The 576716-nt window shown below is 39.2% G+C and overlaps 5 protein-coding genes across 8 annotated transcripts; 2 read left to right on the forward strand and 3 right to left on the reverse strand.

Annotated features, from left to right (window-relative positions):
* Positions 1-4153: 4153 nt before the first annotated feature.
* On the reverse strand, positions 4154-139476 carry NECAB3 (N-terminal EF-hand calcium binding protein 3). 2 transcript variants are annotated; one of them, XM_058178362.1, is made up of 15 exons: positions 139440-139476; positions 138140-138227; positions 127004-127088; positions 68436-68460; positions 63673-63781; positions 42874-42899; positions 40039-40136; positions 13663-13799; positions 12543-12664; positions 10741-10820; positions 9823-9876; positions 8890-9002; positions 6602-6679; positions 6266-6357; positions 4154-5901 (listed from the first exon to the last, which is right to left on the reverse strand). In XM_058178362.1, exons 3-15 carry the CDS (start codon positions 127073-127075, stop codon positions 5873-5875), a joined length of 1035 nt encoding a protein of 344 aa, XP_058034345.1. In that variant the 5' UTR covers positions 127076-127088; positions 138140-138227; positions 139440-139476; the 3' UTR covers positions 4154-5872. The 2 variants fall into 2 exon arrangements, with proteins under 2 accessions (XP_058034345.1, XP_058034344.1); XM_058178361.1 differs by lacking the exons at positions 127004-127088; positions 138140-138227; positions 139440-139476 and adding an exon at positions 109760-109876.
* A 12764-nt stretch (positions 139477-152240) lies between these two features.
* E2F1 (E2F transcription factor 1) lies at positions 152241-179920 on the reverse strand. Of its 2 annotated transcripts, none has more exons than XM_058177069.1 (7): positions 178974-179920; positions 166715-166805; positions 165664-165883; positions 162885-163037; positions 161645-161759; positions 160245-160449; positions 152241-157633 (listed from the first exon to the last, which is right to left on the reverse strand). In XM_058177069.1, exons 1-7 carry the CDS (start codon positions 179199-179201, stop codon positions 157383-157385), a joined length of 1263 nt encoding a protein of 420 aa, XP_058033052.1. In that variant the 5' UTR covers positions 179202-179920; the 3' UTR covers positions 152241-157382. The 2 variants fall into 2 exon arrangements, with proteins under 2 accessions (XP_058033052.1, XP_058033053.1); XM_058177070.1 differs by lacking the exon at positions 178974-179920 and adding an exon at positions 167255-167468.
* A 17800-nt stretch (positions 179921-197720) lies between these two features.
* PXMP4 (peroxisomal membrane protein 4) lies at positions 197721-215734 on the reverse strand. The gene is made up of 5 exons (XM_058176827.1): positions 215595-215734; positions 206781-206950; positions 205228-205290; positions 203778-203976; positions 197721-202792 (listed from the first exon to the last, which is right to left on the reverse strand). Exons 2-5 carry the CDS (start codon positions 206891-206893, stop codon positions 202529-202531), a joined length of 639 nt encoding a protein of 212 aa, XP_058032810.1. The 5' UTR covers positions 206894-206950; positions 215595-215734; the 3' UTR covers positions 197721-202528.
* ZNF341 (zinc finger protein 341) lies at positions 215623-253463 on the forward strand. 2 transcript variants are annotated; one of them, XM_058176824.1, is made up of 15 exons: positions 215623-215723; positions 230920-231030; positions 234660-234847; positions 235384-235533; positions 237811-238035; positions 239854-240043; positions 241585-241669; positions 242504-242694; positions 244012-244205; positions 245235-245443; positions 245977-246073; positions 247215-247347; positions 247727-247838; positions 249762-249832; positions 250316-253459. In XM_058176824.1, exons 1-15 carry the CDS (start codon positions 215693-215695, stop codon positions 250825-250827), a joined length of 2499 nt encoding a protein of 832 aa, XP_058032807.1. In that variant the 5' UTR covers positions 215623-215692; the 3' UTR covers positions 250828-253459. The 2 variants fall into 2 exon arrangements, with proteins under 2 accessions (XP_058032807.1, XP_058032808.1); XM_058176825.1 differs by lacking the exons at positions 215623-215723; positions 230920-231030; positions 234660-234847 and having other exon boundaries at positions 235395-235533; positions 237816-238035; positions 250316-253463.
* Positions 253464-256487: 3024 nt separating this feature from the next.
* Positions 256488-267263, forward strand: CHMP4B (charged multivesicular body protein 4B). The gene is made up of 5 exons (XM_058177753.1): positions 256488-256964; positions 260831-261008; positions 261649-261763; positions 263412-263538; positions 264976-267263. The coding sequence occupies exons 1-5, from the start codon at positions 256769-256771 to the stop codon at positions 265041-265043; spliced, it is 684 nt and encodes a 227-aa protein (XP_058033736.1). The 5' UTR covers positions 256488-256768; the 3' UTR covers positions 265044-267263.
* Positions 267264-576716: the final 309453 nt, after the last annotated feature.

Here is a 576716-nt window from a genome sequence, read left to right on the forward strand (position 1 = left end):
AAGGACACCATTTTTGCTTTGCTATGGTATAGTGATTAAGATGCTATATGAAGCTCACTGGGTGACTTTGGACCAGTCATTCTATTTCAGTCCCACCTATCTCATAGGGATTTTGCTGAGGGAGAAAAACAGAAGAAGAGAGCACTACACAGGCCACATGAGCTCCTATACAAAGGACATGGTATTTACCAGTAATGGTATAGTAATCAATCACATCCTGTCCTTTCTGCCTCTGAAGGGCATCAGCTCAGCTGTACAAAAAATAGCTATCTATAAAGGAAAACTGCATTTATTTACAATGGTCCTCATCAAATTCCACTGAAACAACCTAGGTTTGGTTGTTACGTTTAATGTGTATGACTGCCCACTCACCAAGTGCATAATAACATTAAAAATATTCAAATAAAAATAAAAACCATTTAAAAAAATAGTGTAAGAAAACACATAAACAGGCTGCGATCAACATTCATCTCATGTATATTAATTATATAATGATGGCTAATGCAACATCTAAGCCCAATGCCTAAGGGAAGAGCCAAGTGTCCTGGATCTTCCTAAAGGTCAGCAGAGTCAAAGCCACTTGAGGAAATGCTGTTCCACAGGGAAGGACAGAAAAAACACATTTGCTGGGTCCTTCAAATGGACCTGGCATTTGAAGTACCTGGATCATGTCAATTCTCTCTGATCTTTTAGGGTGGGCAGAGACAGTCTCTTAAATATCCTAGCCCCATGCTACAAAAGGCTTTGTAAATGATCACCAGTGCCTTAATTTCTACCTGGAAGCTCATCAACAACTAATTCACCCATAACTACACATTCTACTGCATTCTGAGCCAGCAGGAACTTCTGAATAGTTTTCAAGGGCAGCCCAAAATACAGTTCACTACAGTAAATCAAATGAGATATCATCAAAGTATGATTCAAGTTTGTTCTTAACCCTAATACAAGCTCAATGTATGAAAGAGTAGTTTCCACTCTTTCCTGATACCTAGTCACAAGTGTTTTCTGCACATTAAGGTCAGATGCACTTGGATTGTCTTTGCCACTGCTGTACCATCAATGTCATCACCATCACAATGAGCCTGGTAAGCTCACTTCCATCTCTACCAAACAGCTGATCTTTACTGCTGCCATTGCCACACAATTGATCTGTGTAGCAGGTTGGCAAGCTCTGCAGGCTCTTCCATTCTGTGCGGGGAACTCCCACAATGGTCTAAAGCAGCAGTTCTCAACCTGTGGGTCGGGACCCTGTTGGGGGTCGAATGACGATTTGCCAGGGGTCGCCTAAGACCATCGGAAATATGGGAAGTATACTTGCAAGTCAAAGCATCGCGCTCCAATGGTTGACTCCACAAGCCAGCTGCAGGCTCTTCAAATCGCTAGCCGAATTTGGCTTCAGGCGCAATGAATTAAAAAAGAGAGAAATCTTTGCTCTGATGACTCCCTCTCAAGCCAGCTGCAATCACTCCCAATCGCTAACCTAATCTGGCTTCAGGTGTGATAAACTTAATAGGGGAAGAGTCTCCGCTTTAATGCCTCCGTCCTCAAGGCAATCGCAAGCAGTTCAGATCGCTAGCTAATATGGCTTCAGGTGCGATAAATTTAAAACGATAATAATTTTATGGTTGGGGTCGCCACATCGTGGGGAATTGTATTAAAGGGGTCGCCACATCGTGGGGAATTGTATTAAAGGGGTCGCAGCACTATAAAGGTTGAGAACCACTGGTCTAAAGCCAAAGTCTGTGAATTCACATATGACTGCTTAAAGAATTGCTATTCGAGATAGGTAACATGTTCTTCACCACAATAGCTTCTCACCTTCAGATATTTTGGGATTGTAATTCTTAGTTACTCCAACTTTATGTGCTAGTAATAGAAGTGCAATTTCAACAGACCTGGAGATAGTTAAACCGGGACGTCTACTTTATAAACACTTATTATTGCTAGTCTGGCACTGAGTACTACACTGGAGTTATTGAACTCCAAAGTTTCTTCCACCTGGAATTTAAAATCTAAGCCTTCATGTGTGCTGCTAAACTACTGTCAGTTTATCAACACAAATCCATTTTCTTGCAGCAATTTTGCAATTCAGTGTGGGTTGATTTTTCTTGAAATAGAAAAAAAAACTCCCTTTCTACAGTTGGCATGTGAATTCTGGAAAGATATAGGGTTGTGTTGATAACTGGACAACCTGCTTCTGACTTTGTGTATAGCACTTGAGAGCTTAAGGATGAAGCATTGTTTGACTGCCTTATCTCATGAAGAATGACTGCACAGCTGCATCCTAGTCTAACCAGGAAGATCCCAGAGGACAGATGATGGATGTTAATTTAATAGCCATTGATTTTTCTACCTGTCTTAGAACCAGGACACAGAACAGACAAGACATCTCCTAAAAAGATAAAGCTCAGGTGATATTTAATTGCAAACATTAGTGCTACTAAATTGTAGAACAACAGATTCACTATGGTTGAAAAGAAAAATCGTTTGTCAATGAGAGAATGTTTCAGGGTCAAATAGAAGGGGATATTCTTTTCTATGTTCCATAGTAAATTTTGCATAATGCATTAATGGCATATTGTAATCTGCTTTGTAAAACAATCTTTTGTAGTCTTCAATTCTCCTACCTAATCCCAGGATATTGGAGAACATTTTTTGACTTACTTGTGGTATAGAGATTTGTAATTTATTATTATTGGAGCTGTTGGAGAGTGTTGCTATTGTTCCCTAATGGGAGAAAATGTGTCACAATAATTTTTCTTGGATTTAATTAGTGTATGGGAAATACGATAGGTGAACCCAGTTTGAAGGATGTTTGCCCACAGAAACATCTATTAACACAATAGACAACACCTATTCAATTCATCAAGCTATCTTAAATATTGAAGATTGGTCGGAATGAAAATGTTTAGTGCATCAACTTGAAATATTTCAGTTACAATATACAGTATAAGAAACTCAGGTAAAATTTGAGAATTCAGTTCTGACTTTGAACAATATTTGCATCAAGGCATGTTAAAATAGTTTTAAATGTTTTGGGCAGAATGTTAAAAATTCTAACATAAAAACATAAAGATTGTATAAAAACATCCCTTAATTCTAGTTGATTTTTTTAAACTTTTCATAGTCCAGTGTTTTTTAATGCAATAAAACTATCCTTTCTGATATCTTCATTTTTATAAAAAATTGGCATTGTTAAATTGATGCATACCAACTAATTCATACTATTAAAGCAGAACCCTAGAAATGACATTATTTATACTAGGAGTAGTCAACCTTTTTATACCTACCACCCACTTTTGTATCTCTGTTAGTAGTAAAATTTTCTAACCGCCCACCGGTTCCACAGTAATGTGCCATGTATCATCGTCTGCGCATGCCTCTCGTGCATCGTGGATTGGGTTGGGGGGGGCGCCGGCTACCAGCTCTGCTTGTCTGTTACGGCGGGATGTTGTGGGGGGGGAGATGTGTGAGCTATTCTGAGATGAGGTTCTTTTGTTTGCGGTCGCATTATAGCACCATTTAGTTTCAATGTAACGTGAACTAAATTTATGCACGGACGATACAAATAGTATATTTTCAGAAATTTAAATTGACAATTTAATTAATTTAAATTTTATGAAAACCTAATGAAAATGTTTTTAAATAATGCTATGATTTTTTTTAAAAAAAGTCAATTAAATTTTTAAAAAAGGAAAGTGCTTCAATATCGGACAAAACCCCTACCGCCCACCATGAAAGCTGGAACGCCCACTAGTGGGTGGTAGGGACCAGGTTGACTACCACTGATTTATACATTTATATAATATATTAAAGAAACAAATATTGATTTTAAATAAAACTCTTTAAAAGGTTAAAAAAGAAAAAGAAAATGTTTAGTGCAGATCTTAAGTAATCAAATGTCTGCCCAGCTCTTTTTTTGACCCCTATAGAAAAAAGCAATATGTCTTCAAGAGAAATAGTTTACAAAAAATAAAATTAAAAAAACCCAACAACCCTCAAGCACATCAGCCTTTATTACAGAATATGGGACAGCATTTTTGAGGGAAGAAATTTCATTAGACTTTCTCTAGCTGCTATTTTCACATGAAGGAATTTAGGAAAATTAATCAGAAGGAACAGACTAAAATTTAGCCAGTCTATAGCAGGAGTATAGAATTGTTTATTAAGAGACAAGGAAAGTGGAGGATACAACTGTATTTTGATTACCGATTACATATGCACAAAAATAAGGTTAAATAATCAGGACTTTATTGTTTTTACAAAGCTGTTTTATGTCCTTGAATCGCAACTTATTTTGTTTGAAAATGAACAATTTCCCCATTCTTGCAGGAGAAACACTAATAAAATATAAAACGATTTACAAATGGCACAGCATCCAAGTACCATTTCTGAGAAGGCAATTTCTTCTTTTTTTTTAGATAGCATGCAAATTTCTTATTTTTAGCTCCATTTTATTTATAATAAATATATATAATAAACTATTTATAATAGTACAGGCGGTGCTTGATTGCACATTACAAAGATCAGGCAGTCTGAGATCATGAGCATATTCCACAAAATTAATCTCTTTCCCAATTTTACCTACAATTTAAAATTTAAAGAAGGTGCTGGATATTTTGTTGGAGACTCATAACTTCCATCTCAAAAAGCTAAAGTTCTTAGAAAAGGGAATAAATCGAAATAGTTTTAATCTGTGCAAGGCTGCTTGCTTGTCAAATTCTTACCATATGTTTATTTCTTCAAATCTATATTCCATGTTATATATATTTTTTTAAATTTCCAATTTCATATATCTCAGCTATTTGGTATACTTTTGCTGGCAAAAATATGTAACATAATATTATTCTGCTTAAAATGCTCAGTCATGACTGTAAAATGAAAGCATTCCTACACTCTGCCTACATTTTTGTTCATTATAATTGCTTTTGTTTTTATTTTATTTATTAAATTTAATCACCACAGATTTCCCCAATGAGACTCTGGGAGGCTTAGAGATCATAAAAAGATAAATAGAAAAGTATTTTAAGATTTTAATATTATGCCAATTAAAACTTTTTAAACTATGAAAAAAAACCCAGGAACCAAGAGGAGTTGCTTTTAAAGGTAAAATGGAAAATGGAAAAGATTTCAACTAATAGGCTAGAATTCACATCTGGATTGCAAAACTTCCAGACTAACACTGTACCAAGGGATCTATCTTCAAGCATCATTACTGAAACTAATTGTCTGCTTTGCTTCTGAATTCATACACATTTCTAAATTCAAATTCAAATTCTGAAACTGCGTAAACCCAACTGTAGCATCTAGAATTCAAATCTGGTAAGAGATCTGGAAAAAATTCAAATTCCAGACAGGATCATTTAGGCACTATATTAACTGATGGGTCCATTTCTAATGAAGTTCAACGATGTGGGAAGTAGATCCTGCTATATTTTCTTGTGATTCCAAAAATACATAATGATGTGTGCCCAGTAGATTTCCTCCTTCAGCCTTTAAAATTACCATGCCCAAATATTCTAAGTGTGTTCCCTTTGTGCATCCGCACTTGTGGCCAAAATTGTTGCATCACTATCATGCTTTAGGAATAGTCTCTTATTATAGCCAAAAGGGCAAGTAGGGCTATAATACAGGTTTGAATAATCTGTACATGAATGAAAGTCAAAGGTGTAAGTCATGTTCAAGAAAGATAACAAGGTCATCTTGTTTGCACATCTGCAGAAGAAAGGAAGCATTCCACACTTATACAGAAAAAGGAAACAACATTGCAGAGGGTAGGACGAGAATGGGCACCTCTGAAAGGAAGGCTGTATTGGAAAGATGGTTCTTGATCCATCACATGCTGGTTGTGTTGAGATAATATGGGGAGCTGTCAGTTATTATTCATAATCCACCAGGAAGCTAAAGGAAGAAATGAAAACATTTACAAACTTTAAAGAGGCACAATATGCTAAGCTTAACATGGCTTAATAATTATGTTTTACAATCTGGCTCTATTTTTATTTAGTTATTAAATTTATTATTCCGCCCATCTCACCAAAGGTGTAAAATTGCACAATTGTGACCATAGCCTGAAAACTGCTAATTCTTAAAATATGGGTATCAAACTGAGAAGTGTCACAGTGTCAAAGCTTGTGTTCGGCTCACCAGAAGAAACAGAAAATCAGCTGCCTATTAAGCATTCCTGGAGAAAATCTATCTATGTGGTTGCTAAGAATTGACATGGACTTGATGGCACATAATCAATCACTAAGCATTATCTTACCTGGGAACAGCATAGTAGTCAAGAGCTCTGGAGCATCCAAAAGATCAGTAATGGCATGCTGGAACTTCTTACTATTATCTGACTGTAGATGGCTAGAAACAAACAAACAAAAAAGATTTAAAAAAAAGAAAAATTAGAACAGAGTGACTTGGGCACTTTCTTCATCTAAGGGCAAAAAGTATCAGGGTTTGTATATTTGAATGTCTGAACTTTGCTAAACCTAACAGGAATCTTTCACATGCACAGCCCCTGTTTTCCTCATAAAAAATGCAAATCACTTCTGTGGAATTGTACTTTTAACCTTGATATAAGTTGTTGATAATTTTTAGGAATCACCTTCTCCAAGATACTACATCTTGCCATAATTCATAGAGGATGAAGGAGGTATCACTCGCCAGTTTATGGGCAGACACACTGCAAGCAAAAAAAGGGAAGATATTAGGAAAAAATATTATTACTATATATCATAAACCATGCTGTGTATATACATAGGATGCCAGCTGGCTCTTCCATCGTAACACCTCCTCCTAAATGATTCATGAATGAATTTCTTCTACCGCCCTCAAAGAAAAGATCATTATTTTCATTTTTTATTAATCATTGTTTTCAATTATATTTCATTATGAATTATTTCTTTTTAAAGGAACACGTAATGGTTGTGAAAGTTAATTACCCAGTCTATATACAATGGATCTCCCATTCTCACCACCATCATTTCATAACCTTCAGAATCCAACCCATGGCAGCCCATAATTTGTCCTCACTGCAGTTGCCTTTGGAACATTGAACTCCAAGTCTTCTGCTTGAAAACTCACACTGGAGCAGTTTCTCTTTTGCCATAACTCAACCAGAAAGAAATTGGCATGGGATGGGATGGCATGGAATCATGGGGGCATGGAACTGATACAGAGGTGTGTCTATGGAGATTCTCAGTCATCCAGGTCATGATACAAAGGTGTGATAAGCAACAGAATCTGAAGTTTTTAATCTGAAAGGATGCCTTTCACTTGACCTCTAAGAAAATGAATAGATATAATAATATTCTTCATTAAGAGTAATCGATTATTCTGAAACTTAACTTAGTATGACCCATTAAGCAAATGGATCACAGAATCGTTATGTTTGCCCCAAGACTATTGCTAAACATGCTAGCCATCACATTGTCCCCATCGCCCCTTTTATCTCCTGATAATGTTCATCCATTTTTTCTTATAGTGTCCTAGAGACTGGCAGAGAGTGATTTGGAGAAATGCATACTTTGATGCCCCCCAGGAGACTGGCAAATGTACCTAACATGGGAAAAGATTGAGGGAACAGAATATGATACTGAGCTGCTGTTTTGTGCAGTAGTTTAATGTGGAGCACAGATGTAACTCTACTGTAGAAGTTATACATTTTATTTATTTATTCGGTTTGAGTGCAGCTTCATTCCAGATGTCTCTGGGTGTCTCACAGCATACACATAATGAACCAAAAACAAGCACAGAAAGCGCTCAAAATAATCATAAAATAGCAGTCCAACAACAAAGCAAACGTCATGCATAATAAAATTTATTTTTATTCACCATTTCCATACTGAGTGAAATTTAGCATTTAATTCAGAATGCGTAGAGACTCTGAATGCCAGAATTTATTTTGTCCTACAGTTGCTAACTGTAGTCTGAACATTCGAATAAACTATAAAGATAGGGTAATATTCCTGTTTGAAATCAGATTAATTTTCTTCATTTCAGTGTGTGTGTGTGTGTGTGTGTGTTGTGTGTGTGGTTAAAGGTAAAGGTAAAGATTCCCCTTGTACATGTGTGCTAGTCGTTCCCAACTCTAGGGGGCAATGCTCATCTCTGTTTCAAAGCCAAAGAGCCAGCGCTGTCCAAAGACATCTCCGTGGTCATGTGGCCGGCATGACTCAATGCCAAAGGCACACAGGACGCTGTTACCTTCCCACGAAAGGTGGTCCTTATTTTTCTACTTGCATTTTTATGTGCTTTCAAATTGCTAGGTTGGCAGAAGCTGGGACAAGTAATGAGAGTTCACCCCTAGGGATTCGAACCACTGACCTGTTGACCTTTTGATCGACAAGCTCAGCATCTTAGCCACTGAGCCACCACATCCCTTGTGTGTGTGTTTAAATGGTACTAAATGAAGCATTAATTAAGGTTGATTCTTTCTTGCTTTTTTTTTTTTTTGGTAAGGTCACAGTCTATTTGCAGCTCCATTTCAGGCAGTTAGTAGCATGTTTCAATTGCTAAGAATACTCCTGAGCGGCTCTTATAATGATAACACTAGGAAGAACAGGATGGGACTGAACTCAAAGCCACCCTTATGAACTATATATTTGTTTTCCGTGTTTTTATTACATAAAAGAAGCAAGAGTCCATTTTTGTAAAGAGTCTGCCTCTTGTATTTCAGTATCCAGCTACTTTATGGATCTGTTTGCTGAAAAGTGAACTTCAGGATATCGGGGTTAGCGTATAAAACAACACTCCATAAACATAAACAATTTCCTTCAATTACTGAGAGAAAAGTAAGGTTCATAATGCTGAAAGAAGGGAGCTTTGTTATCTTTTTCTAAATACACATCTCATCCAAACAACCTATAAAAAAACAGTGTCTTGGAGACTTACTGTAGGCAACTGCTGTGTCCAGCTGTGGTTTCTGTGTAGGTTTGGAGAATTTGGCAAAATGCCACTAATCCACTTTCTGCCACTGAGATCTGTCTCTGTGCCACCAAGATGTGCTGCCAAAATGGGAAATGGGAATGAGCCAAAGGAGGGAAATTTTGCAATTTCTATTAATGTAGACTTAGAAATGCTATGCAAGTCAGAGATAACTTTAAAGGCACCCACCCACTAAAAACGTGTATTCTTGACCCACGTCCAGTCTCACAATCATATTTTACTAGTATCATCTCTGGCTGCCAATTGGCCAGCTATTCCATTCTCTCCTGAGAATTCCAATGGAAGACTCAGAAAAGTGGAATCACACTTAGAATTCTCCCCCTTTGCCCAATCTACTGGACTACCTCAAAGGGGTGAGGGAATAGAATATATCCACACAGGATACATCAGAACTATTAATAGAATTAATCAGGAAAGTTGTGGGGGAGGGGGAGAACTAAGAGCTGAGATAGGGAAGAAATGGCAGGAGCAGTACATAGGACGAGGTGGAAACCCTAGCCAATTGGCAACCATTTGTTCTGCACTTCCAAAGAAAATGCAGTGAAAAAGGAATTAGGGTCAGGAGTCAGGATACGTGGATAAAATGATTATTTTTGAAAGTTAAGATAGAATGCAAACATGTTTCCCTATTTTTGTCAAACTGGTATAAAAATGCTGCGCTATGGTGAACTAATCTATAGTAGCCTTTCTTTTCTTTTATTCTCAAATGTTGCTGAATTTTTCCTTTATAGCCACCAATATATGAATTACTTTAATTCTCTCTCTCTCTCCCTCTTATTATTTCTACTAATAGAGTTCTAATATATGAATTGGCTTGTTTCTAGCACCACCACCACAATACACAATCAAATAAACACAAAGCACAGTCCAGAAACTCACAGAATCTGTTCCTTTGCAGACCATATTATGTTTCAGAGGTTCCAGCCTTGGATTCTAAGTGTACAGAAATGCAGAATTATTATGAAAGGAAATATGTTACAGAGTGGTTGAGATATATACTTGATTTCACATAACTATCCTCTTCACTAGGAATTCACAATCATTTCATTATTCCTTATTTCACACTGAATACACTGCACTGTTTATACATGACTACTGACAAAGAGCTGCATAAATAATTCTGTACTCTGCAAGCAACATTTCTTCATCCATGGACAATTCTCGCAATTGAAGAAAAAGCCATTTTGATACAACCTGATTTTAAAATTTCACTCCCCGTTCTCCTTAAAACATACAGTACTCCACCTGACAGATGGGCATTCTTTATGTACAGTATATCTCTTGCATATCTCAGAAATTATGTCTGAACATACTAGCCATACACAGATGTTTGAAACTTCCCTGGTTAATTTTGGTTGCTTTTGAGCCTCTTTGAAAACTTGAGTTCATGAACATTTCTTCATAATCTAGCCTTTTGCAGGATTGAATGTAATTCTTAAAAGTTGATCGAAATAGGACTTTAAATTCTAGTTAAGAATAGAAGCTCAGTACAAGAATTAATAAAACTGTCAAGCATCTCTGAGGAGTTTTTAGGTTTCACAGTAGTGAGAAAATTTATAACAAATCTAGGCAAGTGTCACTAGAGACAATCTTACTACATTTGATGCTCAAAGGCCCCTTTGGTATATCAAGAGAAAACCAGGACTAAGAAAAATGAGACACGTACATGTTAACTATGTTGTGAGTTATTGAGCTTGTTTGGATCCAATTCCAAAACACTTTAAACAATAATAAGTGTCATGGGAAAATGCTTCAAGATAAAGTTTCCATTTTAACAGTTTTTATTTGCTGGCCCACCTTACATTCCAGTTTGCCGATGAGTTGTTGAAGCTGAGTAATTTCAGATGGCCATTGGCTATCAGTTTCCACACAAACACCTGAATGTAATGCCAAGAGAAAGAAGACTCAGCCAAAATCATAGAGAAGTAGCTTTCCCAGCAAATGACATATCAAAAAAACCATTCTAGTAGGATTGAGTCAGTTTTTGTACAGGATAGCAGTTAAGGCATCAGGCTAGGAACTAGGAGACTTTGAATTCTAATTCTGACTTAGGAACGAAACCATATAGCTTATCTCAGCTGAGTACTTTCTCTCAATCCTAGGAAGGAGGAAATGGCAAACTACTTCTGAAAAATCTTGCCAAGAAAGTTGCAGGGACTCCAGTTAGTCTCCAAGACTAGTCTCCATCAGCATGATTGAATTAAAAGAAAAAGAACTGAAAGCTAAGTATCAGACATGAGAAACTGTCATTCTTTTTGTCACAGATATATCTATATTTTACTCCTCTTCAACTCCCTGCCCACTCTATTCCACAAAGGAAAATGATAGTACATTTTCTTTGATACTTTCCGTAAAACAACAAATATTAAATAATTTCCTGCTTTACATAACAGAAACCAAAACCTAGACTGGAAACTGCTAAACCATTATAGGAATTATATTATCATTAGTGAGCATCTTTTCCCATGCCACTCTTGTGATGAAAACAGTAACATGGGAAAGCCTTGGCGTGTTGCTTATTCACAAATCAGAAATGCTGCTCTTTCAAGCTGTTCTCAAGAACCTAGTTAAACCTAACTGTCCAGTTAGATGTGATGGGGAACGAATGGTTAACCAGGTCTCCCTCAGTGTGTTTCTTGATGAAGGACATCTCATTTGTTTACTTAAAAAAATCATCCCAAACATTTTTGGGAGTAAAAGTCTAAGGGGCCTTATGTAACTACAGCTTTGCAGAAATTTAAGAAAACATTTCCTTCAATAAAGCCTTAGTAAAAGGGATCCCTCAAAGTGTTGAAGTGTGACGGTCCTTTATTAAGTAGAGTAAAGTTGAATCAATTTTACAGTTTCAGTATCAGTGATTCAATGGAATGGGAAAACTTTCTGAAAGTGAATCACTTCCAATTTACATACCACAAAATGTAATGTAAAAGTCCTATATAACAAGATAATAATCAAATCAAGTCACAGAGTCAACAGCTAAAAGCATTGTAGCTCGAACATTGGGCAGCTGAAAACCAGGAGTTAAGACTGATTTGAATGCATGCATAAATAAAAGTATATGGGAGAAGAAGAAAACCAATAAGCACCTCAAAATTATCTAGGGGAACATTCCAGAGTTCAGGTCAACTACAGAAAAGGCCTGGCCACTATTAACAAGATGGCACTTAGGCAATCTTCAGACATGCAGCAGGACCTTCCCTGATGAACCTGATCAAGTGGTGAAGATAATCTGTCATGTAATCTGGTCCTAAATTGCTTAGAGTCTTCTATGTCATAAGCAAAACCCTTCAGCTGGAGGCAGCCAATGCAACTGCTTCTACAATGGTGCTACACTCTACTAGTTCCAGTTCTCAGATGAAGCACAAGGGCAGCTCCACACTGAGCACAGTAGACCATTAAAAGTGTCCTTTAGCCTTCAAATGAAGCTTATCTGTAAACTAGCTATGATGTTAATTGAATATTTTGTGTAAGTTATTAGGTTACTGTTTTCTCTATTCAAGCATTGTTGAGCCTTTTTTTTTCTTCAGTTAATGCTCTGCAGCAAAGCATGCTCATACTAATGCAAATCTGGGAATCAGAATAACGAAAGCTGCCAATACCTGTGGTTAGCATCCCAGAATATGGATCTGTAGGGGAATAGCAGATGTTCTTCTGAATTCTTCGACCACATCTTTTTGTAGAGTGTTGACCAATTAAAGCTTCTGATTTGTTCATATTATTCCTAGAAAGTATAACAATACGTATGCTAAGAATAATCACTAGCTTGTCATCTCTGATTCTGCTTGCACAATTCCTCATTTTTCATGATAACAATACAAATTGAGAAATAAAAGGCATGATCTAAATATACATGTGAGCTAAAATATATGGGGCTTTCATTCACCTTCCTTTGTTTTTAACTGTTTAATTCACCAGTAATGCAAAACATTACTGCAGAAATATTGCCAGCTGAGGTTTTATTTCAGGGAGATTGATCAGGGATACTAATGTCCAATTCTAATGATATTCTACTTACCTGTTTTTCCCCACTTACAATTAACAAATTGTACAATTAACAAGGCAGATTCCTACTGGTGGTTTACATCATCTTCTAATGCATTCCAACATTATTGAGTCAATACAACTATAATGACAACAAGCTTTACTCAGGGGTGAAATCCAGCAGGTTCTGACAGATTCTGGAGAACTGGTAGCGGAAATTTTGACCAGTTCGGAGAACTTGTAGCGAAAATTTTGAATAGTTCAAAGAACCGGCAAATACCACCTCTGGCTGGTCCCAGAGTGGGGTGGGAATGGAGATTTTACAATACCCTTCCCCCAGGAGTGGGGAGGGAATGGGGATTTTGCAGTGTTCTTCCCCTGCAGTGGGGTGGGTATGGATATTTTGCAGTATCCTTCCCCTGCCATGCCCATCAAGCCACACCCACCAAACCACACCCACAGAACCGGTAGAAAAAAAAATTGGATTTCACTACTGGCTTTACATCTTCAACAGTGCACTCATCTGGAGAATGCTTATTTTGTGAATAGTAAAGAAGCCCATACAAAAAAGCAGACAGGGAGAAAAAAAACCCCACCCTAAAATTGTAGATATGGTAGAACTAACCTTTGTAGATTAGATGAGGAGTCTTAGAAAATGATAGAAACTGAGTTCAACCCCACTCTTAATTCTTTAGCTTCTCTTTTGCATCTGCTATATTGCCCAGATAGTTGTTTTACCTTTCTCGGCCACTCTGTTCTTCAATAGTATCTGCAGCACACTCTAGGGAGACTTGCAGAGACTGTATCTGGTTCATCGTCTCCCTCAGAAGGAAACGGGTTACAAACTGCTCCATCTTGGAGGAACTCTCATATGCCTGTAGGAGTTAAAGAGGCAGCTGAGTACTAATAGTTAATTTCTCCCAGGGCTGCTAGAGTAGGGAAAGAGAATATTTTAGGTCATTTTATTCCACTCAACAAAGGACCAACAGTTACTCTAAAAGTACTACACTTTTTGTTAGTGTTGCTGCAAAAGACTCTACCTTTGACATTTTCTGGAAAGAAATTTACATGCAGATTTCGTGTCCTATAAACTGCGCTCATATTATAAAGTACCCAAATATCATTTGGAAATTTGTTATATTGACTTCTTCTGAAATTTTCTACTGCAATGAGATAGTGCATATAAAGCAGGAATGAAATGCTCCCGGTTCGGACCGGATCGGCCAATCCAGTAGCAATGGTGGCGGGTGGTTCAGAGAACCAGTAGCAAAAATCTCTGCCACCCCAGCCCCCACCCATGCCTACCCAATCGCCTAGTTGCCTGCTTGCTGCTTCTTTCAGAAAATGCTTTTAAAAGGTAAAAAAAGGCTCTGATGATCACAGCTGAGCTGCACAATTGTCAGAGCCTCCCTTTTTTTACTTTTAAAAACATTTTTTTACAACCTATTCGGCCAAATAGGTTGAAAAAAAATGCTTTTAAAAATAAAAAAAAATTGCGCGCTACAGCTGATCACCCTCCCACATGCTGTTCTACTTACCCCATCTCCTTTTGGTGTACACTGTGCACGCACACCTCACATCTGGTCCATGGTGCGCAGTGTGCATGCGTCCGCACAATATGCATGCTGTTCTGTCCCCCTCACCTCTGTCTGAGTGATGACTTAATTAGCTGGCAACTATCAGCTCTGGCAGCAAACTAGCGAGCATCTGCCAAGTGTCTCTGTTATCTCTCTTGATGCTGATGAGTCAACCAGGAACAAACAGTACTTCAACTCTAATTAAGCAGTTGATTTGCTTGCCACGAAGTGGTATAGCAGCCCTTGCTGCTTTTATATCCTGTGGGGTGTGGCTTCATGACTCAGGACTTCCTAGGCCTGCCCCACCCCTGCTTCTGTTGTTCCCGCCTCTCCTGCCTACGAAACCTAGGGTCCAGCCAGGCCTGATTGCCATCAGCCGGGTCTGGAGGCGTGACCTGGGGGGGGGAAAGAGTCAGGGGATGGAGGCCTCGTTATCTCCTCCACCTGGCCTGCCTCTGGCTCCTGGAGCTGAGCCAGGGAAGCCGGTGCTCCCGAGGTAAGTCCTGATGGTCCTTCCCCCTCACTTTCCGAGTCACTTTCTGGCAGGGGCCCCGGCTCAGGGGGTGCAGACACAACACATGCCCAGTCAGCAAACTGGTAGTAAACCGGTTCAGATTTCATCACTGATATAAAGGTATTTAACACTGAGTTATGCTATAAACAAAGAGCCATTACTTTCATGAAGATTGAAACAAAAGATCTTTGTTCAATGAAGCCAGAACCCAGGCAACAATATATAGGAACTGTGAGAAGCTTTTCTGCTGCCCTGCTTTTCTCCACTATGAATCAGCAACAGGGATGATCTATATAAAACAGTTACTTCAATTTTCATCCATCCAGATAAATTACTACTGTATCATGAGCCTAGACTTAATAGACCTGGCCTCTTTGTATAACTATGAATTAACTTATCTAGCATTACTATTTGTGTCCTGAAATCATCTGTACAATCTAGTTATATGTTTAATAAAATATAACAATATAACCCTTTTGTTAATAGAATCTTTTAGAAGATGCAAATTAACATATTGCTAAGGTCTGCTTCCGAACAACCCATAATGTTAATCAAAGTTTAAAATATGCTTATATATCCACACCTGGCTGAAAATCTGGGGATGAGTAGAGTACAAAGTACAAAGTCTCAGTTTTGATCAAATGAGAAATTGGTTTATTAAAGATTGATGTAATTGTAGTGAAAAGGCTCAGATCTTCACATACAGGTAAAAACTCATTTGAAGTTTGGTAGTAGTAGTAGTAGTAGAAGTAATATTATCACTGCTACTACTTTATAGCATCTTATAAAAACATCCACATTGGCCTGCTTTCAATTTGCTTTCCCGCTGTCCCCCCATTTGCAAAACAAGTAAAAGAAAATACACACAATTTAATACTAGTTGCCAATTACTAAAAACTAAATTATTTTTTGCAGCTTCTGAAGGACATGCAAGTTTGTTCAAAGTTCAATAAACCAAAGGTACCTCTCATTCTTAGAAGAAAAAAAAATATCTAGAACATTTAGAATAGTGTTTCCTATCCCAGGAATCTTCAGATCTATTGAAGTCTTATTTGTCTATTTATCTGAGTGACTATACTCAGGTTAAAACTTTTCAAAATAGCAAAAATAAAATATATCAATCTCATTCAAAGCCAGTCAAAATCTTATTCACAACTTCCATAATTCCTAATTATGGAAACAAACTAAAACACCCAAAATAAACAGATGTCCTTTTAATATATTCTTGGAATTGGTTTTTAATTACAATGAATAACATTAGTTGATTAATCTAGAGATTGTTTACACTTCTAATTTGGGAATCTAATTCATCAATAAATCTTTTGATGTTTTATCTTTCCTAATTCATGAACATTATAATAGTAATAAATAGACAACAATGTACCCAATTATATTTTTCTTACATGATTAAACTTTTATTTGCCATTTTCTATTCATGAAGATATAACTTGAATCCTAATGTCTAATTAAATAGGAATAACAATTGTTTTCAGTTATTAAATGGAATACATATTAATGTAATAGAAATTTGCCATATGCTCTGAATTTTAAAGAGTTATATTATGTAAGTCACAGAACATGGGAGAAACCGTAAATCACAGGATGGGCTCTTAACAAATAAATTCATCTAAACAAGATCACAATACATTCATCTCCTAAACTGATATTAATAACTGTGTTCTGGAAAAAGATACTGAGATAATAATGAGATGTTACAAGTCAGTTCAGAAAGAATGAGACTGTCATCAGACTTAGTTTTCAATTTTATCTCTGCCAAAGTATATATTTTTCTTTGGATTAATCATGAACTATAAGGCACATTCTGCATTTGTAATTTGGTCAGGATCCATAAAGCTACTTAGTTTCTATAAACAAAATTGCAAAATGGCTGTTGCTTGCACTTACGGTAAGTCAACCTGTACAATAATAACAGTAAGGATTGATAGTAATGAATACAAAAAATAATAGAAAAAAGGAATAGTCCATTATTGCATCTTTACAGAGGATATTACTATTACTGTTGCTAATTTTCATCATAAAAGGAGGAGGGAAAAGTCCAATCAATGAACATAGCATATTAAGGAAATTAATATTCATGAATCATGTTTTCCACACAAGAAGTGATATTGACAGGCTCTGCTTTGCAGAATAAAAGGGAAGGGGATTACTTTGAGTAAACCAAAATATAGAAGAAGAGAAATATAGATTGAATTATTATATCAGACACAGTAAGGAATCACTGCTGGTGCATGTTTGCAAAGAAAAAGTAATAAAGAATCAAGAGTTTACAAAACAGAAGCAACTAAAAACTGAATTAATACCAGAAACTCAGACCAAAATGTACATATGGAAGAGTACCTAGAACCCTGCTAGATAGCTTGATATCCAATGGTTGATATTTATCTAGGTGAAAAATAGTATAATACAACTTGGACAGAAAGGGAAGGCAACAGTGTGAAGTGAGTAATACTGTGATTGTGACGTGCAAACTGAGATGTGATGGGAAAGTGGGACTAAAGTTGCTGAATCTTGGGAGAAAATGTTCTTCCAAAGGATAGAAGCAGCAACAGAGGAAGCATATTTCTTGTGTTTTCATCAAGACTTTTAACCACTAAATATATTGATCATGCCATCAGCCTATGCAAATGTCTAGAGTACAAGTAGCTGGCTATGTAAACTGGCTGCCCTCTAATTTCATGGCTGCCACTCATGATTAATGATCAGGATTAGAAAATACCACAGCTGAGGATGATAATGATAAAATGGAAATAACAGTTGGACATAATAGAAACTAAGAAGATTCCAAATGCTTCCACATAACTGTGAGTGAGGAAGAAAAAAACTCCATGATTTTATTTATGCAACATAGCAATTCTACCACTGATGTATTCCTTTTTGCCACAATAGCCATTCTTAATTTTTTAAGATGCTATAAACCAAAAGCATTACTGTATATTAGGTTTAAGAATAAATAAGTGGCAAGAGAGCAACAATGAGTGTAATATAGGTAGTGTGCTGTAATTAGAATTAAACATTGCCTAAAAATCAGTCACCTAGTCAAAGTTTTAGAATACTTGTTTGCAAATATTTGTTAATTATAAGCAAGCCCAAGACCTGAAACCAAATCTAAATCAAGTGTATCTATCTATCTATCTATCTATCTATCTATCTATCTATCTATCTATCTATCTATCTATCTATCTACCTACCTACCTACCTACCTACCTACCTACCCATCTATCTATCATCTGTTTGTATTCCATCTCTATTACTTTTACAAATAATTCAAGGGATGAATAGATTCAACACACCTTCCTCCTTTCTATTACATTGTACTGACAGAGAGTGGCTGACCCAAGATAACCCAGCTGGGTTTCATGGGTAATGAGGGACTTGAACTCATGGTCTCTTTTTTTTATTCTGTGTACTGAAAACAAATGTTGATTGCAGGAATAATCGGGAAGTCCAAACATAGGAAATAGCATACATGCATGAAAGGGGTATGTATGTGTATAAATATGAATATGAATAAAGAAGATAAGGACCTGATGAATTATGGGATACCAAAAAGTATTCTGAGTTAAGGAATGGAGAAGATGTCAAAGCGCTCACAATGAATTTCAAGAAGAAAAAAGGGAAGCATTTCCACAAAGAAATTTTGCTCCATGTAATTTCTTTGAAGATCTTCATCAATCATTAGCATTTGCCAGTTAATTGTTCTGAACTCTTTTATATTCAGTGGAAAAGGAGAGCTAGAGGAGGAAGATGTCTCTTGATTTATTTAAAGGCAATGCACTGCCAAGCAGCAAACGGTTAGCTCCAGCATACTTCAACTGTGACCACAGGAGCTTTCCGTCCTGCTATTTTTAGCCTTATAAATATGCTAATTGATCCTTTCTTCTTCCACCTTGTCTCTGCTTTCAGAATTCTATTTGTTGGAAATAGGATAAACATATATTCCAGTAATGGATACATAACAACCCTAAAGCTTCTGATTTGAAATTGCTTCTTATTTTTCTCATTGCTGGTGGTAAAGAAATGGAGAAGGCTAGGGAAGTTAATGAAAAATCAAAAAACACAGAAAATATTATGTGAATACATATGACAGAATATGTCTGGAAATGTGGAATTTTACTTGGATATTTATTGTGTTGTGGGTGGGTGCTGTGGGCAGACACCATGGAATACAGGCAGGCATGACACATGACACACAGAATCATCTACTGCAATATCCTTCCTGTAAAAGACTACTTCAGCTTCAATCGCAATAATTCAAGAGCAAACAATAGATTCAAACTTAATGTCAACCGCTTCAAACTTGATTGCAGAAAATATGACTTCTGTAACAGAGTTGTTAATGCTTGGAACTCATTACCAGACTCTATAGTCTCTACTCAAAATCCCAAAATCTTCAACCAAAAACTGTCCACTATTGACCTCACCCCATTCTTAAGAGGACAATAAGGGGCATGCATAAGAGCACAAATGTGCCTACCGTTCCTGTCCTATTGTTTCCTTTCATTATAACAAATTAACATGGTTGTTGCATACTTTTGCTTATATATATATATTTTTCTTTTATAATGTGTTGATTTTCTTATGTTGATGTTTGTGTATACTGATGTGACAAAATGAATTAAAAAAAAACAGTGGAAGCAGGAGCAATTTCCAACTTCCTTGTGATTTTCCAATTAGCTTTGCTTTATTGGAAATCACAGTCACGTGACCTCATCTCACTGTGATGATGTAATTGCGAACCAGGCACCAAGTGCCAAGATCATAATCATGTGATGGCTGGAATTCCAAGCCGGATCATAAATCCCTCCCCTTGTTCCACACTGTTGTAACTTTGAATGGTTCTGAACAACTGGTCATAACCCAAGGACAATCTGCACTATATATTTTGGTAGGTGGTTTTATAATATCCTAAATCAACATTTTAAATTTTAACACACAGTTTTGTATGGTGAGTACCACTGGAAAATGAAAATTAAAGATAAATGTCTAAAAATCTCACTTTTAAATACTTGACAGGCCAGCAGCCCCATTTGGAGATGTCAAGGTACCACATTACAAAACTATTTATATTGCTAACATGCAAGATATAAACACTTTGTATGTGCACATCTGTGTATGTGTATGTATGTGCGTATTAGTCCCTAACACTCCTTAATAATGGCTAGATTGTCTGGAATGGCTAAGAATGGAAATGTCGCAATATCTTTAGGTTTATAGCTTATATATATATTACATACATACATACATACATACATACATGTGTGTGTGTGTATTGCTAATTGTATACTAAAAAGAACTCCAGTTTTCTGTCATTAGTTATAATTAGACTACTAGATCAATTGCTTTATTTGTGAATGTATCCATTAAGGCATTATATTTATTAACCACTACACAACCTATGACCATTGGGTCATGCTTTCAGAGATATTTCCTTGCTAGATTCTTTGATGCCTTCAAACAATGATAGAACTTCTAATTTACTGCATTTACTGGAAAAGTTAGGATACATTCAGAGATGTATTTGCCTTGAATATAGCCTGTGTTGCACTGTATAGCACAGTCAAACATCAACACAGGAAATGTTTTATGACATTTTGTATTATGTCATAAACTGGTTTATGATGACTTTTATGTCACAAAGTTTTTTAATGTAAAAATTGCCAAAATTTCAATTCCAGGAGCTATGGGCCCCAGATTTTAGACTCATTCTGTAAATTAGCCCATTTACGTACCTTGGTTCAATTTTGCTCTAAACTGTCCAGTTTTTTGCTGCTGTTCAACAAAAAGGAACTTTCCCCAGCCTCCAGATACGTTGGGACTCTAATCAAGACCATCATGTTGAGAAGGCCATTTAGTATAGTATAGCTATAGTTTAGCTATGAACCACAGTGGCGCAGTGGTTAGAGTGCAGTACTACAGGCTACTTCTGCTGACTGCTGGCTGCCTACAAATTGGCAGTTCAAATCTCACCAGGCTCAAGGTTGACTGGGCCTTCCATCCTTCCGAGGTGGGTAAAATGAGGACCCAAATTGTTGGGGGCAATATGCTGACTCTGTAAACTGCTTAGAGAGGGCTGTAAAGCACTGTAAGCAGTATATGTGCTATTGCTATGTGCTATTGCTATGATTACAGCCATAAAGGGCTTGGTAATATATATATACCTCAACCATTGTAAGATCATCTAGTGAAGTTGCATGACATCATAATTGTTTCTGGTGTTAGAGCATCTGGTTCAGATAGAGCTGGTAGCAACATTGCTACAACTGCTTCCCAAGGAGGAAAGACCACTAATTTGGTGGTATGATGGGAAATAACACCTCCCACAGGAATGTTAAAAGAACTAAGCCTGAAAAGAACACAGACCAAGAAAAAAACAAAGAAAAAAGAGGGCTTCTTGTTCTCCTTAAAAAAGACCAGGCCACCGTAAGTACTAGTTGACCTATTTATTTAGAGTTTTTTGACTTATTATTTTTGGTTTTCCATCGCTTCCTCACAAGTCAGCCTTTACCTGTATGGCCTACATTTTAGACACATGGATGTCAATTCCCAGAATTCACCAACCAAGATGTCTGTACTGAGAATTCTGAAAGGAGAAATCTTTATTTCTAGTCGTGCACGTTCAGAAAGCATTGTAACATTGGCCTAATCAGAGCAGAGAATTATCACTGCTGTTGGAGGTGAGGTGAGGTGGGTACGGTGGCTGAGAACATCTTAGTGATGTCCAAAAAATCTCGATCGTACATATACTTAGTTGCATAGGAAAGTACATTTTTTCAAACTATTTAGACTACGCCTACAAGATTTGGGCCTATGACCAATTGATGCAACAGAAATACAGAAAACTCTATGCTGCCATCTAGCCATTGTCCAGAATGTTGCAGCCCATGTTTTGTGGCTCTAGTCTGACTTTTTAATCTTTCTAATTGTTTGCATTTGGCTTGTAAGTTTTGTTGCCTTTTGCATTTCATGACTCTTATCTATATTTAATTTTTTGAGTCTGACCTTTCTCTTGGAAGTTTCAGTGGAATAGGATATGCAAAATAAATAATTAAGACATGTATTTGTTCTGTTCAGAAAATGAGATAAGCCAAGATTATTTTTTATTTAACAAAGCATCTATATTGTAACCTCTGCAAAACAACTTATCTTTGTCTTGATCAAGGCACTTGTGATGTGGAAGCCATACAATTCACCCTTCCTAAGGCAAAGAGGCACAAGATTGAACAAAGAAGCAATATTGTTGCTTATGTTGCCTTTACACCATGCCTGGCATTTCCAATAATTGGAAGCAACAGAGGATTCTTCTCTGCTTTTATAAGCACATATGGAAAAGTCTCTTTGGGCTACTGGAACTGCTAGAGAAAGCCCCCAAGCGAAGCAGGGTGGCCACTTTGCTGTTAAAGAAGCACATTGCTTTTGAAACATCTTCGAAATGGAGGAGCAATGCAGCATATTTTGCAATGCAAGCCTTCCTCTTGTGCAGCAAGCTTATTCCTTTAATGAAGGCCCCAAAAGAAATACTGTAATAGCACAAATATATATATTTGTTTTCTGAGGTTTTCACGGGTGTTTGTATATAGGTCTTTGGTTGTTCGGGTTTTCTCCCGTGTAAAATTGGAAGTGTCTTGGCGACGTTTCGACGAAGTTTCATTCGTCATCTTCAGGCTTCAGCTTCGTGCTTCTGGGAGCAATGTGTGATCGCAGCTGTTTCTTCCTTTTAACTGCTAGTGGGGGTTTGAACTGATTGGGTGGGAGCTTGGCTGTGCTCTGATTGGATGGGGGTTTTTCTGTGCTCTGATTGGCTGGGGGTGTGTCCTGTGTTGGTGGGGGCTTGGTTGTGCTCAGTCTAGTCTGTGCTGCAGGGGGATTTGAGCTGGTGAGCTGCATAGCTGTTGTTTGGCTTTGTGATCGTGCTACATCTTCATAGTGGGTGTCAGTCTGCTGCATGAATGGATTGGAGGGGTTTGAAATGGCTAATGTTGCAGCTGCGGTCTGGCTTCTGGTCCTTGGTCATGCTTCATGATCAGTGTGGGTTTGGGTCTGCTTTCTGGGTGGATGTGCGGTGGTGACATCCTGTGTGGACCTTGTGAGTGTGGGTCTGGTGTCATTCCTCATGTTAGGGACTCGTTTGTCAATAAGGGCGGGTTTCCAAATGGCTGGTAGGCGGGAGGTGTCATCTCGTTTGTTCATGCTGTGTGGGCGTTTTTCTATCTCAATGGCTTCTCTGATTATTCTGTTGTTAAAGTGTTCAGTTTTGGCGATAGTTCTGGTCTTTTTAAAGTCAATATCATGTCCTGTGACTTTAAAGTGTTGGACCAGGGAAGAAGTTGGTTCCTCTTTTTTGAATGAGTTCTTGTGTTCTTCAATGCGTGCACTTATTCTTCTGTTGGTTTGTCCAATGTATGTGGTGGGGCAGGCGGTGCATGGGATTTCATATACTCCTTGATTTTCTAACTCAATTTTGTCTTTGGGATTTCTTAGGATGGTGGATATTTTTCTGTTTGTGCAGAATGCTGTCTTGATGTTGTGTTTGTGGAGGATCTTGCTGATTCTGTCTGTGGTGCCTTTTATATATGGGAGGAGGGCTGTGCCGTTTTCTTGTTCTCTGTCTTGGATTTTAGTGGGGGGTTCTTTTTGGATTAGCTTGGTAATCTTATTTGTTTGGAATCCATTGGAAGTTAGTACGTTAGTGAGAGTGTCTAGTTCGGATTTTAGGTGTTGTTCATCAGCTAAGCCATTGAGATAGAAAAACGCCCACACAGCATGAACAAACGAGATGACACCTCCCGCCTACCAGCCATTTGGAAACCCGCCCTTATTGACAAACGAGTCCCTAACATGAGGAATGATACCAGACCCACACTCACAAGGTCCACACAGGATGTCACCACCGCACATCCACCCAGAAAGCAGACCCAAACCCACACTGATCATGAAGCACGACCAAGGACCAGAAGCCAGACCGCAGCTGCAACATTAGCCATTTCAAACCCCTCCAATCCATTCATGCAGCAGACTGACACCCACTATGAAGATGTAGCACGACCACAAAGCCAAACAACAGCTATGCAGCTCACCAGCTCAAATCCCCCTGCAGCACAGACTAGACTGAGCACAACCAAGCCCCCACCAACACAGGACACACCCCAGCCAATCAGAGCACAGAAAACCCCATCCAATCAGAGCACAGCCAAGCTCCCACCCAATCAGTTCAAACCCCACTAGCAGTTAAAAGGAAGAAACAGCTGCGATCACACATTGCTCCCAGAAGCACGAAGCTGAAGCCTGAAGATGACGAATGAGACTTCAAACGCCGCCAAGACACTTCCAATTTTACACGGAGAAAACCCGAACAACCAAAGACATATATATATATATATATATATATATATATATATATATATATATATATATATATATATATATAATTGAAAAAGTTTTACAAAGCTTTCCTCCCCCTCCCCTCCCTTCACAAACCCCTCTCCCCCTCCCCCTCCCCCCGACTTCCTGGAACAAACACAAGGTATAGTTAAAGATAAAACAAACATATGCTAAAAAATTTTCCCTTCTAACTCAATTATACTCCTACAGTTCTCATCAGTTCCTAACCTCCCCCAAAACAATCAGAAATAATATATCCTAATCATTCAAAGGCAGTCTGATAGTCTGATATCTGTTTTGGATATAGTCAATCCATTTTTTCCATTCATTTAAGTATCTTTCTTGCGTATTGTCTTTCAAAAAGGCTGAGATTTTTGCCATCTCAGCCAAATTAGCAACTTTCAATATCCATTCTTCTATTGTTGGTACTTCTTTTTTCTTCCAATACTGTCCTATCAGTAATCTTGCCGCTGTTATTAAATTTAAAATCAGTTTAGTCTCAATTACTGTACAGTCCGTGATAATTCCCAGCAGAAAAAATTGCGGCAGGAACTTTATCTTCTTTTTCAGACTTGTCTTATATTTTTTTGAACCCTGAAATCAGCGCTTGGCCTTATTGCCATGCACTCAAAAGACTGATTGGGCTTATTATCAGGGGATGTCTTATTTTTGGGGGGAAAGGGTAGCAGTTGTTAATAATATATTTCAATGTTCAATATCACTTTAGTTGTAAGCGTTACCTAATATTTCAGACTCTGCCACAAAACATAAAAGAAAACTTTTATAAATCAGAAGTAAAAAGAACAAACTTTGAAACAGCATCACTAGTACATCATGCAGCAAAGGAATAGCTAACAATTTGAATATTTAAAAATTATGAAACACAATCTAGACAAGATTAAGTAAGAATGAAAATACTGAAGATGAAAAATATTATTGGAAGGCAAGACAGAATGAAACAGTTGTGTTTATTTAGAAGATGTATAGAAAAATAGTATTTAGGAACTAATTTAAAAGGTGACTTGACCTAAAAAAGTAGGCAATGGTGTTTCTGGCTTGCCAAGACTAGTATTACAGAAAATACAACACTTAACCTACTTAAAACATTACAATTAACACGGCAGGGCTTTTACGTGTCTTGTTCAGTGGCACACAGTCTGTTTTCATGAATAGTGAATGGATCAAATGATCTTACAAAAATAGCTGCAAAGTTTCTGGCAGGATCAAAGTAAAGTGTGTGAAAGTCTACAATATTCTAAAATCAATGGTGGCTCAGCAAACCATATACAACACAAACTATGTCTGTAACATGATACAGTTAAGGTGTATATTTCATATGTATCGACAAAACTGAAGATGCATGAAAGGCCACATGGAATGGTAATCAAATAGGGGTGAAACACTATTCAGTTGTTTGTTTTTTCTGCACAAAATTTAAATCATTTCTTAACTTGTCTGATTTTAGTTGTTATTTCTGTTTCTGTTAAGAAGCTGCCTTTTTCTGTTCACCAATAAGATGGAGAAAGTTGAGGTCAAATGCTCCACTCTTACATCAATCTTTCATACTTTGCCTGCTTTTGTCAATTTCATACACAAATGAATAATCTTAATAGAAACCTCACTAGCTTCAGTCAATATGCAGATTTCTGTAGAAGTTTCCCAAATGATAGAATTGCGTGGAATAGTATTTGCTCAGAACACCCCAAAATCACAAACACGCTCCCTACAAGAAAGGAGACAAGTAGAGGTTGAATAGAAAATACTGTCTGGAGAGTAGGCTAAAGCATGAGTTATACTCCATAGGTGCAACTCTTTAATGTAATGTCCATCTATAGGAACTTTATCTATAGTTAAATGACATCTTAATAGTTCATACTCATGCTATGAGACCTAAAAGAATAGGTTAGAAATAGATTATATATCTATCCATCCCTCCATCTACCATCCATTGGTTAGGTCAAGTGATTAAGGCATCTGGCTAGAAAACAAGAGATTATGAGTTCAAGTTCTTCCTGAATAGAATAGAATAGAATAGAATAGAATAGAATAGAATTTTATTGGCCAAGTGTGATTGGACACACAAGGAATTTGTCTTGGTGCATGAAAGCCTATTGGGTGGCTTTGGTCCAGTCATTCTCTCTCAGCCCAACCCACCTCACAGGGTTGTTGTTGGGAAAATATGAGGAAGGTATTTTGATTATGTCTGCTGCCTTGAGCTATTTGTAAAAATAAAAAAGATGATATATAAGTGAAATAAAACAAAAAATAAAGTAAATAAAATAAAAATTTGCTAGGAATTAAAAACTTCATGGCATATAATCAATCAAACATGCTATCAAATCACATTTTACCAATTGCTTAAACCTGTTTTCTTGTATTGCATTCCTGTTTTCCTGCAATATAGGGTGGCTCTTTACCTAGACTCTCCATTACAACAAAAACTTTGTCCAGATTTGCATTACAGATTTTGTCATCCTATACCTGCACTGCTTTATTCTTCCTATACATTATTTCACTCTTCCTTTATAAAGCTATTCTAAACATTTTCCATAAATTCCTGACCTCAACATTCCCTAAATTTCTCTGAATCACAGCAGGTGGTAGCATTTAGCTTACCTTAGTTAATTCCCAAAAAGTTAAATAGGGGTGGGTCTGGATTACAAAGATTACATGGAAATCCCATGGCTACAAACTAATTGGGAAGTAAAAAATATCCAAGAAAAAGCAATGATAAATCATTTCCATAAATTTAACAAGAAAATCGTCTGGATGAAACACCAAGTCACCAAGATTAAAGCTCAATTTAAGGAATCCTTATCTTTTTATTGTATGTGTGACCAGTAACTAGAACTAAATTACTGGTCTAAAAAAATGCCAGATGAGATATAAAAATGCCTGCCAATTTCTAAGATCAGATTATAGTGCAAACTAGTGATGGAAGAAGGAATTAAATATTATATGGAATTTCATACAGCAGAAATAATTTCTTACTTCACCAAGTCATCTTCTGGAGATGAGCCATGTATATGTACAAATCCATATCTGTGATCCTGCCGATTACAGATTAATCTCATGCATGTGTAAATAAAGGTCTGTTGGTAAAACAACCAGAATTCAGACTGTAGATTATAATCTACCTTCTGCCTACCTCTTTCCTAAATCTTCTAGTTATTTCCTGCAGATGCCAATCAGAGCAATCAGATGTTAATCAGAACATTCCCCCCTCCCAAAAAAAAATGTGAAAGTAGCATGTTAGAAAAAAAAACCAGGTTGGATCGGGGAGGGGGGTCAAACTCAATTTCATTGAAGGCTGCATCAGGGTTGTGTTTGACCTCAGGCAGCCGGATGGCCATGGCCAGGGTGGCCCTACCCAGCTCAACGTCACTTGTGTCATGGGCATCTGTGGTACCCTGAGTGCTCTGTCAGTGAAAATGGACTCCCAAGCTCTGTTTTCAGTTGTGATGGCTTCCTGCAATCCTCTGCCCATGAAAACGGAGTTGGAGGGCTGCTTGCAGCCCTCCCAAACTCTGTTTTCACTGGCAGAGGCATTGCGGGCCAGTTTCTCACTGTCTCCAGGGCGGCCCCACAGGCTAGATCTAAGCACCCTGCGGGTTGTATCCGGCCCATGGGCCTTGAGTTTGATACCTCTATCTAGTGCAAAAAAAGTGCCCGGTCTAAGCTATAGTACAGGATCAGAGAGAGGCTCAATACATCTGGGAAAAGAAGGCCACCATTTATTAGGAAGATTCTGTTTTGCTTACAGGTCAAGGTAGTGCTGCTGCCTCCTCTTGGAAAACTGTCTCATGGTTCAAAAGTCCTCCCCCTGCTCTCCTTTCCCCTGGGGAACAGGGTAAATATTTACAGCCGACCAGAGCTGAGGGGCTGCCGTGGAGACAAAACCAGCCCCTCATTGCCATTTCCCTCAGCAGCACGACGAGGAGGAGGAGACTGTGAAATGCGGAAGATGCAGAGACTACTCACTTTGTTTTTCTTGCTTGAAGCGGAGAAATCAACCGCAGATGGAGATTCAGCGATTGCCAAGAATAAAATCAAACATTGGTACACCATACATCCAATAGGCATGAGGGGACAACCTGGCCTGTGAACGAACATCTGATGTTGCCAAATCAATGGCTGGAAATGAAAACCTCCAAAACATGGGAAGGCAATAAACCATCTTGAGCAGCTCAAAAGTCTTGTTGCGTTTTGTATGGTCATAAAGGGGAGCATAGGTAAAAAAATATATACATGGTTTTTTTCCCCCACACATGCATAAATTCCTATATTTTGTTGACAGTTAATAGTAAGGTGACATAACATTCATTGTGGTCACTGATGCACTGCAATATAATAAACAAAAACTGAAAGGGGAGAAAACTGAATCTCTTATTGCAATTATGTAGTCATATATTAGAGATATTAAAGATACTAAAGGTTAAATTGATAGAGTACTGATTGAGGTTATGGTTCAAGGGCTTCAGTTCAGTTAACACTCTTAGAGATAAATAGGCGACAAAAGCTGGAAAATTCTTGAGAATTTTATTTCCTTTAGGTCCCTTCATATTGGATTTTATATTGTGTGGTCCTTGCTGCTCTCTGAACTTGGTTGTTTTTTTGCAGATATTTTATTATCAAACTAGGTAGCATCATCAGTGCTAGAAGGGAGAGGGATATGCTCTCATATATTAGTGGCTTGTCCTGTCACTGTTGGTGGGTGTGGTCTTAATGGTTCTTCGTTAGTCTATTGTTTACTATTAGCTTGTTTGTCTGCATTGGTAGCTTTTTGGTTGAGGTATTTACTTCTTGATTGTTGCTCTAATGTTAATCTTGGTGTTTGGTCTTCTTATTCCTTTTTTTGGCTTTTTAATTGCCTCTTTTGAAATCACTAAACTCAGAGAGCACTGAGGACCCTACAATTCAATCCTGAGCTACAAATATTCTCTTCTACCAGATTTTATATCATCTCATGGGACAATCAACTATTAGTGATTTCAAAGGCAGGATGAGGAGGATCAACAAATTGCGGTTCAGTCTGGAGTCTTTGGAGATGTGGCTGTATAAACTGTTGAATATTTCAGAATATGTAGGCGTTTTTTATGAAGTCTCTTTTTTGATTTGTTAAGATAGCTATGATTTTTTCCATGCTCATGTGTTTGGGAAAAATTCAGAAAGAAATGACTGAATATACACAAACAAGCCTAAAGATAGCTGCAAGACTGCCTACTCCAACTAGTACTGTTCTGACCACTTACATCAAATTAGAGAAAGTATTACTGATTTGGGGGGATTTGGGATAGAGGGATTGAAGCAAGGAAACTCTGCTTTTCCATGGCAACACTGGACATTGGAACAGCTTCCCATCTGAAATCAGAGTACTTTCCTACTTGTTGACATTTTAGAAACTTTTAAAGATGAGTTGTTCCAGAGAGTTCCTTCTGATTTTATTACACCATCTATTTTTGTTCGCAATTTTTTGCTTGGATGACAATGTTTTATTGTTTACACAGTTGTATTATATAGGTTTTATTTACTGCAGTTTTATTCCTTAAGTACTGAAAGCCTCTGGATTGAAGCAGGATAGAAATAATTAGGAACTTCTGAGTCAATTACATGAGCCTACCAAAAGATGCAGATGCTTTAATAATACATGAGGCCCTTCATGTGTACCACAGTATGTTTTGAAACACTTCATTTGAAGGTACAGGCCTATTGTTGAGACACTATATGACTTCCTGCAGATTCCATATAAGAATCCTATATGGAGTACCATAGCAGTAGTACCATCCTTGTGGCCCATTATCTTTCACCGAATTCCAGTGATCATAGCTTCCTAGTTCTAGCATAGACTTAGATTATCTTTTTTATATCCCTGAAATCATTGTCTAGACTATTACATTAATTGAAACATAATCCACCTGATTAGAAATTAAATACAAATAATACAAGTAGTTCTCCACTTATAACAGTTCATTTAGTGACTGTTCAAAGTTACAATAGCACTTATCACCATTGCAGCATCCCCATGGTCACATGATTTATATTTGGATGCTTGAAAATTGACTCATATTAATGACGGTTGCAATGTCCTGGAGTCATGTGATCACCTTTTGCAACCTTCTGACAAGCAAAGTCAATGGAGAATCCAGATTCACTTAACAATCATGTTACTAATTTAACAACTGCAGTGATTCACTTAACAAATATGACAAAAGTTGTAAAATGGGGCAAACAAATTTCTCACTTAACAACATGAGCTCAATTGTGGTCGTAAGTCAGGACTACCTGTACAAGATCTAATATTTCAATAAATTATCTAAACTACCTAACACACAAATTCACATTTCAACCCATTTTGTTACTGGAGGATTCTTACATTTTATTTCAGTTTTTGTAAGTACAAAAGGCAATTTGAAATTGATTTGTAAATTTATATATTCTGGATGTATAATTTGTAGTTGTTAGGAACAAAGAACAGGTGATAATTAAGAGATTGTGCCTTACTTGACATTTTGGAATCCAAAGCATTTTATACTCACCTGTATTAATCCATTTCAGGTATATTAAGTCTCAAGCACAATTCTTTTACAACAGTTCTTACATAAAGCTCTTAATTTTATACAGTAGGAGCTGAATCTGAAGATGCCAGTGTGGGTTTTTTGATCTAGATCCTGAGCAAAGAATTGGACTTGAAGACCTGCTAGGTCCCTTCTGACTTTATTATATTGTTACTACCACTGAGAGATTTTTTTTTAAATAAGCCCGTGGCCTAAACAATAGCCAATAGATTCCACCAACTGACAGGGGTCTTTTCTTTGGTTAAGGCTCAGCCAAGACATTTTGCTACCTGAGGCACAGTAGAAAATGTTATCTTATTCTCCCCCAAGTTAAGATGCTCATAATCCTAAATTAGGCACACATGGGGATCCTACCTCAAAATATAACTTTCTATTTCTATCAGCAAAAACCTAGCGCCAAAAAAATATTGTAGATAACAATTTGTTGTCCTTCCATGACATTCAATATCTGCCTTTCTAGGCAACTGCCTCACTCACTTACCGGTAATTGTAACACCAGGCCTGATCAATTCATGGGCTTATCTATTCGTTTTTAACTATTTTTAAATCTAATGCCAATTTTACAAGCACCACACTCTTTTTCTAGAAATCTTCACACATCTGCAGAGAAAGGACAGACCAGAATTAATGATTGTGAGGAAACCATTCTGCAGAAATGATGTGGCAAAGAGAAGATGGGGGTTTATACACATGCATGTACTTATTTATGTGCATTTTTGTGAAAAAGAGGGAAAGATAGGCATGTATATGCTGAGGGAAAAAGACATCAGTATCTCTTCCAGAAGGAAAGAATATATATTTCAAAACTGCAATATAAATATTTATATAAAGAACAATAGTATATTTGCCTGACTCAATGTACTGCTGAACATATTTGTGCCTTCCTTTTCCACCCATACATTTTATTAGCCAACCACAAACAAGGCTCCTCTGTCAAAAAAATATGCCTACCTATCAGAGGTGATATTCAGCAGGTTCTGACCAGTTCTGGAGAAGCGGTAGCGGAAATTTTGAGTAGTTCGGAGAACAGGTAAATACCACCTCTGACTGGCCCCGGCCCCATCTATTCTTTGCCTCCAGAGTCCCAGCTGATCAGGAGGAAATGGGGATTTTGCAGTATCTTTCCCCTGGAGTGGGGAGGGAATGGAGATTTTACAGTATCCTTCCCCTGTCTCCACCATGCCATGCCATGCCACACCTACCAAGCCATGCCCACAGAACCGGTAGTAAAAATTTTTTGAATCCCACCACTGTAGTACCTATGTCATAAAATTCTCAAGACTCATGGCTACAGCTGCAATGTACTTTGATCTCACCTGGGACTTGGCAAGAACTGGTACATGGAGGCTGGGCCACTAAAAATTTTCACAACGCCTTTGATAATATTTTTGTGTGGATAAGAGTACTGTGGTCCAGAGTACTTGCAAGTGTTTGAATAATTGTGCTTGTTAAAGATGCTCATCTTAGAACGAAGTATCAACTGAAGTCCTGCAGGGCTCCATCGTCAGCCTGTGCTAGTCAACAAGTTTATAAGTTACAAAGATAGAATGGGATGGGAATGAATGAAATGGATACTTATTATATTTGCAGTTGATATTAAAGCAAGGTGATCAGCTAGCAATTTAGAGGGCAAAATCTTGATTTCAAATGATTCTGGCAGGCTTAAATGCTGGACCAAATCCAGCAGGATGATGTTCAATGGTGACAATATAGAATAGAATAGAATAATTTTTTATTGGCCAAGTATGATTGGACACACAAGGAATTTGTCTTGGTGCATATGCTCCAAGTGTACATAAAAGAAAAGATAGTTCAATGTCTTGATCTATAAGATTCCCTTCCAACTCATACATCTCCCTCTCTCCCTCTCTCCTGACATGCCTCCCTCTCTCTCTAACATGATTTTCAAGCATTTTCTTCTGACTGAAGTTCACTACATTATGGGCTGCTCCTATACAATTTATACGTAGATGGAAATAAATAAAGTAATGGGGACCAGTTTGTGGAATGCCAACTATGACACAGGGAAGCCTTTTTTCTTTATTTGCTGAGACATTTCATATTACAGATAATATTGCCACTGTTTCTATTTACAATATGATTGACTATATTATACCTGGCTTTTTAAAAATAAAAAAAATCTGAATATTCATTATGAAATATTAAGACTGGAACTAAAAATTGGATTTATTTTATATTCAAGATTTCCATTAAGAGGTCAAGTTTGCATCAGACTCCTGCATTTTTCCCACAACAAGAAGTCTGTGGAATAAGTTTGACTGAGATAGAGAAACTGGCCAAGGATTCACTCAGTGAATCCTTGACCGAGGATGAATTTGAATCTATACCTGTCCTAATCTAGCTACTACATCACTTGGGTCTTGCTCTTGCTAGTTTTTGAATAGGAGTCTACCTGGAAATCCCAAGAAAAATGTTCTTTGTGGAGAAAAGATGGAGAACAAACTAGTTGGATAAAAATAACAAACACTTTTGAGTCAGATATCAAACAGAACTAATACTTTTGAAATATGTATGAAGAGAGGGGATAGAAGGCATTATAGAATCTGATGACATCATAAAAGTGGATTCTTCTTGGGGGGAAAAATTCAGTGGAATCTAAGAATTCTTAGCGAGCTTGAATATCTTCATCTATCAACTACTGATTCTCCATTTGGCCAACATCTCCCCCAAGGTTTTTTTTACGTAGAGGCTTCCAGAAGTGTTGTTAAAGATTAGTGAACAGATTTCATGGGTCAGAACAAATGGGTAGAACAAGAAGCAATGGGTGGAAACTGATCAAAGAAAGAAGCAACTTAGAACTAAGGATAAATTTCTTGACAGTTAGAACAATTAATAAGTGGAACGACTTGCCTGCAGAAGTTGTGAATGCTCCAACACTGGAAATTTTTAAGAAAATGTTGGATAACCATCTGTCTGGGATGATGTAGGGTTTCCTGCCTGGGCAGAGGGTTGGACTAGAAGGCCTCCAAGGTCCCTTCCAACTCTATTGTTATATTATATTATATTAAATTCCATCCCTTATCAATCACTATATTATAAATGCTGTGAAAATAGTTGGGGACTTGAATATTAAAAGATAATAATATTAACAATATTAAGAGAGGATGAGAGTAAAGAGGTTGGCTGAGAGGATGAATATATAAATCTGTTCAAACGAGGATGCTCTAGAAAGATGCAATAAAACTCTATTCATGTATCAAAGGTTTACAACAGGTGTAAACAGGTTTTATGGACTCTCTGTAAGAAATTAAGGCTGAGAGTTCTGGAGGTCAGGTAGGATGAAAAATTGTTTCCAAAAATCCTAGTTGCCTGTTATATCTACTTGTATTTTCCAATGGTTAACTCTCTCCTAAACTTAGACGCTACTCATCAGTCCTTCCCTGCCTTGAAGACGGTATCAGTTCCAAACAATCTGGTCTCATAATCTAGATTTCCTGAACTGTTCAGCTTGCCCCTCCTCTACATGGTGCCAGTAACCTCTATGTGGATTTAACAACTGAGGCAAGATTGTTTAAGCCCCACGCTAAAACCAGGACCTAAGAAAAAGAGGCCTCATAAACTCCACTTTCTCAGATTCTGATTGTGACAGAACTGTACAAATAAGATGGCATGCTGTTACACTGCCATAGGGCACTTTACTTTTCCACAAATAACACAAGAGTTGTTTATCTCACAAAAATATCTGGATGGAAATTCAGGATGCAAGACATATAGGCGAGATGCAATCTGCATTTTTTGCAAATCTCCTGGGCATCTGAGAAGTAGTATGCAGGATTCTTGTCATGGGTTTCCTTACATATTCTCTGCAAACCATGATACTTTCTAAGAGTATTAAGGACTATGTCATGGAGTACAGTGATATAATATCATGAATATAAAATGAGAGCACATTTCTCTGGATTCCTTGCAGTGTTAGAAAGGTTTCTGTACCATGTCCCTCACTCATATAGCATTAGGTTTTGTTTCAGTAATTTATATAAAAAATATATTAAAGCTGTAATTTACTCTGAAGGTAAATTCACTTGAGAACTTGAAATACGAACTATATTTTCAACCAGTTATTTGAATAAACATCCCATTTTGTCAAAAAACCTAACATAAAGGAACAAAAACCCTCATACTTTTGCTAAGAATTAGTCTCTAAACTGTGATGGGAATATTATGAATAATGCTGACAAATTTTATGTCAGTTAATGTTTTTAAATGGAATGTAATAATTAGGAATATGTTTATATGTATTGAAATATATGATACTCAAACATCTCGCCATTCACACAAAGATATGTATAAATTTTAAATAATAATAATAAAAACTTAATTAAAAATGTTTCTTTAGTCTATAAAGAAGAATATCACTTTGCATTTAAAAAAAAACTTTCTATGCTATTATATTTGGTCCTGAAACGGCATGCTTTACTGTTCTTATATACATATACATATACATATACATATACATATACATATACATATACATATACATATACATATACATATACATATACATATATATATATGTAGGCCTTTGGTTATTCGGGTTTTCTCCCACGTAAAATTGGAAGTGTCTTGGTGACGTTTCGACAAAATCTCATTCGTCATCTTCAGGCTGGTGTTTTCAGCTTCGTGCTTCTGGGAGCAATGTGTGATCACAGCTGTTTCTTCCTTTTAAGTAAGAAGAAGCACAAAGCTGAAAACACCAGCCTGAAGATGACGAATGAGACTTCGTTGAAACGTCGCCAAGAAACTTCCAATTTTATGCGGGAGAAAACCCGAATACAAAGACCTACATATATATATATATATATATATATATATATATATATATATATATATATATATATATATATACACACACACACACACACACACACACACAAACACACCTTACTTATTTCCAAAGCAGGTTCTGCTTCGTTTATCTAACCATACATAAAAACAATCCCAATGGGGGGGAAGGGGAGCCTAGAAACAAGTTCCCCCTTTTTTGTCAATGTTGAATGTTGAGTATTTCTTCTGTAGGATTGATCAGATATACTTAATCTCTTTCTCAAATAGTGACTAAAAGCAGTTGTCAGACAATAAATGCATATTTGAGACAATAAATCCATTTTAAAAAGTTTGGCTTTTCCCCCTTCTTTTATTTCCCAGTTATTTTCTCATCTAGGAAATCAAAGACGCATAGTGCAAGATTATGGAGAAAATTGCACTTGTAGTAGACAATGGAAGCAGTTTCTGTCGATCAGGCTTTGCAGGCGAAGAAAAGCCAAGAATTGTCTTGAAAACGGCATCTCTTCCTCCTATCTATCATCCTATCTGTTCTCTCAGTGGTGAAAAATTGCAAACTCAGCCACTAAAGCATGGTATTATAATAGATTGGCAAGCTATGGAGAATTTATGGAGCCATCTTTTTTATTGTGGGTTGCAAGTTTCCACTGAGGACCATCCCATATTGACAAGTGATTCCCCTTCCTGTCCAACTACAAACAGAGAGAAGATGGCAGAGGTATTTTTTGAAGGGTTTAGTGTCCCAGCTTTCTATGTGGCCAATACAGGGTTCCTCTCACTCTGTTACTGTGGTAGAATTACTGGACTGGCTGTAGAAGCTGGGGCAGGGATTTCCCATGTTACTCCGATATACTCTGGACAAACATGTATGGAAGGTATCTATCGATTGGATGTGGCTGGAAATGGTCTCTGCAAATACATGCATAACTTGCTGCTCAATAGCTCTAACAATGTACATCTTCTTAGCACCTTGAACAAAAAGATGGTTACACAACTTAAGAAAAACTACTGCTATGTGTCCATGGACTACAAAAGGGATCTGCAAGAAAAAACTTGCCATAAACCTGTGAGCATTGAGACCCCTGATGGGCACTTGTTAACTATAGACAAAGAACGCTTTTTCTGCCCAGAGCCATTGTTCAAACCCCATCTGCTCAGCCAGAGCTCTCCAGGGCTACATCATTTGGTTTTCCAAAGTCTGCAGAAGGTTCCAGATGAGTTCAAAGGAGAAATCATTAACAATGTTGTGTTGTCAGGAGGTTCCTCATTGTTTCCTGGTTTTCCAGAGAGGATGTGCTTGGAATTGAATGCTTTATTCCATGGGAGAGAATATTTTATTAAAATTCTGGCTTCCCCCAAAAGAAGTACAGCAGTTTGGCTTGGGGGTTCCTTGGCAGCTTCACTCAGCTCTTTCCAAAGCTTGTGGATGAGAAAACAAGACTATCAAGAGAATGGAGCAGCATATGTGCACAAGAAATTTAAATAGGTTAAGATATGTTCAGTGATATTCAGACTATCATCCCATTCATTAAAATGGAACTACAGCAAGACATTAATATGGGGAAGAGAAAAAGACCAGAGTTTGTTTTCTACCTGTGATTGTTTTTTCTATTCAACCAACATTCTCTTGATTGTAATTCTAAATATGGAGTTGAGAAGAGAAAAATCTGGGGACAAAAGTAACTTCTATGCTATTAATATTCAGAGAAGTACGATTTAATACAATATTACTGTGTTAATATATTCTAAAGTCAAGGTTGAGCCATACATTATATTTTCATAACTGTTTTCTGAAAGTTGAAAAAGAAATATCCTACAGGAAATAAAGCTATTAACCCAAAAGCTACCTGAATACACTTATCTTTCGTAAAAACAAGGACGATCTATATTCCTTGCAAAAGAAAACTCTTAGCTAGCTCCATATTTGAATGGAGGTTCCTCAGATACAAAAAGTGTAAATATTAAATGTATAAATTTAAAGCACATTCTCATTATTTCAAAAAGAAAAAAATACAATTTTGTGAAATCATACATTGATATAGAACTAATGTAACTAATATAGGATATAGATTTAGCGTAGTTTAAATATTTCTTATTATATGGTAGTTTAAGTTCCAGAGCAGCAATACTGGCTACTGCAATCCAGATATGTTGGATTACAATTCTCACAATATCTAGCTATTCTTTAGCTAAATAGCAGGGTTTGGGAAACACTGTTTTATCCTTTAGTCTTTCTGATTCATTCTGTTTGCAGTCTACTCAAAAGTTTGTTTTCAGAACAACAGGATATTTTCATACATGTAGAGTCCTTACTCAGGTCAAATAAATGATTATCCTACTCAAATAGGAAAGATTTTATTCAGACGTGACTTTTGTGTCGTGCCTATTTTATAGAGGAATTTCATCAGAAGAAACGTTAGGAATCTGTTATTCTTTCCTCTCCAATATATTTTGAGCCTATCTGAAACAATATTATTGGAATTGTTTCATCTTCCTTTTGAGTTGATCCAGAGAAGAGGAGGAATGTTAAACAATTGGATAATCAGATCAGATAATCTTCCACCAAAGTTTGAATTTATATCACTGTCATATTTGGAGCAGAATACAATTGTTATTTAATTGGTCCTTTAAAGCAGGTCCACCATAGCCCTTTTCAATTCTCAGAAGCTTCTCTAAGAAGACAGCTTCTGAACTCTTAAGATGCCTGGGAAAATAGAAACCTAGAAAATTCAGTTTTTGGCCCCTTCTTCTTTGGAAACACAAACTTCAGCTTGCTGTGTAAAACCTAGTGTAATCCATTACCAACAAATGCAATGTATGTAAATTATGAACATTTTTCCTACTCCATGTACCAAATAAAACTGCTGTTGGCAATGGATAAAAAGAGAGGTATTTCATATTCTACAGTTTTCTTTTTCTCTCTCTCATCATGATTGATTTCTGTTTTTGTGGTCAAGACTGCATTTGGACTTTGAATCTTGTCAGTATCTGCAGCAAAAATATGGCAAGGTCCAGGAAAAAAAGTTGTGTAGGACCAAAACCTAAAACTGACTTAATTTAAATAAAATCAGTACAACTGAAAGCTGCCAATTGCTATTCATTTATGTAAGAATTTCATTTTTCCATTACATTATAAATTATGACTAGGTAGCAACATTTAGAGGAATTATGGAATTTGTATCAACAGGTTTAGAAACCAGATAGAGTTCTGAACTCATAGGTGGTACATTCCTTCTTCCAGATCCATCTGAAAGATCAAATTTGTGGCAAGCTAACATTCTACAATAACTCTTCATTTGGATTCCATAACTACACAGTATGTGTTATTGCTGTCTTATTGAGCCAGGTTATTTTTTTCATTGAATAGAAACTACCCTGTTTCCCCAAAATAAGACATCCCCTGATAATAAGCACAATCAGGATTTTGAGCAATAAGGCCAAGCGCTTATTTCAGGGTTCAAAAAAATATAAGACAGGGTCTTATTTTCAGGGAAACACGGTATCTGGAACTCATACACCTATCTTTTTCTATCATTAGTAACCCTCTACAAGCATTCTGAAAGCCATTCTCTCTTCTGCCTTCCAATTCATGTTTCTGAAATAATACCTTAGTAGTTGTGTTTAGGATTACAAAAAGAAACCTGGGCCTAATATGTATGAGAGCAATTTAAAATAGAAAAATGATCCATTTTATATTCTTATGGAACTTTGAATATTGTAAATGACCCAAAGGCACATAGCTAACTGCCTCTGTGAAGCCCTGTCTCAGGCTGAAACTTATTAAACTAATTTTTTCCTTAACTGATCTCTGGAATACACATTCCCATGAACGCAACAAAGGCTTGGAATATACCTTATTTTGATGTCCATTACACTGTTCCTTAGAAGGTCAGATCCTGAAGAGGAAACTGAAATACTTTGGCCATTTAATGAGAAGGAAGGACTCACTGGAGAAAAGCCTAATGCTGGGAAAGATTGAGAGCAAAAGAAGAAGGGGACGACAGAGAACGAGGTGGCTGGATGGAGCCACTGAAGCAGTAGGCGTGAGCTTAAATGGACTCCAGAGGATGGTAGAGGACAGGAAGTCCTGGAGGACCGTTGTCCATGGGGCTGCAATGGATCAGACATAACTTCGCAACTAATAACAACAACAACATTGCACAAGTATATTCAAAAGAAGGTAAATTCTAATTAAGCTAATTAAAGCCATCCGTAAGAATAGTATTGGAAATGAATTCACACTTACCAGTTTGGTTTTATCCATAGCTGATAAGACAGCGATGTTGAGTTGCTCCAGCGCAGACAAAACATGTCTGTATTCTCCAAGATGTTCTGTGAAATAATCTGCAGCAGAAAGGAGGAACATGCTTTTGTTACTGTATTCTGCTATGCAACCCCCACATTCCATTTGCAAGGTCTTCTCAAAATATTTTAAAAACAACCTACAATTTTCTTACTCCACCCTCCCAGTTCAGGAAAATTTGGAGCTTTCAGGAAGCAGCTTCAGGCAAGCAATCAGTGCAATGCTGAATTTCGCCAATAGCTGAGCACTGAGAAATGACAGCCAAGGCTTCCTTGTGAGATTTTCCCAGAGTCCTGTTCATTAACAAACTATCCATCTCTCATCATGAAAAAAGAAGCACGAAGTTTTCTTTTCAGCATAGCACAAATTTAGCACACTCTATGATAGGGGTGTCAAACTCAAGGCCCAGGGGCCGGATCCGGCCTGCAGGATACTTAAATCTGATCTATGGGGCCATCCTGGAAACAGCAAAGGACTGGCCCACGGTGCTTCTGCCAATGAAAATGGATTCCCGAGCTCCATTTTTGGCTGCCACAGCCACCTGCAACCCTCTGCCAGTGAAAACGGAGCTCGGGAGGGCCGCACCTTGGCAGCCTAGAGCCTGTTTTCTCTGGCATAGCACTCAGGCCACCACAGGCGCCCCTGACAGAAGTGACGTTAAGCTGGCCATGCCTACCCCAAGGTCAAACACAACTCTGATACAGCCATCAATGAAATCAAGTCTCACACCCCTGCTCTATGAAGTATGTTTGCCCAACAAATCCTGATAGTACTACAGAGGCATTTAAAGGCTTCTGTTTTTTAAGCTGCGCTGAGTGAAACACAGCTAGGAGGCAAACTATCTGTAGTCCATCCTATGAGAAAGCAGAATCTGAATAATGCAGGGTGAACCTAGTTAGAATGAAAGTTTCATCAGGAATTAAAGTACTGTGGGAAAAAAATCTCTGGTTTTCACAGTATGGTAAGGAGGCGAGTGTTTCAGATTTTGCAGTGCATTATGGCTGGTTGGCTGTCAACAGTTTACAACTGGCAGAGCCTGTTTAATAAAATGATCATGTAGAAAGGCTTATTAATTCAAAACAGCATGCCATTTTATCCTCATGATTTTAAAGCAATTTTAAATAGTAAGGTAGCATCTATAGGTAGTCCTTGACTTATGCCCACAATCAAGCCCAGCATTTCTATGTTAAATAAGATATTTGTTAAGTCAGTTTTGTCCTATTTTACGACCTTTCTTGCCACAGTTGTTAAGTGAATTACTGCAGTTGTTACCGTGTTTCCCCAAAAATAAGACCCTGTCTTATATTTTTTGAACCCTGAAATAAGTGCTTGGCTTTATTGCCATGCGCTCAAAAACCCAATTGGGCTTATTATCAGGGAATATCTTATTTGGGGGGAAACAGGGTACTTAGTAAAAGGTTTGTTAAGTGAATCTAGATTCCCCATTGACTTTGCTTCTAAGAAGATCTCAAAAGGGAATCACATGATAGGGTTGCACACCGCAACCTTCATAAATGTGAACTAGTTGCCAAGCATCTGAATTTTGGTCACGTGAACCATGAGGATGCTGGAACAGTAATAGGTGTGAAAAATGGTCATAACTCATTTTTTTCAGTATCATTGTAACTTCAAACAGTCACTAAATGAACTGTTGTAAGTCCAGAACTACCTATATTGCATTCTTGGGTATTTTATGGCCTACAGGCCACATTCTTCAGCTGTCCCACAGTGTTGCCTGTCCCACAGTGTTGGCATTATTATTGGCAGGGAGTAGGGTGTTGGGGACAGGGCTATGGTAGCAGCCTTCCATAACAGTCCCAGTTTCTCATGTGGCCTCTTGGGAAAATCAATTGCCCACTCCTGCTGTATTATTCTATAATCTGTGTTTCGTGACCACAAACAATTTCTGTGACATTACAGAATAGTACAGGGCAGGATCATAAATATGGCACTCTTTGAATGTCTAGAACAGGGATGTCAAACTCGTGTCATCACAGTGGCTCATTTTTTTTATTATTATTATTACATTTCTATACCACACCATCTCCCGGAGGACTCAGGGCGGTTTACAGCCAATTATTAAAATACCCACACCAATACAATATAAATATAATAAATAACAATATTTAAAAAACAATTAAGAACAAATATTTACTGGCCGAATCACTAAAACTGTCAAAGACCGATTAAAACCCCTTAAAAATTTCGCTAAAATATGTCTTACGCTAGTCCCGCTCGGTGAAATAGTAAAGTCTTCAGTTCACGTTTGAAGGCCCGGAGGTCGGGGAGTTGGCGTAATCCCAGAGGTAGCTCGTTCCATAGGGCTGGTGCCACCACAGAGAAGGCCCTCCCCCTGGAGGCCGCCAACCTACATTGTTTGGTCGACGGCACCCTGAAGAGGCCCGCTCTGTGGGAGCGCACAGGTCGTTGGGAGGGAATCGGTGGCAGAAGGCGGCAGAAGGCTCATGTGACATATCACAACTTTTCCCCCCTTCACTAAACCAGGCATGGGCGTGGCTAGCGCGTGACGCATCGAGCCTCTGGGCCGCAAGTTTGACACCCTTGGTCTAAAATAACTTTGGGTATTTTGGCAGAAATGGTTCAAGCACATCTCTAGAGCACCATACTGGAGGAAAGAACAAGTTTTTGTCCAATGTGGTATTCTGGGAAGAAAAATAGATCACATCTAAGAAGGGGGCAAAAAACCCCACCCCCAAATATATCAAGAAAAGTTAGGACGTATATATTCCACAGTAAGAGTAGTTATTGAGTACTTACCACACAACTTCTCCGTCTCTAAATTGCTGTAGAACCACACATAAAAAAGGAAAAATATTTGTATGAGATAATTAATAAGAGCTTGAAGGGGACAGTTGCAGAAAGAAACAAAATGGAAACTGTCAATTAAAGTTGCTGACTTATCTTTGTTTCAAGATTATAGAAACCAGCAATATTTGAGGCCTTTCAAAATACGTCATATGGTAGACAGCTATTATTCTGTTTAAATCTATAAAAATCTGCAATATATAATTTAAACATTGGTTATATGGAGGTGCTATTCAGACAATGCATCTTGCAATTACAATAATGTACTACAAAATATGATAAGTCTGAATGGGCCATGGGGAAGCCGTGTTGTTATGTTATCTGATTCAACATTGTCTCTGCCAATCAGTGTTGCGGTCCAGAGTTCTGAGAGGAGAAGTGACAGGGGAACACATGGGCAGACCCCCTGCTTCCAGAAGGGAGCAGGGCAGTTAAAACAAAATGAGATGAGAAAGAGAGGGGGGCGGGAGGGGGGGAGGGAGGAGGAGAGAGATGCTAGATAGTAGAAGGGGAGCATCTGCAGGTATTGCTTGACACACAGTCTTTAGGCCATCTTACTCTAATGTTAATGATTTTCCATCATCAGTGACCAGATCCTAGTATTTCTGTGTAAATAAGATGGGATCGGTAGATAGAGAGGAGATAGGAAGGAAGCCGAACAAATGAGGCTGATTGTCATGTTGAAATTCCCTTTTCTAAACTCATAGGGCAGGTTTTTCTCAGCCTCCTCATGATACGGAAACTCTGCCTGTAAAACACATGTGCTCTGTTGGGGAACTATTTACTCAAAAGAAAGTTCACTGAATTCTCTGAGGTTGTTTTTTTTGAGGGGGGGAGGGGGTTAGGTAAGTAAATAGAGGATTCCATACAATACTCTTTTTTTTCTTATTTTGCATACTGTTTCAGATTTCTCCAACTTTTCAGTGGCCACATTGTAAGTTTCCCACAATGTCACATTTGGCTTTCTGTCCCAGTAATAACCCTGTGCCATCTGTTTCACTGAAAATAGATGCTTCTCATGTTTTTAAAAAAGGATAATGGTGAAAAAGAATATGAGAGAGGAAATATATTTCAGTGCCTTTGGCAAAAACAACAAGAAATAATGGACAAACCAAGATGGCAACTACTTCTGGCTCAACCCGACATCCCAAAATACATACAAGGACAAGAAAAGAACCCAGATCACCCCCCTACAACATTACTGGAACCTAACTTGAAATCTAATAAGGGACAAAAACAGATGAGAGTCGACTCTTACTTCCCCACCGTAGAAGCAACTAAAATGTGAGCGAAGAATCCACAGTCCCAGGAACCCTTTCACCTCCAAAGACCATAATAACAAAGCACCCAGCACCCATATATTCAAATACATTTCACTTCCTCAACTCTGCCCAAATCATTCCCTGGAACAGGGAGATAACCTCCTGGAGCAAGCTCCTGGTGTCCTCCCATAATAATTATATATCACTAAACCTTCCCAGGAGGATTGCCTTCAGCCTGCAGAAATGTTAATTTTTATATTATAATAATTAAATGAAAATGCAGCCAAGGTAGACAGCCTCCAGCAAGCCTTGGATCTACAAATCCCCCACAGCAATCTGATATGACACAGGGATGTCATGATGAAGTCAGCCACTTCAGCACTTGACAAGCCATATCTCCAGATATCTGGAAACAGTTAAATTAATTAACTACCATTGTGTGCTCCAACCACAATTGTACCCTAATATAGTCTTTATATGATATACAGTGAAAATAGGTTAAATGCAGGCCATGGCTACAATCTCATGCACAGTCATCTAAGAGTAAGTTACTTTGAATACTGTAGTTATTGCAAAGAAGGATCAATTCATTTGTGCTGTTGTACTTATTTGATTGCATCAGAACATGGAAAGTCACTATGATTAAAGAAATTAGCTGCTTTAAAGCAGGGAGTGGTAGACAGAGACTGAAGTGGATCTAGTAATTAATCTGTTTCTGGATGGTTTTTCATTTGGTTTTTGAATACACTATTATTTTTTTAACTTTAGATGCTAAGCTTTCAAGATTTATGACATCATTTTAATAAAAGCAATTAAGGTATTTGATGGCTTCTTTATAGCTAAAGATCTGCATGTGTGTGAATGACCACACTGCATAAAAACATATTGCTTCCTGTTTCTGCAAGGAAGCCAGCTGCATTTTTGTACTTACTGAGCCCTTTTTATCTTCTGAATTTGTAACAAACATTAACCAATTAATAATTAAAATGCTGAATAATTTATTGCTAAGAAAACCTCAAGAAAACCCAAGCTGCTAAGATGCTGTAAAACAGAATGCTGACTGCGTAGATTGCAGAACAGAAATATTATGCTTTAATTATTCTTTGAGTAATGAATTATAGTAGTATATTGCTTGTACAAAGTGCTTTATGGTATATTAATTTTCCTCAGCCAAATTTTCTGTGGACAACTTTAGGAGCAAATACAAAAAGAATGTAATGGCATTTTCAAGTTGTTTTGCCAACATCAAATTGTGCTTCTTTTAACCTCTTGAAAACATTGCAGTATACAGTGGGATAATGGTACTAATCATCATTGTGATGCTTACGATAATTTAGCATTCATACAAAATAGTGCTGAAAATTCTTCAAGAAAATGTTATTCTTTGCTTTTTATTCTTGCATTTCCAATGAAAGGCTGTAAGACTGAATGACATTGACTGGATAAGATCACTATGAACTGGGATAAGATGTGAATCACGGACCTTCTGATTTGTAGAAATAGCAGCAATATATTTACCCAATTGCCATCTGCCCAGTGGTGGGTTTCAATTTTTTTTACTACCGGTTCTGTGGGTGGTGGCTTGGTGGGTGTGGCTTGATGGGCATGGCAGAGGAAGGATACTATAAAATCTCCATTCCCACCCCAGGGGAAGGATACTGCAAAATTCCCATTTCCTCCTGATCAGCTGGGACTTGGAAGGTAAAGAATAGATGGGGGGGGGCAGTCAGAATTTTTACTACCGGTTCTCCGAACTACTCAAAATTTCCGCTACCGGTTCTCCAGAACTGGTCAGAAACTGCTGAAACCCACCTCTGCATCTGCCCCTACACCATCAGGGGCCTGGAAGGATTCCAGAACTGAGATAAGAGCAAAAGTAACACCCACATCAGTCCACAACAAAGGGTCTCTTCCTGGCCCTTGTGATGTATAGGTTGTTTTGCCCCTGCTTTGGTTTTTATAGGAAAACTGGCAGGCCAGGCACAAGGGAATGGGCACAACTTCCCATGAAGTTAAGTGGTCTTTTGAGCTGAGGTTGGCAGAAATACTTTTTAGCATTTAAAGGTAATCTGGAACATTTTCCAAAGAAAATTAACAATCCTTTCACTACGTGTTCCAACAGATGTATTTATTTTTGTATGCTACAGAGAGATAATTAGAAAAAGAGCAGGATTAAGAAATTCAATTAGTTTATTTTGCGCATTTGTGCACTGAATTAGTAACACATGAATCTTCGTTGTGTTGATTTCATTTATCTCTCAGGCTCTCATCTCTATGGAACTCTATGCACCAGCATGCCTACTGTCCCTGTCCTAATATTCCTTTTTATTTTTACTCTTCTCTTTTCATGTATTCAAATTATGTTTATACTTTTACCTGTCATCTTATATATGCTTGACAAATAAAATAAATAAAATAAATAAATAAATAAATAATGCATAATTGTTTCTTCCTTCAGTTTACCTTCTCACTCAGCATAGGATAATGAGATCGTATACTGTAAATTATCTCAGAAAATAGTTACCAGTATAGAACCATCTTATTCATGAATTACCATGGTGTCTGTGGATAGCTACAAAACATATATTTACCAACAAATTGCCTGAAAGACAGAGATCTAATTACTGGTCAACTGGACACATTTCTAAAAGAAAATATTGTTTAAACGAATGCTTATAAAACACAAGTGAGCTTTTGAGATTCTTATAAATAAAAGCTGATAATTTGCTCTGCAAGATGCCATCTTCTCATATATTTATTTTTAATTAAAATCACTTAAAAATTAAGAGGTGAGAAAATGTGGTGCATATTAATGATGACTCAGTGGGATTTCAGTGAGAGCTTGGGATATGTGAGGATCTAATGGGCAGTTCAGCTGAGGGGTTAGTCATTGCCTGGAATGGGTAGATGGATGGGGCCTTTGTTCATATTGCCCTTGTATGTGCGTGGATTGGGGGCATCATTTTATGATGCTTATCTATTCTATTCTATCTATTTATTCTTATTCTTATTCTATTCTATTGGATGAAGTTATCTGCTGGTTTGATGATACTCAGTTATATATTTCTACAGTGGGCTGGCCAAGACCAGTGCCTGGAGCCTGTGTGGCTTTGGATGGGAAGGAATCATCCCCAGCTCAATCCTAACAAAACTGAATGGCTGAAAACTGAACAAAAATGAATAACTTCATCTGGTACATCAGTTGCTTTCTCTCCTAGATGGAGGGGCCTTTCACACAGAATGTTCATGTAACACCTCTGCTTTGCAAGCTGCACTAGTTGCCAGTTTCTGAGTCTGATTCAAGGTTTAGATAACACTTATAAAGCCCTACATGGCATATGGGTGGGTTATTTGAGGGATATCCTATTTCCTGTAGCATCTGAGTAATCTGATCCTGCAAGCTTGGCACATTCTGTTATGTGTTAGAACCCTGGAAGCATACCATTCCTGTAGCAGCACCTCCCCTCTCAGATAATGTTTCACCTGATGATTGGATGGTCCCCATCCTGCTGTTTAGAATGGCCTTTGAAATCCTGGCCCTTCACCCAGTTTTTTTTGCAAGGAGAGTGAAATCCCTTTTCTTTCTTCTTGTCAGGTGTGTTATTCTTATCATATATTATTATTTAAATCTGGTTATTATCGTATTTTCATTGTTTCAGTTATGGGGGCAGCTAAAAACCATTGGAATTTCATCAGCGCAAAAATTAGATTTAATAACAACAACAACAACAACAACAACAACAATAATAATAATAATAATAATAATAATAATAATAATAATAATAATAATAATGGATAGTGGATGTGGCAGTGCCTGGAGACAGCAGAAGAGAAGAGATAGAACTAGAGAAGCTAACAAAATACAAAGACCTACAAATAGAAATAGAATGACTATGGCAAAGGCAAGCAAGGGTAGTACCAATAGTAATAGGCACCTTGGGTGCAATCCCAAAACAACTGGAGCACCACTTGAAAGCCATAGGCATTGATAAATCTGCCATCAGACAATTGCAGAAGGCAGCTTTACTTGGAACAGCTTCCATCCTGTGACGATATCTGTAACACTGTCAAACATCCAGATTTGCCTATCCCAGGTCCTTGGTACGGACTCGATACAACAAAAAATGCCAAACCAGTCTGAACATCTGGCTGACTGTGCAATGATTAACAACAACAACAACAACAACAACAACAACAACAGAAAACTATTGGTGGCTTTTGTATCATGTTTCATTATTGAGTAGAACTAATGAGTATATCTCTTCGGCTCTAATCTGATACAATAACTGCTAAAGAATTCCGATTTTTAAGGTGCTCAAGGGCATGCTTTCTAGGACACGCTTTAATGACAAATAGAATCAGAAATATATTCTGGGAGCAGATTCAGAATATAAATTGGCATATTTTTCTACTTGATAAAATCTATTTACTTAGAATATTCAGTCAGCAATCATCACTGTGGGATTATAGCAAAAATGGAAGGTGTGTGTCTCTGCGGGGGCGTGAATAGAAGGAAATATTATGAATAGGCAGTCTAAAATATTTATCTTCCCAGATGTCAGCCTTTTCCCCAAAGGACTGGAGACACACTGGAAAGTATGAGACTCAGCCTTTCCATAATAATCTCAATGTTGCAATTTACTCTTTGCGTCCCATTATTTAGCCAACGTTCTTGTTATGTCTCAAAACAAGTCAGCAGTTGGCATTTCTTGAAAGCCAATCTCCTAGTGAAAATGAAACCAGCATGCTATTTTTCTTATTTTTCATTCATATTACAAACATCATACTAAATTAAAATGTATTCTATTTGGAGACTCTGCTCTTATTTATTTATGTATTTGTCAAATTTATATGGTCACCTATTTTACTGGATGTGACTCTGGCTGGTGTACGAAAATCAAATAAAACAACAGTATAACAATCATTATAAAAACAATAAAATATGGGTAATAATTATTATAAATTAAAATATTATTTAAAAAATTGGAATACTGTAGGAAAACTACAGATTGAGAGAGTAAACATATCAACCATTATAACGGAGCTACCTTAAAATATCATCGGTTCCCTGGGATTCCCAGGCCTGGTGACATAACCAGATCTTGAGGAACTTCTTGAACGTTAACAGAGATGGAACTAACTTTTGGAGGGAGAGGGTGACAAGTGCCATAAAAATCAGGAGATCTAGACAGTTCAAATAGGTGTAAAGATTTATTTATTATTGAGCTCTTGACAAGAGTTTGAACTCCTAGCAGTCAAGGAAAATCAGCAGGAAATAAGAGTAGAAGGAATTCAAGGTGGGCTGGACCTAGATCTTTGTGGGTGGAAAGGAATTCATGATTGATGATGTGTTTGGCCCCTCCCTCAGACTCAGCCTGGCCATTTCCTACAGAAGGTCACAGACTGTCTCCTCAGGTAGGCATCATGGCGGAGAAGAGCCACCTCTTGACTCATCATTCACAGATGTTACGTAGCATAGCATGCTTTCTGTGCCAGATCTTTCTGAGTTAAAATCATTTTCTTAATATGAGAAATGAGGCATAAGTTATATAGATACTCTATCCTTTTTCAGGGTAAGCTATGTGATGTAGAATACAGAAAAGAAACAAGAAACAAATAAGCAAAGAAACGGAAGCCATTTAATGAGACGATCATTTCTACGGTTTTTCAGGATTTCATCAATTCCATTCAGTCATGACTTTCTCAGTCTTACACTTCCTCTCAGCCTATTCATTCTCCCTTCCTTATAAGTAGTCCTTGACTTATGACCACAACTGAGACCAGAATCTCCATTTCTAAGCAAGGTGGTTGTTGGTGAGTTGTATCCAATTCTACGACCTTTATTTTTCCATGGTTGTTAAGCACATCACTGCAGTTGTTAAAGGAACAATATCATTATTAAGCAAATCTGCCTTCCCCCATTGACTTTGCTTGTCAGAAGCTGGATGGGAAAGTCACCAATGGTGATCACATGATCCAGGAGTCTGCAACTGTAAATACAGGCTGGTTGCCATATGCCCAGATTTTGATCACATGATTATGTCAGTTGTTAAGTGTGAGGATCCACTTATAGTAAGTCACTTTTTTCAGTGCCATCGTTACTTTGAATGGCCACTAAACAAAAGGTTTTAGTCAAGAACGACCTGTATTTCCTTTGAATTTGATTGCAATCCATTCTCTCTATTTGCCCAAGCTATTTCAATGAACTTCTTTCATACTGGACACATTTTTTTACTTCAGTCCGCATTCATTCAGGAGCCATTCATTATTGATTCTGTCTCTTCTTGATTTATCAAGCACACATTTTAAGTAACCATTTCCCATTGTGTTTAGCTTTTATATTTTTCTGATGTATCTAAGTTCATCTCCATTTTACAAAGTGGCCAGAAGCACATTCGTATGCATGCATAGCCATTTTTGCATATTTTGACATTCATTCCTCAACAACTTTTGTATTACGATTTGAACTTAAAATAACTTAAAATGCTAGTTTTTTCCATACCTAGTATTTTGTCAAGGTACAGAAGTCATCAACTTTTTTTTGTTTTTTTGACATTTATGACATTTATTTGTCATTAGCAAACACAACTATCTGGCTCTTTGATAAATTAATGTTCAGTTCCATATTGCTTGTGCATCATAGAATCTAACAGTCATAGGAATTATAGTATTAAGCTTCTTAATCAACAATGCAGAATCATTTGTACACACACTCACACACTCACACACATTTTTCCATGATCCCAAAAATGTTACTACAAATATTTTTATAAATTTATCCACAAATACTTTAATCAATCAAGTAGACATTTTATATCCACAGCTTATAGTACACTTGGTGTTGAATACTTAGCTATGCTTTTCACTTATTCTGATGCATGCTTTACATCATCATGAGCCAAGGTGGCACAGTGGTTAGAGTGCAGCACTGCAGGCTACTTCAGCTGACTGCTAGCTGCAGTTTGGCAGTTCAAATCTCATCAGCTCAAGGTTGACTCAGCCTTCCATCTTTCCGAGGTCAATAAAATGAGGACCCAGATTGTTGGGGGAAATATGCTGATTCTGTAAACCACTTAGAGCGGGCTGTAAAAGCACTATGAAGCGGTATATAAGTCTAAGTGCTATTGCTGTTGCTATCATAAAGAGCTATCACATTTAGCAATTAACCTTCAAGACTATATTTATACAAAATATTCCATAATGCAAGCCTATTTGTTTCATAATATGCGTTATCTGTATCAAGTATTATACAGTAAATGTGTACATGTTCAGTGTTTAGCAAAAGAGCAACAATTTGGTCCATATACCTTTGCCCAGCATAAAGCTGGCATGCACTTCCCAAACTCTATTTCCACCTCTTATATCTTTTCAGTTAGAATTCAGTTCCTAATCATTGGGTAAAGCTGTCTTGAGTCTTTCAATCACTTGGAGAATTAAGAGGCTCTTGAACATAGATATATCAGCAGAAGCATAGATTTGAATGCTGAGGAATTGTATGTATATGCTCATATATTCATACACACAATATCCGATATTAATATCCAAGGTGAGACAGTAGCTCCCAATTTTAGACATGAAAGGTGTCAGGAAAGTGACACCTTTCATTCTGCTTCGTTCAGGTCTCCATAGGCAACAATAGTAAAAAGTTAGTCACAGTAGCTTGTTTTTCTAAGGACATCAGCAGCCTGTCAGCGCCAATCATTCATTGGGAACAACCTTATTATGCTAATATAACTGAATGCTCTTAAACTCTCGGACTGGCTACAACAACTCTAACCTGGAGTCAGCATATACCTTTATTTGTTTTTCAGATGACCACTACTTGTTGCTAGAGATTGAGGTTAATTTAATCACTTTTGTAGAAATTCCTTCAAGCCAAGATTAAGGAATCATTAAGGGGAAGCTATGCTACTGCTCTGTGGGATGTGGTGTTTCAGAAGATATTGGAGTTGACATCATTGACAGAGAAATCCAGCTCTCAGGTATGCATGGAATATATACTGTTTTAAAAAGCCTACATCCCTATGAGCTATTAAAAAGATGCTGAATTTTTAGACATGTCTATTTCCTTTTTCTATTCACCTGAAAAAGTACATTGCTCCTAGGTGCTGCTATGCCACCTAAATTTAGATTTGTATTATGACAGGAAGGTATATTTTTGCCCCATTATTCAGATTCTCTTAAGTTCCTGTCATTCCTTTTTGTCATTTTTTTACTTCAGTCCGCATTCATTCAGGAGCCATTCATTATTGATTCTGTCTCTTCTTGATTTATCAAGCACACATTTTAAGTAACCATTTCCCATTGTGTTTAGCTTTTATATTTTTCTGATGTATCTAAGTTCATCTCCATTTTACAAAGTGGCCAGAAGCACATTCGTATGCATGCATAGCCATTTTTGCATATTTTGACATTCATTCCTCAACAACTTTTGTATTATGATTTGAACTTAAAATAACTTAAAATACTAGGTTTTTCCATACCTAGTATTTTGTCAAGGTACAGAAGTCATCAACTTTTTTTTGTTTTTTTGACATTTATGACATTTATTTGTCATTAGCAAACACAACTATCTGGTTCTTTGATAAATTAATGTTCAGTTCCATATTGCTTGTGCATCATAGAATCTAATAGTCATAGGAATTATAGTATTAAGCTTCTTAATCAACAATGCAGAATCATTTGTACACACACACACACACACACACACACACACACACACACATGTTTTTCCATGATCCCAACAATGTTACTACAAATATTTTTATAAATTTATCCACAAATACTTTAATCAATCAAGTAGACATTTTATATCCACAGCGTATAATACACTTGGTGTTGAACACTTAGCTATGCTTTTCACTTATTCTGATGCATGCTTTACATCATAATGAGCCAAGGTGGCACAGTGGTTAGAGTGCAGCACTGCAGGCTACTTCAGCTGACTGCTAGCTGCAGTTTGGCAGTTCAAATCTCATCAGCTCAAGGTTGACTCAGCCTTCCATCTTTCCAAGGTCAATAAAATGAGGACCCAGATTGTTGGGGGAAATATGCTGATTCTGTAAACCACTTAGAGCGGGCTGTAAAAGCACTATGAAGCGGTATATAAGTCTAAGTGCTATTGCTGTTGCTATCATAAAGAGCTATCACATTTAGCAATTAACCTTCAAGACTATATTTATACAAAATATTCCATAATGCAAGCCTATTTGTTTCATAATATGCGTTATCTGTATCAAGTATTATACAGTAAATGTGTACATGTTCAGTGTTTAGCAAAAGAGCAACAATTTGGTCCATATACCTTTATTTGTTTTTCAGATGACCACTACTTGTTGCTAGAGATTGAGGTTAATTTAATCACTTTTGTAGAAATTCCTTCAAGCCAAGATTAAGGAATCATTAAGGGAAGCTATGCTACTGCTCTGTGGGATGTGGTGTTTCAGAAGATATTGGAGTTGACATCATTGACAGAGAAATCCAGCTCTCAGGTATGCATGGAATATATACTGTTTTAAAAGCCTACATCCCTATGAGCTATTAAAAGATGCTGAATTTTTAGACATGAAAGGTGTCAGGAAAGTGACACCTTTCATTCTGCTTCGTTCAGGTCTCCATAGGCAACAATAGTAAAAAGTTAGTCACAGTAGCTTGTTTTTCTAAGGACATCAGCAGCCTGTCAGCGCCAATCATTCATTGGGAACAACCTTATTATGCTAATATAACTGAATGCTCTTAAACTCTCGGACTGGCTACAACAACTCTAACCTGGAGTCAGCATATACCTTTATTTGTTTTTCAGATGACCACTACTTGTTGCTAGAGATTGAGGTTAATTTAATCACTTTTGTAGAAATTCCTTCAAGCCAAGATTAAGGAATCATTAAGGGGAAGCTATGCTACTGCTCTGTGGGATGTGGTGTTTCAGAAGATATTGGAGTTGACATCATTGACAGAGAAATCCAGCTCTCAGGTATGCATGGAATATATACTGTTTTAAAAAGCCTACATCCCTATGAGCTATTAAAAAGATGCTGAATTTTTAGACATGTCTATTTCCTTTTTCTATTCACCTGAAAAAGTACATTGCTCCTAGGTGCTGCTATGCCACCTAAATTTAGATTTGTATTATGACAGGAAGGTATATTTTTGCCCCATTATTCAGATTCTCTTAAGTTCCTGTCATTCCTTTTTGTCATTTTTTTTTACTTTTCTGAAGTCAGGATATCCTAGGGTGCTTCCAGATGTTTGTTTTTTAAGGGAGGGGGGCACAGATGTGTTATTTTTGACCTATAATAATAATAATGGGTTTTTTAAAAATCTTTCTTCTTATCAGATATACATTCAAAAGCCATCAGAAAGAGAAAAATGCAATAGCTGCAAAATTATTTCTGAGTGTAACCTTATAAATTGTCTTAGAAATGATGTCTTTGCACAAGGCTGTATGTGTTGTGGGAGGAGGGTGCAGTGGGTGGCAGATGACACAAGCTAAGGTTCAGATGTATTTTTTTAAAGTCCTGAACTGTGTTAAATTAAGCTTATTTTGGAATTTGTTATAGAATTTATAGCTTTCCCAATTCAAAGTGCTAGGAAACTATGTTATCAAATTTCGGAAATCATTTCATGGTCCAACTGGTGGTGGTTCTGGGGTCACAAAAAAGGAATGGGGAGCTGCATTTAACCAGAGGTTACAAGCTGCTTCTCCCTGGCTTGAAGATATTGGAGTTGACATCATTGACAGAGAAATCCAGCTCTCAGGTATGCATGGAATATATACTGTTTTAAAAAGCCTACATCCCTATGAGCTATTAAAAAGATGCTGAATTTTTAGAGATGTCTATTTCCTTTTTCTATTCACCTGAAAAAGTACATTGCTCCTAGGTGCTGCTATGCCACCTAAATTTAGATTTGTATTATGACAGGAAGGTATATTTTTGCCCCATTATTCAGATTCTCTTAAGTTCCTGTCATTCCTTTTTGTCATTTTTTACTTTTCTGAAGTCAGGATATCCTAGGGTGCTTCCAGATGTTTTTTTTTAAGGGAGGGGCACAGATGTATTTTTTAAAGTCCTGAACTGTGTTAAATTGCTTATTTTGAATTTTCGGCGGAAGGTTCCATCAGGTTTTGGAACAGCCCTGGTGCCACACTAACCCCAAATTGCAATCGGGTGCACTTGAATGCCCCCCTGTGCGTCACAATCGTTTGGGCTTCGGCTGTGCGGGCGTCTACTGGCAGTTGTTGGTAGGCTTGGGCCAAGTCTAACTTTGCAAAGACTTGCCCTTGCCCCAAGGAGTGCAACAAATGTTGCACCACGGAACCGGTAGCGCTTTTCTGTAAGGCTTTGTTAAGCGTCGCCTTGTAGTCAGCGCAAATTCTAATTGACCCGTCCGGTTTGATGGGGGTGACGATTGGCGTCTCCCACTTTGCGTGATCGACTGGCACCAAAATCCCCTGATTTATGAGCTTGTCCAGCTCCTTATCAATTTTTGGTTTTAGGGCAAAAGGGACTCTCCTCGCCTTAAGCCTAATGGGGCTACCTGGGGGTCTAAGTTGAAGGAAATAGGGGTCCCCTTGTACTTGCCCAGGCAGTCCTTGAAGACATCTTCGAACTCGTTAAAGAGAATGTCTTTCAAATTGCAGTCACTTCTGTAGATGCCAGTCACTCCCATGCCCAGGGCACGAAACCAGTCTAGTCCCAACAGACTGGGCAGAGTTCCTTCGGCGATCGTGATGGGCAGGGTCTTTTGTGAGGGCCGTGCTCGACTCGGACGGAGGTGGTCCCTCGAACAGGGATGCGATTCCCTGGTAGTCGTGGACTCGTAGCCGCTGTGCTTGCAGATGGCGCGCTTGACGGACGGCAGCGACTTCGCCAAAGTGTCCCAGGACATGATGGTGATCGCTGATCCGTGTCTACTTCAAGCCTGCACCGTACTCCCTCGATCTTGGGCTTTGTGAAAATCTTCTTTTCCACTTTGGTTGAGGCGCGCCTATAATGACAGTCGTTTGGTTAGACTTGGCGCCTTTCTTGTTTGAACCAATCGCGGGCCGCCTTTCCGGTTCCGCGTTTGATTGGCCGATTTGAATTTTCGGCGGAAGGTTGGGCGCTCTGCAAACCTGAGCTAAGTGTCCTTTCTTCCCACACCGGCATGTTGCGTCTTTAAACCTGCAGCGTTGGCGCTGATGCTGCCCTCCGCAGCTTCCGCACTCGTCACGGTCCTCAGTGTCGCGTTTCTCGGTCCGCAGACCCTTCCTCATCCTCGCCTCACCTTGATTCGGACTGAATCTCCTCCTGGTGTACTGGCGTTGGCTTTGCGCCGCCTTTGGATTGAAGAGGCTTTTGCAGAGTCTCTGCTGCTTTAGTAGACATTTCGTGTGCTCTGGCCTCGCCCAGAGCGGTGGCTAGTGTCAGGTTGCTCCTGGCTAGCAGTCGTCGCCGTGGCGGATGTCCTTGACCCCTCGGATGAGTTGCTCGAGTAGCACCTCGTCTAAGTCTCGGTATCCGCAGTCCTTGGGCGCTCTTCTTAGCGCCATGTAGTCACCGATGGACTCGCCTCCATCTGTCTCGTTCTCAATTCAAACCGCTGCACGTATTTGGACGGGCGTGCGAAATGGTTCTTCAGCAAAGTCTGCAGAGTCGGCCACGATACCGATTGTATCGGCGTTGGCTCTGCCAGGGCTTCCGCAATCTCGACACTCGGCCCGCAATGGCTTAGGAAGTAAGCCCGCTTGCGGTTATCAGGATCCCCTGTAGTTCGTTGGCTTCTAGAAAGCTTTAAACGGGTCATCATATGTTCCCCATTTCTCCTGCCCGGGTTGTATGCGCGGTGGCGTGTTTGCCATTTCCGCGTTTCTGCCCTGAGTTTGCTGGGTTCGGAACTAGCGTGCTTCAGCTCGGTTCTGGTTCTCCTTAGCCTCGAGATCCCACCTTCGTCGCCAATGTTAAGTTCGGGAAGTAACGAGGCTGGAGACCAGGGTAGTGACAACAGCTCTTTAATATATGGTGAACCCAGCAACAGGCTGGGGGAAAAACCTCTCCTTTTATACAGTTCTGCTGGAGGCTTCGTCCAATCAGCAACGTGCTGATTTCCCGCTCAAATATTTAAAGGCACAACTGTTAATACATAACAATAGATGGTTTGAAATCCCTTGAAAGCAACCTCCCTCGTATTGCTGGCTGGGGATGATAGGACTTCTACAGCACAAGAGTGCTTGAATCCTTAATTCAGACTGAATTCAGACATGACATGCATTGTTCATTTCTGAAATAACAGAACAAGATTTTTCAAAGAGCAAACTTAGAAAGTTTTCAAACTTAGAGATCTTTCATGTTACCAACATTCTAAAAGACTAAAACAGTGTCTGTAATTCACTAATTCAGCAGATTTTAAAGCATTGCAATACCTTTTGGTTATTTATTTTCCACGTTTCACACACTTTAGTATCTAAATGTTGCTCCCCTAAACATGAATGGTCTATAAAACCACATATGATATAACCTCCTCCTAATGTTTCATTTTCTTTAAAAATAACAAGGGAAGCAAACAATAATGCATCAAACATCACTATAAGTTGTTTTTAGGTCACCTGTTTAAATATACTGCAGATGGCCAATACCATCTTAAAAGAGGCATTCCTTTAAGTGAGAAACCAAGAATGCATCTTTTCTCATATTCATAGGCAAACATCAACAAATATATTTATGTTTTTTGTTTTGGAAAACAAAACTGTTCCTTCACATATACAAACATCTGCCTGCAGTTGATACATGGATCAACCAATCATTGAAATTCCACTACGTTAGAACTATACAATTAGCCGATGAACATATATTTAATTGAAGAGTGCTGCTGTTTTCTAGAATTGACTCCAGAACGGAACTGCTTTAATTCTTGTGATCACTGTGATATTCTAGATTTTTACAACCCGGATCTACTAGCCCTACCACTTAATAAAGAGAAATGTTACTGGAACTTAGAGACAGAATTCCAACCTTAATGTTACAATTTGAAATTAAGTTCCTAAACACAGAAGTGTTGCTGCCAGCCAGAATAGACAAGACTGTATTGGACTTTCAATGGCTAATAGCCATAATGGCTTAATATGTCTTCTGGAATGAGAGTCATGTTGCTGGGAATATGAATATATGAAGGGGAATTCTAATTTCTTGGTTTCCTACAGATGAGCATCTGGCTGGCCATGCAGTTACAGGACTATTCAATATGGTTTTCCTTATAGAATAGAATAGAATAGAATTTTATTGGCCAAGTGTGATTGGACACACAAGGAATTTGTCTTGGTGCATATGCTCTCAGTGTACATAAAAGAAAAGATACGTTCATCAAGGTACAACATTTACAACACAATTGATGATCAATATATCAATATAAATCATAAGGATTGCCAGCAACAAGTTATAGTCATACAGTCATAAGTGGAAAGAGATTGGTGATGGGAACTATGAAACGATTAATAGTAGTGCAGATTCAGTAAATAGTCTGACAGTGTTGAGGGAATTATTTGTTTAGCAGAGTGATGGCCTTCGGGAAAAAACTGTTCTTGTGTCTAGTTGTTCTGGTGTGCAGTGCTCTATAGCGTCGTTTTGAGGGTAGGAGTTGAAACAGTTTATGTCCAGGATGCGAGGGATCTGCAAATATTTTCACGGCCCTCTTCTTGATTCGTGCAGTATACAAGTCCTCAATGGAAGGCAGGTTGGTAGCAATTATTTTTTCTGCAGTTCTAATTATCCTCTGAAGTCTGTGTTTTTCTTGTTGGGTTGCAGAACCGAACCAGACAGTTATAGAGGTGCAAATGACAGACTCAATAATTCCTCTGTAGAATTGGATTATTTGATTTTGACTTGGGATGGGCAGTGTTTACTGATTCTTACTTCCCAGCTGAGTTTTAGTACGATTCAGTGATAAAGGATAAATAAATTTTCTGGTGTGAATCAGGGGTGGGTTCTATTTACCTTTACTACCAGTTCGCAATGGGGCCGCACGGGCTTCTGCACATGCACAGAAGCTTCCTGATGACATCAGGGTCGGTGGCTGGAGCCCCCCACTGGTTTTACTACTGGTTCTTGCAAACCGGGGGTTGGGGGGGGCAATCCACCACTGGTGTGAATTGAATAAAGGCAACTCCCCCCCCATCCCCGCAAAAAAAGCTTCTGTTCCCTGAGTCAAAAGCAGAATTTCCATTCCAGGCTTAAATTGCAAGCCTTTATGTTTATAGGCATTAGTTAAGGTCATATATGATTGTTCAGCAAAACAGTTGCTCTCTTCAGAACTACTACCAGTAGCAATTTTTGCTCCCAAGGCAGTAACAACTAACCGACTGATTCCAAATAATGTTTGCAATGTATAGACATCAAAGGTAAACGAGTCAGTTCTGTGGATGGGCTTTCCACACCAACAGATACCCAAGAGACAAAACTGCTTGTTAGTACAGTATAGCAGCCAGTAAGGTTGATATCAAGGAGATGGCTGAATTCACACTGCATCTGAGAATTTACCAGTACCTGAAACCTATATGGAGATATATATGGAGACAGCAGCATGCCCTACTCTAAAGGCCAGCTTTATATTAACTCTGCAGGATATAATAATTGAAGTTTCACCCAACAATATTTTGGAGAAGCTGTTTGATAAGTGATAAAATTAAAAAAAAAAATCTTTTGAGTTGTGCAGCTTAAAAACCCAATGAATAAATAAAATGTGAGAGGGGAAGGGGAAAACTTTTTTAGATATTCAAAACAGTCTTTTGTATTCTAGTCAGGCTGTAATTTTTCAGATCTTTGAATTTGAGACGTCTCTGATTTTGATAATTATACACATCTTTTTTTTTCTTTGCAGACACAAGGCTTTGAAAGCTTTTAAAAAATCTACAACCGATCCGATCAGAGACAACAAAAGTGTGCAGTTGCAGCCTGAGAGTTTTTGTAAAAATAACAGAATAAAATGGAACAGAATATTTAAGGTTATTCTAAACCAGTTTCTTTCAGCCTTCTCTCAACTCACAGAATTCTGCAATGGGTATGGCTAGAGAAAAAAGGAAAAGAGAGAAGCATACAAGACAAGCAATGCCCTTGTTGAGAACTTGACTGTTTCTTTATTAATTATGTAAATATACATTTCGTATTGAAAGTGTGTTTTTCCTTCAAAATGTGTCTACAGTTTTGCTATCTTGGGCATCCTACTTTCCTTTTCTTTCTTTATTGATGATGCTTTTTCAGGAGGCAACTGGACTTTCTTGTTTTTTTCTTTTGAAGACCTTTTGCTTCTCATCCAAGAAGCTTCTTCAGCTCTGACAGGATAGTGAGGAATTGAAAGATTTATATTCTTTGCAAACAGCTGGTCATTTTAGAGGTTTTTGAAGCACTTGGAGGTTTATCTGTGTCCTCAGAGTCACCTGAGTAGTGCTCTGGTTCTTGAAGTCCGCAATTTTTCCTCTGGAAATCCATTCCTACTGAGAATTCTAATACCAAGTTAAAGCTAAATTATAATCTATCTATAGCAGTGTTGGTGAACCTTTTCGGCACTAAGTGCCAAAATAGGAGTGCACGTGCTCATGCAGGGGAACACCAGAAACCAGAAGAGCAGCTCCCTGGTGTGCATGTGTGCACTGGGAAACTGAGCTTCCAGTTTCCAGTGTGCACATGCACGCCTGTCACCTGGTCTTCCAGTTTCTGGCACACATGTGTGTGCAAAGACCAGCTGGCTGTGTGCACCAGAACCTGGAAAAGCAACAGGTGATAGCTGGCATGCCTGGAGAGATGGCTCTGCATGCCACTTCCAGCATGCGTGCCATAGGTTTGCCATCACGGATCTATAGAGTTTGGGGGGAAGAGGAGACTCTGTTTCTTTTCCCCCTCCTGTACATTAAAGCATACTCAGTCATTTACAGAGGATTATTTGCATACAGGTTACCCAGGTAAGTAACCAAAATACTTTCAGCATGTCAATTGTCCCACTGGAGACAAGAATACTTTAGACCATTGCTACACAACACTAAAAGATGCTTATCAGTCTTTACCACGAGCAGCTGTAGGACACTGATCATTGCATGATTCACCTTGTACCTGCTTACAAAGGCAAAGACTTAAAACCACAAAACCAACAATTAAATCAATGAAGACTTGGACTGAGGAGTCAAAGCTACAGGCCTGCCTTGACTGCACTGATTGGAATATTTTTGAAGATACCTCTGCAGACCTGAATGAACTCACAGATACTGTAACATCATATGTCAGCTTCTGTGAAGACCTATGTGTACCAACCAGGAACTTGTGAATATATAGTAACAACAAACCTTGGTTCACAGCTAAACTTAAGCAGCTATGTCATTCCAAAGAGGAAGCCTACAGAAAAGGTGATAAAATGCTGTACAATCAGGCCAGAAATGTATTAACAAGGGAGATCAGAGCAGCAAAAAGAAGCTGCTCTGAAAAACTGAAGAATCAGTTCAAATGAACCAGCAAACATGTGGAAAACTCTTAAAAATATCACTGGCTACAGCAAACCTCCTTTCCAGGCTGAAGGAAATCAACAACTGGCAGATGACCTGAATGTGTTTTACTGCAGGTTTGAAAGAAAACTACAGCCATCTACTCCATACCCCCCATCTCAGACACACCAACAACAGCTAAGCCTCCTACAACTGACCCCATCCCATTGTGTTCACAACCCCTAGAGATCACAGAAAAGGAAGTGCAAGACCTATTTCACAGGCGAAAGCCAGGAAAAGCTCCAGGCCCAGACAAGATAATTTCTTGCTTAAAAGTCTGTGCTGACCAATTGGCCCTCATCTTCACCTGAATTTTCAATAAATTGCTAGAGATTTGCTATATTTCCTTTTTGCTTCAAATGCTCTACTATCATCCCAGTGCCGAAGAAGCCCACCATCAAGGAACTGAATGACTACAGACTAGTTGCTCTAACATCTGTAGTCATGAAAACCTTTGAAAGACTAGTGCTGTCTCACTTGAAAACCAGCACGGATCCATTGTTAGACCCCTTGCAATTTGCATACTGATCAAATAGATCAACAGATGATGCTGTTAATATGGCTCTGCACTACATCCTACAACATATTGAATCTCCAAAGACCTATGCAAGGGTCCTCTTTGTAAACTTTAGTTCAGCATTCAATACCATCATCTTCTAACTAAGCTAAACTAGCTAGGGGTACCTGGACACACTTGTAAATGGATCATAAGCTTCCTAATAGACAGGAAGCAGCAGGTGAAACTAAGCAGAATCACATCAGATACCTGTACGATTAAAAGATAAAAATAGGAATACATTGCCAAAATCAAATTGAAATAAAAAAACAGAAAAATTGTCCAGAAAAAAATAAAGAGACTAGATGGTATGCATAGATGGAGAAACAAGGCATAAGAAAACAATCACCACTTAGAAGCATCCAAACTATTTTAAAAAAACAACTGTAAGAATGGGTTAATTTGCCTTCAATCTCTTGATCTGCCAGAGAAATGTGTTTAAATTTCTTAATTATTGTCTACAATAAAAGTAAATATATATTGCTGGAAAGACTAGTGGCTAGGCAACTGTGAATTGTTCTAATTCAGGTCTTACTTCTGCTGTGAATTCAGTAGATGCTACAGGCAGTCCATTTTATCTTAAAATCCTCATATGTGATATGGGACTTACTGAGATTGATTAAATCATTTGTTATGCTATAGCTGTAATAAGCAGAATTATTGCTTGCATATCCCATAGATAATTTACATATTATTTTAATGTGCCCTTGGACAAAAATAGCAAATCTGATTTTGATTCATGGAATTCAGGCATACTGCTGTGAAGTTAACGTGCTATTTTACTTACGATCAGACTGGACTATTCTTAAAACAACATGAATTTTCAGGTCAAATTTCTTCCTCAAAATCAGTAGTGCTTCTGTTTTCATATAAAACAGCCATATAAATTCTTTAGACAAAATGTATTGCAGGTTTACTGAATTATTAAATCGTACCATTATAAATCTGATGGAAAGAGAAGGTCATTGAGCATAAAACTTGAGACTAAACCAAAAGCAGTTTCTTCAGCATATTTTGGTGAATATATTCTGTATTTTGGAATTTTAAAAAGGCAAGATGAACTTAAATACAATGAAAACATTGCGTGAAGCATGAGATGCAAAATCATCCAACTCATCATAAAATGCTTGTATTTCTGCTAACTGCATACCATTGTTTGCTTAAGGATTTTTCTAGCAACTGAAAGCAAACCAGGGAAAAATTCTATCCACAAAATTTACATCCTCTTTCCTTTTCGTAAATGGCAGCTGCTTTTTAGAATTTCAAATAGGTATCTTTGCAATCCTTCTGAGAATGCAAATGATTAAGCCAAGAACTTTTTGCAGGAAAAATCTGTGATCTGCTATAAAGCTATGGTTGTTTCCAAGAAGGGCTTTGGTTAAGTACACGTCATTTCTTTAAACTCCTAGATTATCCATCCCATTACTTACCCTGAATGATGCCTGTCAATATCATTGAACAGTTTCCACAATTCCTCAGAGTTGAGGATGCCATCAGCACAACACTTCTTAAACTCTTCAAATGACAGCTTCCCGTCATCTACATTTAAATAAAGACATGGAATAATTATATTTTTCTGAAAAGAGAACAGGATGACCTCTCTACCTAGTATGCTATATATGATTTAATACAACATATTCTATGGCAGGAAAACATGATGAAACCCCAGGTCAGGTAAGAATTAATAAGCCTCTGTTTAGCAACAATGATTGGGGCAAAGTATCCTCCCTTCAGGGTGACTGAGGGATCCCAAGTCAAACTGCAGATCACATCTTGACTGGCTATAAACTGAGGTTATATATCACTCCAGTATCTGATTTCTTTTAATAGGGATAGTCCTCAACTTATGACCACAATTGAACCCAAAATTCATGTTGCTAAGTGAGACATTTGTTAAGTGAGTTTTGCCCCATTCTACAATTATTCATGTCACAGTTGTTAAGTGAATCACTTCAGTTATTAATTTAGTAACCCAATTGTTAAGTGAATCTGGTTTCCCCATTGACTTTGCTTGTCAAAAAGTCACAAAAGGAGATCAAATGACCCCGAGTCACTGTGATGGTCATAAATATGAGCCAATTGTTCAGCATCCAAATTTTGATCACATGACCGTGGGAATATTGCAACAGTCGTAAGTGTGAAAAAAGATCATGAGTTACTTCAGTGATGTTGTAACTCTGAAGGGTCTCTAAATGAACTGTTCTAAATCAAGGACTACATACATAAGCAATGCTGTGCTTCAGTGATTAGATGGCATACCAAGACGTTGGTATTTGAACATAGATCTTCTTAACATTTATATTTTTTTAGCTTCTACTGATCTAGTTGAAATGTTAATATATATTGCTAGTCCATGTATGATATGCCATACACTAAATAAATAATAAATAGCAACAAAGATCCATTTGGAAATGTCAGTGATTCGGGGCTATCCATAAGTCATAGTGTCTACATCATAATATATGAGTGTGGAAATCATTCATACCAGGGCTGTCAAACTCGTGGCCTGGATGCATCACATGCTGACCACACCCATGCCCGGTTTAGAGGAGGGGGAAAAAGTCATGATGTGTCATGTGACACCACTGTGACGTCGCGAGTTTTACACCCCTGATTCATACCAACAATGGCAGTAGCACATGTAGGTGATTCAGGACCAAAAGGAAGAGCAAAAGGTTTTATCAATTAGATTACTATTCTGAAGCATTACTTTGGCAAGAGCCTTGAATTGGGAGAAAAATTCATTTGGTTTATGCTTTGGAACGACTCCATGAACTTGAGCATAGTTGTGGTTCTCTTTCAATCTTTACATTTCTGAAAATGTTGATGCACTGCTTACAACAAATGCAGATAAAATGTAAGCGTATGCTACGATCTGCTGTAATCTACTATTATACAAAGATAAAGGTTTCCCTGTCTAGTTATGTCTGACTCCAGGATGTGGTGCTCATCTCCATTTCTTGGCAGAGGGAGCCAGCATTATCTGAAGACATTTTCTGTGGTCATGGCTTTGATGTATAGCCACACGGCTATACATCAAAGGCACAAGGAATGCTGTTACTTTCCCACTGAAGTGGTATCTATTAATCTACTTAAGCCAGTGGTTCTCAACCTTTATAGTGCTGCGACCCCTTTAATGCAATTCCCCATGATGTGGCAACCCCTTTAATACAATTCCCCACGATGTGGCGACCCCCAACTGTAAAATTATTTTCGTTTTGAATTTAGCGCGCCTGAAGCCATATTGGCTAGCGATCTGAACTGCTTGCTATTGTCTTGAGGACGGAGGCATTAAAGCAGAGACTCCTCCCCTATTAAGTTTATCGCGCCTGAAGCCAGATTAGGCTAGCGATTGGGAGTGATTGCAGCTGGCTTGAGAGGGAGACATCAGAGCAAAGATTTCTCTCTTTTTTAATTGATCGCGCCTGAAGCTGAATTCGGCTAGCGATTTGAAGAGCCTGCAGCTGGCTTGTGGAGTCAACCATTGGAGCGCGATTCTTCAACTCGCAAGTATACTTCCCATATTTCCGATGGTCTTAGGCGACCCCTGGCAAATCGTCATTCAACCTCCAACAGGGTCCTGACCCACAGGTTGAGAACCGCTGACTTAAGCCATGGTGGTGCAGTGGTTAGAGTGCAGTACTGCAGGCTACTTCTGCTGACTGATGGCTGCCTGCAATCTTAGAGTTCAGATCTCACCAGGCTCAAGGTTGACTGAGCCTTCCATCCTTCCAAGGTGGGTAAAATGAGGACCCAAATTGTTGAGAGCAATATGCTGACTCTGTAAATTGCTTAAAGTGGGCTGTAAAGCACTGTAAAGTGGTATATAAGTCTAAGTACTATTGCTATTGCTACTCACATTTTCATGCTTTCAAACTGCCAGGTGGGCAGATGCAAAAATAAAAAAATAATATAAAATCAGTGTAAACACTACTTTTTAAAAATACATCTTGGTAACACAGCAGATTACAGTACAGCTAGAGGTGTCTATAGAGCTGGGCAAATGCTGATATGTACATCATGATATCATCACACCAGTCATGTGACTTATGTATTTGCATCAGACATCATGTCACATGTACTAAGTGGTATTATTTGCATTATGATGTCATGATGTGTTGTCATTTTGAGGTCCTTGTAGCTTGTTACTGATTTTCTTGAGTTTGGTCTGCTTTCTTCTTAAGATGGAACTTCCTGTTAATAAACAAATAGGTGCAAACATAGGATCATGAAGCTTAGGTTAAAATTCACCCCTGAACATGTTAAATAAGATTGGTCTCAGTTTTCCAGTTAAAAATTGGGGATATCATGACAAGTGTGGTGTGGAACAAAATAGAAAAGCAAAATATATTTAAAATGAAGCAAACATGAATTGTGAAATGGATTTCATCAAAGCCAACTTTGCATAAAACAACATATAAGTCATAAAGTTCTGAGCAATTTCTTGGGAGTGAGAGGGATGGAAATATAGGGAACCTAAAGGCTAGAGAAGAAACCTAATGCCAGCAGAAGATAAACATAATGAATGGACTGACTGAAGTAGAAAGAATGATTGACAGGCAAGACATCATGTTCTTATGAATAAGGGATATGATATGAGCAAATGTCATTGTGATAAGCAGTGGAGAAATGCATGAAAAAACATCTAGGAATTAAAAGTCCACCACGGGTTACAAAGTAGGCTGCTAAGGCTTTAGGTATGCTATAGCATCCTATAGGCTGATGTTTGTTTATTATTAACAAATTTAGGCACCGGTGAAACTTAGTTTTCATATATGATGAAGTTTCTAGCCTTTAACACTGGAGAGAAAACTTTGGAAGCTATAAGGGTTAGTATAGGATATAATTCTGGGATCTGAAAAAAAAGGAATATTCAGATCCCCATAAAACTACAGATAACCCTATCATCATTTGTTTAATGACTGTTCAGAGTCCTGTTTTCAGACAGGACTGAAAAAATGGGACTTATGACTGCTTCTTGCACTGACCCATATGGTCACATGATCAAAATTCAGGTGCTTGGTATTTACAAGAGATGTAGCATCCCAAAGTCATGTGATCTTCATTTGTGACCTTCCCAGGGGCCTTCTCACAAGTCAATGGGGAAAGCCTGATCTACTTAATGACCACATGATTCACTTAACCACGGCAAAAAGTTCACAAAATTGGCCGTGACTCACTTAATGACTGCATTGCTTAGCGATCAAAGTTGCATTCCCAATTGTGATCGTAAATCAAGGACTACCTATATTACATTTTCTGGATCATTTTCAGCTAGTTACTGTCTCTCAGCTTAATCTTGTGATGAGAAAAAATTGGGGTGTGAGGGAGAATTGTATCTGTCAGCTTGAGTTTCTTAGAAGAGAGCTGAAATAGAAATGTTTCCCCCCCCCATTCTGCTTTTAAAAGGATATTTTAGAGAACCCAGGGTTCTATTAGATGACTTGATTGCCCATCTCTAGTCTTTGAAATAGGAAAGGCTGTATCGTGGAGTCCCTGGGGCCCTCTGAGCTTAGTTGTTTGCTTGCTGACATTTCATTACTTATCCTCACCAACACCTCCATCCCTACCAATACTGGCAGTGCAAGTTTCTTAATAGTAACCTATAGTGCAAGTTACCTGTATGGAGAATTAGTGCAGGGAAAGTGCCTCAGAGGGAGACCACAGCTGCAATATAAGGATATCTGCAAGAGGGACCTAAAGGCCCTGGGAATGGACATTAACAACTGGGAAACTTTGACTTCTGATCATTCAGCTTGGAGGCTTAAGAGGCAGCATGGCCTTCTCCAATTCGAAGAGACATTTGTTCGGCAGACTGAGGCAAAGAGGCAGTCCCGGAACCGGCGAAATCTGGGGGCTGGGCAGGGGACAGAATGTATCTGCCCTCAGTGTGGAAGGGATTGCCACTCTCGAATTGGCCTTTTTAGTCACACTAGATGCTGTTTTAGGATCTCTTTCCAGAGCACGATACCATAGTCTTTTGAGACTGAAGGATGCCAATGAAGTTACTTATATAAATAGGGGGCAAACTCAGCACTCATAGCACTTGTTGGGTAATAAAACTTTTGCAAGGAAATAACCAAGCTCAGAGAGCACAGATACTTTACCTGAGCTATGCATATTGTCTTCTATTCAAAAGGCGGTATCAACAAGTGGCATTGCTTAAAAAACAGTCACACACGCATCCACTTACCGTTCTTGTCAGCTCTTCGAAAAATCTGAAAAGAAAAACATGTTTTCAAAACAAGCTTTATGAGTATTCCTTCTTTTGTATATGCATGTCTATGAATCAAAACCCATCCATATTCAAGATAAAATAGCATCTGCAGAGTAAACCAATTCCATCAATGTGAATAGTAGTTATAAAGCCAGGAGACTGTGTGTCCTTTTTAAAAAAGACATCCCCTATTTAAACCTGCTCTGTAGATTAAGGACTGTCTAATCCAGTCTAGTTTAGAGTTAAGATCTTGAAGTTGCCCATTAGTGCTTAGCCAGCAGAACTGAAAAGACCCATATCATCTCATCACAATCTTTCCTATTCCTTTGATCAGTTGCTTAATACAATGTAAGCCGCCCTGAGTCTTCGGAGGAGGGCGGGATATAAATTTAAAAAAAAAAAGTTTGGCACCTAAATATCTCCAGCTTAAATTTCTCTAACAAGACCATTTAGAAGACTTAATTTCAAGGAGTGGATAATTCTGAATTGGATATCTTCATGAAAAGAAATGGAGCACTATTTGTTGGCTCACAACCCCAGATGTACATCAAAGGTCTCATATTTTTATTACATTTCATTTAATACTTTCCATGAGTGCAACTCTGCACACAATCTGGTGCAAGCAGTTTTCCTAACCTTTTTCCATACATCCACTTTCCACTCATTCTGTTGAGCAATTAATCTATTTTTTTGCTATTCCATATAAAACTCCTATTTTCTATTTCTTTGGTGGTTATATTTTAATTTCTTACAGTTTTTTAAAAAAAATTTCTACATCATTGCTGCCCAAATCCACCCTTTCTACTACCTAAACATGATTTGTACTCAAAATCTCAAAGTCATTAAAATGAAAATGTACATGAAGAAATGCTGAACGTACAAAAAGTGCTTTTGTCATCTCTTAGAATCCACTGCAATTCATTTTACACAGGTCAGCCCTTGATACCATTTGTAATTTACAGTTGGTCCAGATTGCAACAACCTGATTACTACCAGATTCAGTTTGGCTTGCCCCTGTGACACTACTACTTTATAAATTTTTGTGTCTTAGGACCTGGGTATTTTCAAGACCAACTTCTCCAAGTAGAACCTGCCTGTCTAGTTAGAGCTAGCAAGAAAAGCTTGTCATGGGAAACCTGCTACCAAGTAAACCAGGGATGAACCCAAGGGCAGACCCCTCCTTCAGAATAGCATATACACAGAGTTCAAGGCAGCCCATTCTGGCTTGGGTCCCACACAGTAGTTAAGATCTTGTACTTCTGGAGGGCTTTTCAAGATGATGGGAATTTTTGAATCACTGCTGAAAAAGTAGCACTAGATTATTGAATTTATGATAAGGAATATCATCTGTCTTGGTCATGTTTTGGGTCATTATTGTATTTTAATCTGATTACAGGACTGTAATGTAGAGTATAAGGCACTCAGAATCCGTTTCAATTGGAATGGCATGTAAATCCAAGTAAATAAACGAATAAGTCATTGGAAGGAATACTCATATTGTGAGCCTAGCTGATCTCAATGGATATATCATTCTATGAAGTAGAAGCTACAATAGAGAATTCCAAATTATGCTGTAGAACAGTTGTATATTCACTACATGAACCTGTGATCCATATGCTACATTAGATCAGGATTTCCTATACTGCACTGTTTGTTACACAATGATCTTCCTCATACCAAATTCAATGTGCTATTCACAAGTCCTGGAGCTGGCAAAACTCCAGAAATATTTTACAAGAAGAGTTCTCCACTCCTCTGATTACAACAAAATACCTTATGCCACCAGACTTGAAATCCTGGGTTTAGAAAATTTAGAACTCCGCCGCCTTCGAAATGACCTGAGTTTAACTCATAGAATCATCTGTTACAATGTCCTTCCTGTTGAAGACTACTTCAGCTTCAATCACAACAATACACGAGCACACAATAGATTTAAGCTTAATGTGAACCGCTCCAATCTTGATTGCAGAAAATATGACTTCAGTAACAGAGTTGTTAATGCCTGGAATGCACTACCAGACTCTATGGTCTCTTCCCAAAATCCCCAAAGCTTTAACCAAAAACTGTCTACTATTGACCTCACCCCATTCCTAAGAAGTCTGTTAAGGGGCGTGCATAAGAGCACCAACGTGTCTACTGTTCCTGTCCTAATGTTCCTTTAATTGTATCCAATTTCATATAGTTATTACATACTTATGCTTATATATATGCTTATATACCGTATAGTTATTTCATGCTTATGCTTATATATACTGTTGTGACAAATAAATAAAATAAAATAAAATAAAACAAAACCTATTTTTATATAAAATTTGCTACTCCTTTCTGGTAATCCCTATTGTGCTAAGATATTATAACAATAAATGGTGCTATCTCTATTTATCCACATTAAGGTGGATTTCCCTGGCTTTGTTTCCCTTCTATCAGACTAAATATCAGCAGCTGGTAGAAAATATCACAAATCACTTTCCTTGACATGGATTGGTTGGGGACTGGGGTGGAAGAGATTTTGTCATATAGCTACACTATATAGCCACCTATGCAAACTCAGTCTGATTTTACCTAAACATTTTACTGAGTTCAAATTCTAAATAACATTAAACAAAGAAGATTTGGTTTCAAATATACCATAATAAAAGTTGACCTGCACTAACAGCTATATTTTTCTACCAACTGGAAAAAACATCCTTGAATCTGACAGTAGAAATGCAATTTCACTTCTACATAAATTCCTTGACCACAAACAAATCAGAAAAACCTTCTTACCCCATTTTAAAGATCAACAATTCTATGGTGGCATAGTTTTGCAGAGAGATCTGCAGATGTGTGTCAAAAAACCCACCAAGATGACACCTCCAATTGTACAGTTATGGCCACCCTTGTGACTTTTTATGACAGTTTTCTTCCCAGATGAAAAAAAGAGGCAAGCTTCTAACACCCAAATTTTCACAATAGAAAGTCAATGCCAAACACTGAATTTTCTCTGCGATTACCTGTTCTCTGTTACCAAGAACCAAATTCTTCTGAGTAAAGATACTACATATTTGAAATATATACAGTAGTGGCAGTGCAATTGTTACAGAGTTAATCTCACCATTATGCAAAAGGATTAGGGTTATAATCTGTGGTACCATAGCATTCATGAATGTGTGTTTCATTGCATGGAAGCTAGCAAGACCTAGAATAGAATAGAATATAGAATAGAATAGAATTTTTAATTGGCCAAGTGTGATTGGACACGCAAGGAATTTGTCTTGGTGTATAAGCTCTCAGTGTACATAAAGGAAAAGATATGGTTCATCAAGAATTCTAAGGTACAACACTTAATGATAGTCATAGGGTACAAATAAGCAATCAGGAACCAATCAATATCAATATAAACCATAAGGATACAAGCAACGAAGTTACAGTCATAATAGAAGGAGATGGGTGATGGGAATGATGAGAAGATTAATAATAGTGCAGATTTAGTAACAATTTGACAGTGTTGAGAGAATTATTTGTTTAGCAGAGTGATGGTGTTCGGGAAGAAACTGTTCTTGTGTCTAGTTGTTCTGATGTGCAGTGCTCTATAGCGTCATTTTGAGGGTAGGAGTTGGAACAGTTTATGTCCAGGATGCGAGGGGTCTATAAATACTTTCACAGCCTTCTTTTTGACTTGTGTAGTATATACAGGTCCTCAATGGAAGGCAGGTTGGTAGCAATTGTTTTTTTCTGCAGTTCTAATTATCCTCTGAAGTCTGTGTCTGTCTTGTTGGGTTGCAGAACCAAACCAGGCAGTTATAGAGGTGCAGATGACAGATTCAGTAATTCCTCTGAGAACTGGATCAGCAGCTCCTTGGGCAGTTTGAGCTTTCTGAGTTGGTGCAGAAAGAACATTCCTTGTTGTGCTTTTTTGATAACGTTTTTGATGTTAGCTATCCATTTTAGATCTTGCAATATGGTAGAATTTGAAGGTCTCTACTGTTGATACTGTGTTGTCTAGTATTTTAAGAGGTGGAAGTATAGAAGGTATAAAGGAAGCTGAATGCTGATAACAGTTAAGCATGATGTAAATACTTAAATTACATATATTCATAGCCATCATGCATACTCTTTTCTGCACAAACAGTGGCATGTACAATGAAGGCAGGGAATAAGAAATAGCATAACAAGGACATGAAATACATGATATAAGATAAGGCAAGAAAATATTGGTAAGACTACTTCCTACCAATTCCATTCACAATGCCTTTCCATGCTTTTCTATCCCTGCAAATCATCCTTGCAGATATCCATATATACCACTTCTCACCTCTTTTGGAGAATAGTTTAGGTCTCTTGTATAACCTACTTCATCCATTTCAAAAATGCTTTATTACTTTTTTTCATATTTGCATTTCCTTTGTCTCTTTTAGAAGTTCCTTGCTATCTTTGGTTACATTCCTTGCAGCAATCTTTTTATCTGTATAAGCATTACACAATACCTTTTTTCTCTTTTTCACTTCTGGAACAGTCGCTTTCTTACATGCATTATCCAGAGCCTTTTTCATTTCAGTGTTCTTCAAAAATCAGATTTCATACTTCCCATGAGTACAACTCTGCACACTTTTGTGCATAATTCTCTCAATCTGGTGCAAGCAGTTTTCCTAACTTCTTTCCATACATCCACTCTCCACTCATTCTGTTGAGCAATTAATCTATTTTTATGCTGTTCCATATAAAACTCCTATTTTCTATTTCTGTGGTGGTTATATTTTAATTTCTTTCAGTTTTTTCAGTTTTTCTACATCATTGCTGCCCAAATCCACCTTTTCTACTACCCAAACATGATTTGCCCCATGTTCAAAGTTCTTACATTCTCAAGTTTTGCTTCCTTTAATATTTGTACTTATGAACACTCCAATTATATATTTGAAACAAAGAATCCTTTTTCTAAGCAAATCCCCATCGAACAATTACTTTATTATTCTTATTCACTCTTCAGCCTCCAAATGACCAAATATTTTTTCATTCTTCTCTCAACTTGACCCATACATACCATATAACAGAATATTCTTTCTTCCTCTCTGGACCTTATATATTCAGTAAATTGCATATTTTTTTCTTCAAAACTCATATCTGGTTCTTCTATTATCACTATTCATCAGAATATATCACACAGGTATCAATAACCTATGAATCCTACTTTCATATACACTCACAATAAATTAGAGGATGTCAACCGAGGAGTGGTATATGCAGCATATAGACAAGCATTCCACAGGAATACAATATTTACCATACATCTGGCATAATCATTTTTAAAATGGAAATAATAGCGGGTCGTTGGTGTTCTCTGAGCTTGGTTGTTTTCTTGCAGACATTTCATTACCCATGGTAACATTATCAGTGTCTTGGAAGAGAAGCAAAATGTTTTCTTCTTCTTCCACAAAACAAAAGCAAAAGCAAAAAACAAAAACCAGTTCAGTTCTCTTTTGAAGAAAAAAGCACCTTTAAGACAACTACAACCTGGATGATTGAGAATCTCCACTGATCTTATCAGTGTTAGTAAGAAGTGGAGTGTATTCTCAGTTTATATTCTAGTGGCTTGCCCTGTCAGTGCTGGTGGGGGTAGTCCTAGAGATACTTTATTTGGACTGTTTACTGTTTACTGTTGGCTTGTTTGGCCATTCCTTGATTGGGATATTGTTTACTTCTTGACTGTTGATCTCATATTAATCTTGGAGTTAATCTATGCTCATCTAATTGCTGATGGCTGGTGGGGAGGTGCTTTGGTCTTTTTGCAACCCCTTTTTAACCCTGAGTTACAAATAGTCTCTTTTGCTAGAAGTAATGGCTACTACTGAATAATATATGAATATGGTAATCTTAACAGGTAGGGGGAAACAAATAATCCTTTTTTCTTCTGCTTATCGCTATACAACCCAGGAGGGGAGAAAAAGTTAATTTTTCCATCCCTGTCTATCAAATAAGATTGTGTGTGTTTCATTCAATATGCATACTATCTTACTCCAACCAACCCTAGAGGGCTCATAAAAGTTTATAATATAAACACAGCATTAACCAAAACAGTGCACAAAACCCTACAATATAATCATATAATGGCAACCCAATAACAAAGCAAACATAAAATGTAATAAATGGGGTGGTGGTGGTGGTGTCCCATCTACTCTACCCCAAGGAGTTGGGCCAAGAGCTAAGTCTTTAAGGAATTATCACCAGAATGGGAGCCATATGAATCTTGGGACAGCTCATTCCAAAAGGCAAGCACCTGCTTTGAATAGGCCAATTGAATAGGACTTATCTTCCTATGAGGGAAAGTGGCACCAGCACGCCAGAAGGCAATCAGAGAATGAATGGCAATGGACTTATGTTAACATTTTCCAATATTAGATCATGTCATGAGTGCCCCAAGATTAAAACCAGATGTAGCCACATGCAGCTACTGGTATATAATAACCAATGAATGACTTGAGACAGGTTGCCATGGAAGCCATGAATTCAAGAATTACCCTGGTTGGGATGGGAGGTCAAAGTGTTCCCAAACTTTTACCTCCCTTCATCCAATTCTATAACATAATGACTGTTTCTGATACAGAGGAACAATAGATACACATGAAACTGCCTTGGCCTCCCTAAGGTTGATTTGTTCATTTATTTGTTTCAGATATATTGTCACAATGAATGCACTTGAAAAATGCTCATCGTTGAATATCTTCTGTTTTGGCATCTCTGACTTATAGAGTTCATGGGCAATTACAAAATTTCCAACTGAAACAGAACACCTCTGTGTAATTGCTAGAGTTGCTGCAAGAAATTAATCTAGTTGTTTTACTAATACAAGGTTATGGGTACCTGTGGGAGCAGACTGTAAATCACACAACCATGTTTTATCATACTATTAAAATGTAATTGTGCATTTTTGAAATGTCAATTAGAAAGAGTTCAGAAAGTTCTACATTTAACTAAAGAATCATCAATTGAAATGTTTTTTTTAGGTTAAGTCAAAATCTCTCTCACCATAGAAAGAATTTCCTAATATTCTTCCCCTAACACTGTTTTTCCCCCCAGAATACTTCCTTCTTGAGAAATATTGTGGTATGCAATATTTCCTTGTTAGCTGACCTTATAACATCACTGTCAGATTGAGCTCTCTCAGTCAACAGTGAGTTAGCCTTCAATACTGCATTCTAACCATTGCACCATCACAGCTCCTATACAATGAGTATAATGTATAAAGATAGATGGATGAGAGAGAGATAGGTAGAAAGGAAGCATCTGCAGGTATTGCAGATATTGCTTGGCACACAGTCTTTAGGCCATCATTAATGACTTTCCATCATCAGATCCTAATATTTCTGTGTAAATAATATGGGATCAGTAGAGAGATATGCCTATGTTGCTATTGGCAAAAATCTGGAGATGGAATAAGTTCCTTGAAACATAGCAAAGGGATTTTAAAAAGGCAACAGCTGTGGAACTTATTTTACTCTGTCCTTTCTTTTTTCCCTCTTGCCTTCTTTCCATCCATTCATATGGCTGCCCATCTCTCAACAGCAACTCTGAGTGGCTTACAGTATTTAGAAACAATACAAAACCTAATAAACACAGCAACATAAAGCAGCAGCTGTATTAGGAGAAGGAGCCAAGGGATTTACAGTTTAAGAAAATTGGTTCACTCCATCCAATAGAACATCAATAGTGAGCCTAAACTTCTGAGTAAATTAAAAGAGCATAAAAACATTAGAAGAACATAATAGGGCTGTTAGATTAGATAACCATCTGATCTAGCCATTCCAGGTTGCAAAATTTAGGAAGCTCACAAACAGTATTTGAGGGCAATAAACACAGTCCATTGCTGCTTCCTAGCAAATGGCATTTGAGATACGTTGCTTGTGATAGAATATAGCCATCAAGACTAGATATATCATTTTCAATGAAAACGTTTACTCCTTTTTGAAACCCAATTAAATCAGAGTCCACAAGCAGCACATAAATTGGTGCTCTTGATACTCTGTGATTATATAGTGCTTAAATTTTATTCTTTGAAATGTTTCATGGTTCTATTTCTATTTATGATGGAGTATTTCAGTAGTAGATTTCCTTTCCATTACAAAAAAATGAGTATGTTTTTTCATGCCCATTCAGAATGGTTATGCCTTAGTTCCTCAGGTTTATAGTTATGTTGTTACACAGCATGACTCTTGAGGGGATTAAATCTTTTTTTCATTGTTAATTAATCTTGATAAACACTATGTCCAACAACAGCTCTATACACGTGCTAGTAAAAAACGGATGATGCAAGGAATCATCTTCTCTTCTTTTTCTCATTCCTGGCAATCAACCCAACTTAATCGTTTCATAGTTCCCATCACCAATCTCTTTCCACTTATGACTGTATGACTATAACTTGTTGCTGGCAATCCTTATGATTTATATTGATATATTGATCATCAATTGTGTTGTAAATGTTGTACCTTGATGAACGTATCTTTTCTTTTATGTACACTGAGAGCATATGCACCAAGACAAATTCCTTGTGTGTCCAATCACACTTGGCCAATAAAATTCTATTCTATTCTATTCTATTCTATTCTATTCTATTCTATCTCCAGCCTTGTGCTTCTTCTCCAGGTTCATTTCCATTCTGCACACCAGCACCCAACCATGCATTTAACAGCCATTTTTATACTAGCTTTAAACAATTCAGTACTGAAAGAATGATAGAATTGCTCATAGGTACCCTGTTTATTTCTGTGAACAAAAGAATTATAGTGGATTTTTGTCTTCTCTACTGTTGAGCTTGAGATAAATGGAAACAGCTCTAGCATTAAAAAAAAACGAGGCTGTGCAAAGCAGGGGTAAGAGAATAACATGGATACAGCACAGGTTCTTGTCATTGAGTTTGATCTTTTCAAAACATTCCTTTTTGTGAAAAGCTATGTAAAGACTCAGCTGTGCTTTGCTGTTTCCCATGTGCCTGGTGTGTGTGGGTGAGTGGGTAGATAATAAATGTGTCTACTAACTCATTCCATACCTTTTAAGGGTTATTGTTTGCCTGGGAATTTCTAAGCAATAGTTTTCTCCCTACCAACTGAAAATGTTAATGTCAACTAACATCTTCCCTAGCGTTCACGTTCATTACAATTTTATATGCTCTTACATACACACATTCATTTAAATATACTTTATATTCGTCTAAAATTGCCTGTTGGGTAGCATCTTTTCTGGTCTATTAACTATTTCCCGCTTAGCTCATTTTGATCTAAACGCAATTTATATAGCCAAATGTTTCTGTGTGTTCATGTATATAACTAATTCCATGAGAAGTACGATGGCTTCTACATTAGTCAATTGTAACAAATATAGAAAAACTAGCTGGTAAATGGTTAGATAAATTATGGGCAATTTCACAGTACCTGTCTGTAAATAGCTGTTGATGTTTTGCATTTTGCTTCCTAAGAGAAATATTGGATTGATTATAAATATATAGAATTATTAAAACATCTCTGCAATGCAGAATATTTATTCAGAATAAGTCCCTGAAAACAGAAAAGATTCTCATGGCATCTTTAAAAAAAATTATATTCCCATTAGCCTGTATGGATCCCTCCTGTTTAAGTAATCCACAAACCCTCATATGAAAATAAGTATGCTAGTCTCTAAAGTTCTACGAGAATCTTCTCTGTGTTTTTTTTTTGCAAAGGACTAATATGAAAACATGCCTTGATATCCTTTGAGAGTCTTTTTTACCATCTTAGCAAATTAGGTTAATTTCAGACTCTGACATTAGTGGCCTTACAATAAGCTCTTCTTTCAATTCTAGTATTATTTCATTGCTTTCAAGTGGAACCTACTTATATACATTATGCTAAATGGGTATTCTGGAGTTCCATCCTAATGCTTGCAGCGAATGTGCCAGTTTTTATGATTATTGGAAGCCAACTAAAACCACTGATACATGGTTATTGTAGAGACAGACCATGCAGTATGGCTGCTTACTAGGAGATATACCTCTACAGGCTACAGTGGGCCTTAATCCCACTAAAACTGCAGTCTTAGAAGTCACCCAACACCCTTTTAATAAGCTCTTATATTATTGAGTACTCACTGATCATGTTTTCCCTTTGCTGACATATTTCTACAAGGTAGGAAGTTGCAGTGACCCAAAGTTGAAGGTACTGTAATTGAAGGGCTCTTTAGAAAGACATCTCCAAACCCAGAAATTCAGTGACTCAATACAATGAGACTTCCATGCTGCCAGCAAAAAAATATAATAGAATCCCACATGATAGAAAACAGGAGATGAGGAGAGAGCAATAATTATTCCTGACAAAAATGTCTCAGGCGCTTGCATTTTTGTTTTCTTGCGATGCACAATTACTGCTCATCTTTTTCCCCCCCTGTCCCCTGCAAGAACAGCTGTTGGTAGGTCTATAATAGCATCTCACAGTGTGCTGGCATTTTGAGTCCCCACTGTGGGACAGGTAGGGTGGCAAGCTGCAGGGGGGATGTATTTGTCTCTCCTTTTCTAACAAAAACTTCAGTATTGTATATTGTCTTGTCTAGCTGCAATGATTTAGAGCTGGACTGCTACACAAAAAGGATGCATTTCAATTGTCTGCGCCAGAAAGATTGTTTTCCTAACAAATGTTCATCTGTCCTGTACAGACGCATTATTTTATCATATTTTATTATATATGAATTGGTTTGACAGTTGTTCTTTCTTCTGATCCACAGTCTTCAAAATAGTGAGGCTATAAATTGTGTTCTGTAATCGTCATCTGAATATCTCACGTCAAGTGACTTTCTCTTCTACTTCTGAAAAATCACGGCCTATCTAACTATAGGGATTCTAATTCTTCCACCAAGAGACTATACAGAGAATGATTCTGGTATTCATTCATGGGTTGCAAAGAGCAAAGGAGAAGGAAATGAGTAAGTGACTAAAAACTAGTCTTATCCAGGAACCCAGGAAAACTGGATTCAAACATTTCACTAAGCATAATGTCATTTCTTCGCTTTCAGCCTAGCGTGATATGTTAACCCATTTTGTGGTTGGCAATCCATGATTTATGGCTTTACATGTGTAAATCAAACCAATTTGATTTGTTCAGACTAAGTTTAAAAGAAGGATGTGTACCTACATTGTGTTTGTTTCAGTTATATTTAACCTTAAGTAATCTAAGTAGTCTTAAATCATCTATTCTACATGTTGTTGTTTTTATCACATTAACTTGTTTGGTAAAAACCTATGGAGAACTTTGATGATCATAGCTAAGTCTAATGGGGATGGGAGGATGGGATAAAAGTATGCACTCGGGGGCCAGGGGAAAAAAAAAACACCTTTGGCCTGGCACATAAACGGGCAGCCTTTTTGCTGCCAAGATTTCTTTCTGAATCAGAGATTTAGTTCTCCTGGAGAAAGAAGGGCAACTCTAGAATCAGAGGCATTTCAGGGAAACAGTGACAGCTAGGGCTAGGTGAAATATCCTGACTCTTTCATTGAATGAGGCAGAGGTGACATTTACTTACCTTTGCTACCAGTTTGCAAATGTGAGTGTGCGCACACCTCCTCCACAGATGCACAGAGCCTTCTGCACATGCGCAGAGGGTCAAAAATGGGACGTTATGATGTCTGGGTGGGTGGATGGAGCGTCCCACCACCAGCGCTACTGCTTCGCCTGAGCTAGATAGAACTGACTGAATTTCACCACTGGAAGGAGGGTAGTGTGGCATTCAAACATGTTGCAATAAGTGGCCCAACTGGGCCTAAACAAAAGGAAGATGGAGTTGTTGTTATATTTTTGGAACTGTGCTCAAGAGCCAAAAACTTGGGGGGGCGGGATTAGCATGTCAATGCTGCCATTTTATTGCTACTGTGTAAGAGCTGGGGCTGAGTTCAGCAGAAGCAGAATATAAACCTTCTAGACCACCCCCCCAAGAATCATCTCTAGAATCACAAATATTTAGTGGATGCCCATTACTGCCTACTGAGCTTCATTAGTCCACAAACAATGAGATGTGCAGGACTCTTTCTTTGTTACTTTCCTTCTGACTGATTTTCAGTAGATAACAGACTGAATGTCACAAGGAAATAGGAAAATCAACAAGGAAGCTGTCACTGCATTTCTTAATATAGGCATAAATTCTGACTAGAAAATTATAACTTGCCATTCCACTACCTCCCTTAGAACAAAGTCTACTTAATAATAGTTATCTCAACTAGAATTGATGTGTAAGAATGGATCACTAAGTGGGTCATTAAGTGACAGCTGAAATCCTCCCTTTAGCAATCAGTATTAGCCCCCCAGCTAAACAATTGAGCATTTGCAGAGACTGGCAATATCTGCTAAGAATCAAGTTTTTACAGAACATTTTAAAAATTATTCTCATTGCATAAAGCTGCAAGTCTTTCTCATAAAAATTAAGTTACATTTTGGGGACTTTTTAATTTTCTATTTTAAATTTAAATATGAATGACATGGAGAAAAAGCAAAAATTAATTACTGATGTTCACAATTATGTGAAAGTCTGCATAGTCATCTCCAAGATCAGCCTTTCCATGTCTAAAGAATTTGAAGAAAGAGGAAATTGGCATGGAAAGTTTTTGTTACACACTAAAGCAGTATAAATAAAATCTGTAAATGAAATGCAGCCAGAATACTATCTGATTTCTTTGCTATACGTATCCTCCATCTTCTAGGATTTTGTGAGATTAAACATACCTGATTGAGATAGGGATGAGAATGGAGGTGGAGAGAGGGAGGGGAGAGGAAGAAAGAGAGGGAGAGAAAGAAAAAAAGAGAGTGCGAGAGAGAAAGAGAAACCTCACTTATACATGCTACTAGTCAGCAAGCACCAGCCATAACGCTTCTGGTAAGAATGGAAATTCTTTTCCATTTTCCCCAACCGTGCACAAGAGCTTTGCAATTTAATTCGTTCAGTGCAGCTAAAGTGCATTTATCTTTGGCCAAAGAACTTTTTGAGTTTCTTTTTTTTTTTTTTATTCAAAAAGTTTTACAAAAAAATTTTTTTCCCCTTTCCCCCCAACCCCTCTCCCTTCACAAACCCCCTCCCCCCTCCCCCCCTGGCTTCCCGGAACAAACACAAGGTATAGTTAAAAATAAAACAAACATATGCTAAAAAAAATTTTTCCCAAAACTATTATACCAATTCTCCTCTCTAGCTCTGACTTCCTCCTTACATAACCAAATCCTTCAAAAATTAACAATAAACAGTAATAAAATATATAAATCAGTAGAACAAATTAATCCTAAAATATTTAAAACCAGCTAAAGCATAAAAATCCAATCCAGTTCAGAGAATATCTCCTTATAGCTTCTATAACCATATAACCATATAATTTCCCCCCCAAGTCTTTCTTACATAAGATCTTTCGAGAATATTCTATTTAAAATTCAATACAACAGATTATAAAATTTATAAAATTTCAATAGAGAAAATTACAATATTATTTAATTAATTACAATATCTATTCAACTTTAGTCCTTCCTCATCAAAATCCAGTATATCCAAATATCTAGTCTCTTATAATCACAAATTGTCTTTCGGGACACTAATATTTTGTCTATTAATATTTTAAAAACCTTGTTTCAAGAATAATACTTTTGTCTCTTGCCATTTTTTTTGGTGCATTAATCTCTGTCTTTCCTTCGTTGCTCCTTTTAAAAAGTCAATCACAATATTTCCTAGTAATTCCTTATGTCCAGAAATCCAGAAATTACTGCCGTATATTCCATCAGTCCAAAAAGAGAACTCTTGGGAAACATTAAGCTTGTGAGTCTTTTCCATTTGAGGGACAATCTCCTGTAGCACAAATTCAGGCAGCTCATCCAAACTATTTAAAGAAAACTTCTTTAGATCACCTTGTTTCTTCACGATCAAATCTTCATATTTATCCACTTTTATTTGTATGTCCTCCATTCCATTTTCCGAATAATTGCACTGGTTAATTTGCTCCAAACTCTCATCCAAAACGTCCCCATTTTTTATCAATTCGTATTTTTGAATAATTAAATACATACTTTCTGTGTAGTCCTGTATAAAGTCACAAATCCATTCTTCTGAAAGAACCTCCATAACAAAATTCCTGCTGAGAATCCCCTTGTAAAATACTTAAACAGCGTAATATAATCCAACAGTCCACAGTCAAACACAATAAAATAAAATCTCCATTCAGTTTCGATTCAACAGCAAAGCTCCCTTTGATGTATCGCTCTGCTTTCAGTTTCTCTAAAACAAAACTGAAGGGGGGGCGGAAATTCCTCTTTTTAAAAAAAAAAAAAAAGGGTAGAAGTCAGAAAATCAAAAATACTTGCAAACCAATAATTGTTCCTCACACTCATTCCGCCTGCTTTTTGTATCCACAAAAAGAAATCAATTGCTAGCAGAAGTGGACACCTTCCTCTTTTCTTGCTTTTTCAGGAGCGCAGAGAATACTGGAGGTTGGGGGAGGGGTAAATAAGGGGATTCGACCGTTCAGGACTTTGTATTACAAAAACAAAGCCCCTAGGGGAATCTACCCAATTCCTCCCCCTTGCTCTGTCTCTCTCTTTCAACCAGAGAGAGAAATGAAGCCGGGATCAGTTGTTAAATCCGGCTTTTACCATATTCAATGCGGAGTGCCATAAATTAGCACCCAGCGAGAAAGGTGGCGCCACCCAGAAGCTCCTTTTTGAGTTTCTTTAGTGGCAGGGTCACTACAGTAGGGTAAAAAATAAGTGTGGGAAGTCTCAAGCATCCCATCCCACAAGTCTAGGTCTTCCTGTTTCTTGCAATGTTCTAATCTTTAATTAGAGGATCAGAAACAATATCACGTTAGTGCCTTTTCTGACCCCAGTCTCCATTTTCCGACTTGGATTTTAAAAGGTTTAAAAAAAAAAGATCTCCATAAGGGGAAAGGCAGGAGTATCTTTGGCTACATCATTAATCCATACTTAATCAAGAAGATTCAGCTTGAGAAAAAAAGTGTATTCATTTCATGTCTAGGAAATAGCTACCAATCTTATTTTTGCTGGAGGGGGGAGGGCATCGCAACAGCTTTATTAACAATGGAGCCCCACAGGTTGGGAAAAGAGGGTACATAGAGATGCTGCACTGGTTGGGAAGGGTGCATTGGGGTGCATGAGAGGTGCTTCACAGGTAATGGAGAGCATCAGAAGTGGGTTTCAGCAGGTTCTGACCAGTTCTGGAGAACCGATAGTGGAAGTTTTGAGTAGTTCAGAGAACCGGTAGTAAAAATTCTGACTGGCCCTGCCCTCATCTATTCTCTGCCTCCCAAGTCCCAGCTGAGAGGGAGGAAATGGGGATTTTGCAGTAACTTTCCCCTGCCATGCTCACCAAGCCACGCCCACCAAGCCACGCCCATAGAACTAGTAGTAAAAAAATTTGAAACCCACCACTGAAGAGCATGCCTTGATGCAGCATGAATCAAGAATAGGGTGCACCTTGAGGCATGAGAGGTGCTGTACAGTTAGGGAAGAAGGTGTGCAAAAGGTGCTGGACTGGTCAAGTAAGTCAGGTACAAGTGCAGCACAGATCAGGAAGAGTGCGTGAGTGGCTATGCAGCATGGGAGCAGAGGGGCTGGGAAGTGTTGCACAAATAGGAAAGAATTACCCAGTGGTGGGATTCAAATAATTTAAAAACCGGTTCTCTGCCCTAATGACCAGCTGGGTAGGAATGGCTCGGTGGTCATGTGACCCTATAGGCGTGGCCAATTCAACATCATTCACATCGATGGGTGCTTCACCTTAGCTGTTACAATGTATTAAGGGTTAACCAGAGAGGCAGTTTCTGTAAGCAGGGCAATAAAGATTAGGCTAGAAACACCACCAGAATGTTTCCTTCCTGCCTTCCTTACAGGATTAGCCCTGTAAAGTGGAAAAAAACAAAATAAGATTTCTTCCAACAACCGGTTCTCAGAACTGCTTTGAAAGTTAACAACCAGTTCTCCCGAATAGGTGCGAACTGGCTGAATCTCACCATTGGAATTACCTGAGCAATTTGTAACCTTCTCTCCCAGCTTTCCCATTGCCAATGCTTTCTGCCGGCTTCCCACAAACCAAGGCTTGGCTTGTGGGGAGCTGGCAGACAGCATCACCAATCACAAATACATTTACATTTCTTGCCAGCTTCCCATTGACTTATTTCTGCTTATTGAGTTATTAAGCTCTCAGGGACAATTGGAAATGACAATCACATGACCATAGCTAGTCACAGCCATGTGGTGGTGCTGATACAGCTACAAGTTCTTCAAATTTCATTCTTGCTGTAGGTTAGCCCATTTGAGGTACCTTGGTTCAAAATGTGTTACTCCCATAACACAGCGTTTTGCCTGACTAAAGGTTATAAACAAGCGAACATATTGTTTTAGTAATATATGGCTACAGATTCCTCTTCTCACTGCAATACTGAAAACATCTCTTCCTTTATTAGCACATAACTGTAAATATGATGAGCTGAAGACATTATATATAAAAGTAAATGGACACTTACATGCTGAAGGCTAAAATTTATGTATGGGATAAAATGGGGGAATGACACCCCCCCACACACATAGAATTCATTTGCCTACCAAAGATGCCACTTTAAAACTCCAGAGAGAATTGGAAGGGGTTTTTTTGCCTGAAACATTGGAAATTTCATATCAAAATGTATAGATGTTGCTGGGCTAAACTCAGGGGTAGCCCATCTTTTGGTGACTTCTTTTGGGGGAACAAAGGTAATGTGGAAGAAGCAGTAATACAAAATGACAGAGCTTTTATCAAGAACATGAGCAGGGCCAGGTTTTTATACTTTTTTTCCGGAATTGGGGAAAACAGAAAGTAGATTTCTTTCTTTGTAAATGGTAAGCCTACCAATTTTCCATACCCAAATGTTAAGAAACTGTTCTGTCAATTTTCAGTGATTGTGCCATTGAATTTTAGCAGCAGAAGGGGGAGGGTCTAAAAGATACAAGTTCATGAGTCGGGGATCTTATATATTGACCACTCATGGGTTAGATGGACCACTGTCCATGATTCTAAAAGCAGGGCAATACAGATTGTAGGAATCCAGTAATGATGACTCCAGCAAATTAAATTCAGTGTTTGTCAAATGGACTCAGTAGTGCTGGTACCGTTTTAATTTTCCCATAATGAGTTACATAAGAGGTTGAGATACTTCCTAATTCTTCCTAGAATTACTTTTGTTTATTAGTAGTAAGAGCCCATCAGTCTTAATAAAGAAGAAAAGAATTAGCTTAACCAGATGATAGGGTTTTGCCTCATCACATCAAAATAATCTTTTCTCCTAAAATAATTCAAGATAAAATATTTATTCTTGCTTTGTTACATTACATAACATAATAACAGAGTTGGAAGGGAGCTTAGAGGTCTTCTAGTCCAACACTCTGCCCAGGCAGGAAACTCTACACCATTTCAAACAAATAGCTATCCAACATTTTCTTAAAAATTTCCAGTGTTGTAGCATTCACAACTTCTGCAGGCAAGTTGTTCTAACTGTCAGGAAATTTCTCCTTTGTTCTAAGTTGCTTCTCTCCTTGATCAGTTTCCACACATTGCTTCTTGTTCTACCCTCAGATGCTTTGGAGAATAGCTTGACTCCCTCTTCTTTGTGGCAACCCCTGAGATATTGGAACACTGCTATCATGTCTCCCCTAGTCCTTCTTTTCATTAAACTAGACATACCCAGTTCGTGCAACCGTTCTTCATATGTTTTAGCCTCCAGTTCCCTAATCATCTTTGTTGCTCTTCTCTGCACTCTTTCTATAGTCCCAACATCTTTTTTCTCCTGGCGACCAAAACTGAATGCAATATTCCAAGTGTGGCCTTACCAAGGCACTAACACTTCACGTGATCTTGATTCTATCCCTCTGTTTACACAGCCCAGAACTGTGTTGGCTTTTTTGGCAGCTGCTGCACACTGTTGGCTCATATCTAAATGGTTGTCCACTAGGACTCCAAGATCCCTCTCACAGTTAATACGATTGAGCAAGGTACCACATATACGGTACCTGTGCATTTTGGTTTTTTTGGCCTAAATGTAGAACCTTACTTTTTCACTGTTGAATTTCATTTTGTTAGATAGCACCCGACGTTCAAGTCTGTCAAGATCCTTCTGTATCTTGAGCCTATCTTCTGGAGTGTTGGCTATTCCTGCCAGCTTAGTGTCATTATGAGGAGGAAAGCAATTATTTTCTTCAGCAGGCCCTCATTGGTGGAAGCCTCTGCAAAATGGATGTTCTCAAAGTCAAAGAAACAGAATAAATATAAGAAGTTGCTTTACAGTAAAATAGCTGGTCCAAACGATTTTGCTTGAGACTGCAGTAGCAACAGTTTTTCAAGTGTTCAGACAGGGTTTCTTCTCAGCCATATTGAAGCAGGGATTAAATTTGCAATCTTCTGCATGCTGAAGGCTCCACCACTGGGTCCCTGCTTTCTTTTTTAAAAACAGCATATTTGAGCAGAGAAGTGGCAAGGAGAAGGAGTACTGAACTGTTTTCCCTGGTGGATATTTTTCTACTCCAACATTTTCTTCAATATGTTTTGACCCATCAGGATTTTACATTGTGAGTCTGCTTCAAAACATACATCTAGAACTGCAGGAAGAAGGAAGCAATTGATAGGAACAATTTGAAGGAACAGCAGAAAAGCAGAAGCAGGACTTACGCATTTCTTTTGCTGCTGCTTCTGCATTTAAAAGTGCTTTTGTTGTTGCCACTGCCTGAGCATGAATAGATGTTTTAGCAGATGATATTATTTTAATTCGTTGCTATATTTTAGAATGCCTGTGTTTTCCCAGGGCTAATCTTTTGCTCACGGGTTAAGGAGGACAGCTTGACATGCCTGCAAAAGTGATTCTCGTTTAGCCTTCTCTTGGCCTCCATCCATTCTCTCCTTCCCCATGGTACCAACACATCTCTGTGATGATGAACAGGATTTTATTCAAGAACTTTTATCACCACTAGAGTGGCTCAAATGGCAGAATTATTGTTTCAGATAATTCTGGGTGAGTCAGCATCAACCTAGCATGACTCTTGGTTCCTAGCCTGAATTTGCCAGCAAGACAAACTCTATATATACTGTGGCCTTATCACCACAGAGATGTGGGGAGGGGAACCTTAGGAGCATGATGTACAAAGTGGCATAAGCTTGAATCATTGAGGAAAAGAACAGTGTTTTCTCAGAGAGAAGTTTCTCAAAAACTTTTGAGTGATTTTGGATCAATCACTCTATCTCATCCCTAAAAAGAGGGTAATGGTAAACTATTTCTAAACTTGTTGCCAAGAAAACTGCAGGGAGTAGTTCAGGAAGCCACCAAGGGACAAGACTGATCCAAAATCATATCTGCCTGCCTGCCTGCCCACCTGCCAATCTATCTATCTATCTATCTATCTATCTAGAATTTTTTATTGGCCAAGTATGATTGGACATACAAGGAATTTGTCTTGGTGCATATGCTCTCAGTGTACATAAAAGAAAAGATACCTTCATCAAGGTACAATACTTACAACACTTAATGATAGTCAAAGGGTACAAATAAGCAATCAGGAAACAATCAATTTCAGTATAAATCGTAAGGATACAAGCAACAATAATAGTAGTGCAGATTTAGTAAATAGTTTGACAGTGTTGAGGGAATTATTTGTTTAGCGGAGTGATGGCGTTCAGGAAAAAACTGTTCTTGTGTCTAGTTGTTCTGATGTGCAGTGCTCTCTAGTGTCCTTTTGAGGGTAGGAGTTGAAACAGTTTATGTCCAGGATGTGAGGGGTCTGTAAATATTTTCACAGTCCTCTTTTTGATTTGTGCAGTATACAGGTCCTCAATGGAAGGTAGGTTGGTAGCAATAGTTTTTTCTGCAGTTCTAATTATCCTCTGAAGTCTGTGTCTTTCTTGTTGGGTTGCAGAACCGAACCAGACAGTTATAGAGGTGCAAATGACAGACTCAATAATTCCTCTGTAGAACTGTATCAGCAGCTCCTTGGGCAGTTTGAGTTTTCTGAGTTGGCACAGAAAGAACATTCTTTGTTGTGCTTTTTTGATAATGTTTTTGATGTTAGCTGTCCATTTTAGATCTTGCGATATGGTAGAACCTAGAAATTTCAAGGTCTCTACTGTTGATACTGTGTTGTCTAGTATTGTAAGAGGTGGTAGTATGGGAGGCTTTCTCCTAAAGTCTACCACCATTTCTACGGTTTTGAGTGTGTTCAGTTCCAGATTGTTCCGGTCGCACCACGAGGCTAGTTGTTCAACCTCCCGTCTGTATGCGGATTCATCATTGTCTCGAATGAGACCGATCACTGTTGTGTCATCTACGAACTTCAGTAATTTAACAGATGGATCGTTAGAGATGCAGTCATTGATATATAGAGAAGTGGAGAGAGCACACAGCCTTGGGAGGCTCCTGTGCTAATTGTACAGGTATCTGATGTGATTCTGCTTAGCCTGCTGCTTCCTGTTTTTAGGAAGCTTATGATCCACTTACAAGTGTGTTCAGGTACCTATAGCTGGTTTAGCTTAGTTAGAAGAGTGTCTGGAATGATGGTATTGAATGCCGAATGATGGTATTGAATGCTGAACTAAAGTCTACAAAGAGGACCCTTGCGTAGGTCTTTGGAGATTCAGGATGTTGTAGGATGTAGTGCACAGCCATATTAACAGCATCAAATGATCTAACAAATAGATCATTTGCTCAGTATGCAAATTGCAAGGGGTCTAACAGCGGATCTGTGATGGTTTTCAATAACGATATTATAGCAGTCTAACACAATAACTAAAATTACGTTTTTATTTTAAGAAAGATTCACTTGTAATGATAACTTATACAAAGGTCAGTGTTACTTTCACAGTATCACCATCAATTTAAAAAAAAAGATTATCTCAACTAAATAGCTAAACCTGTTCATGAGGCACCACTGAGACTGGTCCTGTTGTCAGTTTTATGGATATCCTCCACAGACCTTTTTAATTCCTAACCAAAGTTCTGTAAGTACTAAGTCTCCTAAGAGCAATTCTTATATCTTAAATATTCATTTATATTCACAGAAATCAAGGCAAAGATAAAGAAAAATAAATGAGAAAGGTTGCTTGCAAAAAACAAAGCTATCTAGAAATGTCCAAGATCAGTGTGCGTGAAATAAACTGCCAACCTAATTTATTGGCCTCCAAGCAAGAAACAAATATAAATACCTCTTTTTTCCCTAAGGTTTGGTTATGTTAGATGAAAATTACATGAATATTATCAGACAGCTTCTCAGACACAGGGATTTTTTTCTATACTCATTAATTTTCTTAAATTTGTCCATTTGGGACAGATGATTCTGGATAGGGAATGAAGGCAAACACATTGGTCAAAGGTTTTGAAGTTCTACTTGGTTCACCTTCTCAGCCATCAAGGTCCTGCCTTAACTATAAAACCCATTTTACTTGAATGAAATTTCCAGAAATCCAAATTCTTGTATCAGATTCATAATGCCAATTTTTCTGCTTCCCTAACTCAATCATAGAATAAGCAGAACATGGCTCTATACAATATATTTTCCAATCTTCCAGTCTGACCAAAATTCAACAGTACAGCTCCATTCTCTATTGCTGAAAGGGATTCGTTTCCATTATTATTTTCAGTTATAAATCTCTGCCTGCAGTTCAAAACACTTCAAAAAAACTTAAAAGCCAAGAGAAAGTGGCAGTGTATTCATTCTAATGGAAACACTCATATCTTTTTAGTACAAATTCAAGATGTTCAGAACTTCAAAGCAAAGTCCATGAACATCTAAGACTGACCTTACAGTATAACAATGATTAGAATATCAATTCCATGTGAAATCATGCACACAAACATTGTTCCTCTTAAGTTCCTGCCCCAGATTTAAAGTGAAAGCTTGAGAAATTTCAACATTCTTACACAAAATTGTATTATTCTCAGGAGCAAGATCCCGAGATCTCATAGGATTGCTTAACATTATGTGTGAACCTCAAGAGGGTAAAGCATGAAATCAGAATATGAAATTAGAAATCTTATACTGCTACATGTTCCTCATTTCCTCACCAATTGAATGTTCCATCTGCACCATCAAAAAAAATAGTTTATCCTCTACAATTTTAAAAAAATCTGTTTAGCACTTGGATAGGAAAGCTCCAGGGAAAGCAAGAGTTCTAGATTAAACTGAGAAACCTCAACAACATCCCAGAAGGCAACCATGCAGCACTTCTGAGTTGTTACTAGGATATTGAACTTAATTTGAAGCAGGCTTTGCTTTATGTATTTCGTTAATGACCCAGCTAATACCCAAACTGAATAATGTTGGTAAGGCAAATATCATGGGAAAATAAGACATACAACCAGCTTGGAAACTAACGATAAATTGCCCTGTCTTGACAATCTATCAAATTCAAACAACAGGCCAATTCATTATGAAGTTAGATTGCTAAAATCTGAAATTAATTCATTTCATTCTTGGCTCAAACAGCACTTGATCTCTGGTGTGAATACTGACTTCTCATGTAATGTTGCAATTCTTATTTTAGACTTTTAATATCTTTAATTGAAACTACACCTTATATTACAGGATCCATAGAGACCATCTTAAGTGTCACAGATGTTTTAAGATTCATTGGCACTATGATAATGATCCCCACCCTATAACTTGGATTTCTATAACTGTCTCCATATTCTGGTTTCCAAAAAAAAAAAATAGGCTTCCTCTCTCTTCTCCCATCCCTAGTAGGTTTCCATTTCCTATGATGTCTATTTATACTGTCTTTCAAATTTTTGTGCCCTTTAACAGCAAAGCCTCTGAACTCTGCATAATTCAATTGCTAAATAGGAGGTGTTGATTGTATAATGATGTACAGGTTTTTACCAAAACATCAGCTCAAACTACCAGATTAAATCAACTGTGTCTCATTGTTATGAAGAACAGGAAGTTCTGACTTCTGATTTTTCCCCTCCTGATAGTACATTTTAAGAGCAGAAGATGAAACTGTAAAAACAAGTAACTCCTCTATAGAACAGTCTCTTGTAACATCTGATTTACCTTTACCTAACCTGCCCCCATACATTACATAAAGAACAGGATGCATTTTATATTCTGGTAATAATAGGAATAGAAACATCAGATAGAACAGGTCTGCCAATTCCTTTATCCCCTGGCAACCCTACTACCTCCTCTAAAACTTCCTGCTGCTTAGCAATAACACCTGCTGCCTGCTATAAGCCTGTTTTCTTTTGCAATGTTCATAGTTCTTTGCAAAGAGACAAAATACATCTAGAGATAACAAATACGTCCTTCTGGGCACAGTAAGCATCAAGTTCACAGTTACGGGAAAGAGTAGAATAATAATAATAATAATATTTTAATTTGTATACCGCCCTTCTCCCGAAGGACTCAGGGCGGTGAACAGCCAAAATAAAATACAAAACAAACAATACATACAATACTAAAAAACAACCTTTAAAAAACTTATTCAAATGGCCAAATTTAAAATGTAATAACGCCCTATAAAATTGACAGAAATTTCAAACCCATAAAATCAAATTAAAAATTTTTTAAAAAAAAAATCAAGCCAGTCCAGCAAGGCGGAATAAATAGGTTTTAAGTTCGCGGCGAAAGGTCCTAAGGTCAGATAGTTGTCGAAATCCAAGTCCAGGGGGAAGTTCGTTCCAGAAGATGTTGCCATAGAAGTAGCCAGGTCACATAAGTTCAAGGACATGCAAAGGAAAAAAAAAAGCAACACTGGCACATTTCACCACTTTATAGATGAAGAGGTCTGTCTGTGTGCAAGTGTGTATGTGAGTTTCTTCTATACAAATCTTCTCTGCAGATCTTAAAAATAAACACTGAGCCAGCTCTATTGCTGGTCTGCCAAGTTATGAATGAAAAGAATTAATTTTTAGTTATTAACTTATCAATGAAAAGAAGGACTAGGGGAGACATGATAGCAGTGTTCCAATACGTAAGGGGTTGCAACAAAGAAGAGGGAGTTGGGCTGTTCTCCAAAGCACCTGAGGGCAGGACAAGAAGCAATGGGTGGAAACTAATCAAGGAGAGAGGCAACCTAGAACTAAGGAGAAATTTCCTGACAGTTAGAACAATTAATCAGTGGAATGACTTTCCTCCAAAAGTTGTGTGTGCTCCAACACTGGAGATTTTTAAGAAGAGATTGGACAACCAATTGTCTGAAATGGTACAGGGTTTCCTGCTCGAGTAGAGGGTTGAACTAGGAGATCTCCAAAGTTTCTTCCAATTCTGTTATTCTGTTAAATCTGTTATGTAGTTCACTGGTAGAGTATATGTTTTCAGTGTCAAATATTCTACATTTAATCTATGGCATCTCTAGATGCAGCTGGAAAAATGCAGCTGAAATCTTTGATAGTCACCAACAGTCACTTGATAAGACCAGGATAGAGGGATCTGTCAGTTTTGGAAGGCAATTTTCTTTTTGCTTCTTAACTGCCACATATTTTAGCTGGGGAAGTTGGGAGGGGGTTGTTGTTGGAACTGTAGAAAGTTAGTCATAACAACATTCCGTATTCAAGGACTTTTGCCTGCGTCTGATGTAAACTGTCTGAAGATTGTATCCAATTTAGTGTGAAGAGTTGATTGGACAATGTGATGAACTTGTGGGTGTGGGGCAGGGCTGTGAACTGTCAACTGGGTGTGGAAAACCTGGAAGCTTTCAGTTTTGTGTTTTTCCAGCTGTGCCAACATGATATCTCTAATAAATTGGAACTCTGAGGAACCTCAAGCCTCAGAGCTTTATTTCGTTGGGTGTGTTCCTTGGAACCCTGACATTGACTTGATATATGGAAGCTGTTCTAAAAAAATATCTGAAAGGTATTAAAGTCTAGCATTTGTTTGAATTTGTATCTGTTAAGCAGTATTTGTGAGTGAGGCAGAGAAGAAAAGAGGGCCATGGCTGTATTGATAAAACTACAGTTTAATTTAGATGATATTTTAGGCAAGAAAGGCCAATCTGGAGCTAACAGCATGTGTTTCCAATATTTTTGAGCTGGTGGGCACCAGTTAAAATTTTAAGAATATGTTATAGGTCCATGATGGCGAACCTATGGCACACGTGCCAGAGATGTGTGTGCCAGAGATGGCACACAGAGCCCTCTCTGCTAGCATGTGCGCCGTCGCCCCAGGTCAGATCTCTGTGGTGTTTCTTTCATGAACTTCTTTTTCCCTGCAAACGATGAAACAGAAGCTCATGAAAGAAAAAAATCTTACCTCTTGCCACGCTGCTGGTGTTGGGATGCGCTGCCTCCTGCCGGCCAGCTGGTTTTCGGGTCTCAGTTGCCCATGCGTGCATATCCACACATGCACATGTCCACACGGGCACATATTCACACATGCACCTTTCAGTTTGAGCATGCACACGCATGCAGTTTAGACATTCAATGTCTAAAATGTTCGTCATCACTGTTATAGGTTATGTTCAATTCCCCTACCATTCTTTTGGCTAGCGAGTCTATCAATGCAGATTATCTTTATTTTTTCTTTCTTTTGTTTGTTTGCTTTGGGGGAGAAGGGCAGGTGGGCCCATTTTTAAATTATCAATCATTTTAAAACCATTATCTAAAAATGAAAATGATACATTAAGCTGATTTATTTTTCTATCCAAAGTATTATTTTTAAGGTAAGTACCATGCATCTAAATAATACTATTTGACTCAATAACGGTCACAATAATACTGACGTTGTTTTTCTCCTCTACCCAAACTAACTTTGCAGGCTTCTGAAGCAATACAAAAAGTCAACTTTACTTATCACTTATAAGAATTAATATGAGCATTACAAATAGCTACATTTCTTTCAAATCACACTCAGCTATATAACTATTATTTGTATTCTTCCATTTTGATATAACATAAATGTGGTATCTCATTAGCATACATAAAATAGATGCAAATTTGGTATCTATCATTACTATAGATAGAATCAAACGTAAATACCATAACAACAAAAATTGGGAAATTCTATTTTCATATTAGTCTCTTGACTGTTCTACTAGTCTTCTGAAGGACTGATTTACTGCCCCATATTAAGAATTTCATGAATATAATAGTAGGCAAAGGGCTTTCATTCATTCCAGAACCTTAGTGGAGCTCTCTGGCTTTGATATTGGGCAGAGGTATTCTTGCAATTGAAATTTATTTTAACAATTACATAATTTTTTATTTATTTATTTATTTATTTATTTATTTATTTATTTGATTTTTATACCGCCCTTCTCCCGAAGGACTCAGGGCGGTGTACAAGCACTTTTCTTATAAAGCACTTCACATAGCAAAATCATACCATTAAGTATGAGATGTGTGTGTGTGGTGTGTGTGTGTATGTATACACATGTACATAAACATGTACACATGCATGTATATTGTATGTTTGCATTGGTGCAAAAGGTTGGGTATGACCTTCCCCCATTTTCATTTAAACTAAAAAGCAGAGTTTACTTCTCTAGAATCTATCTGCTTAAGAAACAAACATAATTTGCATTATAGTGGGGATGTTAGCCAAAATTCAAGATGTTCAGCACTAATTAGCAAGATAATCATGTAGACTGATTAATTGCAACAAAGTAATGTGCTTCCTTTATACAAGCTTCATTAACTAGGCTTGAGTCAAGCTGATGCACACTTTTGCAATTGGAAAGCACTCACATTCATCTTCCTGTCAACTCTTCTACCTTTCTCTCTCCTGCTTCACCTAGACTTGCCGTGCCAATGTCCTGTTGTATCAGTGTTGTGCAATATGGGCAAACAGGTAATTCCTTAACATTGGCACTTACTGAATGATCACCTGCCCCTTTTCTTTTACCTCTCCCCCACATCAAGATTATTCTTAACAGATAAGAGTTAAGTTGAGCGCTGATAGCAAAGGCCATGGTAGAATCATGCTGGCCTGTCTTGGAAGAAAGTGCACAGACCCGTTATGTTTATAGCTCCTTTTTCCTATAAACCCCATAGGATTGTTCCTCTGCCAGCTGCTTACAATTTGGCAATTCAAATCTCACCAGGCTCAAGGTTGACTCAGTCTTCCATCCTTCCAAGGTGGGTAAAATGAGGACCCAAATTGTTGGGGGCAATATTCTGACTCTGTAAACTGCTTAGAGAGGACTGTAAAGCGGTATATAAGTCTAAGTGCTGTTGCTATCGAGCTAGATATTACCTGTAACCTGAGAGCCATGCTCCTTATGAAAAAAGAGCATTTAAAGGGAAGATGATATGGGCTACAACCTCACAATAATTTCTTTCCAAAATCTGCTCTCATAAGCTACTGTTGGCTTCCAATAAACATTTGAGTGTCTTTCTGTAGGAGACAAGTTCCCAGATTACATTATACTCTTGGTCAACTTTGTAGCTGCCCTTTTATATAAAACATTAAGAATGTGACTTGGAACACATTTTAAAAGAAAAAGAGATGCATGCATTAAAGCATGAATACGACCATATGACCAATATATTTATGTTAAACAAAATGCGGTTCCAAACTTACTGTCACAGAGCACTCAATTGATGAAGGTTACATTCTATGTGCATGTAAAACCATTGGACCTAAGTTTAAAAATAAGTCTGCCCTGCCCTCATTCTGAGTCTGTAAAAGGAAAGTAAACATATGTACAGGTGACTATCTGTATTCTAAAAGACAAGAGTTGTGTATTGTGCAAGGAGTATTATCCTCTAATCTTGATTTTGGATGAGATTTTAAAATATTCTTTCAGCAATGGTTTATTTGGGTTGAATATGTGTACATGACAGGGTCCTGAGCCTACCAGATCATCTTCCTCAGTATAAGTGAGCATGCATTAATTTGATCAAAAGTGGAATATTTAGTTAATGGTTCGGTGAAGTACCTCTAGCTAATACTGTTTTCCCCAACACTGACATGATTATTCTAGTGCATTATTTTGGTGGACTGAAGCCAGTCAATCTGTGCTGCAATTTGCTGTGAGTTCTAAAACTGCAGTCACTCAAGTCCAGCAATTTGGACAATCATGCACTGATTCTCTTTGGGCAAATCAATCTTCTTAGACAAGCAGAAATGGATGCCCCAGAGATCAAAGCTCTGTTTTCTATTTTCTTCCAGCTTCCCAGAGAAAGATGCCACAAAAAGGCCCTTCTATGGAAGCCTTAATAGTTTCACAGACTGCACAGAGCCAGATAGTGCTCCAAGAAGCTGATTGAACAGGATCCTTAGGAAAACTAATCTTTTGAACCTTCTCTTCTATCTCTAGAAAAATTTGTGCCTCTGAAGCTTCCCGATGCATTCAGACCAATTTCCTTGTCAAATAGGAGTGCATGCATTTTATCTCTTTTTGTCTGTTGTTGACTCTTTTGATCCAATTGTTGTATACAGGAAATAAATCTCCATGGTCTTCAAGAATCCTTTTAGAGCTCTTTCTTCACTTTAATTTAAAAACCTTTTGTGTTCCCATATCCACCTTGCACAGATCCAGTCTTTATCTAGCAAATTCCTCTCTCAGCTCATGATAGCAATGCAAAACAAATTTTTAAAAAACTCACTAAAAACACAAGAACCCTAGCCAAGGCTTAAATGTTTTCTTCTGTTTGTCTTTTGTACTTCTAACGATGGCGTGTTTAATTTTACTTGTTATTCTAAAATGTCTTATTGGTCTTTCCAATTAAAAAGGAAATAGAAATCGTTTCCTAAATAAATTACTTGAATATATTTGCTCAATATACTAAAAATCATAATTTTATTATTTTGAATATATCCAACACATCTTCCTCCCCATATTTTTCCCCACAACAACAATCCTGTGAGGTCGGTAAGGCTCAGAGAGAGTGACTAACCCAAGGTCACGCAGCTAAGGTGGTTTCATGGCCAGGGCAAAACTCAAACTCACGCTCTCCTGCTTTCTAGCCTGGTGCCTTAACCAGTAGACCAAACTGGTTCTGTTTTATATCATAATATTTTTAAATATTAATAAATAGCTAAAATAGATTAATAAAGCTATATTAGGAGAGGCTGTCATATAATAATAATAATAATAATAATAATAATAATAATAATAACAACAACAACAACAACAACAACAACAACAAAAACCACCAAAAAAAACAACCCAGAGTTGGAAGGGACCTTGGAGGTCTTCTAGTCCAACCCCCTGCCCAGGCAGGAAACCCTAGACCATTTCAGACAAATGGTTATCCAACATTTTCTTAAAAATTTCCAGTGTTGGAGCATTCACAACTTCTGCAGGGAGATTGTTCCACTGATTAATTGTTCTAACTGTCAGGAAATTTCTCCTTTGTTCTAAGTTGCTTCTCTCCTTGATCGGTTTCCACCCATTGCTTCTTGTTCTACCCTCAGATGCTTTGGAGAATAGTTTGACTCCCTCTTCTTTGTGGCAACCCCTGAGATATTGGAACACTGCTATCATGTCTTCCCTAGTCCTTCTTTTCATTAAACTAGGCATACCGAGTTCCTGCAATCATTCTTCATATATTTTAGCCTCCAGTCCCCTAATCATCTCTGTTGCTCTTCTCTGCATTCTTTCTAGAGTCTCAACATCTTTTTTACATCGTGGTGACCAAAACTGAATGCAATATTCCAAGTGTGGCCTTACCAAGGCATTATAAAGTGGTATTAACACTTCATGTGATCTTGATTCTATCCCTCTGTTTACGCAGCCCAGAACTGTGTTGGCTTTTTTGGCAGCTGCTGCACACTGCTGGCTCATATCTAAATGGTTGTCCACTAGGACTCCAAGTTCCTTCTCACAGTTACTACGATTGAGCAAGGTACCACATATACGGTACCTGTGCATTTTATTTTTTTTGCCTAAATGTAGAACCTTACTTTTTTCACTGTTGAATTTCATTTAGTTAGATAGCACCCAATGTTCTAGTCTGTCAAGATCTTTCTGTATCTTGAGATACACTCTTCTGGAGTGTTGGCTATTCCTGCCAGCTTGGTGTCATCTGCAAATTTGATGAGTTCCCCATCTATCCCCTTGTCCAAGTCATTGATGAAGATGTTGAAGAGTACTGGGCCTAAAACAGAGCCTTGGGGTACTCCACTTCCATACTTCCCTGTAGTTCCGTTGAGGACTACAGTTGAGTGCGGTTGGTCAGCCAGTTACGAATCCATCTGGTGGTGGTGCTGTCTAACCCACATTTTTCTACTTTATCTAGTAGTAGGTTATGGTCTACTTTATCAAATGCTTTACTGAAGTCCAAGTAAATTATATCAACAGCATTCCTCTGGTCCACTAATTTTGTCACTTTGTCAAAGAATGCAATAAGATTAGTCTGGCATGATCTGCTTTTGACAAACCCATGTTGGCTTTTGGTTATTACTTTGTTTGCTTCTAGGTGTTCGGTGATTCGTTGCTTGATTATCTTTTTTATTTATTTATTTACATTTATATCCCGCCCTTCTCCGAAGACTCAGGGCGGCTTACAGTGTGTAAGGCAATAGTCTCATTCTATTTGTATATTTAAAAAGTCAACTTATTGCCCCCCCAACAATCTGGGTCCTCATTTTACCTACCTTATAAAGGATGGAAGGCTGAGTCAACCTTGGACCTGGTGGGACTAGAACCTGCAGAAATTGCAGGCAGCTGTGTTTTAATAACAGGCTTCTTACAGCCTGAGCCACACCCTTTCCAGAATCTTCCCTGGTATTGAGGTCAGGCTGATAGATCTGTAGTTTCCTGGATCTGTTTTTTTTCCTTTTTTGAAGATGGAAATTACATCAGTTCTTTTCCAGTCCTCTGCAGTTCCCCTGTGCTCCAGGATCTTTGAAAGATATAGTTCAGTGATTCTGAGATTTCGTCTGCCAGTTCCTTCAAAACCCTGGGGTGTAATCTTTGAAGAATATTCCCATCTACTTTGTAGAATCCAACTGATCTCAGTAAATGCCCCCCAAATTAAGTGTGCTCGGACTTGTTTTGAACTTAGATAATTACTGTAAGAAATTTCAGAGCTATAGATTAGAATTAAGAAGACATCCTGGAAGGAAGTACACTGTACCTGTCTTACTGACAAGAAAACATCATGGATATGGACATGAATTCAGCAACATTTGAGTTTTCCTTGAGATAATATCAACAGTAACTGCTGAAATAGTTTTTGGACCTTTCCGAAAACAAATTGTCCACAAAAAAAAGTTTTATTTATTTATTTATTTATTTATTATTTAAATTTTTATACCGCCCTTCTCCCGAAGGACTCAGGGCGGTTCACAGCCAGGTAAAAATACACAATGATACAGTATAAATACAATTAAAATACAATTAAAAAACTTATTAAATTGGCCAAGATTAAAAAATTTAGGATAAAAACCCATTAAAAACCCATAAATTTAAAACTAACCCAGTCCAGCGCAGATGAATAAGTGAGTTTTAAGCTCGCGACGAAAGGTTCGGAGGTCCGGAAGTTGACGGAGTCCTGGGGGGAGTTTTCCCATTCCAAGGAAAATTTACATATACAGCTAGGGAATTTCCCTTCTCCATAACTTCCATGTAGGAGAATGCAAACATTCGGGAACACCTCTTATCAGTTTATGATCATCATAAACTCTCTGCTAGTCTATTAATTAATATACTTATATTTATATCTTATACTTTTGCCTCAACAAAGGGGCTATGTATAATCCCATTATCATTAATTATCTTATCTTACAAACATCTCCATGGAGAGAATGAATTAATTAGTCCTAATCCAAGAGACAATAACCCTCTGATAGCCATTACTATCTCTTCAGTTTTAGATAATAAAATAGCCTAACTCTCTGTTGCAGAGGTGGGTTTCAGCAGGTTCTGACCAGTTCTGGAGAACTGGTAGTAGAAATTTTGAATAGTTTGGAGAACCGGTAGTAAAAATTCTGACTGGCCCAGCCCTCATCTATTCTCTGCCTCCCAAGTCCCAGGTGATTGGGAGGAAATGGAGATTTTGCACTATCCTTCCCCTGTCAGGCCCACTAAACCACGCCCACCAAGCCATGCCATGCCCACTAAGCCACGCCCGCAGAACCAGTGGTAAAAAAATTTGAAACCCACCACTGCTCTGTTGATATACTGTATTGGACTGAAACCCCCAAAAGAGCCAACCCAAAATAAATCTCATTATGGCTTAGTACAATGCATTCTCACAGTCACTTTGACAAGAAAAGTTAAAAGGCTGGTTAACCTATTTTCTTGCCCATCTCTAGGCACCCTAATTTAAATCCTTCATTAGTCTAGCTACTCTGTTTCTGATTAAGTGAACTGCAGCTCATTAAAAAGAAGAAAGAGAAAGAGAAAAAGCAAAAAGAAAAGAAAAGAAAAAACTTTTTAATAACATTTGTTGGCCTGAAATGATACAACCAGACTCCTTCAGTTTTTTTAGCCACCATAGATTTACAAGGCTCCCCTTCCATTATGTAAATGAAGATAATTCTTTCTCATAGATAATTTAAAGAGCTTTCTATAGAAATTGTCTTCCATTTAAAAAAAATACTCAGTTATTTCCATTTGACTCAATAGCATGCCTTTATTCATCATTGATGTTTCAGTGTTTTGTTAATTTTATTTATTAATGGTTTGTTATTATTTTACTTTGTATATGAATGTTTTGTTAGTTTATTTATATTATGTTTTTGCAAGATCTTTCTATACCATAGAAAATATAACTTTGAGATATTGAAATTTTGTATTTGAGATAATACTTAAATTACTTTAATTTTTAAATGCCATATATCTTTAAATTCCTTTAAATCTTATTAAATACCTTCTGTTCCTAAATGCTATAGCAACTACTATATCAACTACTACTAATAACCATTACTTTACTTCTGCTTCTAAGTAAGATAAGTAAGATAATTTAATGTATTTTACAGGAATATGTCTATGTATTCGGATAACTTACTTCTGTTTAAGTTTGTATAGAATTATAAGCTCATTTTCCAATCATGACATTTCTAGAATATGAAACTGCTCAATAGGGACCATCTGCTATACATCTAAAAATGTTTTACTTAAATTTTGTTGCAATGGGATACTGCTTGGTGAAATAATAATTTATTAAGTAGCTTATTGTACTGTTGCTTGTTTTGTCTGTGGCTGCATATAGTTCCTAATAGTTTGTTATTATGCTTCCTTAAAATTATTTTCTTTTTAAAATTGAGCTATTTCTTAAGTTCTTTCCAATAGATATTGTCCAGTATTTATGGTCATAGGCAACTTTTAAATCACTTATATGAAAGAAGAAACTATTCTATGCATTTTCTCAAAGAGAAATCTGTGTTTAATTTTCTTCAAATACCAAAATCTGATAAATTTGCTTCAATGGGTAGCAACATTTTTACAACCGATACCTCTTGATTATAAAGTTAAACCAGTTTTTAAAAGAGAGAGATTCTGAAATAAAACTGGCAATTCTTCACAGCATTGATGCAACTAGAGTAAAATGTCTGACTTCTCAAAATTTTATGAGCTTTGCATTTGTGTAGTTAGACACAAGGCTCTAAGCTATTACCTGTACCATGGAATCAAACACAAAAAACTTATTCCCCCTTGTACTCACAAGTACTAACAAAAGTTTGGAACTGTCAGAATCACTACATTCTTGTAATTCTTAAAAGTATAACGCTAGATCTTTTCCCTTGGAAAGCAATTCCAGTTGTATACAGGAAGAGTAACTCCAAGGTAAATATGCACCAAATTTCAATCCTACATTTATTTATATTTATATATCCAACACTGGAAATTTATTTATATATCCAACACTGGAATTTTTTAAGAAAATGTTGGATAGCCATTTGTCTGAAATGGTGTAGGGTTTTCTGCCTGGGCAGGGGGTTGGACTAGAAGACCTCCAAGGTCCCTTCCAACTCTGATATTATTATTATTATTATTATTATTATTATTATTATTATTATTATTATTATTTAGAAAAATTCATGTCTTGTGTTTGAAGCATAATGATTTAACAATGCAGTGATAAATTGAACAACTTAGCTGCAAATGTGTTTGTCAAATATTCACCATTTTTTTTTAAATATGAATGCAGAAAAATTTTAAAGCTTACATCTTTTATCTTATTTTATTAGGAGCTTAAAATTAAACACCTAGCAAAAAGTATTTTTTTTTCACCCTAAGCAAAGCTCACAGGAGTCCAACTAGTAATTATCATTAACTGATGAAAGAATGAGCTCTTATTTTAACATGTTAACTCCCATCTAAGTTACATTATGGCATATTAAAGGAAGAGAAAATGGAGGGTGCCACCACGTTCTTCTCATTTAATTTGTGATACTTTCCCATTAAAGTTCTCTGGTGAAATTTTTACCATCTTTGGCTAAACATCCACACAATTACAGAATTCTGATTCTGGATGGAATTATAAATGAATTCATGCAAATGTTGTTTAGAAGTTGGTCTTTTCAGAAATGTCTATTCAATCATGAATGTCAAGGATAAAACAGGCTAGGAGAAAAGTTTGGAACTGTCAGAATCACTACATTCTTGTAATTCTTAAAAGTATAACGCTAGATCTTTTCCCTTGGAAAGCAATTCCAGTTGTATACAGGAAGAGTAACTCCAAGGTAAATATGCACCAAAATTCAATCCTACATTTAATTATATTTATATCTTATACTTTTGCCTCAACAAAGGGGCTATGTATAATCCCATTATCATTAATTATCTTATCTTACAAACATCTCCATGGAGAGAATGAATTAATTAGTCCTAATCCAAGAGACAATAACCCTCTGATAGCCATTACTATCTCTTCAGTTTTAGATAATAAAATAGCCTAACTCTCTGTTGCAGAGGTGGGTTTCAGCAGGTTCTGAACAGTTCTGGAGAACCTGTAGCGGAAATTTTGAGTAGTTCGGAGAACTGGTAAATACCATGTCTGACTTCTCAAAATTTTATGAGCTTTGCATTTGTGTAGTTAGACACAAGGCTCTAAGCTATTACCTGTACCATGGAATCAAACACAAAAACTTATTCCCCTTGTACTCACAAGTACTAACAAAGTTTGGAACTGTCAGAATCACTACATTCTTGTAATTCTTAAAAGTATAACGCTAGATCTTTTCCTTGGAAAGCAATTCCAGTTGTATACAGGAAGACTCTTCTATATCTGGGCTAGGAAAAAAAGTCATCCTTTCACTTATATGGAGCAAATGTATCAACTGCATAAAAGTCTTTTACATCATTATTCATTTTATCATACATGACAACTACAGGTAGTCCTCAATTTACAACCACAATTGAGCCCAAGATGGTTGTTAAGTGAGTTTCACCCCATTTTATGGCTTTTCTAGCCACAGTTAAGTGAATTACTGCAGTTATTAAGTTAAATATATGCCAGTTGCCATGTATCCAAATTTTGAGCACATGACCGTGGCAATGCTGCAATGATCGTAAGTATGAAAAATGGTCGTAAGTAGAGGTGGTATTCAGCAGGTTCTGAACAGTTCTGGAGAACCTGTAGCGGAAATTTTGAGTAGTTCGGAGAACTGGTAAATACCATGTCTGACTTCTCAAAATTTTATGAGCTTTGCATTTGTGTAGTTAGACACAAGGCTCTAAGCTATTACCTGTACCATGGAATCAAACACAAAAACTTATTCCCCTTGTACTCACAAGTACTAACAAAGTTTGGAACTGTCAGAATCACTACATTCTTGTAATTCTTAAAAGTATAACGCTAGATCTTTTCCTTGGAAAGCAATTCCAGTTGTATACAGGAAGACTCTTCTATATCTGGGCTAGGAAAAAAGTCATCCTTTCACTTATATGAAAGAAGAAACTATTCTATGCATTTTCTCAAAGAGAAATCTGTGTTTAATTTTCTTCAAATACCAAAATCTGATAAATTTGCTTCAATGGGTAGCAACATTTTTACAACCGATACCTCTTGATTATAAAGTTAAACCAGTTTCTAAAAGAGAGAGATTCTGAAATAAAACTGGCAATTCTTCACAGCATTGATGCAACTAGAGTAAAATGTCTGACTTCTCAAAATTTTATGAGCTTTGCATTTGTGTAGTTAGACACAAGGCTCTAAGCTATTACCTGTACCATGGAATCAAACACAAAAAACTTATTCCCCTTGTACTCACAAGTACTAACAAAGTTTGGAACTGTCAGAATCACTACATTCTTGTAATTCTTAAAAGTATAACGCTAGATCTTTTCCCTTGGAAAGCAATTCCAGTTGTATACAGGAAGAGTAACTCCAAGGTAAATATGCACCAAATTTCAATCCTACATTTATTTATATATCCAACACTGGAATTTTTAAGAAAATGTTGGATAGCCATTTGTCTGAAATGGTGTAGGGTTTTCTGCCTGGGCAAGTACAAGGGGACCCCTATTTCCTTCAACTGGCGAGTCCATCGGTGACTACATGGCGCGTTGAGAAGAGCGCCCAAGGACTGTGGATACCGAGACTTAGACGGCGCTACTCGAGCAACTCATCCGAGGTCAAGGACATCCGCCACGGCGACGACTGCTAGCCAGGAGCAACCTGACACTAGCCACCGCTCTGGACGAGGCCAGAGCACACGAAATGTCTACTAAAGCAGCAGAGACTCTGCAAAGCCTCTTCAATCCAAGGCGGCGCAAAGCCAACGCCAGTACACCAGGAGGAGATTCAGTCCGAATCCGAAGGTGAGGCGAGGATGAGGAAGAGGTCTGCCGGACCGAGCGCGACACTGAGGACCGTGACGAGTGCGGAAGCTGCGGAGGGCAGCATCAGCGCCAACGCTGCAGGTTTAAAGACGCAACATGCCGGTGTGGGAAGAAAGGACACTTAGCTCAGGTTTGCAGAGCGGCCCAACCTTCCGCCGAAAATTCAAATCGGCCAATCAAAGCGGAACCGGAAAGGCGGCGATTGATTCAAACAAGAAAGGCGAAGTCTAACCAAACGACTGTCATTATAGGCCGCTACCAACCAAAGTGGAAAAGAAGATTTTACAAAGCCCAAGATCGAGGGAGTACGGTGCAGGCTTGAAGTAGACACGGGATCAGCGATCACCATCATGTCCTGGGACACCCTGGCGAAGTCACTGCCGTCCGTCAAGCGCCACCTGCAAGCACAGCGGCTACGAGTGCACGACTACCAGGGAATCGCATCCCTGTTCGAGGGACCACCTCCGTCCGAGTCGTACGGCCCTCACAAAAGACCCTGCCCATCACGATCGTCGAAGGAACTCTGCCCAGTCTGTTGGGACTAGACTGGTTTCGTGCCCTGGGCATGGGAGTGACTGGCATCTACAGAAGTGACTGCAATTTGAAAGACATTCTCTTTAACGAGTTCAAGATGTCTTCAAGGACTGCCTGGGCAAGTACAAGGGGACCCCTATTTCCTTCAACTTAGACCCCCAGGTAGCCCCCATTAGGCTTAAGGCGAGGAGAGTCCCTTTTGCCCTAAAACCAAAAATTGATAAGGAGCTGGACAAGCTCATAAATCAGGGGGTTTTGGTGCCAGTCGATCACGCAAAGTGGGAGACGCCAATCGTCACCCCAATCAAGTCGGACGGGTCAATTAGAATTTGCGCTGACTACAAGGCGACGCTTAACAAAGCCTTACAGAAAAGCGCTTACCGGTTCCGTGGTGCAACATTTATTGCACCCGTGGGGACAAGGGCAAGTCTTTGCAAAGTTAGACTTGGCCCAAGCCTACCAACAACTGCCAGTAGACGCCCGTACAGCCGAAGCCCAAACGATTGTGACGCACAGGGGGGCATTCAAGTGCACCCGATTGCAATTTGGGGTTAGTGTGGCACCAGGGCTGTTCCAAAACCTGATGGAACGACTACTGCAAGGGCTCCCAGGGGTAGTTCCCTACTTCGATGATGTCCTAATTTCAGGGGAAAACATAGAGGAATTGGGGGAGCGGTTAAGAAAGGTCTTGAGCATTTTCCGGACAGCCGGATTAAAAGTCAAGACAAATAAATGTCAGATAGGGGTCGAATCGGTCGATTTCTTGGGCTACCGGATAGACAAGAAAGGAATTCACCCTACTGAGAGCAAGGTTAAGGCAATTAGGAAGGCTCCAGCGCCCAAAAACAAAGCAGAGCTGCAGGCATTCCTGGGATTGGTTAATTTTACGCGGTCTTTTAAAGAACAAAGCAACTGCTATGGAACCGCTGCATAGGCTCTTAGGAAAAATACTGTTTGGTCTTGGGGAAAGTCAGAAAATAGGGCTTTTGAAGCAGTAAAGAACCTGCTCTCAAGTGATAGCCTGCTCATCCAATATCACGACTCACTACCCCTAGTGCTGGTTTGCGATGCCTCCCTTATGGGGTGGGGCTGTACTCAGCCATAGACTTCCAAACGGCACAGAAGCCCCTATAGCGTTCTACTCTAGAACGATGTCCTCCCAGAGAGGAACTACAGCCAATTAGACAAAGAAGCATTAGCCATTGTATCAGGGGTCAAAAATTCCATGAGTATGTCTTTGGGCGGAATTTTGAAATCGTGACTGACCACAGACCGTTATTGGGATTACTGGCTGGCGATCGCCAACGCCTGTGGCACTTTCGCCACGCTTGACCCGATGGACTATATTTTAGCCGCTATCTCATACAAGCTGCAGCATCGACCGGAAAAGAAGTGGGGCATGCAGACGCTTTGAGCCGATGCCCACTGCCGGGGCGATCAAGACCCCACTCCGGGACACCCATCCTCCTTATTGACTCGTTGACTCTGGCCCAGTCACATCAAAGGAAGTGGCTCGGCATCATACCGACATTGTGTTAAGGACTGTACCGGGTTGGGTACAGAGAGGTGTCGCTGCGCCGGCTAACGGTTCAAAGAATTTGTTAAGAAACGTGATGAGCTCTCGGCTCAAGGGGGTGCCTGTTATGGGGTGATCGTGTAATAATTCCTGTTAAGTTAAGGGCAAGGTATTGGACCTCCTCCACGAGGGTCACCCAGGCATCGTGAAGGATGAAGGGGTTAGCTAGAAGCTATGTATGGTGGCCACTCATGGACGCAGAGATTGCTGAGAGGGTAGGGAAATGCCAAGCTTGCCAAGAGTCCAGACCGCTACCCCAACAGCCCCAGTCAGAGAATGGGAAAAGCCCCAAGGGCCTTGGTCAAGAATCCACATTGACTTTTGCTGGCCCTTTCACGGCCAAACATTCCTAGTGGTGGTGGACGCATTTTCCAAATGGTTAGAGATCATACTTATGAAGTCCACCACAGCCGAAGCAGTAATCGCAACCCCGCGCCACCTATTCGCAATCACGGGTTGCCGGACACCTGGTGTCCGACAATGGGCCCCACCACGGCAGCCCAGTTTGAAGAATACCTGGCAGAGGAAGGCATCCGACATGCCCTCTGCACCTTTCCACCTGCGCCGAATGGTTTTGCAGAGCGTCCGTCCGAGCGCTAAGGAGGCATTGTCCAGGCTCAAGCCAGGTGACTGGCAAACAAAATAGACTTTTTCCTAGCCGCCCAGCACAGAACCCCAAGCACAGCCACTGGGAAAAGCCCAGCCGAATTGCTAATGGGACGAAACTCGTGCCCACTTGACGCTTGAACCCCATTACACACCCGAGGGTTACAAGGGGAGCTAGAAAAACAAGGGAAATGAGCATAGGCGCATCGGTGTGGCCCGAACTATGGGGACGGCCCTAGTTGGCTCGCAGGACAAGTAACAAAAGTAACAGGGCCAAAATCGTACGTGGTAGAGCTACAGACAACCGAATGGAGGCGCCACATAGATCAGTTAAGGAAACGAATAACTGACCAAACCAACCAACAGAGACAGGTAATGACCAATACCACTTTGAATCCACAGCTGACAATGACCCGGGAGGCGCAAGACTTAGCTGAGGTCCCAGAGTTCCAGCGACGCCATCAGGTCCCCGAGGGAAACAGCAAGGAAAATCTCTCCCTTAAATGATCTAAAATTTGATATGTCAGCCCTTAGAAAGGCCATTCTTTCACTGACAATGAAATGTGTTTTATTCTTAAATGAAAAGAGGAAACTTCGTGGAGTGGCACTTTGCACCTTTGCCGTAAGCTCCCTGCCTTACTCACGTCTGATACAGTCTGAATCCTACTAGTCTCTTTCTTCATCCTTCATTCATATAACATATGAGTTAGTCCTTGGGTACATTCAGTGACTCCCCAATACACAAACACAATTTGCTACTGATAATTGTATAACTTTATAGTAATTAGCGCTTCCTCTTTTTGTTTATCTCCTGAAAAAAAAAAAGTTCTCATTTAGCTCATTAAAAACTACTAAGTTAAAAAAAAATACATCTCAATCTATTGCAGTTTATATCAGGTGTGTAACAAGTGCATGTTTTTATTATGTCCAGGCAAATGTAACATTCTTCAAAACGTTGTAGGCTATGCCTACAACATTCTTGTAGGCATGGTCATGTTGCTGCAACATGGCTTTGCCTACAGGAAGGGGTCATGCCATGATTTCTTTGAATCTACATCAGCTGTAATGCTGATACCTGGTGGAAACCTGATATCCTTGATAGATTTTGGATTTGAGCTCATCACCTCCAGCCAACCTGGCCATCGCAAGCAGATGTTGGGAGTTCTCCAAAACATTTAGATTTTCTAGCTTTTATATAAGCAGATATGATGCTTTATTAATTTACCTATTTTGGTTGTTGTAATTGCAATCCCACTTGTCAAAAATGAAACCTGAATACTTCGTGACTTTCTATCAACATCCATCCATTTTCTCTTATCAATCACATTTATTAATACTGGGTTACAGCATAAAAGAAAATGCATAAATTTGATTCTATTTAGCATTTCTATTTTAAAACTAGGGTCAGAAAGAAATATAAATTAGTTTCAGGACAATGAGGGGCAGAAATGAATGGAGTTGAAATATTTCAGGAGGACAGACCCAAAAGGCACAGTGCACTCACGTCCCATTTTAGGAAGGAAAGCCCTTCTATCAACCACTAGTTACTCAAAATCATAAACTATATTTATAGAGAAGATGGGAACTAAGTTCTTTTACCTCCCTTTTCTAATATTCAATTTCTGACTTTCCTGGCTTGTAATCTCTGCGCTGTATATGCAGATACACATTTCGCTGCAAAAGTATACAATGGAGAGTTTCAAGCAGAAATGTAATAGTTTTGTTTGCTTTCTTTCTTGATGTTTAATAAGTTCTTTTTTAAAAAAAATATCAGAGTTCTATGCTACAACATTTCAGAAAGCTCAAATGGGAACTACTGGGGAGAAGAACGTCAGGTCAGATATACATATATTATTGACAGTCCAAACAAAAATCACTCTATGAACAAAATATAGAAAGCATACACTATGCAACTACTTACATCGTGAAAAATTGCTAATCCCTTCTCATAGTGCTGTGGGATCTCCGTGGCTTTCATGTGGTAAGCATGTTTGGCCGAGAGCAAACACATTGTCAGCATCTCCGTACATGCCATCATCTTCGTGCTACAGATTTGTCAACTCTTTCACACCGACACTGATCTTTCTGTTCTCTCTCCTCCTCCAGAAAGTTGCCTGGCCCCACGGGTTGCCCTGGATTCTGTGATGGTTAGCTGCTGAAGCTGCTGTGCAAGAGCTGGAAACAGCAACTAACTGAACACTGAAGAGAAGCTCTTGCCAGCCTCCAGGCAACTTTCAGTGTATGCTTAAAACCCCGCCCCTAGATTGCTGATTGGTCAGGATTTCTGACGGGCATGTTTCCTCTTAGAATCTCATCATCACTCTGGAGCAGCAGACTCAGCCAGAGATCCCTCCTTAGAGAGAGGAGGATTTAGTGTAAGGATTTACAGGCTGAGCCTCTGTTTGCTGCAATGGACCTATGCCCCTATACACCAATCAGCTGGAAAAGTATTGAAGAAGAAAAGATTAGGAGAAGAACAGTTTATGCAGCAGATATAAATACACCAGATAAAAGAGGAAAGACTGAATAAACTGAGCATGAAAGAAAATTGCTGCACCAAGAGATTCATAAGGATGACAAAGGCAAGAAGTGGGAAGGGGGAAATAACAGATGTGCAGCCAACTGGTGTTGATGATGCTAATTACTATGTCCTGAACAGATACTTCTGAATATGTCTGAATAAGGCTAGTTGTGCAAAGATCAATATATGCAGCTGGATAATGTGTCCTATTGGCCAAAGTGTGCCAAACTTGAGCCACATGGGGTATATCTAGGACTAATGCAGGCACTTTGGCCAAAGTATGCCAAACTTGATATACCACATGGGGTATATCTAGGACTAATACAGGTAACCTAAATATATCTTTTCTATCCAACAAAGCATTATGTGAACTCTTCGACTGACCAAACCCGTGATGAACAATGGGGTGTGCATGTGTTCAATATTGATATCCATCTGATGTTTTTCTTTTTCTTTTCTTCAATCTTGTAAGTTAATTTTTATTAGTTTATTATTTATTTATTTTTGTCAAGCATGTATTTTATGACAGATACAAGTGTAAACATAATTATAAACACAGGTAAAGGATATGAATAAAAGGAAACATTAGGACAGGGATGGTAGGCACACTGGTCCACTTATGCACGCCCTTTTTTCCCCCTTTCCCCCCCCTTTTTTCCCTCCCCCCTTTTTTCCCCTGTTGTTGTTTTTACCCTGAATAAAAAGAACCATGTTATGAATTTTAATGTGTATATACACATAACCACATCCTAATTTAATCATAAAAATAGTAAGAAAGAGTTTTCCTACTCAGGGGATAACCCACAAATGGTTAAACTATCTTGGAACATTCCCAAGATCAGTACTATAGATAAAATAAAAACAGTCTTTCAAGTCTGCTTAGAAGTATGAAATCCTTTTATTTTACATTATACAGTACAGCCTTTCTGGGATAACGGTACCCAACGTGGAAAGAAAGGAAGGCAAAATGCTTTACTAGGTGGACAATTTTTTTTTACTGTATAGCAGAAAATCTGCATCAACATTTTACATTTTTCAGTTCTTCCAGTAATTTTGTCACCACAGCAAGTTTATGGACTGGGTTTCCCTAGTGCTGTGATGGCGAACCTATGGCATGCGTTTCTGAAGTGGCATGCAGAGCCCCCTCTGTGGGCATGCGTGCTGTCACCAGCTACTCTTCTGGTTTTCGGCGTGCATGCATGCCAGCCTGCTGATCTTTACACGTGCCGGAGCCCCGGTCTTCAGGTTTCCAGGGCTCCAGCACGTGCAAAGATCAGCTGGCTGGCATACATGCGTGTCAGAAACCAGAAGATCAGGTAGCAGAGCGTGTATGCGCACTGGCCAGCTGGTCTTCAAGTTTCCCAGGCTCTGGCATGCGTGTGTTCCAGTTTGGGCACTCTGTGCCGAAAAGGTTAACCATCACTGCCCTAATGTGTACCTGCTTTATCTCACCCAGAGTAAAGGCCTTGTTTTTATTATGACAATAGTCCCAACTCTACCCAGTCACTTACTCAGTCCTGTCAATCTTTGAAGGGTTAGTAAATATCCTTTGAGGACATACTAGGCTGGAAGCTTCCATGCTGTCACTTTCTCATGTGTGGAAAAGAAGGAGAGGGGGATTTAGTAGAGGGGTTGTCTTTAGACAGAATAGAATAGAATAGAATAGAATAGAATAGAATAGAATAGAATAGAATAGAATAGAATAGAATAGAATAGAATAGAATTTTATTGACCAAGTGTGATTTGTCCACCAAGGAATTTGTCTTGGTGCATATGCTCTCAGTGTACATAAAAGAAAAGATACCTTCATCAATGTACAACACTTACAACACTTAATGATAGTCATAGGGTACAAATTTAACACTTAATGATACAACACTTACTGATAGTCATAGAGTACAAATATCAATATAAATCATAAGGATACAAGCAACAAAGTTACAGTCATACAGTCATAAATGGAAGGAGATGGGTGATGGGAATGATGAGAAGATTAATAGTGCAGATTTAGTAAATAGTTTGACAGTGCTGAGGGAATTATTTGTTCAGCAGAGTGATGGCATTCGGTAAAAAACTGTTCTTGTGTCTAGTTGTTCTGGAGTGCAGTGCACTATAGCATCGTTTTGAGGATAGGAGTTGAAACGGTTTATGTCCAGGATGTGAGGGATCTGTAAATATTTTCACGGCCCTCTTCTTGATTCGTGCAGTATACAGGTCCTCAATGTAAGGCAGGTTGGTAGCAATTGTTTTTTCTGCAGTTCTAATTATTAATAACATTCTTCCTGTCGGTCAAGGTCAGGCTGATCCTGCATCTGGAAAAGGAATGGTCGGAGTGCTGTCTCGAGATAGGACAGTTGGCGATTGGAGCATGTGATTGACTGTGGAGTCAGGGGATGGTCTTGGGGGTTTTGATTTACTGAGGGGAAACCTGGACCTCTAAGATTCGGGTTTTCCCAGATGTGCCAGTTTACCTATCCTAGTAAATGGAACTTTGAAAGATGCTTGCTTTGGAGTTTTTACTTAGAGTGGGTTTTTTTCTGGAATGCTGACATATCACTTAACACAGAATTTGTCTTTCTGTTGCAGAGATAAGGCCTTTTAATTTATAATAACAGAAGAAAAAAAGCCTAAAAAATTATAGCCTGTGAAGATGCAAAAACCTTAGGGACTATGAGCCTTTGTGTTTGCCAGGAAGTTGCCCTTATAAGCAAACATTCGTTTTTTGGTGAGCTTTGAAGTTCATTCTTGGAGACAATTCCTTCTGAAATACAATCCAAGTTCTTTTGGTACAAGAGTATGTGCTGTTTTTAGATTCTTTCATTGTTGAGACTGCCAATAATATATCAAACCAACGTAGCATGTTTGGGTGAGCAGGAGTTTTGTTCTTTCTCCAGATTCATAGCTGAAAATAAATATTGTTATTATATAAAATTGGGATATCAGTTAGTAGTGATCAAGAATGCAGATGTGATTCTAGTGAACTGTAAATGGAATTCCAGAGTTGGTGTGAGATGGTGTGCTGCCCAATGAAAAGTGTAGGCTTAATAACCTTGCATAAGGACTACTTTATTTTGATTCATTTATGGAAACATGGGTTGGAGTCAGTTATATCAGGGGTCTCCAACCTTGGCCACTTTAAGCCTGGTGGACTTCAACTCCCAGAATTCCCCAGCCAGCTTTGCTTTGGTTAGAGACCCCTGAGCTACATGACCTCTTTCAACTGCATGATTCTGTGATGCTACAGTTACTTTTAAGAAATTCCTATCTTAAGTCAAGGTGGCAGACATATATAATACTCCTTTCTCATCTTCTTTTTCCCCACAACAGTCCTGTGAGGTGGCTTGGGATGAGAGAGACTGATTAGCCCAAAGTCACCCAGTCAGCTTTCATGCCTAAGGTGGGACTAGAACTCACAGTCACCTGGTTCTAACAAACTTGGACTCAAATTACATTAATTTCTCTCCTAGCCTTTTTACAATGCATCAATTCGTCAAATTCTGGCAGGTTCCTTATGATGTAAACCAGAGTAATGAAGGTGATTTAAACAACTTTAAATACATTTCTGACTGAACACCTAATGCAGGGGTGTCCAAACTTGGCCCTTTGGAGAGTGGTGGACTTCAACTCCCAGAATTCTCCAACTAGCAACTTGCTTAAATTTATAGCTCATGCTGGCTGGGGAATTCTGGGAGTTGAAGTCCATCACTCTCCAAAGGGCCAAGTTTGGACACCCCTGATAATGCCTTGACATCAGAAAGCATGATTATTTAATCAGTAAAGTAGAAAAAACAAAAATATTTCACCACCAGGGGGCCTGCTGTTACTTACAAATTCCAATAAAACTGGAATATTCAATATTTTGTATTTCTGGAAGCATCTAACCAGATTTATGTGAGATCTGTACAGTACTACCTAATCAATTCTTTGTGTATGCTTTGATATTCAAACATTTAAAAAACTAAACTAGTTAAAAATTGAAAAACTAAAATAGCTAAATTAACCTGGCGTTACTGATTTTTAGTTGTAAGCACGCGCTATGTTGCTTTATCCTTTTAAAATATTTTAAATGCAAAGATTTACATGTTATATAAATAGCAACTCTGACATTTCTCACTAAAATTTGCATTTATGCTGCATTATGTCCTTCGTGTTGGAATATTTCATAAAGTTTTGTGAAGTTCTATGTTCTGTAAACTTAAGGGATATGAGCTTACTATCTACTAGTTCTACAGCTGTGCTGAACCAAGAGGTCTTTGCAGAAGGCTGCAGAAACTCTCCAAAAAAGCTAGATCTTAATCCCACTCTTTTAGTAGTATCCATGTTTAAGTTCAATCAAATCCTTTCTCAAACTGGATATTCTGGAAATTGTCTTGTTGGAAGAAATGTCCATCTGGGTTCAGTTCCAAGTGGGGAGAAAGACATTGGAAACATGGAGACTGCTTGAAAAGATGGTTTAATGGTGGAGTGGACAGGACCATATGGTTTTGAGATCCTGGGCAAAAAAGCACATGGGTATGTGTGTGTGAGAAAGAGATTTATACCCTCTGTTGGGCTTTGAATTTGAGCTTGTATTCTGATTGGTTGTCAGACTCCCATGGGGCCATGCAGGGGTAACTTTGTAGGTTGTCTTTTGAATCCCAAGCTTGGTTTAATCTTGCTGAGTGATATACTCTCCCCATGTGTCATATGGTGAGTTCTGTTGCTAGATGGGTAGAGGGCTTATCCTGCCTTTGTTGGATCTTGGATGAGGGTATTTGCTTATGAATAGACCTAGCTATCTCTTTATCTCTTAAGTGCTGACATCTGCTGTGGACTCTTGAGAAGAGTGGGGGCTATTAAGAGTGAGTCTGCTTCCTGCTTAAAAAACATGTTTCTCCATTTCTCATCCAGGGAGGTATAATAATATAATATAATATAATATAATATAATATAATATAATATAATATAATATAATATAATATAATATAATATAATATAATATAATATAATATAATATAATATATAATATAATATAATATAATATAATATAATATAATATAATATAATATAATATAATATAATATAATATAATATAATATAATATAATATAATATAATATAATAACAACAGAGTTGGAAGGGACCTTGGAGGCCTTCTAGTCCAATTCCCTGCCCAGGCAGGAAACCCTACACCATCTCAGTCAGATGGTTATCCAACATTTTCTTAAAAATTTCCAGTGTTGGAGCATTCACAACTTCTGCAGGCAAGTCGTTCCACTTATTAATTGTTCTAACTGTCAGGAAATTTCTCCTTAGTTCTAAGTTGCTTCTTTCTTTGATCAGTTTCCACCCATTGCTTCTTGTTCTACCCTCAGGTGCTTTGGAGAACAGCCCGACTCCCTCTTCTTTGTGGCAATCCCTGAGATATTGGAACACAGCTATCATGTCTCCCCTAGTCCTTCTTTTTATTAAACTAGACATACCCAGTTCCTGCAACCGTTCTTCATATGTTTTAGCCTCCAGTCCCCTAATCATCTTTGTTGCTCTTCTCTGCACTCTTTCTAGAGTCTCAACATCTTTTTTACATCGTGGCGACCAAAACTGAATGCAATATTCCAAGTGTGGCCTTACCAAGGCATTATAAAGTGGTATTAACACTTCATGTGATCTTGATTCTATCCCTCTGTTTACGCAGCCCAGAACTGTGTTGGCTTTTTTGGCAGCTGCTGCACACTGCTGGCTCATATCTAAATGGTTATCCACTAGGACTCCAAGATCCCTCTCACAGGTACTACTATTGAGCAAGGTGCCACATATACGGTACCTGTGCATTTTGTTTTTCTGGCCTAAATGTAGAACCTTACTTTTTTCACTGTTGAATTTCATTTTGTTAGATAGCGCCCAATGTTCAAGTCTGTCAAGATCTTTCTGTAACTTGAGCCTATCTTCTGGAGTGTTGGCTATTCCTGCCAGCTTGGTGTCATCTGCAAATTTGATGAGTTCCCCATCTATCCCCTCGTCCAAGTCATTGATGAAGATGTTGAAGAGTATTGGGCCTAAAACAGAGCCTTGGGGTACTCCACTGCATACTTCCCTCCATGTGGATGTAGTTCCGTTGAGGACTACACGTTGAGTGCGGTTGGTCAGCCAGTTACGAATCCATCTGGTGGTGGTGCTGTCTAACCCACATTTTTCTACTTTATCTAGTAGTAGGTTATGGTCTACTTTATCAAATGCTTTACTGAAGTCCAAGTAAATTATATTGACAGCATTCCTCTGGTCTACTAATTTTGTCATTTTGTCAAAGAATGCAATAAGATTAGTCTGGCATGATCTGTTTTTGACAAACCCATGTTGGCTTTTGGTTATTACTTTGTTTGCTTCTAGGTGTTCGGTGATTCGTTGCTTGATTATCTTTTCCAGAATCTTCCCCGGTATTGAGGTCAGGCTGATAGGTCTGTAGTTTCCTTGATCTGTTTTTTTTCCTTTTTTGAAGATGGGAACTACATCAGCTCTTTTCCAGTCCTCTGGCAGCTCCCCTGTGCTCCAGGATCTTTGAAAGATATAGTTCAGTGGTTCTGAAATCACGTTTGCCAGTTCCTTCAGAACCTTGGGGTGTAATCCATCCGGTCCTGGTGATTTGAACTCGTCTAGGGTAGACAGGTGTTCACTTACCATTTTCTTCCCTATTTTAACTTGTGTTTCTAATCTGTTTTTTGTAGTGCTGTTTTTGATAGGTTGGATTGTTTTTTCCTTTTGTGTAAAGACAGATGCAAAATATGATTTAAGTAGATCTGCTTTCTCCCTGTTGCTTGTCATCTTCTTGCCACTTTCTCCCAGCAATGGGACAATTGTTTCCTTGACTTTTTTCTTGTTTTTTTACTTTTGTCGCTAGCCTTTGTTCATTGTGAGCCTTAGCTTTCCTCACTTCATCTTTACAGGCTCGGGCTATTTGCTGATATTCTGCCTTAGTTATTTGCCCCTCTTTCCACTTTTTATATTTGTCCTTTTTGTCTTTCAATTTGTCAGATAGTTCTTTATGCATCCATGCTGGTTTCTTTTGAGATCTATTATTTTTCTTCTTCATTGGTATTGTGTTAGACTGCGCTTTTATAATCTCACTTTTCAAAATTTTCCAAGCTTCTTGAGTTGTTTTCCCCCTGAGGATTCTCATCCATTGAATCCTTCTCAAGCTCTCTCTAAGTTTATTGAAATTAGCTCTCTTAAAGTCCAAGACTCTAGTTTGACTTTGTTCTACTACTTGTATTTGTTTAATGTCGAATTCCAATATTGCGTGGTCACTTGCCCCCAAGGTTCCTGTAGCTTCAACACTTTCTATCATTTCATCTCTGTTAGTGAGAATTAAGTCCAATATGGATGATCCCCTTGTCGCCTTTTCTATTTTTGGGGAAACAAAGTTGTCTGCTAGGTTTGTTAGGAACCTGTTGGATCTTCCACTTGGTGCAGTTTGTTTCCCAGTTGATGTCAGGGTAGTTAAAATCCCCCATTACTACTGTGATGTGCTTCCTACATACCTTAGTTAGCTGACTAGCAAAAAGTTCATCTACCTCCTCTTTTTGGTTGGGTGGCCTATAGTATAGACCTATGGCAATATCGTTTTTCACCCCTTTTATATTGACCCAAATACATTCAAGATGATTTTCATCATTGTTGTGCTCTATTTCTGTAGAGATGTAGTTATTTCTTATATATAGTGCAACTCCATCTCCTCTTTTATTTGGTCTATTTCTTTTAAATAATTTATATCCCTCTAGCTGTATGTTCCATTTGTTAGTTTCATCCCACCAAGTTTCCGTAATGGCAACAATATCATATCTGCCCTCATTTGCTTGAATTTCTAATTCACCCTGTTTATTCCTCATACCCCTCCTGCGTAATCTGCACTGGCTCCCAGTGGTCTTCCGGGTTCACTTTAAGGTACTTGTCATCACCTTTAAAACGCTCCATGGCCTAGGGCCGGGATATTTACGGGACCGCCTACTGCCACCATTAGCCTCTCACCGACCAGTGCGCTCTCACAGAGAGGGCCTCCTCCGGATACCGTCAGCTAAACAATGTCGGCTGGCGACCTCTAGGGGGAGGGCCTTCTCTGTGGGGGCCCCTACCCTCTGGAACGAGCTCCCTCTGGGGCTTCGTCAACTCCCGATCTCAAGTCCTTCCGAGCTGAAGACGCTGCTGTTTCGAAGAGCAGGACTAGCCTGAATGTAGTTTTAAATTGGGATTTTTAAAAAAGGGGTTTAAATGAGGTTTTAAATTTGTATTTAAAAGTTAGAGCATCAATTGAATTTAACTATCTATTCTTTAGCTGTTTTTTATCTATTATATGTTTTCTGTTGTTTTTTGTCTGTGAACCGCCCTGAGTCCTTCGGGAGATGGGCGGTATACAAATATAATAATAAATAATAATAATAATAATAATAATAATAATAATAATAATAATAATAATAATAATAATAATACCCTGTGCATTGGTGTATAGACATTTGATTGACCTTGTGTTTACTGTCTTCATAACCTGTGTTGACTGCCCCTACTTTCTTGCCACCTGTTGGTTTAGTGCACATGGTATGGCACTCACTGTTAAAGGCTTGGTTTTGCTTGATAGTAGGGCTGATAGTCTTACCCATAAAGACATCTATGTTACATGCACTGATAACCCTTTTAGTTTTTGATTGCTGGGGACAGAAATTTTCTGTATCAGTTAATTCTCTGTCCCCACTGTTCAGTTTAAATGTGTATCCAGAAAATCTGTGAATGTATTGCTAAGTAACTCAGTCCCTTTCTTTGATGGATGCAATCCATCTCTTTTGTACAATTTTTCATTGGACCAGTTGCAGACATCATGACTAATAAAACCAAAGCCTTCCCTTTTACACCACTCCTTTAGCCACACATTAAACTCCACTACACGCTGGCCTTTACCTTTTTGTTCCTTACGTACTGGTAAAACCTCTGAAAAGTTAAGCCTACAACCTATGCTATTAAGTTCATACCCCAAGCTCTGGAAATCATTCTGCACAGAAAGCACATCCTTTTGGGACAGATCATTTTTGCCAAGATATATAATAGCATCAACATCAGAATCTTTACTGGCATTCTTGACTATCTTAAGAATACGCCTCTTGTCTCTGCTGGCAGTAGCACCAGGTAGACATCTGACCTCTTTCAAAACCTCCATATCCTTTCCTAAATTTACATCCCTTACAATTGAATCACCAATCAGAAGGTGGCTTCTCTTTTTGGATACCGTGCTCTTCTTGTGTGACTGATCTGTAATACTTGATACACACTTTTCCAAAGTAGGTTCACACTTTTCCAAAGTAAGTTCTTCATCTCGGACCATAATCCCTTGATTGTTTGAGTTATCAATATCACAACTACCTTGATTTGTCACTTTAGTGTTCCTATTTAGGTCAGCAAGGGCACTGTATCTGTTATACTGGGACACTGTAAAAGCTTTGTGTTTATGGTTCACAGCTCTCACCCTGCCAGATCCCACGGTTGTCCATACTGCCCTTTTCCTGCAGGATCTTTGTGGTAGAGGGAGCTGATGGCACAGCAGCTGGAATGGCTGAATTGGGTACCTAATTTCTGCTTGGAGAGCATAGATTAGAGATTCTAGATATGTAATCTGTCCATGTAGACTGCTAATTTGTTTACAAAGAGGACAGTACCCAAATTTGAAAAGAGTACTGCGAAAGACAGCTGCAAAACAAGTATTGCACTGAACTAAGCCAGTCATTTTGAATAGAATAAAATCACAATCTCAAGTGGACCAACCCTGAATATATTATTGCTATTTTTGATTTATAGTGATTAGATTAGATAATATTCTGCTTTTTTAATATTTCCTAGAATATTTCATTTTTCTAGGAGGGGGTGGATGCTAACTTCCTACAGCCTGAAAGGAACAAGTGATGTCTAGGATTTCCTCTTCCATAGTTTATTTATTTACCTTATCAAGAAAACTTTAGATAAAATCTCTTTCCTCCAAATTCCGCAGTCTCCATACATCTCTTAACTCGAAATCTTCTATCATATCAAAAAAGGATTTAGGCAGCTTTGCATGTGCAGGTATCTTCTTGGAAGAAATTCTCTTGTCCTTTCGTGTATCTATTACTCCATTCCAATCTCCCAATATAATGCACGATTTATAATCCCATAGAATCAACTTATATAACATTCTATAAAATTTTTCTTGTTGCTGATTGGGTGCATATATACCAAACAAGAGAGTCCTTTTTGTTTCTATTGTAAGTTCAATAGCAATATATCTTCCGTGAATATCTGCCTCTATTAACTTGGCTGGTATATCTTTTCTCAAATAAACCACTATGCCATGTTTTTTCTCCAAAGCTGAAGCAACAAAATGTTTACCTAACTTTGAGTTTATTAAGTACTTTTGATCTGATAGTTTAATATGCGTTTCTTGTAAGCAAATAACATCATTTTTAAATTGTTTCAAATAATGAAATATTTTTCTTCTCTTCTGAGCTGAATTCAAACCATTGACATTCCAAGTCAAGATTTTATTTGCCATTACTGGGCTGCTGAAGCTTTTGAGCAATCAACTGAAGATCGTCCTCCCGTATCTTCGGCCGTGCTCCTCCCACCGCTTCTGTAGCAGAATCCTGAACTTTACTTTGAGTTTGTTGCTCCTTTTCTTTACGCTTAAGGGCTCCATTCGTCAGTCTTTGTTCTTGTGGTTGTTCCTCAGATGGTAACATCACTGGAATCACCTCAGCTTCCACACCCATTTGAGTCTCTTGAATTCTTTTTTCTATTATTTCTATTTCAAGTTTCAGCACTGTAGAAAGAAAATCTTTGGCCTTAAGCACTGTGTCAATACGATATCTCCTTCCTTGATAATACACTGTCAAACCAACTGGAACCTCCCATCTAAATTGAATCTGGTATTTCTTAAGTTCTTGTGTAAAAAATGTAAAGTCCTTTCTATCCCTTAACATCTTGGGAGGAATCTCTTTCAAAACCTTCAACTCCTGTTCTCCTATTTTCAAGTTTTTCTGAAAAGCAACTTGCAAAATTTGATTCCTCACTGTTCTTTTCAAAAAATAAACCACAATGTCTCTAGGAAGTTTCTTTTGCCTAGCAATCCAAGAATTAACTCTATAAATTTTGTCAATTTGATAAGCAACCTCTTGTGGATCAAGTTCAATAAATTCAGCCAGAGCTTCTGATAAAAAATTTTTTAAATCTTCCCCTTTCTCCTCATTCAAGCCCCTAATTCTCAGAGCTCCTTCCATCATTCTATACTGCATCACCACCACTTGATCTTCATTTTTGTCCAATTTGATTTGCATTCCCCTCATTCTATTTTCTATTTGTTGATTTGACTGAACAATTTCTTGCACCTCCTCCTCCACCACCTCCAGTCTTTTTGCCAAACCTTGAAAAGCCATCAAGATATCTTCTCTTATTTTTTCTCTGATAGGCACCAATCCTTCTCACGTATTGATTTTATTTTAATTTCTAATGATTTGCTTTTTAGGGTGAAGAAAACTAAGATATTTCCAAGATGTTTGTCTGATCATAGTCCTGTTTGGATGGAATTGCAATATGGAAAAGAGGGTAGAAGAACTTGGAGATTAAATGAAAATTTGTTTAGATATCAGGATAATGTAAATCAATGTAAAAAGCAGATGAAAGAATTTTTTGATTATAATTTGAATAATGAAACATCGATAGAAATGGTTTGGGACGCCAGTAAAGCTTTTATGAGAGGTGTATTAATATATCTTAATAATAGACAGAGAAATAAGCAACAAAGACAGCGTAGGTATCTAGAAGAGGAAATTTATAAGAAACAACAATTATTAATACATAATCCACATGATCAAAAACTTAAAGATGCAATAAAGTTACTACAGAATCAATTTAATATGATAATGGCTGATCAGGTGGCAACAAATATACAATATGCCAAACATAATACTTTTTGTAACGCAAATAGACCTGGTAGGTGGTTAGCATACACCTTAAGGAAAAGACAAAAACAACGTACTATAGAAAAAATAGAATACATAGGGAAAGAGAGATATCAACAGGATAAAATTAAAAAAACTTTTTTAGAATATTATACAAATTTATATCTTAAAGATAATATATTGAATAGGGATATTGATAATTATTTGAAGGAATATAAGGTTAAAAATTTAACTTTAGAACAAACCGATGAACTGAATCGGCCTATAACCTCTGAAGAAATTATTTTGGTAATTAAACAATTAAAAATGGGGAAATCTCCTGGTACGGATGGGCTCACAGTTAGTTATTATAGAATTTACAGGATGAGATGTTAGGTCCACTTAAGGAATTATTTAATCAGATACAACTAGGAGGGGGAATTCCCCCCTCATGGAGAACCTCTTTTATTTCATTGATACCAAAAGAGGAACAGGATTGTTCTAAACCTGGGAACTATAGGCCAATCTCACTTTTAAATAATGATTATAAGATTTTTGTTAAAATAATAGCTAATAGATTAATGTTGATTCTGCAGCGAAGAATTCATAATGATCAATCTGGATTTATAAAAGGGAGACAGATGAGGAATAATGTTAGGCAGATTGTTAATTTACTGGAGTACTTAGAAAAGAAAATTTTTATTCCAGCAGCATTTATTTTTCTCGATGCAGAGAAAGCTTTTGATTGATTGCATTGGGATTTTTTATTTAAATTAATAGAAAAGATGCAATTTGGAGATGGTTTTTTAAGAATAATTAGGCAATTTATGGAGAGCAAACAGCACAGATTATAATCAATGGTAGCTTAACAGAACCTTTTAAGATTGCGAAAGGAACAAGACAGGGATGTCCTTTATCACCATTATTGTTTATTTTAACTCTAGAACCATTATTGGATAAAATACGAGAAGTAAAGGAGATAGAGGGAATTAGAGTTAGACAATATGAATATAAGCTAAGAGCTTTTGCAGATGATTTGGTGATTACTTTACCAAACCCTATAAATTCTAGTAAATCTTTGTTGGAAATAATTGATCAATATGGGAATGTTTCAGGGTTTAAGGTAAATCAGAAAAAGACAAAAGTGATAATAAAAATATGGCCAGACAACAGAAAGAAAAACTAGAGGAAATAACAGGATTTGAAATTGTAAAGAAGGTTAAGTACTTAGGGTTTATATTACATCATCAAATGTGAAATTGTATAAGAATAACTATGAGGTTTTATGGCAAAAGTTCAGAAGGAGTTGATTGTTTGGAAAAAATTGCAATTATCTTTGCTGGGGAGAATTGCTGCTATTAAAATGAATGTTTTACCTAGATTTTTATTCCTCTTTCAGATGATACCAATAATTAAGAAAGATAAGAATCTTGAGGAATGGCAGAAGGGAATTAACAAATTCATATGGGAAGGTAAAAAAGCTAGGGTTAAAATGAAAATAATTCAAGATTCTCGGGAAAGGGGAGGTTTAAAAATGCCTAATTTTAAATTATATTATGAAGCAGCTGCTCTCTGCAATAAGTGATTGGTTTAACTTAACAGAGGACAGAATTTTGAATATAGAAGGTTATGATTTGCTATATGGATGGCATGCATATTTAATTTATGACAAAAAAGTGGATAAGGCCTTTAAAAATCATGTGCTAAGAAATGCCCTTCATGTGTTTGGAAAAATACTCTTATAAACTAAATTATAAGGTTCCTATATGGGCAAGTCCTAGACATACAATAGAAAATATAAACATAGAACAGAATCAGGAAATGATTACATATAAAGATCTTTTGTATACTGAAAGAGGTAATTTGCAGTTAAAATCTCTGCAAATATTAAGAGAGGAAGGGAAAAATTATACTTGGTTTCAATATGAGCAACTACGTGCTAGATGGAAGGGAGATCAGAAAATTGGTATAGAGCAGAACGAGGGAAATTTGGTAAAGCAAATTAGAAATCAGTCTCAGGAGCATATAAAGAGATTGTATAATGTGTTACTTGAAATAGATTCTGAAAGGGACTTGGTAAAGGACTGTATGATAAAGTGGGCACAAAATTTTCAGGAGCCAATATTATTGGAAACTTGGGAAAAATTTGGGTTAGAAATGTTAAATTCACAGGCACAGAATCTGAGGAAAATTTTTATAAAATGTTTTATAGATGGCATCTAGATCCTAAAAAATTATCGTGTATGTATCCAGATATGCAAGCAAAATGTTGGAGATGTAATTGTGATGACGCTACATATTTTCACATTTGGTGGACTTGTAAGGACATAAAGGCCTTTTGGATAAAAATTTGGTGGATTTTACAAAATGTTTTGAAAAGAAGATAAAGTTCCTGCCGCAATTTTTCTTGTAGGGAATTATTACGGATTGTACAGTAATTGAGACTAAATTGATTTTAAACCTAATAACAGCAGCAAGATTATTAATAGGACAATATTGGAAGAAAAAAGAAGTACCTACAATAGAAGAATGGATATTGAAAGTTGCCAATTTGGCTGAGATGGCGAAGATATCAGCCTTTTTGAAAGACAATACGCAAGAAAGATACTTAAAGGAATGGAAAAATGGATTGACTATATTCAACGTAGATATCAGACTAAGAGTTATCAGACTGTTTTGAATGATTATGATGTATTATTCTTGATTGTTTTGGGGAAGTTAGGAATTGATGATTGTAGGGGTATAATTAAGTTGGGATGAAAATTTTTAGCATATGTTTGTTTTATTTTAACTATACCTTGTGCCCGTTCCGGGAAGTCGGGGGGGGGAGGGGGGTTGTGAAGGGAGGGGAGAGGAGGGGGGGAAAGGGGGAAAAAATTTTGTAAAACTTTTTGAATAAAAAAAAAAAAGAAAAAAAAGAAAACTTTAGATAAAATCCATACATACATTTTTTTGTAGTGATGGTATATTATTGCTAGATTCTTTGCAGTTACCTGAAGCAAAAGTTTTCCGTGCATCATTATCACAGAGTTTTCTTTAGAAACATTCTTTGAGGTCGATAGAATGAGTCTACAAGAATTCTATCAGCTCCATTATTTTCAGTTAGAAACCAGTTTGGTCTATAGTGGTTAAGACGCCAGACTAGAAACCCAGAGATCATGAGTTCCAGTCAGTGGTGAAATCCCAATTTTTTTACTACCAGTTCTGTGGGCATGGCTTGGTGGGTGTGATGTGGCTTGGTGGGTGTGGCAGGAGAAGGATACTGTAAAATCTCCATTCCCATTCTCCAACTCTGGGGCCAGCCAAAGGTGGTATTTGCTGGTTCTCCAAACTGCTCAAAATTTCCGCTACCGGTTCTCCAGAACCTGTTAGAATCTGCTGGATTTCACTCCTGGTTCTAATCCTGCCTTAGGCACAAAACCAGCTGCGCAATTTAGACCTGGTCACCTCTCAGCCCTGGAAGAAAGCAAGAGCTAACCATTTCCAAAAATGTATCTTGCATGCCCACAGGAATCCTGAGTAGAAATGTTCTGATTGTCATTCTCATGGTCTTGTATGAGCTGTTGAAAAGGCAGCCTCTTCACTGATAGCCAAGGAGTGTGTATAATGCTCTCTTTTCTCTATGGGTTCGGGAACCAACATTTAGAATATTCATCTTGGAATCAATGGCTTTAATGTCTCTTTCAAATCTTGTGACTTTGAAGAAGAATATCTATTTTAAAACATCATAATTCTATACTCCTCTCCCTCCAACCTGTATCAACGTGGTCCCATCCTTTCTTTTTGTACACTATCTCTCCAAAATGTCTTGGTTAATTGTCTGCCACTTTTCGTGTGGTGTGCTAGCAAAGGAGGACCATAATATGTATCCTGTTTTCCCCAAACTAAGACAACCCTGATAATAAGACCGCTTTTGAGCGCATGGCAATAAGGCCAAGTGCTTATTTCAGGGTTCAAAAAAAAAGTATAACACAGGATCTTATTTTCGGGGAAACACAGTAGGGATAGCCGGATTCAAGTCCATCTTCAGTCACAGAAGCTCTCTAGGTGACTTTGGGTCTGTCACTTTCAGTCCAACATACTAAATATTTCTTGTGTGGGAAAAAAGGTGGAAGGAATACTAGGAATGCTGCCTGCAATTCCTAGCAGAAAGGCAGAATACACCCAAGTAAATATTTTTGTCATTAGGGTTTCATAGGACGCCAAAGCGACTTGGCAGCCTCGATGCTCTCCATGATGTTTGCCTTATCTCATCTCTAGTCCATGATTGAAACACTGTGATCTTTCTCTTTTCTGCATTGCAAAGCTCAAAAGAGGGTGCAGAAAATCAGAATAATTCATCACTATGCTGGCAGCTCCTATTGCAAAAGAAAGAGCAAGTTCTGCTAAGGATCAACAGTAAAAAAAAATAATCCGGCACCTAGGTAGACATTATGTGTTAAGTTGCTACAGAGATTCTGAGAACAGCTGAAATAGATTTTGACTAGGTGGCAGCTTACTTTAGGACAGTAAAGTATTTTCTTTAACAGCTTACTTTAGGACAGTAAAGTTGTTTCTTTAACAATAAGGGACAGATTATGGATTGCAGTTGATTTAAAAAAATGGCTGCTAGGAATGAAATGCAGGGCAAAAGCAGTTACTATGGTACTTTACCATCTTTAATAGCAGACTTGTGTTCTTTATGAAACTTGGTTGTGCAAAACACATTCTCATTTTCTTACCTTTACAAAACGGGGAGAGGGCTTTGTGCAGTTGTGGCTGTCACCTTGAGGTTTCTGAGTTCTTGCAAACATGGTTTGGCTTTACCTTTTTTAAAAAACATTTTATATTAAGTTATTAAGTATTATAAAATACAAAAGTAAATAAAAGAGCAGTGGGGAGGAGGGAAAAGAGAAGTGAGGAAAGATAGGGAAAAGAAAAGAAAAAGAAAGAAAAGAAAAGAAAAAGAAGCATTGACTTCCGACTTTCTCTGTTGCAGTAGAATAAAGCATTAGCATCAAATTATAGCTTTTTGTTTTTCCATAATAATATGAACAAGTCATTTCTATAAAGCTCGATCAGTCCAATCCGTAAAACCCAAAGTCAAAGTTGCATTCTTTTCAACATCAAGCACGAAATTCAGAAGCGGTTTCCATGTTTTATCTTTAGCTTCAGTGATATGTGAGTGGCTCCTGAATGTACAACTGACCAATCTCAACCCAACTCCTCTGATTTACTCTGAATGTCTTGGAAATAGTTCACTAGAAAAGCCGTGCTTCCTTATGTAAAACAGTGCTAAAAATATTTGGAGTACAAGAAATGGCAGCATCCTCTTCATCAGTTGCAGTCTTGCCAGGAGAGCTGAGCTGAGCTGACCCATTTTTCCCCACAGTCACTTATCCAGGAAAACAACTGGCCCTGAGGAGCTGTGCTGACTGCCATAACTTTTTAATAAAACACCAACTGGTAACCATTAGTGATTACTTCCAGAAGAATCAAAGTGTATTCCTGACAAGAACTCTCTTTGGGAGAATGATCAGAGTCCACCACATCCAGTTTATTTAGGTGAAGTCTGCTGGGCAGCTCCAGCAGCAGATTGCTCAATGCTCGCTGAGAATATCTAATTGACTTTCCATTTTGCTGCAGTGCATTATTTTGGCACAACTTTTTAGAAAGATATCTTTGAATTACTAGAAACTTCTTTGATTGGTTCTCTTTGTATCATTCCCAGGGAATTCCCAGAGCCGTGGTGGCGCAGTGGTTAGAATGCAGTACTGCAGGCTACTTCTGCTGATTGCCGGCTGCCAGCAGTTTGAGTTTCTCTGGCTCAAGATTGACTCAGCCTTCCATCATTCAAAGGTCAATAAAATGAGAAGCCAGATTCTTGGGGGCAACAGGCTGAGACTGTAAACCACTTAGAGAGGGCTGTAAAGCACTGTGAAGCAGTATATAAGTCTAAGTGCTATTGCTATCGCTACAGCAGACCATCATGCAAACAGTGTAATAACAAGAGCAGTTGCCTCTTTTGGTTCACCTTCACTGCCCCATCTGAGAATTGCACACACAGAAAACAATCTTCCAGACAAACTGCCTGATCATGTTAGTACCTATATCCACCCAGCTAAAGGCTATCTACTCAGATAACTAGAGAAATCAGATGCTCTGCACTGAGCTACTTTTTAATTAACCCATCTGAACTTTATCCTAAGAAGGGTCAAATAATAGGAAATACCTACTGTACACAATATTTTCAGCAATGTACCAGGTTCTTATCACTTTTTGCAAGCCTCTACTTATCTAAGTTCTTTACTGATGTGAGGAATATAGAATAACAACCTGGAATGCACAGAAATGTGAAAGATTTTCTGTGAAGACTATATGAGCTCAAATGCACACATACTGTATCCCTCGGCCAGAGTCCTGGGGGGTTGAGCTACTAACTTTACAAAAATATTTCTTTACAGCATTATTTTCATAAAGTACGTATTGCCCATGAATTGTTATATTCCACGGGTCTGTGTACCAAACAATAACAAAATGTGATAATCTAAAACAATCATCCCCCACAGTTAAAAACTTGCTTCATTCAAATGAGAAGTTTGTAGGCGCTATTACATGCACAAACCAGAGTGAGAAAATGTATAAATAAATGGCTAATGGTTAATAAATAGTTAAAAATAAATGGTTAATATTCATAATCATCCTGACAACATCCATCAGTATAAATAGTACTTTGCAAGATAATTTTTAAAACTGTCATCCCAAAGAGGTTAGGATCATACCAAAGTTACCAGAAGCAAGTTCTAGTCATCCTAGTTCCTCAATTGCTGCAGCCGGAATAAGTCAATAAGGGGAAACTTATTATGTAAATGAGACTTTGTGGAGATAGGTGATGGTGCATAAATGAAACCCTTTCACTAAGGTCTGTTCAGAATCTCAAAAAGTGATTGACCTTAGATGCCAGTTTTGTGTTTTTTTACCACAGAACAATTTTGCAGTTACAAAAAATATTAATATATTTGATTTGTGATCCAGAAGAATCTGCAAGGAAGATCCAATATACAGAGAAGAGGAAAAATGTTTCATTGCTTTTTGACCCTTATATCTCTTAAGGGATTAAGATCTCCTGCTGTTGAAAAATAGCTGTGACACAGAGAGGTATTGAAAAGGATCACAAGGTTGGAAAAAGAGGATTCATTCTCTTATTTACTAATTTTCTTCGGTGACCTCCACCCAAGTTCTATATTCCGCATGGGTGATGACAAGTTGAATAGTTTCGATGGGTCCAGCAAAAAGGCCTCTTGGACCCTTGCTCACATGTGTAGTGAAGTGTTGCAGTTTGGTTGTTGTGAAGCAAAGTTCTGAGGACAAGAACTCTGCGTTCTGAAGATTTTATGCGAACAGAAGGAAAAGCGAAATGGCAGCTAAAAGTGGCAGAATAAAAAAAAAAACAAGTGATGAAAGAACAAGCGAACTGAAACTCTATTTTAAGGGAGGTGGTGCATGTACTTTAACCCATCATAGAGTATTGTGCTGTGTGACATTGCTCTATTATTCAGTGAAATCCAATCACCACTTTGATTGCTATGACTAACAGCATTTGCTGTGGCATTAAGCGAAGCGTGTCTCAATGGAAGGTATCTCAGGTCTTTCGAATCTGATGCATTGGCAGTGCAAACTCATATGCGAGAGTTATTAAGGCCGCACGTTCTGAAACTGCATAAATTCTAATTTTCCTGGAAAAAATTCCCAGAATCGATCCTGAAAGAAAAAAAAATGAAAAACGCTTCTTGTCTAGAAAAAGGACATTCTCTTAGATTTATTTCATTTTCTTTTTTTTTATTAAAAAAAGTTTTACAACAAACAAGTTTTTTTTAAAAATTTCCCCCTTCACCCTCCTCCCTCCCCCTCCCCCTTCACCCCTCCCCCCCAGAGACTTCCCAGAGCAAAATACAGGGTATAACATCTAACAAACATAGGCTGAAATATTACAAAAACCAAAGCCCATAATCCCTTCTCCCCCATTGATCCCTTAACTTCCCATTCCCCTTTTAAACTAATACCCAAATACAATACAATCCCTACCATCACTCATATGCTATTTGATACTTTTTGGTCTGATACTTATTTTGAGTATAATCAATCCATTTTCTCCATTCCACTATGTATCGTTCTTGTGAATAGTCTTTCAAATACACAGAAATTTTTGCCATTTCTGCTAAGTTTGAAACTTTAAGTGTCCATTCTTCAATTGTAGACAGTTCTTCTTTCTTCCAATGTTGCGCCACCAAAAGTCTCGCTGCTGTTATTAAGTTCAATATCAATTTAGTCTCTATTACTGTAAAATCCGTGATTATACCTAGTAAAAACAGTTGTGGCGTAAACTTTATCTTCTTTTTCAAAATGTTCTGCATAATCCGCCATATTTTAATCCAAAACGATTTATTTTTTTTACAAGTCCACCTTATATGATAATAAGTAGCATCTTCACAATCACATCTCCAACATTTGGGTTGCACATTCGGATACATACATGCCAACTTCTTAGGATCTAAATGCCTTTTATAAAACATTTTATAAAAATTTTCTCTTAAATTTTGTGCTTGGGTAAATTTAACATTCCTAACCCAGATTTTCTCCCATGTTTCCAACATTATAGGTTGTTGAATATTTTGTGCCCATTTTATCATACAATCTTTAACTAATTCCGTTTCTGAATCTATTTCTATCAAAGCATTGTATAACCTTTTAATATGCATTTGACTTTGATCTCTAATTTGTTTTACCAAATTTTCCTCAATTAGCTCAATACCACTTTTCTGGTCCACACTCCATACAGATTGGATTTATTTCATTTTCAGTTACCATTATAACATGCAGCTGTTCACAAAAATGTAATCAGCCTGGCATATTTACTGTTTTTGTAAAGACCTAACTGCTGCCTTAACACCACAATAAAATCTATTTCTAACCACAGAACTGACAGGTGGATTTGGGGAAGAGCAAAATCACAAAAATGGAAGGAGGATTAAAAGAGAAATTCTCACAATATAGTTTTTCAGCAGCTGGGAGAGAAACTGGGGATTCATCCTGCCCAGATCACATGCTGTGACTCCCCTCCCACTTCCACAACCAAAACACCCAATCATATTTGTAGGATAAGATCTTTATAAAAAGCTTCCGTTATGTCAATAAAAGCTTTTTAACAACTTTCAAAATAATTATGAGGTATTGTGGCAGAAGGTATGGAAAGATATGGAGAGTTGGAAGAAAAGACTATACACAAGAAAAATATATTTTAGAATGGAAAATGTGGATTGATTATATTCAAAATAAGTATCAGATAAAAAAATATCAAATAGCATATGAGTAAATTTAGGAAATAATTTGTATTAGATATATTTTTGAAGGAGAGGGGAATTGAGAGTGTGAATAAGCGTGGAGAGACTAGAGATTATAATTTAGGAATTATTTTAGATTATGATTGTTAGTTTTGATACCCTGCATTTTGTTCTGGGAAGTCGGGGTGGGGTGGGGGTAAAGGGAAGGGAATTGGGGTTGAGGTTAGTGATGGAGTGATGGTTAATGTACAGGGATTATTGAAGATGTATAAAATATAATTAATGTAGGGTCGGTCTGACCAGTTGCCATTTTAGAACGGTGGGGAGGGAAAAAGAGAGTAGGAGGTAGGAAAGAGGAGAAGAGGAAGGAAGAGGGGTAGAAGAGGGAGAAGAGTGTAGGGTGGAGGGAGGAGAGGAGGTAGATAAGAGAAGGAGAGGAAGGTTTGGAAAGTAAAAGAAGGTAGAAGAGGGAAGAAGGTTAAAAAGGGGGGTGGTGACTGGGCAGGCCCGACTAATTGTATATAACTGTACATTGGATGAATTATTTGATATGATTGTAAAAATAAAACTTTTTTATTAAAAAAAAAAAGCTTTTTAACAACTTTTGTTATTGCATAGGGGGGAAGGGTTTAGTTGACATGGGAAAGTATTCAGAGAAAAGAAAGAACGAAAGAGATTAAAGGCAGAAGGAGAAACAAAAGAAGCAATGGAGAAAGCCTAACTGAACTATGGTTTTATGAGATAGGAACATGGGGACAATTTTCTTTTGCTCTTATCCTGGGCATGGAAACCCTAAATACCTTTGTATACTGTACAGAAAGTGGTTTGTCCAGCAAAGAGGGGTCTAAGTGCTCTATATAAAATATATTACATAAAATAAATAATACAAATGCTAAATATTTCTCTCTCCTAATGAAAACAAGAATCTGTAGCACGTTTGCTGGGATTTCCCAGTATAGGGAAATGAGGAATTGCATGTGTGAAATAGTACTTCTAAAGAGACATGTCTAAAAAGAACTGTATTTTACATGCGATTTAGATGCTAACAACTCAAATTCATGAGCCTGAGTGGCTAAGAGTTAGTATCATATATGAACAAAATTGTGAAATGTAGCTGTATCAGGGAGAAGAAAGGAGGAATTATCTGAGTGGCATTTCACAAAGTTTTAAACATGTATGAGAAAGGAAGGGGAGAATTTTTATAGTCATGTCCCCCTTAAATGAGATAATGTTTTTTTCTGAGAAAGTTAATGCAGAAAAAAGCAGTGAAACACTCCATCCCTAATCTATGCCTAACTTTGAAGATTCAGGAGCTGGGTCAACTGAGATTGTCTTCATTCCTTATGTCCAGATATTGTAGTTTCTGAGGGGCTTAGAAAGCAGAGCTGATTAATAGTTGTTGGTTTTTTTTAATTTGAATTTATATCCCGCCCTTCTCCGAAGACTCAGGGCGGCTTACACTATGTTAAGCAATAGTCTTCATCCATTTGTATATTATATACAAAGTCAACTTTTATTGTCCCCAACCATCTGGGTCCTCATTTTACCTACCTACCTTCTAAAGGATGGAAGGCTGAGTCAACTTGGGCCTGGTGGGACTTGAACTGCCAGTAATTGCAAGCAGCTGTGTTAATAACAGACAGACTTAGTCTGCTGAGCCACCAGGCACACCATTTACAATATTTCTTGAGGAGCTGCAGCCACAGGGAAAAGATCAGTGGTGGGTTTCAAATTTTTTTACTACTGGTTCTGTGGGTGTGGCTTGGTGGGCATGGCATGGCTGAGTGGGCGTGGCTTGGTGGGCGTGGCAGGGGAAGGTTACTGCAAAATCCCCATTTCCTCCTGATCAGCTGGGACTCAGGAGGCAGAAAATAGATGGGGGCAGGGCCAGTCAGAGATGGTATTTACCGTTTCTCCAAAATACTCAAAATTTCCGCTACCGGTACTCCAGAAATGGTCAGAACCTGCTGAATCCCACCTCTGCTCATGAGTGAAAATCCCTCTCTCCACCTCGCCAACAGCCCTGCAAGAGACACAATGCCATCATGACTTGCCTCTGTTTACCACATCACACCAAAGGGTAGCTTTGCCACTCCCCTTAGACAATGGCTCGGCAGATATTATTTATTTTGCCATAGAAGGAAACGATGACTCAGGGGAAAAAATGTCTGGCTGCCAGGTTTTCAAGCATCCATTAGGCAGCTGGAAGAACAATACTTGGCAAGATAGGATGGGGGGAGATTTCTCAATGAAGGCTGTTGGTTCCAACACTGTGAAGCTGCTGCAAAGATAAGAAAGGTACTGGGGCTTATGTGGAAGTAGCCAAAGAAAGACTGAGTGGTTTGCGTATCTTTCTAACCCATGGCTTGCTTAAGCACAATTGTTGGGTTGGTTTTGCCTAATTTGCTAAACTGCAAAGCACATCAAGGAAAAAAAAAAAAAGATGCTTCTTTTTGTTTATTATCCTAACAAGCCAGTGTAACACAGTGGTTAAATTTCTGGATGGAATCAGAAAGACTTTTTTGCCCCTTGTCCCAAATGACATTTGAAACACTGACTACCATTGCTCCAAACTCCTTTAGCGTGAGGATAAAATAAGAAGCTACTGCTCCAAGAGTTCCATCTTGAATTTCTAAAAGAAAGGCAGATTGTAACAGGATATAACAGCCAGTTTAATGTAATGTGAAGATGTTGGCTTAGAAACCAGGAGATTGTAAATTCTAGTCCACATGAAAGATGGTTGGGTGACTGGGCCAATCACTCTCTCTCAGCCCAACCTGCTTAGTTGTTGTTGTGGGGAAAACAGGAGTAGGAGGGAGCATTAGGGATGTTCACTGCCTTGAGTTACCTATAAAGTAATAAAGGGAGGTTTAAAGCAGGGGTGCTATTCAGCAGGTTCTGGAGAACCGGTAGCGGAAATTTTGAGTAGTTCAGAGAACCAGTAAATACCACCTTTGGCTGGGGTGGGAATGGAGATTTTGCAATATCCTTCCCCCATGAGTGAGAGGGAAAGGAGATTTTGCAATATCCTTCCCCTGGAATGGGGTGGGAATTGAGATTTTGCAGTATCCTTTCCCTGCCACACCCACCAAACTATGCCCACCAAGCTACACCACGTCCACCAAGCCATGCCCACAGAACCGGTAGTAAAAAAAAATGAATTCCACCATTGGTTTAAAGTCTAATAAATAAAGTAAAAATACTAAATACAAATAAAGCACTGAATCCTCAGGTCATATATTTTCATGCTGTAACACGAGAATTGATTCCAGATTTTATACTGTTGCAGCAGTGTTGTTGCCCAATTGTATCCAAGAAGTTCTGCCCAGGATGAAAGTCAACAGGTTAAAGAGATTAAAAGGACAGGATGTAACCTATTTAAATGCTGAGCATCAAATGGCGATTAGGCAACAGAACTGCTGCTATCTATGATTTGCATTCAGGCATTTTCGCACAGTTCATGATAAATAATTTCCCCTCCAAACTGAAGGAGATGAATGCCATTGCATTAATTTAAATATCCTTGGTTGTTTTGAAAATATCAGCAGGGAATGGAAGTAAGGAGATTTCAATCATTTTCTTAGCCTCTGACAATACTGGGTCCATTCATTCGTTTCTTTGATCCCATTTTTCATCTATCCGAGAGCTATAAGAAAAAGCCCAAATATCAAATTATTTTAAAATCACATTTTAAAGCTATAAGAAAAAGCCCAAATATCAAATTATTTTAAAATCACTTTTTAGCTGCCCCAAATAGATTATTTTATATATATATTGTGATGCTGAGCGCTACATTGCAAAAATTATAAAGCAGAGAATCTGAAGAGTGAAAATCATTTTGGTTTGCTGTACCAGATGGCTGATTTACATTCTAAAAGCATCCCTAGCAGGAAAACCTCTAGAAGTTAAAACTACACTTTTCTTGCCCTGACCTCTTCAGTGACTTGATGACCTGAGGTCTCAGAACCACCTGGGCATTTAGAGACAGAAGAACCACATCCTTCCATCTTTTTGACACTGGCACTCCCCTCCTCTCATTCCCCTTTCTAAAAATATTCCACCAACCCTCAGCCCATGAGAACAGTGTTGCTGGAACGGTGCAGAGATGCAAGACCTTGACTGCATTCCTTGGGAAAAGAAGTTGTTGAGACAGATTTTATTCTAAGCAGACCTTCCTGAAAAGTTTGAAAATATGGATGAAGCTTAGATAGAATCAGCAGCAGCCTTTTCATAAAAAACTTGAGATCAAAGGATTTCAGATCGTAGAAACAACACAGCTAGTTCAGGAATACACAATTTGGAGGAAGAAAGAATGAAGAAATCCCAAGGCTCGTATTCATTTAAGCCAGTGATGGCGAAGCTTTTAGACACCAAGTGCCCAAACTGTGTGCACGCATGCCCAAACTGAAAGGTGTGTGAGCAGCAGAGACCTGAAGACCAGCTGTCCAGTGGGAGTGGGGGCATCCCAACACTGGCAGAGCGGCAAGAGGTAAGATCTCTCTATGCTGCATTACCTGTAAAGTTATAGAATCCATCATCAATCAATACATTACCCTCCACCTAGAAACAAACAATCTACTCTCTAATAAACAATTTGGTTTCAGAAAAAAATTATCATGTAACTTACAACTTCTTCACTGCAAAAATATATGGACTACTAATCTTGATCAAGGCGAAACAATAGATGCAATTTACATAGACTTCTGTAAAGCTTTTGACTCAGTGGTACACAACAAACTTCTCCTCAAACTAAAATCCTACGGCATCTCTGGACCCCTCCACAATTGGATGACAGCGTTCCTGTCAAACAGACAACAAGTGGTCAAAATAGGCAGTGCCCTGTCAAATCCTGTTCATGTCAATAGTGGCGTTCCCCAAGACAGTGTTCTTGGACCAACACTCTTCATATTATACATTAATGATCTCTGGGACCATATTAAAAGTAATTGTGTTCTCTTTGATGACGATGTCAAACTGTTTAACACTACCAACAATACAGCTACTCTTCAAAAAGACCTTGACTTTGTGTCAGAATGGTCTAAAACCTGGCAACTCCAAATCTCAACCAGCAAATGTTCTGTCTTACACATTGGAAAAAAGAATCTAAACACTAAATACAAACTCGACAGACATTATCTTACAGATGACCCCCACCCTGTCAAAGACCTTGGAGTCTTCCTATCCAATGACCTAAGTGCCAAAGCCCACTGCAACTACATCACCAAAAAGGCATTAAGAGTTGTAAACTTAATCTTGCGTAGCTTCTTCTCCAGAAACACTACACTACTAACCAGAGCTTACAAAACATTGCTAGACCAATTCTTGAATATAGCTCACCTGTCTGGAACCTATACCACATTTCAGACATCAATACAATTTAACGTGTCCAGAAATATTTTACAAGAAGAGTTCTCCACTCCTCTGAATAGAACAAAATATCTTATGCCACCAGACTTGAAATCCTGGGTTTTGGAAACTTAGAACTCCGCCGCCTTCGACAGGACCTGTGTTTAACTCATAGAATCATCTATTGCAATGTCCTTCCTGTTGAAGACTACTTCAGCTTCAATCACAACAATACATGAGCACACAATAGATTTAAGTTTAATGTTAACCGCTCCAATCTTGATTGCAGAAAATATGACTTCAGTAACAGAGTTGTTAGTGCTTGGAACACACTACCTGACTCTGTGGTCTCTTCTCAAAGTCCCCAAAGCTTTAACCAAAAACTGTCTACTATTGACCTCACCCCTTTCCTAAGAGGTCTATAAGGGGCGTGCATAAGAGCACAAGAGTGCCTACCGTTCCTGTCCTACTGTTTCCTTCATTATATACAATTTATATAGTTATTACATGCTTATACTCATATATATACTTATATGTTGTATAGATACTTCATGCTTATGCTTGTGTATACTATTATGACAAATAAATAAATAAATAAAAAGATCTTTTTCTTTCGTGAGCTTCTGTTTCGTCGTTTGCAGGGAAACAGAAGCTCAAGAAAGAAACGCCACGGAGATCTGACCCGGGGCGACGGCGCACGTGCCAGCAGACAGGGCTCTGCGTGCCACCTCTGGCATGCATGCCATAGGCTCGCCATCACGGATATAAACTGCCTGGCTATGAGCAAGCCAGACACAAAGGGAAACTCCACTTATTAAAAGATTTAAAGAGTGGTCCACAGAATTTGATCTTCATCTATTGCTGAAGGATACAATTCCAATTATTTCAGCACAAGCTGGGAGATTTTCCTCTGAAGCTATACAAAAGCATAAGGCTTTATGGATAAGAAAAAAATCATCAGGCTCACCAAGACTTTCTACGTTTAATTCCCCTTAATATTGCATGCCATAAAATTATTTACTTCCTGCACTTAATTTTAACTTGTTCTTATGTGCACCCAATTAAGGATCGTAAAGTAGCAAATAAAATAGATAAATGTTAGAGAGAATTGTTTTATATTTAATGGTATCAGCTCAACAGATTTACAGATTTTATGCCTATAATTTTTTATATTGTTTTAAATTTACCTACTTTTCATTTATGTGTTGCTTTGCTGCATTTTCTCTCTTTCTCTCTTTTGTTTGCCCAGATGACCAACTGTAATGAAATTTGTTCTGATCTGAAATTCCAAGGAGACACTAGGATGTGCATTTTGTAGAAAATTCATCAGCATTAAATATTTAGCAATTTTCAAATGAAGAACTTTTGGACAGAGAAGATGGATACGTAATGGATGGATTAATGAAGGGAAGGAGGCAAATACACCAATTTGAGTGGGTTGTTCAAGGCCAAGCATGTTACAGGGTGACTCACATTAAAGAGAGGCAGGTCTTTTATTATAACAGAATTACATCTGGAAGGGACCTTAGAGGTCTTCTAGTCTAACCCCCTGCTTCAGTAGGAAATGCTATACCATTTCAAACAAATGCTTTTCCAGTTTCTTCTTTAAAACCTGCAGTATTGGAGCACCCATAACTTCTGGAGGCAAGTTGTTCCACTGATTAATTGTTCTCACTGTCAGGAAATTCCTCCTTAGTTCTAGGTTGTATTTTGTCCTGAATTAGTTTTCTATCCATTTCTTCTTGTTCTGCTTTCATCTGCTTTGGAGGATAGGTTGAGTGCCTCTTCTTTGTAGCAGCCTCTTAAATATTCTACAACTTTTATAACTAAGAAGAAATGTTCTGACAATTAGAACAATTAACCAATGGAATTGCTTGCCTCGAGAAGTTCTGGGTGCTTCATCACTTCAGGTTTTTAAGAAGAGATTGGACAGCCATTTGCCTCCTATAGGAATATACAGTAGGTATACAGTAGTGGCCAAAATTGTGGAAACCTTTTGGGAAAAGTGTATTTTCTAAAACTAGCTAATAACAACATTTTTGGAGGGAGTAGTACAGGGGTGAAATGCTCCCAGTTCGCACTGGCTCCCCCGATTAGGTAGCGATGGCGGCTGCTGGTTCAGAGGACCGGTAGCAAAAATCCCTGGCCCCGCCCCCCCGCCTCTGCTGAGCCGCACCATCAGCAGAGGTTTTTTTTTTTACTTTTAAAAGATTTTCTTCAGCGAAAACATGCCTTTAAAAGTAAAAAAAACACAACCCTCTGATGATCGCGGGGCTGAGCAGAGATCAAAACCCTTTAAAAAAATTTTTAAAAAAACCCTCTTCAGCCGAAGGGGAGGAAAAAAAAGAAAAAAATCCCAGGATTTAAAAGCCTCCTCTGGCGATCCCAAAGGAGTTTCCTGATCCTCACAGGCTTTTAAACTCACTTTTTAACAACCCCCACTTACAAGAGCCCCCACCCATGCCCAGCCAATTCTCCCCTCCTCACTTACCTATAATTACTGCTCCTTTCCGGCTGCAACTGCATGCTTTCTTCAGCTACTGCTGAAAAAAAAAAGCTTGCTTTGACTTCCTGCTTTGCTAGCTGAGGAATTCTGGGATTTGAAGTCCACAATAAAATAAAATAAAATAAAATAATAAAATAAAATATTTGTGCAGCTTTATGAGATTTGGTGTCTTTCTGTAGTGTTTCACTCTAACTACACAAACACACAAAATCTCAGAAAGCTGTATGTGGCATGTTGTGTGTGTGTGTGTGTGTGAGTTGTGTGTATGTAAAGTGTGAAAGTTGGTTTTTGAGCTTTTTGTGGCTGTGTGAAGTGTGAAGTGCAGCTGCTTTTACATTGTGTGTGAGTCAGTTGTGTTGTGTTGTGTTATGTGTGTGTAAAGTGTGAAAGTTGGTTTTTGATACCTCTTATTGTTTTTTATACTTTGTTTATTATTTTTATTATTTATTGTTATTGGCCATGCCTACCCAGTCATCTGACCACCAAGCCATGCCCACCAATTAAGCCACGCCCACAGAACCGGTAGGGAAAATTTTTAGATTTCACCCCTGGAGTAGTACCATAAAATTGTATCTCAATGGAAAGATAATTTAATCAAGAATGTAATGCAATAACTTTTATGAAGGATTTGCTATTAGAATAGCAGTTACAGTATAAAGAAGAAAAGTGAAACGTAGAAAAAACGAGATATACAAAAATTATCACCATAGAAAAAACGAGATATACAAAAATTATCACGTCAGTTAATACTTAGTTGGGTAACCTTTAGCATGAATTACGGCCTTACAATGTCTTCCCATGGAGTGAACCAAGTCTTTTAGTTCTGCAGCTGTTATAATGTGAAACCAAGATTGAATGATTACTTCTATTAACTGGGTTTTATTGCTGGGTCGCTTCTGATTAACAAGCTTCTTTAGTCGGCTCCATAGATTTTCAATTGGGTTAAGGTCTGGGCTATTCCCAAGCCATTCCAGCAGTAGAATATCATTATCTTGAAACTCAAAAAAAAAAAAAAAGTGGTGTTATTAGTCATAAAACCTCAAAAATACACTTTTCCCGAAAGGTTTCCACAATTTTGGCCACTACTGTAGGGTCTTCTGCTTGAGCAGGAGGTTGGACTAGAACACCTCCAAGGTCCCTTCCAACTCTGTTATTTTGTTAAACGGATATTTAATGGAGAGGCATGAAAGTTTCAAAGAACTTGGGAATCTCTGAGCTGGTGCTTTTCTTGGCACCCAGACTCTGATCTATCTTGCTCACCTGGACTTCAGATTGTCCTCCGATGCCCTGTATGTTTGCTCCTCTGACTGTGCAGGTGCTATTTTTGATGTTCACTCTGGACCTTAATTATTCTTATTGCTTTTCTTCTGTTCTGAGTTGGCCTTATTTTCTTGATCCATGGAGATCAAATATGAGAATGTTGTTTCAGGCTTAATGTATCAAATGTAGCCTAAATTACAAGAATTAAAAAGATTGTGCAGCATGACACTGCCTTCAGTTTTTAACTGTTCTTCAAGTATATCAGGACAATGTACTGTCCTTGCAACGATCCTGTCGGGTAGATATGGCTAGAAAGGAAGATCAATTTTTTCGGTGGCTGATAATGGATTTCAACTTCGGTACACCTGGTTAATTTTAGCAAACTCTCCATTGTTTGACTCCTGTCTGTTCTTACGCTGGTGCAGAGCCATTTGGTGTAGAGCAGGTGAATCCGAAGGGACTTTGCTACTCTAATGAAATTCATGTGAACTAAACTATGTAGCCTAAGGAAGAGGCATATTCTCTCTTCAAAGCAGAGATTGGACCATACCTGTGGGGGGGATGAGCTAGCTCAGTATTGCACCTAGGTATGACTTGATGGCCTCCAAATATCTCACCGAAGGTCAACATCCTATTTGCATTTAGTCAGGAATAAACCCTGAATATTAGAATAGAAGCTACGATACTTTCTCTCTCAGTAGTCATTCTCATGTTTATGCATATTTGCAGGGGAATTTGAAGAATTAATTGTATACACATTTCACTGACTGTCTTATCTTTGCATTAAACTCTGATCTAAAATAGATTGAGGTTAATTCTCTCATGAAGGCTTGAAGGGAAGCCCCAAATGATTTGTGAAAGAATGAATTATCCTGCTCTGAAAAAAAGGGAGGACTCTTATACCTTTTTTTCAGGGCAGAATAATTTATTCTTTCATAATTCCTTCATAATTCTTTCATAAATAATTTGATGGCTTCTCTCCCAGCCATTGTGAACTCATGAAGGATAGTTTTAAGAACACTGAATGAGTGACAATTAACAGGGGTTGAGCGATGGTCTATAGTATCTTTAGTAAAAAAAAAAGGTATAATATTAAGGCATAGTAATGGCTAAAGTAGCTTGTTGAATAAAGTATGCGTTATAACTTGGTAGAAGAACACAGACTGTCCAAAAGATACACAATACACAATACATTTGGAACTGAAATAAGGCACCTTCTGTCTGAATTCTCCTTTGGTCAAAGTACAGCATGCATATAAGGATGCAACATCCCATTGTATGAAAGCTAATACCTGTGATAAATTAGTCATTGATGGAACATATGCCTTGCCATATGTTCCTAATAGCAGGTCATTTTCACATCATAGATATAGTGGAAGAGAACTGCCAGACAGAGCTTGCAAGATATCCAGATGACCACTGGATGGAAGCAAAATAAATAAATAAATAAGAAAATGACAGCTCTTTGTTGTCATCTGGTGGTTGTCCAGATAGTCTTCTTAAGAATAATGTTTACCACCTATAAAACCAATTAGAGACACATACTGTAACAAATATTAATTCATGTACTTATCAAATAATAGGTATTTTATCTTTCTTCTATTTTGGAATTCTTATCTGGGCATTGACTGGACCCAAGCCTACTTACTTGAGCAAAGGTCTGCAGTGACATCTGGAAACTTCTGGGAGTCTTTTGGAATATAATGCGATTTGGTTTGACACTAGGCCAAAAAAAAAGCCCCAACCCAACTGTAAAGAGCACTTCCTCTATTATTTGATTGTGGATGAGTGGGCCATAAAACCATTTGGACATGGTGGGAAGGTTTTTCCCTTTCTGAAATGAGTTCATTTGGATTTTATGAGTCTTTGGTTCTCTTTAGGGCAGGGGTCTCCAACCTTAGCAACTTTAAGCCTGGAGGACTTCAACTTCTGGGAGTTGAAGTCCTCCAGGCTTAAAGTTGCCAAGGTTGGAGATCCCTGCTTTAGGGTTTCTGACCCAGACTCAACCAGATGACAGACTCTGCTTGTAAAACTGGCTCTGTTTAGGATGACCCAGTCCCTTCTGCAAACGGAAGGGGTCTGGAGCGATTGGGGCGGGGGGGGTGTCTTTTCTTGGACCACTATGAGGAATATTCTTGACATCTGCCAAATAAAAACACCCTCACTCAGAGGTGGACCTGACTGAATGGGTTCTATGGAAATGACGGGGCTCTGTTATGTGGGAAGAGGTTGAACTAGTTACAGATACTGGTAGATCTCAGGTTAAGACAATAACTGGGACTGGAATTTCCATCACTAAGCATATATATCAGGAAAGGAAGAATACGGGTTACTTTATTAAGTGGAGATTCTTGATTTTTAACTGTTCATGTGCAGTGTGAATTACTATATATTGGTATGTTTAAAAACATACTCAAGTTTGATAACCTTGAGTTTATGATCTAGAAGTACATATGAATTGGATCACTATAGCATATTTAATAAACCATGCTTACTGCAGTATATGAACCCAACTGCTTTGTGAGTGTGCCAGGACAAATCATAAATGTCTTTCATTCTAAATTATGCATTTAGTAAAATAAGTCCATTCCTATGCGAAGTTAAATATTTCCAGAACCTTTGGAACTATCCACATGCTTATAATAGAGAACTCTTTCCTTCTCCCTCCCAATTCTGCATATCAGACAGAGCAGTGAAGCAAAGAATGTACATCACAAAGTACTCGTGGTTTATTCATCATCTCATCTGTCTCTTAGTATCCATTATTTATGGTTGCATTTCATAGTGCATCTTTTGAACCTACCACAGGATCTGTCTTTAAAAATCATTGCACAAAACATAGGAAACTACTTCCCCACAGGCCTTGGTTTGCTGAGAAAGAGGAAGGGAAACATAAAATTAGAGTTAATCTTAGAGGATATTGCCACTATAAGAATTAATTGATACAGGCAAAAAGGTAAACAACTGTTTTCCTTCTAATTATGTGACAAAAGGTGTGTCTTGGTCCAGAATTTCATGGAACGGTTTATTTCAATAAATCGGAATATAAATATGGCTTTCATCAATTGAACTCCATCTGCAACTTAGTAATTTAGAGTTGTAAGTATCATAAAATAATAATTACAAAATTATATTAATTTTAATACAAGAGAAGGAAGTCTTGAGAAGTATATGAGAAGTACATAACTTATGTAATTTGAATGAATTAATGGCAAATTATATTTCATTGTTCTGGTCATATTCTGTTATTTGTACTTGCCAATCAAAGACTAATGTGGCTTTTAGCTCCAAAAAATTATGTATTACAAAATAAGATGTGTTAGTTCCAAAAATTATGAAAACTGCTAAATAAAGCTACCAAGTTATTTCTCACCTTTTTCTCTGAAGATCTCATCATCATCACCCAAGGAAAAATTCCTTGATTTTTTTTTTCTCTTGACCCACACTTCCTTTCTATATTTGTTTCACAATTTTTTATTCAATCTCTACATCACAACTATCACAAACTCTTCTTTCATACTGATTGCTCACTTTCTGATTGCTCATTTTTGTATTCAGTCCACATCCATTCAGCATCTATTCATTCTTAAATTTACCTCTTTTTGTTTTATCAAATATAATTCTAAGTATCCAATCTTACTCTATTCAACTTTCTTTGATGTTTTGTCTGACCTACCCAACTCTCTTTCCATATAACAATATGGACAGAAGTATGCCTTTATGCAGTTATTTTTACTTCTTTCAAAACCACTTTTCCTCACACCGTATCATGTCCTACTTTCTACCTTTCTACCAGCATTTGCATATCTTAAAATTTCTCCATTCCTTCTGACATTTTTAGTAAATGGATGATATATTCATGTTCCACGAATGTATATCAGGAGATAACAAGGAAACTGATTTGCCAAATAATACAATAACAATAATGAGCAATCGCATTGACAGCTACGGAATAAAAGAAAGCTGTATTCATCTCTGCATCTCCATACTAAGCAATATTACACTAATTGGTTTTTCTTTATTTTAACGTTTCCAAGAAAAGGGGAGGAATTATTTGACAAGGCCATAATTTAATAACTGGATATGCTACTAAATGGTTGCATGGCTGCAAAGTGTAGGCAAGGAAGAACTATAACTTGGTGGTAAAATGTATGTTTTGCAGCTGTTTCAATCTATAGTATGTCTAGATCAAAGAACTCAGGGCAACATTACAATCATAAAATTACACAGAGGATCTTGTGAATCTTTTGAGTGGGTTCCAAAGAAGGGTTCCAAACCTGTCGTGTCCCACCCCCCACTCCGACGAACGAGTCAAGGAAGTCCGTGGCAAACTTGGCAACGAAGCCTCTGCAGCTTGCCAAGTCCCTTCGAGGTTTATCAGGGCAGGCAGGAGTCCAAGTTGTGACTTCAGCGATAGGGTCCGGTATCAGCAAACTCGATAAGTCTTTGCTTGACTCAAGGTTGGAATGCCAAAAGCAGGTCCTTTATATAGGCTGTGGGGTGTGGCTCTATGACTCAGCATTTATCCAGGCCTGCCCCACCCCTCCTTCTGCTGGCATCGCCTCTCAGATCTCAGCGAAGGTCCTCCCACTCTGAATTGTCTTCAGCTAGATCTGCTGTCACTAATTCCAGCACCTGACTGGCTTCCTGCTCACAACTGTAGGAGTGAAGTTTATTGGGCTTGTCCGTTCACTCCTGGAATCCTCTCCAGGCATGGGGCCAGGTCCGGGGGCTGGAGGCATGACAGGCCGTTCATCTTCATTATCAGACTCGGAGTCTGATAACAGGCCCGGTTGGAGACGGGAGGGACCCGGCTGAGGAGTGTGGCCTACTACCAGGCTGTGGCCTGTTTGGAAGTGGGCTGCTCAAGCGGTGGATGAGCCAGTGTGCATGCGTGAAACTCCCTTTGCACGAGTGACGGCTGCTTGCATGAGCGCATAGCACTTTCCTCCTACAAGCGGTGGCCACTTGCAAGAGTGTGTGACGCTCCCCTCACACAAGCCGCAGCTGCTTGCCTCGTGTGCAAAGCTCCCTTTGTGCGAGCCGTGGGCACGCAAGTCCACAGGTTACACAAATCAAGCGGTGCGTGCTTGCACGTACCCACCTACCACTCACAGGGAACTATCCAGAGGTGGGTTTCAGCAGGTTATGACCAGTTCTGCAGAACCGGTAGCGGAAATTTTGAGTAGTTCAGAGAACCGGTAGTAAAAATTCTGACTGGCACCCACCCCCATTTATTCTCTGCCTCCTGAGTCCCAGCTGATTGGAAGAAAATGGGGATTTTAGAGTATCTTTCCCCTGGAGTGGGGCGAGAATGGAGATTTTAGAGTATCCTTCTCCTGCCACGCCTACCAAGCCATGTTCGCTAAGCCATGCCACACCCATCAAGCCACGCCCACAGAACCAGTAGTAAAAAATTTTGAAACCCACCACTGGAACTATCCCCTCTTCCTCCCCTGCCAGGCCACCAAGCCAGAAAGGTTGGGGACTGTTGCTCTAGAATACATCATCAGGAATAATTTTCCAAGCAGCAGGAAATGGAAAAAGAAACAATACAAAAATGAATTTGATGTTGTATCTACCTGCTCTCTAATTTAGATTCATTCTAAAGGTGTTCACAAACTGAATGGATTTGTTGCCATTAGATGCAACTGTTGCCAGGTTTCATTTATTGTGGGGCCAATCAAATGATGATTCCCCTTAGCTCTGAAGACATAAAACCTAGCAACCTCCAATCTTTTTCTTACCAGTAGCTAAGCTCACCAGTTTTTGACTTGGCAGAGGCAGAAAGAAGGAAATGTTAAAGACTTACAATCACAATGCTAAAGAACAATTCTGCTGTGCATGCTCTTCTCTTGGCAGAGATTTAACAACAAGAAATTTTATTAATTTGTTGTCTGGCACTATCAAAAAGCTAAAAAACTGACAGAGAGAAAACAGAAAATATTCATAATAAACTATCACTCCAATAGCAATAGCACTTAAGACTTATATACTGCTTCATAGTGCTTTACAGCCCTTTCTAAGCAGTTTACAGAGTCAGCATATTGCCCCCAACAATCTCGATCCTCATTTACCAACCTCGAAAGGATGGAAGGCTGAGCAACCCTGCCAAATTGCAGTCAGCCGGCAGTCAGCAGAAGTAGCCTGCAGCACTGCATTCTAACCAGTGCGCCACCCTGGCTCTTTCAATAGTTAATCCTATTTTGTTCTAGTTAGCCTGTCCTCTTTAAAATGGCATTTGATATAAACATGGAAGGCTTATTTATTTACATTATTTGCTACTTGTTGGTGATAAGCAGGGGGCATGATGGCTCAGTGATTAAAGATGCTGAGCTTGTCAGCTGGGAAGCTGATGCCCATGTTCAAGATCCAAGCACTGTGCAATGGGGTGATCTCCCGTTACTTACCACAACTCCTGCCCACCTAGCATTTCAAAAGCATGAAAATGCAAGTAGATAGATAGGTACCACTTCAGTATAATCATGCTGACTACATTATTTTAGTGATAGGCAGGTTCATTTCCTGCAGAGATTCAGTAGAGCTAAATTATGTTGTGATTTCAAATGTGGTAGGCACTGACCTCTCAAAACCCCAGTCCCTATTAGAATCACAGAAAATTCTCATTTTCTATAGGCAAACTCTCATCCTGAATTGTTGATGCATTTTCTAGTGCACATGAAAAGTACTAGTTCAGTATTTTTCAAACTTGACAACTTTAAAATGTGTGCGCTTCAACTCCCAGAATTCCCCAGTCAGCATAACGTCCACAAATCTTAAAGTTGCCAAGTTTGGAAAAACAACTCACTTGTTTATATTGCTTTTATGTGTGTAGCTCAAAGAATCAGTTGGCTGGAGAGAGGAAAGATGCCAGGACTACTACAGTAAAACAATAAAACAATGTTAAATGGATAACCTGACTTACATTTCAAAATTAACACAGGAAACTTGCATTAGGGGATTTAATTAAAAGAATCGAAACATTAAACTAGAAGCTTTGAATCCACTTTGCAAATATTGGGATCAGGGTTAGGGAATACTTTGTTCTCTTTCTTCAAAAACTTTTCCTTGCTTCCTCCTTCCGCCACCTGCTGGAATTACACCTATCCTGCATTTCTTGTCTTTGAATAAATAAACTGTGTACTTTACTGAGCAGAAAAAAAATCTATTGCTGATCCTTCTTAAAGAAAAACAAACCACAGACACTTAGTCAACATTATGACTATTGGCTTGGTGTGTGTTTTCCCCCTTCTTCTTTTTCTGATACATGCATTATAATATTCAAACATAATAAGATCACACAAGCTAACTTTTAGTTCCATGACAAATGAATTGCTTGTTGCATTTTTCCTCACACGATCCCTCTAGAACAGGGGTGGGGAACGATGGCCCTTGTGAACTTCAACTCCCAGAATTCCAGAGCCAGCCATGTTCACAAGTCATAAAGGGGCCATTGTTCTCCACCTCTGCTCTAGAATAGGGGTCTCCAACCTTGGCAACTTTAAGCCTAGTGGACTTCAACTCCCAGAATCCCCCAGCCAGCAAAGCTGGTTGAAGTCCACCAGGCTTAAAGTTGCCAACGTTGGAGACCCCTGCTCTAGAAGACAGTGCTCTCTGGCTTTTGTTTGATCAATATCATACCACTATTAGGCTCCTAGAGCAGGGAAACTGATTAGGCAATATAGTATATGAAAGCCTCCATTGCTATAATATGGCGTTCAATAACTATTTACCTCAGCTCTGTCGCTATCACCAGAATAAAACTATTGTGCAAGTTACTGAATGTGTCTGCTTTCTTATAATGCAAAACTAGGCAACTTAATGAGGTCTTAATGAGGTCTTTTTTCTGATCCATCCTCCCTGCGGACACCCACACATCCCATAATCCTTAAAGGTTGACCATAATGTCTGGGTTTTAGGGAAATTATGGTGCAACTCAACTCAACTCAAGGATACCAGATCCCCAGATAATGCCTTAATAGGCATTATCACCTTCATTGACTCTTACAGATGAAGGTTAACAGAATGACTTTTTTTTCTTGTAAAAAGAACCTGACCAGTCTTTGGTTATATATTTTAGGAAATGGGGGGGGGGGGGATTCTGTATTCTCTGGCACATTTTAATTACACTCAGAATATACTTATAATAATTTTATCATATCGCATACAATATCTTAGTATTACTTTAATGCTTTTTAATGATTTGTATTTATACGTATCTGGGTTTTTTATACTTTGCATTGTGAGTCTCTCAAAATCATAGCCATGAAGGACTAACTGCCTATAAATGTTCTACACAAAATTAATACCAAAATTCTAGGAAGCTTCAACCTTTTCTTGTTCTTAGTATGGATTAACCAGATTGTACATGTTGTTAATATAAGATTGGTTTAGGAGACAACCGCTAATTCCTTGGCTACTATCAGGGGTCTCCAACCTTGGCAACTTTAAGACTTGTGGACTTCAACTACCAGAGTTGAAGTCCACAAGTCCAAAGCTGGCTGAGGAATTCTGGAAGCTGAAGTCCACAAGTCTTAAAGTTGCCAAGGTTGGAGACCCCTGATCTCGATGATCTTCAGAAGCAAGATCTGTTGAGATTTCAGTTTGCACTATTTGCTCACTGCATAGAGAGACTTTTTTCTCATAAAGAGAGACACAGACCTTCCTCTAATGAGCTTTTCTCTTTAAAGCCAGGTTGCATCCTTAGAGGCAACAGAACTTTGAACTCTCCATCCAGGAAGCAAAGGAACAAGGTATAATTAAAATAACTAATTAATTACATTTCTTTTCGGTTAGCAGGCACTTTAACGGTGACAAAATATTGAGGATGCAATTCCTTCTCTTCTCAACAGAAATGTGATCAGAAAAAATGTCTTGACCTGTTTGGGAAAACTAGTAAGACCACGTCTCCTTAGTCAAGCTCAACTGCTCATCATTCAGAGACATATTCATTTCTTGCTTTCTTCAGAGACGTTTGTTTGACTTTCTGGGTCTAGCCTACTGCTCTGTTATGTTCCTGATGACGTTCAATTCAAATACCGAACAGGTCCAAACTTACTTTGCTTTTCAAAGTCAGCCAGTCAGCTAGTGTTTTCAGAGAGGCTCCAGTTTATAAATCCAGCATAGCCAATGGATACTGACTTTACCATTGGTCTATTGTAAAATGGTATAATTACTATATATTTTACCTGAAAAAGAGTTCCTGCAATAATATCCCATTCATTCCCACTTTCTGCTTACTTCTGCAATATTCCCTGCAAGCAAGTGTCCCACTAACTCCAGCGGGTCTACTTCAAATTATTGTGATTGGTTTAATATGCAGCCAACTTCTGCCGTTTTCTGCTCCGTTGCTAAAACAGACGACTCTCACCTTCCCCATAACAGCTTTTAACTATTTGAGAATCACTTCTATGGCAAGGGGGAACAATGAGTTAAATATAAAGTCTGACAAAATGCAAAAGAGGGGAGAACTGGGGTTACTAAGTTTGAAATTTGATTTTGTGGCTTGTTTGGTCTGTATGAGTGAGCGTTGCTTTTGGAGTTAGAACAACCTGAGGATTTGGAGGGCATAGATATTTGTGGCATGATAAAGTTAAAATTAATGTGGATTTTAAAAATTGTTTTATTAAAAATATTTTATTAAAAATATTTACAGACCCTCCTACCCTCAAAACGACACTATAGAGCACTGCACACCAGAACAACTAGACAAAAGAACAGTTTTTTCCGAAAGGCCATCACTCTGCTAAACAAATAATTCCATCAACACTGTCAAACTGTTTACTGATCTGCACTACTATTAATCGTTTCATAGTTCCCATCACCAATCTCTTTCCACTTATGACTGTATGACTGTAACTTGTTGCTGGCAATCCTTACGATTTATATTGATATATTGACTATCAATTGTGTTGTAAATGTTGTACCTTGATGAACGTATCTTTTCTTTTATGTACACTGAGAGCATATGCACCAAGACAAATTCCTTGTGTGTCCAATCACACTTGGCCAATAAAATTCTATTCTATTCTATTCTATTCGATGTGCCATATTGAGAATATGGATTAGTTATAACTCAGCCTGTGGAACTTTTGATTCAGTCATCTCATATGCCAGTTACCCCTTCCAGCTTTGTGACATTTGTTAAGTTTGATTCAAATTCCCTTTACACCCTTATCCAATTTATTAATATGTTAAAACACTTTGAAAATTCCCTTTAAACTATGATTAATTAGAACTATTAAACATGGTTGCTTAAACAGCTTTGGACCACTAAATTATCATTTTTAGCCCTCAGTGAACTATCTCAGGGGACGACCATAGGCTGCCATTTCAGACAATCACTTGGATTTGAGGTAGATCCTCCTCCCTTCCGTCTACAAGTGGATCTCCATGCAAAGGGTCCACATGGTGAGATTGTGTTGCAGGGATTATTTATAATTCTGCTTAATCTTAATCATTCAGGAAAGTCCTTGGTGGATAGTTTGTTCAGATAATTAGCATCTAAATAATCCAGTCTTCCATTATCTATATCAGGGAGCATACCAATTCAAAAATATTTTGATTAGTACCCCATTCTCCCCTCCCCGCCCCCCAAGATATCTAGAACCTCTATCAGTTGCCTTGGCTTTGCATCTTTGCCAGAAATCTTTGCCCTTTTTCAACAAGACAGTCAAGAGTAGAAAGGGTAGGTATTGAGATTGGGGTGCAGTGCAGTACCACCTATTACAATGTGTTTCTATGAAGCTTTTGTGTTTTCTCCCCAATCCTTGCAGCACGTTTACACTAGAAAATAGTTCTTCTGAGTTGAGGCCACTACTTAATCTCTCCAGGCCTCCTACTGGATTGTATAAATCATTCTGGTGACACTACAAGAGCAAAACCAACATTTATTGAACCAGGCTTTCCTATTTTGGAGGGTTTAATGTTGAAATTAGCAGGATTTTGCATCCTGAAGACATGGTTCAGGGAAGGGGCTAAGACAGTAGACCCATAACGTGCTTATTTTCCTAAGAAAAATTGCCTTGCCCCCAAATCACTAAATTTTGTCAACATGATTTGAGTGCTTTGGAAGTTATGTATAAACTCTAGAATGCCCAATCAGATTTCATTGGTTTTGGCTCTATATCACATGAATATCCTTGTTTTGAAAGGACAATCATGCAAATCGGTGAATAAATTCAATAAATAAATCTTGTAATCTCACCTCTACCAGATTCTAGAGAACTACGCTGTATGTGGGCTTTGTAGAAGCCGATCCAAGAAACATTGATGGCTTATGCAATTTTGATATCTTGCAGCACAACACTAGCTATACCCTTGATCTGCCTTAGGTAACTAATGCTATTATTACTACTTTGATCTGTAAATTCCCCAACTGCTAGGCAACCAATAGTCAAATAGTTATCTACATAGAAGTGAATGCAGAAGCTGTGTCTCAGGACATGCTTAAAATAAGTGCCTACCAGTCCAAACTGCTTACCATTATTTAAATACACAATACTTAAATAATCAAAAGACAGTAAATCAAGAGGAAATTATTAGAAATGTTTATTAAAACTAAAGGCACAAATCATGAACAAGGCTTGTTATTAAAAAGAGGCACAGACAAAAACGTGCACTTCCCTCAATGTTCAGGCACCTGGAAAATGCTGCAGGTTTTGCAACACATTTGGTCACTCAGTTGCCAAAGGATCTTGGGTGTCTGTCCTGGAAACTTACCAAAGAAGTTGCAATCCTTAAGAACTATAACAATTTCTCAGCAACCTTTAGCCACCTCCAACAAGATCCCCCAACTTTTACAGATAATGCTTTGAATCCACATCACTTACACCGGGCACTCTTAGTTCTCTTGCTGGGGTAGATACAGCACCTTCTCCTCTGCTGTGCTTTCAATTTTAATAAAAGAACTTGCCCAACTGGACTTCTCATGCTCCTCACTAAAAGAAGTCTGCTGAAAAGAGAATCATGTGCACTCTAGGCTTATTTCTTTGATCCAATAGATTTTAAGGCTTTGTAGAACTATTTGCATTATGAGCTATACTAAGTGCTTCCCATTCGGATTAAGGTACCAGAGCTCTCTGGCTCCAATCCTCCCTGGTTCTTAGGTCGATAGCAGCAACATTATCTGGGGTGCATATGTCACCATGTTCAGAATCAAGATAACTTGTTAGAAGGAAGGGGGCAGGGTGGATGGGTTTTCTTATAATAGGCTTCTGGTGCAACAGGCATTCTTGTTCAAGCATGTACCTGATTCTCCAAAAATCATTTTAACCACAACAGCAGCAAATGATCTTAGATCTTTATTCTTAAGTGCTTGGAAATTCTTGCTAAACATCTGGAGGTCACCATTCCAATCCGTTACAGAATGTTCAATTTTGCTGTGCAAGGCCAACTTGCATAAATCATGGTCTTCTCATAGGTTGCCTGCAACATACCTCTGCATTCCATCCTTAACTCAAGTTGTGTCTTTTTTTTTTTTTTAAATATCTAGATGCTTTTCTCAGACTGAAGTTTTTGACCATTGGCCATTTTCTCAGCTATCAATGGTGCTCATCAGTTTATTTAGGATCTTCCAATCCACTGCTTTAAATAGAGGGGCTGGAGGTCGTCCTTCTTTCAAACAACACCCTGCTTTCTTAGCCATGAGGGTTACCCACACTGAGGTAAGGTAAGAAGGCATGAGATGTGAAGATCATGACTTGAAAAATTATGGAATAGCTTTCTGTTGCAGGTGATGCTGAAGCTGACAGATGAAAATATTAAACAGCATTTTAATGTAGAAGTGAAAATTGAGATTATCAGGGAAGATAGTGGCCATCTTATCTGTTGAATTGGAAGAAACTTGAGAGGTCCATAGGAAGTTATAATGCAATTATGCATAATTTTGCCCCAGTCCCAAACCGGCAGCAGAACAGGGTTCAAATCCTGACTTATTATAGAAATAATGTTCATCTCATTGAACCATACAGTATACTGCATTTTGCTGAAGCCTCTTCAGGGACTTTTGCAGGACAACATTATAGTAAAAATTATGGGGTGTTTGTCATTTTATCATAGATAATTATGCTGTACTTCTCACATTCTAGGTAACTATCAAAAAGGAAATACACTCAAGAATTATCTAAAATGTAAATAATACAGCATAGTTAATTGCGTTGATATATCCAAAAACGGGGCCCTGGCATCATAGCATTTTCCCCCCCAACCATTAAGAATAGAACATCAATTCAGGAAAGTATTGGAATACTCCAGTAAACAAATATCAACACAATCTTTAGAAAATCTGTTCCCTTATTTTCTAGCAAAACTTTTTTCTTCCGAAGGGGGGAGGGGCTGGTACCCTGCACTAGGTAAGCTAAAGAGAAAAAATATCTGGCACATTACAGTGACTTTTGTATGAGCTGCATCAGAAAGAAGTTGGCCAAAGCAGCACTTGTCTTCCCTTGTAAAAGCAAGATGTGCTCAGAATGGATATATCAAAAGATATAAATCTATCAATGAGCCCTTTGGAACAGATTGTCACTCTGTTTGCTGCAGAGGGAGATATCCACATTACAGAAAGATAAACATGTCAGAACAGTAAGATGACCTATATACAGAAATGCCATCCAGATTTGTAACCCTGTTGCTCTGTAGATAAATTGAATTAAAACTGCCATCAGCCTCAATCAACTTGGCTAACATTTAATATTATATCCAGATAAGAGTCACTTAGAGAGATCAGTAATGAATGTGAATATGATCAAATTACTCTCCTGTTTGTATCTGAATCAAGAAATAAGGTGTACCTTGGTTACAGAGAACATGTTGTGCCAGCTATTATTCTGAAGTAGTGCAGTCTAAGAGAACACGGCCTTAAGTTTCTTGAGGACAATCTAGTTGCAAATGTCCAACTTGGAAAATCCGATGTTTGGAGAGAGTTAGCTGTTTCTCCTTATGCAGAGCCTAGCAACACAGGGATAATTTTTAACTTGATTCAGCTTTAGGAACTGGCAACCTGAGAAAGAGTTGAAAGGTGAGGAGAGAGGATGGGAATCACGGTGTGTATATGTTTGTACAGCCACGTGCTGCCTGATGAATTTTGATTTGAGGAAGCATATTTATTATATATGTTACCTGAAGAAGACCCACTTAAGAGATGCTTTTGTTCAGGCTTTGTTCCCCCTAAAAAAAGCTCCAATGAAATTTAAATTATTTGGGACTAGGTGTCACAATGCTTTAGATTAGTAGTTCTCTCATCTGTTAAGAACACTAATGCACAACTCCCACCCAAAGCCACACACCAAGTCATGGTTACCTTTCCATAAAGCAAAATACGCTCCTAACATGTAGGAGCACACTTTGGTGAGTTCCAGTAAATAATACTTAAAGGACTAAGAAGGCACCTCAGGGACAGCACCAATTACTGCTTTGTGATGCACTAGGAACAACTCCTAGTCAAGTTGATGGCATTCTTATCTGCTGCTAAAGCCCCATTCCTTCAACTAAAGCTACTTCGCAAAATGGATAAACCTGGAATAAAACTATTCCTTCCACAAACTCTTATCCTAGCACAGTGTGTGTTTCCCTCCCCCACCCTCCCTTTCAACATACCAAAATATTTCTCTACAGCACTGTTTCTCAACCTCAGCAACTTTAAGATGCATGGACTTCAATTCCCAGCATTGAATGGCTGAGGAATTCTGGGAGTTGAAGTCCACACACCTTAAAATTACTGAAGTGGAGAAATACTGCTCTACAAGATGAACCTGCTGTTCATCCTCTATGAATAAATAGCATTTCAGTTCATTTGTCTTGACCAGTCATACTCTCTCAACATATTGATGAGACATTGAATCTCTTCGCTATTCAAGGCTCTCTGACTACAGCCTGCTTGTTCCCAGGTTCTCTGCTGCCTCTTGCTAGGTCAGCAATTCTAATCAGATCCCTAAAGGGTCTCTTTCCACATACCTGGACATGTTCGAGTTCATGCACCCATATTCCTCTGACACTATCCTTTATCTTCCAGGAACACTGGATGGAGCCACATAAATAATAAATAAATAATATGAATCCATGATTTCTGGACACACCTTATGCTTAGCATGGGGATTGGGATAATAAGGAGAGCGAGTCAGTATTTTTCCCTTCACTTTACAGGAAAGAGGCAAACAAAGGCATTGGTTGGTTGCTGTCTCACAATACTGTGTAGGATTTAACCTCCCTTACTATCATGGACAATAGTCAGCAACCCTCCCTTTCCTCCTGCTGAAGCAAAATGTTCCAGTAACTTCATTTCCTACAACAAGCAGTGTCCCCTCTGCCTTGTTGGCTGTCTGCTCTAAACCTAAAGACAGCTGAGCAGAATGAGCACCTCACAATTAAAAAAAAAATCACCATAATAAAAACCCATCACATCCCTAGATAGATATAGATGTATTCTACCAGGGAATGGACTTTCCACAAAATAATATCCATAGTGGGAGGTGAGGAACACCCAAAATAAATAAATAATCTGTACAGGACCCTACTTAAAGCTTTATGGTGAGGCTTATGAGGAAAAAGTATTTTGCATCGGTATCCAGAAACAATTCACCCCACCATTCTTGGTGCCTCATATTTGAAAGCCAGTTTCTCCTTTTCAACCAGAACATTTTTTTAAAAAGAGCAAAAAAATAATAAATGCCCACCCATTTTTCTAACGCATCCAATTACCCATTACCTTTCATTAGTTTGAGCAGCATGTTTAACAAAAGGCTCCCATTGTATCTCCCATCCTATTCATCCACTTGGTTTTCTTTCTTCTACTTGACCATTGTTTAACTACGGAGTTGCAAATCTCTGGTTTATCATTTGCCAGCATACAGAATTTCCCAGTCCTAGGGACTGGGAAATGCCAGCCAACCAGGCAGAGATGGACTGCAAGAGGACAGATCAATGACTGTTCTGAGAAGTACCATTCTGGTCACCTTCTCCCACTGCTGCCTGGCAGAAAGGTGTCCCTCACAATAATGTGCTCAGTGCTTCTGCCACACAACCCAAACAGCCTGCTGAGAAAGGAATGGAGGGGCCCCATTTTCTAAGGATAGCTTCTGACCATCATGTTTTTCTAAGCCAAGATTGAGAAATTGCTCACAACATAGAAAATTAAGCACCTGATAAAAAAGGGGCCTGCCCACAGCCAAGTATTATCTAAAGTGAAATTCAGGGAAAGGAGTGGTTCAACAAGAATAACTAAGCTGCTGCAACAGCATCTCTAAAGCTATCCCTATAGATTCCAAACATGGCACCAGAGAATCAAGGTGACCCTACTCACCTATTCCTAAGTATTATTACAACTCTGGGCCTGGGCACAGCAGGCTTGAGGTGATGCCTGCTGTCTCTCGATCAGGTCACAAAAACAAGCTTGCAACATTCACAGCAGCAATTAGCTTCACAGCCATCTCCCTCAATTACAGGGAGATGGCCAGCAAAAGGCAGCCCTTCCAGGAGCTGAGTGCTCTCACTGTCACTGATGCCAGACCACATTCTGCCATTTTCCTTCCCTGGCATCTGATTTACAGCACACTGGCCCTGAAGATGACAGCTAGCCCTGGAATTATATTCAGAGGTCAGCTGCAAAAAGATTCCCCCATGGTGGGATAGAGTTGACCAGGTGGCACTCCCCTTTCCCCAACCCAAGAATATTCAGAAATCCAAGGAGGTGAAATCTCCAAAGTCACAGTCAAAGAGCTCACTGATGCCTTCACCCTCCTCGAGTCCAAAATGGTAGTCCTGAGTCTGGGGTGGTGAAAGTGCAATGAATTCAGAGGGCAGAAAACTTGAGAAGTCATCCTTGCCCTGCAGAAGCAAGGCATCCACGGAAGCCAGTGGTGAGAGGTTTACATCATCCCCGGGACACTTCAGAGGCAGAGTAGTCTCTCCAGATAACAAAGGTTCTGCCAAGAGATAAAGGAGAGACTTAGTAACCAGCAGAATAGATATACCCATGCCTTTAATCCCAAGTGAATATCCCAAATAAAGCCTTATCTGTACACAAAAACAAAGTTGCTTAATCTTCCAATTACGGTATATATAATATACAATGTTTGTTCCAAAATTGTATAAACAATTTTCATGGCTCAGCTGTAACTACAAAAATATCTGACTTGGTCTCTGTCACAAATTAGGTATAAATTACATATAATTTGAAACAAAATGTAAAAAAACTTTTCTTAGAAAAACTCATAAGAGAGAGAAATTCACTTGGTACAGAAATGTACCAAGTGCATTGGAATGCATTGCCTTTCTTTCCCATTTGTAGTTTTTTCCCATCAAGCCTTTCTACGTAGAGTCTTTGTAGAAATATGTTAGTAAAAACAAAGCTTTTGTCACCTTTCTCAGTGCTTCTCTATCCCACTAGATTGGTATTACAGTTATCTTTTGGTCAAAGTAGTATGTCCTGTGCATTAAAAACCAGAATATCAGCCTGAATAATACTTCAAGCGTTTAAGTTTTCCCTCTTATCATTTCCTATCTGGTTTCTCCTATATCATCTCCCCTAATGCCATCTGTTTCTATGCCTCCTCTCTTTATTCCACATCTTTGTCAAAAAGATTCAAAATAATCATCTCCACAGAAGTGCAGAACCAACAATGCAAGACCAACAACTCGCATACATATTGCAAAAGGATGTATTTGCTTTAGAGCTACGGTATTTGAAAATCTGGCTTGCTCTTGGCTCATAATTTAAGATCAGACGTGGGAGTCTTTCTTATCTAGTATATTTTGTATATTGAAAATGCTATGAAATAAAAACACAGAATAGAATATCCTCCCTTATGGCATTTTGATATCGGAATTCCTTTCTCTTAAGATAAAAATGGGTATGATTCTTCAAACTAGGGCCATAATTTACATTTACAACTGCTACCAAGCAAAATTATTTGTTTTGGAAGTTGGACAGATTTGAAGGCTGAATTTGTTTTGCCTAACAGAGGCTTAGCACAGTCATTTCCAGCTCAGTTTTGGCAGTATAATCTCAGCCTGAGAGAATAACACAGATTGAAAGGGATCAGTCTAAATATCAATAACAACAAAAATGAGACTTAGCAGAGTTCACAAACTACTGGACAATATCCCTAATTTCATATCCTAGCAAATAATGCTGAAGCTCATCCAATTGCATATTAGAAGAACAAGACATGAAAAGGCAGATACCAGCTGCTTTTAGGAAAAAAATAGAGCGCAAGAGATATTATTTCGGATGCATGCTGGATAACTGAGACAGCTGAAGAGCACCTAGAAAAAGTCAATATGTGCTTCACTGATTATAGAAAAGCCTTTGATGGTTCTCAAGGCAACCTGTGGAATATCTTTAGGAAAATGGAAATCCCAATACATCTCAGTATCCTTTGAGAAACTTACTGTCAGGACAGAAAGCCCCAGCCTGGATGCAATACAGTAAAACAAAACTGCAGGTAGTCCTTGACTTACAACAGTTCATTTAGTGACTGTTTGAAGTTACAGCAGCACTGGAAAAAGGGACTTATAACCATTTTTAACATTTATGGCCATTGTAACATGCCTGCGGTCATATGATCAATATTCAGACACTTGGCAACTGACTCATATTTATGACAGTTGCAGTGTCCCAGGGTCATGTGGTCACCATTTGTGACCTTCAGACAAGCAAAGTCAATGGGGAAGTCAGATTCACTTAACAACCATGCTACTAATTTAACAACTGCAGTGATTCACTCAACAACTGTGGCAAGAAAGGTCGCAAAATGGGGCAAAACTCACTTAACAAGTGTTTCACTTGGGCTCAATTGGGGTCGTAAGTCGAGGACTACCTGTACTATCTTCTTATTTATTCTACCATTCTGAATATATATACTGAGAGAAGCTGGATTGGAAAAAGATGAGCATGGTTTAAAATTGGAGGAAGAAACATCAATCACCTACACTGTGCTACTCTGACAGCTAAAATGCAAATGATCTGGAAGCTCTAGTAATGAAAATTAAAGAGTTCAGTGGAAAAAACAGGGGTAAGATTAAATATAAAGAAGACAAAACTAACAACAACAGGTACAGCAATCGGCCTTAAATTTGACAATAATGATATTGAAGTGGTGGGTTTTTATTTATTTTTTTGCTTTTTAAGATGGACTATCAACATGGACTCTGGGGGATGGTAGAGGACAGGAAGACCTAGAAGAACATGGGTCAGACACAACTTTGCGACTAACAACAACAAATCAACAAGAAAAGAACCAGAAATTAAAAAAAATTCCCCTTGATAGGGTGGTAATGAAGGCTTCAGAAAAACTATTCAGATATCATGATGCATTATATCTACAAAATGAAAACATTGTAGATAAAATAATTACGAGTATGCTTTTGTGTTCTTCCCAGTTTTATGTACTCTCTCTACTGAAAGGCCGCACTTTAGGAAATGCATAGCTGCAATAGTCAAAACACAAGCTTGACACAGAATTATTTGACTGAAAAGACTTGCTGGCCTCAGTTACTCCTGGATGCCAATTCTTAAGGGAACAATTGACATACCTTGGTCTCCACTCAGCAATGGCAAACTTGTATCCTGAGAAGGGTGTAGAAGCACAGAGGGTGTTGTTTGTGAAGATTCTGAAGAAGGTTCCTCAGGAGCCACTTTCAATGGACTCTTGGTGGGACTACAGACACCAGAGCTCTCTTCTGGGCACAGGAACACATCAACAGGGCCCTGAGTACTTTTCACAGCAATCTGGAAAGCCTAACAGAGATGGAGAAAAAAACATTTGGGGAGACATAGAAAACTGCATAAACTTCTGTTGTGAGGGTGGTAGTGGTAAGCCACTGTAGTTCTTTTCTATGAAGAATATTTTGGGAACATCAGTTTTATAAAATCTTCAGAATTTTATCTCTTTGTGACCAGATGACAATAAAATAAAATAAAATCGAAACATTTAACTCTTGGCTTATTTCACTATCTGGGACAACCATTGCTCATAACAATAGACAGTTCCTAAATTCTGCAAGGAAATTTTTGAGAACCCCTTTTCATCTCAGTATTTCATTGAAAAACATTCTATTTTGTAATAATCTCTGCTCATAGTTTTAATGCTTTGTAGAAAAAATATATTAAATCAAAAATGGTAAAATGAGAAAGGAAAAATTCCACTTGAAGCAATCTATTTTGTTGTATCTCGGTTTAACATTGCTATTCATGAGTTAACAAGGCTCTGCATCTGCCTAGACGTTAGGTAACAAAGGGCTGCAAAGCCTTTATTCTGTGCATCATTCTTGGCTCCAAATACAGTAACTTATTCTATTAGACTAACCCAATTCTATTAGACTAACCTCTATTTCACATGTCACAAACTTTCCTCACTATGTCAACAAATCTCTCCCCTTAAGTCACCAGTTATATTTGGTAGATTAGGAACAAAACATTGTGGCTTATCCTATAAAATGACATCTTCTTACAGGGCAGCACAGTAAGTGGATAGGGTTTCATTATTATCCACCGTTTAACTAATCTAGGATATAACGCTTTGTGCCAGTTGATTATTGTAAAATATTGCACAGTGTATCTAGCCCAATGACATACAGCTAAACTGTATTCAAAGAGACTGAACTCAATATGTCAAAGAGTGGCTTGGTTGAACTAGGCAGCTATAGAAATTGGATGGATGAATGGATGAATAGATCAGCAATCACATATACAAAATGTTGCATTTAAAAACCAAGCTTTCATGGATCTATCATATTGGTGGCAATATTTCTCAGTCATGATACTGTTTCAAGATATACTACACTTAAACGGATTTGCATAAACCTTTCCTACCTAATAAAGAATGGAAAGGATAAACATAGTAAAGAGGATTTGGATTCTGAATGTTAAGTGTGTAAGTATTCTACGAAAGGCCCCAAATGGCCTCTGTAATTCTTGGAAGCAGGAAGGTTACCTCTGCCGGATCAGAGACTTGCATCTGTGTCTCAGGGGGGGCTTTGATGACCATCACCAGCTGCTCTGAGGGGTCTGCAATGTTGCGTAGATCTTGGCAAGTCACATAAGCTGAAGTATGGTCAGTCAAGTTTTGTCAGAAATATCACAAGATATGTTTCAAGATACAAAACTTAGAACAACAATATACAACTGTCAGGCCCAAATCACTACTTATTGGGAAAGAAGCATACAAGAAGTCCTTGATTTATGAACGGTCATTTAACAACCATTTAGGGTTACAATAGCTTTAGACTAGCTACTTCCTTAATTTCAGGATGTAATTAATCTGGCCATAAAGATTTAATCTCATTCAAAATAACCATGTCTGTATGCCTGTTTCTATTTCTTTCTTTTTAATATTTCAATGCCAGTCTATTTTGAATTTTAATTATTTCCCTCTACAATTTCTGTGTAATAAATAATCTGTTCAAGACACACACTTTTAGTTGGAAAACAGTTAACAATTGTTAACTGTTACTCTCAGTGTTTTGACCTGCAATTTCTGAGATCTGTGAAATTCTCCACAAGTTTGCAGTGTGTCAGAAAATTGATTTCAATTATTCAAAATTATGAGCACACTCATTAGTTTAATACCTGTGGCAGTGAGGCATTGAAGAGATTAATCTAATCAATTTCATTCAGTACACTTGAGGCCTTACTACATATATCTTACCTGTGAAATGCAACTTGCAAACTTATTTTATTGGAATATTATTGCAAAGGAAAAAAATATCGGGCGGGGGGAGAGAAGAAAGGATAGCTGAAGTTTTCTCTCACATGCATATGTTAAGACTGTTCATTTACCAGAAAGGGTGGATTGCAGATATCATTATCAGGAACAGGTTCAGCTACAGAACTGCCAGGCAAAAATCAACAAGAAACATCTGACAGATGCACCACCACCCTTCTTTTGCTTCCTTTCTGAGATATATACACACATGTACACCTCCACACCTCACTGACAATTCAGAGCCTTAGCCAACAGCCAGGTAGGGATTTTCCATTAACTCACAGGGTGTGGAAGTACAAATTAAAGTACCAACACCCAATCCAGGAATGTTGGGAGTGCAGCTGCCTCTTTGGAATATGGTACTTTACTGCTACTGGTTACTGCAGAAGATTTGCTCCTATGAACCTGTTTTGTGCTCTATGATTGGATAAAGCCATCCAATCCACATTCATCTTGAAGAGAAGGATATTGCTTGTTTTCAGATTCCTCAGTAAGGATCTTGAATTGAGTAGTACACATCTGGATGAGGCTGTCCAGATGCTGTTCTGCTGCTTGAAGATCCTGTAGTTCCTTCATTAACATTTGACTTTTATTGGTGCTCGCCACAGAAGTCCGGTTCCCCCTAGAAAAAAGAATAAGGCAAGATAGGACCCGGGTACTTACGGGACCGCCTGCTGTTACCGTTTGCCTCCCACCGACCCGTACGCTCTCACAGAGAGGGCCTTCTCAGGGTGCCGTCCGCCAAACAATGTCGGCTGGCGGCCCCCAGGGGCAGGGCCTTCTCTGTGGGAGCTCCCACGCTCTGGAACGAGTTTCCCCCTGGTTTACGTCAAGTGCCTGATCTTCGGACCTTTCGCCGTGAGCTGAAAACGCATTCAAGCGGGACTGGCCTAAAATTTTATTGGGGTTATTTATATTTTAATATTTTAAATCGTTTTAAATTTGGCCACCTTATAATATGTTTGTTTTAATTTCTTTTAATATTTATACTGTGATTTTTTACTTGGCTGTACACTGCCCTGAGTCCTTCGGGAGAAGGGCGGTATAAAAATTGAATAAAATAAATAAATAAATAAATAAATAAATAAATAAATAAATAAATAAATAAATAAATAAGATGAAATACTCTGTGACTAATAACTTGGCAAGTCTTAGCATTAAGGTAGATGAGAAGTAAACTGCATTGTGTGCGCTTTCACATTGTCAGAACAACACAACAAAAGACAAACGAATGCTCAATTAAGTAAATTAGTTAATTTTTAAAGGGAAAGTTCAACAAATTACCTGGAGAAAATATTCTTGCCACATAGTAGTCTAATCCTATGTTGTCCCCTATAATCTTTAATATCTATATAAAGCCATTGGGAGAAATCATTCTGAGATTTAACCAAGGTATCATCAACAGGCATAAGAGGCTATGAAGGATATGTTCCAGGAGAGTAGGTGGCTAGATGGGAACCAATAAACTATGACAGAATCCTAACAAGACTGAAATGTTGAGAGGGAGGTTCCAGCCTATGAATTAAGAAGACAGGTAGTTCTAGATAATTTTGAGCTCCTTCAAAGCAGCAGATGGATTAAAGAATAACTCCAAGCGATGCATTTTGTAACTGAAGACCCATGTGTCACAGTAACTAAAAGTCTTTAATTTTTTTCTGGATCAAGTGATCCTTGTCTTAATAATCCCATGTTTGAACAAAGATAATTCAGTTTTTATGGGGTTGCCTTTGAAACCTATTCAAAGACTTTAGCAAGTGCAGAATTCAACCTCTTGGTTACAGTTAGGGTAATTGACTGTCATACAAAGTCATTAGAGACAGTATAGCTATTCGTTTGCTTCTAAGACTATATCCGTGCTGATTTATGAGAATATTCCTCCAATATATCAGATTGACCTTTGTAGTGGACCTGCTTAGGGACCTTTCTGTGAGAAATGCCTGGAAAGTAGTGACCCAAGCAACAATCTTCTTCTCATTGATCATGTCTAATATATCCTGAGCGATCTTAAGGTATTTGAGCCTAGGCTTTTATATTCTTAGTTTCTTTCTGCAAAATGTTCTGGAACTCGTAAGTGTATAATATCATCAGGAAGCTTCAGGAATTTGCCTAAAGTCATTCCTTTCCCATCTTAATTATTTCATTCTCTTCTCATCCACATTTAGTGATCACCAAGCATGCTCACTTCTCATTTATATATTAGAATTATTTTCTGTCTTTCTTTCAGGATCTCATTTATGGTATGAATTGCACTCCACTCCTTCTACAAACATTTTTTCGTAACAACATAGCTGTAAGATATACTGGGATAAGAGATAATGTCTGACCAAAATAATTCAGTGAGCTTCCATGGCTTATAAGAGTACTCTTTAGTTGTAATCCAATATGTTAATCATTGCATCATATTGTCAGTGACCAGTTTTCTTGTAAATCTGCAAACTTAAAAATTCCCTGAGTCTCTCATCTATAAGCCATAGTACCAATAGTATAAACACGGTTGAAACAATAATGTTGTCATTTTGCAAGAATGTTGGATTACTGCTAGAACAGGGTAATCCACCAACCGATAAAGCTTCAGTTTTCATATTTAACAGTATTTATTTCTATCTGATAATAAGCAGCAAAATACACTAAATTCTCAGAACATAACTTTACAATAAGCAACAATTATATGTTCAGGGAGAAACTGATGGGTTAAAATCATTTACGCAATTGATTAAATTTTCATATACAATTATTGTCTTACTTTTAACTAAATTGAGCACAGATTAATGAACTTTTATTCATGATATTCTCACTAGTCTAATGTTATTAATGTGATTTTCCTTGCAATAAATTTCTTCCCTGAAGTATTGCTTTAAAGTAAATTAAGACAAATGACAAATATTCTTTTGAATATACTTCCACAAATGCACAGAGGTATCTAAGAGGTTATAACAGAGTAATCTTACAGACATATACCATTTGTAATTTTGTTTTAGGATAATTCAGATTATCATGTTCTAGTTCTCTTGATTGAAAGCACATACAGGCTTTCAATTTATATTGAAAGCACATATAGACATACAAAGAATCTATAACTATTTATAAATAGTTAAATAAACATACCAATAAAATAAATGGAAACTGTGGCAACTTAATATGTAACTATTATACAGACAGTGCTCTATTTATGGGTTACAATATAACAGAGCCAAACAAACATCATCAGAACATCAAGTTGGAAAACTGACAGGTGACATTCTACTTACAGCCATTGGATGTGGTTCTTGGATTTCTTGGTGATGAGCTGGATCCCCTCCAGGACATTTGTTATGTCATAAATACGCCTCTTCTGCACTTTTAGTACTTCAGCAGCCCAGTTGAGATCCACAACACCATCAGGAGACTGACTCAATAGCTCTAAGAAGCGCTTGGTGGTCAAGTTGAGAGAAGTTTCATAGCGGGATTTCTCTCCAGGAGACTTTAAACCTGGGGATGAATCAGGGCTTAATTACAACTAGCAAAGTAGCTGCAATTCTTCTTAAATAAATCTCAACCTTAAACTATCAATTTGCTTGGCATGCACTATTCATTTGACAAGAAAGCAAGCAATATTGTTGGAGATAGGCATCCTCTAGCTAAGAGTATCTATCATTCTCTCGGTCTCATCTAGCCTGAAAGCTGCAATGACTACCCTAGAAATAGAAAGAGAGGAAGAAAACACCACCCACCTTTCCCACACGGACCAAGTATGTTGCTAAGATACATTGTGGGGAGATGAAAAATGGATTGTATTACCAAAAGAATTGAATCTGGTTACACATTTTGGATGGATTGTACACTTCAAACTGTCCAAAGTTTCCTTGAAGTGCAGGATGGGCAGCATATAAATTGCATGAATGAATGAATGGCAGTTGTGGATAAGATAGCATCATATGCCAAACCCAACTGTGAACTCAGATGAGACTTTCAACTTCAGCAATGAGTTAAAACAAATGCCTGTGTTTCAAGGAAATTAACCTTTTAAAAAATGAAATCTCTGGGTTTTAGGGTGCTAAATTTTGAAACCCCAAAAGCAACTTTGCACAATATATGTCATTTCAGAAACAAAAGCCATTTCTCTCATGAATTCAAAAGCAAAGAGAGCCTGAAAAAGCATCAACACTCCAGTGTCCTAGTACTAGCAGTCATTTCTGAGATTTTACTAGATCAATTTCAGTGTATCTCAATAGTTGTATTGAGAATGTGGCATTATTTAGCCACAAGGGACAAAGATTCTTGAACTAGCTGCAGCAATTAAAGTACCAGACATATTAGTACCTTTTATAGGATTTTTTGCTTTTCCTCGAGGCACCTGAGCATTCTCTGCAATGTATTGATGGTCAGTCTCCAAATTCAATTTCCGTTTTACCTGGAAAATAAGTGAGATTTGTAAATAACCACACCACGTAAGCTCTAGTGAAACAAGAAGCAATCATGTAAAACTAGGAGCATATCTACACATCTTACTTTTATTGAATAAGGGCTGCCTTTAAATGAAAGGACATTCTGAGTTGCCTGAACCATGAGATGGGTGGCAAATAAATTTGATGAATAATAAATAAAATTAATATGTGATAGATAGGAAGGAAGGAAGGAAGGAAGGAAGGAAGGAAGGAAGGAAGGAAGGAAGGAAGGAGAAAAGAAAGAAAGAAAGAAAGAAAGAAAGAAAGAAAGAAAGAAAGAAAGAAAGAAAGAAAGAAAGAAAAGGATGGCATAGTGAGAGCTACACTGCAAAAATAAGGGGGTGGGGAAATTAATTATTACATTTAATTACTTGAATTAACATATTAACCTTATAGGTCATTTAGTCCAACCCACCGCTCGAGCAGGAGACTCTACACCATTTCTGACAAATGGCAATCCAGTAACTTCTTGAAAGCTTCCAGTGATGAAGCTCCCACTTCCATTGTTCCATTGATTGATTGTTCTCACTGTCATAAAGTTCCTCATTTCTAGGTTGAATCTCTCCTTGGGCAGTTTCCATCCATTATTCCTTGTCTGGCCTTCGGGTGCTTTGGAAAATAGCTTGACCCCCTCCTCTCTGTGGCAGCCCCTCAAATAATGGAACTGCTACATTTTTAACGTATTTAAAATATGGTTTTTTGGTGTATAAGAAGCCCCCCCCCAAAAAAAAAATGGGTGGAAGTGTCTGTGTGTCTTATAAAATGAATGTTGCCAAAGGCCCACCCACACGCCGGCCCCCACCCTTCGGCCTCTGCCTCCCAGCAATTTACCTCCTTGTAGCCTGGTCAGCTTCACCACAGCCTAATTTAGCACAAGCAGCTGATTGGCAGTTGGATCGGCCTACCGGAATACCGTCTATCAGCTGTTCCAGGCTGCAGGGATTGCCACCATCCATTGCTACTGCCACCTATCGCTGCCTCAGGGCGCCCCATTTTTTGCCTCTGCGTGCCCCATATTTGGCCCGTTCCAGGCAATAGGGATAGGTGGCGTTGGCAGCAATCCCCGCTGCCTGGAACAGGCCAAAAACAGGGCACATGAAGGTTGAAAATGGGGCGTGCAGAGGCAGCAATAGGCAGCAGCAGCGATGGGTGGTGATGGCGGCGACGGGCAGTGGTGATCCCCACAACCTGGAATAGCTGATAGGCTGTATTCCAGGAGGCAGATCCAACCGCCAATCAGCTGCTTGTGCTAAATGAGGCTGTGCTGAAGCTGACCAGGCTGTTTGCTGCAAGGAGGTAAATTGCTAGGAGGCAGAGGCAGATTTTTTCCCCCTTGTCTTCCTCCTCAAAAGCTAGATGCGTGTTCGCACCTAGTCCGAAAAATATGGTATGTTCATTTCCTCAATTTTAAAATATACTAAAGGCAAAAATTAGTAGCAGCTTTGGTTTTCCAGTTTCCACCTACAAGCAGTTCATCTTGCTTGCTGTTCTATCAGTTTCAGAGTGAACCTGATGATAAAACTCTGACCAGAATCCCTCCTCTGTTGCACTAGTGGTTGGATTATAAACTTAGATGACTATTGTAAAGGTTGTCTATGAAGTTTAACTGATATTATCCAGTCACTTTAATAGCCTCTACAAGGCCAAGAGAGTAGGGGCCATTCCGAGGGTGTATCTAGCACATTTGACACACAGAGCAACTATTTCCACTCATCAAATAGTACCATGAGGTTCTGGAACTTCTGCTGATTCTATCTCTGTCATTGCAGCCACATCACTGACTGCCAAAGAGCTGACCAGCACAATGGCAGCAGTGACCAACTCTATACCAGCTGCTGACTTTCTGGATAATCTGCTATCTTACATCCACTCATTGTCTCAATCTGGGGCAAACCATTCCCACCATTTGATTTTAGTATGCCCTAGGATCATTCTCATCTTAAGGAAAAGGATGTTCCATAGGAAGCAAGCTGCCACCAAGAACATCAAATCATACACTAGTTGGGGAGTACACATGGTAGACAGTCCCTAACCATCCAGGTCAGATAAGCAGAATTTATAGAGAAAAGACGATGACTTATTGTCTTAGGTAAGCAGGGTGGAAGGCATATGTGCTTTAAAGCAGGGGTCCCCAGTCCTGAGGCCCATTGAGAACTGGCCACAAAAGCAGCAGGCAAGCGGAGAAACTCCATTTGCACAAGTGGGGAGCACATGTGCTCATGCGCAAAATCTTCATTTGCACAAACAGAGCTTTCTCACACTCACACACACCATTTGCACGGAACCATCCCCTCTCCCCTTCACTGCCACTGCCCCCCACTGGTCTAGAAAGGTTGGGGCCCACTGCTTTAAAGGCAGTAATTAATATTTTGAATTTTACTTGGAAACAGACTGGCAATGAGTACTGCAGGACTGGACTGGAAGCAAGAGGGCCATTGCATGCTGGCCAATTGAAGATTTTAGGTGATCTTAAAATACAGCCCTATGTAGATCAAATTAATTGTAGATTAAATCTAATTTGCAAATGATATGGGCATCACTGTCCTTAGAATATTCAGTCTAAGTGAGGAGACCCATTAATATAGAATGGAGAAAAGTTCTTTAACTCTGGAAGAATTCCAGGATATTTTGCAAAAATGTAGAACTTTCTTTTACGATTGTCCATTTCTATAAAAATGGGTTCAAAAGAGGAGACAAAAGAGAAACAATTCAGAATCAGGCTGCTTTGGATATGGATTTAAAATTGACAGCATACAAGAATGACATTGACAAGGATGTTACATAAAGGATTAAAAATGAAAGTGGTGATATTTTAGTACAAAAGGGACACACAAATTGTACATCGGAAGAAAGACTTCGATGTGTGGATTTCAATTCAGAAGAGTGACTTGGATACTTTTTATTTTGAACTTACAAAAGAGATGTGTTATACCTATGAAGGAGTTCCTGAGAAAAGATAAAGAGAGAATGAAAAGAAACCTTTTTCTGGGACACTACTTAAAAGGAATAAACTTTAAAAAATAACAAGATTTAAAAAGTTGGCTCATTCAACTAAGGTTAAAATTATATGATTTTTTTCTAGCAGCTTTTAGTGGGATAAGGACCGAATGAGGATGCTTGAAAGGTGATAAAAATAAGATAAAGATATGGGAAAAGATTTTTTCTTGTATTGTTAGAGAAAGTTATCAGCTATTCAGTATGTTGATGTTTCTAGTAGTTCTTAATGAAACCTTTTCTGATTAACTTTGAATGATGAAGCTTTAAAAATTTTATAGCTCTAAAACATGGAGAGAAGATATTTGTATTTCTAGAAAAAAGAGTAAGTTATTCTACAAAGTAAATGAAAGGAATATGCAAGTTGTGGAACAACTTGCCTCCAGAAGTTGCTCCAACACTGAAATTTTTTAAGAAAATGTTGAATAGCCACTTGTCTGAAATGGTGTAGGGTTTCCTGCCTGAGCAGGGGGTTGGACTAGAAGACCTCCAAGGTCCCTTCCAACTCTGTTATTATGTTATGTTATGTTTTGAAAATTTACTTGTCTAAGGTTAATATATATTAAATTTGTCAATATATACTTTATATATAAATTTATATATACACATTTGCTAAGAGATAAAGGTAAGATATAGGATGAAGAGATTCTAGGTTGAAATGAGAAGGATGTGACTGAAATTGTTTGTACTTACATTGATGAAGTGAAATGTCTTATTTTATTTATTGTAATTTGTTAAACAGAAATGAAAACAGGAATAATATAAAAATACAATGACAGGGACGATAGGCATGTTAGTGCACTCTACAGACCTCTTATGAAGTGAGGTCCACAGAAGTTGATTTGTGACTAAAACTGTGAAAATTTGTAGCTGAGGTAGAGCATTCCAGACTTTGACAACTCTATTACAAAAATTGTATTTTTTACATTCAAGTTTAGAACAATTTACATTGAGTTTAAAGCGGTTGTTCGCGTGTATATTATTGCGATTAAACAGAAAAAGTCATTTATAGGTAAAACATTACTACATACAATTTTGTATGCAATACCTGACTGCAAGCAACGCAGTTCCAACTTATCCAAACCAAGAATTTCGAGCCTAGTAGCATAGGGAATTCTATTATGTACAGAAGAGTGCAAAACTTTTCTCATAAAGTACTTTTGAACCCGCTCAATTGTACTAATGTCAGATATATAGTAGGGATTCCAAACAGTTGAACAGTACTCTAAGATTGGTCTAATTTTATAAGATTTAGTTAGTAATACAATGTTTCCAGAAAAGCAGCTTTGTAGAATTAAGTTTACAACTCTTAGTGCTTTTTTAGTAATGCTGTTACAATTAAGTGAAAAGTCTTTTATGTATTTTTATATATTTTTCTTCCTTCCACCCCTTTTTTCTCTCTGCACATTTTAGTTTGTATTAGTTTTTTATCTTTGTACTTTTAAAATTCAATAGCATTTAGTATTAAAGCTAAGGGTGCAATTGGCATACCAGCTGAAGCTGACAAAGGCTCTCCTGGTTGGAGCTTTTACCTGTTATTTGACCAACAGCCAGGAGGCTCCCAGATTGTGAACCTGTCCTTTCTAGGGAAGCACAAGAGATGAAGTTTCTTTGTAAGACACAGTTCTGGACTTGTTTCAATGCATTACATCAATTAATGGAAGTTTGCTCAGTGAAAATAATAGCTTAGGATATAATCACCTTATTCTTTCCTGTTAACTTTTCAGACATTTAGTTTCCATAATTACAATATTGTTTCAAAATACTTTGTTTTCTTATGACAATTACAAGAAATTATTAGCTAACATAATTAGAAATTGATAACCTTTAGTAGGTATGAACCAAAATTGGGGGAAAAAACTTGATCCTTTCTATATCTGTTACATTTTGTTATACTATGTGTTAATCTTGCTTCTGTAATTTTAAGAAGAAACTTATCTTTTCATTTTTCTCTTGTTTTACTCATAACCACCCATGCTTTTAGAAAAGAACAATCTAATTCCTTTTTGTCCTTTGGCCACTTAAGACACACCGAGATCAGGTCTCTCAGATAGAGCTCAGCTAAGGTTGACCTCTATTTGATCTAAGAATACATTGTTTGAATTTCTTCTTATTCACAGTTCTCAAAGCTTGCCTATGAACTTAACACTGGGAATATGCATTATTCTTTTTTTACTGCTGACTTAGTCTCTTGACCAATGACACCCTTCAAAATGTTCAATCTAGGAACACTGCTATTGTTTCTATACTTTCTTTTCTTTTGTTTGCATTGTCCTGCTCTCTTAAAGACATTATCTGGGCACAAGAAATATATTTAAAGCTTATATCAAGATGAAGTGAGATGGTGAAGATAAAGCAAAGAAAAAGGTGCCTACTCCCAATTTTTAAAGTAGTATCATTGCCTTTTGTCCTGTCTTCGCCATATTGTTAATTTTCAAAATAGTCCCAACCATCTTTCCCCCCCCCCCTATTTTTAAACATCGTATTCTTAAAACAGATGGACAAGAGATCTTTAAAACCAACAAGTTGGAAATTGAGGTAGTTCGAGAATTTATATTCCTTGGATAAAAAATTGTTCAAGATGGCAGTCTTACACCTGAAATCAAATGCAGGATAACCTTGGGCCATATGGCAATGGTTATTAACATGAAACAGAGATCTGGAAAAACAGAAATAATGATATACAGTAAATACAAAAAGCAGAGTAGTTAGAGCAATAGTATTCTCTATCATAATATATGGATGTGAGAGTTAGACACTAAGAATGGTCGATCGAACAATTGATGCCTTTGAACTGTGGTGCTGGCGTAAAGTATTGTGTTTACCATGGACAACCAGAACTACCAACAGAGAAGTGCTGAATCGCATAAAACCAGACATCTAACTAGAAGCCAAAATCACAAGACTACGTCTAATTTACTTTGGCCATGTCATGCATGCAACTTCATTGGAGAACTCAATGATGCTAGGAATGGTTAGTGGATCAAGAAGGGGAAAGCAAAGAACTCGCTGGCTTGATACCAATAAAGCTGATACAAAGATGGACATCCAACAACCGAAAGAAGCTGTGCTTGGCAGGTAGCATGGAGAGCCTACAACAACGATGGCTAACCTTTTTGCCATCATGTGCCAAAAGCAGGGGAGTGCAGAGGGGGGTCGCGTGTGTGCCCACACCCCTAATTCTATGCTCCCCGTCCCCCCCACACGACGGCACGTGGGCCCAGTAGGCCCATTTTTCATTTTCCCCAGGCTCCAGAGCCTTTCTAGGAGGCTGGGGAGGATGAAAACGGCCTTCCCTACCCCCTCGGAGGCCCTCCAGAGGCCGGAAAACGGCCCGTTTGCTGACTTCTGGTGGGACCGGAAGGCCTGTTTTTCACTCTCCCCAGGCTCCAGAGCTTTTCTAGGAGCCTGGGAAGGGCGAAAACGGCCTTTCCCACCCCACCCTGGAAGCTGGAAATGGCCTGTTTGCTGACTTCCATTGGGTCTCCAGGGAGGTGGGGAAGGCCGTTTTCGCCCTCCCCAGCCTTCTAGAAAGGCTCTGGAGCCTGGGGAGAGTGAAAAATGAGCCTTCCCCAACCCCCAGAGGCCCTTCAGAGGCTGGAAACAGCCTTTTTCCTGGCTTCCAGTGGGCCCATAAGGCCCAAAAATCATCATGCGTGCACTGGAGCTGAGCTCATGTGCCCACTGATATGGCTCCATGTGCCACAGGTCCACCATCACAGGCCTACAAATTTGCCAAGAGTCAGACACAACTGAATGGTTAATATTGACCATTTTTAAAATAATTACTAAGAGGGAAAGTTGTAATTTTTTTCCGTGAACTGGCATTGGTATTGGAATTCTCATTGGTATTGCTGGGATTGAACCCAGTTTCTATATTCTAAGATTGCAAAATTGGTTTCATTTTACAATATAGAGTATTACAGAAGTATCTTAATGAAAGAGGTAAGTAATGAAACTAAATCTCATCCTTCCCACCTGTGAGGAGAGCCTTCAGCCCTATCTATACCTACTTGCTTTGTGTATAACACACTTGAAATCCTAACAAGTCAGGCAGCTAAAATATGAGACAATAACTAATAAACTGGGCAAATTGGTTTGGTTTAACATTAATAAAATGTATTCTTATACATTTGACTGGTAGATATTTTTCACAATATATTAGAATTATTTCAGAGGATCTGAAAGCATGATAAAAATACTTCAGGGAGTAATTATACACATGTCTGAATGAAACCTTAGAAAACAAGCAGTTCCCACAGTAAAAGGAATCATGAACCCAGCATAAATTAAAAACACTTCACATCGTCATAAAACCAGAATTTCTAGAGGCCCTGGGTGAAAAGCTGCAGTAATTAAACCAGTTTGGATCTGCAGAATAGATATGGATACTGGAAAAATGATGCCAAGAATGCCTTCTGAATGGGAGTGAGGTTTGAAACTAGTGAATATGGTTAATGAACTATACAATGAATAAGACAATAATTTTTAATTTAGTCATGAGAAGTATTACTGTTTAATATGAACAATCTGTCTATGAGCTTGTCTTTTCCTGTCACATTTATGCCATAAAATGTTGCAACCAGCTTCTCCCTTCCTAGCTTGCAGAAAGCATGGCATTTCTATCAACACAAAACAGTAGTACATCTCTGTGAAAAATACAAGCACTGCATCATCACTGCAAAGAAATGAGAAAAAGACATAAACATCTTAATTTTAAAGGAATTAACAATGGCCAAAAATGCACTGCCTAGGAGAATAATCTCTTATCCTATTGCACTGTGGCCAGTCTTCCTAAACTGGATATTTTTCACCCAATGAACATCATTCAACAAATCAAGAGGCATGTATCCTTAATCCTAGGTGAGCCTTTAGTGAAGAACCATGGCTCTATTTATCCCTCCATAAGGAAAGAGTTGTTGAATGGTGTTCGATTGGGTGCTTCCACTAGGTTCCCTTGCAGATATGTGCTAGTCATTCCCAACTCTAGGGGGCGGTGCTCATCTCCGTTTCAAAGCCGAAGAGCCAGCGCTGTCCGAAGACATCTCCGTGGTTATGTGGCCGGCATGACTAAATACCAAAGGTGCACAGAATGCTGTTACTTTCCCACCACAGGTGGTCCCTATTTTTCTACTTGCATTTTTTACATGCTTTCAAATTGCTAGGTTGGCAGAGGCTGTGACAGATAACGGGAGCTCACCCTGTTACACAGCACTAGGGATTCAAACTGCTGAACTGCCAACCTTTCGATCGACAAGCTCAGCATCTTAGCCACTGAGCCACCACATCCCTCAAAATAAAAAAAATCAGTACAAAAGTGTACTGATGCTATTTTTATACATAAAAACCAGTGTCCGAACCCCCCCAAAATTATGTTAATGAATGATTACACATTACTAAATTGATTGAAAACTTCAATGGCAATGTAAATAATAAATATTCAGGTAGAATCTGAATTTGAGAGGGTTCAGTATATATTTGGCTATGTTGTTACATAGCCTTGAATCTCCAGTTTTTGAGCGATGCTGAGCACATGGGGGAAAAGGTAGCAGAAAACCATGTCAAACAATCAGTAAAGCCATGCTGAACTCTATTGTAGATCCATTATAAAGGAGAAACATCAGGGAGATTTTATATATACCTATTAATGTAAAGAAAGCATTTAATAATGTAAAGAACAGGAACATGCTTTATCTAAAAAGCTAATACTAACATGCCAAAACTTTAAACTGAATACTTTAGAATAAGAAATATTTTTCCAGGTTTAATCCAGAAATACGCTTGTTTTTTTAAGAGAAGTTCCTTCCTTATTCTCCATATGACTTCTTGTCAACCACAGTCATATAAATAATGTTCTAGGACACTGGCATCCTCCATTCCTTATAGGTCAAGCCCTCAAGCCCACTACTCAATGGCTTACATGATGGATAAATCAGATATTTTAAACCCTTCTCTGAATAACAGGCACCCCATGAGACAACAGAGTGAAAGTTCATTACAGATTCTTGACCCAAAAGAAGACCCCCACAGTTAAAACAAAGAAGCAACTGTAAAGCTTGCATGTACTGTAGGCTCCTTGACAGAAAGGGCCTCTGTGGGAGGAGGATGTTAAGCTAGCAAAAAAGCATTGTGGGCATCACCTCCCTTGTCCCGCCTGCTGAGAAAGAGCAACAATGTTTGCTACACTGGTCCATCAAACTCTTCCACAAGGAAACTCCAAGAACTTGAGTTCACCAGCAGTGGACCACTAAGGAAGAGAATTCTAAGCAATACAGCAAATGATATTTTTAACAGAATAACGACTGCAAGTTTGCATCATGCTAAATAAAACAACTTGATTGAGAAAGCAGGGAAAGGAGCTACAGGAGAACTTCCATTTTCTTCTATGGAAAGAATGTCATTTTTACCTTCTACACAATGGGCCAAAGTTCAATAGGAACAGTATTTCTTAATACAGAGACATGGAAACAGAAGCAATATTACTAAAATCGAATGTCTACAATGTGGCATTTCAAAGCTGTAACATTCTTTTATGAAAGACAGAAAAAAAACCATTTACATAGTTAATGGAGGAAAGTTAAATTACACTTTTTGTAGGAAGCGAACTGATCTGCTAAAATTATTTTATTTTGTATAAAATAACTTGAAATCTTTTCAGTCAGTCTCCATTTCTCTACCAATTTATGGAAGAGAGAAAGCATTCTGCCAGTTTTACCCTGAACACCTATTTATAAATTCAAGGTTTACAGCTCATATTTCTAATCAACAGAAGCTCAAAGCAGTTAACAAAACAAAAAATTACAAAATTAAGTTTAGAATTAGTCCTAAAGATAAAATTGAAAGTCTTGTAAAAACATACGGATAGGGACAGTGGAGGGGGGGCTCAAATATAATTCTGAAGGGTTTGCATTCACATGCAGAATACAGTTGTATATGTGAAAGATGCATACATATGTACACTTATTATCACTCTACTACAGTATGTTATCAGAAGCCCTAATCTCATACCTGACATTACATATTTAGTGCCATGTTTGCACATGCACACCGCTGACTCCATTGCAAACATAATAATAAACACGTGGGTGCTAAAGATAGAATTAATGCACACAATCCCTTTCTCCATCACCATAATATGTGGAAGAATATAACTGAAATAGTTTGCTTGATAACATTAGGAATCTTCGGGGGCCAAGCCCATTATTTTTTCACATCATTCCTTCATTTCAATTACAAACAAGAGCTCTCACTCCTCACCAGCATCTTTGGCTAGGCTTACAATATATTTCTCATCATTTCAACAAATGGGTCACAGATACACCACCAGTAGCATAGGTGGTTAAAAGCATGAAGAAACAAAGAAGTTCCCTTATACCAAGTCTGATTACTGTCTCTTTCAGGAATCTTCAGGAGTGGGGTTTTTTTCCCACTTTCCTTTTCTAAACTTGACCCCTTCTGCACACATACAAGGCACTCTACCATTGGGCCACAGCAGAAACATGTTGCAGACATCAAGAGTGTGCTTAGCTTTAAAGAGAGCAAGTACTGGTCCAGTAAAACAGAAATGTTTAGTCTAACTTCTCAGAAGTTGTACCCAAAGGATCCACACATTTAAAATTAGACAGTCTGTGGTACAGAAATCTAAAATCCAGATGGCACTTACTCCTATGTTATGATTAGTATTATAAAACCCTTCTCCCTCCAGCACCCTTGAAAGACCTGGTTATTTCTTTATATACACATTATGTGCACAACAGTATGCACAAATATTTTTAAATCTTATGTTTTTCAAGTTTGTTTTTTTCTTCCAAAGTATTTTAAAGAAAAAAATGTACAACACCATCAGCCATCAATAAAGGTACTGGACAAAAGTTAATGTTGACATTATTTCTATACATATATGCTTTTATAAAGACAGGTATATAGCTTTGTATGTGAATAACACTGGAACATCCTTAGGCTTTTTTTCCAGTTTAAACACTTTAATTCCAGGACAGAATAGCAATGAGACTTGCATTGCTGAAGCCACTTATTTCCTCTGCATGCCATGGCAAGCTCATTGCTTTTGGAATTCCCTTCTCTTTTGTATAATATCAAGCAGTATGCTGCTCCACAGAAAGCAACATATAGTACAACCAAAGCCAAACATTTGCTTTTGTTACTGCAAGAACAAATTGCACAGAACTCAGCCCTTAACATCCTGTAACAGGAAGTGAAGCTGCCTCATTAACAACATTTGCAGGCTATTGCTCTGTAAAGAAAGAAGAGGCCAACTATAACTCAGTTCACTTGCAAACAATTATAAATAAATGTAACTATCAGACTAAAAAACATATTAACTATGTAGGTTAGACAGGAACATTTTGCAGGATTAAGTTCTACAATTTCACATTTTGAGGCCTAGGCCTTTTAGTTAATCATTTCTTTGCATGTTTTCATGAGCACTCTGCCCTTCCTGCAAGTTTGCTGCATATGCCACGTTTAAGCAGCAGTATTTCAGTCACAAGTTTGAAAACTCTCCTATAATTATAGCCATCCAGAAAGTCTTGACAAAGGCATGTGTGTTTTAAAAACAATTATATCAGCTCACAGATACAACTGCTAGCATATCCTGCTATTCTTTAAATTTAAAACTCATAAAACAGGTCTAACCTAATACAATGGCCCTTCTTCCCCCATTGCTCAGATTCACACAGAAGTAACAAGCTGAATTTTATACATGGCAACAGACAGGAGGGCTTACGACCACTGGATTCTCAACATAGGATTTAAAAATAATCATAATCCACGTTTTATCACGATCGAACGTCCATTATATTTAGTCCAAAACAGTTTTTACTGTCTTTGATAGAATAATTTATACATTTCTGCACCCAGCACCACCAAGGCCCTCCTGCAGCTTGCTCGAGAAATGCTCCAGAATCAGGTCCCACCCAGCTCTAAACAAATGGCCTACACATTATTTGGCTAGCACGAAAAGAAACCCCCCTCTATGCCATTCACAGCACACATTCACGAACACGCCAATGCATTCATGCTACACGCGTGACACACACTTTGCACATTGAGCGGCACGTTTCGCTGCTGGCAAAACGCCTGGTTTCCTGGAAGGCAGCGACAGGAAAAAGCGGTGGCATTACCGGTGGCCGTTCCAGAGCAGGCCTCTGCGTTACGGTCTCCAATCTGGCGGGCTGTGGAGTGGCAAAGAGCAGCAGCTCGGTGTCCTTGTCTCCTTCGGACGCGGAGAGCTGGTCTGGAGTGGAAATGATCACGATCTGCTGTTCCATCACATGGATGGCCTCCGCTCCCCTCAGCAAGGCTTCCAGATCTGCCACATTCTGAGTTACTTCCAGCCCCTCCAGAGACATGGCACAAAGCGCTGGGACTCACATGCCCGAGAACTTGGAGGAAGGCAGGGTGGGGGTGGGGGTGGGGTGGGGGGGTGGGAGCCCGGGTTGCCCCCCTCCTCTCCACACACCGCAGGAAATCAGAACTGTTCCCCCCGTCTTGAGTCCCCCCACCCCGGAATCAAAGTCGCCTCAGCGGACTAATTCCATCGTCCCGGCCGCTGCGGTGGAGGGAGACACCGGATGGCAGAGGCTGGTAGGATGGAACACGCCCCATCCTCTTTTAAGAGCAGAGGCCCGGGAAATGGTGTCCGGAGGAGTCGCATCCAGCCAAGGCCCGAAGTTGAAAGGCGAGAGCGAGGAGGGAGAGCACCAGGGCGGCTGTGCAGGAGGACATCGGCGAGTCCTTCCTGGGCGCCGCTCGGGAGGGAAGGGGAAGGGGAAGGAAGGGTGGGGGTGGGGGGTTACAGACAGCAGCACATCGCGGGGCACTCTTCCATCCACGCTCTCGGGGCCAGTGCCGACTTCCCAGCTGCCCAGCCTTGTTCCCACTCGGGTCTCTCCGAGATTCTCCCCGCCCCGGCCAAAATCCAACGGAAGCTTTTTTCCCGCCCGTCTTTTCCAACCAGCGAGCTCAGCCGACCCGCTCGCGCTCAACTCAGGCACTGTTATTGTTCCCAGCTGGTCCCGGCCTCGCACACGTTTGCGCGCCAAATCCTTTTTGCCGCGAAAGCAGCACGAGCAGGCTACCGTCGCTCCCATTGGCTGAGTCAGCCACATCAACATTCGGCTTCAGGGGAGAGTCGCCCCCTTATTGGTCGCCGCTCCGAGATTGATACCTTACGCCGCCCTGTCGTTGGTTACGATCGGGCGGCCGCCGGAGCGCGGTGGGTGACGGCTCAAAACGTTCTGACAGCCTTCCAATGAGAGCGGCCCGGGTTGCGGAAGAGGGGGAAGGAGGCTGACCAATCGGAGGAAAGACTGCGGAGAGCATGCGAGGAAGGAGGCGTTATTGTGGCGTGGGAGATCTTGCAAGGACGCTTTGTTGCGTTTCTTGCACTGCGAAAGTGGAGGGTTACTTATTAGCTTACTTGATCGTTTTACCGCCTGCAACGTAGCTCAAACCTAGGGTGCGTTTAAACAAAAGTAATCCTCCAATCCGGGTTTAGTAAGTAATAGCAATAGTAAAATTTACTATTGAGCAGAAACATTGTAGTTTAAATCCTTGCCATTGCCGTGTGAAATTGAAACGGCGTCCGTGGCATTTTATACGTGTTTTTTTTTAAGGCGGGATCGTGAATGGGTGCATTTGGGCTTATAATATTTCTGCTTTCTGGTTCCGCTCAGCTCAGTTCTGTTCCTCGTCTCCCATTCATTTTGTGTAGCCCAGATAGGTGGCAGCACCTAGCCAACAGTGGAAGCTTACAAAGTAAAGGAATAACAATAACAAGAGTTGGAAGGGATCTTGGAGGTCTCCTAGTCCAGGGGTCTCCAATCTTGGCAACTTTAAGACTTGTGGACTTCAACTTCCAGAATTCCTCAAGTCTTAAAAGTTGCCAAGGTTGGGGACTCCTGTTCTAGTCCAATCCTCTGCTCAAGCAGGAGACCCTTCCAGACAAGTGGCTGTTCAGTCTCTCTAAAAGCCTCCTGTGGTGGAGCACCTACAACTTTTGAAGTTCAGACCAGCATATTATTCAATTATTAATTAATTATTAATATTATTTAATATTAAATAATTAAAAATAATCATTTAATATTATTAAATATTAAATTATTATTAAATTATTGTTATTATTCAAACCAGCTTATTGTACTGTCCACAAAGGATATACCCAAGATCTATAGACTAGAGTGGGAAATAATAAAAATGAAGCTATTCTTTATTGCTATCAGGAAAACTGTACAAACATCCTGAAATATTGATATTGATTGTTTCCTGATTGCTTATTTGTACCCTATGACTATCATTAAGTGTTGTACCTTATGATTCTTGATGAAGGTATTTTTTCTTTTGAGAGCGTATGCACCAAGACAAATTCCTTGTGTGTCCAATCACACTTGGCCAATAAATAATTCTATTCTATGCTATGCTATGCTATGCTATTCTAAAATAAACTTTAATCAACATGCTAAATGTGAGCATGCATACAAGCGTCTTTTACATACAAACATGCTTATTGCCAGAACAGTAAGTTGGTGATTAGTTTTATTTGGAAAGGGGATTTTTATTTCCTGTTAAAGCTAAGTCTGTTGCTACTTCATTGAAATATATACCTTGTACAGTATAAGAAATGCAGGTTGCCTATTACAGATCAGCCTTTCTGCAGTAAGTTTGGATGCCAATATTTTCCAATAGATTTAATTTATACATTCAAAAGATTATTGCAAATTACAGTGTATGTAAAATATCAAGTAATGTATATGAGTAGTACTGTATATAGGCAGCAATCTGTTACTGGCCAGACCAGTCAATCATAATTTACACCTTACACTGACAAGCAACAGGGTTCAGACATTTTCACTAATCTTATATTGAGAGGACAGATTGAGGACCTTTGGACTTTTTACTAATCAAATATAATGATGGCTAAACTTTTTACCATCACCTGCCAAAAGCCGGGGGGGGGAGCATGGGGGGTCGCGCGCTCATGCCCACACCCATAATTCAATGCGCCCCACCCCCACGTGTGTGCAAGTGACCCACCCCCGTGCTCCCCCCGCTTTTGGCACATGATAGCATGGTGGGTCCAGTAGGCCCGTTTTTCATCCTTCCCAGGCTCCAGACCCCTTTCTAGGAGCCTGGGGAGCCTGAAAACGGCCTTCCCCATCCCTCCGGAGGCCCTCCAGAGGCCCGAAACAGCCTGTTTGCCAACTTCCGGTCCCACTGAGCTGAGCTAGGGTAACACTTGCGTGCCTACTGATATAGCTCCGCATGCCACCTGTGGCACGCATACCATAAGTTCGCCATCACGGATATACTCTTATCAGAGAAATACTCTCTCTCAAATTCAGACACATATGACACACGTGTGTTGGAATTACATATTGTTATTGCTTTTTTCTCTCTCACTGCATTGCAGTATTACTCAGTTGTGGTAATTCAGTAATGTTTGCTATTCGTGCATCAGATTACCATTAATGTCCTTTTTACATCTCATTCCTATGATCAAAACTGTACTGAATGCTCAGTAAGATGATGGGGAAAATAGATTCTCATGGTTTTATTTCAAGAAAGTAATCCTGACCATATTTTTTGGGTGTATTTTTGAAGCCAAATGTTTATTTCCTGATAGGAGTGTGTTGTTACTTTTTCTGTCTCTTAAACTTTAGTTTTGTTTTTGTTGTGTGCATTAGGAACTTAGTTTTTAATAACAGCCATTGTATCCAGTGGAGTTTCATCTCAAAATTCTTAAGCTAAAATTTCAGAGACAGAAAAAGAAAAGATAACAGCATATTACTATCAGGAAATAAACATTTGGCTTCAAAAATACACCCAGAAAATATGGTCAAGATTATGAAGTTACTTTATGTGTCTTCTAATGTGTGTTAGGTTGATAACTTATATTATAAAACAATTTTTAAAAATCCAAGATTCTAAATGGTGAAGTGGCATTCTGATAGTGCCTTGAAGCAATTTCCTGTTGAGATAGTTTAGCAGATATATTTTGCTTTTATGCAGGAAATCTATTTGTCATATGTGAAATTGGGAAATACTTCCTCCAGGTTACATTGGCTAATGCCTCTGAAGAGGAAAATAAGGTCATTGCACCTGCACTGTACTACATTTTGTTCCATGTTTTTTTCTTCTAGTAGTATACTAATCTGATTAATAAACTGTAAGTATATCAGGGTTAATACCCTGCTTTGCTAAAGGGAATTTGCATGGTTCACTTGTATTTGTTGCTGTATGAGATGCTTTCAAGACACTGCATGAAATACACTAACAACCATGCCTAAAATGCTGTGCATTTTGAACATAGTGAATGAGAGCAAAAAGATTTATGAATTACTTGTGTATTTAATAATTATGTGATGGACTGAAATATCAACTTTCCTTGGAATGAAGTCAGATCAAATGGCAATGCTTTATCTGTTGGATTTCTTATTTGTTTCAGATACAAACAATTTGCTGAAAAGTTAGAATTCAAGTAACTACTAACAATTCACTTTATTAGTATTACTCAAAAGAATCAACTAAAAAAACAATATTTCAGCCATTTTTTTCTAAGACTAGTCTTTAGAAGATAGATTGCATTATATAATACTTTTAGTTGTTGTCCATCAACTTTGAAAGCATTTGTAAATATTTGTTTTATGTTCATACTTGAAATGTAGATATTTATATATAAAATTATTCCTAACCATGTTTTAATATTGCAGTGGGGTTAGTGTGCTGCTTTTTTATTTTTAAAAAAGTTTCCTATGATTCAATTTTATAAATATTCCCTGACAGTATAATGTGGCAAGGTTCTGTTGTTTGAAAAAGTCAGCCAAACTGACAGCTTTAAAAACAACATAAGCAGGTTTTACTCTGATTGGATTTAACGAACTAGTATTTCTGGTTTACTTGTATGTGTGTCATATAAAAATTGAAAGTCTAAACCTGTATTGATATTTTATACAAAGAAGTCCATTTAGAACTTGTCATTTTCTGCTATAGATAAAAATAAAAATGAATTAAAATTATGTTAGAATTGGAGAGCATTCATCCCTCCAAACTGGAGCTGGGGATCTAAAAATTCAGATGAGTACTAAAAGGCATCTAAGAGAAACAGAAAACTTATACTTTTTGCTAATATCTTGTGATTGCCTAGAATCTTGCTGCTTAGATCTGGTAACCCAGCTGCTTCAGCATATAAAACAAACCAGGATATAGACTCAATGAAGGAAACACTGGCAGCTTTAAAACCATGCGGCTCTTTAATGGGTAATATATTTCCTATTCAGAATGTGCCTTGAATATCTCTCTTGCTTTCTGTAACCTAAAAGAAGCCTCAACAAAAGGACATCACTTCATGGATAACATCAATATTAAATAGACAATATACTTTGCAAAGAAAGATGAAGAAGTTCTGTTCATTCAACAATGAAATTCTGGGGCTGACAGTGGTTTAACTCGTGAACTTTTCTTGCAAAATCACAAACTAATGCAAGCAAAATCAGAGTTATGCCTCAGCAATATTCCATACAATTATACAATGAAGTTGAAGAATAGACTTAATAGTTTAGTTTTGGTTAGAGTGCTTGAGGTACCCTATCATGTAATTTGTGATATCTTCAAGATGAAGCCAATAAAAACATTCCAAAATGCAAAAAGTAAACAAAGAGAAAATGGCTGCCTCTTGATACATTAAAATAGCTGAAGTAAGACTGAAAACAAAAGGCAAGGGAAACAAAAAAACTTTGTCCAATTATTTGCTGAATTCCAGAGAAAAGCAAAAGGACCTAAAAAGAGCATTTAAATAATCAATGGCATCAAACTGAATAGTTAAGAACTTAATTTGAGAAATTTGCAGAAATCAAAGGAAACTTTGTCCTTTAGATGGGCACAATAAATGATAAAACAAGCAAAGATCTACTGGAGAAAGGAGATGGAAAGGGATGATGCATGAAAGATAATGTCTGTTGGTGTAACAAGCAAGAGTGACCAAGAGTCCCACAAACATCGATTTATATATTTCAGTACCAAAAATGGGTAATGCTAAAGAATGCTCAGGCTATTATCCTTATCTAACAGGCAGGTGAAATAATGCTGAAGATTTTGCAATGCAGATTTCAACAGTATATGGGGGTACAAACTGAATTTGGAATAGATGGGTCAATTGACTGTACTATTAACATACAAAAGACAATGAAAAAGGCAAGGCAGTTCAAAAGGATGTCTATTTTTGCTTTATTGATTATACTGAGGTTTTTGCATATGAAAAGGGATGGGTTTTGCAGTGGTGAAATCCAAATTTTTTTAACTACTGGTTCTGTGGGCATGGCTTGGTGGGCGTGGGAGGGGAAGAATACTGCAAAATCCCCATTCCCTCCCCACTCGTGATATTTGCTGGTTCTTCGATTTACCCAAAATTTCCGCTACCGGTTTCCAGAATTCACCCCTAGGTTTTTGTCTTCTCACACCTAAATCCTAAGAGGTGAGTAAGAAAAAGAATAGGGAGAGACACCGGTGAAGGGAAAGAGAAATATAAGGCGAATATTTCAGATGTTTGGGTTTATTACATTGCTTGCTTGCTTGCTTGTTTATATATTTCCTTTATTTTTATAAAAAGCTCAAGGTGGCAAACATACATTGTACCCCTTCCTCCTCCTCCCATTTTTCTAATAACAACAACCCTGTGAAGTGGGTTGGGCTGAGCAAGAGACCAAAGTCACCCCAGCCGGTTTTCACTCAACTAGAACTTATCATCTCCTGGTTTGTAGCCTGGCGCCTTAACTACTAGACCAAACTGGCTCTCAAATGTTACGAGCTTGACATCACCAGCCAGGAATTATAGAAGTTGAAGTCCACATGCATCTGGGTAGGATTAATGACCTCATGGAGTCATCATGCAATCAGCGATGGGGAGGAAAATCATGCGGGGGTTGGACTTGACCTCTTAACTCTTTATTATCTACAAACTGTGGGTGGCCTTCAAAGATATGGGTATATAAAGCCACCTCATCTGCTTATTTCTTTGATGCTAAAAAAGCAACAGTTAAACTAGAAGATGAACTAAGTAGTTCAAAATTGGGAAAGTAATATGCAAAGATTATATACTGTCACCTTACTTATTTAATTTATACCTAGACTATATCAAAAGAAATGTTGGATTAGAAATGGGAAGTAAAATTGCAGGTAGAATTACTGCTGACCCCAGATATGCTGATGAAAGCAAGGAAGACATAAGACAAGGATATCAAATTCAAGGCCCGGGGGCCAGAAACAGGTCGCGGAGTGCTTAGATCTGGCCCACCAGCCTGCCCTAGAAACAGTGAAGGGCTGACCTGCAATGCCTCTGCCAGTGAAAACGGAGCTTGCAAGGGCCGCTGGAGGCCCACCAGAGTTTTGTTTTCGCTGGCAGAGGGCTGCAGGAGGCCGTTGCAGCTGAAAACTGAGCTCGAGAGCCCATTTTCTCTGGCAGAGTACTCAGGCCACCACAGGTGCCCCCTACATGAGTGATTTTGAGCTGGCCATGCCCACCCTGATCACGCCCCTCCCCGAGGTCAAACACAACCTTGATGCAGCCCTCAATGAAATCGAGTTTGACACCCCTGACATAAAGGAATCCCTTCAAGATATAAATTGAAGAATGCAAGAGCTGGTTTGCTGTTTATTGCTTAAGAATAAACAGGCAGTATAATGCAAATAGGTAGAGAAGAATTTGAAGTAATTATCTTCTTTGGCTTAAAAATTAACAGGGATGGTGAATTGGAAGAAAGATAATGATAAACGTAAACAAAATATTAAGATACAGAAACATCACACTTCCAATTGTTATGGCTATATTTTTTCCAGCTGTAACATGATTGTGAAAGCTGGAGCATTAGAAATTCTGAATGCTGGAAAAAATGTTGTGAGGGTATTTATTTATTTATTTTATTTATTTAGTTTGTCAAACATGTATGAGAAAACAGGTATAAGTATAAACATGGACATGAACACAGGAAAAGAGTAAAAATAAATGGGGACAGTAGAACAGGGATGGTAGGCACGCTGGTGCGCTTATGCAAGGCTGCTACAGACCTCTTAGGAATGGGGTGAGGTCCTCGGTTTGAGGATGTAACAACAGAGTCAAGTAGTGCATTCCAGGCATTGGCTACTCTGTTGCTGAAGTCATAATTTCTACAATCGAGTTTGGAACGGTTTACCTTGAGTTTGTATCTATTGTTTGCCCGTGTATTATTACGGTTGAAGCCGAAGTAGTTATTGACGGATAGGACGTTGTAGTAGACAATTTTGTGTACTATGCAATTTTGTGTACAGTCTTGGACTGTAAGAAAAATAAATATCAGATGAACTGGACTGCTGACTATAAGCACTAATAATAAAGCTAAAATTTATTTTCAAAATTATTAGAGAAGATGTTTGAAAGGCAGTTGAAAGATAAATTAGCAGAGAATGAGATGACTAAACATAAGCTGCAACAACTCAGATATTGGCAGAGAATCCTTGCAAAATGATTTCCGCCAGTTCATGGGAACAGTGCAACTGAAAAACAGCCTAAGCCTATTTCTCCTTTTCCTTGGAGCTTCCTCTCATCACTATTGCTGAAAATTTGTGACAATATTTCCCACTCTTTTGGGGAAAGAAAAAATATAAAGTCATACATGCCCTAAAATAAAATTAATTGTAGTTTAAAATAAAATAAAAATCACAAACTTCCTTCAAAAATCAAGGAAAAATGCAAGATCTCAATTCTCCTTTTAAATTGGCATGGTCCTGGTCACTTTGTATCATTATCCCATACAGGTCCTTTGACCCACACTCATAGCCATAGGCAAATTCATTCCTTGGATACCAAACAGTTTCCCACAGCTATCCTAAGTATTCAAGGCCCTTTGTTATAGAAAGAGGCTCAAGCAAAAGTATGATGAGCATTTTCAGACTAGCTGAACAACTATTCTAAGGACATGCCAAATAATAAATAACTTGTTAAATAGCCTTTTGTTCTGCAATAAATAGGCTTTAAAATGTGATCAAGTAGTGGAAGGATAACAATGATCTTTGAAGTAATATTAAGAGAGATACTTTGGTTTGGTGGTTGAGATCAAAATCCTAGTCCTACATTAATACAATCATGGACTTTTATTGAAAGACCTCTGTTAGTTGCTGGTGTTCCAGACTTAGGTGCCAATTAAAACTCTTAATGCCCTAAAAGGCATAACCCACAGTTATTTACTCCTATGTGAGCCAGTTTGGAGTAGTGTTTAGGGCACCAGATTAGAAACTGGGAGACCATGAGTTTTAGTCTCACCTTAGGCACAAAGGCAGTTGGGGAATCTTGGGACAATTACTCTCACTTCAGTTAGGAAACAGGCATTTCAGTTCTAGGAACCAACCACTTCCAAAATCTTGCTAAGAAAATTGCAGGGATTTGTCCAGGCAGTTGCCAAGAATCAAAACTAACTAAAAGGCATAAAAAAAAAATCTACTATCGGAAAAACCTATCTGGTTATTAAGGTCAGCAGGCAACACCCTTTTCATGATGCTCTCGCTGTCTGGGGCCCTTTTGTTGGCTACAAGGCAAGTCTTTTCCAGTGTTACTCTGAAATGTTCTCTCTTTGAAGTTGCTCCAACCTCCACCCAAAAGGATCCTGAAAAATTATTCTTCAGCCAAGACTTTTCTGTTTGATTTGGTTTAAAAATGACTCTAACTCTTTCGTAAGGTTTTTAATTGTTACTTTAAAAAAAGATGGGATATAATTTGTCAAAATAAATGTACGTAATTTAACTCTTTCTGTCTCTCGCCTTGGAAAAGGAACCCATAATTACATTTTATGACAAACGTTTCATGCCCTTCAGCCTCAGTTTATTGTAGCTCTTGACTTCTCATAATTGGATAAAAGGGCTGGTTTTAAAAGGATGTTAAAAATGTAAGTAGAAGAGTGGGATTTTCTAGGACTTTCCTTTGTCTTTATTTATTTTATTTTAATTTATTTATTTTGTCACACAGTATATATAAGCGTAAGCATGAAATAACTCTACAATATATATATATATATATATATATAAGTATGAGTATGTAATAACTAAATTAATTGGATATAACGAAAGGAAACAATAGGACAGGAACGGTAGGCACTCTTGTGCTCTTATGCACACCCCTTACAGACCTCTTAGGAATGGGGTGAGGTCAGTAGTAGACAGTTTTTGGTTGAAGATTTTGGGATTTTGGGAAGAGACCATAGAGTCAGGTAGTGTATTCCAAGCATTGACAACTCTGTTACTGAAGTCATATTTTCTGCAATCAAGATTGGAGCAGTTAACAGTAAGCTTAAATCTATTGTGTGCTCATGTATTGTTGCAATTGAAGCTGAAGTAGTCTTTGACAGGAAGGACATTTTAATAGATGATTCTATGAGTTAAACTCAAGTCATGTCGAAGACGGCGTAGTTCTAAATTTTCTAAACCCAGGATTTCAAGTCTGGTGGCATAAGGTATTTTGTTGTATTCAGAGGAAGTGGAGAACTCTTCTTGTAAAATATTTCTGGACACGTTAAATTGTATTGATGTCAGAAATGTGGTATGGGTTCCAGACAGTCGAGCTGTATTCAAGAATTGGTCTAGCAAATGTTTTATATCCTCTGGTTAGTAGTGTAGTGTTTTTGGAGAAGAAGCTATGCAAGATTAGATTTACAACTCTTAAAGCTTTTTTTGCGATGTAGTTGCAGTAGGCTTTGGCACTTAGATCATTTGATATGAAAACTCCAAGGTCTTTAACAGGATGGAGGTCACCTGTAAGGTAATGTCCATCAAGCTTGTACTTAGTGTTTGGGTTCTTTTTTCCAATATGTAAAACTGAACATTTGCTGGTAGAGATTTGGAGTTGCCAAGTTTTAGACCATTCAGATACAAATGGGATAGCTACTCTATATGTGGACTTTTATTGTTTATGAATAAACAATATCCTCTTTAACAAGAAGCAAATGATGTACAATAGTTAGTTGAAGATAGGAAAGGTACTTGCCTATATATGCTTTACCAGATAGCCCAACAAGCTGTAGCTATCCATCATTACTGCTCAGCCTCAATGTTAGATGAGTCATCTCTGTGATAGCTTTCAAACTGAATTTATTTTCTTCTTTGAAAATACGAAATACTCCAGTTTGGGGGAGAGCTCCCATGGTTAGAATGGGGAATATTTGAGCCTCCCCCTCAATCTATTTGTGTTCCCATTTCAGCTCTGTATAATATGTGGGTGGTAAACATAATGATGGGAACAATAGGGACAACTACCGTGTTTCCCTGAATATAAGACCCCGGAAATAAGCGCTTGGCTTTATTTTTGGGGAGGTCTTATTATTTTAGGGGACGTGGAGCAAGACGGGGCTCCTCTTGCTGTCTTACCTGATTTCCAGCTCTGTCTCCCTAACCAGAGGAAATGGCGGGACCGGCTGTGCATGTGTTTAAATATTTTTGGGGAGGTCTTATTTTCAGGGAAACATGGTACAAACAGTGTGGTTCACGTCTTGAATCTATAGACTCACTTCAAGTAGTTGGAAGAAGGAGCTCACTATAAATTATTCCCTCTGGCTTCTAATGTTGCCTAGAGCAGGGGTCTCCAACCTTGGCAACTTTAAGACTTGTGGACTTCAACTCCCAGAATTCCTTAGCCAGCAAAGCTGGCTGAGGAATTCTAAGTGTTGAAGTCCACAAGTCTTAAAGTTGCCAAGGTTGGAGACCCCTGGCCTACAGCCATGGTTGAGATAGGAAACACTACAGTGCAAATGTAAAAGTCAGACTAGGTACAACCATATTATGGTTCAGTGTAGCCTGAATATAAATCTTAATTTATTACTGAGGGATTATTTTCTGTTTTGACATTTACTTTTTTTTTCCAATCACCCATTTTTCCTTTATATTTAATATGAGAGTTAGTTTGGTTCTTATATTGGCTAAGGCATCAGACTCAAAACCATGAGCCTGAGTTATTCTAATCCTACCTCAGGCATGAAGCCAGCTGGATGATCTTGTGTAGTCATTCTGTCTCAACTGTAGGAAGCAGGCACTGCCCAACCACTTCCAAAATGTTGCCAGGAAAACTGCAAGGATTTGTCCAGGCAGTCATCAGGAGTCAAGCCTGATTCGAAGGCAAACAAACAAACAAATAAATAAATGGCTTTTTTTTCATGCTGAGCTGCATCCTTGTAGCATGATATCATAGCCTCCCTCTGCCTTTTTAAACTTTTTTATGTTTAATTTTGTTTTAATTCTGCTTTAACTCTGTTTTTTGATTCTGTATTTTGACTCTTGTCTTTTTTATATGATTGTATAGTTTTATTTGGAAACTGCCCAGTGTCACAGAAATGAAATGGACAGTACAGAAATTAGATAGATAGATAGATAGATAGATAGATAGATAGATAGATAGATAGATAGATAGATAGATAGATAGATAGATAGATAGATAGATAGATAGATAGGTAGATAGGTAGATAGATAGATACAAAATACTGCCTCCTCGCCCCCCACCTTGATTAAACCATTCACACACAAAGTATAGTTCAATTAAAAATCATGCTATAATTGAGTCTATAATTTTTGATTTTAAAGGAGGAAGTCAGGATATGCGAAAGAGAAGGACTATAATTGTGTTAGACTTTAAAATTTAATGTATGAATGTTAGTTTTTTGAACTATACCTTGTGTTTGCTCCGGGAAGTCTGGGGGGGAGGGAGGTTTTAGAGGGAGGGGGGAGGGAGGGGGAATGGGTGGGGGGAGAAAAATTTATTTGTTTTTGTAAAACTTTTTAAATAAAAAAAAACCCATGCTATTAGGAGGCAGTTGCCTTCATACTAGTTACACTTAAAAACCCCATCGTTTTCATAACTCTGGGCCAAGAGATCATGTGACTACAGAATTCTTTGTTTAAATAACAAAGAAAGCTTGGCTGGTTTTATGTTTATAGCAAAGGATATTTTGAGATCAGCATTCAGTTTCATTTTGGCAGACGGTCACATCAGCAACGTATACAAATGCTGTCTCAGAGGCTAACCATTGCTGGTACAGTTTTGCAAAATGAAGAGCAGTTTGACCAGATGGATGCAGTCTATACCTTGAGGTTTTTTTTCCCCTCCCCATCTGTGAGAAATTACAGCAGAGTTTGGTGATAGTTCTTCATTTCCCCATCTCTGCAAGTCTCTTATTATGCAGTTTTTAGACACAGCTGCTGCACCAGCTGTTCCTCCAACTGTTACAAAAGATGTCATTTTTGTGGGGGGAAAGGCAGCCCCCATGGCAAGTTGCTCAGAAGCCCCCAGTGGAATTAAAAAGTTTTAATTACAAATTCACGGTGTACATTTATTCAGGGTTAATGAGTCTGCTTAACTACATCCAGAATAAGCACACAAGCAGGCCAATGCTATTCCCTCCAGGACAGCAGGGGTTAAATCTTTTCTTCAGCATCATTCTGTCAATTTCAAAGGTGATACTAAAAGATAACTCAGAGCTGTACTTGGAAGTCTTGGAAAGATTCATCCAAAGCAGAATGGGATCTTTTAAATTCCACTAAGTCATTCCAAAGGTTCATAAATGGTATTGAATCAAAAGAAATGCAAATAGTGTGCTCCCAATGAATATATTTCTTTTCAGAAATCAATAAAAGGAAAATGGCAGGAGGGAGAATATGTAGTTTGGGGTTTAAACAAGATAGCTGTCTATCCCATAATATTTTCAATTAGTGTATGGGATGGAAGGCAGGCAGGACATAGAAGTGTATCAACTTGCTTCCAATCTATTTTATGCTCTCCTAAGCAGGAAGATTAAAGAGTTGAGTGGAAAATTTTACATATATTTCTTCTTTGTTTGCCAGTACACAAAGCAATTTCTTTCCTTTACCCTCTATGTTTATTCACCATCTTATGTTACTGTGTGTATTAGATGTTTTCATCTGGATAACTTTCGCTATATGGTAGTGCAATATAGATATTGAAACTTATTTTTACATCACATTCACTCTCCCATTCAAAATTTGACCTAATTGTATAGATGGAATACATTTAAAAATTGGTATTAGTTGTTATGCTCTGTATTTTACTAGTTTCTGCACCATAATATCGAGAATATCGATTTCTGTTTTGAAAGTATTATTTAAGTTTCCTTCATTTATAGAAAACTAAGAATTTTATGATTGTGTAGTAGATTGTATACATAAGCAAGAGTTAGAATCCACAAACAACATACTAATAAAGCCATAAAATGACTTTGATGACACAGGGCCAAAAGCAATAATTTAAAAGCCTGAAGTTGTTTTTCATTTATTGTAGTTCCTAAATCCTGTTTTTCCCCAAGCTCTTTGTCAATTCATTTCTCTTGAAATAACTAAAATAAGAATCAATGCCTTTCATCTCAAACGTACAGAATTTTAATTATAATCTTTATTTTGAAGCTTTGTATATTTAAAGAATATAAAAAGAATGTGTACATTGTGTGCATAATACAAGAATATTTTATAAAGGAGAACAACTTTAATTCACAAATAGCCTTGGGGAGTTACAGTGTTAAGCAAGCAGTGGCAGAACTGTTTAAAGTTTTTCTTCTGGTAGCTATTCTACTTAGCATCACACAAATTACTCCTTTTCTTCCACATGAACAACAGAATATTTCTTGCCATGGGGATAAAGTTAGAGAAATTATTTTAAATAGGCATATGCAATTGTTCGCATTGGTATCACCACACAATAATATCTTCCTCGAATGAACAAACAAAACAAGGAACATATTTCAGAGAACTCTATGTAATTGCTCAATTTGGCCTTTACATTTAAGAAATTCTATAGAGATCAAGAGCTGTTCCTTTAATGGAAAATACATGTACTCCAAACAGCTCTAATATGTAAAGCACACTGTCTATGTTTTGCTTCACATTTTCTACATAGCATTGAAACATGAGAGAGGAGGCCTTCCTGATTTTCCTTAAACATTTTGCAAAATTTAAAATTTTAAAAATATTTTATTTATAAAACCCTTAAAGGGCTTATCTGAAGACAACATAGCTGAAGAATAGCAAGCAGTAGGATATTTGCATTGCCTTTGTGCTTATACAGATAGTCCTCGAGTTATGAATGTCATGGAGCCTGCTCATTCCATTTGTAACCTAAGGATTCATAGGAGTGAATCTCATACCTTGAATGCAATCACTCCCTCCTTTTGCCCACACATTTGCTAATCGAATGCGCGGCTCTTTAATTGCACATGAGGTAACTTGGGGTAAGGAAGACCATGGGGGGGCTAGTGATGGAACATACCACCTGCTTAAGACCACCCAAGGCCTCCCCCGACTCACTGAAATACCTCATGCTCCCCATTGTTGCTTTCCGCCCCAACCTGCTGCGTTGGTTCACTTACAAGCTGCCTCCTCTCCAGCCTCTCAGCTGCATGCACCCCTCTGCAGCTCCACTGGGCTGCAAAGTGCTTTGGGGGCGCCCCTCCACAGCTCCATTTTGGGCTGCAAAGTGCTGGATGAGGCCTGCGCACACCAAAATAGAGTGCAGAGGGGTGCCCCCGCCCCTCTGAAGCTCTGTTTTGGGCTGCAAAGGCTTTTTGCAAAGATGGCAAAAGGATTTGTAAACAGAAAGTTTCGATGTTTCAGATCTTCATTCCATTTGCAAAGCCTTTTGCTGCAGTTCTTGCCCTGGCAAGATGGCTCCTAAGAAAATGTGCCATTGCAATGAGGGTAGGGGGCTTTGAGGATTTTATTTGGAGTAAGAAAGAGATAGCTTAGAAAGGGATTTTTTAAAAAATAATGTGGGGAAGAGTAAGAGTAGTCATAGGAAGATTTAAGCCAGGAGCATTGGAAAACTTCATGAAGAAGGGAGACGGAAACAGAGAAGGTAGAAAAAAACTATTCCATAATTGGAATAGCTGGCCTTGCAACAAATGGAAATGGCAAGGAGCCAGTGAGTGATAAAAGCAGCAAGTGAAGAATGGCTGTTGAAAGTGAGACTCCAGTATTGCTGTACTTGGAAGCAATGGAGATGGCTGTGTGGCTATCATTAGAGAACTGTTCAGAAGAAAATTGGCTAAACAGGGTAGCCTCAACAGAGACACAAACTGATCCAGACAAAGTGGTGAGCTAGTGATTTGGCAGCTTCTGTGAACTATTCGTCTTGTTATCAGGATGCACTTGGAAGCTTCAATAGCTATGAAACAGTTAAAAGGGAAAAAGGGAAATATTTGGAAGAGACAAGGAAAAGTCTTGGTGAGGGATGCTCAAACAGTACAACAAAAAGAGATGAAAGGAATTCAGAAGATAAAATGTAACACAAAAAATAAAAAGAGAGAATTGAGAAGTTAGAGCAAGATAAATGGCTGAGCAAAAATTTTTTAAAAAGAGGGATTCTAAAAATATTGAGAGATGATGGAAAAAGGTGAATAATCTAATCAGAAGGGAGAAATGATAATGGGATAAATATTAGTAAATACATATAACAAGGCAGATTAGTAAATGGGAATGGGAAAGTAGATAATATAATAATAGTAATTTTGATAGTTTTTAAAATTAGAATGGAATTTAAAATGTTATAGTATTTGTAAGAGAAGAATTATAGGGCGCACTGTGATGTTATTTTATTTATTTAATTATTTATCTTGTCAAACACAACAATATATATTAGTATAAGCATGAAATAACCACACAAATTGAATACAACCAAAGGGAACATTAGGACAGGAACGGTAGGCACGTTGGTGCTCTTATGCACGCCCCTTACAGACCTCTTAGGAATGGGGTGAGGTCAACAGTAGACAATCTTTGGTTAAAGTTTTTGGGATTTTGGGATGAGACAACTGAGTCAGGTAGTGCATTCCAGGCATTAACAACTCTGTTACTGAAGTCATATTTTCTACAATCAAAATTGGAGTGGTTCACTTTAAGTTTGAATCTATTGTGTGCGCGTGTATTATTGTGTAGCTGAAGTAGTCTTTGACAGGAAGGACATTGTAGCAGATGATTTTATGAGTTATGCTCAAGTCATGCTGAAGGCGGCATAGTTCTAAATTTTCTAAATCCAGAATTTATTTATGTGAAAGAATTGAACATGAAATGATAACGAAGTATGTAAAGAGAATAATAATGTTGAAACTGGAATAACAAAAGTCATGAAAGCGATTATTTTGTAAAGGTGAATGAATAGAACTTGTTTAAGATAAAACTCAGTAGATGGGAATGTGAAAACAAGTAATTTAATAACATTACTAATTTTGATAACAATGTAAATTAGGATGAAAGTTTAAAATGCTAATGATTGGGAAGGGGGAATTTGAGAGATGCTTTCGGAAATGAAGAAATATGGTAAATAACTGGTGTAATTGCAAAAGAGGGGAAATATAGGGCGTAAAGTGATATTTATGTGTAAAAATTGAAAATGATAAAGAAATATGGAAAGAGAATAATATGGCAGAAGCTGAAATAATAAGATATGGCAAAAATGATTAATTTGCGATAAAGGATTATATAAAAGAGATGAATATTGAAAAAAGGGGAAGATTAGAATATATTAAAATTATGATTATGTATAAGACGTATAAGATGTGACCCAGTCAGCACTCTGTTCATAAAATATGTATGATGAAAGAAAAATTGTAATAAAACTTGTTTTAAAAAAAAATAGCTATGAAGGGCAGATCTCCACATTTTGGATTTTGGGATGATTATTGAACAGGTGTAGTGTTGGGACTGCCACCTAGAGAAGCTACCATTCCCCCAATCTTCTATATTGGAGAAAGCCTGTTGGGTGTTACAAAGTTCAAGATGGAGGTATGTGAGAGCGATATATACTGTAGATGTGATTATAAGGTGCAAGCAGCAGAAGGGAACAATCAGATGGCTGCTTTAAAATATTGAGGTGGAGTGTTGCTTTGGAATTATTCCAAATGGAATAATGTGGAATGGTGTGGGAGCTTCAAAAGAAGAGAAGAGAAGAGAAGAGAGAGAAGAAAATTTTTTATTGGCCAAGTGTGATTGGATACACAAGGAATTTGTCTTGGTGCATATGCTCTCAGTGTACATAAAAGAAAAGATACCTTCATCAAGGTACAACATTTACAACACAAATGATGGTCAATATATCAATATAAATCATAAGGATTGCCAGCCACAAAGTTACAGTCATACAGTCATAAGTGGAAAAGACACATTGTATAATGGTGTACTTTGTGAAGATCAAGGTTGTGAATAAGGTCTTCTATGGCTTAGGCTGTAAACTAGATTCATTATCAAGCAGATAGACTGGCTGGCTTTGAAGGAGAGTTGGTGCCAATCTGCATTAACAAAAGTTACCATGTTTTCTTTGTATTTTTATATTTCATATTTTCATTCTGGATGTTATTGTGGTAGGAGATAAAGCATATAAAATTATATATTAAAGGAAATTTAATTGACAGCTTCAGTCATTTTGAATAGAAGTAAATAACATGGTTAGTGTGTGGGGCTATATGGCAAGCAGAGTTGTAGGCAGGACAGCTGCTTCTAATGTGGACATTCAACTGCTCTTTATACCATTTTAATGAAGGCAGCAGATGCTAAATTACAACTGATATTCATATTGCAAAATTATACAATAAGGATCTTGTTCAAGTGTCTTTAATTTTAATTTTAAAAGTTTAAGGTACTGTGGAACTTTTATATGCCATCCCAAAAACTTCATTTTAAAAAACGAATCTAATTTTTTTGAAATATCCTTTTCCGCTCAACTTTTTTTAGTTTTCCAATTTGTAAATTCCTATATTTAATGTGGGTCAGAGTTACTGTTTTCATGTTTCTTACATTAATCTGTAAATTGCAGGTTATTCATCCTATAAAAGAACAATTAAAAAATAAAAATAAACAGAGTGCAATTTAAAGCAAATAATTTATATTTAATACACACCACTCTGATATCAAACAAAGGTACCATTTAACTTATTGTTCTATTACACTGATTAAACCTACATTAAGTCTTTCTTCTTAAGCAAGCTGAACAAGTCCTTACATATTGCATTAGACCAGTATTTCTTAACCTTAATTCAATTAGCAACCATTTGAAGTTACAACAGCTTATGACCAGTCTTCACTTATGATCGTTGCAGCATCCCCACAGTCGCGTGCTCAAAATTCAGTCGCTTGGCAATTGGCAGTTATTTATAGCAGTTGCATTGTCTGTGGGGTCCCATGATCTTCCCAGTTGGCTTCTGACAAAGTCAATGGGGGAAGTTGAATTTGCTTAACAGCAGTGTGATTCATTTAACAACTGCAGTGATTCACTTAATTGTGGCAAAAAAGATTATAAAATTGGGTGTCACTCATTTAACAACTGGCTTGCTTGCTTGCTTAATTTATTTATTTATTAAACTTCTGTGTTACCCATCTTGCTTAGTGGCAACTTTAAGTGGCTTACAATCAACATGCTTAGTAATGAAAATTCGTTTCCCAATTATGGTCTTAAGTCAAGGACTATCTGTATAGAATTTCTAAGCCAGCCATAAGTTAAAATCTACACATCTTAAAATTGCCAAGCATTAGACCATACCTCATATTTATAAACCACAGTGGTCATATTCACCCATTGCACTAAACCAAAATCAAACAAACCAGATTTTATGTAACTTGATGTATAACATGTTTTTTAAATATGCATTTCAATAAAACTTAAGATTTCTCCTCTCCCCCAAAAAAGTGACTTATGACCATTTTTCGCACTTATGACCATTGCAGCATCCCCATGATCACATGATTCATTCAGATACTTGACAACTGGCTTACATTTATGATGGTTGCAGTGTCCCGAGGTCATGTGATCCCCTTTTGCAACCATCTGACAAACAAAGTCAATGGGGAAACCAGATTCACTTAACAACCATGTTACTAATTTAAAGAACTGCAGTGATTCACTTAACATATGTGGCAAGAAAAGTTGTAAAATGGGGCAAAACTCAACAAATTTCTCAGCAGCTTAACTTCTGGGCTCAATTGTAACCGTAAATTGAGGACTACTTGTACTGTACAGCCATTTAATATTTCTTACATATAAAAATATGATTAGCTTACAACAGCTTAAAAAAGCCTATATTGGAAATTATATTTTAAAAATACCTTTGTATCTACCCATATGAAAACAGGGAACAAAAAACAGAATAGAGACTTTTCCAGTGAATGGGGGAAATCTATTATCATAAAAAACACATGGCTATTTTCCAAAACGTCTAAATTCAGGAATACACATAAAATGGCCATTTGCTGTTGCCAATATGAAGTGTTAAAAAGAATCTAGGGAGAAACTTCCATAACACCCACAGAAAAGTTCCTATATTAACAAAAAAGTACTTATACATTCTTTATACTGTTAAATATGTTCCATTAGTTAATACTATTTGAGACTCTGCACCTACAATATCAATTAAGATTCACAAACCTTCACATCAGGGAGCTTATGTTAAATAGTGTTTATAGATAGTTAAGTGTAAACATTGATGGGGAAAACCTTATTGTGGAGTACTTTTGAATTATCTAGGACATTGTACTTTTCCTATTCAAATTAGGATAATGACTTATTTCAATCTCCTTCATTTTCTATTTTGTTTTTTTAAAAGCTGCTTCAACAGAATTTCTAGATCTATTTCATTCAGTTTAAATAGTATAAATAATTCACTCAATTTATATAATATCAATATAGCAGATACTTTTTTATATTATTTTCTTGGAAATATTTTTCAGGCCTAATAAAATCATGGCATATTAAGTAAGGATAGATTTTTTTCTTAGATCAGGAATCCAGTTCTCCTGTTAAAATGTTCTCAATGTAAAACCTTCGCTGAACTGCTTTTAACACAATTCACATATGCATCTGTTTTGATCTTCAGGGCTGAGATAATTGGTACTTGGTTAATTTTGATGGGACAGGCGGCCTGGGAGCTGGATTTCCAAACAGTCGCCTTATTCTTTTTGTGTTTCTTTCTTATTAGCATGAAAACCAAACAGAATACTTAGCTTGCTAAACAATACAATTTGAAAGAGTGAGGAATGGAACTTATGTATCCAAGAGTCTTTGGACCGACCCATTATTTCTAGTTCACTTCCCTAGTACACACCAGCATTGTTCAGTCACATTAGTGGCAGAAGGGATTCATCCTCATCTATAAGCTATAGGAACAGTAGTGGAGTGATCACATATGATTTGCTTTACAGTCCTGTGCTTTGTGTGAGTTCAGACAGGGTCTTAAACAATATGCTTAAAAAAAAAAAAGCTCAGTTTGATGACTGCAGACCAAAAGAAACACAGAAAAATCTAAAATCTATTTGAAGTACTGGTTAAAAATATACTGATCCTTCAACTTTTAGAAGAATTTAGAAGAAATACTGCCCATTGTTTAGGGAGAAGGCAGCAGAAGGTGTCACTGCATGAAAGCAATGATGTGAAAAGAGAACCAATAAAAGCTTAGGGCAGACGTTGCCCAAAATATCAATAATATTCTGAAGCAGAATGGTATTTATTCCTTTGAACATGAAACAAGATGTGATAGTGATTTTGGCATAGTGGCTTTCAAACATTTGTATGAGATGAATTCAGAAAGAAGGCAATAGATTTCCACAGATTATTTGATGAGAACAGACACTTAATGTTGCAAGATAACAAATATATCAAACAAGCAAGGTAAAGACATGTGATAAAAGAATTAACAAGCCACAGTAATATTGTGGTCCTATAAATTAAATACAAAACTTACAAGCAAGTTTTCAATGATAAATAAAAACTCAATACAACAGCAATTTTAATGTCTTATAATCAGTCTTGTTTTGTATCTTTAACCAAGGTTAAAGCATCCTGTTTCAAATAAGACTCCAGCACATACAAAAGTACATTTGTTTTTCTTCAATTAAAAAAAGCTGCTTCAATTTGTGTAAAGGTGTTTAAAAACAGATTTTTCACTATACTCATTGTATTAAAAGTGATTACTCTAAAATGAGATTAGGATAGCAGACATTTTAATTTATAAACCTAGCTTTTTAGCAGCAGCAGTAGTGTGTGTGTACGTGCAGTTTATGAGGCCACCTAGTGTAGTATTCATGACACAGGTGTGCCAAACTTGTGATGACACGTCATGTGACATAACACAACTTTTTTCCCCTTTGCTAAACCAGGGGTGGGTAAGGCCAATGTGTGACACATCTTGCCTAGGGGCCGTGAGTTTAACAACCCTGACACAAAGAGATGAAATTACGAAAAGAAATTAACATTTTAGGAAGAGCTATGCTTGCTATGCAAATACATTTTGCAAGATCTTCCATTTCATCTCTTTTTTGTTCTTTTAAAATAAGAAATTCACATTGATTTTATGTGCATCTGTACAAGATTGGAAAAGACCCAGAAAGACTAGCTTTAGTCAGTTCACATGATTGGTTTATAAATATTTGGAACATCTTTCCTCCAGAGATAAGATTGGCCTCTACCCTGATGTTTTTCCACAAGGTCTTGAAGACATGGTTTTGTCAGAGGGCTTGGGGACCCCATTCTGAATCAGTAAATGGTTTGTCTGATTTTGTTGCTGCTGCACTAGGGTGGTTTTCTTTAAATAAAAAAATGTAGATTTTTAAAGTTATACACTGCCTGGAATCAGTGTGAGTCAGGTGATCATATAAAATTGTTTAATAATAAATAAATTTCAAAAAATGCAATACACAGTTATCTGTATTCATTAATAAAAGAATGGGATAAAATCTAATACTCCATCTGGCACTTTGGTGGATTGCTAGGCAGAATTCTACCTGTTGACTGTATGATCAGAGTATGCATGATTGCATCATTTTCTATCTGGTAGAGCTTCAATCAAGGAAAAGTTTTTTTAGTATTCACACTCTTGTCCCCCGCCCCCCCTGCACACACATCATAACACAGGATTTCACAACAAGAATAACCTATTTGACACTCTTCCTATGTTCACCATTCTCTCTGCTCTCTTCTTTCATTTTAGAAATCCAAGAAATAAAACCTAATTTTTCTCTATTTGTTAACATTACTAAATCTTAAGCATTTTTTAAGATGGTGTACTTTAAAAAAACCCATTTTTTGTGTCATATTTATGCAATTGAATTTTTAAAAATCCATATTTTTTTTAAAAAAGCATCTTTAAAATTTGTTTGATATGTTATCTGCCCCTACAATCTAGAAAAGAGGTATGGATAAACAAAACATAAGCCATAACACTTCCACGTACCATAACTATAGACCAAGATCATTATCAAATGATATCCATCGTGCAGAAAATTTGTTTGCTGAAGAAATTTGTTTGTTGCTGAAGAAATTGTAGATGACATTGTGCACCTAGTTGCAAAAGTTACTTGCGTCATCTGATCCTTAACTTTTAACATTTAATTCATATTTCTTGATTTTAAAACAGTTAAAAGAGATATTTCCCTCAGCTGATAGCATAGAAGGGGAAGCTGGGTATCTTGAAGAAAAAAGGAAGAAAATATTTTGCTTATAAAATATTCTGTTTCAAGCTCTAACCAATAGAAATCAGCAATCTATACCAAACATTGTGGACAGACTTCAAGTAGACATTCATATCCAATGTTAATATAAATAAATGTTCAGTATCGCGAAGGATGTTCAGATATACATCTTTTTAACTGCCATTGGAATGTGCTATTATCCAAATAGTTGTAAAGATTATTTGGTAGTAGATCTTTTATTATGTACAAGGAAGTCAGAAACATCATGCCAAACATTACTGTCGTCATATAGGTAGGTCATGGATGATTGTAGTGATGGTTGTAGAGTGTGCCGGTGATACTCAAAGAGCCAAAGAACAATCCCCCAAACCACAGCAGCAAAAAGTGGGAAGGGATCTTGTTTGGGCTGTGGGATATAACCCTTCTCTACTGCCAATCGAGATAAGCCAAACAGGATACGAGATAATAGATACATATTTATCTGTTCAGGAAAAAATACTGAATTAAAATTAGGCAATTATCACAAGAGGAAAATGAGATTACTTGAAATAACTTTCAATTTAGGAGATCATCAAATTCTTTCATACAAAAATCAATCTCTAATTTTAACCAGCCGGCTTGCATTTTAATAAAGTTCAGCAACAATTTACCTCTATCCCTAATTCCAATGCTAGAAATACCAGCTGTAAATTAATCCTTTCCCAGTTGTAGGAAAACAATGGTTTGTTTCTAGTTATCATCTGGTTTCAAAAGAAATGCAACTGTGTGCAAAGTACATTTCCTAAAAAGCATCCAAATTATACCTAGATTTTTTACAATGAAAAATCAACACAGATAGGCATTCTTCTGCCACAATTATCTACAAATGTGAAGTATCAATTGTAGTTTTTTTCATCCCAGAAGAAATAATGCTTCTCTAAATGGGTTTACCATTTGAATAACAATACTTATATTTTGTTAAAATGTTCATTGAGTGTGGTTAGCAAATAGATAGCAGATATTCTTTATAGCAGGGCCTGCGCTCTGGAATAAGTTTGTCCCCAAAACCCAAAGGTACCCTAGTCTACTATTATTTATATGAGCTGTGACGACTTGGTTCTTCACCCAAACTTTTGGTACAAGAAAGTGAAACCCCTTGCTTCATTCCACTTGCCACCTTTTATCTTTTATTAATGTTATTGTAATGTGATTGTTGTGATCCATCCAGAGTAGTTGAGAATTGGGCAGCATACAAGCTTAACAAATTATTATGATTACGAATCCCTTTCTTACAATTTGCTAGAGTGAAAGAAAGAGGCAAAAGAATTGTATTCAGATAAATTCACTACTCCATCTGTGGCAAATACGCAAAAATTAATAATGGAAGAATGTGATGGTATAATTTACTAAATTTCTCTAATTTCCCTTTCATTCTTCAGTAGATCAGTAGAACCATAAATCTAACACAAAACAACACAGTTGCTTACCTGGCTGTTAATATTATTATTTTCCCCAAACACTAACCAGCCCCCAATGAAGGCTGCGAGGAAAGACTGAAATGGAACCTTCTTTCCTTGCATTCGTGACTGCATGGCCATTAAACCCTTATAAGTGAATACAAAATAGGCCAGGTTTCTGGAATGAGTATAGGTAGCTTGAAGAATTGCTTTCAATTTTTCCTTTAGGCTGAAGGGAAGAAACAAGGAACAATTATTACACATAACGTTATTTCCCTGAAAATATTATAAATCAGTTATAATATTTACTGGTCACTGCTTCTGATGTACATTAAAAAGTAACAATGATCTTCATTTCACTTTCAAAAAATATTAGAAAACTAAAGCCACATAAGTCAATCTGTTTCTAATAAAAGAGCATGAATATGTTTTCTAGTCAATATAGAGATGTACTCAAATATTCATAATTTTTATGGTTTGTGGCACTTTTAAAAACATTTATAGTTGTATAAACTATAACATTGGAATTAATACTGAATTAACATGCAAAGAGTAGCAGTTAAGTTAAATCTGACATGACTAAAATTGTTAAAATTATTAAAAATTCAAAGAAGGAAATTTTACTGATATCTACTAGCTCAATTCTATTATATTTAGTCAGGAGAACATCTATAAATTAATGAATCTTCAACTACAGAGTCACATTAACAATGGATAAGATTGTAATATTATGTCTACATAAGGGCTGATATGATTGTATCATAAACTGTATTGGACATAGTGAAACTTGCTTGATAATATATATGCAAAATTGTATTGTTAGATTGCCATCATAACCCCTACCCCCTTGATTTCCTAGAAAATGTTGTTTCTATGGATAAATAGCCATAAAACAGTATTAAATATATTTATAGCCTGATTTAAGTAGAAAAAGGATGACAATCTCTTCTTTTCCTGTCCTAATATATTTAATTCAGTGAAAAACATCCAAACAGAAACATTAAGAATGCAGACAAGAAATCACAACGTGTACTAAAAGATTACAGATAGCCCTTGACTTACAACCACAACTGAAACCTGAATTTCTATTGCTAAACAATAGTGTTTGTTGAGTCATGCCCAATTTTATGCCCTTATTTGCCACAATTGTTAAGCAAATCACTGCACTTGTTAAGTAACTCAAAGGGTTGTTAAGTAAGATTTTGCTTGTTGGAAGTTGGCTTCTGCTTCCAGAAGACTACAAATGGCAATCAACCCTGGGGCACTGCAACCATCATAAATTTTGATCATGTGAGTGTGGGGATGATTGTAAGTGTGAGTGAGTACCAGTTGTAAGTCAATTTTTGCAGTAATGTCGCTAAACTAATGGTTGTAAGTGAAGGTCTACCTATATTTAAAAAAAATATGCACACAAACAAGGTAGGCTTCTTCAACTTCTATGACTTTATTCTGTAAGTGACAGATGCTGTGAGAAATGTACCTTCCGCTTTTGAAGAGAAATGTCATTACCAAAGCATGAGGGGCGCGGACTTTGGCTCCATAACTACCAAAAATAAAGAAAATGCATACAATTGTCAGTAAAATAAAGTTTAATGTGTGCTTGAATGCAATTATTGCAAGTAAGCAATACCCCAATCAAGAAACTGCCAAAAGCCATCAGTAAACAGCCCAACCAAAGAATCTCTTAAGATTCCCCCTCCCCCACCCCCCAGGCAGGCAAGATACCAGAATACAAACTGACAGCAGCAGCAGTCCTTACCTGCATTGATGAAGTTACCTAGTTAGGGCAATGAAACGCCTGCAAGAAAAGCAAGCTCAGAGAGCACCAAGGACTCCTAATTATTGCTTTATGTAGCTTGAAAACAGCAGAACACGGGGATAGAGTTCTTGGATGACAAATCAGCATCTTTCACAACTCCTTTGCCATGTATATTGGGATATAAATTGCACAAACAGGTTGTGTTTGTTCTACACTGAAAGACTTAACATGCTTGCCTAATGTGGCACATAAATCTGAATACGCAGATTTAGTGTATCACTAAAATAATGTTCTGAAACCTCTTCCTCACTTTTAACTTCTTAGAATACTCCTTATTATCATGGGGAAATGATAACAAATGCTTTGAAAATATAGAAACAGCCAAGAACAGGAAGATAATCTTGTTCATAAGAGAACACCGAGTTTGTTTGTTTCGAAGAAAATTTACTCTTAACACCAGAGATGATTTTAAAATATCTAGCCACAATGTTGCAGAAGCTGACCTAGGTAACTATTAAACAATGTATAGAATAACAATTGCTTTATTAGAATGATAGTTGAAATTTTGGAGATATCTACAAGAAGAAAACAAAAAAGGATTTATTGGTAAGCATTAAGTATGAATGATTGAAAATGAAATCCAGGTGTACCCAGACCTTAGCAAGCATCACCTAAGCTCACTGCTGTTCTGTAAATTTATATATACAGCAGTGTTTTACCATAATGCAGTATATACTGAACCAATACTGTCCTCTAAAAGGAAATGAAAACTCAATCTAATAGCAGACATATCATTACTTGGTCAGTAATACTTCTTTGAAATCAACCATAAGAATTTTGAAATGAAATGCAGATAAAGCATAAGAAACAAGCGTATTGACAGTCTGATCGGTCACTCAGCTTGTGTCTATATTTTGAAACCTCATTTACAGAAGATTGGGAGAATCTGTCATTAGATTAAACCTGCCCACACAAAACGTCACTTATACCTATAAACAAAACGTATCAGTAAAAAGGGGTCCAGTCTCCAGTTATTTTCTCATCAAGCAGACACTACGAGGCAATCTACTGCAGCATCCCACAAAGCGGGGGACGATGAAGAAGGGCGAAAGCGAAGTTGAAGAGAGCCCAGCCGAAAGCAGTGAAGTGCAAATCTGCTTCCTCCCGCTCAATTCTTAGTGAAATCGGCGTAAATACTCGTCCCTGACCGCCACCTTCGGCGATAGTTTCCGAACAGGAATGCGAAAGAAAGACGGTCCCCAGCTCAAACTTACACCGCTCCGTTGCGGAAGCCCTTCAGCACCGCCAGCGTGGTCTGATATCTCCGCTGCTGCAAGAGAGAATTGATGGTGTAGAGCAAAGTCTTGAGAATCGTCTGATCGCCCATCGCCTCAGCCTTGACACTTGCGATCTAGCAGCCGGTCAATCCGGGGAAACAACTCGACTGAAACACAAAAGGCATAGAAGCAGAGCTTCAGGAAAAAATGTCCAAGCGGAAAACCAACCCCTAAATTTTAGTTCCGCTCTAAACTCGCGAGAAGATTTAAGTTACAGACAAAGAAAAGTGTACCGTCCTGTAATTACAACTTTTCCTTTGCCGGCTATTCGAGCGGCAATTCAACAGTTTCTCTCTCTGTCTGCATTTATTTTATTTATTTATTTATTTATTTATTTAGTCACAACAATATATATAAGTATCATACAAAAAAGATTATATAGTGTATAAACATATATATGAGTAAATATTAGGAGGCATATATATACATAAGAAGGAGAAAAAGAAAAACAATAGGACAGGAACGGTAGGTACGTTTGTGCTCTTATGCACGCCCCTTATGGTCCTCTTAGGAATGGGGTGAGGTCAATATTAGAAAGTTTTTGGTTAAAGCTTTTGGGATTATGGGAAGAGACCACAGAGTCAGGTAAAGTATTCCAAGCACTGATGATTCTGTTACAGAAGTAATATTTTCTGCAATCTAGATTAAAGCGGTTAACATTAAGTTTAAATCTATTGGTTGCTCTTGTATTATTGCAATTAAAGCTGAAGTAGTCTTTAACAGGAAGGACATTACAATAGATGATTCTATGAGTTAAACTTAGGTCATGTCTAAGGCGGCGGAGTTCCAAGTTTTCTAAGCCTAGGATTTCAAGTCTGGTGGGATTAGGTATTTTGTTGTTTTCAGAGGAATGAAGAACTCTTCTTGTAAAATATTTCTGGACACGTTCTGTAATGTATCTTTAAAAGTTTTGGCGGGAATTAGCACGTTGCTGATTGGTTGAGGCCACCGGCCGAATTGTATATAAAGAGAGGTTTGCCCCAGCCCAGGTTGCTGGGTTCACTGTATATTAAAGAGCTGTTGTCACTACCCTGGTCTCCTGCCTCGTTATTGCCCAAACTTAACACTGGCGACGAAGGTGGGATTTCCGAGGCTAAAAGCACCAGGAAAGAGCTGAACGCACTACGAGGACCGAACCCAGCAAAATCAGGGCAGAAACGCAGCGATGGCCAGCTACACACCGCCCGCGCCGTTCGACCCATCCAAGGAGAAATGGGGAACATACATGACCCGTTTCGAGAGTTTCCTCGAGGCGAACGAACTGCAAGGAGTTCCAGACAACCGAAAAAGGGCGTATTTCCTGAGCCACTGCGGTCCCGAGGTCATCGACATCGCAGAAGCCCTGGCAGAGCCAACGCCGGTACAATCGGTATCGTGGCAAACTCTGCAGAACCTACTGAAGAACCATTTCGCGCCAACACCATCCAAATACGTGCAACGTTTTGAATTTGGAGAGCGCAGACAGCAAGAGGGCGAGTCCATCAGCGAATACATGGCCGCCCTAAGGAAAGCCTCTAAATATTGTGGGTACCGAGATGTGGATGAGGAACTGTTGGAGCAACTCATCCGTGGGGTCAGGGACATTCGTTTGCGGAGGCGGCTGCTATCCAAGAGCAACCTAACGCTGGCAAACGCTCTGGACGAAGCCAGAGCTCATGAGATGTCCACCCAAGCAGCGGAAACCCTACAAAAGCCGCTCACACCAATGGCGGCGAAATCAACTCCGTCCACAACGAAGAAATCCAGACCGAATCAGGCGGCGAGGATGAGGAAGGAGTTTTCCACACCGGGGACCGAGAAAGAAGACCGGGATGACTGCGGAAGTTGCGGAGGGCAACACCAGCGTCAACAATGCAAGTTCAAGGACGCTACATGTCGGCGGTGGGAGAAGAAGGGGCACCTGGCTCAAGTCTGTCGAGCACCCCAACCTTCCCGCCGAAAATTCAAACCAACCAATCAGAGCGGGATCGGCAAGGCGACCCGTGATTGGTCAAAACAAAAGGGCGCGGAGTCAAATCGAACGACCGTGATAGTGGGTCGTGCAGCGACCCGGTTAGAGAAGAAAATCTTCACAAAACCAAAAATCGAAGGAGTGCCATGCCGACTGGAGGTGGACACAGGGTCAGCGATCACAATCATGTCCTGGGACACTTTTGCGAAAGCTTTGCTGAACATCGCCAAGCGCACGCTGCGAACACAGCGGCTAAAAGTTCAAGACTACCAAGGGAATCGCATCCCTGTTCGAGGGACAACGTCCGTCCGCTTCGAGTACGGACCACACAAGAAAACCCTGCCCATCACGATAGTCGAGGGGACCCTGCCAAGCTTGTTGGGACTAGACTGGTTTCGAGCATTGGGCATGGGAGTGACTGGCATCTACAGAAACGACTTTAACCTAAAGGACGCCCTCATGGAAGAATTCGAAGATGTTTTCAAAGACTGCCTGGGCAAGTACAAGGGGACCCCTATTTCTTTCAACTTAGATCCTCAGGTAGCCCCATACGGTTAAAAGCGAGGAGGGTTCCTTTGCCCTTAAGCCCAAGATTGACCGGAAATAGACAAACTAGTCAGTCAAGGGATACTAGTACCAGTCGACCATGCAAAATGGGAGACGCCAATCGTCACCCCAGTAAAACCAGATGGGTCAGTTAGAATTTGCGCTGACTACAAGGCAACTTTAAACAAAGCCTTGCAAAAAGCGCTTACCGGTTCCAGTGGTGCAACACTTGCTGCACTCGCTGGGGCAAGGCACATTTTGCCAAATTAGATTTGGCCCAAGCCTATCAACAGCTGCCCGTAGATGCCAACACAGCGAAGCCCAGACAATTGTAACACACAGAGGTGCTTTAAATGTACCAGATTACAGTTTGGGGTGAGTGTGGCACCTGGCCTTTTCAAAATTTAATGGGCGACTTCTGCAAGGGCTCCGGGTGGTACCATATTTTGATGATGTATTGGTATCCGCCGAAATTTGGAAGAACTAGGGGCGTTTGAGAAAAGTTTTGGGCATTTTCCGGTCAGCCGGTCTAAAAGTTAAATTGAACAAATGCCAAATAGGGGTAGAATCCGTAGATTTCTTGGGCTACCGAATAGACAAGGAAGGAATTCACCCCACAGAGAGCAAAATCAAGGCGATAAAAAAGGCCCCAGCACCCAGAAACAAAACAGAGCTACAGGCATTTCTGGGCCTATTGAACTTTTACGCGGTCTTTTTAAAAAATAAGGCAACCGTTGCCGAGCCGCTACATAAGTTACTGGGGAAGAATGCTGTTTGGTCTTGGGGAAAAGCAGAAGCTAGGGCGTTCGAGGCAGTAAAAAACCTACTATCGAACGATAGTCTACTGATCCAGTACAATAGCACAATGCCAGTGGTGCTAGTTTGCGACGCATCCCCCTATGGGGTGGGGGCCGTACTCAGCCACAGACTCCCGAATGGCACAGAAGCCCCGATAGCCTTCTACTCCAGAACAATGTCCTCGGCAGAGAGGAACTATAGTCAGTTGGATAGGGAAGCCCTAGCCATAGTTTCAGGAGTGAAAAAATTTCATGAATACATTTTCGGTCGAGACTTTGAAATTATTATTGACCATAGACCACTACTAGGGTTACTGGCCGGCGACCGGCCAACACCCGTGGCACTCTCGCCCCGATTGACCCGATGGACTATCTTTCTAGCTGCCTACTCCTATAAGCTGCGGCATCGGCCAGGAAAGGAGTTGGGACATGCGGACGCATTAAGCAGATGCCCACTGCCAGGGGCGATCGAGGACCCCACTCCGGGGACACCCATACTGCTAATTGACTCTCTGGACTCTGGCCCAGTCACGTCTAAGGAGGTGGCTCGGGCTTCATATCGGGACATTACCTTGAGAACTGTAATTGGTTGGGTTCAAAGGGGGTGGCCCGCTCGCGAGCGTTTCAAAGAATTTGTTAAGAAAAGCGGGGAATTATCAGTGCAAGGGGGTTGCCTGCTCTGGGGGGATAGGGTGGTTGTTCCAGAGAAACTGAGGGGAAAAGTTCTGGAACTTCTGCACGAAGGTCACCCTGGGATCGTGAGAATGAAGGGTTTAGCTAGGAGCTATGTGTGGTGGCCCCTAATGGACAAAGAGATTAGCGACAAGGTTGGCAGATGCCAAGTGTGCCAGGAGTCCAGACCACTACCACCTACGGCCCCAATCCGGGAGTGGGAGAAACCCCAAGGCCCATGGTCCCGTATACATATAGACTTCGCCGGCCCCTTCCATGGCCAAACGTTTCTAATAGTGGTGGATGCATTCTCCAAATGGTTGGAGATCATCCTAATGAAATCCACAACCGCTGAAGCTGTCATTTCAGCACTAAGGCACCTTTTCGCAACGCACGGGTTGCCGGACACCCTAGTGTCAGACAATGGGCCACAGTTCACCGCGACACTTTTTGAGGGGTACTTGGCAGAGGAGGGCATCCGACATGCCCTCTCGGCGCCTTTCCACCCTGCGACGAACGGCCTTGCTGAACGTTTCGTCCGGAGCGCGAAAGAGGCATTGTCCAGAAGTGCCCCAGGAAATTGGCAATCACAAATTGATGCATTCCTAACGGTACAACACAGAACCCCTTGTGTAGCCACTGGCCGCAGCCCAGCAGAACTACTGATGGGACGAAAACTAAGATGCCCATTAGACCGTTTAAACCCGAATTACACGCCAGACGGGTACAAAACAACACCAGGCAAAACAAGAGAACTGACCATAGGAAGCTATGTATGGGCACACAATTACGGTGATGGCCCAAACTGGCTAAAGGGAACAATCATAGACACCACGGGCCCCAAGTCGTATCTCGTAGAGATAGAGGACGGCCGGGTGTGGAGACGCCACATAGATCAGCTAAGAAATAGAATTAACACTAGACCAGAGATAGATGGGACGGGCCCTGACTACTCATTGATTGAACCCACAGCTGACTCAAGCCGAGAAAAAACGGGGGACTTATCTGGTTCAGACGAGGTCCAGCGACACCATCCGGTCCTTCCTGAGGACAGCAGGCACGACTCGGCAAGTAATCCAAGGCCGGAGGGCCTGGAGGAGGAGCTGAGAGGAACGAGCAGTCCCTCCCGTCAGCTCGACTCACTCCCAGAAAATGAACTGCGCAGGTCTGGGAGAGTTAGGAAACGCCCAGTGTACCTGCGCGACTACGTAGAGTAATAATATGCTAAAAGTATGCAAATATGAGTAAAGTGTTTTCTGGGAGGGAAGGAGTGTAATGTATCTTTAAAAGTTTTGGTGGGAATTAGCACGTTGCTGATTGGTTGAGGCCACCGGCCGAATTGTATATAAAGAGAGGTTTGCCCCAGCCCAGGTTGCTGGGTTCACTGTATATTAAAGAGCTGTTGTCACTACCCTGGTCTCCTGCCTCGTTATTGCCCAAACCTAACACGTTCAATTGTATTGATGTCAGAAATGTGGTGAGGGTTCCAAACAGGCGAGCTGTATTCTAGAATTGGTCTAGCAAATGTTTTATATGCTCTGGTTAATAGTGTAGTGTTTTTGGAAAAGAAGCTACGCAAGATTAGGTTTACAACTCTTAGAGCCTTTTTTGCTATGTAGTTGCAGTGGGCTTTGGCACTTAGATCATTTGATATGAAAACTCCAAGGTCTTTAACAGGGTGGGGGTCATCTGCAAGGTAATGTCCATCAAGTATGTACTTCGTGTTTGAGTTCTTTTTTCCAATATGTAAGACTGAGCATTTGCATCTTTAAAAGAAGTCAGTCATTTAAGAACCAGACCAAATAGTACTACTAAAGTACAGCATTTTCAGAAGGCATGTCATCACAATTGTCATTCTGAATATTATGGGAAATTAATCTATTTTGCAGAAATGTAACATCACTTTTTGTTAAATCCCCAATTTTACAATATGGACTAATAATTATGGTCTATATTGTCAATGGATTAGATCTGATTGGAATGGAAAATTACCAAATCCCAAGGATTAAATTAGATTGGAAACTTAAAACACACACAGAGAAAGACATGCACACTAGCCCGAAGAAGGTAGTGTAACCTTGTTGCTGGTATCCTTACAATTTATATTGACTGTTTCTTAATATTTGATTGCTTATTTGTTCCTATGACTATCATTAAGTGTTGTACCTTATGACTCTTGACAAATTTATCTTTTCTTTTATGTGCACTGAGAGCATAAGCACCAAGACAAATTCCTTGTGTGTCCAATCATACTTGGCCAATAAATTCTATTCTATTTTATATATTCTATTCTATATGCACCAAGTCAAATTCCTTGTGTGTCCAATCACACTTGGCCAATAAAGAATTCTGTTCTGTTCTATTCTGTTGACAAACCATTTTAAAACAATGCCAAGAAAACTATATGTAACTGTCTTATGACTTCTAATACAAAAAAAATGTTTGTTAAAAAATATTCTATCAGACTCCTGATTTTCCTCCCATGAAGTTAACCACAGGTTAATTGGAGACTTCCTTTTTTATGTTTTCATATTTTCATTTGTGGCAGAGTTTTGTTTTCAAAAGCTTGAAACTGTTATTTTACTAGAGATAACATGAATGAAAAGCAACACAAATTCCTCTTTGCTTTATAATTTACTTTATAAGTAGAGCCAGATCATGACACTGAATTCATTTTTTCTCATTATTTATGAGTATGTTTCGTTTTCACCCTTTAAACAAGAGTGCGTTAAGAGTAAACAGGTAGTTTATATGAAAATAGGATATCAGTTTGCTTTTCTTGTCAATCGGATACTTGATATCCGTGGAGAACAAATGGAATTCTTTTGATGTTGGTTTGAGAAAGATTTCCAAGCAAAATATGTTTTGACAGAGTGAGCCCCTAAATCCCTCCCAGGTTTGGAGTGCCTGCCCAGTGGATTAACCACCATTAGTTTATAAATTTGTTGATCTGATAAAAAGAGTTTTTAGCACAATTAGTCAAAAGGCATTATAGAGAAAGGCTGGAAGAAAAAATGGAGTATAAATTGGACAAAACGCAGATCCTACACTAATTCACTGAATTTCATAGGATCTCTTGATAATACAGTAAGGTTGAATTATTTTATGGATTTAAGTCAAGAGAGATGGTCAGTCACCCTGCCCTCTGATAGATCACAAAGATGTTAACAGTTCCTACTGGCTCAATATGTCTTTATTAATAAGTCATGCCAGATGCTACATCAAAATGTAAACTTTGCTTTGATAGGGTGCATTTCCATTTTCTGGGACGGATTTAAACTTTTTGATTCCTATCAGTGTTATTCACAAAGATAATTTCCCCATTACTCTTTAACATTTGGAGTTCTTTTCAGGGTTGGCTCCCTTCCCATGGAGGCCATTGTTGAGGCTACACATAGTGGAACATGAATATTGTCTTATAGCAGTTCGGAAATAACATGAGCTCCATAGCTGAAATCTAGGCTGGTGAGCATAATTTAGAGTTGTTGAGCACATCTGAAATTTTGAGAACATGTTCTGGGTGTTTCAGAAAATTACTCCGATAATGAAAGTCTCATCAGTTTTGGTTGTAGCTGAATATCTGGCAGAAAGGGGCAACATACTGTAACTCTATTATCCTACACCTGGCTTTGGTGGCTGAGTCTGAATATTAAACAAAATATGTAAGTACCAGGGGTGAAATCCAGCAGGTTCTGACAGGTTCTGGAGAACCGGTAGCGGAAATTTTGAGCAGTTCAGAGAACTGGCAAATATACCTCTGGCTGGCCCCAGAGGGGGGTGGGAATGGAGATTTTGCAATATCCTTCCCCCAGGAGTGGGGAGGGAATGGGGATTTTACAGTATCCTTCCCCTGGAGTGGGGTGGGAATGGGGATTTTTTTTTTAAATTTACATTTATATCCCGCTCTTCTCCGAAGACTCAGGGCGGCTTACATTGTGTAAGGCAATAGTCTCATTCTATTTGTATATTTATATACAAAGTCAACTTATTGCCCCCCCAACAATCTGGGTCCTCATTTTACCTACCTTATAAAGGATGGAAGGCTGAGTCAACCTTGGGCCTGGTGGGACTAGAACCTGCAGTAATTGCAGGCAGCTGTGTTTAATAACAGGCTTCTTACAGCCTGAGCCACACATTTTGCAGTATCCTTTCCCCTGCCCCGCCCACCAAACCATACCACACCCAGGACCACAGAACCGGTAGTAACAAAAAATTGGATTTCACCACTGATAAGTACCCTATATTACAGTCTGCTGCAATAACTTTTAGGCTGCACATAGGTCCTATTAAATGCACGTCCAAATCCTTAGTTGAACAATACCTTTATTGGGACCAATAAAAAAGATACAAAATATCATAGGAACTATCATGTTCTCCAATGAACAAGTCATACAAGATGATGCGAAAAAGGAGGAATCGATGAAGAGGCATGGAAGACCCCAAAATCTGGAAAAATGGTCCAGCCATGGGATCTCCTGTTCAAATTCAATTGAAATGGAGTTTGATGTTGGTGGCAATATCACGGATACAACTCTTGCCAACCGGGACGAAGAACAAGGTTGGCCCTAGGTTCAGATCGCAGAATGCGAAATTTTTCCTTTGCTCTCCTTTTTGCTCTAGACACAAAGTTTCCTGAAGAAACTCTGACATTTCTTCTACATAAATTAAAAGATAAGGTCCCCTCCCTGAGGAAGCCGAGGGACAGACCCAACTCGCTAATTCTACGGCCAGGAGGCCCCGCCCCTTCCAGCCAGGCTATTCCCTGAGCCAACCTCCCCTCCCTACCTCATCGCCTCGCGCTCCCCCTAGCGGCGGAGCGTCCCTCCCTCGTCTTCCCATAATGCCCGTTTAGGTTCTTCTGCTGTGGCTGCCTCGGCTTCAAGATGGCGCAGGCGATATTCGAGGCGCTGGAAGGTATATCTCGGGGAGCCGGGCGGGTTGAGGCCTCGCGTCTGGGAGAGTCCATTAAAAAAAAAAAAAGCGCGGCTATTCCATGCTGGGCACCTCCCTCCCGCCGTTGTGGATGGGACGGGGGCTGAGAAGGCGCCTGTGCCGCCCTAAGCCATCTCTGGCGCTGAGGGAGGGTTCCTGGAACAGCCAGTGTACAGTGTCTGTCTTGGAGGAGCAACCGCACCATCCGGCGGTCTGCGTGCGCGGATAAATTTGTTTCGCCAGCTAAATCCCGGAGGAGCCAAATCTTGGCAAGGGACGGGAAAGCAAGAAGGCGGCTCGGGTCCTCCTGGAAATTGTTCCCAAAGCAAGAAGGGACGGTGGCTTGCTACCTCCTCTTGTGCAAGTTCCGTTCAAAGGGCATTTGTTGCTTTAATTTCCTCTCTGTAAGAACTCCTTTTTACCTCTAAAGGTGCCTTTTCGGGTTCTTGAATAATGCAGTTTGTGTAACATCGCCACCATTCCCTGGAAAAATTGCATCGTAGTGATTAGCGTGACATTAAAGTCTGGGCACGTACATTTGTGAAAACGGCTGCCGCTAAAGGTTATTATTATTTTTTTTACAAATGCAAATGCAGTTGCTACCTGCAGTGGCAGTTCAAATTGAGAATGTTCCCTGGTTGCAAATTAACGATTTCTCCCCCTAACTGTCTCAAACTCCAAAATACTGTGTGCTTCTGTAAAAACTGAATTAAGAAGAAGGATCCCTGATGAGTTGGATCAATCTATTTCATGCAACACCCTGTCTATTTTAGCCAAGTGGATTTTTCTCCACAATATTATATAATTTAAAAGAACATCCATTGGTTGTTACTTGATTTACACATCTCAGGACCGACTAATGTGGCTAGTTTAGGTTCAGTTTCCACTGTTGTGTAAATGCAGCCACTGAAGTTTGTTCTATAGTGAACTTGGTCATGATGGCATCTGCATATTAGCATAATTTATGAAATTATGTCTTCTGAAAGTGCTCTAAAACAGCAATTGTATCATGTTTATCTAGAAAAAACCCCAAGGCACTTTGTATGTTGTAATGAACAGTAATTTCCTTTAATTATTGTTTATTTACTAGGCCCTATTGCTCAGGCCATTAAAACATAAGCCAGATAAATATTTAGCCTAGTCTGACAAGCAAATTCAACTATTGACATGTGTTTTTGTAGTTGATGTGGCATGTGATATCACAGCAGTGAAACAGTTTTAGTTGCTTGTCATATCACAAGTCTTTCAGAAAAGTGTTGCTTTTCTGAAATGAATGTCCTTTCAGTACTGTTTAAAAAGAAACAATTACTAGATCCCATACTCCAGTCTATAAGAACTCCTTGTCACTCCTTGAAAGCTGGTTGTTCTATGTTCTGTATAGCAAAATCATTGATTAAATTAATACCAAAGAATAAATTACTATCTGAACAACAATTAGGTCTGTGCAGCGCATTCTTGTTTTGGAACAGTTTGATTTTGAGGCCTGTCGCAACTTGAACAAACATAATAATACTATCGATAATTTAAGAACTGAATGTGCTGCTTTATTGGATATCTTGACTCTACTAAGTGCATCTTTGAGGCTTAGCATAGCTCTAGTAATAAGATTGGACACAAGATATCCTCAAGCTATTTCAAAATCTACCTTATGATGTTCTTAAAATTAAGTTTCTGAGGTAGCTTTTCTATCTAATTCTCAGGATACAAGGGCTCATTTTGATTTCCTTCCCTCTGAGTTTATTTTGTTGTTTGAGCTATCAGAGACTACTGCTTCCACCAGGTTCGATCAACTATCTTTTAAAAGAAATATCAGTGGTAATTTCCTTTTGATCAAATTGACAGCCAGTTAGTAGAAAAATGACAGAACTTTTCTACATGGCACTAAAATATAGCACATATATATATGATGCTTGCCAAAAGCTCTTTACCTGGTACAATGAAAAATAGCATAAAATAACAGAGTTGGAAGGAACCTTGGAGGTCTTCTAGTCCAACCCCCGCTTAGGCAGAAAACCCTACACCACTTCAGACAAATGGTTATCCAACATCTTCTTTAAAACTTCCAGTGTTGGAGCATTCACAACTTCTGCAGGCAAGTTCTTCCACTGATTCATTGTTCTAACTGTCAGGAAATTTCTCTTTAGTTCTAAGTTTCTTGTCTCTTTGATTACTTTCCACCCACTACTTCTTGTCCTGCTTTCGGGTGCTTTGGAGAATAGCTTGACTCCCTCTTCTCTGAGGCAGCCCCTGAGATATTGGAACACTGCTATCATGTCTCCCCTAGTCCTTCTTTTCATTAAACTAGACATACCCAGTTCCTGCAACTATTCTTCATATGTTTTAGTCTCCAGTCCCCTAATCATCTTTGTTGCTCTTCTCTGCACTCTTTCTAGAGTCTCAATATCTTTTTTACATTGTGGCGACCAAAACTGGATGCAATATTCCAAGTGTGGCCTTACCAAGGCATTATAAAGTGGCACTAACACTTCACGTGATCTTGATTCTATCCCTCTGTTTATGCAGCCCAGAACTGTGTTGGCTTTTTTAACAGCTGCTGCACACTGCTGGCTCATATCTAAATGGTTATCCACTAGGACTCCAAGATCCCTCTCACAGGTACTACTATTGAGCAAGGTACCACATATACGGTACCTGTGCATTTTATTTTTTTTGCCTAAATGTAGAACCTGACTTTTTTCACTGTTGAATTTCATTTTGTTAGATAGCGCCCAATGTTCAAGTCTGTCAAGATCTTTCTGTAACTTGAACAAACATAATAATACTATCGATAATTTAAGAACTGAATGTGCTGCTTTATTGGATATCTTGACTCTACTAAGTGCATCTTTGAGGCTTAGCATAGCTCTAGTAATAAGATTGGACACAAGATATCCTCAAGCTATTTCAAAATCTACCTTATGATGTTCTTAAAATTAAGTTTCTGAGGTAGCTTTTCTATCTAATTCTCAGGATACAAGGGCTCATTTTGATTTCCTTCCCTCTGAGTTTATTTTGTTGTTTGAGCTATCAGAGACTACTGCTTCCACCAGGTTCGATCAACTATCTTTTAAAAGAAATATCATTGGTAATTTCCTTTTGATCAAATTGACAGCCAGTTAGTAGAAAAATGACAGAACTTTTCTACATGGCACTAAAATATAGCACATATATATGATGCTTGCCAAAAGCTCTTTACCTGGTACAATGAAAAATAGCATAACATAACAGAGTTGGAAGAGACCTTGGAGGTCTTCTAGTCCAACCCCCTGCCCAGGCAGGAAACCCTACACCATTTCAGACAAATGGCTATCCAACATTTTCTTAAAAATTTCCAGTGTTGGAGCATTCACAACTTCTGCAGGCAAGTTGTTCCATTTTATTGATTGTTCTAACTGTCAGAAAATTTCTCCTTAGTTCTAAGTTGCTTCTCTCCTTGATTAGTTTCCACCCATTACTTCTTGTCCTGTCTTCAGGTGCTTTGGAGAATAGCTTGACTCCCTCTTCTTTGTGGCAGCCCCTGAGATATTGGAATACTGCTATCATGTCTCCCCTAGTCCTTCTTTTCATTAAACTAGACATACCCAGTTCCTGCAACTGTTCTTCATATGTTTTAGTCTCCAGTCCCCTAATCATCTTTGTTGCTCTTCTCTGCACTCTTTCTAGAGTCTCAATATCTTTTTTACATTGTGGCGACCAAAACTGGATGCAATATTCCAAGTGTGGCCTTACCAAGGCATTATAAAGTGGCACTAACACTTCACGTGATCTTGATTCTATCCCTCTGTTTATGCAGCCCAGAACTGTGTTGGCTTTTTTAACAGCTGCTGCACACTGCTGGCTCATATCTAAATGGTTATCCACTAGGACTCCAAGATCCCTCTCACAGGTACTACTATTGAGCAAGGTACCACATATACGGTACCGGTGCATTTTATTTTTTTTTGCCTAAATGTAGAACCTTACTTTTTTCACTGTTGAATTTCATTTTGTTAGATAGCACCCAATGTTCAAGTCTGTCAAGATCCTTCTGTATCTTGAGCCTATCTTCTGGAGTGTTGGCTATTCCTGCCAGCTTGGTGTCATCTGCAGATTTGATGAGTTCCCCATCTATCCCCTTGTCAAGTCATTGATGAAGATGTTGAAGAGTACTGGGCCTAAAACAGAGCCTTGGGGTACTCCACTGCATACTTCCCTCCATGTGGATGTAGTTCCATTGAGGACTACACGTTGAGTGCAGTTGGTCAGCCAGTTACAAATCCATCTGGTGGTGATGCTGTCTAACACACATTTTTCTATTTTATCTAGTAGTAGGTTATGGTCTACTTTATCAAATGCTTTACTGAAGTCCAAGTAAATTATATCGACAGCATTCTTCTGGTCCACTAATTTTGTAATTTTGTCAAAGAATGCAATGAGATTAGTCTGGAATGATCTGTTTTTGACAAACCCATGTTGGCTTTTGGTTATTACTTTGTTTGCTTCTAGGTGTTCAATGATTCGTTGCTTGATTATCTTTTCCAGAATCTTCCCTGGTATTGAGGTCAGGCTGATAGGTCTGTAGTTTCCTGGATCTGTTTTTTTCCCTTTTTTGAAGGTGGGAACTACATCAGCTCTTTTCCAGTCCTCTGGCAGTTCCCCTGTGCTCCAGGATCTTTGAAAGATATAGTTCAGTGGTTCTGAGATCTCGTCTACCAGTTCCTTCAGAACCTTGGGGTGTAATCCATCCGGTCCTGGTGATTTGAACTCGTCTAGGGTAGACAGGTGTGCTGCTGTTTTTGATAGGTTGGGTTGTTTTTTCCTTTTGTGTAAAGACAGATGCAAAAAATGAGTTAAGTAGATCTGCTTTCTCCCTGTTGCTTGTCACCTTCTTGCCACTTTCTCTCAGCAATGGGCCAATTGTTTCCTTGACTTTTTTTCTTGTTTTTAACATGTTGGAAGAAGCTTTTTTTGTTATTTTTTACTTTTGTCGCTAGCCTTTGTTCATTGTGAGCCTTAGCTTTCCTCACTTCATCTTTACAGGCTCGGGCTATTTGCTGATATTCTGCCTTAGTTATTTGCCCCTCTTTCCACTTTTTATACTTGTCCTTTTTGTCTTTCAATTTGTCAAATAGTTCTTTATGCATCCATGCTGGGTTTTTTTTGAGATCTATTGCTTTTCTTCTTCATTGGTATTGTGCTAGCCTGGGCTTTTATAATCTCACTTTTCAAAATTTTCCAAGCTTCTTGAGTTGTTTTCCCCTTGAGGATTCTTATCCATGGAATCCTTCTCAAGCTCTCTCTAAGTTTATTGAAATTAGCTCTCTTAAAGTCCAAGACTCTAGTTTGACTTTGTTCTACTACTTGTGTTTGCATAATGTTGAATTCCAGTATTGCGTGATCACTTGCCCCCAAGGTTCCTGTAGCTTCAACACCTTCTATCATTTCATCTCTGTTAGTGAGAATTAAGTCCAATATGGATGATCCTCTTGTTCCCTTCTCTACTTTTTGGGAAACGAAGTTGTCTGCTAGGTTTGTTAGAAACCTGTTGGATCTTCCACTTGGTGCAGAGTTTGTCTCCCAGTTGATGTCAGGGTAGTTAAAATCCCCCATTACTACTGTGATGTGCTTCCTACATACCTTAGTTAGCTGACTAGCAAAAAGTTCATCTACTTCCTCTGTTTGGTTGGGCGGCCTATAGTATAGACCTATGGCAATATCATTTCCTCCCCCCCCCTTTAATATTGACCCAATGCATTCAAGATAATTTCCATCATTGTTGTGCTCTATTTCTGTAGATAACTATTTTTGTAATTTCTGTAAATAACTGAGGTTTCCGGAGTCTTCACCTTTTGTTAGGGGTCACAGATAACTGACAATGGTATGTTTGATATACTATATTCTAGGATTTAGGAAAACTTATTAAAACACATGTACTTCAAGTGTTTTGTAAAGTATGATGACAAATTTTGTTATCTGAACATTTGCATATACATCACATAAAACTTATGTATGAATTTACAGCTCCTTTCCAAATATAGTTAACCCAAATACAATTTCATTTTGGAAAAGCATTTAGTGTATTTAAAACACATACATAATATTTATACCAATATTATAATCAAGATATTTTTATTGGAAGTGATGAGAAAGAGCTTACATGACAAGAGGGATACTTTATTTTGCTTTATTTATAGATAATTACTATGGATTATGGATGGAGGAGGAGGAGGAAGACGAGTGAAGGAGTGGAATTTGGGATTATTATTGCTAGTCTCCTATATTATTTTGAAGTGTAATTTTATTAAGATATTGGCTAATTCGCAGTTTCAAACTATATTACAGTGTGATTTAAATGCATGTAAATTTTCAATTGACCCAGACAAAAGCTAAAAAAAATAATGATTCTTAGCTGACTTATTTTATCAGTGAATTCGATCTTAATAAAAAATAAAAATCCCTTCTTATCCCTTAGTGGACACGAAGAAATTCTGTCAAGCTCCACATTCTGTTTTTAATTAAAGCTGCCAATAGTGTCTATGGTAAACCATAGTGTTGAAATAAATTGTAGCTTTAGTGTAGCAGCACATGTTGTCATTTGTCCCATCTGTGGATACTCATGATCATTGCCTGTTGGTTCATAAGCAGACAGTGAAACAATAGCCAAGTCTACCTCATTTTTAAAAAGAAGTATGTGTTTAAGCATGACTTTCTAGTTCAGCTTTTCCTAATCTAGTGTCATCTTGATATATTGGAACTTATTTTATCCTCAGCAATATAATCAAGATTGACTAGGGCAGGGTTCAGCAACCTGCAGCTCCGAAGACTTATGCGGCTCTTTGGGCCCTCTGCTGTGGCTCCCTGTCAGGTGATCCCAACACTGGCTGGCCCTGCCCCTCGCCCTCCCCTCCCAGTCATTCCTCGCCTGGCCTGAGAAGGTAAGGGCGATGGTGGGGGATGGAGAAGCGGCCAGGGCAAAGACAGAGAGATACAGAGAGGGGGGAGAGAGAGACAAAGAGAGAGGGAGGGGAGAGAGTGATATGTCAAAAGGATTTTGTGGATCCCGGTGTTTTTTAACAACTGATTCTTTGCCCTAATGACTGGCTGGGTAGACGTGGCTGGGGCAGGTCATGTGACTGGTGAAAGTGAGTGACATCGAGTTGGCCACGCCCACCCACGTTTTGTGGCGTCTGGTGTTTTCTTCTCTCTGGAAAAAGGGGCCAAATGGCTTTTTGAGTATTTAAGGTTGCAGACCCCTGGACTAGGGATAATCAGGGAAGATATATAGAATTGGAGAAGACTGGTTTAATTCATTTTAAAAGCCTTAAGTATTTTCATATCTTGGAATTTGACTCATTGATTACGTATTAGGTTTTCATGTTATGTTAAGTAATATTGTTTGTTTAGTGTTGGTTCAGTATAATACATAAATCCAACCACTGTAATTTGCTTCATAAATAATGTCTTAGTGTAATATGTGAAACTGTCCATTGTATGAAGAAAGACCGTGGTGTAAGGTTCTGTCATTTAAATATTGCAGAAGGGAGAAAAAATACTTTGTAAGTAGACTTTCATATTTTTTTTAAAAAATATTTTATATTTAAGATGCACAAACAATTTAATAATTTGAGGTTATAATCCTATAGATATTTACTTAGAAGAAATGGTTGGCAATTTAATTTGTGTCTTTGTGTTGGTGGTTGTCCTTTTCTAGCTTCCTAATCTTTTTGACGAGGCTAGAATGATCATAGCAGCTGCTCCACAAATTACAGAATGGTGTTTCATTCTTCATAGCAAGGACAGACAGAAAGTAATTTATATTTGTTTAAATTAGTACTTTCTCTTTCTATAAGTAGATCCATATGTGGAGAATGTTGGAAAACGATCTGCTGAAAGGATTCCAATACCCTTGATTAAATATCGTATCAAAACCAAATGCCTAAGGAGACTTGTCCTCTGTGTAATAATTTAGGAATGCCCCCATTGTGGTCAAATATCTTTGACATGATGGTGCTGTAGGCATTGGAAAATATGCTGTTTAATGATACTGAGTCATACACAGAATGTTCCTAAATGCTATGGTGAGAAGGAGTATCTGCCATAAGGATGTTATTTTCAACAGCAGTCCTGTGGATAGTATAAGATTTACTCTATTCTTTTGTATTATACCCTCATCCAGGGACATATGCTTAATGTAATCAATTGTAGAATTAATACCTAGCAATCTTTGAGCTAATAAAAGAATATGACATTCGTTTTCAATTTATTCATTGAATAGAATAGAATAGAATAGAATAGAATTCAATTCAATTCAATTCAATTCAGTTCAATTCTTTATTGGCCAAGTGAGATTGGACACACAAGGAATTTTATCTTTGGTGCATATGCTCTCAGTGTATATAAAAAGGCAAGATACATTAATCAAGACTCATAAGGTACAACATTTAATGATAGAGTACAAATAAGCAATCAGGAAACAGTCAATATAAATTGTAAGGATAAAAGCAACAAAGTTACAGTTATGCAGTCTTAAGTGGGAGGAGATGGGTGATAGGAACCTTGAGAAGACAAATAGTAATAGTAATGCAGCCTTAGTGAATATTTTGACAGTTTGAAGGAATTATTTGTTTAGCAGAGTGATGGCATTCGGGAAAAAACTGTTCTTGTGTCTAGTTGTCTTGGTGTGCAGTGCTCTGTAACGTCGTTTTGAGGGTAGGAGTTGAAACAATTTATATCCAGGATGCGAGGGTATGGTATAGTATCTAAACAAAGCCTTCTGTATGTAGGTAACTAGGCTTCCTACATTGGAATACTATGAAATCAACTGTAAGCAGTTTCGTCTCCCCTATGACTGTTATCCTCCATAGTAATCTGTCAGGCTAGCATTTTTAGAAAGAGATGGAAGATGTAGGTGGGAGGACCAATGTATTGCAATAATTCTTTGCTTGATAAATATCAAGCTATTTTAATGCAGAATTATATTCATATTTGTATATTGTTTAATCATTACCCTTTGAAGAGCTATTTGGATATTCCTAAATCAGCTGGTATTCCATTATTTTTGGAGCTTCCTGCTGAAGGTAACATTGGTCTTTTCATCTAGAAAAACCATGGCATAGAATACTAATAAATGGATTCTTCTAACAGCTGCTTCTTCAACCATAAACAAAATTCAAGCTCCTCTACCTCCTCTTTGTTTTTCTCCCAAATGTATTTTCTCAAGTAATAAATATTATGAACTTGTGTTGATTTGCAGTGGAAAAAAATAATTGGCAAGCTAGTCAAAGAGCCAAAATATTTGCAAAAATGGTTTAGTAATATTTATAACAGGAAAATTAAAGTTCAGAAGATAGTTATTTGGAGAAAGTGAAGGTTGCCTTCTTGTACACTTATTAGGAACATACTGTTTTGTAATTAAATGTGTACAGGAACAGGAAATAAAAATTAGTCTAGTGGCTAAATCCAGATAATGGCATCCTGATACTGAAAATAATCACATCATAGAGTACCATGCCTTTCAGTTCTTTAAAAAAACCAACCAATTTATATAACATGGTTCCCTAACAATAATCTTCCCATGCTTATTGATGGACTCTCCTTGAGAATGTTTTACTCTGGTGGATATATTAAACCACTGATATAATAGAGGCTTGATATTTGAAAATTGTATTGGAGAAACTTGTGTTGATTTGCAGTGGAAAAAAATACCGTATATACTCGAGTATAAGCCGAGTTTTTCAGCACGTTTTTTGTGCTGAAAAGCGCCCCCTCGGCTTATACTCGAGTCTACGTCTTGATGTACTTCGGGGACCCCGCACAGGAGACGCCAAAGAGGCGGCGAGATCGTCCGCGGATTTGCCCCAAGGCTGAGCAGTTCGCGCGGACCTGAGCCAAGCCGGTCCCAGTCCAGCCGAACGGTGAAAGCGACATGCCGAGCGCCGCCCGCTTTCACCGCTCGGCTGGACTGGGACCGCTTGCTCGGGTCCGCAGTAACTCCGCCAGGCTGTGCCGCGAAGAAACCATTTAAAAAGCCCGCCAGGCTTTCTTCTCCTCCGTGCTTCAGAAGTTGGGCTTTAAATGGTTTCTTCGGCACAGCCTGGCGGGAGTTACTGCGACCCGAGCCAAGCCGGTCCCAGTCCAGCCGAACGGTGAAAGCGACATGCCGAGCGCCGCCCGCTTTCACCGCTCGCTGACTGGGACCGCTTGGCTCGGGTCCGCAGTAACTCCGCCAGGCTGTGCCGCGAAGAAACCATTTAAAAAGCCCGCCAGGGCTTTCTTTCTTCTCCTCCGTGCTTCAGAAGTTGGGCTTTAAATGGTTTCTTCGGCACAGCCTGGCGGGAGTTACTGCGACCCGAGCCAAGCCGGTCCCAGTCCAGCCGAACGGTGAAAGCGGAGTGGCGCTCGGCATGTCGCTTTCACCGCTCGCTGACTGGGACCGGCTTGCTCGGCCCGCGCGGGCGGGGAGCCGACTTTGGCCCTTTAGCAAGGAGGAAGGTGGGAGGAAGCGGAGCTGCCGGCTGTGGCGCCCGCTGAGCCGCCGCCGCCGCCTGGAAGAGGGAGGAGGTGACCTTCACGCTGGAGAGGGTGGGGATGGGGGTTGAGGGCGGCAAGAGGAGCGAGCGTGGAGGAAGAGGAGGAGGCGACGGCCCGCCGGGACAGCGCCTAAGACCAGCCCACGCCCAAGAGGGAAAGGGAGCGAGTGGTGGGTGGCTGGGACGAGACCCCACCACAACACACACACAGCCGGTCGGACGGCGCGGTTCCTTTCTCTACTCTCTCGCTCTCGTCAAGGCGCTGGAAGGGGCGGAGAGCGAAACAGCAGCAGGAGCAGCCGGCGCCGCTTCCTCCTCCTCCTCCTCCTCCTCCTCCTCCTTTCGTGGCGGGCTGCTTCCAAGTCTGGAAATCTGTTTTGGGAAGTGGTGGTGCAGCGCGGCAGTTCAGCCCTGTCGGCCGGGGGAAGGAGGCGGTGGATCGGATTCTCGCGCCACACCGAAGTCGGCTGGAAAGCTTGCTGCTTCTTCTTCTTTTTTGCTTCTCCCCCCCCACCCACTCTTTTCTGCTCTCTTGCAACGTTGCTGCAGCTCCTCGGCTCCTTTTCCCGGCGCCCCAGAAGGCTCGAGCCTCTGCTGCCGATTGAATACTAAAATAAAATAAAAGAGCGGAGAAGAACGGGGCAGGACGCGTTTAAAAAAAAGGGGCGGGGGAGTTGAAAAGAGGCTGCCTCTTCAGGTTACCTCAACATCCATTCCAGAGCCGCTAAAAGAGCGGCTGCTTGGCCCGCCCTGGTTGGGGAACGGGCACAAAAAAAGGGTCCCTGGTGACCCAGAATTCATCCTAGCCCCATTGACTGGCCCCTTTGACTCGATAGGATTTAGCTGACGGGATTGTTAAACAGCGCTCGCACCTTTCTTCTGGGGAGAGAAGTCACTCTAATAAATATTGGGAGGTGTTTTCAAGGAAACATAGGGGTCCACCTTCTGCCCACAAGAAATGTAGGGAAATGCCACCATTCCCAGCCTTCTGAGCACATCAGCTTATCCTGGCAGAGGATGAGGAAAGTCGCATTTCAAAGCCTTTGGAAATCACCAGCTTGGAAAAAGCTAAATTATGTAGGGCTATTCAGCTACAACTTCGTGTTTAGGTTTTGTCTTTTGAAGCGAGATAATGATAGCTAGCTAGCTAGCTAATTAGATAGATAGATAGATAGATAGATAGATAGATAGATAGATAGATAGATAGATAGATAGATAGATAGATAGATAGATTAGAAAGAAAACAGAACAAAAAAACAGAATAATAGAGTTGGAAGGACCTTGGAGGTCTTCTAGTCTAACCCTGCTTACGCAGGAAACCTTATACCACTTCAAATGCTTATCCAATATCTTCTTAAAAACTTCCAGTGTTAGAGCATTCACAACTTCTGGAGGCAAGTTGTTCCACTGGTTAATTGTTCTAACTGTCAGGAAATTTCTCCTTAGTTCTAGGTTGCTTCTCTCCTTGATTAGTTTCCACCCATGCTTCTTGTCCTGCCCTCAGGTGCTTTGGAGAATAGTTTGATTCCCCCTTCTTTGTGGCAGCCCCTGAGATATTGGAATGTTCCTATCATGTCACCCCTAAACTAGACATACCCAGTTCACATGCCCGTGAGACGCCTTGCTTGCATGTCACACACACGCACCGCCGCTGGGAAAAAAAAGGATGGAAGGAAGGAAGGAAGGAAGGATGGATTGATGGATGGAGGCGACCGCTTTGAAGCGCAACCCTTCTCCCGCAACTAAGGGGGTCAATGTTTTCCCAATCCTAGGGTGTGGGAAACAGTCATTCTTTCTTCCCCTAGTCTCTCCCGAGATCGCACTGCAGCGCCCATCATCCCCAGCCGGCAATCTGAGCTCGTGCCATCGATGTGGTCCTTGAACTTCCTCCTTGTTTCTAACCCAGCCTAGGATGGCGGCGTGGAGGGTATGGTGGTGGTAAACGACCAGGAGAAAGCTTTCCTTTTTCGAGAGGTCCTCTTGGAAGGCTGCCTTGAAAGGGAAAGTGAGGGGCAGAGATTTCTCCTCAAAGGTCCCCTTGGAAGGCTGGGTTGGAAAGGGAAAGTGGGAGGGGGCAGAGATTTCTTCCTCGGGTCCCCTTGGAAGGCTGGAAAGGGAAAGTGGGAGGGGCAGAGATTTCTTCCTCGGTCCTTCTAGAGTCCTTGAGAAACTGATATCATACAAGGTTAATAAATTATACCTCCTCCTCATTGATGAGTTTTTCATCCTGAAATTGATTGAAACATTGTACCATCATATGCTGCCATAGTATAGTGTTAACAACATCTGTAAAGATGATATATGAGCATGACACTAAGTTTTTCTATATTTCCCTTTATTGAAAAACTTCCATCATGCTTCTTTCTGAAAACAAAGGTCATTATAATATACCTCATTATATATTTGATTTGATGATATTTCAGTTAATAAATACCATTTAAGGTGTTAAGCTTCCTTTCTTTTCAGCAGCAAAGTGAATTACAACTTTAAAGAACTTTATTACTTTATATTCATTTATTTTAAGTATAGATTTTAGATTTTTAAACAAATATGTTTAGAGCTTTTATATCTTTCAAGTTATTCAAATTATCCCCTCAGCAGGTATATAATGGCATCCAATTCCAATATCATGTTGGGGCTTTTGAGCAAGGGAGGAGGAACGCGAGCACCGCCTTTCGCGCTGGCATTCCGGGATTTCCCTTTGTTTAGAGCTGGGAATCCTCCTTCCCCCTTTTGCACTTTTATTGTTTTTCGTTCAAATAAATATTCATGTTATTTTACTTGGCTCTATCTTTATTTTTTACATTGACCAGTAGCTGCCTCATTTCCCACCCTCGGCTTATACTCGAGTCAATAGTTTTTCCCAGTTTTTTGTGGTAAAATTAGGTGCCTCGGCTTATATTCGGGTCGGCTTATACTCGAGTATATACGGTAATTGGCAAGCTAGTCAAAGAGCCAAAATATTTGCAAAAATGGTTTAGTAATATTTATAACAGGAAAATTAAAGTTCAGAAGATAGTTATTTGGAGAAAGTGAAGGTTGCCTTCTTGTACACTTATTAGGAACATACTGTTTTGTAATTAAATGTGTACAGGAACAGGAAATAAAAATTAGTCTAGTGGCTAAATCCAGATAATGGCATCCTGATACTGAAAATAATCACATCATAGAATACCATGTCTTTCAGTCCTTTAAAAAAACCAACCAATTTATATAACATGGTTCCCTAACAATAATCTTCCCATGCTTATTGATGGACTCTCCTTGAGAATGTTTTACTCTGGTGGATATATTAAACCATTGATATAATAGAGGCTTGATATTTGAAAATTGTAAGTATATGTGGTTGTGGTAATAGTATTCATTTAGTAAGCACTTTTAACATGATATGGTATAGTTCAAAAGAAAAAAACAATTATACAATTACATTTAATAAAACTAATTCTTAGGTTAACATGCAACCAGTAAAAATATTTGCAATTATAGCAAATCAAATGCAACCACCATGTATATTTAAAGGAAAGTTCTTCAGTATTAAACAGCATACATATATCCATAACTAATGTAAAACAGTAAAGGATAAAATGAGAATAGGGTAAAATGCATTGACTTATGACCACAATTGGAACCAGAATTTCAGTCACAAGAACAACAAATGTGGTTGTTATGTGAGTCATCAAATGACCAGGACAAATTTTACAACCTTTTTTCCATGATTGTTAAACAAATCACATGCTCCTTAAGCAAATCTGACTTCCCAAATTGACTTTGCTTGTTAAAACCCAGCTGGGAAGATTGCAAATCATGATCACATGACTGCAAAATGCTGCAATCATTGTAAATGTGAGCCAGTTGCCAAGTACCTGAACTGCGATCACCTGATTGTGGGAATGGTTGTAACTTTGAAGACAGATCATGTCACTTTCTGAGATGGTTGTAACCTTGAATCATGGTTAAACAAATGGTTGTTATGTGAGTCATCAAATGACCAGGACAAATTTTACAACCTTTTTTCCATGATTGTTAAACAAATCACATGCTCCTTAAGCAAATCTGACTTCCCAAATTGACTTTGCTTGTTAAAACCCAGCTGGGAAGATTGCAAATCATGATCACATGACTGCAAAATGCTGCAATCATTGTAAATGTGAGCCAGTTGCCAAGTACCTGAACTGCGATCACCTGATTGTGGGAATGGTTGTAACTTTGAAGACAGATCATGTCACTTTCTGAGATGGTTGTAACCTTAAATCATGGTTAAACAAACGGTTGTAAGTCAAGGATTTTCTGTAATTGGGCTTTAAACTAACCCACTAATTTAAAAAATCTTTTTAAAAAGCCCAGAGTCTGGGGATTGCCACCTTGGAGCCAGAAAAAGAAAGAAGAACCTACCTAATGGAAGGAAAGAAGTGGCAGTTTTGAGGGAGGAAAAAAGTGTCAAGTAATGGTGTTTGTGTGACCATAGTTGTAAACATAAACAATTAGTTTGAACTGTGATCGGGTTTGATTAAGTACAGTATTTGAATAAATAAAGATCCCTACATTGTAAGAAATCTAGAAATAGCATAGAAATTAATGTGTTGAAATAGGTTTTATTGCAGTCAATTTTTTCATATTTTTATCCCTGGAAGTAATACAGATTTTCTGATTGCCATTTCTATTCCCTCCAGGAATGGATAATCAGACAGTGCTAGCTGTTCAGTCCTTGTTAGATGGCCAAGGAGGTGTTACAGATCCATCATCACAGGCTGTCAACACATCTTCCTCCATCCAGTCCATGGGTGAGTCTTTCATTGGGATTTCTTTGTTGTTTCTCCTTGTGATATGCAGTAACATAGTAATTGGTTCCTGTGTGTCTGTGAGTATATGCATGCACTACTGCTTTGTTATTTTATCCCATGTATTCAGAGAATTATGATCCTGAAACAATATTAATGAGACAATTTTATGTTCTCTAGCAGTAGGCCAGTTAATTTGCTATGTATTATCACCTTTCTGCCATTAAAATAAATTCATTTAGCATTAGATAGCACTTTATTTGGTTTCATTCTCCCTATATCTTTATTTTTATTAAGAGACACATATGCTGACTCAGGATAGTGTTTTCCCAGGACAGTTAGCAATTAAGGTGATGTTTTAAAAATAAACATATACAAACATAATATAAAAAGATAATAATAAAAACATTACTAAATAACTTCTACGTAGCACATCCAATTCAAATTTATTTCTGCAATTTATATGCTACTCGATTCCAAAAAGGCTCCGAGTAGTTTACCGTATTGTAATATTCTAACATGAATATATTAAAAGACCTGTGACAATTAAAAAGTTTATTGCATAATGATGATAATAAAATAGGTTCCAGAGCATGTTAAATTTGGAGGATTACCACTGAGAAGGCCCACATCTGAGAAATTACCTGCCACACTCAGGCATTCTGTATGGCTAAAATCATACCAGAGAAAAAAATTGAGACCAGGTAAAGCTGGCATAAAGCTGGTATAATATGGTTATAACATCTAATTCCAGTGAGTACTCTTACTGCCAAATTTGGTGATAACTGAAGTTTCTGGATAGTTTTCAGAGGCAATCCAATATATAATCGATTATGGCAGTCTAGATGAGAGATTAACCAAGCATGCTTTATTGATATGGGACCATTTTTTAGTAGCATCATAGCTGTGTTGCAATTTTGGCCAATGAAAGGCATTATGTGTGCCTGAGCCTATAGAGATAAATCTAAAAGCATGTCCAGTCTATAAATTTGACCATTTAAGGGAGTTTAACCTTTTCTGAAACAGGTTGTGTTCTGTCCCCCCACCTCAGTCCGGGAGGCACGTGAACTGACTCAATTAGCTGGTGATTTAGTCCATGGCAGCTATCAGCTCTGGCAGCAAACCAGCGAGCGTCTGCCAAGGTTTTCTTTTATCTTCCTTGATGCCGGCGTGTCAGAAGCTCGTTACCGGAGCAACCAGGAAGTCAGGAACAAACAGCAATCCAAGCCAAATGCTCAGTCGAATAGTTCAGCTCAAGTTTTCTCCAGTCAGTTTGGTTTGTCCGTCATGAAGTAGTAGAGTAGCCCCTCCTGCTTTTATACCCTGTGGGGTGTGGCTCCGTGACTCAGCACTTTCTAGGCCTGCTCCACCCCTTCTTCTATTGTTCCTGCCTCTCTTGTCTACGAAACCTGGGATCTAACCAGGACTGATTGTCTACAGCTGGGTCTGGAAGCGTGCCTGGGCGGGGGGAGATACAGGAGGCAGAGGCCTCGTCACCTCCTCTACCTGGCCTGCCTCTGGCTCCTGGAGCTGAGCCAGAGAGGCCGGCCCTGCAGAGGGGAGCCCTGACAGCCCTTCCCCCTCACTCTCTGAGTCACTTTCTGGCAGAGGGCCTGGCCCGGGGGAGTGGGGGCTGGAGCCACAACAGGTTGATTCTTATGACCAACCTACAGTCTCCAGCCTTTTCATGCTATAATAATAATAATAATGTTTTAATTTGTATACTGCCCTTCTCCCGAAGGACTCAGGGCGGTGAACAGGCAAATAAAATACAAACAGAAACATACACCATAATTAAAACAACCCTTAAAAAACTGATTCAAATTTGCCAAAAAAATTAAAATAACATTACTCCCCATAAAAATTACAAAATTTAAAACCCACAATTAAAATTTAAAATTTAGAATTTAAAATCAGGCCAGTCCAGCCAAACGGAATAAATAGGTTTTAAGTTCGCGGCGAAAGGTCCCAAGGTCAGGTAGTTGTCGAAGCCCGGGGGAAGCTCGTTCCACAGGGTAGGAGCCCCCACAGAGAAGGCCCTCTCCCTGGGGGCCGCCAGTCGACATCGTTTGGCTGACGGCACCCTGAGGAGTCCCTCTCTGTGGGAACGCACCGGACGCTGGGAGATAGAGGCCGGCAGTAGACGGTCCTGTAAGTAGCCCGGTCCTAAGCCATGGAGCGCTTTAAAGGTGGTAACCAATACCTTGAAGCGCACCCGGAAAACAACAGATAGCCAGTGCAGTCTGCGCAGGATAGGTGTTACGTGGGAGCTCCGAACCGCTCCCTCAATAACCCGCGCAGCCGCATTCTGGACTAGCTGAAGTCTCCGGGTGCTCTTCAAGGGGAGCCCCATGTAGAGAGCATTGCAGTAGTCCAGACGAGGTAACGAGAGCATGAGTGACCGTGCATAGGCATCCCAGTCCAGGAAGGGACGCAACTGGCGGATCAGGCGAACCTGATAAAAGCTCTCCTGGAGACGTCGTCAAATGATCTTCAAAGGACAACCGACCATCCAGGAGCACGCCGTTATGCCTTCTCCATCGGGCCAACAACTCGCCCCGATAGACAGCCGCATCTGCAGCTGACTGTACCGAGGTGCTGGCATCCACAGCCACTCCGTCTTGGAGGATTAAGTTTGAGCCTGTTCCTCCCCATCCAGACCCGCACGGCTTCCAAACACCGGGACAGCACTTGACAGCTTCGCTGGGGTGGCCCGGGTGGAAAAGTACAGCTGAGTATCATCAGCGACAGTTGGTATCTCACCCCAAAGCCACTGATGATCTCACCCAGCGGCTTCATATAGATGTTGAACAGGAGGGTGAGAGAATCGATCCCGCGGCACCCCACACATGAGGCACCTCGAGTCGATTTCTGCCCCCTGTCAACACTGCTCTGCGCCGTCAGAGAGGTAGGAGGAGAACCACCGATAAACGGTGCCTCCCACTCCCAACCCCTCCAACCGGCGCAGCAGGATACCATGGTCGATGGTATCAAAAGCCGCTGAGAGGTCTAATAGGACCAGGGCAGAGGAATAACCCCTATCCCTGGCCCTCCAGAGATCATCCACCAGCGCGACCAAAGCTGTCTCCGTACTGTATCCGGGCCGAAAGCCGGACTGGAACGGGTCTAGATAGACAGCTTCATCCAGGTACTGGGGTAGCTGACATGCCACCACACTCTCTACAACCTTCGCCGTAAAGCGAAGATTTATGGTCGAATCTCCATGGTCGAATCTCCATGGTAGTTAAGTGAGACGTCACATGATTGCCATTTGCAACTTTTCCTGCTTAACTTCTCTGGATGCTGCAACTGTCACTAATACATCTTTGTTGCTAAGTGTCTGAATTGCAGTCATGTGACTGTGGGGACAGTGTAGTGGTTATAAGTGCAAGGAATGGATTGTAAGCCACTTTTTTCAGCACTGTCATAACTTTGAACGGTTGCTAAATGAATAGCCATATGTTGGGGACTTCAAATGTGGCTTGCTGTGAGAAAGTTAAGCATTCTCCTAACTGCAACTTTACAATTTTAGTTAATAATTCCTTACCACTTTGTTCTGCTGAAACTCTGTGTCTTCTTGGGAGGAAGTCTTTCAGGTTAAATAACTTTTTTTTTCCTTTCCCTGATTTCAGATGACGAAGATGTATTTCTCTGTGGGAAATGTAAGAAGCAATTCAACTCATTGCCAGCATTCATGATTCATAAGCGGGAACAGTGTCAAGGCAATGCCCCCTCACTGGCTACAGTCTCCCTAGCTACTAACAGTGTATATACCCCGTCCATTACCTCAGTGCAGCAGGCTCAGACCACCAATCGTCAGGTAGAGATGCTGAATGTTGGAGCTTTTTGCGGTTGGGTCACCAGTTGTACCTAAGCATACCTGTGTAGTAAACATGCCAGCGTTTCCTCCTGTATTCCAAAGTCAATCTCAGCATGTGTAAAACCTGTTAGTGGTTGTCATCCATTACCTTAGAACAGCAGTTCCCTGTCTTTCTGGCTTGGCAGACGGGGGTGGGGCGGGGGGGGGGAAGGAAGGGGATGCTCGCCCAACACTTGTGCATCTGGGTTCCGAACAGGCTACGGCCTGGTAATGAGCACCAGTTTAATGCAGTTTTTCCTCCCGTTCAATGAATAATTGCCAGCTGGACAATGTTTTATCCTTTGTACCATGCTATATAATTTAATTGAAGAGGTTTATTCACAAAATTTTGACTTTTACTACATCATTTCTTATAGCGAGTAGTTGAACTGAATGAATTGTTTTACTTTGTTTCAATGTATTACTGAAGAATTTTCTGAAAAGTTTCTTGCCTAATATCCAGTATAAGATTTTGTTCTATCTATTTTGCTCAACAGATCTCTACATATATTACTGTTCCACCCTCTCCTTTGATCCAAACATTAGTCCAAGGGAACATCTTAGTGAGTGATGAGGTTTTGATGTCAGCCATGTCTGCTTTCACAACCCTGGACCAGCCAATGTCCTCCGTGCAGCCCACTGTGCAGGTAAATATTCTTTTTCCTGCCATTTAAAACATACACAAGCACTGACAAATGGAATGTGCTATAAAAACAAAAATTAATACATGTATGTTGGAAAAGAATGTTTAATGTCTGATGACCACATACTGTCTGCCTAATGATGGGCTAGGCTGGGCAGCAATCTGAAGGACAAAATGCAATTTGAAGCAAAGGGTTGACACACGCATAAAATAGATTGGAACTACCTTAAACCAGTGGTCACCAACCAGTGGTCCGTGGACCACTGATGGTCTGTGAGAAAATTTTGGTGGTCCGTGGCTGGGTTGGGCTCCTCAAGTGACTAGAGCTTGCAAGGAGGCGGAGCCAGATTACCTCCCTGCAAGCTCTCCTCTCGAGGAGCCCGACCCAAGCTTCCCATGCAGGGAGGTGGACGTCAGATCGCCTCCCTGCAAGCTCTCATCTCTCGAGTTCTCCCTGAAGCGGCACAGGATGTCTGCAGGTGATAACTATAATGAATATGTCCACCTGCCCTCCCGAAGCACCACTGTGGCAAACAAAACAACCCCATTGCTCTGCACCTCTTCCTGCAACCAAATGCGCCCAGCCATGCGTGTCCTTTCCTCAAATGGGCTGTGCATGGGGCGCTTGGAGAGCGAGGGAGCAAGAGAGCTCTCCAACCTCTGTTTTTGTGCGTGCGCGTGTATGAGGGAGAGAGGGAGCGATTTGAAGGTGAGCCACCCAAACTTCTGGCAGAGATGGGGGTGGCTTCTGAGCAGCCCTGAATCAGCCCGCTCCACCTGACCTTTTCCCTGAATCTCGCCATTCTCCTCGCACCCCCAGCCCACTCAAGCAGCGTGTTTCTTCTCTGCTTCTCTCCAGATGCTGGTGCGGGCACCATGGATGCATAGCTTGTTGGGGCTGAGCAGGGAAGCTGCTGCTTGAGTGGGATGGGTGGGTGAGGAGAACGGCGAGACTCAGGGAATAGTTCAGCTGGAGCTGGCTGATTCAGGGCTGCTCAGAAGCTGTCCCCATCTCTACCAGAAGTTTGGGTGGCTCGCCTTCAGATTGCTCGCTCCCTCCCTGGGCTGAACCCACCAATGGCTGTCCCCACCCCTCGCCCTCCCTTCCCAGTCACTCCTCACCTGGCAAGGGAAGGTGGGGGGAATAGAGATTCGCTCCATATTCCAGAGTGGGAGCTGGATCTCGCGGCTGTTTCTTCCGGCCCTTGTTGGTGCTCCTGTGCCTTTATCTCTCCGGCTTGAGTTTCTCTCAGCCCCAAGACACTGGCTGGCCCATTGAGAAGGGGAGGGAGAGAGAAAAAGAGGGGGGGAGAAGGGTAGAAAGAAAGAAAGAGAGAGAAAGAAAGAGGGGAGAGAAGGGTAGAAAGAAAGAGAGAGAGAGAGGGGAGAGAGGAAAAGAGGAGGGGAGAGAAAGAGAATGAGAGAGAAGGGGGAGAGAGAGAGAGAGAGAAAGGGGGGAGAGAGAAAGGGGAGAAAGAGAGGGAGAGAGAGAGAAAGGTGGGAGAGAGAGAATGAGAGAGAGGGGAGAAAGAGGGAGAAAGAGGGGAGAGAGAGATGACAGAATGAGTGGGAGAGAGAGAAAGAGAGGGGTGAGAGAAAGAGGGGGAGAGAGAGAGAAAGGGGGAGAGAGATGACAGAATGAGTGGGAGAGAGAGAGAAAGAGGGGGAGAATGAGAGAATGAGAGAGGGGGGGGAGAGGGGAGGGGGGGAGAAAGAAAGAGAAGGGACAATGCCTGAAGGACCCCATTTCGTCACTAGGAGTCCAGGCACGCTGGATTCATATTAGTGGTCCCCGGGATTTAAAATTATGGACTTGGTGGTCCCTGAGGTCCAAAAGGTTGGGGACCCCTGCCTTAAACCATCCATCCATCCATCCATTCATCATTCATAGAATTGTATTAATGTTGCTACCTAAGAAATCTACATATATATGTGTATGAACCAGGGCTTGACCTTGACTTGAGGCATTTTTTATCTTTTGTAGTTCAGTTTCTTTGATGTAGTAATATTGTTATGTTGAAAATGCAAGTTGATACTTTATTCCTTAGAAAAGACTCCTTCATGATTAAATAAATGTAAATTATGATTTGCATATACATGAACTTTATCATGACAGATTTATTTTGCTAGTATGCAGAGAAACATGGGTATTGATATTGATCTTGGTTAAAGAAGGAAAGTTAAAATCTTCTTGCAAATATTGCTCCTATTTATGGACTAAAGAGCAGGGAGGGAGGGAAGGGAAGGGAAGGAAGACTAATTTCTCATTCTTTGTTTTTAGAGCAGCTTGAATATGCATCCTGGAGCAGGATACCTCTCTCAGCCTCCCCCACCCCCTCCACCCCCTCAGCCGCCCCCTCCACCCCCTCGAGCCCTTGGAGTGCCAGGCCCAGCCAATGCAGGTAGCAGTGGAGTGGCGGAAGTCTACAGTACATCTACCTCCATGCCTGGGAATGGGACGGTAGAAATACAGAATCTGGGGATGCAGCCGTATCCACCTTTGGAGGTAAAAATGAAAAAGTGAATATAATCATATTCTCGCTTATGATTATTACATGGTCTCATTGGCCTTTGTAAAATGATTCTGGCTCTGATTTTACTCAGCCTTAAAATGCCATTTTTGTTGGTTTTCAGAGAGTAGCATAACTACATAGAGTTATATTATAATAGATGATAATTTCCTTCCTAAGTAAAATGGTTGTGAAATAGTTCCCAGTCACCAAAAGAAGGAAATTATTATGTCCTATACAGATTGTCTAAATTGAGATGTATTTATTAGTTAAATATAGTCTGCTGGGTTGCACATGACCAGAAAGAGGAATATCATATATTGACCTACAGGTATAGTAGAAATTTGTCCATGGACATTTGAACTATTGTTGAATAGAAAAGTAAGATAAATAATACTTAACACAAGTAAATTTAACAATGTGTCCTGAAATGCTAAAGCTAAATCACTCATGCCTTGTTACTTCCCGCCTGGACTACTGCAATGCTCTCTACATGGGGCTCCCCTTGAAGAGCACCAGGAGGCTCCAACTGGTCAGAATGCGGCTGCGCAGGTAATAGAAGGGGCACCACGATGCTCCCATATAACACCTCTCCTGCGTAGCCTGCACTGGCTACCGGTGGTCTTCCGGGTGCAATTCAAGGTGTTGGTTATCACCTTTAAAGTGCCCCATGGCACAGGACCGGGTTACTTACAGGACCGCCTACTGCCACCTATAGCCTCCCATCGGCCTGTGCGCTCCCATAGGGAGGGCCTCCTCAGGGTGCCGTCAGTCAAACAATGTCGACTGGCGGCCCCCAGGGGGAGGGCCTTCTCTGTGGGGGCTCCTGCCCTTTGGAATGAGTTGCCTCCGGGGTTGCGTCAACTCCCCGACCTCCGGTCTTTTAAACGCGAGCTCAAGACCTTTTTATTTCACCGTGTGGGGCTAGCCTGATGAAATTTTTAAGTGGGGGTTTTATGATGGTTTTATCTTAGTTTTAATCCTATTTGGCCATTTTATAATCAGTTTTTTAATATGTTTTTAATTTTTGTTTATGTTTATGCTGTTTTATTTGGCTGTAAACCGCCCTGAGTCCTTCGGGAGAAGGGCGGTATAAAAATTGAATAAATAAATAAATAAATAAATAAGTCAGATATTAAAGAATCTGACTTTCAAGACATAGAGCTTACATATTTACTGTTTAGACTCAGTATTAAGATTGAATAAGATTGAATAAGAAATTTCAGAAGGCTGTTATTCAGAAATTGTATTTAAATGGACATTAGATTGTAGATTAGAATTAGATTTTTAGAAAAACTAGATATTATATGTATGTATGTATGTATGTATATAAACATTATAGAAGAAATGAAAGTAATGTAACCACAGAGAAAGGTCTCCACATTTGGCAAGATTGGTTTAGGTTATCTGAAACCTAAGTGCAGTTAAATTGAATAAGCAACTGGTACTGATTTACGTTAACTGCTGTAACTATATTTCAGGCTACCTGTATTTAAGTTTTGTCAATGTTTATCCAACACAGCAAATTATAGTCAGTTAAAAACAGGATTAGCACCAGATTCTCCACATGGCCATACTAGAAGATGATGCAAATGTGTAAACAATGCAGGAGTTTGTAGTTTTAATATGTAAGCAACAGAACTTTGCTATGCTTCCCATTTCCAAACTTTGAGCTGACAATAGAAGTCAAGATAGCCTATTTCTCTTCTGTATGATGGTTGTCAGAAATGGGAAGTCATGGTTGTCAGAAATGATGGAGCTTTGAATTATTTATATTTTTCTATCAGATGTGTTATCATTGATTTCTGTTTTAGGTGCCCAGCCAATGTGTGGAAAACCCAGTGTATCCTTCCCCTCCAGTATATAGTCCAAATAAACAAAGCTTTAAGTCTAAAAACGCTAATGCTGTTGCTTCCTTGAATAATACATGTGGAGGAAATCTGACCAATTTTGATTCTGCTTCCAAGAACCGTCGCTCCAAACCAGACAATAACTTGCTTGAAGGTGTGTCTTCTTGCTACTCATTCTTGCTGTAGGATAATTACATTTAAGTAAGACAGAATATGAAGTCCATGACACTGGAAGAGTTGGGTGACATATTGTAAAGGAAAATCTATGATCTTCCATATAGTCCTGGACTGTGATTCTTGTACCCCAAAACCAACATGGGCAATAATAATCAAGGATGATAGACATGTCATCCGTAAACCTCTGGAATAGAATAGAATAGAATAGAATAGAATAGAATAGAATAGAATAGAATAGAATAGAATAGAATAGAATAGAATTAAATTAAATTAAATTAAATTAAATTTTTTATTGGCCAAGTGTGATTGGACACACAAGGAATTTGTTTTGGTGCATATGCTCTCAGTGTACATAAAAGAAAAGATACGTTCATCAAGTATCATAAGGTACAATATTTAATGATAGTCATAGGGTACAAATAAGCAATCAGGAAACAATATCCAGTCATAAGTGGAAGGAGATGGGTGATAGGAATAATGAGAACGATGAACCTCTGGAAGGGCAGATAACCCAAATACTGGTTATTAGAATCTTGAGAATTCATTATTTTATAGCTATATGAAATTGCTAATGTGCTTACTGTTTCTTATTCAATGCTGAAACATGTGAAATAGAAGATTCACATCATTAGCTTCTAATTGATGTACAAGATGTCTTTATGTGGAAGATGTAATGAAATATGTAAAATAATATTTTGGATGATATAGGAATGTGAAACTTTGGTTCGTTATATATTTCATAAAATTCAGAAACATTATGTAGCTATTGTGTTCTCACTATAAAGAAGGAATTAACGGCCATATGATTGAATGGGCTCATTTTGTTTTTACATTCAAGTTATTTTTAGGACTGGGTTTTTGTTTTTCTTTTCGATTAGCAAATCAGATTGAATATATGTTGCTATATATTTACAAAGTAGAACTCTGTGTCCTGTACCTAGGAAATCACATTTAAACCTTGTGAAATTTACGTGTTTTTCATTGTCATTTTGTCTAGCACATTATTGGAATATTGGTTCAGCATTAACCTTTTCAGGAAACCATATGTGTTCATTGTAATCCACTAATATGGATCACTACAACATTATATCCCATGAAAGCAGAGTTATTGTCCTGATGTTGTAGGAAATGTTGCAGTGCCATTCCTTCCCATGACATCAGAAAATATGAAAAATCCAGTATAGGAAGGAGTAGCCAATGCTGTAGCTCTTTCCCTTGCCAAGATTAATGCAATCTGAATTAATGTGGTGTAAGAACGAGATGTAAAGCAGAAAGTCCCATGATAACAGGAAATGCAAATAGTGGTTTTACATTCGTCCCATATAAAGTCATTTCACTGGATTTTCCACTATTTTCATTCTATTCTTCCCATAAGGCAATGTACTCAAAACACCTGCTGCGCTTCCATTCCTCAAAACTTCATTCTAGTTTGGTGGGCAGTGGACAAGCAAGAATCCATATAGCAGGATGGCCTTTTCGACATAAATTCACGCCTGTGTTTTGTTTTTTGCATTTCAGGAAAGCCCAAGTCACCAAAACTGAAATGTACATACTGTGATAAAGCCTTCACCAAGAATTTTGATCTGCAGCAACATATCAGGAGGTAGTGTTGAGCTTCCAAAATCGGACAGAAGCAGTGTCTGTTTGGACAGGCCAAGGACTTGATTGGATATTCTGAGCAACAATTGGAGCCATTCTTACTTGCTGGCAAGAGCTATGGAAAATAAAGCCATCTCTCTGCTTGGTCAGTGTGATCCCCCAAATGTTGAACACTGGTCTCTGTATGGTGTATGTGTGAAACTTAATCTTGGTCCTGATTGCTGTACCATCAGGTCTTCCAGAGCCTCAAGTGATAACAAAAGTTTGTGCGTATTATTAAGACAGAATTTGTTTTATTATTACTGGATAAATCATGGCCTGATTGACCCATAACTCTAAACTACAATAGGAGAGAGAGAGAGAAATACAGAGTTGTACCATTTTAGGCTACAGATAAGCGTTTGTATGATTTGTATGTTTCCCCAGGCAGATTCTTGTCACATGGAAAAATACATCTAAAACAATGTCTTTTATCTGTATTCCCTGAAGGGGCATGGTTTTTATGTGTAAGAAAAGTTGCTTGCGAAGGAGCTTTCCAATCATGTAAATTTCTATCTACATGCAATTTGGAATGCAACTAAATTGTAGTTATGAGCCAGCTGGAAAAAGTGTGCAGTATTAAAAGGATAGAGGAAGTTAAAGTAAGTGAAATACATAAATGGTGGATTAACTTGCTCGCTTAGAAGATTGTGTCTCCTTGAATGCTGAGAGAGGAAACATCCTAAAAAAAGATGAAGCCACAACAGGGAACATTGTAGTCGAGTGCACTAGTAATATGTTTCCCCCTCTATTGAGATATGATTCCTGTTCTCTGATGTAGTGTCTATTTTTCCTTCAGTCATACCGGAGAGAAGCCATTCCAGTGCATTGTGTGTGGTCGAGCTTTTGCGCAAAAATCCAATGTGAAGAAGCACATGCAGACACATAAGGTGTGGCCACCAGGAATTGGGTGTACCATCTCTCGGAGCTCTGTCACTGTGCAAGTCATGCAACTCAACCCCAACCAGCAGGAGGATGAGGAAAATGCAGGTGCATTATTAACTGCTTGAATGGCCAATCACATGGACCTGCTTCACCAAACTTCTGAATAATAGTGCTTCTACTATTCTGTTTTATAGATTTATAGATGGAAGGGTTAGAAAAATAACTATGGTGTACTGGTGGTTTAAGTATGTATTAGCACATGAATCTATAAATCAGATATACAGCTGTTATGATCTTGCTCAATCATAGTCCTTCGTTTAATATTATTTCATACTCTTGTAATTCTTAATCCTTTTTCAAACTTTTTCTTTGCTTGCGGAACCTGTAATACTGATTTTTCCCCTTCTATGGACTAAACTTAAAATTAGATGTGTACTGAAAATCTATCATCTATCCTCAGGAAGAGAATATTTGAATAAACCTTTAGATATAATTGCTTTGCATTAGACAGGCCTTCTCCAATCAAAGATGATGTTGGCTAGTAATTATGAGAATTGGAGTCTGGAGAGCAACAGATTGGAAAGCCCACATGAGATGTATTCCTGAAACAGAAGCAGTGCATCTAGTGTTTGGGTGTGTGGTATCACTAACTTCCTAAACATACCTACAGTTGGCTCTGGATGATCATAAAAAAATTATGGACAACGATCCATGCATATCAAGCCTTTTACATACTGTATGAATGTAACTGCTTGGGCTAAGATTGTTTCTTGGGTTGTATATACCAACTGATTGATAGGCAATGAGAAGATTGGTAGGGGTCAATTGGGCTCATCAAGGCAAAAGTTGGAACTTACATAACAAAACATGTCTGACAGTGCAGAATGAATCTTACGTGGTAGAGAATATTTGTTCTACTCTAGTCTTCTCTGCCCACATAACAAGTCTATTACTTCACCAAGGAGGAAGATGTTCATTGCTTGAGAATATGAGAGAAGCACTTTAAAATCCTATCATTCAGTTCCTAATTTATTCCCACAGCGATGAAATAGGTATCGGTGGGCCACCTGAAAGGCGTTCACAAGTACAGTAAAGTCCTTAGGTAGTGTTCTTTAGCAGCTGCCATTGTCAAGCATATCCTTCCAATACTGGAGATAATATGTAACATTGGTGACAGGCGTTCTTCTGACTTTGAAGTGAAATTTAGTATAGGCTTTATCCTCAGTCATAATAAAGAATGAAAAACAAAGACACACTAAGAAGGAAATCTTAATTTCCACAGTTTTGCATCTTATAAAAATGATTTATATTAATTCTGTTTTGCTGATCTTGTTTGTAATCTTTTCGGAAGGCTTATTTCCCTTGAAATGCTTGAAACTAAAACTAGTATTTCTATGTTCTGTGGTTTTTATTTTCCTTTAGGCTTAAGCCAGGCTCCAAGAAGCAGCCCTCCACAGCCTCAAGCCCTGCCTCCTGGGGAAGAACATGATGCGGCAAAGTTGGAAGCCAAGCAAGTGGTCTTGATAGACAGTTCTTATCAGTGCCAGTTCTGTCCCAGCAAATTCAATACATATTTCCAGCTGAAATCACACATGACTCAGCATAAACATGAACAGGTAGATAGTTTATCATGAGATGGCTTCATTCTGTCATATCTAGCTTTACCACTTTTCCATGAGCTGCAGACAAATGCATGCGTACTTCCAAATTTGCACACAATCTATATAGGTTACAAATCTCACATGCGAAATGTTGGCTGTTTTGCCAACTATTTTATCTTTAGCTTATACAGTTTAAAACATAAAATTATGCTCTGTGACAGAGTAATGTTCTGTTTAATTTAATTGGCTACTCACTGATTGACAAAGGCTCTTTGATGCTAGGTATGGGAATTGTAATTTATACATATGCAAACTGTATTCTTGACATATTGTTCTTTAGATCCAGCATAGGGATTTCCTCCTGTGCATATTTTAATTTAGCGTTAGAAATATGTGTTGAATAGATAACACAGTGATAACACTAGAGAACAACTCAAGCGATTCCACAGAATCTAAATCACAGATGTCTGATAGTTGAAATACATTTTGCAGTTATACTACCTTCATATTTTTTTTCACTGTGTAAAAACCATACAATTCTATTTTTGTGTGCATGAATTATTATTCTGGGCGTATTCAGTAAGTCATTGCTCAGAGCTTATTCCTGTTTTCATTCTTGTAATTCTAAGAAGATAGAGAACAAAAATTCTGCTCAAAATTATAGAGAGCCATTGCTAGTGTAGAAACCATTCTAAGCTAGATGATATCAGCCCATATCAGGCACCGTCCTAGGTTCCTTACTGGCAGGAGGCAAATCTAGAGGCAAATCTCATGCACTGACATATTGTGTAATCTCCGCAGGGAAATAGCTTTGTATTTTTCTCCATAAGGCAGAATCAAATGGTTCATTGCTAACTTCCAGAGAAGTTAAGAGTAATTCATTGTCTAGGAACATAATGCATAGCTTTCACTGTGAATGGGTACATCAATCTCCTTCAATTACATTTATACATTTAATGCTGAGAGTACAGAACAGTTTGTTTGCTTTTGGTGGCACAGAATAATGCTGATTTAAATTTTCTTTTTCTTACCGTTACTGTGCAGGTGTACAAATGCGTTGTGAAAAGTTGTGCGCAGACATTTCAAAAGCTGGACTCTTTCTTAGAGCATATCAAGAACCATCAGGAAGAGCTGAGCTATCGCTGCCACCTCTGCAGCAAGGACTATCCTTCTCTGTATGAATTGGGTGTCCATCAATATTCCCACAACTTGATCCCTCAACACAGCCCCAAGAAGGACATGGCAGTTTACAAGTAGGGTAGCGCTGCAAATAGTAATATTTATAATCTGTTTGGGAGAAGAAAAAAATAAATGAAAAGAATGAAAAATGATGTAATTCAAACTTGATGTTATTAATATATCAGACAATCATTTAAACTGCAGCTGGGAGAGCAGTTAGTGTTGTAGATTTGCTGTTGAATGATTTGGTACTTTTCTTAAAAGTAACAAAATCAAACCCCACTGTGAGAGCATAATAATCTGCTAAACCAAGAAAATATATTTCATAGATATTGATGTAGAGATATTTTTTTTCTATTTATGTCATACCAGAGGTATAAGACGAATAAATTTTTAATCCACTCCATAAGCTTTCATTCTTTTGCTGGGTAAATCTGGTAATTTTGAATCCAGACTTTAGGCAATTACTTATTTATTTTAAGCCTTTATTTCCTTCAAGGATCTCCGTTTTCCTCTTTGACAATGCTTTTTGCATGTGCATATGGATAAGGAAATTATAGCTGGCCTGCAGACCTCTGCCATACTAATGCATTCTTTCTTTCTTTAGGTGTGTCAAATGTGTAAATAAATATTCCACACCAGAAGCCCTGGAGCATCACTTACAGACAGCAACACACAACTTCCCCTGTCCTCATTGTCAGAAGGTAGGCAGATATCTTAATAGTAACTTGACTTTCTGGAGAAATAAGCGATTCTATGATTTAATCACCCTAGTATAGCAAAATTTTGTCCCTTTTTTCTTTCATGTTTGTTTCATAGTTTCTTTCTCGGGCTTTAGAATGAGAAAAGGGAGTCTTGCCCAAGGTTGCTTATGTAGTCACACTTTTGTATAGTGGGTGGACACTTCAGTGGTGGGTTGCTACTGGCTTGCCTGGGATCGGGCAAACTGGTAGTGGCGGCAGCGGGAGGCTCCGCCCACCCACCCAGACACTTCTGTGCACGCGCAGAAGCGTTGCAAGTGAATGCAAGCGCACCCACGAGTGAACTGATAGCAACGGGTTTTGAAACCCGCCTCTGGCACACTTACATCCAGTTGCGTTGTGCTATCTGTACTGCAGAGGATGATACTGGAGTGCCAGCACCTGACTTCTCAGAATTATCTTCTTCCATGCACAATATACTTTCTGTCCTGTGGCTCATTCCCTGAGGCAGGAACTATCCATGTAGGGTTTTTTTTTAAAAAAACTCATATGATTTATGTTAGTGAAGTCTTTGTCTCATCTACTTTAGAATTTTACTGTATAGATTTGTTACACATACCCATTTCCTTAGGGAAAGAGTAGGTAATCTGTAGTCCCTGAACCAAAAAGAGCCCTTGAGCGACTCAGTGTCCATCTAATCCAGAAGTCTTCAAACTTGGCAGCTTTAAGACTTGTGGACTTCCAGAGTTCAATTCTGGGAGCTGAAATCCACAAGTCTTAAAGCTGCCAATTTTGAAGAGCCCTGATCTTAATCATAACTGATGAAAAGTGATGAAGGCATTCTGCTGTCAATTAGTGTCTATTCCTTGAGCCAAGAAATAAATGAAAACTGTAAAATAAGCCCCTAAGATAAAGCCTTCCATGTTGAAAAGTGAAGACAGTCGTGAAACTTTCTAAAATTCAACTGTGTCCACATTTGAGATAGGACCTTCCCATTTACTTTTTTAGGGTCAGTTGTCAAAAAATATTAAGAGTAAACTTTAGCCACAAAATAGTGCCCCCTCCTGGTCTGACTGGTATTACTACCCTTTTAAATGCCCTTGATCTTAACCAGCGTTTTAATGACATTGCCTTCTTTTTACAGGTGTTTCCCTGTGAGAGGTACTTGCGAAGGCATCTCCCTACACATGGAGGAGGAGGCAAATTTAAGTGCCAGATCTGCAAAAAGTTCTTCCGCCGAGAACACTACCTCAAATTACACGCACACATTCATTCGGGTAAGAAATTGGTTTCCAATCTATTGAATCTATTCATGTTCTAAGATTCTCCTGTCATCAACTTCAGTGGTGGCTGATACCTTAACATGTGTTGGGTTTTGCCTCCCTATTTGAAAAATTGTGTTCACTTTGCAATCTTCTTAATTTCTCTCTGATGGATCACTACTTTGATTGGAACCATTTGAATATATGTTAAGTATACAAGCATCTACTGGAAGCAATACATTACATCAGAAACAAGAAAGGTCTTGGGGAACTAATGCCAATTCTGTTTAATCATGTTTCTGTTACCCAGGAATAGAAAATTACTTATTAGAATGCTTTTTAACCAAACCCATGTATGTCTTTGTTGCTGAATTCATATCTCTTTCCTGTGCAGGTGAAAAACCTTTTAAGTGTTCAGTGTGTGACTCAGCCTTTAACAGGAAAGATAAACTCAAACGGCATATGCTGATCCATGAGCCTTTCAAGAAATACAAATGTCCATTCTCGTAAGTATCAGAGGGTCCAGAGCAATACTAGCTTCATAGTCTATGGAGATTCTCAGTCATTCAGGTCATGGTTGTCCCAAAGGTACTTTTTCAAGAGGCAACTGGACTTTCTGGTTTTTCTTGGAAGATGTTTCGCTTCTGAGCTAAAGAAGCTTCTTGGATGAGAAGTGAAATTTGGGACTAGGTTCATAGACAATAATGGATTGCTTAGGTATTGGAAAATAAAATGATGCAAATAGTTAGCAGCTTTTTGAACAAATGCATATAAAGGAGATGGAGTTGTCTTATTTTTATTGATTCTGAGGTTGGTTCAAACTTTCTCAGTTCATAGCAGCCCCAGGGGTTTCCAACTTGTGAGCTGTGACATTCTCACTAACAGTTCCATTTATTAAATAGTGAAGTATCCATGATACATTTGTGCATAGTTTGGTTACAGCAGGGTTAAGTGTTTTGTCCCAAGGTTACTTATTTAAAAAAAACTCTGGTCACACATTGAGTTATTACACTGCAAAACAGTTTTGAAATGAAAGGAAGACAAAGCTGAGAAAAATTTGTGGTTTGTGCGGATGGTCCATACTTTTATAAGGTGCTTCCAGGTGGCACTATCGCACATCATCTCATACTTAACTATAGACCTGAGAGTTTATCAGTAGACTCCTGTACATCCTACCATCCCAAAGCTCTCATTATATTGAAAATACTGTTTCGGTTAAATTCTGCTTTATCTGACTTCTCTACCTCTTCCCATCCCTGGCTTGATTGAGTGACTTTGACTTTCTTAAATGGTGCAATAAAGTAGCATAGTAGAAACAACCTTGCTTGGAAGTACCGTGTTTTTTGTTCCATAAGACACACTGGACCACCTAGGTTTAGAGGAGGAAAACAAGCAAAAAAATTTGGAGCAGCAGTATAGTGAGGGCAGGAGGCACAGCCTGGGAGGACAACAGATAGGTGTCCTCTCATGTGCCAGCTCTGCCTATTGACTCCTGCACTGCGGAAAAGAGACAGAAGAGGCAGGCGATGACAAAAATGGAAGAGGCGGGGTTTAGCATTGTAAAAGAACTCTGCCGCTCCAGTCCGGCTGCTATTCACCAAAGGACCGCAAAAGACTTTTGGAGAAAAAAGTGTGTCTTACGGAGTGAAAAATACTGTTCACTGTGACAGTCTTTTATTCTTTCTGCCTTTTTAATTAAAGATCAATATGCAGTTCTTTTTTGTTGCTTTGTTGTTTTTTTCTTAGGGTAATTTTCAAAAACACTGTGAAGGAGAAACAGATCAGAATTCTTTCCATCACTGCGTAGGGACTTCATTCTTGCAGCAGAAGAGAATATAAGTAACTCAGGGTAGAACTGTAGGGTTGTTGTGCTCTCTTTCTGTACCAGACTGGGTAGCATTATCATTGTGAGGGAAAGTAGCAAGCTACTATATAAAGTCCTTCTTTAAGAATCATTCGCAGTTATGATGGTGATGAAAAAATAACTTTACAACCAGAGTTTACAACTTTACTCACATTTATGACCTTTGGAGGTCTGTAAAGCAAAATAAAGCTGAAGTAAGATCATAAGCAGAGTCATGATTTCACTTAGTGATCACTGAATGACTGAGTTGCCTGTCACAATTGTGGTTGCTAAACAAGGACTATCTGTATATATAAAACAACCAGCAAATCTCACTGTCTTTTGTGCTGATGATAGTTACAAATAAAATATATGCAAGGAAACAACCAAGCTCAGAAAGCACCAAGAACTCAATACTTGTTGCTGTAGCAAAGAGTTTGATAATTTAAACCTGTAACTTGCTTCTGTAAGATTGTTAGTGAAACAGAATTATCTGTTCAAAGAAGGATGGTCATACAGATATTTTAATAAATAAATAATCTTAGAAGTTCATCTCTGCATTGCTTATTTTTATTTTGTTATTCAGAAATCACACAGGCTGCAGTAAAGAGTTCAATAGACCGGACAAACTGAAAGCTCATATTTTGTCCCATTCAGGTATGTGGAATTATTGCTTTGATTTGGATCAGTACTGGAAATAAGTATAATTAATGTATTGAATGTTAGTAAAGCATTTAGATTTTGTTTCTTAACTTCAGTGATGAGTAGAAAGAGTGCAACTCCACCCTAACTATTTATTGAGCTTTGAATCAAAATATCTAATTTTAGCTACCATTGGGACTGAATTAACCATTCCACATGAACTGTTATGCCGGAATCTATTCCCAAAAGCCAACAATACAGTAGCAAAACCCTCAATAAATATCTGTTCAATGTAGCTGAGTTTTCATGGCTTCCTATAGAAAATATGGTTTATATTACCAGCATAATTATATAGAATTGATGTAGCGTCGCTAAGAAAGTGTTCCATGAAGTTTTAGGTTCAAATCTTGCTTCATCCACAAAACAATTAATTGGATTTAGATGAGGCCTACATAAACTTTTTATATCTAAGCTGTTTATTGCATTCTCTCTTTTTAGGTATGAAGATCCATAAGTGCCAGTATTGTAACAAAGCCTTCAGCCGGCGAGCTCATATGGTGGAACATCAGCGTTCTCACACTGGAAATTATAAGTACCGTTGCCCTACGTGTAGCAAAGGCTTTACTCGCCAGAAGTACATGAAGGACCACAAATGTAGGCTGAACTCATCAAAGGATAAAGAATTACCAGTCAGAAAATCCCAAAAGAAGTGGGGGGCACGTGGGCGGAAAGTGGGACTTCCTCTTTCAGCTCAGTTGGCTTTCACGGAACTCAAAGACACTACAGGTGGAGAGAGCCTTCAAAAAAGTGGTCCCAATAAAGAACAATTTTCTGAACCTGACACTGTTCTCTCCATTGTGGTTGGCAGATCAGCAGCAAATTCAGACACTGGCAACTCTGGCCAGCATTCTGGCATCTCACCCAACCTTGCTCTGACAGAATTGCAACCTGGCTCTGAGAGTCCATGTGCCATGCTGGCAGTCCCTGTTTATATCCACACTACTGACTAATTGACAAATGCTATGCTGCGTCCATTTTAGTAGGAGGGAAAAGTTCCCGTGTTTACTGATACAAAAGAACTGCTGCAGAGAGTGAGAAATGAATGGTGGTGTATGTGTATAAATGTTTGGCTTCACCAGTGCAGAGAACAGCATTCTTTTAAAGAAACGTGTTTACAAAGTGAAGTCATTCCTCTCCTTATCTGGATGAATTCATTTGAAGAAGCTGTTAAAAACAGATAAGGATAGTTTTATATTCTTTTTATTTAAAGATACCCGGTGCTTAAATATTCTTTCGAGTTCTTGAACTACGAATCTAGATCACCGCAACATTTTTTTCACATTTCTTGATTTGATTTTATTGTTTCATTATGGAGCACTTACAGCAAACGGTAATGACACCAAAATGACAAAACGTGCAAGAAAATGGTATTGTGCAAATATTATGTACTTGCATCTTGATCTCTGACACAAGTATGCAAGTTGTGAAATTGCCATGATGATGCCATCACCCATATGTTACTTGCTCCCCTGTGAACTCCTAGGACCACATTTATGGTTCTATCCTAAACCCTACATTGCACTTTCAGGATGAAGGTCTATTCATAACATGATCCTTTGAAAACTTCACAGACTTATTCATAAAAATATTTTTTTTACCATTTCCTTTTTCTCAGGGTAAATCAGAATGGGGAAATTGTATACAAATACCGTAGACAAGTTAAAGCTGGAGTCCCCTCTCCCCCACAAAAAAACTTTCTCAGATTTGCTGATACTGAACAGCAGCTTTGGAAGGAAATACATCTGAAAATATGATTTTGAATTGGGGGAATATCACAGGAATCTGGATTTCAAAGAAAAATGTGACTCTTTCAAGGGTTGAGGGATGCTAAATTTGCACCTGCTAAGAAAGAACTGGGAAAGAGGACAAAAGGGAGGAAAAACTAGCATGTACTGTAATGGTGTTTATTCTCTTTTCCATCCATTCGTAACACCACGGTTATTCATTACATTTAAGAAGAGAGCTTTTTAAGGCGGTTATTCTCAACCTCATGCTGGCTAGGGAATTCTGGGAGTTGAAATCCACACGTGTTAAAAGTTGCGGAGGTTGAGAAACAGTACTCTAAGGTACTTCAACAGTAGGCTCAGTGACAATGCCCTTGTGGAGCATTGCAGCTTGATCTTGTGCCTCACAACCACTTATTTAATAGAGGGAAACAACTGGTAGTGAAGCGGGACCATCTTCTTGGACCTGAGCAAGTAGTTGCTTCACTTTATTAAAGGCCAGATTGAGATAAGTATGGATGATATTAATTTAATCAATGAATTATATTAATACCAATGAATTGTGCTGATGTTATTTTTTTTCCAAGATGTCCTCCAGTTATTATGCTATCCAGTTGCAATTGTTCTTGAATGTATGCTGTCCACAAGCTTCTGGAAAACATGCATTCTGTGACACTACAGATTGTTAAATCTTTGAGTCAGAATTTTTGGCCTTTTGTGTATTTCTTTTTATCTGAAATTCTAGAGTTCCTGTTATATCCATAGGAAACGAGAACTTGATTTGACTTCAAGAGAGGTAACTCAAAACCATGGGCATGTATGAAGGCTTATTTAAGCAGTTGCAGCTTTTTCAATCTGCATAATGGCACTAGTGTGTTTCCTAGCTGTTTTTATGTTTACATATATTCCATATGTGTGGAGACTGTTGGGAGCAGTTTCCAGAGGAACCTATGTTGTGCAAAACACACATTTACTTTAATTATTCAGAAATAGGTGTTTCATGCACACTTGTGTGCATTCTGAAACAGTTTTGCAGTTTTTAACTAAAATGCTAAACTGGTTTCTCTAATGTGTCAGACTACAGGCAATCCTTGATTAGTGACTGCCTGAGTCAATGACTGTTCGTAGTTACAGTGGTACTGAAAAGGTAACTTTGGGACCATTGTCCATATTTACAAACTTTAGTCAGTCAGTCAATCAGTCAGTTAGTCAGTATTTGCCATTATAGTTGGTTTGCATTGTCCTGTATAAAATTATAAGTATAATTGCAGTCACATGATTTTTCACTTAGTGACAACTTTACATAATGACCAAGTTGGGGGTCCCAACTAGCTAGGTAACACAACACACTAAGCAAAAACAAAAAAAACCTATGATATGGTGCACAATTTACTGTGATGTGTGGGTCCAGCTTACGTCAATACACTCAGATGTAAGCCCCTCTAAATTTAGTAGACTACTATAGTTCCATTTAAAAATATATAGAATTGCAACCTCTTGAGTTTCATTCACATGCAGACCTAACACCCAATCTTGTTTCACATTATCTACAACTCGCATTTCAAGAGTGTATCATATCCGTCTGTTGAAAGAATCCTTATTTTCAATTATTGCCCATTAGAATACCAAGAACATAAGGAGCTGGCATCTTCCATTAGGCATCTCCATTGATCTTTTTTTTTTTTAATTTACATTTATATCCCACCCTTCTCCGAAGACTCAGGGCGGCTTGCAGTGTGTAAGGCAATAGTCTCATTCTATTTGTATATTTACAAAGTCAACTTATTGCCCCCCCAACAATCTGGGTCCTCATTTTACCTACCTTATAAAGGATGGAAGGCTGAGTCAACCTTGGGCCTGGTGGGATTCGAGCCTGCAGTAATTGCAGGCTGCTCTGTTTTAATAACAGGCTATCTTACAGCCTGAGCCACCACGGCCCTGGTGGCTCAGGATCTGGCTTCCAGATGCCCATATGGATCTAGCTTCCAGATGCCCATTGCTGTTTGCACAAGGACTGAAGAAAATAAAGAGAAGTGATATAAGTTGCCTATGTGGTTTCAAAGTTTTAGCTGCAGTAATTTGCCTCTAGATTTCTCCAAAAACCAAGGTTGTACTTCCAGCACAGGTGATAAGCCTATGTCAATGTTTTTCTCAAAATTCATTATGTCACAGAATAAAAACTAAAAATACACTAAATTATCTCTATTCCAGCATTACAGATTTTCAGATATTGCATAATTCTTGTCAGTTGTATAGTTCCTTGGGGCTTCCTTTAAGGAAAATGTTTTTCTAAGGTTTCCCCCCTCCTCAATACATTTGAGTGACATTTGCTGAGGGGGGGGGGTTTACTAAATACATTTTTCTCAATTACCTTGTTACCAAAAGTAACACTATAATTTTGTTGTTACCATATCCTGTTGTCTGTAGTTGCCTTTTGATGAAGTGATGTGTATAAATTAAGGCTAGTCTGCCTGGCCATGGAGTGCTCGTTTTTTACATTAGGTCTTTTTGAAATGGTATTTTCAATCTTTTGTCATGGTAGGATAGCTGCTCATCACCATAAGGAAATATTAAGAGCAAATTTCCTGTTATTGGTGCCTGCAACACCTGACCAAAAAATATACAGAGATATAATCTCTTGGAACTAAAACTGTGTAAACTAGCAATAATCAGTATGTCCTGAGGCAATTTTGTTTTGGCAGAAGCATTACATCTGGTTTTCTGAAATTGGTTGCAAATCCATTCCTTAAGTCTTCCTGTCTTTTGAAAGTGCTATTGGAATATTTTCAGTTTTCCCATATTATAGACAATTGCCTTCCATCATGTGCTGTATTAATCCCCTGCCCGCAAGTCTCAGCTACTTCTTGTTATTGGAAAGATGCTCCAATCCTCCTCACTGTTTTAATATCCATAGTTGGAAATATTGTTATTAGGACTGACCAAAATGATCCAAAAGAGTGTGTATCCTTTTGAATTCTCCAGATTTCAGTATTATAAAAATGAGATTGGGAAGAACAAGCGATCCAAAATCAAGTAAAACATTTAAACCATCAGCACAAGATCTACAGGTCAGCACAAGATCTACAGCCCCAAGATGTAGGTTGAAGACCAAACACATTCAACCTAAATTATTATTGGTATCAGATTACGCCCAATCTAAATCTGTTATTAATGAGTTAACTCATTCTTTGCACCACTCTTCACGCAAAAAGAAACTATAGTCCAATGTACAAAAACGTAACCGTAACAAACAGACTAGAAATAAAAATTAAAATAAACAAGAAAATGGTAAGAGAATACCTGTCCTTGATGGATATAATTCACTGGGACCTGACAGATTACACCCCAGAATTCTGAAGGAGCTAGCAGATGTTATCTCAGAACCATTGTATCATATCTTTCAAAAGTCCTGCAGCACCGGTGAAGTACCTGAGGATTGGAAAAGGGCTGATGTGGTTCCCATCTTCAAAAAAGGAGAGAGAAAAAAACAGACCCAGGAAACTACAGATCAATCAACCTAGAATCAATACATGAAAAGATGCTGTGAAAGTTAATCAAAAAACAGATCTACGAACATCTTGAAATAAATAGTTATAACTAGAAACCAGCACAGGTTTGTTAAAAACAGATCATGCCAAACCAATCTTATTTCATTCTTTGACAAAGTGACTAAATGTGACTAGCGAAATGCTGTGGACACAGTATACTTAGACTTTAGTAAGGCATTCAACAAAGTACACCACAACCTACTTCTTGGTAAGTGAGAAAAATGTGGCATAGGCAGTATCACCACCAGATAGATATATAACTGGCTGACAAACCATACTCAATAAGTAGTCCTTAATAGTACTACATCTTACATAGTTCTGTCACAGGCTCAGTACTTTCAATATCTTCATAAATGACTTTGAAGGAATAAAGGGGAACTGAAGAGTTTATTCAGTTTGCAGATGACACTAAACTGGCAGGAATAGCCAACACCCCAGAAGACAATCTCAGAATCCAAAAAGATTTTGACAGACTTGAACAATGGGCCCTATCCAACAAAATTAAATTTAATGTGGAGAAAGGCAAGGTTCACACTTTAGGCAGGAAAAACCAAAGGTACAAGTAAAGATTAGGCAAAATCTGGCTCAAAAACAGTAACTTGGAGTCCTAGTGGTCAAATCACTTAAACAGGAGCTGACAGTACGGCAGCAGCCAAAAAAGCTAATATATTCTTGGTGGTATAAACATAGAATCAAAATCACCAGAAGTATTAGTACCATTTTATAAAACCTTAGTAAGACTACACCTGGAATATTGCATCCAGCTTTAGTCACCACATTACAAAAAAGATGTTGAGATTTTGGAAAAAGTGCAGAGAAGAGCAACTAAGATGATTAAAGGCCTAGAGACTAAAACATAAAGAATGGTTTCAGGATTGAGTATGACTAATCTAGAGAAAATAAGGCCTAAGGGCGACATGATAGCACTATTCCAGTATTTGAGGGCCTGCCACAAAGAAGAGTGGGTCAACTTATTTATTTTATATAGTATATATATGGATGAAACTATTAACATTACTCAGGAACTGACGAAACTCTACGGTCTAAGCACATTTTATGCTAGGGGTCTCCAACCTTGGCAACTTTAAGACTTGTGGACTTCAACTCCCAGAATTCTGGGACTTGAAGTCCAGAAGTCTTAAAGTTGCCAAGGTTGGAGACCCTGTTTTATGCAACAGCGTCCTTCTTTTCGAGCAAAACTACAACTCCCGGCAGCCTTTACTGCTTATTTACACCCACTGAGCCGGGGGAAAGCCGGAGGTGGGCGGGGTTACCGCTGTTGCCATAGCTCTACGAGTGACGTATAGGATCCTGGGCGGTTTTACTCCGGACCGTGAGTCAGTCGTGGGGCTGGGAGGGGGGGCGCTTGGGGCTGCTGCGCTGCCGAGGACTGGTGTAAGAGAGGGGTCACTGTCGGGCCTTTGGCCTATGCGGCCAGCTAACCCGGTTGACGGTTCAAGCGGACCGCAGGGATCACCTTTCGCCGCCACGTCCGCTTCTGCACCTCGGGAGCAACCAGCATCCTCGGGAGAGCCTCCTTCCTCCTCCTCTCCCTCTTTTCCTTACTTCCTCCGGGCTGGGGTTATCGGTCGGTCCCTCTCCTCGCGCGAGGTCCAGCCATGTCGGGGCTGCTGGGGAAGTTGTTCGGGATCGGCCCGGGGGAGAAAGGCGGCGGGAAGGGGCCTTCTCCCCAGGAGGCCATCCAGAGGCTTAAAGAGACCGAGGACATGCTGAGTAAAAAACAGGAGTTCCTGGAAGAGAAGATCGAACAGGAGCTGTTGGCGGCCCGCAAACACGGCACCAAGAATAAGCGCGGTGAGTCCGGCTGATCGGAGCCACGGAGGAAGCCCATCTCGCGTTTGTGGGTGGACTCGGATGAGGTGAATTTGAACGCCCTCCTTGGATGGTCAAGCGAGCGGGTAGGGTAGTAAAAGGTGGGTCGTGTTCTGTGTGTTTCCTCGGGAGTAAACCTGTGCATCTTATAGGTAGGTGAGTAAACATGTTCTTTTATAGGTAGGTGAGTAAATCTGTGCTTCTATAGGTGAGTAAACATGTTCTATAGGTAGGTGAGTAAACATGTTCTTCTATAGGTAAGTGAGTAAATCTGTTTCTATAGGTAGGTGGGTAAACATATTCTTTTATAGGTAGGTGATTAAACATTTTCTATAGGTAGGTGAGTAAATCTGTGCTTCTTTAGGTAGGTTCAGAATTGTGGGTGTTGTGGGCTTTCTACAGCTTCCCCTTTGGCCTCAAAAGTTATGTGATGGAATGGGTGTGAGCGAGGATGATTGCAGAAGCAAAATGCACCAACATCAGTTAACACAGAAGAGCAAAACTTTTGAGAGAAGTTTCTACTGTTTTTGAAATCCGTGTTTGAAGGAGCAACCTCTGATTGTAAGATGCAAGTCACTTAATGAAAAGCACCCTAGTTGGAATGGTTCCTTTATTAACATCTCAGTAGTATCATGAGTGTTGGATGTTCAAATAATTTTGAAGAGACTTCCCTCCCACTCCAGTAGCATCCATGGCACAACAGGTATCTGGGGAATATTGTGTGGAATTGTAATACACACACACACACTTTGGATTTTTAGAATCTTTTAGATATACAGTACAGTATGTAATCAACCATTTTATAATGCTTTTAGTTGATTTGTCTCTTAGCATTGGTGGCATCTCATTTTTGACCATATTAATTCCTAAGTATTAAGCTGGTTGGGTTAAGGCATCAGGCTAGGAACTGGAAGACTGTGAGTTGTAGTTTTGCTTTAGGCATGAAAGCCGGCTGGATGACTCTAGGTCATTTGCTCTCTCTCAACCCAACCCACCTCATAAGGTTGTTGCTGTGGAAAAATAGGAGGAGGAAGGAGTGTTAGGTATGTTCATCACTTTGAATTATTTATAAAAAAAATAAATGCATGATAAAAAATAAATAATAGGTGCACATCCAAATTAAAATTACTAATTTGTCTATTCCAATTCTTTCCAATAATTTCTCTCTCCCTACTCTCCCTCCCAAATTAAATTCTGCTATGATATGCAGATCAGGTATTGAAATAGCCTGAGTGGGAAACTAAGGCAGGGCCCCCCAACCTGTCTGGCTTTGTGGACAGGCAGCGCAGGAGCCACAGGTGAGTGTGTTTGTGAGCGCAGCTTTATTTGTGCAAGCGCTGGCTTGCGCAGCCCAGGGTTTGGGCACCCCTGTACTAAGGGAATACTTTGGATTCATGTGAAATTATACAATATTTTGTATTTGTCTGTTCAACTTGGGTTGCCTCCTTGTTCCTATTTGAGGCCTACATGGATTCTGTGGCTTAGTAAGAATGACCTGCAATTTAATTTCCATTGATAAGTTAAAATTGAATCCTGTCATAGGTAAAGGTAAAAGTTTCCCCTATCCAGTCATGTACAACTCTGGGGATGGTGCTCATCTCTGTTTCTTAGCTAAGGGAGCCAGCATTGTCAAAGACATTTGGTCATGTGGCCAGCATGACTCTATGCTGAGAACACTGTTTACCTTTCCACCAAAGTGATACTTATTTATCTATTTGCACTTGAATGCTTTCAAACTGCTTAGGTTGGCAGGAGCTGGGGCAGGTAACGGGGATTCATCCAATTACATGATGCTTGGGTCTTGAACCCGGAAAGGGCAGCCGTGTTTTAGAGGGTTCAGATTTATTCTCATAAACTCCACAAGGTAAGACTAATAGAGTGGAATCTCAAGGATGTGGACATTAGGAAGAACATTTTGATGGTAAGAACTCCAGTCAATAGAATATCGTAAATCACTACATGGACTCATCCTTTCACTGGATATTTTCAAATAGAGGTTTGATAGTCATTTACAATTGATATAGTGCATCTTGAAGTGTAGAGTAGGGTGAATATGATAATGATAATGTCCCTTCCACTATGATTCTATGAAAGTACACATCTAGGGAACAAATTAGATACCTGGATTTCTTGCTGGTTCTGGTTCCCATGCTTAACATTGTTTTATTGTTTTTCTGAGAATATATTTTACTTTAGGGATTGTTTATACGCAAGCATGGGCTGTCACTCAATGCCTGAAAAAGTGCAGTATCATTTGGATTGTAGCATGGGTTGCTTATTAATAATATGCTTGAATGGCTTTAACTGTAAGTTGTGACAACTAATGATCTATTCTAGGTTTTTTTGCTCCCTTTTAATATGCTTTTCCTGGGAATTGATGTGACTTTATTGATTGCTTACTGATTTGATTGGGTAATTCAGTCTCCCAAAAGCCTGGCTTAAATTTCATCAGTTGAACATCTCAGAGCAAATGCATAGATTCTACTGATAAATAGTACATATCTTTTCAATGGAAGTTGGAATCATGTGACTGTGCATTATGATTTGTAGGTTTTTTGTATAATATGGTTGTTGATTGTCTATTGTTAACTTTGTGTGAGGTGAAGAAAGTGAACTTGTTCTATAAATAGGTCAAAACTAAGGTTGATTGTGCAGGGTAAATAAAGATTATGATTGAATTTTAAAGAGAATTTGTATAAGATGTTTTACAGGTGGCATTTACTCTCGACAAGAATTGCTAGAATGTTCAAGGATAAATCCAAAAAATGTTGGAAGTGTCATCAGGTATCTGGATCATATTACCATATGTGGTGGACATGGGTTGAAGCAAAAAAATATTGGACTAAAATACACACATGGTTGGAGAAAATGATCAAAAAACATATAGACTTTAAGCCAGAAGTTTTTTTGTTGGGAATTATACCTGAAATATATACTAGAGATTTAAAATATTTGATTGTGAATATTATTACAGCAGCCAGGATTGTGTTTGCTAAAAATTGGAAAAATGAGAAATTACCTTCGCAAGATGAAATTATTAGAAAGATGATCGAATGTGCAGAGATGAGCAAATTGACATTTGAAATTAGAGAACAAGAAGATAAGCAATAGTATAAAATATATGGGATTTATTTTATCACTGGTTAGAAGGAAAGACATGTTAGAAAAGATTTTTTTTTAAAAGGTCAAGATTAAGAGAAGTAATTTGAATTAAACTAATTTAGGAGAATGGAATGAATAATGTTATTAGAAAAAATACTACTGTTTAATTAAAAATTGATTGAGTAAGAGACCTGGACAATGTAAGACAGATGTATGAAAGAAATGTTTATTTTGAAATGGCACAAGAAGATACGTAAACACCCCACCAACACACTGTAATTGGTTTGACGAGATTTTTATGTTTATGTTTGTTCGTTGTTAAAAATAAAAAAAATTTAAAAAAAGATTATGATGGAATTTAATGACAGATTCAAGTAAATCATAGCCTCCTCCCAGACATCCTTAAGTCCCGTAGATAGAATTCTAATCCCTGTTTTCTTCTAGTCTCATTGCCTCTTCTCTTGAAGTTCTTTTCATCTTTGTCCAAGGCCATTTGTACTTTCCATAAACACCAGTAAATCTTTTTATCTGATCTGGTGGGTTTTTAGAGATAACAAGTAAAATTTATTTGCCCAGGAAAGAGGATCTGCTGGCAATAATAATGTTAATTTTGAAGTTTGGAGCAAAATAAAGAGAAATAATTGTGAGCACACATTTGAAGTGGTTTTATATTCTGGGTAGCATTCTAGCAGGGACAGTTAGAGGCACATTATGTATCAATCATGCTTTGTGTTATTTTTATCCAGCTGCACTCCAAGCTCTAAAACGAAAGAAGAGATACGAAAAGCAACTTGCTCAAATAGATGGCACACTCTCCACAATTGAATTCCAGAGGGAAGCCTTGGAAAATGCTAACACCAACACTGAAGTGCTCAAGAATATGGGTTTTGCAGCAAAAGCGATGAAAGCTGCTCATGATAACATGTAAGATATCCTTCCCATTGTTTTTTTTTCTGGAGGGATGGGTACAATGATCAGGATCTGTAGCGTTTTTGTTTTAATTAGTACAAGCCATTTTTGACCATTGTCAAAAAATAAGCTTTTTAAAAATTTCAAAATTGATCTAGGGAAAACAGATCACAAGTCTTAGAATTCCACCCCCCCTCTAAGCATCTGAATATTGTGAAATTATTAATTTAGTAATACTTATGTAAGTATTACTGAATAAGGTAAAGAAATGCCAATTTTGCTTAATAATTACCAATTCCTTTATTTTGAAAAAAATGGAACACTTATTATAGTTCATTTCTGTGATTATTTATTCATAAATGCATTCTACTTTTTGTACTGAAATCATTTTTCATGTAGCATAAAAGGCATTTCACTTCTTTGATCTCAGTTTAAATTCTAACTGGAATATATCCTTACTGTGTTGCAAATAATTATAGTGACTCATCTTCATAAACTGTTAAGTCTAATATTAAAAGAATTTAAATTAAATTAAAAGAACTTAAATCAGTGTTGAAATGATTTCAATATAGGTTTCCAGAAATGCCTAGTAGTTTTAATTGATCTCCAAGATATTACCTGAATGGATGAACCTTATCAAATTGGTCTCTTACAGGGATATTGACAAAGTAGATGAACTGATGCAAGATATTGCAGAACAGCAAGAGTTAGCTGATGAGATTTCAACCGCTATCTCCAAGCCTGTAGGAATTGGTGAAGAATTTGATGATGTAAGAATAACTAAAAATAATTTCATTCTGTGTCAGACATACAGTGGTGAGGAAGCTCAGTCTTTAAAATACTGTGATAGAGGGCTAATTACTCATGAGTAAATGCATTATGATGGTTTAGAAAACATTGGACGTAATGATGTGGTCAGCTGTTAAGAACTGCGGCTGTTAAACCATCCTCACTCTTCTTAACCTTTCAGTAGTCTGCAGTACCATTCAACATGGTATCGTTTTGGGTTGGCTACAGGGCCTAGGGCTGGGCAGCAGTTTTGTGCTGATTTGTCTCCTTTCTCCATGGCTGGTGTCACTTGGAGTTAATAGGGCATGAGAAGTCCAACTCTCAACAGTTATCTTGTTGTATGCCACAAGATTTGGTACTTTCTCCATTCCTTTTTAACATCTTCATGAAGCCGCTGGGTGAGATAATCTTTCACCATCGGTTGAGATATCAGCAGTACGCTGACAATACCCAACTTTATATTTCCACACTTGGTGACGCACGTGATGCTGTTGCTGCCCTCTCACGCTGCCTGGAGGCTCTGAAGGCCTGAATGAGGGAGACTTTGACTCAAGACTGGCAAGACTGAGTGGCTTTGGGTGCATGGGGCCCCAAGTTCCGGTACTATGTCACCCCACTCTGGATGGGGTGGCACTGCCCTAAATGGGTCTGATCTGCAACTTAAAGGTTGTTCTGGACTCGCAACTCCTCCTCGAAGAGCAGGTGGCAGTCGCAGCTAGGAGAACCTTTGCACAACTTCAGGTTGTGCACCAGTTGCAGCCTTTGCTGGATCAGGAGTCCCTGCACTCAATCATTTAGCACCTAATCATCTCACAATGTACAACTATTATAATGCACTGTATATGGGACTATTCTTGAAGAACATTTGGAAGCTACAGCTAGCGCAGAGAGCGGCAGCACGAATAGTTCTTGGGGGCCCAAACAATAACCCATGTAACATTAGAGCTTCACAAGCTGCATTGGCTGCTGGTCAGCTTCCGAGTGTAATTCAAAATGTTGGTAATCATCTTTAAAGCCCTTTATAGCATGGGTCCAGGCCACTTGAGGGATTGTCTCACTCCACTGGGATCGGCCCACCCCACCCATGCCGGCAGAGGAAGCATGCTGTGGACCCTGTCAGCTCAAGTATTCTGGCTGGTGGGATTAAGAGGAAGGCTATTCTCTGCCATTATGTCTGCCCTCTGGAACATCTTGCTCCCTTGAGTAAGGTTGGCTGCAACCCTTCTGACCTTCTGTAAGAGCCTAAAGGCCTGGCTCTTTCAGTTATCTTGGGGCTCCAATGTGGGAGCATAATAGTGGAAGTGGCTGATAACAGATCTCGCCGCCTCCTCCATTCTGCTCCTGCTTGCCTCATCTTTAATTGAACTGATGGATGGCCAATAAATGTTATAAATAAATAACTAAAAATAAATTGTTATTTTATATTGGGAGTTGCCATGAATTACTGTGGAGCTGGCTGGTGCTCAGATCCATTAATTAAATAAATGGTGAGACTCTGAGAAAATCCAGTTACACCCAGTGGCTCATAAAAACACATTAAAACTATTTTTCTCATAATACAATATTAGCATATGTGATTACAGATACTAATACAAGCAATGAAAATTTTTCTCACTTGTTCCATTACAGGATGAGCTGATGGCTGAATTAGAAGAACTAGAGCAGGAAGAACTGGATAAAAATCTGTTGGAAATCAGTGGTCCAGAGAATGTTCCACTACCCAATGTGCCCTCTATAGCTATACCTTCAAAGCCTGGTAAATGTTGGAAAGTGATGTCTTATGACAAATGTAGTTGCTCTACAAACATACTCATATATACCATATTTGCATACTTTATTTTTAAAAATAACTTGCCGCACCTGCGTCTAAAATGTGTTTGTTTTATAGGAATATCCGATCTCTTTTCCAATAACAGTTTTATGGAACTATAAAAATACATATTTTTTAAAAAAAACTTAATGTATTAAAAATACATTAAAGTGGTAAGAATAGTCAACATCCCAGAAGACAAGCTCAGGATCCAAAAAGATATTGACGGACTTGAACAATGGGCTCTATCCAACAAAATGAAATTTAATGTGGAGAAAAGCAAGTTTTTATACCTGGGCAGGAAAAACCAAAGGTGCAAGTATAGATTAGGCGAAATCTGGTTCAAAAACAGTAACTGTGAGAGGTACTTGAAGTGCTAGTGGACTATCACTTAAACATGAGCCAGCAATGTGTGGCAGCAGCCAAAAAAAGCCAATATAATCCTTGGTTGTATAAACAGAAACATAGAATCTAAATCACATGAAGTATTAGTACCGCTTTAGAAAGTCTTAGTAAGGCCACACCTGGAATACTACATCCAGTTTTAGTCACCACATTACAAAAAAGATGTTAAGACTTTGGAAAAAGTGCAAAGAAGAGCAACTAAGATGATTAAAGGCTTGGAGACAAAAGCATATGAAGATTGGCTGCAGGGTTTGGGTTTGGCTAGTCTAGAGAAAGGAAGGACAAGGGGTGTGTGTGTGTGGCATGATAGTATTCCAGTATTTGAGGTAGCTGCCGCAAAGAAGAGGGGATTAACTTATTTTGCAAGGCACCAGAGGGCAGGACAAGAAACAATAGATGGAAACTAGTCAAGGAGAGAAGGAACCTGGAATTAAGGAGAAAGGGTGCTTCATCACCGAAGGTTTTTAAGAAGAGACCTGTCAGTCACTTGTCTGAAATGGTATAGGATCTCCTGCTTGAGCACGGGGTTGGTCTAGAAGATCTCCAAGGTCCCTTGCAGCTCTATTCTGATTGCTTGATCTAATGTTATAAACTACACGGTGGAAATTTGAGATTAGGACAATATTACAAATTGTGACTGTACATGACAAAAAGGTTGATATGTCATTAAATGGTTCTTGGAAATATAAACTCATTGTAGATCGCGTAACATAAAGCATTTGTTATAGTACAGGTAGTGAGACCTTTATGTTTTCACCTGTCAATTTTTTTTCTCTGTCTGATGTGTGTAATTTCATATTATATTTCAGCTTAATTGAATAACAGATTTTGCATAAATTTCTAGTTTCATTCTTTCAGCATAGCAGTCTAATGATTTTTCTAATTTATAGGGGTTTTTATACCTTGCACACTATGTGGTAATTAAATCAGTATTGAAAGGAAAATGCTTAATTCTGTACTATTGTGCTTTGCTTCTAGCTAAGAAAAAAGAAGAGGAAGAGGATGATGACATGAAAGAGCTTGAAGCCTGGGCTGAAAACATGTAACTGTATCAGCAGTGAGCTGGATAAATAATTGGGACTGGTCACCTGTTGCTAAAGGTGCACATATACTTGGGAGACTTCGTTAAGCGCAAAGTCTTTTATTTCTTTATGCCCCAAACTAGGAATTACATTCTACAGAGCATGGTTTGAACAAAGTAAGCAAAAGTTTCCAAGGACAGCATCTGTATTATAGAATGTTGGATTCCTTTAAATAATAAATGTTATTGGCCAAACACTCCAATATTCAGCTTCTGGACTTAGCTAATGCCATTGCTGGATCCTTATCTTTCAGAATTCTGACTATGTTGAGACTTGGGATGTGAAAGTGGTAACTTAAGTTGAATGAAATTTTTAGAAGTCTTGTAAAGCATTACAAAATGAAAACTCCATAAGCCATTTTTGGCTTACTGTGTTTAGATGTACAATTGCATTAAGCTTTTAGTACTTTGAAGTATCTATTTATATTGGCAACATTGAAATGCCTCTCATCATGACACTGAACTTGGTCACTTTCCCCATTTTAATTGGTGAAGTGGGTTTGGAATGATAAATTATTTTGTTATGGAAATAAATTAAATTTACACTTCTGTTCTAGCTGTACATTTTTCTATATAGCACTTGGATGTTTGCTATTTGTGACAACCAATAGCCCATGCAGAAACAAACATACATTTATTTTAAATATGAATGCACTGTATTAAACTGATTTTCATACTGTCTGAATGATGTGTTCATTTGTGTATATATTACAAAAGTTTGGAAAACATGTTGGGTTTTCTTCCAGTTTATTTCTTAGTTTTTCCTTATCATTCTCTCAAAATCTGCCTTTGAGATAGAAATATTGTACAGATATCCCAAGTACCTCCCCACAAGCTTTTCTTTCCTTTGTGTTTTTATTTTTCAGAGAGAATAATTTAGAAACAAATATATTTCAGAATTAAGCAGTATTGCTGGAAAAGTTTTGAAATTCACCTATTCTGGATGGTTTACTATGTGTGATTATCTACCTTTTGAACTTTTTTTCCATGTGAGGTTACATAACAAGGTCTAAGAGAAACTTGGTGTCAGATCAAAAAACAATTCCTTCATAATAATATAATGAAAAATTATTTTTCAGTTTGTATATGCATACATTTTACAGTTAGTCATTTTTTTATATGAAACTCAGTGAATGTTCACACACATTTCATAAATGCATTTAGTCTTTACCAAAGTGCTACCAAATCCCAAAGCATCACACTTGAATCTAACGCTGGCAAACCGTGCCAGTTTCTTTGTTCTCGAGTGCATCAGAACCTTAATTGGAAAACTTTACCAAGCTATAATTTGAATTGATAATATTCTGATAGGTAGAAACAAAGGCAGCATTCCTTTGTTTTTACTGGAAGTAGCATACAGTTTTTAAAAACCCTAAAACAGATAATTTTATTCTTGGTATCGCTAAGGAAGTATCTGCATACCATCCATCTCATAATTGCATTTGAGTATGGTTCTCCATATTCATCTCTATGGTTTTTAAAAAACAATTCTTCAGTGTTCTCAGGATTGTGAGCCCATTTTCTCAAGAAAGAAGATTATGTACTATTATATTGAAGTACTGCTTTTCTCCATATACCTGCACCACATCGTGAAGGCAAAATAGAAGTTACTATGATACTCTTGGGTTTCAAGGTAACTGCAATTTTGTATAGTTGTCATTATGTATAGAGACATAATGGCCTTGAGGGTGGCTGTAATACAGTGCCGAGTTACCCATTCTCAACGGCTGATTCTTTGGTTCATTTTCTCTAATGTAGTTACTGTAATTCACTTTGTCATTTAAGATTATCACCTTATTGCCAACCCTAAATGCACAGTCCTACAGAGCTTGTGTGAGATTTTTTTTTATGAACTCCAGATCGATAAGAATTCTAATTGATAAAATGGTTTATATGTCTTGTTTCTATGGAATAAAGCAGAGAATGAGACACAGATCTAGCTTTTACAACTCTTCCCACAACCATGTTTTTTTCTTCTGATAAAGATTCGGCTGGATTTTTTTTTTAATTAGAAAAGTAATTAGAAAATTTACAAAAACTAAACAAATATAAAGGCTGTGTCACATTTTTGTTCGGTAAACGGGGTGGATTGGATTTTACTAACACAAGATACTTTATTGCTGAGCAGTTACAAAAGTACTGTAAGATTTGGTTCTCAATGAAAATAAAGCCTTTATTAAGTCTATCATACCATTGTGCCTATCTTATTATTGCTTCCTACACCTCAGGCCTTTTTCTATTATTCTGTAAATATTAGGTGCTTACAGCAAGTACATGTTCTGCAGCTTCCTATACTATGTCTCTTACCTTTACCAGCTTTCAGTTTGGAAGCATAAGCTGACTGTAAAGCAAGCTGTTGCACAATCTCTGCAAAATTGGTGACTGTCCCTTTATATGTTGCTAAGTCAACTTCACCCATTGTTAGCATTTGGACTCTCTTTTCTCCACAGCCTCTTCCATCAGTCGGAGTTCTGGATCTGATGTAAATGTGCAGATACTTGTAGATTGTGGTTGTGCTGCTTAGCTGCTAAAAGATTCATTTAGTGGCAAATTTAATTTCCGCTGGACTGCTGTTTTTCTATTCTTTCTGTTACTGTTGCTTTTCCTTTAACCAGACATTTCCATAGCTGCTGCTTCTTCCTCTTTGTTGCCCTCAATTTGCCAATTGCGCCTTGCTGTTCCTATATTTTTTGCTGTGGCTTGATTCTTTTACGTCTTTCTTCCTCCCAAACCTAGGCTTGCAGCCTTGAAATATGCACCTAAAAAGCAGAACTAGTAATATTTTCTACCTCTCCTGTGTTTATTGTTGTTCCTTTTAACATCAACTGTCCAGCTAGGAGACTGAAAAAGGAGAGAGAGAGATTCATGGAGGTTCTAGGAAGGCCATGTAGTTTAAAGAAGGAGAAAAGGGGAGGAAAGAACTTGCTCCTTTTAGAAGTTCTGGTTCCCCTCTCCCATTTCTGCCCCCCACCCACCCCAAAACAACAACAGAAAAGAGACAACTGTTCTCCTTTTAAAAACAAATGGGAAGGAAGGATTCACATCTTCCAGATTTTTCTATGTGGCCTGTCTTCCACAATCTTAACTAGCCATGCATATATTTTTATATTAAATGCATGTTAAGTTCTATTCTAGATGAGGACAATAATATTTTATCTTTTAAAACTGCTATTCAATAGATATAGGTACCAGTATGTGTGTGTGTGTGTGTGTGTGTGTGTGTGTGTGTGTGTGTGTGTATGTGTATGTGTATGTGTGTATGTGTGTGCATGTGTATGTATATAGGTATAGGTGTACACACACACACACATATATAAACAGATCTGTACAAGCTACCTTTTAAATCAATCTATTACTCTATTAGAATAGAATAGAATAGAATAGAATAGAATAGAATAGAATAGAATAGAATAGAATAGAATTTTTTTATTGGCCAAGTGTGATTGGACACACAAGGAATTTGTCTTGGTGCATATGTTCTCAGTGTACATAAAAGAAAAGATACGTTCATCAAGGTACAACATTTACAACACAACTGATGGTCAATATATCAATATAAATCATAAGGATTGCCAGCAACAAGTTATAGTCATACAGTCATAAGTGGAAAGAGATTGGTGATGGGAATTATGAGACGATTAATAGTAGTGCAGATTCAGTAAATAGTTTGACAGTGTTGATGGAATTATTTGTTTAGCAGAGTGATGGCCTTCGGGAAAAAACTGTTCTTGTGTCTAGTTGTTCTGGTGTGCAGTGCTCTATAGTGTCGTTTTGAGGGTAGGAGTTGAAACAGTTTAGTATGGTTTGGCCAATATTTACAGAGCTCTCACAGTTTGGAGCTACACATGATTTCACTACTATTGACAGTTTTGCAATTAGTTCTATAATACAACCATCTCTCCCATCTTTCTAATTGCCACAATAAATAAATATTGACATTCACCATGAACTTTCCTGTTTCTTTGATAGACTTCTAATTTGTCAATCTGCTTAGTTTCTTACAAATTGTACAGTAGATTGTATGTTCCTCACTTCCCCCATGTTTAGCTATCAACCCAAAGTGATGTTTCGTTACTATTACTCAAACATGATTACCAAACATTTTTCACGAGTGTTAACAAAACAATTGGATCATACAATGTGTAATTTCATGACTTTAATATATGTAGATAAGAAAATGAAATCATAAATTTTACCATTCTCAAGTATACTATTTATTTGAGAGATTTCTATAAATTATATGAAGGGAAGAAAAGATCAAGTTATTGATTCTTTATATCTTAATACTTCCAAATTGAACAATCAGTTCTCTTATTTTTAAAGTCCAGATACCACTCTAGATTTTGCTTACTGCTTAGAAATGCTCATAGAGCTGACATTATATCCTTAAGCATTTTATTTTGTGCCTTTAAGTTTGAGCGGTGTTTTATGAAATTTGGCCAAGACAAAAAAGTATTTTATAAAATATGAGGAATTGTATTTATTGGATTTTAGTATTTATTGGATTTAGTATTTATTGGATTTTGTATTTCAGGATCCATTGAAAATCAGTCTTAATTATTGCACAGATTAATGAGAGAGAGAGAGAGAGAGAAAGAGAATATGGTTTAAAACGCATGTTAAGATATGACAATATTTTAAGGGATTACTTCCATGCCTGCTGCTCTGTGTTCTTTGAGAGCAAATAGATTATTGCTTCAAGAAAATAAACATTCCTTAATTCAGACAGTAGATGTGAAATACTATTTTTCTGAACACTGGGTGGCAAACTTGCACCATTCCAAATAAAATTTCACCTTGGTGTAAAGTGGAATGAGGAGAAATAAGGTTTTTTCTAAGGTTGCTGAAATTTCTTAACGAGTTATTTTTAAGAAAGACACATTTTCCAACTCCATTTTTTTTTTACTGTAGCATATTCTAATTTACAGGCTCGGTAGCATAGATGCTGAGCTTGCCGATCGAAAGGTCAGCAGTTCAGCGGTTCAAATCCCTAGTGCCATGTAATGGGGTGAGCTCCCGTTACTTGTCCCAGCTTTTGCCAACCTAGCAGTTTGAAAGCATGTAAAAAATGCAAGTAGAAAAATAGGGACCATCTTTGGTGGGAAGGTAACAGCATTCCATGCGCCTTTGGCATTTAGTCATGCCGGCCACATGACCACGGAGACATCATCTGGCAGAGCTGGCTCTTCGGCTTTGAAACAGAGATGAGGAACACCCTCTAGAGTTGGGAATGACTAGCACATATGTACCTATGGGAGGTACATATGGGAGGGCGAGGGAAATGGTGAGAGCCCCGAAAGTCTTCTGCTCTTGACGGGAGAGCCCCGACGAGGTCCCCCATGGAACGGGGGTTGTTGAAGGGGGGGGCATGTCCGTGGCTGCGGTGGGGACGGCAAGGACGTCGGTCTTGGATAAGGGTGACGTTTGGAACCCACCAGTGGCAGTGGCGGCAGCATGCTCTCTCCCTTTTCTCCCTACTTTCCCTTGGATTTTTTCATCTTGACCTGATAAGATCTGAGGAGGCTGTTTTAGAGCTGGTCGTTTTCGCTTTGGATGGACATGGACCTAGGCATGGAGGTCTCCTTTTCTTTCTTTAGACTTCGGAGTTGTAATGGGGAGTTTCGACTCTGGAGCTTAGACTCCCCCCCCCGGACTCTGGAGCATTTTTAACATCTGTATGTCTGTTATGACTTTTACCTTCTTGAACAGGATCTCCTTGCGAGAATGTCCATCATCTTTTATCATCTGTGGGACCTATGTCAGCGGTTCTGAATATGACTGCTTATCATCATCTACGGTTACGGACAAACTCATTTTTGCGCCAATTATGCCTGATACGAGATATGATTTATTCTTCGTTAGAACTTCATCGTCTGCGAGGATCCTCCGCCTCGCAGAAATGGCCCTCTACGTTATCGAGGGCCTATCTCAATGATGGGTTTTGGGACCCAGAGAGATGGCATGCGTTAAGAAAGAATCTTTGGGGTTTTTTAGATAAACAATTTTTAAGGAGTGGGAGGGTAAAGGCGGGTATCGGGGGAAACCCGTCGGGGAGGGAGCCAGTCCTTGCGCTTGCTCACGGCGATACTTTATTAAGTTCGGAGGTTAAGGGGAAGCCTTGTTCTCCAATCCCAGAGGATCGTTCCATCAGTACGGTAAGTAGAAGAGGAAGATATGGCGGAAGTGGGGGGCCACATCATGTTCAGGGGATGCGCACTCGCTGTTTGAGAGCGATTGCGCGCTCCGGCCCCTCAGACTTTTCCCGTTCCCCGAGTGGCCAGTATCCCCAGGGCTTGGACCTTCGGCTGATGTTGTGCAATGCTAGGTCCGTAGTGAATAAAGCCCCCCTGATCTACGATCTTATATGGGGGGGGCTGCGGACCTTGTGGGCATTTCGGAGACTTGGTTGGGCATTGAAGGGGGGGTTCCCCTGGTGGAGATGTGCCCACCGGGTTTCCGGGCATTTCATCAGCCGAGGGCCCAAGGTAGGGGTGGAGGGGTGGCGGTGGTTATTAGAGAGAGTCTGGAGCCGATGGAGGCCACTGTTCCTCAGATAGCCGGTTGTGAATCCCTTTACGTGAAGTGGGGGCGTAGGATGCAGGTGGGCTTGTTGATCACGTACCTGGCTCCTTGCTGCGTGGCAACAGCCCTGCCCGAGTTAATGGAGTTGATAGCCGGGATGGCAGTTGATACCCCTAGGCTTATGGTCATGGGGGATTTCAACTTGCCATCAGCCGGTGTGTCATCAACGGTGGCTCGGAAGTTCATGGCCTCCATGACGGCCATGGACCTGACCCAATTAATTGACGGCCCCACCCACGTCGGGAGAAGCACACTGGATCTGATTTTTGTCTCTGGACAGTGGTTGAGTGATCTGGATGTACGAGAATTAGTCATTGAACCTTTGTCATGGTCAGACCACTCTCTCCTTCGTCTGGACTTTCGGACCACCGCTCCATACCGCAGGGAGACGGGACCAATACGTTGGTTCCGTCCCAGGCGACTGATGGACCCTGAGAGGTTCCTGATGGAGCTTGGGCCGCTCCCTGGCGACCTGGCCCACGGCTTGGCCGAGGAGCTTGTTGCGGCCTGGGAACAGGCCGCGGTGGGCGCTTTGGACCGTGTCGTGCCTTTGCGGTGTCTGACCCGGCGTAGGTCTCAACCAGCTCCTTGGTTTTCTGAGGAGCTGAGGGAGATAAAACGTCGGAGAAGACGCCTAGACAGCGCGTGGAGGTCCAGCCATTCTGAAGCTGACCGAACACTAGTTAGATCTTTTACTCAGACCTATCTAGTGGCATTGAGGGAGGCCAAGCGGGCCTATGTCTCTACCCTCATTGCGTCAGCAGAGAACCGCCCAGCCGCCCTGTTTAGGGTGACTCGCTCCCTCCTTAACCAGGAGGGTTGTGATGACCCCTTACAGGGTTGTGCTGAGGATTTCAGCAGGTATCTGTTTGACAAAATCGCTCAGCTTCGGGACAGTCTGGACCAAAACTGGGTAGTTTTGGGCGAGGTGACGGAGGCTAGTCTTGTTGAGACCATCTGGGAGGAGTTTGACCCTGTGGCTCCCGAGGACATGGACAGGCTGCTGGGGCGGCTGAATGCCACCACATGTTTATTGGACCCGTGTCCCTCCTGGTTGGTGCTGGCCACCCGGGAGGTTACACGAGGCTGGCTCCAGGGGATTGTTAACGCTTCTCTGAGGGAGGGTGTTGTTTCCACCGCCTTGAAAGAGGCGGTGGTGACACCCCTCCTCAAGAAGCCCTCCCTGGACCCAGCTGTTTTGAGTAACTATCGTCCAGTCTCCAACCTTCGCTTTGTGGCGAAGGTTGTTGAGAGTGTGGTGGCACACCAGTTACCCCAGTACCTGGATGAATCTGTCTATCTAGACCCGTTCCAGTCCGGTTTCCGACCCGGGTACAGCACGGAGACAGCTTTGGTCGCATTGGTGGATGACCTCTGGAGGGCCCGGGATAGAGGTTATTCCTCTGCCTTGGTTCTCCTTGATCTCTCAGCGGCTTTTGATACCATCGACCATGGTATCCTGCTGCGGCAGTTGGAGGGATTGGGTGTGGGAGGCACCGTGTTTCGGTGGTTCTCATCCTATCTCTCCGACCGATCGCAGACGGTGTTGGCAGGGGGGCAGAGGTCGACCTCGAGGCGCCTCCTTTGTGGGGTGCCACAGGGGTCGGTTCTCTCGCCTCTCCTGTTCAACATCTACATGAAGCCGCTGGGCGAGGTCATCAGTGGTTTTGGGGTGAGTTATCAACTGTACGCGGATGACACCCAGCTGTACATTTCCACCCCTGACCACCCCAATGTAGCTGTTGAAGTGTTGTCTCGGTGTGTGGAGGCTGTACGGGTCTGGATGGGGAGAAACAGGCTCAAGCTCAACCCCTCCAAGACTGAGTGGCTGTGGATGCCGGCATCCCGGTACAGTCAGCTGCAACCGCGGCTGACTGTTGGAGGCGAATCATTGGCCCCAATGGAGAGGGTGCGTAATCTGGGGGTTCTCCTGGATGGACGGTTGTCTTTTGAAGATCATTTGGCGACCGTCTCCAGGAGAGCTTTTTACCAGGTTCGCCTGGTCCGCCAGTTGCGCCCCTTTCTAGACCGGGATGCCTTATGCACGGTCACTCACGCCCTCGTCACTTCTCGCCTGGACTACTGTAACGCTCTCTACATGGGGCTCCCCTTGAGGTGCACCCGGAGACTTCAGTTAGTTCAGAATGCAGCCGCGCGGGTGATAGAGGGAGCCACTCGTGGCTCCCATATAACACCGATCCTGCGCAGGCTGCACTGGCTACCTGTGGTTTTCCGAGTGCACTTCAAGGTGTTGGTTACCACCTTTAAAGCGCTCCATGGCATAGGACCGGGATATCTTCGGGACCGCCTTCTGTTACCACATGCCTCCCACCGGCGATGCGCTCCCATAGAGGGCCTCCTCAGGTGCCGTCAGCCAAACAGTGTAGGCTGGTGACCCCCAGGGGAGAGCCTTCTCTGTGGGGCACCTACCTCTGGAATGAGCTTCCCCAGGACTTGACAACTTCCTGACCTCCGGACCTTTCGCATGAGCTTAAAACATATCTATTCTTCCGAGCAGGACTGGCTTAATAGGGTTTTTAAACATGGATTTTATTGGGGTTTATTTTATATTTTGTATTGTATTTTAAATTTAGGCTATTGGAATAAGTTTTTAAATAGTGTTTTTATTGAAATGTATTGTATTATTTTATTTGCCTGTTCACCGCCCTGAGTCCTTCGGGAGAAGGGTGGTATAAAAATTAAATAATAATAATAATAATAATAATAATAATAATAATAATAATAATAATAATAATAATAATAATAATAATAATAATAATAATAACCTTTACCTTTATTCTATTTAAATAGAGCACATTAAAACCTACTTATTTCGTCTTGCTGGACTCGCTTAAATTTTAAATTATCAAATTGATTTTATGGGTTTTAAATTTTTTGTAAATTTTAGAGGGTAATATTTTATCTATGAGTAGCCATATCAAATAGGTTTTTTAAGGGTTGTTTTTAGTTTTGTATTGTTGTTTTCTTTCTGTATTTTATTCTTGGCTGTACACCGCCCTGAGTCCTTCGGGAGAAGGGCGGTCTATAAATAAAAATATTCTATTCTATTCTATTCTATTACTGTTTATCAAGCAATACAAGTCATATGCACTCATTATCACTTGGAGTTGCGCATCCTCTATGCATCACTTGCATGATTACTGCCCTGGTCTACAGCTATTTTGATGGCTAATAAAGGAATGATATGTTCTAAAACAGTGGTTTAGAGGTCCCAACCTGTGGTCCATGGACACCTGGCAGGGAGGGCTGCTATGTCATCACAGCGGATCTGTGAAGGCTTTGTAGAAAGTTAGCACCCACCCTTTCCTAGAATAATGAAATATTCTAGGAAATATTAGAAAGGCAGACTATTATATCTCCCTGGATGAGAAAAGGAGAAACATGCTCTTTGAAACAATCCAACCTATCAAAAACAGCACTACAAAAAACAGATTAGAAACACAAGTTAAAATAGGGAAGAAAATGGTAAGTGAACACCTGTCTACCCTAGACGTGTTCAAATCACCAGGACCGGATGGATTACACCCCAAGGTTCTGAAGGAACTGGCAGACGTGATCTCAGAACCACTGAACTATATCTTTCAAAGATCCTGGAGCACAGGGGAGCTGCCAGAGGACTGGAAAAGAGCTGATGTAGTTCCCATCTTCAAAAAAGGAAAAAAAACAGATCCAGGAAACTACAGACCTATCAGTCTGACCTCAATACCGGGGAAGATTCTGGAAAAGATAATCAAGCAACGAATCACCGAACACCTAGAAGCAAACAAAGTAATAACCAAAAGCCAACATGGGTTTGTCAAAACAGATCATGCCAGACTAATCTTATCGCATTCTTTGACAAAATGACAAAATTAGTAGACCAGAGGAATGCTGTTGATATAATTTACTTGGACTTCAGTAAAGCATTTGATAAAGTAGACCATAACCTACTACTAGATAAAGTAGAGAATGTGGGTTAGACAGCACCACCACCAGATGGATTCGTAACTGGCTGACCAACCGCACTCAACGTGTAGTCCTCAACGGAACTACATCCACATGGAGGAAGTATGCAGTGGAGTACCCCAAGGCTCTGTTTTAGGCCCAGTACTCTTCAACATCTTCATCAATGACTTGGACGAGGGATAGATGGGAACTCATCAAATTTGCAGATGACACCAAGCTGGCAGGAATAGCCAACACTCCAGAAGATAGGCTCAAGTTACAGAAAGATCTTGACAGACTTGAACATTGGGCGCTATCTAACAAAATGAAATTCAACAGTGAAAAAGTAAGGTTCTACATTTAGGCCAAAAACAAAATGCACCAGTACCGTATATGTGGTACCTTGCTCAATAGTAGTACCTGTGAGAGGGATCTTGGAGTCCTAGTGGATAACCATCTAGATATGAGCCAGCAGTGTGCAGCAGCTGTTAAAAAGCCAACACAGTTCTGGGCTGCATAAACAGAGGATAGAATCAAGATCACGTGAAGTGCTAGTACCACTTTATAATGCCTTGGTAAGGCCACACTTGGAATATTGCATCCAGTTTTGGTCGCCACGATGTAAAAAAGATGTTGAGACTCTAGAAAGAGTGCAGAGAAGAGCAACAAAGATGATTAGGGACTGGAGGATAAAACATATGAAGAACGGTTGCAGGAACTGGGTATGTCTAGTTTAACAAAAAGAAGGACCAGGGGAGACATGATAGCAGTGTTCCAATATCTCAGGGGCTGCCACAGAGAAGTGGGAGTCGGGCTGTTCTCCAGAGCACCTGAGGGTAGAACAAGAAGCAATGGGTGGAAACTGATCAAGGAAAGAAGCAACTTAGAACTAAGGAGAAATTTCCTGACAGTTAGAACAATTAATAAGTGGAACAACTTGCCTTCAGAAGTTGTGAATGCTCCAACACTGGAAATTTTTAAGAAAATGTTGGATAACCATCTGACTGAGATGGTGTAGGGTTTCCTGCCTGGGCAGGGGGTTGGACTAGAAGGCCTCCAAGGTCCCTTCCAACTCTGATGTTATGTTATGTTATGAAAGGAGCCCTATCTTTCTTAATAGCCCCAGAAAGACTGGGCCATCCTATCTACAAGACAAAAGGCCTTCAAGCTCCAGGGTGATAGGATTAGCCCTCACTCAAGATCCAAACCAGGACAAAGCCATTAAGCCATAATAGGAATTGCCCAACACCAGGGGTGAAATCTAAAAATTTTCCCTACTGATTCTGTGGGCGTGGCTTAATTGGTGGGTGTGGCTTTGTGGTCAGATGGCTTGGTGGGCGTGGTCAATAACAATAAATAATAAAAATAATAAACAAAGTATAAAAAAACAATAAGAGGTACCAAAAACCAACTTTCACACTTTACACACACACAACACAACTGACTCACACACAATGTAAAAGCAGCTGCACTTCACAAAAGCCACAAAAAGCTCAAAAACCAACTTTCACACTTTACACACACACAACTAACACACACACACACGCACAATACAGCTTTCTGAGATTTTGTGTGTTTGTGTAGTTAGAGTGAAACACTACAGAAACACACCAAATCTCAGAAAGCTGCACAAATATTTTATTTTATTTTATTGTGGACTTCAAATCTCAGAGTTCCTCAGCTAGCAAAGCCAGCCAGTTGATCACCGAGGAAATAGATTAGCTGAGCGATTGATGCTGTCTGGCTGAAACTGAAACTACTTTCGGGCTGTGGCCATGCGTTCCTCAGTAATCAGGTAAGTGCCTTAGAATCTCTATTCTTACTTGTAGAAAACATGTTTTCTACAAGTAAGAGTACAAGTAAGGTTCTGCTGTTTTTTACTTTTAAAAGCCTGTTTTGGCAAAACCAGCTTTTAAAAGCTTTAAAAAGTAAAAAAAAAAACCTCTGCAGATGGTGCGGCTCAACAGAGTCAGGGGGGTGGGGCCAGGGATTTTTGCTACCGGTCCTCTGAACCAGCAGCCGCCATCGCTACCGGATTGCGCGATCCCGTCCGATCCGGGAGCATTTCACCCCTGCCCAACATCCTTTCAAAACACAAGCCTCTTCATTACATCATCACCCAGCAAGATTCAACCAAACCTGGGACACAGCCTACAAGGTTAGCAGGACTCCTGCATACTCCCCTGGGAGTCTGACAAACAATAGGATACATTTCTTGCAAGGCCCAAGAGAGGATATAAATATATCTCACTCTCCACTCCATGTATTCATCTACCCAGAATCACACATGCTTTGTGGTTCTGCTTCACCATTAAACCATCCTTCCAAGCAGCCTCTATTTTTTCCAGTCTCTTTCTTCCCACTTGGAACTGAACCCAGATGGACATTTTTTTCCCAACAATTACCCAGACTGACATTTCTTCCAACAGCTTGAAGAAATATTATGATTTAAATCTTGACTTAAGCCTTGGTGGTCTGTGGCCATGGTCCATGGCCAAAAATGGTATTTAAAGGGGGACTGTGATGAAGAAAAGACAACCACTGTTCTAAAAAACAATCCACATGATTTGTACATGCAATTTGCTTGCTGGCTGAGAATTGGTATCAAAAATCCTTTGTCACCCTGTTCCTGGCTGTATATAATCACTATGGGCTCCATCAGTACTTCCTTCCACACCACTCCTGTAAGAAGGTCTTCTGTTCTTGAAGCAGAATGGCTTTCCGTCTCTAAGTTCCGAGTGGTTGGATAGGATTTACAATTGTTAACAGGTTTTCTGGTGTTGGGATTGAACAAATAGTTCTTGTTCCAGAGAACAGAGAAATGCCTTCAATGTTGCAAATGAGATCTCCCTGAAGCCCCAGCTAGGGATGAATTGTAGAAACATCTGGAGAGACAAAGTTGTTGTATAGGTAGTCCTCATTTAATGACCACAATTGAGCCCAGAATTGGGTGTCATGTTCTGGCGTTTAGCAGACAAGAAATGTAGACAATAAAGTTCACTGCGTACCTATTATCTGGAAATCTGGAAACCTGGCACAGAGTGACAAAGGAATAAGGAAAACAAAGTCAGTGCTACTTTGGTTTAACCCAGGGGTGAAATGCTCCCGGTTCTCACCAGCTCGCCCGATTAGGTAGCGATGGCAGCTGCTGGTTCGGAGGACTGGTAGCAAAAATCCCTGGCCCCACCCGCCCTGCCTCTGCTGAGCCGCACCATCAGCAGAGGGTTTTTTTTTTTACTTTTAAAAGTTTTTCTTCAGCCGAAACATGCCTTGAAAAGTAAAAAAAAAAACCTCTGATGATCGCGGGGCTGAGCAGAGATCATCAAAACCCTTTAAAAGTTTTTTTTAAAAAAAAAAAACCTCTTCAGTCGAAGGGGAAAAAAAACAAGAAAAAACCCCCGAGGTTTTAAAAGCCTCCTCTGAGGATCTCAGAGGAGTTTCCTGATCCTCACAGGCTTTAAACTCACTTTTTAATAGCCCACACTTACAAGAGCCCCCGCCCATGCCCAGCCAATTCCCCCTCCTCACCTATAATTACTGCTCTTTCGGGCTGGCAACGCCATGCTTTCTTCAGCTACTGAAGAAGAAAAAAAAGCTTGCTTTGACTTTCTGCTTTGCTGGCTGAGGAACTCTGGGATTTGAAGTCCACAATAAAATAAAATAGCTTTCTGAGATTTGGTGTGTTTCTGTAGTGTTTCACTCTAACTACACAAACACACAAAATCTCAGAAAGCTGTATGTGGCATTTTGTAAGTGTGTGTGTGTGTATGTGTGTGTGTGAGTTGTGTGTGTGTGTAAAGTGTGAAAGTTGGTTTTTGAGCTTTTTGTGGCTGGCTATGTGAAGTGTGAAGTGCAGCTGCTTTTACATTGTGTGTGTGTCAGTTGTGTTGTGTTGTGTTATGTGTGTGTAAAGTGTGAAAGTTGGTTTTTGATACCTCTTATTGTTTTTTATACTTTGTTTATTATTTTTATTATTTATTGTTATTGGCCACGCCCACCCAGTCATTTGACCACCAAGCCACGCCCACCAATTAAGCCACGCCCACAGAACCGGTAGGGAAATTTTTTAGATTTCACCCCTGGTTTAACCCTTAAATGCACTCAACCCCACCACCGTGGTTCCACCCCTTGGGCTCCACCCCATATAATTTTCACCTCTCATGCACCACCACTTTGCCCGTGTATTTGCAGCTACAGAGCTTTCCACCTGGCACACCAGGCTCGTTTCTGGCATGCCAGGCTCCCTGTGCCTGCGCATTCTGCTGCCCATCTGTTCTGCCACGCATCAGCTGTTTATGAAATCCGTGGCCCAGCTGGCCTTCTGATGGCTCTGTAGATGCAGCAGATTTTTCAGAGGTGTGCCTGCTCTCCCTGCAGCTCGGCAGAGGCCCATGACGCAGCTCGGCAGGGGTGTGCCTGCCTTCCCCGCAGCTCGGCAGGGGCTCAGTTGTGCGGCTTGTGCGCCTCGGCAGGCGTTTGGTGGGCATGGTCTTTGGCAGGCGTGGACGTGCGTCTTAGCTGGCAGCTCTCTGTTCCCACCCAAATGGCAGCCCCAGCGCAGCTGGCAACCCAGGGGCTGACATTTGGAGTGTAAGTCATTGTGGTCATTAAATGGGTCACCACTTGACATAACTTTATTTTACAATCACTTTTATGAAAATTGAAAGCAAGTTACCATAGTCTTTAAACAAACCATATGGTCATTCAGCAAATTCATTCTCCCAAATGGCATTTTTTGTCAGAAAAGATCACAACCAATCATAAATGTGAGCCAACTGACAAGCACCCAAAATGTGATCATGTGACTACAGGTTTTTTGTGCCTCAGTCGTTATTTTGAGGACAGGTTGTAAGTAACTTTCTTTTAATCCATTGCAACTGAATAGTCTTTAACTGAGGATTACCTGTATGTCTTGATATATACAGTTTTCTACCCTGGCTTTTTGTACTTTTAGGCTCATATTGTTTGATGAACTGTAAAATCACAGTGTGAGCTTTTAGATTTAGACCGTTCTTGGGGCCAAATATAAAAGAGTCTGATTTGTAACAGACAAATGGTAATTTTATCAGTGGTAGGTGCAGCTGGCAAAATAAAATGCAATAATTAACATATCTCACTTAGTACAATTGTCCTGAGTCATATTGTATTACCATTCCTAACACTAAAGTAATTGCTGTGACCTCAAGGCATTGATACTTTTCCCTTAAGGCAGAGGTCTTCAAACTTGGCAGCTTTAAGACTTGTGGACTTCAACTCCCTTAAGGCTTAAGTCTTGCTCATTCTGCTACCATCTTCTGATATCTTCTGTATCAATGCATCTTTCCCACTCACGGAGCTGCTATTATTGAAGCTTCCTGCCTGCCTGTCTTCTATTTCATCCTCTTCCTTTTGCCTAATTTCCATGCATTTAATAATATAATATAATATAACAACAGAGTTGGAAGGGACCTTGGAGGCCTTCTAGTCCAACCCCCTGCCCAGGCAGAAAACCCTACACCATCTCAGTCAGATGGCTATCCAACATTTTCTTAAAAATTTCCAGTGTTGGAATATTCACAACTTCTGCAGGCAAGTCGTTCCACTTATTAATTGTTCTAACTGTCAGTTTCCACCCATTGCTTCTTGTTCTACCCTCAGGTGCTTTGGAGAACAGCCCGACTCCCTCTTCTTTGTGGCAACCCCTGAGATATTGGAACACTGCTATCATGTCTCCCCTAGTCCTTCTTTTTATTAAACTAGACATACCCAGTTCCTGCAACTGTTCTTCATGTTTTAGTCTCCAGTCCCCTAATCATCTTTGTTGCTCTACTCTGCACTCTTTCTAGAGTCTCAACATCTTTTTTACATCGTGAACATCGTGAACATTTGTTCACTCTCTTCATTTTTCCTGCCTCTTTCTTCTCCAGTCACTTTCTTTGCCTCATCTGAGCTGGATTTTAGGCATCTTTATCTTTTTAATGTCGAATATACCTGCACCAACAATAAATTTCCTACAGATGTCACTCTTGTCCCAGCCAAATTTTAGAGCTGCTGGTTTTAGACCTGGAATTATGCCTGTGTATACTGATGCATATTTTCCAACTCAGAAGACTGTTATTATAGGCATCAGTTAATTACCTGAACATAGATATGTGAACATAAGGCTTCTCGCAGAAGAAAGTTTATTCCCATGATAAAATAGTCTTTGAGATACGTTGAAAGACAATTAAGATTTTTGGCAGTGTAGATTTCTGAGCAACTGCTGTGGAATTTGGTCCTGTAAATCTTTTGATAAGCAGAATGACAGATGAGATTTTGCTTAATCCGGACAGTTAGTCTGTAAGTAATTTTTCCCCTAGCTTGGATTATAGGACACATGGGATGTTAACACAGGCTTTTAGACATGTTTCTTCTGTGCACAAATGAGGAGTTTTGATGCCTAAGTCTTGCCTGACAAGGCTTGTATTCCTTGGACACTGTGTTTGTTGTAAAAGTTTGGAAATTCCAATTTTCTTTTTCTTAGAATAGAATAACAAAGTTGGAAGGGACCTTGGAGGTCTTTGACCCCCCACTTAGGCAGGAAACCCTATACCAGGGGTCCTCAAACTTTTTAAATAGGGGCCAATTCATGGTCCCTCAGACTGTTGGGGGGCCAGACTGGCTGGGTGGGCGTGGCTAGGTGGTCATGTGACTAGGTGGACATGGCCAATTTAGCAGTCCATTAAACAATGCACACAAATTAAACTTTAATTTGTTTTGCTCCTGGGGGTGTTTTATTTGCTTTTGTTTGCATGCTGCTGTTTTGGTCTTCAGGAATTGCTGTTTTGCAGCAATTCTTCTCAGCCCCAAGGAGCTTACAATGAACAAGTCTCTCTCTCTGTCTCTCTCTTTCCCTCTGTCTCTCTTTCTCTCTCTCTGCTTATCTCTCTCTTTCTCTCTCTGTCTCTCTGTCTTCTCTCTCTCTCTCTCTCTCTCTGTGTCTATCTTCTGGAGGTGGGGGAGGTCAAAAACGGGGTGTGCAGACACACCAAGAGACCTTGGTGCACCTCGTTTTTGGCCTGCAGTGTGCTACTGGAGGTGGGGGAGACCAAAAAGGGGACCATTTTTGGCCTCCTGGGGCATCCATGTGCCCTGTTTTTCACTTCCCCTGCCTCCAGAAGGCCAAAAATGTTCCAACCCGTGGGGCTCGTGAAGGTAAGTCCTGCACTTGGCCAAAGGGTGGGGGCCAGTGGGTTGGCAGGGCGATGTAGGCTGGGCAGCTTCATGGTCCTGCGTGGCTGAATTAATGGCTTCAGTGGGCCGTATGTAACCCATGGGCCATAGTTTGAGGACCCCCTGCTTAGGCAGGAAGCCCTACACCATTTCAGACAAATGGTTATGCAATCTCTTCTTAAAGACTTCCAGTGTTGGAGCATTCACAACTTCTGGAGGCAAGTTGTTCCACTGATTAATTGTTCTAACTGTCAGGAAATTTCTCCTTAGTTCTAAGTTGCTTCTTTCCTTGATTAATTTCCACCCATTGCTTCTTGTCCTTCCCTCAGGTGCTTTGGAGAATAGCTTGACCCCCTCTTCTTTGTGACAGCCCCTGATATATTGTAACATTGCTATCATGTCACCCCTAGTCCTCGATAGCAATAGAGTGCAAAATAAAAATATAGCAATACACTTCACATGGCAATTCTGAGAGCATTTATGAGGTTTTGGTGGGCAGGGAAAACTTCACACTCTTCCTCAATGAGGCAAGAAAAGCGGAAACTGTTAAAACTAAATCACTTTGATTCAATACTTTGAACCTGGTTTATGACCATGGTAAGTATGAAAAAACCCTGTTGAATGTCCACAAAAAGGAAAACTTTAATCTGTGAAAGAGTAAATACTTTCCCTAGTTTATCTTTCTGACTCCCCATACAATATTACATGTAAATTTAATAGCAATAGCAATAGCACGTAGACTTATATACCACTTCATAGTGCTTTTATAGCTCTCTCAAAGTGGTTTACAGTGTATATTGCCCCCAATAATCTAGGTCCTCATTTTACCCACCTTGGAAGGATGGAAGGCTGAGTCAACTTGGACCCTGGTGAGATTTGAACTGCCGAACTGCAGCTAGCAGTCAGCTGAAGTAGACTGCAGTACTGCACTCTAACCACTGTGCCACCTCAGCTCTTTGAGATAAAACTTGTCCTCTATCTTGGATGACTGGTCTTGAATAAGTGCAGCTTAGTAGACAAGACTGTCCTGTTTTGAGTCGCACACTGTGGTACAAGAAATATAATTACACAATCCTGGTTCAGAAATCAGTAGAGATAGTCCTTGGGTTACAAAGGCAATTGGGACTGGAATTTCCACTGAATGCAGACACAGTGTAGGCACTGCAAGCAAGTCGTGCTTGCAGTGCCCACTTACTGGTAATAAGTGAGTGGGTGTCACTGGTGGTGCTAAAAAGCATAGCTGAGTGGGTGGGTGGGTGCTGCAAGCAGGAAGGCAGGCAAAAAACCCAGAAACGGGAGCGACTTGTGACCTTCTGCTGACCTCCCCATTGACTTTGCTTGTGAGAAGCTAGCAGGGAAGCTTGCATTCAAATCATGATCACATGGCAGGACTCTGTGATGGCTGCAACTTTGCGGATTAATTGTAAGTCCCCCTCATTCAGTATCTTTGTAACTTTGATCACTGAGCAAAAGGTGATAACCTGAGGACTACCTGTACAAATATTTATAGAAAAATAGGAAGACAAGAGCATCATAAATTTCCAGTTTAAGGTTGAAGGCAAAAACCTATTCACAAATCACAACTGAACCATGAAATCAGGTTTACAGACTACAATAGCTTGGTTCACATATCAAAGCAAATCAAAATCAAATAAACCATGAGGCATGGGGCCAGATACTTTGGCTTTTTCACAAAACCAATTAGTTCCAATGGACCAACAGAAGCAGGGGGAAATGGCACTTTCACTGTAATAACTTTTTCACAAAGGGTTGGTTTTGCAAAAAAAAAAAAAAAAAAGGAAGATACTTCCATTTTTTCTCTCCACATTTCTTTTAAAGAAATATTAGCAAGGAACCACAGCAGGTTCCTGCAATCTTGGCCCTTAATTGGCTAATTCTGAGCTCAGCATCATTTCTTAATTTGTTGTATGTAGGAAAACAGCCCTTTATTTGTGGATATTTTTAGACTCCCTTCAGATCTGGATAGCATTCACTGCTGCCAGTTATTACTTGCTTTCTATAGGCTGTAGGTGGCACTGCAATTACCATAATGCAGAATGGCACATTGTTGTTGCTATAATTGTTCCCAACTACATTTATGAATATGACATAGCTTTGTATCTATGGGAATGACAAACCAAACTATTTTAGCAGTATGTTTTAAAATCCATATTTAGTACTGAGATGCTTCCATCAGAATGCTATTTATTTAATTCCTCATATTTCCAATCTACCCCAAAATGTGATACTCTTTGGATAAATTAGAAAGCTAGTTAAACAATTAGTTTGTAAAAAAAAAACATTTTAAAAAGAGGAGTAAATTTTTTGAAAAAGCAATAAAACATAAATATGTATAATAAGGTAAAGGTAAAGGTTCCCCTGGCACATATATGCTAGTCGTTCCCGACTTTAGAGGGCGGTGTTCATCTCCGTTTCAAAGCCGAAGAGCCAGCGCTGTCCGAAGATGTCTCTGTGGTCATGTGGCCGGCATGACTAAACACCAAAGCGCACGGAACGTTGTTACCTTCCCACCAAAGGTAGTCCCTATTTTTCTACTTGCATTTTTTATGTGCTTTTGAACTGCTAGGTTAGCAGAAGCTGGGACAAGTAATGGGAGCTCACCCCGTTACACGGCACTAGGGATTTGAACTGCTGAACTGCCGACCCTTCAATCAACGAGTTCAGCATCTTAACCACTGAGCCACCGTGTCCCTTATGTATAATAATGTAACATAATATTATCTATTTTCAATCAATATTATCTATCAGTCAAAATGAGGTCAGAATTGTTGAAATAGCTGTAAGTAGCAGAATGTCAGACAGACCATTAATGAGGATGCTCCAAATCAAGAAGACCTCTCTCTTGGACCACTTGCCCCACATCACTTGCAGGGGTGAAATCCAGCAGGTTCTGATAGGTTCTGGAGCAGAAATTTTGAGTTTGGAGAACTGGCAAATGCCACCTCTGGCTGGCTCCAGAGTGGGATGGGAATGGAAATTTTGCAATATCCTTCCCCCAGGAGTGGAGAGGGAATGGGGATTTTGCAGTATCCTTCCCCACCATGCCCACCAAGCCATGCCCATCAAGCCATACCATGCCCACCAAGCCACGCCCACAGAACCAGTAGTAAGAAAATTTGGATTTCACCACTGATCACTTGATAGGAAAACTCATAGTAGTGCCTCTAATAATGATCAAAGTATGTAAGTAGAGTATAAACTAAGACGATCTGTGCTATTTTCTCTCCTGTCAGATGTTTTGTGAGATTTCAAAAGATACAGAAGCAGCTTAGAGGCACACTTCAAAAGAATCATTTGAAGATAATGCCATGTTGATGTCTTTAAAACAAGTGAACAAACAATAGTAATTCCAGAGAATATATATGTGAATTTGCTGTTTGTCTGGTGTCATCCAGGTGTAATCCTGTTAGCAATACAGGTAGTCCTCGACCTACAACAGTTCATTTAGTGACCATTTGAAGTTACAATGGCACTGAAAAAAAGTGACTTATGACCATTTTTCACAGTTACGACCTTTCCAGCATTCAGAAGATCAAAATTCAGATTCTTGCCAACTGGTTCATACGTATGACCGTTGCAGCATCCTGGGGTCTTGTGATCACCTTTTGTGATCTTCTGACACGCAAAGTCAATGGGGAAATGAGATTCACAGATTAATAACAACCAGATTATTAACTTATCAACTGCAGTGATTCACTTAATAACTTGGGCAAGAAATGTCATAAAATGGGGAAAAACTCACTTAAACAAATGTCTCACTTAAGAAACTCAATTATAGTTGTAAGTCGAGGACTACCTGTACCTGCTTAGAAAGTTGCTACATCATTCGAGCTTCACTCTGTACATTTCTAGGGAGTCTTGGGTATCTCCTTGCAATATCTGGAACTCTAAAGCATTTTCAGTGCCTCTTTAAAGGATATTAAATTTTCATGAATTAGAGGCTAATGTTTTAAACATGTCTCATTATAGGGGACAAATTCACCAGTCATCTGTGTTAATTAAAATCATTTTTCCCTTCTTTGGAATTCAAGTGAGAGAGCGAGAAAGGGAGAGGAACAAATTTGATTCAACAATGGGAAAGGCGAAAGGGAATTTTAACTTGTCTCACCAGGATACTTTTTCAGCTAATATTTCTATAGCTCTAGTTTTTAGCATTCTGTTCATCCATTTGGTCTTTTTTCCCGATTTAGGGCATGTGTGTCTGATGCCCCAGGTTAACTTAAGAATTGTTTTGTCCCTGAACTACTGTTTCATTGAAATTCAACTTTAGTGGGAAACATCTAAAAAATGGCAACAAAGAAAGTTTTCAGTGGCTCATTGCTGTTGGCTAGTAGGCATTCAGATCTTCCCAGTCCAGATATGGCGGTTCTATGATTACAAGCCAGAATCAACTGAAGTAGTAGAAAAAGTAACTTGATAAAACATTAACACATGTATACGTTTCAAAACAGAGTAAATAAGTTCTGCATACACCTCACATTTTGGCTTCTACCTGCAAGTGAATGTCATTCTTTTCTAAGCACAATTCTCCCAGGCTTTGCTTAGCAGCATTTATTGAAAAGAAAGGTATGACATTACAAACATTCAAGCTAATGGAACTTTTTCTCATCTAAAACTGATATATCTCCAAAGTACAGTAGGATGGTGATTTCTTTATTTTAGATTTAGCTGCCTTCCTGTGAAGTGGTGAATGAGCAGATCTTTTCACTAATAACAAAGGAGCTTGCTCTTTTGTTATGTGGCTCTTTATATGATTATAGCCTGAATTTTTAACTATTTGGGAACCAATCATTATAGGCTGCACACCTTGCAAAACTTGTAAACCATATGCCCATGCCTTCTTAGAGAGGTTGAGACTACCTATTTTAATTTGGGTATTTGTCCACCCTGGGGGAAAAGATCATCTCTTTCCTTTTTCCTTTCTGCTTTGTGTGTCTGCTGGTAAATTCTGAATGGCTAGTGTATGAACCAGTCCTATATAAGCATCTTGGGTCAATACAAAAAGTTGTCAACCACCATAACAGGCTTTTGTTTAGTGACTGTTCAAAGTTACAACAGCACTGAAAAAACAGACTTATGACAGTTTTTCACACCGATGACCATTGCAGCATCTCCATGGACACATGATCAAAATTTGGGCGTTTGGCAGCTGGTATATATTTATGGCAGTTGCACTATCCTGGGGTCATGTGATCACTATTTGTGTAATCTTCCCAGCCAGCTTCTGACAAGCAAAGTCAATGGGCACAGTCGGATTCACTTAACGTCTGCTTGATTCATTTAACAACTGCAGTGACTCTCTTAACAACTATAGCAAAAGTTGTAAAATGGGGAAAAACTCACTTAACAACTGCCTTGCTTAGCCATGGAAATTTTGGGCTCAATTGTGGTCGTAAGTCGAGGACTACCTGTATCCCAGGAAATATTCTTCTTACCCCAAAAGGTAATAGAAAGTGATATAGATTTGGAAAACAAGCATATTCTCTATCATGGATAGAAGATATGTCATCATTCTTTCCCTCATTGGTAACCATTAAAAAATTACATGAGTTGCTTCTGTATCTCTCTTTCTTCCATCCAAGCACCACAAACCCTCTTTTCTTGCAATGTCACTATCCTATTCCTTTCCTGATAAGGTAGGGGGGGAAATTAACCTTTTGGTCATGATCAGAGGTGGGATTCACATAATTTACCTACCGGTTCGCCCAGCACCGAAAATGTGCATGCGCGTGTGCATGTGCTTTGCTCATGTGCGTGCCTTCCATGCATGCACTCGGCTTCAAAAACATGCCTAAATAGGACAGCATAGAGCTGGGGCGGATGGACAGACCCATCTGTGATTTCTGCTGCCGGTTCTCCCAAACTGATCCGAATCGGCTGACTACCATCTCTGCTCATGATCAGCCATGATAGTCATTCATTACTTTAGCACCCTTGGTTGAAAAACGGAAAAATTGTAGAGATACAGAAGATATATAGAAATCTCTTTATATATATTTAGTAGGTGATGGAGATGTTAGCAAGACAGATGGGATATTTCTAAGAAATATTGCAATTCAGAGGAATGCCGATATCAATACACCCTGTGTCTCTTGTTTCTCTCAATAATTTTATGTATGTTGAAAGATATGATAGATTTCTGTGGAACTGCAGGAGGCCAAGGGTGGTTCTCTCCTTTGCCAATTATTTTTCTGTTTGCTCAGGCACCGCACTTATATCTAATCCTGAAAAGAGCGTCTCCAGTTGTCAAGTATTTATCTGGCTATGTGGCAGTCTGAACAATAATTGTTTATCATGCTAGATTGGATCCAAAGATATCTTCCTGTAAATAGGAGAGCAAATTCTGGTTGTGGAAGGAGTGATAGGGAATCCATAGATATGAAATATGTACACAAGGGTGGGCTGCTGGGGATTCTCAGGGGTTCGGGAGAACTTCTAGCTAAGATTCTGTGCAGTTCAGAGAACCCCCAAATCCCATTCCTGGTTGACCCCCACACACCCCACTCTGCTTCTCCCAGGAGTCTCCATGTGGCCCATTTTGGATGAAGGAAAGTGCAGGGCATTCATGGAGGCTTGGGAGGGTGAAAAACGGGCCTACCAGGAGTTCAAGAAACGGGCCCATTTATGGCCTCCAGAAGGCCTCCGGAGCCTGGGGAGGCTGTTTTCGTCATCCCGGACACTCGATGAAATCTTCTGGAGCCATGGGAGGACAAAAACTCCCTCCACACCATGATGCAGGGGGCTGACTAGGCCACGCCCACCATATCCATGCCCACCCAGCAACCAGGCAGAGAATCCCTTGCTAAAATTTTTAAGCCAAACCCTGTATGTATGGTATATGTGGCAGCTTATCTGTTCCTTATACTCCACGGCTCAGTTTTGAGGAATGTGAGGCACTGAAGGAAGGGAGAAGCACGACCTCAGACATATTTATTCCAAGTCATTGCACGGTGGCATATATATTCTTTTAAAACTTTGTTTCCAAGTATGGGAAACTGTTTCTGAGAGTATTTCTAATAATACGATAAATGCATTCTTCAATTTCTCTCTATGTATGTCTCTCTCCTTAAAGTTAGATCTTTGTATGTGTTCTTTCCTTACAGGTTTTTCTCCAGTGTTATATATTAGAAGAACTGTGACCTCTATTGTTGTAACTGTTTTAAAGGATCTGTAGCTGTTACTCTTCACCAGAATTCTGCTTAGCTTGTTGTGACCTATTTTGATCTTTTATAATATTTATCTTAGTTTACGGTGTAATAATTTCTCTCAGGAAACTGAATCAAAACTACTTTAGGACATTTCTGAACAAATTGGTTAATACTGCTTACCAGTTAGTGCTGAATGAATGTGATCTCGTTAGATCTGACAATTTCCAGAGGGGATACCTGAGCTAGTTCACTGCATTAACATCAGAAGAATGTCTTCTGAAACTTTAAACAGATGAATATATTTATGATGGCATAAGCTTCCATGGCAGCAGTACACTGAAGCATTATGTTGAGGTGCAAATGGGGTCAAAGAGAGGTGAAATGCAGAAAACAATTACCTGTATTTAATTTCATTGTCCATGATTTACTACTTAAATTTTGCCTTCGGTATGTGTTTAAGTGTATGTACATCCACATGTACATGCATATACATTCATAATTGGCCATATAACTTCATGGTGAAGTAGGCCGTAGTCCATGAAATTTATCCATAATAAATTTATTATTCTTTAAGATGCTCATCTGACTTTTTCCTTGACAGTTGACAGTATATTCCGGACCGGGGAAGTTGACTTATTTTTGCTATTTTTGCAAGCATTGGTACCCTTTTTGTTTGTTACCTATTTCAATAGTATATTTACACAGCAGGGATGCATTTTTTAATTTTTGATTTGAACTGGCCAAATACTCCACTCATATTTTTCTCAGCTGAAATTTCTCATGGTTTGGAGTTTTTGTTTTAGAACCTAAAATAGTTTGAAAAAAGCGAGTGATCAGGTAGAGTATTAATACCTGATTGTGGAGCATGTCTTTGCATGCTTAATTTTCCAATTTATTTTGTTCTCACAAAGTATTCAGTCTTACCACTGAAGGTTCATTTATGAGCTAGGCTAGTTCCTCTTCACACAGACAAAATTTGCAAGGTGTACATAGTACAAATAATGGTACTAATTTTTAAACCACTCCAGATAGCTTGGGCTAGATGGATAAAACCCCCAACTTAGTATAAAGGTTCATGCACATCCTCTATTACAAAGACAACATAAATCTGGCCCTATGTTGTTTTTCTCAGAGCACCTTGAATTTGACAAAGACTTGTAGATAAAAGATACTATTTGTTAGTCATCTGGCCAAGGCAGTGGTGAAATCCAATTTTTTTTACTACCAGTTTTGTGGGCGTGGCTTGGTGGGTGTGACAGGGAAAGGATACTGCAAAATCCCCATTCCTTCCCCACTCCTGGGGGAAGGATATTTCCAAATCTCTATTCCCACCCCACTCTGGGGCCAGTCAGAGGTGGTATTTGCCAGTTCTCCGAACTTCTCAAAATTTCTGCTACCGATTCTCCAGAACCTGTCAGAATTCACCCCTGGTCCAAGGAGTTTTGCCATATACAACTAGCAGAAGCCACTTGATCCTTTCATCTGAACCCTATGTGGTGTCAGAGATTGCTTAGAGCTGTAAAATATGAGGCTTTCTCTTTCCAGTCACTTCTTCACGATGATACTGAAAAACTGGGTGCTGTAGAAATGTGACATTTGCCAGAGGGTGAGCAAAACGCAGCAGGAGCTAAGCTAAATTTTCCAGGGCTGAATGCTAATCAAGGAAATTGGTTATTAAGAAAGAAAACCCCCAGAGTCTGTTCTTCTATCTCATAGGTTACTTGTGAGATATTAGCAGGATGTAGATCAAAGCAGGATGTCTGGGTAAAGAATTTCTTGAGTGAACATTAGCCAGAATCTAACCAAAGCTCCTACAAATCTGACAATACTTTTACCAAAGTTAGATACGTTCATAAACATAATTCTTACTACTGTATGTATCTATTCTAACCTTACTATATATCTATTTCTAAAATCTGCAAGCCTTCTTCCCCGTGGGACTTTTTTCTTTCTTTCACCCTCTAGATACTTCAGTACTTCTTTATTCCTGGTGACGTCACATAGTGAACACCAGAAAGAAAGCTACCTTGGGACCTTGGGACCTGTAGGACTTCCCCCTTGCTGTCTACTCCTTCCCCATAACTTCAACAAACCTAAGTGTGTGGGCTGCGGCTTCCATGTTTGAGTTGAAAAAATCCAGATGATCACAAGATGGCAGCAGAGAGTTAGATGACACCATCTCCAGCAATTTCTCTTTTTGTTCTCCTGGTGTGTGAAAGAATGAGGGGAAAGAAATACAGTATCTGGGCTGCAGAATTTTGGACAACCATTATGAAAAATGTACTTCTCTGCTGCCATACAATGGTTGTCTTCAATTATTATTATTATTATTATTATTATTATTATTATTGTTGTTGTTGTTGTTGTTGTTGTTGTTGTTATTATTATTATTATTTTGCAGTAAAAGATTTGTCAGGTGACTGAGTGGATGTTCTGAGTGGATGCTCTGAGTGGCAAATGAGAATGCTCCATGCATGGACGCATATAATCTAATGGGAGGTAGGGGAGAAGTCTCTGATGATAGAGAAGGAGGAAGAAAGATATATTCTCTATTTAGAACCTCCTGAAGAAATGTGTCACTAAAATGAACACTGACTTATTATTATTTATTATTATTTTATTAAATTTTTATACCGCCCTTCTCCCGAAGGACTCAGGGCGGTGTACAGCCAAAGTAAAAACAAAGATATATACAGTTTAAAACAACAATTAAAAAGAGCAAATTTTAAAGGCCGATTATTAAAATTTAAATTAAAAAGTTAAAAAATATTAAACCCCAATTAAAATACATCACTAATTATGCCAGTCCCGCTTTAATGAATAAATATGTTTTGAGCTCACGACGGAAGGTCCGAAGATCGGGCACTTGACGCAGACCGGGGGGAAGTTCATTCCAGAGCGTCACTGCCCCCACAGAGAAGGCCCTACTCCTGGGGGCCGCCAGCCGACACTGTTTGGCGGACGGCACCCTGAGGGGGCCCTCTCTGTGAGCGTCGGGTCGGTGGGAGGCAAAAGGTAACAGCAGGCGGTCTCGTAAGTACCCGGGTCCTAAGCCATGGAGCGCTTTAAAGATAGTTACCAAAATCTTGAAGCGCACCCGAAAGACCACAGGAAGCCAGTGCAAGCTACGGAGCAGCGATGTCACGTGGGAGCCACGAGCGGCTCCCGTTACTACTCGCGCAGCCGCATTCTGGACTAACTGCAGCCTCCGGGTGCACCTCAAGGGCAGCCCCATGTAGAGAGCATTGCAATAATCCAGCCTAGACGTAACCAGAGCGTGAGTGACCGTGCATAAGGCATCCCGATCAAGGAAGGGACGCAACTGGCGAACCAGGCGAACCTGGTAAAAGGCCCTCCTGGCGACGGCCGCCAGGTGTTCATCAAAAGACAGCCGTCCGTCCAGGAGGACACCCAAGTTGCGAACCGCCTCCTTTGGGGCCACTAACTCGCCCCCAACAGTCAGCTGCGGATGCAGCTGACTGTACCGGGATGCCGGCATCCACAGCCACTCCGTCTTGGAGGGATTGAGCTTGAGTCTGTTTCTCCCCATCCAGACCCGTACAGCTTCCAGGCACCGGGACAGCACTTGACCGCCGCTGGGGTGGTCCGGGGTGGAAAAGTACAGCTGAGTATCATCAGCGTACAGATGATAACTCACCCCGAAACCACTGATGACCTCACCCAGCGGCTTCATATAGATGTTGAACAGGGTGGGCGAGAGAATCGACCCCTGAGGCACCCCACAAGTGAGGCGCCTCGAGGACGACCTCTGGCCCCGTCAACACTGCTCTGCGACCGGTCAGAGAGCTAGGAGGAGACCCACCGATAAACGGTGCGCCCCACTTCCAATCCCTCCAACCGGCGCAGCAGGATACCATGGTCGATGGTATCGAAAGCCGCTGAGAGATCTAATAGGACCAAGGCAGAGGAGCAACCCCTGTCCCTGGCCCTCCAGAGGTCATCCACCAACGCGACCAAAGCCGTCTCCGGGCTATAACCGGTCGGAAGCCGGACTGGAACGGGTCCAGATAGACAGTTTCCTCCAGGTGCCGGGGAGCTGCCATGCAACCATTTCAACAACCTTCGCCACAAAGCGCACGTTGGAGACTGGACGATAATTACACAAAATAGCTGGGTCCAGGGAAGGCTTCTTGAGGAGAGGTCTCACCACCGCCTCCTTCAAGGCGGCGGGAAAACCCTTCCATCAAAGAAGCATTTATAATCCCTGAGCCAGCCTCGTGTCACTTCCTGAGCAGCCAGCACTAACCAGGAAGGGCACGGGTCCAGTAAACATGTAGTTGCATGTAACCTCCCAGCAACCTGTCCATGTCCTCGGAGCCACAGAATCAAACTCATCCCAAATAACCTCAACAAGACGCTCTCTGTCGTCCCGGCTGGATCATCGCAATCTTGGTCCAAACTATCCCGAGCTGAACGATTTTATCGTATAGATAACCGTTAAACTCCTCAGCTCGTCCCTGTAAGGGTCATCCCGTCCCTCTTGATGGAGGAGGAACGGGTCACCAAACAGGGCGGCCGGGCGGTTATCTGCCGATGCAATGAGGGTGGAACGAGACGCCGCCTCCCTCATTGCCACTAGGTAGGTCCTAGTAAAGGACCTCACTAGTGTCCGATCAGCCTCGGAACAGCTAGACCTCCAAACACTCTCCAGGCGTCTTCTCCGGCGTTTCATCTCTCTCAGCTCCACGGAAAACCAGGGAGCCAATTGAGATCTACGCCGGTCAGAGGTCGCAAAGGCGCGACACGGTCCAAAGCCCCAGCCGCGCCCGTTCCCAGGCCGCAACCAGTTCTTCAGTCGTGCCGTGGGTAAGATCCTCAGGAAGCGCCCAAGCTCCGCCAGGAACCTCTCCGGTCCATCAGGCGCCTGGGACGGAACCAACGCATTGGCTCCGCCTCCCGCGGTGGTGAGCGGCGGTCTGAAAGTCTAGGCGAAGAAGAAAATGATCTGACCATGACACCGGTTCTTTCACTAAATCTCCTAAATCCAGATCATTTACCCACTGACCAGAGATAAAAATCAAGTCTAGCGCCTCCCCAATGTGTGTAGGGCCATCAGTTACTTGAATCAGGTCCAAGGCCGTCATGGAGGCCTGGAACTCCTGAACCACCGTCGACGACAAGCCGGCAGATGGCAGGTTGAAATCCCCAAGACCAGTAGTCTGGGGATCTCCACCGCCACGCCAGCAAGCACCTCTAGCAGTTCAGGTAGGGCTGTAGTCACGCAGCAAGGAGCCAGGTACGTGATCAACAGCCCCATCTGATTCCGTGGCCCCACTTCACAAGGAGGGATTCACAGCCAGCTATCTGAGGAACAGTGGACTCCTCGGCTCCAGACTTTCTTTAATCACAACCGCCACCCCCACCCCTACCTTGGGTCCTCGGTTGATGGAATGCACGGAAACCCGGAGGGCACAGTTCGACCAGGGTACACCCCTTCTGTGCCCAACCAGGTCTCCGTAATGCCCATAAGGTCCGCGGACTCCTCTGAATAAGATCACAAATCAGGGGAGCCTTGTTAACCACGGACCGGCATTGCAAAGCATCAGCCTAAGACCCAAGCTCTGAGGGTCTTGACCATCCGGGAACGAGTGAGGACTGGGGCCGGAGCACGTGATCGCTTAAACATCGAACACGTGCTCCCAAAGAGCGATACGGCCCCTGCCTCCGCCATATCTGCCCCTCCCACTCACCGTACAGATGGGATAATGTTCTCCGCCTGTACAATCCCTCCCCTATCTTCGGACCAAGTGAAATAGTGTCGTGAGCCCGCGTTGGGACTGGACATACCCTCCCCGGCGGGTCACTCCCCCTACCCCTCAATCCCCTCCCCCCCTCTTAAAACCCCCTTTTTAAAAACCTATTAAAAAACCCCCAGAGATTCTTCTTCGAGGCATGCCACCTCTCTGGGTCCCAAGACCCTTCATTAAGGTAGGTCCTCGATAGAGCAGAGGGCCACTCCTGCGAGGCGGGGGAACCTCGCAGCCATAAGAGCTCAAGCGCCAAGTAACTCATAATAGGATCAGGTAACAACGGAAAAAAAGGGTATCCTGAGCCAGCAAGTGTAGTAAAATCCCTACAAGTGTAGTAAAATCGACCCCCTGTCCATATAAGATGTAAAACGGGGATCAAACTGTCCGAAGTCCGCTGATGGAATTAGCGGACCGGTACACCACTGCCAGGCGAACACCATGAGGAACGACCATGTTTAAAGTTAACTACGTCAGACAGTTGACAGTCATGTCTGCAATGCCGCTGATGACAGAAATAGCGGCCATTATCGTTAGCTTAAAATCAGCCATAAAACTAGGCCTTTAAAGCCTAGGATGGTAAAAGGCCGTCCAAAGTCGTTCACAGTCAGATGATAGTCCCGCTGATGTCCTTCGCGGTGAGGTGAACGCCGAGAGCTAAAAAACCGTCCAAGCCGCCAAGCCCTGCCGATGTCGGGGCCAATGTCTAAGGCCGATGTCCAGGCTCAAGACAGAGCCGATGTCCAGGCTCATGACCAGGTCGATGGTATTAGGACTTAAATCTAGCGGAAAAATTCCAGCCGCCGATGGTACTTGCGGCAGAACGACAATCTGGCAATCCGGCAATCCGGGAGGCCGACAGGCCGGAGACCAACAGGCCGGCAGGCCCGCAAGACAGCAGGGCCGGCAAGGCCGGCTGTCCATCTCCGGGGAGCGCCAAACCGCACCCCCCGAAAGTGAGCGCCACCGTCCCTTTCCCGCAAGCCAGCAAGCCCACAGGCCCGCAAGTCAGCAGTCCGGCCAGCCAGCAGATCGAAAAGCCAGCTGGCCGCCAAATCTTCAGGGGGCGCCATTCCGCACCCCCCAAGATGGCTACCGCCGTCCGCTGCCCAGTCATACCTCCCGAATCGTCCACGCCGAAAACCAACAGGCCGGCAGGCCCGCAAGCCAGCGGGGCCGGCAAGGCTGGCCGTCCACCACCGGGGGGCGCCGGACCGCACTTCAAGCGAGCGCCGCCGTCCATCCCCCGCGAGCCGGCAAGCCCACGGGCCCGCAGATCGACAGACCGGCCAGCCAGCAGATCGAAAAGCCAGCTGGCCGCCGGAACTTCAGATCTTCAGGGAGCGCCGTTCCGCACCCCCCAAGATGGCCGCCGCCGTCCGTCCGCTGCCCAGTCATGCCTCCAGCCTCGTTCTCGGCGGCCGAGGATCCCACAACCTCCAAAACCTCTCCATCGGCCGCCGGACAGCTTCAGCAAGAGGCGGAGGGCACTCGGCAGCTCGGCAGTCGGCTCCGCGTGGTTTCCCGGCTCAGGAAACCCGACCCGTTGTCTCCACAGAGCTCAAGACGCTGCCATATCGGGCATGCGCAGAAGAAGCCTTTGATGGTGCTTAATCAATTATCATTGTGTAAGTATATTGTTTGGAGATTAATTTTCATTGGGATCTTGTAGGGAAAGCCAAGAATTATACTATAAACCCCGTGACCCCTTTATTGTTATATCTTTTCAAAAATCTAGACTTTGCTGCTAATCATATACATAATGTTTATTTTTCCAGGGGTAGGCGTTGGGGACTTAATTCAACCCCAAAAGGTTCGTTACTGATTTTCGTCATTGCCATAGTATGTTTATCCTTGTTTTAGTTAATATTTGGTGTCCGTGTGTTTAAAGTTAGGTGTCCAGAGCCACTTTGCAAGTGGGCCATCATGTAAATCAATCAATCAATCAATCAATCAATCAATCAATCAATGAAATATATAGCAAGCATTTAGACTGATCCCATTTGTACTTTTTAGGATTGTTTGAATGGAAAATACAACCTCTGTGGCTCAGACTGGTAAGACAGTCTGTTATTAACAGCAGCTGCTTGCAATTACTGCAGGTTCAAGCCCCACCAGGCCCAAGGTTGACTCAGCCTTCCATCCTTTATAAGGTAGGTAAAATGAGGACCCAGATTGTTGGGGGCAATAAGTTGACTTTGTATATAATATACAAATGGATGAAGACTATTGCTTGACATAGTGTAAGCTGCCCTGAGTCTTCGGAGAAGGGCGGGATATAAATGCAAAAAAAACAACCAATATTAGGAACTTTCAGAATGCAAGGCTGAAAAAAAGCAGAGAGAACTGGGCTGTAAAAGGAATGGACATTCATGGTAAAGTCTAAGCCATTGGTTTTTTTTCTAGAAAAATAAACAATCCACCATTTAAAATGTTTAAATGTAATTGCAATTTGCTCTGAGCCCTGGTATAAGGCACCTTATAAATCTAAGCTCCCTCTAGTTTTATATATAATATATTCTATATTTTCTGTCATGTTTAATGGGCTTTAATTTGCTTCTAATCTTAGCATGAAGTTTATTATGTGTGCTAACCTGATTGTACTTTATCACTTCCCATATTATTTATTTCCCTGCCTGCTTACAAAAGAAAGAAAAATGGCATTTGAATGGAAGTGGTTTAGATTCAAATATGCATGCTGACCCTCTGTGTAGCACTGAATTTAATACAAATTAAACCAGAGGTGACATTTTTACTGAAAAAGCAAATGGGGGTGTTGCTGTATCCCTTTTTAATGGTTCCAACAATATTGGTTCTTAAATCCTGCCTCTCTATAACCTGAACACCTTTCTTCCTCCTACATGTTGCTCAAGTAAATGAAAATATTTGCTTATGGAGTGTTTTGTTCCCATTTGTTAATGTCTCCAAAGGTGATGCTATTCTCTTGAGCCAGAATTTAGGGACACACATCCAATTAGCATTTTTATGGACACACACACACACACACACACACACACAACACATTTGAATCAAATGTGTGCTTTTCTAGTTTATTTGCTTTAAAGAGGAATCTCATTCCCCCCCCCCCCACTTTGCTACTTGTTGGCCCTGTACCTAAAATTGCAGCATGGTTGACAATCCTTAAAATAGGCAAGAAAGTAATGGTCAATGATCATGGGCCATGTTTGATCCTACTCATCCTCCAAGTGTGTCATTGCCACTGCTCCTAACTTCCTAGGAGCAAGTCACCTGAATCCAGCACACGGTCTGAGAAGCTATGTTATATACCCTGCAGAAATGGTGGCTCTTTTAGGTTCTAAATCTGGTCCACATTTCTACTGATTGCCCCCTTAGCTGTTGCATAAAATCAGCAATCCCATCCCCCAATTTCTCATTTGAGCAGCTTTGCCTAATATCTCATTCTGTAAATCCTCAGAAATTAATACTTCAAGGCAACCAGCCGTTTTGGATGCTGGTGCCCAAACCAGAGCCATCTGCACCAGGGGTGAAATACTCCCGGTTTGGACCGAATCAGTTGGTCCGGTAGTGACGGCAGCGGGTGGTTCGGAAAACCGGTAGCAAAAATCTCTTGACACCCCTGCCCATGCCCACCCAATCACACAGTCGCCTGCTTGCCCGCTTGCCACTTCTTTTAAAAAATGCTTTTAAAAGGTTAAAAAAAGAGGCTCTGACGATCACAGCTGAGCTGCCTGATTGTGTCGGGCGAATAGGTTGTAAACAAATGCTTTTAAAAGTAAAAAAAAGATCAAGCGCCACAGCTGATCACACCCCTACCATTCTGTTCTACTTACCCCATGCCTCCTTTTGGCGTGCACTGTGCACGCACATTTGGTGCGTGGTGTGCACTGTGCATGCGCAGCCAGTGTACTGGTAGTAAACCGGTTCAGATTTCACCACTGATCTGCACTATGAGTATATAACCCTCTCTCTGCTTAATATAGAACAATCCCTGTTTTTATCAGAGAGTTAATTCCACAGACTTGAGAGGCACTCACTTCTGACTAAAATATATATAACTACTGTTTTAACAGAGACACAATATCCTTAATCTGAAAAACTGTGTTCCATAAGCTTTCCCAGCAGAATCTCCTCGGCTCCTTTGTCTATCACTATAAAGTAGCTTGGTTGAAGCTGAGTACCTGAAAATGTTATTCTGATGTATTGCAACTCTCTTTTGACAGATAATGGTGCTCCGTGATGTTTTGAGAGTTTAATTTGTAATGTAGCTGTAAGGTTGGTGCAATTCTAGGATGAGTGGAAGACAAGTGATCTCCAGGGAAAGAATTATCAAACTATTTTCCCCAATGGGCTTCCACTCAACCTAACATTCTCTGCAGTTTTTTTTTAAAGATAAAAATAATTCACAGACATTCCTGCTGGCAGAGTCCCGTCTCTTGTTTTACATCTATTGAAATGCTAAGAAATGGGTTGAGGACACCTTCCAAAACTGGGTGGGGAAGTAGTAAGAGGAAGAGCGAGGAATTCTTCCCCCATATATCAGTGTGGTTCTTGGTTGGATGGAAAGCACTTCCTTAAACAGAAGAAATCATATGGGCAAAAGAAATGACTAATATCCCAAACTTTGGGAAGTAATATCTCATGCTTGGAAACAAATTTACTTTGTTCATTGTCTAACATCCCTTGTTTGTTTAGCAGCCCATACATTATTTTCTTCTGCCAAATGTCAGAGCATATTTTAAATTACTTTATGAAGTTACTTTACTTTACTAAATTACTTTATGAAGTCACAGTAATAATACAAGACCTTTCTGGCTTTTAAAAAAGCTTTAAAAGCCTTGATGCATAGAGCCTTTAAAAGGCATAGAGGTTTGGGAGGTTAGTGGGAGCCTGTGAGATATCGCTATTTTAATATTGATAGAGTTTTGCCTCTAGCTGTTATTATAGGCTTTATAAATTTATGTTGTTGTTTTATACTATTGACATAAATTTGATATTAGCCACTATGGCCATATAATTTTTTTTAAAAAGTTGACCCATCCTTATGAAATTCTGGAAAACTGATTAGGGGGAAATGATCACATGCAGAATTGATAGTGAGCAGGAAGAGCATGTGTAGCAATGAGCAACTGGTATTTAATGGGTCAAATTTTAAGCAGAAGAGTGAGCTTTCATCAGCCAGGGATGGATGGAAGGAGAAAATTGTCCTGGATGAGATTTTATGAATAAAATATTCATTCTGTTGAATATTCATTCCATAGAAGGGAAAAACGAAACAGAAAGCAAATGAAACCGTTTAAAACAGATAAATTGGGTAGATTGGAAGAAAAATTCAAGGGTCATTCTGCAGGTGCCTGTCTCATTTCTTTAATGTGTTTGATATTCCTTCCTGTGTAAGTATGTAGAAACTCCCCAATGAATAATTATGCAAAATAGGATTATAGTATAGTATCAAAACAGCTACTTTAAAAACTGCAAGCCAGGTATTAATTTGCACGTCCTGTGGCTGAGACCTTGGCATTTAGCTTGCACCCATACTTCAAGATGAACTGCTTAATTGGAACATTTCTCCTGATGGAGTGACAATGCTTGCATTCCAGGTTCTTGTTTATCTGTGCACCATTATTTCTTTAACAAGCGGGATTCAACACCTCTTTTGTCTCTATTAACTCAGGAAGAATAGGAATAAATCTGTAGCTCATACTGACAGAGGGCTTCACAGAGAAAGTGGTGATATACGTTTCTAATTAAAGTACTGCTCTGAATTGCTCTTTGAAAGGAAGGAGGGTTGGTGCTGTGGAGTCTCAGATTTTCACAGAAGACCTCTGTTCTAGACTGAAAATGGAGAAATAGGAAAGTGTGTGCAATAGAGTGGTTTTCTGCAGAAGGTAGAAAAATAGATGTGTGCATCTGGATGTCTGTGCCTTCTTTTGCTCAGTAACTCCCGTACATTATACAGGTAGACCTCCACTTACGGCCACAATTGAGCCCAAAATTTAGGTTGCTAAGTGAGACATTTGTTAAGTGAGCTTTGCTCCATTTTAGAATAGAATAGAATAGAATAGAATAGAATTCTTTATTGGCTAAGTGTGATTGGACACACAAGGAATTTGTCTTTGGTGCATAATTGTATGACTTTCTTGCCACAGAATTAATGCAGTTGTTAAATCAGTAACATGGTTGTTAAGTGAATTTGGGTTCTCCGCTGATTTTGCTTGTCAGAAGGTTGCATGTCCCCAGGACAATGCAACCATCATAATTATGAGTCAGTTGTCAAGCATCTGAATTTTGATTATCTGACCATGGAGATGCTGCAATGGTCATAAGTGTGAAAAATGGTTATAAGTCACTTTCCCCAGTGCTGCTGTAACTTTGAACAGTCACTAAATGAATGGTTGTAAGTTGAGGACTATCTGTAATCTAGTTGTCATCTGGACAATTTAATTATTTTTTCCATATAAGTAGAGAGGTCTGGTTGTTATTTTTCCTCCAAAAGAGACCATAAATGAAAGAGATCAAGCCCTTCTTTTATCCCTTCCTATTCTACTGCTTAATTTTTATTTTAATTAATTTTTATGCTTGGGTGGCTTTGATACAGTATAGTGCTTGATTGTAGTTGGATAGTCTTACATCCTGCTATTTTTTAAATATGTACTAAAATGGAATCCCAATGAAAAATAGTGTTGACATATTTTTTTATTCCAGGCAATAAAACAAATTTGATTTATCTTAGCACCTTCTGATGGAAAACACACTTTAATGTTTTCCATAAATAACCTTGCCCAGCTGATCATGTAAGTCTTTCTACAGCAAAAATTTAACACCTTTAAATCCCATTGAATGCTTTTTCCATTGGCTATATGGGTATCCTCTATTTGGATTCATGAGATTTGAAAATATTTGACTTTGTCTAAGGAATATTACTGCCAAAAGAATATTATTTTTATTCTGTGGCTTTAAAAAATGTGAAGATGGGATACTGGGGGCAGATTTATGAATTTTGGGGTCATATTTGCAATTATCCAAACATTCTGATTCAAGATTGCTTCATCCTATATTATTATATTCATCTAGTTATGGAATCCTTGGTGCTCTCTAAAAGTCTGCAGACATTTTATCACCTAGGTTATATATTGGTGCTAGTGAGCATGGTGGTTGCTTCTTATATATATACAGCAGCTTGACCTGTCAGAGTTGGTGGAGGGGTATGGTTTTCTCCTTGGTAGTTCCTTGATTAGGATATTGTTTTCTACTTGATTGTGTCTGGTGTTAATCCATGCTTATCTGGGTGTTGACTGCTAGGGAGGATGTGTTTTGGATGTTTTGATTCTATTTTTTTTAATTGTCTCTTTTGGTTTACCTCTATGTGTTTATTGATGGTACTTTTGCCTGGATGCCAAGCTTCCAGAAATCCCCTAGCATTTTTGGATTTAAAGTTTCCCTGCTCAGAGTTTCCCAGTTAATAGACAAAAAAATATAAAAGCTAAGAGACAATAAAAATGCTAAGAAGGATATAACAGAACCTATAATTATATAACTTATTTTGAATATAAGAATAACCAACTGAAGAATTGGAAAAAAATGTTTGCTGGAAAGCACTTTTTCCCTCAAGGAACTGTTTTATTTCATTTTAAAATGTGAATACTTCATTACAGAATAGATATTAGCTGGCTGCAGTGCTATTTATTCAACATAAACTAGAAATTGTTAATACTATGATAGTTTAGATAAGACAAACCTTTGAAGATAAGAAGAAAAAAGAGTTTATATTAATGCTGCATATAATTTCTAAAATGGTAATAAATATAAGATTTCTTAAATTGTATAATTAAAGCTGAGTATTGCATTGAAAGACAATTTCAAAATGCTTTGAATTATTTTATAACATAAAAATGCTTTCCATCCAAATGTATGCATGCCTTGAGGAAACTTTATGTTATCTAATCAATATGTTTGCTTACAAATTAAAAAAAATCAAATTTGGCACTCCCTTCCCCACTCTCAAGGAGTATGTTAACGTGCCAAGTTCTTTGTCAGGGGAAAGGAAAGAGCTAGGTGTCTATTTGTTTTAGTTGTCATTCACATTTTCTTAATTAAAATGAACTTTGATATATTAACCAGATGTGATTTTCATTTTAAATGTACTAATTATAGTGGGGAAAAGATTTACAATGATTTTCATAATCTTGCACCAAAGACATATAAACCATCTGCCAGGTGCAAATCCATTGTGTGATAAAGTGCTAATCAGGCTGTTAGCCTACAGGAAAACTTTGGCAGGGAGGAAATTGTCTAGAAGTTAATTATTCTCTTAGGAATTTTGATGGCTTGTAGCTGACATTGATGATATAAAATATTTTGACATCACATTCCACATTACAACCATTTGCAAGACTGACTACAAGATTTTCAATATATCCAGTTCCCATTTTGTTGCTGAAATTTACTTTTCATTTTTTATTTCAGTCTTTCTTATGATGCGAAAGTTAAGAAGACTGGTTAACCTCCTCCTGTCATATTGTTTAACAGCATTATTTACAATTTTTGTATCATACAGGTAGTCCTCGACTTAAGGCCACAACGAGTGCAAAACTTCTGTTGCTAAGTGAGACAGTTGTTAACTGCATTTTGCCCCATTTTAGAATTTTTTTGTGGCACAGTTATTAAGTGAATCACTGCTGTTGTTAAGTTAGCAACATGGTTGTTAAGTGAATCTGGCTTCCTCATTGATTTTGCTCGTCAGAAGGTCGCAAAAGGTGATCACATGACTCTGGAATACTGCAACCGTCATAAATATGAATCAGTTGCCAAGCATCTGAATTTTGATCATGCGACATGGGGATGCTGCAATGGTCATAAGTGTGGAAAATGGTCATAAGTCACTTTTCTCTTATAACTTTGAGAGGTCACTAAACAAATAGATGTAAGTTGAGGACTACCTATAATTGCCAAAGCTTGCTAGGCAAAACTGTAAAACGTGCCCAGCTCTGCAATTCCCAGTAGCTTCCAGAAGATTAGCTAAGTAACTACTGTAGAAAAATTAGGAAACCTTATATACAAGGAAGTTGGAGTGCAGAGAAGAGGAGCAAAGATGGTAAGAGACTTGGAGGCTAAATCTTAGGAAGGAAGTTAGTATGTTTAGCTTAATGAAGAGAAGGCTAGGAGAGACATGATGGCAGGCTTCCAATACAAAGGGAAGGAAGAGTAAATTTATTCTCCCACCCAATCTGTGGGAGGCAGCTTTCTAATGAGAAATTCACATTTGAACTAAGGAGGAATTTCCTGATTGTTAAAACAGTTAAGCAACTGAACAGCCTGTCTCCAGAAATTGTTGGCATTCCATCACTGGAGGTTTTTAAGAAAAGACTGGACAAAATGATGTGAGGATTCCTTCAGGGAGTTGGCTAGAAGATCTCCAAGGCCCCTTCCAAACCTCTGATGCTATGATTCTGAGTTAAGCATACAGCAGCACACAGGCAACTTCTCTGTCTCTCTCCCTTTCAGACCCATGATTTAAATTATTTTCCTTTTCCTTCTGTCTTTGCAAACCAACCAGTTTTTGGCAACTCTTTTCCTAATATTGAAGTTCTTTACCAAATGTCCTTTGTTTAGCAAATGTTTTTCTCTGGTATAAGAATCAGGGGTGTTTACCTCAACACTGTCAGTCCTTACTGTAATCATAATCATATCAACCTAGCATGGAAAATATTCCAACAAATATTCAGAAGAAATAATTCACATATACATATATAAGGAATGAACAGGGACCTGAAGAAAAATGAACTGAAAGGCAGTTTTAACCTTTTGGATGTATGTATACCTATCATACTACAGGTTGTCTTCATTTAACAACCATTTATCCCAGGGGTCAGCAACTTTAAATACTCAAAGAGCCACAAAGGTCCTAACTGTAAGCCCCCCATTCAATTCTGGAGCCAACTGGAAGTCTGGTTCCGCTACCATAGAGTCTCCTCCTAGATGGGCATCCTTTTTCCTTTTCCTGTCCTAACCAAAAGCCCTATCAATTGTGGAGCTGACTGGTGACAGGAAGCCACAGCAGAGGGATGAAAGAGTCACATACAGCTCCAGAACTGCAGGTTGCCGACCCCTGATTTATCCAGTAACCATTCAAACCTTCAAAAACACAGAATGAGAGGCCGTCTTGACTGGACCTTGTACTTACGGCTGTTACAACTTCCTGCTGTTATATGATCATGATTTGCAACCTTCCCTGCATTGTGAATGCTCCAACACTGGAAGTTTTTAAGAAGATATTGGATAACCATTTGTGTGAAGTGGTGTAGGGTTTCCTGCCTAGGCAGAGGGTTGGACTAGAAGACCTCCAAAGTCCCTTCCAACTCTGTTATTCTGTATTCTCTTAATGGATCTTTGTACTATACCTTAATGATTGCAATGTTAAACTACTGAAGTTCGCAGATGACACAACAGTGATTGGTCTCATTCGAGACAATGACGAATCTGCATATAGATGAGAGGTCGAACGACTAGCCTTGTGATGTGACTGAAACAATCTGGAACTGAACACACTCAAAACCGTAGAAAATGGTGGTAGACTTTAGGAGGAACCCTTCCATACTTCCACCTCTCACTATACTAGACAACACAGTATCAACAGTAGAAACCTTCAAATTTCTAGGTTCTATCATATCATCAAAAAAGCACAACAATGAATGTCCTTTCTGCTCCAACTCAGAAAGCTCAAACTGCCCAAGGAGCTGCCGATCCAGTTCTACAGAGGAATTATTGAGTCTGTCATTTGCACCTCTATAACTGCCTGGTTTGGTTCTGCAACCCAACAAGAAAGACACAGACTTCAGAGGATAATTAGAACTGCAGAAAAAATAATTGCTACCAACCTGCCTTCCATTGAGGACCTGTATACTGCACAAATCAAGAAGAGGGCCAGATTTACAGATCCCTGCATCCTGGACATAAACTGTTTCAACTCCTACCCTCAAAACGACGCTATAGAGCACTGCACACTAGAACAACTAGACACAAGAACAGTTTTTCCCCGAAGGCCATCACTCTGCTAAACAAATAATTTCCTCAACACTGTCAAACTATTTACTAAGTGTTTACTACTATTAATCTTCTCATCGTTCCCATCACCAATCTCTTTCCACTTATGACTGTATGACTGTAACTTTGTTGCTGGTAATCCTTATGATTTATATTGATATTGATTGTTCCTGATTGCTTATTTGTACCCTATGATTATCATTAAGTGTTGTATCATTAAGTGTTAAATTGTACCCTATGACTATCATTTGTGTTGTAAATGTTGTACCTTGATGAAGGTATATTTTCTTTTATGTACACTGAGAGCATATGCACCAAGACAAATTCCTTGTGTGTCCAATCACACTTGGCCAATAAAAATTCTATTCTATTCTATTCTATTCTATTCTATTCTATTCTATTCTATTCTATTCTATTCTATTCTATTCTATAGGTTAAAAATTTGGGGGGTTTGGGACAGGGGTGAAATCTAAAAATTTTCCCTACCGGTTCTGTGGGCGTGGCTTAATTGGTGGGCATGGCTTGGTGGTCAGATGACTGGATGGGCGTGGCCAATAACAATAAATAATAAAAATAATTAACGAAGTATACAAAACAGTAAGAGGTACCAAAACCCAACTTTCACACTTTACACACACACAACAGAACACAACACAACACAGCTGACTCACACACAATGTAAAAGCAGCTGCACTTCACCCAAAATGGCCCCTGCAACAAGCATGAACCTCACACTTTCACATTTTACACACACACAACATAACACAACTGACTCACACACACACAAAATGCCACATACAGCTTTGTGAGATTTTGTGTGTTTGTGTAGTTAGAGTGAAACACTACAGGAACACACCAAATCTCAGAAAGCTGCACAAATATTTTATTTTATTTTATTTTATTTTATTTTATTTTATTTTATTTTATTTTATTTTATTTTATTTTATTTTATTTTATTTTATTTTATTTTATTTTATTGTGGACTTCAAATCCCAGAGTTCCTCAGCCAGCAAAGCAGGAAGTCAAAGCAAGCTTTTTTATTTTTTCCTCAGTAGCTGAAGCAAGCATTGCATTGCCAGCCCGAAAGGAGCAGTATGCAGTAATTATAGGTAAGTGAGGAGGGGGCATTGGGTGGGCATGGGTGGGGGCTCTTGTAAGTGGGGGCTGTTAAAAAATGAGTTTAAAAGCCTGCTAGGATCAGGAAACTCCTCTGGGATCGCCAGAGGAAAAAAAAGTTTTAAAAAGCTCCTCTGACGATCTCAGATGAAGTTCCCTCATAGCAGCCTAGAACCTCTTAAAATAATTGTTTTAACATGTAGAAAACATGTTTTTTAAGGTTCTGGTGATGAGAAACTCAGCTGGGATGGCCAGAGGAGCCTTTTAAAGCCGCCCCCCTTTTTCCTTTTTTTCCCCTTCGGCTGAAGAAGTTCTTTTTAAAAAAACTTTTAAAGTGTTCTGATGATCTCTGCCCAGCCCCGCAATCATCAGAGGTTGTTTTTTTTTACTTTTAAAGATATGTTTTCGGCTGAAGAAAAACTTTTAAAAGTAAAAAAAAAAAAAACCTCTGCTGATGGTGCGGCTCAGCAGAGGCAGGGGGGTGGGGCCAGGGATTTTTGCTACTGGTCCTCCGAACCAGCAGCTGCCATCGCTACCTAATTGGGAGAGCCAGTGCGAACCAGGAGCATTTCACCCCTGGTTTGGGGATGAAACCACAGAGTCAGGTAGTGCATTCCAGGCATTGACCACTCTGTTGCTCAAGTCATATTTTCTGCAAACTAGTTTGGTGCAGTTTACCTTAAATTTCTATCTATTGTGTGCTCGTGTATTGTTGCGGTTGAAGCTGAAGTAGTCATTGACAGGTAGGACATTGTAGCAGATAATTTTGCATAGATAATTTCTATGCTTAGGTCATACCGAAGGTGGCATAGTTCTAAGTTTTCTAAGCCCAGAATTTCAAGTCTGGTGGCATAAGGTATTTTGTTGCAAGCAGAGGTGTGGAGGACTCTTCTTGTGAAATATTTCTGGACATATTCAATTGTATTAATGTCTGATATGCAGTGTGGGTTCCAGACAGATAACCTATATTACATTCTTACATTCTTATATCTAACATTCACTGCAAATCATTTGGATTCTCAGCCAACAACACGGCATCATAAAAAAGTATATATACATTTAAATCCACAACGAATTCATTTCTAACATCAACACCAGCATTCCTGGAATATTTATTCATAAGTCTATTAAACAACTAAACAACTAACGCTATATATCCTTGTTTTCCTTTCTGAACCATTTGCCAAATCAACCAATGTACAATAAACTTTATTTCTCAGATTTATATGTTTCCCAATGACATGCTAAAGCACAACTTTCTGATGTTCACATCTTTTGTCTGACATAAAGCTGTACTGCACTTCCCAAAGTTTGTTTTGGGAGTTTGTTTATCCCTCTGATCAGAATTCTGCCAAATATTTTCCATGGGTCATCTAATACCTTTGTAGTTTTTCTCTTGCTATCTGTCTCCTTTTATTCAGGGAAAATAATAGAATTCTTCCAATCAGAAGGCAAAAATGCAGTCATCATACATGTTAACAAGCTTCACAGCCACTATATAAAGAAACCATATCCATATTTTAACTAATTCATTCATTCATTCATTCATTCATTCATTCATTCATTCATTCATTCATTCATATTCTGCTTTTATTTTTGATAAACTCAAGACACCATATGTGTCAAATGCTTCCACTTCCTGTTTTCACAAAAAAACCCAACCCTGTGAGGTGAGCTGGGCTAAGAAAGATTGATTGGTTGAAAGTCACCAGGCTGGCTTTCATGCCGAAGGGAGGACTAGAACTCGGTCTTTTAACCAGCACCTTAGCCACTACACCAAACTGGCTCTATACATTTTACTACTTACACCATCTCTATCTGTATCTTTACCATTTTTTAACATTCTATAATATGTATGATTACAGCTTTGTTGATATCTTGTTGGTTACTGACATTTATGGATTCCCCTCCAATTTCTCTTTTTCAACATATCCCATGCAAATCTCCCACACATCAATTTCATCTGAAATGACTTCTGTGTACTTCATTGGCATTCTGCAATATAATTCTTTTCAAACAGCTTCTGCATTCTTTCTTTATATTCACTTACCATTCATTCTGCTGAGATTAAACTATATTTTTTTCCTATAGAGAAAAAAATTACACTCACTCTCCTTTCTTTCATTTCACTCCTTTTCTTTCATACACATTTTCTCGCAAGTCCATGCTTGACACTCCAAAAAACTATCTAAATTCTGTTCCACATTCAGGTTCTTTCATCAGTCTTATATCTTTCATAGATTCTCTCAGTATTTCATCAAAATTTCTGTGCCTAAGTATGAATTGACTTATACTTAATTCACATGTTCTAAACAGATAGATATTTTTCTAAGCAGGTGTTCACCTGTCATCATTCTAATATATTCTTGGGTCTTCAACTGGTCCAAACACCTTTTCATCATTCATTCATTCATTCATTCATTCATTCATTCATTATTTTCATTCATTCATTATCAAGCAGAATAATATTTTTAGATTGAAATGCATTAATTTAGAACATTTTCTAGGAGCCCATCTCTTTTTTCCCATAAATATAATTCTCTGGGAGGCATCTAAGGAGATCTCTCTGTGAAAAACTGATGGGTGAGATTTTGTTTCATAGACAGCAGAGAAACTGAGGCCCAGAAAATATGCAACATTTGTTCATTGAAGGGTATAGCAAGTATTAGAAACGTGGCTTTACGGAAGACATTCCCTAACCACAGAGATATGAGAATAATAAATATTGCCTTAAGACATCCACTGAAGCAGCTGTGACAGATACCCCTGAAATGTCACCAATAAACAAGATATCTGACATTTGCAAGGGATGACATTTGAGTAAAATATAAGAAGTATTTTTCCCCCAAAAGGATAGTTTTAACTGATAACAACAGAAGCCTCCAAGCATCTGAGTTTTAAATAGTAACTAGAGATAAGGAGCTCAGGTTGAGGTGTCTTTTGCAAGACTCTTTTGGCAAAACAACATTCAGAACATTCAGAGCATAACATCCAGATATGATACCACTTTTTTTTAGCTTTCTTGTTGGATAATAGATGAATGCTCATCCAGGACCGGGTACTTGGAAAGGATACTCAAAATCTTAGAGCAGCTACTTGGGATAAATTTAGAATTATGTAAACATGGAATTCATTTGTTTCTGTTATTTTTTTTTAATTTACATTTATATCCCGCCCTTCTCCGAAGACTCAGGGCGGCTTACAGTGTGTAAGGCAATAAGAATATTATTATTAGAATATCACCTGGAATTTGCAGAACAATATCAAGGCAAGCCAACTTTGTCATTGAAGTAAAGATAAGGGAAATTTATCCCTTTGAGGATAACTTTGAAGTGAAGAGTGAAATGTTTATCATATATATATATATATATATATATATATATATATATATATATATATATATATATATATATATATATATATATATATATATATATATATATATATGATAAACATTTCACTCTTCACTTCAAAGTCATATATATATATATATAATTCTTAGCAATACCTATAAAGATATCTATATCACTATAATTACTATACCTAGGACACTTTTCAAAAGTGTCACCTTAAGCCCACCTTAATATATTTTTTTATTGGCCAAGTGTGATTGGACACACAAGGAATTTGTCTTGGTGCATATGCTCTCGGTGTACATAAAAGAAAAGATACGTTCGTCAAGAATCATAAGGTACAACACTTAAGAAAAAGAAGGTAATATATAATGCCTTTTTCCTTTGTTTAAGACATATTGTTTAGAACAGAGTTGTGTGATAAATTACCTGAACAAAATTAATTAGGGACACTTTTTTCACTCCATCTTTCTGGTTAGCTAATTTCCCAAATAGTAAAAATTAAAATGGAATAATAATAAAGCTTTCTTAATTTCTTCACATGGCTTTCAAATTATTTGACTAAATAATGGAAACCAGTTCAGATATGATTCCTGGAAAGTTTGATTTCAGCTGAATAAAAATATTTATTTTTAATAAATTTATTTTTAATAAATTTTTCCACCTTAAGCTGCAAAAAATTAATATCTGAAGGTGACTTTTTAAATATCATTAACTGATATAGCACAATATCACCATTTCTGATTAAGAGTGGTTCTCCAAATTTGAGGCAATTTTTTTCCCCAACCATCTCCATGAAACCCCTTAACTCAAGAGTGGGCAACTTTCTGTATTTCAGAGTATCTCATTTGTATCCTCTTATCCACCCCCCACCCAAAGCAGTTTTGAGGACTTGGGGGAGAAATAATTCCTATTCGTGCCCATTTTCTTTATTAATTTCTCACAAAAATTTTTTTTTAATTGAAAAAGTTTTAAAAAACAAAAACATTTCCCCCCCTTTTTCCCCCCTTCCTCCCTGAAAACCCCCTTCCCCCCTCCTTCCCCCCCCCCCGGCTTCCCGGGTCAATCACAAGGTATTGTTATACATAAACCAAACATAGAGTAAAATTTTCCCTTCTAATCCAATTAACCTATCCTGTTGATATATCTCTTTACCTTTATATTCTATTTTTTGTATGACACGTGCTTTCTGTTTTTTCCTTAAGTTATATGCCAGCCATCTCCCAGGTTTATTTGCATTACAGAAGGTATTATGTTTAGCATATTGTATATTCGTTGCCACCTGGTCTGCCATTAACATATTAAATTGACTCTGTAATATTCTTATAGCCTCTTTAAGTTTGTGATCTTGTGGGTTTTGAATTAATAACTGTTGCTTCTTTTGAATTTCTTCTTCCAAGTACCTACGCTGCCTTTGTTTATTATTCCTCTGCCTATTGTCCAAGTATATCAATATACCTCTAATAAAAGCTTTACTCGCCTCCCACACAGTTCCTATAGGTGTCCCCTTGTGCATATTAAAATCAAAAAATTCTTTCAACTGTTTCTTACAATGATTTACATTATCCTCATATCTAAAAAGATTTTCATTTAACCTCCATGTTCTACCACCTTTTTTCCCTTGTAATAATTCCATCCATACTGGGCTATGGTCAGTTAAACACCTCGGAAATATCTTCATTTTCTTCACCCTAGAAAGCAAGTCATTAGAAATTAAAATAAAATCAATATGTGAGAAAGATTGATGCCTATCGGGAAAAAAAGTAAAATCTCTCTCATCTGGATTCCGTAACCTCCATATATCTCTAAACTCAAAGTCTTCCATCATTTCAAAGAAGGATTTTGGTAGTTTTGCATGTATAGATATCTTCTTGGAAGAGGTTCTCTTATCACTTCTTGTATCAATTACTCCATTCCAGTCTCCTAATAAAATAAACGAACTATAATCCCAGAGGATCAACCTCTCGTGTAACATTTTATAAAACTTTTCTTGTTGCTGATTAGGTGCATAAATACCTATCAGCAAAGTCTTTTTTGCATCTATCACCAGTTCAATAGCAATAAATCTTCCTTGAATATCTGCCTCAATTAACTTAGCTGGTATATCCTTCCTGATATATACAACATTTCCATTTTGCTTCTTATCCAAAGCTGAAGCAACAAAATGTTTACCTAATTTTGAGTTAATTAAGTATTTTTGGTCTGATAATTTAATATGTGTCTCTTGCAGGCAAATCACATCATTTTTAAATTGTTTCAAGTAGTGAAATATTTTCCTTCTTTTCTGAGCTGAATTCAAGCCATTAACATTCCATGACAAAATTCTATTTGCCATTACTGGCCTCCTGAAGCTTTGAAGCAAACAACGGAAGATCCTCCTCCGGTATCTTCCATCTAGCTCCTCCCACAGCTTCCATACTGGGGTCCTGACTTTTACTTTGAAACTGTTGCTCTTCTTTACGCTTAAGAGCTCCTCTTGTCACCCTTTGCTCTTGTGGTTCCTCTGATGCTGGCAGCAATGAAGCCTCTTGGATCACCACGCCTTCTTGAATCTCTTGAAGTTTTTCTATCACTTCTATTTCGACTTTCAAAACTGTAGAAAGAAAATCCTTTGCCTTTAAAACAGTGTCAATTCTATATCTCCTTCCTTGATAAAATACTGTCAGTCCAACTGGCACCTCCCATCTGAATTGAATCTGATGTTTTTTAAGTTCTTGTGTAAAAAAAACAAATTCCTTCCTATCTCTTAACATCTTGGAAGGAATCTCTTTCAGCACCTTCAGCTCCTGTTCTCCAATTTTTAAAGTTGTCTGATATGAAACTTGCAGAATCTGATTTCTCATAGTCCTTTTCACAAAATAAACCACAATGTCCCGAGGAAGCTTTCTCTGTCTTGCGATCCAGGAATTAACTCTATATATTTTATCAATTTGGTAAGCTACCTCTTGGGGTTCCACTTCATTAAATTCAGCCAATGCTTCTGATATAATTTTTCTTAAGTCCTCTCCTCACTGTTCTTGCATACCACGGATTCTAAGAGCTCCTTCCATAAGTTTATATTGTAATATCACAACCTGATCTTCATTTTGATCCACTTTTTTCTGAACACCTTGCATTTTGTCTTCTAAATGCTTACTTGACTGAGAGATCTGTTGCATTTCTTCTTCCAATCCCTCAATTTTTTTACTCAATCCTTGAACAGCCATGAGAATATCTTCTCTTATTTTTGCATTAAAATTTTCCATCATCTCTTTTTGCCTATCTTCAGAAAGTTTTAATTGTACTTTCAATATATCCTCAAGACTTGGTTCAGATCCCCTTCTTCCAGAAAGCTTTAAAGGTTTAGCTGCCATTCTGTCTTCAAAAGAATCAGGAATTTAAACTTAAAAATTTTCCTTTACTCCTTTCAGTATAAGAGAACTCCGTTTGTAACAATCCACAAATAACGCTACTTTGTTGTACTAAAAAAGTTCACTTTCACTTTCAGATGCCATTTTAAAAGTCAATTAATCAGAGACAAAGAGAAGTTTCAAGTTTCAAAAGGGGAGTCAGTGTACTTGCCGTGTTGTTTCTGCTTCAAAGATCGAACGCTGGTGAAATTCCCATCTGCTTAGAAAATCAATCAATTTAACAAGTCCTTTTGAGCAGAAGTGACTCCTACTCCTTTTTCCTGAAAAAAAACAGGACCGCGTTTGAAGTCGGAGATAATGAAGTTCGGTGGGATCATAAATCCAGAAAAATTCGCTCTTAAGAGCAAACCCCCTGGCTAGATCTACCACTCCCCCACAGCTCTGCATAAACCCCCTTATGCCCAAAGGGTATGCTAAGGTCAGTGAACAGTGATTTATACTGTTTCACTGACTTTTACAATCTTCTAATGCGGAGTGCCCTGTTAGAGCACCCTGCAGGAGCAGTGACGTCACTGGAAGCCAAAATATTTTAAATGAAATCAGTCAACAATCTTTCCAATGATACTACCATTCCTATAAGCTCAAAGTACCAAAACCCTAAAGAACGGCCTTCTTCAGTTAAGATATTTATTGTGCTATTTTGCTAGGATACTTTAAAATTAGATTTATTCTTGTCTTTTTTCATGAGCTCCAGGTGGCTCATAAGGAACCTGCTTTCATTTTATCCTCACAACAACAGCACTATAAGCATTTCTTGCTTAAAGATGAGCAAGGAAGAATTAAGGTTTGAATTTCTTTGATTGAAGATGAACTTTAACTTGATCCTGAAATTCTCTCTGGTCTTAGTCCCTTTTTTATACTATACTGACTCTGCTTTTTTTTTCTTTCATTCCTTTGAAAACGTAACACTAAATCTTTTCCTGTATATCTCATAAGGGTCATTTCTATGAGTTATGATATGATTATTCCATAATACTCTTCTGTTATCATAGAATCATTGATCTGAGAGGCTTGTTAGATAAAATAGAAAATTGCTGGGGAACTATAAGAACCAAATCTACAATCTCATCTAAGTAAACAGTGGATAAAATTATAATAAGTATGATATATAAATCCTGTCCTTATAATAGCTTCATACACGTAGCTTCCATATTTATTGGTAGGAATTGGTGCTAGAAATCTCCCCCACCTCCCCAAAAAAGATAAGGCATTTTTAAAATCTCTTTCAACAATACCTTGAACATGAAAGTAGCAGTCTTCTTAAGTTGAAGGTTTTAAACTTTTTATATGATTTGGCAAGTATTTTATCTCTGTCTAAGACTGCATTATGTGTCCAACCCACAAGGTTTGAACAGGCTGCATTGATTTTACTGACTTAGAAGCAGGCCTCTTAGAAGCAAATAAAATAACAATGAGTTATCCTGTTCCTTGACATTAACCATTATTGTTTCTTCTCTTCTTTTAAAACATCACCCTTGGGGTTTACTGCCTACACAATGCTAAAATTGATCGCAGCTGAGAACTCTGGGAGTTGAAGTCCACAAGTCTTAAAGGGACCAAGGTTGGAGACCCCTTGTTCTGTCTCCTCCAACCACAACCAAGAAGACACGCGAGCTGACTATATTTGCCAGCAATTTATTCCTACGACAGATATCAGTTCTGGCAATGAACCTGCGATTGCCTGCCAAGTTCTCTTATCTCCTCAGAAGCCAGCATAACTGCAGTTCGTTGCTGGAGCAACCAAGAGTTCAGAAATAAACAGAAATCCAGAAGCCAAATTCTTAGTTCTGAAATATTGCAGCCAAAGTTTTCAAGAGTCAGTTTTTGTCTGTCACAAGAAGCTATAGAGCAGCTCCTCCTGCTTTTATACCCTGTGGGGTGTGGCTCCGTGACTCAGCACTCTCTAGGCCTGCCCCACCCCTTCTTTTGTTGTTCCCGCCTCTCCTTTCTGCGATGCCTGGGATTTAACCAGGACTGATTGTCAGCAGCTGGGTCTTGAGGCGTTGCCTGGGAGGGGAAAGGTGTGGGAGAAAGAGGCCTCGTCATCTCCTCCACCTGGCCTGCCTCTGGAACCTGGAATGGAGACAGAGAGGGAGGTCTTGCAGAGGGAAGCCCTGTCGGCTCTTCCCCCTCACTCTCTGAATCACTCTCTGCCAAGAGGCCAGGCTCGGAAGCCGAAGACATAACACCCCTGTTCTAGAATATAGCCTTTGAACATTTTAGATATGATTTTTCTACCATGTTAAATAGGGCTTTTCAGTTCACGAGAGAATAGATAAGGGATAGTAAAACAATGGTCAAGGTGCTTTTGCCCCATCCAATTTTGTAGCTTCCAGAGTCCCCCCGAACCATTTTGTCAATATTCAATGGGAAAATCGTGATTTTTAGTGGCACGTTGTTTCCCTTCACATTTTTTCCAGAATTAAACTATATGAATGCTAATTAAGCAGGAAACTTAACAACATATCCCAATCATACTAAAGAAAAAAAAATGTGCTGAAATATTCTCTGTTCACTCTGGTATTACTGTGACACCACCAAACTATTTTGAAAGCTAAAACGAAGTTGTGTTGGCTTTTATTTTGTGCAAATTAAAATTTCCAATATGCCATTAGATAATTTTTATAGTGTTGCTTTAGGTATGCATTTGAAACATGTGCAGATGAGTTAGGAAAAATTGCAGTGTTATGCTCATTTACTTGTGACTATGCTCAATTAACTCAGAAGGTTTTATCTCCAAGCACAAATACATAAGACTGGGCTGCAGGCTTGATGGAACAAGAACTCAAATTAATATGTACGCTAACATTTTTTGGATGTTGTGCTTTGCCTAGAGTCTAGGCAACTGAGGCAATAAATAAATTCCATAAATAAATAGCAATAAATAAATACATGACTTTCTCTTCAGAGAACATGGAAAGCGAAATATTTTCAATATGGGTAGAATTTATTTTATATATGCTTTTACACTCTGATAATCAAAGAAAATCTAATAGTATTTTTTATTATTTAAAAGTTGACTTGTAATGGCATGTAGCATTTGTTGCTATGACAGCCAGTTTCAAGTGACAAAATCTAAGTAAAATTTATTTTTTCTTGTTCCTCTTTGTTTTCTGTTGGAACACTCTCCATGATAATGTAAACCAGAAACCCACTAAAGGGACCCAGATGGGTAAACTCCAATAGCTTCCACTCTCCTTCATGGGCAAATCTACTGTAGAACCACACAGATATCCTAAAATTGGGTAAAATCTCCAGGACAATAGAAGTCATCTCTCTGAAGAACTAATACTAAGGCTAATAATGCTGCAGTCACGTTCATAAGTAGTCAATTGTCCAGTGTCTTTTAATTCTTCCTTTTCATTATTATCCCTAGTTAGGTTAGCTTTCTGGACATTCATTCCATAAATTCCTTCAAAAGTGTGATAAAGCAACATCTCCACCACAGTTAAACCAGTACTCACAAAAGCATTTCAACCTCACCTTTCCAACAACTTAAACTTGGGGTAAAGCTAGATGCTGCCACATTTGTATTAATTGCTTTGAGAGGCTAAGGTGTAAAGAGATGCGGCTTTACTGACTTTTAAGCAGGCAGTGCCTTGCTGGGCTACACCGATCCTGCAAACTGCTCTGACCGGTCCTTCCTTCTTATAACTCCCCGCTGCTCTGATTAATTCTGAATAGAGCAATGAGTGATGCTTACTCTTATATATTATTTATACTTATATATTCTAAAATAAGCTGTTCTTATTAAAGAGATGAACCTATCTAGTCTGGTTTCTATTTGAAAACCACTTCTGGATTTTGTACTCAAAACTGAAAAAAACAACAACTTTGATTTTAGGTTTTGACAATTAGAATGACTTTGTTATAGGAAATAGCTTGAAATAATTTAGAAATGTAAACAAAAAGTTGAGATTGTAACTTTTTTGTTGCCTTTCAGAAGTGTCCAGTATAGCATAGGAAAACTTGATATTAAAGACCTATTTACGATATATGAAATGATGTGAATAAACTCAATTTCCAACAGCTATAAAAATAAATTCTCTCTCTCTCTCTCTCTCTCCCTCTCACGTACACACACAAACACACACACACTGCAGAGGTCTGGTCAACTTATAACATCTTAACTGTGAAATAGGCTACTTTCTAAGTCAACCTTTCAGTAAATTATATTAAGTTCCATTTGAAATACAGTATAAATGTTTGATCACATAGCAACATGACTTATTTTGCAAGTTATTAAAGCACTCGGTTTTTGCAAAACAAAAGTGATGGTTGAGTGAATTAAGTATTAAGCTTTTAAAATAATTATATCATGTTGTTTTACAATTCTATCTTTCCAAAATAGAAAACAGCCTCTAATAAGATATTAAATAACTATCTGTTGTGTTATTTTATATGAAAATCTTGGGCAATGCTATTTGAATATTGGAGAAGTATTTATCTCATTTAATTCAAGTGTGAATTTTGAAGTTAATAAAGTGTGAATTTTTAGAGAAGTGGAATCATGTTTTTCTGTTTTTTATTGTTTCTTTTTTTCTAGCAATTTTAAAAACTGGCATTACATGTTATTTAAAAAATGATTATCAATATAATGCTTGGCAAACTTTTTATAAGTTATAAGAACATTGCCCAGTTTCTTGGAAGAAAAATTCCATTATATATGTAATGTCTCTCTGTTTATTTCTGTATCTATATCTGTTCAATTTATATGACCACCATCTAGCTAATTAACTCTGGAGCCTGAACAAGATAAAAATGAAGAACTCCATTCAACCAAAAACCAACCAATCAAACAAAACCCCAAATAAAACAGTACTCAGGCTCAATAAAATCACAAAACTGCTACTGTAATCACTTCACCTATGCTAGAGCTCCAGGCTATCATACTAAACCCAATCCAATGCCTGTGGAAAGACACAACTTTTCAAGGATATTCAAATAATAGCTAGACATTAGTGCTATTTCAGATTATTTGACGTTCATTTTATCATTTTTTTAAAAAAGACAGAATTTTTTGAATTTTTGAACATAAATATTTTAAAGCATTTTTAGGTTATTTTTTTTCTGCTTCTTATTGGGTGTGAGTCATCTTTTTTTTTCAAGCCTCCCTTGTTATTTCCACTCTAAATTGATCCTGGGGCTTAATTTCATTCTCAGCTCCATTATAAACAAAGCTACATTTTTATGATCATTTATTGATGCAAGTTTGCAATCTCCCCCATCCGCCCCCATGAGTTTAATGTGCTCTCTGAAAAGACCTGAGCTGAGATGGGTTGCAACATTTATTTCAACAGAATGTTCTTATTTGGCATTATGTATGAGGCAAACATACCACAGCAGAATAAAAACTGTCTCTGGCAATAGAATGGTACACAGCAACACATACTAATTAAGAGAAATTTAATATCCAGGCTTCTGTTTTGCAAATTAGAAGTAGAAACACAACACTACAAAAGACAACAATGGAAAAACAGTCTCATAGAAGGCAGAGAAAGGGCTGTTAACCTGTATGATTTTTATTTATACATGCATGTGATCTACATGTCTATAAGTGTAGTCACCTTACCCAGAAACACTAAGCATTTTTTCAAAAGAAGCAAAGGTATTGTATCTATCCCTGTCATCTGCACCTCCCCTCACATATACAATAACTTATGAATTGTACACTGACAAAGTGAGAGAATTAGCTCGCCAAGAAAAGATTTAGATTAAAATATATAATTTTTATTGTGCCATAGATATTAGATGATGAGTACATTGTCTTTTCATACTAGATTAGCATAGCTATTTCTTCATAATTCCTAGCTCAGTGACAAAGTAAGAATAAAGTAAGTATAAGCATGTAATTATATGCTTATACTCAATATATACTTATATGTTGTATAGTTACTTCATGCTTATGCTTATGTATGCTGTTATGACAAATAAAAAAAATAAAAAAATAAAAATAAATAAATAAAAGATGGCATTATAATAGGCTATGATTCAGAAAATTAGAATTAGAGATGACACTATAGAATGCCTGATATATTATTTGCAAATCTAAGTGCATCCATAGAATCATAGGGCCAGAGTGCCTGATATAATATTTGGAAATCTTCTACCCAACTCCCTGCCCAGTGCAGATATTTTTGTATAATCCCAAGCAAAATCTTTTTTGTGAAAACTTCCCGTGTTGGAACACCTACGAGTTCAGGAGGTGGGATACTCATTACGTGATAACTCTCCAGTTCCTCAGCATCCATTTCGTATTGTGACAACCAGAACTGGATACAGTATTTCAGGTGTGATCTGACCAGTGCAGCACACAGGGATACCATTAACTTCCTGTTATCTTGACACGATGCCTCTTTTGATGCAGGTCAAAATTGCATTGGCTCTTTTGGCAGCTAAGATTCATGTTTAATTGTGGTTTACTAAAACACCCAGATTTTTCTTGCAAGTACTATTACTAAGTAAGACACTCATATTATAATATATCTATGCATTTAGCTTTTCCTGTCTAAGTACAGAACCTTACATTTTTCACCATTGAACAACTTTTTGTTGGATAGAACTCAATGGTCAAGTCTGTCAAAACTGTGTAAATTCATGAGCGTATATTAACAATCATCCTGCAATTTGTTTCCTCTATCAATCTTAGGAGCACCCCTTATTTTCAGTTGCTACCAACCTGCCTTCCATTGAGGACCTGTATACTGCGCAAGTCAAAAAGAGGACTGTGAAAATATCTACAGACCCCTCACATCCTGGACATAAATTGTTTCAACTTCTACGCTCAAAACAACACTGTAGGGCATTGCACACCAGAACAACTAGACACAAGAACAGTTTTTTCCTAAATGCCATCACTCTGCTAAACAACTAATTACCACAACACCATCAAACTATTTACTAAGGCTGTATTACTATTATTCTTCTCATCCTTCCTATTACCTATCTCCCCCCACTTATGACTATAACCTTGTTGCTTGTACCTCTTTGATTTATATTGTTTAGTTTCCTAGTATGATTTGGTTGCTTATTTAGTAACTTATAATTATCACTAAATATTGTATCTTATGATTCTTGATGAATATATTTTTTTATTTTTATGTACACTGACAGCATATGCACCAAAGACAAATTCCTTGTGTGTCCAATCACACACAAGGATGTGTGTTCAATTGGCCAATAAAGAATTCTATTCTATTCTATTCTATTCTATTCTATTCTATTCTATTCTATTCTATTCTATTCTATTCTATTCTATTTTATTCCCTCAACTAGGATATTTACAAAGGTATTGAAGAGAATTAGGCCCGACTGAACACTGAGATACCCAACTGTAAACATCCCTCCATGTGGACATAGACATAGACCCAATAAAGAGCATTGGAGTTTTATATCCTCTCTGGGCTTTTGAATTTAAGCTTGTATTCTGATTGGTTGTCAGACTTCCATGGGGCCATGCAGGGGTAACTTTGTAGGTTGTGTTTTTGAGTCCCAAGCTTGGTTGAGCCTTGCTGGGTGATGATGTAATGAAAGGGCTTTGGGATTCCTATTATGGCTCTGCCTGAAGGAGGTAGATCTTTCTTATGTAGAATAGACTGGCCCAAGTCTTAATGGCCCATTGAAAAAGTGGGGGTGGGGGTGGGGACTGAGTTTCTCCCTCCCTTTTAGGGGAAATATTCTGCCCTTTTAATATCTCCTAAAGTATTTCATTTTTCTAGGAGAGAGGTGGGTGCTAACTTCCTACAGCTACATGCCTGCTGTTTACTTTTAAAAATCCTTCCATACTATTCTGAATTTCAAAATGATATCTTGCCTATAGGACCAATTTTCATTTGTGCTTTTAACTTTATTGGTTTTGACTATTTTTCAAAATGGTCTGACTGGACCTGGAATAGGTGAAAAATCTTTCTCTCTGCATGTGTGCCTCTGAGTTGCTTACATTTGAAATCCCTTCCCTGTCTCCTATTTGAAATATCCAAGTTTCTCTCATAAGTCCCTTGATTAGGTTCTCCAGGGTACTATATAATAGAAGGAATAATGGTGGTTTTGGCTGTTGGGGAAAAGGATGTAATTGTGGGAAATCTTCTGTTCCAAAGGGGCCCTTATTTAGTTGTTTTGCCTTGACATAAAACAGCAGGTTCCTTTTTTTCTTACCTCAGAATTCTTTGAATAACTCCTATCATTTAAATCTATAAAAATAATAACTTGTAATACCAGCCTTAAAACAGGGTTCCCAAAGTCTCCCTCATGTGTGTAATGCTCTCCTATCTTTTTTGTCATCCTTAATCCCTGTCCATTGTTTTAAAATGTTACAGGCGCAAAAGCAATTGCCCATATTTTGTTATCTGTAGATTACAGTGAGTTTAATGGATTAAAATGTTATTTCCCTTTCACTTTATAGATTTTACTGTAATATCTCTTTTTTTCTCCAAATAATTGAATCATCTCTGTTTTTGTTTTGTTTTTTAAAAATGAACTCACTACATTTCTCTTTAAACTGTTATTTTCAAAGACGTCTATGGTGAATCAAACTGTGTGAAAAACTGTGAAGTAGCATCATGGTTTAATTTTTGCCAAAACTCCTAACCAGCAACAATCTGGTTTGAAATGAATGAGTCAAAAAGGAATACTTGATTCCAAATCAAAGCTGGCTCATCCTCTAGCTAAATTACTTATTTTTAAATGTTCACAAGTGGAGAATAATTATAAAGCGTTCTTAGCGTTTAGTTGCCCAAACATGCCGTGCATGGAGAGGCAAAAAGTTAAATTAATGAACAAGGCATTACAAATTAAAAACAATAAAATCTTCACATTAAGCAGGGTGGTTGTCATATGGAGTTCCTCAGGGATATAAATATCTCATTTCCATTAGCCCCCTCCCCCCAATACATGCATTACGATGCTTGTAATTACAGTGGAAATGCTATTATAAATAAATGGGTGATTGCTACTTAAGGAACTGTGGAATTAATAACATTTGGCTATTACGCAACTAATTAGCTACATTTTTAAAGGAGGGTTTGTTTCAATGACAACATGTACGATTAAATCTGCTGGCATAATTTCTTCTTCCCTCTCTTTAACCTTCCCATTAGGGAGGTTAAAAAGAGAGGAAAATCTTGACTTAAGATACATTTTGATCCTCAAAACTGGTAGGAAGTATAATAATTCTGGCAATGTTAGATTCTTTTATCCACATGTTGTGCTAGCAATATTCAGATATTTGTGCTGAGGTGACCAGATGATGGGGGATTAATTAGGCCTGAAGATCCAATGAAAAAGATGGCTTCCAGGCCTTTCAGTGTGTTAGTCTGTCCATCCGTCTGTCCATCCATCCATCCAGGGGTAAACTGTAAAATTTGTTACTACAGGTTTTGTGGGTGTGGCTTGGTGGTGGTGGGGTAATGTGACTAGGTGGGCATGGCCAACTTTTTTTAACTTTTAAAAGCATTTTAAAATGCTTTTAAAAGTAAAAAAATGCTTTTAAAAGCCTCTGATGATCAGGCAACTCAGCTGGGATCACCAGAGGAGCCTTTTAAAAGCTTCTTTTTTCATAACCTCTTTGGCCGAAGAGGTTGTAGAAAAAATGCTTTTAAAGGGTTCTGATGATCCCAGCTGAGTTGCCTGATCATAAGAGGCTTTTAAAAGCATTTTTATAGCCTCTTCAGGTGAAGAGGTTGTAGAAAAAATGCTTTGAAAGGGTTCTGATGATCCCAGCTGAGCTGCACGATCATCAGAGACTTTTTTTTACTTTTAAAAGCATTTTTTCGGCTGAAGAAAAAATGCTTTTATAAGTTTTAAAAAAAGGCTCTGATGATCATGCGGCTCAGCTGGGCATGTGGGGGAGGCAGGGATTTTTGCTACCAGTTCTCCGAACCACCCGTTGCTATTGCTACCAGATTGGGCGATCCAGTCCAAACTGGGACCATTTCACCCCTGCATCCAACCGTCCATCCAACCATCCATCCATCATCACATGTCCTTGTCAGCTCAGGATAGCTTTTAAAAAGTATCATAAATCAAGAATAAAAATACTATTTAAAATTTGAGATATAAAGCACTAAAAACTGAAACAATAAAGTATTAAATTTCAAACCCTAAAATAGTAAAGACCTTGGGGCAGGGGTGAAATCTACTTATCTTCCCTACCGGTTTGGAAGTGCTCCGCTTGTGTGCTTGTGCATATCACGTGTGCATCACATGCGCGTGCACACACTCTGCGTGTGCAGAGGGTAAAAAAAGGTTACCTCCTGGTTAAACTCAGAAAGTGACGACTGGGCAAGTGGGCGGAGCCTCGCGCTGACATTGCTACCAGTTCTCCAAACCACCCGCCGGCATCCCTACCAGTTCGGTTGAACTGATCTGAACCGGTAGCATTTCACCCCCGCCTTGGGGAATAAAAATGGTTTAAACTCCCTAATGGTTTTGAATGTGGGAATTGATTCAACTCCAGGAACAATTTGTACTATAACATGAACCCTTCTTCCAAGCAAGAAGAATTAACAGTGGATATCAAATGCATCTAAAAGAGGATCTGCAAGGAACCCCTTGCTGATTTAAGAATATGGGATAATGCAGCCCTTAGTTGTGGGCCTAAGCTATGTAAATACTTTGTTAGACATCATGCTCCAAGCTAGAAATGAGGGCACAGTGAGTTCTAGTCTGGCCTTAGACATGAAGGCCAGTTGGGTGACTTGGGGCAGTCACTTACTCTTAGCCCAACTCACCTCATTGGGTTGTTCTTATGAGGAAAATAGGCAGAGGAAGGTGTGTTAGGTATGTTCTCTGCCCCAAGATATTTATAAAAAATAATAAAAGCAGGATGAAACACGTATGTTCTCATAGACTGGCACAAGTCAGCTGCTGCAATTTCCAGTCTGTATTCAAAAAATCACATTATAATGAACCTTGAGATTAACGCAGTAGGAGTTACTGATCTTTCTCTTTGCAACAATGCACCATCTTATCAGTTGAATCTCCATGTCATAGTGACACAGACATAGGATATATAAAAACTAGGGAGGGGGAAAAAGACCCAGGGACAACTTTGCCTATGTATCTATTCTAATCATTATTATAGGACTGAATCACACCAGAAACATTAAGAGGAATGATCAAAGCTAACTTTAGCATGAAGAAGGTTTAATGTAATATCTCATGGATTAAACAAAACTCAAGACACTTTCCCACTTTGTCTTATTTATCAGAAATCTAAGACGCAACATGTTTATTGTTTATAAGTTTGTGAGCCTGGTGCTCTCACACTGAACTTTCAGCCACTATTAAGCCAAACTAGCCAATAACTGATTAGCACAATCTTTCCCCACTTCTCCATTTGTCACTCTCTATCTTGAGTGCCACTCAGCTTCCAAAACTCAATGAAAAAATAAACAATTCTTTCCTCTCTTTTTTCATAAACTGGGAAAAAATGTTGGTAGGTTTTTGCCCCACAACAAACTCTTTGTTCCAATATCTCAGGGGTTAGGTGTTCCAATATCTCAGGGGTTGCCACAAAGAAGAGGGAGTCGGGCTGTTCTCCAAAGCACCTGAGGGTAGAACAAGAAGCAATGGGTGGAAACTGATCAAGGAAAGAAGCAACTTAGAACTAAGGAGAAATTTCCTGACAGTTAGAACAATTAATAAGTGGAACGACTTGCCTGCAGAAGTTGTGAATGCTCCAATACTGGAAATTTTTAAGAAAATGTTGGATAACCATCTGACTGAGATGGTGTAGGGTTTCCTGCCTGGGCAGGGGTTTGGACTAGAAGGCCTCCAAGGTCCCTTCCAACTCTGTTGTTATATTATATATTATATAATATTTATATTTTGGGATCTTTGTGGAAAAAACTGATCCTTCTGATAGTTTATCATTGGGACAGTTTCAAGAGATATTTAAAATTAGAAACTGTCACTAAAATGGTGACAGGACCCACCCCCTTCCAAAAAACCTTTCATCATGAAACCAATCAGCAATCCCTCTGAAACAAATCCTGAAGTATGGTAATGATGTCTCAAATGAACAAAACTCCCTTGCAGGGTTTTTCCCCCACAGGTTGAACTGAATGAGTGAAACATAAACTGGTAGATGAGAAATATGAAGAAAAGATAAAATGCACTGAAATTACGTCTGATTTTGAAAGGAGGAGGAGAAAAGATTTAAATAACTGATTTTCTGAAGATGGCCAGGAACTGATTTTTTTCACTGTTATTGGCATTTGATGGACTTAGATGTGTTCAGCAACATATGTACAATAAATCTGGAATCATAGAAATACAGTGTATGAGTTAGAAGGACCTCATAGGTCATCTAGTTCAATCCTCTGTGAAGTAGCAATCTACTACATCATCCCTGACAAATGGCTATCAACCTGAATTCCTGTATCTTCTTGGTCCTTGTTCTGCTCTCAATTTCTAGTGCAAGCAGATTTCCTCTCTTACACGATTTCTTGTTAACTATTTGTAGATTACTATCACATTTCTCCATCTTCTCTTTTGCAGGCTAAAATATCCAGCTTTAATTATTTCTGAAGGAATTTGATTTCCACTCCCTTATTAATCTAGTAGTTCTTTCTTCATTATAGATCAAAAATCAGATAATAGAAAGGAATTGTTCAATTTTTCATAAGATATTGACTTCACAGCTCTACTGAACTTGTCTCCATCTGAAGCTTTGAAACTTTCTAATTTGTTTTTAGCTTCCATTCAATATTTTGCCTTTTCATAATTTTGCCTTTGACTGATCTAACTCTTCCATAACTATTTGTGGAACTAATTTGAAGATAATTTTGCCCTTGATTTGACCCCTGTTGGTCTACTATTTACACAGCTTACTGTAATTTCTAGGTTCTATCATATCTATCATATCTATCATATCGCAAGATCTAAAATGGACAGCTAACATCAAAAACATCATCAAGAAAGGACAACAAAGAATGTTCTTTCTGTGCCAACTCAGTAAGCTCAAACTGCCCAAGGAGCTGCTGATTCAGTTCTACAGAGGAATTATTGAGTCTGTCATTTGCACCTCTATAACTGTCTGGTTCGGTTCTGCAACCCAACAAGAAAGACACAGACTTCAGAGGATAATTAGAACTGCAGAAAAAATAATTGCTACCAACCTGCCTTCCATTGAGGACTTGTATACTGCACGAATCAAGAAGAGGGCCGTGAAAATATTTACAGATCCCTCACATCCAGGACATAAACTGTTTCAACTCCTACCCTCAAAATGACGCTATAGAGCACTGCACAACAGAACAACTAGACACAAGAACAGTTTTTCCCTGAAGGCTATCACTCTGCTAAACAAATAATACCCTCAACACTGTCAAACTATTTACTAAATCTGCACTACTATTAATCTTCTCATCGTTCCCATCACCAGTCTCTTCCCATTTATGACTGTATGATTGTAACTTTGTTGCTGGCAATCCTTATGATTTATATTGATATATTGACCATCATTTGTGTTGTAAATGTTGTACCTTGATGAACGTATCTTTTCTTTTATGTACACTGAGAGCATATGCACCAAGACAAATTCCTTGTGTGTCCAATCACACTTGGCCAATAAAAAATTCTATTCTAATCTATTCTAATTGCAAGATGCAGTTATACAATTTATACTTGTGAATCCCTCCTTGTGAAGTGGGGCCATCGGAATCAGATGGGGCTGTTGATCACATACCTAGCTCCTTGCTGCGTGACTACAGCCCTACCTGAGCTACTAGAGGTGCTTGCTGGCGTGGCGGTTGAGATTCCCAGACTTTTGGTCTTGGGGGATTTCAACTTGCCATCGGCCGGCTTGTCGTCGACGGTGGTTCAGGAGTTCCAGGCCTCCATGACGGCCTTGGACCTGGTTCAAGTAACTGATAGCCCTACACACATTGGGGGAGGCGCACTAGACTTGATTTTTATCTCTGGTCAGTGGGTTAATGATCTGGATTTAGGAGATATAGTGACGGAATCGGTGTCATGGTCAGATCATTTTCTCCTTCGCCTAGACTTTCGGACCGCCGCTCACCACCGCAGGGAGACGGAGCCAATACGTTGGTTCCGTCCCAGGTGCCTGATGGACCCTGAGAGGTTCCTGACGGAGCTTGGGCCGTTTCCTGAGGACCTTGCCCATGGCACGACTGAAGAACTGGTTGCGGCCTGGGAATGGGCCGCGGCTGGGGCTTTGGACCGTGTCGTGCCTTTGCGGCCTCTGACCCGGTGTAGATCTCAATTGGCTCCCTGGTTTTCCGAGGAGCTGAGAGAGATGAAACGTCGGAGAAGACGCCTAGAGAGCTCTTGGAGGTCCAGCCGTTCCGAAGCTGATCGGACACTAGTGAGGTCTTTTACTAAGACCTACGTAGTGGCATTGAGGGAGGTGAAACGTTCTTACGTTTCCACCCTCATTGCATCGGCAGATAACCACCCGGCCACCTTGTTTCGGGTGACCGTTCCCTCCTTCATCAGGAGGGACGGGATGACCCTTTACAGGGACGAGCTGAGGAGTTTAACGGTTATCTATACGATAAAATCGTTCAGCTTCGGGATAGTTTGGACCAAGATTGTGATGATCCGACCGAGATGACTGAGACACGTCTTGTTGAGGTTATTTGGGATGAGTTTGATTCTGTGGCTCCCGAGGACGTGGACAGGTTGCTGGGGAGGTTACATGCAACTACATGTTTACTGGACCCGTGTCCTTCCTGGCTAGTGCTGGCTGCTCAGGAAGTGACACGAGGCTGGCTCCAGGGGATTATAAATGCTTCTTTGGTGGAAGGGGTTTTCCCCGCCGCCTTGAAAGAGGCGGTGGTGAGACCTCTCCTTAAGAAGCCTTCCCTGGACCCAGCTATTTTGGGGAATTACCGTCCAGTCTCCAACCTTCGCTTTGTGGCGAAGGTTGTAGAGAGTGTGGTTGCATGGCAGCTTCCCCGGCACCTGGATGAAGCTGTCTATCTAGACCCGTTCCAGTCCGGCTTCCGACCCGGTTATAGCACGGAGACGGCTTTGGTCGCGTTGGTGGATGACCTCTGGAGGGCCAGGGACAGGGGTTGCTCCTCTGCCCTGGTCCTATTAGATCTCTCAGCGGCTTTTGATACCATCGACCATGGTATCCTGCTGCGCCGGTTGGAGGGATTGGGAGTGGGAGGCACCGTTTATCGGTGGTTCTCCTCCTATCTCTCTGACCGGTCGCAGACGGTGTTGACAGGGGGGCAGAGGTCGTCCGCGAGGCGCCTCACTTGTGGGATGCCTCAGGTCAATTCTCTCGCCTACCCTGTTCAACATCTATATGAAGCCGCTGGGCGAGGTCATCAGTGGTTTCGGGGTGAGTTATCATCTGTACGCTGATGATACTCAGCTGTACTTTTCCACCCCGGACCACCCCAACGAAGCGGTCGAAGTGCTGTCCCGGTGCCTGGAAGCTGTACGGGTCTGGATGGGGAGAAACAGACTCAAGCTCAATCCCTCCAAGACGGAGTGGCTGTGGATGCCGGCACCCCGGTACAGTCAGCTGCAGCCGCAGCTGACTGTTGGGGGCGAGTTAGTGGCCCCAAAGGAGGTGGTTCGCAACTTGGGTGTCCTCCTGGATGGACGGCTGTCCTTTGATGAACATCTGGCGGCCGTCTCCAGGAGGGCTTTTTACCAAGTTCGCTTGGTCCGCCAGTTGCGTCCCTTCCTTGACCGGGATGCCTTATGCACAGTCACTCACGCTCTGGTCACGTCTCGGTTGGATTACTGCAATGCTCTCTACATGGGGCTGCCCTTGAGGTGCACCTGGAGGCTACAGTTAATCCAGAATGCGGCTGCGCGAGTAGTAACGGGAGCCACTCGCGGCTCCCATGTAACATCACTGCTGCGTAGTCTGCACTGGCTTCCTGTGGTCTTTCGGGTGCGCTTCAAGATTCTGGTTACCACCTTTAAAGCGCTCCATGGCTTAGGACCCAGGTACTTACGAGACCGCCTGCTGTTACCCTATGCCTCCCACTGACCCGTACGCTCTCACAGAGAAGGTCTCCTCAGGGTGCCATCCGCCAAACAGTGTCGGCTGGCGGCCCCCAGGAGTAGGGCCTTCTCTGTTGGAGCATCGACGCTCTGGAATGAACTTCCCCCTGGCCTACGTCAAGTGCCTAATCTTCGGACCTTCCGTCGTGAGCTAAAAACATATTTATTTATTCAAGCGGGACTGGCATAATGGTTTTAATAGTTTTAATTTTAAACTGGGGTTTTTATTGGGTTTTTTAATTTTTTTTTATAATTTTAAATTTAAACTTTTAATTATCAGCCTCTTGTAATTTGCTAGGTTTTAATTGTTGGTTTTAATTGTATATGTATTGTGTTTTATCTTTGGCTGTATACCGCCCTGAGTCCTTTGGGAGAAGGGCGGTATAAAAATTTAATAAATAAATAAATAAAAATAAATAAATAAATACTTGAACCTATTTATTTGCAAAAACTTGGTGCTCCATAAGTTATTATATAAAGGCTGAATGCATTTACCTGAGGGTAATGCGAATTGAAAATAATGATTATTAGCCTCATCCCTTCCCTCAAAGCTAACTAGATTTAGATGGCTGTATAGTTAAACAAAAGTGTATTGGATAATAGTCCAAAATTTATAAAAACCATGGTAATGAAGAATGCTAACAACATAAATTCTAGGTATACCATACAGAAGCAATGGATTTTTGGGGGGCTTAGATTACTTCAGGGTAAATTCAGATGTGATTGCATAAGTCTGTGGTCACAAGGAGACTGCAATTACCTATGTATGAAGAAAGCTCATACATAGTCAAACTGATTATTGAGTTACCTCTACACGTCGCTAGGGGTGCTTATGCATCACAGGTGATGATCTGCTTTAAAAATTAATGTGCTTACATGAGTTTTCATCATTTGACCATTTCAGATGTGACCCATGCACAAGCCAAACATAAGAGAATATGCATTGTGCTGGTTAGGTCTAGTTTTTGACCTCTATAAATATATTAAAATGTTTGAAAAAACTCTTTGCATAAGGCACACGCACCAGCTCTATCCATGGAAAAAAAATGTTGTTTTCAAGTATGCAGCACATTAGGGACTGAGTGTGTCCTGCCCTTAAGAAACATCCATGTGTTTAATCCATGTGATTAAAGACTTAGCAAGAGCTTTGAAAAATGACAGGGCAGCAGAAATTATGAACTGGATCCACTGAAGTGACAACACATAGCTTGATGAGAATGCGATGGGAAATGGATTTTCAGCTAAGTGGACATGTCCCCTGTCATTTCCCACCGCCCAAGAAATAAGACAGCAGCTGCATGGAGCAGCCAAAGAAAAGCTCAATGGTAGGTTGAACTAAATTAATCAGGAGCTGCTTTTTTTAAAAAAAAATGACTTTACCTTTAATCTTACAGTCAGTTCCACTCCCCTAATTGCAGACTTACAATGAATTAATCCATTATTATAAACTTACCTGGGGAAATTACCTTCCATTACTGAAATGGACATTCATTCAGCAGTTCAATGATAGGAGAATACGTAGCAAATTGATTTATTAAGATGCCTGAATTAAAGTAGACATGTTTGCTCGCAATCCAAAGAATATCTCCTTTTGCTGAACGATGCCATGGAGGATTTATAGGGGATGAAAATGTTGCACTGCCCCCTAAAGCATCCGTAGTTTGTAGATTGGGAAATTAGAGATGTTGTTATTGTTGAGTATTTATGAACAGTTTAAGAAAACTGCAGGACTTGTACATACAGTATTCAAGGTAAAAGTCTGTATCAAAGGCATATAGTGTGTAAGATGCAGACAGGAACAACATACCCCAAATGGCACAAATAACTAAATGGCATTGTGTACAGGAACAACTGTAGATGGATTACACTCAAGTCCAGATATGAGATACCACAGAACGTTGTGGATAATAACAGGCCAAATATTCTGTGGGACTTCCAGATCCAGATGGACAGGCAGGTACTGGCCAATTATCCAAACATCATGATAATAGACAAGGACCAGAGCAATAGAATGGGCCAATTCACCATGGCTAACTTGCCTCACAGGACAACTTGCTGCGGGACAATCCAACAATCAATTTAATTATTTAAAATAATGAGAAAGTTATTTTAATTTTTATCATTCACATTTCATTTTGTCCTTCTTTTGGAATCCCTTCAATATTAGTCTAACTCTTATCCTGAGGCGAATTGTCCTGCAGTAAATGGCCATGGCAAATTGTCCTGTGATGAGTTGCCTGAGGTGAGTTGGCCATGGCAAGTTGTCCTAGACCCTAATATATTCTTCCTGATTTGCTGTCATTTGACACCATTTGTCTATCAGGGTCTAGGACACGGGGGTTTAACTCAAGGCCCGTGGGCCAGATGTGGCCTGCGGTGTGCTTAAATCCAGTCCGTGGGGCTGACCTAGAAATAGCAAAGGACTGGCCCGCAGTGCCTCTGACAGCCAAAATGGCCCCCACACAGCCCCCATGAGGCCCATTTTCAGCCTGGACAGCCTCCTGAATCACTTTGCCAGCTAAAACAGGATGCTGGGGGGCTGTGCGTGGGGCCTGTGCACTGGCCAGTGGATGAGAACTACAATCCTGATCCGGCCCTCAAAGAAATCCAGTTTGACACTCCTGATCTAGGACAACCATATATGATATTATATATTATGTATTTTCAACACATATATACACATACACACACACACACACACACACACACACACACACACACACACACACACATGATTGTTTATGGGGTTTGTTTCTCAACAAATATTGTAGGTTTTTATGCTTCTGTTGATATCACTTTTTGTATTCTTTTAATGTCCTGTTAGCCACCCACCCAGAATCAAATTTCTGAGTTGGGCAGCCATATAAATAAATTTAATAATAAATAATAAATGCATTTTAAAAATCCATTCAGCTCTGTTGAAGACATGAAAACAATGTTCTCACATTTAGCACCAGTTTATGCTTCCCGAGTCAAATAATTTTGCATGCTTTGCACAGACAAATGGATATTTATGGAGCCAGGCAATTCCTTTCAGTAAATTCAAATTAATCTGTATTTAAAATTCTGATTCCAATAAATATTTAATTTAGTTAATTAAATTTGGAGTTTTTTCAATAGATCTGGATAATGTGATTTGAATTGTGGAAATAATGAATTGTGACAGGCTTTTCAGGGAATGTGTCAGCACAGCAGAGAAGAGGAATAAATACGTAAACATATTTAATACTTAGAAGTCAGAAACAAGATGGATGTTTGAGACTTGTGATGCTCTTGAGCTGCCCCAAAGCATTGGTAAATATCAGGTTTACTTTCTCACAATGTCCATTTCACTTCCACAAATTCTGGAAAGCAAATTCTCCGGAAGTTTTCTCCTTGGGAAATAATGTGTCCAAATAAAAATAATGTGAAAAATTTAATTGTTGTTGTAAAACTTTTGCAATAATAAAAAAAAATAATGTGGCATATAAAATGAAATAAGTTAGATCTTTGGTCTTTTTTCAAGAAATTTGCACTTAAGAAGGAAAGGCATTCCAGACCTCAGTCCTGTAAAGTTGGCCCATGATAAAATTTCTTGTTATGATTGCCAAGAAGAATTAAAATTTAGGACTACGCAGATAATTTAAAGGTAAAGGTTCCCCTTGCATGTATGTGCTAGTTGTTCCCGACTCTAAGGGGCGGTACTCATCTCTGTTTCAAAGCCAAAGAGCCAGTGCTGTCCAAAGATGTGATCATGTGACCAGCATGACTAAACACCAAAGGTGCACGGAACATTGTTACCTTCCCACTAAAGGTGGTCCCTATTTTCTACTTGCATTTTTAATGTGCTTTCGAACTGCTAGGTTAGCAGAAGCTGGGACAAGTTCACCCCGTTATACAGCACTAGGGATTCGAACCGCTGAACTGCCGACTTTTCGATTGACAGCGTCTTAGCCACTGAGCCACCGTGTCCCTTTGCAAATACTTTAGTTATCTCCAAATACAGGGGAATTCTTTAGATACATATTTTCTTTTTTTATCCCGCCCTTCTCCGAAGACTCAGGGCGGCTTACAGTGTATAAGGCAATAGTCTCATTCTATTTGTATATTTTTACAAAGTCAACTTATTGCCCCCCCAACAATCTGGGTCCTCATTTTACCTACCTTATAAAGGATGGAAGGCTGAGTCAACCTTGGGCCGGGCTTGAACCTGCAGTAATTGCAGGCTACTGTGTTCTAATAACAGGTTCTAACAGCCTGAGCTATTCCGGCCCTTTAGAATTGTACATCTACTTCACATGTGAGTGCAACCAAGGTTAAGTTCCAAAAGAGTTATGTGAGCTTGGCAATTGATGTAGCTTTTGATGAAACAACTTTTTTGAAGGTTTTACACAGACAAATTGAACTAAAGGTTCTTCCACTCTAGGTCCTAAATGTAGTTAATATGCTTTTTTAAAAAAAAAAATCATTGTGGAATACAATTTTTAGACTGACATGCATGTTCAAGATAATAATGGGATACCAGTCTGGAGCATAGCACTTATTTTCTTGAATTCCTGTTATAAGTTATTATATAAAGGCTGAATGCATTTACCTGAGGGTAATGCGAATTGAAAATAATGATTATTAGCCTCATCCCTTCCCTCAAAGCTAACTAGATTTAGATGGCTGTATAGTTAAACAAAAGTGTATTGGTTAATAGTCCAAAATTTATAAAAACCATGGTAATGAAGAATGCTAACAACATAAATTCTAGGTATACCATACAGAAGCAATGGATTTTTTGGGGGCTTAGATTACTTCAGGGTAAATTCAGATGTGATTGCATAAGTCTGTGGTCACAAGGAGACTGCAATTACCTATGTATGAAGAAAGCTCATACATAGTCAAACTGATTATTGAGTTACCTCTACACGTCGCTAGGGGTGCTTATGCATCACAGGTGATGATCTGCTTTAAAAATTAATGTGCTTACATGAGTTTTCATCATTTGACCATTTCAGATGTGACCCATGCACAAGCCAAACATAAGAGAATATGCATTGTGCTGGTTAGGTCTAGTTTTTGACCTCTATAAATATATTAAAATGTTTGAAAAAACTCTTTGCATAAGGCACACGCACCAGCTCTATCCATGGAAAAAAAATGTTGTTTTCAAGTATGCAGCACATTAGGGACTGAGTGTGTCCTGCCCTTAAGAAACATCCATGTGTTTAATCCATGTGATTAAAGACTTAGCAAGAGCTTTGAAAAATGACAGGGCAGCAGAAATTATGAACTGGATCCACTGAAGTGACAACACATAGCTTGATGAGAATGCGATGGGAAATGGATTTTCAGCTAAGTGGACATGTCCCCTGTCATTTCCCACCGCCCAAGAAATAAGACAGCAGCTGCATGGAGCAGCCAAAGAAAAGCTCAATGGTAGGTTGAACTAAATTAATCAGGAGCTGCTTTTTTTAAAAAAAAATGACTTTACCTTTAATCTTACAGTCAGTTCCACTCCCCTAATTGCAGACTTACAATGAATTAATCCATTATTATAAACTTACCTGGGGAAATTACCTTCCATTACTGAAATGGACATTCATTCAGCAGTTCAATGATAGGAGAATACGTAGCAAATTGATTTATTAAGATGCCTGAATTAAAGTAGACATGTTTGCTCACAATCCAAAGAATATCTCCTTTTGCTGAACGATGCCATGGAGGATTTATAGGGGATGAAAATGTTGCACTGCCCCCTAAAGCATCCGTAGTTTGTAGATTGGGAATTAGAGAAGTTGTTATTGTTGAGTATTTATGAACAGTTTAAGAAAACTGCAGGACTTGTACATACAGTATTCAAGGTAAAAGTCTGTATCAAAGGCATATAGTGTGTAAGATGCAGACAGGAACAACATACCCCAAATGGCACAAATAACTAAATGGCATTGTGTACAGGAACAACTGTAGATGGATTACACTCAAGTCCAGATATGAGATACCACAGAACGTTGTGGATAATAACAGGCCAAATATTCTGTGGGACTTCCAGATCCAGATGGACAGGCAGGTACTGGCCAATTATCCAAACATCATGATAATAGACAAGGACCAGAGCAATAGAATGGGCCAATTCACCATGGCTAACTTGCCTCACAGGACAACTTGCTGCGGGACAATCCAACAATCAATTTAATTATTTAAAATAATGAGAAAGTTATTTTAATTTTTATCATTCACATTTCATTTTGTCCTTCTTTTGGAATCCCTTCAATATTAGTCTAACTCTTATCCTGAGGCGAATTGTCCTGCAGTAAATGGCCATGGCAAATTGTCCTGTGATGAGTTGCCTGAGGTGAGTTGGCCATGGCAAGTTGTCCTAGACCCTAATATATTCTTCCTGATTTGCTGTCATTTGACACCATTTGTCTATCAGGGTCTAGGACACGGGGGTTTAACTCAAGGCCTGTGGGCCAGATGTGGCCTGCGGTGTGCTTAAATCCAGTCCGTGGGGCTGACCTAGAAATAGCAAAGGACTGGCCCGCAGTGCCTCTGACAGCCAAAATGGCCCCCACACAGCCCCCATGAGGCCCATTTTCAGCCTGGACAGCCTCCTGAATCACTTTGCCAGCTAAAACAGGATGCTGGGGGGCTGTGCGTGGGGCCTGTGCACTGGCCAGTGGATGAGAACTACAATCCTGATCCGGCCCTCAAAGAAATCCAGTTTGACACTCCTGATCTAGGACAACCATATATGATATTATATATTATGTATTTTCAACACATATATACACATACACACATACACACACACACACACACACACACATGATTGTTTATGGGGTTTGTTTCTCAACAAGTATTGTAGGTTTTTATGCTTTTGTTGATATCATTTTTTGTATTCTTTTAATGTCCTGTTAGCCACCCACCCAGAATCAAATTTCTGAGTTGGGCAGCCATATAAATAAATTTAATAATAAATAATAAATGCATTTTAAAAATCCATTCAGCTCTGTTGAAGACATGAAAACAATGTTCTCACATTTAGCACTGATGTGTATGTTTTTTTCTAATATGTATTAGCTGGTAGATTTGCACTTAATATAGTGCCCTTGTGCACCAAAAAACATCAAATGGGTTAATGAATGTCTTTGCAACATGTTGAAACATAGCTTAGAATAATTAAAGAATAATTGTATTTAATCATTTATTAGTCATTTCTGAAATACCCATATTCTTAAGTGTAAGCTGGCCACTGCCTTCTGATGCTGCAAGCACTATTATTTATCTTCTAAAACATTATAGAACTCTATTATAAATATTTATAAACTGATTTTTTTTTTGCCAGTCAGAGACCATGTTTGCACATCACACTAAAATATTCTTCATTATGGAGGAACATGTTTGTAGTGCCTCTGGTGCTTCTTAAGTGATTAATGGTTTGTATTGCCTACAGTTAGCTTTAACCATTCCTATTTATAACCTAATATGATTTTTATTTTATTTTATAATTATCTAATGATAATTATTGTCAATCTTCAATGATGATTCCTACCAGTAGTATGGATAAAAAAAGGAAACGTAAAACTGAAAGTAAAACTTTTGAATTGTCTTCCAGGACACATAGATGAAGGTGAAGTCAATTCGGAATTTGACGGATCAATTTTCTCAGGGAAGTTCCTATGATATGAAAAAACAAAACCAAAATAAAAACTGTAGGACAGAGAAGATAGAATGTTTGTGACCAGAGAAATTGAATAAAAAAAATGACATAAAGAGGTAATAATATTCCTTTCCAGGAGAGAATGCCTTTGGACCCAAAGATTTTAATAGCTATTGCATTCTTTAAGGGAAAGTTGTTAAGTGGGTACTGCTGCATCAATTATGAAGCCCCTTAAGATTAGTTCACTTATGGATTTTTGAGACTATCAATCAAGGCATCTTGTTAGATCACCTAATAGGGTTGGGGATTGGAGGTACTATCTTCAGTAGTACCATTCCTTGCTTAGCAGACAGGCTTAATAAATTATAGTGGGCAATAAGCAGTTGCATCTACTCTTCAGACTTGCACAGGGATTAGTTATCTTTTCTACTTGTTAATATCTACATGAAGCTGATGGATGAGATCAACCAATAAGTTGGATGTATTTTGCTATCCAAGACTGTAGGGGAGATCTGATCCTCATGTATGGAAACTATTACAGTTTGGATGGGACAGAGCAGACTGAAGGTGAATTCAAACCAGTAGTGAAATTGAGCTGGTTCTATCCGGCTTGGGGGAACCAGCAGCACAGGTGGCAGGAGGCTCCGCCCACCCACCCACCCAGACATCATCACATCCCATTTTTGACCCTCTACAGCAGTGGTTCCCAACCTTTTCTTGTTTGAGGCACAACCTTTTCTTGTTTGAGGCACCCTTGGAAAGCCTTTCAAAAGTTCCCGGCACCCTTATAAGGAAATAGATATTTAAAATCTCCGTAGCTCAAAAGTTCCCGGCACCCTCAAAAGATCTCACGGCACCCCTTAGTGCCGCGGCACACTGGTTGGGAACCACTGCTCTACAGGCTCTGCAAATGCATGAAGGAGGCATGTACGCTCACATTTTCGAACTGATAGCGAAGGTACATAAATTTCACCCCTGATTCAAACCAAAATAAAGGTACTATTTGTTCATGAAGGCATTTCATCAGTATGGTATTATTTCTGGATAGGTAGGCACTATTTCTGAAGGTACTTCTGGACTCACAGCTGCTTCTAATACAGCAGGTGGAAGCTATAGCTAGGGCCTTAGAGGGCCTTTACCCAAGTTTAGCTGATGTACTAGTACAAAACAACTTTATGACAATAATTCATGCTCTGTTTACAACGTGGTTGTGTTATTAAAGCATGCTTTACAAGGCACTGCCTTCAACCATTCAGAAGATGCAGTTACTTCAGGATGCCCTAGTTCATAAACTAATTGGCAGCCATTGCTTAGTACTTTTATGTTATGTTGTGTTATGTTCTGCCCGGCTGCCAATTTCAGGTAAAATTTAAAGTGCTGGGTTTGACTTATAAAACCTTTATCACCTTGGTAGCAAAAGGAATGTCTGCCCCAATCAGAATAATCTCAACCTATTAGGTCAAGAGAGAAAGTACTGTCCCACCTTTGAGAAGTAAGAGTCGAGACCAAGAACTGCGGCTTCTCAATAGCAGCACTGATTCTCTGGAACATTCTTCTTGTGGAAATCAGACTGACCTCCTACTTGATTTTAGTAATAAATATGCTGAATAACAAGTTATTCCTGGCAATGTTATAACTGGACTGTGTCACTTTTTGTTTTATTCTATTTTTTGAATTACTTTATTTTTAATATAATTGATTTTATGTTTATACTAATCATGGCTGCTTTAAGCTGTTTTGTTATATCTTATAAACTGCTGAGTTGTAATGATTGTTGTTACATACATTGTTACAATGATCGTTGTTGGATATAAGCGTGATGTCTACTACCTAGCTAGATTCCATAAGACAAACTCATGGGAGCATAGTTGCTGAGAATCAATGTTCTGCACTCCGTATTATACTTTTTGAGAAATAAATAAATAAATTCTGAATTCTTGTCCCTTATCTAGGAAACCCATCATTAAAACATTCACACACAGTGAAATTTTCAACTGAACAGCTTACAGTTCTTCAACAATTTTCTTCTTTATTTAACTAGTGTTTTTCCTTAGCTTCTCATTAAATGGTGATTCTTCCCCTAGAATTTTCTTTAAATCCAGCTGCTTTGCTCTGGAATTGTGCCAAGAATGAAACAAGGTATTTGGTAGACAGTCCTCCATTTGTTTCATATTCACAGAAAGTCACTCCTCATAGTGGGCTTAATGGGGCAATTTGAGGAACAATACATTCTGACTTTTTGTTTTTGTTTTTAATTATCTTTTTAATTGATATATATTTCTTCCCCCCCAAATTCAGGATAGTTCATTGTACCATCCTGGTTATTAAAATCCATAGCAATAAAACGTATTCTCTGTGTGGATATATGAGATTCCTCATCCTTGCTCTAAAAGAACTTTTGAAAATTATTTGTCAGAGGATACATTGGAAATACAATACTGCTTTTGTTACAGTAGTAGGTTTGATAATAAGAAAAAAGAAACTTTTCCAAAATCATAGAACAGGTAAGGGCCACTTAGGCCACTGAGTCCGATTACCTGATTGTTACACAAGAACCCTCACCTGGTGATCAAAAGAGCTTTTAACTAAAGACTCTTTAAAACAGGGGTGTCAAACTCACGTTGCCATGGCGGTGTCACATGCTAAACTGGGTGTGGGCGTGGCCGGTGCGTGATGCATCCAGCCCATGGACCGGGAGTTTGATAGCCCTGCTTGAAACAGTAAACACCCCAAAGTAAACATGGACCTGAAAAATGGCCACCATGGGCTTCAGAAAAAAAGGATGGGTTTTACCGAGGCACAATAAAATAAATAATAATAAAAATATCATCATAAAAGCATCATGTCATGACAGCAAATTAAAAAGTAGCAATCATTGGGAAAATCATATTCAAAGGGAAAATAAAGCAAAACACAGTGATGAGGGAATAGCTACAAAAACAGGAAAATGTTTATGAAGCACTCAGTGGAGCTCATTGGGGAAATTCTAGGCAATCGAGAAATAGCATTCTGACAGTATTGAGGGAATAGCTGGAGGCTAGCATTGGAACAGCATGTTTACTTTTTTTTATGGAAGAAAGTAAATCCAGTATTTTGGGTAAGCAGGAGGGTGGAGGATTTTATTTAATATTTAAGGAAATTATTTAGAAGTAAGTCTAAATACTGGAAATATTGTGGTCTAAGAAAGTAAACACAGGATCAGAATATCCTTGGAGGATTTGAATGTATTGTCTTGCATTATAATGAAAAGCTATTAATTTGACAAGTGAGACTTATTGGTGTAATCATGTGTTGTCTATGTGTCATCAGGTTCACTGCCTGCCTACTCTGTTCAAAATGTGTTAACTACTCCAGTCCTCCTAAGGATGTCTGCTTCAAAAGAATTTAGCAGGTGTCTATAAGAATTGTTGGAGGGACCTTGAAAGTTTTTCTTCTGAGAAAGAAAGAGCTATCATTCATTTCTTTTTGGAAGAAGAAAAATATATCTAAAGGCACTTAGGAAAGAAAAAAAACACACCTAATTCTGCAGACAGAAGAAAAAGTAGTTTTAAGGCTTTGAGTTTAGAGAACAATGGAAGACATGAACCAGATTTTTGAATGCCCCATTGATGTTGCTCTGAAAGAGATTTTTAGATCTGGCAAAATATATATATATATAAGCCGGTTCTCTTAAAGTTTTGGCAAACAGCAAACAGTAGACTGGAAGAGCTCAAGACATTCCATGAGATTAGCAAAATATCATGGGGGATATTTCACATTTTTAAGACAAATAAATGATCAAAATATTAAACATCAGAGGCTGACACAAAAATAGCAAACGTAATGTCTCTGAGAAATCCCTTCCTCATCCTTTTCCTGCTCAGCCAGACCAGTGTGTTGCTAATTAAGATCATGTTCCAAGGTCTGCTGAAGGCTCTCTGTCAGTGTAATGAAATCTTTTTTCAGGCAAATCACAGTGTCATGGACAATCCTTTTCTAATCACCATTTAATAAGTTGGTATTGTTCTTCTTCCACTGGTTGTGGAAGGAACAAGCTAGTGCCTCTGGACTGATAACAGTAATGCTGACTGAGAACAAAATTGCTTGGAAAGAAGCTTCAGTGAACAGAAAACTCTTGAGAAATGCAAGGATTCTGTACTATTGTCACACACCAAAGAAAGCTTAAGTACCACATATGGCATAAATCAAAGGACAATAAGCCCTCTTACATTTACTTGGAACATTGCTTTCATTCCAGTTTATCAGACCTCAGGCAAATTTAAATTCAGCCGTTCTTATTTAGAGCATCCTCCATGATGAGGTGAAATTAGTGAATGGTATATAGCAGCAACTAGCCAATCAACCAGATTTCTTGGTAATAGACAAAGATCAAAACACATTTAGTGGTGCTAAGTGACAGCAACATCATAAAGAAGAAGTACCTGAAGCTGGGGAAGTTCGAGGGCCTGAGGGACGAACTGGAGAGGATGTCGAAAGTAAAGGCCAAAGTGATCCCAGTGATGGTAGGAGCACTTGGGGCTGTGTCTCCTAAACTGAGACAGTGCTGTCCAACAGATCCCAGGAATGACATCAGAGCTCTTTGTCCAGAAGAGGGCAGTGTTAGGAACAGCTAATAAAATATTCCACAGAAACCTCAAACTTTCAGGCCTGTGGTGGAGGACACAAGATTGAAGAAGACACATACCATCCATGGTATGTGTCTTTACACACACTAAGTGTTGAATATGGAAAGCACATAGATTTAGACCAGGCCCATCAAACTGACGGCCTATGGGTTAGATACATCACATGCAGGCCACACCCATCCCAGCTCCGCAAAGGCAAAAAATGTCATAATCCAGCCTAGGATGTGATTGAGTTTGACACCTGTGGTTTAGACAAATCAGAATTAAGACAGAGAGAGAGAGAGGGAGAGAGAGAGAGAGGGAGGGAGAGAGAGGAGCCTATAGGCCATATCAAAGTACAGGTTCAAACACATATTACCCAAAAAATAATTTAAAATGAGAGTAGGCTAAAATAGAATAGTTATAGGATAAAATGCAATAATTTAATACATAAATATATAAAATAGAGTAAAATGACATAAAATTAACTGGGAAACTGTGAGCATCCTAGATCAAGCCAAGTCCAAAACCATCAGAGATTTCCTGGAAGCCGGGCACTCAGAGAAATTGGCCATCAACAGGTGCATAGAGGTAAACAACATCTACTACATACTATTCAAAAGAGACTATCAATCAGCCAAAAAAGAAACAAAAAGACCAAAACACCTCCCCACCAGCAATCAACATCCATATGAACAGAGATTAACACCAAGATTAACACTAAACCAACGATCAAGAAGTATACAATACCTCAATCAAGGAACTACCAACGCAGACAAATAAGATGATAGTAAATAACAGCCTAATAAACAAAGTACCAAGACTACTCCCATTAACACTGACAAGGCAAACAACGAGCAAACCCCACTCCCGTTTAGCAATGACGATGTTACATGCAAAGAAATGTCTGCAAGAAAACCACCAAGGTCAGAGAGCATTAAGGACCCCACAGTTCAACCCTGAGCTACAAATATTTTCTTCTATCTGTAAACTTCTAATTCCCTTCCTCATTTTCTTTTCCCTCCTTCAGCTTCAAACCTGCCTTTGTATTTACTTAAATTACTAGAAAGTATTTTAATGAATCCTAATTTCCAACCACAGCTCAAATGAGCTGAGTGCAATCTGATTTCATTTAGATGAACTATGGTTTGATGGGAATTCAATTACACATTTTTAGTAGAACATAATGTATTTTGATACACAGTGGCTTTGGTGCTAATGAGATGCATTCTAACTGATGCAAGGACTGTATTTATCCCTTTGCTTACTGCATAGGATGCACATTAACTATGTTTCAACAACAACAACACACTACGTTTCTCTTCTGTTAATAGCAGTTTTCTTTTACTGCCAACAATATTACAGATTTGCTTTCCAACCACATTTTTATTTTAAACAACTTAATTGTGATATCTGAAAAATCAATTTAGCTTCTCCTTGACTGCACATTAAGTTTCATAGCAGGGTCATTTCTTCAGAGAAATGTATACTTCATATGAAAGTCATAATTGTGTTACAATTATGAAATCTGTTGTTTCTAGGCAGAGATGGAAAAATGAGCAGGCTGATACTAAGATGGAAAGCTTCATCTGAAGTTACAGACTGAATTCTGTTCTTGTCATGAATTTTCAGGCTGCCTTCATTGGCTTCAAATATAGAGTATAATGGCCCAGTCTGTACCTGGGATGCTGGACTGACAATATTACAGTGGAAATATCATTTTAGATTTTATCCAAAGTGCAATATATCATATTATTATTTTTCAATTTTGTTGAAGTTATATGCTTTTGTATATCCCCTAGAAAACTGAAATTTGCAGCTCAGCCTTTGTATGCACAGCTTATGCACTTCTACTCTTAATTGAGAGGTTAGATATGGTCCATAGGATGTTCTTAGTTGATTAGATTTGTTTTCACCTTGGTGGTAATTATAGGTTTTAAAGACTATTTGATTTTTGTTTTTATTTTGTATAACTACCCTAAGATGGCGCCGACGAAGGCTGCCTCGGTGAAATGCTCTCTAATTGTTTCTTTATTTCTAATTGTTCTCTGTGACTCACTACGGATTTCCTACTCACGAGACCATCTGCTAAAAATTAAGGAACTTTTCTTTAAGGAGCAGCTTTCTTTAATCTCACCCCCGCCTGTCTTTACAAACACGGAGGAGATTCTAACACAGGAGGAGGCAATTCCCACGGAGCCATGGATTACTAAAAAAACCAAACGACGGAAACGAAGGAAAAGAGGTAAACGATCTGGGATCTTAAACAGATTAAGAACTCGCATTAAAACTCCTCTGCCTTCAATTTTCCTAACAAATATACGCTCACTTGCAAATAAGATGGATGAAATACTCCTCTTAAACAAATACTATTCTGATTTTCGCAATTCAGCAGTCCTATGCTTCTCTGAAACCTGGTTAAATGAATCAATTGAAAATAGCAGCCTGAACATTCCAGGATTTCAAATTGAACGATCAGACAGGATTCCAGAAACATCTGGTAAAAAGAAAGGAGGAGGCTTATGCCTATATATTAATACAACCTGGTGTCAAGATTTTAACATAATTTACAAATTCTGTGACAACAATTTAGAGACTCTAATTATCAACTGCAAACCTTACTATTCGCCTCGTGAATTTTCCTCATTTCTTCTAATTGCTGTTTATGTCCCACCACAAGCCTGTGTAAACAAGGCATTACGAACTCTAGCTGACCAAATCATGGAGGCTGAAGCCAAACACCCTGATTCACTGGCCATTGTTTTGGGAGATCTAAACAAGGCAAACTTAAGGAAAGAACTACCAAAATACTTTCAGCATGTCAATTGTCCCACCAGAGGCAAGAATACTCTAGACCACTGCTACACAACACTAAAAGATGCCTATCGGTCTTTACCACGTGCAGCTGTAGGACACTCTGATCATTGCATGATTCACCTTGTACCTGCTTACAGGCAAAGACTTAAAGCCATAAAACCAATAATTAAATCAGTGAAAACCTGGACGGAGGAATCAGAATTAAAGCTACAGGCATGTTTTGACTGCACTGATTGGAATATTTTAAAGATACCTCTGCAGACCTGGATGAACTCACAGATACTGTAACATCATATGTCAGCTTCTGTGAAGACCTATGTGTACCTACAAGGAACTTGCGAATACACAGTAATAACAAACCTTGGTTTACACCTAAACTTAAGCAGCTACGACATTCCAAAGAGGAAGCCTACAGAAAAGGTGATAAAATGCTGTACAATCAGGCCAGAAATGCACTAACAAGGGAGATAAGAGCAGCAAAAAGAAGCTACTCTGAAAAGCTAAAGAATCAATTTTCAGCAAATGAACCAGCAAACATGTGGAAAACTCTTAAAAATATCACCGGCTATGGCAAACCTCCTTCCCAGGCAGAAGGTAATCAACAACTGGCAGATGACCTGAATGAGTTTTACTGCAGGTTTGAAAGGAAACTACAGCCACCTATCTCCACAACCCCATCTCAGACACACCAACAACAGCCAAGCCTCCTACAACTGACCCCATTTCATTGGGTTCACAACCCCTAGTGATCACAGAAAAGGAAGTGCAGGACCTATTTCACAGACAAAAGCCAGGAAAAGCTCCAGGCCCAGACAAGATAACTCCTTCTTGCTTAAAAGTCTGTGCTGACCAATTGGCCCCCATCTTCACCCATATTTTCAATAAATCACTAGAGATGTGCTATGTTCCTTCTTGCTTCAAACGCTCTACCATCATCCCAGTGCCAAGAAGCCCACCATCAAGGAACTGAATGACTACAGACCAGTTGCTCTAACATCTGTAGTCATGAAAACCTTTGAAAGGCTAGTGCTTTCCTACCTGAAAACCATCACGAATCCGCTTTAGACCCCTTGCAATTTGCATACCGAGCAAATAGATCAACAGATGATGCTGTTAATATGGCTCTGCACTACATCCTACAACATCTTGAGTCTCCAAAGACCTATGCAAGGGTCCTTTTGTAGACTTTAGTTCAGCATTCAATACCATCATTCCAGACATTCTTCTAACTAAGCTAAACCAGCTACAGGTACCGGAACAGACTTGTAAGTGGATCACAAGCTTCCTAACAAACAGGAAGCAGCAGGTGAAGCTAAGCAAGATCACATCAAATACCTGTACAATTAGCACAGGGGCCCCCAAGGCTGTGTGCTCTCCCACTTCTCTCTCTCTGTATACCAATGACTGCATCTCCAATGATCCATTTGTTAGGCTACTGAAGTTCGTAGATGACACAACAGTGATTGGTCTCATTCGAGACAATGACGAATCCGCATATAGACGAGAGGTCGAACGACTAGCCTTGTGGTGCAACCAAAACAATCTGGAACTGAACACACTCAAAACCGTAGAAATGGTGGTAGACTTTAGGAGAAACCCTTCCATACTTCCACCTCTCACAATACTTGACAACACAGTATCAACAGTAGAAACCTTCAAATTTCTGGGTTCTATCATATCGCAAGATCTCAAATGGACAGCTAACATCAAAACATCATTAAAAAGGACAACAAAGAATGTTCTTTCTGCGCCAACCCAGTAAGCCCAAACTGCCCAAGGAGCTGCTGATCCAATTCTACAGAGGAATTATTGAGTCTGTCATTTGCACCTCTATAACTGTCTGGTTCGGTTCTGCAACCCAACAAGAAAAACACAGACTTCAGAGGATAATTAGAACTGTAGAAAAATAATTGCTACCAACTTGCCTTCCATTGAGGACCTGTATACTGCACGAATCAAGAAGAGGGCCGTGAAAATATTTGCAGATCCCTCGCATCCTGGACATAAACTGTTTCAACTCCTACCTCAAGACGACGCTATTGAGCACTGCACACCAGAACAACTAGACACAAGAACAGTTTTTCCCGAAGGCCATCACTCTGCTAAACAAATAATTCCCTCAACACTGTCAGACTATTTACTGAATCTGCACTACTATTAATTGTTTCATAGTTCCCATCACCAATCTCTTTCCACTTATGACTGTATGACTATAACTTGTTGCTGGCAATCCTTATGATTTATATTGATATATTGATCATCAATTGTGTTGTAAATGTTGTACCTTGATGAACGTATCTTTTCTTTTATGTACACTGAGAGCATATGCACCAAGACAAATTCCTTGTGTGTCCAATCACACTTGGCCAATAAAATTCTATTCTATTCTATTCTAATGTTTTTCTCTGTTATTAACTGCACAGAGTTGCTATGGTGAGTTTGGCAGTCATATAAATCCAGACAGATACATATATGTCTGAGATTAAAATCTTTGACACACACACTAAAAAAAAGATTACTTTGGGATACCCAATTACTGATATTATAGCAATCGTGTGTGTGTGTGTGTGTGTGTGTGTGTGTAAAGAAGATGTTATTTGTGGCAGTAAGATTGAAGTCATGTTCCTTTGTACAGTGTTTGCATACAAGGTTGACATAGGTAGAAAGGAGATAGGACTACAATCATGCTGCCAAAACTACCATCTTAATTTTTTGGACCATGGACAATGGTGGGTTGCCCCCGGTTGGGACTGGTTCTATAGAACTAGTAGTAAAACTGGAGGGAGGCTCCGCCCACTGACCCGAATGTCATCAAAAGTGACATTTGGATTGAGCGCGTGTGCGCAGGCATGATGCGAACCAGTAGTAAAGGTAAGTAGAACCCACCCCTGATCATGGATATTGCTGATAGCAAACTTGTTTCATAAACTCTTCCTTTCACTGTCTTTAACATGCATACAAGCAAACAAAGCATATTTTGGAAAGTTCTGGAAAAACTTTTAGAACACAAAGTGGTTTAAAGGAGGAGATCCTGGGCAGTGTCATGGAATTCATTAGGAGGTCAAACAAAGTTAAGATGGTGGGTTCAATTGTGTCATCACATGCATTGTGATTTATTTAAACAAAGTGTGGGACTTCAATTGTACAGTCATAGCTATCTTCTTGACTTTTTTTTGTCACGCCCTGCTGAGCAAGACTATGAAATCAAACATTACAGGCATTTCTTCTTCGTTAGGTATATCTGGAAGGAAGTCATTGCTCATGTTAAACTTACCCTTGCTCAATCTCTTGGGTATCTCTCTTGCAGTCAGCACAAAAGTAAGGCTGTCACCAGGGAGCTATAACTTCAAGCTGTTCTCTTTATGGACATTAACACCATGCTAGGCTAAGCCTGGAAAAAAAAATCCCTGAAAAAATTCTTCTGTTGGAAAATTCTTTTCTTTATTTATTACTGCAATTTATATGCTGTTCAATCTCCCAAAGGTCTCTAAGCCTCTCTGGTTTTCTCAGCCTTTTGGAATTTCCTTCAAATTCCTTTGGAGAGTTTTTCAACTTATTGTTGTGTTCTGTTGCATGTCACTCCACCATTTTATAGCTTCTCTAGTTGCCTGTAGAGGGCATAGGAAATGGCCTTGAAGGACTGGAGGAAGAACTGCTATCAACATTATGGGGTCAAATAACCAGGCCTTGAAATGTTCCAAGAAACTGAATCTCAGTTAAGCCTCTCCATAGTTCACATAAGCATACAGTCATATTTGGAAGATTCTGATAGTATAAAAGTAGTGCTGACCTATATGGCATTGGTTTCTTATTCTGGTGTACCTTTGTAAAGCTAACTGCCTATATTCCCTGATCTGAAAAATTCCTATAAAGGATGCCTCCCCTTAAGATTTAATGGAAACATGAGAAGTATGGATATAATTCATTGTGTATAGTAGTGAAGGACAGAATACTCACTCACATATCTTTGTCACTAAGTAGCTAAATAAATAAGCATTATGCTTCCCATATCTAAGTATTTACTCTCTCACAAATTGAATTTTTCCTTTTTGTGGACATTCAACAGGATTTTTTCATACTTACCATGGTCATAAACCAGGTTCAAAATATTAATCAAAATGATGTAGTTTGAACAGTTTCCCCTTTCTTGCTCCATTGAAAAAGAGGATAGTGTGATGTTTTCCCTACCCACCAAAAGTTCATAAACGCTCTCAGAATTGCCATGTGAAGTGTATTGCTATATTTTTATTTTGCACTCTATTGCTATATAAATAAATAAATGCAAAATGAAGTAACAACAATTGGAATTGTTGAGACTCTAGAAAGAGTACAGAGAACATATTGACTCAGTAGTACACGATAAACTTCTCCTTAAACTAACATCCTATGGCATCTCAGGACCCCTCCACAAATGGATATCTGCTTTTCTGTCTAACAGACAACAAGTGGTCAAAATTGGCAATGCTTTATCAAATCCTGTTCCTGTCAAGAGTGGCGTTCCTCAAGGCAGCGTCCTTGGACCAACACTCTTTATACTATACATTAATGATCTTTGTGACCATATCTCAAGTAATTGTGTTCTCTTTGCTGACGATGTCAAACTATTTAACATCACAGACAACACTTCTATCATTCAAAACGACCTTGACCATCTAACCGCTTGGTCTAAAAATTGGCAGCTCCAAATTTCAACCAGCAAATGCTCAGTCTTACATATAGGAAAAAAGAACTCAAAAACTAAGTCCATACTAGATGGACATTACCTTACAGACGACCCCCATCCCGTTAAAGACCTTGGAGTTTTCATGTCAAATGATCTAAGTGCCAAAGCCCACTGCAACTACATAGCAAAAAAAGCTCTAAGAGTTGTAAACCTAATCTCGCGTAGCTTCTTTTCCAAAAACACCACACTACTAACCAGAGCATATAAAACATTTGCTAGACCAATTCTAGAATACAGCTCACCTGTTTGGAACCCTCACCACATCTCTGACATCAATACAATTGAACGTGTCCAGAAATATTTTACAAGAAGAGTTCTCCATTCCTCTGAAAACAACAAAATACCTTATCCCACCAGACTTGAAATCCTAGGCTTAGAAAACTTGGAACTCCGCCTTCGACAAGACCTAAGTTTAACTCACAGAATCATCTATTGTAATGTCCTTCCTGTCAAAGACTACTTCAGCTTTAATTGCAATAATACAAGGGCAACCAATAGATTTAAACTTAATGTTAACCGCTTTAATCTAGATTGCAGAAAATATGACTTCTGCAACAGAATCATCAGTGCTTGGAATACTTTACCTGACTCTGTGGTCTCTTCCCATAATCCTAAAAGCTTTAACCAAAAACTTTCTACTATTGACCTCACCCCATTCCTAAGAGGACCATAAGGGGCATGCATAAGCGCACAAACGTGCCTACCGTTCCTGTCCTATTGTTTTTCTTTTCTTCTTCCTATATATGTTTATATGTTTATATACTATATAATCTTTTTGTATGATGTTGTGACAAAATAAAATAAATAAAAATAAAAATAAACAGCAACATAGATGATTAGGGGACTAGAAGCTAAAACATATAAAGAATGGTTGCTGGAATTGGCTATGTCTAGTTTAATGAAAAGAAGGACTAGGGGAGACATGATGGCAGTGTTACAATATATCAGGGACTGCCATGAAGAAGAGGGAGTCAAACTATTCTCCAAAGCACCTGAGGGCAGGACAAGAAGCAATGAATGGCACTAATCAAAGAGAGAAGCAGCTTAGAACTAAGGAGAAATTTCCTGGCGGTAAGGAGAATTAATCAGTGGAATGACTTGCCTACTCCAACACTGGAGGTTTTTAAGAGAGGCTTGGACAACCATTTGTCTGGAATGGTGTAGGGTCGTGATGGCAAACCTATGGCACGTGTGCCAGAGGTGGCACATAGAGCCCTCTCTGCTGGCACGTGTGCCGTTGCTGCAAGTCAGATCTCTGTGAGCTTCTGTTTCCCTGCAAATGATGAAACAGAAGATCACGAAAGAAAAAGATCTTACCTATTGCCACGCTGCTGGTTTTGGGATACCCTGCCTCCCGCCAGCCAGCTGGTCTTCAGGCCTCTGCTATGTATGTGTGCATGTTCATAGATGCACGTGCGCATGTCTGTGCATGTGTACTCATGCCCGCACATGCACTTATTCACGCGCACCTTTCAGTTTGGGCATGCACACACACACAGTTTGGGCACTCGCTGTCTAAAAGGTTCACCATCACTGGTGTAGGGTCTCCTGCTTGAGCAGGGGGTTGGACTAGGAGAGTTCTAAGATCCAGTGGTGAAATTTAGCCGGTTTTATCCTATTCGGGCAAACCGGTAGTGGCAGCAGCAGGAGGCTCCGCCCACCCACCCAGATGTCATTCCATTCCATTTTTGACCCTCTGTGCATGTGCAGAAGGCTCTGTGCATGGGTGGAGGAGGCACTCATGCTCACATTTGCAAGCCAGTAGCGAAGGTAAGTGAATTTCAGCCCTGCTAAGATCCCTTTCAACTCTTATACTGTTATGTTGAATTTTCACTATCATTTCACCCATGACATTTACTTCTCCTTTGAAAAGAAATTGAAGGCAATTTCTTCTCCATAAACTTGAAAAAAAAAGTTGAAAAATACAGGGGGGGAAATCAAATACTGCACTAATAGAATTCTAATCCCTTAAGACTACAGTGAGTAGTAGTATAAAATACTGCTCTACCTCTAAATCTTGCTGGTACTTTTGAAGAATTACCTAATTTTTGGTCTAGCTACTTCATAGAACCTCCATGATTTTATAAACACATTTCTCAAAGGTTTTGTTTTAACCATTATTGTCTATGTGCATTTCCTTTGTACAAATATGCATACTTTTTTGTTTCTCTCAGTTAGGGAAGTTTTGTTTTTTCTGTGGGCTTTTCCGGCTAATAGCATCATTTGTATGGTTTGTTAAGGCAGCACGTGCTCTTCTACAATGCTATTTGCTTAATTGTAGCCTATGACTATCATTAAGTGCTAAAAATGTACCCTATGACTATCATTAAGTGTTGTAAGTGTTGTACCTTGATGAAGGTATCTTTTCCTTTATGTACACTGAGATTGTATGCACCAAGATAAATTCCTTGTGTGTCCAATCACACTTGGCCAATAAAAAAATTCTATTCTATTCTATTCTATTCTATTCTATTCTATTCTATTCTATTCTATTCTATTCTATTCTATTCTATTCTATTCTATTCTATTGGATTTCTCTAGAGTACACACATGCTTTTATAAAAATGGGGGAATCTTTCTTCAGAAGTATTGCTTTAATTATATTCAGACTTAAATGGACATGGTCAGTTTGATCAATAAACCCTCAGAAGAAGAATAAGATTTCATTAAATCATAATAGAAAAAGGGAAAATGAAATTAGTTACATTTGGAAATTCACAAATAAACTATGACTAGGATATGGTCACCCACATTCATCACTCACTATTTTCTTGTCATCATATCTTAAACTGAGTACAAATAGAATGGATGGCACTTTATACTTAAGTATAAGTATGTATTTAATACCTATATTAGGTAGAGCAATCTTTTTATTAAGTGGCTATAAATAGCTATTATATATATGTTATATTTGTAAATAGGTAATCTAATGCATCGTAGAAGAAAGCATAAACCACTTAATGTTTAGCTATAACGCATTAAGCAATTTACTGACATCTGCAGCATATGCTTAACATACCTTTAAAATCAAAAGACCCAATTATTCCGTACAATTAATGAATTGTATGTGTCCTTCCTTCTTAACAGTTTTTCCATGTCAGCATAGGATGTGAGGGTTCATATTTTATTACATTTCCATGTTATTACATTGCACTTCAAGAAATCGTATGATGAATATTTATTTTTGGCGGCTTAGAGGATCACTTGAGAAATAAGAAATATACTTACAGGAAAAAAAGCAAAAAAAAAAAGTATTGCTACTGGGAGATTCCTACCTAGCAAGAATATTGCTTATGTCATCTGTTTGTTTTAAGATCCCTTTGGTAAAGCATTCAAGAGCAATCCATAGAGCAGAAATATTTTTTTAAAAAAAATTATCTCGACACATTTAGGAATAATAGACAATTTATCAGTAACAAAATAAGAATGGGCACCAGACACAGAATGGAAAAGCCACGTTACCATAGCTCCCATATAACACCTGAAGTGAGCATCAAAGGCTTATTACTGTTAATATGGATTTGCCTGGGCTTTGAAATCATTAGCTGAGACCATCCAGGTCCCTTTGCACTCTAAGATATGGATCATGGCAGCCTTCCCTATCCTGGGTGCCAGTGGTGCGATCCTTCTGGTTTAACAACCAGTTCAGTGATTGCGCATTTCACAATCGTTCACAGTTCAATGAAAAATCACCTTCCGCGTAAGTGCTAGGGAATTAGAACAGCTGAGGCAGTAATCTGCTCTGCCACACTAATCATCTGTGAAGGTAAAGGTAAGTAAAGTACAGGGGTGGGCGGGCAGGCCCAGCTGATCATTGGAGCGAACCAGTTCCCTCCTAGCTGATCGTTGGAGCTACTAGTTTGCCTGAACCAGTCTGAACTGGTAGAATCCCACCCCTGCTGGGTGCCCTTCTGATTGGTAGGCTTCAACTCCCAAAAGTCCCAACCAGCATTGTGAAGAAGAAAATGTTTATCGAAAGCTGAATCTACTCATGTGATAGGGAGTTCCCTGTAATACATTATGTTCTTTTTCATTCCAGGTCAGAGTTGAGATCCAACTGATCTTTATCAACACTTACTTCCCATCTTGTGTCATTGTTTATTCATAAAGAAACAATACAAACTTGACTATTGTTCATAATCCCAGCAGATAAAGTTCAAAGAATTACAGGATGGCTGCATCAAAAATATAAAAAATGCTTTGTGCTATTCCCAGAGACGTTCACCTTGAGAGAGATATGTGTATTTATATAATGTGCAAAAGCAACAGAATGAAATCCCAGGAAAAAAAAAGTGGAAACAATTAAAGCATGTTAAAAAAGATATTGATACCCAGTTTAATTTTACCTTTCTTTTGGAATTTAAATGAATTTATTGCCTCTTATATACCTACACGTTTAATGAAGTAAATTATGAAATTATTAATCTAAGGTCATCCAAGCGAGATCTATGAGATCCATGAACCTGGTTCTGCCTGGAGTCAATGTTGTATTTGCCACTGATAGAGTCGTGGTGATGCAGTAGTTAGAATGCAATATTGCAGGCTAACTCTGCTGACTGCCAGGAGTTTGATCCTTACCGGTCAAGGTTGACTCAGCCTTCTATCCTTCCAAAAGGGGTAAAATGAGGACCCAGATTGTTGGGGGCAATATGCTGACTCTGTCAACCACTCAGATAGGGCTGTAAAGCACTGTGAAGCAGTATATAAATCTAAGTGCTAGTGCTATCTTCTATCCCCCAAAAACATACTACTCACAAACACCATTTTTCCTTATCCACTGTTAACATACAACAGAAGCAATGGCAGAAATCTCCTCTTATTTCTCTTTAAAAGATATTATTTCAGCATTCCAAGCAAAAATTGAAAGACTAACAATTGAATGGCACAATAGATAGATGGGGTGGAGGGTGAAGGAGAGATGAAATAACAGAGGAACACTTTTCTGCCTTTCTTCTGTTCAGAATCCACCAATACAACAAAAGAAAGGAAATATTAGTATTTGGAAAAGTAGTGAAATGAATATGTTTGTGAGAAAATTCATGACAAAGTGCTTTTGGTACTTAATCAGCTGCTCAGAATAAATGCTTCATGGTTGGAAAAGTTGCCTCTCATTTAAGAATATCATATTTCTCAGGTAATTGGAAAAATCTTCTGAGATAGGTACATCAATTATGATCCTGCAAGAAACCGGTTGAAAACTGTTAATGAAATTTAGTTTATCAAAACATGACACAAGTCCTGAAATATGAAAGACATTCCTATAAAATGGACTCTAAATGGACTGTTTTAAGCATACATTAATTTGAAGTTAGAGCAATATCTTTCTGAGGCTTTCAGAAAACTTACACGATTGATGCTAAACTGATTCTTTGGAACCAGTTACCTGTATATGGTTACATAACCAATACTATAATGGAAGATAATGTATGTTATAATATGATTGATATTATGGCATATTTGTTTACATATTATTGCATACTTGTTATATATATATATATATATATATATATATATATATATATATATATATATATATATATATATATATATATATATATATATATATATATATGTTTTGATGATGATGGTGTTTGTTTGTATGTTAACACCTTGGACAGCTAGAGAGCACACTGCTCAACATAGAATGTGAAATGTTCTTCCTTTTAACTGCTAGTGGGGTTTGAACTGATTGGGTGGGAGCTTGGCTGTGCTCTGATTGGATGGGGTTTTCTGTGCTCTGATTGGCTGGGGTGTGTCCTGTGTTGGTGGGGGCTTGGTTGTGCTCAGTCTAGTCTGTGCTGCAGGGGATTTGAGCTGGTGACCTGCATAGCTGTTGTTTGGCTTTGTGGTCGTGCTACATCTTCATAGTGGTGTCAGTCTGCTGCATGAATGGGTTGGAGGGTTTGAAATGGCTAATGTTGCAGCTGCTCTGACTTCTGGTCCTTGAGTTGCTTTATGATCAGTGTGGGTTTGGGTGCTTTCTGGGTGGAAACCCGCTGGTGACAAACTGTCCCCAACACGAAGAATGACACCAGACCCACATTCTGTCCACAGGATGTCACCACCGACATCCACCCAGAAAGCAGACCCAAACCCACACTGATCAAAAGCAGACCAAGGACCAGAAGCCAGACCGCAGCTGCAACATTAGCCATTTCAAACCCCTCCAACCCATTCATGCAGCAGACTGACACCCACTATGAAGATGTAGCACCACCACAAAGCCAAACAACAGCTATGCAGGTCACCAGCTCAAATCCCCTGCAGCACAGACTAGACTGAGCACAACCAAGCCCCCACCAACACAGGACACACCCCAGCCAATCAGAGCACAGAAAACCCCATCCAATCAGAGCACAGCCAAGCTCCCACCCAATCAGTTCAAACCCCACTAGCAGTTAAAAGGAAGAAACAGCTGCGATCACACATTGCTCCCAGAAGCACGGTTGAAGCCTGAAGATGACGAATGAGACTTCGTCAAACGTCGCCAAGACACTTCCAATTTTGAGGAGAATTTGAACTCAAAGACCATATATACAAACACCGTGAAAACCTCAGAAACAAATATATATATATATATATATATATATATATATATATATATATATATATATATATATATATATATATATATATATATATATATATATATATATATATATATATGTTTTGATGATGATGGTGTTTGTTTGTATGTTAACACCTTGGACAGCTAGAGAGCACACTGCTCAACATAGAATGGAAATGTATGATATAAAATAATAAAAAACATTTTTTTAAAAAACCAGGGCTCATCTGACCATCACTCAGCATGAAGAATTTAGAGTAGCATAGTATATTAGTATAGTTCAGCATAGAGTAGCAAGATAAGTGGCGAATAAATTCAACAAATTTAAAAAAAATTGCTTTGCAAATAGGAGAAGAGAGGCTTCTGTGGGGCAAGCCTGAGGGGGAGAAGGGGAATAGGAGAGTGATTGATGCTAAATTGATTCTTTGGAATCAGTTACCTGTATATGCTCATGAACACACACACACAAACACATCCATTTACATTCCCCATCTCTGTCCATCTTTTATTTACAGCCTTTCCTAATAGTTGGAAGGTCATTAGACATAACTAGTTGGCCAGAATGGGTTTTCAACACATCAGTGCCCATTCCAATAATGTTGTAATTCACTTTTCTTTGCTCTAGCTACACATAAGTAACTTCTGACCAATAAATTCACTCTTTCCACTGCTTAAGAGTTGCTGACAATTTATGCCATGCTCAAGTTGAAATAAAGCCAGTTCTTGAGCTGGATAGAGGCAGGGACAACAGGGAGCAGTCCATCTTCATATACTTTTAAATATCTTTTAGCTAGGAGCAAATTCAATGCAGAAATTCTGGCTCATAGGGATATAGATTTGCAAGCTTTCTCAGGGGGCCTAAGCTCCATAAATTAGTGAATGGATTACAATGGAACATAAATATCTTATTTTCATCTGTGACAGTTACAACCTTGCACTAAAATTTTTCATTTTGTTTAGGGTGAACCCATTGGATTCATCCTGCCAGCTTGAAAGTTTGAAAGCCATGAAATATATGGTTTTAGAAGATAAAACTTCTAAACTGAACAATTTTGTGACTCTCAAAAATCCTCTTTCAATACTTCCATGTTACTGTTTGGAAGCAACTTATATCGAAAGAGATAGCAGCCATCCTTTATGATAGAATAGCTCTAGTGGCGTGAAAATAATTTGAAGGCATGCACTGAGCAGAATTCAGAGTAGGACCAAGAAAAAGAACAGGTGGAATTGTCCAGACAAAATGTGGAGCCATGGAACAAAATTTCAGAATCAAAACCTGCACTGAGATACATGCTAATTTGAGGAAGCTCAATTGGAGGCAGTTGGATCCATTTGGAGTGGGTTCAGGAAAAAATTGAACAAAGTATAAATCTATCATTAAGGGGATACGTAGGCATCTTCCTTTAGATTCTTAGCTGTATAACTGCTCTCAGTTGTGAATCTGATTTGTATGTTATTACTTCTTTCTTAACTTGTTTCTCCTGCTTTTTTTCATTGCTCACCCCCCTGGAAGGGAATCTAATCTATCACTTTGAGGAATGTGAAGTGGCTTTCAACTGGGCAATATTTCTGCTATTTTTATTCTTACCATGGTGCAAATTCATTCTTACAATGCAACAGAGGTCCAGACACACATTTAAACTAAGCACCCAGTATGTTAGGGGTCTCCAGCCTTGGCAACTTTAAGACTTGTGGACTTCAACTCCCAGAATCCCTCAGCCAGCAAAGCTGGCTGAGGAATTCTGGGAGTTGAAGTCCACAAGTCCACAAGTCTTAAAGTTGCCAAGGTTGGAGATCCCTGATCTATGTCATAAGAACAGTTGAAGTTAGTGATGCTTTTAAGAGAAAGCGATGGAGCGAAAAAAACAACTGAAAAATCAAAATTTTTATGACAGATCTCACTATCATGACCCTGAAACACAGAACATGCTCTCTAAATCTGAATTAGTTGCAATGGCCCAGAAACTCACCTGGCTGAAGGGGAAGGGTTGGTGAAGTAATGATGCTTTCTTGGAATACAAGGCAGTTCCTTGAGAAAATGGCAGGGATCCTGTATTTTAAAAGTGGTGAAATTACTATGATTGTATGCTGGCAGAATTGGGATTTGCTTGTGTTAGTAGTTGAATGAGTTAAGCAAAATGATGAAAGAAGACCATAAAGTGAGAAAATACAGGGATAAATAGATCTGACAGCCTGTAACTCCTAGCACCATTGCAATCATTATTTAAGTCATATTATTTAATGTCTGCACCAGGAAATTACTGCAACATTATGCAACAATTCATAATTATGTTGCTTTCACTTTCAGTTTCATGTAATTTATTTTCCTCCTTTAAATCAGTGATCTAAACCGTTAAAATTTCCCATTAGTTTAACAAGATTACTAATTATTTCCAGACCTATAGATCAAATAACATGCTTGAAAATTCATTATATATGCAGTGTGTGCCAAATAATAATGCTTATATCTTCCAAACATGGGCAAGAATTTGGGGAAGGCATGACTTTTGCAAAGAGATTTATTTTTGGTTTAATACATTTCCTATTAAAAATGCTGCCTAAAATTTAGCTTAGAAGCTGTATTCTTGATAAATTTCATTCCAGAGTAATCCAAGGCAAGGATACATCTCTGTTTCTAAAAAGATCTAGCTTCCTCATAATTTATATGAAGTGCTCAGCTTGAGGGTAGAATAGTATGCAGTGAAATATTAATAATACTTAGCTTTTACATGAACATTTTATATGATATTGTAGCAGCTCAGTAGATTTTTCAGTAATTTTTCAATAGCTTTATGATGATGCTCTTCCCATATCTCAGAAGCTAAAGCACGTTGAAGGAAAGGGAATATACTTTTATTCAAATGTATTTAACTTTAGGGTTATTTATTTTAAATCCGGCTCTTCTTCTTTTTTGAAAGGAGTGGGCTAATTGATGTGCCCTAATTTCTACCCCAACTTTGATTGGAACTTGGGGTTGGTTTTTTTGGGCGGGGAGGGTGCTAATTTTTTTCTAACAGTACTGATAAGGTTTTAATCTTTTCCTCCCCAACCCTAATTTTACTAAGGCTCTACCACCAGGCATAACAACAGAACTTATAAAAAAAGGCTTGCTTCATTATTGACAGCATTTTGGCTGAAGGGAGAGTTGAAGCTTCACTTCTTGCACTTCTTGAATGTAGGCAAAATTTGCAACATGTGGCATCTGGAGGGAGCAGTCAACTCCATTCTAAAATGATGCTCAGCTTCTTCTCTCATAAGGGTGCAAAGAGGGATTTCCCCTCCCCCAACTGCTGGTTGGGGAATTCTGGGAATTGAAGTCCATACAAACAGTTGCGATTGAGAAACACCGATTTCTTTGCCTCTCTTTTATTAAACATTTTTTATGTCAACTTAATTCTGTTAAACTTGACAGTAACAATCACTGTAGGTCCTCCCCAAATCTATTCCATGCTAAAGCTGTATACCGTATTTTTTGGAGTATAAGATGCACCTTTTTACCCCCCAAAAAGAGGGTGAAAATCTGGATGCGTCTTACATTCTGAATATAGCCCCGCCCACCTTCTCAAACGGAGGTTTCAGAGACTGAAGCTTCAGAAACGAAGCCCCCAAACAGAGCTTCAGAAAAAAGCCCCCAATAGAGCTTCAGAACAGAAGCTCCCAAACAGAGCTTCAGAGGCTTTTTTTCTGAAGCTCTGTTTCAGAGGCTTTCAGAGGCAGAAAAAAGTTTTTTTTTCTGAAACAATGTTTCAGAGGCAGAAAAAAAAAAGCAAAAAAGCAAAAAAGCAAAAAAAACAAGGCACAGAGCTCACAACCAAGGAACCTTTTGCTAAAATTCACCTCTGGGAACAGCTGATTGGGGGGTATTCTGGGAGGCCAATCCACCTGCCAATCAGTTTTTTTCTTATTTTCCTCCCCAAAAAGGTATGTCTTATACTCCGGTGCATCTTATACTCCAAAAAATATGGTAACTATTCTTAGTTTAGCAGGATGATGTTCTGCAACCCTGGATGGCATTGTCACAGAATTTAGAACATTGATCTCTGAAGTTTAGATTGTGCTCTGGGAGGCCCTTAATCTCTAGAAGCCTTAATGAAACACATAATGATTTGGATTATTTATCTACTTAATTCAGTGAAAGCAAGCAGTTCTAATGGATAGAGCCATCTCCTCCAGAGACAGAATACTTTATATGAAATGACTAAAATTAAAGAAATCTTGTCTGCTTCAAGAAAGCAGGGAGGCAGACAATCCTTTCTATTTAGAAAAAAAGAATTCAGGCTGACATATTGTGATCATTCTGTGATGGTTCATTAAGGATAGAAGTAGATGAGGTAAGGAGGGACGAGAACAAAGGCTAAGATTTATTTTAATAGACCTCTGTTCATAACTTGATATAAAGGGGGAATTCAACAAGAAACGTCCACAATATGTGTAACGTTTGAATGATGAAAATCACAGAATTATAGTTCTTTGGACTATGATATAAATTTCATTGGGTTTTGTGAGTGCTGGAAATGTTATTTTAAATTACAAATCTGTTGGCTAAATTAAAATTAAGCACTTGGGAATTCATTTCCTGAGTTTGGGTATCTGAGACTTCGGATTCTTGATAAGAAAATTAATCATAATTATAATGAGCCAGATCATTACCTCTATATTATGGTCTTTGGGGAACCAAGAATCAAATTCAACAAAGCTTATTTACATAGTGATGAAGATAACGGAACTAGCCAAGATAGCAAAATTAACTTGTTTGCTCAGAAATTTCATAGTACATTTATTAGTGACTAGAAACCCTATGGACTATTTGCTAAAAAAAGAAAAATATGAACTGATGATTTATGGATTTGAAGATTAGAAAGGATAAATTATGGAATGAAGTAAACTTTGATGCAACCTTTAAGTGAGGATAAATATAAATGTACTTGTAACTACTATTAATAATATTGGAAGCCACTTCTTTATAATTCTCTTTTCTTTTCCTTCTTTTCTTTCTTTCTTTCTTTTTCACTTTTATATTACTTTTCTCTATTTGTCTTATCTTTAACTTAAAATCTATATTGTTTTTATTTTGTGGAAAAATACCTCATGCCACCAGACTTGAAATCCTGGGTTTAGAAAATTTAGACCTACGCCGTCTTCGACATGACCTGAATTTAACTCATAGAATCATCTATTACAATGTCCTTCCTGTCAAAGACTATTTCAGCTTCAATTGCAACAATACACAAGCAAACAATAGATTTAAGCTTAATGTTAACTGCTCCAATCTTGATTGCAGAAAATATGACTTCAGTAACAGAGTTATTAACGCTTGGAACACACTACCTGACTCTGTGATATTTTCTCAAAATCCCAAAAGCTTTAACCAAAAACTGTCTACTATTGACCTCACCCCATTCCTAAGAGGTCTGTAAGGGGCGTGCATAAGAGCACAAGAGTGCCTACCGTTCCTGTCCTATTGTTTCCTTTCATTATATCCAATTAATATAGTTATTACATACTTATGCTTATATATATGCTTATATATTGTATAGTTATCTCATGCTTATGCTTATATATACTGTATGACAAAATAAAAAAAAATAAAAAAAATAAAACTTCAGATATATAGATATAGATCAGGGTTATCAAACTTGCGGCCTGCGGGCCAGATGTATCACACACTGGCCATGGCCATGCCGAGTTTACCGAAGGGAAAAAACTCATAATATGTCATGTGATGACGCGAGTTTGACATCCCTGATATAGATGATATAGATATAGATAAGCATCATGAATCTCACAATTCTAAACTACCTTTCATTTAATTCCTAAACAGGTTCAACTCACTGCTATGTAGTAAGAAATGTCTCCCATCTTTGGTTGCTCAACATATTCTATGTGTTTCATGTGCCCTAGTCTTTGTTATATTTATATCCAATGGAATGATATCAAGCAGGCCAAAATCTAAGAAACAAAACAAGACCCATAATCAGAAACTTCCTGCACCAAATCTAAAATAAACTCTATCCATGGAGGATAATTATAAATCAAATAGCAAATGCATCATGTGGAAGGCAGGTCCGGATAATCTAATTCTAAGAGCCTCCTGTAAATTCAGTGTAAGGAAACAATACTGTGGTTCCAGTCTAGTCCTTCTGTATCTTTAGAATACTGTATTTCAAAGCAGCTCTTAGAAATGCTTTCATATTTCCTCTGTAATTTTCCTATGTTTATACAACTTATTGGTCCCATGCCAACCTAGTTAGATCTTTGGTCTTATCTGGCAAGGTGTTTTTTTTTTTTTTGTATATTCAATCTATTAATTGAATTGCCATTACAAGTAGTCCTCAACTTATGACCACAACTGAGCCCCAAATTTATGTTGTTAAGTAAGAAATTTGTTAAGTTTTGTCCCATTTTATGACTTTTCTTGCTACATTTGTTAAGTGAATCACTGAAGTTGTTAAATTAGCAATACATTTGTTAAGTGAATCTGGATTCCCCATTGACTTTGCTTGTCAGAATATAGCAAAAGATCACGTGACCCCAGAACACTGCAACCATCATAAATATGAACCAGTTGTTAAGCATCCAAATGTAAATCACATGACCATGGGGATGCTGCAAAAACAATAGTGTGAAAAATGTTCATAAGTCACTTTTTCAGTGCCGTTGTCACTTTGAACAGTCACTAAATGAACAATTATAAGTCAAGGACCACCTGTAATCCCTTTTAGGAAATCTTATTCCTTCTCTTTCAGTGTCTTCTTACTTCACTGGAATGTGAAGGCAATTGACTGTAAAGATAATTTCTAACAATACTAATACTTTTGCCATACTTTGTTTGAAAGGGTCTTTGGATATACCATATATAATTTCAGTCCCCATGCATCTGCTGATGACTCAGAGGAAATATTATTTCTGTTGTTAAGAAAAACAAAAACCTCCACAGATGCCATGTGCCCACTTGGTTAATCTATTTGAAATCAGCTATCCACATATTTACTAATGATAAATTACTTTTAATACTATTTATTCTCTAGCTTTGAATAACTCATAGAAGTGTATCTATAATGGTAATCATGACATGGAAAAGAGAGCCATAATCCACATAAATTATTCTAAGACATTCATTATTTATATGACTCTTTACAGCTACGCCACATTTAGAGGGGAAATCTGTATATGACCTAATATTTACATTAGGGTTTCATGGATTCAGATGCCTATTTCCAAGTGGTTTAATCTTCTCTCTCTCAATTTAATATGATACTTTTTGTTTTGATATTTTAAAAATAATTCTAAGTGATTGGATGAATTATATTGTAGTAGAAATGGTAGATTTCTATATCTGAATCCTGTTCAGTAACATTTTGAAGAAATGTACATAATTTCACCCCCACACATCCACCCACTTCCACTCCCAAACCCTCACCATACACACACACACACAATTTCACATATCTGAACTGTCCATCTCCCTCAAAGACCTTGTTTTCTGTGCCACAACAATATATAAAGCAACATTGCAAGTTACAATCCTGCGAGACATCTTTAATAAGAGTGGTGGGTTAAGAAAGCAGTTAATAATTGGTCCTAGAATGGTTATTAGACAAATTATAAACCAAACTGTCTATGAGCATCCATTAAAAAAACATGTTTATAAGGGTTTTTCAAAGAACAAATCATGCTGAAATTATCTTTTTTGTCAGAGTAGTAATTAAATCGGGAAGAGTGAAATAAATATGTTTTTTTCATTAGCATTCTGCATCAATATTCTGCCTTTCATTCTTAGAAATGATTTGGCCATTGATACAAGGAAATGGAAACTGGTAAAAATGCCTCAACCACCTGTAGACTCCATTCCAGTCTATTCCAGTCCATGTATTTGTTTATTGAGATTGCTTCAACTGAAACTGACTTGGGGCAGATCTGCAGGTGCATTCCATTGCCAGTCCAGGCTTCCTCTAGAGCCACAATGGCTGATCTCATCCTTGTCACACTCCCAGTTATTGCAAACGTCTCTTGCACCCAAGTCTTCTTGTTTTAATTAAAAACTTACACTTTCCATCTTGAATTGTCTTAAGTGCTTCAGAGCTCATACACCCCAGCACTTTATTCCATTTGAGTCACAGCCCCAGTATAATTGGGGTAGTCCAGTAGCTACTCTCTGTCCAGCAGCCATTTTGTTGTGGGCTGCTGGATGGGTACATTCTCTGATGGTAAGATTTACTGCTGTTTTAAAATCTTGTGACTGATCCAACAATGTTTCCTGAAGGAAATGAATGATTCCCCAAGCCTAGAAGCTCATACTCCATTCAACCTGTACATTTTGGAATCCCTTCAGTTTCTGCCCAGGCTGCCCAGCATTGGTTTCTTAGCCCTAACCACACTACTGCAAAGTTTCTCCTTTTTGTTGAAAATATGTTAAATTTAGAATAAGCAATGATGCTGCTATGATGCTGAAATACCTTTCCTTCCTTCCTTCCTTCCTTCCTTCCTTCCTTCCTTCCTTCCTTCCTTCCTTCCTTCCTTCCTTCCTTCCTTCCTTCCTTCCTTCCTTCCTTCCTTCCCTACCAACCAGGGGTGAAATGCTCCTGGTTCCTACCAGATCGCCCAATCTGCTAGCGATGGCAGCGGGTGGTTTGGAGAACTGGTAGCAAAAATCCCTGCATCCCCCCTCTGCCCATGCCCAGCTGAGCTGTGTGATCATCAGAGGTTTTTTTTCCTTTTAAAAGCATTTTTTCTTCCACTGAAAAAATGCTTTTAAAAATTTAAAAAAAAGCCTCTGATGATTGTGTGGCTCAGCTGGGATCACCAGAACCCTTTAGAAGCATTTTTTTCTACAGCCTCTTCAGCCAAAGAGGTTGTAGAAAAATACTTTTAAAAATTAAAAAAAACAGTTGGTCACGGCCACCCAGTTACATTATTCCCTCCCCCCACCAAGCTACACCCACAGAACTGGTAGTAACAAATTTTACATTTCACCCCTACTACCTAACTACCTACAAATGTCTTATAGAAGAACTAGAAATGAAGAAGAAGCAGTTTTCTCTTTTTTGGATTATGTAGCTGTCAGGCCTGGAAACCATACTAGACTTTAGGGTTCCAGACGCTGCCACATTTTTCCCCTGAGGGGAAGAAGGGGGATTGAGGGTATGGTAACATTCTTCAAGCGGTCAAGGTCAGATGGTGTTCACATCTGCGGGAGGAGTGGTGAGAAGATATTCGAATGAACTGGGAGAACGTGGGACCATGTGACCAGCAAAGGGGTTAGGTGGGTGGGACTCTTGGGGTTTGTATAACTGGAAAAGAATCCGGAAGTTCAGTTTTGGAATTTCACTCATCGTGTGCCAGTTTCCTCATGCTAGTAAAGAACTCTGAAAGACAATGGCTTCTGAGTTTTTTTTATGCAGAAGAGGTTTTTCTGGAACCTTGACATTATTCCAAAACTCTTAACTTTCTTTTGCTTAATGGTACCCGCTCCTCCGCTCAGAGGGGGCCCGTTAGGGGGGTGCTGGGCCCCAGCCTCCGCAACCTCCACAGCGGTGCAAAGACCCAGTGAAGATGGAAGGGCAGCAAGCTGAAAGCGTGGAACTAGCACAGAGGTTGGAATCTGAGGACTTAGTCGAAATCACCTACTTCCCATCAGAAGATATGACTCAAAAACCCGAAGTGGTAGAGCCTGCTTGTCAGCTTGGTGCACGGCCCAAAGACTCCGATTCATGGGTAAGCTGTCGTTCGGGCGAAAACATTTCCCCGGGGCGGAATGGAGAGCCCCCTCCCTCTTCTCAACCTCAATGGAGGACAGTAAAACCCGGAGAATCGGGAGAGTCACTGGATTGGGACCTGAGAACCCCCCTGAAATCCTATTAGACCTCCCAGAAACTTTTGAGCATTTGGAAGTGAGGCCTCACTCAGCTCACCCACCTCGAGAGCCTTTAGCTCAGCCTAAATTCACCTTCCCTCCCACCAGAGAGGGAGAAATTACTGAAGCTCGAGGCCATTCCGATGAACGCAGGAGGACCTCCCTTTCCTCCTTCAGACAGCAGGGAGTTCAGGCAGCACCAGGGACTTGGGGGGAATCGCAACTCCCCCCTCCAATTGCCTTTTCCCGCCAACAGAGGCCTACGCTGCCTCCTGCTGCTTCTATTCCTCGCGGTTGGGCATTTTATCCTGGACAAGGATGGATCCAATACCAATGGCAACCAGCAAGTTCAGCACCTTTCTTTCCTGGGGGCCCCAGGCCGATTTTTGCCTCGTCAGCTGAAGCATTTCAAGGACTTCCTTCTCAGCAGCCAGGGGGAATTCCACCCCCCTTTACAACTCAACAACCAGCCACAATAGCAACAGCCCTCCCACAAATCCCTCTTCAACCGCAAGCAGGCCAGCTAAACCCACCTGCACCCCTCCCCCAGCCCCTCCCCCTTTCAAACCAACCTTTGATGGGAATCCACACCATCTGGCTTACTTTCTCAGCAGAATTGAGGCTTACGTTGAACAATATAGACATCAATACCCATCAGAAAGAAGCCTAATCAACGCCATCTCGGATGGTATGAATGTGTGGCTAGCCTCAGTGTGGATAGCTCAACTACACAATGAACGTGCACCAGAATTAAACGATGTTCACGGATTTATGGCACTGCTTCGCAACTGGTTTCAAGATGATGACCTAATTGCAGAATGTGAAACCACCTTAAAAACGATGAAGCAAGGTAACAGGCCTCTAAAACAATTTGTATGGGATTTTCGAAGGGTTGCTAGTAATCTTAGACATTGGCCAGATCGCATCCTCCTCCACTACTTCAAAGAGGCAATCGATCAAAACATCAGAAAAGCCTGCTCCATCAGAGGAATCCCAGAACAACTAAATGACTGGTACAACGTGTCCATAGCTCTGGAAAGAGAATTCAACCCCCCACAAAGCCAATCACCAACTACAACTCCACAACGACCACCTACAAGACCCTACCTCTTAAGACCAACCACACCCTCCACCTTTCAGCCTTCAACAATAATTAAATGCCACCGTTGTGGAAAACTAGGACATCGGGCGTCAGTTTTCCTAGCTCCAACACCCCTCCCACAGTATCGCCCACCAACTGCTACCCGACCATGCAAACCCCCTCAAAAAAATTCGAATACCAGTCGCTTTGCGAGACAAGCCATAGACCTCCCTACTGAAGTATCCACTAACCTTCTGTCATCTGATTCACCTCCTGACAACTCAAACCAAACAGAAAACAACCCAATGGTGAGTGCACCCATTCCTCCTTTTGCTATCAAAGTAAATTTAATAATTCCAGGGGGAGGGGCCAAAAAAGATTTAGAGGCTATTGTGGACACAGGATGCACCAGATGCCTAATTTCAACCTCTACGGTCGCCCAACTCCGTATAAAAACATTTCCCTTGAAACACCCAATTAAATTCCACCAAGTAGATGGAACCTTGATTGGCGGCGTTCCAGCGACCCAAATCACACAACTGGTTCGCTTAGAAATTGGAGCCCATCATGAACTTATAAGATTCATAGTAATTCCAAAGATGTCAGAATCCATCATCCTGGGTTTAGCTTGGTTGGACAAATGGGAACCCACAATCAAATGGGAGGATGGATTCAGGAAAATTATATGGGCTTTCAGACCCTTAGACCCAATTCCCCCTGCCGAAAAAAACCTTATCCAAAATGACCACCAGAGGGAACCAACAACCACCATATCCAATCCATCTCCTAATGAACCACGCATCCCTAAAGCATACATGGATTTATCAGACTTTTTAGCGAGGATGAATGTAACCTCTTACCCCCCCCACCGACAAACTGATTGCGCAATTGAATTGCACCCGGGGGCAAAATTACCAAAACCCAAAATGTACTCAATGACGCCAGCCGAAATGTCTGAACTAAGGAAATACATTGACACTAACCTAGCCAGAGGGTTCATTGAACCAGCAAAATCACCTGTAGCTGCGCCCGTACTATTTAAACAAAAGAAAGATGGTTCGCTTAGATTGTGTATTGACTTCAAAAATATCAATGCAATTTGCATACAAAAAACATACCCTTTACCACTTATGCACGATTTGTTGAACCACTTATCAAAAGGCAAAATTTTCACCAGATTGGATTTAAGGGAAGCCTATTACCGGGTCCGCATCAAGGAAGGTGATGAATGGAAAAGGGCTTTCAACCCCTTGGGCAGTTTCCAATACCGTGTCATGCCTTTTGGCCTCCAAGGGGCTCCAGCTGTTTTTATGCAACTAATTAATGAAACCCTGCACCCCCATCTCTACAGTGGGGTTCTTGTCTACTTAGATGATATTCTTATCTACACAAACAATATCGAAGAACACATCAAATTGGTCAGACAAGTCCTTAAAAAGCTCCTAGCGGCCAAGCTATATGTCAAACTTTCCAAATGCGAATTCCATAAGGAATCCCTAGACTACCTAGGTTACCGGATATCAAACAAAGGTATCGAAATGGACCCAGGAAAAGTAAAAGCGGTGTTGGATTGGCAACCGCCACGCACACGTAAGCAACTTCAAAGTTTCTTGGGATTCGCAAATTTTTACTGCAAATTCATTCCTTCTTTCGCAGAAGTAGCTCTACCATTAACAGAATTGCTAAAAACTGGACCATTACCCGCCAAATCCAAACCTAACCAACCCCTACCTTGGACAATGGACTGCCAATGTTCCTTTGAACACCTGAAATGCCTATTCTCGATGGAACCAATTCTTCAACACCCGGATCCAAATAAACCTTTTGTGGTCCAAGCTGATGCAAGTGATGTAGCAGTAGCCGCTGTCTTATTACAACGGAATACCAACAACAATCTTATGCCCCGCACGTACGTGTCTAAAAAACTGACGGACACTGAACGCAGATGGGCAGTTTGGGAAAAGGAAGCCTTTGCAGTGTGCTGGGCACTCCTCTCCTGGAGACACTTCCTTGAAGGGGGAAAGGAACCATTCGAGATGTGGACGGACCACAAAAACCTCGAATACTTAAAAACCCCTCGAAAGCTTTCTCCCAAACAAGTTCAATGGGCTCAGTTTTTCAAACGGTTCCATTTCACCCTCAAATACATCCCCGGCGACCAAAATCTACTGGCTGACGCCCTATCTAGGAAACCACAATTTGACAGCCAATGCAAAGAGGTAATACATGCGATGATTCCCGATAGCGAACCGGCCAGCCAAGCACTTACTCGACCGCGATCACGCCGTGGTACTAACATCCCACCAAATAAACTACTAGCGGAATTAAAATCAGCACTCACTGACAATGCTTGGTTTAAAGAAAACTTGCCAGACCTCACCTTAAGGGATGGAAATACCCTGGAAGGGAACCAAGATTTATGTACCCATCGCTATGCGGCTGCCTATACTACAGAGAAGCCACGACTCTCGCCTAGGAGGTCACTTTGGATTTTTAAAGACTCTCCACTTGGCTAGAAGACAATTCTGGTGGCCAAAAATGAAATCAAATGTCGAAGACTATGTGCGGAGCTGTGCTACCTGCGCCACCATGAAGTCCAGACCAGGGAAACCCCCTGGACTCCTACAACCCGTAGCCGAACCCACCAGACCCTGGGAAGAGATTGCCATGGATTTTATTGTTGAACTCCCACCTAGTGGAGGAAATACGGTGATATGGACCGTAGTGGATTTGTTCTCTAAACAGGCCCACTTCACTGTGTGCAGCGGATTGCCATCGGCGAGAAAATTAGCAAAGCTCTTCGTGAAACACATCTACAGACTGCATGGAGTTCCTAAAAGGATAATATCCGACAGGGGTGTTCAATTCACAGCCAAGTTCTGGAGGGAGTTCCTATGGTCCATTGGGTCATCTCAAGGACTTAGTTCTGGGTTCCATCCGGAGACCAATGGGGCGGCTGAAAAATTCAACTCAATGGTGGAACAATACATATGGTGTTATGCAAATTACCAACAAGAGAACTGGTCAGATTTGTTATCATTTGCAGAGGTCGCATATAATAATGCTGTACACAGCAGCACAGGGTTAACCCCTTTTCAAGTAACCACCGGCATGGACTTCGTTCCAATGCCTGAACTCCCCATGCAACTCCCCGTTTCCCTAACGGACTGGATGAATTCGTTGAAAAAAGGTTGGGAAAATACAAAAAAGGCCTTAGCTGTGACAGCTCAGAATTACAAAGCCCAAGCTGACAAACACCATTCCCTTCAACCCCCTTTTCGCATTGGAGATAAAGTCTTTTTATCTACTAAGTATCTGAGGTTGAAAATTCGGTCCAAAATTTGTGGGTCCTTTCCCCATTGTAAAAATTATTAATCCTGTTACCATCCAACTCAAGCTCCCTCAAATGTTGGGGAAAATACACCCGGTATTCCATACCAGCTTATTAAAACCTGCTAGACAATCTGGTCTGAGACCTCAACCTGCCGCTCCCCCACCACCCTTGATAATCCAAGGTGAAACCCACTATGAAATCAAGAAAATCCTTGATTCTAGACTATACAGAGGTCAATTACAATATTTAGTCCACTGGAAGGGATATCCATTATCTGAATCTACTTGGGTCAAAAGTTGGAAAGTAAATGCGGACAATTTGATTAAACAATTTCACGACACTTTCCCTGACAAACCTAAAAAACCTCTTGGAGGGGGAAAAAGGGGGTAGAAGGGAAGTGTGGACCACTGACACTCTTCTTTATTAATTCTTTGTTTTCTTTCCTAGGATATAGCTTCTTTTCCAAGGGGGATGCCTGTTAGGCCTGGAAACCATACTAGACTTTAGGATTCCAGACACTGCCACATTTTTCCCCTGAGGGGAAGAATGGGGATTGAGGGGTATGGTAACATTCTTCAAGCGGTCAAGGTCAGATGGTGTTCACATCTGCAGGAGGAGTGGCGAGAAGATATTCGAATGAACTGGGAGAATGTGGAACCATGTGACCAGCAAAGGGGTTAGGGGGGTGGGACTCTTGGGGTTTGTATAACTGGGAAAAGAATCCGGAAGTTCAGTTTTGGAATTTCACTCATCGTGTGCCAGTTTCCTCATGCTAGTAAAGAACTCTGAAAGACAATGGCTTCTGAGTTTTTTTTATGCAGAAGAGGTTTTTCTGGAACCTTGACAGTAGCATCAAAACTAGGGTGCTAAGGACAAAAAGAAAAATGTAAATTATCAAAACAGATATATTATCTGAAAGGTAGGGTGGTGGTGGATGAAGGATTCCATGGGCGCACCATCTGGGAAAGCAAAGGAGAGGCATAGAGTTAGTGAGGAAAGAACAGTTCCCAAAAGTGAAAGGTAGGTCCTAGAAGATTACTCCAGCCAATGTGGCTTCTCTTCTTGAATGGAAGGGAAGGCAAGGAAACCAAAGGTTTCACTGTATTAAGCCTGAAATAGAAGAAGAATCTCTAGTTCAGGGGTCTCCAATCTTGGCAACTTTCAGACTTGTGGACTTCAACTCCTAGAATTCCTCAGCCAGTTTTGCTTTGTTGGCTAAGGAATTCTGGTAGTTGAAGTCCACAAGTCTTAAAGTTGCCAAGATTGGAGACCCCTGCTCTAGCATCATTGATGTCAAATAGTCTTGGAAAATCCTTGTGAAATTGTTAGGAGAATGGTTGACGATAATAGACTTTAAGGACCAGAGTTTTCTCTTGACTAAGGGACTTTCTTTTGCTCACATGTCTAGGGATTCTTCAGATCAGTTGCAGGGAATAGATAATAGGCTTAGCAGAAATGACACTGAATTTAGCTATTTCAAGGGACAGAGCTGGCAGTAAATAAACAAGAACTCATTTGCAGTCAGCCATGGAAAGGAAACATTTTTTAGTCACTGCCATAAAGTGGCTGCTCATTCACCTTTATTACATCTGAAATGTGTCCAGTGAAGGATGCAGTAGTAAATTTCCACATGAGCAAATTCCACCTAGTCTAAAAGGTTTAGGCCCACCTCTCTAATTTAATGGTTCACCTCACCCAGAAGAGCTTCTGGGGTGATTTTTAATTACTAAGCATGAGTGCATGGAGAAGAACAAGCAATTTGCTCACAGTGCCTCCTCCCAGAGGAATAATTATCATTGATAGAATATTTAGAGAATTCTAGTCTCTCTATTTAAAATAATGCCACTAAGCAATTGTGTTAACATGTGAATAGCATCTTGTGATTGGATTAAAGCCTTCCACAAAGGTCTATTGCAGGTTTGGAAAACCTATCACCTTTCAGATATTGATGTACTATAATTCCCAGCAACCCTAACTAAGGCAGAAGGATGCTGGGACCTGTAGTTCAATAGCATCTGGAGACCTATAGATTCTTCCCTTTCATTCACTGCAGTTCACCACAGCATATCGCTGATCTATCAGACCTGATTAGTACTTTGGATGGGAGACCATCTGGGAATCCAGAATTGTAGGCTAGACTAGGAAGTCTCAAAGCTTCCTAAAAGATCAGTGACAAATCACTTCCATACTGAAACCAAACAAACTGCATGGGTATTAAGGTGACCAATCATCCTCCTTTAGGGAGGACAGTCCTTTTTTTGTAAATTCTGTCCTTTCTCGAAAAGTGTTCTACATGTCCTCCTTTTCGATATTCGAAGACTAATCTGTAAATCTCCATATTCGATGCTGATTCGTTACGTGTGATATAACATATTTGTATTTGACATGACGATTCGTCAAGGCTCGGTACAGTGCACATGCATCTCATAATCATGCTCATACACGATTATGAGACGCATGTGCTCTGCATAGGAGAATTGTTTTGAGAGAGTGCGTCACATGCAAGAGGCTTTGTTTACTTCTTACTGAAACATGATACAGCACACGCACACACATTAGACTCAGTTCTTTCTCAGTCTATTCAATCATACACAGGCGAGCACAATAATTCATGTTTTATTAATTCATTATCTATTTAATAATTTCCAAATATGTATAATTTTATTTTCAAGTTTATTCACTTATGTTATTGTTTCAGTTTTAATAATTAATTTTATTTATTCAATTGCTAATGATTTTTGGAAAAGTGAGAAATCGAAATTGAATGTTGATACTCTAGCTGCAGGACTTGCCGTAAAATTCAACATGAAGGATATTTCTTGTTCAGATATTCCCAATATATTGTTAGAAGATGATACATTGACAAAAAATATTCATTCAATGGAAAAGTACTCATTTAAATAATATTTAATAGGCATGTAAGCATATAAAATGTTATTGTTACAAATGTTTTTTATTATGCATTTAACATATTATAGTGTATTCTGTATTATTGTTGCAATGAATAAAATGTTTATTTTATTTACGATATTTTTTTGTGTATGTCCTCCTTCTCATTGTAAAAAAGTTGGTCACCATATGGGTATGTTTCTTTACTCATTCACCTGGTATTGAATTCAGTTTGAAGGTGTCTTTAAAATACTGATTATATAATTACTTAGAGAATTAACACTTTTATTCAGCCAACCAATGTCTTATAATAGTTGTAAATTCTTCTCAGATGACTACAGCATGTGTTAGAAATCAGAAGACCAAGAGTTCTAGTCCCACCTTAGGTATAAAAGCTGGTTGAGTAACTTTGAACCAATGACTCACTCAGTCCACCCCATTTCACAGGATGGTTGTGAGGAAAATAGGAGGTGGATGGTCACTGCCTTGAGTTGTTTATAAAAATATTAATGTGGGATAAACTATATATAATGTTTATAAATAATAAAAATAAGGTTAAAATCTTGAAGAAAGGCTGAAAATTACCACTATTGTTTCAAGACAACCCCAGATTGTTTGCACATTACAATGCAAAGAGAAAAGATCTCTGGGAATGTATTTTGGATTGTTTGGAAAGAGTGTAAACTATGAAGCTGATTTAAAGAAAAAGCCCTTACTACAGATGCTAGGAGGAAGGCAAACAAGTATTCTATTTTTTAAGCACCCAGTTTTTATATAGATATACAGATAGTCCTCGATTTACAACAGATCACTTAGTGACTGTTGAAGTTACAACGGGACTGAAAAAAGTGAATTATGACCGTTTTTCATACTTATGATTGTTGAAGCATCCCCATGGTCACGTGATTTATATTTGGATGCTTGACAACTAGTTCATATTTATGACTGTTTCAGTATCTTGGGGTCATGTGATCACCTTTTGTGACCTTATGATAAGAAAAGTCAATGGGGAAGCCAAATTAGCAATAGCACTTAGACTTATATACCACTTGACAGTGCTTTACAGCCCTCTCTAAGCTGTTTACAGAGTCAGCATATTTCCCCCAAACAATCTGGGTCCTCAAATCTCTACATCTAAGATATAAACAGATTCACTTAACAATCATGTTACTAATTTAACAACTGCAGTGATTTACTTAACAAATGTGGCAAGAAAAGTCATAAAATGAGCTAAAACTCACTGAAAAAAATTCTCACTTAGCAACATAAATTCTGGGCTCAATGGTAGTCATACGTTGAGGACTTCCTGTACATTGTAAACAATTCTGTAACCTTAATACATTGTACAGTCCACTATTGGCACTGGATGTCCCTACCATGCTGGTTGAGGTGAACAACAACCCTGGACTTTCATTTAGGAAAGCCAAGGAATGATCAATCACTTCTCTTTCCTGATGCTATCTCCAAGATCACCTTTGGGAAAGAGGGGTTTCCCAAAGGGCATGGTGCCATATAAACAATAGTGTCATTTGGGGAGCAGCTGCAATTCTCACAACAGAAAAATTGCAGCTGCTCCCAAAATGGCATCCACTTCTGGAATGGCACCATGTGACCACCATATAATAAGGCCTGTGGTAGATTGGCCAGTTCACCTTCCCAAAGGTGATCTTCAGAAAAAGTAGCTTAAGTGAGGCATGATGGGGATAGAGAGGAGGCCCAAGGGTGTAAGACCCAACAGGACAGGAAGTAGGCCCAAGGCCTGGGGAGTGCCATCCTGGTGGGAGTAGGAACCCAGTGGGGTGTGATGGTGGGAAGATAGGCAGGTAGAAGCTGCTGAATTATCCCTGTGGGCATTTGTGCCCAAATTTATTCTCGTGACTGCAGGGGCACTGCAGTGGTCATAACTTTGGGCCAGGATAGCTCAGGCTGTTAAGAAGCCTGTTATTAGAACACAGTAGCCTGCAATTACTGCAGGTTCAAGCCCGGCCCAAGGTTGACTCAGCCTTCCATCCTTTATAAGGTAGGTAAAATGAGGACCCAGATTGTTGGGGGGGCAATAAGTTGACTTTGTAAAAAATATACACTGTAAGCCGCCCTGAGTCTTCGGAGAAGGGTGGGATATAAATGTAAACAAAAAAAAAACAAACTTTGAGTACTGTTTGTAAACCCCTTCATTCAGCACTGTCGTAATTTTGAACAGTCATTGAATGAATAGAATAGAATAGAATGGAATGGAATGGAATGGAATGGAATAGAATAGAATAGAATAGAATAGAATAGAATAGAATAGAATAGAATAGAATAGAATAACAGAGTTGGAAGGGACCTTCTAGTCCAACCCCCTGCTTAGGCAGGAAGCCCTACACCACTTCAGACAAATGGTTATCCATTCTTAAAAATTTCCAGTGTTGGAGCATTCACAACTTTGGGAGGCAAGTTGTTCCACTGATTAATTGTTATAAGTGTCAGGAAATTTCTCCTTAGTTCTAAGTTGCTTCTCTCCTTGATTAGTTTCCATCCATTGCTTCTTGTTCTACCCTCAGGTGCTTTGGAGAATAGTTTGACTCCCTCTTCTTTGTGGCAGCCCCCGATATATTGTAACACTGCTATCATCTCTCCCCTAGTCCTTCTCTTCATTAAACTAGCCATACCCAGTTCCTGCAACTGTTCTTCATATGTTTTAGCCTCCAGTCCCCAAGTCATCTTTGTTGCTCTTCTCTGCATTCTTTCTAGAGTCTCAACATCTTTTTTACATCATGGTGACCAAAACTGAATGCAGTATTCCAAGTGTGGCCTTACAAAGGCATTATAAAGTGGTAAAACAATTGTAAGCCAAGGACTATCTGTAACATCATATTAATTTCATCACAGGGATGTGCTCAATCACCCTTTTAAAACAAGACTTTTATAATAGAGAACAGCCAAAAAAATCCTCACAGGTGTTGGGATGTAGTACCATGGTTACCAAAGCACTTCTGGAAAGTCCATTATATGTTCAGTCAGTGATTCCTCTTGATGTCAGACATTCTTTTGCAGTTTACCTGGATATACCAAAATTTGAAACTTATACCTTATTGAAACTTGATGCAAAGCACTTACTTTACCAGTGGAGTGGACTAAAACCCTAGTATGGCTTTCTTCTCTATTTGTGTCTATTATTTTTATTTTGTCATATATTTTACTTGTGCTTATTTTTATCCTGTTGTTAATGTTGGGCAGGGCTACACAACTTTTTATCTTCTTCACAAACCTTGGACTTTTTCCAAATGCCACCAAGTCTACTTGTTAAAATAACTGACTGAGAAAATTATTAAAGAAATGGGAAGCAATCAAGTTATGTGCATCTATCTTAATTATGACTTGAATCTAGATTTTTGTTCTGATTTCTATCACTTATTTATCTTATCCATGCCTACTTTTGGAATGTAGTCCTTTGGCATGCTCCTCATAGATGAAGTGCTTCCTTCAGCCATGAAATGGTTGAACACTTCTGCAGTGGTCTCTTAAGCCCAGACCTACTCTTTACTTCTGACTCCTAAAGCAATTTTAGAAATGACAAGTGCAAATGCTCCAAAATAAATATCCATTCATGACCTCTGGAGGTACCACTTTCACTTGCCATGGTTATTGCCAATTCAAAACAGTTGGAGGCTGAGTAAGAGTTATGTCAGTGGGGTTGGCAGTTTGATACATGTCTTCACTATATAGCAAAAGAATATTATTTTTTCCTAGCAGAACAAATAATCAGTTTTTGGAGCTAGGAAGTCTTGGATAAGCAAAATAAATTATTAACGATGTGTTCAAGCTGTTAGGAGAGACACTTGCTCACACTCAATATAGTTTCACTTAAAAATAATATTCAAGTTAGAGATGCAACTTTTGAATGTTCTCCATATATTGTATTTAAGATCCCCTTTAAGGCAGCATTAAAAATGTCAGTAAATTCCTGTGTGATTTTACAAGTAAAAGTATTCATATTTTGAATTGAAATCTCTAGATCTAAGATATAAACAAAAAGATAAGGCTTTGGTTCATGCCATAAAATATATGGACTAAAATTCTCTAAGTGCTTGCAATAACTACAGTATAATCCTTTCAATGTCTTTGATAGCTGGCATTTTTTTTCTAGTTCCAGAGCACCTTATATAAATAAAACACAGTGAACTGTTCTAAATTTGCTGATTGATAAGTTGCTTCTATGTTCAGAACATGATATTTGGCTTTAGTATAAATATGTAGAGAATGCAGTGGTCCAAAGAGAAATTAATACTAAATTACCAGTGAGTCAGAGTTAAATTTTATACATGTATTCCAGTTCATAAGACTAATACTGAAAAAAGAAATTAACAAGTGAACTAGTTAATGGACTGTGCTTTCCAAATGTAATAGCTTAGTGTAAGGTGAGAAGGATAACATAGTAAAACTGATAAAATGTCAGAAAGACAAATATTTACTATGCATTCAAGTATCTTTCTAATTACCATTTCATCTGAGGGGGTATTTATTTGTTTTCAATTTTGTGCAAAAGTGATCCTAGCAGTGGTTAGTATGTGTAATATTATATATTGATAATTCTTACCCATTTTTGGATCTAGTATGCCTAATAGACATAATTCTGGTTTCAATTCTATCTTATGTTCTGTGATTTCTTCCAGCCATTCCTTAATTTTGAGCCAATATTTCTGGCATTGGGACATGTCCACCACATATGATAAAATGTTCCAGATTTATGTCTACATCTCCATCTTCAGGGGATAAGTTTAGGAACATTTTGGCCAATCTCACTGGGGGTAAATGCCATCGGCAGAACATTTTATACAGACTCTCCTTATAGGCTACCACCATCATAAGCTTATAATTTCTTTCCCACAATTTGTCCCAATGTTCTAGCTCAATATTATAGCCAAATTCCTGGCCCAGCTTTACTCCTTTACTATTTCCTTTACTGTCCCTCCATTTTATATCTTAAAAGAAAGTTTGTTCTGGGAAGTCTCGGGGGGGTGGGAGGGGAGGGAGGGAAGGGCGAGAGGGGGAGATGAAGGATCAATGTAAAGGAATGATTGAAGATATGTAATTAAGAAATAGAAATAATTTGAAATGAAATCGGGCTGCTCAGCTGCCATTTCAGAAGGAATGGAAAGGAGAGGAGAGAGTGAAGGAAGAAAGTAGGTAGGAAAGAGAGAGGTAGAAGAGGGGGAAAGGAGAGGAAGAAGAAAGGGGAAAGAGAGAGGGTTAGAAAGGATGGAAGAGAAGAGTGGGGAAGGAGGAGAGGAAGTAGAAAAGTGAAGGAGAGGAAGGATGAAGAAAGTAGAAGAAAGTAGAGAAGGGAGGAGGAAAGGTTTGTTAAGGAAGGAAGTGGTAGCTGGGCAGGTCCGAATAAGTAACAAATGAAAGTTAATGACTAATGTTGAATAAGAGACTGTATATTGAATAGGTTGTTGGAAAATGGAAATAAAACTTTAAATAAAAGAAAAGAAAGAAAAGAAAAGAAAGTTGTATATTTTGGTAATCATTTTTCCTCCTGTTCCTTGCAATATTTTGTCCAATTCCGATTGTTTCTCATAGATGCCATATTGCTCACAATCTTTTTTAAATCTTGTTTTAATTTGTAAATAAGGCCACCATTCCATAACAATTCCTTGATTTTTCAAGCCTTGGGTCGATTTTAATTCTCCTTTATTATCCAAAAGTTCTGCATAGCTCACCATTTTATTAAGATCTGTGGTGTTTGGATAGATCATTGCCTCCATCGTTGATAGCCAAGTTAGGATCTTCATGTAGTGATTTTTTTTAAAAAAATTCCCAGGTGCCTAGCAGGGCATCTCTTAATAGGTGCCTCTGGAAGTATGAATGGGATTTATTTTTCCCATCCCAGAGGAAAGCATGCCAGCCAAGTTGGAGATCGTGGCCTTCTATCATTAGTATTCTTTTATTTTTCAGTTGGATCCAATCATTAAGCCACGTCATTGCTGCAGCTTGATGATAAAGTTCCCAATCTGGGAGGCCAAATCCTCCTTTATTTCTGCTATCCTGAAGGAGTTTGAGTTTTATACAGGCTTTTTTCCCTAACCAAATAAATTTGGATACCATTTTATTTAATTGTTCAAAAAAATTCCCTAATTTTATTGGTATTGTTTGAAAATGATACAGTAATTTAGGTAGTATATTCATTTTGATTGTTGAGATTCTGTCAGTTAATGATATCTGTAATATTTACTATAAAAACATAACTTTTCTTGTTCACTTTTGCTTTGGAGTTAATATACAGCTTGGCCTAAATTTTCTCCTTCCATTTCTTTCTAACTTTCCTATTCTGTCTGATGAAAGGAGAATTATTCTTCAAATTGGTTTCAAAGTTAGGAACTTAGTAGGCTGAGCAAGGCATTTGAAGCAAGAACTTGCCGGATACAACCAGGGAGGTTGTATCTGAGGAAGAGACAATTGATGATTAGTGTTTCTTTTTGAAGGGGGAGGATAGCACCAACCTTATGAGAAGTGTTGAATCTCCTGCCAGACAAACAATTCCTTTTAAAGGAATTTGTGGAAATTTTACAAAACCTGGGATCTAACCAGGACTGGTTGTCCACAGCTGGGTCTGGAAGCATTGTCTGGGCGGGGGGAGATACAGGAGCCAGAGGCCTCGTCATCTCCTCCACCTGGCCTGCCTCTGGCTCCTGGAGCTGAGCCAGAGAGGCCGGCCCTGCAGAGGGGAGCCCTGACGGCCCTTCCCCCTCACTCTCTGAGTCACTTTCTGTCAGGGGGCCAGACCTGGGGAGGGGCTGGAGCCACAACAGAAACATTCAGGAGTAAGTTAACTCTGCTTTTGCACCTGGTTGCCTCAGTTGCTTTTAATATTTAATGTTAATGTTTCTTGACCAACTTGGGTAGCTAGGGATTGGGGCCCAGCATTGTTGAGGTTCCATAAGTTTCATAAAATAGGACTGGAGTGTATTTGCTCTGCTCAGTGGTTGCCAGGCTGCAATATTATAGCCAAATTCCTGGCCCAGCTTTATTCCTTTACTATTTCCTTTACTGTCCCTCCATTTTATATCTTAAAAGAAAGTTTGTTCTGGGAAGTCTCGGGGTGGGGGGTGGGAGGGGGGAGGGAGGGGAAGGGGCGAGAGGGGGGGAGATGAAGGATCAATGTAAAGGAATGATTGAAGATATGTAATTAAGAAATAGAAATAATTTGAAATGAAATCGGGGCTGCTCAGCTGCCATTTCAGAAGGGAATGGAAAGGGAGAGGAGAGAGTGAAGGAAGAAAGTAGGTAGGAAAGAGAGAGGTAGAAGAGGGGGAAAGGAGAGGAAGAAGAAAGGGGAAAGAGAGAGGGTTAGAAAGGGTGGAAGAGAAGAGTGGGGAAGGAGGAGGGGAAGTAGAAAAGTGAAGGAGAGGAAGGATGAAGAAAGAAGAAAGTAGAAAAGGGGAGGAGGAAAGGTTTGTTAAGGAAGGAAGTGGTAGCTGGGCAGGTCCGAATAAGTAACAAATGAAAGTTAATGACTAATGTTGAATAAGAGACTGTATATTGAATAGGCTGTTGGTAAATGGAAATAAAACTTTAAATAAAAGAAAAGAAAGTTGTATATTTTGGTAATCATTTTTCCTCCTGTTCCTTGCAATATTTTGTCCAATTCCGATTGTTTCTCATAGATGCCATATTGCTCACAATATTTTTTGAATCTTGTCTTAATTTGTAAATAAGGCCATCATTCCATAGCAATTCCTTGTTTTTTCAAGTCCTGGGCTGATTTTAATTCTCCTTTGTCATCCAAAAGTTCTGTGTAGCTCACCATTTTATTAAAATCTGTAGTGTTTGGATAGATCATTGCCTTCATCATCGATAACCAAATTGGGATCTTCATATAATGAGTTTTTTTAAAAAAATTCCCAGGTACCTAGTAGGACATCTCTTACTAGGTGCCTCTGGAAATATGAATTGGATTTATTTTTCCCCTCCCAGAGGAAGGCATGCCAGCCAAGTTGGAGATCGTGTCCTTCTATCATTAGTATTCTTTCATTTTTCAATTGGATCCAGTCCTTGAGCCACGTCATGGCTGCAGTCTGATAGTAAAGTTCCTAGTCCAGGAGGCCAAAACCTCCTTTATTTCTGCTATCCTGCAGGAGTTTGAGTTTTATACAGGCTTTTTTCCCTAACCAAATAAATTTGGATACCATTTTATTTAATTGTTCAAAAATTTTTCCTAATTTTATTGGTATTGTTTGAAAATGATACAGTAATTTAGGTAGTATATTCATTTTGATTGTTGAGATTCTGTCAGTTAATGATATCTGTAATATTTATTATAAAAACATAACTTTTCTTGTTCACTTTTGCTTTGGAGTTAATATACAGCTTGGCCTAAATTTTCTCCTTCCATTTCTTTCTAACTTTCCTATTCTGTCTGATGAAAGGGGAATTATTCTTCAAATTGGTTTCAAAGTTAGGAACTTAGTAGGCTGAGCAAGGCATTTGAAGCGAGAACTTGCCGGATACAACCAGGGAGGTTGTATCTGAGGGAGAGACAATTGATGATTAGTGTTTCTTTTTGAAGGGGGAGGATAGCACCAACCTTATGAGAAGTGTTGAATCTCCTGCCAGACAAACAATTCCTTTTAAAGGAATTTGTGGAAATTTACAAAACCTGGGATCTAACCAGGACTGGTTGTCCACAGCTGGGTCTGGAAGCATTGTCTGGGCGGGGGGAGATACAGGAGCCAGAGGCCTCGTCATCTCCTCCACCTGGCCTGCCTCTGGCTCCTGGAGCTGAACCAGAGAGGCCGGCCCTGCAGAGGGGAGCCCTGACGGCCCTTCCCCCTCACTCTCTGAGTCACTTTCTGGCAGGGGGCCAGACCTGGGGAGGGGCTGGAGCCACAACAGAAACATTCAGGAGTAAGTTAACTCTGCTTTTGCACCTGGTTGCCTCAGTTGCTTTTAATATTTAATGTTAATGTTTCTTGACCAACTTGGGTAGCTAGGGATTGGGGCCCAGCATTGTTGAGGTTCCATAAGTTTCATAAAATAGGACTGGAGTGTATTTGCTCTGCTCAGTGGTTGCCAGGCTGCAATATTTCACAATGTTTGAACTTGTTTGCTTTCCTATTTAACGTTTGATGAAGCTGTTGGATACAATTGCCAGAGATGGTAGGGCTGGATGCCATCTCTGTGCTATCTCCCACCATCCCCATTCCTTGTTTGATGTGGCAAGCTTGTTCATTCCTATTAGGACCGGATTTCAGGATGAGATTTTTAACAGATTTAAATTAAAACCACAATAATTGCAGGTTTTCATAACTCTCAGTCACTTGGAGGAAGACATCCCCACCCCAAGACATTCTCACATTCTCCCTCATTTTGCCCCAGAGTGAGTAGGGGTCCTTGTTACTATTTGAAGAAGATTTAACTACTGCATCTCTTTTTGATGAGAGCAGGTCTGGCCACCATTATCCACACTCCAGTTACCTTCTGCTTCTAGCAGTGAAATGGCCTCTCGGTGGGGATATTCTTAAAGAAGTTATGGAAATTGCAGCAGGTACAAAATGCAGCAATTATATTCATTTTGGCATTCTGATGGGAACATATAATACCAGAACTGGCCAAGTTCCATTAGCATTCAGCTGTCTTTTGTGCCCCATTCAAGGTGCTAGCTATCCCATATAAATCCCTGTATGACTCAGTCTTATTCTGCTACAAGAAACAGCTCTCTTCATGTATGGCTACATGGGAGCTATGATTTGCAATCTGTTCCATCTGTTCTTTTGGCTTCTTCTTTGTGTTAAAGAAGAAACTAAAAATTTACTTGGGTACTTTATCTGTATTTTTTTCCTGAATGTTCTATTTCTTTGTATTTACATTTGTATTCTTTGTACTTTTTGCTTATTTAACATTTTGAGACTGTTTATAATGTATACTATGATTTAGAATCCTTTGTAGATTACACTGTGAATTTATTTATTTATTTATTTATTTATTTATTTATTTATTTATTTATTTATTTATTTATTTATTTATTATTTGAATTTATATCCCGCCCTTCTCCGAAGACTTACACTATGTCAAGCAATAGTCTTCATCCATTTGTATATTATATACAAAGTCAACTTATTGCCCCCAAAAATCTGGGTCCTCATTTTACCTACCTTATGAAGGATGGAAGGCTGAGTCAACCTTGGGCCTGGTGGGACTTGAACCTGCAATATTGCAAGCAGTTGCTGTTAATAACAGGCTGCATTAGCCTGTTGCGCCACCAGAGGCCCTTTCATTTATTTTATTTATTTATTTATTTATTTATTTATTTTATTTATTTATTTATTTATTTATTTATTTATTATTTATTTATTTATTTATTTATTTATTCATTCATTTATTTTTTGCTTTGATGTGTATTATTTGTCTGTGGCTAACTGCTATGGGCTGGCCTGGGGATTGAAAATATTGAATATATACATAAACAAAATGCATCACAAAATGTAGGTGGGCTGATTTTATGAAGTGGAATTGATGAGTATTAGTAGAATGGCATACATTTAATTATGAATGGAAGAGTCAAAGTGTATGTCAGAAAGTAAGAATTGGTAACCAGGATGTGGATATTTAGGAATATAGGAATGTAGTTCTGCATATTTTCAAAGCCCACAGTTCAATATTGTTCTTAAAGAAGTTGGATGCTGTTCATAAAAGTGGCACATACAATAATGTGATTTTGGATCAAAGAAGTTCTGGTTTTTAAATAAATGTAAAATTTTACAAATCCCCATTGTCAAGAATAAACCTATGTAACAAGTAACACAAATACAGACTCTAGAAGGCAACATAGCTCAAAGTTAAACTCTCCCATAAGTATATTACCAAGTATAGTTGTAAGTCCAGCAGTTATAGAAGAATAGCACAGTACAGTACTACAGAAATGAATTGGGATGTGCATTAATCACAAGATTTGATTTAGAAATGATTTAGCTAATTCAGTAAGCAACCTAGTCTATCTTGGGCTGCTTCAGAAGCTGTCCAATTCAATTCCTTGCTTTAGGAATCCTATCACAGGACACTCAAGAAAGAATGATATGTTCACATTTTGGCAGAGTTTGATGGTAGCTACTAGCATACTAGTCCCATTTGTATAGATAAAAGTCTGTCAAAACACGGATGAAAAGATCTGGCTGATTTTATACAAATAGGCTGTAATTCCTTCCTTCCTTCCTTTCTTCCTTCCTTCCTTCCAACCAACTGGGATGCCATGAGTTCTAGTCCTGCTTAGGCACAAAAGCAACTGGTTGACCTTGGGTCTGTCACTTTCTTTCAGCCCTCGGAAGGAGGCAATGGCAAACTGCTTCTGAATAATCTTGCCAAAAAATGCAGACTGCAGGGACCAGTCCAAGCAGTCTCCAAGCACAATTGAATGGAAGAATTTTTTTCCATAGTTAGAGACATATTGCTTATGAATGTGAAACAAATGTGGGTAATGGTGTTATGTCTTCAATTAATTGGGAATGAATCCATGGGAATTCAAAGAACACATATAGACTGGGAGAAATCAGGCTTAATAGTAGTAACTATGAGAGAGATCTTGGAGTCTTAGTGGACAACCAGTTAAATATGAGCTGGCAATGTGCGGCGGCAGCCAAAAAAGCCAAATGCAATCCTAAATTGTATTAATAATAATAATAATAATAATAATAATATTTTAATTTGTATACCGCCCTTCTCCCGAAGGACTCAGGGCGGTGAACAGGCAGATAAAATATAAATACACACAATAATTTAAAACAACCCTTAAAAACTGATTTAAATGCCCAAAACGTTAAAAACATACTCCCTGTAAAATAACACAATTTTAAAACCCATCCAATAAAAATAAAAATCAGGCTAGTCCAGCCATATGAAATAAATAAGTTTTAAGTTCGCGAAAGGTCCTAAGGTCAGGTAATTGTCGAGTCCGAGGGAAGTTCCACAGGTCGGAGCTCCCACAGAGAAGGCCCTCCCTGGGGCCGCCAGTCGACACTGTTTGGCTGACGGCACCCTGAGGAGTCCCTCTCTGTGGGAGCGCATCGACGATGGGAGATAGAAGCCGGCAGTAGGCGGTCCCGTAGATAGCCCGGTCCTAAGCCATGGAGCGCTTTAAAGGTGGTAACCAATACCTTGAAGCGCACCGGAAAACAACAGGTAGCCAGTGCAGTCTGCGCAGGATAGGTGTTATGTGGGAGCCCGAGACGCTCCCTCAATAACCCGCAGCCGCATTCTGAACTAGCTGAAGTCTCGGGTGCTCTTCAAGGAGCCCCATGTAGAGAGCATTGCAGTAGTCCAGGCGAGAGGTAACAAGGGCATGAGTGACTGTGCATAAGGCATCCCGGTCCAGGAAGGGCGCAACTGGCGGATCAGGCGAACCTGATAAAATGCTCTCCTGGAGACGGTCGCCAAATGGTCTTCAAAGGACAACCGCCATCCAGGAGCACGCCCAAGTTGCGTACCTTCTCCATCGGGCCAATGATTCACCCCGACAGACAGCCGCATCTGCAGCTGACTGTACCGAGGTGCCGCATCCACAGCCACTCCGTCTTGGAGGGATTAAGTTTGAGCCTGTTCCTCCCCATCCAGACCCGTCGGCTTCCAGACACCGGGACAACACTTGACAGCTTCACTGGGGTGGCCGGGGTGGAAAAGTACAGCTGGGTGTCATCAGCGTACAGTTGGTATCTCACCCCAAAGCCACTGATGATCTCACCCAGCGGCTTCATATAGATGTTGAACAGGAGGGTGAGAGAATCGACCCTGTGGCACCCCACACATGAGGCACCTTGAGTCGATCTCTGCCCCCTGTCAACACCGTCTGCGTCCGATCAGAGAGGTAGGAGGAGAACCACCGATAAGCGGTGCCTCCCACTCCCAACCCTCCAACCGGCGCAGCAGGATACCATGGTCGATGGTATCAAAAGCCGCTGAGAGGTCTAATAGGACCAGGGCAGAGGAGTAACCCCTATCCCTGGCCCTCCAGAGATCATCCACCAGCGACCAAAGCTGTCTCCGTACTGTATCCGGGCGGAAGCGGACTGGAGCAGGTCTAGATAGACAGCTTCATCCAGGTACTGGGGTAGCTGACATGCCACCACACTCTCTACAACCTTCGCCGTGGCGAAGATTGGAGACTGGCGGTAGTTCCCTAAAACAGCTGGGTCCAGGAAGGCTTCTTGAGGAGGTCTCACCACAGCCTCTTTCAAGGCCGGGAAAGACCCCTCCCGCAGAGAAGCATTTGTAATCCCTGGAGCCAGCCTCGTGTCACCTCCTGAGTAGCCAGTACTAACCAGGAGGCACGGATCCAGTAAACATGTGGTGGCGTTCAGCCTGCCCAGCAACCTGTCCATGTCCTCGGAGTCACAGGATCAAAGTCATCCCAAACCACCTCAACAAGACGGGCCTCGAACCTCGCCTGGATCTACCCAATTTTGATCCAATCCGTCCCGAAGCTGAGCGATTTTGTCGTATAGATAACGTTAAACTCCTCGGCACGCCCTTGTAGGGGTCCTCCGCCCCTCCTGTTGGAGGAGCGAGCGGTCACCCAAACAGGGCGGCCGGGCGGTTATCTGCCGACGCAATGAGGAGAAGCGTGGGCAACGCAGCCTCATTGCCACTAGGTAGGTCCTACTATAGGACCCAACTAGTGTCCGTCAGCCTCAGAGCGGCTGGATCTCCAGGCACTCTCTAGGCGTCTTCTCCGCGCTTCATCTCCCTCAGCTCCTCGGAGAACCAAGGAGCTGGTTGAGACTGGCCGGTCAGAGCGCAAAGGCACGACACGGTCCAAAGCTCCAGCCGCGCCCGCTCCCAGGCCGCAACTAGCTCTTCAGTCGAGTCGTGGGACAGGTGTTCGGAAACGCCCAAGCTCCGTCAGGAACCTCTCCGGGTCCATCAGGCGCCTGGGACGGAACCAACGCATTGGTTCCGTCTCCCTGCGATGGTGGGTAGCGGTCAGAAAGTCTAGACGAAGGAGAAAATGATCTGACCATGACAAAGGTTCCACAACTAAATCATTTAAAACCAGATCATTAAACCACTGGCCAGAGATAAAAATCAGGTCTAGGGTACCTCCCCCGACGTGGGTAGGGCCGTCAATTAACTGAATCAGGTCCATGGCCGTCATGGAAGCCATGAACTCCTGAGCTGTCGAGGATGCTACGCCGGCTGATGGCAGAGGGATACAATCAAGATCAGGTAAAGTACTAATACCATTCTATAAAGCCTTATTAAGACCACACCTAGAATACTGCATCCAGTTTGGTCACCACATTATAAAAAATATATTGAGACTCTAGAAAAAGTGCAGAGAAGAGCAACCAGGATGATTGGGGACTGGAGACTAAAACATATGAAGAACGATTACAGGAACTGGACATGGCTAGTCTAGTGAAGAGAAGAGAAGGACCAGGGGAGACATTATAGCAGTGTTCCAATATTTGAGGAGCTGCCACAGAGAGGAAGGGGTCAAGCTATTTCCAAGGCACATGAAGGCCAGACAAGGAATAATGGATGGAAACTAATCAAGGAGAGATTCAACCTAGAAATAAGGAGAAATTTTCTGACAATGAGAACAATCAACCAATGGAACAGTTTGCCTTCGGAAGTTGTAGGAGCTTCATCACTGGAGGCTTTCAAGAAGAGATTGGACTACCAATTGTCAGAAATGGTGTAGGGTAGGGTCTCCTGCTTCGGCAGGGGGTTTGACTAGATGACCTATAAGGTACCTTCCAACTCTGTTAATCTGTTAAAATTTTGTGGTGGTTAAATGTGCTAAATAACATACTGAATATTTTTTCATCCATATTAATCTCGTCTAAGTGACCAAATATTGATAGATGCAGCATGGACAAACAATAATACTAGATTTGTGCTACCTGTTCTGTTGTTTTAAACTATTTCATACTCTGGCCCACAAGTTCAAAATAGGATAAATATTGATTATTCATTGGGATTACTCTTTATATATAAAGAAACCGACAGGAGGAAAACAAGCTGTTTGTTAAAAGTGAAAGTTATTGAGTGGGTACATTTAATACTACTGAGGAAAAGCAAAGTGATTTTTACCCCCCAGACTAATGGAAATTGCTCTTAAAGTTTGACAGAGAAGAATCATAAACCTCACAGGATTAATGACCATCTTGTCCAACTTTTTTTTCTTTGGGAATTGCCCCTGGGATTTGGCAGGAAGAGGATGCATCAGTAACACACATTCTTTCTTGAGTGTATCCATCTTTTAGTTATAAGAGGAGCACTCACCGTAGAAAAATGTGTCTGCTTTTGAGTCATGGATAGAAACTATTCTTCATTCCATTCTTCTAATGCCACAAGGCCATCAGGACATCCTAGAATGAGAGATTCTATAAATAAATTACTCATTGACTGAAATGATTCCTTTTGCTTCCCCGCTACCTATTGTGAAGTAATGAATGAGTACTTCTATGTCACTATTATAGCATGGCTTTAAATGGAACCTTTCATCTTTAAGCATTTCCTTTTGATCAGCAAACTAGGAAGACCAGAATCACTCTTCTCTTTTTCACAAGAAGGCAAAAGACAAAAGAGGGGGGAAATATCATATCATTCAAATCTTCTGTTTTGACTTTTTCCATAGAAATGAAAAGAACACTTTCCTTTTGTAGACTTTAAACACCCTGTGAGTTCTTTACATGGGCAAATTTCTTTCAGAAACCTATCTTTAGTTTAGAGAACAAAGTCCATCACTACCACCCCCACCCTCTTTTTTTTTTACTTTTTGTGAGAAAGCAATAACCAAGCTGGGCAAGCAATAATTTAGATATGTGCATATTTCAAATCCCAAAAGAAGAAAGGAAGAATCTTTGTTCTCTCCACTAAAGATATGTTTTTGGAAGAAACTTGTCCATGAAAGAAACATGCCTTTGTCTAGATTCTTGGTTGGCCAGCTTGGTTATTGCCCCCCCTTTTTTATTTAGGTCAGAAGTAGAAGCACAACTGAAGGTGAAGATTTTTAAAATCTTTGCCTTCTATCTAGAAATAATAAGTTCTACAATCAGCCCTTTTTGAAGCAATCATTCTGCACACAGACATTCAGTGTGTTCCTTCTGGATGAAAAAACAGAAAAGATCAGCTTGCACATTTTCTTGCTGATATGCAATGCTTCAGTAGATTTCATACTGTCAGAGGTTTAGGAAAGGTGAAATTATAAACAAAACAAAACAGGTTTGTACACAAATCATTTTTTGTTGTTAGTTGCGAAGTCGTATCTGACCCATCGCGACCCCATGGACAACATTCCTCCAGGCCTTCCTGTCCTCTACCATCCTCGAGTCCATTTAAACTCATGCCTACTGCTTCAGTGACTCCATCCAGCCACCTCATTCTCTGTCGTCCCCTTCTTCTTTTGCCCTCAATCTTTCCTAGCAATAGGCTCTTCTCCAGTGAGTCCTTCTTTCTCATTAGGTGGCCAAAGTATTTCAGTTTCATCTTCAGGATCTGGCCTTCTAAAGAGCAGTCAGGGTTGATCTCCTCTAGGACTGACTGGTTTGATCGCCTTGCAGTCCAAGGGACTCGCAGGAGTCTTCTCCAGCACCAAAATTCAAAGGCCTCAATTCTTTGGTGCTCAGCTTTTCTTATGGTCCAACCTTCACAGCCATACATTGCAACTGGGAAAACCATAGCTTTGACTATAAGCAGTTTGGTTGGCAGGGTGATGTCTCTGCTTTTTAGTACGCTGTCTAGATTTGCCATAGCTTTCCTCCCCAGGAGCAAGCGTTTTTTAATTTCTTGGCTGCAGTCCCCATCTGCGGTAATCTTGGAGCCCAGGAAAATAAAATCTGTCACTACCTCCATTTCTTCACCATCTATCTGCCAGGAATTGAAAGGGACGGATGCCATGATTTTAGTTTTCTTAATGTTGAGTTTCAAGCCAACTTTTGCACTCTCCTCCTTCACCTGCCTCAAGAGACTCTTTAGTTCCTCTTCACTTTCTGCCATTAGAGTGGTATCATCTGCATATCTGAGGTTGTTGATATTTCTCCCGGCAATCTTAATGCCAATTTTTGATTCATCTAGCCCCGCCTTTCTCATGATGTGTTCTGCATATAAGTTAAATAGGCAGGGTGATAGTATACAGCCTTGCCGGACTCCTTTCCCAATTTTGAACCAATCAGTGGTTCCGTGTCCAGTTCTCACTGTGGCTTCTTGACCCGCATACAGGTTTCTCAAGAGACAAATAAGACAAATAAGATGACACAAATCATTACAAAGCAGTAAAAAAACCCAGGTAAAATGTACTTTTTGTTGTCCAAGAAGACATTATTATTACTTATTTCTTTTCTTTTTCATCTACTTAAACAAGTGGAGATGGAAACATGATCTGAATTGATATGAACATTCCGAGCGTCTTTCTTGATGTCTCCCTCTACTTGGCATGTGGTTTGGCATGCAGCCCATTGGAATAGCACTACCTGACCTTATAAAATAATCACTTACAATTTGTTAGGTTTAATTTACATTAGAAATAGAAATGAGCAAGGGAATGCCTTGGAAAGACTATTATTTCTTTTAATGTCTTCCATTATAAAGAATCAGAATGAAACCACTCAGGAGAGACTGTTATTATATCTTTACCTCCAGCTGTCCCTTTTTTCTCTTTTTCCTTGCTATTGTTCCCAGCTTTGTTGAGATTGTGACAAATTTAATTGCCAGCAAACAGTGGGAAATCCTGATATCAGATCACATTTTGAAACTCCATAAAAGTATCCTGTGCATTAATTTAGGGCAAACAAGATGGTGGCCAGATGGTGCCAGTGTCAGATAATTGTCAATAGCCACTGCTTCTCCCCCCCCCCACTGAGTGTTTAAGAAAAGAAAAAAGAAAAAAGAAAAAAAGGAAAGGAAAGGAAAGGAAAGAAAAAAGAAAAGAAAAAAGAAAAGAAAAATTGGATGTAAGGTTCTATTCCCAGAGGCAACAGGCCAAAATTAATAAGAAAATATCTAGTGACCCTTTCTGGATCAAAAAAAGGGAAAAATAAATCAAATTCAGGCCAAATTAATCAATGTACAATCTTAATTACAGGGTTAAACCAGATTACACCCCCCTTTTTATATATACTTCCAAGTCATTGGCATTGAGCAAAACTTACATCTAACGTTATAGTTTTGTGATATTGAGGGACAATTCAAGTTGCTCTGACCGAAAACATTGAAGGAATAGGTTTTGTAAATCCCTATAGAAAAGGAGCTGGCTGTTTTTGATAATTCCTTCAAAATTTTCTGTTAAAATCTCTTCGCCACATTTATGTAATACCTATGGATTTTTTCCCCAATTGTAAGAAAGAGTTTTAGCCTAGAATACATCTATTTTCTAGTTCAATAAATTCCCCTTCAATCATTAGATATATTTTAAATTGCAATCCTATATTGGGGACTTATGCAGCCTGTTTTGACTATATACTAAAAAAACAAACAAACATAGGATGAGAATACAGAAAATGTTGATCTTGTGTGAATTATATTCTTCTAATTGGAGAGGAAATATACCAGTAGATACAGCTCTGACTGCACTCAGCGTAAACAAAGAGATCAATACACAATTCTTCTGCAAGAGGATGGGTTAGCTTCCATTGTTATTTTTATCAGATTTTAAAATATGTGGCAAAAGTCTGTTTATACAAAACACTCCTAAAATTAAAATTCTAATATACCCAGTATACGGGGTTTTCATGGAAAATTCTCTAGTATATTTTCTAATACGTGTGTTATATGCTTTATGGGATCTTTATGGAAAAATCCAATATGTTCCTTTTTTTTTTTAGTATTGCTCATTCCTAAATGTATCACATATGGAGACCAGAAATCAATGTTATTTTGGGGAGACCACTGGATAAAGAAAGACTGTTGCCTTGTACAATCCACTCCTACACTACTTGATGGGCAACTTTTACATTTAAACCTCACTAGACAATTTTGAATCAATCGCTAATGCTACCATGTCTCATAGGATTGTTATGAACATAAAATGGAAAAAGAGATAAATGAAATAACATGGAAAGGAGAGTTAAATTTATTTATGTTGAGAATAAAGAGCACAATTGACATAACAAATCACAAGCCGGAATACAGGAAAATAACAACAGAGTTATCTGACAGTCCTGGCAAATAAATTGTGGGTGATACCAATACAGGAACTCACCATTTAGACTAGCTCTGCTCTAATCTCAATGCCATAATGTCTGAACAGTTTGCCAAGTTTAATGGTAGATAAAAGAGACGTAAGATGCAAAGTCTGCAACAATCCAAACTCAATTTACGGACTACAAATTAAAGAACCTTTTTCAAACAGTGACCACTGCATGATTGATTTTCGTCTCAATATACGTCCATACTTAAATCGTCATAACACCAGAACTCCCAACTACAACTTCAAGAAAGCCAATTACGACCTTATAAACAACGATCTTTCACTTCTGAACTGGCAAAATCTGTTTGCAACCTGCATAACCGCTGATGACCTCTATAGAATCTTCCTACTTGAAATCAATAGAGTCATTAAATTATATGTACCACGAATGACTACCATGTCCAAGAAAACAAACTACCCATATCAATAAAAAGCTTCAATCAAAAAAATCCTCTGGAAAAGAAACAAAAAGGCTATGTTACAAACTTCAGAAACCGTTACAGAAACATATGCAACCAAATTAAAACTGAATGCACAAATTACCACACCAAGCAAGAAGAAAACCTTTACGCACAAATTCCAATCGTGCCTTTTATAATTTTGTCAACAGTAAACTTAAAGATTCAAGATCCATCCCACCACTAAAAGATTCTAACAACAAAGAATGCAATGACGAAACAGTCAAAGCAAACCTCTTCAACATTTTCTTTGGCTCAGTTTTTGTTAACTCCGATAACACATATCCAACATTCCACAAACGAACCAGCAATGACTATGATGATTTAACTCATATAGATTTCACAGAAGACAACGTTGGTAAAGCTCTTCACAACTTAAAACCATCGCTTTCTATTGGACCTGATGGTCTATGTGCATATTTCTTAAAAAAACTTTCCATTAATATAGCTGAACCCCTAAGTATTATCTTTGATAAAGCTTTCACTACCAGTTCTCTTCCCAAACTTTGGTCACTAGCCACAGTCATCCCCATCTTCAAAAAAGGAGACCCCAGCTTAGTCGAAAACTACAGACCGATCTCCCTTTGCTGCGTCACCTGCAAAGTCATGGAATCTATCATCAATCAATCCATTACCTCACACTTAGAAACTAACAACCTACTCTCCAACAAACAATTTGGTTTCAGGAAAAAGTTATCATGTAACTTACAACTTCTCCACTGCAAAAACATATGGACTTCAAATCTAGATCAAGGCAAATCAATAGATGCAATCTACATAGACTTCTGCAAAGCTTTTGACTCAGTAGTACACGATAAACTTCTCCTTAAACTAACATCCTATGGCATCTCAGGACCACTCCACAAATGGATATCTGCTTTTCTGTCTAACAGACAACAAGTGGTCAAAATTGGCAATGCTTTATCAAATCCTGTTCCTGTCAAGAGTGGCGCCTCAAGGCAGCGCCCTTGGACCAACACTCTTTATTCTATACATTAATGATCTTTGTGACCATATCTCAAGTAATTGTGTTCTCTTTGCTGACGATGTCAAACTATTTAACACCACAGACAACACTTCTATCATTCAAAACGACCTTGACCATCTAACCGCTTGGTCTAAAATTGGCAGCTCCAAATTTCAACCAGCAAATGCTCAGTCTTACATATAGGAAAAAGAACTCTAAAACTAAGTACATACTAGATGGACATTACCTTACAGACGACCCCATCCCGTTAAAGACCTTGGAGTTTTCATGTCAAATGATCTAAGTGCCAAAGCCCACTGCAACTACATAGCAAAAAGCTCTAAGAGTTGTAAACCTAATTTTATGTAGCTTCTTTTCCAAAACACCACACTACTAACCAGAGCATATAAAACATTTGCTAGACCAATTCTAGAATACAGCTCACCTGTTTGGAACCCTCACCACATCTCTGACATCAATACAATTGAACGTGTCCAGAAATATTTTACAAGAAGAGTTCTCCATTCCTCTGAAAACAACAAAATACCTTATCCCACCAGACTTGAAATCCTAGGCTTAGAAAACTTGGAACTCCGTCGCCTTCGACAAGACCTAAGTTTAACTCACAGAATCATCTATTGTAATGTCCTTCCTGTCAAAGACTACTTCAGCTTTAATTGCAATAATACAAGGGCAACCAATAGATTTAAACTTAATGTAAACCGCTTTAATCTAGATTGCAGAAAATATGACTTCTGCAACAGAATCATCAGTGCTTGGAATACTTTACCTGACTCTGTGGTCTCTTCCCATAATCCTAACAGCTTTAACCAAAAACTTTCTACTATTGACCTCACCCCATTTCTAAGAGGACCATAAGGCGTGCATAAGCGCACAAACGTGCCTACCGTTCCTGTCCTATTGTTTTTCTTTTCTTCTTCCTATATATGTTTATATGTGTATATACTATATAATCTTTTGTATGATGTTGTGACAAATAAAATAAAATAAGGCCATAATTCCAACCTCTAGATTCTAGTTCCATTGATTCTTCAGGAGATTTTGCTATATATTATACATAGTGTATAAGAAATGGTAGTCCTTTAAGTCTGAAGAAAATACACTATTGTGCACTTCAATAGTGAACACAGAGGTGGCTCTGGAGAACCAGTCTGGAAGCACAATAATAAATGGGGACATTGAAAGTTCATTGTTTTAGTAATTGTCTGGCAAATTCTGGGAGTTGAAGGCTGAGAAACAATTTTCTAGAAGGTTATAGCAGAAGAGGAATAAAATACATCATGTCAGGTATAAAGTCTTTTATTTCCCAAACTGAATAAAGGAGAATATTTGAAGCTTAGGGTTGAAACACCCTGCTGATGTTACCTAGTTTGGGTAATGAAATGTCTGCAAGAAAACAACCAAGCTCAGAGAGCACCAAGGAGCCCAGAACTGAATCTACCCATCCAATAAAAACTTATTGAGTGGACCTGCTTCAAGCCCTCCCACCACAAGAAGTTATGGGGCCCGAATGAGGAGGTAAGTGTTTTTGATTATGGTCCCAATATTGTGGAATTTGCTACACCTGGAAGTTCATGCAGTTCCCCCCCCCCATTATTATTCTATAAGATAACAAAAACAATTTTGTTGGTTGTTCTGTAGTTCTCACCATAAGTGTGCATTTGTTTTGTCACATTAATTTTAATAGTCTTCTCTTGACTTATTCATTTTTGTGTTTTATATCATCCAAAGTATATGGATTGGGTCAGGTTAAAAAATAGTATCATAAATAAATATAAAACAACAACAACAACAACAACTATTGACATCGTGGTACCAGGAGATGCCAGAGTCGAAGAAAAAGAACTGGAAAAAATCATGAAATATCATGACCTGTCCATCGAAACTACACGGCTATGGATGAAACATGTAACAGTGATACCCATTGTCATTGGGGCACTTGGTACCGTGTCCAAGAATTTTATAAGATACATCAACAAGTTGCAGCTTCCTGCAATAACACCAGCAGAACTGCAAAAAACTGCGCTACTTGGAACATCATACATCTTAAGAAGGTACTTGGTTGATACCTAGAATGCTGGCAACAACTTCACAGATGGACTCTTTTTCAACCAAGGGAAATTGGTGAGAAATACTCCCACTTTTAGCCTTAGTGTCAAGATTAATGGAAAACTGGTGTTGTCTTTTTCTTCTGCTCTACCAGTGGGCTCGTCAGATGGGAAGAGTCAAATGCGAGAGGAATGCCAGTGGAGGGGGGTCTGATAAATGGTCTATCAATGGAAATGCTTGCAAGATAAGTGCTTCCTTTCTCAGAACATCACTATGGTTCACTAACGACATTTAGGAAGTTGAAGACTTGCTATTCTCCCAGCCCTTGGGCTGGGTTGATAGGGCTTTTGTTTGTATGTCTATCTTATTTATTTATTTATTTATTTAAATCTTCAAGATGCTTATGGATTTTCTTTTTCTTTTTAAATAATGTTGTTTCCACATTTTAAATTGTAAGCTGCCTACAGTCATTAGGAGTCAGCAGACACTGATTTGAACAAATAAACAAACAAACAAATGGAAGAAAGGGATGAAATCCAAAAAGGGATTTAAAAATCTGGCTTCATTTCCAGCCCATTTGTGCACCGAAATCAAGCAGTTTAAGGCTGCAGTGTCAAAACCCCTTAATTTCCAGTCCCTTTAGAATTATAAGCAGAAATTATCCAAGAGATTTAGACCAATCTATGATAACATTTGCCCATAGGCATGTATAAAGGAATTAAAGATGCTGAATGCTCAATTAGTCATCTTGTCCAAGACTTTTCTACCAATAGAAAAAAAACTTCTGTGGTCTGTATAAGATAACTTAATTTGAACAGAAATATACTGTTACAGATAGACATTGTGATGCTTTAGTCCTATCCCCAGTGCCTGCTCAATGGGTTACTTAGGTACATTTTTTACAAACTTCACATAACCATTTGAAATTCTCTCTCTCTCTCTCTCTCTCCCCCCCCTCCCTCCCTCTCTCCCAGACAGACAGACAGACAGTGTGAGTTATGGATGTATCCTAATGAAAAATCACACCCTTCTGCCAAGATAAACACCAGGTACACATTTCTTCTACAATAGTTTCAGAATATGAGATATAGTCAACAAAAAGGTGAATAATGCTGTAGGATAACAATATTACCACTCCACAAATGTGGAGTCAGGTATGCCATTATGCCAAGGACACCTCCTTTGGTGAGTACCAGATTTTATACTCTATGATTCATTTGTTTTAAAGTTAAATTAATAAGAAAGTCATGGGAAGAGCAAAATGCTAGTCTCAGTGTAATGGATTTCCAGGAAAGCTTCTGGTTTCTTGAAACATTCTTACAAGATCAAAATGACTTGAATGTGGTGGATTTTGTTTGGAAAAATTCCTGCATGCCTTGTGGATGGAGGCATGGGAACCAAAATATGCTGAGAAAGGGAAGAGTATCCTGGGCAGCATCTTCTTTGTTTGCTTTATACACACAAAATTATGGATATATCCAATGAGTGTTTGCATTCCTTATACTCACCAAGGAACAATTTTGGGAGCATTTCCATAACTTGCTCTGAACATTCCAGTTGTATTTGCTGGTACAAAAGAGGAACTCCTGAAGTGTTATAAAGTGTTATAAAGGTTATTTACTCTTGCTTGGAAATAACAGTGACTGCAGTGAACTAAACTTAAATATTTTGGTTGTGAAAACCTTCAAAAGGATACTTCACTTTGAGAAAGGTTTGATTGTAAAGCTCTTCAAAATAGCACTGTGGATCAACTTGGAATTCCCTTTTGAAATGCCTGATTGGAGAGGCTGTTCAACTTCAATCTGGACATCAAGAGGAACTTCTGTGCAAACAAAGCATAAGGTTGGATGAAGCTGACTCAATCAACGAGATACTTTGGGATGCCAAATTGAAGCACTTCAGTGCTGAATCAGAGTGGCAGTCTGCATTAAGTGAAAATTCCAGGTAGAACAGAGGCCTCTCTACATAGGACCTATAAAAGGCAGTGTAGTGCTGCTCCACACAAACCTGGCTAATCAGAATCCTATCATCCTCAGAACAGTGAATTGAAGGCTATGTTTAAGAACTGAAATGTGAAATTGGTGTGTTTTTTCCCAGAAAAATAGTTTCTCCTTTACACTGGAAAATAGCCAATGTGAGCCCATTTAAACACCAAACAAAAAGTTAGTTTAAAATGAATGGATTAAAGAAGAAAGTGAGTAAACATCTAAGTTGTTCCTCTAAGTTGTGAGGAACAACACAACTTCTGCAAAGGTAAATCTTGATTCATTGTTTTCTAGAATTTATTGAATGCATCAACACGTACCTAGCATGGATAACCCAATAAATAGTGCATATTTTTTGAACTTTCAAAACCCTTTGACAAAGTCCTTCATCTATCCTGGACAGACTCAGTTGTCATAGATTAAGAGAGGTGCTTTCTTGGATTGGCAATGAATTAAAAAAGGGAATACAACTGTCTCAAAATTGTGACTCTAGGCAATTCATAGTTCAGAAACATATAAACCAATAAAAAAACTCACAATGTACCATAAAGCCAATATTATATTTTAAGGTCCTTAAAACTCACACAGTCAATATCTATCCATGATAGGCTCAGCTAGCAACCCTGAGGGAAAAGCCAATTTTTTAATGATGTCCAGGAGTTTTATGGGATTGGGACCACCCAGATTTCTGCAAGGCAGTTGCCACAACAGAAATAGCAAGAGAAGTCTTGTGAGAACTCCTATTCCATGAGATTTGAGAAAGTTGTAATGTTTTAGCCATGTTGATACAGAAATTGTGCTTTTTAGAGAAAACCAACTTGAAATATCCCAGATGTTTGATATTTATAAGTACCATTTTGCTAATCTCTAGTATATGGGACTGTGATCATAAAAGGAGTATTGCCTAAATTTAATATAAAAGCTTCTGTAAGTTCATATCAGGTTAATAATTGCTTCCCTTCTCATATAGCAATCGTAACAGTGAGAACAATTAACCAGTGGAATGGCTTGCCTTCAGAAGTTGTGGCTGTTTCAACACTGGTGGTTTTTAAAATGTCATTGGACAGCCATTTGTCTGGAATGGTATACTATAGGGTCTCCTGCCTGGGCAAGGGGTTGGATTAGAAGACCTCCATGGTCCCTTCCAACTCTGTTATTCTATATTCTGTATTTCTCTGTTGTTGGCAATTCAGTGGTGATAAAGCACTTATTCCCAACAGTTCTCGTGTATATAAGTCATATTTCAATCAGGACATGTGTGTTTGACCTCTGCTGAGGAGGTTTCCAGCTTCAGTATTTATAGTGGAGCATTAGGAGACAAAGTAAATTGAACCAAATCTATTAGGGAAAAAACCCTAGCCCAATATTGTGGATTTTACCCTCTGTCTCTCAATGAAACAGCATCTGTTAGCATTATGTTTTTACCAGACATTTGTGATCCGAACCCATAAAATCATAGGGCAGTTGCAAATGCAGTCTTTGGCACATGTTACTGCAGTCTTGTTATCACAGACTTTCCAACTCCGCAAAGAAAAACCTGAGCAGATGTTACAGCAGAATTGTTAAAATCCAACATGACCTCTAAAATTTGTTACCAGTAATTAATTAAATGAGCTATCATTTAGGAACAACACAAGCATTTAAAAAATATGCAAAGAAGAGAGGTCATTTTCTTTAAAAACAGAAAAACAAATTGCTGTGGGGTCCTTAGTGCTCTCTGAGCTGATTGTTTTGTTGCAGCTGTTTCATTACCAAACTACGTAACATCATCAGTGCTCATAGGGAGTGGGGTTTGCTCTTATTTTGTATACTAGTGACTTGCCATGTCAGTGTTGGTGGGAGCCAAGTCAGCCAAGTGCAAATATGCTAGAGAATTCCTATCAACAGGCACGTAGGCATAAACAACATCTACATACCATTCAAAAGAGGCAATCAAAAAGTCGAAAAGGAAACAAAAAGACCAAAACATCTCTTCATCAGCAATCAATACTCACATAAGCAGAGATTAATTCTAAGATTAACATTCGACCAATAATCAAGAAGCAAACAATATCCCAATCAAGGAACTCCCAAAAAAGTTAATAGTAAATGAACAACAGTCAAGGAACCACCAAGACTGTTCCACCAAGAACCACTCCAACAAACACTTACTAGACAATTCACAGTACATAAAATGACAGCAGACCTCATTTCCCATCAGCACTGATGATGTTACCTAGTTTGGTAAAGAAATGTATGTAAGAAAGCATTAAGGACACAGTGAAAAAAAGCTAATACAATCCTTGGTTGTATAAAAAAGGGCATTGAATCAAAATCACATGAAGTATTGGTACCGCTTTATAAACCTTAGTAAGACCACATCTGGAATACTGCATGCAGTTTGGTCATCACATTACAAAAAAGATGTTAAGACTTTGGAAGAAGTATAAAGAAGAACAGCTAAGACGATTAAAGGCCTGGAGACTAAAACATATGAAGAACGGTTGCAGATTTGGGTTTGGCTAGTCTAAAGAAAAGAAGGACTAGGTGTGACATGATAGCAGTATTCCAGTATTCGAGAGGCTGCCACAAGAAGGAGGGGGTCAATTTATTTTCCAAAGCACCAGAGGGCAGGATAAGAAACAATGGATGGAAACTAATCAAGGAGCGAAGCAACCTGGAATTAAGGAGAAATGTCCTAACAGCAAGGGCAATTTATCAGTGGAATAGCTTGCCTTCAGACATTGTGGGTGCTTCATCACTGGAGGTTTTTAAGAAGAGACTAGACAGTCACTTGTCTGAGTGGTGCAGTGACCTAAAAGTGGAACTCTTGCCTCATAATTAGGAGGCTGTGAGTTCGATCCTAGTTAGAGGCAGATATTTCTCTCTCTGGGCACTATGAGTAAATTTTTTTTATTTTTTTATTTACATTTATATCCCGCCCTTTTCCAAAGACTCAGGGTGGCTTACAGTGTATAAGGCAATAGTCTCATTCTATTTGTATATTTACAAAGTCAACTTATTGCCCCCCCAACAATCTGGGTCCTCATTTTACCTACCTTATAAAGGATGGAAGGCTGAGTCAACCTTGGGCCGGGCTTGAACCTGCAGTAATTGCAGGCTACTGTGTTTTAATAACAGGCTTCTTACAGCCTGAGCTACCACGGCCCCACGGCTGTGAACTCTGCATTGGTGACAGGAAGGGCATCCAGCCAGTAAATACTCAGCTCCATTCATTTGCTGTGACTCCACCCCAATGCAAGGGATTACAGGATTGTTAAAAGACAAAAAAACAGAACAAAAACAACAACCCTGGGACAGTCACTTGTCTGAAATGGTATAGGATCTCCTGCTTGAGCAAGGGTCTGGACTAGAAGCCCTCCAATGTCCCTTCCAGCTCTATTCTGATTCTGATTCTAATTGGATAGGATTAATTTTTGGTTCCTCAAAAGCATCTGCCACATAATCCATTTGTAGATGTATCACTCAATGGCACAGAAATTAGGATGATTGTTCAGTTATTCATTTCCAGGTTTGCTGGCTTAACCGATAACTGCTGAAATATTTTGTTTACTGAACAAAGGAACAGTTTCCCCAAACAGCCTATGCTTACTTATCCTCCCTGCATTGTTTTTCTCCTAAATTAGTCATTTCTAAAATGCTTCTTTTAGTATGTAGAGGATTGGTTTTATTGGTTTAAAATAGAATTTCTAATTAAATGTATTCACATGCAAGACTGCATATTGAGGCAGGTGTCTCACACGCAAAGCTTTATTAAGTTCCAAATTTAGGAGCTTTGGACAGGAAATATAAAACATCTTTCCATATATTCTAGATCTGGACTGTAGGGGAACATCTTTGATAAAAAAAAATCTAAGGGCTCAGTAGCTATCAGACTAAGATGCGGACAAAGACGTTCAGCCTGACTAATGGCACATATCATAATTCACTTTTATTGAGAAATACTTGGAAGAGAGGTCTGATAATGAGGCTTAAATTATCCATTATCTTAATTCATAACACTTAATTTTTTGGAAGAGGTTGGAGGTGATTTAATAAGTTCTTACAAGGCTGTTGGTCCTATTTGGTATTGGATCATAAACGTTGTTAGCTTCTAGCAGATTCTGAAAACATTAAAATTTGGGAACTATGGCAAACAAAGTTTTTCATTGTGCAAAAGTGGCCTTTCATAAATTATCTTTAGCATTATGGGGGTCATACATTGAATGAAGGATTTATGTGAATTTCCTAATGAGCAGCAGAAAGTCTCAAACCATAGAGCGCAGTGAGAATGAATGTGGTCTGAGATGAAGAGGTTTGACTAGAATCAGATACCCAGTTCAGTTCCATTCAGTTATGGAAGCTAACTGTTTTTGCCAGTTATTTTCTCTTAATCCAATTTTACGATGCAAGGTCATTTTAAAGAAATTTTGAAGGAGGACTGTTATGCATGCTTTAAAACGTATATTTTAAGTTGAAAATTAAAAGAAAGTGTGTTATCTATGTACTTGAAACTCTTGGAGAAGAGCTGGAATATAAACCTAACAACAACCCCACCAATAACAAAATCCTAAAAAAAGGGCAGATGCTCTTTCAACTACTGCTGAAAAAAAAAAGGAGAAATTTTCTTATGATTTGGAATTACTTGGGATTTCATTGAAACATGGGAAGCCAGAGAGACTACAGATTTCTGGAGAATGCATTGCACAGTGGAAGTTAGTACATCTGCATTATGCTTGGCTAACTATCTAAATAAATATCATATTTTTCGGACTATAAGACGCTCCGAAGTATAAGACGCACCTAGCTTTTGGGGAGGAAAACAAGGAAAAATAAATCTGCCTTTGTCTCCCAGCAATTTACCTCCTTGCAGCAAACAGCAAACAGCCTGGTCAGCTTCAGCACAGCCTGGTTTAGCACAAGCAGCTGATTGGTGGTTGGATCGGCCTCCCAGAATATTGCCTATCAGCTGTTCCAGGCTGCGGGGATCACCACTGCCCATTGCAGCTGTCGCCACCTATTGCTGCTGCCACCTATCACCGCCTATATGTGCCCCATTTTCAGCCTCTGTGCATCCCGATTTTGCCCTCTGCACATCCCATTTTTGGCCCATTCCAGGCAGCAGGGATTGCTGCTGCTGCTGCCTATCACCACTGCCTGGAATGGGCCAAAAACAGGACACAGGGAGGCCAAAAATGGGGCACACAGAGTCGAAAAATGGGTCATGCAGAGGCAGCAATAGGTGGCAGCAGTAATGGGCAGCGATGGCAGTGATGGTCTGTGACAATCTCTGCATCCTGGAACAGCTGATATTCCGGGACGCCGATCTAATCGCCAATCAGCTGCTTTTGCTAAATCAGGCTGTGCTGAAGTAGACCAGGCTGTTTGCTGTTTGCTACAAGGAGGTAGATTGCTGGGAGGCAGAGGCCAAAGGGTGGGGGCTGGCGGGTGGGTAGGGCTTCGTCAACATTCACTGTATAAGACACACAGACATTTCCACCTAGTTTTTTTGGGGTGGGAGCAGGGGTGAAATGCTCCCGGATCGGACCGGTAGCGATGGTGGCTGCTGGTTCGGAGGACCAGTAGCAAAAATCCCTGGCCCTGCCCCCCACCCCACCTCTGCTGAGCTGCACCATCAGCAGAGGTTTTTTTTTTTTACTTTTAAAAGAAGGTTTTGCTTTAGCCGAAACATGCCTTTAAAAGTAAAAAAAAGCCTTTGAGGATCCCGCCCCTCAGCTGAGATCGGCAGAGCCTTTAAACTTAAAAAAAAATATATTAAAGGCTACTCTGGGGATCTCAGCTGAGTTCCTCATCAGCAGAACCTTAAAAAACATGTTTTCTATAGAAAACATGTAAAAAACCTCCTTTTAAGAGAGTCTAAGACACTTACCTGATTACTGATCGATCTCATGGCTTTTTTCCCAGCCAGAAAGCCCCAGTTTCATTTTTAGCACCAGACAGAACTAATCTAAGTTAGCTAATCTATTTCATCACTGAGTGATTAATGCTGGCTGGCTGGCTCTGGGAATTGAAGTCCACAAACCTTAATAATAATAAAAAATATTTGTGCAGTTTCTGAGATTTGGTGTGTTTCTGTAGTGTTTCACTCTAACTACACAAACACACAAAATCTCAGAAAGCTGTATGTGGTATTTTGTGTGTGTGTGTGAGTTGTGTTGTGTGTGTGTAAAGTGTAAAAGTTGGTTTTTGAGCTTTTTGTGGCTGGCTATGTGAAGTGTGAAGTGCAGCTGCTTTTACATTGTGTGTGGGTCAGTTGTGTTGTGTTGTGTTGTGCGTGTGTAAAGTGTGAAAGTTGGTTTTTGGTACCTCTTATTGTTTTTTTATACTAAGTTTATTATTTTTATTATTTATTGTTATTGGCCACGCCCACCCAGTCATCTGACTACCAAGCCATGCCCACCAATTAAGCCACGCCCACAGAACCGGTAGGGAAAATTTTTAGATTTCACCCCTGGGTGGGAGTGTGTCTTATACACCAAAATTACGGTAAATGAAAGAGCATCACTTTCCTTCAGTGAAGGGCCTCTGGTGGCTCAACAGACTAATGCAGTCTGTTATTAACAGCAGCTGCTTGCAGTTACTGCAGGTTCAAGCCCACCAGGCCCAAGGTTGACTCAGCCTTCCATCCTTTATAAGGTAGGTAAAATGAGGACCCAGATTGTTGGGGGCAATAAGTTGACTTTGTATATAATATACAAATGGATGAAGATTATTGCTTGACATAGTGTAAGCTACCCTGAGTCTTCGGAGAAGGGTGGGATATAAATGCAAATAAAAAAAAATAATATGCCACATACGCTGAAATTCTCTTCTGCTTTGGAAGAAAAGTTTAAATCAGAGAGGTTGTGCTCATACAACATATGCTTAACTATTTTTTTAAAAAAACTTATCTGATTTATTTGTCAAGTTTGGTTAGTGTCAACCTTTACTGTGGGAGTTGTTCTGATGTGCAGTGCTCTATAGCGTCATTTTGAGGGTAGTTTATGTCCAGGATGTGAGGGGTCTGTAAATCTTTTCACAGCCCTCTTTTTGACTCGTGCAGTATACAGGTCCTCAATGGAAGGCAGGTTGGTAGCCATTGCTTTTTCTGAAGTTCTAATTATCCTCTGAAGTCTGTGTCTGTCTTGTTGGGTTGCAGAGCCAAACCAGACAGTTATAGAATAGTTATTGAACTTGCCAAAAAACACAGTATTCTTGTGGTGTCATTAATACTTCTAGGTTGACAATAATTTCCTGCTCTCACAAGTGTGTCCACCAGCCAGAAAAATGAGAAGGCAAGTTTCTGTGACATTTGGAATACTGGTGGGTTTTTTTTCTTTCTTTCAGATATTCAATACAAGAAATTACTGTCTCCTTTTTCAATTTGTATTTCAGCATTTGTGTAAAAGTAGCACTAGGTGTGTTTGTCTTTCTCTTTGTACTTGCAAAGACAGAGTATTTTCTTCATTACCAAAATTCGTTCAGTGCAACAGGTCTGGGTTATTTTACTGTCCTCTTCTGAGCTCTCTGTGATCATGTCTGACTAAGGCCTAAAAAAGATTTTGTTTGAACATCTTATGTATCTATGTATGCATTTCTCTCTCCATGTATAGCATTGTTGGAAGAAATATCCATCTGGGTTCAGTTCCAAGTGGGGACAAAGACACTGGAAACATGGAGGCTGCTTGGAAAGATGGTTTAATGGTGGTCAGGATCACATGGCTTGAGTTCCTGAACAGAAAAGGGCCTGAGATCCTGTGTGCTCCCTGGTTTTATGATTTTTCTGAGCTTTGACCTTTCTGGGGCACAGGAAGAGTATCCTGATTGGTTGTCAGACTCCCAGGGGGTGGGGGTCTTAGCTAGCCTTGCTGGCTGTCTCTCAAGCTTGCTTGAGCCTTGCCATGTGGTGAGTTTCAGTTGTATTGTGTTGCAAATCATGGGGGGATTGAGTGAGCTTGGTTGAAGCCTTAATTGCCCATTGACAAAGGTGGGAGAATGAGTGAGCTTAGCTGAGGCTTTTAATGGCCCATTGACAAAGGTGGGGGAGTCAGGAAGTTGCAGGAGCTCCTTTGTCTTTAAAATATGTTTCTCCATTTCTCATCCAGGAAGGTATAATATTCTGCTTTTAAAATATTTCCTAGAATATTTCATTCTTCTAGGAGGGGTGGGTGCTAAATTCCTACAATCCCTACTTTTTTTTTTTTTCCAAACGTGAGTTTTGAAACATGCTCTTGGCAAAAATTAAAATTGATCAAATCAGTGGGTGCTTTTAATTTTCCTGATGCAAAGGAAGCCATTGATAGAGAAAACAGAAAAAAGATTCCTTCAGTGGCTCCCAAAAGCTTTCAACCATGAAGGTCTAGCAGCCAGGGGAAAAGTTCTGGTAAGAATTTTACAGTATCCAATTTTCTATGCCAATTAATTTCAGCTGTTAGATATCACTTTCTGAGAGCTTCCAGTCAGGTCAAGCAAGCACACATCCCAAAATTTTCACAGCCATGGTTTTCCTTTAAATTACAGGCTGCTCATTTCCAAGGGTTGGTTACTGAACCTGCCCTAGCTCTTACTTTAGTCTATCCAAGATTTTTTCCAGTCCAAATTGAGGTTAATCAGTGTGCAATCCAGGCTTTTTCCTTTCTTTTTTTTTTTTTTAAATTACACACAATGAGCCCTGGGACTTCTACTCATGAGACCACCAGTGCAACATATCTTGCTTTACTGGGCAACTGGGCAGCATCATTTGTGAGTCATAGTCAGGGCTTGGGTTTTGGATATCACTTTCTGCTATCTCTTCAAGAGAGGAATTGCCTGAGGGGATGCCTCCCCATGGAATTAGCAGGAGATCTGACTCCTTGGGCTTTTAGTGCCACAGAGCAAAAATCAACCTAGAAGTCTTGTGTGGAGGTAAGTGAAGGGAATAGACTAATTCTGAATGGTGTGTGTCTCTGTGTGTGCCTGTGTATGCAGCTACTTTTACAATTCAGGCAATACAAACAATACAAACATGCTGGACAAATTTCCCTCAAATCTCAGGTGTTCAGAACTAACTGTGGTAGCCACTCAAATACAATCCTTACATGAGTACTTTAGACTGATTACAATGTAAATGAGACAAGAAAGAAAACCTTACAATGAATTTCCACCTCCCCATAGTCTTTCCAGTTGTCTTCTGGGAATTGAAAAGAGTCTTTAGTCTTTACTTGTACATCTCAGGGTCCTTTCTTTCATATCTTTTGGGTGGCATGCTTGTTGGTCAGTCAGGTTTGGAAAGGTCTGCTCCAATCTGGTTGCTGTGATGACTTTCAGTGGGGCTGGATTCAAACTCAATTCCTGGCTCCAACAAATGGAAGGTCTCCTCTGGGGCAGCATCTGAACCATGTGCTCTGCTTCCACAGTTGCAGAGTCATCTTTTCAGGGCTGAAAGACATTAGAACAGGATCTCCTCCCACTTTTGTGGGTAATCTTCTCAGGAAAGGCATTGTAACAGGATTAAAGGGGGTAGATATCTTGCAGGCAGAGTTTGAAAAGAAACAACACATCAATATTGCAGTTACTAAAAGATAATGCAGTTTCAACAAAATGGAGACACAACTGATGAGAAAGAAAAACTTCACATACTTCAGGAAGAGGATGAACAGGTAAAATCATTTAAATACACAGTAAATGCAAGACTGAATTTTTTTCTCTTGTAAGTGAACTTAAAACGTTTCCTCATAAACTTATCTTGTAAGTGAACTTAAAATGTTTCCTTATAAACTTGAGTTGTTACTTTAAGATAAAGAGGAGGAGAAAAAGCAGAAATGAAAAGTTCTGTACCCTATTCGGTGGCCACACGAAAATAGGGCAAAGGCTTTCTTTCTTTTCTCTCTCTCTCTTCCTATTTTATTGCTTCAACCTTTTGTTTTGTTTTTCCTAACAATTTAAAATTCTTGTCTCTAGAGATCAGATACATTTTACAGTTACAATTACCTCAAGGGCCCACAAAGACAGACATACACACATAAAAACAAGGAGGACAGAGAGAAAACAAAACTCTGAGATTTACACACACTGATCATTCCGCCATAAATCTCAGTTAAATTAGGGAAGGCACAAATCTTAACAGACAGACCACGTGGTTCCATAGAAGACAGAAAAAGAGACAAACAAACAAACAAAACAAAAACCCAAACATTCCTATTTATATATTTCCCTTTTCTTTTAAGTACCTTTATTTAGCCAAATTTGTTTCCTATTCTCATCTTTATTACACAATTTCCTCAATTTCTTTTTCCGCATACCAGGTAAAACTGGCAGCCTCCGGGCACTCCAGGCCCCCAGCAGGTTTTCCAGGGGATTTCCCTCCACCCTCGAGCTACTGCTTCCCATGTTTCCTCTCCGATGTGAGGTTTTATTTTCACTTTGGCTAGCCGGGTGGATCCTCCTACAATTTTCAGAAAAAAAAGTTCTGGGAAGGACTTCGACTCCCTTCTGTCGAAGTATGGGCACCTTCCTGTTAAGGGAGCTTCCAGTTTGGATCAAAAAAAGGTGATCCCAGAGGACCTACTGCCCTGCCAGTAGGTACGAGCACCTCTTCAACACTGCTTCCTGCTTCCTTTTTAGCATACCAGGCAGTACTGGCAGCCTCCGGGCATCCAGGGCCCCAAGCAGATCTCCTGCTTCCTTTTTTTTTCTCCTTTTTTTTTCTTTTTTTACTCTCTTAATTGCTTCATTCACACTTACTTTCCTCTCGCTCGGCTTCCGTTCCTAATAAACACAAAGTTCCACGTTTGGCTTCCCCCCCTTGCTTTCTCTATCCTACCGGTCACGGCTCGGTGGAGCTAGCAGTAGGCAGAGGTGCGGCTAGAGGTTGCTCAAAGAGGTGGAATCAGACTGTTTCCTCAGGTGGAATCCCACACACACTTCTTCCTTCCCTAACAGAAGATCCTGTGCTCTGGCAAAACCCCCATGCTCTCCAGACTTTTGGTCTTTCTGCGGTTAGGAAATGCACAGAGGATGCAAGATCCAGCTGTGATTGGGAAAAGGGCTCTCTCATTCACACACATGCAGGCATACACATATTTCCCATGCTTTTCCATGCTTAAAATTAAAATTTAGAGGTACTCACCTTCTTTCCAAGCAGTCTTTGAGCTCAACACTCAAAACCCCTTTAAAACCTAGTTCCAAATGGCCAAGGTCCAGGAAAACTTACCCACAGACTCAATGGGTCTGCTGCTAGCAAGGGAGGCTTACCTGGGCCAGGTCCATTGGTTAGGTTAGCTTGGAGTCCCATCTGGGTCGCCAATTGTTGGAAGAAATATCCATCTGGGTTCAGTTCCAAGTGGGGACAAAGACACTGGAAACATGGAGGCTGCTTGGAAAGATGGTTTAATGGTGGTCAGGATCACATGGCTTGAGTTCCTGAACAGAAAAGGGCTGAGATCCTGTGTGCTCCCTGGTTTTATGATTTTTCTGAGCTTTGACCTTTCTGGGGCACAGGAAGAGTATCCTGATTGGTTGTCAGACTCCCAGGGGGTGGGGGTCTTAGCTAGCCTTGCTGGCTGTCTCTCAAGCTTGCTTGAGCCTTGCCATGTGGTGAGTTTCAGTTGTATTGTGTTGCAAATCATGGGGGGATTGAGTGAGCTTGGTTGAAGCCTTAATTGCCCATTGACAAAGGTGGGGAGAATGAGTGAGCTTAGCTGAGGCTTTTAATGGCCCATTGACAAAGGTGGGGGGGAGTCAGGAAGTTGCAGGGAGCTCCTTTGTCTTTAAAATATGTTTCTCCATTTCTCATCCAGGAAGGTATAATATTCTGCTTTTTAAAATATTTCCTAGAATATTTCATTCTTCTAGGAGGGGGGTGGGTGCTAAATTCCTACAGCATATAAGAACAAAAATACATATGGCTGCTGCCTTCACCAGGTTCCCTAATATTTTCATTCTCAATTCGTGTGATAATTATGTGTTAAATATCTTAAGCATAGAAAAAAGTAAAACAACAAAAATGGGTTACATTGCTCACTATTAACAGCTGAGCAACTAAGAAACACAGAGCACTGCACACTAGAACAACTAGACACAAGAACAGTTTTTCGAAGGCCATCACTCTGCTAAACAAATAATTCCCTCAACACTGTCAGACTATTTACTGAATCTGCACTACTATTAATCGTTTCATAGTTCCCATCACCAATCTCTTTCCACTTATGACTGTATGACTATAACTTGTTGCTGGCAATCCTTATGATTTATATTGATATATTGATCATCAATTGTGTTGTAAATGTTGTACCTTGATGAACGTATCTTTTCTTTTATGTACACTGAGAGCATATGCACCAAGACAAATTCCTTGTGTGTCCAATCACACTTGGCCAATAAAATTCTATTCTATTCTATTCTATAACAAATGTCTCTTAATACAGTTTTCTCACTTCACATTTAACTTGAGAAATAATATAGTTCAGACTTATTTTATATGAGAAGCTATATTTTCATAAAAGCTTGCCCTCCTTTTTTCTGATTTTATTTATGAGTCTAAGCATATGAAATTTCCACTAAGTAGAAAAGTACAAATGTACACATGATTATTAATATAGAAAGTATTTAAAGTGAAGAAGAATCATCTTTTTATAGCCAGCCATTGATTTTTTTAAAAAAAAAATCAAATTCTGAGACATCAAGAGGCAAAACAAGGACACAGTTCTTTGGAGGGAACAAGGTAAACTTTTTCTGCTCCCTTTTAAGCTGGGTTCAGGAAATATTTAAAAGATAAAGGGAAGCAATAAGTGGAGGTTTAGCCTAGCTATTTTGTTTCTTTTTAACAAATGAAAAACTCCTTAATGGCATTAATAGTTAAGGACCAATTCGTACTTGTACTTGCACGGTGAGAAACAAATATGTATGAATTTCCTAATAAATTACTTGAATGCTAAGCCTCTAAAACATCTAGTAGAGATTTTTCAGATTCTCAAAGATATAATTATGGGAAGGGAAATCCTTTTCTGTTATTGAGAAATACCAGGGAACTCTTATATGAAACCCTCATAGCAGGGCTGAAATGCTACCGGTTAGCACCTGTTTGGGCAAACTGGTAGTAATAAAAGCTACTGGTTCAGGTGAATCGGTAGTAAAAAAAAAAAAGCTACCAATTCGTCCGAACCCATATTTCCGATCATCAGCTGTGCCGCTCAATTTATATTCGCCAGAAAGCCGGTAATCCTGCTTTCTAGTGAATCTAAATGCGTGGCACAGCTGTTCCCCCCTCCCCCGCTGTTCTACTTACCTTCTTAAGCCTCCTTTTTCTGCGCAAAGTGTGCATTTGATGCACATTGTGCATGTGCGCACAGCATGCATTTGGCTTGCACTGCACATGCATGCATGCACATTACATGTTTGGTGGGCACTGTGCATGCATGCATATAGCATGCATTTGGTGTGCATGCACAGGCAGCAAACAGGTGGCAGCCCGCGGAGGATTTCACCACTGCCTCATAGTCCATAGTAGTAGAAGCTTTCCAATAAAGAAGGCAGAAGAAATGAGGAAATGGCCATTTATCCATTAGGCTTTTAATTCTACAAACGAATAAACTGAAAGATACACCCTGAGCATAAATAGAAAGAACTAGTTTGTCTTAAGCCAGGGCTGTCAAACTCGCGGCCCGTGGGCGGATGTGTCACACACTGGCTACGCCCATGCCCAGTTTAGTGAAGGGGGAAAACGATAGGTCATATGATGCTGCCATGATGCCGTGAGTTTGACACTCCTGGTCTAAGCAGTCTCTTTTCTAGGATGCTGGTCAATCACAGGACACAAGACCTGATATCAGTAGCAAATACTACAGTTATCTAATGCAGAAAATAATGATGGGAATCCAAGCAAATACATCGCCTTCTTCACTTAATATGGATGAAATATCCTTAAGATTTCCTCACCAACCAAACTCATATAGAATTTACAATTACCCACTGACTCAGGGAGTTAAAAAAACAAACAAACAGGCAATCTCACTTCTGATTCAAGCCAGCCTGGATTTGGACAAGCACACTAATTATGAAAAAAAAATATCAGACAGCCAACTTCCAGGATTCAGGCAAGCAAATAACTGCTAGCCTGAAAAGTTGTCATGTTCGATAGGATAAGCTTTTAGAGTGAGAATAGCCTGCTGAATTTTAGTTGCTAGCTAAGGATGTGGGCTGGAATAAAAGCGGTTTAACTCAGAAAAACCATGCATGGTAGACATGGCACGATGAACAATTAAACACTGAAAATGTAATTGCTCACTAATTAAATGGAAAGTCAGGTCTGATGTACTGCTGAGTTTGGTCAGAGGGTGCCTGAGATCTATATAGCTTTAGCATTTCATATTTGCTCTAGTAGTTAATACTTATCAAATTTAGCCTGCTGTGTGAAGGCATCTATTTGATCTTTACTTGACCTGGATAAGAATGTTGTGCAAGGAAAACAAACACTATTAAAAGATAAAGGTTTAAACATCCATTCCATATGACTGTTAGGCTAAACACTCATTGTTTCCTGGGAAATTAATAAAACTGTGCAGGGTAGACACAGCAAGCTAAGAAGATTTAACAGCTTCCAAAGACATTTTTGACCAAAATGAATAGAAGTACTGGTAGATTATTTTCAGTAGGTTTCATGAATTTTCAGTTTAGAAAAATATTATTCAATGTTTTCTAGGCTAGCCTTAATATCACTTAGATTACCTGCTTTGTGAATATCACAGCCTTATTATTTATTTATGTGTTGCCTTTTGTTCAGGGGGTTCAATACTCCGTCTTCCTTTTCTTTCTTACATCAATAAGTCCCAAGAACTGGCTTGGGCTTAAAAATAATGATTGGCCCAAAGGCTTTCAGTTAGCTTTCATGGATAAAGGTAGACTAGAACCTGTGTCTTCCTACTTCTAATTCAAGACCTTTATCACTATATCACACTGCCCCCCCCTTTTTTTTGTCCCTGTTAGATCATGTAGTGGATAATGAGTTTGGCTTTGAGGCACAGAGGGAAGATTCGTTACCAAGGTAACAATCAGATAAATGAAACTTGGACTCAAACCAAGAAAATGCCTCAGGCAGGCCCCTCCCTAATTCCCATGAAGATAACAGAGGAAGGAAGGGAAACTCATTCAGGTTTGCAAGATTTTGTGATTAAAGGTAGTCTAGTCTTCAATTTATGACTTGTCCATTTAACAATGATTCAAATTTATGATGGCCTCAGAAAAAGTGATTTGTGACTGATTTTCAAACTTACAATCATTGCACCATTCCCCTCTTCACATAATCACAATTTGAGTGCTTGGCAACCAGCTCATATTTACAATGTTTACAGTGTCTTATTGTCCCATATGATCGCGATTTGCAATCTTCCCAACAGGCTTCTGACACGCAAAGTCAGAATGGCCCTATGATTGATTTATCACATAATTTGTTCAACAATTGGTAAAAATAATTGTAAAATCAGGTCCAGTCACATGAAGAATTGTTTAATGACTACATTACTTAGCAACTGAAATTCTGTTCCCATGTGTGGTAGTAAGTCAAGGACTACATATACAATTGTTGTATTAGATGTAGCTTGGATTGGCACAATGTTTGTTTCTCAATCTGGTCTACCGATAGTGATGAGATAAGTGATAATGACAGATTATTAGAATTATAATCAAATATTGTAATTTTACCAATATACACAGTGTTGTTCATGCTTGCACCATGGAATCTTAGCAAGCTACCTAATGACTGAGTGTGATCACTGATTAATTTATCCAAGTACTAATGACAGTGACCACCAATCTTTGATTTCAGATGGGATACCTGTCTCTATTTTCTAAAGATGTCAGGGATTCTGCCTTGGGCTATCTATAAGCAAAATGTATATGGTGTGTTATTAGTACAGCTGTTCCTCCAAATAGTTATGAACTATAATCAAGCTAGGAGTTATAATCAAGCTAGGAGTTAAAGTTGATGTGATGAAGGTTTTGCTCAAATATTGGAACAATACATGGATGAGGAATGCTGAATCATTTACCTCATGCCTTTCTTTTCTCTCTCTCTCTTCCCTATTTTATTGCTTCAACCTTTTGTTTTGTTTTTCCTAACAATTTAAAATTCTTGTCTCTAGAGATCAGATACATTTTACAGTTACAATTACTCAAGGGCCCACAAAGACAGACATACACACATAAAAACAAGGAGGACAGAGAGGAAAACAAAACTCTGAGATTTACACACACTGATCATTCCGCCATAAATCTCAGTTAAATTAGGAAGGCACAAATCTTAACAGACAGACCACGTGGTTCCATAGAAGACAGAGAAAGAGACAAACAAACAAACAAAACAAAACCCAAACATTCCTATTTATATATTTCCTTTTCTTTTAAGTACCTTTATTTAGCCAAATTTGTTTCCTATTCTCATCTTTATTACACAATTTCCTCAATTTCTTTTCCATACCAGGTAAAACTGGCAGCCTCCGGGCACTCCAGGCCCCAGCAGGTTTTCCAGGGATTTCCCTCCACCCTCGAGCTACTGCTTCCCATGTTTCCTCTCCGATGTGAGGTTTTATTTTCACTTTGGCTTAGCCGGTGGATCCTCCTACAATTTTCAGAAAAAGTTCTGGGAAGGACTTGAATCCCTTCTGTCAAGTATGGGCACCTTCCTGTTAAGGAGCTTCCAGTTTGGATCAAAAGGTGATCCCAGAGGACCTACTGCCCTGCCAGTAGGTACGAGCACCTCTTCAACACTGCTTCCTGCTTCCTTTTTAGCATACCAGGCAGTACTGGCAGCCTCCGGGCATCCAGGGCCCCAAGCAGATCTCCTGCTTCCTTTTTTTTTCTTTTTTTTTACTCTCTTAATTGCTTCATTCACACTTACTTTCCTCTCGCTCGGCTTCCGTTCCTAATAAACACAAAGTTCCACGTTTGGCTTCCCCCCCTTGCTTTCTCTATCCTACCGGTCACGGCTCGGTGGAGCTAGCAGTAGGCAGAGGTGCGGCTAGAGGTTGCTCAAAGAGGTGGAATCAGACTGTTTCCTTAGGTGGAATCCCACTATCACACACTTCTTCCTTCCCTAACAGAAGGTCCTGTGCTCTGGCAAAACCCCCATGCTCTCCAGACTTTTGGTCTTTCTGCGGTTAGGAAATGCACAGAGGATGCAAGATCCAGCTGTGATTGGGAAAAGGGCTCTCTCATTCACACACATGCAGGCATACACATATTTCCCATGCTTTTCCATGCTTAAAATTAAAATTTAGAGGTACTCACCTTCTTTCCAAGCAGTCTTTGAGCTCAACACTCAAAACCCCTTTAAAACCTAGTTCCAAATGGCCAAGGTCCAGGAAAACTTACCCACAGACTCAATGGGTCTGCTGCTAGCAAGGGAGGCTTACCTGGGCCAGGTCCATTGGTTAGGTTAGCTTGGAGTCCCATCTGGGTCGCCAATTGTTGGAAGAAATATCCATCTGGGTTCAGTTCCAAGTGGGGACAAAGACACTGGAAACATGGAGGCTGCTTGGAAAGATGGTTTAATGGTGGTCAGGATCACATGGCTTGAGTTCCTGAACAGAAAAGGGCCTGAGATCCTGTGTGCTCCCTGGTTTTATGATTTTTCTGAGCTTTGACCTTTCTGGGGCACAGGAAGAGTATCCTGATTGGTTGTCAGACTCCCAGGGGGTGGGGGTCTTAGCTAGCCTTGCTGGCTGTCTCTCAAGCTTGCTTGAGCCTTGCCATGTGGTGAGTTTCAGTTGTATTGTGTTGCAAATCATGGGGGATTGAGTGAGCTTGGTTGAAGCCTTAATTGCCCATTGACAAAGGTGGGAGAATGAGTGAGCTTAGCTGAGGCTTTTAATGGCCCATTGACAAAGGTGGGGGAGTCAGGAAGTTGCAGGGAGCTCCTTTGTCTTTAAAATATGTTTCTCCATTTCTCATCCAGGAAGGTATAATATTCTGCTTTTTAAAATATTTCCTAGAATATTTCATTCTTCTAGGAGGGGGGTGGGTGCTAAATTCCTACAGCATATAAGAACAAAAATACATATGGCTGCTGCCTTCACCAGGTTCCCTAATATTTTCATTCTCAATTCGTGTGATAATTATGTGTTAAATATCTTAAGCATAGAAAAAAGTAAAACAACAAAAATGGGTTACATTGCTCACTATTAACAGCTGAGCAACTAAGAAACACAGAGCACTGCACACTAGAACAACTAGACACAAGAACAGTTTTTTCCCGAAGGCCATCACTCTGCTAAACAAATAATTCCCTCAACACTGTCAGACTATTTACTGAATCTGCACTACTATTAATCGTTTCATAGTTCCCATCACCAATCTCTTTCCACTTATGACTGTATGACTATAACTTGTTGCTGGCAATCCTTATGATTTATATTGATATATTGATCATCAATTGTGTTGTAAATGTTGTACCTTGATGAACGTATCTTTTCTTTTATGTACACTGAGAGCATATGCACCAAGACAAATTCCTTGTGTGTCCAATCACACTTGGCCAATAAAATTCTATTCTATTCTATTCTATAACAAATGTCTCTTAATACAGTTTTCTCACTTCACATTTAACTTGAGAAATAATATAGTTCAGACTTATTTTATATGAGAAGCTATATTTTCATAAAAGCTTGCCCTCCTTTTTTCTGATTTTATTTATGAGTCTAAGCATATGAAATTTCCACTAAGTAGAAAAGTACAAATGTACACATGATTATTAATATAGAAAGTATTTAAAGTGAAGAAGAATCATCTTTTTATAGCCAGCCATTGATTTTTTTAAAAAAAAAATCAAATTCTGAGACATCAAGAGGCAAAACAAGGACACAGTTCTTTGGAGGGAACAAGGTAAACTTTTTCTGCTCCCTTTTAAGCTGGGTTCAGGAAATATTTAAAAGATAAAGGGAAGCAATAAGTGGAGGTTTAGCCTAGCTATTTTGTTTCTTTTTAACAAATGAAAAACTCCTTAATGGCATTAATAGTTAAGGACCAATTCGTACTTGTACTTGCACGGTGAGAAACAAATATGTATGAATTTCCTAATAAATTACTTGAATGCTAAGCCTCTAAAACATCTAGTAGAGATTTTTCAGATTCTCAAAGATATAATTATGGGAAGGGAAATCCTTTTCTGTTATTGAGAAATACCAGGGAACTCTTATATGAAACCCTCATAGCAGGGCTGAAATGCTACCGGTTAGCACCTGTTTGGGCAAACTGGTAGTAATAAAAGCTACTGGTTCAGGTGAATCGGTAGTAAAAAAAAAAAAGCTACCAATTCGTCCGAACCCATATTTCCGATCATCAGCTGTGCCGCTCAATTTATATTCGCCAGAAAGCCGGTAATCCTGCTTTCTAGTGAATCTAAATGCGTGGCACAGCTGTTCCCCCCTCCCCCGCTGTTCTACTTACCTTCTTAAGCCTCCTTTTTCTGCGCAAAGTGTGCATTTGATGCACATTGTGCATGTGCGCACAGCATGCATTTGGCTTGCACTGCACATGCATGCATGCACATTGCATGTTTGGTGGGCACTGTGCATGCATGCATATAGCACGCATTTGGTGTGCATGCACAGGCAGCAAACAGGTGGCAGCCCGCGGAGGATTTCACCACTGCCTCATAGTCCATAGTAGTAGAAGCTTTCCAATAAAGAAGGCAGAAGAAATGAGGAAATGGCCATTTATCCATCAGGCTTTTAATTCTACAAACGAATAAACTGAAAGATACACCCTGAGCATAAATAGAAAGAACTAGTTTGTCTTAAGCCAGGGCTGTCAAACTCGCGGCCCGTGGGCGGATGTGTCACACACTGGCTACGCCCATGCCCAGTTTAGTGAAGGGGGAAAACGATAGGTCATATGATGCTGCCATGATGCCGTGAGTTTGACACTCCTGGTCTAAGCAGTCTCTTTTCCAGGATGCTGGTCAATCACAGGACACAAGACCTGATATCAGTAGCAAATACTACAGCTATCTAATGCAGAAAATAATGATGGGAATCCAAGCAAATACATCGCCTTCTTCACTTAATATGGATGAAATATCCTTAAGATTTCCTCACCAACCAAACTCATATAGAATTTACAATTACCCACTGACTCAGGGAGTTAAAAAAACAAACAAACAGGCAATCTCACTTCTGATTCAAGCCAGCCTGGATTTGGACAAGCACACTAATTATGAAAAAAAAAAATCAGACAGCCAACTTCCAGGATTCAGGCAAGCAAATGACTGCTAGCCTGAAAAGTTGTCATGTTCGATAGGATAAGCTTTTAGAGTGAGAATAGCCTGCTGAATTTTAGTTGCTAGCTAAGGATGTGGGCTGGAATAAAAGCGGTTTAACTCAGAAAAACCATGCATGGTAGACATGGCACGATGAACAATTAAACACTGAAAATGTAATTGCTCACTAATTAAATGGAAAGTCAGGTCTGATGTACTGCTGAGTTTGGTCAGAGGGTGCCTGAGATCTATATAGCTTTAGCATTTCATATTTGCTCTAGTAGTTAATACTTATCAAATTTAGCCTGCTGTGTGAAGGCATCTATTTGATCTTTACTTGACCTGGATAAGAATGTTGTGCAAGGAAAACAAACACTATTAAAAGATAAAGGTTTAAACATCCATTCCATATGACTGTTAGGCTAAACACTCATTGTTTCCTGGGAAATTAATAAAACTGTGCAGGGTAGACACAGCAAGCTAAGAAGATTTAACAGCTTCCAAAGACATTTTTGACCAAAATGAATAGAAGTACTGGTAGATTATTTTCAGTAGGTTTCATGAATTTTCAGTTTAGAAAAATATTATTCAATGTTTTCTAGGCTAGCCTTAATATCACTTAGATTACCTGCTTTGAGAATAACACAGCCTTTTTATTTATTTATGTGTTGCCTTTTGTTCAGGGGGTTCAATACTCCGTCTTCCTTTTCTTTCTTACATCAATAAGTCCCAAGAACTGGCTTGGGCTTAAAAATAATGATTGGCCCAAAGGCTTTCAGTTAGCTTTCATGGATAAAGGTAGACTAGAACCTGTGTCTTCCTACTTCTAATTCAAGACCTTTATCACTATATCACACTGCCCCCCCCTTTTTTTTGTCCCTGTTAGATCATGTAGTGGATAATGAGTTTGGCTTTGAGGCACAGAGGGAAGATTCGTTACCAAGGCAACAATCAGATAAATGAAACTTGGACTCAAACCAAGAAAATGCCTCAGGCAGGTCCCTCCCTAATTCCCATGAAGATAACAGAGGAAGGAAGGGAAACTCATTCAGGTTTGCAAGATTTTGTGATTAAAGGTAGTCTAGTCTTCAATTTATGACTTGTCCATTTAACAATGATTCAAATTTATGATGGCCTCAGAAAAAGTGATTTGTGACTGATTTTCAAACTTACAATCATTGCACCATTCCCCTCTTCACATAATCACAATTTGAGTGCTTGGCAACCAGCTCATATTTACAATGTTTACAGTGTCTTATGGTCCCATATGATCGCGATTTGCAATCTTCCCAACAGGCTTCTGACACGCAAAGTCAGAATGGCCCTATGATTGATTTATCACATAATTTGTTCAACAATTGGTAAAAATAATTGTAAAATCAGGTCCAGTCACATGAAGAATTGTTTAATGACTACATTACTTAGCAACTGAAATTCTGTTCCCATGTGTGGTAGTAAGTCAAGGACTACATATACAATTGTTGTATTAGATGTAGCTTGGATTGGCACAATGTTTGTTTCTCAATCTGGTCTACCGATAGTGATGAGATAAGTGATAATGACAGATTATTAGAATTACAATCAAATATTGTAATTTTACCAATATACACAGTGTTGTTCATGCTTGCACCATGGAATCTTAGCAAGCTACCTAATGACTGAGTGTGATCACTGATTAATTTATCCAAGTACTAATGACAGTGACCACCAATCTTTGATTTCAGATGGGATACCTGTCACTATTTTCTAAAGATGTCAGGGATTCTGCCTTGGGCTATCTATAAGCAAAATGTATATGGTGTGTTATTAGTACAGCTGTTCCTCCAAATAGTTATGAACTATAATCAAGCTAGGAGTTATAATCAAGCTAGGAGTTAAAGTTGATGTGATGAAGGTTTTTGCTCAAATATTGGAACAATACATGGATGAGGAATGCTGAATCATTTACCTCATGTCTTTCTTTTCTTCATCCACTGACCATGGCATGTCTTCTTCAACCTGGCTACAATATGAGGTGCAGTCTAGCCTGGGCTAGAACGTAACAGAAAAACTGGATCATGGGGAAGGTAGGGAACAGTCTGTTTTCCACACTAACTCTTGATTTTAGTGTAAACCTTTGCTTAGACACCTGCTTTCATTCCTTCCAATTTTGCTGTAATTGCTGGATGCTTTGAACTCTGCTGAGTAATGCAGATAATTCCTCGGGTGTGATAAATATAAGAACAACACAAGGTACAATTAAAGAAAATTTCTCCATGTGATTATACTCATAAAGGATGGGACTTACATTGCAAAAGAAATCCATATATTTGAGTATTAGGTTCTATGCATATTTTTTGTAAGACTTTGGAAAAAATGGATTTGTTAGAGAATATAATGACTATGCTTAAACTACAAACTATTTGAACAGTTGGAAAAATATTTTAGGAAGTTAAAATAAAATAAAAATAAGGCCATAATTCCAACCTCTAGATTCTAGTTCCATTGATTCTTCAGGAGATTTTGCCGTTATATATTATACATAGTGTATAAGAAATGGTAGTCCTTTAAGTCTGAAGAAAATACACTATTGTGCACTTCAATAGTGAATACAGAGGTGGCTCTGGAGAACCAGTCTGGAAGCACAATAATAAATGGGGACATTGAAAGTTCATTGTTTTAGTAATTGTCTGGCAAATTCTGGGAGTTGAAGGCTGAGAAACAATTTTCTAGAAGGTTATAGCAGAAGAGGAATAAAATACATCATGTCAGGTATAAAGTCTTTTATTTCCCAAACTGAATAAAGGAGAATATTTGAAGCTTAGGGTTGAAACACCCTGCTGATGTTACCTAGTTTGGGTAATGAAATGTCTGCAAGAAAACTACCAAGCTCAGAGAGCACCAAGGAGCCCTGAACTGAATCTACCCATCCAATAAAAACTTTTTGAGTGGACCTGCTTCAAGCCCTCCCACCACAAGAAGTTATGGGGCCCGAATGAGGAGGTAAGTGTTTTTGATTATGGTCCCAATATTGTGGAATTTGCTACACCTGGAAGTTCATGCAGTTCCCCCCCCCCATTATTATTCTATAAGATAACAAAAACAATTTTGTTGGTTGTTCTGTAGTTCTCACCATAAGTGTGCATTTGTTTTGTCACATTAATTTTAATAGTCTTCTCTTGACTTATTCATTTTTGTGTTTTATATCATCCAAAGTATATGGATTGGGTCAGGTTAAAAAATAGTATCATAAATAAATATAATAACTAATAATAATAATTAATAAAATAATTCCATGCAGATCACCAGATAGACTACAGCATTCCTGGGTCTAGTGAACTTTACGCGGTCTTTTGAAAAATAAGGCCATAATTCCAACCTCTAGATTCTAGTTCCATTGATTCTTCAGGAGATTTTGCCGGCCCTTCCACGGCCAAACGTTTCTAATAGTGGTGGATGCATTCTCCAAATGGTTGGAGATCATCCTAATGAAATCCACAACCGCTGAAGCTGTCATTTCAGCACTAAGGCACCTCTTGCTCGCATGGGCTGCGGACACACTCGTGTCAGACAATGGGCCACAGTTCACGCGACACTTTTGAGGGTACTTGGCAGAAGAGGGCATCCGACATGCCCTCTCAGCGCCTTTCCACCCTGCGACGAACGGCCTTGCTGAGCGTTTTGTCCGGGCGAAAGAGGCATTGTCAGAGCGGCCGGGTGATTGGCAATCACAAATTGACGCATTCTGGCGGTACAACACAGAACCCCTTGTGTAGCTACTGGCAGAAGCCCAGCGGAGCTACTGATGGGGCGAAACTAAGATGCCCTTAGACCGTTAAACCCGAATTACACGCCAGACGGGTACAAAACAATAGCAGGCAAAACAAGGGAACTAACCATAGAGAGTCCTGTGTGGCGCACAATTACGGTGAAGGCCCAAACTGGTTAAAGGAACAATCATTGACACCACAGGGCCCCAAGTCTTATCTTGTAGAGATAGAGGCGGCCGGTGTGGGCGCCACATAGATCAGCTGAGGAATAGGATTATCACTAGACCAGAAATAGGCGGAACAGGCCCTGACTATTCATTGATTGAACCCACAGCTGACTCAAACCCGAAAAGCAGGACTTATCTGGCTCAGGCGAGGTCCAGCGACACCATCCGGTCCTTAGGACAGCGGCGACTCGGCAATAATCCAGGGCGGATGGCCTGGAGGAGGAGCTGAGAGGAGCAAACAGTCCCTCCGTCAGCTCGACTCACTCCCAGATAATGAACTCGCAGGTCCGGAGAGTTAGGAAAGCGCCCAGTCTACCTGCGCGACTACGTAGAGAAATAATATGCTAAATATATGCAAATATAAGTAAAGTGTTTTCTGGGAGGGAAGGAGTGTAATGTATCTTTAAAAGTTTTGGCGGGAATTAGCACGTTGCTGATTGGTTGAGGCCACCGGCCGAATTGTATATAAAGAGAGGTTTGCCCCAATACTGGTTGCTGGGTTCACTGTATATTAAAGAGCTGTTGTCACTACCCTGGTCTCCTGCCTCGTTACTGCCCAAACTTAACACCCACCTTCCTCAATAGCCCACAGCAGATGTCAGCATTTAAGAGATAAAGAGATGGTTAGGTCAATTCAAAAGCAAATACCTTCACCCAAGATCCAACAAAGGTAGGATTAGCCCTCAGCCATAATAGAAATTGCCCAAAACCCTTTTCATTACTTCATCACCCAGCAAGATTCAATCAAGCCTGGGACCAGTGGTGGGCTGCAACCGGTTTAACAACTGGTTCTGTGAGTGCGCCCTTACGCGCAGCGTTGTGCCACATGAATCAGCTGAGCCAGAAAGAAGGAAATATAGGACAGGATAGGATGGGGGCAGGTGGGCAGGGCCAGCTGATTGTCAGAACTACCAGTTTGCCTGAACTGGTCCTAACCGGCAGCAGCCCACTAGAGCCTGGGACTCAGGATAACTTACAAAGTTACCCCTGCATGGCCCATGGGAGTCTGATAACCAGTCATGATACCTGCCCATACACAGGAACAGGAAGCTCTAAGGCGAAACCCAAGAGAGGGTATAAAAATATATTTCACTCTCTTCCACATGCTCATTTTGCCCAGGACCCAAAAAACCCATGTGGTCCTGTCCACCATTAAACCACCTCTCCAAGCAGTCTCCATGTTTCCAGTGTCTTTCTCCCCACTTGGAACTGAACCCAGATGGGAATTTCTTCCAACCACTGTGGGAAGTATATTCCAAAATGACAGTGCCAGAAACCTCATAGCACCAGAAAGCTCAGAAAACAGTTCCAAGAGACTCTAGCCAGCCCAGGGGTAGTCAACTTTTTTATATCTACCGCCCACTTTTGTATCTCTGTTAGTAGTAAAATTTTCTAACCGCCCACTGGTTCCACAGTAATGTGCCATGTATCGTCATCTGCGCATGCCTCTGGCGCATCGTGGATTGGGTTTGTGGGGGGGCGCCGGCTACCAGCTTTGCTTGTCTGTTACAGCTGGGTAGTGTGGGGGGAGATGCGCAAGCTGTTCTAGGATGAGGCTCTTTTGTTTGCAGTCGCACTATAGCGCAATTTAGTTTCACTTACATAACGTGAACTAAACTTATGCGCAGGTGATACAAATAGTATATTTTCAGAAATTTAAATTGTCACGAGGAATTTTATGAAAACCTAATGAAAAGGTTTTTAAATAATGCTCTGAATTTTTTTTAAAAAAAGTCAATTAAATTAAAAAAAAGGAAAATGCTTCAGTATCGGACAAAATCCCTACCGCCCACCATGAAAGCTGGAATGCCCATTAGTGGACGGTAGGGACCAGGTTGACTACCACTGAGCCAGCCCTTCCCCCTTTAAGAAAACCCCAGCAAAAGCAACAGCTGAAAAGAACACTTACAGTAGTGGCCAAAATTGTGGAAACTTTTTGGGAAAAGTGTATTTTTGAGGTTTGATTGCTAATAACACCACTTTTTTTTTTTTTGGAGTTTCAAGATAATCATATTCCACTGCTGGAATGGCCTGGGAATAGCCCAGACCTTAACCCAACTGAAAATCTATGGCACCAACTAAAGAAACTTGTTAGTCAGAAGCAACCCAGCAATAAAACCCAGTTAATAGAAGCAATCATTCAATCTTGGTTTCACATTATAACAGCTGCAGAACTAAAAGACTTGGTTCACTCCATGGGAAGATGTTGTAAGGCCGTAATTCATTCTAAAGGTTACCCAACTAAGTATTAATTGACACGATCATTTTTGTATATCTCATGTTTTCTACATGTTTCACTTTTCTTCTTTATACTGTAACTGCTATTCTAATAGCAAATCCTTCATAAAAGTTATTGCATTACATTCTTGATTAAATTATCTTTCCATTGATATATAATTTTATGGTACTACTCCCCCCACACAAAAAGGGTGGTGTTATTAGCTAGTTTTAAAAAATACACTTTTCCCAAAAGGTTTCCACAATTTTGGCCACTACTGTAAGTACAACCATTAAGATAAGGGGAATCAGGCTAAAAATAACTCACCTGGAACTTCCCTTTTCCTCTTTCCTGGCAGAATTAACCCCCAGGATAGGAAAGAAAAAAGCCACAGGAACAGAATTAACCCATTAAGGAAGGAAGATAGGATCCAGGGCAGAGGTGGGTTTCAGCAGGTTATGATCAGTTCTGGAGAACCGGTAGCGGAAATTTTGAGTAGTTTGGAGAACCGGTAGTAAAAATTCTGACTGCCCCCACCCCCATCTATTTTCTGCGTCTCAAGTTCCAGTTGATTGGAAGGAAATGGGGATTTTGCAGTAACCTTCCCCTGGAGTGGGATGGGAATGGAGATTTTACAGTATCCTTCCCCTGCCATGCCCACCAAGCCACACTCACAGAACCGGTAGTAAAATTTTTTGAAACCCACCACTAATCCAGGGCAATCATTTTAACTAGAGAGGCTCACAAATAAACCCATCAAGCTACAGGAGTTTCAAAGGAGAATTAACCGTAAAAGGCTCTGATTCACACCCCCAAGCTGCTTGCAGGCCAGGAATGCTCGAGCTTTGTCACTACTTTTCTTGCCTTCCTGAATTAAAGGATCCCTTTTCTGGCAGCTGGCTTCTAGGTCTATTTCTTCTCAGCATCAGTGACTGCTTCCCAGCTGGGAACTAATCAGGGAAATTACTTCCAACAATGCATAAATGGAGAGAAATCATATTAACTATATTTAATTGTAATTAATATCGGTTGAATTTTATCTGGCCCCATTCACTATTTTGGAGGAAAAACACCAGAACAGCAATGAAAGGTGAAGTATGGTCCTCAGCAAAACCTGAGCATCCCATGAAAAAGGTTGGCAAAAAGACACAATGCTGGTGTGTCTCTGCATGTATGCGCGCACTGTGCATGCATGTGCAAGTGTGTAACACACACACACACACACATTGCTCAGTTAAAACTTTCTATTCTAAAGTGATTTCTATTTATTGGAAGTAGATATAGAATTTATCCTGCATACTGAGAACTCTTCAGTTGGCTGTGAAATCACTGAGGCATTGCAAAAGCCTATCACAAGTCTAAAGCAAGACAAATCTAAATTGTCACTGAGCCTGTTTTACAGTTTGGACCAATTGGTCCCCCCCCCCCTTCCCTGCAGCAGGTTTTTACTTTTGCTTGTACTGATTCTGGCTGCTTTAGCATTTATAACATTTTCAGCATCTCATTCTCAGAATGAAAATATCAACATGTAACTATAGTGAAGAAAGAATCAGGACGTACTGAAAGTATGACCTATTTCACCTCTGGTGTGAAAGCTAAAAAAGGATTCTTTTCTCCACATTCCACAACTTGGGCCGCGGTGTGGCTCAGGCTGTAAGAAGCCTGTTATTAAAACACAGCTGCCTGAAATTACTGCAGGTTCTAGTCCCACCAGGTCCAAGGTTGACTCAGCCTTCCATCCTTTATAAGGTAGGTAAAATGAGGACCCAGATTGTTGGGGGGGGCAATAAGTTGACTTTGTAAATATACAAATAAAATGAGACTATTGCCTTACACACTGTAAGCCGCCCTGAGTCTTCGGAGAAGGGCGGGATATAAATGTAAATTAAACAAAAAACAAAAAAAACCTGCATCACTCCAAAAGTAATTTTTTTTTTGTTTACATTTATACCCCGCCCTTCTCCGAAGGTGAAACGTCTTTAAAAAAAAAGTCAATAGGGGTAAAACATTTTCCTAGAATTTGAGCTATTGTTCTTATACAGTTTTCAACAGTTTATTTATAGACAGGAAAGGTTGAAAAGGTAAAAATAAGATAATAGAGTAATTTTTATGAAGTAAACAGATAACCAAATCCTCTTCCTAGGTTTGCTGTCAAAATATTGTTTTGGGTTTTGTTTTCTAAGTCATTCTTTCTTTTCCTGTTAGGAAGGTGTGTTAGAAGATACCTGCAGCTCCTGAGTGCTGCTGATGAGAAACCCTGAAGCTCTTATGTTGATGGAAAGACAGCAAGCATCAAAACCATTGCTGAGTTTTTCTAGTTTTCCTGCCTTGGCTGGACAGAATCAAATAGTAGTGCAGATTTTGTAAACAGCTTTTTCCTTAGAGTTCTGCTATTGTTTCAACTTACTGTACGCGTCTAGCATTTTAGTGCCCCATAAAACGTTTTATTTTTCCTTTGTTTTACCCCTATTGACTTTTTTTTTAAAGATCCACTCATTTAGGAATCTGGCTTTTCAAAGTTCTGGATATTTTTCTATCTAGTCTCTGATTGGTAGTAATTCTCTGAGTCTCTGGTACAGGTCAGTTTCATCATCAACATCTGTCTGAAGACTGCATTGAGGAGGGCTAAATGCATGAGCTTTATCCCTGATCTATGTTCCGTCTTCAATGACTTTATAAGCCTTTGTCATAATTGATCTTTTGTACCATTAGATAATGTTTGTGGTGTAAATGGAAAAAAGGATTTCGTATTTCTGTGCACTGTTCTTAAACTCATGATAAAGAAGTTTAACAGTTTAACAGTAACAGAGTTGGAAGGGACCTTGGAGGTCAACTTCAATCTTGTAAATTTGAATCCTCCCTTCCTTTATCTCCATGAGAATGAAGGTTTACTTAAGTTACATTTCTGCCTATACTCAGAATTGTGACTCTTCTTCCTGTTCCCACAACAGTTACACAGATGTTAATAGGATCCACAATCCACATGATAGGATCAACTTATCTCCATAACTAGTTCTTCTTCTAATTCATGCATATCCTCTTTTTACAATAAGATTTGCCTTTTTGGTTAGTGCAAACCCAGCCCAATGTAGTTTGTTTATTAAACCAAGATTAACCAAACCATGATTTTGTATAGTCTGTAAACCAGGATAGGGTGTGATGCTTCACTTTAAATTAAACCATCCATCTTTTTATATCTGATTTATCGTAGCAACTTAAAAAAAAACTTTATATGTGTAAGGTTGTTGGCCCAAACCTATGTGCTGTATGTGTTACCCAATGTGACAGACCAAGGGATCCATGTAAAGTAGAGGGAAGTGGAATTCAAAAGTATTGCTATGCAGAAATAAAGGGATATACAGTACTTGGAACTCAAGTCTAAATCAAGTGCCACTGCTGAAATTCAACACACTCTTTTTATAGTATAAAACCACATATATACTTCAGAATTTTTTGATCTTTCATCACTTCTTTCTGATTTTTAAGGCACGAGCAGTTTAGGCTAATATCCCATAATAAGCATGGTCAGAGGGGGTGCACTTAATTAGCTAAGCTTTCCACTTTTGGTTGTTGTTGTTGTTTTAACAGGCTAATTATAAACTTCGTTTTACCTCCTGATCTTTGCCTGGATGTTGTTAACTATATTAAACTCAGATAAGTGTTAATGTTGTGTTACCTTCCCTTGTTCCAGTAATGGAACCATTTGCAAAATTCTTCAGCACAATGACAGAACCACATCCTACCAGCTAGATTGACATTTCTCATCTATGAAATGTTTGTGGCCAGCCTCTTTCTAACAAGTGCTAAAGCAAGTGTAAACTAACAGATATTCTAACAATGGCCATTTCAAGCAGAAGCTGAAGTAAAATGATTAGTTCACTCTAAAGCAAATGGATGGTTTTATGAAACATTTTAAGGATCTGTTAGCAAGACAATAAAATAAATATTTAGCAGACCAATAAGCCAGGCCCTCAAGTTGGTTTCATGATTGCACTTTTACATAATATTAATTTTCAAATGTGGATGTTGTATTTTTAATGTTTTCTTACTATACATTTCTGAAAGGAGCAAACAAGAAAACAAATAAATAATAAAACAAGCAATACTGATTCCAGAAATATACTATGCTGAGAAAACAGTTAGAGAAAGAGAGGGGAAAAAATGTAAATCTGTAACTGGAGGATATCCCTCTACTAATAATCTGACAATATATTTTTTTAGGCCTTACATTTGTTAACTGAATTTGTTTCCTGGTTTCTTGTGCTTCTTAAGAGTGAAAATCTGTGTGGTGCCCCAAATATTTGCAATGTCTGAGGGATTTCTTGGCATCAATTAAAAGAAACAGCACCAAGCGAGGAAGTTCCAGCCGAGCAAACATTGGATCAAAGCCCATGGAGCTTTAATAGGGATTTGGAGAGACAGTTTTATTTTCCATGGCTTCTCTTTTCTCAGTGAATGTATTTTTCCACTAATCTGTTTTAGCTCTGCTTACAAACAAAGCAAGAAACCGTGACAAAGCCAATGCAGGCTTTGTGTGGCTTGTTAAAATTACCAGTCCCTTAAGGGTGGGACAAATGTCTGGCACAATCAATACTTTTGTTGTCCCTCAGTGCAGCAAACCAAGCAAGGTATCTTTGGCACAGCTGTTTGTATAATGAATATTGTATCTTTTGCTAGTCCCTGAGTCACAAGGGCTGCAAAGAGGTAACTAATATATATATATTTGCCAAAGTAGTTTGATCGCTATATGAACCTGGACTGTATTTTTCAGATTCAGAAATTTCAGATTTCTATATTTGAGAGCAAAGCAACATTTACAGGACTGGGAAATTTGGGGTGTCGCATCTCCCCAAAGTGGCCAAGTTTCAGAAAGGCTGATTTATAGTATTAAAACATGTATAAATAAATAAAAATGGCAGTATCACAAGGAGAATGCTGAGCCCTTAAGAGTTAAGTTGGAAAATTTCTCAAGTGATCAGCACTCTTGCAATATTTTGACTTTTGTAAAAGATAGGTGTATCAAAAGAAACTGCTAATTCTTGTGCTAGACTTAATGGAGAAAGAGGTGCCCAGTGACTTTTAAAATTGCCAGTATTAGATAGATAGAATTAGTTAGGTAATATTTATTATAATATTTATATTTTATATATATATATATATATATATATATATATATATATATATATATATATATATATATATATATATATATATATATATATATATATATATTTATTTGTTTGAGGTCACGGTTTGTATATAGGTCTTTGGTTGTTCGGGTTTTCTCCGTGTAAAATTGGAAGTGTCTTGGCGACGTTTCGAAGTCTCATTAAATCATCTTCAGGCTTCTTCGTGCTTCTGGGAGCAATGTGTGATCGCAGCTGTTTCTTCCTTTTTATATATTTATTTACATTTATATAATATAATTTATTTATATAATATATTTATATAATTTATATAATTATATAAATTATATAATTATATATAATTTATATAATATAATATATAATTTACATTTATATAATATATAATTTACATTTATATATATATATATATGTCTTTGGTTGTTCGGGTTTTCTCCCGTGTAAAATTGGAAGTGTCTTGGCGACGTTTCGACGAAGTCTCATTCGTCATCTTCAGGCTTCAGCTTCGTGCTTCTGGGAGCAATGTGTGATCGCAGCTGTTTCTTCCTTTTAACTGCTAGTGGGGGTTTGAACTGATTGGGTGGGAGCTTGGCTGTGCTCTGATTGGATGGGGGTTTTTCTGTGCTCTGATTGGATGGGGGTGTGTCCTGTGTTGGTGGGGGCTTGGTTGTGCTCAGTCTAGTCTGTGCTGCAGGGGGATTTGAGCTGGTGAGCTGCATAGCTGTTGTTTGGCTTTGTGGTCGTGCTACATCTTCATAGTGGGTGTCAGTCTGCTGCATGAATGGATTGGAGGGGTTTGAAATGGCTAATGTTGCAGCTGCGGTCTGGCTTCTGGTCCTTGGTCGTGCTTCATGATCAGTGTGGGTTTGGGTCTGCTTTCTGGGTGGATGTGCGGTGGTGACATCCTGTGTGGACCTTGTGAGTGTGGGTCTGGTGTCATTCCTCGTGTTAGGGACTCGTTTGTCAATTGGCAAAGACAGGTGAGAGGGGTGATCCCATGGGTGCTCCTTCTACTTGTTTGTATTTTTGTCCATTATAGATGAAGTATGTGTTGGATAGGCAGTGGTTGGTCAGATCTAGGATGTGCTTGGGGGGGTTATATTTGTTTTGGATAGCTGTCAAGGCTTCTTTGATTGGCACTTGGGTGAAGAGGGATATGACATCAAAGCTCACGAGTAGGTTGCTGGGCTGTAAGTTTTGTTTCTTTATGATCTCTATGAACTGGAATGAGTTTTTTACGTGTGAGGTGATGGATTCTGCATAGGGCTGTAGTTGTTTGGCGAGAAATTTGGCTAGGTTTTGTAGAGGTGAGCCTATGGAGCCTATGCACCCCTCTCACCTGTCATTGCCAATCTCTACACGGAACACTTTGAAACCCAAGCTCTAGAAAAATCTGATCACAAACCCAAACTCTGGCTCAGATATGTAGACGACACCTTCATAATCTGGCCACACGGGAAAGAAAAACTTGACAACTTCCTCACACACCTCAATAGCCTACACCCCAAAATACAGTTCACCATGGAAACAGAAGTTAATAACCAACTTCCCTTCCTGGATGTCTTAGTCTACAGAAAACCCAATGGCTCCCTAGGACACACCATCTACCAGAAGAAAACACACACAAACCGCTATCTGCACGCACTGTCACACCACCACCCAGCACAGATGAACTCCGTAGCTAAGACACTCATCTCCAGAACAGAATGCTTAGCTGATGAACAACACCTAAAACCCGAACTAGACACTCTCACTAACGTACTAACATCCAATGGATTCCAAACAAATAAGATTACCAAGCTAATCCAAAAAGAACCCCCCACTAAAATCCAAGACAGAGAACAAGAAAACGGCACAGCCCTCCTCCCATATATAAAAGGCACCACAGACAGAATCAGCAAGGTCCTCCACAAACACAACATCAAGACAGCATTCTGCACAAACAGAAAAATATCCACCATCCTAAGAAACCCCAAAGACAAAATTGAGTTAGAAAATCAAGGAGTATATGAAATCCCATGCACCGCCTGCCCCACCACATACATTGGAAAACCAACAGAAGAATAAGTGCACGCATTGAAGAACACAAGAACTCATTCAAAAAGAGGAACCAACTTCTTCCCTGGTCCAACACTTTAAAGTCACAGGACATGATATTGACTTTAAAAGACCAGAACTATCGCCAAAACTGAACACTTTAACAACAGAATAATCAGAGAAGCCATTGAGATAGAAAACGCCCACACAGCATGAACAAACGAGATGACACCTCCGCCTATCAGCCATTTGGAAACCCGCCTTATTGACAAACGAGTCCCTAACACGAGGAATGACACCAGACCCACACTCACAAGGTCCACACAGGATGTCACCACCGCACATCCACCCAGAAAGCAGACCCAAACCCACACTGATCATGAAGCACGACCAAGGACCAGAAGCCAGACCGCAGCTGCAACATTAGCCATTTCAAACCCCTCCAATCCATTCATGCAGCAGACTGACACCCACTATGAAGATGTAGCACGACCACAAAGCCAAACAACAGCTATGCAGCTCACCAGCTCAAATCCCCCTGCAGCACAGACTAGACTGAGCACAACCAAGCCCCCACCAACACAGGACACACCCCAGCCAATCAGAGCACAGAAAACCCCATCCAATCAGAGCACAGCCAAGCTCCCACCCAATCAGTTCAAACCCCACTAGCAGTTAAAAGGAAGAAACAGCTGCGATCACACATTGCTCCCAGAAGCACGGTTGAAGCCTGAAGATGACGAATGAGACTTCGAAACGTCGCCAAGACACTTCCAATCTTACACGGGAGAAAACCCGAACAACCAAAGACCTATATACAAACACCCGTGAAAACCTCAGAAAACAAATATATATATATATATATATATATATATATAATATATATATATTTATTATTAAATATTAAAATAGTTGCCACCAACCTGCCTTTCATTGAGGACCTGTATACTGCACGAATCAAGAAGAGGGCCGTGAAAATATTTCCAGATCCCTCACATCCAGGACATAAACTGTTTCAACTCCTACCCTCAAAACGACGCTATAGAGCACTGCACACCAGAACAACTAGACACAAGAACAGTTTTTTCCCAAAGGCCATCACTCTGCTAAACAAATAATTCCCTCAACACTGTCAAACTATTTACTAAATCTGCACTACTATTAATCTTCTCATTGTTCCCATCACCAATCTCTTTCCACTTATGACTGTATGACTGTAACTTTGTTGCTGGCAATCCTTATGATTTATATTAATATATTGACTATCAATTGTGTTGTAAATGTTGTACCTTGATGAACGTATCTTTTCTTTTATGTACACTGAGAGCATATGCACTGACAAATTCCTTGTGTGTCCAATCACTCTTGGCCAATAAAAAATTCTATTCTATTCTATTCTATTCTATTCTATTCTATTCTATTCTATTCTATTCTATTCTATTCTATTCTATTCTATTCTATTTTGGTCAGCAGCTCCCAAGCACCTTGCAAGCCCTCAGAGACATTTTATAAAAAGCCATTTTTTTTTAAAAGAAAAAAATTATTGGTTTTAAAAATAGACAAAAACAATGGACATTGCTCTACATCTTTGGTTTCTAACATTTACGTCAAGTTACTATACCATATATTCCTCAGTCTATATACAAATTTACATATATCCTAATTCCTTATATATCAAGTATTTACTATATTACTACTATCCCTACAATTATAAACGTATTTAATAAACCTATTATACCCTCACAAGTACTATATATGTTGATATATACATTTCCAGACATTCATTATCTCTTGTTTTTGACATTCTTCCTCCTATCAATCCAGTTGTAGAATTTACTCCAGACCTCATAGTACCTTGATTCGCTTTTGTCTTTGAATTCTAAAGTAAGTCTGTCCATCTCTACACAGTTGTAAATTTTACTTATTAAAATTCTGAGGGTATTTCTTTACATTTCCATTTTTGAGCAAATGCTAATCTTGCTGCAGTTAATATATGCAATGTTAAGTAGTTTACGTTTTATCGTATTTGCCATCCATCATGCCCAATAAGAAAAATTCTGGTTTAACTGCTATTTTGACCATTAGCATCTCTTCTAACCAGCTTCTTATTTGCTGCCAGGAATTTTTTAGCTTTTTGGCACTCCCACCACATGTGGTAGTATGATCCTAACTCAATTTCACATTTCCAACAAATTGGAGAATATTTTTTACTAATTTTTGCCAGTCTTGTGGGTGGGAAGTGCCACCTGTAAAACATTTTTACAAGTTTTCTTTATAGGAAGCCGCCAATGTGATTTTGATATTTTTTCCCCACAAATTTTGCCAATTATCCAGATCAATACTGTACCCAAAACATCTACCCCAGATTATCATGGTCTCCTTAACTAGTTCTTCAAACATGTCTTGCAACAAGCCATAATTATTGACTTATAAGAATAGCTAGAAATGATTTGTGCAGATGAACTTTAAGGGATCAAAATGTTGACCTCAGTCAGTACCACATTAGATCATGGCATGGGGGGAAAAAAGAAAGGGGAGGACTTCAGAAATACTCAGCCTGCAGTGCCATGCCACTGGGATACTCTGGAAGCATTGATGCTTAGAGTGGGTGGGTGGGTGGGTGAAAGCCATGGAACCAGAAATTGGCATGAGTTCCCAGTAGTGGGAAAACCATCAGCCCTAATCTAACTCCTGTACATCTCAAGGCTCTTAAATTGCAAGTCAGAAGTTTTGCAATTCAAGATTTTCTGCCAATTTGCCGGAAGAAAATTGGCTCAGCCACCAAGGAGGGCGGCAGAGTTAGCACAGTTCGGTACAGTGCTGCTGAAGGAACAGCGCCAAATCTCTGTTGGAAAGAGCCCACATTTAAACCAATGTTCTTTCAGCAAATGTACAATTGTTCAGCCCTTAAAAAATATAAGACTTTTTAAATTTTGATTGAAGGCCTTGATCACTCCAACAAAGTTCCTTCTCAATCATTACCTATATACTCAAGAATTGCTCACCCGTGAGATGACCATCGTGGCATGATGGGACGGCTGAAAACTTCAATTACCTTGAGAGAGAGACAGGTAGAAATTTCAAGTCCTGGTAAGGTCACCCTTGCTAGTAAAGTCGAATGAGAACTTATTTAGTTCAGTAATACTTAAATACCTTAGAGGAAATAGACAATATATATTATTTAATGTGACTATGTTAAATCCTGTCTGTTGTGTCTTTAGACTTGCTTGCTTCCTGTCTTCATGGCATTTAAAAAGAATCCATTCGAAGCAGCAGCCTTGGTATGCCATCTATGTTGCAGGTTGCTGATTCCTGGGGAAAAAAAACTTGCATTTTTTTAACAAGGAAAAAATTCAGGATCCATAAAAATTTATCTTTCTGTGAAAATTCAGCAACAAAAAATAGAGTTTATGTTGCCTCTGTCAAATGAAAAAGGGCATACTACTACATTGTACGGAATTCTGTTCTACAACTTATTCCATGATTATTAATCTTGTTCCTTAGATATATTACATATTTTTAATTACTGCAGACTACAGATATACTGTATGCATATGCAGTTTTATTGTCTCTTTATCAAGGTTATAGGTTTTCTTCTTCACCTCGTGTATAATTCTTCCCCTATGCATACTGCCGAGAATGCTGAGTTCATTGGAACTTTCGGTTTCTCATCTCCACACTGAACTTTTCGACTTTTCCTTATCACCCTACCTTTTGCCAGCGATGGCTGCTGTAGGTGTTGTGACCTAAGTATTCACTAGAGTTGCCCTTTTCATTTTGCTAATCTAGTAGAGAAATTATTGCTGGGCCTCTGAGAATAGTTAAACAAATTAATTGATTGTGAAATTTGTGGTACGACCAGGGAAAAAACAATTTGTTGTACTTCATATTTATTTCACCTCTCTTTTTAACAATACATAATTTGCCCCTTATCCATGTCTGATATTGTATGCACGAACTTTAAAGTGAAAAACCAACCAAAAGTGTTAACGTGTCGTCACTTGGAAATATTTAAAGATACTATGTTTGAGGGAGCCAGTTTTTCTTGCTAAAGAGAGAAAACTTATTTTCTAAAACTTATTTCTAAAGAAGGATATATCCAGATTGCTAAACATCTGTTTTGTTTTAGTTTAAAAACGCGTAACATTTCTGTAGTTTCCTCTGCAGATTCAGATAATATATTTATTAAAATATCGAATATTTGGCTTCTAAATGTTGGACTGATCATTGGGATACATATTCAGCTCTAATCTTGACACCCAAGACGTTGAATGAGAGACTCACAAAGACATGCTCCACAGCTCTCAGGCCACTTTCCTGTGTGTTCTTATGATATAATCTTGGGGTATTGGTAAACCTGTACTAGAAAGTTTTCTTCCCATAATTTCTGAAGATCTTTAAGAAGGACATTTCACTTCAGTGAAAGTAAAAAAAAAAAAAAGCCTCAAAGCTGCCTTGCAACACAACATAGCTTCTTGTCCACAAAGCAAAGCAGTCCTGTTGCCTTCATTTGGCTGCCTTGAGCAGCACTTCAAATAAGTTTCATCCAACTTCCAAATGAGGCAAGCAAAGCAACATGATTCTTTGTGTCAAACCAAATCACATCACCTCTTCCATATGGCAAAGAGATTTGGGTTGCCTCCATGATACAAAGCTCTTCACTGAAGTGAATCTAAGCTATTTCATGCAAGCTTAGTACAGGTTTCTTATTTTTGGTGTCTTATTTTTCAGAATACCTTTGAGATTGGCTTAATTATGTCTTTTGGTGGTGTTTTGAATTTTTTGTTGTGAAGTAATGTTTTTCGTTATTTCTAATGTAACAGCAGAATATACAGAAAATTTGTATTAATGGCATTAATATTAACAATTCTCAGTCTGTTATTCAATCAGAATAACCATATAGTGGCTTTGTCATTAATTGACTATGTGTTTGCATGGCATCTTAATGCATTTATGGCTTGTCGAAGCATTCAGTTGAGCACATGGAAGGCACAAACTGCAAATGTAATAGACATCTCTGACACTGTGAAAGGGGATGATGATAATTGGCAAACTATTACCAGGCTGAAACATTCGTAAATTATTCCCATAAAAGGGAAGAGAATAGCAAGAATTCATAGAGAATTCATAGAGAATTATTCCCTCACTTTTAAGAGGTGGTTAGCAAGAATATCAAAGACTTAACACCCTAACAACCTCACTGATAAATGGAATAAGATTATGCATATATAGTAAAATACCTATATCCAGTTTTGAAAATTCTGTAACTAATCCCCATTCCCTTTCCTTTCAATAAATCTGGTTTATAAGATAATGAGAATTGGGCCTTCCTGCTGGTAAGTAGATGCAAGAGGCTTCACAATAGGAAAAGAGGCTAGTTCTGCAGGCCAGTACATTTCCTAAGTTTTATATATTCATCTGGAAAATCTGAAGTGGACTTCTACATGTATTAGCCCTTGTTGAAATGATTGCTTTTTGTATAATCTTAAATGTGAATAAAACAGGATCCTGGATCACATAGACAGCTATAATTATAATCATGACAAATATGAGTAGAGCTCTCATTCAGATCTCTGGTTGAAAATACAGAAGTCAGAAAAAGGAGTCACAATCCTTCTTTACTCAATTGGAAGACCCTTATGTGCTTATGGCCTAATTGGGAGGATGTCACATGCAGAGCCATAATTGTCTGGAAATAGATTGAAACCTAAGTTTTCATTTTTCTTTGCTTGATAGAAGAAATTAGCATCCATCTGTTTCCTATATTTCCTATTCAGGAGCAGCCTAGACCAGTGGTGGGTTTCAAAATTTTCTACTACTGGTTCTGTGGGTGTGGCTTGGTGGGCGTGGTATGTATTGGTGGGCATGGCTTGGTGGGCGTGGAAGGGGAAGGTTACTGCAAAATCCCCATTTCCTCCCGATCAACTGGGACTTGGAAGGCAGAGAATAGATGTGGGCGGGGCCAGTCAGAATTTTTACTACCGGTTCTCCGAATTACTCAAAATTTCCACTACCGGTTCTCCAGAAGTGGTCAGAACCTGCTGAAACCCACCTCTGGCCTAGACCTACCTATCTTCAACAGAATACTTACACTACGCATTTTGACTTCATTCTCGTAAAATTAGAAAATGATATTTTCACACAACATGAGAAAAAAATTGATCTAGATCAGTGACAGAACACTCAGTTACTTTTGCCTACATTTGAATTATTGACAGTTTTCCATTTTTCCCAGACTACTAAAAATAAAGTATTAATTTTGGTAAATTCTTAGAAAAGGAAAATGAGAAAAATTGAATATTTACCTATTTGGATCAGCCTCACTTTTAAATAAAGTTATTCCAGCATAACAAACCTACATATACAATATTAGTATGCAGTAGAGCTATAACAGTAAACAGGTGATAAATTAACTATCCCATTCTTGATTAAATTCATAAGGACTGAGACTAAAATTGAAAAAAAAATGATGAGTGGAACTATTTTAAATTCCATGTTCTTTTCATTCTTACGAAAAATGGTGTGACCATTAGTTCATTCCTATGAGAAAATGAACTAAATGTAAATAGTTTGCACCCCTTTCCTGATCAAAATCATATCAAGTCATCTATGGAGACATAGATTTATTGCTTCTTCTAGTTATATTATGAAGTCATTAATGGATAGCTGTTGTCTATTAAGTGGAAATTATATTTAACATTTTAGCTTATTAGTATGTTTCTTTGAGTATGGAATTAAAAGCTGAAATAAATAAAGTTCATTATCTGGGACTAAAGGAGGACCATAAACAGCTCATTTCTTCACAACTGCCAATTGTGAAGTTTGCTGATTTGAGAAGTCTGGAATGGAATTTAGAAACACCCCACCCCCCCACCCCAATAAAGGAAATAGTTGGTAGAAATGAAACCAATGACATTGATAATGGCCTCTGACCTGACATATAAGAGGAAAAGAAAGAAATTGCACCAATTTCCCAGTAGTTTCTGGCAACCCTTGATAGCTATTATTGGACATATCCAATTTTTCTTCTTCACTCTAATTAAGGATTAAGCATTGGTGACCCATTGACGGATAATGGCTAAGGTGAATCTAGCCCATATTAGCAAGAAAGGCTGCATATTTCTTAAACCATCCAAATGTTACTGAGAGGAGAGGAGAGGAGAGGAGAGGAGAGGAGAGGAGAAGAGAAGAGAAGAGAAGAGAAGAGAAGAGAAGAGAAGAGAAGAGAAGAGAAGAGAAGAGAAGAGAAGAGAAGAGAAGAGAAGAGAAGAGAAAATGTGAAAGGGTAAGCAGTCTGTGGGCCAAACCACTTGGGCTGAAATTAATGGATATCCAGATATTCTCTGGAGAACATCAGGTGCTTCAGTTCTCATCAGCTCTAATTAAACATGGACAATGAGAAGGGACTGTAGGAAATGTAGCATCGCTGACTTGGCTGACTTAGTGAAAAATGGGACAAATTAAGAAATCCATTAGCTGTTTTTAAAAAAATTATCAATACTTCAGAAGTGGTCATCCTGTAGCTCCTTGAGCTTTCATTTTGCAATCTTTGGAGCACTTCTTAATATGAAGACTGAAAATGGACTTGCTGCAATATAGGCACGACAGCAAATATATCTCCCTTATGAAAACAAACACAAAAATGAAAATGAAAACAAAACACACCATCCATGATATTTGTACTTATGTACCCATAGCTGTCAATCCTACAAAAGTATTAAATCGTTTGCTCCTCATCTGTGGAGACTCTTAATCATTCAGGTCATAGTTGTCTCAAAGGGGCTTTTTCAAAAGGCAAGTGGATTGTCCTTTCCCTGAGGAAAAAATAGTCCAGTTGCCTTTTGAAAAAGCACCTTTGAGCTCATTTGCTCTTCCTCTCTTCCAAAGTTCATGGTAGTCCTAACCTTTCCTAGTTTTTCTTGCCCTTGCTCTTAAAGGGTCTGTTTCCTGTTGCCAGGAAAATACTTGCAAACTACAGATAAGAATCCTAAATGCATCAGACCCACCATGTATGTGTGTTGGTTGAAATTTAACAGTGTATAAATCCCCTTTGTAACCTCAATGTAAGAGACTCACATTTAACAGACTTCAGATGCAACAGGCCTTAGTTTTGTCTTGACATTCGCTTAAAACATGTTGCCTGAACTCTGGATCAGGCAATTAAACGTATGTTGAAATGTAAATAATTGCATCATTTGCATCAATTTATGTTATTTGCATAAAGATATAATTATGCAAATATAATAAATAGCTGCAAATGACATGATTTATGATTTAATTGAGATTGTCAAGCATAGGAAATCAGGAGTCCAGGCAGTTGAAATGAATATAAAGATTTATTACAAGCTTAAGTTCTCTATGAGACTCTGAACTACTTACAGTCAAAGAAAATTGGCAGTAGATAAGAGTCAATGGAATTCAAGGTGGGCTGGACTTAGATCTCTTGTCTGTGTGAAGGGACTCAAGACTGATGAGGCATTCTCCTCGGGCTCAGCCTGGTCATCTCCTACAGACATTTGAGAATGGCCGACACTTCTCAAAAATCTCCACTGTTACTACCTTGTAATTGTTCATCTAGTCCTTCAGATTCAAGAAACCTAACTTGGATCAGCAGTGAAGGAGCTTCTTTTTCCCTAATGGGTCCTGGATAACCAGTCCCATAATTCTCAGCAAGTGAGACCTGACATTCTATTTTAAGAGTGAAGTTTCCAAGGGTAAATATATGCCTTAAACTATCTGATCCCTAAATTCATTTTCAATAAAGGTTGGACTTTCTTGATGGCATAAATATTCAACATTTGTTGTGCAAATAAAATATTTAGCTTTCAGTGCTCCTTTATAAAATGCCAGATTAACATCTCATTTAGTATATCAGTAGTGTTTAACAGCCTGGGTAATAGCAATATCTACCTTAATCCAAATCTCAATAGGCATTTCTTTTCGCATTTTAAAAGCTATATGAAATATTAGGTTCCAAACCTATATTCAACTGGGGAGGAATGTAAATCATATATATATACGAATAAATCATGTTTGCCATTGCTTATGTACCACACACGCAGAAACACACAGTGCTAATGGATGTCGATTCAAAAGAAAATAATATGATCAGCAGCAAGCTAAGTAGATATTATGGCAAGGGGAAGATTGTACTGCCTTTTCTATATAACTCACAGAACTTATATTTTATTGTTGTGGTAAATTAAACCAGTTCTTCAGAAGCATTATAGCAATCCCACTTTTGATTTATAAAATAAATTCCAGAAAAAAGAATCCCCATTATAAAAACGAGCCATAAATAACTTACAGTTCCATGTGAGGCTGGTATCATATGCACATTGTATGTTTATTAAATGAAAACAATTACCACAAGAAAAGGAAAGAAAGAACCTGGAGTGGCTTTGATTGCAGTTTCTTTTTATTTGTTGTTGTAAACCTAGAAGTCCAATGCTGTAGTACCTTGTAAGCATGTTAGTGCTGTGGCAGGTGATTCATCATCTGCCTCTGATTCCTTGACAAGGCATCCTTCACTTCATTGCTCAAGGTACAAGTAGACAACAGATACTTCCAATCAAACAGATCAGCAGAAGACAATTTTAATTCAATTTACAAACTGCAGAAGGGTAGATAAGTCAATCAAAAATGTTTATGGGGGAATCCTATCACATAAATGCTGAACCAATAGTTTCCTGTTTTGCTGAGTAGGTTAATTTGTTTGTAAATCTAATTAGAAAAAATATGGGCAAAATATAAGACTCCACACAAAATATAAGACTCCACACATGCCATAGATGACCAAGGATAAGGCCATGACAAGATCCATAGATTCTTAATTAGTTCTCATTGGTTCTCATTTTTAAAGGTTTTAGGTTTTAACAAAAAAGGGGGGATTTAACAATCATTATCCACACATTTAGCACAGAATATACTCCAAGAATATATAACCTAAAGCCACTGCTAAAGGAGGACATTTGGTGCTCATGGAGCACAATGAAGGGATGTATTTTGGTGCCATTTGTTTTTGCCTTATGTCTCATCTCACTCCCCAAGATAGCTTATGTTCCATCAGTGAAATCAAGGCTACAGTTTGAAATTTATCAGACATACGTACAAAAACAAAAAGAATAGGAAAATACGGGAATTTATGTCAATTATTAGAGTATTTCCAATATGATGATCAGATGCAATAATTTAGGAAGAGAAAGCTGATAGTGCCCATCTTTCAATGGCTTGATAAAGATCAGCTGTATTTCTGATTTGGTACCCCTCTTCTGCAGTTAGGCTATGTGCTTGTTGCCTGAGGAATCCTGGAAGAGGAGCCTAGTGGGACATCATGGGCAAACTTGGATTGTTCCATTGTAATCACATCAAAATGAAATTCTGCTCAACTTGGCCATAAAGATGCATACTTATAACTAGTCAAATCCCCCCTCAAATAGTTAAATATTTATTGATTTCTTAAATAGATTTATATGGCCACCCAATCAACACATGGCAACTCTGGGTGACATACAACATTAAAAATCAAGAATATTAAAATCCCAGAATACCCCAAACCCTGGCAGTGACAAACACAATCATATAAGTTACTTCATTGGTTCTGAATCAACCTAGGAGACCCAGGCCCACTGACAAAACCTTGCCTACAAGAACTTCAATCAATCAGAATAGAGCTGGAAGGGACCTTGGAAGTCTTCTAGTCTAACCCCCTGCTCAAGCTGGAGACCCTATACCAGTGATGGCAAACCTTTTTCGTGCCGAGTGCCCAAAGCACACGTACGCACCCGCCAAATGCAATGCGAGTGTACTCTCCTCGCATGCAGTCCACCCCCCCTCACCCATTTTTGGCTTCCAGGTTACTGCAGGAGGACTTCCAGGCCCAAAATGGGGCATAGGGGGCTCGCACAGGTGCGTGAATCCTCAAAATGCAATGCGAGCGTCCCCTGCGCATGTATGGCAGAGACCCAAAGACGAGCTGGCCAGCAAGTGGCACGTGTACATCAGGCGTGGGTTCTAAATTTTTTTACTACCGGTTCTATGGATGTGGCTTATTTTGTGGGCGTGGCTTGATGGTCATGTGACACTGGGTGAGAGTGGCTTGGCGGTCATGTGACTGGGTGGGTGTGGCCAATAACAATAAATAATAAAAATAATACAGTATACAAAACAATAAGAGGTACAAAAAACCAACTTTTACACTTTACACACACACAACACAACACAACTGACTCACACACAATGTAAAAGCAGCTGCACTTCACCCAAATGGCCCCTGCAACAAGCAGGAACCTCATAAAGCCACAAAAAGCTCAAAAACCAACTTTCACACTTTACACACACACAACATAACACAACTGACTCTCTCTCTCTCTCTCACACACACACAAAATGCCACATACAGCTTTGTGAGATTCTGTGTATTTGTGTAGTTAGAGTGAAACACTACAGAAACACACCAAATCTCAGAAAGCTGCACAAATATTTTATTATTTTATTTATATTTTTTAGATCAGGGTTCTTCAACCTTAGTAACTTTATGGTTTGTGGACTTCAACTCCCAGAGTTCCTCAGCCAGCAAAGGCACTGAGGACATGGATTGCAGGAAGGCAGAATCAGTTGCAGCTGATGCAACTGATTGGAGAAGCCGAAAGCGAGCCCGAAAGGAGCTTACTTAAGTAAGTGAGGAGGGGGGATTGGGTGGGCCAGAGAAAAAAAAGTTTTTAAAAGGCTCCTCTGAGGATCCAGCTGAAGTTGCCTAATAGCAGCCCAGAACCTCTTAACTCAGCTGGGATTGCCAGAGGAGCCTTTTAAAACCTTTTGTTTTAACAACCTCTGCGGCCGAAGAGGTTGTTTTTTTAAAAAAAAAACTTTTAAAGAGTTCTGATGATCCCTGCTCAGCCACGCGATCATCAGAGGGTTTTTTTTTCTTTTAAAAGCCTTTTTTTGGCTGAAGAAAAGAGGCTTTTAAAAATTAAAAAACCACAAACCTCTGATGATCAGGGAACCGGTTCGGAGGCATGGCCAGCCAGCCATTATTTTTTATTTATTTTTTATTTTATTTTATTTATTTGTCACAACATTATATACAGGAACATATATTTAAAGGAAACAATAGAACAGGAATGGTAGGCACTTTTGTGCACTTATGCACGCCCCTTATAGTCCTCTTAGGAATGGGGTGAGGTCAATGGTAGACAGTTTTTGGTTAAAGCTTTTAGGAGTTAGAGAGGAGACCACTGAGTCAGGTAGTGTATTCCAAGCGTTAACAACTCTGTTACAGAAGTCATATTTTCTGCAATCAAGATTGAAGTGGTTGACATTAAGTTTGAATCTGTTGTTTGCTCTTGTATTATTGCTATTGAAGCTGAAGAAGTCTTTAACAGGAAGGACATTGCAATAGATGATTCTGTGTGTTAAACACAGGTCTTGTCGGAGTCGGCAGAGTTCTAAATTCTCTAATCCCAGGATTTCAAGTCTGGTGGAATAAGGTATTTTGTTGTTTACAAAAAGCAGAGAACTCTTCTTGTAAAATATTTCTGGATGCGTTCAATTGTATTAATGTCAGAGATGTGGTATGTGTTCCAGACAGTCAAACTGTATTCAAGAATGGGTCTGGGAAATGTTTTGAATGCTCTGGTTAGTAGTGTAGAGTTACTACCGTGTTAGTACCGTGTTAGTAACTCTGGTTAGTAGTGTAGAGTTACTACTGGTTCTTTGAACACCAGAAGATTTTTACTACCAGCTCTACAGAACTGGAGAGAACCGGGGGCAACCCACCACTGGTGTACATTCACCGTGGAGCTGGGCTAGGGCAATGGCTGGCGTGCCCACAGAGAAGGCTCTGCGTGCCACCTGTGGCACACGTGCCATAGGTTCGCCATCACGGCCCTATACCATTTCAGATAGGTGGCTGTCCAGTCTCTTCTTAAAAACCTCCAGTGATGAAGCCCCCTCAAGTTCTGAAGGCAAGCTGTTCCACTGGTTAATTTTCCTCACTGTTAGGAAGTTTCTCCTTAATTCCAAGTTGCTTCTCTCCTTAATCAGTTTTCACCCATTGTCCTGCACTCTGATGCTTTGGAAAATAGGTTGACCCCCTCTTTTTTGTGGCAGCCCCTCAAATACTGATGTCATGTCACCCCTAGTCCTTCTTTTTTCTAGACTGGCCATACACAATTCCTGCAGACATTCTTCTTATGTTTAATATATAATATAATATAATATAATATAATATAATATAATATAATATAATATAATATAATATAATATAATATAATATAATATAATATAATATAATATAATATAATATAATATAATATAATATAATATAATATAATATAATATAATATAATATAATATAATATAATATAATATAATATAATATAATATAATATAATATAATATAATATAATATAATATAATAACAGAGTTGGAAGGGACCTTGGAGGCCTTCTAGTCCAACCCCCTGCCCAGGCAGGAAACCCTACACCATCTCAGTCAGATGGTTATCCAAGATTTTCTTAAAAATTTTAGTCTCCAGGTCCTTAATTTATTTATTTATTTATTTATTTATTATTTACATTTTTATACCGCCCTTCTCCCGAAGGACTCAGGGCGGTTCACAGCCTGATAAAAAATACAAAATAATACAATATAAATACGATTAAAATATAATTAAAAAACTTATTAAATTGGCCACGGTTAAAATTTAGAATAAAAACCATTAAAACCCATAAGTTTAAAACTAACCCAGTCCAGCGAGATGAATAGGTGAGTTTTAAGCTCATGACGAAAGGTTCGGAGGTCCGGAAGTTGACGGAGTCCTGGGGAGTTCGCCCAGAGGCGGAGCCCCACAGAGAAGGCCCTTCCTGGGCGCCGCCAGACGACACTGTCGCACCGACGGCACCTGAGGAGTCCCTCTGTGAGAGCGCACGGTCGGTGAGAGGTATTCGGTAGCAGCAGGAGGTCCCAGATAGCCCGGCCCTATGCCATGGAGCGCTTTGAAGACGTTCACCAACACCTTGAAGCGCACCCGGAAGGCCACAGGTAGCCAGTGCAGCCTGCGCAGGATAGGTGTCACGTGGGAGCCACGAGGGGCTCCCTCTATCACCCGCGCAGCTGCATTCTGGACTAACTGAAGCCTCCGGATGCCCCTCAAGGGGAGCCCCATGTAGAGAGCATTGCAGTAATCCAGATGAGACGTCACAAGGGCGTGAGTGACTGTGCATAAGGCATCCCGGTCTAGAAAGGGGCGCAGCTGGCGCACCAGGCGAACCTGGTGGAAAGCTCTCCTGGAGACGGCCGTCAGGTGGTCTTCAAAAGACAGCCGTTCATCCAGGAGAACGCCCAAGTTGCGCACCCTCTCCATCGGGGCCAATGACTCGCTCCCAACAGTCAGCCGTGGACTCAGAATCATCTTAGCTGCTTTTCTTTGAACTTTTTCCAAAGTCTTAACAACTTTTTGGTAATGTGGTGATCAAAACTAGATACAGTATTTCAGGTCTTACTAAGGCTTTATAAAGTGGCATTAATGCTCCACGTAATTTTGATTCTATGCCTCTATTTATACAACCAAAGATCATATTAGCTGTTTTGGCTGCTGCTGTATCCTGCTGGCATATGTTTAACTGATCGTCCACTAAAAGTTCAAGGTCCCTCTCACAGTTACTGTTTTTGAACTAGGTTTCACCTAATCTATGAGAGCAATTGTTCAGTTCCAGAGGGGTTTCATTGGAGTGGGCTAGAGTGGATAGTAGGGGCTTTGCTCTTGGTTGTTGTTTTCTTCTAAAAGTGACATGTTTCCATCGATCTTGCTCTTTAGGTACATATGTAAGGTTGGATTTTTTTACAGAAGCTGTTTGTTCTGGAAGCTGTTTGTTCCTATCTTCTGGAAAAGTAACAAGGAGGGGGCCAACCTTATGTCTGAGGGAATGATTTCCAAAGGGAAGGAGCCACTACAGAGAGGGCCCTTCTTCTACCTCCCATCTGGTGTTCTTCCTTAATAGATGGGACCTTCAACATACCCTGTTGCTATTTTGCTTGAACTAGAAATTATTTATTTTATTTATTTATCAAATTTAAAGACTACCCATCTCACTCTTAGAGTGATTCTGGGTGATGTACTCTCAGAAATGGAATAACGAAATAAAGAATGCAATGACCTCCATAAGTTGGCTAGATAGAAGACTCCAGGCTAGATAGAAGACTAGACTCGGTCCCTTCGATTCACCTGTCCAACCTGAATATTTAAAAGATATTTTATGAGGAATCTGCCCTCTCTTTAAAGAGACACCCCCAACATTTCACAAAGGATTTTATTCCTTTACTACCTGGAACCATTGCTCTGAATAATGATCCTTCTGGAAGAAAGCAGTTACTTTTTCTCTGAACTGATAGAAAGGAACATATTGTCTGCCCTCTCATGGCACTATGTTCATTTAGTAATTTTTCTACCCACTTTTTCTTTCCACTTCCAGGGCTAGAAAAAGTGCAAGCTAGAGACCAGCTTTGGACTTGTAACAAATGACAAATGTGTGAACTCTGAGCTAGATGATTTCTGAAATGAGAATGGATTTTTCAAATTGAAAAATCATTGCTGAGAGTACATTCTTCATTGTTAGAAACATATTGGGGCACAAGTGGTTTAAACAACTCGTAAGAGACATGTCTTCCATATGGTATTCAACTGTGCCAGCAATGGTGTTAGTTTCAGAATAATTGCCTGGACATCTACAGGTCTGGAGGCTTATATTGAGATGAACTCATATTGCAAAAACATAACCTGAAACATAACTTGATTTTTGACCAAGAAGAAAGCAATTCATGTTTCTTTCAGTTTCATGCAAGACTGAATCCATGGGCAAATTTACATCCAAGGGGTCTTGTTAATCTATGAGGACCTCATAGTATAACAATCAAAAGGGGGCTGCTATAAATGTCATTCCATAGTGACTATTTCTATATGGTCTGCATAAACAGCAATTCAGCATAAATACAGGCAGAAATGCAGTTCTTGGCTAATATTCATTAATATAAATTTTGGAGAGCACACTCTAACTTTGCATACAGCATTGAAACAACTAGCCACACTAGATGCTGTTTCCAGAGCACGATACCATAGTCTTTTGAGACTAAAGGATGCCAATATAAATTTGGGTCTAAAGTTGTTGAACTGAAGTTGGGGAGATCTATAAATCTACAGAAAAAGCTATCTCCACATTCAAGAATTTTTATGAGACAATAGGCATCAATGTACATCATCCTTGAACATGGTAAAATGAAAATGAAAACAAACCATAGAGGATAATCTTATAATAAACATAATTTAAGTCGACTAAATAGCAGCGGAAATCAAAGTACACTATAATTTATAATCCTGTGCAATGGAAAACTTCATGAAATAAGCATAATTTATGGGTAGTTCTGAAAGTTGTGTGAGAATGTGTACAAGCTGCATATATTGAGCGATTATATATACAAAACTATATATGTAGTTTAATTTGCACAGTTTTAAAATGTCAACTGTTTTTCTATTTTTTCATATATATATATCTTGTAAACTGCCCAGACCTGCCTTATTGGGGACATGGTAGCATATAAATGTAATAAACAAATTAAATAAATAAAAAGAACCACAGAAAATTAGATGGCTGAACAAAACCAGCCATCTGGAATAAAGAAAGATGTGAATACATGCGGTATTTACACAAAGTGGATTCCCATTGATTGTCACATCTCTTCTTTAGAACCCATTATCTTAATACATAAGTGCAACATTTGTGCTTATTGGGTGTTCATCTATTGTTTCCAAGCTTTCCTTCTAGAATAGAGAAAACAGACTTCTTCTAGCTTTTTCTTCTCTCTTCCCCAATGCCATTGCAGTGGTTACCATGGCCACTGGGAGCTTTCCATCTTCACAGAACTTGATTGCTTCAGGGTCCAGGTGCCACTCATGTTCTACCTCCTTTCTATCTTTACTCATTAAAAAACAGTCTAATAGATTCTCTTCTCCCAAGTTAGTGGATGCTGAATATAAATACAATATTTTCCATCTGAAAAGCACCTTGGGCAAAATTTGCTTCGGTGATAAAATAGTTTCAATCCTCAGAAAGAAAACAGATAGAATAAGAGTAAGAGTGTGTGTGTGTGTGTGTGTGTGTGTGTGTGTGAGAGAGAGAGAGAGAGAGAGAGGTTTGAACAAACTACTTCAGATTTTTATCATTCCGATTATTCATAAGAGCTTCACCATAAAATCTGATCATCTGAATAGAATAGAATAGATAGAATAGAATTTTTATTGGCCAAGTGTGATTGGACACACAAGGAATTTGTCTTGGTGCATATGCTCTCAGTGTACATAAAAGAAAAGATACGTTCATCAAGGTACAACATTTACAACACAATTGATGATCAATATATCAATGTAAATCATAAGGATTGCTAGCAACAAGTTATAGTCATACAGTCATAAGTGGAAAGAGATTGGTGATGGGAACTATGAAACGATTAATAGTAGTGCAGATTCAGTAAATAGTCTGACAGTGTTGAGGGAATTATTTGTTTAGCAGAGTGATGGCCTTCGGGAAAAAACTGTTCTTGTGTCTAGTTGTTCTGGTGTGCAGTGCTCTATAGCGTCGTTTTGAGGGTAGAAATCCGTGAAGATTTTTTTTTTTGCATGAAATATGAACTAAGAAGAAATATGTTGGGGGAATAATACTAGATTTCAGTGCTGCTGAAAGTGAAGAAGACCTAAGTATGATAAAAAAGTGACATTTCAATAAAGAGAAAAGTTAGAATGGTCTTCCCTGTTAGGATAAACAAATGTGAAGGATGTGCTCTTTGCAATTGTGAGAGGAAAAAGATCAACTCCATTGAAATATGGTCTGGAGTAAACTGCTTCTCGTTCTTTGAACAGCCAAGAGAACTAACTATTCAGTACCACAGAAAATCAAAGCCTGGATGCTCATTACAGGCAAGGACTATGAAACAAAGTCTATCATTCTTTGGATGCAGCATAAGGACTGATGCATCCATGGGAAAGATTATGCTGGGCAAGATGAGCAGAAGGCAAAGAACCCAACAGTTTATATGAGATGGCTAGACAGAGTACTGGGAACTACAAGAATATACTTGAAAGAATTGCATTATATTGTGAACAACAGGACAATTTAGAGACTATATTCATAGAGTCACAGGAGTTGATTATCACTCATCGGAACATAACAAACTGGAATAATAAATGAGGACTTAAAAGTATTAAACATCTTGCCTGCATTTTGAGGACTTTTAATTTTTTTAAAAAATTAAACTTTCACTTGATGAATTTGGGCAGTTTACAGGATTAAAAATCATCAGGAGCAATCATCTGAAGGTACAAAAGATGGCACAATCACTGCTCTTAGAGTCTGCCAGTACTGAAGAACCTGTTAATCTCTTGGTAGCCTGTTTCAGTAATCTGCCTGCTATAGTTGGAATGCTTTTGTAGACACCTATCTGAAGTTTTACCTTGACTTCGCTAATCCCTATAAAATAAAAAATTGATTTAGCCTTAACTCTGCTTCCATTTACAATAAACATTCTCTCTTCATAGTTGGTTTTATATTCCACAAAAAAAAAGAGAGAAGAAGAAGAAGTAAAGAGACTGATGTGTAATGATAATGTAAACCAAAGCAATTCTTCCAAAGGTAGATGAATAGAAAATAAAAATAAAAATAGGGAACTCCTACAACAAAAGAAGAGTACTGAAATCTAGCAGAAATGTAATTATCTTACATTGTAAATAAAATATCATTTACAATAAATTTGGGCAGTTTTAAATATAGCTTGAAAGGTCATCCTATAGGAGCCACAGCTTAGCATACAGTCCACCTGCAGTCCTTTTTATTATTATTTTTTGGGGCCTCCAGGAAAGGACATTAAAAAAAAGCGAACCTATTCTATATTTTTTAAGAAGATTAACACATTCTTTAAAACCCACAGATCCTAGAGACAGTACAACAAAGAATTAAACTAAATGTGGAAATTAAAAAAAACTAAAATTAAACAGGAAGAATTCAAATTGCAGGCATTCACAGATGATATGGTATTTGTCATAGAGGACCCATTGTAATCTGGACTGATATTATTGCAAGAGATAGAGAAATATGGGGAGGTTGCAGGCCTCAAAATTAAACCAAAATGTTAGTCAAGAATTTATTGGAGAAACAAAAGGGAGAACTCGAGAAAAGAATCGGGCTTCAAATTGTAAAAAAAGTGAAATATCTAGGTGTCTGTCTAAGAGTAAGGTGCTCAGCATTAAAAAAGCATAACTACATGAAATTAATACAACAAATAGGGAAAGATCTGGAAAGATGGGGGAAGTTACAACTGTCATTATTAGGGAAAATCGCAACAATTAAAATGAATATTTTGCCAAAATTGCTTTATCTATTTCAAACAATCCCCATAAAACTAGACAAGAATTTTTTAAAAGAATTAAATAAGATCACTATGAAGTTTGTATGGGCAGGAAAAATGGTGAGGATAAAATTAATTTCACTTCAGGATAGGAGGTGGTTTTGGACTCCCTGCGTGGGCCACTTATTATAAAGCAGCAAGTTTGGTTTGGGTCAGGGAATGGATAAATTTAAAGAACAGGAGAATTCTAACATTGGAAGGACACAATCTTCAAATGGGGTGGCATGCGTTCATATGGAATGCCAGAAACAAGAAACATTTATATTTCTATAGACATACATTGCGAGATTCGCTAATACAGACCTGGGAGGGAATTACGAAGAAGCACTATTTTAAAATACCGGGCTGGCTATCCACTATGGAGGCAATGATTCACCCTAACACATTAGACATTGGTAAAATGGTAAAATATAACCAAATTTTGGATAACGGGGGTAGATTAAAATCCAACCAAGAATTAAAGGAGCAGGGAATAATTATAGATTGGTAGCCTTATCTCCAGCTACAATTGGCTTACAAAAATGATTTAGAGGAATTTGGATTTGAACCAAATTTAACACAACTAGAAAAATTATTAATAGGCCTGGAAGAGAAATTACTAAAATTTATAATTGTTCCCATCACCCATCTCCTTCCACTTATGACTATATGACTGTAACTTTGTTGCTTGTATCCTTATGATTTATACTGATATTGATTGTTTCCTGATTGCTTATTTGTAGCCTATGACTATCATTAAGTGTTATATCATTAAGTGTTAAATTTGTACCCTATGACTATCATTAAGTGTTCTGTTGTACCTTGATGAAGGTATCTTTTCTTTTATGTACACTGAGAGCATATGAAGCAAGACAAATTCCTTGTGTGTCCAATCACACTTGGCCAATAAAAAATTCTATTCTATTCTATTCTAATTATTTATTAAATTTTGATTTGGAAGAGGAAAGGGGCCAATGATAGCTTGAGCTAAAAATGTGGGACATAATATTGAGTTAGAAGATTGGGAAAAAATTTGGAAGAAAAATTATACATTAACAAAATCCACCACATATAAAGAAATCAGTATAAACCAGGGGTCACCAACCTTTCGGACCTCAGGGACCACTAAATTCATTATTTTAAATCCCATGGACCACTAATATGATCTGCCTAATGACCGGCTGGGTGGGTGTGGCTAGGTGGTCATGTGACTGGATGGACGTGGCCAACTCAAAGTCACTCACATCGAGGGGCACCTCGCCAGCCTCTACTCAACCCTCCCCTCCCAGCCACTCGACTCCCCACCCGGGCTCCTTAGGCACCCCACAGGAAGCAGTTGGAGCTAAGCAGCCACTATGAGAAAGAGTTGGAAAAATAGCTCAGTTCAAATTGTATCTGACCAAGAAGGAGGCTCAGCAGAAACACCTCACTGAGAACTACGAGCATAGGCTTTCCAAGCAAAGGGAAGACCTGTGGAAGTGCAAGGCCAAGTACAGGCACCTGGAGGCTCAGTGGGCTGAGATGGTCAGCCAATTCCAGTCCATGATGCAGTCCCACTGGAACAAGGCCCTCCGCCTCTTTGCCACCAGCAGCACTTCCTTCCAGCCTTTGCCCAAAGCCCTGCACCAGGAGGCCAAAGCAGACCCCAAGTCAGAATTTCTGTCACCCTCTGACCCACACAAAAAGTCCCTAAAGGGGGAGACTCTCTGCAGCAACACAAACATTCATTACACGTATCTGTCCCAGGGACCATAGTTTGAGGACCCCTAATTTAGTGCAATATAAAAAATGCAAATAATTTTTCTGTGGACCACCAAAATTTTCTCACGGACCACCAGTTGGTGATTGCTGGTATAAACTGTTCTATCGGTGGCATTTAGCCCCAACAAGACTTGCAAAAATGTACCCCAATCTAAACTCTAATTGCTGGAAATGTAAAAAACCACAAGGTACCTTTTTTCATATATGGTGGCTTTGCCCAGAAATAAAAAAAAATACTGGATTAAAATACATACATTCACATTCATTTACATATACTTACATCATATGTAAATGAAATTACACATTGCCAAATAGAACTGAAGCCTGAACTGTTTCTTCTGGGGATCATTAACGGAAAATATCCTAAAAAGATTAAATATTTGATCATTCATATTATTACAGCAGCGAGAATTGTACCCGCACAAGCCTGGAAAATGTCCACTACACCAATAGATTGTGTATAATCCGGAAAATTTTTGAGTGTGTAGAAATGGACAAACTTACTATAGAATTAAATAACAAAGAAGACTCGGAATATTACTTAACCTCGGAAAACTGGTATCAATGCATAGAAATAAAAATAGGAAATATAAAGATCAAAATAAGACATAAATTGTGTTTACATATATTTGATCAAGAAGGAATATCTGAGAATATATGAATAGAGTTAAGATTTGTGTATTGTTGGAACGACGTTGAATTGTGCAACTGTCATGGATGTATTTTTGTTACAAATGTATTTGTATTAGTATTTTAATATTTTAAATTTTAATAAAGGTTTTTTGAAAAATAAATAAATAAATAAATAAATAAAATCCACACTTTGAATTTTATAGAAATCATGCTATAAATATGCCCTACCCATTTGATGATTTCAGCATCCTGTTTTTGTTTGATGCTGAAATTATCCTGAAAAAATCCTCTAAAAAAAATAGGAACTGGGCAGGGAAATACAGCCATTGGCCACCCTTACTTCAATGTCAGTGAAGTAAGTTAGAATACTTAATCAGTGGAACAACTTGCCTCCAGAAGTTGTAAATGTTCCAACACTGGAAGTTTTTAAGAAGGGATTGGCTAACCATTTGACTAAAGTGGTATAAGGTATCCTGCCTAAGCAAGGACTACAAGACCTCCAAGGTCCTTTCCAACTCAGTTATTCTATTCTATTCTATTCTATTCTATTCAACATCATTTTACAAAATCTGCAGTAATATTACAACACTTGTTAGTGTTGTTAGAAAAAATGATTGCTACCAGCCTGCCTTCCATTGAGGACCTGTATACTGCACGAATCAAGAAGAGGGCCGTGAAAATATTTACAGATCCCTCACATCCAGGACATAAACTGTTTCAACTCCTACCCTCAAAACGACGCTATAGAGCACTGCACATCAGAACAACTAAACACAAGAACAGTTTTTTCCCAAAGGCCATCACTCTGCTAAACAAATAATTCCCTCAACACTGTCAAACTATTTACTAAATCTGCTCTACTATTAATCTTCTCATCGTTCCCATCACCAATCTCTTTCCACTTATGACTGTATGACTGTAACTTTGTTGCTGGCAATCCTTATGATTTATATTGATATATTGACCATCAATTGTGTTGTAAATGTTGTACCTTGATGAAGGTATCTTTTCTTTTATGTACACTGAGAGCATATGCACCAAGACAAATTCCTTGTGTGTCCAATCACTCTTGGCCAATAAAAAATTCTATTCTATTCTATTCTATTCTATTCTATTCTATTCTATTCTATTCTATTCTATTCTATTCTATTCTATTCTATTCTATTCTATTCTATTCAGCAATTATCATTGCTCAGTGTGGGTGTTATGATAGGTGCTTTATGTTGCATTGAGGCAGTAAAGTCAACATGCATTTCGGGAAATGTATTAAAATTATGGGATTTACTGACAAGCACAAGAGATCCATATATCAGCCCTCAAAGGTAGACCAGATTTGGATACCAAAGACTTACAAGCAAATCTTACTTTTATTATAAGATTTTGACAACAGAATCTAGCAAATCTGAATAAGCTCTCCCCTTCCTCCTTCTGTCTTGATGAAAACCAGAGAGAGTTTTACCTAAGATGTTTACATAGATTACACTTTTCCCCCAGAATCAGATTTCTTAACAGTGATTATTGTCTTGGATGCATTTTTCCCTCCTGTTCCTCAAGGGTATTCCTTCTCCCCATCCCATTATGAAAATATTAATATTCCTAAACATTTTAGCTTCAGTTTTAATTTGTGGTTATTATTATTATTTCATTCAACCATCTCTCTTTCTCTCTGTGTCTCACGGTCTCAAAGCAGAGAATATGCCTGCCTCCTATTTTCTCCACAACAGCAAGTCACTACCTCAAGGTCACCCAGCCGGCTTTGTGACTAAGATGGGACTAGAACTCATGGTCTCCTGATTTCTAGCCTAGGGTCTGAAACACTGCAACAAACTGGCTCCAATAGAACAGAACAGAACAGAACAGAATAGAATAGAATTTTTTATTGGCCAAGTGTGATTGGACACACAAGGAATTTGTCGGTGCATATGCTCTCAGTGTATATAAAACAAAAAGATATCATAATCATCAAGAATCATAAGATAAAACACTTAATGATAGTCATAGGGTACAAATAAGCAATCAGGAAACAATGTCAATATAAATTGTAAGGATACAAGCAACAAAATTAGTCATACAGTCATAAGTGGAAGGAGATGGGTGATGGGAATGATGAGATTAATAGTAGTGCAGACTTAGTACATAGTTTGACAGAGTTGAGGGAATTATTTGTTTAGCAGAGTGATGGCATTCGGGAAAAAACTGTTCTTGTGTCTAGTTGTTCTGGTGTGCAGTGCTCTATCGCATCACCCAAACAAGCAAAAATTAGAAAAAGGAGGAAATGTGAGCATGCCAAGCATATTTATTCTTGTTATCTGAAAATACATGGACATAAAATCTTTGTTACCCAGATCCTACAAATGGCATTGTATTACAGATGGGATTTTAAGTATACCAAGTCTGGAGAAGACTACTGCCAGTCCCTTGGACTGCAAGACAATCAAACACATCAGTCCTAGAGGAGATCAACCCTGATTGCTCTTTAGAAGGCCAGATCCTGAAGATGGAATTCAAATACTTTGGCCGCCTAATGAGAAGGAAGGACTCACTGGAGAAGAGCCTAATGCTGGGAGATTGAGGGCAAAAGAAGAAGGGGACGACAGAGTATGAGATGGCTGGATGGAGTCACTGAAGCAGTCAGCGTGAGCTTAAATGGACTCCAGAGGATGGTAGAGGACAGAAAGGACTGGAGCACTGTTGTCCATGAGGTCACGATGGGTTGGACACGACTTCACAACTAACAATAACAACAAAGTTTATATTGATTGTGCACAGGATGAAGATGGTCCATAGGTGTCCAAATCCCATTTTTTTCCTAAGAGCGAATTATTCATTTTACATTAGGATAATAACAGAGTCTTAGGTCTTCAAAGACCATTTTTCAAACATTGCTAGCTATCCATCACATAATAACAGCAATTATATCATCATGAGCACAATCAAGCATTTTGATTTTGTACTTACAAAATTCAGTTTCTTTTCACAGTATTTCTTTCTTATGATGAGTTATTTCCTCTTCATAGTGTATTGTCAGATTTGCCAAATTCACTCTTTTTTCTCCCTGAAATAGTGTTCTTCCTCAATTACTTTCTATTCCCCAAAAGTGCAATCAGATTTATACATTTTGACTCTACCTGTGTCTTTTCTATCATCTTTCTTAAACTTACCCGGGTAGCCAGGGAATGAGATCCAGGTCTGCGGTTGCTAAAATAAAGCCATTGCCCCCTGCAAACCACATCTTAAAGAGCACCAAAGCTAGCCAGATGCATATTATATTCTAGTATGAACCTATATGCATGTAAATTGCAATATATCCTGATATGTACATTTTTGTTTGAAAAAAATATCTCTGAGATATAATCTTTTCTATGCAACTTATCCAGGCAAATTCAATTTTCTTGGCAATTCTGCATCAGGAAATAATCCTGCAATGAATTATTAGAGGACTTCTTAAATGATGTTTATTAGTGTCCCCAAAGACACAGGTCAGCACCTGTGGCTCTGGAGCTGCATGTGGCTCTTTCACACCTCTACTGCAGCTGACGGTCACTCAAAATATGTGTCACAATCGCCAATGTGTGACACCTGCCGACACACAATTTATTGAGCTTTTCAACCCCCCAGTAGGCCAACCATGGATAAATCCAAGAAAAGAAAAGTTTCAGAAGAAAACAGAACATTTAATTCAACTACATATGCTAGTTTTGTGGCCGCTCAAGAAATAGTCAGGCACGGGAAGGATTCAGTGTTTTCTTTTCTGTGGGAAACAGGTCCAAATGCTCTTTGAGCATTTACGGTTGCAGACCCCTGTCCTATCCAAAGTAAATATAGGAATTGGTTATAAGGAAAGAGAGAATTTATCAAAACACATGGGAGGAATGAGAAGAGTATGGATGATACAGGCCTGATGAAGGCAAGATTGTGAACTTTGAAAGGAGAACTGAAGAAATAATGTAAACAGAAGCAGTTAGTGCAAAAACATGGACAGTATATGGAAAAATAACATACATGGAGAAGGTAAGGTGAAGATGAAGGAAATAAAAATAGCAAGATGGCAGAGAGGAAGGTGAGATAATGAAGCAATAGGAAATAACATGATCCAAACTTCTACCTCTTTTCTATATGCATCCTGATGGCACATAAACAGCCCAAAGAGTTGGAGTTTGCAATGTGATACAATGTGGTAAGTGTACCAAGAGCTTCTCACTGAACAATCATTCTAGAGCATGGGTATAAACTCGATCGTGTCACGTGACACATCGTGATGTATCGTGACATTTTCTGCCTCAGCGGAGCCAGGGTAGACGTGGTTGTGCATGATGCATCCGGCCCGTAGAGTGTTCAATAACTTTGGCCACAGTATATTTAATAGGATTGCACAAACAATCCAAAAGAGCTAATTTGGAAAATATATGAGCATGCTCAGCTGTTTTGCTTTGGTGGTTGTGTGTACGTAAACACAGACTTAGGTAGACAGCCTGCCAAGCAACTGTATAAGCTATGCTGGCTGAGTAATTATGGGAGTTGAAGACTACAAGTCTTACAGTTGCCAAGTCTGGAAACCCCTGCTATATGAGAAGGGTGTAAAATTGCTCTAAAAAGCCTCCTGACACATGAAATATATCTGTGTATATTCCAAAAAGCTCCAAAATGTGATTTATGAATTGGTGTTTATAATTTTGTTTTGTTTTGCTGAAAGTCATGGATCTGTACAAGTGGCGATATGCAATCTCTCTGAAATCACAATAATTGTGAGTTTCCAAGTTTTAATGAGCTATGAAGAGCCTCTTGGGAACTCACCTGCATCCTCTCAAAATTCTTCAAATTGCTTCTCTCAGCAGAAAATGCAATTAGGAAAAGCAGAGAAGGTGCAGTGCTGAAATGAAGCAATATCAGCAAGACTTTGTCTCCTTGGTGAGAATCAAATCTATAGCAGAAATTAAAATCAATGTTGTTATCTTTATATATCAACATAAATGCTTAGTTTTTGTTGCAGCTTGGAAAGCAAAACTTAATGAATCAATAGGGATGTTATTCATTAACAGACATAGGTTTCAGTGTCTCAGATGTTCATGCATTATCCTATCTAGCCATCTTTATAACTTAAAAATATCTTCCAAAACAAAGCAATTATTTTTATGCACAACTTTCTGTAATAAATGTGTATAAAAATACAACGGTCCCTTTCTCTCTCTCTCTCTCTCCCTCTCTCCCTCCCTCCCTTTCACTATCTTTCTCTCTCTGTCAGTCTTGCACATCTCTCTATCTCCTTTAGAGGAAAATGCCATATAGCAGCAGGCTTTGGTTTCAAAGTGTCACTAATACAAATGAAATAAATTTGAAATCTTCCTTTAAATGTAATTCATATGAGAGGTGCAATATATAACTCAAAAGGAAATAGGCTGTGCTCCTGGTGTGAGACAAATCTTGCTCTAGGTGACTATAAATGATAATGTAGAATGGAGGAAAGACATGGCCAGCGTGTGCTTCAGACAATAGTTTTTCATTTCAGTCATGGACTCTTAGGGCAATGCAGTGGCTCAGGATTTAAAATGCTTGGTTTGTCAGCTGGAAACCCAGGGTCAAGACCCGAATGCCAAGTGACGGGCTGAGCTCCTATCCTTGTCCTAGCTCCTGCCAACCTAGCGTTTCAAAAGCAAGCAAATGTGAGTAGATAAATAGGTACCACCTCGATGGAAAGCTCACAGTGCTCTGTGATGTCATGCTGGCCACATGACCACAAAAATGCTTTGGACAATGTTGGCTCAATGGCCTTAAAATAGAGATGACCACTGTCCCCTAGGGATGGCAACGACTTCTTCTTCCTAGTGTATTCCTGCAGGTGTAGGCTCCACTTTTTAGATCATTGAATGCCACTTTGCACAGTCAACAAAGTGGCTGACTGGACACAGGCTTGGGAGTTGAATATCTTTGTTGATGGTGTCTTGCCATCTCTGTTTTGGATGCCTGCAAGGTCTCCGGCCATTGAATTCTAGGTATGGCAATGACTAGCAGAATAAAGTCTGCAAGGACTCATGGACTCTTGGAGCTGGATCAAGTTGCACAGCTAATCTTTGTGACAAATCTAGGAATGCTGTCCCACTCCAATTTCTGAGCAAGATCCACTCCATGCACTAATACAGGAAAGAAATGTAGAATGGCCAGATTTAATTCTTGGCAGCCATTCTCGCATTATCACTAGAGCCAGATTAATTTTTTACAGTGCAGTTGTCATGTTCTATGGTCTTTCATAGACACAGAGAAAATAGCTAATGATAATGCAAAGATCTTTGTAAAATAGAATCTATTGAAAGAAAGAAGCTTGATAGAAACCTTGAACAGGAATACTTTGGACTACAATTTTTGTTTGCACTATAATCTTGTTGAAAAATAATAGAACAATTAAAATAATAGAACAATTTATACAAAGTTATGAAAGCACTAGTACAGGCCACAAAAGGAAAAAACATAAAAGCCTGGAATGTAGATAGGCAATATGAAAGTGAGTTTAATGTTATAAGCCTCCCAGAGTCACTTATGTGTGAGTTGGGGAAGGGGCATAAAAATTTGTCTAATAAATAAATAAATAAATGAAATTTCACCTCTCATCTACAGTATGTATAGGTTCCTGGCATCTTTTAGTCCTTTTTATTTTTCTGCACTTCTGTTATTGGATTAGATTTGTATATGCTTCTATCCAGTGGTGGGATTCAAGTAATTTAACAACCGGTTCTCTGATTTCTTCCAACAACCAGTTTGCCAAACTGCTCAGAAAGTTAATGACCGGTTCTCCTGAAGTGGTGCGAACTGGCTGAATCCCACCACCGCTTCTATCCCACTACTATTTTTGACCTCTACTTTTAACTGTTTCTATTCGTTCTAGTTTTATGTTTTTTATTTTAGTATTCGTTGTATTTTGTGTTTTTATTATGCTTCATGCTGGGAGCATTTCTTGTTTGTTGATTCATAAATATCAGGTAAGAAATATTCATCTAAATAAATTTGACAAGCAAAAAAGGACAGTATGAGACAGCTGAGATGTGCCGAAGATGGCACACAGGCCTTCTGACACAAAACTCCTAATCTTTCACATTTTCTTATAGCTGGCAGGTATTAAAAGTTAAACAATGCTTGAAAAGATAAGAAATTAATCAGTGATGGAAACTGAAAGCATCTTCCAAATAATAGTATACAAATGTTTATATAAATAATACATGTAAATGAGTGTTGTTTTCCTGGAATATCTACAAAATAGTCATCCCCAAACTGGTTCTCTCCAAACATATTAAGACTGCAATTCCCAGAATTGCAAGGTAGCCTGGTCAACAAGATGAGTTTCTGTTCTAGAATAATATCTCTGTTCCCCACTCTACAAAAAGAAGATTTTGAAATTCAATAGCATTTCTATTGAGGAAGCAAATTATGGCTCAAGATATCATTAGCAGTGAATGACGTGTATGGAGACATAGATAGACTGACTGCTTTTTCGGTAGGTAAGGAGATATTTGAAAAAATATACAGAAAATATTTGAAAACAACATGTAATTACAAAAAGTCAGCAGTAAAATTAACCTTAGTTTATTTTTGATTGGGTAATATTCTAAATAGAATGTGGGGATATTATAGAAACTGTACAAAGCAAAACACTTCACAAAGTATCCCATGATACTTTGGTCAGCAAGCTGTTAATATTTGAATTTCATGGTATAATACATATACATAGCTGGGCCTACAATCAAATTCAAACAGTGCTCATCAAAGAAACTTCAACAAATTGAAAAAGTATTGAGAAGATACCGTGTGTGTGTGTCTTTTATTAATTACTTGAGTCAAGCTTATCAAGTTTGTAGCTGCTACACAACTGGATGGGGAAGTAGATACCCTACAAGAAGGAATAAGTGGCCTTTGCAAACTTCCATTCTATAGCAAATTGAGTTGCCTGGCTGTTCTTCCAATACAAAGAAACATTACATGGGAAAAAAAAGAAAGAAAAGCTTTGAGTTATAAAAATAGCTCTTTAACAACCCACTTCCATTATGGCAGAGTGAAAAGTAAACACTAGCTGAGGGACTCCATGCATTTCAGTGAGAAGGTCAATGTAACAATGTGTACAATCAATAATCCTTGCTCCTCCTTCAGATTTTAGAGCCTAACAATTCACTTCAGGCCAACTATTGGAACAGTATGATGAAGCTGGCAGAGACTTGGTGAATATAAATTGACTAGCTGGACGCCTGTGCTTCGCTACGAAACTATGTGCTCGGGCGTGATAAATTGACACTTGCAGCCTGAAACTTAATGTAGAATGTGTAACTCAGTAGCATCAGAGTGTGCTAATATAATGCAACTGGCAGCTGGAACAGAGGGGGAGGGGGAGTAGAATGTCCCAGCCTGCAGCATCCATCGGTATTAATTTGGCTAGCATCCTGTCAGTGTGTGAGAGGGTTGAGAGGTGTTTGGAAACTCAAACAGTATTTGCTGTGTGAGCAAGAAGAGACAGGAAGGAGGCTGGGCGTGACTTAGCTCAACTGTGCTGTAGTAAAGCTGCTTGCTGCTGTGAAAGTAAAACTAAAAGTGAAACTCGTCTGCTTGTGTTTTGCATTTGGAACAGATTTTTTCTCAGGTGGGGAGGGGGAGTTCAACTCCTTAGCATCAGAGCATGCTAATAATAATATAGGAAATACTAATGCTCTGATGGTCATTTTGAAAAATCCTTTCTTAGGAGCACATAGAAGCCACGAGGAACATACATGGCAAATTTCAAATTTGTAGGCTTTACGGTTCTGGAGATTTTGTGATTAATATATGAGTGGTTTCTGCTTTTATATATACAGATAAAGTCCCTGTGAAGTTGCAAAGACAAACAAAATACCTGGTGAAGGCACCCAGGGTAGAAACCAGGAGACTGTGAGTTCTAGTCCTTAGGCATGAAAGCCAGCCGGGTAATTTTCTGTTGGTCACTATCTCTCTCTTAGCCCAACTCACCTCATAGGGTTATTGTTTGAGGGAAAGTAGGAAATAGGAAAATAGGAGGAGGAAAGACTATTAGATATGTTTGCAACCTTGAGTTATTTTTAAAAATAATAAAAGTGGGATAAAAAAATTAAAAAATAACTTGTCATCGGTAGTTCTTCTTCTCCCCTCCCTTCTTATTGTTGACTACAATATTTGGTATTTATTTTTTATAATTTTGTCCTAATCTATACTTTTATAATCTACTGCAGTTTTGCAGTCAATGGAAATGCTTGAACTCAGATATGTTATGATATGCCAAAAGTCTTGGTGTGCTAATTCAGCTTTATAGTTTTATGGACACTGTACATTTCTAAAGCCCTCATGTCAGGGGTGAAATCCAGAAGGTTCTGACAGGTTCTGGAGAACTGGTAGTGGAAATTTTGAGTAGTTTGGAGAACTGGCAAATGCCACCCCTGGCTGGCCCCAGGCTGGGGTGGGAATGGAGATTTTGCAGTATCCTTCCCCTGGAGTGGGGTGGGAATGGAGATTTTGCAGTATCCTTCCACTGCCACGCCCACCAAGCCACACCCATCAAGCTACATGACACCCATCAAGCCACACCCACAGAACCGGTAGTAAAAAAAAATGGATTTACCACTGCCTCATGTCATTCATTTCTTATTCAGGATGTGAGTATTATTTGAATGACTCCTATCAGCTATGAAAATGGAATATATCAAGGAATAAAGTGCATATTAATGGCCAGTGTTCACCTTGGAAAGGTTTGTGTTTGTAATAGATAAAAGTAAAGGTTCCCCTCATACATACGTGCTAGTCGTTCCTAACTCTAGGGGGCGGTGCTCATCTGTTTCAAAGCCAAAGAGCCAGCAGTGTCAGGAGACATCTCCATGGTCATGTGGCCGGCATGACTCAATGCCAAAGGTGCACAGAACGCTGTTACCTTCCCACCAAAGGTGATCCCTATTTTCTACTTGCATTTTTTACATGCTTTCGAACTGCTAGGTTGGCAGAAGCTGGGACAAGTAACGGGAGCTCACCCCGTTACACGGCACTAGGGATTCAAACTGCTGAACTGCCAACCTTTTGATTGACAAGCTCAGCATCTTACCCACTAAGCCCCCACGTCCCTATTGTAGTAGATATTAATGCAAAAATGGAAGGGAGGGAGAGAGGAAAAAGGGAGGGAGAAGAGGAAGGGAAAGTGAAACAATTTGGTTTCAGAAAAAAATTATCTTGTAATTTACAACTTCTTCACTGCAAAAACATATGGACTACAAATCTTGATCAGGGCAAAGCAATAGATGCAGTTTACATTGACTTTTGTAAAACTTTTGACTCAGTGGTACATGACAAACTTCTTCTAAATCCTACAGCATCTCCGGACCCCTCCATAATTGGATAACAGCATTCCTGTCAAACAGACAAGTGGTCAAAATAGGCAGTGCCCTATCAAATCCTGCTCCTGTCAATAGTGGTGTTCCCCAAGGCAGTGTTCTAGGACCAAAACTCTTCATATTATACATTAATGACCTCTGTGACCATATTATAAGTAATTGTGTTCTCTTCGCTGATGATGTTAAACTGTTTAACACTACCAACAGTATGGCCATCCTTCAAAAAGACCTTGACTTTGTGTTGGAATGGTCAAAAATTTGGCAACTCCAAATCTCAACCAGCAAATGCTCTGTCTTACACATTGGAAAAAAGAATCAGAACACTAAATACAAGCTCGATGGACATTACCTTGTAGATGACCCTCACCTCGTTAAAGACCTTGGAGTTTTCATATCAAATGATCTAAGTACCAAAGCCCACTGCAACTACATCGCCAAAAAGGCTTTAAGAGTTGTAAACTTAATCTTGCATAGCTTCTTCTCCAGAAAGATTACACTACTAACCAAAGCATATAAAACATTTGCTAGACCAATTCTTGAATACAGCTTGCCTGTTTGGAACCCACACCTTATTTTGGACATTAATACAATTGAGCACATTCAGAAATATTTTACAAGAAAAGTTCTCCACTCCTCAGATCACAACAAAATACCTTATGCCATCAGACTTGAAATCCTGGGTTTAGAAAATTTTGAACTCCGCCGCCTTCGGCACAACCTGAGTTTAACTCATAGAATCATCTATTACAATGTCCTTCCTGTTGAAGACTACTTCGGCTTCAATCACAACAATACACGAGCACACAATAGATTTAAGCTTAATGTGAACTGCTCCAATCTTGATTGCAGAAAATATGACTTCAGTAACAGAGTTGTTAATGCCTGGAATGCACTACCTGACTCTGTGGTCTCTTCCCAAAATCCCCAAAGCTTTAACCAAAAACTATCTACTATTGACCTCACCCCATTCCTAAGAGGTCTGTAAGGGGCGTGCATAAGAGCACCAGCATGCCTACTGTTCCTGTCCTAGTGTTCCCTTTGATTGTATCAAATTCGTATAGTTATTTCATGCTTATGCTTATATATACTGTTGTGACAAATAAATAAATAAATAATAAATAAATAAATAAATAAATAAAGTAAAAGTGGAAGAGAAAAAGAAAGAAGAATATCAGTGAATGACCCAAGCTAGAAAGGTATTTCCGGAGCTCCTAGTGAAATATATAAATATTAAATATATAAATTTAAACATAGAGATAGATCAGAGAAATGTATGTCTTAATTTTAGGGTGATATAAATGTGAAAAATTCTATTTATACTGTTTTATTTCTTTTTGTCACGTGCCTTCTTACTGTATTGGGGCAAGATAACTTAAAGAGATAACTATCAAAAAGATCAGACCTAGCTGCAAGTCAGCTGTTGGGAAGCTGCAGAAAAAGATTTCTACAGAAGAGCAAACTGACTAGTATCCTCTTAGCGTATTGAAGGCAGCATTTCTTAATCTGGTTACATTTAAGTAGGGTGAGCTTCAAATCTCAGAAGTCCCCAGCCAACGTGGCTGGCAGGCATTCTGGGAGTTGAAGTTCACCCATCTTAACGTTGCCAAGGTTGAGAAACACTGATTTAGGGTTTTAAATATAATGACCATTTTTTAAATTGTGTCAAGAAACAGGTGAGTGTGTATAGCTATATTCTTGATATATTTGAAGAATTTTTCTTAACATATTCAGAATTTCCTGGCCAGAGATGATCTGTTATTAGGAACAGCACTAGTGCTGATGAGAAGTAGATGAATCTGGCTGACACCATCATGGCAAATTTGATGAATAACCTGCATTTATCTTTCATGAAGGCTCAAAGAAGTAAGATTTCGTAGTAACTCCAATTTTTAATTTGCCTTGTTTAAGTGTGACCCAGTTAGCATTTCTTGGAATTAGCTTTTTAAAAATGATATAATGTAACAATAGGAGGAAAAATCATCCCATTAAATAGCCAGTTTAAAATACACAACATAGAGTAGTTTCTCTGCACCTAGGATATACATAGTAATCATTCTTCAATTGTGCCATCAATCAGAGGAGACCCAATTAGGACGTTTTCAGTAATTTTCAATAATTTAACTTCAGGTTATCAAGCAACCTATTGACTTCAATAGAACAGTTATAAAAAAAGAAAGGATCCTTAAAAAATGGACGCCTTTTCATTTGTTGTAATAAAACTTACCTTACTTATAGTACTGCATTATGGTGGTAGGCACAGACATGAAGGACATCTAATTGAACCCAGTTGCGTTTAGTCATGGGAAATGACCAAAATTTGTTCATCTGGAAGCATAGTTAGCACCTGTGGGAAAACACCAGGAAGGAAATTCTAACCTGCAATTGCAATAGCATTAGCTTGTTGATGGCTAACCTTTTTGCCGTCGCATACCAAAAACAGGGAGAGCATGGGGGGGGGTCACACACACATGTGCCCACACCCATAATTCGATGCTCCCCACCGCCTGCATGTGCGGACAACCCCCCCCCCCCGTGCTCCTGTTTTTGGCACTTGATGGTATGGTGGGCCCCATAGACCTGTTTTTTGCCCTACCCTGGCTCCAGAGGCTTTCTTGCCGCTTGGAGAGGGCAAAAACGGCCTCCCTCACTCACCCAGAGGCCCTCTGGAAGTTGGAAACAGCCCATTTCCCAACTTCCAGTGGGCCCGGAAGTTGGCCGGCGCACGCATGCACGCTGGAGCTGAACTAGAGAAACACTCGTATGCCCACATATATGGCTCCACACACATGCCATAGGTTCGCCATCACAGCTCTAGATTTACAGTTGATTATTGAAAAATGTAGGAATATAGAACATAGTTCATATTATTACTTTTACAATAGTAAAAGGGATTTTCCCAAGAATGTGTGTATATGCTTGTGTGGGCATCAAAATGTCAAGATAGTAGCTAGGCTTATGTGATGAAATTTCCTTTTTTTTAAAAAAAAAATGTACTTGCGACACATGTAAAAAAAGAAATAGGCTCATTTATGTGCTCATGACTAACATCTTGATTTTTATGACTACTCAGAGGATATCCCTGTTTGTGAGTCTGTGTATATACAGTATGTTGCATATATATGTTGCGTAAGTTCTTAACGAATAGCTTTAAACCTATAGAGTATACTCTCAGATTACAAAAATGATGACAGAAGTAGAATGAATGCAGTTTATGTTATGTTTTTAAAGCCCTGAAACTCATGCAAAATTGAGTTTAAAATTCTAGACCGAATTCCTCAGTGATATCATCCCATTATGTCTTATTCTATAGCTCTTCTCTGATAAAAAAAAAGGTTAAAAAAGTATGCTTCCTATCTTAACAGAGTATTTGTTCTGGACAGACCAAATCTGTCCAGAAGATCCAGTGACTTAAATTTACATTACTTTGGTTGGCCAAATTCAGACTTACTGAGTGATACAAGTACAAGTATGACTGTTTTTATTCCACATCAATGTATTTGTCCACTTGATTCAGTCTGTGCTCTGGCAGAAGTTTACAATTTCATACCTGATTTTTCTTTAATGGAAGATATTCAATACTTTTAATATGTAAGATATGTGCTGGTTTTGAGCTGTGGGTTCTCCACATTCAACCACTGTATGTCAAAATATGATATTTTCAGTATGCTGCAAGAAACAAGATATCTCTTCCTAGTGATCAGTGGTGTAAATAACTGTATGACAGATACAAAACAAACAAAACAAAACAAAACAAAACAAAACAAAGGTGGGACCTTGATCATGCATTTCTGGCTACCATCTTGACATTTTGACAAATGTACGCACCCTTTACTCACAAATCCCTGGAAACTTCATTTCAAAAGTAACAGTGTGGATTATATATTACCTTTTATTTCTTTTATTGAGAAATTATGTATCACTTATATAATTGAAAAAATGTTTTTTCCCCCAATAACCTTTGTATAACTGAATATAAGACTACAGTCTGTGAGAAATCTTTTGCCATAAATAAATGTAAACTTTGGATATTGGATGGCTATTTGTTTAACATGGGCTCAAATTATCTTACTTCAGACACATTATCCAAAGACGTAGCTCTCTAGACAAGTTTCTGATTCTGGGAATGGTGGAAGAAAAAGGAAGATGAGGATGACCCATACCAGTGGTGGGTTTCAAATATTTTTACTACCAGTTCTAGGGTGTGGCTTGGTAGGTGTGGCATGGCTTGGTGGGCGTGGCTTGGTGGGCGTGGCAGGGGAAGGATACTGTAAAATCTCCATTCCCACCCCACTCCAGGGGAAGGTAACTGCAAAATCCGCATTTCTTCCCGATCATCTGGGACTTGGGAGGCAGAGAATAGATAGGGGCGGGCCAGTCAGAATTTTTACTACCGGTTCTCCGAACTACAAAATTTCTGCTACCCACCTCTGACCCATACCAAGCTCGATGGCCTTAGAGATCAGTACACCTGAAAGAGCAGGTTTTTTTTTTATTTGTCACAACAGTATATATAATCGTAAGCATGAAATAACTATACAATATATAAGCATAAATATAATCATAAGTATGTAATAACGATATGAAATTGGATACAATCAAAGGGAACATTAGGACAGGAACGGTAGGCACATTGGTGCTCTTATTCATGCCCCTTACAGACCTCTTAGGTTTGAGACACATTGGCACGGGGAATAATATATAGTTGCTAGTAGTCGAAAACCACTTGATGGCACATCATAAATTTATTAGATAAACAAAGAACTTAGTGTCAAGGTGATGCAGAAAAGCAGGAGTTACCATCTGAGCATTTTAGCTTCGGTTTATGTTACAATGAGAGGTAGGAGGATTCCAATAGACTTACCGTATTTAGTAAGGCAAAGCTCTTTGAATTCTCCATGCTTTTCAGGTCTAATTCTTTTCAAAACTATAAATCTAACTGGAGTCTATGTGCAAATCTTTCTGCAAGCAAACCCTAATTTAAGAAAAATAGCCACTATCTTTCTGAGTTACTGTTTCTTCATTTAAATAACTTCTGAAATGGTTTTTCTTACTTCACAGTCTTTTGATTTACTGCATTGTAATGGAATCATGGTCTCCAAAACTATCCTTTTTCTATCAGTAACTTTCATTGGGGGATATTTCTGCGTAACTGCCAATAATTTTATTAATTTGTCTTTTTTTCCTGTGAAAACTGATCTTGCAAAAACAGTTTCCCACTTCCCTTCTCCCAATCACTGATGGGCAGTTTAGGAAGTATTTAATCAAACAAATATGAAACGTTTTTTTTAAAAAAAATCCTGCTAAAAATGCAAATGTTTGCATATGAATTTATATAAACTACATGTTTTTTTAAAAAAAAGACTTCTTCACATAACATAATAACAGAGTGGGAAGGGATCTTGAGGGTCTTCTAGTCCAACCCCCTGCCCAGGCAGGAAACCCTGCACCATTTCAGACAAATGGCTATCCAACATTTTCTTAAAAATTTCCAGTGTTGGAGCATTCACAACTTCTGGAGGCAAGTTGTTCCACTTATTGATTGGAACAACTTGATTCATCATGTGCTCCCTCACTGAGTTACACAAATATCAGATTATAAATGAGATGATTTCAAAAAATGTGCTTTCTGATTTTTTTTCCTTAAATAAATACAGCCTGACAATCAACAAAGACAAGCCTATATTTTCTCTATTAAATATTTCATTTATAACTAATTGAAGATGTAATTTATATTGTGGCAGGGTAAGTTGCCCTGATAGTCTCAACGTTATTTTTTTTTCTCTATTTCAAAACTGAGCTCAGGGTCACAGAGACCTTGCCCCTAATGAAAACACTTGATGCAGGCATGTCAGCCTTTATAGATAACATATATATATATATATATATATATATATATATATATATATATATATATATATATATATATATATATATATATATATATATATATATATATATATATGATGAAGACATTAAGCAATAGGAAAGGAGGTATAGAAGAGCAGGCAGAGTTGAGGGACGGAGTTAAGCAAGTCATCAGCCTGGAGTCATTATATTCCCACAAGTGATCTAAGTTCAATTGCTGTTGAATTTGTCTGGTTCCAATTTAGTACTGAACTTTAGTTGACCGGATTGTTATGTACAGGCTTGAGCGAAAAATTATTTTAACTGCAAGTCAATGTGTTGTCCTGATTCTTTGCACCTGATAGGAAGTTATTGGACATTACCAGTATTGTTTTTGTACAGCATTGCCTGGAGATACTGTGTGTATTAAGAAGCAGATGAAGGTGAACTGAAAACCTAGCAGAAGTCAACAGAATGAAGAGAGAGATATCTGCAGAGTAGGCTGGCTAATGGAAAGAACTATAACTTTGGGAGGGCATCAGCAATAACTTTACAATGTGCTAGAAGACAAGAAGCCAAGGATAAAACTTTTCCTTCTTCTCATCCTCATTATATATACAAGTGGTCTATCTAAAAGTAGCATAATTATAAGCACTGTAACTTGGCTAGCAGCATTTAGAAAATTCCTGTTCCTGTTTCCCACCCCCTAACATACATGGAAATGTATGTATGTATTTATTTATTTAATTTTATTTGCCACCCACCTCATAGCAGAAAAATCTGGGCAGCATAAGTTGTAGTTATGACACTACTATAGTACATATTAAGGTTGACCTTCTTGTTGTTGTTTTCTTTTTCATTTTAGCTAAACAATAACAAAAATAATAATACAGAAGATAGAAAATAAGAAAACTAGATGACAATAATAATTAGAGCCAAATATGTATCTTACTCTATTTTAGAATAAGAGAACATCTTCTGATATTACGTCTCAGCACAGTAGTAAAAATCTGCTATAGTTATCATTTTAAAAGGGCTGACAGCAAAGGCCTCTGCTTTGTCCAGCACAGTCTGTCAACATATAACATCAGAGAATGGGTGACCATGTCCCAACCAGTAAAATACAAAAGAAAAGCCAGAAGGAGCCATAGATAGTGAAGGAAAAGAAAGTGATACCATATTACTCTGCTGCCAATATATCATTGTTTATCAGAAAGCATAATGCCATAACATCTTGTTCAGCCATGCCATTTTTAGGCAAATCTGGAAAAACTGTATGAAGCCCTGATGAAGAGCTGCTAGTCAACTTTTAACAGTTCTGGGCTAGATAAATTAGTGCTCTAATAATATTCCTACCATTGATCTATTTAGAATTGTTACAAAGAGTCCTCAATTTACAACTGCAATTGAGACTAGAATTGTGGTTGTCATTGCAGTTATTAATCAAGATACGCACATGACTGTTACATTCAATGACTGTAATCCTAGCTCTCCTAGCTGCAGCCGTTAGGAGTGCAGAGGTCATTTAGCAGAGTGTGAGGTTGTCTCAGGGGATGGGAAAGCCCTGGTAGGCCTAGTGCAGGCCATTTGCAAGCTGGGGTGGTCCTTCATTGTAGTACAAAGGCAGTGCCAGGCCTGGATCTGAAGTAGAAGCCTTGGGCCTCCAGCAGTCTTACCCAGTGTCACCACCTCAGGTCTCTAAATTTGCATTAGGGCCACCACTACCATTGAGAGATGCTGCCCAACTTCTCACATTGACACATCTCCACTTAATCTAGGCTATCCAGCACAGTGGCACTTAGTGTGGGTGTGAAATAAAGGCCTGAGGTTTTCAACAGTCTCTGAAATTGTCCTAGACTGTGAGAGATTGGCAAATGAGGCAGTTGCGGCACCCCTGCAGTCATAAGCACTGCCAAACACTCAGATTTTTCTTAGATGACTTGGGGGGTGCTACAACAGGACACTGATCACAGTTCCCTTTAGCATCATCACAATTTTGAACGGTCATTGAATGAATAATTATTAAGTGAGGACTACCTGCACGTCAAATGATTGGGAAAGCACAGTGTTCCTGTGATACAGTAGGCTTTCTCTTCCCTTCAATGTATTAGATTTTTATGTGTAATAGCAGCTTATGGATAATGTAGTAAAGGTGCATAAATCTTTTTGGTAATATTACTCCACATATTTATATAGAGAATTTAATCAAGGCCTGGAGGAGTTCTGTGAACCTGCTGATTTATTTCTTCTGTGGTTTCCCCAATCACAGGGCAATGGAAGGAATGTTGAGGTGTAAGATGTGTATCTAGAAGTTTCCCCCTGCTGAACTGAAACAAGATTATGTAGATGTGTGATGACTACAGTCTCCATGTGAGGAAAAGAGGTCCACACAGATTATTTCTCCTTTTTGATTTGTTTGTTTGTTTGTTTGTTTGTTTACATTTATACCCCGCCCTTCTCCGAAGACTCAGGGCGGCTTACAGTGTATAAGGCAATAGTCTCATTCTATTTGTATATTTTTACAAAGTCAACTTATTGCCCCCCCAACAATCTGGGTCCTCATTTTACCTACCTTATAAAGGATGGAGGGCTGAGTCAACCTTGGGCCGGGCTCGAACCTGCAGTAATTTCTAGTCAGGACTAGCAATTTCAAGCAGGACTAGGGATGCATGAATCTGCCAGCTTCACTATCTCTCCACATTTGTATTTTAAACATCTTCTTCTTTCCACTTTGGTAATTTTTAAAAGTAAACAAAAGAAGCAAAATTCTTACCCATCTGTTCTGGTCAATTACATAGACAGTACATTTCACACTTGCCTGACATGTAAGTGTTAGAGATGAAAGCCCTGACAGAAAAAATGATGCCAATCACTACAGTTGTATGAATCAGTTAGTACCTAGCAGGGCTGTGCGGAGACCCAAATTTGAAGGGAAGAAGATGATTTGAGGCTCACAGATGTGTGCCTGTAGCACCTGTCAGCAACTCCTTAAAGAAAACACATCTTTTCTTGGACTTGAAAGCTGAAGTGCAGTCGTAGGAAAAGACACATCTCATTTAAGGCATTGCTGACAGATGCTTTATTATGCTGCATGTTCTTCAAATCACCTTTTCCCCTTTGAATCTAGATATCTGGTTTGTGCAGCATCAAATGTATCGGAACATTAAGTCTATCCCATTGTATTTCCACATAATTCTGAAAATTATTTTTAAATATGCCAGAAAATTACAGGAGATCTTGGTGGATCCTATGAATCAAATGTTAGTTCAATCAAATCATTTTTAAAAAACCATTATTTATTTCCCCACTATTGGTTTTTAAGCATAATTGAATGCACAAGCATTTAAAGAGAATTCTGATGTTGACCACATCATAGTTTTTCTTAAAATCTTAGGTTCATTCTATCCTATTTATGAACACGTATTCAGTCTTAATAATAACTATAAAATGAACAAACAAAACTAACTTTCTTTCTTATTTTCTTACTTTCTCTCTCTTTTCTTTCCTTCTTTCCTTCCTTCCTTCTCTCCCTCCCTCTCTGTCTCTCTCTCTCTTTTCCTTCCTTCCTTCCTTCCTTCCTTCCTTCCTTCCTTCCTTCCTTCCTTCCTTCCTTCCTTCCTTCCTTCCTTCCTTCCTTCCTTCCTTCTCTCTTTTCTTTTCTTTTCTTTTAGCAGGTTGCATGATACTACTATAGCAATGTCATCAGACAAGGTATATGCTGAATTTTTGCTTCTGAAGAAATGTTTACAATTGGTAAATTGTACCTTGCTAAAGGTACCTTGCTTTTGTACCTTGCTTTTTCTGATAGCCAGCATCCTTGGTTTAACCAGAAGTGATTTCAATGATTAGATGATTATTAATTAAAGATATAGTATTATTGCAGTGAATGAACAAGCAGCACCTGGGTAATAGGTCTGGGTAATTGTCCCTCTGTAAAGTTATGTGGGAATGACATTGGAAGAAGGGGAGGAACCACAGCTAGGTGGTTCAGATAACAATCAGATAAGAGGCAGCTTAGCCCTCAGAAGGAAAATGGACAGGACAAACATCTTAAAAGAGATCCTCCCTAGTTTATCGGGCTGTAAAAGTAGTGGGGGTGAAATTTACTTTCAGATTTGCAGGATTCTGTTGCTTAAGTTTACAACAAAATAAACCCAGTTTTCCTAGCTGTGCTACTTGTCTTGGCTACGCTACCTTGCAAGCTAACACCCTCCTTGAGTAGCTTTACTTCCAGCCATCACTAATGGGGGAAAAGCACACAATAATATATAAACTAATTCATAGAAAAGAAGATCTTCCAATTAAGGATGGAAAATTCATTGTCGTACATAGCCAAGGGCATTTTTATCTAGCTTTTCAATGTCTAATAATAGACATTGACAGCTATCCCTATTAATAATAAAAGATTGAATAGTTCACAGAATAAAGTGTGTGTTGCTCTCACCAAAAAACCCTAAAATATTATATAGTGGTTTTTGTTAAATGAAAAAAATAGAGCAATAAAAATGTAGAAAGAATAAAAATAGTGCCGTGGCTTAACTCCCCTTATTATAGTTTATTTACATGTTATAAAGATGTTGAGAGTCAGTTTGGTGTAATGCTTAAGGCATCACGCTAAAAACTGGGAAATGGTACAAAAGATGGACTGTGCAACCTTGCTACTCTCCCCCAGTCCTTGGAAGGGGGCAAAGACTTCCAAAAAATCTTGGCAAGGAAACTGTAGGGACTAGCCCAGGCAATTACCAGGAGTAAACATTGACTCAACACAAATAAATAAAGATGCTTGATTATCAGACATACATATCAGTGTGTTTTTTTATTACCTACCTTTTGTGTGTTGTTATATAAAAATAGATACAACCCCTTTATCTGATCCATTGCAATATAAAGTAAAATAAATTTTCTTATCAACTATCAGCTAACTTAATATATTGCACAGATATTTTGTCAATTTTAGTGCTAAATGTCAAGAAGCCCTTGGACAGTAATACCATAATGTCTCCTCCCCAGAATACTATTATTACTTCTGCCATAGTTAACAGGACTGTTCCCCCAACTCCTGATTTATTATTGGTTTGTTTTTTTCCAATCGGCTCCTATAGGCTGATTTCATCTTTGGAACTGCTACCTCTTCTTCATTTGCAGCAGTATTGCTTTGAAATAAGAGCTCAATTACTGTTCAGTTCAGTGTAAGCCACCTAATGTATTAAATTACTCCAAATACAGTCCTTGAGTTGTCAAGCACTCAACTTGGGATAATCTAAAATGAAGTAAACCAATTAGAGAGATAGTGGCTGCAGCATGTAAAATGAGAGCAAACCCCACTCCCTGCTAACACTGATGATGTTATCTATGTTGGTAATGAAATGTCTGCAAAAAAAACAACCCAGTTCAGAGAGCAACAAGAACCCCACAGTTCAACCCTGAGCTACAAATATATTGTCGGTAGTGGCTGGAATGGCAAACAGTTATATTTTTGAATGGGAGCTGATCTGTAGATTGCTACAACTGAAATGGTTAATGAACACTGTAGGTTATTTATTGCACTGGGGATAATATAAGATGGGAAATAACATCACTATATAATTTAATCAAAGCTGAGTCATTTAAATCTCATATTGGTACTTGCTTACTTATTGCAACCCCACACAGCAGGCCTTTGTATTGTGTTTTCATTGTTTGGGTTTTGATGCATGAAGGCACATCATATTTGTATATTCTTCATAAACTCTTATGGTTTAAAGCAGGGGTGTCAAGTTTGATTCCATTGAGGGCTGCATCAGGGTTGTGTTTGACCTCGTGGGTCTGGGGTGGTGTGGTCAGGGTGGGAGTGACCAGGGTGGGAGTGACCAGGATGGGCATGGCCAGCACAACATCATTTGTGTCGGGGGCACCTATGGTAGCCAAGTGCTAAGTCAGGACTTCCCTCAGACCCTTCTCAACCTCATTATAATTTCCTTCCTTCCTTCCTTCCTTCCTTCCTTCCTTCCTTCCTTCCTTCCTTCCTTCCTTCCTTCCTTCCTTCCTTCCCCTTTTTTTGAAAATGATGGCCTCCTTAAGCCCTCGGAATGGAACTTGGGGGGGGGTGTTATGAGGTCCCCTGGGCTCCATTTTTGCTGGCAGAGGCACCGCCGGTCCTTTGCTGTTTCTAGGGTGGTCTTGCGGGCCAGAGCTAAGCACCCCATGGGATGGATCAGGCCCTAGGGACACCCCTGATATAAGCATACTTTGTATTGTATATGGCAGGGTGGGCAGCTAATTTTTCCAAGGGGCCACATGAGGAACTGTGAATGTTGTGGAGGGATGAACCAATAGTTCTTGGCTGTGCTCTGCGTACTTGGACCATATTTCAACCAAAACAATAGTAGGTGGCTGAGCCTGGCATGCCTCACATGATAATCGCTGCTGCTGCTGCTGCTGCCTCCTCAGGCTGCTCCAGGCACAGGTGTAGAAAAGTGCTTTCTCTCCTCACCCTCCTGCAGTTACCAGTCAATTGCAGGAGTGCATGGTGATGGGCAGGTGGACCTGACTGGGCTTATTCTCCCATGAGCCACGGTGGCGCAGTGGTTAGAGGGAAGTACTGCAGGCTACTTCTGCTGATTGTTGGCTGACTACAATTTAGCAGTTCAAATCTCACCAGGCTCAAGGCTGACTCAGCCTTCCATCCTTCCAAGGTGGGTAAAAGAAGGACCTTATGATTGTAAATTGCTTAGAGAGAGCTGTAAAGCACTGTAAAGCAGTATATAAGTCTAAGTGCTACTGCTATTACTATCCCTTGTGGCATACTTATTTACGTTTGATTTCTAATTTCCAGTTGACCTTATGTGGCTTGGAGAGGGACAGCCAAAGGGCCAGACATAACCCTGGAAGGGGCATAAAATCCCCAGATCTTAATAGATGGGGTTAATCAGTGGACAGCTTTCTTGCTGGAAAGTGGTATTCAAATAAATATAATTTTTGTACCTTATAATCTAACCTGCAAAGGAGCAGATTCTTCGTTGATAGCAATTAGTTGCTTTATTACAGATACATTGCTTTCAGGAACAATCAACTTTTGATTGTGCCAATTGACTGAAAATGTTTTTATGGGATTCCTTCATTGGTATCTGCAGAAGAGTGGGGAGCAGGAGGGATAAGGAACAAAATGTATTACATGACATTGTCATATAAATTCATATAAATATAAATATGACACTGTCATATAAATTCCCTCTTTTATCTACTGTAGTTTTATTAACATTGCCATACAAGTAAAAACTTATACTGGGATGTCATGACACACATTTTAATGCTATAAAGCTGCCTATGGACTCTATATAAGCATTTCTCTGGCTAATAACTTCTTTTTCACCAGAGATGGTAATTACTGGATGTTAGTGAGAACTTTAGAGTTTTAGAGGCTAATACCAATTTTGAGAGGGATGCGGTGGCTCAGGGGCTAGGATGTTGAGCTTGTCGATCGAAAGATCAGCAGCTCAGCGGTTCGAATCCCTAGTGCTGTCGTGTAACGGAGTGAGCTCCCATTACTAGACTCAGCTTTTGCCAACCTAACAGTTTCGAAAGCACGTAAAAATGCAAGTAGAAAAAATAGGGACCACCTTTGTTGGGAAGGTAACAGCGTTCCGTGTGCCTTTGGCGTTGAGTCATGCCGGCCACATGAATACGGAGACATCTTCGGACAGCGCTGGCTCTTCGGCTTTGAAACGGAGATGAGCACCGCCTCCTAGAGTCGGCAACGACTAGCACGTATGTGCAAGGGAAACCTTTACTTTTACCTTTACCAATTTTGAATAAACAGTGGAACACTCTCCAGAATTGTCTGAATAATGTAGGAATACTAGGTAGGTCATATAAGGAGATGTCTGGTAATGGGAAAACATTTATAAAACAAATTTTAAAAATCTTATCCAGACTGGGCACTTTTCAAATACCATATACTGATTTCAATTCCCAGTATTTCTCGGGCAGCTAAGAATTCTAGGAGTAAAAGTCCACATAACTAGAAATCATTCAGGCTTCATAAGGCTGCTGTAAATGATGCCTACCAGTAGATGATTAATCTGGTACTTAGTAACCAGGATAGTTTTGTAGGGAAATATTAGTTTTGGTCGCCATGATGTAAAAGATGTGGAAACTCTAGAAAGAATGCAGAGAAGAGCAATAAAGATGGTTAGGGGACTGGAAGCTAAAATATATGAAGAATGGCTGCAGGAACTAAATATCTCTAGTTTAATGAAAAGAAAGACTAGGGGAGACATGTTAGCAGTGTTCCAATATCTCAGGGGCTGCCACAAAGAAGAGGAAGTCAAGCTATTCTCCAAAGCACTTGAGGGAAGGACAAGAAGCAATGGGTGGAAACTAATCAAGGAGAGAAGCAACCTAGAACTAATAAGAAATTTCCTGACAGATCAATTAATCAGTGGAACAACTTGCCTCCAGAAGTTGCAAATGCTGCAACACTGGAAACTTTTAAGAAGAGATTGGATAACCATTTGTCTGAAATGGTATAGAGTTTCCTCTCTAAACACAGGGTTGGACTAGAACACCTCCAAGGTCCCTTCCAACTCTGTTATTCTATTCTATCCCTAGGAACCAGTGATTTATTTGATAAATCAGAACCTTTATGCTCTTCTTTTTATAGCAGAGTGGAACATGCTAGGTGTTCAAGAATAGGTCCTTTCTTCACATTCATCTTTGAAGTTAACTTTTAAACTAATATCCTAATCCAGGTAGCAGCAGGAGAGTTTTGCTTTATCCCATCTGTTTCAGTCTCTTTCTATCACTTTCTCTCTGCTGGTCAATAGGGGTCATGCTAATATTTGTAATGCAGTGAAGCTTAACTAAAAGACTAAAGTCCTTTGCATACTGGCATTATCCACTGCATATTTGTATGACCATGTGATATTTTTCCTTCTAATCTAACACTTCCTTTTCTCATTTGCCCAGGTGAAAATTCTGTGCAAAGTTACTTTTTTAAAAATTCCACTTTGCCTCAAGCAGTGGAATCAAATTACATTCTCATGCAAGAACGTCAGTAAAGGTATGACTACATAAGACCAGGGGTGTGGCTGGGGCATTCTGGGAGTTGAAGTCCGCCAGGCTTAAAGTTGCCAAGGTTGGAGACCCCTGCATAAGACGTTAACATTGTTTCAGTGTGTTTTCCATTCCAAAGTTAATTCTTATTATGTGCACAACAACCCCTAATTTCTCTGGTTTTTTTTCCTTCTATTCAGTCATGTCCAATTCCTTGCAGTTTACTTGGCAAGGTTTTTTAGAAGTGGTTTGCCATTGCCTCGTTCCTAGGGCTGAGACAGCCCGAGAAAGCCATCTAGCTGGCTTTTGTGACTAAGGTGACATTAGAGACTTACAGATTCCTGGGTTCTAGCCTGATGTCTTAACCACTACATCAGATTGACTTTCTATTTCTCCTATATAAAACTTCATTTGTTATCCACTACTCAGCCAAAGTATAGTATCAATCCCTTTCCTGTTTGGTATCTCCTACATATCATGCAGAGCTGATCTTTTGAATATTTTATCTATTGTGCTACTTTTTTGTAAAGTTTTGTATTTTATTTGCTGAATATTTTTTTATCCACATTTTCCCCATATTTATGTGTTAATTTCCCTAATGCATTCTCTTAAGTACATATTTTAAAATAAAAATATGCAACGTAAAATTCTGAGAAGCCTTAAATACCAAAGGATAAGTGAATAAATACAAAATGAAGTGCAGGGCAAAATCCTTCATGTTCCATATGATGGCCATATGCAAAAAAACTCTCTTTTAGCTTAATCTATTTCATTAAAAAAATAGGGAAAATAAAGCGTGAAACACACACACACACACACACACACACACACACACACACAAAACAATAGTTATAAGTAAAAACAGTCATTGAGGCTAGCATTTATTCAGAGATCTTTATGAAAATCTAATTTGTTTCTTACGTTTCTAGGTAATGAGATATTTATGTATATCTCTTATCACCTCACCTGATATTTCCCCAGCCAAATGGTTGATTGCAACCATTAATAGAAGAGCAGTTAGTACAGTATGCAGCCAACACTTAATAATCCTGAGTGATTTATCTAGGGAGTTTGGCTGGTTGTGCTCCATTAATCTAGAAACAGAAGAACGGTTCAGTTTGTGCAATGGAATATTATAGCCATCAGAATACCTAGGGTAGGAATTTTAAATGCAATATACATTTGTGGTGTCAAGCTTTACTTGGTTTTTACATGCTCTTGGACTATGTTTGCTTCTAATGAAAAAAAAAAACCCTACTTATTTCTAGTACATTTAAGCACGTTAGTGCAACTCAAGATATAGTTGCTGACAAACAATTCTTAACCAATGTATTGGTCTTTGAGGTAAGATGCAAATGCTAATCTTTCAGAGGTTGGTTAAAAGAACCTTCCTCTTAAGCATTCTAGCATCCCCTTTTTGAGAATGGAAATGAAGCAGGGAAGGGAGAGTCAGGTTGGGAAAGACAAATTAGAGGATTGGAATTTCAGTAGAAATATTCATTGTATTTAAGAATCTAAATATATATGAATGGACTGGAAAAAGAACACAAGATTATAAGCCTTTGCAATATAATTCATGGTGTATGAAAACAGTGAAAAGAAATTTACAGAAGTTGAGAGGCTGCTGAAAACATTCATTTTATAACATTATAACATTATAAAATTATAATTTTATAATTTTATAAAAAATGAATTTTATAAATTCATTTCATAATAGGAGTTGTCTTACAAGAAGCTAGACCACTGATTCATCTCACTTAGCAGTTGCATTAGCTAGCAGTGAATCTCCAAGGCAGCATTTTTTTCAACCGGGACAGCTTAAAGATGTGTGGACTTCAACTCCCAGAATTCCCCAGCTAGAATTCAAGTTGCCAAGGCTGAGAAACGCTGCTCTAAGAAGAAGCCAAGGATTGGAACTTGGGTCTGTTAAATTTAAATTGTGCATACTCATCCAATGAGTATCCTTGTCATCTTCCATTGTCTATTGTCAGCATAGATGAATCTCCTAATATGATTAGAAGAGAGTAGGAGGCATAAAAACAACATGTTATCCTTAAGAGAACAGTAAATCCAAGAACATCAGTAGCACAAAACATGATTATGTAATATTCAGATGGTTGCACTAAACTGGTGAATGACTGTCTTGTTGTTTTACTGATTACAAGTAGATTCATTCTACAAACGAATAGGAACAAAATGAACAAAATGAAATTCAACAGTGAAAAAAGTAAGGTTCTACATTTAGGCAAAAAAACAAAAAACAAAATGCACAGGTACCATATATGTGGTACCTTGCTCAATAGTAGTACCTGTGAGAGGGATCTTGGAGTCCTAGTGGACAACCACTTAGATATGAGCCAGCAGTGTGCAGCAGCTGCTAAAAAAGCCAACACAGTTCTGGGCTGCATAAACAGAGGGATAGACTCAAGATCACATGAAGTGTTATAATGCCTTGGTAAGGCCACACTTGGAATACTGCATTCAGTTTTGGTCGCCGCGAAGTAAAAAAGATGCTGAGACTCTAGAAAGAGTGCAGAGAAGAGCAACAAAGATGATTAGGGGCCTGGAGGCTAAAACATATGAAGAACGGTTGCAGGAACTGGGTATGTCTAGTTTAATAAAAAGGACTAGGGGAGATGATAGCAGTGTTCCAATATCTCAGGGGTTGCCACAAAGAAGAGGAGCCGGGCTGTTCTCCAAAGCCCCTGAGGGTAGAACAAGAAGCAATGGGTAGAAACTGATCAAGGAAAGAAGCAACTTAGAACTAAGGAGAAATTTCCTGACAGAACAATTAATAAATGGAACGACTTGCCTGCAGAAGTTGTGAATGCTCCAACACTGGAAATTTTTAAGAAAATGTTGGATAACCATCTGTTTGAGATGGTTTCCTGCCAGGGCAGGGGGTTGGACTAGAAGGCCTCCAAGGTCCCTTCCAACTCTGTTGTTGTTGTTGTTGTTGTTATTATAAAAGGAACAATTTGCATATTATTTGAAATTATTCTGAATAATCTTACAAAATGTTCATTTTAAATCTTGTCCTGTTCTGTGGGATTATTTAAGCCCTAAATGTTTTTTTTTCTTCATCCCTCTTTTCTTCTGATTGATCACTTGGCTGAACTATTGTCTAATCTGGAGAACAGGAACTGCCCAGAAGTAGAAACACAATGTCCATCAATAAGTGACATCTTTTACTGTTGTTCATTTGGATTGAAATGTGCATCTGGGGAAGCTACAAACATACATTTAATTACATATTTACTTATTTCATAAAACATAAATCTCACATTTTTGATATTTTAATATTAAATATTTAATGTTAATATTTTTAATATTTTTCAACTACCTCAAAGTAATTTTGTGTTTGAGAAAAGTATGTAGGAAGAAGTGAACACCTGAAAAAGCTGAGTGAAAAAAAAGATACTCTCTTAACCAGTTACTGTATGCTTTAAAAGTTTTTTTTTAAAAAATGCACTGGCTTTTTAAATCTAACGTAAAGTTCAGAATTGTGATGCTGTTTTGTTTCAGTTTTTCTTTTAATTAAATAGAAGGAAAGAGAAAAAAGCATATACAAATTTATGAAGAAAGAAAAGGAAGAGAGGGAATATATGTATATGTTTATCTATATATCTACATCTATGTGAAAATTTTACATAACCATTTCAGTACCTTATAGTCATTTTATAATATAATCATATAACTAATCTGCATTGAAGCAATCCATTTTTAACTTGGTAATAATTTTAACTCTGAAAACAATTAGTAGTTACAGCCGTATTTTGACTTTCTAGTGTTGAAGAATAAATCTTTTCAGGATAAATATGGCACAGAGAATCTACTTTCTTTGTCCAAATGCCAATTTTCATTTGCTAGAGATACAGTGCAAAAGAATATGAACATCTGAAAATATTAAATCACTGTTGAATTAATATAATATAATATAATATAATTCTGTAATAACTAGCTCTTGACAAGGAACAATTATAGGACATTGAACAAATGTATGTTTAAATGAAGCATTGATCTCATTACAACTTCAGCAGCATGACAATTTACTCAAGCCTTTTTTATATACAGTAAATGAAATGAAATCCAATAAATGCAAAATACCATTTGTTGTTGAATAAGTTATAATCTAAGATCTATTGACATTTTGGGTATTAATGTTAGAATTTTATCTCATCACCTAGGCAAAATAGTAACATTTAATTTTTATTCCATCCAACCACTAAAGTTTGCAAAGCAAATTGATTATCAACAGAATTTTATGAAGTCTAAATTGTAGGCTTTTTTCTGTCATGTTGTTGTTAGTTGCGAAATCGTGTCCGACCCATCGCGACCCCATGGACAACATTCCTCCAGGCCTTCCTGTCCTCTACCATCCTCTGGAGTCCATTTAAACTCATGCCTACTGCTTCAGTGACTCCATCCAGCCACCTCGTTCTCTGTCGTCCCCTTCTTCTTTTGCCCTCAATCTTTCCCAGCATTAGGCTCTTCTCCAGTGAGTCCTTCTTTCTCATTAGGTGGCCAAAGTATTTCAGTTTCATCTTCAGGATCTGGCCTTCTAAAGAGCAGTCAGGGTTGATCTCCTCTAGAACTGACTTATTTGTTCGCCTTGCAGTCCAAGGAACTCGCAGGAGTCTTCTCCAGCACCAGAGTTCAAAGACCTCAATTCTTTGGTGCTCAGCCTTTCTTATGGTCCAACCTTCACAGCCATACATTGCAACTGGGAAAACCATAGCTTTGACTATAAACACTTTGGTTGGCAGGGTGATGTCTCTGCTTTTTAGTACGCTGTCTAGATTTGCCATAGCTTTCCTCCCCAGGAGCAAGCGTCTTTTAATTTCTTGGCTGCAGTCCCCATCTGCGGTGATCTTGGAGCCCAGGAAAATAAAATCTGTCACTACCTCCATTTCTTCACCATCTATCTGCCAGGAATTGAAAGGGACAGATGCCATGATTTTAGTTTTCTTAATGTTGAGTTTCAAGCCAACTTTTGCACTCTCCTCCTTCACCCGCATCAAGAGACTCTTTAGTTCCTCTTCGCTTTCTGCCATTAGAGTGGTATCATCTGCATATCTGAGGTTGTTGATATTTCTTCCGGCAATCTTAATTCCAATTTTTGATTCATCTAGCCCCGCCTTTCTCATGATGTGTTCTGCATATAAGTTAAATAGGCAGGGTGATAGTATACAGCCTTGCCGGACTCCTTTCCCAATTTTGAACCAATCAGTGGTTCCATGTCCAGTTCTCACTGTGGCTTCTTGACCCGCATACAGGTTTCTCAAGAGACAAATAAGATGGTCTGGTACTCCCATCTCTTTAAGAACTTGCCACAATTTGTTGTGATCCACACAATCAAAGGCTTTAGCATAGTCAATGAAGCAGAAGTAGATGTTTTTCTGGAACTCCCTAGCTTTCTCCATGATCCAGCGTATGTTGGCAATTTGATCTCTAGTTCCTCTGCCTCTACGAAATCCTGCCTGTACTTCTGGTAGTTCTCGATCCACATATTGCTGGAGCCTAGCTTGTAGGATTTTAAGCATAACCTTACTAGCATGTGAAATGAGTTTGAACATTCTTTGGCATTTTCTGTCATAGAATTTAATAATCACTTGTAGATTAAGTGTTTCTGAATCTGAAAATTACATAAATACAAATTAAAAAGTCAATAGATGTTGCAATTGCAAATCTTGCTACTGAGCTATATTAGGCAAATAATATTTATCTTTTGGAGGAAAGAGTGATAAAAAATTTGTTTACAAATTAATTCTAAGTATGAATCACAGCTTCCATCCCAATTTTCCCAAAAAATTAAGAAAATTAAATCTCAAAACCTATATATCTATACGTTTGATTATGTAACATCAAGTTGGTGTTGACTCTTAGCAACCACAGTGCACCCATCATTTCTGTAATTTAGTCCATTCATTTTCTGTTGGTCTCCTCTTCTTTCCTCACAATCATAGACAAAATCAAGGTTTTCACACAATGTTTCCAAAATATGTTGAAGTGAGGTTGATCATTTGCGCTTATAAATGAGAACTCTGAATGTGTTCATTCTATGATTTATTTGATTTCTTGACCGTTCACTTCATGGTTCTCAGCAGTGTTCTCTAACACTAAATTTCAGAAACATCAATACTCTGATAGAACTTGTTAAGATGGCCAATTTATCCTGGTTGATTAGAGAAAAGATAACTATGTTTATTGCAACTGGAAATTCCAGTTTTCCCAGACGTGAAATTTCTCAGGAATTTCTCAGAAATTTTATGTGTCAAACAGAAAAAAATGAATGTATTACCTGTGGTTTTGATGGTATAGAAAGGAAACATTCAAGGTGTCTTTAGAAAAATAGGTAAATCTATAATTGTATTTATAATTTCTGTAAGAAGATTGGAAGACACTTTTCTCCTTCTTTTCTTTTTGTATTCTACCTTTCTCCCCTTTTATAATTTATACTCTAGCTTTTTCTTTTATTTGTCCCCTTTTCTTTTTTCCTTCTTACTTTCTTTAAATTTGTATTAATTTTTACTCTTGTTTTTAAAACATCTAATAAAATTATATTAAACAAAATGCATAGTGTGGGTTATTGGTGTTTCTTTCTCCAATATTAAAACCACGCTAATTTTGTTCCATTCCAGCCTCCCTTAATATATGTTCAGCGTATAGGTAAAACTAGAGAAACTAGCTACCTTTGGGATATCACTTCAGAGATATTTCTCTACCAGATTTTTCAGTACCTTCAACATTTAACTTTTCTTGAAAAGCCCTTAAAAATTCAGGGAGACATTGAACTTGATAGCACAGTCAAACATCAGGAGTTTAACCACAGGAAATGTTTAATGACAGTTTGTATTATGTTATAAAACACTTGAAAAGCTTTTGCCCGATGATGTACTCTTTTGCCCAGTTAAAGGTTATAGACATAAGAGTTTTAGTAGTATATACATGAATAAGGTAGAGTGAGTTGTGTGATGGCTTAGTGGTAAGGATGTGGTAAACCTCCTACTTGGAAGGTTGAGAGTTCAATCCTAGGTAGTGGCAGATGTTTCTCTCTAGGGCACAAAGAGAAAGTATCTGCTGCAAACTCCATGAAGGCATCAGGAAGGGCCTCTGGCCAATAAATGCTCAGCTCCATTCAGTCGCTTGACGGTATCCTGAATCGAGGGGTTATAGGGTTGTAAAAAAAAAAAGGAGAGTATACAGCCTTGTCTCACTCTTTTACCAACCTATAGTAAATTTGTTTCACCATGTTCCATCCAGACTGAGATTTCCTGACTTGTGTATGGGTTTTGCATGAGGTCACTGAGATATACTGGGTTTCCAAATTTCATAAGGATATTTCACGGTTGGAGAGACCTCCCAATAATCGATTAAGCTGATACTGATTTCTTTTTTACTCTTTGGCTTTTTCAATTAGCTACAGCATCTCTTGTTCCTTAGCCTTTTCTTAAGACAGCATGAACATCTGGCGTCTCTTTTTCCAAAGAGGATTGCAATTTGCATTGGATGATTTTAAGCATTATTTTGCTAGTATGTAAAATTAAGTATCTTATATGATAGTTTAAATGGTTTGTAAGGGTCTTTTGCTAATGATATGTAGATATTGATACCTTTCAAACTGTTAGATGCTGACAGCCTGAAAGGTTTCTATCAGGTCCGAGCTGTTGTCTGAAGCCTGCTTCCAGTCTCTTCACTCACCCAACATAACACAAACTGCTGACCCCTGTGTCATTTTCCAAGTTAGCTGATATAATTTGGTTAGAATCTTCTTCTATTACTTTCCATATTTATGTAGATAATAGGAGTGTTACTCTATTGTAAGCCTGAGGAAATTTTGGTTTGAAGAATGGCAAGCCAACAATTTAAAATAAGTACTTTTCCTTCCTTATCTACAAAAGAAGAAATGATATTTCATGTCTGTCACAATATTATCATGATCACTATTCAAAATCAACTTTTTTCCCTCCCTTCGCCTCCCCTTCCATTCCAAATTTTTAAAATATAAAGTCATTCAGATCAAAATGGTGCTAGGATATTAAGCTTACAAAAGCTTTCTCTTTTTTTTTTCTTTGTAACTTGCTTCAGGAATTACTCCTTAAACTAACATTTTCATCTGAAAATAATGCTCTCTAGAATCTGTATAATGGTGACATCATTTTTATACTATTATAACTCTGTATGTCCATAATTAAATTGAGAATGTATGAATTAGCAGTTTAGCTTTTTTTTTTTCTTAGTGACCTGTGAGGATTTCTCTGGAAAAATCATTTTGTTGTTGCTGTGATTATAATTGTATATATATTCCTCTAGAAATATCTCCTCTTGTAATGTCAAGTACATTCTTTTGAAAAATGGCTAATCTGAACAGTGAATTTTAGAGAAAGAATCCATTTTTAAAAGTATAACATAAACTCTAACAACTGAACAAAAGAAAAGAGGAAAGGGATGGGATGGGATGGGGTGGGATGAAGGAAAAGAAAGTCCAAAATGAAGACATTTGTTTCATGGCAGCATGAAGGGGAAATAATGTTGTTTGTTATACCAGGTATTTCTAGACATGAAAACGGGCTGTAGCTCAAATGATGGGCCATCAAAATTAATTTAGCTTTTCAAATATAATATGAGAGAAATGTCATGATACATCACACATTACCCAAGATAATGTTTTGATGAAATCTGGTTTCTGATTCCTTAAAAATTTTTTCTTCCATTGCCAAATAGATTCTATTTCTTATATCCTCATGTTCTTAATATTTTAGAATTTATTTCAAATTTTCTTTTGTTGCTACTTTGCTTTTTATTTTTTTGTTATCAGTTGATGAAACATTTGTTATGGTCCGTCCTCCTTTTCTATTACATATCTTTCCATCATTTGCAGCTGCCTCAGCTGCCTCCAATTCCTTCGTTTTTTTCAGGCTTTAACTGAGATAAAGGAAACAGAGAAGTTGAAGATCTTAGATGACTGCATACTGAAATATAGGAAATGCACACATTCCCCCCAAGAGTGGGCTTCAAAATTTTTAGCAAGGGGTTCTCTGCCCAGTTGCTGGGTGGGCATGGCCATGGTAACCATGGCCAAGTCGGCCTCCTGTACCACGGAAGGGGGGGCATTTTTGTCCTCCTCGGGCTCCAGAGGCTTTCCTCGAGCCTCTGGGGCTCCAGAGGCATCCTCAGGCTCCAGAGGCTCTCTGGAGGCCAGAAACAGGCCCATATCCTGCCTTCCTGAACTTCCGGTAGGCCTGATTTCTATCCTCCCCAAGCCTCTGTGCATGGCCTGCACTTAACTGCATCCAAAATGGATTGCATGGGGACTCCTGGGAGAGGCAGGATGGGGTGGGCGGGGCCAGCCAGGAGTGGGATTTGGGGTTCTCCAAACTGCACAGAATCTTAGAATAGAATCGAATCGAATCGAATCTTAGCTAGAGGTTCTCCCAAATCCTGTGAAACTCCAGCAGCCCATCCCTGGTTCCCCTCCACAACTCTGTAGCTAAGAGAAGTGCAAGCAGTCCCTATGCTACCTAAGGGAATGTCATCCACCTCCTGTTCTTTGGGGAGTGAAGCAAGAAGTTTCTTTTTCTCAGGTAGATACTGCATATCTGGTACTAGCAAACATATTGACAATTATACCACTCCTGTGAGTCTATACATTCATCACAGGCTATCCTGACCTTTGGAATTTTTTTTGCTTGCATCTAGTTTAAAACTAGTAGCTAGCATAATCCGATAAGAGTAGGGCTATGGTTTACACTGGGAACTATTTCATACTACCTGGCAGTCTGCCAATCAGCTAACTAGCAAGCAGTTAGAGAGCTTGATTGTTGTGAGAGAACTCTTTTCCCAGTTGTGATAGTTATTAATTTGATGATTGGTAAACTGCTGGGAATACTGTAGCTATGAGGGAGTAGGGTTTCTAGTGCAACAATATATATTTTGTAACAATTTGCCAATCAGTATTATGATGCTCCCTGTAGGGAAGATTTCATTTGTGTGCATGCAAATATATTTGCTGCACCTGCCTGAACATGGCTGATTTTGGAAGCTAAGCAGGGCCGGGCTTGATTAGTACTTGGATGGGTGACTAATGTAGAATTCCAGAGTTGTAGCTAGACCCAGGAAATGATAGATGGAGAACTATTCTTGCACAGAACAAATCTACTCCATTGGCATGTGTTTAGGTTTTTACATAGTGAGGTAGCAGGTGTAAATTATGAATAGAATTGTATATTACAATCTGGCATAAAGTGGGGGAGGTTTAATTTAAAGCTCTCTGGAAGTGTAGACTCTTCTTCACTGGTGGTTGGTCGAACCACCCCTTCTTGACCATTAGGTTGTGGTCGGCCTGAATCTCTTGATGCTGGAGAGCTCTTAGCCTTTCTACCCAGAAATTTTGCTTTCAGTCCAGTTCTAGCAAAATACAGCAAAAGGAGCTTTGAATTTTCCTGTTCCTAGTCCAAGCGTATAGAATTTAAGAAATCTGGCATCAATCCTGATATGCAAGAGTTAATGCTAACAGTCAATGTTGCATATATGAAAAATTGTGATAATATACTCCTTTTTGAAAACAATGAAACTAACGTCTTTAGATATATTAAAAAGAGTTTCTTGGGGAAAAGGAAATTATGAAAAAATTATGGAAACATAGAAATAATGGAATAGAACCATTACAGAGACAGATCTCCAGATAAAATCAATGCAAACAGCCAAGCTGAACTGATCACATATTCCTTCCTTGAGTAAGATCTTCCTAGTTGCAGAGAGGAATCACCAGCTATTTGTTGGTAGAAAGGACCATCATTTTTCCTTCTATTCTCCCGTCTGCTGAACTTTTACCCTCAGTTAAATGTTAACAAGGGACACGGTGGTTCAGGGGCTAGGACGTTGAGCTTGTTGATCAAAAGGTCGGCAGCTCAGCGGTTCGAATCCCTAGTGCTGCCGTGTAATGGGGTGAGCTCCCGTTACTTGTCCCAGCTTCTGCCAACCTAGCAGTTTTGAAAGCATGTAAAAATGCAAGTAGAAAAAATAGGGACCACCTTTATTATTATTATTATTATTATTATTATTATTATTATTATTATTATTATTATTATTATTATTATTATTATTGTTTATATTTATATACCGCCCTATCTCCCAAAGGACTCAGTGGGAAGGTAACAGCTTTGGTGGGAAGGTAACAGCGTTCCGTGCACCTTTGGCATTGAGTCATGCCGGGTACATGACTACGGAGACGTCTTCAGACAGCACTGACTCTTCAGCTTTGAAACAGAGATGAGCACCACCCCCTAGAGTCAGCAACGACTAGCACGTATGTGCAAGGGGAACATTTACCTTTAACTTTAAATGTTAACAATTAAATGAAGGCTAGTCTCTTTCACATGGTTGAATAAACCCACTCATGAATAGTTCTCCATCTATAACTTCCTGGACTTAGCAACAAAATCACAACTGGTTTAGGTGTTAAATCCACTTTTATAGCAAGAACTATTGATAGATTATAATGGCAGTTTAGTTTTCACTAGTTATGCAGTTGTGTGAAAGGTAGTTGATGTCAGAGGCTCAGTTTTCAATGTTTATAGGATGTTCAATATGCCTATTAACTCATACCAAAATCAGGATTTGTCAATTTTTTTTCCTAATTTTGGTTTATTGCCAAGGTGTACACATGCTCCAGTCAATATAACTAAGTGGTATTTACTCCATATATCCCTAAAAAAGCATAACAAATGCTTCCTTATGCCCAATGTTCTTTGTTCATACAGGATATGATCACGGCTACTTCAAGGTTGTTGTTGTTTTTGTTCGTATTCATTAATGTCCATGGATGCTTTTCTGTCTTTATTTCTAGATGGCTAGGTAATGTAAGGGTTTCCTCTGACCAGTTGTGTCTGACTCTAGGGACTGGTACTCAACTCTGTTTCTTAGCTGAGGAAGCCAGCTTTGTCCATAGATCCTTCCAAGGTCATGTGACTATACGCCAAGGGGTACCGAATGCTGTTACCTTTCCACCAAAGTGGTACTTGTTTATCTATTCACATTTGCATACTTACAAATTGCTAGGTGGGAAGGAGCTGGAACAAGTAATGGGACCTCATCCATTGTCCGGTGCTTTCCAGCTGACAAGCCCAGCATCTTAACTGCTGAGCCATCACTTCCCTCTCGGATGATTACATACATTTATATTAATTATGCTTACTGTTACCATCATGGAGTGATTGTATGACCACATTATCATAGTTTGTTGCTGTTCATCTAAATCAGGGCAATCTATCAATACACTGTTATTCCAACTTCTAGAGTACTTATAGGTGATCCAATCTGTGAAACTCTTTGGCAGAATTGTTATTAAAATCTGTTAAAATTGCTTGAAAGTTTTTCTCACATATGAATATTTAATATCTAAATGTTGTAGAAATCAGGAAGAAGGTGAGCCAGAAAGGAAACGTTAAATCAATACAGAAAGTATTGTGCAAATTTCCGCAAAAGCCTCTTTGGAAGCATGGCTAATTCATTGCTGATAAACAAGGACACAAAGTGGATTGCGATCTGATGACAAAAGCCTGATGGAGGATTGGATTAGAATGAAAATAAATGGGATGATAAGTCCTCTTGGAGAAAATAAAATGTACAATAACAGGGTAGCAAGTATGAGTACAAATTCTCTGGGGAAATTTAATATATGTATTCCCCAAAGCACCTAAATGCATGAAAAGCAATTAATATTGATAAGACAAAGAGATGTTGCCCCTAATTGGGTATAGTGCTAAGCCAGAAAACAAGGAACACGGGTTCAAGAAATTCCCAGGTGTGTTTCTTGAACTATATAAGGCAGGGGTCTCCAACCTTGGTCCCTTTAAGACTTGTAAACTTCAACTCCCAGAGTCCCTCAGCCAGCAAAGCAAAGCAAAGCTGGCTGAGGAACTCTGGGAGTTGAAGTCCACAAGTCTTAAAGGGACCAAGGTTGGAGACCCCTGGTATAAGGCCCCAGAGCTAACTGGATTTGGACCAGATTGAAAAAAGTAATAATAGATGCTCACTACTTGGGATCAAGAAAGGTTCCTTTAAAAAACAAACAAAAAAACAACAAAAAAACAGAAGTCTCTTTTCTGCAGGGTAAGTACTGTTTGTCGACAAGCCAAAAGTCAGGTGCTATCATCATATATTAACTGACTGAAACACAGTTTCCCATGTGAAGAAGATATACTAAGGCAAAACTCTCAGAAAGTTTTGCTCAAAGATAGATGTTTGAGAAAATGTTCAGGAAAAAAATTACATTTCTCAATATAGCCTTTGTAAAAAGAAAAAAAGGCACCCTTTATTGCACCATTACAACCTGGCCAAATATTATATTTGCATTTTACAGAAGATTTGAGTCAGAGACACATGCCTTAATAACTGCAGCACCAATCCTCCTTTAATGTTACAAATCATACTCTAATTTCCAACATTCTTTGGGATAAATATCTTAATAATGTAACATTACAAGTGACAATTTCTTTTCATGCATTTGTTATTGCTTCCCTTGTTTTCCCTGACCTTTAGTTTACATATTTGGTTTCGGTTAAATTTGAATCAATGTAATATTTTGATTGGAGGTATTACATTGGGTCAACTTCATTTTCTGAACCCATTAAAATTCTTTTCAGTTGTCAAATTCTGGATGCATCCCATTTCATTCAGCAATTCAATCTGAATCATTCAATATGATCATTCAGAATTTCCAGATATCCTGCCTGCTTCAACTGTTGTTCTCTCTAAATATCTCAGTATCAGAGTCATCTGTCTACAAAATTTGTTGGTGAACTATGAAATATCACTTTATGACCAGATTTTATAATGCTTATATTTGATTGAACATGATTGTAGCTCTCAGGAGGACTCAATTCTATTTGATAATCAGGGAAAAAAATACATGGCACTAGGTTGGAGAAAGCTGGAAGATAATGCATGAGGCAGCTCTATATTATATCCTAATGGAGCAATTATTATATTTAATACTGATTATGTTTTATTCTGGTTAATAACCACAATAAGTTTGAGTTTCTTTCTGTGCCAACTCAGGAAGCTCAAACTGCCCAAGGAGCTGCTGATACAGTTCTGCAGAGGAATTATTAAGTCTGTCATCTGCACCTCTATAACTGTCTGATTTGGTCTGCAACCCAAGACAGACACAGACTTCGGAGGATAATTAGAACTGCAGAAAAATCAATTGCTACCAACCTGCCTTCCATTGAGGACCTGTATACTGCATGAGTCAAAAAGAGGGCTGTGAAAATATTTACAGACCCCTCACATCCTGGACATAAAACTGTTTCAATCCTACCCTCAAAACGACGCTATAAAGCACTGCACACCAGAACAACTAGACACAAGAACAATTTTTTCCCAAATGCCATCACTCTGCTAAAGAAATAATTCCTTCAACACTGTCAAACTATTTATTAAGTCTGCATTGCTATTAGTCTTCTCATCATTCCCATCACCCATATCCTTCCACTTATGACTGTATGACTGTAACTTTGTTGCTTTTATCCTTATGATTTATATTGATATTGTTTCCTGATTGCTTATATGTACCCTAGGACTATCATTAAGAATCATAAACCTTACGATTCTTAATGAATGTATCTTTTCTTTTTATGTACATTGAGAGCATATGCACCAAAGTCAAATTCCTTGTGTGTCCAGTCACACGTGGCCAATAAAGAATTCTATCTATCTAAAATATTTCACCATATTTAGTACAGTTTATTAAGGCCTTTACGTAGACTGGCTGTTAATATTACAATAAGTCAACAATGTGGTCTTTCTTCTGCTTTTCCAACTGTAATGTATCTTTAAAAGTTTTGGCGGGAAAATAGCACGTTGCTGATTGGTTGAAGCCACCGGCTATACTGTATATAAAGAGAGGTTTTTCCCAGCCCGGGTTGCTGGGTTCACCATATAGTAAAGAGCTGTTGTCACTATCCTGGTCTCCTGCCTCGTTATTGCCCGAATCTAACACTGGCGACGAGGATGGGATCTCGAGGCTAAGAGCGCCAGGAAAAGAGCTGAACTCACCAGGAGGACGCGAACCCAGCAAAACAAGGGCGGAAAGCAGCGATGTCCGGCTACACACCGCCAGCGCCATTAGACCCAGCTAAGGAAAAATGGGGGTCATACATGGCTCGCTTCGAGTGTTTCCTCGAGGCGAACGAACTCCAAGGAGTTTCAGACAACAGGAAACGGGCCTATTTCCTGAGCCACTGCGGTCCAGAAGTTTTCGACACCGCAGAATCCCTGGCTGAGCCAACGCCGGTACAGTCGGTACCATGGCAAACTCTGCAGACTTTACTAAAAGCCCATTTTGCACCAATGCCATCCAAGTATGTGCAACGGTTCGAATTCGGGGAGCGCAGACAGCAAGAAGGCGAGTCCATCAGCGCATACATGGCTGCCCTGAGGAAAGCCTCAAAACATTGCGAGTACCGAGACTTGGACGAGGCATTGCTGGAGCAACTCATCCGCGGGGTCAGGGACATCCGTTTGCGGAGGCGGCTGCTGTCTAAGAGCAACCTAACGCTGGCAAACGCCTTGGACGAAGCCAGGGCTCACGAGATGTCTACCCAAGCGGCGGAAACCCTACAAAAGCAGATCGCACCAACGGCTGGTGCGAAATCAACCCCGGTCCACCATGAAGAGGTCCAGGCCAAATCGGACGGTGAGGAGGAGGAAGGAGTCTTCCACACCGGGAGGCCGGAGAAAGACGACCGAGGTGACTGCGCGAGTTGCGGAGGGCAACACCAACGACAACAATGCAGATTTAAGGATGCAACTTGTCGGCGTTGCGAAAAGAAGGGGCACCTAGCACAGGTCTGTCGAGCTCCCCAACCTTCCCGCCAAAAATTCAAACCGGCCAATCAGAGCGCGGGAACGGCTAAGCGGCCCGCGAGTGGTCAGTTTAAAAAAGGCGCGAAGTTGAATCAGACTGTCGTGAGAGTGGGTCACGCATCAACTCGCGTAGAGAAAAAAATCTTTACAAAGGCAAAGATTGAGGGGGTGCCGTGCCGATTGGAGGTGGACACCGGCTCATCGATCACGATCATGTCCTGGGACACTCTCGTGAGAGCCTTACCCGCCATCGCAAAACGCAAACTGCAACCACAGAAATTAAAGGTTCAAGACTACCAGGGAAATCGCATCCCCGTCCGAGGGGTAACGTCTGTCCACGTCGAGTATGGACAATACAAGAAAACTCTGCCCATCACCATCGTCGATGGGACCCTGCCAAGCTTGCTGGGACTAGATTGGTTCCGAGCGTTGGGCATGGGAGTGACTGGAATCTTCAGAAACGAAGTCGACCTCAAAGACGCACTCGTGAAAGAATTTGGGGACGTTTTCAGAGACTGCCTGGGCAAGTACACGGGGACCCCTATCTCCTTTAACATAGACCCCCAAGTTGCCCCTATCCGCCTAAAGGCTAGGAGGGTCCCGTTCGCCCTAAAGCCCAGGATTGACCGGGAACTGGACAAGCTAGTAAACCAGGGAATTCTAGTGCCAGTTGACCATGCTAAGTGGGAGACCCCTATAGTCACTCCAGTCAAACCGGACGGGTCGGTCCGGATTTGCGCTGACTACAAGGCAACGCTTAACAAAGCGTTGCAAAAGAGTGCTTACCCCGTCCCAGTGGTACAGCACTTACTGCACTCAATGGGGCAAGGGCAAGTTTTTGCCAAGCTAGACTTGGCCCAAGCCTATCAACAGCTGCCCGTAGATAGCAGCACAGCCGAAGCGCAGACAATTGTGACTCACAGAGGGGCTTTTAAGTGTACCCGATTACAGTTTGGGGTTAGTGTGGCTCCAGGGTTATTTCAGAACCTGATGGAGCGGCTATTGCAGGGCCTACCAGGGGTGGTACCATACTTTGACGATGTACTGATATCCGCTGAAAACCTAGAGGAATTAGGAGTGAGGCTGCGAAAAGTTTTGGGCATTTTCCGGTCTGCCGGTCTCACGGTTAAACTAAACAAATGCCAGATCGGGGTTGAGTCTGTGGAATTCCTGGGCTACCGGATAGACAGGGAAGGGATTCACCCCACTGAGAGCAAGGTACGGGCCATCAGGAAGGCCCCGGTTCCAAAGAACAAAACGGAGTTACAGGCATTCCTAGGTCTGGTCAACTTCTACGCAGTATTCTTAAGGAATAAGGCAACAGTAGCAGAGCCGCTGCATAAATTATTAGCTAAGACGGCTGCATGGTCTTGGGGGAAGGCGGAAGCTAGGGCATTCGAAGGGGTAAAGAATCTCCTAACGAGTGATAGCCTCCTTATCCAATACAATGGCACGCTGCCATTAGTATTGAGCTGTGACGCATCTCCCTATGGGGTGGGGGCTGTGCTCAGCCACCGGTTACCAAATGGCACAGAAGCCCCTATTGCATACTACTCCCGAACCATGTCATCAACTGAAAGGAATTATAGCCAGCTTGATAAGGAAGCCTTGGCTATAGTCTCAGGAGTAAAGAAATTCCATGAGTATGTATTTGGTCGTAATTTTGAAATCATCACGGACCATAGACCTTTGCTAGGTCTGCTGGCAGGCGACCGCCCAACGCCCGTGGCACTTTCGCCAAGACTGACCCGATGGACTATCTTCCTGGCAGCGTATTCTTACAAACTACTACACCGGCCAGGAAAGGAATTAGGGCATGCAGACGCCCTGAGCAGATGCCCGCTACCAGAGACTATCGAAGACCCCACTCCGGAGATACCAGTTCTGCTAATTGACTCTCTGGACTCTGGCCCAGTCACATCCAAAGAGGTGGCTCGGGCTTCGTATAAGGACATTACAATAAGAACTGTGATTGGTTGGGTACAAAGAGGTTGGCCCGCTGCGCCGGCGAGCGTTTAAAGAGTTTGTAAAAATGTGGGAACTCTCGGCTCAAGGGGTGCCTGCTATGGGGGGATTGAGTGGTGATCCCAGAGAAATTGAGGAAAAAGGTATTGGATCTCCTTCACGAAGGCCACCCAGGGATCGTGAGAATGAAGGGTCTAGCAAGAAGCTATGTGTGGTGGCCCTTAATGGACTCGGAAATTGCTGAAAGGGTAGGGAAATGCCAGGCCTGCCAGGAGTCCAGACCGCTACCCCAACGGCCCCAATTCGGGAATGGGAGAGACCCCAGGGCCCCTGGTCTAGGATCCATATCGATTTTGCCGGCCCCTTCCACGGCCAAACCTTTTTGGTAGTAGTCGATGCCTACTCCAAATGGCTGGAAATCATTCTCATGAAATCCATGACAGCCGAGGCCGTGATTTCAGTCCTACGGCACCTATTTGTAACCCACGGGTTGCCCGACACGTTAGTCTCCGATAACGGCCCGCAATTCACGGCAACCCAGTTTGAGGGGTACTTGGCAGAGGAGGGCATCCGACATGTCCTCTCGGCGCCTTTCCACCCTGCGATGAACGGCCTTGCAGAATGTTTCGTTCGGAGCGCAAAGGAAGCATTGTCCAGAATCAGGCCAGGCGATTGGCAAACAAAAATTGATACATATTTAGCAGTCCAACACAGAACCCCCTGTGTCACAACCGGCCGCAGCCCGGCCGAACTATTAATGGGTAGGAAGCTTAGGTGCCCACTGGACCGTTTAAACCCAAACTACACACCAGACGGTTACAAAGGGGCACAAGGTAAAACAAGAGGGATGGCAACAGGCGACCTAGTGTGGGCACACAACTACAGCGAGGGCCCCATCTGGTTAGCAGGTACGATCCTAGAAATAACAGGACCAAAGTCATATCTAATAGAGTTGGAGGATGGCAGGGTATGGAAGCGCCACATAGACCAGATAAGGAAGCGCATAACAAGCAATACAGAATCAGGCGAAACATGCCCCGACTATTCATTGTTAGAATCCGCAACTAACACAAACCCGGGGCTAACGCAGGACTTATCTGAATTCCAGGAGGTCCAGTGACGCCAACCGGTTCCTCCTGAAGACAGCAGGGACAACTCTGCAAATAATCCAGGGCCGGATGGCCTAGAGGAGGAACTGAGAGGAACGAACAGTCCCTCCGGCCAGCTCGACTCACTCCCAGAAAATGAATTGCGCAGGTCTGAAAGAGTCAGGAGACGCCCAGTCTACTTGCGTGATTACGTCGAGAAATAAGATGTAAAAATCATGTAAATATTGGTAAAGTGTTTTCTGGGAGGGAAGGAGTAATGTATCTTTAAAAGTTTTGGCGGGAAAATAGCACGTTGCTGATTGGTTGAAGCCACCGGCTATACTGTATATAAAGAGAGGTTTTTCCCAGCCCGGGTTGCTGGGTTCACCATATAGTAAAGAGCTGTTGTCACTATCCTGGTCTCCTGCCTCGTTATTGCCCGAATCTAACACTAACAATTTCTAAATAAAGTAACTGAGTGATAGTTAAACATACTGGGAAAAACTGTTTTCATCTAATATGAAAGAAAAGAACTTATATTTTAAAATGGTAGCAACTTGCAATAAGCTTGGTACAGGCTTTAAAACATCAAGTGAAATGAACATTGCACTTAACAAAAGAAGAATACTAGATAAAACTGCCAAAGGGTCATATTTATGATACTTTAAAGATCACTAGTTTAGTAATTTGGAGGCAACTGCTTCTATAACCATCTGATCAATGCATTAAAAGCTAAATAAAATACATTATGTACTGTATAGCCTATTTAGTTTGTAACAAGTCCTAAATGACTAAACATATTAAAATGAGCAAAACTCTATGGTATCAATTCATGTTAATGCTGCACATGAATTACAGTTTATTAGAACAAATGGGCACTAAAATATAAAAATAAATTTGTATTATAGGGCTCCATTTAATAGAATGCAACCATTCTTTCTCTCTGCCACCCATAATTACAAAAGTGTTATTAATCTATTACCTATTCTTGTTGTAAATATGTCAGTGACTTATCTATAGTTTTGAATCCAGCTTTCATGGCCCATTTCTGGAAGACCCAGGATGTCTTTACAACTACAATAGCAATGTAGCTCATGTTTCATGCCTTTATGATGATCAACATCTGATGGGCATCTGAGCATGATGTCTCCCACCTCCAGTCTTTTAAAAATTTAAAAAGAATCTTATAAGGTCAAATAATTGGTTCTCTCTGGAAAATCATAGTACAAAGGGCACATGCATTAGTATGCCAATAACTAACTCTAAAATCACGGCTTTTTCAAAGTTTTTGTGACCATCAACCCAACATACCCAAAGAAGGCTAAGGTATTAACCTAACTGGGATAATAATAGGTTAGGAAGATGACAACGGAGTATCTGAAAGAGACTTATAAAAATGGAGATAATCTGGCATATGTTCCTCTTAATTTTCCATCAGATTAAGGACATAAATATCAGTGTGTGAGGTGGGATTACTTTCAGTTGAATTTGTCTATTATTTAATTGGGTGTGAATGTACACCTTACTGAGTATTTATGCTACCTTTATAATTTATGCGCCACGATTCTTCACCTTTTCTTTTAGAAACCTTATAGCAATATGTTTAGGTTTAGCAATTCAGTTAAGGTTTCTGATGCAACTTTCCATCAGATGTGAGGTGGTAATACTTGACCTTTTGCAACCATCACTCACTACTCACAGCCACCAAATTCATCACTTGGACAGTTAAGAACTGTAGTCAACAACTTCAGGTTTAGGAAAAGTCTGCCAAAGAGTCACAGACCCAAAATTTATATGAACTGATCCTAATAAAACAGTGAGCAGTGTTCTTCCATATTATCTCCCATAGGAGCAAAATCTTGCCTTCCCCTGCTTCTGTGAAATCTGACAGATGATCCATGATAGATGTGATGCCTGTTTATCCTGATAATACTTCCATGTCACATTTTTGACTTAAAGCAATGCACAGAAACATATTTTATGTGTAAACTGGCCAATTAAGAAGGCAAATGTTATAAAAAATACAAGGATTTATTGGCGTGAAATTTACCATCTATCAATGTTGTATAAACTGTTTTACATAAAAAGCCATCTGGAAACAGGTTGTTTATCATATTTATACAGTTACAACTTGCTGGTTTAAAGCCTGTGTGTAGCTCATTAAGTGTCAAGATGGTGTTGCAAGGAGAGGTGGCAGAGCTGATATTCTGCATGATGCATGAAAATTAACGGAGGCATTTAGACAGTGCTGCCATTTCAAATTAGCATTTATGACAACTGGGGCTGAAAGTATTCTGAGAATAGAAAACAAACCTTAGGCTGTTAGGGCTGTTTTTCGCTGTAACCTCCAGGAAGGTTAAATGATGTAGAATGATCTGTGTAAATATGATAATATAAAGAAAAGTCTAAGTCCATTAGTTTAGCAATGAAGCTTTGGCAAGTTGCTCTGACTTTCTGGCACCTTTCTCTTAAGAAGAAATCATGGCATGTCATAGGTCGGTGATGGCGAAGCTTTTACTCACTGAGTGCCGAACAGGTATGTGTTTTGTGCGCTTTGCGCACACGCGTGCTATCTGCCCTAACATGCAGTTCCTCCCCTGTGTGCTGCACACACAACTGCACCACCTGTGCATGTGCATGGCTTTCATGCGCACCCCCATGTGCTGCATGTGCAACCATACCATCTGTGTATGTACACAGGTTTCACGTGGCTCCCCCGTGCGCTGTGAGTGCAATCTTATCATCTGTGCATGCACATGGTTTCTGCACACACAATGCACTTGTGCAAACACCATCTACGCATGCGCTCGCTGCACGCAAGTACTCTCACACACAGGCACAAACGCTCGTGTATGTGCACGAGAGCTCTAAAGACCAGCTGGGGCCCCTGAATTGTGCACATGTGCACCGCAGGCCCGAACACCAGCTGGGGTTCACATGCATACACAGCTTCAAGTAAGTTGGGCAGCAGCTTGTGTGCCCAGAAAGATGGATCTCCGTGCCACTTCGGGCACACGTGCCATAGGTTCGCCATCACAGTCATAGGTTATGAGAGAAATTCAAACTGATAAACTTTTCACATTGAACACAACAATATTAATGAATTGCAACAGAAAACTAGATTTTTCAAAACATACTTTTAGACTTAAGAATGGTTTGAGATAAATGTCTCCATTCAATATTCATTTATTATTTAGTCCAGAGATATTTTACGAGACGAATCCTCTACTCCTCTACCCACAATAAAATACCTTATGCCACCAGACTCCAAATTTTGGGTTTAGACAACTACGCCACTTTCGGTATGATCTAAGCATAGTACTAAGCATAGTAAAATTATCTACCACAATGTCCTACCTGTCAATGACTACTTCAGCTTCAACCACAGCAAATAATAGATAGAAACTCAAGGTAAACCACTCCAAACTTGATTGCAGAAAATATGACTTTAGTAACAGCGTGGTGAATGCCTGGAATTCACTACCTGACTCTGTAGTTTCTTCCCCAAGCCCCCAAAACTATAAGCTTAAACTGTCTACTGTTGACCTCACCCCATTCCTAAGAGGTCTGTAAGGGGTGTGCATAAGTGCACTTGCGTGCCTACCGTCCAGTGGTGGGATTCAGCCAGTTCGCACCACTTCGGGAGAACTGGTTGTTAACTTTCTGAGCAGTTTGGTGAACTGGTTGTTGGAAGAAATCATTAGAGCAGAGAACCGGTTGTTAAATTATTTGAATCCCACCACTGCTACCGTCCCTGTCCTAATATTCTTTTTTACTTACTCTTTTCATGTATCCAAATTATGTTTATACTTTTTATACTTTATTTCTTTTTCCGAAATATTTTTACTCTACTTTTGCATTAGCATGCTTAATGTGATTTCCAAAATATTAAGACAATGAAATGTACAATGTCAAACACCAATGTAATGCAAATATCTTCTGTATCAGATAATTTTGAATTTCATGGACCCCAGAGAAGGGCCCTGGGAAAGGGCCCTGTTATATTGTAGCCATTATAGTACAATCCCATAGATGTATCCACTGAAGCCAGCAAAACTGAATTCATTGCTCCAAATCAGTGTATAACTTTGCATTATTTTATAATTATCCTGATTTCTTTCAGCCGATCTTTAAAAATCTTTGTCATTATGTAAGTGAACTGAATAGCTTGTTATTTTTTTTCTTTCTCACTTATCTTTTAAATAAAAGTTCTGAAGCAGAATTTTTCATAGTATGATACCTATGTGACTCCAGAGTTGCCACATTAATCTGTTATATTTAATTGTGTTATTTGCATATAAAAGGGCTGCTTACAACATCACCCTCATTCTCTTTGTCTCATGTGCATATTCCCATTATTGGGCGGATTATAAATATAATAAATGAATACATAGGCATAATAATTTTGAAAACTTGGGTGGAGAGACAGGATTTTTGTATGATTGATGTACCCAGTATATATAAAAAGAGAACAGTTTATCCTTTTCCAGTAGAAAAAAAATTAAACCATAGTATCTGACAGCTGCTCATAAATTTGGATAGTTTAAAGTCAGAAAGAGTAATTGGTGTGACTTGTTCCATCTTTTCTGCCTTGTACAAGTGATCAAGAAAAATCATATGATCCTACCAGTCTTGCCAACTCAGTAGTACCACTGACAAGTGTGCAAATTCAGTAACAAGCCAAGGCCAAATAACTCGGCAAGTCAAATTACTAACCTTGTCCAAATCAGACTGTGACCCTCCATTCTAATTAATAATACAAACATGTTCAGTTCATTCACACTTTAGGTCAGTAAAACCTGTGAAGAATACAAAAAAAGGAAATAGATATTGAAAAGGAATCCAGGAAGAATATTTTCGGGAGTCAAATTAAATTGACATGGAGAACATCTCACATAGTTTATTAGCCTCAAAAGTCAATAACAAGTTTTAGCTGTATTTGCAGTATGCCTAAGCATCAGCTTTCCAATTCCCAAAGGATAAATTACCTGGAGTGAAATATGCAAATAGCTAGAATTGGAGATAATTTATTCTATGTTTACTGTCCCCAGTGTCATACCCTCTTTGATGTACAAGAACCCTAGAATATCCAATGATGTTGTAAGGGAATTCTCAAAGTTGTAATCTCAAATTACAACTTTGTAATTTGGGGGGATATTATATATATTAAAAACAGTTGTAGATCAAAATCCAGGGCCACCTGCAAATGGCCAAAAAGCGAAGATGATGACCATGACCACAATCACAAACCTGAGCCCCCTTTTTGTAGACAATACGGGTAGAGTTTCAATCATACAATTGTATCATCTTGAGTTTTTAACCCCATCCTTCTTCTCCCCACCATGGACACCCTTAATAAGATACATGAAAACTACATTAACAGATAGAGTCTGACAATATGAGAATGAAGCAGTTATTATCAAAAACTATAGCCAAGGAGAGAAGTGACTGTTGCTAATATTTTAATATATCATGCAAATATTCCAGGTCTTCAACATAATTACTGCTACCAATTCTGCTACATTTCATTTTATTCAGTCTTGAAATTAATAAATTAGCTTGAACTTATTTACTGAAAATCAGTAGCATGGGAGGAGGCGGAATGCGAAAAGACTTCTTGGGTGAGGAGTACACTTAATTACCATGGTACAGATAATGTATCTGTGATTTATGTCTCACCATAGTAAAGATGTATAGATTTGTGCATATCCTATCCATAATAGTGTTGCATCAGAATATATTCTTATGTTCTATTCTTTTCCCTTAAAGTATTATTGATTAATTCATTATTCTCCAATATATGCTTCTCTATTAGGTCTTGCCTAATATGCTTTCTCTATGCAACATTCCCAGGTAGCTAAATATCTCAAATGTATCCTTTCTTTAAACACATACCTTTGTTTTCCACCTAATTTTGGACCTATGGAATACTGCTAGATAGACATGGGTGCCATGAATTATATATTTATTTGTGCTATGACAACTTTTGCTTTGGCAGATAAAATCATTTCTATTGAAAATAAATTAAGGGACAATTTTTTCTACATTCTCAGTGATGATCCTGTTGTCCACTAAACTTCTCAGGCTAGTGATATTATGACATAAGCAATTCTAGCAGGGCTACAAACTGTTGATGACATCATTTATATTTATAAATAATTTCTGACAGCCCTGGTACACAGTTGATATAAGTGTTAACAACATTTTTCATCAATCAGTTCGACATTGTTTGCATCAGGTTTTCTAAATTTAGATGTAGGTATTATCTTATATATTAAAATTGATGGTCAGAATCAATAAATCGATCCTGTGATAAGGTACTTAACCAGATATCATCGCTCAACCTATCACAGTTCAGCAACACTACAAAGACTTTCCAAGGTTTTCTTCACAACCACATATTCTTTTTTAATCTTGATAACTAAGAATGTCATACATGATGCTGTGTGTTGAATGGGCTGTTTAAATAGAACTGATTAGTTTGCAAAATAAAGGCATTTGCTCTAGTATTTGGCTGAAGGAAACAGCTAATATAATTTGGTCACATTTGAGAAAGAACATGGTAATTCATTCCAAAAAAGGCTTTCCATCATCACAACAAATGGTTTTTCTGTAATTTTTTAAAAAGATTTAGCTGAGAAAGAGTTTTATTTTCTCAGTCTGGTATCTCCCCAATACTAAGCAAAAAACAGATGTTTGAGAAGTGAAATATAAACACATAGATTGTAATAGAGGAAGGAATTTTATAGTGATGACTATAAAAATATTGCAAGGATCATTTAAACCTGCCTAATGTCACAGAGGGAAAAGGTCCTATACAATAGAACAGAGGTGTCAAATCAAGGCCCGGGGGCCAGATCAGGGCCGGGGGGTGGGGGGGGGAGGGGTGGTGGTACTTAGATCTGGCTGATCTGGAAACAGAGAAGGACTGGCCCACTGTGCTTCTGCCAGTGAAAATGGGCTCTCGAGCTCCATTTTCACTGGCAGAGTTGCAGGAGGCTGTGGCAGCCAAAAACAGAGCTCAGGAATCTGTTTTCACTGGCAGAGCACTTGGGCCACCACAGGCACCCCTGACCGGAGTGATGTTGAGCTGGCTATGCCCACCCTGGCCACATTCACCCTGGCCCCCAAGGCCAAACGCAACCCTCATGTGGCCCTCAGTGAAATACAGTTTGACATTCCTTCCAGAGAGGTAGGCAAGAAAAATTCTGGTTGAGTAGACTGAGGTGCTCTGATTCTAAAGAATGGTAGACTAGGTAAGATACCCCCTCCTCAAAAGACACAGATATAATATAAAATGTGCTTATGGAAATGCAACAGTATGCATATAGATTTAAAAAGAGTTCCTGTAATTTATTTATTTTTTAAATGGATTCAATCCATTATACTCCTGACTGCTCACATATCAATAAAACACATAGGAAAACATCATGAAGAACGTCACTCTACTTGTCTTTTTCAGTGTCATTAAAAACATTTCTCCTTAGCAGGGGGAATTCAGATACCTTATCCATCTTATCTCTGTATCCACAGATTTGGTGGAAGGTTTTGAAATCATTTGTTAAACTACTGTATCAAAATCACTGTAACTGTGAAGTCGGCACAGTGGAGAAAAGGATGAATGTTAAATGGCTATGGAGATTCTCAGTCATCCAGATCATAGTTGTCCCAAAGGTGCTTTTTCAAGAGGCAACTGGACTTTCTTTGTTTTTCCTTGAAGACGTTTCATTTCTCATCCAAGAAACTTCTTCAGTTCTGACTGTCAGATGAGAATTGAACTGTCTTCAAAGAAAAACAAAGGAAGTCCAGTTGCCTCTTGAAAAAGCACCTTTGGAATGAGTCTTAGTTAATGAGGGATGGATTAAAGATGATGACTCCCAATCAGCTTTGGAAGTGATCTCATCTATTCTATTATCTTAGAACTTTACCATCTTGTAGTTATATAAAACTAATATTTACTCTGATTGGCACATCCCTCCAAGATAACCAATAAGACCAGTAGTATTCTTTGCATTGTGGGTGACTGCAGAATCAACCCTCATACACCTGATGAAAAAGTTGGACTTCCTTGTCCTTGCTGTAGCCTTTCCCTCAATGCCAGGGCTATATTGCTTAAATATCTAATTTCTGTTGGAATTCTATTATGCCTCATATTTCTTGGCATCTAGGAAGACTTTCCTGATGGAACCTTTGGTTCACTTTCATTTCTTTAACGTGCTTACAAACCCTCCTTTTCAAGGAGTAAGAGAGATCAAAAAGAGAAGGAGCACTTTTCAGATCTTCCCCCCTTTTTCCCCCTCTTTCAGATGGGAGCTCAATGTTGTTTTCAAGGCAATTCCATCTGACACACAGGTGCAAGATCAAATAAACCACTTTGCTTTTTCAGACTCTTTTCTCAACAAAAGCTGGGAAGCTACACTCAGGCATGTGATATGCATGCTAACATTACAACTCTAGTTTCAGAAATAAAATAGTATCTTTTACTGATCATCACCTGTTCCAAATACAATGATCTTCGGTAAGATCAATATTTCTGATAAAACCAATTTTAGTGTACATGACAAACTTGGACTACAGAAGTCAGGTTCAAATCCCTACTAAATAATGGATGTATTTTAGCCAGAAAAGGAGTTTACCATATTTACCTTACCTGGGAAAATGTTTAGTTGTGTTTTGTTGCCATCAAGTCAGTATTGACTCTTAGTATCTACCTAGACTCATTCTTGCAATTTCCTTGGCAAGATTTTTGGAAGTGATTTGCCATTGCCTTCTTCTTAGGACTAAGAGTTCAAGGCCTTCCAGCTGACTTCATTCCTAAGGCAGGACTAAAACTCACAATCTCCTGGTTTCTAGCTTGATGCTTATAATCAAGCTAATAATAGCTTATAATCAAGCTGTTAATGCTAATAAACAAACTGGATCTCTATTTGGGTGCGTTACTGAGTTGACATGATATAGAATTTGTATGATCTTTGACAGCTAATAAGAGATTTAGCTGTGCAATTTTATACTAACTGGAAAAATATACATAGATCATATCAGACTGTCAAGATCCAGACCATTAGCAGCCTAATCGGCTTAATCAAATCTCTTATTTAATAGAAACCTTATTGGAATAAAATGGCCCAAAGTATTTTAATATAGTAAGGTTTATTTTTTTCAAAATTAAATATTAAAAAATGACAATACCCATTGATCATGTATTGATAAAACAAGCAAACAATATATTCAACTATACTTTACCTTTTAAAAGGACTTCAAAATCTGAAGACTGCTTCATTGTAGTAATTCATCAAGCTTTATTTTGGTTTCCACCTAGGTTTCACTTTCTATATTAAATTTCATTCTATTTCTTTCATTCCATGTATTTAGATCAGGAAATGGCAATCTTTTCAGAAGCCAGTTACAAAAGAAACAAAATTAAAAATTAAATGGGTAAAATCATATCTTACTTGTAAGATCTCACATGAGAATATTAAACTTTGTTGCATTTTGATGACCTTATGAGATTTGGATTATTCTTTTTTAAATGAATTTAATTTGGGGGCTCCACAGCTACTAACTAGGGATACGTAGGTGTTTTGGCTTGCATATTTGCCACATTTCCAACCTATAATGCTTAATACTGAGCATTATTAATACTTGATACTGAGCATGTCCAAGATGGCGCCGCCCTGCTGATCGGGGGAGCGGCAGTGGGCCTTTTCGGGCCCTGTCCGGTTCTGGGGGGGGCCTTGGTGACATCTTGGGCCCCCGGACCTGATGGAGGAGCATCCAGTCACCCGGAGGAGGGGTGACTTGGCGCAGGACGACTCCGGGGGGCGTTGGGAGGAGCCCCGGAGCGCCCTGCTGCAGCGGTGGTCATGGCGGCTGGCCGGGCGGCTTGCCGGCTTGCCGGGCGGTCGCGGCTTGCCGCCGGCCTTTTTCGGCGGTCTGGCGGCGGCGGCGGCGGCAGCGACGGCGACGGGGGGTCACTGATGTCCAGGCCCCCTTGGACCCCGCCTGGAGGAAGCAGTGGCGGCCCTGGCAGCTAGCCGGGCGGCTTGCTGGGCGGTCTGCGGCTTGTCTGGCTGCTGCCGGTCTTTTTGGCACTCTGGCGGCGGCGGCGACGGCGGCGGCGGGGCCTTTGACATCTTGGGCCCTTAGATCCCCCGCCCTGATGGAGGAGGCTTCAGTCGTGGAGGAAGATGGAGGACGGGCGACTTCAGGGGCGAGGGGAGGAGCCCCGGAGCCCCGGAGGAGGCCCAGTGGAGATCTGGAGGGCCTACCGGGCCCCCGTCGGCCTTTGTTGGTTTTCTGGCGGCGGTGGCGGCCTGGCTTTTTCGTCTGGCGTCGGGGGAGTGACTGGCGTCCCTTCCTAGTTGGGGGGGGATGTCGGTGGCCTCATGCGGCGGCGATGGGACGCTTTGGTGACGACGGCCGGGCGGAGGTGGCCGGTGGCGGCGGCCTACCTCGGCGCTTCAAGGTGGCGGACGGCCTGTTTAACATCTCTACCATCGGTCCGCCCCCCCCCTCTCCTTCTTCCTTAGTCCACCCCTGACTATTTATAGGTGGGTGGCGAACTGACTGAATGAGTGGTTTTGTTTTCTACCCCACGAGGATCACTATTGACTGCTTCCCATCAGGACTGACTGACAGACCGGTTGTGGTCACTGTATCATCTGTTACCATCTTGACCAGCCCAGGATGGGCCTCCTGCCGGACTTTCTTGGTGATGCGAACGTTTACGGCGGCTGACCTTCTTGCCCTGCGAGACGCCCCTCTCTCGCGGGTTTGGCCCTCCATACTATCGAGGGCCCACCTTGAGGACGGGCTTTGGAGCCCCGAGAGGTGGCATGCTAAAAATAGGAGGCTTAGGGGCTTTTTAATTAGTTGTTTTAAGAAATTTTTAAGGGAGTTTTAATGGGGATTTTAAGGGTTGGGAGGGAGGGATTCACGGGTAGGGGAGAGAACCCGTCGGGAGGGGGTGGGAGGGTTAGGGCGGGTATTGGGAGTAGCCCGCCGGGTGGGGAGCCAGTCCTGCGCTCGTGGCGGTTTAGTAATGGGTTCGGAGGTTATAGGGGGATTACGTTCCTTTTGGTGAGGTGGTTCCATTTGCACGGTAAGTGGGAGGGGCAGATATGGCGGAAGGGGGACCGATCGTTTTGGGGGCGCGCCGATGTCTGCAGGCGATCGCGCCCGATCCCCTCCCTTCTCCCGTCCCCGGATGGTCAAGACCCTCAGAGCCTGGGCCTTCGCCTGATGTTATGCAACGCACGGTCCGTGGCCAAGGCCCCCTAATACATGATCAGATTCAGGGGTGCCGCGGATATTATAGGCGTTACGGAGACCTGGTTGGGCACTGAAGGGGCGTGCCCTGGTCGAGATGTGCCCACCGGGTTTCCGTGCATTCCATCAGCCGAGGCCCAGGGTAGGGGTGGTGGGGTGGCGGTTGTTATTAAAGAGAGTCTAGAGCCGAGGGAGACCACTGTACCTCAGATTGCCGGGTGTGAATCCCTCTTTGTGAGGTGGGGTCATAGGTGTCAGATGGGCTTGCTGGTCACGTACCTGGCTCCTTGCTGCGTGACAGCCGCCTGCCCGAGCTCCTGGAGGTGCTGGCTGGGGTGGCAGTTGAGACCCCCAGACTTTTAGTCATGGGGGACTTTAACTTGCCATCTTCCGGCTCGTCATCGACGGCAGCTCGGGAGTTCATGGCTTCCATGACGGCCTTGGACCTGACCCAAGTAGTTGATGGCCCTACTCACATTGGGGGTGGCACTCTGGACCTGATTTTTGTCTCTGGTCAGTGGTTGAGAGATCTGGACTTAAAGGAAATAGTCATTGAACCTTTGTCATGGTCAGATCACTCTCTTCTTCGCCTGGACTTTCTGACCGCCATTCACCACCGCAGGGAGGCGGAGCCGATACGTTGGTTCCGTCCCAGGCGCCTGATGGACCCGGATGGGTTCCGGACGGAGCTTGGGCCATTTCCTGAGGGTCTGGCTCACGGCTCGGTTGAGGAACTTGTTGCGGCCTGGGAACGGGCCGCGGCGGGGGCCTTAGACCGTGTCGTGCCTTTGCGGCCTCTGACCCGGCGCAGGTCCCAACCGGCTCCTTGGTTCTCCGAGGAGCTGAGAGGGATGAAGCGCCGGAGAAGACGCCTAGAGAGTTCCTGGAGGTCTAGCCGTTCAGAAGCTGATCGGACACTAGTGAAGTCCTATACTAGGACTTACCTAGTGGCATTGAGGGAAGCGAGGCGTAGCTACGCCTCCTCCCTCATTGCATCGGCAGATAACCGCCCAGCCGCCCTGTTTCGGGTGACCCGCTCCCTCCTACACCAGGGGGAGCGGGATGACCCGTTGCAGGGACGTGCTGAGGAGTTTAACGGTTATCTATACGATAAAATCGATCAGCTTCGGGATGGTTTGGACCAAGATTGCGGTGATACGGGTGAGACGGCTGAGGGTGGTCTTGGTGACATTTTATGGGATGAGTTTGACCCTGTTGCTCCCGAGGACATGGACAGGTTGTTGGGGAGGCTGAATGCCACCACATGTTTACTGGACCCGTGCCCCTCCTGGTTGGTGCTGGCCACGCAGGAGGTGACCCGAGGCTGGCTCCAGGCGATTACGAGCGCTTCTTTGGTGGAGGGTGTCTTCCGCCGCCTTGAAAGAGGCGGTGGTGAGGCCCTCCTCAAGAAGCCTTCCTGGACCCGCTGTTTTAGGTAATTATCGTCGTCTCCAACCCGCCGCGCAAGGTTGTTGAGAGTATGGTGGCATATCAGTTTCCTTACACCTGGATGAAACTGTCTATCTAGACCTGCTCCAGTCCGGTTTCCGCCCGGTTACAGCACGGAGACGGCTTTGGTCGCGTTGGTGGATGATCTCTGGAGGGCCAGGGATAGGGGTTGTTCCTCTGCCCTGGTCCTATTAGACCTCTCAGCGGCTTTCGATACCATCGACCATGGTATCCTGCTGCGCGGTTGGAGGATTGGGAGTGGAGGCACCGCTTATCGGTGGTTCTCCTCCTATCTCTCCGACCGTCGCAGTCGGTGTTGACAGGGGGCAGAGGTCGGCCCGAGGCCCTCACTTGTGGGTGCCGCAGGGATCGATCCTCTCGCCTTCTGTTCAACATCTACATGAAGCCGCTGGGTGAGATCATCAGTGGGTTCGTGTGAGGTACCAGCTGTACGCGGATGACACCCAGCTGTATTTTTCCACACCGGACCACCCCAACGGTTATCAAGTGCTGTCCCGGTGCCTGGAGGCCGACGGGTCTGGATGGGGAGAAACAGGCTCAAGCTCAATCCTCCAAGACAGAGTGGCTGTGGATGCCGCATCCCGCACAGTCAGCTAAATCCGCGGCTGACCATCGGTGGCGAGTCATTGGCCCCGATGGAGAGGGTGCGCAACTTAGGCGCCCTCCTGGATGAACGGCTGTCTCTAGAAGATCATTTGACGGCCGCTCCAGGAGAGCGTTCTACCAGGTTCGCCTGGTGCGCCAGTTGCGCCTTTCTGGACCGGGAGGCCCTTTGCACGGTCACTCACGCCTTGTGACGCCTCGCCTGGATTACTGCAACGCCTCTACATGGGGCTTCCTTGAAGGGCATCCGGAGGCTGCAGTTAGTTCAGAATGCGGCTGCGCGGGTGATAGAGGGAGCCCTCGTGGCTCCCGTGATAACACCCATCCTGCGAGGCTGCACTGGCTACCTGTGGCCTTCCGGTGCGCTTCAAGGTTTTGGTGACCACCTTTAAAGCGCCCATGGCATAGGGCCGGGTTATCACGGGACCGCCTACTGCGACCAGATACCTCTCACCGACCCGTGCGCCTCACAGAGAGGGACTCCTCAGGGTGCCGTCAGCTAGGCAGTGTCGGTTGGCGACGCCCAGGGGAAGGGCCTTCTGTGGGGGCTCCCACCCTCTGGAACGAACTCCCCCCAGGACTCCGTCAACTTCCTGACCTTCGAACCTTCCGTCGCGAGCTCAAGACACATTTATTCATCTGTGCAGGACTGGCTTAGATTTTTAAATTTAGAGGGGTTTTAAATTGATTTTAATATTTATATTTGATATTTATATTTCTATTTTTAATAATTCGGGCGCTAGAATAAGTTTTTTAAGGATTATTTTAATTTGTATATTGATATTGATGTTTTATATGCCTGTAAACCGCCCTGAGTCCTTTGGGAGATAGGGCGGTATATAAATTCGAATAATAAATAAATAAATAAATAAATAAATAAATAAATTGCACATTTAAGTGTCCTTTAAAAAGCTTCTTGTGGAAACTGAAGGTTGCTCAGAGCCAGGGGTGAAATCCAGCAGGTTCTGACAGGTTCTGGAGAATCGGTAGTGGAAATTTTGAACAGTTTAGAGAACTGGCAATGGAAATTTTGAGTAGTTCGGAGAACCGGCATATACCACCTCTGACTGGCCCCAGAGCGGGGTGGGAATGGAAATTCTGCAATATTCTTCCCCCAGGAGTGGGGAGGCAATAGAGATTTTACAGTATCCTTCCCCTGCCACACCTACCAAGCCATACCCACCAAGCCATGCCCACAGAACTGGTAGTAAAAAAAATTGGATTTTACCACTGCCATCAGAGCCATACAAAGAACCATATAGTAATGGAATTGGAAAAACTACACGTGCCCTCTTGGGTGAACACAAATTGTCTCTGCTACTGAATGCAATATAGTATCATTTTACGAAACCTCCCTGACTCTTTAGAATAGCAATCATGAAAGAATGAATGTTTCAGGTGATCTGGAATGCTTGGAGTAACAAAAAAGCATCAAGACTGTAACACAGATGGAGATTAAGCCATCTTCGCCTCTTAATGTCAAAACTGTCATCTCTCTCTCTCCTTCTCTCTTCCAGAGTGCCTTAATCAGATTTATGTGGCAAAACATATTCATGGGCTGTACAATTTTGTTTAGTCAGTCTTGTCATTCCTGAGCAGTTGCCTGGAGATGGAGCAAAGAAGGGAAGAAACGTCTTGACAGCTTCCCTGCATATATTCATGGTAAGATTTCAGTCATCATCATCATTATTACTGAAAGAAATGCCTTACCAAGGGTGCAAAGCAGGACAATGTGATGTCACACTTAGGCCACGATCACCATGAAGACAGTATATATAGAAAGCAGAAAGTTCTTTTTTTTTATTTTACACAATCTGATAGACACACAACGTATAACATATAAATATTTCCTATTTCTAAACAGTGTTTCTTAGTGGTGTTCTCTCACTTTTATATCTTTCCCTCCATATCACATTTGTTATTTTATTTTCTTTCTTATCTCCTTTTCTTTATTTACATTAAATTATCTAATATTAATAGCTTTACTTTTCTAGATTCTTATATATTTATTTTTTACATATTATACATTCCTAATACATTCTGTACATTCTAATTTCTCCCCTTTATGTTTTTTCTTTATTTCTAGACTCAAGCCATTTATACCATTTATTCCAGATTGTATAATAATCTGTCTCTTTTTTCTCTTTAATTTCTTTTGTTAACTTGTCCGTTTCAGCACACTCTAAAACTTTCCCTATCACTTCTTCATCTATTGGTATAGCTTCCTGTTTCCAAAAAACCCCCCAACAACAGAATATTTCAATCTGAGATCAGTAAAATGCTAAGAGCTAAAGACAAGAATCAACATCAGCAATTAAAATCCACAACAACCATAATAATTCTGACTTTTAAGAAGCAATTAGGCAGCAATTTCTGTGCTGTTTGAGTTGATGCTTGGAGGGAAAAAAAGCTTGATTAATCTATAGAATGAAACATGGTTGTTCATTCTTTCTCTAACCCAGAGGGCATCTCTACACTCCTTTACATGTAGCCTGTGCATATCAGAGGTGGCTTTCAGCAGGTTCTGACCAGTTCTGGAGAACCGGTAGCAGAAATTTTGAGTAGTTCAGAGAACCGGTAAATACTACCTCTGACTGGCCATGCCCCCATCTATTCTCTGCCTCCCAAGTCCCAGCTGATTAGATGGGAATAGAGATTTTGTAGCATCCTTCCTGTCACGCCCACCAAGCCATGCCATGCCCACCAAGCCACACCCACAGAACTGGTAGTAAAAAAATTTAAATCCCATCACTGGTGCATATGTGAAAGAAACTATGAAGAGAAGTAAAGTGTTTACCATGGCATAAATACATTTTGTGTGTTCATACATTCATCCAGGCAGTTTATCCATCTTTCAGACCACTTCCTAGAAAGAAATACTAGAGAGAGGAGCCTATTGTTCTCAGATATTATTCAGCTACACCTCAAACATCATTCACAATTGGATGGAAGTTAGCAAATTACACCTCAGGAGTTAAAAGGCTACATTTTCACTTCCTATTATATAAATCAGGAGTGGGCGGCCATTTGATAGAGCATATTTTGGGGATATCCAGTACAGTTTAAAGATCTTCTGAAAGCTGCTTTGATTTAAAGTCCAAATGAAGCCTCCCCTTGAAGCTGCTTCACAGAGAATGGTGTCCCTTCATTCTCAGCGCAGTGGTCATGTTGCTATGCTTTGTTTGGTATAAAAATTTAATAAATAAATAAATAAATAAAAAAATCCTAATCCCTCCTTGCTGCTTCTTTAATACTTGCAAAAGCTGAAAGGTAGATGCTAAGGGGAAATCTGAAGATAACCTGGAGAAGGCTGAAGCACTTACCTAGCAAATATGCAAAAGCCTCTTTCTACTTTTGCAAGGGATAGATATGAGGAGAAATGGAAAGGTTGGAGGGAGGGGTGAAATCCAGTAGGTTCTGACAGGTTCTGGAGAACTGGTAGTGGAAATTGTGAGCAGTTTGGAAAACCGGTAGCGGAAAATTTGAGTAGTTCGGAAAACCGGCAAATACCACCTCTGGCTGGTCCCAGAGTGGGGTGGGAATAGAGATTTTGCAATATCCTTCTCCCAGGAGTGGGGAGGGAATGGTATTTTGCAATATCCTTCCACTGCCACACCCACCAAGCCACACCACGGCCACCAAGCCATGCCCACGGAACAGGTAGTTAAAAAAAAATTGGATTTCACCACTGGTTGGAGACAATTAATATATTCCACTGAGGCAAATCATTTTGCCTTTTTGCATCTTTTCCTCACACATGAAATTGTTTGTCAAAATAGACCTCAGCTTCCTCCCACAGGCCCATGTTCCATTTTCAGGAGGCCCTGTGTGTGAGTGTATGATGGTGTATGATATAGAGCAGGCAAGAAAGATATTTTTTGAGTCCTTTTAATTTAACTTTGAGGAAAATCTTTATCTAATGCTTAAGCTATTATATAATCATTTCTCAGTGTTTTCACATCAAAATGGAAGAAGACACCAACTCATTTTTGGCAATTGTGTTCAAGTAGTTACTCCAGAGCCCCACACATCAAATACATTACCCAGAACTCAGGCTGTTTACCCTTGACTTAGAAGTACAGGTAGTCCTTGACTTATGATCACCACTGAACCCCAAATTTCTATTACTAAGCAAGACAATTTAAATTAATTTCACCCAATTTCACAACATTTCTTGCCACTCTTGTTAAGTGAATCACTGCAGTTGTTAAATTGTTAATACAATTGTTAAGTGTATAATTACACTCAATTAATACAATGGCTTTGCCACTGACTTTGCTTGTGAGAAAGTCACAAAAGGCCATGACCCCAGGTTATAAATGTGAATCAACTGCCAAGCATCTGAATTTTGATCATGTGACCATAGGGATGCTGCAATGGTTGTGTGAAATGTGTGAAAATAGTCATAAGTCACTTCAGTGCCATTGTAACTTCAAACAATTAGTAAATGAACTGTTGTAAATTGAGGATTACCTGCAGGAAGATAAACCCTGGGACCATTTGATCATACCTCCTATTTCTCACTTTACATGTAAATCACTCAAAACATAAGCATGTTTAGCCAAAGATGGCCTAATTATGTCCAAGTAATTTTTTGAGCCTGTATGTTCTATTCAGATAATTTATAGTAGTAGTAGTAGTAGTAGTAGTAGTAGTAGTAGTAGTAGTAGTAATAATAATAATAATAATAATAATAATAATAATAATAATAATAATAATAATAATAATAATTTAATTTGTATACCGTCCTTCTCCCGGAGGACTCAGGGCGGTGAACAGGCAGATAAAATACAGACATACACAATAATTAAAACAACCCTTAAAAAACTGATTTAAATTAGCCCAAAAATTAAAATAATAAACACCCCCATAAAATTACAAAAATTTAAAAACCCATCACATTCAATTAAAATTACAGATAAAAATCAAGCTAGTCCAGCCATCCGAAATAAATAGGTTTTAAGTTCGCGGCGAAAGATCCTAAGGTCAGGTAGTTGTCGAAGCCCGAGGGAAGTTCGTTCCACAGGGTCAGAGCCCCCACAGAGAAGGCCCTCCCCCTGGGGGCCACCAGTCAACATTGTTTGGCTGACGGCACCCTAAGGAGTCCCTCTCTGTGGGAACGCACCGGACGATGGGAGATAGAGGCTGGCAGTAGACGGTCCCGTAGATAGCCCGGTCCTAAGCCATGGAGCGCTTTAAAGGTGGTAACCAATACCTTGAAGCGCACCCGGAAAACGACAGGTAGCCAGTGCAGTCTGCGCAGGATAGGTGTTACGTGGGAGCTCCGAACCGCTCCCTCAATAACCCGCGCAGCCACATTCTGGACTAGCTGAAGTCTCCGGGTGCTCTTCAAGGGGAGCCCCATGTAGAGAGCATTGCAATAGTCCAGGCGAGAGGTAATGAGAGCATGAGTGACCGTGCATAAGGCATCCCGGTCCAGGAAGGGACGCAACTGGCAGATCAGGAGAACCTGATAGAAAGCTCTCCTGGAGATGGTCGCCAAATGATCTTCAAAGGACAACCGATCATCCAGGAGCACGCCCAAGTTGCGTACCTTCTCCATCGGGGCCAATGACTCACCCCCGATAGACAGCCGCATCTGCAGCTGACTGTACCGAGGTGCCGGCATCCACAGCCACTCCGTCTTGGAGGGATTAAGTTTGAGCCTGTTCCTCCCCATCCAGACCCGTACGGCTTCCACACACCGGGACAGCACTTCGACAGCTTCACTGGGGTGGCCCGGGGTGGAAAAGTACAGCTGAGTGTCATCAGCGTACAGTTGGTATCTCACCCCGAAGCCACTGATGATCTCACCCAGCGGCTTCATATAGATGAACAGGAGGGATGAGAGAATTGACCCCTGTGGCACCCCACACTTGAGGCACCTTGGAGTCGATCTCTGCCCCCCTGTCAACACCGTCTGCGACCGGTCAGAGAGGTAGGAGGAGAACCACCGATAAACGGTGCCTCCCACTCCCAACCCCTCCAACCGGTGCAGCAGGATACCATGGTCGATGGTATCAAAAGCCACTGAGAGATCTAATAGGACCAGGGCAGAGGAGTAACCCTTATCCCTGGCCCTCCAGAGATCATCCACCAGTGCGACCAAAGCTGTCTCCGTACTGTATCCGGGCCGGAAGCCGGACTGGAACGGGTCTAGATAGACAGCTTCATCCAGGTACTGGGGTAGCTGACATGCCACCGCACTCTCTACAACCTTCGCCGTGAAGCGAAGATTGGAGACTGGCCGGTAATTCCCTAAAACAGCTGGGTCCAGGGAAGGCTTCTTGAGGAGGGGTCTCACCACCGCCTCTTTCAAGGCAGCGGGAAAGACCCCCTCCCGCAAAGAAGCATTTGTAATCCCCTGGAGCCAGCCTCGTGTCACCTCCTGAGTAGCCAGTACTAACCAGGAGGGGCACGGATCCAGTAAACATGTGGTGGCATTCAGCCTACCCAGCAACCTGTCCATGTCCTTGGGAGTCACAGGATCAAAATCATCCCAAACCACCTCAACAAGACGGGTCTCGGAACCCTCGCCTGGATCTACCCAATTTTGATCCAATCCGTCCCGAAGCTGAATGATTTTATCGTATAGATAACCGTTAAACTCCTCGGCACACCCTTGTAGGGGGTCCTCCCGCTCCTCCTGTTGAAGAAGAGAACGGGTCACCCGAAACAGGGCGGCCGGGTGGTTATCTGCCGACGCAATGAGGGAGGAAACGTAGAAATGTTTCGCATCCCTCAGTGCCACTAGGTAGGTCCTGCTGTAGGACCTAATTAGTGTCCGGTCAGCCTCAGAACGGCTGGATCTCCAGACACTCTCTAGGCGTCTTCTCCGGCGTTTCATCACCCTCAGCTCCTCGGAGAACCAAGGAGCTGGTTGAGACCGACGCCGGTGGCAATATAGTGGCAATAAACATTTGTTGTTCTGGAAAAAAAACAATAACCAACCTCCAAGGCTGCTTCTGCTTTTTATTGGTTATGCCATATTCAGAAATGTCAACTTCCAGTTCCTCCTTCCTGAGTTATTCAATGTATTTAATTTTCAGGGACAATAATCTCTATGTTGGGAAAGATTGATAATTATAAATGTCTTTCTGTTGATTAATTAAACCCTATGGCAAAAATTACATATTTTTTGACTTCCTATTCTTGAGCTATGATTCCTGTTTGTTTGTAAACATGTAACATTTGCAAGGCATGGGGTCTTATATCTCTATAGCTTCATAATTTCTAATTTTTAACTTCCAGGAAATAAGTACATTGAAAAGGATCGCTTGGAAGGCCATTTCAAACTACACTGATATGGTTGCTTATTTTTTTTGCTTATTACATAGTTTATTGTTGAATGCATCTTGTCCAGTGACCTGATGTTCACTGAAGGTAGCATAAAAATGACAAAAGGACAACTTTTATGCATAGCCAGTAGAGATGAAAGGTTTGTTGTCCAACAGAGCTGCTTCACAATTATGACAAGTTCAAAATGTGAAGCAAAATATATAATGCATGCATCCATAGATATAAGAAAGGCTAGGCAACACTCTAAATTTGATTACCTGCACTGACCTGTATTTAGATATATTGACAAAGATGAGCTGGGACAGTCAGTAGTCAGTTTTTATTCGATTATAATAGTTTGAATGAGATGGACCAAATGAGCTGGAATTATTCATTAAACCAGCAAAATCTGCTTGTCACTTGCTTTTATGCTTGATTAATGCTGACAAGTGAAGGCTTAAAGCTATCTGGTTCTCGGGCATTTTAGAACGTGCTATAAAGTATGAACAGATGTTGGAGTTAAGTCCCCCAAATCTGACAAATCAGTGTGACTGTATTGAAGACAGTAAATGGACAGCTTGGTAAGGAAAGCTTCTATTGATTTGGTTTTGTTTTTAGGTCTGAAGATCTACAGGGTCAAAGAAGGTTTTGCTGGAAGCCAAACTGGATTTTCGTAACATAGATGTGAATAACACAGTTTTCAACCATTTTGTCTTTCTAGTTTTAAAATGATCTCTTTTGCTTGATCTTGTAAATTATATGGCAGAGGTAATGCTCCAGAAATATTGTAGTATTATTACAAAACAGCTATTATGAGTTGCATGACAATTGGCAAAATGACTGTCATCAGAGGCATGGGCAATCTCTCTGTGTGTCTCTCCCTCCCTCCCTCCCTCCCTCCCTCCCTCCCTCTCTCTCTCCCTCCCTCTCTCTCTCTCTCACACACACACACACACACACACACACTCAAACAAACAAACAAGTGTACACGCATGCAAACATGCACAGACAATTGGAAGGAAAGTTGGAGAGATTGTTTCAGGACATCCCTCCTACTCCAGAATGTTTTGTTATAGCAATCTAATATAGTGGAAACTAGGCTCTGGAATGGGAAAATCCAGGTTTTATTGTCCCCTTGCAACCACAAAGCTCACTGAGGTATTCAAGTCTATTGTTCTCTTACTTCAAAGTATGCTGTTTTGAGTATGAAATTAGAAGAGAAACCCCCCCCCTTCCCTTCTATATGCTTAACAAGTGGGATAAATCTGCAAAGAATCCACAGTAAACAAACAAACAAACAAACAAACAAACAAATAAGTGTACTACAGTCATTCATCATTTTTCTTTTCTAATAAGGCTTCCACTGAGCCTGAATGCATGCTTGCAATGCGAAATGATGCTTACACTTTGCTTTGTACCATGCCTCTCTCCATTATAGTTTACCATGATTTTAAAAAAAAAAAGTTAATTAAATGTCAGGTAGGGAAGTGAGCATGGAGAGTATCAAGAGAGACATCTCCAAGCATATTATAGAGTTAAGTTGTTTTTTGAGGTATGTTATCCAACAGTTCAGGCCGGGCTTAATAGAATTAAGATTGATTTACTGTGTTGCATTAGGACCATTGTGCATTCTCTAGCAATCCTTACTTTATTTGCTAACTTCATGAATGAGTCCGACGCAAGAAAGAAATACACAGAGAAGGATTACTGAGAAGGTTGTGTCTTGCTGGCAAGTGTCCAAACTCATTAAGACATTCTGCCTGCTTCACACTTTAGAAACCACAGCAATAAAATGAATCCAGTCCACAATTAAAAACAAGTGGCAGCCAAAACATGAAGCTCCAGCTTTTTAGTTGCCTTTGAATCTTCAGAGCAAATATGTATAATGTCAGCTAAATAGTTTTCAGTAATTGCTCCTAAACCAAACAGATTGCATTGTTGTTGACTGGAGTAAAAGATGCTTTTTTTTAAAAAAAAAATATCTCAGGTATAAAGCATTTCTTCTCTGAACTCATTACATACCTGGCAAGACCAATGATAGTGATTTATATCTTGGAACATGTTCCTCCTACATGGAAACTTTCTTTTTCCAATAGTAAGGAATTTCTAGTCATCATTTGTTTGAAGACAATGTTGTTCTCTCCTTGAAATGTTCAATGCACCACTGAGAAGCCATTTCTAATTCTCAGTTTGAAAAGCTATCTAACATACCTGCTAGAAAAAAAGTAATAAGGGGTGATTGAGTTATTTTCATTTTTACTTAAATGTTGGTTTTACCAAATAGAAATGCATGTTCTGTTTGACATCATATGTCTGGTGCAAGAAGCCTACAAAATTATTAATCTGACTTTTTGTTAACATTTTTTTCCCAAATATACAATTTTACATATGTCCTTTTTCTAGATTACACACATGTATTTTTTAACAGTAAAAATGCTCATGCACAATTTTTTCTAATATATGTGTTTTTGAGCTCTTAATATGCTGGAAAATGTACGCCTTAGTGAATTTTAATGTACATTCAGGGTTGTTTAAGGCCTGAAATGCTGACATGGAGAGGAGGAGGAGGAGATGGAGGAGATGTTAGGTGCAGATTTACTATGTGAGAGGATGAATATGTCTCCCAGTGCAGGGAGTTTTCTTTTATGTACACTGAGAGCATATGCACCAAGACAAATTCCTTGTGTGTCCAATCACACTTGTCCAATAAAAATTCTATTCTATTCTATTCTATTCTATTCTATTCTATTCTATTCTATTCTATTCTATTCTATTCGATTCGATTCGATTCGATTCGATTCTATTCTATTCTATTCGATTCGATTCGATTCTATATTGTAATATGGGATTGGCAAGCATAAAGTTCTTAGGCCATAGGAGGTGAGGGTAAATTGTAGTAGGCAACATATGAGGAAAGTATAATAGAGTATCAGCCTGCTTATACTTTCATTTATGAATGTAAGCAATATGAAAGTTTAAATGAAAGGAAAAAAGTATCCACCTAAAATGGTACTGTGTGAACTTGCGAAAAATATGTAAATGTACAAATTCTTGTAGTCTATTCAAATGTTGACAGGAATCAAAGCTGCTTTGGAGAGGGTGCTAATATTGACATGTGTCTCTGATCACTAGCATCTTGTTAAAAACATCATAGTTCTTTTCAGCTGGCAGGAATTTTCAGGAAAAAACAGGAAAGAGCAATAAGCTATTTCCCAATTGCTTAACTATCTGTAAGACAGCAATTCCTAATGCAAAGTTAAATGTATTCATTTGAATAGCAAAGAAGTGTGCGGGATCTGGTGGGTGGGGGCAGGGGAGGGTCTGTGAAACAAATGTCTGTTGAATAAGGAAAAGCCTGTTGAGCATCAGAATCATACTTCAAAAGAACTCCTTTCTTGGTAAATTGGATGACAGCCTTTGTGCAAGGAAGAAAGCTTGCAAATCCCAGAAAATATTGAAAGTCCTTGAGACATGGAGATGGGGGGAGGGAGTAGAGAACGACAGACCTGGGATGCAACAGAATGGATTCTACTTTAGTAAGATCTTTCTTGATAACCTTGGGGGAAATGTAATAGCTCAAATAATCCAAAAGAAATAAATCAAATGTACCTTTCTTATAGCTTGTATTGATAAAGTTGCAAAAACAGTCTGAACCTGTTCCATGTGAGTAATTGGATCCTCACAATAATAAGAGGAATAAGTCCTCTGCTCACAACAGAATACCTTATGCCACCAGGCTTGAAATTTTGGGATTAGACAATTTAGAACTATGCCGCCTTCGATCTGACCTAAGCATACTACACAAAATTATCTTCTACAACATCCTACCTGTCAATGACTACTTCAGCTTCAACTGCAATAATACATGAGCATACAATAGATAAAAACTCAAGGTAAACCGCTCCAAACTCGATTGCAGAAAATACAACTTCAGCAACAGAGTGGTCAATGCCTGGAATGTACTACCTGACTCTGTGGTTTCTTCCCCAAACCCCCAAAACTTTAACCTTACACTGTCTACTGTAGACCTCACCCCATTCCTAAGAGATCTTTAAGGGGCATGCATAAGCGCACCAGCATGCCTACCGTCCCTGTCCTAATGTTTCCTTTTATTTGTATCCATCTCATATATTCATAATTATATCTAATACTTATCTGTTATCTAATACATGCTTGACAAATAAATAATATATTATATACTATAACTCTTATACTCTGGAGCGTCTTCTACTCTGAAAAATACGGATACATACAATTTGTCAAATAAATAAGCAAGCATCATATAGAATAAAGGGAAACAAATCACCCCTAATACTTTATTTGTCACTTTATAACAGTTGCTTAAGCATCTACCCATTTATATGGTGTCTCTCTCTTTCCGTCCCTCTCTCTCCCTCCCTCTCTCTCTTTCTCTCTTAACACACACACAATAAAGAAATTTTTAACACAGTATTTTTGTTGCATAACCCAAGAGTCATCATTTTTATACTCAGATAACTTAACATTTCCTAAAATAATTAATAGAATTTGCCAAGAGATGATGAAGATCTTAGTATCGTTCAAACATGCAAGCAAAAAAATAAATCTAAAATATGCCTAAGAAAAATGTCTTTATAACTATTTCTCTGAAATAGATATAAACCCATATCTCTGACATTAAACCCACATCTCTGACATTAATACAATTGAACAAGTCCAAAAATATTTTACAAGAAGAGTTCTCCGCTCCTCTGTAAACAACAAAATACCTTATTCCACCAGATTTGAAATCCTGGGATTAAAGAACTTAGAACTCCACCGACTCCGACAAGACCTGTGTTTAACACAGAGAATCATCTATTGCAATGTCTTTCCTGTTAAAGACTTCTTCAGCTTCAATAGCAATAATACAAGAGCAAATAATAGATTCAAACTTAATGTCAACCACTTCAATCTTGATTGCAGAAAATATGACTTCAGTAACAGAGTTGTTAATGCTTGGAATTCACTACCTGACTCTGTGGTCTCCTCTCCAACTCCTAAAAGCTTTAACCAAAAACTGTCTACCATTGACCTCACCCCATTCCTAAAAGGACTATAAGGGGCATGCATAAGTGCACAAAAGTGCCTACCGTTCCTGTCCTATTGTTTCCTTTCAATATATGTTCATGTATATAATGTTGTGACAAAATAAAAAAATATAAAAAAAATATTCACTCATGAGGGATTATTAATGGACTATTAATAGCCATTTGTTGCTTTCTCAGAACATGACAACTATACAATCTTAGATTCTGTCATCATAATAAATATGACAAAACATGGGAAGCAAGTTCTCAATCTTGAAATCAGGAAGAGACCATAAATCAAGATCAAAGTCATCTCTATTAGAATCCTAATAGCAAGAAATCCTGTAAGGTGGGTCACTGCCAATCATATATCCAGTGGTGGGTTGCTCCTGATTCACTCGGTTCAGGCAAACTGGTAGTGATGGTGGTGGGAGGCTCCACCCACCTGCACAGACATCATCAAAAATTATCTGTGCATGCGCAGAAACTTTGCATTCACAAAGCGAGCTCACACACATGTGCATTACCAATAGCAAACAGGTAGCTCTGGGTTTTGAAACCTACTACCGCATATATCCAATCTAATGAACTTCTCATCCTGTCAGACTGATAAGTAGAGTTTGCCAAACTGTACTAGAGAGGCTGGCAGCAAAATTTCATCGAAAATCAAAAAGGCTGTTGTAAACAGGTGGGCATAACACTGGAATGCAGTGATTTAAATGCACCACCACCTGTATTTTCCATAATATATGTACATAGTCAATAATAACTAAATTATCCACTCAAGAGGAAACAGCAAACGTAGAAGCAAATCTTATGGAACATTGACACTTTCACTAAAGAAACAGAATGGTAAAGGATATTTTGTTATTGTTGTTATTGTTGTTGTTATATTCTAGGATATAACAGATGTTAAAGGAGCAGCTTGCAGATGATAATATTCAAGTTTTCTCTGCCCATGGAAACTTCCAACATAATTAAAGATCCTGGTGTTCTAACGTTTTCCACAATATTTATGCAGAGACACCGTAGAAATTGTAGGTTTCCATTATAGGATGGAGGTCTTGAGCTTCTTTGGCTGTGAGCACATCTGGAAACTGAAGAACATATTGTGGACACAAGTTACAAAATAAGAAAGTTAAGTGAGATACATCCATACAATTATAATTTATAATACAAGTTACAATTATCCAGCATTGTGTACCACTGCATGTGTTTGTTTACTACTGCATATCCATTTCATGTAATTAAATCAATCAGAGTTTTAAAGAATAAGCCTGTATAATACTTGTATATAATGAGATTTTATAATTTCAGATCTGCATTGGAATGGAATTGTTTTTCCTCACCCCTGTCTTGAAAGGCTGTGTTTCTCTTTGAAGATCATAAACTCTGAAAGATAATTCTTCACCCATCTGTTGAAACAGGTGCAATTTCAATTCCACCTCATAGAACAGGAGCGTCAAACTCGCAGCCCATGGGCCGGATGTGTCATGCACTGGCCATGCCCACCCCGGTTTAGTGAAGGGGGAAAAGTTGTGATATGTCAAATGATGACATGTCATTGCAAGTTTGACATCCCTGTCATAGAAGGGTGTGGGAAAGTGCGGGCTAAGGCCAGAGAGCTTTACCCAAATTGCAAATAACACCGAGCAAGAAATTACCCTCTCATGTTTGCTTCCTCCTTGATCTCAAGAACTGCTTTAATAATGCCCAGTTTCCTCTCATGCCTGTTTCACTTCTTGCTCTGTGTTTCCAAGGTCTGTTAGGCATTTCATCACATATAGAAATAAATATGTACTGACAACTGCTTGAAAGAGTATTGAAAGCCATTTCTTAGTATCTTTTTCTTTTCTTTTCTATATTTAACTTTTTTTCTTTTCTTTCACTTTTTGCTTTCTCTTGGATTTCTTTCTCTTTTTTACTTTATACTAGTATCTTTATCATCTTTTTAAAAAAATGTTTTAGTAAAAATTATATTTTACAGTTCATCAAAACAGCATTTTTTTTCTCCTTCTTTCTTTTTATAATACTCAGAATACTTTTATAAATGTAAGTTTCCTGAATCTAGATAAACCTCTAATAAGACATATTGTTTCTCTATTTTACTGCAGTTCACAAAATTTCAACCTCTGAGATTCCCAGCTTTTCCCAAAGCAAAGTATTTCATAGAAATGTCAATAGTTGAAGGAATACATCAAGACAGGCTAGAAAAGAAAAGAAAGAAAGAGAAGGATTTTAAAGGATAGGATAAAATCAGTTCCATGAAGCTATACTAGATGTAAATAAATAGTGAGATGAAAATGTTTAAAAACATTATCCTCTATCTTTAAAAGCTAGGGCATCCTTACTTTTTAAATATATTAAAGTGAGTGCTCAACATTATCTGGTCACATCTAACATACTCATTTTGGCAAGTTGTGTTTATGCTTAATTATCTATTACTGCTTTCAAGGTTGCATCTAGTCACATTATTTATCAGGAGCAATTCTTGTGCAAGTATATGTCCCTTTTTATCTTTTCCCCTGATGAATCTTAATTGTTCATCCTAATCAAGTGCTTGAAAAATACTCAACATTAATTGCTTCTCTTTTCCCCTCTGGTTTTAGTGGTTGGAAGATAAAATTGACAGGAAAAAAATAAATATATACCAGTAAGAGAGAAAAAAAAGTAAGATTCCTGGAAATCAAAATTATTGATTTATGCTTTATAGTCAATTTTGGTAGAAAATTCGGACAAGAGAAACTAGAAGACAATTTAATGAAGTTTAGGATAAAACATGTATTGATTATGTAACAAGTGATCCTTTGTCAGAGCAGTTGATATCCAAGTTAGGACTAGAGCAACATGGCAATGAGACGAAGTGATGGGAAATGCATAGTTGAAAGTTCAAAGATTGATGAGGCCACTGAATAATTAGAGAACAGATAGAAAAGACAAAGGAAATTTTACAGCAGGATTAGAGACTACAGATTGCAGAAAACTGGAGAAGGAGATTAGATGATCTCAGTAAATGAGGTGGGTTTATAATATGACTATGGATTAAACATGATTTGTCATACCACTTCATGCAGGCTTTGGATAGTTTGAAACACTGTTAGGATCAATTGTTGCTTTTCTTTTGGCTCAAGTTTATGGTAGTGCAGTGCTTACAATGTAGTATTGCAGGCTAACTCTGCCCACTGCCAGGAGTTCAATACTGACTGGCTCAAGGTTGATTCAGTCTTCCATCCTTCCACGTTTGGTAAAATGGGAGTCCAGATTGTTCAGGGCAATATGCTGACTCTGTGAACCACTTAAAGAGGGCTGTAAAGCACTATGAAACGTTATATAAAGTCTAAGTGCTATTGCTATTGTTATAAAACTTTCTAGTGGTCCAAGAAGCTTCTAAAGAGACTACTAAAATTATCACATAATACATAGCTCAGAAATGTTGAGCATACCTACAATGAATGCAGGGAAACCAGCTGTGCCTTGGGTTAATTTCATAGCAGTGGGATAACTTCAAAACCTCAGAAATTTCTCCCTATATTCCCACACCATCACAACACCATCTTTGCTAGATTAACTCAATTTCTAGCAGATTTTTGGGGGAGATATAATGAACTGAAAATGATTCTGTGAAAGTAGAACCAATGATCATAGGAAAGAACATGGAATTGTCTAAACTGGTTCGTTGGAATGTCTGGATAAGAAGGGGATGGGAGACCACCCACATGTGCTCCAGATGTCTGCTCTTCACAAGAAGACCACAGGATAAATTGCTTTCCATGGGTTTGAGCATCAAGAGACAATAGGATTACCCATTCTGTTAGATGGTGGAAAGATTTAAAGGACATTAAGACAGCCAATAATAAACTTCATTTTCTAAACACTTTTGGAAATTGCTCATTAACTATTTCTGAGCCAAACGAAAGAGCAGCAATTGAACCATCTGCTATTGTATTTAACACATAGAAAGTCCACAAACGGGTTCCAGTCTATTATAAAGCTACCTAGTCTATTATCTCTAATCAAAATAGTTAGTTTCACCATCTCTGCTAATTTTTAAAATCCATTCTTCGATGGTCAGCATTTTCAGTGCTTGGCAAGTAAAATTCTCACTGTGGTCACCATGTGAAGGGATATTACCCCAAACTGTTTTTTGATTGGTTTGTCCATAATATCTTAAAAAAAGCTTCAGTCTTCACTAATATTTATATCTTAAATATGCCTAAAAATGTTTTGCTGGATCTACAAAAGAAACTGGCTGAGTTTTTAAAATTTAAAAGAGAAATATAAATGACAAACTAAGAGTCATCTAATGGCCAAGGTGGGCATTGCATTAAACAAACAAATAATGGTCTGAATAATTTCTTCCTACTGGGTTTACAAAAGAAGCTTGTTAAAACTTGGAAGAACTTTTTGCAAATGGAACAAAAAAGAAATCCAGAGAAATCAAATCCTATTGGAATGAACTAAAGATTAATAGACTAGAATAGAATTTTTTATTGGCCAAGTGTGATTGGACATATAAGGAATTTGTCTTGGTGCATATGCTCTCGGTGTACAGTGTAAGACTGTGTTAAAAATAAAATTAAAATATATAAAGTTGCTTTATTTGATCAAGGTTAAAGCAAGTTATGTTGTTACTTCTGACAACCCTTTATGGACTTTTTGCCGATACCAGGCCAGAATAGATCAATCATCTTGAATGTATTTGGGTCAATATAAAAGGGGTGAAAAACGATATTGCCATAGGTCTATACTATAGGCCACCCAACCAAACAGAGGATGTAGATGAACTTTTTGTTAGTCAGCTAACTAAGGTATGTAGGAAGCACATCACAATAGTAATGGGGGATTTTAACTACCCTGACATCAACTGGGAAACAAACTCTGCACCAAGTGGAAGATCCAACAGGTTCCTAACAAACCTAGCAGACAATTTTGTTTCCCAAAAAATAGACAAGGCGACAAGGGGATCAGCTATATTGGACTTAATTCTCACTAACAGAGATGAAATGATAGAAGGTGTTGAAGCTACAGGAACCTTGGGGGCAAGTGACCACGCAATATTGGAATTCGACATTAAGCAAATACAAGTAGTAGAACAAAGTCAAACTAGAGTCTTGGACTTTAAGAGAGCTAATTTCAATAAACTTAGAGAGAGCTTGAGAAGGATTCAATGGATGAGAATCCTCAGGGGGAAACAACTCAAGAAGCTTGGGAAATTTTGAAAAGTGAGATTATAAAAGCACAGTCTAACACAATACCAATGAAGAAGAAAAATAGTAGATCTCAAAAGAAACCAGCATGGATGTATAAAGAACTATGTGACAAATGGAAAGACAAAAAGGACAAATATAAAAAGTGGAAAGAGGGGCAAATAACTAAGGCAGAATATCAGCAAATAGCCCGAGCCTGTAAAGATGAAGTGAGGAAAGCTAAGGCTCACAATGAACAAAGGCTAGCGACAAAAGTAAAAAATAACAAAAAAAGCTTCTTCCAACATGTTAAAAACAAGAAAAAAGTCAAGGAAACAATTGGCCCATTGCTGGGAGAAAGTGGCAAGAAGATGACAAGCAACAGGGAGAAAGCAGATCTACTTAACTCATATTTTGCATCTGTCTTTACACAAAAGGAAAAAACAATCCAACCTATCAAAAACAGCACTACAAAAAACAGATTAGAAACACGTTAAAATAGGGAAGAAAATGGTAAGTGAACACCTGTCTACCCTAGACGAGTTCAAATCACCAGGATCGGATGGATTACACCCCAAGGTTCTGAAGGAACTGGCAGGCGTGATCTCAGAACCACTGAACTATATCTTTCAAAGATCCTGGAGCACAGGGGAGCTGCCAGAGGACTGGAAAAGAGCTGATGTAGTTCCCATCTTCAAAAAGGAAAAAACAGATCCAGGAAACTACAGACCTATCAGTCTGACCTCAATACCGGGGAAGATTCTGGAAAAGATAATCAAGCAACGAATCACCGAACACCTAGAAGCAAACAAAGTAATAACCAAAAGCCAACATGGGTTTGTCAAAAACAGATCATGCCAGACTAATCTTATCGCATTCTTTGACAAAATGACAAAATTAGTAGACCAGAGGAATGCTGTTGATATAATTTACTTGGACTTCAGTAAAGCATTTGATAAAGTAGACCATAACCTACTACTAGATAAAGTAGACAAATGTGGGTTAGACAGCACCACCACCAGATGGATTCAGAATGGCTGACCAACCGCACTCAACGTGTAGTCCTCAACGGAACTACATCCACATGGAGGGAAGTATGCAGTGCAGTACCCCAAGGCTCTGTTTTAGGCCCAGTACTCTTCAACATCTTCATCAATGACTTGGACGAGGGGATAGATGGGGAACTCATCAAATTTGCAGATGACACCAAGCTGGCAGGAATAGCTAACACTCCAGAAGATAGGCTCAAGTTACAGAAAGATCTTGACAGACTTGAACATTGGGCCATCTAACAAAATGAAATTCAACAGTGAAAAAAGTAAGGTTCTACATTTAGGCCAAAAAACAAAATGCACCAGTACCGTATATGTGGTACCTTGCTCAATAGTAGTACCTGTGAGAGGGATCTTGGAGTCCTAGTGGATAACCATTTAGATATGAGCCAGCAGTGTGCAGCAGCTGTTAAAAAAGCCAACACAGTTCTGGGCTGCATAAACAGAGGGATAGAATCAAGATCACGTGAAGTGTTAGTACCACTTTATAATGCCTTGGTAAGGCCACACTTGGAATATTGCATCCAGTTTTGGTCGCCACGATGTAAAAAAGATGTTGAGATTCTAGAAAGAGTGCAGAGAAAAGCAACAAAGATGATTAGGGGACTGGAGGATAAAACATATGAAGAACGGTTGCAGGAACTGGGTATGTCTAGTTTAACGAAAAGAAGGACTAGGGGAGACATGATAGCTGTGTTCCAATATCTCAGGGGCTGCCACAAAGAAGAGGGAGTTGGGCTGTTCTCCAAAGCACCTGAGGGTAGAACAAGAAGCAATGGGTGGAAACTGATCAAAGAAAGAAGCAACTTAGAACTAAGGAGAAATTTCCTGACAGTTAGAACAATTAATAAGTGGAACGACTTGCCTTCAGAAGTTGTGAATGCTCCAACACTGGAAATTTTTAAGAAAATGTTGGATAACCATCTGACTGAGATGGTGTAGGGTTTCCTGCCTGGGCAGGGGGTTGGACTAGAAGGCCTCCAAGGTCCCTTCCAACTCTGATGTTATGTTATGTTATGTTATGTTAGATGATGTACAGATATGTTTATAGATAAAGAGGTGGGATATCGAATGAAGAGTCACTAATTTTGTTTATATTTGTTGTGACAAAAGTTGACAGTTGCTTCTTTATATATTTCTTCCTATTTTTTCTTTTTCCTTCTCTACCCACCCCCTGCCATCAGAATTAATGGAATTAATTAATTCTGAATTAATTATTCCAGAATTAATGAAGCTCCTGGAAGAGAAGAGAAATCTTCTTCTTCTTCCTACTCAAGGAAAAGAAACAGTCCAGCTGCCTTCTGAAGGAAAAAAAAGAGAACACCTTTGAAACAACTATGACATGGATGACTGAGAATCTCCATAGATTCCTTTTTTCTTGTACTTTTCATTCTAGAATAAAGAACTTTAGACTTCTACTCTTTTCTTTAAGTTTAGTTTCTGTTAGATTTCACTATTATAATTAAAATCCTTAATAAAAATACATTTTAAAATTAATAGTATTTCTATGAAGTTCTAAACCTACCTTTTCTTCTGCTTCCCTGCCTTTCCCATTGCCACTTTTGCACAATTTCCACACTTATTTACAGAAAAATAGTTAAAATTGGAACATTTTAATCTGTTTCAGACTTACTGTCCATAAGTTTCAAACTTACTTTACAATGTCTAGTTAACAGCATTTTAAAGAGGTATCAGCTCTCATATCAACAACTTCAAAACTTTGCCCATAATTTAATTTTAAAAAAAATAATTTCACAATGAATTTAGAAAAGGGAGTTTTTCCTGCCAGAGAGCCATGATGTGAATTGCAAATATTCTTCTCTGTTTCTTTCAATTACAGGCTTATGACTGTAGATGGAAGCTTCAAAAATATGAATCCAAAGAATAGCTAAAAGTTAAAAGTTTCCCAATGAGGGAGGGAAAAAAGCAAACTGCATTTACGATGCATATTTATTAAAAAATATTGGTGTTTCAAGTCTGTTTCAATCATTGGAGTTATATTCTGTTCTTTATCTGCTGGGAACTTTATCTCTAATGAAAAAAGAGAATAATAATGAAGGAAAAGAGGACAAAAGAGGTTGCTGTCAGTGCTCATCTGTTTTCCATTCAGAAAAAGTACGGTGCAGAGTTTTATCATAGTGATAAAGAAAGTCACAATAATATATTATCCAGTCTACAGGTTTCAACAGAAATTTCTGTGAAGTACAATTCCATTTAGATGATCTAGCAAAGGCAATCTTGGGATGTTTTATTGATGAGCACTGGGATATTTTTAAGGATTTGTGTGCTTCTTTGTACTAGTTTCTTTTGCTTTTGCTTTACTTACAGATATGAAATCTTTGTGTGGGTTTAAGGTTATCATGAGATTTGCACTTCATTTGAGTCTGCTTCAGGTAGGCAGCGTTTTATCCATAATACCAGGGGTGAAATGCTACCGGTTCGCACTGGTTGAGGCAAACAGGTAGCGATGGTGGCGGGTGGTTCGGAGAACCGGTAGCAGTGGCAGCATGAGGCTCTGCCCACCAACCTGGTTTTAACCAGGAAGTAACCTGTTTTTTACCCTCTGCGCATGCGTAGAAGGCTTTGTGCGTGGGCATGCACAGAGGGTCCAAAATCGCACCTGATGCACACGTACTTCCGAACTGCTAGGGAAGGTAAGTAGATTTCAGTCCTGCGCAATATACTTTTTTCAGCCTTTCAAAAAAAAATATCCAACCCATTTTTTTAATTTATTTTTTTTGCTTTTGAATATCGTAAGTAATAGAATGAGAAATCAGTTAGAAGCTGTATGGAATTCTAGGGTTCATAGCAGAACAAATGTGGGATCTTAATTTTCAGAGAAGTTGGAATAATTGTCTGAAATTCCTTCTTTCCTTCTCAGTTTTATCTCAGCTGCTTAGTAATTTAATAATTAATTAATTAATTAATTTAACATAGCTGAAATAATGCAATAATGCAAGATTTAATGACTTGCTGTTGGAAGTGTTACCAAGAAAATATCTGCAATTTTTGAAAATGAGTGGTGTGTTGACTCTTGTGTTAACAGAGGGACTATGACTGTGGAAAATGCTTTTGTATCATCCCTTTACGATAGAATCCCTTCCTTTTAAAAATCATGCCCATTATGAAGAATGGTTTATACTGACACTGATAGATACATTTTATGATTACATAGGCTGACCAACTTCTCTATGGCACTATTTCTATAAAATTGTAGTTAAATAACTCCCAGTAGGAGACATAGATCAAGAAATCTGATAAATCAAGCTTTAACTAAATAGTGTTGGATTCTGGCAATTTTAAGATTTATGGGATAATAGCCTCATTGTGGCTTCTGTGTATCTGTGTGTATGATTTGGTTCTTTGCATATGAGGAATGACTGCAATAAATAAATCAGCATATCTGGGCAGCAGCAATCTAAAGGCCATTCATTGGGAGCAATTCTTTACCTCTTTACTGAATATGGTGACTTTCTCAGAAATTGCTGCCTAGTTCTAATAATGCTGAACTTAAATGTGAACTCTTCACTGGGTGCCAATTTGAGCTGCTATCTCTCTCTAAGAACAGAAAAAAGCTGCTTTTTATAACACTAATTTGTTTAGTATGATCATGGACAATCCATAGCAGCAGGGTGAGGAGTTTAAAAAAACCCAAAACAAAATTCAAGATGACAGCCATGACTGCAATTGAAGCCACACTCCTAGTGTACCTATGTTTGAAGTTAACACATATACAAGAAAGTCAGGCTTCAACTGTGCAGTCCTGATTGCCATTTTAATATTTTGTTTTTATCCTGTGGATGCTATTGATTTGCAGGCTACCAGACTATACCTCTTGGTCTTTTTATTTGATGTCCTACCAAAAGCGAATCCGATAGTATTTTGTGAACTGCTATTGCATACTGTATGCACATGTTATTTGTACTTATATAAAGAAGTCCGGTGGAATCTATATTTGGTTCAAGACTGGATTATCTATCAGAAACAATGGAATTTTTGTAATATGATAGCAGGTCTAATGAAGAGAGTATTAGATAACTTGCCAGACTAAATTTCATGTTTATTGCTTACTTAATTGGCTACTAGGACAATCTAGAATAACTGCATCATAAACAGCCAGTCATGGAGAAACACATTACACATTGGTTCCAAGCATAATTGCAAACAAATAGAATTACACTACTATTAGTCACAAAGTCAGTAATCCTACATTTGTCTTAGCCAGTTAGATAATGTTAAATTTAATCTAAATAGTGGCTTTTAAAATCAATAACAGCAGATAAGGAAGATATATTACAAATATTTGCAGCTGCAATTGCAAATGAATTAGGGAGGAAAAATATGTCATTCATTATTAACTGTATTTATGTCCTAACAGTCCTGTAAATGACCTTGCTCCCCTCAGTTTTACTTTCACAATAATTCTGTGTGATAAAATAGGCCAGTATTCCCATCCAGGGCCTCCAAATGTAGTTAGAACCTCAATGCACAAATTCCAGATCAGTTGGTCCTGATGAGGAAGATGATAACTAAAATTTATTTCAGTCATGACTTTAGTCATGCAAAGAATCCATAAAAACAGATAAAACATAAAATGACACAGATAGCCCAGACAGAAATGATTTAAAAGTGATACAAATCAAACCAAACACGGCTACCAAAAGTGCAAAAACATATTAACTACAGACCTAGAATGAATGCTATGTTTTAAGAGGTCCCTGCCCTTAACTCTGGAATGTGGGGGCTATCACAGAGAAGGCACACTTCCTTGGATAACAATACAGGGTGACAATATTTAATAGAAGAAACCTGAAGACACCCACTCTAGTGGAATGTACCAGACAGGCAGAAACAATTAGAATAGAGGTAGTCCTTAACTTATGACTGTAATTGTGCCTGTAATTTTGGTTATAAGTCATCACAGTTGTAAAGATGGCCACCAGATGGCCACACCTGATTTTATAACTTTTTTTTTTTTTGGCATCAAACATTAAGCAAAATGTAGTTGCTGTGGAATGTCTCTTGCCTGAAACAAAAAGTAATTGGCAGTTTTTGGCAAAACAGTTGTAAATCACAGCCATATGGCTGCAGGATGCTGCAAATGGCCATAAATATGGACTGGTTGCTGAGCACAAGGGGTGGGTTCTACTTACCTTTACTACCGGTTTGCAATGGGAGCACACATGCTTCTGTGCATGCACAGTTCACTAAATATGATGTCAGGGTGGGTGGTGGAGCCTCCTGCCATTTTTACTACCAGTTCTCAAGAACCAGAGAGAACCGGGAGCAACCCACCACTGCTGAGCACCCAAAATTCAGTCACATGATCAGGGGAGAGTAGACGTCAGAACTTTGAATCCGGTTGTAAGTCCCTTTTTCAAGGTTTATTGTAACTTTGAAGGTTTGCTAAACAGCTGGTTGTAAATCAAGGACTACCTGTAAGTGATCTCTCAGATATCCAGGTTTGTGTCAGACAGGGCTTTATAGGTAATAACCAACATTCTGAATTGCACTTGGAAGCTGATTGGCAACTGATATAGTTTGCTTGTACCACTGCATTTCTGGGTGGTCTTCAGGGTCAACTCTATTTAGATCACATTGCAATAATCCAGTCATGAACTGACCAGCCTGTAAGCAACTGTCTGAAGAGACTCACAATCAAGAAAGGTAAAGAAACTCACAATCAAGAAAGGTAAAGAAAGTGCCTACCATTCCTGTCCTATTGTTTTTCTATCATTATATGTGCTTGTATATAATGTTGTGACAAAAATAAATAAATTTTAAAAAAAGAGCACTAACAGTAATTATAAATCTAAAAACTGTAGTCCACATAGATCCGTGAAATTCCAGGTTTGGAAAGCTGCTATGAATTACTACTCTACCACTGTTTTATACTAACAGAGCGAAAGAAAAAAATCCTGAGGGGAAAAAAAAACCATATAAAGAAACCACTCTTCAGCACTAGATAGTGCTAAAACGGTGAAGAGTTGGATACCATTGGAATAAAAAGACAGCCCTAAAGACAGAGCATTGAATAATTTATAACTATAGCCACTATCTAAAATAATGGTGTCTGTAGCATTTGGCTTTGGGTATTTATCCATTCTTCTTGGTGGAAAAGTTTTTATTTTTATTTTTATTTTTCCCCTTCAAAAGAAAAGAAAATCATGATGAAATTCTTAGAGTGAGGATTCTTGAGTTTACCTTATTTTTAATGAAGTGATCATGAGATGGGATACTAATGTAAGATTTAAAAACATAATTGTCCCCCCTTATATTAGTTTTCATTGTGTTTGATACAAGATAACTTATTTTTAATTTTTCTTTCAAAGAACACGAGTTCAGTTAAATTCTCATGGACAGAGCATGAGGTGGCAAAGAGATATGTATGAATATCTTCTCTATCCCTTCTTCTTCTTGTGCCACATTGGCGATCAGGTTGGCAATCCTATTTTTGTCAACAGCCATATGAAAAAGTGCTACAGAGTTTTGTCCAAACCAGTCCCTTAGGTTTTGAAGCCATGATGTTCTTCTTCTGCCTGGACCTCGTTTGCCTTCAATCTTTCCCTGGAGGATTAAGTGAAGTATGCCATATTTTTCTGGGTGTCGCATCACATGTCCAAAATATTCTAACTTTCTCTTTTTAATGGCTTTGATGATTTCCCTTTGCTTTCCCAGGCAGCACTTCCTCATTTATGATTTTGTTAACCCAGCTTATCCGTAACAACTGTCTGTAAATCCACATTTCAAATGGGTCTAGTCTCTTCTAGTGTTTTTTTTGTCAGAGACCAACTCTCTACTCCGTAGAGCAGGATAGAAAAGATGTAACATCTGACAAGCCTGATTTTCAGTCCTAGGTTTATGTTTTGACTGCAGAAGACCTTTTTCATTTTGAAGAATACTATTCGAGCTTTCTCTATCTTTGTCTTTACTTCACTGATCATGTCCCAGCTTTCATGTAAATTAAAAATGAGGTACGTGATCTCTATCCCTAGATTATACAATAATCTAGGTCTACTATATCTGTTGTGGTCCGCCAGCAGCCTGCAGAGCTGGCAACAGAGTCGGGCAATGATGAGGCTGAGGAAGAACATGGGTCAGTCCTGGAAGCTGGGGAAGGCACAGATGAGGACTCTGCATCAGAGGCAGATATGGGGCCAGGTCCATCAAGGAGTGATGTGGAGCCTCCAGAGGCTGACAGTAGTGAGGCAGAGGAACAGGAGGAGCCTGTTCTTAATGCACGCATGAGAAGAGCTGCCAGAAGGCAAGAGCAGCTAAAGCAAAGAGGACGACTCGAGAGTAGGGCCAAGAGATGATTGGCCCCTCCCATAAGGCTTAAAAGTTCAGCAATGGTGTTTGGGCTCTTTGTTGGAAAACAACGTTGATAGCCTTGCTCCTTGTCTTGCTGCATTTATTTCTTGTCGGCATCTTCTGCTTTTGAATTTTTGAGTTCAAAAGCAGAAGACGTCTTTGGCAGTTTGCCTAATTAGGCCAAGGTTGGTGATAAGACTGAAGAATTGTGTTATGAAGAATTTGCTTTGATTTAGTTTGGACAATGCTGAAAATGAGTTAATTCTCAGCTGTTCTAATAAAATTTGTTTATTTTTAACTGACTGCATTTACTACTATCTACTTGGGCCTGGGTCACAACAATATCTGATCTGCAAAAGCATGAATAACTAGATTATAGCAAACAGATATGAAAATTATTTGATTCCATTTAATGGCTATTTGTATTTTTCCAATTCAGATTTCAAACCTTATAATAATAAACTCAGAGGTTTGCAGCTTTCTTGACATTCTTTGGTGTAATTCAATCCTGACAAGAAGACATTACAAGAAAACACCACATGAAGCTTTCCTAGTACTTGATCTACCATTCAGCACTAAAGGCGAGCTCTGTTAACTGAGAAACTGTAGGACAAATTTTTATTTTCCCTGAAGAAATTCATCCATTTTTTTATGCCCTCTCAAGTGAAAGAGGATTTAGAAAGGCTAAGGGTGCCTGACCCAAGAGTAACATTTTAACAGTATCGAGTAAAACATTTTTTTCCAGGAATGCTGGTAAAAGTAAATTTGAGTATTTCATTTATAATGGATCCTGGGTTACAAGGACTTTAAGTAGAATGATTTTTAGCTATTTGCCTTTCCTTTACCAGAAAAAAATATATATGAAAAGGACCTTTCTTTCATTTCAGAAATTTAATTGTCTGCCTCCATCTTGGTCTGGCCAATTTCTCTGGGCTGTAAATTTAAAATTTAGAGAAAAACAGAATTTGATGGGATCACTCCCTAAAAAAGAACTGTAAATGGATCTGATATACTGTACTTCTGTCTGATGTTCTTCTTCTGTGAACTGCAGCATTCTTAGTTGCCACTGTTGTGTCAGTCAACTCCCAAAGGAAAATATCATGAAGGAATTCTCCCTAGGCAGCATTTTTTGATTGAGAAATAGAGTCTGTCATAAAGGTTGTGGAACAATATATTCATGTTTAGCTGCTTCATATATCTGTAAAGTACAATCTAGTAAGAAACATAATTATACATCTATTTAATCTTGCCTTGTTAAATGATATAATTTCAGCATGTATACTATTATGTTCCAGTTCCTATTTTTGGATTTGTTGATGACAGGTGGCCAAACGATAAGCTGTTAGACCTCTTAAATGAAAAGTGCAAGACATTTGATGGTTTTATTTGGAAACTGAGGAATGACCTATCATTATTGGTCAATGACTGAAATAAAGTTCTGTCTGACCGATCATCTCTTTCCTATGATTAATATGAATTTTTGCCTAGAAGGCTTCACCCCATTCAATACTTCTACCCCTCCCCACCTTTTAGTGAGATAGGGATTTCTTTCTTTATTTTATAGAATTCATAAATCTGTTTCAAGGGAGGAAGCTGTATTTCTGGGCCTGTAGCTGGATGAGCAGTTTAAACGGAATGAATAAAACTAGCAATTTTCTAATCCTCAACCTGAAGTAGAGATTCATGGTTACATTTGACCATCAGTCAGATGTGTCATGTGTAATTCAACAGTCCAAGAAGACACATGGCCTTTTGATAAAGTGCAGGGAGTGTTTGGAAGACTTGTGATAAAGCAAAGAAGTACCAGAATAAGATTCATATTTTCATACGTAAGATTCTGAAAGTGAATATAAAAATTAAATAAGAGACTTCTCCTTTAGGTTTAATGGATAAAGAACTTGAACAACGTATGTTTATGTTGACAGCAGCAAGAAGGCTTTATACACAAAAATGGAAAGTTATTTTAAATTCCATAATGGAGGAATGGCTGGAAAAAAATGATGGAACCAAAGTAATTTCTCCAATAATCAAAAAAGAATACATCCAATGATGTTTCTATTTGGAAACTGTTTTTAAATTTTGTGCCTGAGATGTAAAAGTTAAAAAAAAGTATTATTGATTGAATAATAATATTTTATATAAAAATAAAATGTTATTATTTTATTCTACTCTGCTAAAATAAAATGTTATTATTTTATTCTACTCTGCTAAAATAAAATGTTATTAAGAACACAGTAGCCTGCAATTACTGCAGGTTCGAGCCCGGCCCAAGGTTGACTCAGCCTTCCATCCTTTATAAGGTAGGTAAAATGAGGACCCAGATTGTTGGGGGGGCAATAAGTTGACTTTGTAAAAATATACAAATAGAATGAGACTATTGCCTTATACACTGTACACCGCCCTGAGTCCTTCGGGAGAAGGGCGGTATAAAAATCAAATAAATAAATAAATAAATAAATAAAAAGAGTCAGGGTTGATGCTTTTCTTTATTTTCTCCCCTTTACCCAATACTTCTCTCTCTCCACTTTTCCCTTCCTCATTTTGCCACTATTTTCATTTATTTTATTTTATTATTTTATTTATTTTATTTGATTTTTATACCGCCCTTCTCCCGAAGGACTCAGGGCGGTGTACAGGCAGAAGTAAAAAAGACAATACAATGTACAATTTAAAATGTAAATTAAAAAACTTAATTATAATTAGCCCGAAACTTTAAAATATATAAAAAACTAAAATCCCATTTAAAATTGATATTAAAAATTTAAGAAATTTAAAAGACCGATAAAATTTAAGCCAGCCCCGCGCGAATGAAAAGATGTGTCTTCAGTTCGCGGCGGAAGGTCCGAAGGTCAGGTATTTGGCGTAAACCCGGGGGAAGCTCGTTCCAGAGTGTGGGAGCCCCCACAGAGAAGGACCTTCCCCTGGGGGCCGCCAGCCGGCATTGCTTGGCGGACGGCACCCTGAGAAGTCCCTCTCTGTGAGAGCGTACGGGTCGGTGGGAGGCATGAGGTAACAGCAGGCGGTCCCGTAAGTACCCAGGCCCTAAGCCATGGAGCGCTTTAAAGGTCGTAACCAAAACCTTAAAGTGCACTCGAAAGGCCACAGGTAGCCAGTGCAGTCTGCGCAGGAGCGGTGTTACGTGGGAGCTACGAGTAGCTCCCTCTATCACCCGCGCAGCTGCATTCTGGACTAACTGAAGCCTCCGAGTGCACCTCAAGGGGAGCCCCATGTAGAGAGCATTACAATAATCCAAGCGAGAGGTAACGAGCGCGTGAGTGACTGTGCACAAGGCATCCCGATCAAGGAAGGGGCGCAACTGCCGAACCAGGCGAACCTGGTGGAAGGCCCTCCTGGAGACGGCCGTCAAATGATCTTCAAACGACAGCCGTTCATCCAGGAGGACACCTAAGTTGCGCACCCTATCCTTTGGGGCCAGTAACTCGCCTCCAACAGTCAGCTGCGGCTGCAGCTGACTGAATCGGGATGCCGGCATCCACAGCCACTCCGTCTTGGAGGGATTAAGCTTGAGCCTGTATTTGTATTTTATATTTTGATACGTTTAATAAAATTATAAGACATGCAAAGTACAAAGAGGCATACAAACATCCCATACCCAACAATCTCAATAATTTGTCCATGAAACTGCCATCATACTGCCATCTGCGACTCTCACTATTTAATTTTGTTCTGGAAAGAATCGAATTTTTATAATGTGTAGAGGGCAGATGCATTCAAACTTAAATATCTTATGAATACGGGAATGTTTGCCGTGCTAAGCACTCTGATCAATTGCTAAGCAGAAGCAAAATTTGTGGCTGAAGTAATGCTTATTTTACAAGAACCTTGAATTTTACCATCCTGATGCCAAGTGGAGGCTCAAGAAATTTCAGTCGCAGATCTGATCTCAGAGTATATTTCATATGTAAATCCACTCCAAGATTTTTAAGTTACATTTATTTAAGCAGGCTACTGCACAATGATCCTTCCCAGGAGCCTGTGTGATGCTATTGGTTTCCTGTGGTCATTTGGAAAGTTTACTAACAATCTGGCAGATAGTACAGTGGGTGACAAGTTAATTGCTTAGACAGGATGAAAATGATAATCAGTATTACCTCTTGGTTCACTGAGGAGCTCTTTAACATGAAGCATCTATTCATTTATTTTTTATTTTATTTATTTATTTTTGTCACACAGTATATATAAGCATAAGCATGTAATAACTATACAATATATAAGCATATATATAAGTATGAGTATGTAATAACTACATTAATTGGATATAACGAAAGGAAGCAATAGGACAGGAACAATAGGCACGCTTGTGCTCTTATGCACGCCCCTTACAGACCTCTTAGAAATGGGGTGAGGTCAATAGTAGACAGCTTTTGGTTGAAGCTTTGGGGATTTTGGGAAGAGATCACAGAGTCAGGTAGTTTATTCCAAGCATTAACAACTCTGTTACTGCATCCGAACTCAGGACCAGCTACTATATTTTAAAAAAAGCCATACAAGATGTGCACTTTTCTTTTAAACTCAGAGCAGTTAGGTAGTCTTTGCTAACTTGCACATAAACTTCTTTCTTTCCTCCCTTCAAATATGGAAGCCCCATTTGACAAATTACTTGACAGCCTTATTAACTGCAAAACTTCATCAGTTCTTTCCAAGTAATCAAAATGTTACTTAGACCCAAAGAGCAAATGGATAGCTAAAGAGGAAGCCAAGCACAACCATATTAATCCTGTAGTATGGATCGACATTTGTCAACTATATTGAAGTTTGTTACACTGAATGGAACCCTGGAGACCACTCAATTACCTTATCTCTTAGCAATTAGGAACCTTCTCAGTTCAGTTTGCTAGTACAAGGAGAGAGGAAAAGAGAGAGAGAGAAGCAGGTTATTAGATTAACAGGGGCCTTTTGTTTACAGACCTTTAAGGAAGTAGTTATGTTGTTTTTGTTTAAATAATATTTTATTTAAGAAAACAGACACAAATGGCTCATTTTCATTTAACACAAATGCCTGAAAGAATTCTTTAGAAAATTCTCTAGTTTACTATTACACAGGTTTAGGTAAAGAAAAAGGTTCCCTTCGCACATATGTGCTAGTCGTTCATAACTCTAGGGGGTGGTGCTCATCTCTGTTTCAAAGCCGAAGAGCCAGCCCTGTCCAAAGATGTCTCCTTGGTCATGTGGCTGGCATGATTAAATGCCAAAAGCACACGGAACGCTGTTACCTTCCCACCAAAAGTGGTCTCTATTTTTCTACTTGCATTTTTTACGTGCTTTCAAACTGCTAGGTTGGCAGAAGTTGGGACAAATAACGGGAGCTCACCCTGTTACGCAGCATTAGGGATTTGAACCGCTGAACTGCCGGCCTTTCGATCAACAAGCTCAGCATCTTTTTCACTGAGCCACCGCATCCCTATTACAAAAGTTTAGGTTCACCATAAAAAAATTGTTGGTGAATTTGGAACAGGAGGTTTTCCTATTTGTATACTGTATAAGGCTTTTCTTTCCTTTTCCATTGTTTAGCTAAATAAGCTGCACCATTTTATTCGTTTTTTCTGATAAGAATCGATATTCCTATCTGGTTTGTCAAAAACAGGTCTCCTAAATTCACTTATATCATATTCAATTTATTTTTTTCTACTGAATTTTCCTCAGCAGATTGTTGGATCTCACAAGAAGTGAATTAGCTAGTTGGAAGTGGATGTGACTTTTTCTGTAGGTGAGCATATATGTGCATCTATATGAATGTACATACATACATACATACATATTACATACACACATAGGCATCTATACCTAGCCATGATTACACCCCAAATGATAAAAGTTGGACTGTGATATCACTATATAAATGCCACTCTTTCAAACTTGCTCTGAGTTATCATTAGTAAGTAAGTACATACGGGGTGGAATTTGCATGGTTACTGTCAGCCTCTGCTCGCTACAAGTTTATTGTTTTATTGCTCTGGGTAATCTGACTCCTGATTTATGCATTTACTACTCTGCTTGCTATGGCTGTCATGGTAAGGGGGGGGGAGTGCTGGAGGAGAATTAGAGTTTTCTTCAAACATGTTCCGCAGGTGGAAAACGGGCTGATAACAGTCAAGGTTAATGGCCTGAACATACCAGAGGGATAGAACCATCTGAAGATGCACCCCACATGCCACCTAGCGGGGACATGGATTGGACAAGCCTGACAGGACTACAGGGAGGAGGGCTTGGGGCATATTTCTATATGCCAGATACCTCAGAGCTTGCTTTCATTTTGTTTGCTTTCAATTCATACTCAGTAAAAGTACCTTCCTCTACAAACAATGGAGTTGGGGTTTTTCTTTCTTGAGTATTGAAAGGAGGCATTCCTGACAGTTACACTGTCCCCCTTGTCCCCCTATAGAAGTCTCTCTCTATAATGCTAATAAAAACTGAACTGTGTAAATGAATAGACTTGAAATTAGATCAGACGATTTATAATGCTTAGCAATAGCAATAGCACTTAGACTTATATACTTTACAGCACTATGAAGCAGTACACTACACTACACTGTATACTACACTGCTAACCAGAGCTTATAAAACATTTGCTAGACCAATTCTTGAATACAGCTCGCCTGTCTGGAACCCATACCACATTTCAGACATCAATACAATTGAACGTGTCCAGAAATATTTTACAAGAAGAGTTCTCCACTCCTCTGAATATAACAAAATACCTTATGCCACCAGACTTGAAATCTTGAATTTAGAAAACTTAGAACTCTGCCGCCTTCGACAGGACCTGTGTTTAACTCATAGAATCATCTTCTTTTTCTTTTATGTAAGCTTCAGCCAAAAGCTGTCTACTATTGACCTCACCCCATTTCTAAGAGGTTTGTAAGGGGCGTGCATAAGAGCACAAAACATGCCTACCATTCCTGTCCTTTCGTTTCCTTTCATTATATCCAATTAATATAGTTATCACATACTTATGCTCATATATATGCTTATATATTATATAGTTACTTTCATGCTTATGCTTATATATACTGTTGTGACAAATAAAATAAATAAAATAAATGGTTTACCCATATTGCCCCCAACAATCTGGGTCCTCATTTTACCAACCTTGGAAGGACAGAAGGCTGAGTCAACCTTGAGCCAGTGAGATTGAACTCCTGGCAGCGAACAGTGAGTTAGCCTGTAACACTGCATACAAAGGTTCAGTGCTTAGAAACCTGTAGTTATATCTAAAATATAAATACTAAATGATCCCAATCCAGCAAGAACAGGGATGAATAATCTTTCTTTTTGCTGCCACTCAGATGGTCAGCATTTTCAGCTAGTTCACTGAAAAAAGTTTACTGCTTCCCCACAAGGTAAAATAAATTGGTGCAGTTTATGTGAAGCCAAATTAGAGCAAAAATGGCTAGATTTATACCAATCAACTCTCTGGAGATGGAAAAAAAAATAGAACTTGATTTAATCTGATTATTTATGAATGAGAGCCAGCATGGTGTAGAGCAGGGGTGTCAAACTCGATTTCATTGAGGGCCGCATTAGGGTTGTGCTTGATCTCAGGGGCCTGGGTGCGTGTGGCCAGGATGGGATGGCCAGCTTGATGTCACTCATGTCAGGGCTGCCTGTGATGGCCAGAGTGCTCTCCCAAGCTACATTTTTGGCCATGATGGCCTCCTGCAGCCCTCTGCCAGCGAAAATGGAGCTTGGGTGGGCCACGCATGCTTCCCAGGCCCTATTTTTGGCTGCAACGGCCTGCTTCAGCCCTCTGCCAGTAAAAATGGAGCTCCATTTTCACTGGCACAGGGCTTCAGAAGGCCGTTGTGACTGAAAATGGGGCCTGGGAGGCCCCACGTGACCCTTCCAAGCTTCATTTTTGATGGAAGAGGTACCACAGGCCAGTCCTTTGCTGTTTCCAGGTCAGCACCATGGGCCAGATCTCAGCACTTGTGGGTTGGATCTGGCCCAAGGGCCTTATGTTTGACACCTTATTGATCGTCTTAATAAATAAATACTGTTCACTGTACTGTATTTATTTATTAAGAAGATAAATTGGGAGTGGGCATTTTGGTGTTCTAATCTTTCCTTAGGTATGGAAACCCACTGAATGACTTTGGATCAGTCACTAAGAAAGCTACAGTGTGTGGACTTGGCCACGAAGTTTGGAAGTCCATCCCATCTCCAGCCAAAATGTATGGAAAGATATTAATGATATTAATGCACAATAAATTTGTGGAATTATAGTTTACACAAATTTTGAAATGAAATAAGAATAAAAGCAAACATTAACATAGAATCTGTAGTATTGTTACATTACTTTAATCAAAGGAAGAAAGGAAGGGTGCTGAAATCTGTCCTTGAATTTTACAAAAATTGATTCTCTCCACAAGACTCTTTTGTTTCCCTCCATCTTCTCAGGGAGTTTTCACATTTCTTGTGTTATTTTTTAAACTTTATTTTGTTATTAGAAGGTATCAAAACGATGCTATAGAGCACTGCGCACCAGAACAACTAGACACAAAAACAGTTTCTTCCCGAACACTATCACTCTGCTAAACAAATAATTCCCTCAACACTGTCAAACTATTTACTAAATCTACACTACTATAAATCTTCTCATTGTTCCCATCACCCATCTCCTTCCATTTATGACTGTAACTTTGTTGCCTGTATCCTTATGATTTACACTGTAATTGATTGTTTCCTGATTGCTTAATTGTAGCCTGTGACGATTATTAAGTGTTGCATCATTAAGTGTTAAATTTGTACTCTATGACTATCATTAAGTGTTGTAAGTGTTGCACCTTGATGAACATATCTTTTCTATGTACACTGAGAGCATATGCACCAAGACAAATTCCTTGTGTGTCCAATCACACTTGGCCAATAAAAAATTCTATTCTATTTTATTCTATTCTATTTTATTCTATTCTATTCGATTCTAGTGGTCCACTTGTTCCTTTTCTTACACATCTTTTCAACATTCTTCAGTTTTTCTGGTTGTCAATGTTTTTAGATATGGAAAAGACCCAGACAAATAGTTATATAATGATATCCTCTTTACATATTAAATCAATCTGAAAAAGCTGGGAATCTGAAGATTACCAGAGATATGATTACATATTGTGCGCATGCCCAAGATGGCGCAGTGAAAAATCTTCGTGGGAATGGGGGAGCGGCCTTTTTCGGGGTCTGGGACCGGGAGATGTCTATTTTTTTACCTTCGGGTCCCAGGCCCGGCCGGGGGAACATCAGGAGCAGCGAACGGGGGTAAGGCCGGACGAGCTGGTGGCCTGTGCCGATCGAGCAGGCTTGGCGTTCTTTGGGCTCTTGCTGGGGCGGCTGCTGCGGCAGCCGTATCGTGGGTTCCGAACTTCCGGGTTTTCGGTGGTGGCGGCGGCGGCGGCAGCGGCTTCCTCAGGAGGCTGGGAGCTTCTTACCATCAGAGAGCCTTTTAGCATCAACGCTGGAACCTTTTTTACCACCAGCGCTTTCTTACCATCAGTGCTGGTGAGGTCTGGGATGAGTGGCAGGTATCAGCGTTTCCTTGGGCCCTTGTGCTGGGGCGCCGGCCGCGGCGGTCACTGTGTGACTTCCGGGTTTAGGCGGCGGCAGCGGCCCCCTCAAGGGACAGAGTTTTTTATCCACCAACGCTGGAGAGGCAGAGGGTCGGACGTATGAGAGGCAGAGGGCCCGAAGAGTCATCTGGAGGGCCTAATCCCTTGAAAGGGAGCTGAAGCTGGGGTTGATGTTGGCCCTCATTCGGACCCTCAGCAGTTTGGCCTAGGATGGCCCATGGTGGCGGCGACGGCGACGGCTGGGAATCCTGGCTGTCGGCGACGCGACGGCCTTATCATCTGATGGGCTTGTCCTGGATGGTCGTGGCCCTCACTAAGACTAAGACCAAGATTAAGACTGTGATTAAGATCAAGATCAAGTTTATGACTGAGATTAAGATCAAGGCCAGGCCGGAAGAATTGGAAGAGGTTGATTGGAGGAGGCATCTTGAGGGTGGAATTCGCTGAAGAGTTGATTCGAGGCAGGTTCGGGCCCTCTTCTTGGCTATCGCCTTCGGAGGTGACGACGTCGGGGTCGTCGGCATCGGCGAGGGACTTTGCCGGTGGCGTTGACATCATCGTTGGCCTCTCCATGGCTAGATCTAGTTTCAGACCCCCGACTTCTACTTTCTTTGGTGGCCTGGTGTGTGGTCTCTGGCCCATATCATCTTTAAACATCAATGGTGACTAGACTGGCTCGGAGGAGAGTGGCTGATTTGATCTGATGTCATCTGGACCTGGGGCGAGTGGTGGCCGCTTGGGTTTGGAGGTAGAGTAGCGACCCCATGGAGCCTTAGAAGTCCACGGTCCATCCTGCCAGCCTGAGAGCCCGTTCTGCTGTGGTGACACCTTGACCGGCTTCGATGGGCTGCTTACCGTACTCTTTGTTATGCGAAGATTCTCAACTGCGGACCTTCTTGCCCTGCGAGATTCCCCTCTCTCGCAGGTTTGGCCCTCCACACTATCAAGGGCCCACCTTGAGGACGGGTTTTGGAACCCCGAGAGTTGGCATGCTAAATCTAGGAGACTTAGGGGATTTTTAACTAATTGTTTTAATAGATTTTTTAAGGGGAGTTTTAATGGGGATTTTAAGGGTTGGGAGGGGAGGTTGAGATGGGTGGGGAAAACCCACCGGGAGGGGAGGTATGTCCAGTCCCAGTGCGTGCTCACGGCTTTATTTTATCGGGTCCAAGACAGGGGAGGGATGTTCAGAGCGAGAGTGTTATTCCATCTGTACGGTAAGTGGGAGAGGCAGAGGGTCGGACGATGAGAGGCAGAGGGTCGGACGATGAGAGGCAGAGGGCCGAAGAGTCATCTGAGGGCCCAATCCTTGAAAGGGAGCTGAAGCTGGAGGTTGATGTTGGCCCTCATTCGGACCCTCAGCAGTTTGGCCTAGGATGGCCCATGGTGGCGGCGGCGGCAGCGGCTTCCTCAAGAGGCTGGGAGCTTCTTACCATCAGAGAGCCTTTCAGCACCAATGCTGGAGCCTTTTTTACCACCAGCGCTTTCTTACCATCAGCACTGGTGAGGTCTGGGATGAGTGGCAGGTATCAGCGTTTCCTGGGGCCCTGGGGCGCCGGCCGCGGCGGTCGCTGTGTGACTTCCGGGTTTAGGCAGCGGCGGCGGCGGCAGCGGCCCCCTCAAGGGACAGAGTTTTTTATCTACCAACGTTGGAGAGGCAGAGAGTCGGACGTATGAGAGGCAGAGGGCCTGAAGAGTCATCTGGAGGGCCCAATCCCTTGAAAGGGAGCTGGAGCTGGAGGTTGATGTTGGCCCTCATTCGGACCCTCAGCAGTTTGGCCTAGGATGGCCCATGGTGGCAGCGTTGGCAACGGCTGGGAATCCTGGCTGTCAGTGACGCGACGGCCTTATCATCTGATGGGCTTGTCCTGGATGGTCGTGGCCCTCACTAAGACTAAGACCAAGATTAAGACTGTGATTAAGATCAAGATCAAGTTTATGACTGAGATTAAGATCAAGACCAGGCCGGAAGAATTGGAAGAGGTTGATTGGAGGAGGCATCTTGAGGGTGGAATTTGCCGAAGAGTTGATTCGAGGCAGGTTCGGGCCCTCTTCTTGGCTATCGCCTTCGGAGGTGATGACGTCGGGGTCGTCGGCATCGGCGAGGGACTTTGCCGGTGGCATTGACATCGTCGTTGGCCTCTCCGTGGCTAGATTTAATTTCAGACCCCCGACTTCTACTTTCTTTGGTGGCCTGGTGTGTGGTCTCTGGCCCATATCGTCTTTAAACATCAATGGTGACTAGACTGGCTCGGAGGAGAGTGGCTGATTTGATCTGATGTCATCTGGACCTGGGGCGAGTGGTGGCCGCTTGGGTTTGGAGGTAGAGTAGCGACCCCATGGAGCCCTAGAAGTCCACGGTCCATCCTGCCAGCCTGAGAGCCCGTTCTGCTGTGGTGACACCTTGACCGGCTTCGATGGGCTGCTTACCGTACTCTTTGTTATGCGAAGATTCTCAACTGCGGACCTTCTTGCCCTGCGAGATTCCCCTCTCTCGCAGGTTTGGCCCTCCACACTATCGAGGGCCCACCTTGAGGACGGGTTTTGGAACCCCGAGAGTTGGCATGCTAAATCTAGGAGACTTAGGGGATTTTTAACTAATTGTTTTAATAGATTTTTTAAGGGGAGTTTTAATGGGGATTTTAAGGGTTGGGAGGGGGGGGAGGGTTGAGATGGGTGGGGGGGAAAACCCACTGGGGAGAGGGGGGAGGGTATGTCCAGTCCCAGTGCGTGCTCACGGCTTTATTTTATCGGGTCCGAAGACAGGGGGAGGGGGATGTTCAGAGCATAGAGTGTTATTCCATCTGTACGGTAAGTGGGAGAGGCAGATATGGCAGAGGCAAGGGGTCGTATCCTTCCCTGGGAGCACGTGCTCGATGTTTAAAGGCGATCACGTGCTCCGGCCCCTCAGTCCTTACTCGTTCCCCGGATGGCCAAGATCCTCAGAGCTTGGGTCTTCGGCTGATGCTGTGTAATGTCCGGTCCATGGTAAATAAGGCTCCCTTGATTTACGATCTCATACAGAGGGAGTCCGCGGACTTTACGGGCATTACAGAGACCTGGTTGGGCACAGAGGTGGAACTGTGTGGAACTGTGCCCTCCGGGTTTCCATGCATTTCATCAGCCGAGGGCCCAAGGTAGGGGTGGGGGGGTGGCGGTTGTGATTAAAGAAAGCCTAGAGCCGAGGGAGTCCACTGTGCCTCAGATATCTGGTTGTGAATCCCTCCTTGTGAAGTGGGGCCATAGGAATCAGATGGGTTTGTTGATCGCGTACCTGGCTCCTTGCTGCGTGACTACAGCCCTGCCTGAGCTGCTGGAGGTGCTTGCCGGGGTGGCAGTTGAGACTCCCAGACTTCTGGTCATGGGGGATTTCAACTTGCCATCGGCCGGCTTGTCATCAATGGTAGCTCAGGAGTTCCAGGCTTCCATGACGGCCATGGACCTGATTCAAATAATTGATGGCCCTACACATGGGGGGAGGCACGCTAGATCTGATTTTTATCTCTGGACAGTGGATTAATGATCTGGTATTAGGAGATTTAGTGACGGAACCGGTGTCATGGTCGGATCATTTTCTCCTTCACCTGGACTTTCAGACCGCCGCTCACCACTGCAGGGAGACGGAGCCAATGCGTTGGTTCCGTCCCAGGCGCCTGATGGACCCTGAGAGGTTCCGGACGGAGCTTGGGCCATTTCCTGAGGATCTTGCCCACAGCACGACTGAAGAACTAGTTGCGGCCTGGGAACGGGCCGTGGCTGGGGCTTTGGACCGTGTCGTGCCTTTGCGGCCTCTGACCTGGCGTAGATCTCACTTGGCTCCCTGGTTCTCTGAGGAGCTGAGGGAGATGAAATGCCGGAGAAGACGCCTAGAGAGTACCTGGAGGTCTAGCCGTTCCGAGGCTGATCGGACACTAGTGAGTTATTTTACTAAGACCTACCTAGTGGCAATGAGGGAGGCGAAACGTTCCTATATTTCCACCCTCATTGCATCGGCAGATAACCGCCTGGCCGCCCTGTTTCGGGTGACTCGCTCCATCCTTCAACAGGAGGGGCGGGATGACCCCCTACAGGGACGTGCCGAGGAGTTTAACGGTTATCTATACGATAAAATCGTTCAGCTTCGGGATGGTTTGGACCAAAATTGCGATGATCCAAGTGGGATGGCAGAGGCACGTCTTGTTGAGGTTATTTGGGATGAGTTTGAGACTGTGGCTCTCGAGGACGTGGACAGGTTACTGGGGAGGCTACATGCGACCACATGTTTACTGGACCCGTGTCCTTCCTGGCTGGTGCTGGCTACTCAGGAAGTGACACGAGGCTGGCTCCGGGGAATTATAAATGCTTCACTGTTGGAAGGGGTTTTCCCCACTGCCTTGAAAGAGGCGGTGGTGAGACCCCTCCTCAAGAAGCCTTCCTTGGACCCAGCTATTTTGGGAAATTATCATCCAGTCTACAACCTTCGCTTTGTGGCGAAGGTTGTAGAGAGTGTGGTTGCATGGCAGCTTCCCCGGTACCTGGATGAAGCTGTCTATCTAGACCCGTTCCAGTCCGGCTTCCGGTCCGGTCACAGTACGGAGACAGCTTTGGTCGCGTTGGTGGATGACCTCTGGAGGGCCAGGGATAGGGTTGTTCCTCTGCCCTGGTCCTATTAGATCTCTCAGAGGCTTTTGATACCATCGACCATGGTATCTTGCTGCACCGGTTGGAGGGGTTGGGAGTGGGAGGCACCGTTTATCGGTGGTTCTCCTCCTATCTCTCCGACCGGTCGCAGACGGTGTTGGCAGGGGGGCAGAGGGCCTTCCACCAAGTACGCTTGGTGCGCCAGTTGCGCCCCTTCCTTGACCGGGATGCCTTATGCACGGTCACTCATGCCCTTGTCACTTCCCGCTTGGACTATTGCAATGCTCTCTACATGGGGCTGCCCTTGAAGTGCACCCGGAGGCTGCAGTTAGTCCAGAATGCAGCTGCGCGGGTAATAGTGGGAGCAACTCGTTGCTCCCATGTAACACCAATCCTGCGCAGTTTGCACTGGCTTCCTGTGGTCTTTCGGGTGCGCTTCAAGATTCTGGTTACCACCTTTAAAGCGCTCCATGGCTTAGGACCCGGGTACTTACGGGACCACCTGCTGTTACCTTTTGCCTCCCACCGACCCGTACGCTCACACAGAGAGGGCCTTCTCAGGGTACCGTCCGCCAAGCAATGTCGGTTGGCGGCCCCCAGGGGAAGGGCCTTCTCTGTTGGAGCTCCTACGCTTTGGAATGAACTTCCCCCTGGTTTACATCAAGTGCCTGATCTTCGGACCTTTCGCCGTGAGCTGAAAATGCACCTATTTATTCAAGCGGGACTGGACTGAAATTTTATTGGGGTTATTTATATTTTAAGATTTTAAATTGTTTTAAAATTTCGGCCACATTATAATATGCTTTTTAATTTCTCTTAATGTTTATATATTGAATTTTACTTGGCTGTACACCGCCCTGAGTCCTTCAGGAGAAGGGCGGTATAAAAATCGAAATAAATAAATAAATAAATAAATAAATAAATAAATATTGAAAATAAGGAAACACACACACAGAGCCTAATTATGATAAGCAGATGAACCAAGCATAAAATATTCGCATTTTTCTCTTTTTGATTTACTTAAAAGCATTTTTCCTGACAAATTGTGTGAGAATAACCGAGAACAAAAACAAAATAAATTTCAGCAACATTCTGTGAAACTGGAAGCAAACAATTCAAGACACGAGGTTGAAGTTTTGATACTTTTTAGCTCTATAAAACCTCCACTTCAGAATTTGCAATGAATTTGTGTGTGTGTGGATCAATCAACTGGATCAATCAAAACCCTCCCAGGCATTGACTTAGTATCTTTTGCTAGTATGTTATTCACAGATAGGGACTGCAAAAGCAATTGTGTGCTTCTGGCATTCTGTGTTTTCTATAGTTAATGAATGAATTCTGGTTCCATGAATTTCAAATACATAAAAATCCAACCTTGATACAATGGACAACAATACAAAAATACTATTGAACATTTAGAAAGAAAAGCAGTCTTGATAAGGATGTTGTGGCTGGTTGAAAGAAGTAAATTGTCTCATTTTGATATGGCCATATTTCCTGTATAATTTTAATCAAAATGTTTAAACAAGAAAATAAAAATTAATCAAACTAATATAAAGTAAGGAGCAAAAAAGTGGCTTCTAATATTCTTTATAGCAGTTATACTGAAAGTACAAGTTTTTTTTAATCTCCTCTCTCTAAAGTTACATTATGTTACTCTTATTTCTGTAAGCTATCTTATCTAAACATTGAAACTATAAATCACAAGGGTTGTTGTTTTTTTTAATGCAAAAAGTCCACAAGGGGTTTCCAGGCACCAATAAATGTAGATGACAACTTTCCTCTAATCAAAGAAGACATTTTATCCCGTTTAGCCAAACCTATCAACTACACCAACCATTCCTCCATACTTGGTAATGTTGAATCTTTCCATCACTGGGCATAAGTAATCATGTCACCATCATGATATATAGAAATAATCTTCCATGGCTTATTTTCCAAAAGAAAAGTTCCAGCTTCAATTGAATATTGATCTTTAAAATCACATTTCCAATATATATTGAAACGCCTTTATACATTCTAGATAATTTCTCTGGCATCATGTACCAATACATCATTTTATAAAAATTCCCATTGAGATCACAACACAATGCAAATGTCATCGATGTAATGTAAATTCAATGTAAATTCATTTTAACTATATCTTTTCCATTGATCCACCTATGTATTTAAACCAAAAATTTTACTCCACATCAACAAAATTTTAGCAATTACATGTTTATCATTATATAATTGTATTTCATATTCTGATTTACTTTGCTCCATACCATGTATATTTTTATCCATTTTAAATCTTTCAGATAACTGTAAATGGGAAAAGCATTGACAATTATATGCCTCTGTTAGTAAATTTCCCTTGATAGTTTTCCAATTAGTCGTGGTATGTCAACCATTTATTTTTATCTGCCAGTTCTCTTCTATGATATGTTTCAAGGTAACATTTATAAAAATGTTTTTGGCACAATTTGGGTTTGTATCTATTCCATATTCTCAATATGGCACGTCTAATACAATGATTTTTAAAATCCACATTAATTTTAATTTTTTAGTCTTTTGTTCAATTATGTCCAATTCTCAGACACCACCTGGACAAATCTGCAAATTCCTGCAGTTTTCTTGGCACTTCTTTTTCAGAAGTTATTTGCCATTGCCTCCTTCCCAGAGCTGAGGGAAAGTGATCGGCCAAGGTAACCCAATTGGTTCCTTAACCACTCCCCCAACTGGTTTTGCCATACCATAAATATCCATGCCATCCAAAGCTCAGGTTGTGACTGTAAAAGTCTCTTATTTCTTAGTGAATCCATTGTTTTGTCCAAATCAATGAAATACAATTTCAACTCCAGTAAACACAGTCCTCTTTCGTTTCAATCTTGCAACACTTTATATTTCATTTGTGTTTTTCCCCTCTTGCCATATATATATTTAGCTATCTTTTTTTGCTATTGTTTAACTGGTACAACCATTGTCAAACAGGTATTGTGAAATGGCCATTTTTTTTTCAAGTCAGTCATTTTCTTCCCTGGGTCTTGGCAGTAGTGTGGCTTTTTCTTTATATAAACTGGGGATCAACTTGAAAGATGGTATTCACCCCCCGTCCATTCAGAAATTTCCCCCTTCCACATAAAATCGAACAAATTTTATTTTTTTTCTCAACTAACAAATGCTCTCTTTTACACATTGGCCACAAAAATCAGAACATCAAATACAAGCTGGGCGAATACGACCTCGTAGACAACCCTCACTCTCTCAAGGGCCTAGGAGTAATACTAGTGGGCGGTAGGAACCAGGTTGACTAGCACTGCCTTAGACTTTCTACCGTGGACCTCACCCCATTCCTAAGAAGTCCATAAAGGGGGCGTGCATAAGCACCCCAATATGGCTACCCTCCCTGCCCTACTGTCCCCATTTATTTGTATTCATTTCCTTCGTTCATGTGCATGTACATATTCATATCTGCTGTCTTGTATATGTTTGACAAATAAATAAGTAATAAAATAAATAAATAAATAAAAAATACAATACAATACAATAAAAAGGCAATTCCTTATAACAATGGGAAAATATTCCCTGCTCTTGGACTGCTCCTAGCTATTTGCTGGCAAGTCAGGTGATAGAGTTAAAATTACAATCTAGATGTTAAAATTACAATGATAGATTTTAAAAATTACAATTTTTAGGTAATTATAATAATATGTACTACCGTACTAGCAATTTATAGACTATTGACTGCTTGAAAACTAGCATAATAACACAAAAATTGTGCTCTCCAAGAGACTCACCTGTGTCTTTTTGGTAGGACCAATACTTTAGAAAGCATTCCATTGTTCAGTTATCAAATCTTACTTTCATGCATTATCCTGCTCATTGTATTGCCTGAAGCATATCATTTTATCTTAGGGCACAGCAGGACCAGCCCTTCCTCAACATACTCTGAAGTCTGAGAGTCTACTCTGCAAAAGAAACAGAGGCAGAATAGTTATCTCTGAGATACTGCTGCATATCACACTTTTCACTTTTCAATGAGCTATGAACACAATTTCATCAGTTGTCTTTGTTGCTCATTACAATGAAGAAGGAGCAAAAGAACACAGGCACAAAGGTGAAATAATAAAATACCTACAATTTGCTGTAGGAAAAGTGAAATGGCTGTTAGAGGTAATCAAACGAAGTATTTTTTTTCTTTTGCTTCTTGAACATAAAATCTCTATGTTTTATAACTTATCTCCTTCCTTCTTACTGGGTATTTCAACGGCACTTCTTCACCTCTCACTACCAACGTTATCATATGCAGTTCAGTTCAAGTAGCTTTAGTGTTACAGGTTTGGAGATGAATGATCAATTCCTAAGCTAGTGTTATCTAGAAATGTTGTACGGCTGCTCCCCAGATTCCCAGATACAACTCCTCAAATATTCCCATGTCACAAAAGTATAAAATGTAAAGGAAAAACGCATTTAGAATTGTGCATTTGACAGCAAAGAATTTAAACGTAAGCACCACAATTAAGATGGAAGTGGTTTATGGGAAGAGGCATGCAAAGATGATGTGAACCAAAAATCTAAAGAAACTGGCTTCTTCCACTTTGTAACACTATATGATGTGCTAGGCTTCTGATACTAGCCATCATGTTGCCATGAATATTATGATATCATTTGGGTAATGAGGTCAGGATTTGTATCTGTCACTTGGCACCCCTCTCCTCTAGGCAGTTGCCATGGCACTGCAGCTAAGTTAAATCTACCTTCTATGTTACTATTTTGTGAATTAAAGAAAAATGGCCTCTCATTTCCCCTTGGCTGGTGGACTGAATTGTATCGTACATATTTAAATAGGTCTCAGATTTTAATTAACATTGAACTGAAATGTTGGGTTATTTTACTTGAATAGCTTAAAGAGTGCAATTGAAAGTAAGATTGAAAAATCAAGGCTAGCCTCATTAGCCCATTGTTATTTTGAAAAGACATAAAAATCCTTAATATTTTCAGTTGCAGGGAAAAAAATAACATAACTGGCTAACTATGAAAAATTATTTTTAGGACATTTAAAGAAGACATGACAGTTCTCAGGACTCCAGTTTGGTCTCTCTTACTACAAGTAACATTAGACCAGTTTGTTACCAAAGGAGAAGATTCCAAGGTATTCCTTCCCTTTTATGGTATATCGTCAACATTTTTTCAGTATTTTTTTTTTCTATAGACAGTTTCACTGAAATTTAGATTTGGTTTCAAGGCCTGAAAATGGTTTGGCAAAACTAAGGTAGCGTTTCAACCTTTGATTAGCATATTTAAAGCCCCTACTGACAGTATATGTAGGTTTTTATTATTGCTTGGTTTTGCTATTATTATTATTTTTGCTCCTTTGTTTCAATTTTTATGTGATTATTTTTCCTTTTTTCTTTTACTGTAGTTTGGGAATTGCCCAGAATCACACTAAAAGTCAGGCAATGTACACATTTTAACAATACCAATATGCTAGTTACCACATTCTAAAGCCTTACCTGGGATCAAGTTATAACCAAGTTATTTGTGGGACCACCTCTCCCTGAGAGTATCTGCACATTCCACCAGATCAGAGAATGTGGCTATGCTTCAGGCCCTTGCCTTAAATCTTACTATCTAGTGGGACCCACTTTCAAAACAGCTCCTGCATTGTGGAGCATACTTCCCTTGAGACCTGGTAAGCATCCACCCTCTTAGTCTTTCAGAAAGTTATAAAAAGATATAAAGTTAGAGTTTGGGTATAGAATAGAATAGAATAGAATAGAATAGAATAGAATAGAATAGAATAGAATAGAATTTATTGGCCAAGTGTGATTGGACACACAAGGAATTTGTTTTGGTGCATATGCTCTCAGTGTACATAAAAGAAAAAGAAAAAGAAATATTTTCATCAAAGGTACAACATTTACAACACAAATGATGGTCATAGTTTGCAATTTAACCCTTAATGATAGCAACAAAAAGTTACAGTCATACAGTCATACGTGGAAAGAGATTGGTGATGAAAACAATGAGAAGATTAATAGTAGTGTAGATTTAGTAAATAGTTTGACAATGTTGAGGGAATTATTTGTTTAGCAGAGTGATGGCCTTCGGGAAAAAAACTGCTCTATATGCTTTGATCTATATACGTTTTGATGGTAGGAGTTGAAACAGTTTATGTCCAGGATGTGAGGGATCTGTAAATATTTTCATGGCCCTCTTCTTGATTCGTGCAGTATACAGGTCCTCAATGGAAGGCAGGTTGGTAGCAATTATTTTTCTGCAGTTCTAATTATCCTCTGAAGTCTGTGTCTTTCTTGTTGGGTTGCAGAACCAAACCAGACAGTTATAGAGGTGCAAATGACAGACTCAATAATTCCTCTGTAGAACTGGATCAGTAGCTCCTTGGGCAGTTTGAGCTTTCTGAGTTGGCGCAGAAAGAACAGTCTTTGTTGTCCCTTTTTTGATAATGCTTTTGATGTTAATTGTCCATTTTAAATCTTGCGATACGATAGAACCTAGAAATTTGAAGGTTTCTACTGTTGATACTGTAGTGTCTAGTATTGTGAGAGGTGGAAGTATGGAAGGTTTTCTCCTAAAGTCTACCACTATTTCTAAAGTTTTGAGTGTGTTCAGTTCCAGATTGTTATGGTCGCACCACAAAGCTAGTCATTCGACCTCACGTCTATATGCGGATTCGTCATTGTCTCGAATGAGACCAATGTCGTGTCCCACTCCTCCGCTGACGGCCGGGTCAGGGAAATCCAAATCAGTCATGCCTCTGCAGCTCTGCCAAAGTCCTAGCAAAGTTCTCAAGGCAGGCAGGAGACCAGAAAGTGACTTCAGCAATATAAGGTAGACTTTGCCTGACTCAGAGAATGCCAGAAAGCAGATCCTTTATATAGGCCATGGGGTGTGGCTCCATGACTCAGCACTTATCCAGGCCTTCCCCTCCCTTTCTTCTGTTGACGCCGCCTATCAATTCTCCTGAAGCGAGGGTCACTCCAGTCTCCAGCTGTTGATAATTGACCTTCCTCAGGCTCACATGCTGTGGAGGAGGGGGAGGGGTCTAGTTGCTCCGTTTGCCTGGGCATGGAGCCAGGGCTGGGGGCTGGAAGCACTTCTTCTTCCTCGGCCTGTCTGGGCATGGTGCCAGGGCTGGGGCCTGGAGGCATGCTAGGACATTCCTCAGCGTTCGGAAGGAGATAAGACGGGCCCGGCTGCGGGGAAAGCGGACGAGACACAACAACCAATCACTGTTGTGTCATCTGTGAACTTCAGTAGTTTAACAGCTGGATAGTTGGAGATGCAGTCATTGGTATACAGAGAGAAGAGAAATGGGGAGAGCACACCGCCTTGGGGGCCCCTGTGCTAATTGTACAGGTATCTGAAGTGATCCCTCTTAGCTTCACCTGCAGCTTCCTGTTTGTTAGGAAGCTTGTGATCCACTTACAAGTTTGTCCAGGTACTGGTTTAGCTTATGTTTAGTATATGGGACTGATGCAGATGATGGATTAGGTGCACAGTTTTTCTTAGCTTTTGTTTAACCATTTTTATTGTTTGTGATGTGACAACCGTATAAATATTATAAATAAATACATCTCTTTTAAATTAAAAAAGATTCATTCTTTAAGTTCTGATAAACCTCCATCAACACCTTTGACTTGATTTCTTACATCTTTTCATCCATGTAATGAATAAAATATTGGAAAACAGAAGTCTTATGATTGTTCTTTGTGGCATTGTTCCTTGATACTTCTTTCCAATGTGATGAACGTCCATTCATGAGCACTATGAATATCCCTTTTGAGCCCTTTTTATAGTCATTTATTTTTCATTCCATCCAATTCATTCTTTCCTAGCTTGCCACTGAGCAAGTCATAGAGTAGTTTCTCAAATTATTTGATGCTCAACATACATGATGTCTATAGCATTTCTATATTCTATTAAACAATTTGTTCTGAACTACAATTATGAGTTTAGATACTTTTGGCATGATTTGTTCTTGACAAAACTAAGCTGACCACTTGTAATGACTACATTCTTGTCAAAATGCTTATAGTATGTGTCTTTACAATCTGTTGTACTGAATGGCTCATATCTTAATACATCTTCTTTTTATTCTAAATTTTTCTTTTTATTTATATAGAAGATAACAGACAACATTTGTTCTCCAGTCATCAGGGACTTCAATACTTCTCCAGGATTTCTCAAAGAGAATATATAGCTAGACTTCTGATGTGATTTCTTTGATCCTGGAGATTTTAACTCATTCCAGGTAAATAAGTATTCTCTGACCGTGTTTCTATCTATCTCAAGTTTCAATCCCACTCCTTCAAAAATGGGAAAGACTAGAGAGGAAACCAACACATACCCTGTTTATCACGAGATATTTGTGAAATATATATATATCTTTCTTAATCAGACAAAAGTTAAGTATTTCTGCTGTTTCTTCATTAGCTGTAATTTATTTATTTATTTATTTATTTATTTATTTATTTATTTATTTATTTATTTATTTATTTATGTATGTATTTATTTATTTATTTAAATTTTTATACCGCCCTTCTCCCGAAGGACTCAGGGCAGTGTACAGCCAAGGTTAAAACAGTTAAATATACAAAATTAAAATATCAATTAAAATACATATTCAATAATGGCCAAATTAAAACCGTCAAATTGACCCAGCCTAAAATACCCCAATTAAAAATTTGAAAAATTTAAAAATCAAGCCAGTCCCGCTTGATTTAATCAAATTACCATCATGGAGCACCTCTGATATATGAGTTTTTTTTCTTTTGAACATATATAACAAAGCCTTATCTTATTATTCTTAGTATTCTTCATTAAAATCACTTCAGCTGTCTGCAATCTTCTTTAATAAACTGGACTTCTATTTCCTTTATGTGATATGTTTGTTATTCTTAGATCTTCCTGTGTTTGTGTTGGGTTATGTGTATGTTGTGTATATATGTGTATTGGTTTCCTCTGCAGTCTTTCCCCTTTAAAAAAAAAACCTTCATTGGAGTTATTTGTTTGCTTACAATATTTGTATACTGGCTATATCATCACACTCCAAGTAGTGTAAAAAAAAAAAACCCACTGGAAACAACCCTTTCAATAATGCTTCATAGCCACCACCATGCAGAGTAAACAAATATTTATTCATTGTTTCTCTGCACTTTTCTGCATGATTTTTACCAGTCTCATTTAATTTGATGGAAAGGTAACAGCATTTATTTACTTAGTGCTGGAAAAAAAATCCCTACTTAAATAAGGAGCGAAAGCAATTGGAGAAAGTATGTATTATTGGCATGCACAAATTACAATGATCCCTGGGCTCCTCACCAAGCAATTCCAGAAGAGTTGAAAACAAAGCAAGGTTACAGGTGTTATACATTTTGTTGTTGCACTACATAGGAAAAATAAAGAAAATGTTTTTTTGAAATCACAGTATGACCCTTACCCTGGAATGATTTTGATAAGAAATTGGGGGTGGGGGAACCTTACTGTGATGCCTCTGCAATTCTTCACACTACAAGAATTCTAACCTGCTAGCTAACATCATTCTGTTCTGTAAATTATAATGATTATTGTATCCACAAAGTTACCTCTTTCATGCCATTCTGTTTATAGTGGAAGGAAGGACAGTTATCTGGTTTCCATATTGGTCTCCACTCCACAGCCACAATACTAGCCTTTATTTCAAAGTGCAATTTTTATCACAGCCCTCCTTTAAATCATGAATGTTTCATTTCTACATATTAAAGAAGTTTAAATGAATTAATTAGGAAGTGAATTAAAATTTTGATGAAATAATCTTAGGTGTGGAGCCAGGTTTCTTTCATTAATTTTAACAGACAAGCAACCATCTGACTGTTCTCAGTCTTTCATGTTATAATCATGTCTCTTGAAGTCTGTAGCTTCCTCTCCCCTCCCTTTATTTCAGTTAAATTCAAGAGAAAGATATCGTAAAAGTACTCATGTTGAACTTTTGTAAGATTAGGAAGTGGGGGAAATTGCAAAAAGATGGATGAGTAAAAGAAACAACAGTATTTGTACTTCCAGCTACCTCACTATTATAAGGTAGTCTCAAAAAATACCAACCAAACCAATTTTAAAGATTTTTTGGAGAACAGGAGAAGATGTGGCTGACTTTGGTAGTCTACCCATATTAGTTGATGGATTCAATTAGATGAATTCCATATAAGAGACTAACTTGGTTCAAATTTACCCAATGGGTCAGACAATTTGATGAAAAAGTTTGGTACCTAAATGCCTGAGACTTTGTAAACTGTCACTAGGCCTAATGTATAACCTCTAAGGCAGGGATGTCCAAACTTGGCCCCTTGAAGAGTGGTGGACTTCAATTCCCAGAATTCCCCAGCCAGCAACTTGCTCATATTTATAGCTCATGCTGGCTGGGGAATTTTGGGAGTTGAAGTCCACCACTCTTCAAGGGGCCAAGTTTGGACACCCCTGCTCTAAGGCGTTTGGATTCTTCCCTGATGTAGACCAGGATTTCTCAATATCAGCTGCTTTAAGCTGTGTGAAGTTCAACTTCCAGAATTCTCTAGCCAGTTGTTGAGGTTGAGAGATAATTGTCAAAGTTCTGACTGATGAACCCAACCAAAGTAAGCCGGGCTGAGATGATCCAATCTCTTAATACAAAACTTTATTGAGTACATCATTTTGGCACCGATGAGGGCAAAACTAGATCTGGCTATTTCCCGTGCAAACCCACATAGTCAAAGTTCAGGTTCTGCCTTCCCTCAATCAGAGCAGGTCACATTGTCCAATTGAGTCTCCTAGTATTGTTGTGAGAAAGTCTTTCTGGCTCTGATAAACACCTGCCGAAACAACCTTGGTTCTCATGCCTGGCATCTTGATGTCTGAAACCTAAGTTCTATCTCTCCCTTCCCTCCCTCCGTAATTTGTTGACAAACTGAGAAGTAATAATAGTTGCAACAGCAAAAACCAGCTTTTGAAGTTTGACAATACTGGGTCAATAAGGACCCTCCAAGTTCGGTTCAACTGCTAGTGACACCAGGGATATATTGATGCTATATTCTTGGCATGAATAAGGAGGTAGTTAGTCACTGACATCTTCTAAGAATCTTTTTCTAAATTAACCTGTAATCTGGAATTTTCCAATCCAGATATGAATCAATCCAACTGAGATTGAGCTTCTGTGATCAATCAAGATTAGCTAAGTGCTCCCACCTAGCTGGGAACAAAAAAAAAAATCAATAACACCCAAACTCCAAATAAAAAATAAAATAAAGCCAGCTTCCATTACATTTTAGGAGAAAACAAGAACCATTTAAGGAAGAACATTTTCTTCCCTTATGTAATTGCTCTGTACCCCTTATATGAAGAATACTCTTTTAGTGTCATGTCCTACCTGAAAGAAATGCATTTTTTTTTCATCCAGTTATTGAAACTAGGAAGTAGGCTTTTTAAAAAAAAATCTGCCACCTCTCCTTTTTATGAAACTTATCCAATGAGGCATTATCTTTAAGGCACGGATGCTCACATTTCAGAATTACTTATTATTGATCTAATGTTCAAGAAAGTAAATTAGTAGAATAATATACAATCGTATGTTTACTTCACAATTCCTTTGTGAAGTCAGGTAAAATAATGGTTTCTTTATTTACTTAAAATCCCTTTCCCCCTAGCTATAAAAGTGCTAGTAAGGAAAATGCTTTTTGATTACTATACAGCATAGTGGCTGATATTTCAAACTGTAATGGAAGGTAGAAAGCCAGCATCATAGAGTGGTAATAAAAATGGCTAATATGTACATAAACCTTCTTTCAAACCAGCATAAGGGGCTGCACACCCCAAGAAATACATTGAGTAGATATCTTGAGATGGGGGCGTGGAGGTGTGTTATTAGTTTCCTATTGTATTGATTATATTGCAGTGATATAATATAAATCTGCTATACTCAGCAAAGACAGTTTTACTGCTCTGCTGTGGTGATTATTACAGAAAGCATAAATTGGGTCATAATTCTAAAGAATTGTCAAAAAACTAAAGCTGTTCCTTCAAAATGGTGTTTGTCAAATCTTCAAGAGGAGATCAATAATTTAGCATGTGCAGGTGTAGAAATGTTGTGGTGTTTATTATTGTTTCTACCAACATTGTCAAGAAAGAGAAGGAGTTTATATTATGTGCTTGCTCTCTCCCTCTCTTTCCTGTCTTCTGATTCTTACTAAACATGCAAGATTTAAACATATTCAGAAACTTTCTGAAGAGATGCTAGAATACTCATACATAATGCATTGCAGTTTACAACTTTGCCATTAATAATATTCTAAAGATGATTATGCACTGATATTAGACCCTGATAATGAATGAATAATTCTATTTTTGGTCCATGTCAGTTTCATAAGTATCTCTTTATAATTCTGGCTCAATTTTTTCATTACATTGTTTTTTAAAAAGATTTTTTTTAAATTGACTTGAATATTAGTATGACTTCAAATACTTTTGTTCCATAAATATTAAGGTTGAGAAACAGCGCTATACACAATTTACAAGCCTAATCTTCTAGGGTTCTAAATCTTGCATGAAATTTTATGACTGAATCTTCCAGCCCATTGAAGAATGTGACAATATTGAAAGAAGTCAATGGAGGGGACTGACTGAATGAATCAACTTATCTTGCTTTTCTACCTGATGTGATGGTAATGGGGGGAAATGTACATTATAAGGATGGTTTGTTAACAAAGACAACTATTAATTATGGAGAAAAAAAAAGACCATATTTCTTCTTAGAACTGAACTTGACTAGAGAATAGTGTAATCAGATATTTAGGAAGAAAGTAATCTCACTTTCTACTTGTTTTCATTGTTAACTTTTAAATTCCTGCAATTGCAGTAACTTTCATTTGTTTTTTTTACTACGAACAGTAATTTACATTCTTCCCATCTCCTGAAGCCAGTATATATAACATTATCTTATATGTATATATTAAGTTGTGATTTTCCTACACTTCATACATTTTGTGAAAAAAATATTACCACTTAATATCAACTTCTTGACATTACATCATTGTGAAATGCCTCATGTTCTTCAGAATTCAATTGTCTTCAATTGTCTTAATTGTGTGGCTAGAGCCAGGAATTTCATAGGACAAATTGTGCATTGCATACTCTCATAGCAATCAAGATTCTGAATCAAATTATTTTGCTCATAGGCCAGGAAGAAATCAAGAAAGAGAGTTTTGGGCTGTTATTATTTTTAACAGAAAGGGAATGATGGACTCAAATCCAATAGGGATGTTTTTAATGCCGCATAGATTGCAATGACTACCATGAAAGATTGCAAAATTGCATTCTCTATGGGCAGCGATTTATACAATCAGAAGCATGTAAGGGTTGGAGATTGATTTGGTATAAGACGGTCATTGCAAATTTTTCAGTCTGGTGTCACTATTGAACCAAAATAAAAAGCTTGCCAGCCAAAGTCTCATTTAATCAGTACTTTTTCTCCACTGGCAAGGATGAATGAAATATCTTTTAGGTGGGAAAGCAACAAATCTTCTTCCCATATTTGGAAATCAGTGTGGGGATGCTTTGTCAGATTTCCCCAGGTAGCAGAGGATGAGGAAGCAGTAGGAACAAGAATGAATGAATAGGCAGGTGAAGATTAGATTGACGGGCTCATTTGACAATTTTGTTGTGAGGTTAGGCTCTGGAGGCAGGTGTAAACATGCTGTGAACACCTGGTCTTTTTATTTTATGCCTGTCTTCAGCCTCAGGAAATTCTGCACACCACTGGCATGGAATAATGCTCTGTAACTCAATCTCCAAAGCACTGACAGTAGTATTCCTTTGGAGTAACGGCTTGAATGCCAATTCATAGAAGGTATTTACAGGCAGCAGTCCTAAGAAGCACATTCTATCCACGGCCACTTTGAATGACTACCACAACTTTACAATTTCAGAGGTATGCCAGACAAAAAGTAGCCACTGGAATATACAGTAGTTGATTGGGTAGAATGGGGAAAATTGGGACATCTGCCACTCTACAGATAAAGCATCCCTTTTTTCCAGTGTCTATACAAAGAGTAATAATGCAAAAGCAATCGTTTGTGAGGCTTGGAATGAAGTGCTCTAAATCTAGCAGGAAGCAAGCAACCATTAAACTGTCGAACATACTTCAAACACCCATCTCTCCAAGGAGATTCTGTTTTAGCACTCCGTTGTTTTCATTTGTACACATGGGGGCAACTGAAAGTATTATTTCCAATGTACACAGAAAACAGCCTGCAAAATGAAAACTAGCAATTCAAGGTCTATATGAAACTTTCAATGTGACTTTCCCATTATTAGATATGATGCACACTCTTGAGCCCTTAGTACATTTCAGTAACAGATCTCAAACTATTTTTGGCCTGTATTCTGACAGTAACTGAAATATATTGTCTAGAACTGTGCAAAACTTTGCTGAGGTAATTAAATTGAAAAGTGATCTGATGGAATCACTTTAATAACCTGATGTATGAAGCAACATTTCTAAATACAAATTGAAACAACTGAACTGTTTCATTTTTCTAATTTTTCAGCAGTTTTTCTGGCAATGCACAATGTAGCAATAGCAATAGCACTTAGACTTATATACTGCTTCACAGTGCTTTACAGCCCTTTCTAAGCAATTTTACAGAGACAGCATATGGCCCCCAACAATCTGGCTCCTCATTTTACCCACCTTGGAAGCATGGAAGGCTGAGTCAACCTTAAGCCTGCTGAGACTTGAACTGCCAAACTGCAGGTAGCTGGCAGTCAGCAGAAGTAGCTGCAGTACTGCATTCTAACCACTGGGCCACCAAGGGCTCTTGAATGTACATGTCTATGTGGAAGCCACTTGTTTCCAACAGAAGATTCTGGTCAAAGCAAAATGTTCCTGTCTCACCTTATGAAACAGAGTTTCGCACAGAGTGTTGAGATGAATTGAACAGTTCTTGGTGCTAGAAGAATAGAATAGAATAGAATAGAATTTTATTGGCCAAGTGTGATTGGACACACAAGGAATTTGTCTTGGTGCATATGCTCTCAGTGTACATAAAAGAAAAGATACGTTCATCAAGGTACAACATTTACAACACAATTGATGATCAATATATCAATATAAATCATAAGGATTGCCAGCAACAAGTTATAGTCATACAGTCATAAGTGGAAAGAGATTGGTGATGGGAACTATGAAACGATTAATAGTAGTGCAGATTCAGTAAATAGTCTGACAGTGTTGAGGGAATTATTTGTTTAGCAGAGTGATGGCCTTCGGGAAAAAACTGTTCTTGTGTCTAGTTGTTCTGGTGTGCAGTTTTGAGGGTAGGAGTTGAAACAGTTTATGTCCAGGATGCGAGGGATCTGCAAATATTTTCACGGCCCTCTTCTTGATTTGTGCAGTATACAGGTCCTCAATGGAAGGCAAGTTGGTAGCAATTATTTTTTCTGCAGTTCTAATTATCCTCTGAAGTCTGTGTTTTTCTTGTTGGGTTGCAGAACCGAACCAGACAGTTATAGAGGTGCAAATGACAGACTCAATAATTCCTCTGTAGAGGAGACTTCCGCTGGCAACGCAGGCTTCGCGGACGTTCCTTTGGGATCGTCTGCCCTGGGTTTCGTCAAACCGTCCCTGACAGCGTACATGGGCTGTCAAACGGTTTGGGATTCCCTCCCCCGGATGAAGGGGGAGGGAAGAGTGGTCAGGATTTGGGTAGAGCTCCCCGGGATCCCCTGGAATTTAACCAGGGGATCGAAGGGTGAAACTCCGTTTAGCCTAATGACTCCGTGCCCAGGGTGCTTCTGTTTACACAGAACGAGAAGCCGCGACCATCTCTGTGTCAAGATTTATTCCTAAAGAGAATTCAACACAGACAGAGCAAAGCAGGAGGACTAGCAAGAATTTGCAAGTAATAAATCTTAACTTCAGCTCATAAATAGCTTTCCTTTGAACTAACTTTCAACTTGAGTGGATTTAAAATGGCGTTTGCAATAAACAAAGGAAAACGAAACTATAAAGAAGAAGAATATAACAAGCTACTTTTACAAGAACTGTTAATGATTTTTTTCTCCTTTTACCTTTTTCTTTATCACAATGTTTAAGAAGAAAAGTTTATTGAAATTTTTCTTTTTCTCTTTTGGTAGATTTTACAGTTTATGAATGGCTCTTAAGCAAACAGAACTAACTATTAAAATCTTGCAAACTTTTCATTTAAATACGGAAACTTTTATTTTTATTTTTTTTTTTTTTAATAGAGAATTTGCAAGTAATAAATTTTAACTTCAGCTCTTAAATAGCTTTCCTTTGAACCAACTTTCAACTTGAGTGGATTTTAAATGGCGTTTGCAATAAACAAAGGAAAACGAAACTATAAAGAAGAAGAGCATAATAAGCTACTTTTTAAAATGAAATGAACAAGAACTGTTAATGATTTTTTTCTCTTTTTACCTTTTTCTTTATCACAATGTTTAAGAAGAAAAGTTTATTGAAATTTTTCTTTTTCTCTTTTGGTAGATTTTACAGTTTATGAATGGCTCTTAAGCAAACAGAACTAACTATTAAAATCTTGCAAACTTCTTTATTTTAAATATGGATCTTTTTTTTATTCTCTTCTTTTTTTTTTTTTTTTAATAGGAACTTTTGGAGGCTTATCTTTTCTTAATAAGTTTTTAAACAAGAGATTTTTACACCAATATATTAAGGATTGGAAAGTCTTTATTGTTAGATGTTAAGCTGATTGGGTGAGCAGATGGAGGAAAATGTGTAAGGAAATGTAACATAACATAACATAACATCAGAGTTGGAAGGGACCTTGGAGGCCTTCTAGTCCAACCCCCTGCCCAGGCAGGAAACCCTACACCATCTCAGTCAGATGGTTATCCAACATTTTCTTAAAAATTTCCAGTGTTGGAGCATTCACAACTTCTGAAGGCAAGTCGTTCCACTTATTAATTGTTCTAACTGTCAGGAAATTTCTCCTTAGTTCTAAGTTGCTTCTTTCCTTGATCAGTTTCCACCCATTGCTTCTTGTTCTACCCTCAGGTGCTCTGGAGAACAGCCCAACTCCCACTTCTCTGTGGCAGCCCCTGAGATATTGGAACACTGCTATCATGTCTCCCCTAGTCCTTCTTTTTGTTAAACTAGACATACCCAGTTCCTGCAACCGTTCTTCATATGTTTTATCCTCCAGTCCCTAATCATCTTTGTTGCTCTTCTCTGCACTCTTTCTAGAGTCTCAACATCTTTTTACATCGTGGCGACCAAAACTGGATGCAATATTCCAAGTGTGGCCTTACCAAGGCATTATAAAGTGGTACTAACACTTCACGTGATCTTGATTCTATCCTCTGTTTATGCAGCCCAGAACTGTGTTGGCTTTTTTAACAGCTGCTGCACACTGCTGGCTCATATCTAGATGGTTATCCACTAGGACTCCAAGATCCCTCTCACAGGTACTACTATTGAGCAAGGTACCACATATACGGTACTGGTGCATTTTGTTTTTGGCCTAAATGTAGAACCTTACTTTTTCACTGTTGAATTTCATTTTGTTAGATTGCGCCCAATGTTCAAGTCTGTCAAGATCCTTCTGTAACTTGAGCCTATCTTCTGGCATGTTGGATATTCCTCCAGCTTGGTGTCATCTGCAAATTTGATGAGTTCCTCATCTATCCCCTTGTCCAAGTCATTGATGAAGATGTTGAAGAGTACTGGGCCTAAAACAGAGCCTTGGGGTACTCCACTGCATACTTCCCTCCATGTGGATGTAGTTCCGTTGAGGACTACACGTTGAGTGCGGTTGGTCAGCCAGTTACGAATCCATCTGGTGGTGGTGCTGTCTAACCCACATTTTTCTACTTTATCTAGTAGTAGGTTATGGTCTACTTTATCAAATGCTTTACTGAAGTCCAAGTAAATTATATCAACAGCATTCCTCTGGTCTACTAATTTTGTCATTTTGTCAAAGAATGCGATAAGATTAGTCTGGCATGATCTGTTTTTGACAAACCCATGTTGGCTTTTGGTTATTACTTTGTTTGCTTCTAGGTGTTCGCTGATTCGTTGCTTGATTATCTTTTCCAGAATCTTCCCCGGTATTGAGGTCAGACTGATAGGTCTGTAGTTTCCTGGATCTGTTTTTTTTCCTTTTTTGAAGATGGGAACTACATCAGCTCTTTTCCAGTCCTCTGGCAGCTCCCCTGTGCTCCAGGATCTTTGAAAGATATAGTTCAGTGGTTCTGAGATCACGTCTGCCAGTTCCTTCAGAACCTTGGGGTGTAATCCATCTGGTCCTGGTGATTTGAACTCGTCTAGGGTAGACAGGTGTTCACTTACCATTTTCTTCCCTATTTTAACTTGTGTTTCTAATCTGTTTTTTGTAGTGCTGTTTTTGATAGGTTGGATTGTTTTTTCCTTTTGTGTAAAGACAGATGCAAAATATGAGTTAAGTAGATCTGCTTTCTCCCTGTTGCTTGTCATCTTCTTGCCACTTTCTCCCAGCAATGGGCCAATTGTTTCCTTGACTTTTTTCTTGTTTTTAACATGTTGGAAGAAGCTTTTTTTATTATTTTTTACTTTTGTCGCTAGCCTTTGTTCATTGTGAGCCTTAGCTTTCCTCACTTCATCTTTACAGGCTCGGGCTATTTGCTGATATTCTGCCTTAGTTATTTGCCCCTCTTTCCACTTTTTATATTTGTCCTTTTTGTCTTTCAATTTGTCAGATAGTTCTTTATGCATCCATGCTGGTTTCTTTTGTGATCTACTATTTTTCTTCTTCATTGGTATTGTGTTAGACTGTGCTTTTATAATCTCACTTTTCAAAATTTCCCAAGCTTCTTGAGTTGTTTTCCCCCTGAGGATTCTCATCCATTGAATCCTTCTCAAGATCTCTTTAAGTTTAAGTGTAATTACCTAATTACTTAAGTGTGTAAGGAAATGTGTAAGATAGAAGACAAGGGGAAGGAGAATGCTTAAGGTGATTTTGATGGTATTTTCTTTTTTTAATATATATACATAGGGTTTAATTTTTACAACTGACTTATTTTGGGTATATCACTATTTGATATATGTGAGGTATAAAGGAATGGGAAGATGGAATATTGTTTAACTTTTGGAGGACAGATAGAAAAATTTATGGATGTAATGTTGGTATTTGGTTAAATAGAATTTAATTGTTATAATTGATATATTTTGGATATAAGTTATAATTTTAATAATGTTATTTGTTAGATGTAAGGTAAATTGAAGAAATATTAATATTTGTAATGTTATTTGATTTATGTAAGTGATATTTTTGGAGATTGAAAATGTGTAAGGAAATGTGTAAGATAGAAGACAAGGGGAAGGAGAATGTTTAAGATGTGATTTTGATGGTATCTTTTTTTTATATATATATATAGGGTTTAATTGTAAGGTAAATTGAAGAAATATTAATATTAGCAATGTTATTTGATTTAGGTAAGTGATATTAAAGATATGAGAAGATAGAATATTGTTTACTTTTGGAGATTGGATAAAAATTTAAGAATTTAAGCTGGAAATATGAATTATGTTTGGGACACTGTTAAGGAAGAAAGGTATATTATAGAAGAATTTTTGATGAATACTGGAAGATGGAATATCGTTTTGGTCTTGATCGATGAAGATTGGATATATATTTGGTCTTAATTGATGAAGATATTTTATTGATGAACTGAAAATACTAACTTAATTGGAAGATTCTGAAGATTTTAGGAGTGGAATGGACTGATATATAATGGACTGGAAGAAGAATGGTTTTTGTTTTGGAAGGGAGTTAAGGTCTTGACTTATGTTGTATTTTAATTTATGTTTGTTAATTTTATACCCTGTACTTTGTTCTGGGAAGTCTCGGGTGGGAGGCGGGAGGGAGGGAGATGAAGGATCAATGTAAAGGAATGATTGAAGATATGTAATTAAGAAATAGAAATAATTTGAAATGAAAGCGGGCTGCTCAGCTGCCATTTCAGAAGGAATGGAGAGGGAGAGGAGGAAGGTTTGTTAAGGAAGAAAGCAGGTAGGAAAGAGAGAGGTAGAAAAGGGGAAAGGAGAGGAAGAAGAAAGGGAAAGAGAGAGGTTAGAAAGGGTGGAAGAAGAGTAGGGAAAGAGGAGAGGACGTAGAAAAGCGAAGGAGAGGAAGGATGAAGAAAGTAGAAGAAAGTAGAGAAGGGAGGAGGAAGGTTTGTTAAGGAAGGAAGTGGTAGCTGGGCAGGTCCGAATAAGTAACAAATGAAAGTTAATGATTAATGTTGAATAAGAGACTGTATATTGAATAGGTTGTTGGAAAATGAAAATAAAACTTTTTACATAAAAAAAATAAAATAATAATTCCTCTGTAGAATTGGATCAGCAGCTCCTTGGGCAGTTTGAGCTTACTGAGTTGGCACAGAAAGAACATTCTTTGTTGTCCTTTTTTAATGATGTTTTTGATGTTAGCTGTCCATTTGAGATATGATAGAACCCAGAAATTTGAAGGTTTCTACTGTTGATACTGTGTTGTCAAGTATTGTGAGAGGTGGAAGTATGGAAGGGTTTTTCTTAAAGTCTACCACCATTTCTACGGTTTTGAGTGTGTTCAGTTCCAGCATTGATTACACCCACTTTGTGCAGACCTAACATTGATTAAAACCAGTGGATAGATTTTCTATAATTTGTGTCTATTTCAATTTTCCATAATAATAATATAGCATTATTTATTACTATGTGATCTGATAATGTGAATATTAAATTAGATCAACTGACTTGGGCTGTTTTCCAATTACAGATAGTCCTCACTTAACAATTGCCCTATTTAGCAACCATTTGAAGTTATCACATGGCAAAAAAGTAGCTTTATGACTGGTCCTTAGGCTTATGACCCCATGGTTGTGTGATTGAAATTTTGGTGCTTTTCAAACACCTGGCATTTATGATTGTTACAGTGTCATGCACGTAAATGTTGTACCTTGATGAATGTATCTTTTCTTTTATGCACACTGAGAGCATATGCACCAAGACAAATTCCTTGTGTGTCCAATCACACTTGGCCAATAAAAAATTCTATTCTATTCTATTCTATTCTATTCTATTCTATTCTATTCTATTCTATTCTATTCTATTCTATTCTATTCTATTCTATTCTATTCTATTGCTATTTCCACCATTCACAGCTGGCTTACAACAAGCAGACTCGATGGATAGCTGGAAGTAAAATTGTAAGTCACAGTCATGATATTTTAATTAGTGACGGTATCACTTAGTGACAGAGTTGTCAGTCCCAACTGTGATTATTAAGAAGGATTATCTGTAGTCTTGTTTCTAAACTTTTGCCATATATTTCTTTAGCAAACTAAAATAGGAAAAAGCATTATTAAAGTTGGCAAATATTTTTGAAAGAAGGGAAACCATTTCCTCCCCTCAGCTAGTAGCTTTTGAAGATACCTCCAGAATTACTTAAGTAATTGGAAAAACATAAGGGGTCCTATGTTAGAACTGAGCATTTTATAGCTGCTGGGCCATATTTGGCCTTTTGACTGTCCAGTTTATAGTACAACTGCATTGTTATTATTTTGAAGGTGACTGGTATTTTTTTAATGTATTTTTTAATGTATGTGTATGTGCCAATTCACCTTCATAGTCCTACTGGTTCAATCTCCCACAATAGTTCTTATGTGGCCCATTGGGGAAATTAATTGCCCACTCCTACCCTATAGCAATATCAATATCAATAGTATTTTATAGCACTTCTGAGTGGTTTACAAATGTCAGCATATTGTCCCCGACAATCTAGGTCCTTATTTTACTGACCTCAGAAGGATGGAAGGCTAAGTCAACCTTGAGCCAGTAGGAATCAGCAGAATTAGTCTGCAGTTCTGCATTCTAACTACTGCACCACCACAGTGTCTATCTATACTATCTACATCTACAAAAGTGTCTATTACTTTATATCATCTCTCTCTCTCCTTCTCTCTCTCTCTTTCTCTCTCCCTCTCTCTCTATTTCACACACACACACACACACACACACACACATACACACACACACTCCCTATATATGAGAAATACAATGAGGCAGCACTTAAAACCACAGAATACCTTGCTTAAATAAGTGTCTTAAAATTGCAAATGGTACAGCATCTTTATAATGCTGGAATACTTAATACATGTTCAGTTTTCTAGAATGTTGACAGATGTCTTATTCCCAAAATGCTATGAAATGTGGGATATTAGGAAGGAAGGAAGGAAGGGAGGGAGGAAGGGAGGGAGGGAGGAATAGAATAGAATAGAATAGAATAGAATAGAATAGAATAGAATAGAATAGAATTTTTTTATTGGCCAAGTGTGATTGGACAAACAAGGAATTTGTCTTGGTGCATATGCTCTCAGTGTACATAAGAGAAAAGATACATTCATCAAGAATCATAAGGTACGACACTTAATGATAGTCATAGGGTACAAACTAGCAATCAGTAACCAATCAATATAAATCATAAGGATTACCAGCAACAAAGTTACAGTCATACAGTCATAAGTGGAAGGAGATGGGTGATGGGAACAATGAGAAGATTAATAGTAGTGCAGATTTAGTAAATAGTTTGACAGTGTTGAGGGAATTATTTGTTTAGCAGAGTGATGCTGTTGAGGAAGAAACTGTTGTTGTGTCTAGTTGTTCTGGTGTGCAGTGCTCTATAGCGTCGTTTTGAGGGTAGGAGTTGAAACAGTTTATGTCCTGGATGTGAGGGATCTGTAAATATTTTCACAGGCCTCTTCTTGATTCGTGCAGTATACAGGTCCTCAATGGAAGGCAGGTTGGTAGCAATTATTTTTTCTGCAGTTCTAATTATCCTCTGAAGTCTGTGTCTTTCTTGTTGGGTTGCAGAACCGAACCAGACAGTTATAGAGATGCAAATGATAGACTCAATAATTCCTCTGTAGAACTGGATCAGTAGCTCCTTGGGCAGTTTGAGCTTACTGAGTTGGCACAGAAAGAACATTCTTTGTTGTCCTTTTTTGATGATGTTTTTGATGTTAGCTGTCCATTTTAGATCTTGTGATATGATAGAACCTAGAAATTTGAAGGTTTCTACTGTTGATACTGTGTTGTCTAGTATTGTGAGAGGTGGAAGTATGGAAGGGTTTCTCCTAAAGTCTACCACCATTTCTACGGTTTTGAGTGTGTTCAGTTCCAGATTGTTTTGGTTGCACCACAAGGCTAGTCGTTCGACCTCTCGTCTATATGCGGATTCATCATTGTCTCGAATGAGACCAATCACTGTTGTGTCATCTGCGAACTTCAGTAGCTTAACAGATGGATCATTGGAGATGCAGTCATTGGTATACAGAGAGAAGAGAAGTGGGGAGAGCACACAGCCTTGGGGGGGCCCTGTGCTAATTGTACAGGTATTTGATGTGATCTTGCTTAGCTTCACCTGCTGCTTCCTGTTTGTTAGGAAGCTTGTGATCCACTTACAAGTCTGTTCCGGTACCTGTAGCTGGTTTAGCTTAGTTAGAAGAATGTCTGGAATGATGGTATTGAATGCTGAACTAAAGTCTACAAAAAGGACCCTTGCATAGGTCTTTGGAGACTCAAGATGTTGTAGGATGTAGTGCAGAGCCATATTAACAGCATCATCTGTTGATCTATTTGCTCGGTATGCAAATTGCAAGGGGTCTAACAGCGGATCCGTGATGGTTTTCAAGTAGGAAAGCACTAGCCTTTCAAAGGTTTTCATGACTACAGATGTTAAAGCAACTGGTCTGTAGTCATTCAGTTCCTTGATGGTGGGCTTCTTCGGCACTGGGATGATGGTAGAGCGTTTGAAGCAAGAAGGAACATAGCACATCTCTAGTGATTTATTGAAAATCTGGGTGAAGATGGGGGCCAATTGGTCAGCACAGACTTTTAAGTAAGAAGGAATTATCTTGTCTGGGCCTGGAGCTTTTCCTGGCTTTTGTCTGTGAAATAGGTCCTGCACTTCCTTTTCAGTGATCACAGAAGAGGAAAAATCAGAAATGAGCTGGTAATTATCCCAAGAAATGAACCATGTTTTTCCCCAGTTTACTTGAAACCATGGATAATTTTCTTCCTACCTCATACTGTAGAGAAAGAAATTTCTTAAAATAGTATCTTCTTGTTTTAGCATTTCCACTATATATGAAGGATTTTTCTTCCATTCCATTCCATTCCACTCCAAGAAAGAATGCAAAGTTTCTTCAATACTGGAGTACATCAAGCTGGTGTGCTCTTTCCTTTCCAGGCTGCAAACATCATAAAAGTCCCCCCCCCATTTCTCCATTTAAAATAATAATTTTCCAATGTTTGAATCAATGAATTGCAACCAGGCAAATACATAGTGCCATAGTAGGGAATATGTGTCACTCAGGATTGAATTTTGGTATTTGCTAAGGTTGGTGTTTTTTTCTGCAGGCATTCTACAGCTAGGTAACATCATCAGAGTATGGGAGAAGTGGGGTTTGCTGACTGTTTATGTACAGCAGATTGCCCTGTCACATTTGTCTGGGATGGTTTTTTTTCTTGGTTGGGGTGAGGTTCCCAAACTTTCCTCATTCATTGCATCACTAGGAGTTTCCAAATTGCCTTGAGATGCCCTGTGGTAGCGCAGCAAACTCACTAACAGTTCTCCATATCAGTTGGTAAAATATTTATTTATATTTTATTTATTTATTTTGTCACAACAGTATATATAAGCATAAGCATGAAATAACTATAAGATATATAAGCATATATATAAGCATAAGTATGTAATAACTATATGAAATTTGGATACAATCAAAGGGAACATTAGGACAGGGAATGGTAGGCACGTTGGTGCTCTTATGCACGTCCCTTATAGACCTCTTAAAAATGGGGTGAGGTCGATAGTAGATAATTTTTGGTTAAAGCTTTGGGGATTTGGGGAAGAGACCACAGAGTCTGGTAGTGCATTCCAGGCATTAACAACTCTGCTAC

The sequence above is a fragment of the Ahaetulla prasina genome, chromosome 3, assembly GCF_028640845.1.
Source record: "Ahaetulla prasina isolate Xishuangbanna chromosome 3, ASM2864084v1, whole genome shotgun sequence".
Lineage (NCBI taxonomy): Eukaryota > Metazoa > Chordata > Lepidosauria > Squamata > Colubridae > Ahaetulla > Ahaetulla prasina.

Bases quoted from the DNA above. Each gene is read 5' to 3' on its own strand.
- NECAB3 (XM_058178361.1), bottom strand. From the start codon at position 109,876: ATGATGGCATGTACGGAGATGCTGACAATGTGTTTGCTCTCGGCCAAA. The intron at 42,900-63,672 runs GTAAGTAATGGG...GTGGTTCTACAG, and splicing joins ATTGACAGGCATCATTCAGG to CAATTTAGAGACGGAGAAGT. The intron at 6,680-8,889 runs GTAAGTCTCCAA...TTTTGCTTGCAG, and splicing joins GGACACAGCAGTTGCCTACA to TGTGTCTGCCCATAAACTGG.
- E2F1 (XM_058177069.1), bottom strand. From the start codon at position 179,201: ATGTCTCTGGAGGGGCTGGAAGTAACTCAGAATGTGGCAGATCTGGAA. The intron at 161,760-162,884 runs ATATCCTTCTCT...GACTGACCATAC, and splicing joins GAGGAATCTGAAAACAAGCA to TTCAGCTTATGTGACTTGCC. The intron at 157,634-160,244 runs GTATGTCAATTG...ATCTCTTGGCAG, and splicing joins ATTGCTGAGTGGAGACCAAG to AACCTTTGTTATCTGGAGAG.
- PXMP4 (XM_058176827.1), bottom strand. From the start codon at position 206,893: ATGGGCGATCAGACGATTCTCAAGACTTTGCTCTACACCATCAATTCT. The intron at 203,977-205,227 runs GTACATTTCTCA...TCTTCCCTTCAG, and splicing joins TTTCTCTTCAAAAGCGGAAG to CCTAAAGGAAAAATTGAAAG. The intron at 202,793-203,777 runs GTAAGCAACTGT...TTTCCTGAACAG, and splicing joins ATAATAATATTAACAGCCAG to ATAAATATGTATCTATTATC.
- ZNF341 (XM_058176824.1), top strand. From the start codon at position 215,693: ATGGCGCAGGCGATATTCGAGGCGCTGGAAG. The intron at 238,036-239,853 runs GTAAAAATGAAA...TTTCTGTTTTAG, and splicing joins AGCCGTATCCACCTTTGGAG to GTGCCCAGCCAATGTGTGGA. The intron at 242,695-244,011 runs GTGCATTATTAA...ATTTTCCTTTAG, and splicing joins GGAGGATGAGGAAAATGCAG to GCTTAAGCCAGGCTCCAAGA.
- CHMP4B (XM_058177753.1), top strand. From the start codon at position 256,769: ATGTCGGGGCTGCTGGGGAAGTTGTTCGGGATCGGCCCGGGGGAGAAA. The intron at 256,965-260,830 runs GTGAGTCCGGCT...ATTTTTATCCAG, and splicing joins CGGCACCAAGAATAAGCGCG to CTGCACTCCAAGCTCTAAAA. The intron at 263,539-264,975 runs GTAAATGTTGGA...CTTTGCTTCTAG, and splicing joins AGCTATACCTTCAAAGCCTG to CTAAGAAAAAAGAAGAGGAA.